Source organism: Macaca mulatta, chromosome 20, assembly GCF_049350105.2.
Source record: "Macaca mulatta isolate MMU2019108-1 chromosome 20, T2T-MMU8v2.0, whole genome shotgun sequence".
NCBI lineage: Eukaryota > Metazoa > Chordata > Mammalia > Primates > Cercopithecidae > Macaca > Macaca mulatta.
In genome coordinates, this window is record NC_133425.1 from 15,035,352 (window position 1) to 15,584,555 (window position 549,204).

The window sequence follows — 549,204 nt, forward strand, 5'->3', positions numbered from 1 at the left end:
GGACCCTTGTGGACTGGCAGGTAGGCTTTGCCCCTTCTGATATCCTTGACCTGGCAAGGATATTAGAAGGACGTGGGGAGGATATGGGCAAATTTGTCAAGAGGACCAGAAGCATTTTGGGAAGAGAGAAATGAAGAGCAATCCCTCCTCTGGTGATGATAATGATAATGGTGGTGGTGATGCTAGCACCTCCCGGATGCACTGGGATTGTGAGTTTTGAGAAGCAGACACCAAGGCTAGGAAGGAATCATTTCACCATGAGGACGGCTGAACCAGTGGCAGAGCCTCAACACCAGGCCCCAGGGTTAAGTGAAGAAAGGCTGGTTAGACCAGCACTGGAAACCATCGCTGAACAGAAAGCAGAGGTTACAGTGGCGGTGGGGGCCCACATGGCAGGCAGGCAGGATGCTCAGCAGTGAACAAAAGCTGTTCCAAGCCTCCGGGTGAGCTAGTTTCCAAATCATTAATTCTCTCTTTGCCTGTATTTGAAAGTCAAAGTATCCCCTTTGATCAGAGCTTAAAGTCTTACCCTGGGGTTCACCTTCGCGTATAATCTTCAGAGAGGTTGGAGCTCTGAAGAGGGAGGATATTGGACTCGTTGTTAACATAAGTACAAGGGGTGGTCAGTTAGAAAAATTAAAATATTAGGGATGTCTTTTACCCCAAGCTGGAGAAGTAATTCATTCTCTGTTTTATTCCAATCTGTAAAAGTAACTCGTTCTATTCATGCATTTTAAGTAAATAAACAGGCCGGGCACGGTAACTCACACCTGTAATTCCAGCACTTTGGGAGGACGAGACAGGAGGATCACTTGAGGCCACGTGTTCAGGATGATCCTAGGTAACATAGCAAGACCCCGTCTCTATTAAAAACAACACAAAAAATTAGCCAGACACGGAGATGCACACCTGTAGTCCCAGCTACCCAGGAGGCTGAGGAGGGAGGATCACTCGAGTCCAGGAGGTCAAGGCTGTGTGATTGTGCCACTGCACTCCAGCCTGGGTGACAAAGGAAGACCCTGTCTCCAAAATAAATAAATATCAATAAATAAATAAATATTAGATACAAGAGATAAATATGTCAATAGATCAGTACATACATTTAAAAATAAGCAAGTAAAGTTGTCCCAAAGAGAAAGAAAAAAAAAAAAAAAACCTGCCCTCTGTGTCTTCGAATCATTGCACGCAGCCTTTGATTGATGTAAGTTTTTGCTTTTCAGAACGTTATACGCTTGAGCTCATGTCATGAAAAAAGGTTTGCCTTTATCCCGCAATGAGAGACGGATCTCTATTCTCCTGCTGATACATCCATCAGCATCCTTAATCATCCTCCTTCCACGGAGGTCTATCATCCTTCTAGTTATTCTATTACTCATTCTGCTATTAGGAGGGCAAGAACCATTTCATTTTTATGTTGCCTGATCATATCATTCAGCTGGAAAACATTGTTAACGAACCGCAGTGTAAAAGCCACCACCCAACCGTTATCTCTAATGCCATGCTAATGGAAGGCCACCATTTCTGAATGGGGCCATGTTCAATGCCTTCAGATAACTTCAGATACCATTTTTCCCACAAAGATTTTAATTGCAATCGCGAAGATGTTAAATGAAAGCATCAAGCACATGTTTATAGCCTATTTAACTAAGCTAGCACAGGGCTATGTATAAATACTTATGTAGAAATACAGCCTAACTGGGACACTTTGGGAAAAAACGATGGAAAGGGGACGGTTTTGGAGTTCCACAAGAAAAGAGGTAACACCCATTATTTGGACTCATGGGGAAAATAGCATTCAGCTTGGACTCCAACTGGGAAATTACTCTTTCAGACAATAGAAAAAATGTTAATTAGCTTAAAATGTAAGGCACATAAAAAGAGGGTCAATATTACTAGTCATCAAAGGAATGCAAATTAACACCACAATAAGATATCACCACACACTGACTAGAATGGCTAAAATAAAAAGGACTGACCATTCTCAATGCTGGTGGGGGTGCAGAGCAGCTGAAACTCATGGAAATGCACAGTGAGACTGCCATGCTGAAAAAGAGTTTGGCAATTCCCATAAACATTCCCTTACTTTACGATCCAACAATTTCCTTCCTAAATACTTCCACAAAAATAAATGAAAACATATGTCCACAAAAAGTCTTGTAAAAGAAGCCTAGTTGCAACTTTATTTATAACAGTTTAAAATGAGGAGCAACTCCAGTGTTCATCAATACGAGAGTGGATACGTAAGCCACAGTAGATTCATGTCATGGAATAGCACTAAGCAATAAAAGGTTCTAGGCTTCTTTTTTTTTTTGACATGGAGTTTTACTCTGCTGCCCAGGCTAGAATGCATTGGCACAATCTTTGCTCACTGCAGTCTCCACCTCCTGGGTTCAAGCAATTCTCCTGCCTCAGCCTCCCGAGTAGCTGGGACTACAGGCACCCACCACCATACCCAGCTAATTTTTTGTGTTTTTAATAGAGATGGAGTTTCACCATGTTGACCAGGCTGGTCTCAAACTCCTGACCTCAGATGATCCACCCACCTCGGACTCCCAAAGTGCTGGAATTATAGGCATGAGATACCACGCCTGGCCTCTATGTTTTCTGTTTTTGTTTTTGTTTTGAGACAGGGTCACCTTCTGTCACCCAGGCTGGAGTACAGTGGCATGATCACAACTCACTACAGCCTCAACCTTCCTAGCTTAAGCGATCCTCCCACCTCAGCCTTCTGAGTACCTGGGACTACAGGTGCACGCCACCATGCCCATCTAACTTTTTAATCTCTTATAGAGATCAGTTCTTACTATGTTGCTCAAGCTGGCCTCGAACTGGCCTCAAATGATCCTCCCACCTCAGCCTCTCAAAGTGCTGGGATTTTGATGTAAACCACCATGACCGGCCTTCTAATCCATGCAATAGGATAAATCTGACAGACATAAGACTGTGCAAAAGAAGTTCAAGGACATGAAAAACTAACCTATAAGGATAGAAAGCAGAGCAACTGTTGCCTTTGGAGGGTAGGGCGGCTGAAAGTGGGTATGAGAGATCTTCTAGGATGATGAAAATGCTCTGTATCTTATAAGGATTTGAGTGATATAACTTTAAAGATTTGTTAAATTTTATTAAACTGTACATTTAAATTAGTGCATTTTATTCTCTGTAATTATGCATCAACAAAAATTTGCAAAGGTGCAAGCCCCAAGTTTGGTAAAAGGCTAAGAGCTGCAGAGATAAGCAAAAGGAGAAACTGAAAACTTTCCTGGGCAAACAGGGGGCATTTTGCAGAGTGAATTGGAGGGAAGCCACATCCTTGGGGATAGAGCTGATAAAGTTATCTTTGCTAGACATCTGAATTCCGACAAATTGCCAAAGCAGAGACTGAGAATGAAGGTCCGAAAACAAACAAGTACAAAGCACTATCCTAAAACAGATCAGAAGCTCTAAGGATGGTGGGGAAAATGCAAATAAGATCAATAGAATGTGTTGAACACAAAGGTAGCAAACTCTAAGCCAACAAGAGTACACCCTGCTCTCTTAGCCACGTCACACTGACCATCTTGGTGATCCTTCTGTACGTCCTCTCATGATTACTGTAAATATTTGACCTGAACTAATTCTATAGCAAACTGTACTAAGTTGGCTAAGTCAGGTGGATTCAGGCATTCTCAGCTAATCTTAGTGTAGTCTTCCTTAAGTCCTGAGTTAAACAGAAATAAAAACTGATAATTACTGAGGACTTAACCAGATGCTGGCCACCATGCTAAGTACTCAATATGCTTTGATTCATTGAATCTTGCCCCACCCATGAAGTAGGCGTTAACAGCAGAACTCCTGTTTTACAGATAAAGAAACTGAAGCTTGATGGAATAAAAATGTGCCTATAGTTACAGAAGTAGAAAGTAAGAGGCGCGATTCAAACCCAGGCCATGGGACCCCAGAGGTGATGAACTAACCACAGTGGTCTATTGCCCCCTCTAGGTATTTTTCAAAGTGAATGGAAGCTACCCAACTATTGTAGGATCAAGGAGAATCTAGAACTCTTACACTACATGTAAACATCAAAAACAGAGAGAAAGAAGCCGTGGCCAGCCAGGACCAAGAAAGCTTACTACCCAAGGGCTCATTTATTCATGTATTTGTTCAACAAACATTTAAGAGCCAACTGTATGTTAGGCATTGCTTTCAACTGGCAAAACTAGAACTGAGAGCCGAAAGCTATTCTACTACATTTTGGTGACAACAGCTTACTCCAAAATGTGCTCGTAGACAACAAAGCAGAAAAATACAACCTGAAAGTCAATATCCCTTTCAGAAGTCTGGAAACACAAATGTAGTGTCAGTGTAGCATAAGCTAAAAATGTGTAGAGTGGCACCCACAGACAATCTGGTATAGGGCTGAACATCTCATCCCTGCTCAAGAGGCCACCTCTGCTCCCTGAACAGATTCATCAGGCTCTATGATTACCTCGTCATGCAGAAATTGATCGTTAATCAATGTTGCCTAAGCAACACACGTAGAATAATAAATCAAGACAGACTCCTCAACGACAAAGCTCTGGGAAATTGCTGGCATATGGGCATTGACCGATTGCTGAGACATTGCTCTCCTGGGCTGAAGGGGGATGCAGGAGGGATGACAACAGGATGCAAAAACCGATACTACAGGATAAGCAGAATCGATGGGACTGCACAAAAGGCATGTAGAATAGATGCTGTAGGAAGGCAGTGTCACATACCAAAGCAGTGAGGGTAGTATTACGTTCTGGCTATGCCACCACTAGTGGCGAGGGTCTCACTTTGGTATCTCATTTGCCCTCTCCGGACTGTTTTTTTTACCTGTAAAATGGAGTGAAATAATTCCTGCAATGCCAAACTCATAAAGTCATTGACAAATGTATGTGAAATTGTCATATAAACTGTGAAAGCACAAAAAGCAAGGTATTGAGATTGGGGGTGTTGTTGTCTGCCTACCCAAAATTCTGACCCAATTAAGAACTAAGAGATTGGAAGTATCAGAATGCCAACTTCATTAATGGTAGCTGGACCTGGTCCCTTTGCTTGAACCAAGGGTTTCTGCTTCTTGTTGCTTTTGCTTTAAGCAGGGCCACTAGAAAACGTAGCAGGGGTAACAGAAGGAAAGAAAAGGAGAAAACATGCTCCACCTGCAGGCAGAGAGGGCAAAGAAGCTGACCATACATAAGGAGTCACCAAGTCATCTTTCCCAGCACCCAGATAGGCTACTTCTCCAGCCATGAGGAAGAGCATTTGGGCCATAAGAAGGCCATTTCTGTTGACAGAAATTCCAATGTTTAAGTCTAGAGTCAATAGATTGACTGTCCCAATCACTTTTCCCAACTTTTGCCGTCTCCTACTATAGAGCCTAGAGAAGCCAATGACTTGATTTCCCAGACTCCCTTGCAGCTAGAGATGGTCATGTGCAGGCATAAGTTAAAAAATTTACAAAGAGCTGGCCTTGAGACATGAGATGGCTGGGCTGCAATCACTTGTGATCACAAAGGAAAGGGCATAAGAATTGCAAAGATATCAACTCAGACCTTACTGAGTCATTGAACTCACACCAATAACCACTTCCCAGATGTGCAACCTTGCAAATTGGCAAACCAAAAGTGCACAACTGATTCTCACCCTTTCTTTCACCTTCCTATTCAAGTTTATAGTAGTTCAAAAAATAAATGTAAATTTTAAGGGGTTTTCCTACAATTTTGAAAAAAAACTATTTGACATAATTTGAACTCTAGGTAGGGTTATTTTTTCTATCCAACTGTCACCAAAAGCTTTGTGGAATAAAGGGATATTTATGTAGAATTCTTTGAGAGATGTTCAGACCATCATTTCTTCTCATTGAAAGGGCTCAAACTAGTCTTAGAAACTTCCCCATGAGGATGAAAAGATTCCATCATTAAAGAAATGTGGGGATTGTTGTGTGTTTCAGTCATCTCTTGCTGTGTAACAAATAACCCTACAACCTCTTCCTGTACCTGAAACCTGACCTTCCTCTGGGATTTTTACTTAAGTGAGCCAAAAACCAAGCTTTCATTTTAGCTTAAGTTGGTTAGACTTGGGTTTCCACCCCTCACCATTGTTTACAATTCTTAATGCCCTTCCTGTAATAGAATTATACGTTCACACTGACATTCACACACATCTACAGGACAATGTCTCACATGACAGTGAGTAGAGTATATTGGGGAATCCTACTGATACTGGCTTGGCCATATGACCTGCTTTGGCCAGTGGAATGTGAGTGTAAATGACAACGTGCCAGTTCCCAGCAGAGGCTTCCAGAGGTAGTAGGTATTTTTGCTCACTGTCTTGCACTTCTGCCACTCACCGTGAGAAAACCAGGACCCAGGTAGTCACTGTTTCAAGGACATGAGACACAGGGAGCAGAACTCAAACCTATTTTTTTATCAATTAAAATTACAGTTATTCTTACATTCCAGACCTTCTCTTGGTGGACCCGAAAGCTACACAAACAATTAAAAAACAACATCTCTGTATGCCCCAGGAAATATCAGCATCTGGTGTCTGATTCTGCTAAATCAAGCCTGATCATTTCGTTGCTCATCATCGCAAATAATGTGCTTACAGCATTTGTGCATTAACAAACTTAGAAAACATATATTAACCACCCACTATGTACCAGGCAATATTCTAGGCACAGGGGACAGAGGAGAGAGTAAGGCATGAGCAGCCCCTGCCCTCATAGAGCTAACATTCCAGTGTGTGTGGACAGGAGGTAGGAAAGAAACAATAAACATATGAACAAATCGATATAAAACGTGTCAGTTAGTGATAAAGACTATACAGAAAAAATGAACAGCAGAAGAGAATAGAGAGTGGTTGATAAGCCAGGGAATGATAATTTAAGGTGGTCATGAAAGTCCTCAATTCCGACGTGCAGCCATTTGGGCAAAGAATTGGAAGAAGCCAAGGAGAGAGCCACATGACTATGGAGAAAAGAGCACTCCAGGCAGAAGGAGCAGCCAGTGAAAGGGCTTAAGGAAAACCAAGGTCTTAGGATTGGAGTGAAGAGAGATGGAGGAAAATAACAAGAAGGTGGAGACAGGAGGCAGACCATTATAGCCCTGGAAAGCCATGGTAAGAACTTAAATTTGGTGATTGAAAATACAGGCCACTTGGATATATGCCTTTAAAAGATGGGACATATGTCAGGCATATATCAGACATATGTCAGGATATATGCCCAAGACCAGCCCGGGCAACATAGCGAGACCCCTGAAAAAATAAAAAATTAGCCAGGTATGGTGATGCATACCTGTAGTCTCAACTGTTCAGGAGGCTGAGATGGGAGGATCCTCTGAGCCCAGGAGGTTGAGGCTGCAGTGAGCCATGATCACACCACTGCACTCCAACTTGGGCTACAGAGGGAGACCCCATCTAGTCCCAACCACTCAGGAGGCTGAGACGGGAGGATCCCCTGAGCCCAGGAGGTTGAGGCTGCAGTGAGCCATGATCACATCACTGCACTCCAGCTTGGGCTACAGAGGGAGACCCCATCCCTAAAAATAAAAATAAAAAATAAAAGCCAGAAGAGGGAAAGCTATGTTTGTTGTATAATTTTGCTTCCTGTGACTTACAGACGTGGAAGTGCCAGGAACTGTACCAGATGCCCTCTGTATGCTTCTCTTTAGTTTAAAAACACATAATGTTTAGGCCGGGCGCGGTGGCTCATGCTTGTAATCCCAGCACTTTGGGAGGCCGAGGCGGGTGGATCATGAGGTCAGGAGATCGAGACCATCCTGACTAACACGGTGAAACCCCGTCTCTACTAAAAAATACAAAAAAAATAGCCGGGCGAGGTGGCGGGTGCCTGTAGTCCCAGCTACTCGGGAGGCTGAGGCAGGAGAATGGCGTGAACCCGGGAGGCGAAGCTTGCAGTGAGCTGAGATCCGGCCACTGCACTCCAGCCTGGGCGACAGAGCGAGACTCCGTCTCAAAAAAAAAAGAGAGAATGAAACTAGACCCCTATCTCTACACAGGTCTTGTTAGAAGCAGTTAAATTTACAATTCAGTCACCAAGTAACAGAATGTTCTGCTGAGACTGTGACTGATTTGGGAGGGTAATCAGCCTACGATGACTATTGGGACTTCGAGTCTTCTTACTGTGGGCAGAGGCTGAGAGTGTCTTCACTTGAATGAAAGATAGCTGTATATTGTTAGGTGGAAGCCTAGAGTTGTGATCTTGGCTGAAATTCAAATATGCATAGAAGAGTGTGGATGAAGACTGAGTAGCTAATGAGTGGATTGTGCCAGTTTTTTGAACTATTTCAGCTTCAAACCCACATATCCATGCTCCGCTTGGTGATGCACCCGTATTTGCCCTTCACAGCTGCTGCCATGAGACGCTACGCTGAGAAAATCAGGAGGCTGGAGGAGGAAGTTATTTTCTTATGGTTTCCTATTCTCTCATCACTGTCACCCCCAGCAATGCTCTTTTGCCTCAGCAGTGATAGTTTATTCTAGAAACAGCAGTTGATCACAATTTGCAGTTTTTTCAATACTCATGGAACCAGCCTCATTGAACCCCCTCAACGTCACCAAAACCAGCACCAAATTATTCCTTCCTTGGAGGTCTGAAGTTTCAACTCCGTGGGGCCTCTTCTCCAAGCTTTTTAAGTTTTAATAATTCCAATATTTTCTCTCTGTTCCTTCTGGCCTAGAGACAGCTTCCAGCAGCGTATTCCTTCATGATATCTTACTGTTTTCTTTTTTCTTTTCAGGGCTTCAACATGTCACTGTCACTTTCCTATATCCAATAAGGAGTCAGTAAACTTTTTCTGTAAAGGGGCAGAGAGTAAATATTTGGGACCTGCAGGTCACACAGTCTCTCTGTTGCAACTACTCTACTCTGCCATTTTAGCATGGAATCAACCACAAACAGTGCTTAAATGTATGGTTGTAGCTGTGCTCCAATAAAAGTTCATTTGCAAAAAAAAAAAATTGGCAGTGGACTAGATTTTGCCTACCTGTATTAAATTATTCCTGTTAAAATAAATGGTATGGTATTCTGTCTCCTGACTAAATCCTGACTGACATAGTGGGCATGAGTCTGAAAGCCTGGCCAATTAGATTGCCACATCCTAATGATGGATTCTGAGCGAGATCCTGATCCCAAGGTAGAACAATCAAGGCCAATAGAGACTTCGATGATGGGCAGTTGTTGCTGGTGCCTGAGAAGAGGTATTCTTACCCACTATACTCAAAGCTAAACAGGTAAGTTTTCATGGAGCTGCTAACAGTCATTCTGCCACCACGATGGGATAGTCTATTTGAAAATAGAATCAATATATATAAACGTTCAGTGAAGAATACAAGACCTTGTTCTGATGAGATCATTGAACCCCTAGATCAAGCCATGCCTGAAGCCCATTGTTTAAATTATAAGAGCCAATAAATTATGATTTTATCTTAAGCATTTTGACTTTAATTTCTATTTTTTGGAACTGAAGGAGTTCTAACTAACACAGAAGCACATAAATAAATATGAAAACACAGGGGACAAAATCTCTTAGATTACCATCACTTACGCTTTTATTTCACGAATATACATGAAGTGTCTGAGTTTGCCAGATAATCTGCAGAGATAAAAGGATCAGCCCTGTCCTCAGCAAATAATGGATCATTTTAGAAAAATGCCACTCAAGCCTTCCAACATGTTGCATTTTTACAACAAGAAAATTAATCAAGTCCCTGATAACTCTGTGTTCCTGGCACACCAGCTCTAGACTGCTTGCCTCTGGACTTCTTTGTGTTTGGTTAGGCCACTTTGTAAACTGCTTAACTAAAATATATATATATATGTTTTTTTTTTTTCTTTTAATCAAAGCTTGAACTTTTACATACTCTATCCCTAATGACTACAACTCTCAATCCATAAACTAGTGTTTCAGAAACCAAAGCTTTCTTATTTTCTATAACTCTGTTCAATTTCTATGTCAAGCCCCATTCCTATGGTCTGAAGGATTCAGGTGTTTCCCTGCCCCTCTCGCATGACTGTGATAAGGTTCCTTTGGTTTTACGTTGTCCCATTGCATCAAGGAGGATGAAGGGCACATGGCATCTGGTCCATGATAACTGAGCCACTGAGCACACATGAACCTCATCTTGCTTCTGTCCCCTATCCTCTCCAGACCTTTGACAGGCACTGCTAGTGTCTCTCAAAGTTTTCATCTCCCCTTCCTCCTTAGTAACACAACTCCATTACAAAACGGCTATACTTCTTAGTCTCTGTTTCAGCTAGATATGGCCATATGACTAAGTTCTGCATAGTGACATTCAAATAAATATGTTACAGGTGACTTCTGAGGTAGATCTTTCAAAAGAAGTTGCTTGGGCTGGGAAAAGCACCCTTTCAACCTTCCTGCTGAAAAGAATGCAGATGTGATGCCTGGTGCACTGGTAGCCGTATTGGACTATGAGGTGACCTTGAGCTTGGAAGCCATAAAGTGAGGATGGAGATACAAAGAGCCGGAAGTCCCTGATAACTTTGTGTTCCTGGCACACCAGCTCTAGACTGCCTGTCTCTGGACTTCTTTATGTCTGTTTAGGCCACTTCATAAACTGCTTAAGCCACTATTTTATGTGACAGTAGTTTGTTACTTGCAGCCAAATGCAATTCCTGTTCCAAAATCTGCTAGCTCCCCCTGCTGCTTTGGTGTCAGCCCAGAAGCCTAGGCATCTTTGCAAGGCCCCCTATTCTAAGTCTAGAGAAAAGACCTCTGTGCTCAAACTCTATTCTCATCAATGGGTTTAGGATTTTGAAGAGGGAGGGAGGGAATGAATATGAGTTGGGGACTGCTGCAAACTAATAACAAACTATTCCTCAGCTTCCTCTGAAAACATTCATACTTTTTTCTTTTTTAAAAAAGCCCAGCAACAATTTCCGCAGAATAATACTGCAAGGAGTTGTAAGTTTCCATCTAATAAACACTGCCAATGAGAAATTCATAATACATGAAAGTAACCCAGAAGGCCATGAAATCAAACACATTCGGAGGAATACCATAAACCTTGTTTTGAAGAAAAATAGTTGTCAAGTTGATCTTTGAAGTAAAGAAAATAATAAAGCAGGGGAACAGGGTCTAAGAAAATTAAAATGGATTATCTCCCCCAAAATGGGATGATTAAATATGCTAACACACAGAGAATGCTGTCTCTGCCCTGAGGCCTGTGTGCATGATGATTTGCTCTTTGTTTTAGAAAACCTGTGATTGTTTGGAAGTGTTTTAAATGATTAAGAAGCAGAGATGTGTCAGATAGCAAATGAAGCCACAACAGCTTCATATTTTATTGTGAACTGGGCATGACTCAAAAGTCAGACTGAGCTTCTAATCAAAACATGAAATAGGGAGAGAGCTTGCAAATAATATTAATTATTAATACGGGAGTGCCTAAGGTTATGAATTCTTCAAGCACTTCAGAAATTCTGCAGGATTTTTTCAGATAACACTGAGAGGCTGTTTATTTTTATTTTATTCTCCCTCCGGTCCTTTTAAAGAAATATTTAATGTAGTCCCAGGGTCAAGATCTTCTAAAGGAAGTAAAATGAATTTGAGTTGTTACTGTATAAACTGCTGCAGGAAACAACAAATAATATAAGCAATTTGTTTTTAAGTAACTAACAATGGAATGGTAATTTCCTACCCATGGCTTTATATGATGCTGGGTCACTGAACACTGCTACACTGGCATCGTGGTTAACTTAGACTATTTAAGGTCAATAAATGAGCACACTTCTTCAGTGAGACCCTATTTTCTATTCCTCTTCATGGCATAATCCTCAAATCAATGATTAATGAACTCCAGATACTGCTTTTAGCATATGTCAGCTTTGTGGTAGCATTTTTAAAAGAAAAAAAAGAGCAGGGAAAGAAGAAAAAAGTTTGAATCAGTGCTATAGGAATTTTCTCAAGAAGAAAGAAAAAAAAATTCTCTTTCCAAGGGGATACATGAGGTTCTCTTTGTTTCGTCCATCTCCTTTCTTAATAACTGCATCAGCTTAACGTCTAGGATAGGAAATCGTTATCAACACGTTTCAGATGAGGGCATTAAGACCAAAATACTCACATGAAGTCAGATGGGATGGAATGGGGTGAAAATCAGACTCTGCCAGGCTGCAAATGCCATGCCCTTTCCAGGCTCAGGGTAAGAAATGCCCTTTTACTACACTCTTTTGTGCCTGGTTCAGTAATGCTCAAAACGTGGGCGAGAGGGAGGAATAAAAGGAAAGTCATTTCAGAGGCTAATTTTATTTTTACACTTCAGAAAGTGAAATGGGGAGATTTGACAAGTGTCTAATGAATTTGATCTGGGTAAACAGCTCAAATGGATCTTTTTCATCTAAAAATAACTCCACTATGGGACTTGGTTTAATACAGTGGTTCTCAAAATGTGGTCCCCAGACCAGAAGCAGCAGCAGCACCAGCACCTAGGGGAACTTGTTAGAAATGCAAATTCCAGACTAGGTAGGGTGGCTCACGCCTGTAATCCCAACACATTGGGAGGCCAAGGTGGGTGGATCACTTGAGGTCAGGAGTTTGAGACCAGCCTGAACAAAATTGTTGTAAAAATACAACAATTCTGTATTTTTAGTAGAGAGTGCAAAACCCCACCTCTACTAAAAATACAAAAATTAGCCAGGCATGGTGGCGGGTGCTGTAGTCTCAGCTACTCCGGAGGCTGAGACAGGAGAATTGCTTGAACCTAGGAGGCAGAAGTTGCAGTGAGCCAAGATCATGCCACTGCACTCCAGCCTGAGCAACAAAACGAGACTTCGTCTCAAAAAAAAAAAAAAGGAAAAAAAAAAGAGAGATGCAAATTCTGGGCTTCACTCCAGAGCTACTGTATTAGTCCATTCTCATACTGTTACACAGAACTACCTGAGACTGGGTAGTTTATAAAGAAAAGAGCTTTAGTTGACTCACAGTTCTGCAAGCTGCACAGGAGGCATGGCTGGGGAGGCCCCAGGAAATTTACAATCATGGCGGAAGGCAAAGGGGAAGGAAGCACATCTTCACAAGGTGACGAGAGAGAGTGAGAGAGAGAGAGCACAAAGGGGGAAGTGCTACACACTTTTAAACAACCACATCTCATGAGAACTCTATTACTAGACAGCACTAGGGGGATGGCGCTAAACCATCAAAAACCACCTCCATGAGTCCCTCCCACCAGGCCTCACCTCCAACACTGGGGGATTACAATTCAACATGAGATTTGGGTGGGGACACAGAGCCAAACCATATCAGGCAACTGAATCTGGAACTCTGAGGAGTGAGTCCAGCAATCTGAGTCCCCACAAGCCCACCTCGTGAGTCTGATGATCTCACACTGAAGTCTGAGAAACAGACTTGAAACTGACTTAGCAGAAATCCCGCACTGCCTCCATAACCTACCTGAACTTGGACAAGTCAGTTATCTCCCCAAGGTTTAATCTCTAGATCTGGTAAAATAAAGATAATGAGTGCTTCTCAAGACTGTCAAGGATATGAACAACAGGGAAAGACTGAGAGACTGTCACAGACCAGACAAGACTGGGGAGCATGATGACTGCATGCAGAGTGATGCCGTGGCTGGGACCCTGGAGCAGAAGGAGGATATCAATGGAAAAACTGGTGAAATCTAAATAAAGTCTAGAATGTAGTCAACAGCAACCTAACAATGTCAATTGCTTAGTTTCAACACATGTACCACGGCAATAGAAGATGTTGACAATGGAGAAAACAGGATGATGGGAATACTGGAACTCTCTGCACTATCTATGCAACTTCTTTGTAAATCTAAAACTATCCTAAAATTTATTTTAAAAATAGGAATAATGTTACCTAAGTTTTACAGATATTGTGATGATTAGGGATAATACCATCAGTAAAGTGCTCAGCATGTAATGGATACCTAACAAAGAATAGCTGTTCTTAGTTCTTTAAGGAATCACCACACTGCTTTCCAGAATGGCTGAACTAATTTATGCTCCCACCAGCAGTGTATAAGCGTTCTGTTTTCTCCACAACATCGACAGCATCTGTTGTTTTTTGAGTTTTTAATAATAGCCATTCTGATTGGTGTGAAATGATATCTCACTGTGGTTTTAATTTGCATTTCTCTAATGATTAATGATATTGAGCATTTTTGTACGTTTCTTGGCTACATGTGTGTCTTCTTTTGAAAACTGTCTGCTCATGTCCTTTGCCCATTTTTAGTGGGACTGTTTGTCTTTTGCTCATAAATTTATTTAAGTTCCTTATAGATTCTGAATATTAAGCCTTTGTTCATTGTAGCACTATTCACAACAGCAAAGACATGGAATCTACCTAAATGCCCATTGGTTGTACACTGAGTAAGGAAAATGTGGTCCATATACACCATGGAATACTATGCAGCCATAAAAAAAAAAAGAATGAGATCATGTCTTTTGCAGGAACATGGATGGAGCTGGGGTCATTATCTTTAGCAAACTAATGCAGGCAAAGAAAAACAAATACCGCATGTTCTCACGTTTAAGTGGGAGCTAAATAATGAAAACTCATGGGTACAAAGAGGAGAATAATAGACACTGGAGCCTACTCGAGGGATGAGGGTTGTAGGAGAGAGAGGATTGGGAAAAATAACCACTGGGTATTATGCCTAGTACCTGGGTGACAAAAATGGTCTATATTCCAAGCCCCCATGACACGAGTTTGCCTGTATTAACAAACCTACACATGTACCCCTGAACCTAAAACAAAAGGTAAAAATTAAAAATAAATGAAAAAATAGCTGTGATGGAACTGGTTTGCCTTGGCCTGGGGACATCTTTCCTTACCTCCATCACTGCCTTTCAACATACATCAGTGTAGAGAAATAGTAGGTGCAGTAGCTTTGTATCACACCCTGAGGTCATTTCTTCCTTTTCTCCATTCTGAAAAACCTCCTCCCAAGCAGAGAACAGCAGAAGTCTTCCCACACTGATACAGCAAATTTTTAGTGGCTTGGGTCAAGATTTATTGTCAACAGCCCAGTACGTAACAGCTGTTTGCGTTTCTTATCCCTCCATCGCCTCTTGAATGTCAAGTCTCTTAGCTGAAAGAACATCCTTCATTTGGCTATGCTTGTTTTAAGAATTATTTTTTGCACGGTTTTATCTCCTTGGCCCACCCATCCTCTACTTCTGGTCTTCCTATGTCGGAGACAGATATGAAAGGAATGCCAGATCAATGTCAAACATTACCTAGTTAGAGCCAATGTATTTGGTTCACATGAGCTTGTCCATAATTACTATTCAGGTAGAGTCCTTCCATGTTTTCTTCCTCTTGGCCTTTGGCTTCGTTTTGTAAACATGTAGTAACCAGAAATGAATTTGTCTCCGTTCAATTCCTTTTTGAATTCTAGCTAGAGGAGATGACATGTCAACATCATTCTAAGTCACTTTTTTTCCTTTTACGATTGTGTCTCATAGATCTTACCCTTGTTCCTCATTTGTAATCTTTCCTAGGTAGACTAGCTGAATAAATTCAGTGCCCACAAGGTGCACATTTGTCACCAAAGGGTGACAGCAAAAGCATCATGTCAGTGAAAAAGCAGCAGGAGGAAGGGAGAGAAAGAAGACCAGAGAGCACTTCCTTCCCCATCAGAATAAGAACGATGAGGCACCTTGAAGGATCCATTCTTGGGACTTGTTTCAGAGACAAAGTCGACCATAACTTCCTGATTTTATTTTTCTGCTACTGTTTTGTTTTGCTTTGAATACATCTGTTTTGACTATGTTGCCATAAAAATTTATTGTTTCCCGAGTAGACACTGATTTATCCCTGGGCCACATTAAATATGATCTCCAGTACATTTCTTTTTAGACATCACCCCATCCCTGCCTTCTGGGTTCTCTTTAGAGAGAATGGAAAAGTGTCAACGCACAGCTGAGGATTTCAGGGTGGCATAGGCCAGAGTCTGTGTCCTGATGTGTCTACCCACCAGCCATGAAGTTTCCAGCAAAGTTCAGAGAAGAGCAACATTTCTGAACTAAGAGTTTAAGCTCAGGGGTTGGCCATGCTGGCATTTCCATCTAAGTTGAAAAAGCTAGGGATTCACAAAGCAAAATCTTCTCCTCGTCTCTGACCTTCCTGATATCTTCCTCCCGGAACCGCAGCTCCATGCTTCCTGGGACCACATCTCTCCTATCTCCACAACAACGGGCACAGCCAGGCACTGAGTGGCATCTGTACTAACACATAAACTGAGTGTTGTACCCTAGCCTTCGCTCCAAGTGCCTCTCCAGTAATAACTTGTTAAATCCTCCTAATAATTCCAGAAGGTAGGGACTTCTGTTATTCCCATTTTATAGATGAGAAAACTGATGCCCCAAGAAGGTAAGGAAGCTGCCCAGAAACACACAGTGAGGGGTGATGGAGAGAGGATTTAACTTCAGGCCGTCTGCACGCATTCTCCCTCGGAAAGCCTGCCCCAAGCTTCAATCTGGGAGTGTCACGCTGTGGCATAAAGTGGGATAAGGGTAAGGAAGGTAAATTCCCCAGATACCGGAAAGAAAACAAATCAATTTCTATATGAAGCAAGCATCAGACAGGGAAGCAAAATCATGGCTCAGAAAGAACTTTTTTTAAAAAAAATTGTTTTGATCAGTATAACAGAGGGAAATTAAAACTGTACGAAAAGCCCAGGCTGGGTACAATCATTCCAGGAAACATATTTTTCCCCTTTGGTATCAAGCAAACTGACAGATTCAAACTGTGGCAAATTCCACAAATGTCACTACAGAATAAGGTAAGATTTTTTTTTTCTTTCTCTCTAAAACACACACACACACACACACACACACACAGGATACATGTGCAGGATGTACAGCAGGTTCGTTACATAGCTATACATGTGCCATGGTGATTTTCTGGACCTATTAACCTGTCCTCTAAGTCTCTAGGTTCCGTCCCCTCATCACCCACCTCCCAACAGGCTCTGGGTGTGTGTTGTTCCCCTCCCTGTGTCCATGTGTTCTTAATGTTCATCTCCCACTCATGAGTGAGAACATGCGGTGTTTGGTTTTCTGTTCCTGTGTTAGTATGCTGAGGATGATGGTTTCCAGCATCATCCATGTCCCTGCAAAGGACATTATCTTATTCCTTTTTATGGCTCCACATTTTCTTTACCCAGTCTATCATTGATGGGCATTTGAGTTGGTTCCATGTCTTTGCTACTGTAAATAGTGCTGCAATAAACATACGTGTGCATGTGTCTTTATAGTAGAATGATTTACATTCCTTTGGGTATATACCTGGTAATGGGATTGCTGGGTTAAATGGTATTTCTGGTTCTAGATCCTTGAGGAATCGCCATACTGTCTTCCACAGTGGTTGAACTAATTTACATTCCAACCAACAATGTAAAAGCGTTCCTATTTCTCCACAGCCTCGCCAGCATCTGTTGTTTCCTGACTTTTTAATAACTGCCATTCTGACTGGCATGAGATGGTGTCTCATTGTGGTTTTGATTTGCATTTCTTTGATGATCAGTGATGAGCTTTTCTTCACATGTTTGTTGGCCACGTAAATGTCTTCTTTTGAGAAGTGTCTGTTCATATCCTTTGCCCACTTTTTGATGGGGTTGTTTGCCCTTTTCTTGTAAATATGTTTAAGTTTGAATAAGGTAAGATTTTGAGTCTTCCCAAACTTGTCTCCCTTTGCACTACTGTTCCCTTTGCCACAAATACCTTTCTTCCTCTTCCCATTTAATAGGCTTGCTCTTACCCTGAAGCCCCAACTGAAACACGGCCACTTTGTGAAGTTTTCCCCCAGCTCCCTCTTCTGTGCTTCCAAAAGACTCTGGTTTTACCTCTTCTGTCGTGTTTATCATCCTTCATAGTGGTTGGTTCCAAGTCTTTGCTGTTGTGAACAGTGCTGCAATAAACATACATGTGCATGTGTGTTTATAGCAGCATGATTTATAATCCTTTGGGTATATGCCCAGTAATGGGATGGCTGGGTCAAATGGTATTTCTAGTTCTAGATCCTTGAGGAATCACCACACTGTCTTCCACAATGGTTGAACTAGTTTACAGTCCCACCAACAGTGTAAAAGCATTCCTGTTTCTCCAGATCCTCTCCAGCACCTGTTGTTTCCTGACTTTTTAATGATTGCCATTCTAACTGGTGTGAGATGGTATCTCGTTGTGGTTTTGATTTGCGTTTCTCTGATGGCCAGTGATGATGAGCATTTTTTCATGTGTCTGTTGGCTGCATAAATGTCTTCTTTTGAGAAGTGTCTGTTCATATCCTTTGCCCACTTTTTGATGGGGTTGTTTGTTTTTTTTCTTGTAAATTTGTTTAAGTTCTTTATAGATTCTGGATATGAGCCCTTTGTCAGATGGGTAGATTGTAAAAATTTTCTCCCATTCTGTATGTTGCCTGTTCATTCTGATGGTAGTTTCTTTTGCTGTGCAGAAGCTCTTTAGTTTAATTAGATCCCATTTGTCAATTTTGGCTTTTGTTGCCATTGCTTTTGGTGTTTTAGTCATGAAGTCCTTGCCCATGCCTGTGATCAATGGCCAACTTTTTTAAAAATTAGGGAGTTTTAACCAAAATCTGAAGAATGACAATGAGCTGGGGCTGACCAGGAGCTGCCTCCTTAAGTCATATCAGCCACTCTCTAATTTATTCAAGTCTTGACTGCCCCATTTTATTCATGAATATTTCCTGCCTGGCACATGCAGGGTTTTGAGTTTGCAATCCCCAACCTAAAACATGTGTAGATTTTTCCAAGTCTCTCTTTATTTCTCTTAATAGCTAAAGTGAGATTGATAATAATGATAATAATAATAATACATACTTTGAAGATTATTTTGTGGTTTAAGTACCAAATAATAATATTAATAGCTATTGTTGAATTTTTTTTTTTTTTTTTTTTTTTTTTTTTTTTTTTTTTTTTTTTGAGACAGAGTTTCACTCTTGTCACCCAGGCTGGAGTGCAATGGTGTAATCTCAGCTCACTGCAACCTCTGCCTCCTGACTTCAAGTGATTCTCCTGCCTCAGTCCCCTGAGTAGCTGGGATTACAAGTGTGCACCACCATCCCTAGCTAATTTTTAGTAGAGATGGGATTTCACCTTGTTGACCAGGCTGGTCTCAAACTCCTGAACTCAACTGATCTGCCTGCCTTGGTCTACCAAAGTACTGGGATTACAGGCATGAGCCACCGTGCCCAGTCATTATTATTATTGATGAATGCCCTTGTGGAAGACAAATTCTTATGCTGACCCCCATACTCCCTGGTAATCACACCCTTGTAAGTTCCTTCCCTTTTAGTGTGGACATGACTTGTGACTTGCTTCTAAGCAATAGACTATGGGAAAAGCAATGGGCAATATCTGATTAGATTATTACATTACATGGGATTGTAGCTCCCATCTTTCTGGAGCCTCTGTCTCTCTTTTGTTGGATTTGAAGAAGCAAGTGCTCATGATAAGAAGCTACCACATTGAAAGCAACTGCAAGTGGTCTCTAGGAACTGATGACAAGAATTTGAAGGCTTTAGGCCCATAGCAAGGAACTGAATCCTGCTGACAACCAGTGATGTGAACTTATAAACAGATCATTCCCCAGTCGAGCCTCACATAAAACCACAGCTCCCACTGATACTTTGCTTGCTGCCTTGCAGAATACCCAGCTAAGCCATTGCAGACTCCTGACTCACAGAAATTGTAAGATAATAAATGTGAGTTGTTTCAAGCTGCTAAGCTCATGGTAATATTGCTGTGTAGCAAAAGATAACTAGTACAGTTTTTAGTATATTTAGTAGCAAGAAGAGTATAGAAGAGATGGTCTACATAAGAAGGAAGAGGAAAAAGTACTTGTAGTTGATTTCTAATAATTCCACAATAGCAATCACTCACGTAACCAAAAACCACGAAATGCTTCATTTTCCCATTTTCCAAGAACAGAAGTCCCCTCACTCCTTTCCGCCAAACAAACATTGCTTTTGACAAAGAGAAGTTTTATGCAAATGAGACATCCTACTGGAGAGGATGGATAATCCTAGGGTAGGAGACCAAAGAAGAAATCTTATTCAACTGATCCTAACTAAGGTGCTTATGAAACCGATATTTCAGGGCCTAAGTTATAAGACAGTGCCCAGCTGAAACTTGATGAAGTGCATCACTGGAGAAAGGAAAAAGAGAGAGAGAGAACCCAGTCTTCCAGCTGTTGTAGAACCGTGTATGGAGCTGTAAGTGCAGAGATTAATGGCTCCCCATAGCCATAAATATATGTTTTATCCTCTTCAAGGAGTTCTGGGGGATGGGAATCTGGTTATAACTGGATATGTTGCAATATGCTTTTCATTTACAATTACAATATGGAGGAAATTAAAAGGAATAGCATAAAGCTTGAGTGTGGTGGTGATTGGAAATACTGCTCATCAATAAGCCAGCAATGGCAGCTCCTCCTACCCCACTCTCTCCTTCCTCCGCTTGGCACCTGCAATGCAGGGGAATGGGTGCCCTGGGACAAGGCAGGCACTGGGAAATTGGAAGCTTTTCCCATTGGAATTGCCCTTCAAGACAGGGAAAATTTGTTCCGTGTCTACCCAGTTTTGCCCGTCTCAAACAGATTACAACAATTATCCAAGTTCGGGAATCAGGAGAATAATGAAACTCTCATTTCTCCTTCCCTATGTCTGCCACCTTACCTTTCAGGTCTCATAGAGGGAGAAACTGGTCATTTCTCCAGAAATTTGTGCTTATTTGTTACCATGGCATCATCTCTGTAAATGCATTTACTAAAGAGAGAGGATGTTAAAGGAAACGATAGATGTAAAATGCATTGCACTTCGTTCCCAGTGCATTGGAAGTGCTTAATAAGTGCTGCACTTCCTGCACTCCTTCATTTGTTTCCATGTCACTCACTTCCTTCTAAACCCGGCCTCACTCACACTTCTTACTGAAATGCTTCAGAATTGGATCCTGAGTCTAATCCAATAGTTCTCAAAGTGCAAAGTGTGGTCACTCCATCAGCAGCAGCAGCAGCAGCATCAGCTGAGAACATGTTAGAAATGCAAATTCTTGGGCCCCACCACAGACCGACTGAATTTGGAACTCGAAGACGGGGACCATCAATCTGAGTGCAAGCTAACCCAGGGAGTCCTGATGCAGGCTCAGGTGTGATAACCACCATTTCCATTCTTCCCTCAGCACCCCCTGTAATGCCTGTTGGGTCACCCACATGACTTTCTTTTACCACAAACTCTGGATTCACTGGAATTATTTCTGAAAAAAACAGAAGCCCAGTTGCCAGAGCTTAGAAATCCATTACAGAGATTTATTTTTCTTCCTATGGGTTGTAAGAGGATATAACAAATATTAGTTATAACTTATTGATTAATTCCTTTGTAGCTCTACTCTGAGGATCTTTCATGTGTATGTATATCTGGTTTCAGGGATGCGCTGGTAAATGCTTAACAGCTCAGTCTGCAGGAACAAAAATCACTGCTGTGTAGCATTTGCCAATAGCTGTGGTGTAAATGCTCCCACCCTGACCTAGATCAAGCTGCCAATCCAATGTCACTGAGCAGAGTTGGGAGGAGATGTGTACAATCAATCAGTTCTCATGAGTTAACACTAGGTGGTACCAGTACCCCACAGCCTGCTTTGTGAGAAAAACCAACATTTCTCGAGTAGAGAATATTCTTTGGCACCCTCTCTCCCTACCCCTCCTACCAGCTGGAGATGGGGGAATGTTACTGCCTCAACAATTAGAGGAGTAGATCACTTGAGTCCCTTCCCAACAATTTCATCCCTTCTGTTCATGCCATATCCTATGGGAGGAGGACTTGTTGATTGGACTGGTAACAGATTGAGACAGTCAGAGGGGCACATTGTGCTAGTTGGTAGGGTCCTGTGATCAAGGCAGAAACCAACTGAACCCTTCCTCTTTCTCTTCTACACCCATGCATATTTGGCTCCCTTCCCATTTCTCTTTCTATGTCGTGAATTAAGGAGACAAAGCATCATCTGACTTCCCTTCCAGTGGCTGGCAGGGTTGGTGGAACTCGCGTGGCTCATGCATCCAGTCCTTATGAATTATAAGGAGTCCAATTCAGGAAGCCCCCTTGGGCTTTCAGACCCAGACACACATACAAAAGAGACCCAGTCCAGGTGTGGTGATTCACACCTGTAATCCCAATGCCTTGGGCGGCTGAGCCAAGAGGATCACTTCAGGCCAGGAGTTCAAGACCAGCCTGGGCAACATAGCCTGACACCATCTCTGCAAAAAAATCTGTTTGAATCAGTCAATATGGTGGCATGTACCTGTAGTCCCAGCCACCCAGGAGGCTGAGGCAAAAGCATCACTTGAGCCCAGGAATTTAAGGCTGCAATGAGTTATGATTGCATCACTGCACTCCAGCCTGAGTGACAGAGCAAGACTCTCATCTTTAAAAATGAGAAATAAAGACAGAGACAAAACTCTGTGGGGACAGAGGAAGGCAGGTAACGGGCACTGTGTCCACCATTAATACAGCCTGAACTGCATTCCACTCTTAATCATGGTCCTTGTGTATAAGGCAACCTTAGCTATGGACCCTGAAACCCTAACTCCTAGCACATTGCTCTGAAAACAGAGGGACTTGATGCTTTATGGCATAAGAAGAGCCTGGGTTTGGAGTCAGATGGTCCTAGGCTGAAAACCCACCCTACCACTTATGGGCCAAGTACTCTTGAACAACTGCTTAACCTCTCTGAGCTTCAGTTGACTCATCTATAGAATGGTAACAGTAAGAGTTACTGTTCATTCAACAGGATTCCAGTTGAATGAGATGGTATACATAAGACATTTAGTACGGTGCCTGGTATAGAGTAGCTGCTCAATAAATGAGACACTTTCTAAATCTTATTCCATGGTGTCTTGAGCTCAAAGACTTGAGTACAGTTCTATGTCTCAAGTTCAGCCCTTTAAGAGCTCCTGTCCCCCCTAGAGACTCTGTACCTGTCTGCTGCCAATCACCTGCCTCCACTCCTGCCTCTAGCCCACGAGTTCCACGTGGTAACTGTGATGTGGCTTCCTTTGCCCCACATCCAGCTGTTCATTTACCCTGGCCCATTCAGGCAGACTTTTTTTCTTTTCTTTTTTTTTTTTTTTTTTTGAGACTGAGTCTGGCTCTGTCGCCCAGGCTGGAGTGCAGTGGCCGGATCTCAGCTCACTGCAAGCTCCGCCTCCCGGGTTTACGCCATTCTCCTGCCTCAGCCTCCGGAGTAGCTGGGACCACAGGCGCCCGCCACCTCGCCCGGCTAGTTTTTTGTATTTTTTAGTAGAGACGGGGTTTCACCGTGTTAGCCAGGATGGTCTCGATCTCCTGACCTTGTGATCCGCCCGTCTCGGCCTCCCAAAGTGCTGGGATTACAGGCTTGAGCCACCTTTCTACACAAAGTACAGTACTCGCAGTCAGGGGGCCATTCTCTCTCTCACCTAGCAAACCTCCTATAGGGAACCAAAGGGCCAAGTCCAAGTTTTCTCCTTCACTGTTCAAGGACAGGTGCAAATCAAAGGATGTGGCTTTTTATTTCTGTGTACCTGAACACTCTGAGTCAAAGGAGATATAATTACAGTTCCCTAGGAGGAAGACATGCAAGAGATCTATTATGTAGCAAGGTGACTATAGCTAATGACATCATATTGTGTTCTTGAAAAGTGCAAAGAGCAGGAGGCTGAGGCAGGAGAATCGCTTGAACACCGGAGGCGGAGGTTGCAGTGAGCCAAAATTGCACCACTGCACTCCAGCCTGGGCGACTAAGCGAGACTCCATCTCGGAAAAAAAAATAAAAAGTGCAAATAAAGGGAATGTTAAGTGCTTGCTTCACAAAAAATGATTACTATGTAAAGCAAGGCAATTGTTAATTTGCTAGTTGTAACCATTCCACAGTGTATATATACCTCAAAGCATCATGTTGTATATACAATGTTATTAGGTTGGTGCAAAAGTAATTGCAGTTTTTGCTATTACTGTATTTTGTTTGTTTGTTTGTTTTGAGAGGGAGTCTCACTCTTGTCCCCCAGGCTGGAGTGCAATGGCACGATCTCGGCTTACTGCAACCTCCATCTCCTGGGTTCAAGCGATTCTCCTGCGTCAGCCTCCCAAGTAGCTGGGATTACAGGCACCTGCCACCATGCCTGGCTAATTTTTGTATTTTTAGTAGAGACAGGGTATCACCCTGTTGGCCAAGCTGGTCTCCAACTCCTGACCTCAGCTGATCCACCTGTCTCAGCCTCCCAAATTGCTGGGATTACAGGCATGAGCCACTGTGCCCGGCTTTGCTATTACTTTTAATGACATTTTATAAATTTAGATAACCTTATATAAGAATTTTAAAAATCATAATTAAGTAATTTTTAAAATTACGATATCCTTACATAAGGATGAGTGTGCCCAGAAGCATAGAAGGAATGATGCCTTCTAAGAGTGATGGGGTGATGCAGCTGATGCCCCAGTCTTAGTTCTGGCAACCAAAGTAAAAATAAATTTCGGGGCTTCTCACTTACTGTGCACACGAATCACCTGGGAATTTTTTTTTTTTTTTTTTTTTTGAGACGGAGTCGCTCTCTGTCCCCCAGGCTGGAGTGCAGTGGCGCGATCTCGGCTCACTGCAAGCTCCGCCTCCCGGGTTCACGCCATTCTCCTGCCTCAGCCTCCCGAGAAGCTGGGACTACAGGAGCCCGCCACCTCGCCCGGCTAACTTGTTTTGTATTTTTAGTAGAGACGGGGTTTCACTGTGTTCGCCAGGATGGTCTCGATCTCCTGACCTCGTGATCCACCCGCCTCGGCCTCCCAAAGTGCTGGGATTACAGGCGTGAGCCACCGCGCTCAGCCCACCTGGGATCTTTAAATGCCAATTCTGATACAGTAAATCTGGGGCGGGCCTGAGATTCTGCATTTCTGCCAAGCTTGCAGGTGAGGTCCATGCTGCAGGTGAGGTCCATGCTGCAGGTGAGGTCCATGAACCACACTTTGAAGAGCAAGAAACTAGACAGTAATGACACAGGAGCCTGGGACACTTGGGAAAAACTGGCTGGCAGGGTAGAAAGCGGCAGTCTCATGACTTCAGAAACAAATGAGGTGGCCGGGAGTGGTGACTCGCGCCTGTAATTCCAGCACTTTGGGAGGCAGAGGCAAGCAGAACGTTTGAAGTTGGGAATTCAAAACCAGCCTGGCCAACATGGAGAAACCCCGTCTTCACTAAAAATACAAAAATTAGCCAAGTGTGGTGGTGCCTGCCTGTAATCCCAGCTACTTGGGAGGCTGAGGCAGGAGAATCACTTGAACCCAGGAGGCAGAGGTTGCAGTGAGCCGAGATCGCGCCACTGCACTCCAGCCTGGCGAGACTCCGTCTCAATAAGTAAATAAATAAAACCAGTGAGGTTCTCTGCCACCTCATTGCAAGAAAAGCATTTAGGAAATCAGAAAAATGTGACTCCTTAATATAAAAACTGCAGGAAGATGAAGCTTGTTTGTGGTTTTATATTTCTATCTTGAAAAATTATTGGTGGTATGCAAATACCATCCTTTCCTTCTATTACCATATGCTTTCATTACCGTGACACACCCCAATCATAAATCATTGTTACTGTGATTTTAAATTTAATTTAGAGTTTTCTTTTGTGTTACAACCATGCTTAAAAGGAAATGCAAAATCGGTATATCATGCTTTTGGTGTTTTATTGGTTGGGATTTAAATTCATTTGTTCATTTGACTACTCACTGATTGCATCTTTAAGTATAACATATTTTAATGATATTTTTCTACTGCACACAAAATATTTTAAGGCAATACAATGTTGTGATAAATAGTAACTCCTTTTATAAACCAATGGATCAGTGATTCCTTTGAAGAATTTTTTGAAATCAACCTTTCAAAGATGCTATAACGTGGCTGTGTCTATGTGACACCAAAAACATCTGAAACAGAAGAGTTTTGTCTATATTGAGCCAAGTTTTTTTATATTTCCATGCATTTGAAGATAGAGAGGGAAAAGCATTCTAGCGAATGACTGAATTTTCACTTGACGTCCTACTCAGAGCAAGTAAAGAAATAGAGCACAGCAAATAATGTTTAATTAATGAAAATAAGAACGCATATTTAACTTACAAGCATACAGAGCAATCCATTAACACAAAGCCCATGCATTCCCACACCAACCAGAAAACCTTCCTGCTTTAGAAGGAATGGAACCAAAATATGACTAAATCGTGTTTTCAAAGGAACACCAGGACAAAGCAGAAGTTAAAACAGAGAAAGATAAATAAAGAGTCAGCAGCAGCCACGAAGCATCCAGACACCCCGTGGAAATGGTAGTGCTCTTCAATCAATTAATGGCAGCTCCAAATGGAATCCAGACCACAGCTAGAAATCGGGGCCAAAATATTGTGGGGCAGTTTATATTAATACATCTGAGATGATGATTCCATCGAGTTTAGAGTCGAACTTGGCTAATTCCGTTGCAACGTGCACCATATTTTAAAAGTGGAGATGATGATTGGAGAGATCAGGACTCCACCGTGAGGGAACCCCAGATGTATCAATTATTATCACAATAATTCTGCATAACAATTCCTCCCTACCCCCTGCCCAAAAAAATTCTCAGTGGTTTACAAGAAGAAACATTTATTCTCATACTCACAGGTCTGTAGATTGGCTGTGGTTTGGCTGATCGAGGCTGTCAGCTGGGTGCCACAGCTCCAGGCTGTCGGTTCAGTTCAGGTTTGTTTCCGTGGCCCAGGCTGAAGGGGCAGTGGTTTTGTGGTCACTAGAATGCAAGAGGACAAGTCTGACTGTAAAAGCACATTGCAAACCTCTGCTTCCATCGTAAGCTCTAATAACCCATTGGTTAAAGCAAATGGCATGGCTAAACTCAAAGTCAAGAAATGGGATCAAGGAATAAAAAACTGGGGCCAATAACGTAATCTACCACAGTAGCTATACCAGTATATCTCGATCTTGTCTTCTTTTCCCTTTTTTTTTTCTTTTTTTTTTTTAACAGCATAGCTCTATTTATTTTTCTTTTTAAAAAATTTTAAGTTCTGGAATATATGTGTGGGACGTGCAGGTTTGATACATAGGTAAACATGTGCCATGGTGGTTTGCTGCACCTATCACCCCATCACCTAGATACTAAGTCCCACATACATTAGCTATTTATCCTGATGCTCTCCCTCCCTGCGCCCCACAACAGGCCCCAGTGTATGTTGTCCATCTTGTTTTCATTATCAGCCCTCTAAGCAGCCTTTTTTAGACGTCTTTTTCCTAATCTCCCCTCCCACCATGAAAATGTTATTCCACAGATGTACTGCATATAATTCTTTTTACTATATCTGTCCTTTAAACATAAAAAGAGTAGTGTTTTTTACACAGACCCCAATAAGCACTTTTCCCCACTTTGGAGGCAACGCTGACTGTGTTGAGCATGCATGAGATGCATGACATGTACTTTATCAACACGAACATGAAATCGGCTCATCCTTCTGAACCCAATGTTGCAATGTGAGCCTACCTTCCCTGCTTTACGGGAAGAATAAAGCGGATCACAGCGCTTGGGTACATACGAATTCCCCCATCACATTTTTATTCCCAGAGTCAGTTTGCTGTGTATCCCTACTCAAGGCGCTGCTGTGGCCTGGGTTCACACACTGATGTGCACCATTTTATTACAATAAATCATCGCATTTTATGCATTAAATGAAGCATGCGTGTTACTACCCTCACCTAAGTTTGCATGGCCTCTCAAACAACCACCAAATCAGGAGGCACTGCTACCAAGATCCTGGCTGTGGGCCAGGGGTGGTGGCTCATGCCTCTAATCCCAGCACTTTCGGAGGCCAAGGCGGGCGGATCACTTGAGGCTAAGAACAGAGACATCGTGAAACCCTGTCTCTACTTAAAAAATATAAAAATCAGCCAGGCGTGATGACGCAAGCACCTGTAATCCCTGCGACTGGAGGCTGAGGCAGGAGAATCACTTGAATCTGGGAGGCAGAGGTTGCGGGGAGCCGACATCGCAGCACTGCACTACAGTCTGGATAACAATGCGAGATGCTGTCTCAAAAAAAAAAAAAAAAAAAAAAAAAAAGATAAAAGATCCTGGCTGTGGCTGCAAGTGTTGTATCCTATTAGGGTAATGACAGCTTGCAGCTATCTTCAGATCATACTGTAAACGCTTCTTATTGATATTACTAGCTTAATGCTGAAGTTTAATTCCCTCTTAATAAAAACACTGCAGTTTTTCACATTAATTACAACAGTGAGTAATGGTTACTATTTGCCTATAAACATTCCACACTTTTAAATAACACAAGATGTCTCCACAACAGCTACGAATTACATTTATCAGCTAGTGACAAATCCCAAAAAGATAACAGTGGCTTCACAAATTAGAGGTTTATTTTTCTCACATATGAAAAAAGTCCAGAAGTAGATAAGCCAAGGCTAGAGGTAGATGTACATCACAAAAATTAAGTTTCTGCAATCTTTCTACTCTGCTATTCTTTCTCTCTCTCTCTCTCTCTGTCTCTCTCTCTCTCTCTCTCTCTGTCTCTCTCTCTCTCTCTCTCTCTCTTTTTTTCAGATGGAGTCTCACTCTGTCATCCTGGCTGGAGTGCAGTGGTGTGATCTCAGCTAACTTCAACCTCCACATCCTAGGTTCAAGTGATTCTCCTGCCTCAGCCTCCTGAGTAGCTGGGATTACAGGCACACACCACCACGCCTGGCTAATTTTTGTGTATTTTGTTGTTGTTAGTTTTTTTTTGTTTTTTTGGTTTTTTTGAGATGGAGTCTCACTCTGTGGCCCAGGCTGGAGTGCAGTGGCACGATCTTGGCTCACTGCAATCTCCACCTCCCAGGTTCAAGTGATCCTCCTGCCTCAGCCTCCCAAGTAGCTGCGACTACAGGTGCATGCCACCACATCTGGCTAAGTAAAGACGAGGTTTCACTGTGTTAGCCAGCATGGTCTCAATCTCCTGACTTTGTGATCTGCCTGCCTTGGCCTCCCAAAGTGCTGGGATTACAAGTGTGAGTCACTGCGCTCAGCCTAATTTTTGTATTTTTAGTAGAGATGGGGTTTTGTCATGTTGGCTGGACTGGTCTTGAACTCCTGACCTCAGGTGATCCACCCACCTCAGCCTTCCAAAGTGCTGGGATTACAGGGGTGAGCCACCATGCACCACCCTACTCTGCTAGTCTTAAAATATGGCTTCCATCCTGAATGTTGTCTAATGGTCACAAAATAGCTGCTGGAGCTCCAAATATCACATCCATATACCAGGCAGGAAAAAAAGAGAATGAATAGAAGGGCAAAAGGATGTGCCTCCCAGCTGATTTAGTTACTCATCATTTTTTGATGCTATTAATGTTATTTCTATTTACCATCTAAAATTATCTCAGGTATCATAGAAGATACGTGCTGCACACTTTTTCCATAAGTATGTGGGTGCATCATGGTCACTCTTGAGTCGGCTCTGCTCTGAAACATTTATCTTCCCCTTATTGCACTGTCATTCATTCTCCCCAAGGCCATCACCGCGATGTATGCCAGTACTGTGTTGTGACATTCTGTATTGAAGGGCTGGGACAGTTGCAGAAGGAATACTCAATATAAGAAACAAAAGTTTAAAGTCATCACTGCTAAGGGTTTCCACTGAGTTGCAAAAGGAAGTAATCTAATGACATGGACCCGGCCAGGCGCAGTGGCTCACTCACTCCTGTAAGCCCAGCACTTTGGGAGGCCGAGGTGGACAGATCACTTGAAGTCAGGATTTCAAGACCAACTTGGCCAACACGGCAAAACCCCATCCCTACTAAAAATACAAAAATTAGCTGGGTGTGGTGGCGCATGCCTGTAGTCCCAGCTACTAAGAAGGCTGAGGCAGGAGAATCGCTAGAACCCAGAAGGCAAAGGTTGCAGTGAGCCAAGATCGCACCAGTGCATTACAGCCTGGGTGACAGAGTGATCCTTCATCTCAAAAAATAAATAAAAAATAAAATAAAGACATGGACCCATCACAAGTAGTAAGATCTTTGCTGTGCCATCTCCCTCCCCTTAATCTGCTTGTTCAGTCTCAGCTCTGCAGCCCTCCGCAGAAACTCATTCTCCAAATCTCTTAAAAATTTTTACCACCTCCCTGAGAAAAGGGGAGCAAGATCCCTCGTCTTCTTAAAGGGAAAGGCCTCCCCTCCCTGGACACACGTCCCTCTCCCCAACTTGCAAAGCCCTAAGGCTGAGTCAGTTTGCAACTACTGAAGGGATTGCTAGTCACCTACTAATTTTCACTTTCTCTCTTCTCTTCTAAAAGAACCTCATTTCATGGAGCAGTGTTACCAGCTAAAGGAGTATTTCCTGGCCTCTTTAATCCGTGGGGTTAATCAATGTTATACATGCAAAAGTTGTCGGGTGGAGTTTCCAGGGAGTTTCTTAAAAAGCCTGAACCAACTAAGAGATGTGCGTTTTTTCTTTCCCCTTTGCCTCCTACTTCCTGTCTGGAAAAACTGATGTGATTGCAGGAGCTCCAGCATCTATACTGAGCTATGAGGCACTTTGAATATAAAAGCCTACATTGTAGGGGAGAAAAAAAATTATAAGGATCCTAAGCCTTTGATGATCATGAAGCCACCCTACCAGCTCTAAACTGCTACCCATCTGTACAAGGAAAATGAACATCTGTCTTACGTAAGCCATTCTTATTTTAGTTTTCTTTATTATGCAGCTGAATTTTATCATAATTGACACAGTAATCCCTAGCTTAAATATTTTATTCCAAATTCACAAACTCAGTAGTTCTCAAACTTTGATGTGGATCAGAGTCATGTGGAGAGCTTAAAGTACAGATTGCTGTGTTCCATCCTCAGAGTTCCTGATTTGGTTGTGCTGAGGTGAAGGCTGAGAATCCACATTTCTGACACATCCTGTGGGTGCTGATGCTGATGTTGATGCTGATGCTCCAGGGACCACACTTTGAGAACCACTACACTAGTTGATTGCTAATATATTTGGATAATTTTCTTCTTGGAGACTATAAAGAAAACAAGCCACCGGGAACTGAGTCATTCTTGTTTTGCCTTTTATTCCTTTCCTAGACATATTGAACTGTACCTTTTGCCTATTTCCTTTTCTTTTTTGGCAGTGTGCCCCTCCATGTCTGCCATTATAAGAAAACTTGCTAAGTTGCTAATGTGGACTTTTAGTCCTGGCAGAGATCCATGTAGTTAATGTAAACCTACAATTTTTGAGCACTTTAACTTTCTATTTTCCCTTGATTTTTAATGCCAGGGTTTTCACAGACAATAGCTCAAAACTGTGTTGTGCAAAAGGTTTTTCTGTTTACAGCTTTGGGTTTTGCTGTTTTATTTTGCACTTGAAGATAGTGTCCATTTGTTTTCTCTAATATATGATTTGATTCATTATCTCTATAACGGTTCAGTTCATCCCACTGTCAAACATGAATTTTTTTCTTTAGCATTCTTTCTCATCAGCCCACACACTTCCAGCTTCTAGAGCCCCCAAAGCAATAGTAATGTCACTGGACAAATTCTTTTGCCACCCAGCATCCTTTTACTGTATTTTAGTGAAAATATCCTGGTTTCTACTTAAAAATGACCTCCCCTCACTCAGCCCCAGTGGAACACACTACCCAGCCATGGCCAATCAGACCCCATCATCCCTTTGTTGGGGGCTACATTAAGTCCCCCTCCAAAGTCACGTGTTGACGTCCTAACCCCTGGGACCTCAATATGTGACTACATTTGGAGACTGGGTCTTTACATAGGTAATTAATTTAAAATGAGGTCATTAGAGTGGGCTATAAACTAATGACTAGTATCTTTATAAGAAGAGATAAAGATACAGACATATACAGAGGGAAGACTATCTGAAGACACAGGAATAACATGGTCATCCATATGTCGAGGAGAGAACCCTCGGGAGAAATCAACCCTGCCTATACCTTGATCTCAGAATGTCTAGCCTCCAGAATTGTCAGAAAACAAATTTCTCTTGTTAGATTCACTTGGTCTGTGGTTCTTTGCTATGGCTGCCCTAGCAAACTAATACACTCCTGGCCCTGGGGTTGGCAGAGTTTTTTCTGTAAAGGATCAGACGATAAATAATTCAGATTTTGTGGATCACATAGAGTGTTAGTCCGTTTTCACACTGCTATAAAGATACTATCAAGAGTGGATAATTTACAAACAAAGGAGATTTAATTGACTGAGAGTTCTGCCAGGCTGTGGAGGCCTCAGGAAACTTACAATCATGGCGGAGCGGGAAGCAGGCACATCTTACATGGTAGCAGGTGAGAGAGAGGAGAAAGTGAAGTGGGAAGACCCCCTTGTAAAACCATCAGCTCTTGTAAGAACTTGCTCACTATCATGAGAAAAGCATGGGGGAACCACCCCTATGATACAATCACCTCCCTCCCTCTACCTGGGGACTACAGGTCCCTCCTTAGACACGTGGAGATTACAATTCAAGATGAGATTTGGGTGGGAACACAGAGCCAAACATATCATATGATCTCTGTTACACGTCCTCACTTCTGCTACTGTAGTGGCAAAGAAGCCATAGTCAGTACTTTAAATAAATGGGTGTAGCCATGTTTCAATAAAACTTTATTAACAAAAATAGACAACCTGCCCATAGCCTGTGGTTTGCTGACTCCTGCCCTTATTGATTGGTTCAAAAGTGAGCATGTGACTCTGGCCTGGCCAATCAGTATGATTCCATTCCTCTATCCAGAATGATGCAATGCGCGTAGCCAGCTCAGGTAAATCCAATTAGGGCTACTGTCAGAACTTGCTCCAAACAAATGGGAAAAGGCACTCACTTTCCAGTGAACTATAGTTATGAGAATGTGAGGCTGCAGCTGTCTTCTTCAGAATAAAACCCAAAGTCCTTTGCATGTCTCCAAGACATCCCAAAATGCAGGCACATACCTGCCATCTTTCATGTTTTTTTTTTTTTTTTTTTTTTTTACCAGATACAAGTGTTCAGCAGATGCACCACAAATGCCTTAAGAACAAATGAGTAGTAATCAACAATTTACTTTTAAAAATATCCAGATAAGTGGGCTTGGCTTCTTGCTTGGATCCAGTTAACTAGAGAACCGTCAATTTCGGTTTGCTCTGCTCACTCTTCTGTGGGTAAATGAAACCTCTGGTGGCAGACTTCCATTTATAGTCTTGTCTATTGGCAGTCTTTCCTGGGTATTTTTCTGGGTACTCACTCATTGCTATGAATTTTGGGACCAATCTGCTTCCCACTTCTACTCCAGCAATGATTTGTCTTTTTTCCTCTCCAAAATCTGTGCTTGCTAAAGTCCAATCCATTGAACATTTGCAAGTATTGTTACCTTTGTGCATACTTTAAGATATAATTTGTGGGTCAGGCATGGTGGCTCACGTCTGTAATCCCAGCACTTTGAGAGGCTGAGGCGGGTGGATAACTTGAGGCCAGGAGTTCAGGACCAGCCTGGTCAACGTGATGAAACCCTGTCTGTACTAAAAATTCAAAAACATTAGCCGGACATGGTCATGGGTGCCTGTAGTCCCCCAGGTTCAAGTGATTTGAGAGGCTGAGGCAGGAGAATTCCTTGAACCTGGGAGGCAGGGGTTGCAGTGAGCCAAGATTGTGCCACTGCACTCTAGCCTGGGGGGGGGTGGGGCGGGCAACAGAGCCAGACTCCATCTCAAAAATAAAATAAAATAAAATAAAATTTGTAAAAATTCCAATATGCTGGGGTTGTATTCATGTTCTTAAATCAGGCTCTGCAGTTTACTATTGCCATGTTCATTACTAAGTGGATTTTTAAAAAATTTTAAATAATAATGTTAAAATACTAATATTTTACTATTTTTATTTAAAGTGTACAATTTGATACATTTTGACATATGTGTACATTTTGAAACCATCACCAAAAGCCTGTTCTTGGGAGTAAAAGAAATAGTGGTTGACTGTCCAAATGCCTCCATCAAATCAGCTTGTGTCTGGCTGGCATGTACATGCCCTTCTCTCTGGATAATGCATGGGTTTCTCAGCCAAGGAAATGTCATTGTGCAGAATCGAGCCACCTGGCAGTGCCACAACCACCAGTACAAAAGTCCAAGTCTTTCACATTCTTCTTAAGTGAGGAATCATTGGGGTTTTGCCATTCAAATATTTCTGTAGAACTGTTGACTCTGCTTATCTGTACTTTCAGCCATAGTCAAAACAGATTGTAACACACTACGCTCAAAAACTGAAAACTCTTGTCAAGGCATAAAAGATTTTCAAAGTCCAACAGTTTATACATTCTTTTCAAATACACATAAAATATGTACCCACAAAAATGCCCTTGTGTTTAAGCCACAAAGGAAGCCTCAATAAATTTCATAAAAATTGATCTCATATTGATGACAGTGTAATAAAATTATAAATCTACTCAAAAAATTTATTATTCAACCTCTATACATTTAGAAACCTAAAAATACTAGCTGGGCATGGTGGTTCACGCCTGTAATCCCAGCACTTTGGGAGGCTGAGGCGGGCGGATCACTTGAGGTCAGGAGTTCAACACCAGCCTGGGCAACATGGTAAAACCCCATCTGTACTAAAAATACAAAAATTCTCTGAGTGTGGTGGGGCACGCCTATAATCCCAGCTACTCAGGGGGTTGAAGCAGGTAAAAATTGTTTGAACCCAGGAGGCAGAGATTGCTCTGTCATCCAGGCTGGAGTGCAATGGTGCAAACTTAGGAGCCGAAATCGTGCCACTGCACTCCAGCCTGGGTGACAGAGCAAGACTTCGTCTAAAAAAAAAAAAAAAGACCTAAAAATGCTTTTTATTTAATGGGTTAAACAAGAAATCCAAGTAGCAACTACAAAATATTTGGAACCAAATGACAGTGAAAGCGCTATGTGCAATGTAGACAAAGTGGTATTTGGATGGATGTTTATAACCATGTACATTAATATACTAGAAATGCAAATTTAAAAATTGAGAAAAGAGTGAACTGAAGAGCTTAGAAAAAGAACAACAAAATAGAGCCAGAGATCCTTGAGAAAAAAATAAAAATAGAAATTAAATAGAAATTAAATAGAAAAAGTGCTAGAATTGATCTACAAAGACACAAGCTGGGTCTTTGAAAAGACACATAAAATAGATAAATTTCAGCAATTTTGATTCAGAAAAACAAAGAAGTGACAAGTAAACAATATTAGCAATGTAAAGGATGGCATACCAATGGGCGTTGCCATGATTTAAAAATCAAAAGAGATTCTAATGGACTTTATGTACTATTAAATTTTAAATCCTGAATGAAATGCAGTTTCCAGTTGTATTTATTGAATGTGGCCAAAGACCAAATAAAAAACTTAGAAACTAATTACCATAAAAGAAATTTCAATAGTAGTCAAAGGTCTATCACAAGAGAAAGAGAAAAAGGCGCCAGGCCCATAGAGTTTGACAGACAAGTTCTCCCAAATCCTTAAACAATAGATTCCCTCTTCAACAGTAAAAATAAAAAACTACCTGACTCCTATTTCAAAATTATTGCAATCTTGACGTCTAATTCAAATAAACATAGCAAGAAAACTCAAACCCTGCTTCACTTAGGAAAACAAATGTAAAAACCCGTCATAAAACATTAGCAAGTCAAAAGTAGCAGTGTAGTAAAAGGATAGTAAATAAATAGTTGGAGAATATCTAGGGAGGCAGAACAATTTTAGAAAGAGCCCTGGACTAGGAGTTTTGAGTCCTGACTTACTGGGTAAAGATTATCAGCTTACATAAACCTCAGTTATGAGCCTCAATTTCCAATATTACAGTTAGATAGAGCCACCATTTGTTGAGTACTTAGTCTTGTCAGGAACTGTACTGAATGTTCTACATGGATTACATTAATTTAATTCCATGATGAACCACAAAAAAAAAAAAAAAAAAAAAAATCCCTCCGCAGCCAAGGCAATCATGAGCAAAAAGAACAAAGCTGAAGTTATCACACTATATGATTTCAAACGATGCTACAAAAACAGATACACCAACCAGTGGAACAGAAGAGAGAGCCCAGAAATGATGCTATGCATGTATAGTCAATTAATTTTCAACAAAGGTGCCATGAATACACAATGGGGAAAGGACTGTTTCTTTAATAAATGGTGTTGGGAAAATAGGATATCCACATATAAAAAAAATAAAATTGGACCCTTATCTCATATCCATACATAAAAATCAACTCAAAATAGATTGGACTTAAACATAAGACCAGAAACTGTAAAACTACTAGAAGAAATATAGGAGAAAAACTATATAGCATTGGTATAGGCAATGACTTTTTTTATTTGACCCCACAGGCAACAAAAGCAAAAATAGACAAATGGAATTACATCAAACCAAAACGTTTCTTCACAGCAAAGCAAAAATAATATGTAGAGACAACCTATGTATTAAAAGGAAACGTCTGCCAGCCATATATCCAATAAGAAGTTAATATCTAAAATATAGAAGATGCTTGAACAAGTCAATGGCAACAAAACAAGCAAACAAAACTGAAAAATGAGCAAGGCTGGACACAGTGACTCACACCTATAATCCCAACACTTTGGGAGGCCAAGGTGGGCAGATCACTTGAACCCAGGAGTTGAAGGCCAGCCTGGGCAACATTGTGAAACCCCACCTCTGCAAGAAAATACAAAAATTAGTTGGGCATGGTGGCATGCACCTGCAGTCCCAGCTACCTGGGAGACTGAGGTGGGAGGCTCTGTTGAGCCCAGGAGGTTGAGGCTGTAGTGAGCCGTGATCACGCCACTCCACTCCAGCCTGGCTGACAGAGCAAGACCCTGTCCCTAAAACTAAAACTAAAACTAAAACTAAATAAATAATGGGTAAGTAACCAAAACAGGCATTTCTCAAAAGAAGACATACAAATGGCCAACAGATACATGAAAAATAAAAAATGCTCAACATCACTAATCGCTAGAGAAATGCAAATTAAAACCACAATGAGATAATCTCACACCTGTCAGAATGGCTATTACCAAAAAGACAAAAGGTAACAAGTGTTAGCAAGGATGTGGGTAAAAGAGAACCCTTGTACACTATTGGTAGGAATGTAAATTAGTATAGCCATATGGAAAACTGTAAGGAGGTTCTTCAAACAACTGAAAATAAAAGCGCCATATGATTCAGCAATCCCACTTCTGGATATTTACCCAAAAGATCTGAGATTATTTTGTCAAAGAGACATGTGCATTCCCATGTTCACTGTGGCGCTATTCACAATAGCCAAGGTATGAAATCAATCCAGCGTCCACGACACTTAGCTAGCTTGGCTGCAGCTCGCTTTTGCTTCCTATAACCTGCCCCTGCCACTCTTCCACAGAAGCTGCTGTGCCTGTATTTGCAGACAACAAAATGTGCCTGGGAGTTTACTCCCCTCCCCTCGGCCAATAGAAAATAATTGATAGTGCAAGTTTATGAAAGCCCAGCTCCCTTGCCTCAGGGCAGGATAGCTCTGAGGGGTAACTTCAACTCCTTGTACTCCTGTAGGATAAACCTAGGCTTTGCCTGAAATCACACCTTGCTTGGCTTCTTTCCCTTTCCTATTCTCCTTCCCCCACTTCCTTACCAGTTTCTCCTGAGATCCCTCCCTCCCTAAATCACTTGCACAGCACAGTGATTTGCACTGTTGACTCAAGACAAGCAAGCTCCACCATTGGGGCTTATCCCAGGAGGGTTCTTGGCTTCACCCAGGAAGGAGTTCAAGGGCGAGCTGGTGGTATTAGACAGCAGTTTTTATTAAAGCGGCAGTCCACAGCAGCAGAAGAGGGACTGCTCCTTGCTGAGCAGGGCTATCCTAAAGGCGACGTGCCCAGAATACCTAGTTCTGCAGTCATAGTTATACCCACTTTTCATTATATGAAAATTAAGGGGCAGTTTACGCAGAAATTTCTAGACAACGGTGGTAATTCCAGATTACCGGGTTGTTGCCATGGAAAAGGGCAGTAACTTCTGGGTGTTGCCATGGCAATGGTAAGCTGACATGGCACACTGGTGGGTATATCTTATGGAAAGCTGCTTCCACCCCATGCCTGTTTTAGCGAGTTCTCAATTTGGTCCTGTGTCTGAGCCCCACCTACAGAGTTGAGTCCCACCTCCTGAGTTGAGTCTCGCCTCTTACCTCACATGTCGGTTTAGCTAAGCTGGAACCACATAACCTAGAATTCCCTTCCCTATACAGTTCTGGAATAGGTTTGGCCACAGAATTTAGCATCCAATGGGGAGGGCAAGAGTGAAGCAGCATCCGACAGCAGATGAGGGTCACGTAGTGTTGCAACTCATCTATATTGTCATTGGTTCCCAGGCTTACCTGGTTGGTGAGGGGTGGTGAGCAGGTCCACAGCTACTCCATCTCCTGACAGCCCTCCCCATCCAGTCTTTCCCCTTTTAGTTTCTCCTCCTTCTGCATCTCTGCTTCCTGGCCAAGGTGAGTGTCTAAACCCATGATGACAGGCACCACCTTCCCCTACAAGAGACTCCACATCATGGAAGTCGGAGGCATGCAAGTGGTTAACAAACCAACATGCGTTCCAGCTTATCCCCATAGGATTCAGTTCTTCCTCCCCTCCTCTCTTCTACACCCATCTTTCCTTCCTGTCTGCCTGCCCTGCTGACTTCAAGCCCAGCACCAAACACAGAAGCGATGACCGTAAACAATTCAACCATCTCCCATCACTGTGTTTGGCCACAACCCTATAACCAATCCCTTATTCCATATTACTCCTTGTAGATCTGTTTCTCTGATTGAACCCTGGCTGATACACACAGGAATCCTCAGATTCTCCTTCTGGGAAATATGACCTAAGACAGTTGGGTTTTTGTTTTTTTGTTTGTTTGTTTGAGTTAGGATCTCACTCTGTCACCCAGGCTGAAGTGCAGTGGTACAATCTCAGCTCACTGCAACCTCTGCCCCACCAGGGGTCAAGCAATTCACCTGCCTCAGCCTCCTGAGTAGCTGGGACTACAGGTGCATGCCACCATACTGGGCTAATTCTTGTACTTTGGGGTAGAGACAGGGTTTCACTATGTTGGCCAGGCTGGTCTTAAAGTCCTGACTTCAAGTGATTCGCCCACCTTGGCCTCCCCAAGTGCTAGGATTACGGGCATGAGCACCCGGCGACCTAAGACATATTGTTTAATAAATGATGGGCTTTGTGACTTACCAAGGCCAAGTGGTTATTTGGGCAATGCTGGACCTCAGTCCAGGTCTGCATGACTAAAGGCCATGTTCTGTCCCCTAGAGCACATGGCCACTGTAGATACCGAGCTATGCCAAAGCAGTGGATTCAGAGGGACCTCTGGTTCACGGTCATCTAATGCATATTGACAGAATTCCTCCAGATGTGCAAATATTATATTTAGTACTTAAATTCATTAAATTCAACATGCGCAGCCTGCATGCCAGCAACAAGAGGGAGTGACCATTGCTGAGAATCATTCAGCAGGGAGTCTGAGGGCAGAAACTCACTAATTCTCAGCACAAGCACTCTTGTGGAATATTGATAGCTGGTCTGATATCTAAATAGAGTATCTCTGGCTCTTCCTACACCAGCAGGTGTTTCTTGCTCCCGGCGCCTGAAATGTGTGTGCCTTCTAAGACTGTAAAAATAGGCACTTCTCATATTTCTATATAGGAACACTTAGAAACAAACAACATTTGGAAAGCTGCGTACATCTTATGTGAAGCCATTCCACTTTTTTTTTTTTTTTTTTTTTTTGAGACAGAGTCTCGCTCTGTCGCCCAGGCTGGAGTGCAGTGGCGCAATCTCGGCTCACTGCAAGCTCCGCCTCCCGGGTTCACGCCATTCTCCTGCCTCAGCCTCCTGAGTAGCTGGGACTACAGGCGCCCGCCACCGCGCCCGGCTAATTTTTTGTATTTTTAGTAGAAACGGGGTTTCACCGTGGTCTCGATCTCCTGACCTTGTGATCCGCCCGCCTCGGCCTCCCAAAGTGCTGGGATTACAGGCGTGAGCCACCGCGCCCGGCAGCCATTCCACTTTTACAAGAGTCTTGCTAAGCCTGATGTAGAAGCATAGATATTTGTATGTCTATAAAGTTCTGGTGCTGATGTCCTTAAAATTCTCTGTTCCAGAGAAAAGTAGGGAGAGGCAGGACAACTGTGACTAAGCATTGCTTTGCTTGAGAGCTCTTCACTAAACACACTGACTTTCTAAAAACTACGGACAAAACTATTTAAAATTACTTGTTGGTGGTTCCAGGACTCCCCCAATCCCTATATATTAATACCAAATTCCCTGATGCTCAAGTGCCTTACATAAAATGCTGTAGTATTTGAATATAACCTATGTACATCCTCCCATACACTTGAAAGCATCTCTACATTGCTTATAATACACAATACAATGTAAACTTTATGTAAATAGTTGTTATACTGCATTGATTTTTTATTTGTACTTTTATCGATAATTTTTTTCACATTTTATTCACTCTGAAATTATTTTGTTGTTGTATTGTTATTTTTTATTGGTTTTTGTTTTCTATATTTTCAAACCACAGTTGGTTGGATCCACAGATGCAGAACCCACAGAGGGCCAACCGTAAGTTTCTATCTATCTATATCTGTGGTTTAGATATAGATAATGTATATTTATATCTAAATATATCTAGGTAGATATATAGATAATCTGCATATATCTAAATCTATGTAGATATAGATAGTTTAATAAATATAAATATAAAATCAAGAAGTTTCTATGAAACAAAAGTAGGGAGCTATAGAGGTAAAGGCAAAAATGCAGAACAAAAAGCCAAATTAAACAAGAAAAGATTTCAAGAAAATTTAAATTCTAATAGAATAATTAAAATCCACACTGGAGATAATTTAAAGCAGAAAGGACATCAAAAACTACGTGTGATATAAAGAACAAACTTTAGGCCGGGTGCAGTGGCTCACGCTTGTAATCCCAGCACTTTGGGAGGCCGAGGCAGGCAGATTACTTGAGGTTAGAAGTCAGGACCAGCCTGGCCAACATGGCAAAGCCCCATGTCTACTAATAATACAAAATTAGCTGGGCATAGTGGTGTGCGCCTGTAATCCCAGCTACTCAGGAGGCTGAGGCACGAGAATTGCTTGAACCCAGGAGGCTGAGGTTGCAGTGAGCTGAGATCATGCCACTGTACTCCAGCCTGGGCAACAGGGCAGGACCCTGTCTCAAAAAAAATAAATAAATAAATAAAAAATAACTTCACCTTAAATTGAAAGCTTTTACCCAGGGACAAAAGTAAAATGTGTAGACACAACCTGTCACAACTTATAAAAGTCTATTTTCCCAGATACTAACATTTGACATGAAATGCTGCCCACCACATACATTTAAATCTAGGATTCACAGGTGATATTTTTTAGTACTGATGAAGTATTTATACAGTAGCTGGGAAGTTTTCTTCTTTCATTTTTATTATAAAAGCAATATAAGTTCATGATAAGAAAGTCAAACAGAGCAGAAAGGCATATACTGAAGTACAAAGGTCTGATCCTGAAACCCACTACTCATTTCAACTCCCCAGAAGTAAATTGCTGCGGTTAAGATCTGTTTGTTCAGCTGGGCGCGGTGGCTCACGCCTGTAATTCCAGCACTTTGGGAGGCCAAGGCAGGCGGATCACGAGGTCAGGAGATCGAGACCATCCTGGCTAACATGGTGAAACCCCATCTCTACTAAAAATAGAAAAAATTAGCTGGGCATGGTGGCGGGCACCTGTAGTCCCAGCTACTTGGGAGGCTGAGGCAGGAGAATGGTGTGAACCCGGGAGGCGGAGCTTGCAGTGAGCCAAGATCTCGCCACTGCACTCCTCCCTGGGCGACTGAGTGAGACTCTATCTCAAAAAAAAAAAAAAAAATCTGTTTGTTCTAGAACTTTTCTACGCAATCACATGCAAGTACCATTTACCGTTTTGTTTTTATACAAATGGGACCATACTATACATTACTGTTTTGCAACTGCTTTTTTCAGTATGCAATAATGCATATTGGGTATCTTTCCATATACAGGTTTTCATGGCTAATATTCTACTTATCAGAGATGCATGAAGAAATTTTAACTACTCTCCTATTCTTGGACATTTAGGAGAAATATATAGTCCACACAATGATATAACAAATACACATCTTCATATACAAGCTCCTCACTAGAATATAAGTTCTATGCCTGCTTTGCCCACTAGTAAACTCCCAGCACTTAGAGCAGTGCCTGACACATTGGGTGCCCCATAAACTCTCACCAGATGACTATGTGTATATGTATCTATACATGTATTTAAAATTTCTATGTAGATTGACCAATCGCCTTCCAAAAAGATTATTTCACTGTATACTCCTATGTATAGTTTTTTTGTTTGGTTGGTTGGTTGGTTATTTTGAGTCGCAGTTTTGCTTTTGTTGTCCAGGCTGGAGTGCAATGGCACCATCTCGACTCACCACAACCTCTGCCTCCTGGGTTCAAGCGATTCTCCTGCCTCAGCCTTAGCTGGGATTACAGGCATGCACCACCACGCCTGGCTAATTTTTGAATTTTTAGTACAGATGGGGTTCCACCATGTTGGTCAGGCTGGTCATGAACTCCCGACCTCAGGTGATCTGCCCACCTCCGCCTCCCAAAGTGCTGGGATTACAGGTGTGAGCCACCACGCTTGGCCCTATCTATAGTTTTTCAATGTTGTTTTGTTTCGATCAGCTAGGAATGTCATCTGATCAAACGGGCTTAACACAATACAAATTCATTATCTTCCAGTTCTGGGGGTCAGAAGTCCAAAATGGGTGGGTAGAGCTGCAGTCCTCCTGGGAGCCCTAGGAGAGAATCCATCTCCTTGCCTTTTTCAGCTTGGAAGGGCCGCATTGCTTGATGCAGTGCTCCTTCCACATCACTCTGAACTCGGCTTCCTGTCACATCTCTGAATCTGATCCTCCTACCTCTCTTTCTCTTATAAGCACATTTGTGGTACATTGAGTCCACCTGGATAATCCACATAATCCCCCCCATCTCAAGAACTTTAACATAATCACATCTGCAAATCCCCCTTTGCCACGTAAGGTAACATGCAGGCTCCAGGGATTAGGATGTGAACATCTTGGGAAGCCAATATTCTGCCTATCACCGCTTGGGAATCAGGTTTGAATTTCAGCCTTGTCATTTCAAGCTTCATTTCCTAAATACGTGTTGAGTACCCTCATATCACGTCCTGAAATAGATCTAAGAGATTCACTAACTAGCTCCCGTGGCCTCGCCCAAGTTATATAACCTCCCTGTACCTCCATTTTTCTCATTGGCAGAACTGACTAAATTGATATCTGCCTCGCAGGAAACGCTGTATGTAAAGTGTTTGCAGGCAACCCCTTCCACTTAAACAGCATTCAGGAATTATATGCTATTTTCATCTTGACAAAATGTAAGCAAAATACCGGATTAAGCAGTAAAGAGGTAGAGGAACAGATCCTCTTGGAAACGGCTGGTGTGAATGCAAATTGGTAGAGGCTTTCTAAAGGGCAATGTGGCAATGTGAATGTAATGAAAAGCCTTACAATTTTTTTTCTCTTTATCCCAGTAATTATTCATTTCCAGATGTGTATCTGAAGGCCATGGTTGAATTTACATACAAAGATGTTTAGTGAAGTATTATTTATATTACTGGAGGGGGAAGAAGCAGAAACAGACTAAATGTCCTCTAATAAGCAATTAGATAAGTACACCCACATTATGGAAATCTGATCAGCCATATAAAAGGACTTTGTAAAAGAATATGAAACATCATGTTCAGAGGTTTGCCAAATGTTAATGACAAAGTTGGGGATTTAAATCAGAGATATTAATTATCTCATATCGGTAAAAAAAAAAAAAAAAAAAAAAAAAAAAAAAAAAAAACTCTTGTGTGAGAGAAAGTGTGTATAGATAGAAAAAAAAAGGAGTAAATAAAATAGATTTCATGATGTTAACAGTGGTTATTTCCACGTAATAGAAACGAGTGATTTTCATTTTTGCTTACTCGTATTTTCTATCCTCTAATAATAAAGGTGGGGAGTTTCTATACAAAACAATTCCTCTGCTAGTTCAATTATCAGGCATTTCTAGGTATAGAACAAATACTGCGGGATGTGTCCCTCTAGTGGAAGGAGGGATTTTTAAAAATAGTTTATTGTATTGAAGTCTTTTGGAGGCAAACAGGGGTCTGATGTTAGTAAAGGATTCTGCTTATTCCACAACCACTGCACTCCAGCCTGGGCAACATGTCAACACCCTGTCTCGAAAAAAAAAAAAAATTAAAAGAGGCATGGAGACCAATCGCAAAAGGAAGGGCCAAAAACCACCCTAGGAAACAGGTGCTACTAACTCTAGGAGCATTTGGAATATTGACCAGTAACTTTTTCAGTTGTCGACGTCTGGGGATTAAGCTCCTTAGGCTTACTTCCCCTCCCCTTGCTTTCTGGCAGCTTGCGTCTATGGTACCACGGAATGTGGACCCTCAAAAAAGACGTGGATGAAATGAAGCCTTTTGCCTGCGAGCTACACCTATACGGAGCGCCAGCCCCTCCAAGTGACTCTGAATCTTCGGCTCCACTCGGCTCTTCTTCGGCTGAGTTCGGTCGACGCTTGCCTTCTCAGGCTCGGCTCTCTTCGGCTTTCTGAGCGCACTCTCGTCCTGGCCTCGGCTCCTCTTCGGCTGCGTTCGACCCACGACCGCCTCAGTCTCGGCTCTCCTCGGCTACATTCGGCTGGCTTTCGTCCTCTCGGACTCGGCTCTCTTCAGTTGAGTTCGGCCTACTCTCGTCTCTGAGTCGGCTGCCCTTCACTCTCGTCTCTGAGTCGGCTCCCTTCGTCTGCGTTCGGCTGCGACCCGGAAGAGCTTCGATGGAGCCGGAGCTGCCGGCTCGACGGACGGCTATGGCGCCACTGTTGGAGTACGAGCGGCAGCTGGTGCTGGAACTGCTCGACACTGACGGGCTGGTAGTGTGCGCGCGCGGGCTCGGCGCGGACCGGCTCCTCTACCACTTTCTCCGGCTGCACTGCCACCCAGCCTGCCTGGTGCTGGTGCTCAACACGCAGCCGGCCGAGGAGGTGCGGCCGCGCCGGCACGGGAATGAGGGAGTGTTGGGGGACTCCTGATCGGATGCGAGGCCTCTGACAGGGATGGAGGGGCTCTGAGGGGGATTCAGGCCCCTGACACTACGCAGTGACACAGAGAAGGATGTCAGAGGTCCCCAGGGGGATGCAGGTGCCTCACACTGCGCGGACACAGACGTATGGGAGGGGTCGCGAGGAGGATACCGGTCGCTCACACTGTGCGGGGACACTGAGAAGAATTGGAGGGGCCCGGAGAAGGCTGCAGGTCCCTGGCAGGAGTTAAAGAACACTAAGAGGAATGCAAGTCCCTGACACTGTGCGGGGACTCTGGGAGGACAGGGAGGGGTCCCGAGAAGGATGCAAGTCTTTGACCAGAGTTCAAAAACATTAAGAGAAATGGGAGGGGTCCCCAGGGGATGCAGGTCCCTGACACTGTGCAGGCACAATGAGACTGATGGAAGGGTTCCCGAGAAGGATGCAATTCCCTGACAGCACTAAGAGGGATGGGAGGGGTCCCCAGAAGGATGCAGGTCCCTGACATGGGTGCAAGGGCATTGAAAGGTGAAGGGGCTCTGAGTGGTAGGAGAGGATCAGAGGTCCCTGCAAGGGAAAGGGAAGATGTCGAAAGCAGGATCTGCATAGGAATAACGGGAGAGTCCTGAAGTTGGCCATTAAGGGAGTTTCTGGGGGCAGAAGGATGGTCCCTGAAAAGGAACAGTGATGAAGATGGAAGGGTCTCTGAGGGTGATGGGGAGACATGAAAGGAGATGGTGAGGCTGGAAAACCCCAATAGGGAAAAGAAGGGACCAGGAAATAGGGCATTCACTAAGGCTGTGTTAAGAGGGCCATCGGGTCAGAAAGGGATTGGATCTGGAAGCTGAGGATGTTAGCAAAGGTTAACGACAGTTAAGGAGAATAAAGAACACTGAGAAAGATGGAAAGGCGCAACACTTGGGGCTGGGGGATGTTGAGAGGGGACACAGCTTGGTCTGACAAGTCTGATGATCCCCTAGATAGATCAGGTGGCCAGGACAAAAATGTCAGCTGAGAAGAGTGAGCACAGTCTCTTTGAGGCAGGGACCCTGTTTGATTCATCTAGGTATCCCCAGTACTTGGCATAGGGGCCTAAGGCAACACATAGTGCCTAGTAAAAGTGGTTTTAAACTGGGGATGTAAATAAACCAAGCCAAGGGATCCAGTGACATGAAGTCCCTCTAGGATGGATCAGCACAGAACTGATCATCTAAAACATTGTCTGGGAAAAGGATTCCCTTGTTATCTTCTCATAGAATGCGCTTGGCTACAAACCTGGCTTTGATGGGAAGTATTTTTTAGGTAGCAGAAATCTTTTACTCCACGCTTTTAAAAGTTTCAGGTTTTGTGTGTGTGTGCATATGTTCTTGTAGTTGAGTGCTGATAATGACTGAAGTTCAATTATTCCTTAGTGTAAACCCCAAAACAAGAAAAACCTCATTAAATGTAGACTGTTTGGTTGAAGTTACTATAAAGAAGTAACTTAGTTTGTATATTCATTATTAAGTTCATTATCTCAGAGAAAGACAGCACATTATTTTAAATATCTGCAACCTAATAAAAACTGCCCTGTATTAGGTTGCCTACTAATCAAGTTTGATTTGATTTAGGAGTATTTTATCAATCAGCTGAAGATAGAAGGAGTTGAACACCTCCCTCGCCGTGTAACAAATGAAATCACAAGCAACAGTCGCTATGAAGTTTACACACAAGGTGGTGTTATATTTGCAACAAGTAGGATACTTGTGGTTGACTTCTTGACTGATAGGATACCTTCAGATTTAATTACTGGTAAGAATTTGGATTCTTATTTGTATATGAATTTGTACTTTCTTTTTTTTTAAGTACAATTTCTATTTTATTTTTCTCCAGAGAATAGTCTGTCTTCAATCTGGAAGGACTGAACTCCCTACATGGGCTTTGGTGGGGGTCGTGGAGCAGCACCCGCAGGTCTAAATCGGGGTGGGGTGTTTGGTTCTTGCAGGCTTCACAAGATCGATTCCTGACTACTTTGTTGTGAATTGCACAACTCACACAGTAATGTAGCTTCACGTACAGCTTGGGAAGCACATAAGCGTCGAAGACGCTCTCTTCAGAAATATCCCTGACTGCCGCAGCCTCCACTATGTTTCGAATGACAGATTTCTTAATGGCCTTGTCCTTGGGCACGCCTCAGGCACAGTTCATGCATCGAGTAGGCTGTACATGGCCGCAGCCCCTTTTGGCACGACCATTGTTCCTTCTTTTCTTTGTCATCTTGGAGGCACAGACCGGAGAGAGCAATTTGTACATTTTTATTTTTGTCTGTCCCCTCTGCTAAACGCTCTGTTAGAACCTTCTAGTGGGCACTACTGGAACCTTTTGCTCAACATTGTGCTTCCAGCTTTCAGCCTGATACCTGACACATTGTAGATGCTCAATAACTATCTGTGACCTGAATAGGTAACTAAATGTAAGATTAACTTTTCCTTGTTTTCTAAGCTCTTATTCAGTAAATACTTGCAATTCATTAGCATTTGCTTTTAGAACGTAATCAGATTTGAAATGTTTATAAATAATATTTGTGTATTTCGTAAAATATTTAGTTTTCCTCTTTAAGATTTTTTTGGCATTATTGGAAATTAAATCAAGTAGTTACCTGCTTATTTCGAGGAAAAAGTTTTTTAGCTAGAATTAAATAGAAAAGAAATTCATTTTCATTATCCTTTCCAAAACCTTTTCTGATGTCCCCAAAGCTAATGTAGGGGCTGTGCCTCTGTGCCCTCATATTACTCTGTATTTCTCCCCACTCATAGTGCTCACAATACTACATTGTATTTGTGTGTTTGTCTGTCTGTCACTCACAAGATAAGCTTAAGCATAAGGAACAAGTTGTTTATCCCAGGGTAAGTAACTGGCACATGGTAGGTACTAAAGACATATTTGTTGGGTGAATGATGGACGTATATAGTACTGTGATCATTGGTGAACTTCTGGAGGCGAGAGACTCTGAAATTCATAAACTTACTTCCCACCATATCTGTCATATTACCCTGAACCTAGATGACCCTCAAGAAAAATTTGATAAATGTGTGAATGAATGCTTCAGTGGTAAACCGATTGAAGAAGTTTGGTTACTCTTTTATAACTTTTATAATTGTTATAAACAGTATCATAGGCTCACCTGATTTTGAATGCTAACACCCTGCTTACGAAGCAAGCTTCTTAACTTTCATTCACCCCAGTTTTCTCATTAAGAAAACTGTTTCCTAAAGTTATTGTAAGGATTAAGTTAATAAAATAATTGCTTAGTCTAGTGCCTGGTACACAACAAACTCTTAGTAATTGATACCAAATAAAATTGGCCTTTTATAACCAGAAATCTTGATACACCAGTCTTTTACCGTTTGCTGCTTTCTTATAAGCTGGTTTTACTTTATTTTTTAAATTGATTAAAAAAAATTTTGTGTTGTGTTTGAAACTACCACTAGGTGTCAGTAATACTCTGTGACTTTCAGTTACAGTGCAACCTAATCAGGCAGAGAGCAATGTGAATCTATGCAATGTTAAAGTCTGGCTTATATGAAGCTCCTAATGAAAAATGCCAAATTTCCTCTTCCTTTCTGATCAAAGCCCAACCAATAATGAAGCTGAAGCTGTTACTGATGCTTGGCTGAGTGGAATGTAAATGAATGCCAAAAATGACTTCTTTCTAGTTCTTTCATTCCCTGGAATCATCCCCCAGGACTGACCAAAGGGCAGTCCATGAAGTGCAGGTGACCCTCTGGAAAGGCTGAATCCCCCAGCCCCAGCTTCTTCACCTGTCACTACCCATTAGTCCCACCACACCCCACCCTGGGAGTCCCTACTAACCAGAACTCCTAACACGTGGGAGAACTGTGTAAATACCTGCTGAGATTGTACTTGGAAAAGAACAGGACAGGAGGATGCTTTCATTACCAGAATGACCGTGACATCTCCAGACGGAACTAAGAACACACTTTCTGGGGAATATATATGTGTTTTTCGGTTACACTTTAGATTTGTGTTCCCAGTGCTGTGCCCCCACCTTACGTTCATTCAACAAATGTTTAACTCACTGAGGGTCCCTTGTGTGGCAGGAAGGGTGCTGAAGATAGACAGATGAATGGGACAGTATGGTGACCTCGTGAGTTAGACTGCTTCTGGGTTTGAGTTCTTTTCATCTCGCACCAGCTGTGTATTTTTAGGCAAGTTTCTTAATGTCTCTATGCCTCAGCTTATTCACCCGCACATTGGTGATAAAGATAGTACCTTCCTCCTAGGATTGTCAGGGTGAAATGAAATGCCGTATGTAAAATACTTGGTATCATGGCACATAGTCAGCATTCTATGATCTCTATGATCTCTGCCTGGTGGTGTTACGATGTTCCTGTTCTCGGGCAGTTTAGTGGAGGAGACAGATAAGTAAAGAAGTAATTATAGTACAGTATGAGATACAAAATGTTACAGGAACAAAAAAATCTACAGTAGGCTTTTGTGGGACCAAAACTCCTTCCAAAAACCCAACCTGCTTCTATTATTTTTATTTTTATTTTTCGAAAAAGTGTGTCTTGAGTTGGTGTGACTAAATAGAATACCATGATTTTACATGTGATTTGGAACCTTCAGCCTCCCTCTTACTTGCTGGATTACCTTGGTCAAGTTGCTTCCCTTCCTTGGTCTCGTCATGATACCTACTGCATGGAATTATCATGAGAATTAAATGAAATAAAAATCTATAGAAACACCTAACCCAGTTACCTGGGATGTAGTATTAGTTCTCTTCTTCCTCCTGGGTTCCAACCAAAATGAAGACAACTTTTTGGAGCACAACATTTTCTTAAATTGAGTTGCTCCTTTTCTTTAGAAGTTCATTTTTATTATTCTTGACTTTATGTAATATTTCACTCCAGGCTAACAAAATGTGGCCTCTTAGAGTCTTTGGGAAAGCCCACCCACTAGGTACAGAATCTCTTCTGAGTAGTAAATTAGTTATGTACATGTATTGGGGGGTTATTGAAAATCCTTTGTCTATAAATTCCTAAATAACACTATTAATTTTTACCATATTTGAAAGATAATTAGCTGAGCTAGAGTAAATTTTAGCTCCGTCTACCTCTATCCAAAACTTAAACATTAAAATAGTAAAATCTGAGTTTATTGAACTCTTAGAAGGGTCGTAAATCACTGTTAGTATCATTGTCCAGACCCTTCCAGACAGGAGAACTGGATCAAAAGCATGCAAGCACATTATCCCAAATATATGTAAGGTTACCAACTTGATTTAGGTCTAAAAGACAGACTCATCATGGAGTAACTGAGGTTTTGATCTAGAAAGGATGTCTGTATGCCTTTATGTCATCTCATGTTTCTCCCTAACTTAGCACTAATCACTGCATCAGATGACACAATATGTGTGAAAGATCTGGGTCAGTAGTCTCATTTCGTAAATAATGAAGCATGTATAATTGTTCTTATTTTTGAGATTCAGAGGTGTTATCATCACACACACACCCCCGAGACACATTAAGTATGTCGATTGAAGGCTTTTGTTTTAAATGGACCAGTTGACCTCTGAATTGACTATCTTCTGATTCTGAAAATTGAATTCATCTAATAGGTGATATAGATGTTGTCCAGACTTCTAAACTGCGGCTATTTTGTATAGTCCACATCTGATTCATATATTTTTTTAAAAAATTCCTGACTTACTTTGCTTTCAGAAATTCTTCCCCTAACATGCCAGAAACACCCCACCCCAGGGCCTGCACCCTCATTGTCCCCTCAGCCTGGCAGTCTGGAACTCTCTTGGCCCAGATGGTCACAAGGCTCCATCCAGCCTTTATTCGGGTATCACATTGGTGAAACCACCCCTCATACATACTCCCTCTCCTCCTTCTCTCATTTTTTCTTGTCAGCACTTGTAACATACTAAATATTTTACTTATTTATACTGTTTATAGTCAATTCCTTGAGGACAGGGATTTATGTCTGTTCTGTGCGTGGCTATATGCCCAGTCTAGAATGGTGCTTGTTCATTCTCATGTAGGTCCTTAAGAAAAATGTGATGAATGAATGGAAATGAGCATAAAAATTACCTACTTGTTCTGTAATTTAAATTACGTTTCTCCCTCTCAGGCATCTTGGTGTATAGAGCCCACAGAATAATCGAGTCTTGTCAAGAAGCATTCATCTTGCGCCTCTTTCGCCAGAAAAACAAACGTGGTTTTATTAAAGCTTTCACAGACAATGCTGTTGCCTTTGATACTGGTTTTTGTCATGTGGAAAGAGTGATGAGAAATCTTTTTGTGAGGAAACTGTATCTGTGGCCAAGGTAAAGAACATTGTGTGACAAATAATGATGACGTTATTTGTCATCTTTTTTTGTGAGACCTACTGTAACTTAGTTGCACTTTGATGTAATGTAATGTAAAATTCATTGTAATCTTGTTTGATAGAACCTAGTCAGGTTTGTAACAAACATATCCAGCTGTAAATATGTATGCACCAAGTTTGTGATTTTATTTAAGTCGCGAGCAATTTGACGATTACTTTTCTGCTGCTCTATCAAATCCATCCAAGACAGCCACTTTATTCTTTCTTATATATTTAGTGAAACTCCCAGGGATCTAGAGACCCACATATACAACAGCTTTAGGTGTACTGCAGATTTATTGGCTAAGAGTACCACTTCTGCTTTGAAAATTACTCAACGGGGAAATAAAGCACAAAGATTTTGAAGAAGTTTTGTTAATTTCTAGGAATAACATTAAGGTGTCAGTTTTCAAACATTTTTGCAACCTATGCTACCATGTATTTTGGTTATATGTTATTTTAAGAGTAGTTGTACACCGGGTGCAGTGGCTCACACCTGTAGTCCCAGCACTTTGGGAGGCCAAGGCAGGCAGATCACCTGAGGTCAGGAGTTCGAGACCAGCCTGGTCAACATGGTGAAACCCCGTCTCTACTAAAAATACAAAAATTAGCTGGGCGCGTTGGCGCATGCCTATAATCCCAGCTACTTAGGGAGGCTGAGGCAGGAAAATCACTTGAACCCAGGAGGCAGAGGTTGCAGTGAGCCGAGATTGCGCCATTGCATTCCAGGCTAGGCAACGAACGAAACTCTGTCTCAAAAACAAAACAAACAAGCAGAAAAAGGGTAGTTATAGTATTTTTTACTTTCTTGATTATACCTTTGTTTTGGGAGTCAACAAACTCTTCCTGTAAATGGCCAGGTAGTAAATGTTTTGGGCTTTGCAGGCCATATAGACTGTCACAATTACTCAACTCTGTTATTGCCCAAAACCAAGTATAGACTGCTTACATAAGTAATGGGTGTGACTGCATTCAAATGAGACTTTAAAAACAGGTACAGGATTTGGCCCAGACCGTAGTTTGCTGACCCTTGCCTTATCTGAATAATATAATACTTCTATTCATTGAGGTTCAAAGTGTTTTTGAAAACGTTGTTGTTTTGCTTTTCATTTGTTTGTTATTTTGCTTTTCGTGTTGTTTGTAGCATTTATAAAAATGGAGTGTTAAACCAAGACCAGAAATGTATAGCTGCTGAAACTGTAGAAAATTGTTGAAAAATATTTGTCTCTTTAGGTTCCATGTAGCAGTAAACTCATTTTTAGAACAGCACAAACCCGAAGTTGTAGAAATCCATGTTTCTATGACACCTGCCATGCTTGCTATACAGACTGCTATACTGGACATTTTAAATGCGTGTCTAAAGGAACTAAAATGCCATAACCCATCGCTTGAAGTGGAAGATTTATCTTTAGAAAATGCTATTGGAAAGCCTTTTGACAAGGTACTGTTTTTCCTTTTAAGCACAGTTTATTATGTTGTAATTTTAAAGAATGCAAGTTATTTTAATATTTGCAATGTTGTTAATAGGAATTTGCTGTTGTTTAAGAATAAGATTGGAGGTCATTTAAAACATAGGTTATTTGGTTTACTGGAAAGTAATAATTTATAGTAAAATAGGAGTGGCATATAAGCATCACTCTGACTTTTGCAGTTATATAGTAATTATCTCTTATTATAACTATAATCAAGAAGAAAATAAATAACTTTTTTACTTTGAAGTGACAACATTTGGATATCTACAGGTAGAAGAGTTTTACATAAGAATGCTCCATAATTGTACATGAATTTATGATCTCTTACGGAATAAAAAATAATTTGGATGAGTTTTCATTACTGAGGAGTGTGAAACTTGCTCTGTCTTAAAATTACATTCTGAATTGAGGAAATGGTAAGACATCAGTTCCAGGAATTTTTATTCTAACTAATTTTTCTATTATAGATTAATATTGCAGATATATAAATGTCTACTTTTTCATTATAGATTAATATTATTACAAATACATAAATGTCTAGTATTGAACTGGAGATCTAGAAAATGCTGACCTTTTAGAAATTCTTGGCAGCTTTTTTGTCATATTCTGGTAGAAAAAGTTCCTGTCTTTTAAACTGTGAATCGATCTCTCTGTCACTGGAAATAATGCATGGCGATTATAAAAAAGGAAAAATTTAACTTCTTATTTCTCTGATTCTTCAAAAAAGTCAGTTGACTATGAAATATTGATACATAAAACTAATTTTATATATTCTGTTTTCCTCTATGCTTAAAGTTTTTTATAATTTAGTCCTTGGTGATTTTTTTTAAATCCCACACAATCTTTTAATAGAATGTATATAGCCCTAGAAAAATAAAATTGTAGCCTAACATGTTTCACACTAAATTTCTGTTGATTATCCCCCTGGTTAGTAACAGTCACTTCATTGTTTTAGATATTCTTTTAGTAACCATATCTAAATATAGATATCACATGTGTCTTGTTAAAATATTTAAAGTTTTGTAGATAATTTTACAAAAGAGGCATGTAGTTAAATATCCCAGTTTGTTCAGGACAGTCCCAGTATCTACCTGTTGTCCTGGAGTGATTATAAAGAGTGTATCATTTCTTTTTCCACAAGTGTCCTGGTTTAGACAATAAACTATATGGTCATCCAGATACTACTCCTGCTCATTATTAAATTTGTTAGATAAGATTCCATGCAATGGTACTGCTTTTATATCAGGCTACAAATCTCTGATAAGAAAATCGGATAATTCTTATCTAAAAAGTTACAGAATCAGTCTGTGAAGGAAACATACATATACATAGCTGTGGATATGTAGGTATGTACATAGTATATACATAAAGCTGTTCTTTGTTTTAGATAGCATTTTGGAATCTTAAAAAATAATCAGCCGGGCGCGGTGGCTCACGCCTGTAATCCCAGCACTCTGGGATGCCAAGGAGGGCAGATCATGAGGTCAGGAGATGGAGACCATCCTGGCTAACACGGTGAAATCTCGTCTCTACTAAAAATACAAAAAATTAACTGGGCGTGGTGTCAATGCCTGTAGTCCCAGCTACTTGGGAGGGTGAGGCAGAATCGCTTGAACCTGGGAGGTGGAGGTTGCAGTGAGCCGAGATTGTGCCGCTGCACTCCAGCCTGGTGACAGAGCGAGACTTCATCTCAAAATACTACTACTAATAATAATAATCAAACTTAGTCCATTGTTAATTTAACAAATGTTTTCCTATCATGAATCCACTTTAGAAAAAACACTAAAGAAATTTTTACATCAACAAATTAAGGTACGTTGTTATTTGATTTGGTAATTGTTATTTAATTTATACATGAGCATCAAACTAAATTTTTCATTTCTTGGTTATACCTTATTTTAAAGGTCAAAAAACTTGATACTCATGTACAAATTAAATAACAATGTACCTTAATTTGTTAGTAAGTCATCGTGCTTGGTTTATGCCCTCTGCTTGGTCCATTTGGATCCCATGTCTTTATCCATCCAGGATAGTCAGAGTCAAACATGGCAGGAATTGAACATATCTGAGCTATATGCTTAGAGTCTGTTCATAAAAACAAATAATTGATTATCTGATGTTTATCAGGTCTTTTCTTTCTTAACAGTAATATATATTTGGATAATGATAGATTGACTCTATCTGATCATAAAGATTCTAGCAGTAAGACATTCTTCTACATTTGGAAATTTAAACATTATTATTAGAATTTTATTAACTGAAATGTTCTAGCCACTTCCTTGAATAATGTTTGGGGTTTTCTATTGTAGTAAAACATATATGACATAAAATTTACCATTTTAACCATTTTTAGTTATACAGGAAACAATCCTTTTGAAAATATGATTTGTATTAAGAATAACTATACTTAACATATTTTAGCAATACCCAATTTTATTCTTGTTTTAGACAATCCGCCACTATCTGGATCCTTTGTGGCACCAGCTTGGAGCCAAGACTAAATCCTTAGTTCAGGATTTGAAGATATTACGAACTTTGCTGCAGTATCTCTCTCAGTATGATTGTGTCACATTTCTTAATCTCCTGGAATCTCTGAGAGCAACGGAAAAAGCTTTTGGTCAGAATTCAGGTGAGAGATTAAAATACTAATAATATTCTAAGAGCTGATTTGAATAAAGTGTTAGGTTTTAGGGGGAATCAGGTGTGAAAAGTGCTATATTCAACTATATGTTATACTGAGATTTCAAATTATGTTTTATGTTCATAGCACAAAGATGTAGGTTTTATTGATAGCTAATGTTTCCGCCTACTTAACGTCTGTTCTGTGTAATAATAAATATTCATATCCGTTCCGGGCAATTTTATTTCTAGAAAAGACTGTGTGTAGTACAGGCAGTCCTCAACTTAGAAATAGGTTGTGTTCTGGAAGTTTAGTTGTTAAGAACTTAAAATTCATTTCCCTCAAAGCAAAAGCAAGGGAGTATGGGGTTTCCATCAGCCAGAGTGCCAACGACTGAAGAGCAGAAGAGATTTGTAGGGGAATATACATATACAGCTGGACACCATCTTGTTTTGCTATCACTGCTTTGGCCTCTGCCACTGTTTGACCAGACCAGCGGTTTCCAAAGTGTGGTCTGTGAACCCTGGGGTCAAGATTTAATACAGTTAATAATTTTGATGCTTCTTTAGGGACATTCTTAAGTGATGAACTGCAGAAGCATGACAGTAAAGAATGCATTGAATGCCAGTACACTTTCATGGCACTGCCTTGGTTCGTGCTACGGCACCAGCAGTATTACCCAGCATTGCTTTTACACCATCACTGGAAATGTCAACACAGTGAAAAAAGTCAAATAATGTCATAGTATTGTTATGAGAAAAGTTTTGACATCACACAGCCCTGAGAACATCTTGGGGACCCCCGGGAGTTCATGGACCACACCCAGAAAACCACTGGTCTAGCCGAACAGTGAGAGATCACAATAGTGGGAGGAGGTGTGATTGGTAGGAAAACAGGATGGTAGCCAGTTACATATGTAGGTCATGTGACCATCAGAGACTATATTAAATTAACCGTAAATTGATGGCACTTTTTCTTTTAACTTTTCATATTAGGTTGGCTGTTTCTTGACTCCAGCACCTCGATGTTTATAAATGCTCGAGCAAGGGTTTATCATCTTCCAGATGCCAAAATGAGTAAAAAAGGCAAAATATCTGAAAAAATGGAAATTAAAGAAGGGCAAGGTATCTTGTAGGGTTAAGTCTTTAAATGTGTTTTTTATTTCAGTATTTGGTATAGATATTTAAAGCGCAATTTAAAGTCTCCTTTGGCCATGTGAAAAGTGTGTTCCTTGATGAAAAATGTATGTATGTTTGTTATATGTAACATGTAATGTATGTCAAAAGTATATGTGTGAAGTATATGTGTAATGTATGTCGAAGTATACAGCATGACAAGTCTTGAAATCTATTTCCCAGGGGTTGCAAATAACGAATGCCAAATATCGATCAAAAGTATGCTACATAAAGAACTATTTACTGATTTTTTTTTAAACTTCAAAGTAATTACTATTTCTGAGTTAGGGTGAGGTTGGGGCATGGTGGCACACACCTATAATACCAGCCCTTTGGGAGGCTGAGGCAGGAGGATTGCTTGAGCCCAGGAATTCAACACCATCCTGGGCAACAAAGCAAGACTCCATCTCTACAAAAAAAATTTTAAGACCAGGCACAGTGACTCATGTCTATAATTCCAGGACTTTGGGAGGCCGAGGCAGGCAGATCACCTGAGGTCAGGAGTTTGAGACCAGCCCGGCCAACATGGTGAAACCTGGCCTCTTATTAAAAATACCAAAAATTAGCCAGGTGTGGTGGCGGGCACGTGTAATCCCAGCTACTTGGGAGGCCGAGACAGGAGAATCACTTGAACCCAGGAGGCAGAGGTTGCAGTGAGCTGAGATCGCACCACTGCACTCCAACCTGGGCAACAGAGTGAGACTCCATCTCAAAAAAAAAAAAACTTTGAAAGTAGCCTGGCAAGGTGATGTGCACTTACCATCTCAGGTACCTGAGAGGCTAAGGTGAGCCCAGGAGTTCAGAGTTACACCAAGATACCATCACACCACTGTATTCCAGCCTTGGTGACAGAGTACGACTGTGTCTCAAAACTAATAAATAAAGTCAGGGTAGAATATTTGAATATCCTTTTTAATGTTTAAGCAACATAAATATACTAGAATGAGGCAAATATGGGTTTTATTCCAGCATCTATCTAGTGATATCATAAATATCACTAGGTTTTTAAGGCATGGGATAGGGTTAATGCCTGCTTTCTGCCTAGTTTAAAGGTGTGTTTCAAAACTTAATTGTGGCCAGGCGCAGTGGCTTATGCCTGTAATCCCAGAACTTTGGGAAGCCAAGGCAGGCGGATCACCTGAGGTCAGGAGTTCAAGACTAGCCTGACCAACATGGTGAAACCCTGTCTCTACTGAAAATACAAAATTAGCCAGGAGTGGTGGCACATGCCTGTAATCCCAGCTACTTGGGAGTCTGAGGCAGGAGAATCGCTTGAACCCAGGAGGCGGAGGTTGCAATGAGCCAAGATCACGCCATTGCCTCCAGCCTGGGCAGCAAAAGTGAAACTTCGTCTTAAAAAAAAAAAAATCTTTTTAAAGAAAACATAATTAAATATATTATTGATATGTTTGTGTTGGAATGCTTATAGAAACAAAAAATTTAATTATTGTCTCCTTTTATCCATGTTCAGGATTATGAAAGTCGTGGAGATTTTAGAATAATAAATACTGTCATTCTGTACCAATGCCTTTATTTTGTATAGCTGCTTATATACAGTGTCAACAGAAACAACTAACACAGAATGGTCTCTCATTAGTGACCATGCATGTAACTTTCTACTAAGGCATTTTGAAAGCCATGTTAATGGTTTGAAGTATCTTTCATTTAGTAGATCTTTTTCAGGAAAGCAGAGTCCATCTATCATTATAAAGAAAGCTTAAATAAATGGGCATATGTACTGATGCTTGTGTTATCTGTTGTTTTAAAAGCCTTTGGAAGACTTCATGGGTAAATGTTATCACATAGAATGGGATATTTTTATTTCTCTACAGAAGCAAAAAAGGAACTGGTCCTAGAAAGCAACCCAAAGTGGGAGGCACTGACTGAAGTATTAAAAGAAATTGAGGCAGAAAATAAGGAGAGTGAAGCTCTTGGTGGTCCAGGTAGGAAAAAAGGAGATGAAAACACTTGCTTTCAAAATCTATCAAATGAGTCCTGATTTAATTAGCTCTTTAAAAGTAGTTCAAGACTAGCCTGACCAAAATGGTGAAACCCTGTCTCAGTTTGAAAACCCTGCTATTTTATCTATAAAATGTAGACAAATAAATGGCAAATGAACACTGGGATCCTAGTGGCAACCTCATTTCTGTTCATTTGATGTAATTTTCTCCAGGTTGAATCATTGTATATTCATGAAAGCTTTTCATGAAGGCTTTTTCACTAGTTGGGTTCTTAGAACTTCTATTTAAAGATTGAGCTAATCTCTACACATATTCACCAAGCTTTAAATCTGGAATCTCAAAGGAATAAACTAATGGGTCTCCTGTTTTATATCCTCAGCCAAGTATCTTTCCAAAGAAGCCTCAACTCTTTATTACTTTAATATGTAATGAGCCGGTACAAACTGAAGACATTGTCTAAATTGGCAAAGGAGACTCAGACAATTCACAAAAGAGGAAAAATCCATTTGGAATTAATTTAGGCATATATAAGACCCTCTGAAAAAAATATATTAATTAAAAAGAACTTCTTTAAAGCCACCATTATACCACAGTTGTACTTTCATAAGATTGAGTAGTCCGGCTTCAACTTTACTGAAAAGATCTAAGTAATCTTGCCAGAGAGGAGAAAGCATTTGATCAATACCTAAGACCCTTTTTAAATAGTTTGTAAATTGTTGATCTTTAATACCAACGGATAAGATGTCTTCCCTTCAGGTGAAGGAATAAGGGGACACAGGGAAACTAGGAGGACAAGTGAGGTAATAGTAACATAATGTTGTTTTCTATTTTCAGGTCAAGTACTGATATGTGCAAGTGATGACCGAACATGTTCCCAGCTGAGAGACTATATCACTCTTGGAGCGGAGGCCTTCTTATTGAGGCTCTACAGGAAAACCTTTGAGAAGGATAGCAAAGCTGAAGAAGTCTGGATGAAATTTAGGAAGGAAGACAGTTCCAAGAGAATTAGGAAATCTCACAAAAGACCCAAAGACCCCCAAAACAAAGAACGGGCTTCTGCCAAAGAAAGGACCCTCAAAAAAAAAAAGCGGAAGTTGACCTTAACTCAAATGATAGGAAAACCTGAGGAACTGCGAGAGGAAGGAGATGTCGAGGAAGGATATTGTCGAGAAATAAGCAGTAGCCCAGAAAGCTGCCTGGAAGAAATTAAGCATGAAGAATTTGATGTAAATTTGTCATCGGATGCTGCTTATGGAATCCTGAAAGAACCCCTCACTATCATCCATCCGCTTCTGGGCTGTAGCGACCCCTATGCTCTGACAAGGGTACTCCATGAAGTGGAACCAAGATACGTGGTTCTTTATGACGCAGAGCTAACCTTTGTTCGGCAGCTTGAAATTTACAGGGCAAGTAGGCCTGGGAAACCTCTGAGGCAAGTTATAAAGAATCAAAGCTTTCAGTTGCACAGTTCTTTAGGATTTAACCCAGAAACTATACCAGTTGCATGTTAGTTTTCTTTAATATCCGTTACGATGCTGCTTATGTTTATGAAACCTTATTTTGCTTCCTGATGAATCTGGGAAGTTGGATAGGAAGGATGTCAAGTGTCATAGCAGGACAACAAACCAAGGGGACTGCTCACGTTCTCATTACGTGCTGCTGTGCGTTCTGTCCTTTATTCTTTGGGCATTGATTTGCAGCATATGGGGTGCTGTATCTGAAAAAGTCTAAGAAATGCATAATATTCTAATTTCTACCAAAAATTAATATAACTGTGACTTGGCTAAGTAATTTTAATCTTCTAAAATGTCTTTCCTATAAATTTTAAGAAATGACTCTAAATTACATCCACATAAAACTGAAGTGTTGGGGGAATTACTGTACCAGGTTTACTTGAGTTTCAAGAAAGATAAAACATCTACAGAAATATCAGATGAGAAAATGATGCCTCCCAAAGAAGATAGTGTTCTGGCTTTCCAATTATCTGAGGGGAAATAAACAGCAAAATTAATATCCTGAACTCAGTCTGAACCAAAAACGGAGCCAAAAGAAACCTTCCCCTAGCATTTTAACTAACACAGCCTTTCAGAGTAGAGATGAATGGAGGAGCTGGATCAGAAATAATGCAGGATGAAGAGATTAGATGAGGCTGGTAAAATAATTATAGGCTGGTAAATTTTTTGTACTTTGCTGCTGATCAACTTTGTAGATAGCTTATGTACACCAAGCTTCTTTCTTGCTTGAGAACAGATTAGTGTGATATTTGGGAGCAAATTGTTAGAATCAGAAGGGACCTGGGAGTGCAACCACTTACTCTGTCAACGGGAAACTGAGGCCCAGAAATGGTGACTTGGCCTTGGCCACATAACACATCCGTGGGAGAACTGAGTCTCTGGACTCATTACCCAATGATCTTTTCTCTGTTTACACTTCAAAGAATTATCATCTAGGAAGATAACAGCTAAAAGAAAAACCAAGGCTCAAAAAGGAAAATAGCTTTGACTGAAGGTGAACCTAAGGGACAGAGGAGGTGCTTAATTCAGCTCTCTTAGCAACAAACAAGATGGAAAAGCAGGACTTTTCTCTTTTTTTTCTTTTTTCCTTTTTTTTTTTTTTTTTTTTTTTGAGACAGAGTTTTGCCCAGATGCCCAGACTGGAGTGCAGTGTTGCAATCACGGCTCGCTGCAGCCTCAACACCTCCCCCTTTCCCTGACTCACCTGATCCTCCCACATCAGCCCCAGGTGGCTCGGACTACAGGCATGTGCCACCTTGCTCAACTCATTCTTTTTTTTTTTTTTTTTTTTTTTCTGTAGAGATGGGGTCTCACTATATTACCCAGGCTGATCTTCTGGGCTCAAGTGATCCTCCCACCTCAGCCTCCCAAAGTGCTGGGATTACAGGTGTGAGCCACCGTGCCCAGCCTAAAAAGCAGGCCTTTTCTAAGAGAAAGTAGATCAAATTATTCTTTGAGATGCCTGATATAATCCATATGTCTTCTATGCCCGTGTATTTATATAAAATGTGTGACCGCTGTGTTCTCTTAAGACATGAATAAAAAAAAAAAAATTCATAGGCTGGTTTTCATAACTTTCATAACATACTACCCAACTTTTTCAATGATTGTTTGGCAGAGGTGCCAAGGAAGAATTGGAGAAGCCTCTAAAATTTGTGTTTTTTTAATTTGTTTATAGTTATGAGAAAAGAACTATTCTGTCCCTCTAGTTATATTTCAATGTTTACCTAAACTCTTTTCTTCCTTTTGGCAAAAGAAAATTTAAAAAGCCCTGTGTGGTAACAAGACCTTTAACAGGTGGGGTTTAGGCAGCTTAATTTGAGCTAGTGTGTGATAAATGAAACCGTTGATTCTTAGTCAAATATTTATTATTTGAACACTCTAGGCTGCTGATTTCAAATGTTCTGCTGTTCCTTTCAGGGATTAAAAATGCTGTTTTTCCAATCTAAAAGTTCTGTCTTAACATGCAGGGTTTACTTTCTTATATACGGAGGTTCAACTGAGGAACAACGCTATCTCACTGCTTTGCGGAAAGAAAAGGAAGCTTTTGAAAAACTCATAAGGTAATACATAGAGAATCAGTATGAAAGCCCCAACTACACTGGAAACCTTTCACGGTCTGGAGGCTTCTCTGGATGGGGGAGTATCAGATAGCCCTGCTCAGGAAGGATGGGGCAAGGAAGAAGTTGGAGAGGATCACATTGAGATAAACGTGTAGTCTGAATTGTCCTCCAGTGTAGACCTCGGCACATACTTCCTTTTTCTCTTCCCCCCTCTTCCTTTATCTCCAGTTGCTTTTCAGTGGTTTGTTTAATAGAATATTAGAAATGTAACAAAGACAACTGCTTTTCTGTTTATGAAGCAGTATGACAAAACACCAGAAATATAGCGAAAATACTGCTTTTCTAAGAAATATGTTGGTAAATCTCCCTCCTCCCTGCCTTATGCACAAGATTCTCCCCTCCTTTGAATGATTTTTTTTTCCTTGTAAAATTTCCATTGTCTGTGGGTGGGTGACTGCCTTACCATTTATTGGGAAATGCTTTTACAGCACAGCCAGTTAGGATCACCAATAGAATCACTCTGGGAAAATATTTCTTAGGAAGTGTGTTGTTTGTCTGGACATACACATGTGTGTGTTTTTAAGAATGAGTATCTGGTACTATTCCAAATCCAAGTAGAAAATGCCTTTCCATTTTACAAAAGGAAAATGTTGAAATACTCACAAACTGGATGGCTACTTCTTGCCCTGAAGGCATTCGAGAAATCTGATAACCACACACCAGGGGTATTGTCAAGGAGATTGCAGCCTGGTGTGGGAAGATGGGCCAGGTGATCTCTAAGGGCCTCAGAAGCCAGGGTAAGGGCTGGATGGGGCATCACGGAGCTGAGCCAGAGAAAGTTAGACCGGCAGAGACCATGGCCTGGACGGAGTGGGCTGGGCCAGACCAATCTTCCAAACCTCAGACATTGGCAATGGAGGGCAGAAATTATTTTTAGCAGTAGTCAACCTGCCAGGACCCTAGGCCAGATTTCAAAATGGATAACCATTCTACAGTCGTGTCTGTGGGTTTTCCATGTACGTGCAAAATATACATATAACCCGGATAGTCCAGGAGAAGAATTCTTGGAAATCGGAGTATTTGCTGAATCAGTGACATGGAGCCCCACGATGGGGGTCAACATGGTGCATGGGCAGTCCCCTCTTTTCCCTTCACATCCTTTCTATTGGTGGTATGCCTTGGCCATGAATTCATCCAGCTACTAGTCATACAAGTATTGCTCAGTCCTCTCAGCCTGTGAAAATATGTTTTCTACCAATGTGCTTTATGGTATTGTTTATGTCGTATATGTGGGTGTATATATTTTTCAAAAACACAGTTCAGAAATCATGTTATAACAGACCAAGCATTATACCAGCTGCCTCTTCTTGTTCCAGGCTCTTTGCTCTTCTCTGTCTTACTCTTTGTCTTCTAGACCTTCACGCCACAAGGCTCAAATAGTAAACAGATATTTATTAAGCATCTGGTATGTGCCAGGCCCTGTGCTAATATTAAAGTACTGAGGTTACAAGTGGTGCAGGAAAAGTCTCTGCCCTCCTGGAACTTACCCTGTAGTGGAAAAGAGACAGTCAATGATTATAAATATTGTAATAAGTAGAAGGATACAGAGTGCCGCTGGCTGCAAAGGTAAAAGAAGAGGGTGTAATAGGAGAGTACATTGAAGACCTCACCCAGACCATAAGCTGATCAGGAGCCGCTTCCCTGAGGAAGGGATATTCAAGCTGATACTAGGCAGATGGGGTGGAAAGGGGGTTATGTTGAACAAAGGCGTGTATGAAGCCTCCGAGGTACAAGAGGCCCTGTGAAGGATTTAGGACTTCATGGGCAGTAAGACTGCACTGAAGCATTCTAAGTAGGAAAGTGACTTAAGTATGTTTGTAAAGGCTCTCTCTGGCATCAGACTGAGGAGTGAGTGAGTGTGGAAACCAGTCAGAATGCTATTGCAGTCTGATGAGAAGGTGGTAGCCAAGATTAGGTTAATGGAGGAAAGAAGACAGATTTGAGAGAGATTTGGGAGATAGAATCAAAGAATTGGTGATACTGGATGTGAGCCAGTACATCCTGACCATCCTTCACTCTTTTTAAAACAGCCTTTGCCCAAGTTTTTGCTCATTAAAATAATTGTCACCTAGATAGAAATGAGCGCATAGAGCTAAAATACTCAGATTGGGTTTTCAGTATTCATGTCAGGGTTCCCCAAGATCATCCTCAGGCTCGATGATTCACTAGAAGAACTCACATGAGTCAGAAAAGGTGTTATACTCGCAGTACAGTTTCTTCCAGCAAAAGGATACAGATTAAGACTGGATGCAGTGGCTCATGCGTGTAATCCCAGCACTTTTGGGAAGCCAAGGCACGCAGATAGCTTGAAGTCGGGAGGCGTTCACGACCAGCCTGGCCAACATGGTGAAACGCTGTCTCTACTAAAAATGCAAAAATTAGACAGGAGTGGTGGCGCATGCCTGTCATCCCAGCTACCTGGGAGACTAAGGTGGGAGAATCACTCAAACCCCAGGAGGTGTAGGTTGCAGTGAGCTTAGATCATGCAACTGCATTCCAGCCTGGGCAACAGAGTGAGACCCCTTCTCAAAAAAAAAAAAAAAAGATACAGATTAAAATCAGCAAAGGGAAAAGGTACATGGAGCAAAGTCCAGGAAAAACCAGGCCTAAGCTTCCAGGTATCCTCTCATAGTGGAGTCACATGGATGTGCTGAATCCTCCCAGCAACAGTGTATGACCACACATGCAAAGCGTTGTCAACACGGAAACTCACCTGAGCCTCGAGGCCCCACATTTGTACTGAGCTGAGCCACATAGACACAGAGTACCTCCGTGGCTGGCTACAGCTCCTCAGACTCCAGCCCGCAAAGCAACAACAGACATTTACCATAAATCACATCGTCAGCATAAACTGTCTGATCCAACTGGCACATTGTGACCCAGGGCCTCAGGCATATAAGAGCCTTCTTATCAGGGAGAATACTATACCGGCTCAGAGCTCATCTCCCAGGAGCTGACCAAGAGCCAGTGTTGAGGAGAGAAGCCTTTCTTGGAAACATGCAGAGTTTGAGCAGTCCAGGCCTGCCGAGTTAATCCTTTCCTGCACAATGTTAGAGCCAGAGGAGCCTAACAGAATGGGAGGAAGACACCACCTGAGTAGGTGAGTTTCATGCTTCGCCTGTCTTCATGCAACTGCCTCTTCTCCAGTGCATCAGGGAATCTAATCTAGAAAAGAGCACTTTTAGTAGATAGTAGTAAGGTATCGCATCCCATGCCATTCCTGATTTATGCACCTGCTTCTACACATCAGAGGACTCAGTGACAAGCTGTGGATTAGCCTTATACATTACTGGAAAACGTCACTCAGCAGAGCCTGGAACATGGACTCTCTCCCACATTTCAGTCCATACAATAATTTCTGCACCAGGTTTTAACATAATTTTATCTTTTATCTGGCATAATTTTTTAATGCTTTCCATGGTGATTGTCCACTTGTCGTAAATAATATCTTCCCATTTTACCCAGCAGTCAATCAGATGGTTGCACTATTTAGAATCTTAAGATACTTACTTTCCCAGGAAACTTGGGAAATTTGAGAGGTGCTTCTTTTGCAAAGCAGAAACAGATTTGAGGTGCATTGTTCAAAAAACATTTGCACTGTTGTTGTACTTAGAGAAAAATTTAATATGAAGATAAGACAGTGTGCTTTTACCAAGACCTCCTTGGGTGATATTGTAAGAACAAAAGCAATTGTGGCTCTTTAAAATAACCCGGAAAGGAACAAGTCAGGTGAACTGACAGTGAAAGGATTGTGTAGCTGGATTAAAGATCTGTAGATTACAGATAACAGGTAAAGAGGAAAAGATTACATTGCTAAATATCAATCATAATTTTATTTCTACCCAGGGAGCACTTTAGCTCCCTGGGTAGAAAACTTAGTAATAACATCCTCAGTATACATAGCTTTGAGGAGGTCACTGCTTTTCAAAGGAAGGGGTAGGATGATTTGAAATTTTGCAGTTTGAAAATATCACAAAATGGGCTAGCATGAGGGCTTAAGTAAATGCCCATTGGAAGAGACTTCTAGTTCAGTGCCACTTTCCTATGTTGGCATAGGAGTATGTTGTACACGCTATTCAAATACCATTGAAGACTGGGTGCAGTGGCTCACGCTTGTAATCCCAGCACCTTCGAAGGCCAAGGTGAGAGGATCACTTGAGCCCAGGAGCTCAAGACCAGCCTGGGCAACATGTGAGAACCCATCTCAATTTGTTTAAAAATTACAATAAATAAATTTTGATAAAAATACCATTGAAGATACTAAAGCAAACAGGAAAGCTTGGTGCTTTAAGCAGAAATAGAAATCTGAATTTTTTTATTTTGGTTTTGTGTCTGGCACATAGGGGAACTTGGGTAATTATGCCACATGTTGAAAGCAAGAGACTGGCTGTTTATAATTGTGATAAATTTCTGTTAAATTGAATTACTGGTTAGGAAGGCTTATTTTCTTCATAGTCCAGGTTTCATCTCTGGAATATATTTTTTCTCAGATTCGACTTGTAGTTAAGTTGTAACATTTAGTGGTAAACTAGCTGTTTTCTGTAGCTATTAGTGGAAACAATTGTGGAATTATTCGAAAGCAAATCTTCAGTTTTTTAGTATAATCGTGGATAATTAGACAGAGATTACCATGTTATAAGAAAAGTACATAATAATAACACCTAACATTTATATAGTGCTTACTAGGTGCCAGACATTGTTCTGAGCACCTTGCATATATTATGTAATCCTCGTAACAGTCTTTTGAGGTAGGTTTTTAAATTATCCTCATTTTACCGATAAAGAAATTGAAGTACAGAGCCATGAAATGACTTGCCTGAGGTCATGTGGCCAGTAAATGGTTTCAAATCCACACACTTTGGAACCGGAATCTGGACTCTAACCTCCTAAGATTATACAGACTACAAATTAACCAGGAAATTGGGATGATCCCATGTGTGATACACAGCTTAGCCAGTGTAACAAGTAGCAACAAAGTGGGGGGCACAATGAACCTAATAATACCAAATGAATGTTAAGGAAAAATAGAAGAGCGATAATTCTTTTGAATGGTTTGCCCTTTGTCCTAACCAGAGTGCAATAGACAGAATGGAGTGGTAACGAGAGGCAGCCAGAGCCATTGCCATTGCAAAGGGCTTTTCAGCAGGTAGCGCTTGAGTCTGGTATTGAGAATAATGGGAAAACACATGGAACTGGAACCACTGCCTGCCCTGTTGTGATCTAGTTATGAAATTTGTACTAATAATATATTTGCATTTATAGGTTGTTTCAAATAGTATAAAATTTAAAATTACAATTTCTGTTCTTTAGTAGTATCTTTTAGTGATACCCTGCTCTAAAATATTTCTCCAGAGTGGTTGAAGAATTGGACCTCTGATTTCATTTCCTCTAATGGGTGTATTAGTCCATTTTCATACTGCTATGAAGAAATACCCCAGACTTGGTAATTTGTGAAGAAAAGAAGTTTAGTTGATTCACAGGTTTCACATGGCTGGGGAGGCCTTGGGAAACTTACAATCATGGCAGAAGGGGAAGCAAACTTGTCCTTCTTCACATGGCAGCGGGAGAGAGAATGAGTGCCAGCAGGAGAAATGCCAGACACTTATGAAACCATCAGATCTCGTGAGAACTCACTCACTATCACGAGACTAGCATGGGGTAAACCACCCCCATGATTCAGTCACTTCCCACCAGGTCCCTTCCAGGACACATGGGGATTATCGAAACTATTAATTCAAGATGAGAGTTGGGTGGAGACCCAGCCAGACCATATCAATGGGAAAATCTTGATTGTTTTAACCCTTGTTGAAATTAACTAATATTGATGGTTCCTCTTCTATTCCCCTCACCTTAATCTTTTTTATTGCAGTTCCTCAGTTCCAGTTTTTTTTTTTTTTTCTTCTCATGTTTGCTTTGTTCCCTCGACTCAGTTGCGAACCCAAGGAGGGAAGAGACTCAGCTTATATATCTTTTCTGTCATACCTGGCAGAATTAAGTATAACATATTTTACCAGTTTTGAAAAACAAGGCTACTACAAACCTGGCTTACTCTTTCTGTGATTATTAAGGATCTTGTCATGATATGGTTCCAAATTGCCAATCTTAGTTATGATTGTACTGTCCTCTAGATCTACCGTATAAGATATGAGCCACCTCGAAAACAGGAATTCTTGCTGGATCACAATTATATCCAAAGTACCTAGAGCACCACACAGGAACACTCCACAAATGTTTTTCAATAAATGCATGAGTGAGTAATGAATGCTGCTCCCAAGGCAGAACCTGAGCTGTTGATTTTTTGTTTTAATCTCTGATAGAAATTTGATTTCTTGTATCTATTTCAAAGTCTTGATCTTGATTTTTCTTTAAAACTCAGGGTGTTTAATGGGGCCTCCCACCTGGAGTTTTTAAAAATCAAAATTGTATCATATATGTTTTTTAGTTTCTTAATGATTTTTAACCCCTACTTTCAAACCCTGAAAATGTTTGAATATAAATGATTTACATTTTAACATCAATAACACTTTAACCTTATAAACAGTCTCAGGAATCTCTTGGTGGCATTTTTTACATGTGGCATTTTTTTTTTACATGCTTATGTTGTTTCTTAAATATTTGAATATAAAATCAAAATAAGCAACTGCTTTTTTTACTCTGGAAAATCAAGAAGTAGTACCCGACCAAGATACTTTTTACCTTAATTTTTTCTACTTCCTTTACCTATCACTGGTCTTGGCATATTTACTTCTAATATATTCCTTGTTGTTATTTTTTTTTCTCTTACTGCCATCATCATGTAGATAATTTTCAGTACTACAATTTACAAACGATAAAATCTAGAATTTTGAAATTCATTTCAAAAATGTTGACAATGTTTTCTCCCGCAGGGAAAAAGCGAGCATGGTTGTCCCTGAAGAAAGAGAAGGCAGAGATGAAACAAACCTAGACCTAGTAAGAGGCACAGCGTCTACAGATGTTTCCACTGACACTCGGAAAGCCGGTGAGTCCTGCACTTTGTCAAGCACCTCCATTGCCTGAAAAGGGGGCCGTGAAGTTCCAGAGTTACTCTGCCAAGGCTTGGTCTGTATCAACAAACTCTTAAAAACGGGGTTTAGGCCAAGGAGAGGATGTGTACTTCCCTACTCTAATCTCAGCTCTACCATTTACTCACCATGTGTCCTCCTCAGAGCGAAGGCACTGTGTCATCTGCAAATCATGTGAGGTTGAGTTCTAGGCACCCCAGCTTAGAATGGGTTATGTTCCAGCTTTGCCTTTATATTTGGTTGGTTGAGACTCAGAATGTACTTTTGCAAATAAACTTTGGTAAATGGTGGTTAGGTTCTTATCTCAACCTAAAAAGCCAGTTTAACCCAGAGTCGTCGAAGGAAGTTTCTCCTTCCCTCCTCTGCCTCTCCCCTTAGCTGTACACATAGGTGGGCTGCATACACTCCCCCTCTCCTTTTGTATTCATGTCTTCTTGGTAGCTCCCCAGATCTCCGGTGTCTGGTACACATTGCTGTGCAGTGTCCGAACTGGGGCATGCCACCAAGACCTGCTGAATTCCAAGTGCACTGTGATCCAGAAGTCACCATTTTCCCATTCCCCAAGTTCCTAGTTTCCCATGCCAGCAGCTGATTCCAGCCAGGCGGCATGAGAAGAGCAATACGATTGAGTTGGTTTAACCTTTGGTGAGGCCAAATACAGTTAGAGCAGTGGGTGTCAGAATTTAGTAGACTTTAGAATAACCTCAGATGCTTGTTAAAACTGTAGATTCATAGCCCTCAATTCATAGAAATTCTGACTCAGTGGATGTGAAATGGAGCCAGCATCTCGGGGGCTTCTCATGGAAGTGGTTTTTGGACCATACTTTGGGAAACACTGCCTCAGAGCCTCTGTGTCTTGTTCAAAGAAGATTCTTTGAAAAATCAACCAGTTTGTTGACATTTCATGAAGAATGACAGAATGTAAGGCAGTATGAAGGAAGACAGATTGGAGTGTATGGGTAGCTGTTCGTAGAAGTCTGTCCCTAGAGGTCAGTTCTCATGCCTTCATATTAGTTGCCTATGGCTGCTATAACGAATACCACAGACTTAGTGGCTCAAAACAGCATATGTTTTATTATGTTACAGTTCTGCAGGTTCGAAGTCCAAATGGGTTTTATGAGGCAAGATATTGGCATGGCTGCATTCCTCCTGGAGGCTCTAGGAGAGAAACCCTTTCCTGGCCTTTTCCAGCCTCTACAGGTCACCTGAATTCCTTAGCTTATAGCCCCTTCCTCCATCTTCAAAGCCAGTAGCATAGCATCCTGTCTTCTCTGATCATCCTGCCTCCATCTTTCACTTCTGAGAACCCTTCGGCCTACCTAGATAACCCAGATAATCTCCCAATCTCAAAATACTTAACAGAGATACATTCTGAGAACTGTGTCATTAGGTGATTTTGTCATTACATGAACATCACAGAACGTGCTTACACAAAGCTAGACGGTCTGCCCTGCTGCACATCTAGGCTATGTGGTGTGGTCTATGGCTCCTGGGCCACAAACCTGCATAGCATGTTACCGTACTGAATACTCTGGGCAAGTGTAACACAACGGTAAGTATTTGTGTATCTAAACACATCTAAACATAGAAAGGTATGATAAGAATACAGTATTGTGATCTTATGGGATGACTGTCTTACAGGCACTTTGTCATTGACCAAAACGTTGTGTACAGCACATGACCGTATTGATAGGTTGCAGGGATTTGGATGTGGACATCTTTACGGGGTACCATTATTCTGCCTGCAGCAGCCCTTGATACTTAAAAATGTAATCCTTAAACAAGCAGTATTAACATCACCTGGGATTTTGTTATAAATCCAGATTCTTAGACCCTTTAGATCCCAGACCTACTAAATAACAGAATCTGCTTTTTTTTTTTGAGACAGAGTTTCACTCTTGTCGCCCAGGCTGGCGTGCACTGGCGCAGTCTCGGCTCACTGCAACCTCCGCCTCCTGGGATCAAGTGATTCTCCTGCCTCAGCCTCACAAGTAGCTGGCATTACAGGTGCCCGCCACCATGCCCAGATGATTTTTTGTATTTTTAGTAGAGACGGGGTTTCACTATGTTGGCCAGGCTGGTCTCGGACTCCTTTCCTCAAGTGATCCACCTGCCTCAGCCTCCAAAGTGCTGGGAATACAGGTGTGAGCCACCCCGCCCGGCCCAAATCTGCTTTTTAATGTTAGAATGTGAGAAACTGTGGTCTAAGATGTTCGTGTTTTTCCCAGCTCCTTCCCTTTCTCCATCTCTGGACTCTTTGATGTAAACACAATAGTTCCTAAATCACTAGATTTACTCAGTGAGCATTTTGAAGCATCTACCGTGTCTGCTATTTTAAGCATCTGCCCTCAGGCTTTGTCCTAGAAATTGGGCATACATTGACCAACAAAATGTGGTCAGTGCAATAATAACGGGCTATGAGGAAACTACGCAGGGGAGACCTTAGCAGATATGTGTGGATTTACAAATCGTTGCAAGTAAGGAACTACTGACAGAGTCTGACTTTCCTATTAGCTCAGTTTCGTTCAAGGGAAATTGCTTCTACTTTATAAACAAATCTGTTTGAAAATATAGAAATTATATGGAATATTACTGTATAGAATTATGTAACCATCCATCAGCGTTAACAACAGAAACATCGATTTTTAGATTTTGTTATATTCCTTCTTTGATAGTTCTTCCCCAGTGACATTACTTACTTTTTCTCTACAGGTGGCCAGGAACAGAATGGTACACAGCAAAGCGTAGTTGTGGATATGCGTGAATTTCGAAGTGAGCTCCCATCTCTGATCCATCGTCGGGGCATTGACATTGAACCCGTGACTTTAGAGGTTGGAGATTACATCCTCACTCCAGAAATGTGTGTGGAGCGCAAGAGTATCAGTGATTTAATCGGCTCTTTAAATAACGGCCGCCTCTACAGCCAGTGCGTCTCCATGTCCCGCTACTACAAGCGTCCTGTGCTTCTGATCGAGTTTGACCCCAGCAAGCCTTTCTCTCTCACTGCCCGCGGTGCCTTGTTCCAGGAGATCTCCAGCAATGACATTAGTTCCAAACTCACTCTTCTTACACTCCACTTCCCCAGACTACGGATTCTCTGGTGCCCCTCTCCTCATGCAACGGCGGAGTTATTTGAGGAGCTGAAACAAAATAAGCCACAGCCTGATGCGGCGACAGCACTGGCCATTACAGCAGATTCCGAAACCCTTCCCGAGTCAGAAAAGTACAATGCTGGTCCCCAAGACTTCTTGTTAAAAATGCCAGGGGTGAATGCCAAAAACTGCCGCTCCTTGATGCACCACGTTAAGAACATCGCAGAATTAGCAACCCTGTCACAAGACAAGCTCACGAGTATTCTGGGGAATGCCGCAAATGCCAAGCAGCTTTATGATTTCATTCACACCTCTTACGCAGAAGTCGTATCGAAAGGAAAAGGGAAAAAGTGAACAGTGATGGCTGTTTTCTTATCCCACACCTGTGCTTTTCAGCTGCTCCTTGCCAGACATCATAGGTCGTCATTAATTATTAGGTTGGTATTTCATTCTTTTCCAATGCTCTCAATGGTTGTGCGGGGGACCAGAAGCCAGGATTCCTCTCTTAACTCTGCAGTTAGGCATCACTTTAACTTGCCTGTGCCTGCTCTTGTCCCTCCCTGCACCATCCATGCCAGGCTTAGCATGTTCTGGTTTGCAGGATCAGGTAAAGTTCCTACAAGTGTTTACAGAAGGTAGAAATTTTACCTGATCCTGACAGATCTCATTTAGAAAGGAACATGCTTTCTATGAGGGACAAGAGCAGGCACAAGAAAGCTACCATTTTTAACAGTCCTTGTTATCTGGTGCAACATAAATAACAGTCTAAATTGCACTTAATACCAGTGCCCCGTGGCTCTCCAGATCTGTTCTTTGCTGTTGCGTCTACTGGACGTTTGAACTGATGTTTGTGTAGGAATCATGTTCTGACCCTTTGTCTATGAAGGAGCCTTCTGGAACACTGAGAAGGAACATCTCTCTGCCATTCCTGACCAGTTCTCTCTACCATTTTCTTCAGCTCCATACTTCTTCTGCCTGTCTGCTCTAAGGAAATTTCATGGAGCCTTTAAGGTAGTCTAATTCAAGACAGTCTCCTCTAAAACTGGCTGACTAGTCTTCTAATGACCCGAACATATGTAGCATATACTATAACTTCATTGTTCAAAATTAGTATTTTTAAAACAAAATGAATTACCTATTTGCAAAAGTTAATGATGAAGAAGCTCTTAGAATTCTCAATTTTTGCACATATTCAGTCTCCTAATATCCGAGATCTCTAAGTCCAAATGGCTAGTTACAGAATTTTTTCAGACTTCCTCGTTTCCCAGCTCTTATATCCTAAGACACCAGCATCAGATCTTCTAGAAATATGACCTAATTGGCAGTGAGCCGAGATCGCGCCACTGCACCCCTGCCTGGGCAACAGAGCGAGACTTCGTCTCTATTAAAAAAAAAAAAAAAGAAAGAAAAAGAAACACAACCTAAGCTCACCTTCCTGTGATTCGTATTTCTCACAATCCTGTGCCAGCGTGGCCCCTTTCTTTTCTGTGTGAGGACTCAAATGCAAGCCAGTGAGTGGCCCGCTAAGCTCTTAAGATTTGGTTTTTCTGCCTTGAGATAAAAAGGATTGTCGGTAAATGAAAGATCAATGTATGGAATATATAAAAATTCAAAAGAAGCCGGGCGCGGTGGCTCAAGCCTGTAATCCCAGCACTTTGGGAGGCTGAGACGGGCGGATCACAAGGTCAGGAGATCGAGACCATCCTGGCTAACACGGTGAAACCCCGTCTCTACTAAAAAAAATACAAAAAACTAGCCGGGCGAGGTGGCGGGCGCCTGTAGTCCCAGCTACTCCGGAGGCTGAGGCAGGAGAATGGCGGGAACCCGGAAGGCGGAGCTTGCAGTGAACCGAGATCCGGCCACTGCACTCCAGCCTGGGCGACAGAGCCAGACTCAGTCTCAAAAAAAAAAAAAAAAAAAAATTCAAAAGAAATACATTTAAAAATCCATAAAGAAAAAAATCTCATTCTAAACTTCCTGATTAAGTTGACTTTTTACGTAAGTATACAAATAGGATATTCACAGCATCTTTGTACAGTTTTTAAACTTTTATATTTAAACATTATTAACTTACCTGTTGTTCACACGTTGAGTAATGAGTAGGAAATTTTCTACCTCAGGAGCTGATACAAACATCAGTTCTGCTAGCCATATCACACATGTTAATGTTTCATCAACAGCTATTTTTTTGTTTTTTACAGTATTTGAACTAATAGTGGATCATGTAACACAAAACTGTCTTCGACTTTAACAAAATTATCATTATTATTATTATTATTATTATTATTATTTTGAGGCAGAGTCTCCCTCTGCTGCCCAGGCCGGAGTGCAATGGCACGATCTCAGCTCACTGCAACCTCCGCCTCCCAGGTTCAAGCAGTTCTCCCTCCCAAGTAGCTGGAATTATAGGCGTGCACCACCACGCCCGGCTAATTTTTGTGTTTTTAGTAGAGACGGGGGTTTCACCATGTTGGCCAGGCTGGTCTCAAACTACTGACCTCAGGTGATCCACCTACCTCAGCCTCCCAAAGTGCTGGGATAACAGGCGTGAGCCACTGCACCCAGCCAACAAAATTATTTTTAACTGTCCTTTCTGAACTGAACCTCTCACATTGGCATCTTGATTTATTGGTACTTAACAGTATATATGGATTTTGAACTCTACACAAGGATACTACCAGAATGAATTGAGGGGTATCAGAACCAGATTGGTTATAGTAGAACCCTGTAAGATGATGTGGAGAGTAAGGAGAAGTACAAGAAATAAAAATTAGTTTAAGATGGAATAAAGATTTGGGCTGCTATTTTTTTCCCAGGATTCACAATATACCCGCTAGAATGGAAAACAAAAATTTGAATGATTACAACATTATTGTTAACATTCAATTTTGTATTTATTTTATTGAGTATAGTTCAGAGTGTATTAAAATAGACCTACCACTTCAAATGATGATTATTATAATGTCTCTTCACCCTGTTCTAGCACTTCTTGCAGTATGTGGTTTCTGTTTTTTTCTCGTATAATTCTACTTGCCTTTTATTGTTGTTTCATTATGTAAAAGGAACATCTTCACATAGCATATCCTATGAAAGGGGTTTCATTCCAAGTTGAGTTTTCAAAAATAAGGTCTTAAAGCTACCATTTTCAACAGTCCTTGTTATCTAGTGCAACATAAATAACAGTCTTAATTGCACTTAATGCCGGTGCCCCGTGGCTCTCCAAATCTGTTCATTGCTCTTGTATCTGCTGGACGCTTGAAGACAGGTGCACTGTCTCGTATGTATTTGAATTATGAACATTAATTTCTAATGAATTCTAAAATTGTCATTGTAAGTGAAAGCCTCTCGCTGCCACTTCCTCTTCCAACTACATAAATATATTTCAATGTATTTCCAGTTTTGGAAAATTTTCAATACATCCATCAAGTGTTTACTTAGATTTTTGTACAAATATTTTTACAATCTAAGAATCTTTGGTAAAGGAACTAGAGATGCATGCAGTTGCAAAATTAATGTATTTATTTTCCAGCAGAATTTTATTAACTTCATTTTTTTTCTCTCAAGATAGTAAATATCCAGTGTACTTATGAACTCATGTTTAGCTCTTTTAAAACCTTTTCTAAAAGCTAAATCAGCATTATTCTATTTTACAAGTTGTTTGTATAAAAATGTGAACATATGAGATATTGTGAGAAATCATTTTGTTTCAGTTAAATCATAGTGCCTCTTTTGATACTTTCTTAAAATTATGCAAGAAGAAAACATTTTTAGTAGTGGTCATAAATATTATCCTTTTGGCAGTAAGTTATTACTTCTTCAGCCTGAAGCTCAGTAGACAATATGTCTATATATGTTTGAGTACATCCTGGTTACAGTTTCCCAGCTCATGAGGAACTGAAAATAGTCTCATTCATCAACCCACTAGGATGTGAAGGGTTAAGTCTAGATTTGGTCGCGTTGAAATCCCACAATATAGAATTAATAAATGGCCTTCAGCAGGAAAACCTACACTGAAGCAAATCCGAAAAAGTGGGTCATGGGAGACAGGCATTACCGGTCTTTCCTTTTGTTTTGCAAGCATACTTTGATTTTCCTTTGGCTCACAAAACTTCTTTGGGGAAATTCTGTTTTGTGTTCAGTTTAACCTAGAAATATCCTCTTAAAAACCAACATTTAGGAAAGTTCTTTTTTCAGGATGGAGTATATTAAAATTAAGCCAGGCTTTGACATGAATTATCACTTTTCTTTATTATTTTGTTTTCTATTTTGGTTTATAGCTATTTCTGGCTCAGTTCTGAACTTCAGCACTTAATCATCCTTATCAACCACGTTTTTGGTGGCCTAAACCACTGTGCTGTTGTTTTTTAATTTAAAGATGCATAAGCCAAAATTTGGATGGGAGTGAGACATAACTGATTTATATGAATTTTAATGGGGTTGTATGTGTGTGTGTTTAATAAAATATATATTTATTCAGTATTTTCCTCAGCATTTTATGGGCAAAGTAAAAATAACAATGTATAGTGAAAGGGCATCTATTACCAGCACTGATAATTTAAAATCCTGAAAATGTTTCATTTTTTTCGTTTTTGTTATGAATAAACGATTAAAGAAGAAATGCTCTTTGAACCGCTGCTTTTGCTGTTTAATTCATTTGGTAACCTACTTTCTAAGACTTGAAAATACTGGTTACTTTTCCTTTCTGCTTTTCATTCTGTATCATGTCTCCTTAAGGAGGAAAACAAGAGAAAACAAAAAAACTATTCTTCGGAAAATATTCATCTGTCAGTTTGTGATGAGTGTGCAGTGAGCACAATGCCTGGGATATCTTAGCTCAACAAAGGTGAATTCCTGGACACTCCTGCCTCGTACATTTTTGTTCCTTTAATGTCAGAGTTGGAAGAAATGAATTATCCTTTCAACACCTCTGGAATTTATTGTAATCTTTCAAACAAGCTTAATTATTGGTTATTGATTGACTCAATGATTTAATTACATTTGCTTCTGCTTCAAAATGTAGATCTGTATCCCTTTTTAACAAGGTGTGAGACAGGTTATTTCTCAACATGTTTTAGTGTCTGAATAAAACTTTGGCAGACTAACCCCTTCTTAGCAGCAGTGCTGCAACTCACATTTTTTAAAAATCACTTAGGCATTATCTCATTTAATCCTCATAACAAAGCCATGAAAGTACTATTATTTAATCTTGTTTTACAGTGATGAAACTGACACAGAGATGCTAAGTAATTTGCTCAAGGTCACCTAGTAGTAAATGGTGGAACCATGATTTGAAACGTTAATGTACAGCCCATAATGAAACAGTGGGGGCTGTGGGGAGTAGTGGGAAACATTTCTGTACGCTTTTATGTATCTGATTACAAATATGTCATAGAAAAAGCAAATTGGTTTTTTATTTTGTCTTTTGAGACGGAGTCTCGCTCTGTCACCAGGCTGGAGTGCAGTGGTGCGATCTTGGCTCACTGCAACCTCCGACTCCCGTGTTCAAGCTATTCTCCTGCCTCAGCCTCCCAAGTAGCTGGGATTACAGGCGCCCGCCACCACACCCAGCTAATTTCTTGTATTTTTAGTAGAGATGGTGTTTCACCATGTTGGCCAGGATGGTCTTGATCTCCTGACCTTGTGATCCGCCCGCCTCGGCCTCCCAAAGTGCTGGGATTACAGGCGTGAGCCACCGTGCCCGGCTTGCAAATTGGTTTGTTTTTTTATCTCTCTTAAAGTGTCAAAAGCAAGTATATAAAACTTAGATAATACTGAGTCTCCTCTCTGTGTAGAGCTAGATATTCAGCAGTAGCCTAGGCTGTCTGTGATTTTCTAGGGCCATATGCCTCTTGGTCACTCATTAGGAGGGCTATTTTGCAACCTCATAAGAATAGAGGTTAATTTAAATAAAACTATTGGCCATGCAAATGATTCTTGTCCGTTGCATTGCAAAAGCCATTGCCTAGTGTAGCATTAACCGGTTTTGCATTTTTTCAGAAATGTATTTCTGCACTCCTTTGACCAACAAACTCCAAATCTCCAGGTCTTTGACTTTCTTCTGAACCAGTCTTAATATCTTCCTGATTTCCTCATTGATTGAGTCAAATAAAATCTTTGACTTCTGTTTTGTTCTTTTTGTATGAGAGTCATGGTTTTAACTTTTTTTTTTTTTTTTTGAGATGGAGTCTTGTTCTACCACCCAGGCTGGAGTGCAATGGCACAATCTCGGCTCACTGCAACCTCCGCCTCCCAGGTTCCAGTGATTCTCCTACCTGAGACTCCCAAGTAGCTGGGATTACATGCACACACCACCACGCCTGGCTAATTTTTTGTATTTTTAGTAGAGACCGGATTTTGCCATGTTGGCCAGGCTGTTCTCGAACTTCTGACCTCAAGTGATCTGCTCGTCTTGGCTTACCAAAGTGCTGGGATTACAGGCATGAACCACCGTGCCCAGCCTATGGTTTTAACTTTTTGAAAATTGTCCTTTGGAATGGTATTGCCAGCATGAGCTCCTGAAGCTCCCATATAAAGATAAAACCCTGTTTCCAGCCTCATGCCTCCTAAAGTTATAAAATAGAAGAGGGTATATATATAAAATTGTATATATATAATTTATATATATATATAATTAAGAAATATATATTTCTTAAATATGCAAGAAGTATAACTGGTACTAATACATTAATATGTTGAAAACTATAAACTGATTAGATATTAATTTTAAGAACTACAAATTTTAAGATGCTGGCATTTTTCAGTGGACTCATCCTCATTCTGTTTACAAAAGCTCCGCTGAATATTTAGTCTGAGTTCCTTTTCTGTGTAGCCGTTGACTATCAGTGTTAAAGAGGCTGATTCATGAATGAGAAATAAAAGGAATTTTAGATACTCCCAAGGATCTATTTGTGTGACTAAGAGATTTCTACGTGAGAAGAACACAGCTCTCTGAGGCCTGAAAGGTAAACAAAATCAACTCAAGATTTTAAATAAAAGGGTTTTCTGGTTTCATGACAATAGCAAATAAACCACGTCTAATGAAATGGTAGCATGGCATATTTGAGATGATAATATTTAGGGACCCTTTCCTCTAATTATGAGCTCCAGAACTTGGCATCATTTAAAGAGTGCTCTTCACTGAGTAAAAGATGTACCTCCCCGTGCAGCTTTATTTCTGGGAAGGGTGACACCCAACAGAAGCTTAGGAGAGAGGACAGTTTAGTAGACCAAGAGAAGCGTGACCGGGCAGGTTTATTTTCAGCGTCAGGCATTATTGCATAAGGCAGAGAGCGCTCTCTGGGTTTGATGCTATAACAAACAGTCCACGCCATCAAGAGACATTCAGTCTTGCAGTGAAGAGAAGTCAAAGGTAGAAAATGAGCAGGTGGAAGAATAAAAATGCCACGAGAGAGAGAGAAGTGTTCCTGAGGTCAGAGGAAGAAGTCATATCCCTGCAGGGAACAGGAATAGCCTCAGAGAGGAGGTAGAATTCGAGATGGGTCTTAAAAAACAGCTAGGATTTCAGCAGACAGATGCAGGGCACTCCACTTCAGCCCCGGTCTACCGCTTTGTGAAGAAACAGATGGGAAATAGGATAATGATGTTTAAAGAGGGAGTTGTGAACGCTAAGTAGGAGAAATAGGAGGGCCATATTGTAGGAGTCTCTTAAGGGCTAGGATGAGGAGTTTGTTCTTATTTCAGTAGAAAAGTGAATGTTCAATTAAGGAAAAAATGAAACAGAAGCCTTTTAAAATTTTGGTCTGGCAGTAGAGATTTTGAAATGGAAAGGAACTAATATTAATTGACAGTGTGTCATGTGGGTTATGGATGCTACCTTTACAGACAAAGAGACAGATACTGAGAGATTAAGAAATTAAAGCCACAGTGGAAGGACATTGCAGATTCAGACTCCAAAACCTGTCATCTTTCTGCCAGCCGTTGCTGGCTAGAAGGGAGGATTGGAGGTGAAAAGTCCACCTCAGAAGCTGTTGTAACAATCTAAGCAACAGACAACGAAAGCCAGAACTAGGATGACAGCTTTGGAAATGGAAGGAAAGACAATCTTTGGAAGGTGGCAAATGAAATGTATGCCTGGGAAGAGTCTAAATAATGCCTAGCTTTTAAGCCTGGGCTCAGGAGATGAGACTGTTGAAGAGAAAAGTTAAAGTCTGGAGAAGGACTTGATTTGGGAAAGGAGAAGTACAGTTTTAATTAGGTTGATTTTGAAAAAGCAGAGAGTCAGGGGACAGTCTTAATACAAGATGTAGTAGGGGTTGGGCGTGGTGGCTCATGCCTGTAATCCCAGCACTTTGGGAGGCTGAGGTGGGCGGATCACTTAAGGCCAGGAGTTCGAGACCAGTCTGGTCAACATGGTGAAACACCCATCTCCACTAAAAATACAAAAATTAGCGGGGCGTGGTGGTGCACACCTGTAGTCCCAGCTACTCGGGACGATGAGGCGTGAGACTCTCTTGAGCCTGGGAGGCTGAGGTTGCAGTGAGCCAAGATTGCACCACTGCACTCCAGCCTGAGTGACAGAGAGAGATTGCCTCAAAAAAGGGGAAAAAAAAGAAAAAAAAGATATAGTGGGCATCTGCATGGAAGTGAGAGCTGAAAACATTGGTTGAATAAATAAGTGGTTAAGGTAAAGAAACCTGAAACGACTAACAGAACGCTAAAAATGCCTACACTTAGGAGGTGGCAAGATAGAGACAGAATATGAGAAGAAGAAACTGAGTCATCCAGCAACCAGAATGAAAAGAGGAAGGAATTTCAAGGGAGTGACCCACAACATCAGGAGTTGAGCAGTGTGAGCGCTGGTGGCCTGGTGGCCTTGGAAGCAACAGTGAAGACAGCGCTGGTCATCCTGTGTGGTGCGTCCAGGAGACCTAGGGGCATGTGCCCGCCTGAGGGTCTGAGGAAGCCATGGGGGATGGTGAGGATGAAGAAAATGAGGATGAGGCAGGCTGAACAGAGGGGCGATTTTGCTCGTTGGTGATCAGGATGAGGAAGCAGAGCAAAGTGGGAGAAGGAAGACCCTAGAGAGAGAACAGAGAATTAGGTAGAACCAAAATTTAGTATTGTGGGGGATGGGGGTGGAGGGAAAAAACCGAACTTGGTTTTGCTTTTCTTCCTTTCACACCTACAGAAAACCTGTTTTTGTATTGAATTGCCTCTTCTTAAAGACCAGCATTTACATGATCCTGCTCCCCCCACGTGAAATGGAACAGGCACGCCACAATAAGTAGTAATGAGCCTTTTCGGCAGCCTTCTGTTTTAACAAAACGCTGCTGTTTGGCATTGAAGTTTGCTTGTGTTTAAGCTCGCGTTGGAACAGCCTAGAACCCCTCTCTGTTTGTAACCTGACTTTATAGTTTTGTTATTATTTAAAGCCTCCCTTTCAGCGATTTTTTAAAACCAAAATATATGCTGGCTAATGTCATCTGGAAACTGAAAGTCGATGTTCAGCAACTCTCACTCGCCAATCCTACAACTTGGTAAGGATTTTTATTTTGGTCGTACTGAGCTTACTTACTGTAACTGGGGCGGCTGAGTTGCTATGGTAATTTGTTCTCAAAACAGAGCACTTTGCTTCAATGCATTGAAACAGCAGATAAATCTACTTCATGTTGACTTGATCGTGACATTAATTCTGGTTGAAACATCCTCCATGCTCCCATCAGGACTGGTGTATAGGAATTTTAAATTGGGGCCAAGAAGGCATTGGCTAAAAGAATTGCAACTTCGGCTTTTTAAACCCCGGCCTTCACAATTCATACAACTGAAGGCTGTTGGCTCACAGCCTAGAGCTCTGCCCCGGGGGCGGCTTGCAGCTGGGGAATGGTTCATCACTGAAGCAATTATGTGGTTAATGGCTCCAGTGTGGGCTTGGGCTGAGAGATGTGACTCATGCCGCCCTCTGTCACTAATAGATGGGGGTTGGGGGTGGGGTGGACAGGACTCAAGGACGCCCTGAAAACTCAGCTGCCTTTTCCCATTCCTCTTGCAAATAAATCCGTAACTCACTAAGATCTGCCCTTGGGATTATGGGAGGAAGACCTCAAGTCTAAGACTTGGCACTCCCGGCCTCCATCGGTAGGGGTCCCCATTGAGTCACACGTCCTAAACTACACTGGCGCCCCCGAACACTTTAAGGATGACTGCCCTCCGAATTGGGGTGTATCTGCCTCCTATTCTTGCCTAGCCATGACAGAGGAGAGACAAAAAGTAGATGCCTGACTTCCAGCATGACTCATTATAAACAAATAGAGGACAGATTGACTTCCTCTTATCAGAGCCCGAGTCTGTGCCCCAGGACAGAGCGTGAGTCAGAGTTGAAGTCCCAAGTCTTGTTGGGAATTTTCCCCCTGAGAAAGAGGTGGATTTTTCAGTAGAGTTCTGTTGATTTCTTGAATACTATCGGTGACCCCATGTTAAGCCCTGGGCTTCTGCCTGAGGTCACATCCCTTCAAAACCAAAAGAGCTTCCAGCGTAAGGATAAAAACTGGCTGGGCCCACAAAGAAACTCATTTGGAATTGATAGAAATGTTTGTAATTTTAGCGGTGATGGTTTTGCAATATATAGATGTCAAAATCGTAAAAGCATACACTCTTAATATGTGCAGTTTATTGTATATAAATTATACTTCAAATATTTTTTAAAAGAAACATAGTTTAGCAGGAAAAAAAAAGATGTAGGAGACACCTGCATTGAATTGAGAACTGAAGACACTGGTTGAATAAATAAGTGGTGAAGGTAAAGAAACCCGAAACGACTAACAGAACACTAAAAATGCCTACACTTGGCCGGGCACGGTGGCTCATGCCTGTAATCCTAGCACTTTGGGAGGCCAAGGCAGGCGGATCACCTGAGGTCAGCAGTTTGAGACCAGCCTCAACATGGAGAAACCCTGTCTCTGCTAAAAATACAAAATGAGCCGGGTGTGGTGGCACATGCCTGTAATACCAGCTACTTGGGAGGCTGAGCCAGGAGAACTGCTTGAACCTGGGAGGCGGAGGTTGCGGTGAGCCGAGATTGTGCCATTACACTCCAGCGTGGGCAACAAGAGCGAAATTCCATCGCAAAAAAATAAAATAAAATGCCTACACTTAGGAGATGGGAAGACAGAGACAGAATATTAGAAGAAGAAACTGAGTCATCCAGCAACCAGAATGAAAACAGGAGGGAATTTCAAGGGAGTGACCCACAATATCAGGAGTTGAGGAGTATGAGCGCTGGTGGCCTGGTGGCCTTTGACGCAACAATGAAGACACTGCTGGTCATCCCATGTGGTGTTTAACTATTACTGTGATTTATCATGAAGCTCAGCGTTCCCTCCTCCCTTCCCCATCCATACCGATTTATCGCTTGTATTTGGGTGCAAACACACACAAAGTACCTGCCTGAAGGGACCATGAGGTCACAGCATCTAATGCTGATCTCAAACTCCCAGAGTGTGTGTTAGTAGGTGACATTTATTTTTACTCAACTCCCTATTTCAGTAGGCAAAAGAGAATGAAGGCAGTCAGGATAGGTGAAACCCAGGTTGGTGACAAATTTGGAGGAGGGAGGGGGAGATGTTGGATATTAGGTTGGTGCAAAAATAATTGTGGTTATTATGCCAGGAGCGGTGGCTCATGCCTGTAATCCCAGTACTTTGTAATCTTACTCTGTAATCCCAGTACTGTAATGCCCAGAGGCTGAGGCAGGAGGATCACTTGAGGTCAGGAGTTTGAGACCAGCCTGGCCAACATGGTGAAACCCGTCTCTACTAAAAATACAAAAATTAGCCGGGCGTGGTGGCCAGTGCCTGTAATGCCAGCTACTCAGAAGGCTGAGGCAGGAAAATCACTTGAACCCAGGAGGAGGAGGTTGCAGTGATCTGAGATTGCACCACCGCACTCCAGCCTGGGTGACAGAGCAAGCCTCTGTCTCAAAAAGAAAAAGAAAAAAGAAAATAAAACATTTTTTAAAAAGTAATTGCAGTTATTGCTGTTACTTTTAATGGCAAAAACCGCAATTACTTTTTTTTTTTCTTTTTTTTGAGATGGCGTTTCCCTCTTGTTGCCCAGGCCAGAGTGCAATGGTATGACCTTGGCTCACTGCAACCTCTGCCTTCCAGGTTCAAGTGATTCCCCTGCCTCAGCTTCCCGAGTAGCTGGGATTACAGGCATGCGCCACCACAGCCGACTAATTTTATATTTCTAGTAGAGACGGGGTTTTGCCATGTTGGTCAGTCTGGTCTCAAACTCCTGACCTCAGGTGATCCACCCACCTCAGCCTCCCAAAGTGCTGGGATTACAGGCATGAGCCACCATGCCTGGCCCACAATTACTTTTACAACAACCTAGTAACAAAGGAAAAAGAAGCACCTTCAAGGTACCCCACCCCAGGCGGCCACAGGACAGGAGAAGGCTGTTTACGCCTTCAGATTTCAGCAAATGCAAGTTGAGTCAAGCCAACAGCATGACGGCATGCAAGGTCTGTGCCATTGGGCTGGGGCCACAAAACACGCACACGTGAAATGACCTAACACTTGGAAACCAGCACACCAGGGAGCAAATTAATTTAGGGAGAAATGAACACATGCATTCTTAGATGGCACAAAAGAAAGGTTTGTGCAAGCCAGGTTAATCAAAGAGCAAGCAACCATGAGGGTGGAGTGGCCTGGATTTGTTTTTAAATGTAAATAACTTCAATTGGGAAAATATGAACATGTATCCATGCATGGACTTGCTTATGATCTTCAGAAAAGTACATGATCCCTCTCTCTTTCAGATAAATGCCCTTCATGATGGAAAAGGAGGCTTTGCCTTCCTCTTGCTATAGGTATTCTCTTGGGGATACCTACTTCTGACTGCTAACCTTATGGGAAAGGTCTTTCATTTCGACTGCTAACTTCATCCAAAAGGAATTACTTATTTCTTTCATTTCCCCTTCAGTCTCTGGTAAGGCCAGCATTTTCATGCTGCCATCTTTTGGCAAACAAATTCAACATACACAAGTAATTTGGAGAACTTGCCATCTTAACAGGAGGGTCAGCTGGGCCCGGTGGCTCACGCCTGTAATCCCAGCACTTTGGGAGGCTGAGGCAGGCGGATCAGTTGAGGTCAGGAGTTTGAGACCAGCCTGGCCAACATGCTGAAACCCCGGCTCTACTAAAACTGCAAAACTTAGCCGGGCATGGTGGCAACTGCCTGTAGTCCCAGCTACTCAGGAGGCTAAGGCATGAGAATGGCTTGAACCCGGGAGGCGGAGGTTGCAGTGAGCTGAGATCGTGCCACTGCACTCCAGCCTGGGCAACAGAGAGACACTCAGTCTCCAAACAAACAAGCAAACAAACAAGAGGGTCATTAATGTTGGCAGTCTTTTTCTGAATCTCCTAACCTCTCAGTCACTGTCACTAAATCTGTATGTGCAATGTGTGTGTGTGTGTGTGTGTGTGTGTGTGTATTTTTTGACCCTCTGGATTCTGTACCTATTTTGAAGGCGTGTCCTTGCCACAGTGGCTGATCTCACATATATCTGTCCGTGTCCTTAATTTCTAAAGACAGTCCCAAATTTTCACAATTTTTTTGACATACCTCCATAAATATACATTCATACTTTGTAGGTCATTTTCTGCTATGTAAATATGATCTATCAGAAGAATGCTTCATTCAACAAGTATTTTCTCTTGACATTCGGGGTCTAAAAAATTATTGTTTGGAAAAAAATGTCAATTTATTCCACAAACATTCAGAAAGCGTCTTCTGCGTGCCAGAACAGTCAAGCCCAGCCCATAGTTTGGAGTTAAAGTTGTAGTTTTCTCCAAGTCTTAAAGAGTGCAAGAAGCAAAGCCAGCTTTTGTATTTGTAATGATGGAATTACAGTAAAGTGCTCCTTAGATATACATTTTTTTGAAAATAACACTCATTGCCTGGAAATGAGCAAAGCTTCACAGCACTGTGATCTGTATTACAGAGTTCTGGGTGCTAAGAGCATAGGTTACAGGAGCTGTAAAAGTATACTTCTCCATGGCAGACTGCCAAGCAAGGGCTTATTTCACATTTAATGCCTTGTAGGAAAAAGATAGCCCAAGTTGAACAGATGAGAAAGTTCAGTCGTCTTGAAAAGCGAAGAACCCATGTCCTCAGCTGTTCGGATCTTCAGGCTGTTCGCCGGTTTCGAGGAGTGGTGTCAGAGGGCAGTTTTGAAATGAGAGAGAAGGTTTATAAAAGGAAGGACGTGTTCCAGGTAGATCTTTATACTGTATTCCTTAGAGCTGTGCTGGAGAAGCTTTTGTGATATGGTTTTTCACTGGGGCTCCAAACCTTTGATGTATCCCTTCAAACTGAGTCTTCCATCTGTAGTCCAGATTGGAGCTTCCTGCATTTCCTTGAGTTTATCATCTTGTTTCTTTTCTCATACACTACTGTTTAAGATAGGTGTTTTTGTTTTTAATCGGGCCACTAGTGCATAGAATCAGAATAATCATAATTATTGGTTTATCAAACACATCATGGACCCATGCATGACCTGCTCTGATTCATTTAGTTTGTCATTTTTATTTTGTATTTTTTTATTTTATTTATTTATTTATTTATTTATTTATTTATTTATTTATTTGAGACAGAGTCTTGCTCTGTCGCCCAGGCTGGAGTGCAGTGGCACGATCTCAGCTCACTGCAATCTCCGCCTCCCGGGTTCAAGCAATTCTCATGCCTCAGCCTCCTGAGTAGCTGGGATTACAGGCAGCTGCCACCATGCCCGGCTAATTTTTGCATTTTTAGTAGAGACAGGGTTTCACCATGTTGGCCAGGATGGTCTCGAGCTCCTGACCTCGGGATCTGCCCATCTTGGCCTTCCAAAGTGCTAGGATTATAGGCGTGAGCCACCATGCCCAGCCCATCTTCTTTCTTTTTCTCATACACTACTGTTTGTTTAAGATAGGTGTTTTTGTTTTTATTGGGGTCACTAGTGCATAGAATGAGAATAATCATAATTATTGGTTTATTAAACACATCATGTATCCATGCATGACCTGCTCTGATTCATTTAGTTTGTTATTTTTAATAATGCAGAAAGTAATGAAGTGACCACTCCCCACAACCCAAACAGGACCTTGACAATAAGATTGTAACTTTCATCTAATGATCCAGACCCACACTCCACCCTATTTCCCTACCTCTCCCGAGCCACAGTGAATCCTCCTTCTGATGTATGTGGTTTGCTATTCCCTGGCTTTCTTTTTCATACAGTCTTATTCTTGTATGTATTATGTTCAGTCCAAAAAGTGTGTGCGTATGTTCATAAGTTTATAAAAAGTGTAGTTTTTTAGGACTCACTTATATTGGTAAGATTTCTCCTGTTGTTACACGCCGCTGTTCTTCACTCGTTTGGACGCCTCTGTAATATGTCATTAGATGAACATACCACAGTGGATCAGCAGCCTTCTCCTGACTGGTCACTTGGGTTGCTCACAGGTCCTTTTTTAAAACATTTTTAATTGTTGTGGGTACATAGTAGGTATATATATTTATGGAGCACCGGAGATATTTTAATACAGGCATACAATGTGTAATAATCACATCAAAGTAAATGGGGTATCCATTACCTCAAGTATTTATCTTTTGAGTTACAAACATTCCAATTATACTCGTTTAGGTTGGTGTTTTCTTTTTTGGTTTTTTTTTTGAGACAGAGTTTCACTCTTGTCACCCAGGCTAGAGTGCAATGGCGCGATCTGAGCTCACTGCAACCTCCGCCTCCCGGGTTCAAGTGATTCTCCTGCCTCAGCCTCCTGAGTAGCCAGGATTACAGGCGTGCACCACCTCCCTCGGCTAAGTTTGTATTTTTAGTAGAGATGGGGTTTCACTATGTTGGGCAGGCTGGTCTCAAACTCCTGACCTCGGGTGATCCCCCTGCCTTGGCCTCTCAAAGTGCTGGGATTACAGGCATGAGCCACCATGCTCTACCATGTTTAGTTATTTTTAAATGTGTAATAAGTTACTGTTGACTGTAGTCACCCTGTTGTGCTATCAAATACTAGTTCTCATTCATTCTATATAATAATATTTTTGTACCCATTCCCCAGCCCCACTCCCATCCCACACTACCCTTGTCAGCCTCTTATAACCGTCGTTCTACTCTCTATTTCCATGAGTTCAATTGTTTTGATGTTTAGCTCCCACAAATAAGTGAGAACACAGGAAGTTTGTATTTCTGTGCCTGGCTTATTTCGCTTCACATAATGACCTCCAATTTCATCCATGTTGTTGCAAATGATGGGATCTCATTCTTTTTTATGGCTGAATAGTACTCCATTGTGTATAAGTACCACATTTTCTCTATCCATTTGCCTGTTGCTAGACACTTAAGTTGCTTCCAAATGTTGGCTTTTGTGAATAGTGCTGCAGTAAACATGGGAATGCAGATGTCACTTTGGTAAACTGATTTCCTTTCTTTTGGGTATATACTTAGCAGGGCAACTGCTGGATTATAAGGTAGCTACATTTTTAGTTTTTTGAGGAACCTCCAAAGTATTCTCAACAGTGATTGTACTAATCTACATTCCCACCATCAGTGTACAAGGGTTACCTTTTCTCCACATCCTCGCCAGCATTTGTCACCTGTCTTTTGGATAAAAGCCATTTTAGGCCAAGTACAGTGACTCATGCCTGTAATCCCAGCACTTTGGGAGGCCAACGCAGGTGGATCACAAGGTCAGGAGTTCAAGACCAGCCTGGCCAACATAGTGAAACCCCATCTCTACTAAAAATACAAAAAATTAGCCAGAAGTGGTGGTGGGCACCTCTAATTCCAGCTACTTGGGAGGCTGAGGCAGGAGAATCACTTGAGCCCAGGAGGTGCAGGTTGCAGTGAGCCAAGATCGCGCCATTGCACTCCAGCCTGAGTGACAAGAGTAAAATTCCATCTCAAAAAAAAAAAAAAAAAAAAAAAAAGCCATCTTAAGTGGTGTGAGGTGATATTCCATCATAGTTTTGATTTGTATTTCTCTGATAATCAGTGCTGTTGAGCACTTTTTCATATGCCTGTTTGCCACTTGTATGTCTTCTTTTGAGAAATGTCTATTCGGGTATTTTGCCTATTTTTTTATTGGATTATTAGATTTTTTTTCCTATGAAGTTGTTTGAACTCCTTAAATATTCTGGTTATTAATCCCTTGTCAGATGGGTAGTTTGCAAATATTTTTTCCCATTCTGTGGGTTGTTTCTGCATTTTGTTGATTGTATCCTTTGCTGTGCAGAAGCTTTCTAACTTGATGTGATTCCATTTGTCCATTTTTCTTTGGTTCCCTGTGCTTGTGGGATATTACTGAAGAAATCTTTGCGCAGTCCGATGTCCTGGAGAGTTTCCCCAGTGTTTTCTTGTAGTTTCATAGTTTGAGGTCTTAGATTTAAGTCTTTAATCCATTTTGATTTGATTTTTGTATGTAATGAGAGATAGGGGTCTAGTTTCATTCTCCTGCATATGGATACCCAGTTTTCCCGGCACTATTTATTGAAGAGATTGTCCTTTCCCAATGTATGTTCTTGGCACCTATGTTGAAAATGAGTTGACTGGAGATATATGAATTCATTTCTGGGTTCTCTATTCTGTTCCATTAGTTTATGTGTCTATATTTTTGTGCCAGTACATGCTGTTTTGGTTACCAAAGCTCTGTAGTATAATTTGAAGTTAAGTAATGTGATTCCTCCAGTTTCATTCTTTTTGCTCAGGATAGCATTGTCTATTCTGGGCCTTTTGTGGTTCTGTATAAATTTCAGGATTTTTTTTTTTCTGTTTTTGTGAAGAATGTCATTGGTATTTCAACAGAGATTACATTAAATCTGTAGATTGCTTTAGGTAGTATAGACATTTTAACAATATTGATTCTTCCAATTCATGAACATGGAATATCTTTCCATTTTTGGCATGCTATTCCATTTCTTTCATAAGCATGTTACAGTTTTTACTGTAGAGCTCTTTCACTTCTCTGGTTAATTCCTAGATATTTTATTTTATTTGTAGCTATTATAAATAAGATTACTTTCTTGGATTTCTTTTTCAGATTGTTCACTGTTGACATATAGAAATGCTACTGATTTCTCTATGTTGATTTTGTATCCTGCAACTTTGTACTCAATTTGTTCATCAGTTCTAATAGTTTTTTGGCAGGGTCTTTAGTTGGAAAAACGTATAAGATCATATCATCTGCAAACAAGGATAATTTGACTTCTTCCTTTCCAGTTTGGATACTCTTTCTTTCTTTCTCTTGTCTGATTGCTCTAGCTAGGACTTCCAGGTACTATGCTGAATAACAGTGGTGAAAGTAGGCATCCCTGTCATGTTCCAGATCTTAGAGGAAAAGCTTTCAGTTTTTCCCCATTCAGTATGATACTAGCTGTGGGTCTGTCATATATGGCTTTTGTTGTGTTGAAATATGTTCCTCCTATACCCAGTTTTCTGAGGGTTTTTATCATGAAGGGATGCTGAATTTTATTAAATTCTTTTTCAGCATTAATTGAAATGGTCGTGTGATTTTTGTCCTTCATTCTGTTAATATGATGTATCACACTGATTGATCTCTGTATGTTGAACCATTCTTGCATGCTGGTATAAATCCCACTTGGTCACGATGAATGATCTTTTTAATGTATTGTTGAATTCATTTTGTTAGTATTTTTTTGAGGATTTTTGTATCAATGTTAGTCAGGGGTTTTGGCATATAGTTTTCATTTTTTGATGTTTCTTTGTCTGGTTTTGGTATCAGGGTAATACTGGCCTTATAGAATGAGTTTGGAAGTATTCCCTCCTCCTCTATTTTTCAGAAGAGTTTGAGTAGGACTAGTAGAATTGGTATAGTTCTTCAAATGTTTGGTAAAATTCAGCAGGGAAGCCACTGCATCTTGGGCTTTTCTTAGCTGGGAGGCTTTTTATTATTGCTTTGATTGCATTACTTGTTATTGATCTGTTCGGGTTTTGGATTTATTTGTGGTTCAATCTTGGTGGGTTGTATGTGTCTAGAAATTTATCCATTTCTTCTAGGTTTTCCAATTTATTGGCATATAGTTGCTCATAGTAACCTCTAATGATTCTTTGAATTTCTGGAGTATTGGTTGTAATATCTCCTTTTTCATTTCTAATTTTATTTATTTGGGTCTTCTTTCTTTTTTTCTTTCTTTTTTTCTTCTCTCTCTTTTTTTCTTAGTCTGGCTAAGAGAGTGTTGATTTTTTTTATCTTCTCAAAAAACCAACTTTTCATTTCCTTGAGCTTCTGCAATGTTTTCTTCATTTCAATTTTATTTATTTCTGCTCTGATCTTTATCATTTCTTCTCATCCACTAATTTTCGGTTTGGTTTACTCTTACTTTTCTAGTTCTTTAAGATGAATTGTTAGGTTATTTGAAGTTTTTGTCTTCTTTTGATGTAGATGCTTAGAGCTATAAACTTTCCCCTTGGTGCTGCTTTCACAGTAGCCCATAAGTTTTGGTATGTCGTTTCCATTATCATTTTTCTCCAGAACATTTTTAATTTCCTTCTTAATTGCTTCACTGACCCACTGGTCATTCAGGAGCATATTGTTTTAATTTCCATGAATTTGTATAGTTTCCAAAATTCTTGTTATTGATTTCTAGCTTTATTCCATTGTGGTCATAGAAGATACCTGCTACAATTTCAACTTTTAAAAAACTTTTAGGATTTGTTTTATGGCCTAACATATGGCCTGTCCTTGAGAGTGATCCATGTGCTGAGGAGAAGAACGTGTATTCTGTAGTTCTCGGATGAAATGTTCTGTAAATATCTATTAGGTCCATTTGGCCAATTGTACAGATAAGTCTGATGTTTCTTTGTCAGTTTTCTGCTGGGATGATCTGTCCAATGCTGAAAGTGGGATGTTGAAGTCTCCAGTTATTATTGTACTGGGGCTTATCTCTCTCTTTATCTCTAATAATATTTGCTTTATATATCTGGGTGCTCCACTGCTGGGTGCATATATACTTAAAATTGTTATATCCTCTTGCTGAATTGACCCTTTTATCATTATATAGTGACCATCTTTGTCTCCTTTTATAGTTTTTCTCTTGAAACCAATTTTGTCTGATATAGGTATAGTTACTCCTGCTCTTTTTGGGTTTCCGTTTTCAAGGAACATCTTTTCCTATCTTTTTATTTTCAGTCTATGTGTGTCTTTATAGATGAAGTGGGTTTCTTGAAGGCAACAGATCTTTCAGTCTTTTTAAAAAAATTCCTTCAGCCATTCTATGTCTTTTGATTGGAGAGTTTAGTTCATTTATATTAAATACTATTATTAAGGATTTATCCTGCCATTTTGTTATTTGTTTTTCTGATTGTCTGGTGGTCGTCTCTTCCTTCCTTCTTTCCTTCCTTCCTGTCTTCCTTTTAGTGAAAGTGCTTTTCTCTGGTGGTATGTTTAAATTTCTTTGTTTTTATTTTTTGTGTATCAGTTGTATGTTCTTTGTTTTGAGGTTACCATGAGGTTTGCAAATAATGTCTTATAATTCACTATTTTAAACTGATGATAACACTGATTGCATAAACAAACTAAGAAGCAAAGAGAAAACTAATAAAAAATCTACACTTCAACTTCATTCCCCCATTTTAAAACTTTTTGTTGTTTCTATTTATATCTTATTATACTGTCTATATCTGGAAAAGTTTTTATTATTTTTATTGGCTCATCTTTTAGCCTTTCTACTCAAGACATGAATAGTTTACACACCATGATTACAGTATTATAATATCCTGTGTTTTCTTTGTACTTACCAGTGAGTTTTGTACCTTCAGATGATTTCTTATTGCTCATTAATGTCCTTTTCTTTCAGATTGAAGAACTCCCTTTAGCATTTCTTGTAGGACAGGTCTGGTGTTGATGAAATCCCTCAGCTTTTGTTTGACTAGGAAACTCTGCATTTCTTTTTCATGTTTGAAGGATATTTTCCTATCCTGGGATAAAAGTTATTTCCCTTCAGCACTTTAAATATGTTATGCCATTCTCTCCTGGCCTGTAAGGTTTCCATTGAAAAGTCTGCTGCCAGACATTTTTCTCTTGCTGCTTCCAGGATCCTTTCTTTATCCTTGACCTTTGGAGGTTTGATTATTAAATGTCTTGAGGTAGTTTTATTAGGGTTAAATCTCCTTGTTGTCCTATAATCTTCTTGTAATTGAATATTGATGTCTTTCAGGTTTGGGAAGCTCTTCGTTATTATCCCTTTGGATAAACTTTCTACCATTATCTTTCTCTACTTCTTCTTTAAGGCCAATAACAGATTTGCCCTTTAGAAACTGTTTTCTAGATCCTGTGGGTGTACTTCATTGTTTTTTATTCTTATTTCTTTTGTCTCCTCTGACTGTGTATTTTCAAATAGCCTATCTTCAAGCTCACTAATTCTTTCTTCTGCTCAATCAATTCTGATGTTAAGACACCCAATGCATTCTTCAATATGTCAATTGTATTCTTCAATTCCAGAATTTCTGCTTGATTCTTTTAAAGTATTTAAATCTCTGTTAAATTTATCTGGTAGAATTCTGAATTGCTTATCTGTGTTGTCTTGAATTTTGCTGAGTTTCCTCAAAATAACTATTTTGAATTCTCTGTCTGAAAGGTCACATATCTCCATGTCTTCAGGATTGGTCCCTGGTGCCTTATTTAGTTTGTTTGGTGAGATTATGTTTTCCTGGATGGTCTTCAGGCTTGTAGATGTCTGTTTGTGTCTGGACATTAAAGAGTTAGGTATTTATTATAGCCTTTGTAGTCTGGGCTTCTCTGTACCTATCCTTCTTGGGAAGGCTTTCCAGGTATTCAAAGGGACTTGGGTGTTGTAATCTAAGTTTTTGTTCGCTGTAGACAAATTTTCATTAGGGGACACTCCAAGCCCAGTAACACTGTGGCTCATGCGGACTCGTAGAGGTACCACCTTGGTGGTCGTGGATAAGATCCAGAATTCTCTGGATTACCATGCATAGATTCTTATTCTTTTCCCTTACTTTCTCCAAACAAATGGAATCTCTCTCTCTCTCTCTCTCTCTCTCTCTCGCTATCTGAAACTAGGAGAGGAATGACACAAGCACCTCTGTGTCCACTGCCACTGGGACTGTGCTGAGTCAGGCCTGAAGTCAGCTCACTGCTCAGTTTCACCCAAGGCCCATGGTAACCACTGCCTGGCTACCACCTATGTTCACTCAAGGCCCTAGGGTTCTACAGTCAGCAGGTGACAAAGCCAGCCAGGCTGGTGTTCTTCCCTTCAGGGCAATGAGCTCCCCTGAAGCCCCACGCAGCTCCAGAGATGCCAGGAGTCAAGGACTGGAGTCAGAAACCTTAGGAATCTACCTGGTGTTCTATTCTACTTTAGCTGAGCTAGCACCCAAGCCATGAAACAAAGTCTCTCCCACTCTTTCCTTACTTTCCTCAAGCAGAGGAGTCTCTCCCCATGGCCACCACCACCCCAGGCCAATGATGGGTCCTGCCTGGCTACCACCAGTGTTCACTCAAGGCCCAAGGGTTCTCCAGTCAGCTTGTGGTGAATGTTGCCAACCCTGGGACTCACCCTTCAGGGCAGTGGGCTTCCCTCTGGCCCAGGGCAGGTCCAGAAGTGCCATCCAAGAGCCAAGACCAGGAATCAGGGACCCCAAAAGCCCACCTGGTTCTCCACCCCACTGTGGCCAGGCTGGTACCTAAGCTGCAAGACAAAGTCCCCTTTATGCTTCCCTTTCCTTTTCTGTAGCAGGAGGAGTCTCTCCTCATAGCCACAATAGCTGGGAATGTGCTGGGTCACACCTGAAGCCATCATGTCTCTGAGTCTTACCCAGGGCCCACAGTGAGTACTGCCTGGCTACCACTGCTGGTTATTCAGAACCCAAGGGCTCCTTAGTCTAGAAGTGATAAATCCTGCCAGGTCTGGGTCCCTCCCTTCATAGAACTGGGTCCCCTTTCTGGCCCACGGTGTGTTTAGAAATGTCGTTCAGGAACTAGGACCTGGAATGCGGGCCTACTGCAGTTGAGCCGGTATCCAAGTTGCAAGACAAAGCCTGTTTTTTATTCTTCTCTCTCCTCTCCTCAAGTGAAAGGGAGGAGTCTCTCCCAGAGCTGCAAGCTGCACTGCCTGGGGTTGGGGGAGGGTTGGTGCAAGCACTCCCTTAGCTGCCCTACCTGTTGTCTCACTAAGTCGTGTGCCCTTCAAGTCCACTGGTTCCAAGCCCAACACAGCACCAGGACTTATGCAGAAATTGCAATCCTTGTGGCCTAGACTGCCTTTTAAGTTTACTTAGGACCCCGGAGCACTGTAGCCCCTGGTGACAAGGCTGGCTGGAATTCAGGTTCTGACTGCTGGGATGGATGACTCCCCTCTGGCTAGGGCTGGTCTAAATGCTGCCTCCATTGGCTCTGGCTGATTTCTCCCCCATGTTGCTTTCCACTATGACAGGGCAGCACCGGGTTCCAATGCGAGGTCCTACAATCACTGTGCTGTCCCACCCCCAAGTGCACTGATTCTCTGTGCCACGCAGCCACTGCTGGGGAAAGGAGGAAGGGTAGCATTGGCAACTCAAGACTATCTTTCCTACCTTCTTCAGTGCTTCTTTCCTTAATGTAATGTTAAAACCAGGTACTGTGATTGCTCACCTGATTTTTGGTTCTTATGAAGATGCTGTTTTGTGTGGATAGTTGTTCAATTTGGTGTTCCTGTGGGCAGGAGAATTGGTGGAGGTTTCTGTTTGGCCATCTTCCTCTGCCTCCTCTCCTCCACAAGTTTTCGGTATTACTCTAAACAGTGCTTTTATCAACATTCTTGTGTCTAGTCTTATGACTTATACAAGTGTGTGCAAACATTTCTCTTAAGTATGTACCTAGAAAGAAAATTGCTGGGTTGGATGGTTTATGTATGTTCAACTTCAGGGTAGAGGGCCAAACTGTTTTCTGAAGTGCTTGCCCTTACTCTCAGGTCAGTAATGTCTATGAGAACTGATGGAGCCATATTCTCTCCAACACTTGATATTATCAGACTTTTTAATTTTTGCTGATTAATTGTGCATAATATAGTACCTCATTATGGTCCTGATTTGCATTTTCACCTTCAGTGCCAAGCATCTCTTTTACTGGATTGACCACATGTCTCCTTTCTTTTTCTGAGACGTATCTGTTTATGGTTTTTGTCCATTTTTCTACAGTTGTTTGTGCTTTTCTTTTTTTTTTTTCCTTTATTTCTCAGCTCCTAGAACTGATATGCTTTTCTTATTAAAAGGAGTACTGAATATGTTCTCAATACTGATCCTTTGTTTATTTCTTTTCACTTTCTTTAAGGTATCTTTTGATGAACAAAAGTTCTTAATATAGCAAAATGTATCACTCTTTTATAATTGATCTTTTTTGTTTGAGATATCTTTTGAGAAATTGTTTAATAAGTCCTTTCTACTATAATATCTAAAATATTTAACTGTATCTTATACTAAGTGTTTTTAAAGTTGATTTTATTTATTTATGATGTCATGGAAGATCTAAAAATTTTATCTTTTTCCATGTCTATCATATACAAAATTTCCACTTTATATACAGTCTGTTCATGCTCTTAATTCTCTTCTCTTGATGAATGTATTTCTCTCTGCACCAATACACTGTCTTACTACAGCTTTATTAATAATTCTGATATATGGTAGGGCCAGACCTGTCTCTACTCTTTCTCTTCAGAAGTGTCCTACTAATTCTTGGCCCGTTACTGTTCCAAATAAATTTTAGAATTATCTTACCAAGCTCCATAAAATCTCTGTTGGGATTTTTAACTGCAATTATCTTTAAAGCTCAATCTAGGGAGAATTGACCTATTCCCAATATTTATCCATGAACATATTTCTCTCCATGTATTTCACCTTCTTTACTATCTCTTAATAAAATTTTATAATTTTCCATGTAGGGATTACAGATATCTTTTATTAGATTTATTCTAGGATATTTTATATTCTCTAGTACCATTAAAAATTATTGTCTTTAATTATATCTTCTACTCTGCTGTTGGTGTAGTAAAAGCAATGGAATTTTTCACTTTAATGTCACACCCAGGAACCTAGTTAAATCTCATTTCTAATGCCTTAACTGTGGCTTCTTTTGGCTTCTCTGTATGATTATCCTGTTACCTGAAAGTTATGACCATTTTATTTCTTCCCTTCCAATTCCTAAGCCTCTAATTTATTTTTCTTGTCTTATTACACTGTAGAACCTCCAATACAATGTTGGATGGATGAGATGATAGTAAACACCCTTGTCTGCTTTCTGATTTGTACAAGAATACTTCCAATCTTTTTGGATCTGTGATTCCAGTCCTAGCTTTCTATATGCTTCATAACTTATAACCTCATGTTTCCTTTATTTCTTTCTATATTTTGCTTGTTTAAAGATAATTTTTGATTGGAGCTTATTTATTTAAATTTAAATAAATTAGAAAATATTCTGAAAATATTTATAAAGTATACATAATTTAAAAATATAAGCAGTTACAATCATAGTAGTAATGTCAAACAAATGATACTAAATCAACTTTTATTTGCTCCTCATAACTTTCTCCCTAATATGTAGGGCAGCTTAATAAGATGCTTTGGGTTAGGTTACCAGAATGGTTGGGTTAGTTCCCAGGGTGACACAATATTAGAGCTAGAAGAAGCTTTAGAGGTAACATTGAGGAACCCAAAGCCTATTCATTCAACGAATATTAACCAAGAACCAACTTTGTGCCAGGTATTGTGGTAGACCCTAACAATATGGTACAGAATAAGTCAGACAAGATCTCTGCTTTCCTAGAGTTACCTTCTCATCAGGGGAGAGAACAAGGAGACAAATAAGATTACAGATTGTTTTAAGTACAGTGAAGAAATAGGATGGTGAAAAAGAGAAAGAAAAACTGAGAAAGCCATTTTCCTCGGGCCTCTTTTATTCTTGTTTGCCTTCCTGAAAGTGATACTGAATAATACAGCAGCCTACAACCAGTCTACCCTTCCATTTTGAGAAACCAAGTTGGGGGTGGCGGGGGCACAGGGAACAGACGCCTCACACAACTGGTTAAATCACTGTCTGGGTATGTCTGCCAAAGCCAGCAGTCCAGACCCCACACCAAAGCTACGGGAACATGAGGGAAAAGGGCTGATGTTCTCTGTCTGAGTATGCAAGAGTGCATAAGCTCTGTGATCCCGTGGCGTCTGGCACAACCTCACTGATCAGAACTCCTCTGCGCCAGAATCTTATGCTAGGTGCCAGGGCTACCCAAGATGACACATTTAATGGTCCTGCCCTCAGTACTATGGGGAACATACTGATGCTTTCAAAGCAACATGGACATATCATTATCAGAGTTCACTGAGAGCAGAGAGGGGACTATCTAACCTAGTCTTGGAAGTCAGGGGAGGCTCCCTGGAGGAAGCGATGCCTGATGTAACAGTTTATACTGCCATCAACAGCAGAGAGCCATATTGCTGGTGGGGAGCTAGCAAGTTAGCTCTGAGGTTAAGAGTACAAGCTCTGGGCTCACACAGCCTAAACAAAAAGTTAGTGTCTTTTTGTTTTTTGAGACGGAGTTTCGCTCTTTCGTCCAGGCTGGAGTACAGTAGTGCGATCTCGGCTCACTGCAACCTCCACCTTCCGGTTGCAAGCAATTATCCTGCCTCAGCCTCCCGAGTAGCTGGGATTACAGACACACACCACCACTCCCGGCAAATGTTTGTAGTTTTAGTAGGGACAGGGTTTCACCATGTTGGCCAGGCTGGTCTCCAACTCGTGACCTCGTGATCTGCATGCCTCAGCCTCCCGAAGTGCTGGGATTACAGGCATGAGCCCCCACACCCAGCCCAGTTCATATCTTAAATTCCCCACCCAACCAAAGCATGTGTGTTCTCATTTGTAAAATGGGGATAGTAGTACAGAGAACCTACGTTTATTAGGAAAACAAAATAAAATAATCTATGTAGAGCACTTACTTAGTTCTTGGTGGATTCATCACCTGATCAACTCACAGAAAATCAATATGCAGAAATCTAGTTTGCCAAATGACCCATAGACTAAATTTGCCAGAGTTACTGAGTAGCTTTCACTGTGATATTCAAGTTGGTTTCTGATTGTGATATACTTCCGTAGCTACTAACTAAATACGATTGATAATGCCACCTGGCAAAAGGATCTTATAAAATGATCCTTTTAAAAATGTGACAAAGTAGGAATAAACCTAAAACGAAGGGGTTTTTTTCATATGAAGTGCTGTATTTACCAAGCAAAATTTTAGCCTTTCGTGTCAGATTTTCTTCAGTTTCTTCTAAATTCTTTTTTGATACTTTTGAATGTCTTTTTCTATCCTTCAAACTATAAACATTTATAATAATCTTTTGCCAATTCCTTTAATGACATATCAGGCTTAAATTTAAATGCATCAAATTTAAAATTGAATTTAGTTGGAATTCAGTGTTAAACATGTTAAATTTTAATGCAAAATGTCCCAAAGAAATCCAAAATTGTAAATTTAAAACCATACTAAAAATATCAGGACTAACTGAAATAATCCTTTCCTGAAAAATGCTGAAATTCTGGTTTCTAACAAGGATAATTTGGAATACATGAGTGAGAGAAAATTAATTTCACCAGAATGAATTATTATAATGAATCATATTATTAGTACTTTATATCTGACATGCATTAACCATAAATAGGAATTTTAAAAGAAGCAATCAATAAAATCAACTTAAAGGCCTCTTAAATTGCATAAACACCAAAAGAGTGAACACAGATCATGATCAGAACATTAAATTAGCAATTACTACCTGGGAGGGGTGGCTCACGCCTGTAATCCCAGCACTTTGGAGGCCGAGGCAGGTGGATTCCTTGAGACCAGGAGATCGAGACCAGCCTGGCCAACATGGCAAAATCCTGTCTCTACTAAAAACACAAGAAAATTAGCTGGGCGTGGTGGCACGTGCCTGAAATCCCAGTTACTCGGGAGGCTGAGGCATGAGAAAATCGCTTGAACCTGGGGGGTGGAGGTTGCAGCGAGCCGAGATCGTGCCACTGCACTCCAGCGTGAGTGACAGAGTGAGACTCTGTCTCAAAGAAAAAAAACAAAAACAAAAATTGGCAATTATTTTTAAAAATCAATGTGAACCGTTTTACAATGTAGGTAATGAGTATGCGGGCATTTGCTGTATAATTTTTCAGTATGTCTAAAAATTGTAAATATGTCGGAGGAAAAAAAGTTAATGTAAATCAAAAATTTTCTATGAGAAAGGCTAAAAATATATTCTTATGACCAATAACCAAAACTCAACATTTCCTGTAAAGTTGTTAAACTTTCTAGTGAAAGCTATTAAAACATTTGGCTTTAGAGAATAGGCAAACTGGATACATTTTGGCCAATGATTCATTCTGGAAAACTAATTCAATAAATTGGCTTTCAACAGATTAATTTGTGTCAGATTAATCCAGAGCTCAAAGAAAAGAATCCTCTGCTGGCAGAAGGAACTGTGAAAGTAGACGTGGGAAGGAGGAAGCAACAGAATCCCAGGAATGGGGCCAAACAACCCAGAGAGGAAAGAGAATACAGAGGTTCGGCAGGACCCAGGTCCTGGTGAGAATTATAGCCATAGCAGGCTTTTATAATACTGATTAGGGCCAAGGGCAGTGGCTCACACCTGTAATCCCAGCGCTTTCGGAGGCCGAGGTGGGTGGATCGCTTGAGCCTAGTAGTTTGAGATCAGCCTGGGCAACGCAGTGAAACCACATCTCTACTAAAAATGCAGAAGTTAGCCAGGTGTGGTAGTGGACACCTCTAATCCCAGCTACTCAGGAGGCTGAGGCAGGAGAATCGCTTGAACCCAGGAGACGGAGGTTGCAGTGAGCCGAGATTGCGCCACTGCACTCCAGCCTGGGTGACAGAGTGAGACTCCATCTCAAAATAAATAAATAAATAAATATATTCACATACACACACACATATCACACACACACACACGTACACACGCACACTGATTAGTTGTATTGTGAGTTTTTTCCTGATTATAAACATAACACGAACTCATCAAATTTGGACTATGGAGAAGAACATAGAAAAGAAAAGAAAAACCGTAATCCCATCACTCAGACTTTTTTCTGTACATATTAATATGCCAGAATCTTCAGACATTACTGATTCTCCAGAAAACCTGTAACCAACTATATGACCACCAGTAGCCTGTGACTATCCAATGTCCCTGACCCTAGACATGGAGATGATTCAGACACTACCTTTCTTGATCCAGGAATACCATTTACCAGTGCTGACCATTACCCTAAAAAAAAAAAAAAGAACTTCTGTTAAAAAAATTATAGTTTGGGCTGAGTGCAGTGGCTCACACCTGTAATCCCAGCACTTTGGGAGGCCAAGGTGTGCAGATCATGAGGTCAGGATATCGAGACCATCCTGGCTAACATGGTGAAACCCCGTCTCTACTAAAAATACAAAAAATTAGCTGGGTGTGGTGGCGGGCGCCTGTATTCCCAGCTACTCGGGAGGCTGAGGCAGGAGAATCGCTTGAACCCAGGGGCAAAGCTTGAAGATCGCACCACTGCACTCCAGCCTGGGCAACAGAGTGAGACTCCATCTCAAAAAAAATGAAAAAGAAATTATAGTTTGTAAAGTTTGAATTTTGTGCAATTATTTAAAAATCTGGGTAGGCAAAAAATATATATAGATAATTTTATCAGCTAGAGCTATTTCTAGCACTTCAATGTGTATCCCAGACTTTTTTCCTTTCCTTTCCTTTTTTTCCCCTTCCTTCCTTCCTTCCTTTCTTTCTTTTCTTTGTTTGTTTGTTTGTTTGTTTGTTTCTCTTTCTTTCTTTCTTTCTTTCTTTCTTTCTCTTTCTTTCTTTCTTTCTTTCTCTTTCTCTCTTTCTCTCTCTCTCTCTCTCTCTCTCCCTCCCTCCCTCTCTCTCTTTCTTTCTTTCAAGACAGAATCTCACTCTGTCATCCAGACTGGAGTGCAGAGGTGCAATCTCAGCTCACTGCAATCTCTGCCTTTCAGGTTCAAACGATTCTTGTACCTCAGCCTCCCAAGTAGCTGGGATTACAGGCCTGTGCCACCACACCCGGCTAATTTTTGTATTTTTAGTAGAGACGGGAGTTTCACCATGTTGCCCAGGCTGGTCTCAAACTCCTGGCCTCAAGCAATCTGTCTTGCCTAGGCCTCCCAAAGTGATGGGATTACAGGCATGAACCACCACGCCTGGCCTCCTAGATATTTTTCTGTCTTTACCTGCATGGATATTATATTTTATTTAAAATGGAATATTCTTATATATATGCCACGTATAAGTTTTTTGCCTAGCATTGTACACAATTTGTCAATGTCATAAATGTTCTGCATCATCATTTTTGAGTGGTACAGAGTATTTCACTGTGTGAGTGATGTCTAAAGTCTGTGTCAAATGTGCATCACAGCCACCAATCAGAGTGGATGCTGGCCAGTGCTCCCATACACTCATACCGGCTGTGGATTTTATGAAACCATCGCTACATTTCTGACCCGTATGGTGTTTCTGATTGTTCCTCAATAGAAGCAATGATGAAATGGTCATCTTTCACACTTTGTGCACGTCCATGATCATTTTCTCAGGGTAAATTTTAACAAGTGGGAATTCCTAAAGATGAGACCATGTTTTAAGTTTTTTGGTATATGCAGCCAAATTGCTCTTTGGAAAGGTTTTATCAACTTGGGTTCACCTTAGCAGGATATGAGACCCCACTTTTCTACACCTTCACTTGGAAAGTGTCACTGTGCCTTTTATCATCAATATGCTAAATGCAAGTGCCATTTCACTATTTTGATTTGTCATTCTTTTTAAAATTGTTATTAATTATTTTGGAGGCAAGGTCTTGTTCTGTCACCCAGGCTGGAGTGAAGTGACGTGATCATAGCTCACTGCAGCCTCAACCTCCTGAGCTCAAGCGATCCTCCCATCTCAGCCCCCCGAGTAGCTGGGCTACAGGTGCGTGCCACCACGCCCGGCTATTTTTTACATTTTTTGTACAGATGGGGTCCCACTATGTTGCCCAGAATGGTCTCAAGCTCCTGGCCTCAAGCCATCCTTCCGCCTTGGCCTCCCAAAGTGCTGGGATTACAGGCATGAGCCACCGCTCTTGCCTGTATTTCTTCAATTACTATTGAGATTAGATTTTTCATATGTTGCTTGGCCATTTGTTTGTGTGTTGGAGGGGATGGGTATGTGTGTGTAAATTGCCCCTTTTATCTATCAAATGTTCTTCCTCTCATTTATTTTTTTATTTTTATTTTTTGTTTTTTGAGACTTAATCTCGCTCTGTTGCCCAGGCTGGAGTGCAGTGTCCCAATCTTGGCTCACTGCAATCTCCGCCTCCCGGGAAGAGATTGTCATGCCGCCGCCTCCTGAGTAGCTGGGACTACAGGCGTGCGCCACCACGCCCAGCTAATCTTTGTATTTTTAGTAGGACAGGGTTTCACCATGTTGGCCAGGCTGGTCTCATACTCCTGACCTCAAATGAACCACCCGTCTTGGACTCTCAAAGTGCTGGGATTACAGGCATGAGCCACCGCACCCGGCCACTCATTTATTTTTGAGAATTATATCCACTGAGAGTAGTAAATTGCAACATAAATGTTGTAAACCTTTTTCTAATTGTCTTTTTTTCTATGTTTTTGCCTTTCAGATTTTAAAAAATGTATATGTTGTTAAATCTTTTGGTATTTAAAAAATCAGATGGAGTGTATTTGAGAATATATAAAATACACCCACATTTTCTTCTGGTATTCTTATTCTTGTTTTGTTTTTTGCATTTAAATCTCTATTCCACTGAAAACTCATATCAATATGTGATATGTGGTATGTATCTAACCTTTTTCAAAATGGTGAGCTAGTTATCTAGCACCATTTGTTGAAAAGTATTTTATTTACCTTCTGATTTTAATTCGCACCTCTGTCTTATACTGTATTTTATGTTACATTTAGATATGTTTCTGTGCTTTTCATTCTGTTCCTATCTTTTTTTGTTTGTTTGTTTGTTTGTTTGTTTTTGAGGCAGAGTCTCACTCTGTCTGGAGGCTAGAGTGCAGTGGCACGATCTCAGCTCACTGCAACCTCCACCTCCTGGGTTAAAGTGATTTTCCCGCCTCAGCCTCCCAAGTGAGTAGCTGGGGTTACAGGCACCAGCCACCACGCCTGGCTAATTTTTGTATTTTTAGTAGAGACAGGGTCTCACCCTGTTGGCCAGGCTGGTCTCAAACTCCTGACCTCAGGTGATCCACCCACCTCGGCCTCCCAATGTGCTGGGGTTACAGGCATGAGCCACTGTGCCTGGCCCCTATCATGTCGTAATGAATTTCAATAGTTTGTTGGATAGATGTCTCTCTATTACTGTGTCCTCTGACATTTTTACTGGCTAATTGGCCATCCTCAATTATTTATTCTTCCAGTTGAACATGCAAGATTCTTTTGGTCAAGCTTCCAAAGAAAATGATGTTTAGATTTTTATTGGAATTACATTACATTCATTTTACTTTGACAATAAGGGGAATCCTTACAATATTAAGAAAATGTGTATTACCATTTGTGGAAGTCTTCTTTCATTTCCTTCAGTAACATATTGTAGTTTGATTCATATAGGTCCCACACGTCCTGCCAAGTTAATTCAAAGGTATTTATTATTGCTGCAAATTGTGACTGAACTTTCTTCCCTCCCCCAGCCCTGGCCGTTCTAACTATATGAACTTTTATGGATTTTATAACTTCCCATCTTATAGAACTTTTATTCATGGTAATAGTTTTTCAGCTGATTCTTTTGAATAGTGTAGGGAGATGATCTACTTCGTGCAAAAATAATAATGATAATATTGTCCTGTGGTCAATATTTATACCTCTTTTTCTATTTCTTGTCTTACAGCATGGGTTCAAGAGGCCCAGTCAAGCAATATAAATAAGTAACTTGAACCAAGCAAGGCCTTTACTGAGATCCCAGGCGTTGTCTGAGGGGTCGGTGCTTCTGCTCAGTCCCAGCCAATTTCTGCCCTTTAGGAAACAGGCCTACTATTAACAGATGGTCAGATTTTTTTAAAAAAAGATATGCCAAAGATCAGGTATTTTAAAATGTCGAATATACAGGTATTTTAAATGTTGGAAATAAATTTGAGTTTTTAAAATATCAGGCAAGTCAAATATGGGATACCTGATGGTCATATTCAACCTAGGCTCACAGTATCCTCCACGTTGGCTAGAGGTTCCAGAATTTAAGTATGTATTGGGTTGCAATACTAGGCATCTTGCCTTATCCTGTTTTAGTCAAAATGCCTCCATTCTTTGCCCAGTTAGCTATTTTGTAGGCTCTTGATTTGAGATAAATATATTTTTCAATAGTAAGCCTCCGTCTCTCTCCAATTTAACAGAAGCATTGTATGAAGAGAGAACTTTAAATTTTATTAGCTGATATGATTTTTTCTTTGACTTCTGAATGTTATAAATCCATAAATTTTCTAATATTGAACCATCCTTGCATGTATGATTTGGAGAGTTAAGCTATACTTAGTCAAATTATATTATTCTTTTAAATGTAGAGTTGTATTCTATTTTCTTCTCTTTTTTTTTTTTTTTTTTTTTTTTTGCTGTTGAAGAGTTTGACAACATATCGATTTTCTTAATGTTTTATTTAAGGGTTACAAAATAGGAGAAAAATATTTTTTAAGTCAAAACTGATCTATCGCCTCTTTATCTCATGACCACCCTTGAGCTCTACTTTTCTTGGCAAAATATGTGACATGCTGCTTAGACGGAAGGGAGAGGTCATAAAATTTCACCAGATTTACCCAGACATACTTGTAGATCAATGGATGCTTATTTGGCTTCTCTTTTGCTAGGGGCAATGGTTAAAACTGGATAATTCTCAATAAATAAATAAATATTGGGTTTTTTGAAGAGACTGAGGAAAGATGCAGAAGGAACTTGGAGGAAGGGGCAAGGATGTCTACTAGTTTCTGCTCGGGTTTGTAATGTGGTTCTATTCTCTGATGTCCCCACAAAGTTATTAATCCATCATCTTCAGTGTTCAGTGTGCTGTAGAGGTGGATCTCTTTTGAGATGGATCTTGCTTTGTCACCCAGGCTGGAGTGCAGTGGCTCAATCTCAGCTCACTGCAACCTCCACCTCCTGGGTTCAGGTGATTTTCCTGCCTCAGCCTCCCGAGTAGCTGGGATTACAGGCACGCACCACCACACTAGGCTAATTTTTATATTTTTAATAGAGACAGGGTTTCACCATGTTGGCCAGACTGGTCTTGAACTCCTGACCTCAGGTGATCCACCTGCCTCGGCCTCCCAAAGTGCTGGGATTACAGGCATGAGCTACCGCACCCAGCCATAAGGTGGATCTCTTTTTGTAATGTGACAACCTGCTGAGCAGCAGCCCTGTAGACCAGGCCAGGGCAGCTTCTGCCTTTGCTTTAATCGTCTCCTTGGTTCCTCCTTTGGCCATGATCCTCCCCAGCAGGTGAGGAATCTGCAGGGCCAAGGAGACAGAACTTGCAAGTAGGTTCAGGCCCATTTAGGTGGAAATTATGGAGTCCTGGGTGCCATGACCCTGTGCCCCTGCCTTCTAGACCATATTCTAGATACCCAAGACCCTAGAATCCTCTACCTAAATGGTCTTATCCCGCTTTCAGGGCCTGTTTCCTGGGTCCATCCTCCCAAAAGTAGACCACACTGCTGGTCCGTGTACTCCTAAGCCTGAGGAGTGACAAAAGATGACTGATTGCATGGGGTGTGGACAAAGCGTGGACATTGGGCTGGAGTGCCCATACCTATTCTCACAAGGCCTGTCCTGATTCAGGATGGAAATGGGAGCTATAGGGAAAGGGCATTCAACTCTCTTTGTGTTACCAGATAATAGCTCAGAACTCTGAGGAGCCTGGGAGAATTCTAAATTCAAATGTGGCTTGCCACATGGTTATGAAGGTATGTTTGCCAAGTAGAGATAAGAAGAGTTGGCCAGGCACGGTGGCTCATGCCTGTAATCCCAGCACTTTGGGAGGCCAAGGTGGATGGATCATGAGGTCAGGAGTTAGAGACCAGCCTGGCCAACATGGTGAAACCCCATCCTACTAAAAATACAAAAATTAGCTGGGCATGGTGGTGGGCTCCTGTAATCCCAGCTACTCGGGAGGCTGAGGCAGGAGAATCGTTTGAACCTGGGAGGCAGAGGTTGCTGTGAGCCGAGATTGCACCATTGCACTCCAGCCTGGGCAACAGGATGAGATTCCATCTCAAAAAAAAAAAAAAAGAAGAAGAAGAAGAACAGTTGTCAGCTTACTTATAGCTTTGAAAGACTTTGGCCATACTGTATATGGGCCCCCATTTATACTCTTGCCCGAAGCCTACAAAAGCCTTGGGGAAAACCTATTACTAAGTAAATCCTCTAGGTGGGCATGAGACCATCTGTGCGAGACCCACAATAGGAAGCAATATTGAGACTTTTATATTCGTTTCCCAGATGGTAGATACAGCCCATGTATTCTCTTCCTTTACAAAGTGATTGAAATCACCAAAGCGATAGAAAAATACTTGCATCTCTATCTCCCTTAGTTTCCTAGGCCTGCCATAACAACGTACCACGAGCTGGTTGGCTTAAAACAACAGAAATGTATTCTGTCACAGTTCTGGAGGCCAGACTGTGAAATCAAGGTCTAGACTCTAGGCCAGCATACTTCCCTGCCTCTTCCTAGTTCGTAGTGGGTCCTTGCAATCCTTGGCATTCTTTGACTTGTGGCTGCATCATTCCAGTCTTTGCTTCCGTCTTCACATGTCCTTCTTTGTGTGAATCTCTGTGTGTCCTCTCCTATTATTTCTTTTTTAAAATGTTCTTTTTAGAGACAGAGTCTCATTCTGTCACCCAGGCTGGAATGCAGTAGTGCAATCATAGCTCAGTGCAATCTCAAACTCTGAGGCCCAAGCAATCCTCCTGCCTCAGCCTCCCCAGTAACTAGGACTACAGGTGCACACCACCACAACTGGCTAATTATTTTTTGTAGAAGTGGGGGTGTCAGTATGTTGCCCAGGCTGGTCTTGAACTCCTGGGCTCAGGTGATCCTCCCGCCTGGGTCTCCCAAAGTGCTTTATTACTGGCATGAGCCATAGCACTTGGCCCTTTTCTTTCTTTCTCTTTCTTTTTCTTTCTTTCTTTCTTTCTTTCTTTCTTTCTTTCTTTCTTTCTTTCTTTCTTTCTTTCTTTCTTTCTTTCTTTCTCTTTCTTTCTTTCTTTCTCTCTCTCTTCCTTCCTTCCTTCCTTCTTTCCTTCCTTCCTTTCCTTCCTTCCTTCCTTCCTTCCTTCCTTCCTTCCTTTTTTCTTTTCTTTTCTTTCTTTTTTTTTTTTTTGAGACAGAGTCTCACTCTGCTGCCCAGGCTGGAGTGTAGTGGCACGATCTCAGCTCACTGCAACCTCTGCCTCCCGGTTCAAGCAATTCTCCTACCTCAGCCTCTTGAGTAGCTGGGACTAGGACTACAGGTGCGCACCACCACGCCCAGCTAATTTTGTATTCTTTAGTAGAGACAGGGTTTCACCATACTGGCCGGGCTGGTCTCCAACTCCTGACCTCGTGATCTGCCTGCCTCAGCCTCCCAAAATGCTGCGATTACAGGCATGAGCCACGGCGCCCAGCCTCCTTTTCTTATAAGGATACCAGTCATTGGATTGAGGACCCACCCTAACTCAGTATAATCTCATCTTAATAATGACATCTGCAAAGACAATATTTCCAAATAAGGTCACGTTCTGAGGTTCTGGGTGGACATGCATTTTGTGGGGACACTACTCAACACAGTACACTATCCCTAAATAACGTGACTATTGCTCATGTTCTTCTCTTTCTCTCCCTCTCCCCGACCCCAGCCATCAGTATTTGGTTATTGGAGTTGACTTCATTTTGTAAAATTAACTGAGACACTAAAATTTTTTGATACTCTGGAACCAATTAAATCCTATAGAAATCGCCTCTTAATGTTTGGCAGAATTTACCAACCCATCCCTCACCCCCCAAATCATCTGAGCCAGTATGTCTCATCAAAGTAGCAGGGAGTTCTTTTATCAGTTTTTTCCATGACTCGTTGTCTAGTCGGATTTTTCTACGTCCTGTGGAGCAGATTTTATTGTCTTACTTTGGTCCATATTTTATTAGCAGGAATTTAAACACAGTATGCTATTAACTTTCATCTTCTTCCAAATCGATGTTTCTAGTCCCGCTTTAATTCTAGTGTTATTTATTTGTATTTTCTTTCTTTCTCGTGTAACCTTGCCAGAGGTTTGTCTCTTTTATTGGTCTTTTAAAAGAGCTAGCTTTTTAATTTATTTTGATCAATCCTATTGTTTTCTGTTTTCTAATTTGCTTATGTCTGCTTTTATCTTTTACTTTTTTCTTCTGCTGTCCTTAGATTTATTTTATTAGTTTTGGTCTCTGTGTTATAGCTAATTGCTCAGGGTTGGTTTTTTTTTTTTTTTTTTTTCATTTTATTTAATAACAGAACCATTTAAGCTTTGTCTTTTCTCCAGTGAGTGGCCAGAGAGACGGATATACAGAAATAACATTGTAGTTGGGAGAGAGGACCCAGAAATAGAAAAGATCAAAAATGCATTTCTCTACTGCGGACCTGGCTATGCGTCTAAAACGCCAGTTCTTCAAATAAAGCTACCACAAGCATCATCTCTTTTGCACGGTTGCTTCCTGCTGATTTTTTAACTAGAGAGCCAAGGCAGTTTCCAGCAAAGGACTGAACCTCCTCTTTCTAGCAATGATGGAAAGTGTGACTCTTCTCACCTCATCCCACTTTCTGAATCAATTTAGTCTTATCTGGGGGACCCTGGGACGTCAGTGGCTCTTGTTTGGAATTGCATCAGCCAGCCTGGGAATGCCATGGCTGTAAATGAAGGACAATCTTATGTACTGAGTATGTTTCTAACACCCTGGCGCAAGAAACAACCCTTACCCCCAATCATAACCCCCTCAGCCATCTCTTCTCTCCTCTTGGCTCTGGTGAGATTGATATAAGGACTTACTAAAGAGCATTAAGGGCCGGACGTGAGGGTTCATGCCTGTAATCCCAGCACTTGGGGAGGCTGAGGCAGGTGGATCACTTGAGGTCAGGAGTTTGAGACCAGCCTGGCCAACATGACGAAACCCCCCTTTATACCAAAAATATTAAAAATTAGCTTGGTGTGGGGTGTGTGCCTGTAATCCCAACTACTCAGAGGCCGAGGCAGGAGAATTGCTTGAACCTGGGAGTTGGAGGTGGCAGAGAACCGAGATCACGCCACTGCCCTCCATCCTGGGCAACAGAGCCAGACTCCGTCTCAAAAATTAAATTAAATTAAATTAAATTAAATAAGATAAAATCAAGAGCATTAAGAAGACAAAAGGGAGCGTATGATGAGAGTTGGTTGAAAATATTAATTGCCCTTGTCAGTACAGGTTTGAGGATAATGGTTTATCCTCAAATGGTTTTTTATCCTCAAATGGTTTTGAGTGATCACAGCTCACTGCAGCCTCAATCTCCCAGGCTCAAGCAGTCCTCCCACTTCAGCCTCCCAAGTGGCTAGGACCACAGGTGTATGCTGCCATGCCTGGCTAATTTTTGTGTTTTTTATAGAGAAACCGTTTCACCATGTTGCCCAGGCTGGTCTCAATCTCCTGGTTTCAAGCAATCCTCCCACCTTGGCTTCCCACACCTTTCAGCCAAACCAGATTGAGTCTGCTTGTAACATCTCAAAAAGGCTCAATCTCAAGGCATCATGAGAGCTCAAAAAAAAATTGCAAGGGACTGGGGCATCCTGATTGCTGGTCTCTAACTGGAACTTGATGCAGGACAACATACATCTCCACTGGTCTTTTGCATGTGGTGGTCAGCAAAGAGGAAATACAAAATTTGAGAATAGAAGAAGAGGGATCTCTGTCCATCCCCAACTGCCAGGCCTGCCTTCATTGAATGCAGATCACGCCTAATCAATTCATTACAGGATCTCAACCATAGCATTTCATTCCCAAAGTGATTGATAATAACAAACATTTACTGAGATTTTGCTATGTGCCAAATATTGTACTTAAGTGTTTTTTTTTTTAACAGCTTTGCTAGGATACAATTTACATCATTCCCAAAATGACTGATAATAACAAACATTTACTGAGATTTTGCTATGTGCCAAATATTGTACTTAAGTGTTTTCTTAACAGCTTTGCTAGGATACAATTTACATCATTCCCAAAATGATTGATAATAACAAACATTTACTGAGATTTTGCTATGTGCCAAATATTGTACTTAAGTGTTTTTTTAACAGCTTTGCTAGGATACAATTTACATACTGTGAAATTGACCCATTGGAAGTATACAACTTGGTCAGGTGCAGTGGCTCACACCTGTAATCCCAGCACTTCGGGAGTCCAAGGTGGGGAGATCATGAGATCGGGAGTTCGAGACCAGCCTGGCCAACATGGTGAAACGCTGTCTCTGCTAAAAATACAAAAAAATTAGCCGGGCTCACCTCTAATCCCAGCACGCACCTCTAATCCCAGCTATTCGGGAGGCTGAGGCAGAATTGCTTGAATCCAGGAGGTAGAGGTTGCAGTGAGCTGAGATTGTGGCACTGCACTCCAGCCTGGGCAACAGAGTAAGACTCTGTCTAAAAAAAAAAAAAAAAGTTATACAACTCAAATATGTTCAGAAAATGTATGGGGTTGTACAGCCATTATCACAATCCAGTTTTAGAATATTTCATCGCCTCCCAAAACTCTCTCCAACCTGTTTGCAGTCAATCCCCTAGCTCATTCTCAGCCCCAGGCAACAGTGATCTGCTTTCTAGCTATACAAATTTGTCTTTTCTGGAAATTTCAAAGCAACTGAGTCATGCGGTATTGAATTCTTTTGCACCAGGCTTCTTTCACTTAGTATTATGTTTTTGAGATTCGTGTAGGTGGTAGCTTCCTTTTTATTGGTGAGTAATATTCCATTACATGAGTATATCACATTTGTGTATCCATTCACAAGTTGAGGAACATGTGGATTGTTTCAGCTTTTTAGCTATTATGAATAATGCAGCTGTGAACATTCACTTACAGTTTTTTCTAAGGACGTATGTTTTCATTTCTTTCTTTTTCTTTTTCTTTTTCTTTTTTTTTTTTTTTTAGACAAGAGTCTCGCCAGGGTGGAGTGCAATGTTGCGATCTCGGCTCACTGCAACCTCCGCCTCCCAGGTTCGAGAGATTCTCCTGCCTCAACCTCCCGAGTAGCTGGGATTACAGGCAAGCGCCACCACTCCCGACTAATTTTTTTTATCTTTAGTAGAGATGGGGTTTCACCATGTTGACCAGGCTAGTCTTAAACTCCTGGCATCGTGGTCCACCTGCCTCGGCCTCCCAAAGTGCTGGGACTACAGGCGTGAGCCACCGCACCTGGCCTTTTTTGTTTGTTTGTTTGTTTTTTTGTTTGAGACGGAGTCTCGCTGTGTCACCCAGGCTGGGGTGCAGTGGCACAATCTCAGCTCACTCCAGCCTCCACCTCCTGGGTTGAAACAATTCTCCTGCCTCAGCCTCCCGAGTAGCTAGAATTACAGGCACATGCCACCATGCCCAGCTAATTTTTGTATTTTTAGTAGAGACAAGGTTTCACCATGTTGGTCAAGCGGATCTCCAACTCCTGACCTTGTGATTCACCTGACCTTGTGATTCACCTGTGATAAACCTCCCAAAGTGCTAGGATTACAGGTGTGAGCCACCACGCCCAGCCATGTTTTCATTTCTTTTGGATGGATACCGAGGAGTGGAGCTGCTGGTTGCATAGGAAACTAACTGTTTTCCAAAGTGAGTGTGCCCTTTTTTTACATTCTCAACAACAATATATGAGGATTCTAGTTTCTCAGCATCCTTGGTAACATTTAGTACTATGTCTTTTTTTTTTTAAGAGTCATTCCTTGTAGTTTTATTCTTGTTTTTATTTTATTTTATTTTATTTTTGGACAGAATCTTGCTGCATTGCCTAGGCTAGAGTGCAGTGGCGTGATCAAGGCTCACTGCAGCCTCAACCTCCCAGGCTCCAGTGATCTTCCCTCTTCAGCCTCCCAAGTAACTAGGACTACAGGTGTGCACCACCACACCTGGCTACTTTTTTTTTTTTTTTTTTTTTTGTAGAGACAGGGTTTCACCATGTTGCCCAGGCTGGTCTTGAACTCCTGGGTTCAAGCAATCTCCCACCTTGGCCTCCCAAAATCCTGGGATTATGGGCATGAGCCACTATGCCCAGCCTATTACAGCCATCCTAGTGTGTGTATAAAGGTGTCTTAGCCGGACATCATTTTATATATCTAATCCTCCACACTGTGTTAGTCAGGATAGGCTAGGTTATGCTGTGATAACAAATAATCCCCAAGCATCAGAGGCTTGAAACAACAAAGGTTTACTTCTCACTTCTGCTACATGTCTAGTGACGGTAAGAACTGGGAAGGAGGAATAGTGCTCATCAGAGACACTCAGAAACCCAGGCTAATGGAAACTGCTGAAGTAGGAAAAGGCACACCTCACACCAACTCTTAAAGCTTCCACCTAGTAGTAAGAAGTTACTTTAATCTTCCCTTCACTGGCCAGTGAGTTACATAGTAATAGTTAACTTCAGAGTGGACACAAACTATAATAATAACTTTATCATGTGCCTAAACGGGAAGGGGAATTGCAATATTGGTAAATAATCTATTGACTTTCACAAATACTAAGAGGAAAGTACTATCACCTTTTTGTTTTGTTTTGTTGTTTTGAGACAGGGTCTCGCTCTGTCACCCAGGCTGGAGTGTAGTGGCGTGATCTCAGCTCACTGCAACCTCCACCTCCTGGATTCAAGCGATTCCCCTGCCTCAGCCTCCTGAGCAACTGGGACTACAGGTGCATGTCACTGCACCCAAATAATTTTTGTATTTTTAGTAGAGACAGGGTTTCGCCATGTTAGCCAGGCTGGTCTCGAACTCCTGACTTCAAGTGATCCGCCTGCCCCTGCCTCCCAAAGTGCTGGGATTACAGGCAGGAGCCACCGTGCCCTCTGAATGAAAACAGACCCTCTTCCAGTGTTTTTGCTGATTTCCAATGAAGAAGTTGACTTGATCAAATCCAATCATAGAGAACTCTCAGTGTTTGGAAGATGGTCTTGACTTTTTGAGAGGAAAACCACAGTGCATGAGATGGGGGTAGGCAGAGAAATATGATTTGTAGCTATAAAGGCAATGACAGGAAGAGGGTCTTCTTATCTTTCAGGAGATCATTATTGGACCTGAGTCTCAGGAAGGCACTCATATCCCATAGAACTTACTAACTATGACGTGAGTCTCTCTAGCATGAGCTCTATCCCATTATGGGATCGAGCAAATCCACATGCCAAAGTTGTTCTTCCACTCCCCCAGTGGGGATGTCTAAAAAATCCATTAATAAAAAACAAGGGCTGAGGACAGGGCTCATGCTGTAATCTCACTTTGAGAGGCTGAGGTGGGAGGATCACATGAGACCAAGAGTTTGAGATCAGCCTGGGCAATATAGTGAGACCCTGTCTCTATCAAACAACAACAAAAAATAGTCGGGCATAGTGGGGTGCCCCTGTGGTCCCAGCTGCTCTGGTGACTGAGGTGGGAGGATTGCTTGAGCCCAGGAGGTTGAGATTGCACTGAGCTATGAATTGTACCACTGTGCTTCAGCCTGGGTGACAAGGAGACTCTCTTAAAATAATGATAATGATAATAATAAACGGTATCTCAGCCAGGTCCAGTGGCTCATGCCTGTAATCCCAGCACTTTGGGAGGCCGAGGCGGGCGGATCACCTGAGGTCGGGAGTTCGAGATCAGCCTGACCAATAAGGAGAAACCCCGCCTCTACTAAAAATACAAAATTAGCTGGGCATGGTGGTACGTGCCTATAATCCTAGCTACTTGGGAGGCTGAGGCAGGAGAATCGCTTGAACCTGGGAGGCGGAGGTTGCAGTGAGCCGAGATCACACCATTGCACTCCAGCCTGGGCAACAGGAGCGAAACTCGGTCTCAAGAGTAATAACAATAAATAAATAAAAATAAACAGTATCTCAATGAAAACTTTAATGTAGTTGTTGAGAATGTAGGCCTAGGATTCAAATTGCCTTGGTTCAATTTATTAACGATGTATGCCTTGGTCAAGGCACTTAATCTCTAAGCTTCAGTTTCCTAACCCATAAAAAGGTGATAGTAAGTTGGGCTTGGTGGCGCATACCTGTAGTTCCAGCTACTTGGGAGGCTGAGGCAGGAGAATCGCTTGAACCCAGGAAGTGGCAGTTGCAGTGAGCTGAGTCGTGTCACTGCACTCCAGCCTGGGTGACAGAGCAAGAGTCCGTCTCAAATCAAAACAAAACAAAACAAGGGTCCATTTTCAGGAATAGAGCATGGCAGCAGCTAACTCTAGGCGGTCTTGGTACCCCAAGAGGAAGGTGGCCATGGGTTTCCAGGTACCATGTTCTGAGTACAGTGTAATGGTAAGGAACGCAGCCTCCAGGATATACACACACACACACACACACACACACGTACATATATATACACATATACATGCATATACGTACATATACACACATATATGGGCATATATACATATATACATATATACACATATACATATATACACATATATACACATACACATATATATGTGTATATGTATATATAATTTTATATATAGTGTGTGTGTCTACACACACACACACACTGACATGCACATGGTATTCCAGTGTTAATGGAATATCACTCAGCTAGAAAAAGGAACACAATGATGGCCTTTGCAGCAACTTTGATGGATTTGGAAGCCGTTATTCTAAGTGAAGTAACTCAGGAATGGAAACCCAAACATCATATGTTCTCACTTATAAGTGGGAGCTAAGCTACGAGGATGCAAAGGCATAAGAATGACATAATGGACTTTGGGAACTCGTGGGGAAGGGTGGGAGGGTGATGAGGGATAAAAGACCACACATTGGGTACAGTGTATACTGCTTAGGTGATGGGTGCACCAAAATCTCAGAAATCACCACTAAAGAACTCACCCATGTAACCAAAACACACCTGTTCCCCAAAATCTATTGAAATAAAAATCTAATCATTGAATCTGGCAAGAAAAAAAACATGGTATTGCACCTTCTGGGTATGATCAGGTTACCCCGTGGACGTAATGTTTGGGTACCTAGAGAGGCCCCAGCATTGGGGCAGTGCAGCTCAGGCCACCCCAGATCCCTCCACACCCCCAGGACTCTGGTGGTCCACCTCCAGCCTCTGATGAGGGCTCATTACCCTTCTAAGCTGCCCCACAGGACAATATCTAAGATGACCCATCTGCCAAAATGGTCCCTACAAAACATACTCTGCCACAACAAACTTTGGGGGTGCAAGTCAATGTCAGCTTCCTAGCCACAGTCTCTCCCCCTCCAGGTGCTCAGGATGGAGTCACACGCAACCCCCACAGTCACTTCCCTTTCTCTAATCTTAGCTTTAGCTTACGAATGAACCCAAAAAGGATTAGAATCGATTGAATTGGTAATTCATTTTAATCAAAATAAATGATTTCGACTCATTAGATTGTGGCAAACTGATGAAACTCCCCAAAGCCTCTCAGAGAAGCTGCTCTCACTGGACTTCAGGTGCAGGAATAGGGGCTAAACACCCCCACCTTTGTGTGTGTGTGTTAGGAGGTGAAGGACAGCATAGTATTTGCAAAAAAAGAGAAAATTCCTTATAAATTCTCTCTTTTTTTTTTATTTTTTATTTTTTTGAGATGGAGTTGTGCTCTGTCACCCATGCTAGAGTGCAGTGGCGTGATCTCGGCTCACTGCAACCTCCACCTCCCGGGTTCAAGCAATTCTGCTGCCTCAGCCTCCCAAGTAGCTGGGATTACAGGCACCCACCACCATGCCTGGCTATTTTTTTTTTTTTTTTTTTTTGAAACAGAGTCTCACTTTGTCACCCAGACTGAACTGCAGTGGCACAATCTCTGCTCACTGCAAAGTGCTGGGATTATAGGTGTGAGCCACTGCACCTGGCCTAAAATTTTTAAAACATTTTTTGAGATGGAATCTTGCTATGTTGACCAGGCTAGTCTCGAACTCCTGGCCTTGAGCAATCCTCCCATCTCTGCCTCCCAAAGTGCTAGGATTACACATGTGAGCCACTGCACTGGCTAGTGCATGCATTTCTGAACAGCCCAGCAAGGCTAGAGAAGGGCATGAGAATGAACTGTCATTTATGGATGGAGCCAGGATGTTAGTTGGGCCAACTTTAACCCGCCTAAAAAGCAAAGGGAAAATATTGGCTCATGAAAGTGGAAAGTTGAAGCGTGGGTTCCAGCACCAGGCCTAGCTGGATTCAGGCTTCAAAGGATGCCACCAAGATCTGTTTTTCAATGCTGCTTCCTCTCAGTACTGATTTCATTCTCAGCCAGGTTCCCGCTGGGGTAGCAAAGTAGCCACGGCACTTCTTAGGGCTGCCTGCTCTCAGTTCAAATCCAGAGGGAAATCCAGTGTGTTTTCATCCTAGCATTCCCAGTTAAAGTCCTGAGATTCACTGCAATTGCCATACCCATGTCCCATGGCCATGCCTGCAAGACCTGTTGATGGGCCAGGTGCAGGCTCGGGTCGGGACTAGTCAGGGCTCCCCTCTAAGACGAGGCACCAAAACCATGTGGCTGAGAGTAGGAAGAGGTGGTCCAGAGACCTGTGATCATCCAGGGAGGGAGGAAGGCTGCCGGACAGGAAAACCAACAGATAGACACCCTACGTGTTTAATTTTTACTATCAGAGACCAGACTCGAGCTAAACTGCCTGGCTGCCAAACCTAGCTTCCCAACTGTGTAGGCTGGAGCAAGGCATGTAATTTCTTGGTGTCTTGGTTTCTGTATCTGTAGAATAGAAATAAGAATAGTCCCTACCCAATAGGGGTTTTGAAAGAGTAAATGAGTTTTTATTTTATTGTATTGTATTATTTTATTTTAGTGTTTCGTTTGTTTGTTTTTGCCTGAGGCAGGGTCTTGCTTTGTTGCCCAGGTTGGAGTGCAGTGGTGTGGCCACGGCTCACTGTAGCCTCGACCTTCTGGGGTCAAGTGATCCTCCTGCCTCAGTCTCCTGAGTAACTGGGACTACAGGCGCACACCGTCATGCCCAACTAATTTAAAAAAAATTTTTTTTTTTTTTTGAGATGGAGTTTTACTTTTGTTGCCCAGGTGGGAGTGCAATGGCGCGATCTCAGCTCACTGCACCCTCTGTCCCCCAGGTTCAAGCAATTCTCCTGCCTCAACCTCCCAAGCAGCTGGGATTACAGGCATGTGCCACCATGCCCAGCTAATTTTGTATTTTTAGTAGAGGCGGAGTGTCTCTATGTTGGTCAGGCTGGTCTTGAACTCCCGACCTCAGGTGATCCGCACCCCCCCCTTGGCCTACCAAAGTGTTGGGATTACAGGCATGAGCCACTGCACCCGGCCTAAAGTTTTTTTTTTTTAGAGATGGGGTCTTGCTGTATTGCCCAGGCTGGTCTTGAACTCCTGAGCTCAAGCAATCCTCCCACCTCAGCCTCCCAAACTGCTAGGATTATAGGCATAAACAATAGCACCCAGCCCATAAGTGAGTTTTTACAAAGCATTTAGAATAGTGCCTAGAATTACCCATCAAGGGTTGAATCAATGTTATTGACTCTGGTTATTGTGGTGTGAGTTGACCTTGTTGCCCCCGGTTTTGTGTTTATTCACAGTTATTCCAGGTGTTTCTGGCCCCCACTCATCTATCATGGTGATGTGATGACTCCGCCTCCCAATCATGCTGTTCAGCGTGATTAAAACCAAGGCCCAGTTCTGGAACATGGGCCCATATTGTTTCCCACCAGAAAGATCAGCGTGCATAGCAAGGTCCTTTTAATTCACAGTTCAGGACCTGCCATGGAAACCCTAGCCATTCCTGCGTTTGGCAGGAAGAGAGCAGCCAAGAGGAAATCCTAGTACTTGGTGCCTTCCCGTAGGGAGGTTGCAATCTAATCTAAAAGACCAGAACACTCTGTCAATGCAGTCCGAACCAGGATCCATTCCCAGGGGGAGCAGCCAAATTGCTCAGCCAGGCCGTCTGTAGAGCGACATCCTTCCTCTGCAGCTCCTTCTAACGTAGCACATGAATGAGCAATTAGAGATGAACACAGAATCCGACTGAATCCCAAAGTCTGACTCACCTGCTTCTGTCCCCTCTCCTGGACAACACAGGGAAAGAAAAAGTACAACTCTTCCCCCACGTAGTACCAGCAGGGTAACCCGAGAACATCCATTTAGCACGTCTGTCCCTGCAAAAAGGACCTTCCAGTGACACCAAGCTGAGCGTATCCTCGCTCTATTTATAGGTGCTGTTTGTTTAATTTGAGTCCAGTCTCTAAGAATAAGTAATGAACTCATCTTGGGGATCAGCCAGAGCCTACAACTCTGAGACGACCCGTAAACCCCTTTCCCTTTCCTTCTGGTTCTGGAAGGGATTCTGTAGTTCAAAGGTGAGCCACTTTTGTTTGCTGGGCTAGGGCGGGCTTGAAACCCAGACGTGTTTGGAGATTGGGTTTTATGATGGTTTCTTAGTATGGTTTTGGGATTGTTTGTTTATTTACTTTTTTTTTTTTTTTTTTTTTTTTTGGTGTTTGGCTTTGGATTGGTGATTGCAGAACAGATCTGTAAACTCTTTGTCCCCCACAAAAGATTGACAAAGACTGAATATCTCCAGCCCTTCGTTGGTTGATCTTCAGATACCAAGAGACCTCGCGGGGACTCAGATATCCCCCAGTAAGGAGGGCATGGCCTTGAAGAAGAAAACTCCATTCCTTTGCAGTTTCTTTCTGACTTGGTAGCAAAAACTGGGGTCAGGTTATCCCCTAAGGTCTGATACCATTCCTGGGATGCTGTTTTGTTTTGTTTTTTTCAGGCTGTGTGATAAGGACCAGGAGCCATGACCTACTTAAACTTTAAACATCTAAGCCCAGAACTGGTTGCACTTGAGTCCAAAGGAGGATTGTGTCTTGCAAACAAGTTCAGTTTGCAATTTAAGCTGCTCCCTTGCTGGCCTGATGGTTTAGTGACCTTGAGAACTGGCCCCACTGATTCTGAGGGAATGACCTAAATGCTGCCTTTGGGCTTGGTTCAGTATATTCTTATATTGAAGTATATTAGTCCTTCCTGACACTACTATAAAGAACCACCTGAGACTGGGTAATTTATAAAGAAAATAGGTTTAATTGGCTCATGGTTCCACAGGCTGTACATGAAGCCTGGCTTGGGAGGCCTCAGGAAACTTACAATCACAGCAGAAGGTGAAGGGGAAACAGGCACATCATCCCTGACAGGAGAAGGGGGAAGTGCCATGTACTTTTAACCAACTAGATCTAGTGAGAACTCACTCACTATCACGAGAACAGCATGGGGAAGCCCGCCCCCATGATCCAATCACCTCCCTCCAGACCTCTCCTCCATCGTCAAGGATTATAATTCCACATGAGATTTGGGTGGGGACACACAGCCAAACCATACCATGTAGCTTCCCCTGGTTCTCCCTCTCCATGCATTTACCCTTAAGAAGGTAACCAGGCAGCCAGGCATGGTGGCTCATGCCTGTAATCCCATCACTCTGGGAGGCCAAGGTGGGTGGATCACCTGAGGTCTGGAGTTCGAGACCAGCCTGGTCAACATAGTGAAACCCCATCTCTACTAAAAATACAAAAATTAGCCAGGCATGGTGGTACACACTTGTAATTCCAGCTAGTCAGGAGGCTGAGCCATAAGAATCACTTGAACTCAGGAGGCAGAGGTTGCAGTAAGCCAAGATTGCGCCATTGCACGCCAGCCTGGGTGATAGAGCGAGACTCCGTCTCAACAACAAATAAAAAAGAAGAAGAAGGTTATTTTTTAAGCAGGCTTCTCTGAGAAGGCAAAGAGCAGTGTCCATTCATTCATTTCTCCCAATATCTGTGGCCCCTCTACTCTATGCCAGATACTACTGTGGGCACAAGAGACACCTTGATGAAGGGGACAGGGTGGTGGTGAGGTGATATGGTCTGACTGACAAGAAAACATTTAGCCTGTCTTCTTTCTTCCATTCATCCATTCTTCCATTCAAAAAGTATTTACGATGCATGGTCTATGTGTTAGGCACAGGACTGGGTGACAGAATACAGCACTGAATGAGAGAGATTGCGCCTTGCCCTTGAGTAGTTTGGAGTCCAGTGGGGAAGATGGATATTAATGAAATAATCACCTAAATAAAGACAAATGACAATGGTGTCATAAATAAAGACAAATGATGGAGAGCCCATGAGACAAAGGTCAAGGGGCCATGTGAGAGTCTAAGAGAGGGATAGGCCTGGTTGGGTAGGCAGAGAATGGACGAAGACTAGGCATACTTGAGATGTCCCCAGTGGCGTGTTGTCTGTTGTGTACGGGGACAACCAACGGCTCTCTGTAGAAGGTGTGCTTTTGAGTTTCTACAAGCTGCGCGGGGCCATCCACACTCTCACCTGATTGTCCTGAGGACTGCCACAGGCTGATAGGTCTCAGGGAGAGTTTGGCCCACAAATGAGGGTTCTACCTGGGTGATCAGCACATTAAGGTTGTGACCTTGACTTATGGGTTTGCAGTGGACAGAGTGACAGATAAGAGGACACTGTTCTCATTCTGCCTCATTGGGTAAAGGAGTATACAATTGCATCATCCCATGATGCCATTTTCAGACCTGTGCCTGTACATGGTGGCTCTATCACCACGCTCAGAGACCAGGATAGAAAGATGGCCGCACGTTCCCCTCTGCAGTTTCACGCAGACATGGGGAGCATCTCAAATGTTCACATGCAATGGCTTTGGAAAAGAAATTCCTCAAAGGAGCAGTTAGCATCATGTAGTATCTTTCTATACTAATGTGGGGGCAACTTTGAGCCAATCCCTTCAGCAGAGAGCTTTAGTTTATTTGAAAAAATATTCTTGTATTTTGTCTCTTTTATGCCCAGTGTTTTGTAGGCACCAAGTAAAAGCCAAGAAAAATATAAGGAATTGCCCTGTCCCGAAGAAGTTTACAAGGACATTCAGAAAAGAATTTTCTGCCAGGCGTGGTGGCTCATGCCTATAATCCTAACACTTTGGGAGGCCAAAGCAAAAGGATTGCTTGAGCCCAGGGGTTCAAACCAGGCTAGGTAACACAGTGAGACCCTATCGCTACCAAAAAAAAAAAAAAAAAATAGCTGGGCATGGTGGCATGTGCCTGTAGTCCCAGCTACTCAGAAGGCTGAGATGGGGGATAGCTTGAGCCCAGGAGGCGGAGGTTGCAGTGAGTCATGTTTGCACCACTGCGCTCCAGCCTGTGTGACAGAGCAAGACTCTGTCTCAAAAAAAAAATAATTTTAATTCATTTATTCAACAAATATTTGAGTACCTATGTTGTGCCAGACACAGAACCAGGAACCAGTGAGTAAGACAAGCACGATGCTTGCCTCATGGAGCTTACAGTCTAGAGAAAGGAGAGAGATACTCAAACCATCAACAAACACAATAATTTTGGGTGGTTTTACATGCTAGACTGGTCAGAGACCTCTCAGAGAGCATGACATTTGAGCAGCTGTGAAAAGATTTAAAGGAAGAGCATTCTAGATACAGGGAAACAGGAAGTGGAAGGCTCTTGAGGCATGCAGCAGATTGGCTTAAGAAATAACACAAGAAGTGAGTGTGGCCACAACTCAGCGAGGGGGTGAGTCATTGGCAGGCCAGGTGTAGAGTGCGAATTTTATTTTGAATGCAAAGTAAGCCTTTGGCAGGTGAAAACATGACACTCCAACTGAACCTACTGATCTACCTCAGGGAGATTCTGTAGCCTCAGTGAAATTTTGGGAGTAACAGACCTGGGATTCTTAGAACTCAGAGCCCCAGGTAAACCTACAGATGGAAAGAAAAGAAACTGGCCAGGCACAGTGGCTCATGCCTATAATCCCAACACTTTGGGAGGCCAAGGCAGGAGAATCTCTTGAGGTCAAGAGTTCAAGACCAGCATGGGCAACATAGCAAGACCCTCTACAAAAAATTTTTAAAATTAGCTGTACATGATGTTGCACACTTGTAGTTCAGCTACTCAGGAGGCTGAGGCAGGAGGATCTTGAACCCAGGAGTTTGAGGCTGCAGTGAGCTATGGTCACACCACTGCACTCCAGCCTGGGCCACAGAGCAAGACCCTGTCTTGAAGAAGAAGAAGGAAAAGGAGCAGGAGGAAGAGGAAGAAGAAGAAGAGGGAAGAAGGAAGATGGCAGACAGGAGAAGAAGGAGGAGGAGGAACAAGAAGAAGAAGGAAGAAAAATAATAACAAATTAATATTGGTCTGTTTCTTGAGCCTGGGAGGTTGAGGCTGCAGTGAGCCATGTTCATGCCACTGCACTCCAGCCTGGGTGACAGAGTGAGACTCTGTTTAAAAAAAAAAAAAAAAAAAAAAGCCAGTCATGGTGGCTCACACCTGTAATCCTAGCACTTTCGGAGGCTGAGGCAGGTAGATTGCCTGAGCTCAGGAGTTCAAAACTACCTTGGGCAACATGGTGAAACCCTGTCTCTACTAAAATATAAAAAATTAGCGGGGCATGGTAGCATGTGCCTGTAGTCCTAGCTACTCAGGAGGCTGAGGCACGAGAATCACTTGAACTTGGGAGGTGGAGGTTGCAGTGAGCTGAGATCTTGCCACTGTACTCCAGCCTGGGAGATAGAGCAAGACTCTGTCTCCAAAAAAAAAAACAAAAAAAAAAGGAACAGTCACTTCTAACCTCAGAGGCTTTCTTGAGTAGGAGAAGGTGAAACTGCAAAGTGAATAAACCATATAACAGGTCCCTGCTTGTGGCTCAGCATATTTCTCTCCTTTTGGGGACAACGCCCTATGTGTCCTTCAGGAAGCCACTGTTCTGTTCTTGGGAATATGATTTGGCTCAAGCTAGTCAGAAATATTTTTCACTTCCTATCCCCACACCAAAATGACTGGCTCTGGGATGGGCACAGAACCCAGTCAGAGCCAATGAAACTCAAGAAGACATTGTCTACAGCCTCTGGGAAAAAAAAAAAAAAAAAAGCTTTCTCTCTTTTCCGTGGGAGCCATCAGTATAAAGATGCAAAGTTTAGAACCACTGCAGGCATTTGTGACTATGGGGAAGATTCTGGAACTGTTAGGGGCTGTGGGGGAGCATCGCATGGTGCCTGAGGATGAAGCCAGCACTACAGAAGGAAGAGCGAGAGATGGAGAACACTGCGTCCTTGTGACGCTATTGAGCCCCAGGATTGAGCCTTGCCTGAAGCCAGACCTATTGCTGGAGGTTTTAGTGGCCTCTACCAGTTAAATGCTCTTTATTATATAAGCCAGTGTAAGTGGGATTTTCCTTGCTGCATATTATAAAAGCCCATATGATACAAACATTGCAATAGGTACCCAACAACACTGAGGGCCTCCTCTGCACCTTCAGTTTCTAGGAGGAAGTAAGCCTGATCCAGGACCCAAATAAATGGTCTCGCCTCCCCCTTCTCTATTTCAGAGTTTCCATGCCTCCCGTCACCATAGCACTGTGACTCTCATGGAAAGGCAGAGGAAGCAGAGGAGGAGAGGGTGCCTGTTTCCAGGCTGCATTGCCACATTGGGGTGGGGGCTGGAGAGAGAAGGAGAGAGGCGGCTCCGAGCCTGACATTTCAGGATAGAGATAACAGGGTAAAAATAAACTCCCGAGCGCCTGTAGCAGCACTCGCTTCTCTGGCTTCACAGTTATCTCTTTCTGCTTCAGGGACAGAAGAGTTCCTTTCGGGTCACCCCTTGGACTGCCTCTTCCCAGCCCCCCGCGGGGGAGGAGGACGCATAGGTCATTGATTTACGTCTGTCTGTCTACACCCGCTCTTTCACCGCAGGCAAGTCAAGGGACTGATCCCCTCCATCCCGTAGCCCCTCTTTTTATCCTGCAAATCACTTTTCACATCTGATGCTCCAGAAGCTCGGTAAGGTGAGTGAGGCAAGGGCCGGGGTCTCCCCATTTCCCAGATGGGAAAAAGCAGTGGGGCTTGGAAAGGTGAAATGATTTTCCCCAAATCACACAGCTCATTAGTGCTAATGTGTTCTGATCTAAAGCCAGGGCCTTTTCTGCCTTTCCGTCTTTGATCAGGAGTAAAAGCAGTTTGATTCCCTCTCTGCAGGGCTTGTGGACAGCCAAGCAGGCTGGGTACACACATCACCTGGGACACAAATATCATCGTGTGTCTCCTGACAGCCACACCTCTCTGTCCCCTTTGTCCCCTTCCCATCACACAGTGTCTGAGTTTTGTATTTGCCAATGAGCAACCTACTTACTTACTACAGAAGGGCGGCTGGGACGACACAGTGTCAAGGAACCCAACCCAGCTCTGCCACTGAAGTCCACAGAGGGTCTCTGAGCCTCAGTTTTCTAATCTTTAAAATGGTGATCAAAATATACCTACGTGGGATTAAATAAACCATTGCATGCCAGGCACTTGGCCTGTGCCTGGTACATGATCATCTAAATGTTGGAGCTTCCTGTGACAATGACAGCTTCTCCTATGCTGGTGTATGGGTATAGCGACAATGTCCCTCACCCATGTCCGCAGTACATGCCCTTCGAGTTCTTTCTCTCTCAGTGGCCAAGGATTTGCAACGAGCCATTTCATCAGTTAAGACGCCTGTGGTTGCAAGCGACCGAAACACTGATCCTCACTGGATTACATGAAAGGGGAATTTATTGGCTTGGTGGGTAGCTCCAAAGGCAGCCAAGGGTAGAGCCTAGCTTCAGGCACAGCTGGATCCAGGATGGAACCGATACCATCAGGATTGGGTTTCTTGGCTCCATTCTCTGCTGTGAGCGCCCTCCTCATAGGGGATACAGGGGTTCCAGCATCTCCCCTTCTTGGGTTCAAAGCCAGTGGGAAAGAGCCAGCCCCAGCATTCCCAGCAAAAGCCTGTTTGCATCTCACTACCCATCTAGAACCCACACCCATCACTCCACCCAGAGGAATGAAGACAAGCGCAGACGGCCCGAGGTGGGTCCAGTCTGCTCAAACCCAGATCTGAGAGTACTGAAAAATGATTGCCCAGAGCAAAACCAAGTTTGGCCGCCAAAAGCAAAGGTGACTTCTGCAGCCACCCACTCTCCTTCGCCTTGTGCCCCATGATGAACACTGATGAATTGGCTTCTGTAATCCCAGGGAAGAGATGGCCTTCAAGCAGGCTGCAAAACCAGGCCGGCGGGCTCCGACAACTCTCATCCAGAGTTCCCTCATTGCCATCTGCTGACCAGCTGGACCCGCTGACCTCAGACCAGAACCTTCCCCAAGCTTGATCTACAGCCTGCCACCTGGGGAGTCTACTTCCTTGAATAGGGGCTGGCAATCTGGGCTCTTTTTCAGGCCTCTGCCATGAGGCACTATATCCTTGTTCCAACTCAATTATTATTGATTCATTATTTGTCTTTCCTCTAAAAAAGGACCCAGCCATAACAAAAAGCCCCTCTTATGGTCCGTAGAAAATAAATACAACCAAAAGCAACACTACGATTAAATGAGAGCTGGTTGTTCTCGCTCGCTGTAAGCCTGAAGACTGGTGCTGTCATGGTTGCTGAAAGGCAAGATTAGGCCAGGCATGGTGGCTCACACCTGTAATCCCATTACTTTGGGAGGCTGAGATGGGCAGATCACCTGAGGTCAGGAGTTCAAGACCAGCCTGGCCAACATGGTGAAACCCTGTCTCTACTAAAAATACAAAAATTAATTGGCCAAAGTGGGGGGTGCCTGTAACCCCAGCGACTTGGGAGGCTGAGGCAGGAGAACGGCTTGAACCCAGGACGTGGAGGTTGCAGTGAGCCGAGATGATGCCACTGCACTCCAGCCTGGGTGACAGAGCAAGACTCCGTCTGAAGAAAAAAAAAAGGCAAGTTTAGCTAGTGTCCAGGAGGTGCTAATGACCTAGGCCAGCACCAACTTGAGACTCGATGAAATTAAAACAACTGGAAACGAGGTAGAAAGAGAATAACTTCTACTAGGTGATTCTGCCGCCTTGATTGCTGGAGGGGTACATTTCATGTTAGTTGCCTGCATCATCATCGGCAGTTCTCTCACGTACTGGTGAGTCTGCCACCCTAACTGTGTAAATTCCGTTTATACTGGTCAACCAGCAACCACAAAGACACTCTGGAAGCTTCCTCCCTCTCCCCTCCTCCCCAAGCCTGCAGGAGAGATGGAAAAGCAGCGGGTAAGAGAACACGGAAGATTTCTTTAGAAATAATTATGGTAATTATGTATGCATTTCCAGGGGGAGATTCTGGGAATTATTCCTAAAAGGCTGGAAAGAATTTCCTCTTTTGATCTCGATTCTGAGCCAGAGAAAATCAAATTAAGAAAGAAAAGCAACGGAGAATTCTCGGTGGGGAGGAAGGAATGGGGTTGGGGCTGTTTGTGAGGTTCCGGGGGAAAGATGGAGAAAAGGAAAGTCCTCTGACACCTTTCTCTCTAGATGTTGGTAGACTTAGGAGGAAGAAGTGAGAGAGAAAAGGCAAGACAGGTGAAGTTGTGTTCTTCCATCTTTCTCGCAAGGCTTCACTCCCTCCCCTTGAGGGGCCACAAAGATGGTCCCCCTTGAGCTATTGAGGACGTAGTTTTTTGTAGCTTTTCCCACATCACAAGTAGCTGGCCAGGCATCCTCCACAATGGCCCTCCCTTGCAGAGGAGCCCTGTGAATTCCAGCCAACACTCCAAGAGCCGCCACAACAAGATGAACAAGTGTAGGCGTGTGACGAGTTTTTTGTTTTTTTCTTTTTAATCCTCCCTTTCAGGCACTGGGAGAAATGGTCCTGTCACTTCTCTAAATTTTCTTCCGCGGTTGCTAAGCAGCACGCCTCTGCCCCTTCCACTTCCCTCTGCTCCTGCTTTCTTGTCTCTCTCCACCCTCCACCCCCGCACACTCACAGTGCTCTTCCCTGCCGTGGTTGGGAAATCAGAGAACAGCCCCCAAGCAGTTTGCAGCTCCCAGAGCCACAGCAGTGCAATGGCGGGTTCCCCGACAGAGACGTCTCCCAGCCTGCTCTGCAGAACATGCATGGAGGTCCGGGCAGGGAAGACCATTGCTTGAGCCCCCCTTCCTTCCTTTCTTTCTTTCTTTCTTTCCTTCCTTCCTTCCTTCCTTCCTTCTTTCCTTCCTTCTTTCCTTCCTTCCCTCCCTCCCTCCCTCCCTCCCTCCCTCCCTTCCTCCCTTCCTTCCTTCCTTCCTTCCTTCCTTCCTCTACACTTCTTTCCTTGTTCCTTCCCTCCCAGCCATGCTACAATAGCCTTTGCCTGGAGACTAGACAGGGGAAACTCAAAAGTATGCAGGCACCAGACATTGCATTTCATGAGGGAAGGAGGCTGGATGTGAGACAACAGGGAATGGTGAGGACTGCTCCCTAAGTACCTGCCTAAGGAGGCCTTGCACTAGCACCAGCCAACTGGTGTTTCAAGGGAAGCTGGGCAACTTCCAGATTTTTAAAAATCTCAATGCAGGACGAGCAAAAGCCCATCTGTGGGCCTCCAGTCTGTGGAGGAGAGCCCAGCAGGGTCCGTAATGCAGGTTTGTGACACAGTTCCATTTGAGGGTTGGTTGGGTGGTTTTGGCAGCAGAATGGAGGATTGGTGGGAGGCAGGCAGGGGCTGTGGACAGCAAGCCATGAGACCCAGCTGCCCCTTGGAGAAGCCAGAAGGCTTGGTGGCAGCCCCGGACCTTGATTTCTGTAGGACCTTCATCCAGTGGATGGGAGAATGGCCTAGCTGGACCGCAGACAAATAACCGGGGTGGAGAGAATGGACTGTCACTTTTCCCTTGGTTCCCAAAGCTGCCCATCCTGTTCCATGATGCCAAGCCCTAGGCCAGAAGGACCACAGGTTAATCAGGGTCAGGCACTGAACAGATGGGGCCTCAAGGGATCCCAAAGGTCCACGGGTGAAGCTAGAATGTGTATCGCTTTTCGGCTAAGTTGCAACCCCAGGGAGTCACGGTGGGGTTACTGTGGGTCGGGTGGAAGTGGCGTAAAGAAGGCCTGTGCTCTGAACTCCTTTGGGGCCATTCAGGAGCACCATGATCAGGCTCTCCCCCACTGGCCAGGACACAGCCCACGGGGCCCCATGGGGCTCTGTCTCCCTGCTCCCTTTCCCATTGGCCACAAAGACTTTGGATGACATTGAGACCTGAGCCAGACACAGGGACTGCAACCCTCCCAAAACAAACCAGCCAAGTCCCAGAGGGAGTGAAGGAATGGCCAAGTGCTGAGCTCTGTGCTGCAACTGACATTTGGAGGAGGAAGCTTCCGGGCCTAAAACTCAGAGGATGCACTTCCTGGGTTCTGTTCAGTCACTGGAATTACCTGCATGACAGCTTTCTCCAGAAGCTCCTCTGGGCAGCCAGCATTTCCATCTACCCTGGTCAGCATAGACCCAGCTCCTGCCTGTCCACCTGGATCTCAGGCTCAGTTTCTGAGGCCCGGTTCTCCCCCAGGTGCCGGGCTGCAATCAGCAGGGACTAAATCTCACTGCCAAGGGCCTGGGCCAAGGCATCCAACTCTCTGTGCTCCAGGAAGGGCTGAAGGAGCCTGCATGACTGGCGAGAGAAAGGCTACATCCAGATCCTCACACACCATCATCCCATTCCTTGGCCCCTGGAGGCTGGCGCTGCCCTGTGAGCCTCCAGAAACTGATGAACAACAGCTGGGAATACAAAAATGATCCACGGAGAATGACAGAGCCAGCTTATTTCTATATTTCTTTGTTTTTTAAAGTAACGAAGGGAGCTCTCTTCAGAAGCCTTTGGTTCCCTTGACTTTTCAAAGCAGTAAGAAAGGGAGGAAGGAAGTTGAGGCTCTTAAAGTCAGTTCTACTCAGGGAGTATTGATTGATGGCTGATCATACACCGTGCGAAGGAATGTAGGGTCCAGTACAACCTGCATCACCCAGAAAGATTCAGCAGAGAGTGACAGCCTCATCCTCAGCGGGCAGGGGAAGCCAGGCACCTTGCAAGGGCTTCTGCCTTCCATCATCACTAGTTTCAAGGAGTAGGTGGTATGATTCCCATTTAGCAGATGGGAAAGTAAAGCCCAGAGGCATTAAGTAATTGGCGAGAGGCCATGCTGGTAATGAGGGCAGAGTGGGCACTCAAATCAGAGCTGTCTGGATGGTTGCAAAGCCTGGACTGTTACCTGCAGAACACCGACTATGGGAAAGAATGATCTGGAGATGGTCCCAGAGATTGCTGGATTCGATACAGGAAATGTTTAGTGAATGTGTGGAACCTGAAAAGGACCAGCTCTTCCAGTCCAGGGTCCCCCTAGGCCAGTCCCCCAACCGATCCATCAAATACACATGTGCAGTTTCTGCAGCATTGGAAAATGCCTGGGAAATTATTTCACGAAGAATTTCAAGCAAACAGAAAAGGTATGTGGGATATGATCATGTTCCATTGCCAAGCTTAAGAATGAAATGTTACAGCTGGGTGTGGTGGCTCACACCTGTAATCCCAGCACTTTGAGAGGCTGAGGTGGGTGGGTCGCTTGAGATCAGGAGTTGGAGACCAGCCTGGCCAACATGGTGAAACCTCATCTCTACTAAAAATACAAAAATTAGCCAGGTGTGGTGGCTCACGCCTGTAATCCCAGTACTTTAGGAGGCTGAAGCAGGTGGATCACCTGAGGTCAGGAGTTCGAGAACAGCCTAACCAACATGATGAAACCTCGTCTCTACTAAATACAAAAAATTAGCTGGGCGTGGTGGCGCATGCCTGTAATCCCAGCTACTTGGGAGGCTGAGGTAGGAGAAATACTTGAAGCCGGGAGGCGGAGGTTGCAGCGAGCCGAGATTGCATCATTACACTCCAACCTGGGTAACAAGCAAAACTTGTCTCAAAAGAAAAAAAAAAATACAAAAATTAGCTGGTTGTGGTAGCATGCGCCTATAATCATGGCTACTCAGGAGGCTGAGGCACAGAATCATTTGACTAGGAGGCAGAGGTTGCAGTGAGCCAAGATCTCACCACCGCACTCCAACCTGGGCAACAGAGTGAGAATCTGTCTCAAAAAAAAAAAAAAGAAATGTTACAATTATAGTTGAAGCAGCCTGTGTCTCTCCATGAACTAACTAACCATCCCCTCCTGGGCTTGTATTTACCGCCCTAAAATTGTGCCTTTATAATCCACATGCGTGTCTTTATGCCTTCGCTGCACTTGTATGTGTTCTAAATAATAGTATTGTTTGCATATTTCAATATTCTCATATAAATCCTATGTTGTATGTATCCGTATGCAACTTTTTTTTTTTAAGAGCTTTTTTAGCTGGGTGTGATGGCTCATGCCTCTAATTCCAGCAATTTGGGAGGCCAAGGCAGGAGGATTACTTGAGCCAAAGAGTTCGAGACCAGCCTGGGCAACATAGCAAGACCTCGTCTCTACAAAAAATAAAGAAAATTAGCTGGACGTGGTGGCAAATGCCTATAGTCTCAGCTACTTGGGAGGCTGAGGTGGGAGAATTGCTTGAGCCCAAGAGTTCAAGGTTGCAGTGAGCTATGATTGCACTACTGCACTCCGGCGTGGGCAATAGAGTAAGACCCTGTCTATTAAAATAAAGAAAGAAAGAAAAGAAAACCAGCATTATTGAGATGTAATTCGTATACCATACAAGTCACCAATTTAAAATGTACAAGTCAGTGGCTTTCCGTATATTCAGAGTTGTACCTCCATCACTACAATCAATTTCAGAACATTTTCATTACCCCAAAAAGAAACACGGCCACCTTCTTAGCCATCACCCACCAGTCTCCCCATCCTCTCTTGGCAACTCCTAATTTCCTTTCTGTCTCTATAGAAAGGAAGTGTTCCTATTCTAGACATTCCATATATGGAATTCCACAGATGGAATGCCATTTATAATGGAATCACGGACCTTTGAATCTGACTTCCTTCACTTACCATAATGCTTTTAGGTTCCTCCATGTTGCAGCAGGGATCAGGTCTTCATTATTGACAAAGAGTGTTTCATTGTATGTATACAGCACATTTTATTTATTCATTCATCAGTTGACCATTTGGGTGGTTTCCGCTCTTGGCTATTATGAATAATACGACTATGAACATTCATGTACAAGTTTTTGTGTGGACATATGTTTTCATTTCTCTTCTATATACCTATGAGGGAAGTTGCTGAGTCATATGGTAACTCTAAGTTTTTGAGAAACTGCCAAACAGTTTTTCAAAGCTCTGTGCTACTTTACATTCCCACCAGCAATGTGTGATGATGGTTCGAATTTCACGACATCCTTGCCAACAGTTATTACGATCTGTCTTTTTTATTATAGCCACCCTAGTGGGTGTGAAGTGGTGTCTCATTATGGTTTTGATTTGCTTTTCCCCGATGGCAGATGACGTTGAGCATCTTTTCATGTGTTTATCGGCCATTTGTTTATCTTCTTTGGAGAAATGTCTATTCAGATCCTTTGCCTATTTTTAACTGGGTTATTTGTCTTTTCATTATTGAGTGGTAATCATTCTTTATAGATTCTAGGCACAAGTCTCTTATCAGATATACAATTTGTGAAAATTTTGTCTCATTCTGCGGGTTGTCTTCACTTTAATGTCTTTGAAGTGCAAAAGTTTTCCGTTTTGAAATTTAGCTGGGCATGGCGGTACACGTTTTCAGTCCCAGCTACTCAGGAGGCTGAGGTAGGAGGATCACTTTAGCCTAGGATTTCAAGTCCAGCCTGGGCAACATAATAAGACCCCATCTCTTAAAAAAATGAAGTCCAATATTTCTATTTTTTCTTTTGTTGCTTATACTTTGGGTATCATATCTGGGAATACATTGAGTAATCGAAGGTCATGAAGATTTCCTCATATGTTTTCTTCCAAGAGTTTTATAGTTTTAATGCTTGCATTTAGGTCTTTGATCCATTTTGAATTAGTTTTTTTGTTTGTTTGTTTGTTTTTTTGAGATGGAGTCTTGCTCTGTCACCCAGGTTGGAGTGCAGTGGCCCCATCTCGGCTCACTGCAAACTTCGCCTCCCAGGCTCGCACCATTCTGCCTCAGCCTCCCGAGTAGCTGGGACTACAGGCTCCCGCCACCACGCCTGGCTAATTTTTTGGTATTTTTAGTAGAGACGAGGTTTCACCGCGTTAGCCAGGATGGTCTCAATCTCCTGACCTCGTGATCCGTCCGCCTTGGGCTCCCAACGTGCTGGGATTACAGGTGTGAGCCACCACGCCCGGCCAAGTCTTATCACATTTTAAACCAATATCCTATAGGTGGACATTAAGGCTATTTCCAATTTTTAACTTTATGAATATAGCCACTGTGGATCTATTTAAAAGAGCTAAATCTATTTTTTTTTTTTTTTTTTTTTTTTTTTTGAGACGGAGTCTCGCTCTGTCGCCCAGGCTGGAGTGCAGTGGCGCTATCTCGGCTCACTGCAAGCTCCGCCTCCCAGGTTCACGCCATTCTCCTGCCTCAGCCTCCCGAGTAGCTGGGACTACAGGCGCCCGCCACCACCCCCGGCTAATTTTTTGTATTTTTAGTAGAGACGGGGTTTCACCGTGTGAGCCAGGATGGTCTCGATCTCCTGACCTCGTGATCCCCCCGCCTCAGCCTCCCACAGTGCCGGGATTACAGGCCTGAGCCACCGCGCCGGCCTCATTTTGAATTAGTTTTTGTTTACCGCGTGAGTTAAGGGGTTCACTTCATTCTTTGAATGTAGCTACTTTGTTGTTCTACCACCATTTTTTTTTTTTTTTTTTTTTTTTTTTTTTTTTTGAGACGGAGTCTCGCTCTGTCGCCCAGGCTGGAGTTAAGACTGAATTGTGTTGGCTCCCTTGTAGAAAATCAATTGATCCAAAATATGAAGGTCTATTTCTGGACCGTCAAGCCTAGTACAGTGATCTATATGTCTGTCCTTACGTCAATTCCATACTATCTGATTACTATAGCTTTGTACTAAGTTTTAGTGCTCAGGAAGTATGAGCCCTCCAACTTTGTTCTTTTTAAAGATTAACTGTTCTGATTCTCTTGAATTTCCATATGAATTTTAGGACTGGTTTGTTAATTTCTGCAAAAAAGTTAGCTAGTATTTTGAAAGGATGGATGGCATTGAATCTGTAGATCAATTTGAAAAGTTTTGCTATCTATTTTTTTTTTTCGAGACAGGGTCTCGCTTTGTCGCCCAGGCTGGAGTGCAGTGGCAGGATCTTGGCTCACTGCAAGCTCCGCCTCCCAGGTTCACGCCATTCTGCTGCCTCAGCCTCCCGAATAGCTGGCACTACAGGCGCCTGCCACCACGCCCAGCTAATTTTTTGTATTTTTAGTAGAGACAGGGTTTCACCGTGTGAGCCAGGATGGTCTCGATCTCCTGACCTCATGATCCACCCGTCTCGGCCTCCCAAAGTGCTGGGATTACAGGCGTGAACCACCGCGCCCGGCCTGCTATCTTAATATTAAATTTTCCATCTATAAACATGGGATGTCTTTCCATTTATTTAGGTCTTCTTTAGTTTCTTTCAACAATGTTATATAGTTTTGCAGTGTAAAAAGCCTCAGACTTCTTTGGTTAAATGTATTCCTAACTATTTCATTCTTTTTTGAAATATTTTTTTAAATTTATTTGCTTGTTTATTTATTTTCATTTAGAGACAGGATCTGTCTGACACCCAGGCTGGAGTACAGTGACCAGATCATAGCTCACTGCAGCCTCAAACTCCTGAGTTCAAGTGGTCCTCCCACCTCAACCTCCTGAGTAACTAGGACTGCAGGCATGGCCACTACACCTGGCTGATTTTTTTAAATTTTTGGTAGAGATGGATTCTTGCCATATTGCCCAGGTGGTCTCAAACTCCTGGGCTCAAGAGATCCTCCTTCCTCATCCTCCCATAGTGCTGGGATTACTGGCATGAGCCACCATGCCTGGCCTTGTTTTTTATTCTTTTTGATGCTCTTGTAAATGGATTTTTCTTAATTTCATTCTAAATTTTCTTCTTGTCAACATATAGAAGAACTACAGCTGGTTTTTGCATATTGATCTTGTATCCTGCAACCATACTAAACTTGTTGAGTCATTCAAGTAATTTTTGGTAGCTTCTTCCTAATCTTCTATGTACAAGATTGTGACAACTGTCAAACAGAGACAGTTTTATTTCTTCCTTTCCGATCTGGATACCTCTTCTTTTCTCTTGCCTACTTGTTCTGCCTAGAATTTTCCAGAACAATGTTGAACAGCAGTGGCAGTAGTAGACATCCTTTTCTCATTTCTGATTTTAAGGGGAAAGCTTTCAGTCTTTCACGATTAAGTGTGATGTTAGCTCTGGGTTTTTCATAGATGCCCTTTATCTGGTTGAGGAAGTTCCCTTCTGTTCCTAGGATATTAAGTGTTTTTATTGTGAAGCATATGATTTGTTCTTCTCCCCCAACATCGTGAGTTTTATCCACATGTCACTGTGGTTTGTAATGTCTACTTTCACTAAAGATGTTGTAAGGCCGATACAGGAGAAGGTTAAATCACCTACCACCCCTCTTCTCTAATTACATCTTCTTTATCTCTCTCAAGCTACCTAGGATATGCCCCTGCCACAACTACCCCTTCCACCCCCGCCCCAGGCAAACTCTCTCCTCTTTCATCCACTTGCTCACCAGAGGGCTTTTAGCAAAACAGAAACCCTCTTCCTTTTTCATCCATCTGGAGATAAATAAAGGAGAGTGGGAGTTCCAAAGAAGAATCCCTTCACTCTGCTTGGTGGGGAGAAGGTAGAACAGCAAATCTTCCTGAAGGAGGGTGTGTTTGAGCTTAGATTAGAAGCTGGGTAGGATGCTGCCAGGGAAGGAAGAAATAGCTTTGAGCAAAGACATCTCGGGTTGTGCCCTGATGAAAGGGAATTTAGCCCCCAACAAGGTCCAGGCAGTTTAGCCTCAACGGTTCTTATAAGGATCTTCTATTCATATGATAGTTACACTGAGTGGATCTCAGTAGACTTGATATGATATGATTTATTTTTCTTTTTTGAGACAGGGTCTTGCTCTGTCAACCCAGGCTGGGGTGCAGTGGCGGGATCATGGCTCACTGCAGTCTCAACTTCAAGCAATCCCCCTGCTTCAGTTTCCCGAGTAGCTGGGACCACAGGCTCAGGCTACCATAATTTTTTAATTTTTTATAGAGATAGGGATTTGCCATGTTGCCCAGGCTGGTCTTGAACTCCTGGGCTCAATTCATCCTCCCTCCTTAGCCTCCCACAGTGCTGGGATTACAGGTGCGTGCCACCATGCCCGGCTATTTTTATACAGATGAGGTCTCCCTATGTTGCCTAGGCTTGTCTTGAACTCCTGGGCTCAGGCAATCCTCCTGCCTCAGCCTCCCAAAATGCTGGGATTATAGGCATGAGTCACTGTGCCTGGCCTTGATTTCTGACCTCTAGAGTTGCCTTGTCCAATATGGTAGGCATTAGCCACGTGTGGCCATTCAAGTGTAAATTAAGTAAAATTAAATAGCATTAAACATTTACTTCCTATTTGCACTAGATACATCTCAAGACACCAATAGCCACATGTAGTTAGTGGTTGCCGTATTGGATAGCACAGCTATAGAACATTTCTGTTATCACAGAAAGATCTATTGGACAAAATATTCTAGTATTGGAAGGAAGAAAACTGTAATGAAGATGACTGAGGGGTTTGAGCCAGACAGGTAGGCCCCAGGCATAGGGTGAAGATGGCCTGGCCTGGGTCCCAGTTCTGGCTCTGCCACCCCTGTTTCTGTCACTTTTGGAAAACTCACTTCCCTTTTCTGGTTTTCCCATTGTTGAGAAAATGAAATTGTTGGGCGATGTCATCCCAGGAGCCCAGGCAATGATTGATAGATTCTATGGTTGTTTAACCAGAAAGGGATGTATTCGGCTGTTTCTTCCAGATGTAGAGAAAAGAGCCTTGCACTCCGGAAGAAAGCAGCTGGTTCTGGTGCTACCCAGCTGAGTCATCACAGGAAAGTCACTTCACCTCTCTGAACCCCATTTCCACATCTGTGAAACTGGGTGAGAGGGTTTTGGGAGGATGAATTGAGAGGAGTTAAAGGAAAGCACTCCGAGAAAAGAGGAGGGATAACAGGATGTGACCAGGTCAGATCAAATGGGAAAGTTAGCATAAACAAAGCTAAATGGGTTTATTTGCTAAAAGGATTTCTCAGAACCCTTAATATGCTAATGTGCACTGTGAATCTCTAAGTATTTCCTAAATTAATATGACCACAGAATTCCTTTTAAAATAAAATTATTATTGCTGGGTATGGTGGCTCACGCCTATAATCCCAGCACTTTGGGAGGCTGAGGCGGGCGGATCACTTGAGGTCAGCCTGGCCAACATGGTGAAACCCTGTCTCTACTAAAAATACAAAAATTATCTGGGCGTGGTGGTAGGCGCCTGTAATCCCAACTACTCGGGGGGCTGAGGCAGAAGAATCGCTTGAACCCAGAAGGTGGAGGTTGCAGTGAGCCAAGATCATGCCACTGGATTCCAGTCTAAGCAACAGAGTGAGACTCCGTCTCAAAAATAATAATAATAATTCTTGCAAGGAATGCTCATGGGCATTCGTTACTGTTACAGGGAACCCACTTGGGAATTACCCTTGGACAGGGATAGAGCACTTTCCTTGGCTACAGCTTGGACTGATGGCTGTCACCCAGCATTGCCTCTGAAAAACGTCTGGTCTTAGGAAGAATTGGAAAGATCTGGGTTAGATGACATCATAGAGATGGCTTAGAGTGCAGGCAGCCTCCAGAGGAAAGTAGGAGGGAAAAGTGAAAATCTGGAGAAGGTGAGGGTGGCAGTGAGAACTTATTATTTGCTGAACGCAGGTGCCGACTATAGGGCAGGCAACAACCTTGACATTTTTTTTGAGACGGAGTCTCCCTCTGTCATCCAGGCTGGAGTGCAGTCGTGCAATCTCAGCTCACTGCAACCTCTGCCTCCTGGGTTCAAGCAATTCTCCTGCCTCAGCTTCCAGAGTAACTGGACTACAGGCATGTGCCACCATGTCCGGCTAATTTTTTTGTATTTTTAGTAGAGATGGAGTTTCACTGTGTTAGCCAGGATGGTCTCGATCTCCTGACCTCATGATCTGCCCACCTCGGCCTCCCAAAGTGCTGGGATTACAGGCATGAGCCACCGTGCCCGGCTGACCTTGACATTTTTATAGGCATCATCTCCCATCCTCAGGACAACTCTGAGAAGCAGCTGGTGTCATACCCGTTTCCCAGATAAGAAAACTGAAGCTCAAGGGGTTAAGCAATGTATGAGCGTTTAACACGCAGTAAATGGTACAGCTGGGATTTGAACCCAGGGCTGCCTGGGTCCATAAGCCTATACTCTAATCCCTCTGCCTCAAGGAGCCTAAAATGTCATGACCCTGGAACTTTCAGCCTGTAGGGGATGAGAAGGCAAACCGCCTGTGGTTTGTAAATCTAGTATTATCATCTGGCTTTTTCCTGATATCTGAGTGAGCTCTTTTCAATGGAATGAGCTTAATCCGTTATCCTCCCCCAGTCTTCCCAGTTTCCCATCAAACAAAGATGATTCAAGAGGCCCCAAATGCAGAGCTAAAATCAGCCTTTCATCCTTGCCACCTCCCACCTCTCACTCCTCTGGGAGTCGCTAGGATTTAGGAGGCCAGTATTGAACCTGAGATTCAAGAACTGTTTCTGAGTGGCTTACACCCATGTCCTGAGCGCTCTGAGTGAAGGCAGAGGTGCTGGTTAGTAAGGTGGGGGGTAGAGATACCGAGCTCCCAGGCAGGGATGAGGGGCACAGCATGGAGCAGTGACTTCGGAGAGCGTTGTGTGTCTTCACGGATTGTGCAATCTCCATCTGGAAATTAATCAATTGCAATCAAAAGCAGTGGTACCAATTTATAATTTTTTAGAATCTAACTTCTTAAGGGTATTGAACCTTTACCTCTAAGGCAATCAGGTCCAGATGGCAAAGGGAAACCCTCTTGTCACCGGCACTTGGGCACTTAAGAACAGCATGGCAGGTTGCGGCCTTGCAAGGAAAGAAGAGGGGAAACATTGTAAATACTGTGTACCCTGACGGTTTTGGCTGCGCTTGAAAAGAGGCGTCGGCCGGGCGCGGTGGCTCACGCCTGTAATCCCAGCGCTTTGGGAGGCCGAGGCGGGCGGATCACAAGGTCAGGAGATCGAGACCACGGTGAAACCCCGTCTCTACTAAAAATACAAAAAATTAGCCGGGCGCGGTTGTGGGCGCCTGTAGTCCCAGCTACTCGGGAGGCTGAGGCAAGAGAATGGCGGGAACCCGGGAGGCGGAGCTTGCAGTGAGCCGAGATCGCGCCACTGCACTCCAGCCTGGGCGACAGAGCGAGACTCCGTCTCAAAAAAAAAAAAAAAAAAAAAAAGAAAAGAGGCGTCTTCATTTGCAGTTAATTAGATTAACTCAGCTGCAATTACGAATGGAATCCCTTGCTCCAGCAACAGCGAACGTTTGTTGAACATGTGTTGTAATCTTGCCTTTAAATACAACCGCATGTATGACATATTTTGTTTTCTCTTGGCCATTGGACTGGAAAACTATTAATACAACATCTGCTTTGCTTTCTGATTGAATCAGGGGCAAAGGGCAGGTCTCGGTAGTGTCCTTCAGATTATGCCTGGGATATCGAGTTACAGCTGCTAACCACTTTCCCACTGCTTAAGAATCCGACCCTGAACATGACTTTTCTATTGGAAACGCCGGTCTCACTCACTGGAGGACCAAATTACCTCCTGCTCCTCCCTCCAGCATGTGAAGTCCACCCTCGCACCTCCCATGCCTCAACAACTCACTATTGTAAACTCTTGTTAGTTTTTAAAATAGTACTCAACCCCGTTTGAAATTATTTTATTTTTCGCTTAGTTGTTTGTCTGTCTCCACCGTGAAAATATTCCCTCCACAAGGGCAGGACCCATGTCTATTCCCCATGCCCTCCCCTCCTCTCCCCTAGGGCCAAGAACGCTTAGTAGGCAACTGAATAAATATTTGTTAAATAAATCATGGTGTTTCCCAATTGCGTGGAGAATGAAGTAAGAGTGAAGCATTTGGTGAGAAAGTGACAATCTTCTTGCAATCATTTCAGTCCTGATAATAGCAAAAGTCTCAGTGCTGGGCGAGGTGGCTCACACCTGTAATCCCAGCACTTTGGGGAGGCTGGAACGGAAGGATCACTTGAGGCCAGGAGTTTGAAACCAACCCGGGCAACATAGTGAGACCTTGTCTCTACAAATTAAAAATAATAATAATAATAAGCTGGGCATGGTGGCACACGCCTACAGTCCCAGCTACCTGGGAGGCTGAGGCAGGAGAATTGCTTGAACCCGGGAGGTGGAGGCTACAGTGAGCCGTGATCGCACCACTGCGCTCCAACATGGGCAACATGGTGAGACTCTGTCTCAAAAAGAAAAAAAAAAAAAGCCAGGCACAGTGGCTCACGCCTGTAATCCCAACACTTTGGGAGGCCAAGGCAGGTGGATCACCTGAGGTTAGGAGTTCGAGACCAGCCTGGCCAACATGGTGAAACCCTGTCTCTACTAAAATAGAAAAAAAAAAAAATTAGCTGGGCTTGGTGGTGGGCGCCTGTAATCCCAGCTACTCAGGAGGCTGAGGCAGGAGAATTGCTTGAACCTGGAAGGCGGAGGTTGCAGTGAGCCAAGATCGTGCCACTGCACTCCAGCCTGGGTGACAGGGCAAGACTCCATCTCAAAAAAAATACAAAATAAAGTCTCAGTTCAGTGTCTAACATCTCTTTTCCTTGCTATTCTCATCCCCCAACACCTCCACACTCCCCACACCCTGCCTCCTTTTTTGTTTAAATAGAAAGTACATCTTGGGGCTCAGAGTGAAGGACAGTTATGGAGGCTAGCTAGGATTTAATACTATTGTTTGGTTTTCGGAGTGTTTAATGCCTTTCAAATAACATTTGAAGCTCTACAGGTCTGGTAGTAATATAAAGTTTCCCTTGGAAAGAAATTCAAGTGTATTGCTTTAAAGGGAAACAGTCACAATGCAAGTGAAATGAAACAAAAGGCTTGGAGGTGGTTTTTGCATGGCTAAAGTTTGGAAACGAATGCACACATGCATGCACATTCGTCCATGTGACTGTCCACTTAGAGGTCTGTTTGACCAGTGCCTTGTGAAAGGCAATTCAGCAAACAGAACTTTATTTTCCTCTCTTCCCCAAATAACTCAGGCCTGTGCTGCTAAGTCCTACCTCCTCATCTCTTCCCCTTCCTCCTCTCCCTTCATCCACCTTTAGGAGTTATCATTACTCAGAAAGGGACCAAGAAATATAAGGGACCTGGGACTACATGAGACCGGATGTGGAAAGCCCCTCAAGACACTAGCAGGAAATACCTGCAACCGTATTCCTAGCCAAATCCTGAAACTGCAGACAAATCGTGCACTTTTCTGGAAGGAAGTCTCGCTGTCATTCGTCAAGTTCTGAAAGGGTCCTGAGAAGCGTTCGAGACCACTGGGCTGGAGGTGGCACCAGGAATGGATCGTTGGCCTGGAGTTCTGACCCTTGGTTTTCTGCCGCACACAGCTGGTCCGTTAATAATGCAGTGAGTTAATAATTAAAATGAGATTGTGTGATCCTTAAAGATGCAGGCTCACTCCCTCCCATCTTCACTTGACGAAGGCTGTTGCCACCAAAATCAGTGGGCTCTCCCAGAAGGTTCTGTACTTACCTGTGCTTACAGGTAAACACAGAGAACGTCTGTTTTCCTCTCCGGGTCTTCTCCATTTATGCATCCAGAGACTACAGCTGGCTGGTTCATCTTTTGCCTTCCCAATCCTTCATGTTTAATTCCCTCTACTTCTGCCTCTACCCTATCTAACTTCTCCAGAATATTTCTTGTCAGTACCCCAGGATCAAGATGGGTGGACCCACTCCTCTGTTTGTAAGCTGGGAGGCAGGAAGTTTGGCTTGGCTGTGTGACTGTAAGCAAGTTACTTCACTTCTCTGACTCATAGGAATGCTGTTAAATTTAGATCAAATGAAGGAACAGATGTGGGAGCTCTGCAGAAAGTTAGAAGAGTCATCTCGGATGTGAAAGCTCTATTTAGGGAGCAGCAGTCAAGTCACCATCTGACCAGTAACTCCTAGAAGATCCTGGAATAAGGCTCCTCCCAGTCACAGAAAAAAAAAAAAAAAAAATGACATGGAACTTGCAACTTTTGCAGTGGTTTTAAACATGATTTTTTTTTTTTAGGTGGGTCCCACTCAATTCTCCAAGGCATAGTAGATAACCCTCCATCAGTAACTATCTATGATGGATATCTGTGGTCCTGTCATACTTCCCTTAAAGGACTCTGACCTAGGCCAGGCGCCGTGGCTTACACCTGTAATCCCAACACTTTGGGAGGCTGAGGTGGGTGGATCACCTGAGGTCAGGAGTTCGAGACCAGCCTGACCAACATGGAGAAACCCTGTCTCTACTAAAAATACAAAAATTAGCCAAGCCTGGCGGCGCATGCCCATAATCCCAGGTCGTCAGGAGGCTGAGGCAGGAGAATTGCTTGAACCCAGGAGGTGGAGGTTGCAGTGAGCTGAGATCTCACCACTGCACTCCAGCCTGGGCAACAAGAGTGAAACTCTGCCTCAAAACAAACAAACAAAAAGACTCTCTGACCTATTCCCAGCCATGTGGTGGTTGGGATGGTATTGATTGGCTCCAGATGTGAACATGTGATTCAGAATTGGCCAATTAGATCATTACATTCCCTTGATCATAAGCAATTGGTTTAACTCTGAGTATGTCATTTAGTTTGGGCTAGTGAGATGCAAGAAGACTTTTACAAGCATTTCTGAGATGTAATCATATTCCTTTCAAATAGAACCTAGCTTGATAGTGGGCCCAAATTGCTGCAGTCTTCTTAACAGCAGAAAGAGAGAATTGGAGAATGGCCTGCAGCAAAAACTGGAACAAGAGATGGATGGAGACAGAGTTGTGATTTTATTCCTTGAGCCCTGGAATCCAGTTGTGTCTGAATTGTTGAGCTTTTTGATTATATGAAATGTAAATTGTGTTTGTTTGTGTGAAACCTCTAAGGCATGAGTTTTGTGTCCCTTGCAACCATAAGAGAATTGACTACAGTACCTATATATGTGTGTGTGTGTGTGTGTGTGTATATATATATATATATATATATATTTTTTTTTTTTTTTGAGACAGGGTCTCTCTCTTTCTCCCAAGCTAGAGTGCCCTGAGTGATCACAGCTCACCGCAACCTCTTCAAACTCCCGGGCTCAAGCGATCCTCCTTTCTCAGCCTCCTAAATAGCTGGGACAACAGGCATGTGCCACCATGTCTGGCTAATTTTTTAAAAACTTTTTTGTAGAAATGGGTTCTTGCTGTGTTGCCCAGGTTGGTGTTGAACTCCAGGCTCCAAAGAGTCCTCCTGCCTCGACCTCCTAAAGTGCTGGGATTACAGGCATGAGTCACTGCACTTGGCCTCACTTTGAGAACTTTATGAAAGCTTCCTTTCCAAGAAAAACACACTCTTGTATTCACATAAAAACATGTATGGAATTTCAGGATTCCATGTGCCTCCTGAAACCCACCCTCAGTCCCTAGGATAATAACCCCTGTTCTTGAGTGTGGAATCCAGAGGGCTTTTCTGGAAGAATCCAAGCTCTGGAACTGCACTGCTTGTTGTAAATCCTGGCTCCACCTCTTATAGCTACATGAACTTGGGCCTCTCTGAGCCTCAGTTTCCCCAATTAGAAAAAGGAAATAATATCTAACTTTATAGGGTTGCAGTGAAACCTACATGAGTTTATTTAGGCAAGGCATTTAGAATAGTACTTGGCATATATTAAATACACACATGTTCATCACCAACCTCTTTATGATTTTAGTTTCATTGATTATTTTCACTGAGCTCATTAATTCTATATCCAACATGGTTCTGTATCTGGCTCATAGATATATCTTCTGGGCTACATATTATTCTTAAAGTAAATAAATAAAGGCATTGACAATGTTTAGAAATTAGGAGTTCACATGAAAATTGGGCTGTTTGGCTTCTCTTGGGACATCAGGTCTGATAAAACCAGGCCATTTGCACCTGGCATCATGAGCTGGCGCTGGATAATTCTCTGGTTCACCACAGTCCCCACCAGTCCCCAGCACTAACACGGAGAATCCATAGTCCTGGATCATTGTGCTTTCAAAGTCATCATATCCCTTAAGGCCAAGAAATCGTTCTTGTACCCATGAAAATGAAAGCTAAACCAAAGAAGCCATGTATTTTTTTTAAAAGAAATCATACATTTATTTAAGTAAAAACTATGCCCATCAGTTTAACGTTGCAAACACCTTCATTTACTTGCTTTATTGCCTGGCCCCTGCGGGCATTTGAGTTTTTGATCCTGGCTCTACACAATTACTAATCATTGGCTATTCCTTCCTTTTCCTCTCTTAGCCTGTTGACTCAAAAGCATGAAAAGCCCCAAGTGGCAGTGTAGCAGTGTTAACTTCCAGCTCAATGAAATCATTGTTTTGTCTTCTGATGCTAGCATTCTTCCCTCTGGAACTAAGACCTCTAGGCCAGCAAAGCATAAAGTCTCAAGAACAGGAAGCAAACATTTTGCTAGTGGGTCGCTAGGGGTGATGGTGAGGGTTCCACTCCCATTTCCACCCCATTGATTCCTGGATCCCTGAATCCTGGCTAGCAGAGAAATAGCACCATATATTGGATATAAATTCAGAGCATATTCGTCCTTTTGGAGAAACTTGCCCCAGCCCTGCAAGGTATTACTACTTAGCTGGTGCTGTAATTGAGTCTTCAAAGGGCTGTTCCAGTATTCTATGAAGCCAGCTGCTTCAGCAGGATAAGGAAGATGGTAAGACCACTGAATTCCATGAGCATGGGCCCATTCCTGCACTTCTCTTGCTGTGAAGCCCAGTCACGTTGACACGTAAAATTAACCATCACAATCTCTATCAAGTTTTTTTTTTTTTATATACAAATTTTTTGGTAATAATTTTCTACAGGTTAACTTCTGGCTCTGTACATCTCAAACCTTGTTTCTCCTCCATGACCCACATACTTGGAAATATTCAAGCTGCAGTGCAGGCTTCACATCCTAATTCCAGGTGCGTTGGCCCACTGAGTAGTAAGCATATTTCTGGAAACCATTTCTACATTAAGCCAGCTAGCAGTTACTTAACTCTATAAGGAAGTGACTGTGAACTGCATAAATAGATCCCACTGAACCCAAACCAAATGTATCCCCAACTCAAATTCCCTCAGCTGTTATAGATCCAAAAAAGGCTTACAGAAATTCCAATGCTGCTCAACACAGAGGGAGTAAGATGGGAGAAATGGAAGGGAAGTCAGATGAAAGGACTGATATTGATCAGTCTTAACTGACTGCGGTTGAACTATCCTATTCTTGCAAATGTTACAGAAACATTGACCACGTGAGACCCTTGTTTGGCAGTACCTAAGCCTGTGATAAACCCTTCAGCTTTATGAGCTTCACAGTATATTCACCCTGTCTATGCAATCCTCATTCTGGCCAAACTGGATTGACACCCCCTGCCTGGGTACCCCCTGCACTGTCCCATGACCTTGCCTTTGCTTGTGTTAGCTCCCCCTCCCCTGGAACAAATCCCATCTGGGTCAAACACTCTGCCTCCCATGCAAGCATCCTTGATCTTTTCAATGAATCCCTTTCCATCCTTCTCTACACCCTAATAGAATTTCATGCTTTATGTTTTTGATTGCATTTGTCAAACATTACCTTGTCGTGTAGTCTTTCATCTGCTCAGCAAATATTTGCTGACTGTCCGTGGTGTTTTAGCCATTGTTGCGGCTCTAGAGATGCTTCAGTAAACAAGCCAGGTCCCAGTATTCTTGAAGCTTATAGCCAAATTTGGGGCAGGAATTATAAATACCTGAAAATTCAAAGACCATCGCAGAGAGTGACAGGGTCATGGAGAAGGATATCACTTTAGCCAGGTGGTCATGGAAGGCCTTTCTGATGAGCTGACCCTGCGTGATGAGAAGAAGCCACCCCCAAGAAGAGCTGAAAGAAAGGCATTCTTGGCACAAGGAACATCAGAAGTAAAGGCAGTAAGGCAAGAGACTGTGAGACTATGGCTGCTCCATATGAAATTATAATGGAGACCACTCTCCTTCCTGTTGCCAGTGAGCCCTTAACCCTTGTATGCTACTCAAGGCCTTGCCACTTCTGTCTCCTTACTAGAGCTTCCCTTTCAGTGCAGGATCCTCCTCTGTTTGGAACTTCTGGACTCTGCACCGAAACATGGCTCTTCTGTATTTCAGGGTGGGAAACTCCTCTGGTTGCATGGTAATTACGGATAGGCTGCTAATGCATTACCTCATCTCAGACAGTGTCTGAACTTAACAACAAGACTTTTTCGTAGGAAAACACCTTAATTTCAAGGTGTGCCTCTGACAGCAGGAATATCAACCCATGTGGTATGTCAGTGGAGGAGATATTTTTAGACCAAGCCCTGCTAGTCTCTTGTAGTGTGGTGGCACCAACGCCAGCTTAAGATGGCACCCGTTTGTTATGTCACAGTTCTGGAGGTCAGAAGTCCATGCATAGCACATGGCTCAGCTGTGTCCTCTGTTACAGTCTCACAAGGATAAAATCAATCTGTTGGCTGGGCCAGCTCTGAGGGTGAATTAAGTTCTTGGCTGAATTCAGTTCTTTATGGTTGTTGGACTGGGGTGCCTCTTTCCTGCTGGGGGCTGGTCTTTGCTCGTAGAGGCAGCCTGCATTCTTTCTCATGCTTCCCATGTGGCTCGCTCCTGCAGCAGCAGGACAAATCCCCCTCATGCTTTGAATCTCTCTGACTTCTTATTGTAAAAAAATATTTCCATAAGTTTTTTGGGAACAAGTGGTGTTTGGTTACATGAGTAAGTTCTTTAGTGGTGAATTGTGAGATTTTGGTGCATCCATCACCCAAGCAGTATACACTGCACCCAATTTGTAGTGTTTTATCCCTCATCCTCTTCCCACCCTTTCCCTCTGAGTCCCCAAAGTCCATTGTATCATTCCCATGCCTTTGAATCCTCATAGCTTAGTTCCCACTTACTAGTGAGAACATACAATGTTTGGTTTTCCATTCCTGAGTTACTTTACTTAAAATAACAGTCTCCAATCCCATCCAAGTGGCTGCAAATGCCATTAATTCATTCCTTTTTATGGCTGAGTAGTATTCCATCATATATGCCACGGTTTCCTTATTCACTCATTGATTGATAGGTATTTGGGCTGGTTCCATATTTTTGCAGCTGCAAATCGTGCTGCTGTAAACATGTGTGTGTAAGTATCTTTTTCAAATAATGACTTATTTCCCTCTGGGTAGATACCCAGTAGTGGTATTGCTGGATCAAATGGTAGATTCCTTAAAGAACTAAAAGTAGAACTCTCTGACTTCTTCTGCCACATCTGTCTGACTCCAGCCAGAGAAAGTTATCTGCTTTTAAGGGCTCCTATGATTACGTTGGAACCACCAAAAAAAATCCAGGATAATCTCCCTATTTTAAAGGCTATACTTTTAATCACACCTGCAAAATCTCTTTTGCCATGTAACATCACTTACAGGTTCCAGAGGCTAGTAGAGTCTACATGTGTTTGGAGAGCCAGTCTGCCTACCACACAAGAGAAGGAGGTGGAATAATGGGATTTTCACCCTTGCTCCACAACACTTACTGTAACTGGGAGCAAATCCCTGAGTTCCAATTCCTATCTCTGTAGAGGAGATGGGAGCCAGGACTTAACAACTCTGTCATAATCCCATTTTAGAGTTTCAGCTTAAATAAAATTGTATATGCAAAAAGCGTTTCTTATTTTTGAGACGGAGTCTCGCTCTGTCACCAGACTGGAGTACAGTGGCGCGATCTCTGCTCACTGCAACTTCCGCCTCCTGGGTTCAAGTGATTCTCCTGCCTCAGCCTCCTGAGTAGCTGGGACTACAGGCCCATGCCACCACACCCAGCTAATTTTTGTATTTTTAGTAGAGACAGGGTTTCACCATGTTGGCCAGGATGATCAGGATGGTCTCAATCTCTTGACCTTGTGATCTGCCCAAAGTGCTGGGATTACAGGTGTGAGCCACCGTGCCTGGCCATAAAAAACATTTCATCAGTTCAGCACATACATAGAAGTCATTGCTAACACTGTTCTTTTTTTTTTTTTTTTTTTCTGGACGGGGTCTCACTCTGTTGCCCAGACTGGAGTGCAATGACCTCAGCCTCCTGAGTAGCTGGGATTACAGGCACCTGCCACCATGCTCGACTAATTTCTGTATTTTTAGTAGAGATGGGGTTTCGCCATGTTGACCAGGCTGGTCTCAAACTCCTGACCTCAAGTGATCATTCACCTCAACCTCCCAAAGTGCTGAGATTATAGGCGTGAGCCACTGTGCCCAGCCTAATACTGTTCTTTTTTTTTTTTTTTTTTTTTTTTTTTTTTTTTTTTTTTTTTTTTTTTGAGACGGAGTCTCGCTGTGTCTCCCAGGCTCCCAGGCTGGAGTGCAGTGGCGTGATCTCGGCTCACTGCAAGCTCCGCCTCCCGGGTTCATGCCATTCTCCCGCCTCAGCCTCCCAAGTAGCTGAGACTACAGGCGCCCACCACCACGCCCGGCTAGTTTTTTGTATTTTTAGTAGAGACGGGGTTTCACCATGTTAGCCAGGATAGTCTCGATCTCCTGACCTCGTGATCCACCCGCCTCGGCCTCCCAAAGTGCTGGGATTACAGGCTTGAGCCACTGCGCCCGGCCCCTAATACTGTTCTTATACCACATGGTGCTATCTCTATTTTTAAATTTTATGCTTTTATTTGCTCTTATGTTGTGTGGTTCCCCTCTGCCACCCCCAGTAATTCTCTAGTGAAAGGCGGAAGATATTAACCCGCAGAGCTGCTTTACAAATATGGGCTCCAGGGCTGGGCACAGTGACTCACACCTATAACTCCAGCACTTTAGGAGGCCAAGGAAGGAGGTTGCTTGAGCCCAGGAGTTCAAGACCAATCTTGGCAATAAGGCAAGACCCTGTCTCTACAAAAAAACAAAAATAAAAATAATTAGCCGGGAGTAGTTGTGTGTGCCTGTGGTCCCAGCTATTCAGGGGGCTGAGGTGGGAGAATCGTCTGAGCCCAGAAGGTCCAGGCTGCAGTGAGCCATGATTCTGCCACTGCACTCCAGGCTGGGTGACAAAATAAGATCCTGGCTCTGGAGCCTGATTGCCTGTGCTTAAATCCTAGTTTCTCTATTTATTATGTGACCCTGGGTAAGTTTTTAAGCTCTGTGCTTCAGTTTCATTATCTGTAAAATGAAAAGAGTAACAATATCAAGGGCGGATATATACACACACACACACACACACATACACATATATATTATATGTATTTTATATGTGTGTTGCAAGGAGTGAATAAGTTTACATATGCAAAGCACTTAAAACTGCGCCTTGCGCAAGGGCCGGACGTTGTGGCTCATGCCTTTAATCCCAGCACTTTGGGAGGCTGAGGCTGGCATATCACCTGAGGTCAGGAGTTTAAACCAGCCTGGCCAACATGGTGAAACCCCGTCTATACTAAATATATAAAACTTAGCCAGGCATGATGGTGCACGCCTGTTATCCCAGCTACTCGGGAGGCTGAGGCAGGAGAATCACTTGAACCTGGGAGGCGGAGGTTGCAGTGAGCCAAGATCACGCCACTGCACTCCAGCCTGGGTGCCAGAGTAAGACTCCATCTCAAAAAAAACCCCAAAAAAACAAAAAAAAACTGTGCCTGGTGTATTGTGGCAGCTGCTGTTATCACCATCATCTACCTTATTATCAGCAATCACATTGCCACCTCCTGTTGGTATCATTCACGGCCCTTCTTACCATTTGCAATCATAAATTTTGTCTGGGCATTTGCTCAGCATCTATTTTCCTGTTAGAGCTGAGCTTCATCAGAGCTATTATGTTGAAGGGAGTTGCTTATGATTAACTTTTCATTACATAAGTCATCACGCATACATTTTATAAGCACATTGAAATGTTGAGGATAAAGCCAATATCTCCTTTGGACAAAATATTTCCTACTGGTCCCTTCTCCCCTTCCCCAGATAGAGGTAGCCAAAGTCTGACAATATCAAGTGTTGCTGTGACTGTAGAGAAATAGAAATGCCCAGACAATGTAAATTGATATGGCCACTGCAGAGGGCAGCCTGGCAGTAGCTATTAAAATTAAAAACAGGCATTTCTCATGACTCAGCAGTTTCACTTCTCAGAAAACGCCTTAGAGTTGCATTGGCAATTAGACCCAAGACATCACGAAGAAGGCTGGCCATTGCTGCATTCTTCATAATATCAAAAATGGGACAACCTAACATTCATCAAAAGAAGAATGTTAAATGAAATACAGCACCTCCTGAGAGGTGGTGCAAGAAATAAGTGTAAAACTTCTATTTTTTAATTTTACATTTTTATTCGTACTTTACAGGTTTTAATTAGAATAACAAACTTCCTATGAGTCAGGGTCTGTTTCTGCAATTTTCCCAGCACTGTTGTGAGGTGGGTGCTGTTATTATCTCAATTTTATAGATAAGGAAGCGAAGACACAGAGAAATTATGTAACTTGCCCCAGGGTCCCCAGTGGAGCTCAGATTTGAACTCTGGCAGTTTGAGTTCCAAGTAAGTGAGATTAATCTTTATGCCATATAGTTTTTCCTTTTTTTTGTGATGTATATAACATAGTAATATAACAGTTCATGTCTTTTTTTTTTTTTTTTTTTTTTTTGAGATGGAGTCTCGCTCTGTCACCCAGGCTGGAGTGCAGTGGCGCGATCTCTGCTCACTGCAACCTCCACCCCTCCAGTTTCAAGCAATTCTCTGCCTCAGCCTCCAGAGTAGCTGGGATTACAGGTGCATACCACCACGCCCGGCTAATTTTTTTTTTGTATTTTTAGTAGAAACGGGGTTTCACCATCTTGGCCAGGCTGGTCTTGAACTCTTGACCTCGTGATCCACCCGCCTCGGTCTCCCAAAGTGCTGGGATTATAGGCATGAGCCACCGCGCCCGGCCAACATTTCATGTCTTCATGTGTAAACAAACAATATGCACCAACTAAGGGTTGTTTAAAGTTCAAAACTTCAAAGGGTACTTGATCACAAAAGCTTCAAGATAGACAGGGGGCAGTAAACAGTCAGCCATAAGAAGGATGAAGTAAATTTCTTAAATTTTTTGAGACAGGCTTTCACTTTGTCTGCCAGGCTGAAGTGCCGTGGTGCAATCATGGCTCACTGCAGCCTCGATCTGTCAGCCTCAAGTAATCCTCCCATCTTAGCCTCCCAAGTAGCTGGGACCATAGACATGCACCACCAAACCCAGCTATCAATTTTTTTTTATTTTTTGTAGGGCTGGGGTCTTCCTATGTTGCTCAGCCTAAGGATGAGGTAGATCTTTATAGGTCAGTTGTGTCTTAGTTTGCTTTGTTTACCCAGTGCCTATCACGGTGCTCACAGCTAGTAAGATCTTGTTAGGTATTAGAGAATAAATGAATAACCTTCATGCAGTGTCTGCCCTAGTCTGACTTAAGGTAGGTAAAAGGAGCCCAGTCCTAGGTCATCGTGCTCCTGGCTACTGCTCCTGGGGCCCTGTGGGCCTAGGCCCCTGGCTGGGCAGGTGCAAGAGGCTCAGGTTTCCTAGAATAGGGACATGGAAGTCTGTGAGGCTGAGTAAAATAACTGGAGATTCCTGGAAGAGCAGTAAGGAATCTACAAACACAAAAACAACTCCTGAAACTAATAAATGACTATAGCAAGGTCACAGGACGCATGGGCACCATGCAAAAAATGTATCATTTCCCCATATACTAGCAATGAACAATTTTGGATGCAAAATGAAAAAAACATTAACAATCACTCAGGGAAAAAAAACACTTAGGATATAAACCTAACAAAACATATATAGAAAGTATACACTGAAAATTACAAAATATTGATGAAATAAATCAAGAAGACCTAAATAAATGGGGAGATGCACCATGTTCATGGACTGGAAGATTCAACGTAATATAGATGTCAGTCAGTTCTCCCCAAATAGATTTATAGGTTTAACACAATTTCTCTCAGAATCCCAGCAGTGTTTTTTTTTTTTTTGTAGATATAAAGAATATTATTACAAAATTTACACAGAAAGATAAAGAAGCTAAAATAATATTGAAAAAGAAAGTGGGAGATTATAGGTTTACTCTGATGTTAAGACTTACTATATAGTTAAAATCATTGTGACTGTGAGGTATAGAGACACAGATCAATGGAACAGAATCGAGAATTCAAAAATAGACCCAACAAGTACCCGCAACTGATTTTTTGCAAAGATACAAAAGCAATAACACAATCATAGACAAAAATATAAACTTCAAACCAAGCTTCACACCTTATGCAAAAATTAACTCAGAGCATAGATATAAAACGTAAAATTATAAAACTTTTGCAAGAAGATATATGGGGAAATCTTCATCACATAGGGTTAGATGAGGCATTCTTACACGTTACACCAAAAGCACAACCCATAAAGAAAAAATTCATAATTTGGACTTTATCAAAACTTAGAACTTTAGTTTTAATGAAAGAACCAGTCAAAAAGATGGAAGGATGGGGACAGATTGTGAGATAATATTCGCAAAACACATATCCAGCAAAAGACTTGAGTCTGGAATAAACAAAAAGAACTTTAAAAACTCAGTGGCTGAAAAGAAGAAATCCAATTAGAAAATGGGCAAAAGGCATGAACAGACATTTCACTGAAAAGGATATATGGTTGGCATACAAGCACATGAAAAGATGTTTAACATCTTTGGCCATTAGGGAATTGCAAAATAATGCTACAGTGAGCTATAACAACACACATATTAGTATGGCTCAAATAAAAAAAAATTGACATGCCAAGTGCTGGAGAGGATGTGGAACAACTGGATCTCTCAGGCATTGCTGACAGGAATGTAAAGTAGTACAGAAACTCTGGGAAAAAAAGTGTAGCAGTTTCTTACACAGTTAAACATGCACTCACCATGGGACCCAGCAATTGTACTCCTGCATATTTATACCAAAGAAATGAAAATGTATGTCCATACAAAAATCAGTACATGAATATTCACAGCAGCTTTATTCATAATAGTCCCAAACCAGAAACAACCCAAATTTCCATCAATAGACAAATAGATAAGCCAACTGCTACTCAGCCACAAAAAAGAATGAACTGATGATACATTCAACAATTCAAGTGAATCTCAAGGACATAATGCTGCATGAAAAAAAAAAAGACACTGTCAAAGGGCTGTGTTCTACATGATTCCATTTATATAATGTCTTCAAATGACAAAATGATAGGAATGGAGAACAGATCGATGGTCGCCAGGGGTTAGGATTGGAGACAGTGCAACTATAACGGGGTCTAAAGAGGGCATTTCTTTGTGGTGATAGAAAAAAAATATTTATCCTGAGCATGATGGTAGATACAGAAATCTCTACATATGATGAAATTTCATAGTACTGTACACTAAAGAAATTAAAATGAATGCATGTAAACACTGGTGCAATCTGAAGAAGGTGTGTAGTTGAGTGAATACTATTGTATCAGTGTATGTTTCCTGATTTTGAAAAGGGACTGTGATTGTATAAGATGTTATCACTGGGGAAGCTGAGTGAAGATGGTACATGGGAGCTCTACTATTTTTGCAAGTTCTTGTGAGTCTCAAACTACTTCAAATTTTAAACTTTTTAACTTTAAAGGGGATTCCTTATGAAAGTTTGGAGACAGTGATAGAGCAGTCACAGCCATGAGAAGGGGTGAAGTACCTCTGTGGACCAGTCCTATCTTATTTGCTATTGTTTCTCCAGCAACTTACCATGGTGTGTAGCAAATAGAAGTTAACAAATAACTGTGGGCTGGGCACAGTGGCTCACACCTGTAATCCCAGCATCTTGGGAGGCTAAGGCAGGCGGATGGCTTGAGCTTACGAATTCAAGACCAGCCTGGGCAACATGGTGAAATCCTGTCTCTACTAAAACTACAACAATTAGTCGGGCGTGGTAGTGCACACCTGTAGTACCAGCTACTTGGGAGGCTGAGACACAAGAATAGCTTGAACCCAAGAGGCAGAGGCTGCAGCAAGCTGATTGTGCCACTGCACTCCAGCCTGGGGCACAGAATGAGACTCCGTCTCAAAAAAAAAAAAAAAGACAAACACAAACAACAAAACAAAAACAAGTAACAAGTAACTGTGGAATAAAGAAATACTCTAGTGCAATGTTTGCCCTAGTTTGACTCTGAAGGTAGCAAAAAAGAGGCCAGACCTAGGTCTTCCAGCTCGAGTTTCCCCTCCCCCAGGTCCTGTGGCCTTAGGCTCCTGGATTGGCAGGTGCAGGAAGGCTCGGGTTTCCTGCAGCAGGAAGATGAGTGACAGGGCTGGTGATTCCTGGAAAAGCAACAGGCAGGTGGACAGTGAGCAGCAGTGCTGCCGTAGGACTGAGGAGAGACGAGATCTCCCCAAGATTCTATTCTGGCCATTCGGTTGGGCACATTGCACTGGGGACGTGGGGCCCCTTCTCCCACACAGCTCTCCTCTCCCACAAGCCTGGGCTAACAGGTGCTTTGAGCTGCCTGCCTGCAACTTGGAATTTTACTGCCCCCTTTGGGAGCCTCTTAGGCCTGGGTTGGAGTCCCAACTGCAACTTCCTAGTTGTGCAATCTTGGGACAAGTCACTTCACCTCGTGGAGCCTCAGTGTTTCCACCTATAAATTGGGACTAATATCTCCTTAGCTTACTAGACTCATGTGCAGAAACTGAGATCATTCAGGTCAAGGGCTCAGGGATAGGCAGATTGTTTGTGCTCAGGGAATATGATCCTTTCACCTTACTCCTCACCATGTGCATCAGGTGCCGGTGGAGAAGGTTGGCTCCAGCATTGTGGATGGGTTTGTTCTTCCCATTGATGTCTCGTTTGTGTCTAGCTGAAGTGAGTTAAAACAAGCATCCTGGGGAAAACTCAAAGGGGTGTGGATCTTAAAGGGTAACCAGAGGACAGGTGCAGCGGCTCATTCCTGTAATCCCAGCACTTCAGGAGGCCAAGGCAGGAGGTTCAGCCTGGGCAACATAACAAGACCCTTGTTTCTACAAAAGATAAATTAAAAAATTAGCTGGGTGTGGTGGTGCACACCTGTGGTCCCAGCTACTCGGGAGGCTCAGGATCCCTCCTGGGATTGCTTGAGCCCAGGAGGTCAAAGCTGCAGTGAACTATGATCACACCACTGTACTCCAGCCTGGGCGACAGAGAGAGACTTTATCCATTAAAAATATATAAATACTGAACCTGGGAGGCAGAGGTTGCAGTGAGCTGAGATCGAGACATTGCACTCCAGCCTGGGTGACAGAGCAAGATTCCGTCTCAAAAATATATAGATAGATGTGTGTGTGTGTGTGTGTGTGTGTGTGTGTGTAAAATTTTATATATGTGTGTACATGTGTGTGGAAAGCAATTTGCATCATGCCAGGTACCCCGTAGGTGCTCACTAATGGCAGGGATATTGTGACCATCATCATTGTCTTCATCATCACTGTGTATGCACATGCAGGAAACGATATAGAATTTGCAGGTATTTTTAGCTGCTGGAACTGCTGCCTCCTCAGCCCCCTGTGTCTGTCTCCGAGGGTCACTGTCCAGTTCTCAAAGCACAGCTGAAGCAGCCACCCTGTGTGTTACTTCCTGGGCATGGAAGTTCCCATGGGCGCATCCTCTGGGGATGGCACAGCGACTGGCTATCTGGGTTACGTGCAGCCTCTGCAGGCTCATTCCCTGGAAACTGGGCCCCGGCGTTCCAGGCTGAGTGGTTTTGTCGGGGCTGAGATAACATCTGCGTCCTCAGATGCCCTGAGAGTCGGGTGGATGCTGGGCATGGGGAGGGGAGGGGAGGAGTGACAGCCGCCTGTGATCAGCCAACAGGCAGACCTCCATGGGCGCGGTGAGGAGGGGAGCTGGGTGTTCCCAGAGGGTGGGCTTCTGCTGCCTCCACAGGGTCTGTGGCTGACTTCCCCTCTGGCTCAGGTTTCTGGGTCTCACGAAGACACAGGTCTTAGGAGTCAGCAGGAGCCTCGGAAAGCATTCAGTCCTTTATTTTCCAATGAGGACATTGAGGCCCACAACAGATTAGCAACGGCCCTTTGCACAAACAGTGGCAAAGGAGCCCCTGTTCTGCTGACTCCCAGCTCAGTGCTCTCCCCTCTGCCCTCTAACCACACTGCCATGGAGTCAGATATAGCTGGTTCAGGCCCTGGTTCTGCTACTTTCTTGATGTGGTTGCTCAGGCTGTAGCCATCATTTCTCTATGGCTCCATTCCATCATCTGTGAAATGGAATCATAATATGAACCTCATGGGACCATTCTGGGAGTGAAATAAGACATGCAAGGTACCTGGCTGAATGCAGTAGACAATGCAAGTGCGCAGGGGATGTTTTGAGTTGACCCTAATTGCTGACTGTGTGCCCAAAACCATTTTGATGCTCTCATTCATCCTCCCAACTGTCTGTCAAGGCAGGTGCTAGTTCAACCTCACTTTACAGACGAGGAAACAGAGGCACAAACTCATTGAGTAAGTCGCCCAAGGTGGTGGCAGAGCCAATCCAATCAGGCAGCCTGGATCCTGAGTCTGTGCTTTCACCAGTCCCTAGTGGACCCCAAAGCTGCTGGGAATTCAAGCTGATTATCCAAGGTTGTGTTATGGTATGCAAGAGGCACTGATCTATCTGTAAAATGTTAAAGACTTAGAAGGAATCCTGCAAGTTAGGAACGGGAGACTCCCTAGAAGTGATTCTCAACTGGGGGCTCTGAAAATGGAGTTGGGGGCATAGGTTGTCATGATGACTGAGGCCCACTGCTGCTATATAATAAAATATGGGGAATGTCTTGCAATGCACAGGACAAAGAATTATACAAAGAATTGTCCTGCCCCATGGCCAGCAGCCCCAAATGAGAGACTTTCCCATTAACAAACATCCAGGGACCGGATGTGATAGCTCATGCCAGCACTTTGGGTGGCCAAGGCGGGAGAATCACTTGAGGCCAGGAGTTCGAGGCCAGGAGTTCAAGGCCAGCCTGGTCAACATAGCAAGAGCCCATCTCCACAAAAAATTAAAAATTAGCTGAGCATGGTGGCACATATCTGTAGTCCCAGCTACTCGGGAGGCTATGGTGGGAGGATGGCTTGAGCCTAAGAGATTGAGGCTGCAGTGGCCATGAACATACCACTGCACTGCAGTCTGGCAACAGAGCAAGATCCTGTCTCTAAAAAACAAACAAAAACAGAAGCATATAAGGCACGAGGGACTGTCTTGTGAGGACAGAGCCGAGCAGTGCAGGCCTCTGATCTGACAAGACATTTGGGGAGAGGGAGCTAGGCACCTGCCAACTTCAGGTAAGGCTCATGCATCCCCTGGGTGCCTCATCAGTCATCCTGGAAAAGAAATAAGAAGAAAGGATAGGATTAGATTAGGTCAATGTTTAGGCCAGGTGCAGTGGCTCACGCCTGTAATCCCAGCACTTTGGGAGGCCAAGGCAGGCAGATCATTTGAGGTCAGGTGTTCGAGACCAGCCTGGCCAACATGGTGAAACCCCAACTCTGCTAAAAATACAAAAATTAGCTGGGTGTGGTGGTGGCATGTGCCTGTAGTCCCAGCTACTCGGGAGGCTAAGGCAGGAAACTCTCTGGAACCTGGGAGGCGGAGGAGGTTGCAGTGAGCCGAGATTGTGCTACTGCACTCCAGCCTGGATGACAGAGTGAGGCTGTCTCAAAAAAAAAAAAAAAAAAAAAGAGTAGGTCAATGTTTCACAAACTTTGGTACCTGTAAAAACATTTATCATTTTAAGAGTTATGCATCTTAGGCCGGGCGCGGTGGCTCAAGCCTGTAATTCCAGCACTTTGGGAGGCCGAGACGGGCGGATCACGAGGTCAGGAGATCGAGACCATCCTGGCTAACACGGTGAAACCCCGTCTCTACTAAAAAAATACAAAAAGCTAGCCGGGCGAGGTGGCGGGTGCCTATAGTCCCAGCTACTCAGGAGGCTGAGGCAGGAGAATGGCGTAAACCCGGGAGGCGGAGCTTGCAGTGAGCTGAGATCCGGCCACTGCACTCCAGCCTGGACCACAAAGCGAGACTCTGTCTCAAAAAAAAAAAAAAAAAAAAAAAAAAGAGTTATGCATCTTACTATGTACTAGAAAAATTACTAGCACATCAGATCCATGATTAAATGAATATTTGTATTGTCCTTTTAGTACATAGAAAATGTTACCTATTAGGACCAAGGGTAAGTAGATGGGATATTGTGATATGATAAGAAATATACATATATAGGTCTTTCTCCCAGCTCCTGGCCAGAGCTACTAAAACCCTTGTACTTTCCTAAGTGATAGGAGTGAAAGGACCACCATGTATGACAATATTTGTGTTTTTGTCCCCAGGACCTGAAATAGCTCCAGGATAATAAAGGTGTCATTCATAACAAGCCCCTTTCGTCCATAGCTGAGTCTGTGTTAGTGAGGAGACATTTGTTATTTTATTTTTTTGAGACAGAGTCTCGCTCTGTCACCGAGGCTGGAGTTCAGTGGCATGATCTCAGCTCTCTGCAACCTCCGTCTCCCAGGTTCATGCAATTCTCCTGCCTCAGCCTCCCGAGTAGCTGGAGGATTACAGGCCTGCTCCACCATGCCCAGCTAATTTTTATATTTTTAGTAGAGAGGTGGTTTTGCCATATTGGCCAGGCTGGTCTCGAGCTCCTGACCTCAAGTGATTCGCCCACCGCCTCATAAAGTGCTAGGATCACAGGTGTGAGCTACTGACCTGGCCTAATGAAGTGACTTTTGAAAAAGCCAGAGACTGGGAGACAGCGTCAGGATGGGGCTGGTTGCCATGGGAACCAATCATGTGATTAGATAGTTGGAGCTTTCAGCCACATCCCTGACCTCAGGGGAGGAGAGGATCCAGAGGTTGGGTTAATTACTAATGGCCAATGCTTTCATCCATGTGCCTACATAATTAAGGCTTCATTAAAACCCCAAAGGACAGGGCTTTGGAGAACGTCTGGGTTGGTTAACACATTCAAGGTGCCAGGAGAGTGATGTGCCCAGAGAAGGCATGTAAGCTCCACTCCCTTCCCCATATCTTGCCCCATGCATTTCTTCCACTGAACCATTGGAATGGAACTTGGATCCTTTATCATAAACCAGTAATGTACATAAATGTTTCTCTGCCTTTTTCTTTTTCTTTCTGCTTCAAGTGTCAAGTAAATGTTTCTTTGAGTTTTGAGAGCTGTCTTAGCAAATTATTGAACCTGAGAAGGGGGATTATGGGAACCTCCAATTTGTCACAGAAGTTGTGGGTAACCTGGGGACCCACTGCTTGTGATTGGAGGCTGAACCACAGTTCTTATGGACAGTCTTATGGATCTGAGCCCTTAATCTGAGGGGTCTATACGAACCCCAGGTAGCTACTGCCAGGATTTAACTAAATTATAGGACACCCAGTTGGTGTCTGCAGAGATTTGGAGAATTGCTTGGTGTGGAAAATCCACACTTTTGGTGTCAAAAGTGAGACATGATCTTGCTCTGTCACCCAGGCTGGAGTGCAGTGGTGCAAACACAGCTCACAACAGCCTTGACCTCCTGGGCTCAAGCAATCCTCCCACCTCAGCCTCCCAAGGAGTTGGAACCACAGACATGCTCTTCTCTGTGAGCATAGAAGAGAAGAAGGTTTGTTTCCCTTTGTAGTTTGCTTTTTAGTAGGTCTGCAAAAATCAAGGAAGGTTATTAGAAAATGACAGATAGCTGGGGAGCTCTAGACCTTGGTTCCCATCAGGCCCTTGCATTCTTAGAACAGACATTAAAAACCATGTTGTATCCCAGCACTTTGGGAGCCAAGGTGGGAGCATTGCTTGAACTTAGGAGTTTGAAACCAGCCTGGGCAATGTAGCAAGTCCCCATCTCTACAAAAATTTAAAATTAAAAGAAAAAAAAAAGATCAGGTGCAGAGGCTCATGCCTGTAATTCCAGCATCTTGGGAGGCCGAGGCAGGAGGATCCCTTGAAGCCAGGAGTTTGAGACCAGCCTGGGCAACATAGCAAGACCTCATCTCTACAAAAAATGTATCAATTAGCCAGGTGTGGTGGCACATGCCTGTGGTCTCAGCTATGTGGGAGGCTGAAGGGAGAGGATTGCTTGAGCCCAGGATATTGCAATGAGCCATGTTCATGCCACTGCTTTCCAGCCTGGGTGACAGAGCAAGATCCTGTATCAAAATAATAATAATAGGCCAGACACAGTGGCTCATGCTTGTAATCCCAGCACTTTGGGAGACCGAGGTCCCACCCGAGGCAGGTGGATCACCTAAGTTCAGGAGTTTGAAACCAGCCTGGCCAACATGGTGAAACCCCATCTCTACTAAAAATACAAAATTAGCTGGGCATGGTGGCGGGCACCTGTAATCCCAGTTACTTGGGAGTCTGAGGCAGGAGAATTGCTTGAACCCAGGAGGCAGAGGCTGCAGTGTGCCGAGATCATGCCACCGCACTCCAGACTGGACGACAGAGTGAGACTCAGTCTCAAAAAAAAAAAAGAAGAAGAAGAAAGAAGAAGAGGAAGAAAGAAGAGGAAGAAGAAGAAAGAAGAAGAAGAAGAAGAAGAAGAAGAAGAAGAAGAAGAAGAAGAAGAAGAAGAAGAAGAAGAAGAAGAAGAAGAAGAAGAAGAAGGAGAAGAAGGAGAAGGAGAGAAAGAGGAAGAAGAAGAAGGAGGAGGAGGAGGAGGAGGAGGAGGAAGAGGAGGAGGGGAAGGAGAAGAAATTAAAAAAAAAAAACAAAACAAACAAATCTGTGAGCCTGTGCGGTGAGTGTGGTTTAAAAAAAAGGAAATCCACCATTTAAGAGGGCTAGGCAATGGAGGAGCAAAGTGGAAGGTGTTCTTTATTTCTCCCCACCGCGTGTGGCTGTGAGCTCGGGTCTGTCTTGGCATCATCAGGTTGTCCGCTCCTGCCCTTCTCCCAGGGCTCCTAGGGCTCTGCTGGGACCGAGAGAGCTCAGGCCCTGGGCCTTGCTGCTGCTTCTTGGCATTCAGGCTTTGTATAGTTTGTTAGGGCTTCTGTAACAAGGTATCACCAACTGAGTGCCTTCAACAACAGAAACGGATTGGCTCAGTGTTCTGGAGGCCAGATGTCTGAAAGCAAGATTTTGGTTCCTTCTGGAAGCTATGAGGGAGAACCTGTCCCCACCTCTCTTCCAGCTTCTGGTAACCCCAGGTGTCCCTTGGATTATAAATGGCCATCTTCGGCCAGGCGTGGTGGCTCACGCTTGCACTTTGGGAGGCCAAGGTGGGTGGATCACTTGAGGCCAGGAGTTCAAGACCAGCCCAGTCAACATGGTGAAACCCTGTCTCTACTAAAAACACAAAAATTAGCCAGGCGTGGTGGTGGGCACCTGTAATCCCAGCTAGTTGGGAGGCTGAGGCAGGAGAATCACTTGAACCCGGGAGGCAGAGGTTGCAGTGAGTGGAGATTGTGCCACTGCACTCCAGCCTAAGCAACAAGAGCGAAACTCCATCTCAAAAAAAAAAAAGGCCATCTTCTCCCTGTGTCTTTACATTGTCTTTCCTTTCTGTTTGTCTTTCTCTGTGTCCAAATTTCCTCCAAAACACCAGTATTATTGGATTAGGGCCCATTCTTGACTCTATCTTGATGTGATCATCTGCAAAGACCCTGTTTCCAAATACCATCCATTCACAGGTACTGGCAGTAAGGACTTCACCATCTCTTGTGAGTACACAATTCAACCCCTAACAGGCCTGTTCAGCAACTAGGAAGGAAGGCCCCACCGCTCCAGGCCTGCAACGGGGACTTCTCCTTGACTCTCCAGGCCCCGATCTCCTCTACGCTTTCTCTGCTGAGGCAACCCTGCCTTTGGTCCCAGGGAGGGCATGTCTATGTCTTCCTCCACCCCATGGAGACAGAAGCATGGTCAGAAAATATCTGGCCTTGAGCTTTTGGAGATTTCACCTCGGAAGTGGCTTTCCTCCCTGTTGTGTACGTGCAAAACCACAAGTAGTGGAAGTCACCAAAGTTGCTCAGTTACATCCTAAACAACTGTAAGCCCTGCACCAATGAAGCGAGACTGCATGAGAGTGCGATCCTCCCCGAGCCCATGTGATGGTCCCTTTCCTATAAACCAGGGGATGGGAGTGCAGAGGAGTTGTGTAACAACAGAGAGGCACAGCCAGGAGGTGGCAGGTCACCAGGTCCAGAGCTCCTGACCCCAAATCTGCGTTTATTCCAACTGACCTGCATGCAGCATAGCCCACTTCCTGCCTTCTTCTGTCTCAGAAATTTAGCTATTTATTGAATAGGCAATTTATACAGCCTTAGTGCAAAATGCAGAGCTGCTATCTTGGCTTTTGATAGCTGTAGAGTGGCATTCATTAAACTCGGATCAACAAACATATGAAAACTAATAAGCTTACATCATGCTTACTAAAATGTGTGCCAGACACTATTTTAAGCATTTATCATATGTTAATCCTCAATGACTCTGTGAGGTATGTAATGTCACTTCTCCACTTCCCTGATGAGAAAACTGAGGCTCTGTCATGATTTGCACAAGGCCACACAAACTAGTTCTTTCTTTAAAAAAAATTTTTTTTTTATTTCCATAGGTTTTGGGGGAACAGGCAGTGTTTGGTTACATGAGTAAGTTCTTTAGTGATGATTTGTGAGATTTTGGTGCACTCATCACCTAAGCAGTACACACTGAACCCAATTTGTAGTCTTTTATCCCTTACCACCTTCCCACCCTTTCCCTCTGAGTCCCCAAAGTCCACTGTGTCATTCTTATGCCTATGAAATCCTTATAACTTAGCTCCCACTTATGAGTGAGAACATGCAATGTTTGGTTTTCCATTTCTGAATTACTTTACTTGGAATAATAGTCTCCAATTCCATGCAGGTTGCTGCAAATGCCATTAATTCATTCCTTTTTGTGGCTGAGTAATATTCCATCATAATAATATATGATGTCCACCTGCCTCTGGGCAACTCCATCTGGGTGTCTCCTCAACACTTAAAACCTGTCAAGCTCAAAATAATTATTTATCCTTAAGAATCAGCCCCAGTTAGCCCCAGTTAGACTTTTATATATATATATATATATATTCCATCATATATATATTGAAATATATATATATTCCATCATATATACAGAAATATATATATAACTACCTATGTCTATCATAGTCCTGGATTTCATAAGCCTGGTGTTTTGGAATCTGGCCTGGGGTAGGATCTCAGCTCCATCATACACTCTTCAAGCTCATGGTAAGTGTGGAGGAAACAAGAGGCATTACTACCACCACCTGGCACCCAGGGCCAGCCCCCACTGCACCCCAAACACACTCCAGAGCTGAGTAGCAGCTTTCCCCTTTTTATTGTTTCTACTGAACTCCAAGAAGTTAATTAGCTTGTCAAGTTCACACTGCCAGATCATCTCACTTTTTTTTCTGGAGATTCCAGAAATATAGTTTTTAATGTGAAATGTCTTGACTTTTTAATTACTATTTTTTTTTAAGCAACAAGAAAAACCACTGTTGAGGCCAAAGAAAACCCATCTATAGACCAGTTGTGGCCAGTGGGCCACCGGTTTGCTTTGGAGTTGGACAGGCTTGGATTTGCGTCTCAGCTCTGCCACTTACAAGATGCATGACCATGTCACAGTTGGTGATATCCTCATCTGCAGAAGGGCAATGACAGTCACTCTGTATGATTGCATTTAATTGATTGATGGTTCCTGTGAAGGACTTGGCATACTGTTGGCGCTCAATAGACGGTAGATCACGGTTATTGTTATGGCAATGACATTAAATGAAATCAGGACTATGGTAGGCGGAGGTGTTGGAGGGAGGATGATTATTTTGAGCTTGACAGGTTTTAAGTGTTGAGGAGACACCCAGATGGAGCTGTCCAGAGGCAGCTGGACATGTGGGTGGGGGCTGGAGATTTTCATACGGGGGAAGGGTGTCTTCCATTGAGAGTTCTCTTTACATGGATGTGAGACTTGTTTTCGTTGTATAACTTTTTGTTTTGAAAGTTCATGGGCTTCTGGTCACTGCCTCCATATTGGGTGCTCTCATGGCTGGGGTCATTGTTTCCTGGAAAAGAGCACAATTCCCTGGACAGGTTGCTTTTCCATCGGGAGGTAAATCTGCAACGAAAAGGTCTAACTGGGGTTGATTCTTAAGGAGAAACCACAGTGCGTGAGGCAGAGAAGCTTGAGGACAGAGGCTCCTCACTTATCATCATGAACGAGGAACAGGGAGTCCGGCGGATGTCAGCCAGCATTGACCAAGAATCCTTCTCCACCTGTGGGGCTTGCTCTCACTTTTTGGAACTCGTTACGAGAAAGGAGCTCTCTCATTGCTGTTCTGCTTTGTATTAAATATTTTCTCTGTGACATTGCCCAAGTCACCTCTACCTTTGGACGAAGGGTCATTATTTGTAAAGCAAGTATGTTGGGTATGTTATGGTATCTCCATACTTGGGCTGTTACTACTTTGCTGGAGATACCATAACAAAAGACTGGGTGCCTTGAACAACGGAAACTTATTTTCTCACAGTTCTGGAGGCCAGAAGTTCAAGACCAAGGCATCAGCAGGGTTGGTTTCTTCTAAGGCCTCTGTCCTTGGCTCATAGATGGCCATCTTCTCCCTGTGTCCTCACATGGACTTCCCTCTGTGTGTGTCTGTGTTCTAACTACCTCTTATTATAAAAACACCAGTCATTTTGGATTAGGGCCACCCTAATGATCTCATCTTGCCTTGATGACCTCTTTAAATATCCTGTCTCCAAATATAGTCACATTCTGAAGTACGATGGGTTAGGACTCCCTCATATACATTTAGAGGTATAGAGGGCAAGATTCATCCCATAACAGACCAGGTTAGCGTTTCCCAAGGTGTGTGCTCCTGCTGTGGTGGGACTGACTTCATATCAAACATAGAAACAGGCCTTGAGGGATAATCAATCTTTCTGATTATGTAAAGAAGAAAGTGTTTGATTTAGTACTAATATATCTTTAATTCCTTTCTGATACCTGCCAGAGCACATGGTGAGTGGGCCTCAGACACAGAGCCTTGGCAGGCAACCATATCTGTACAAGTTACCTATTGCTGCATAACAGATTACCCTCAAACTTAGTGGCTTCAACCAATACACGGTTACTATACCCCAGTTTCTATGGAACTTGGCTGGCTGGTTCTGGTTCAAGGTTGTATTAGTCAATTCTAATACTGCTGATAAAGACATACCTGAGACTGGGTAATTTATAAAGGAAAAGAGGTTTAATGGACTCACAGTTCCACGTGGCTGGGGAGGCCTCACTATCATGGCAGAAGGCAAATGGCACATCTTACATGGCAGCAGGCAAGATAGAATGAGAACCAAGTGAAAGGGGAAACCGCTTATAAAACCATCCAATCTCATGAGACTTATTCACTATCACGAGACCAGTATGGGGGAAATGGCTCCCATGATTCAATCATTGCCCACCGGGTCCCTCCCACAACACGTGGGAATTAGGGGGGCTACAATCAAAGATGAGATTTCGGTGGGGAGACAGCCAAACCATATCAATGGTTTCTTATGAGATTGCAGTGATCTAAAGGCTTACCTGGGACTAGTGGATCTACCTTTCAGGTGGCTCTAGTAAGTGTTGGCTGTTGGGGGAACCCTCGGCTACTTATCATAGGGGCCTCTGTACAGACTGCTTGAGTATCCTCACAACATGGGTGGCTTCCTCCAGAACGGGCATTGGAGAAAGCAGGAGAGCAAGGAAATGTGTGATGTCTTTTATGTCCTGGCGTTGGAAATCATATGCCATCAATTTCATAGTATCCTATGGGAAGACTGTGGAATGAATAGAGCACAGGTCAGCCCTATTCATTGTGGGAGGGAACAACACAAGGATATGAATACCAGAAGGCAAGGATCATTGAGGGCCATCTCAGAGGCTGGTACACTAGAAATTAAGAGTTTTATTTCCTGATTAACTATTTTTCTCATTACCTTATCTATATATGTATGCACAAATATATTTGTACATATATATACATATATGTATATGCATAATTTGGATATACAAATTGTATTTGTACTACAAATATAATTTCATATAGCATATTATTAGCATTTCATGCACTTTTAATTTACACTTGTGATATGCTGTATCTATTGTCTATTATTGTATAACTTGATTTTTTTCACTCAATAATATGTTCTTCTTTTTTTTTAATCTTGTTTTCTTGTTTTTTTTTTTTTTTTTTTGACACGGAGTTTCACTCTTGTTGCCCAGGCTAGAGTGCAATGGCGCAATCTCGGCTCACTGAAACCTCCACCTCCCCGGTTCAAGCAATTCTCCTGCCTCAGCCTCGCGAGTAGCTGGGATTACAGGCATGCACCACCACACCTGGCTAATTTTGTATTTTTAGTAGAGATGGGGTTTCCCTATGTTGGTCAGGCTGGTCTTGAACTCCCGACCTCAGGTGATCCACCCACCTCAGCCTCCCAAAGTGCTGGGATTAGAGGTGTGAGCCACTGCGCCTGGCCAATAATATGTTCTTGAGATCTATCTGCATTGATATAAATAGATCTGTCCATTGCCTTAAATTATATAAGGATTAGTAAGTATCAGGTTGGTGCAAAAGTTATTGCAATTTTTAACATTACTTTCAGTGGCAAAAGCCGCTGTTACGTTCGCACTAACCTAATATATGCCATTTGTATTTATCCAGTCCCCTACTAATGGCCATGTAGATTATTTCCAATTTTTAGCTTTTATAACAATAGCTGAACATCCTCTTACGTGTCCTAGGATAAATAAGAAGAAGAGAAATCTCTGGGTTATAGAATATGGGTATTGTATGTTTTGATAGATGGGGCCAGTTGCCCTTTAGAATAGGTATATTGATTTATACTGCCATCCATAAAGTAGGAGTGTTTCCATTGCTCTATCATATTACTAACTCTAACTCCTTTTTTCTTTTTTTGAGATGGAGTCTTGCTCTGTTGCCCAGGCCGAAGTACAGTGGCGCAGTCTCAGCTCACTGCAACCTCCGCCTCCCTGGTTCCGGAGATTCTCCTGCTTCAGCCTCCCGAGTAGCTGGGATTACAGCCACCTGCCACCACACCCGGCTATTTTTTATATTTTTATTACAGATGGGGTTTCATCATGTTGGTGGGACTGGCACTGAACACCTGACCTCAAGTGAGCTACCCACTTTGGCCTCCCAAAGTGCTGGGATTACAGGTGTGAGCTACTGCTCCCAGCCTATTACTAACTCCATATTGCCAGATATTTTTATTTTTGCCAACCTGATAGGTAGAAAAATGGTATCTCTGGCTGGGCACAGTGACTCATGCCTGTAATCCCAGTACTTTGGGAGGCCAAGGAAGGAGAATCACTTGAACCCAGGAGTTCGAGACCAGCCTAGGCAAGATAGCGAGACCCCATCTCTACAAAAACTTTAAAAAGAAATAAGATAAAATAAAATAAAATAAATAAAATAAAATTAGCTGAGCATGGTGGTACACACCTGTAGTCCCAAGTACTCAGGAGGCTGAGGCAAGATCTCGTGAGCCCAGGAATTTGAGGTTGCAGTGAGCCATGATCACACTGCTGCACTCCAGCCTGGGCAACAGAGCAAAACACTGTCAAGGAAGGAAGGAAGAAGGGAGGCAGGGAAGGGAGGGGAGTGCAGGCGAGGGGAGGGGAGGGGAAGATTTTAAATTGTGGTAAAAACACTTAATAGAAAATGTACCATCTTGGCCTCTTTTAAGTGTTTGGTTTCGTAGTGTTAACTATACTCACATTGTTATCCAGCAGATCTCTCGAACTTTTTCATCTTGCAAAACTGAAAGTCTATACAAATTGAACAACAACTCTCCATTTCCTCCTAACCTCAGCCCCTGGCAACCGCAATTATTTCTGTTCTCTGAGTTTGACTTCTTTAGATACCTCGTATAAGTGGAATCATACAGTATTTGTCTTTTTATGTCTGGCTCATTTCACTTAGCGTAATGTTCATCCATGTTGTAGCCTCTCATTTTCCAAGGCAGAATAACATCCATCATATGTATCTACCACATTTTCTTTATTCATATATCTATCGATAGACATTTGGGTTATTTCCATCTCTTGGCTATTGTGAATAATGTTGCTATGAACATGAGTATATAAATTTTAGTTCTTGCCAGGTGCGGTGGCTTACGCCTGTAATCCCAGCATTTTGGGAGGCCAACGCGGACAGATCACCTGAGGTCGGGAGTTTGAGACCAGCCTGACCAACATGGAGAAACCCCATCTCTACTAAAAATACAAAATTAGCCAGGTGTGGTGGCATGTGCCTGTAATCCCAGCTACTTGGGAGGCTGAGGCAGGGGAATCGCTTGAACCCAGGAGGCGGAGCTTGCAGTGAGCCAAGATCGCGCCATTGCCCTCGAGCCTGGGTGATGAGTGCAAAACTCTGTCTCAAAAAAAAAAAAAAAAAAAAAAATTAGTTCTTTGGGGTATATATCCAGAAGTGGGATTGCTGGATCACATGGTAATTCTATTTTTAATTTTTTGAGGCGGCTCCATGCTGTTTTCCACGATGCTGACCCCATCTTGTGTTCCCACCAACAGTGCACGAGGGTCCTGATTTCTGCACATCCTCACCAACACGTGTTATTTTCTGGGTTGTTTGTTTGTTTTTGAGACGGAGTTTTGCTCTTGTCACCCAGACTGGAGTACAGTGGCGTGATCTCAGCTCACTGCAACCCCAACCTCCTGGGTTCAAGCAGTTCTCCTGCCTCAGCCTCCTGAGTAGCCAGGATTACAGGCACCCGCCACCACGCCCAGCTAAGTTTGTATTTTTAGTAGAGACAGGGTTTCACCATGTTGGCCAGACTAGTCTGAACTCCTGACCTCAGGTGATCCGCCCACCTGGGCCTCCCAAAGTGCTGGGACTACAGGTATGAGCCACCGTACACGGCCACTGGGTTTGTTTTTTTGTTTTTGATAGTGGCCATTCAACATTTTCATTTTACCTCCATGAGAACAAGTAGGATTGGACATCTGTAGTCAGTCTCACTTGAACCATGGGGAAGTGATGGTTCTGGGAAGTTAAATCAGTTGTCCCAAAGCACAGAGCTCACCAGTGAATGAGCTAAATCAGAGGGTTGTGTGGTTGTGTGGTTCATAAAGCATGTCCTTCCCAGTAAGTTCCCTGGCCTTTAAATTTGCAGTGCTTCTTTAAGAAAAGAAAGGAAGGGGAGAAGATCAGCTCCTTGCTTCTAAATTCCTGCCTGTTATGTTTCAAACAAGGGGGGAATAATCTACAGAGGATTGTTGTTCTTGGACCCACAGGCCAAGCAGCGTTTACCTCCACCTAGAAGGAAGCCGTATCCTTGCTAATACCCCAGACGGGAAATGTGTGCCCAGAAGATTAGCTCCATTGTGTGGGCCTGGATGCTTTCCACTGGCTTTGTTTATGGGACAGATTGTTTTTGCTAAGTTGTTTGCTCCGGTGATTCTCCGAGCTCTTGAGGCCCCCTGGCCCTGGAGAGGGTCAGATTTACGGGTAGTCCGGAGCTTGGGCAGGAAAGGCCCGCAAAGGAACAGGTCCTCTGGGAGACTTCTGGAGACTGTCTGGGGCTCCTTGGAAAAGCAAACTTGTGGCCTCATTTTATTTTATTTTAAAAATGGGCTATGCAATGGGTGTTGCGCTGTTCTTCCTTCTTGACTGTGGCACTGATATTTTTGTGTTGCTGTCTGCATCTTATGTCTGCTCACCTCTGCGTAATTCCATATGTGTTGCTGGGATTTGGAGGGGACTTTGGGTTTTGTTTTCCCCATTCTTTCTGCCAGAAGCATCATGCATACACGTAACAGCACAAGCTCTCAAGCACCCATTTGTTCCAAATCGGTTAGCAGATGGGTCCTATAGAATGTGTGGTTAACACTCCCCATTCAGAGGCCACGAGGCATTTCTCCTCGGGTGGTCCCGGCGCTGTGGTCCTGTGTCTGGCATGCACCGTGGATGCCAGCTGCTAGCATGTACTCTTTCTTCATTGTTCCATCTTCCTACCCACCCACCCAGCCAACCAGACCGCCTCATCACCCTGAGGTTTATGCTATTCCCAAACCTCAAGAATCTAGGCCAGGCAGTCTGGCAAAGAAAGATATAGAAATATCGGGCTGCTTAGCATCTCTGAGCCTCAGCTTTCCTACCTGTACAGTGGCATGATAAGGTGGCCCTGGCTCCTGAGGTTATTGAAGGAAACAAGGATATCATAGCTAAAGCACTTAGCCCAGCACCCAGTACCTGGAAAGCCCTCAATAAATGGCTCCTGTGATTTCCTGCATGCCCACTTTGGGCCGAACCTTGTGCTAGGGACACAGGGAGATGAAATGAGACGTAATCTTGCCTCTAAGAACTCACTGTCAAGTGAGAAAACCTCAATGGACAGACTAATCCATATAGTGCAGTGATAGGAGCACTCAGTAGGTGACTAAACCAGACTGGGAGTATCAGGGAGGTCTTCCTGGAGGAGGTGACATCTGAACTGTCACCTTATGAGACTTATGAGACTGAAAAATAACTTCTTCTGCCATTTAGGTGATCCCACCAAAACACGCTGGAGCCTCACATGACAACACCTGGTGTCCAAGTCTCCTGTAGTCACTAGTAAAGGCCTTGTCATTCATTCATTCATTCATTCATTCAGTCAGTCAGTCAGTCAGTCAGTCTACTAAGTGTCAATAAACACCCACTGGTGACAAGATGAACCTCACCTAGGTTCTCCACAAGCATTAAAATGAGGCCTGTCTCTTTTGTGTCACCAAGCTGCCATTCAGGTCACAGTTGGCTCTACGTGTCTCTCATGACAGCATCCATGGGAAAACAGTGGGGTGGAAGGCAGGGAGAGTCTTGTGGTCCCATATTGAGCATGTGACCTTTGTCATGCTATTCATGGCGCCGATCTTCATTTTACCCTCATAATCCTGGGAGGTGGCCCTTATTATTCCCATTTTAAAAGCAAGGAAATTGAGGCTCAGAGAAGGTAGGTGGTTTTCACGGTGACTTCCAGTTTGCTTGTCTGCTAAAATCTGGAGAAAGTAGGAATTCTGTGTACCAGAACTAAACAGTAGCACACACTGCCTCTGCAGCTCAGCTGTGCAAAGCAAAGGTTGCTTCTAGATGTTCCATAACTGCACCAATCTTCCTCCCAAGTTTTGCCCATAAGGTCATCATTGATTGAGAGGAACCAAAACCTGCCAATGAATGATATTGCCATATCCTCTTGGTTTGAGAGACTTTGTCATTTCAGAGTTCCTTCCTCTCCTCTGTCTCATCAAGGTGGCATTTGGGATATACAGAAGAGAAGCCAATGTTTCGGAATACTGCCCAGGAGGCCCTTGCCGACCTCTGTGACAATAGGGTCCCTTGCCCCCACTCTGTCCCAGCAGGCCACAGTTGCTGGGTCTACAACCGGTAGGCTCCTGGACAGCTGGCCATCAACTTAGTCCACTCAAGGCATCTTCCCACTGACCAGCCCTACCTTGCCTTTTTCTGGTGCCAAATTTCATCTGGGGTCTGGTTGCCGTGCACCTTTTACCCCTGTCTTATTTCTGGTCGCCGTGTGGCGCTGAGTTTGAGAGCTACTGCACCCCTCCTACAGCAAGTTCAATCAGTCTCACTTATTATCACCGTCAGCACCCTTCTATAGATCCCTCCATAAGGTACCTGGAACATTCTGGAAACTTCTGAATGCAAAATTTGAGCCCTCCCTCTGCCTAACTCCGTTGTAAGCTGATTTTAATGTTGTCTCTTTCCAGAACATCACATGGAAAATGATGCAAAAGCTCTTCTGCTTTTGGCTTTCTCCAAGCCCTAACACTCGCCTCCTAGGAGTTCTGCCTAGATCCTGACACAGCTGACCGCCGCTCACCTTTCTCTCCCTCTTTGTCTACACTCTCCACTGCACTGGGCTGGAATACGTTAACCTTAAAAGCGAGGAGGGAGGTGACTCAGAGAGTGAAACCAGCAGACAGATTAGAGAACATATATCAGCAGATATTTGAAAACCTTACCTGTTACACCACCTGCCAAGTTATTGGGAGGGTTAAATGCAAGAGTGTTTGTATGTGTTGTCTGTACAAATGGGGAAAGACCAAAAGAATAGAAAGAACGTAGGTTCCAGAATCAAATTGCTTGGATTCACATTCTACCTTCATCAGATAGAAGCAATTCATGTAAACTCTCCAAACCTCAGTTTGCTCCACTGTAAAATGGGAATGACATTAACCTCTATCTCACTGACTTCTGAGAAATGAATGAAACAGTACCTCTGTGTCCATTAGGGCATATGTTTGGATGCTAATAGTCAAATTGTGGTGCCTGTGTCCTCTGGTGCCACCTGAATAAAAGTGAGTTTTTTTGTGAAAGAGAAGAGGGAAATCGATGTTAAGTTCCTAATGAGTGGTATTGGCTGTAGTTGGTAAAGTGGTCTCAGCAGAGTGTCTAGTACAGAGTAGATATCGGAAGATATTAGCTAGTAGCAGTAGTACTGGTCATGAACTAAGTCATGTGCGATCTGAAATTTGGGACTGGCATCTACTTTGTTGCAAGGCAATTAGGAAAGAAAAACTGTGGGATCCCTTGGAATCACCCCGTGTGACCATTTCAGTTAAGGCAGTACTTACTGTTTCTCTGTCACATCCCTCCCTACATGACACATAGTAGGTTGTTGAATGAGGCCGGGTGTGGTGGTGCATGCCTATAGTCCCAGCTACTCTGGAGGCTGAGATGGGAGGAACACTTGAGCCCAGGAGGTTGAGGTTGTAGTGATCCGTGATTGTGCCACTGCACTCCAGCCTGGGTGACAGAGTGAGACCCTGTCTCAAAAATATTTACATATATTTTGTTAAATGAATGAATGAACCTCTTTGATCCCAGTGGGCTGTAGCCCATCCCCGTACAACACATGTTGAATCTCCATCCCTATAAACTCCAATTGACCTCTGAGTGGCTTTCATTGGGCACCAGTTGCAATGGACAGTTCTGTTCTTCTTCCCACGGTGCACAACAGCAAAACCTCATATTGGGTTTCATTTCCAGCATTTCTTGGCCTGCCCTTCGGAATATGCCAGGCTTTATGCACCCTACCCTTTTGTGTGTCAGCATCTCTCCCCCACTCCACCCCCTAAAGGTGCTAATCCCCCAGCTCACTGTAAATGGTGTGACTTTCTTCCAACTGCCATGGTCATGTTTCTTAATCAATAGCCTGACTTGTCAGCACCGAGTAAACACAGCTTTGATTTGAAGGGAAGGAGGAAGCCAGAGGACACGGCTGCAGAAGCACACAGAGAAGGAATCCTTTCTTCCATAAATTAATTACCTCATTAAGTCAATAAATAATAGCAATTCTTTATGCAGTGATTATGTGCCAGGCACTGCTCTAAGTGCTGTATATAATACATATTGACTCATTTAATCCTTACAATCTGTCAAGGTGTTGTGACGATCCCTATTTACATGTAAGGGAACTGGAGAACAGACAGGTTCATAGTTATTGAACTCTATCATAAGTCAGGCCCTGTGCCTAGTGGCTGGAGATGTGGTTGTGAATAAGACAGACATGAATTCCTGTCTCATAGTGCAGAGAGCATACTAAAGGGATATGGATGAAAAACAAACAGCTAAATTTGCATAGGAATCTCACATAGTATGTCGATTAGGGATGCTTTTGGCTGCAAGTACCAGGCAACCTCACTATAGTGGCTTAAACCCTAGGGCTTTATTTTTCTCTCCGGAGCAGAAAATGAGAGGATGTTGGTGATGGTTCTGTGGCTCAAGGATCTTCATGTGTATGGTCTTTCCTTTACGGTCATAGGATGGCTGGACAGCTCCAGTCATCACCCTTGTAATTCAGCAGGAAGATGAAGAAAGGGAAGGGGCAATCCCTGTATCAGGGAGTGATAGCCAATTTCAGCATCTCTCCTGGGCCAGATATGGGTCAGATGGCCACCTCTGCCTGGGTGGTCACTCAGGAGAAGGGCACTATATTAGTCCATTTTTACGCTGCTGTTAAAGGCATACCTGAGACTGGGTAATTTATAAAGAAATAGAGGTTTAATGGACTCACAGTCCCATGTGGCTGGGGAGGCCTCACAATCATGGCAGAAGGCAAGAAGCACGTCTTACATGGCAGCAGGCAAGAGAGACTGAAAGCCAAGCAAAAGGGGAAACCCCTTATAAAACCATCAGAACTCATGAGACTTATTCACTACCATGAGAACAGTAAGGGGGAAACTGTCCCCATGATTCAATCATCTCCCACTGGGTCCCTCCCACAACACGTGGGAATTACGGGAGCTATAATTCAAGATGAGATTTGGGTGAGGACACAGCCAAACCTGCTCCTGGCCCCTCCCAAATCTCGTATCCTCACATTTTAAAACCAATCATGCCTTCCCAACAGTCCCCCAAAGTCTTAACTCATTTCAGCATTAACTCAGAAGTTCACAGTTCAAAGTCTCATCTGAGACAAGGCAAGTCCCTTCTGCCTATGAGCCTGTAAAATCAAAAGCAAGTTAATTACTGCCTAGATACAATGAGGGTACAGGCATTGGGTAAATACACCCATTCCAAATGAGAGAAATTGGCGGTGCTAAAGGCTCCAAGTTCAAAATCCAATAGGCAGTCAAATCTTAAAGCTCCAAAATGATCTCCTTTGACGCCATGTCTCACATCCAGGTTTCACTGATGCAGGAGATGGGTTCCCATGGTCTTGGGCAGGCACTGATGGTGAAGGTGGGTCAGCCAACCTACAGTGTCAAACACAGGAAATGCAATGGAAGAACTGAAACAGGATAATGGGATAGAGGGCTCCCGTATATAAAGTGGTTGGGGGAGGTGACGTTTGAACAGAGACCTCGTGACCAAGAGCCAGTTCTGCAAAGACTTGGGACAGAATATTCCATACAGAGGACATCACAGTGCTAAGACCCTCACTTGGAAACAAGTGTGGTGAGGCCTTGGGAGAGAGAGAAGTCCAGGGTGGCTGGAGCCTGGGAATAATGGGCAGTGAGGCAAATCCAGACCACAGAGGAAGACACAGGGGTCAGAGTGTGCAGAGTATTTGAGGTCCTTTAAGAAGTTTGGATCTTATTCTAAGTGTGGTGGGAAGTTACTGGAAGCTTTTAATCAGGGGAATCATATGATCTGATTCATGTCTTCGAAGGAATTATTGGGGCAGAAGAGCTGTTGTGAGAGTCACGAGGTTGAGACTTAATTCTGGGTGATGATATAGCTTTTCCCAGCTCCCACCTTTTCTGCCTCTTGGACATCCACCACCCCCTTTTGATTTCAATGGAGATCCTGGATGGCTGGACTGCGTCCTTCTCATCTGCCTCCCCAGGACCTATGCAGAGCCAGGCATGTGGCAGCACTTGGTAAACACTGGTTGAGCCGAACTGGACAGAGGCTCTACTCTATTCCCAACTCCTGTCAATCACACTCCAGCCTCATGGTTTTGGGCTATATCGGTGGCTCTTAGCTGGGTGAGTTTGCCTCCCAGGGGACATTTGACAATGTCTGGAGCCATATTTGGTTGTCACAACCAGAGAGAGAGAGAGAGAGCAGGGGATGCTACTGGCATCTAGTGGGTAGAGGCCAGGGATGCTGCTAAACACCCTACAGTTCCTAGGACAGCCCCCACAACACAGAATTATCTGGCCCCAAGTGCCAAAAGTGCTAAGGTTGAGAAAACTTGGACTAAATCTACATGCCAGTTCTATGACTTCCTTAATGTTTTCCTTTAAATTAACTTACTTCTTCAATGAAAAACATTAAAGAAATCAAATATCACTCCCCTAAATAAGAAGCCAGTGTCACTTGCCATAAATAGATGATAATTGAAACATAAATACTGAGAAAACAAAAACTGATTTTATTCTAGCTGGATATTGTTACTAGTATGAGGCTCTGAGCCTGAGGCTTGGATTCTCTTTGTTAAAAAGAGAGTTGGGTCAATGTCATGAAAGACTGAGGAACTGTTCCAGATTAAATGAGAGTGAAGAAAATTGACATATAAATGCAATATGATTGCGGATTGGATCCTGCATCAGAAAAAACTAAAATGACTGAAATGACTTCATTGAGACAATTGGCAGACTTTGAATATGGATTGTATATTGGATAATGGCATGGTATCAATATTAAATTTGCTGAATTTGGTAACTACAGTGTGGTTATGGAAGAGAATGTCCTGTTCTTAGGAGATAGATGGAGTATTTAGGATTTTTTTTCTTTTTTTGAGACGGAGTTTCACTCTTGTTGCTAGGCTGGAGTGCGATGGCATGATCTCGGCTCACTGTAAGCTCTGCCTCCCTGGTTCAAGCGATTCTCCTGCCTCAGCCTCCCGAGTAGGTGGAACTACAGGCATGTGTCACCAGGCCCGGCTAATTTTTGTGTTTTTAGTAGAGATGGGGTTTCACCATGTTGGCCAGGCTGGTCTCAAACTCTGGACCTCAGGTGATCCACCCGCCTCAACCTCCCAAAGTGCTGGGATTACAGGCATGAGCCACCACACCTGGCCAGGAATTAAAGATCATGATATTGGCAACTGATTCTCAAATGCTTTTTTAAAAAGTGTGTGTGTATGTTGTATGCATGTGCATATATACATAGACTTATAGATATGCATATACCCAGGAAGACAGACAGACAGACACACACAGAGAGAACAAATGTGGCAAAAATGTAAACAGAGGTAGAATCTAGATAAAGTGTGTATAAGAGATTTTTTTACAGTTCTTGCAACTTTTTCTGTAGTCTTGAATTTTTGTAAAATAGAAATTAAAAGCAAGCAAGCAAACAAATAAAAACGCTCCTAAGTTTACCTCTAACATGACCAAAGTCTGAATTTTTTTTTCTTTTTTGATGCAGAGTCTCGTTCTGTCACCTGGGCTGGAGTGCGGTGGTGCGATGATAGCTCACCACAGCCTTGACTTTCCAGGCTTCGGCAATTCTCCCATCTCCCTTGACGCACGCCTGTAATCCTAGCTACTCCACAGGCTGAGGCAGGAGGATCTCTTGAGCCCAGGAGTTTGAGTCCAGCTTAAGCAGCATAGCAAGACCTCCATCTCTAAAAATTAAATTTAAAAGGATTGGCCGGGCACGGTGGCTCACGCCTGTAATCCCAGCACTTTGGGAGGCCGAGGCAGGCGGATCACGAGGTCAGGAGATCGAGACCATCCTGGCTAACACAGTGAAACCCCGTCTCTACTAAAAAATACAAAAAATTAGCTGGCCATGGTGGCAGGCGCCTGTAGTCCCAGCTACTCAGGAGGCTGAGGCAGGAGAATGGCGTAAACCCAGGAGGCGGAGGTTGCAGTGAGCCGAGATCGCGCCACTGCACTCCAGCCTGGGCGACAGAGCGAGACTCCATCTCAAAAAAAAAAAAAAAAGAAAAGAAAAAAGAAATTTAAAAGGATTGAAAGCAAACAGAAAGGGGAATGACTTTCTCACTGTGATTCAGTGTTTTCACTCAAGGGTCAGTCCAGCCAGAGGCTGCTGCTGGCTCAGCAGTCGGGCCCTTCTCTTCAGTCCAATAAAAGAACTAGTTTTCAGACTCAGTTTTCTCAGCTACAAAATGGAAATAACACAGCATACTCCAGGTGCAGAATGGGGGTGGGTCTCCCTGGTCTTGGAAGTCTCGATAATACTGTCTCGACTCGCCATCCCCACCCGCATTCCAGACCCAGGGAAATTCCCTTGCAAAGATGTCATCGAATTCCTGGCACCTTACATTCTCACTGTCACCTAGGGCTCGACTTCCTCCTGTGTTGTCTGACTTATTGTTCCCCCTTTGATTCTTATGGCGATTTATTTGTGTTTACCATCACGGGAATTCAGTCCTGTGCTGTGATTTCCAACACACACACAAAGACAAAGACACACACAAACACACCTGGACACACACAAACTCACAAACAGAGGCACACAGAGATAAAGACACACCAAAGCAGAGACAGACACAACGGTACACATAGACTCAGAGACAGAAACATTCACAGACACAGACGCAGACACACAAAGACACACACAGACACAGTCATACAGACATGTACCTACAGACATACAGACACACATGGACACACTCATATAGACACACACCATAGATGTACAGACACACGCACACACAAACATTCACAGACACACAGACGCATTCATACATACCTATAGGCATACGAACACACAGACACACTCATACAAATACACAGACACAGACAGACAGACGTACTCATACATACCCATGGACATACAAACACAGAAGCATTCATACAAACACACACATACACACATACAGACACAAAGTCATAGATACTCTCATACAAATACACACCCATGGACATAGAGACACACAGACAGTACACTTATACACACACACAGACATACAGACACACGTATATGCACTCATACACACACATACAGACACATAGATATACAAACACACTCATATAGACACACACTCATACACAGACACAGACACACACACAAATACACTCATACAGAACACACTTATTCACAGACACACCAGACCTACCTATGTGGCAGACTTTACAAGGTTCAGGGGCTCTGGAAGGAGTTTCCAACGCACACTTATGAGTATTGGGTATCTTTCTTCAGAATCCCCCAAACATCCTTCCTTTCCAATCTTCTTTTACCTTGCCTCCCAAATATTCTTCTCCACCTTTTTTTCTGATCAGAACAATTCATTTCTTTTCAACTCCCTGGTTTTGAACTCTGCCCTGGACTTCCCTTTATACGTCTTCCCTCTCGTGAATGTGCTCTGCTAAGACCCAGGCCTTCCAATCTGGTCTCTTCCTCTCACATCAAATTTTGCAAGGGGAAAAGATCAGCAGAGAAATGCATTTCCCCATCGAGGTGAAGCGCGCCACACACCCTTACACAACCTTAAAATACAACGTGGTCATACTTTGTTTTGTTATGACCATTTAGAGAGGGTTTTGCAAGGGGGATGCTGATGCTTCCTTTGTTCTTTACCTGGTAGGATTGTTGGGAGGATTAGATGAAATGAAGGAGGGGGAGTCATGGTGGCAGTGGTGGTGTAGACAAGGATTAAGGATTCTACTCTTCTTTTAAAAATTTTTTATTGATACATAATAATCGTACATATGTATGGGGTACATGTGACCTTTTGATGTATAGAATGTGTAATGATCACATCAGGGTATTTAAGGATTCATTACCTTGAACATGTATCATTTATCTGTTCTGGGAACATTTCAAATCTTCTCTTCTAGCTCTTTTGAAATATACAGGCCGGGCAGGTGGCTCACGCCTGTAATCCCAGCACTTTGGGATGCCGAGGTGAGCGAATCACTTGAGGTCAGGAGTTCGAGACCAACCTGACCAACATGTTGAAACTCCGTCTCTACTAAAAATACAAAAAATTAGCCGGGAACGGTGGCTCATGCCTGTAATCCCAGCTATTTGGGAGTATGAGGCAGGGGAATCACTTGAACCCGGGAGGCGGAGGTTGCAGTGAGCTGAGATTGCACCATTGCACTACAACCTGGGCAACAAGAGTAAAACTCTGTCTCAAAAAAAAAAAAGAAAAAAAAAGAAATATACAATAAATTGTTGTTAACCACAGTTATCCTGCTGTACTATCAAACACTCAGATTTATTCTTTCTATCTATGCTTGTACCCATTAACCAAGCTCTCTGCATCCCCACTCCAACACTTTGGAAAACCACCATTCTACCCTCTGCCTCCTTGACAGCACTTTTTTAGCTTTCACACGTGAGTAAGAACATACGATATTTGTCTTTCTGTGCCTTACTTATTTCATTTAACATAATGACTTCCAGTTCCATCCATGTTGCTGCAAATGCCAGGATTTCATTCTTGTTTATGGCTGACTGACATACAATGTTGTTCCATTGTAGATATACATTTTTCTTTTTTAGCGATGGGGTCTCACTACATTGCCCAGACTGGTCTCAAACTCCTGGACTCAAGTGATCCTCCCAGCTTGACCTCCCAAAGCATTGAAATAATGGACACAAACTACTGTGCCCAGCCCTGTGTGTGTGTGTGTGTGTGTGTGTGTGTGTGTGTGTGTGTATAAATGGATATATATAATATCCATTTATATCATGTCTATATACACATTTACATTTTCTTTATCCATTCATTTGTTAGACAATTAGGTGGAATCCATATCTTGGCTATTGTGAGTAGCACTGCAATAAACATTGATGTAGCCTAAGCAACACAGTGAGACCTTGACTCTACAAAAAATATTAAAAAAAAAAATTAGGCCAGGCACAGTGGCTCACACCTGTAATCCCAGCACTTTGGGAGGCCAAGGTGGGCGGACCATGAGGTCAGGAGTTCAAGACCAGCCTGGCCAACATGGTGAAACCCTGTCTCTACTAAAAATACAAAAATTAGCCGGGCTTGGTGGCGGGCGCCTGTAATCCCAGCTACTCAGGAGGCTGAGGCACTTGAACCCGGGAGGTGGAGGTTGCAGTGAGCCGAGATTGCGCTGCTGCACTCCAGCCTGGACAACAAGAGTGAAACTCCATCTCAAAAAAAAAAAAAGAAAAAGAAAGAAGAAGAAGAAGATTAAGAAGGGGGAGGGGGAGAAGGAGGAGGAGGAGGAGAAGGGAGAGAAGAAGAAGAAGTTAACATGGGTACAATATTATTATTATTAACTTATCTATAGACTGTATTCAGCTTTCACTAAGTTTTCCCTGTAATGACCTGTTTCTGTCCAGGGTCCCACATTGCATTTAGCCATCAGTTCTCCTTAGTCTTTTCCAGCCTCTGACAATTCTTCAGTCTTTTCCTTGTCTTTTATGACTCTGACACTTTTGAAAAATACTGGAGGGGCGTTTTGTAGGATGTCCCTCCACTTGGGTTTGTCTGATGTTTTCTCATGATTAGACAGGGGTTATGGGTTTGGGGGAAGAATCATAGAGGCGAAGTGCCCTTCTCTTTGAATCATATCTATCATATCAATATATCAACGTGACTTATTACTAGGGATGTTAACTTCAACCACTTGATTAATGTGGTGTCCGTTGGGTTTCCTCACTATAAAGTTACCATTTTTCTTTTTGTCATTAATTAATCTCTCAGGGGAGATACTTCAAGACTATCTTGTTTCTCCCCAAACGTTTGCTCACTTAAACTTTAGCATCCATTCATGGATCTTACCTGCAGCAATTTCTACTGTGGTGTTCTAATGGTGATTTTTTTTATTTCCCTCATTGCTTCCACATTTATTAATTGTTTTGTTTGTTTTGTTTTTGAGACAGAGTCTCACTCTGTCACCCAGGCTAGAGTGCAGTGGTGCAATCTCGGCTCACTGTAACCTCCGCTTCCTGGGTTCAAGTGACTGTCATGCTTCAGCTTCCCAAGAAGCTGGGATTACAGGTGCACACCACCATGCCCTGGTAATTTTTGTATTTTTAGTAGAGACAGGGTTTTGCCATGTTGGCCAGGCTGGTCTTGAACTCCTGACCTCCAGGAATCCCCCAACCTCGGCCTCCCAAAGTGTTGGGATTACAGCTGTGAGTCACCACGCCTGGCCTATTAATTGTAATTCTTCTTAAGGAAAGAGTTCCTTCTTTCCTCCTTTCCTTCCTTGCCTCCTTCCTCTTTTCCTTCCTTCCTTCCTCCTTTTCTTGCTTACTCCTTTTCTTCCTTTCTTATTACTATGGACTCATGGGTATTTATTCTATGACATATAATCCAATATTACCATTAGTTTGTTGCTCAAATTGTTCCAGCTCTGGCCATGAGGAGCTCTATATCCTTCCAATAAGCCCCCATTATTTTTTGAGCAATTCCCTATTTTCTGGAACTGCAGGATATTCTAGGGGCATTTTGTATTTTCTCTGCTCCAGTTCTGGAAGTAATCACTTCTCCAAGGAGCCCTGGTCTCTCTTTTTTTGGAGAATGGTATTTAGAAACCAAGATCTGAGTGGTAGGTGTGCTCACTGCTACTGGAAAATCTTTGCTGCTGGGGTCTCTCAGTGTTCAGAGCTTGAGAATATATTATGTATACCAATCCATGCATGCATGGATATCTCTATCTATCTGTTTATCTATCTATCTATCTATCTATCTATCTATCTATCTATCCATTCACGCATCTATCCACCTATACCTATCTCTACATATTAAGAAACCTTTAGTTCATACCAATACTACTGATTTCAATTCATCCTCACAGTACTCAGTCTAACATCCATCTTTTCCCTATTTGTAACTTTGTTTTTTAATTGAAAGACTGATGCTTAAATCCTGGTAAGTTGTAAAAATATGCTCCCCTCTCACCCTTCCTCTCATCTTTTCTCTTGTGGAAGTGGTTGACATAAGAATGCAACACTAAATGCTAGATATTGCAGACAGAGGCTACAGGAAAGAGAGCCCAGCTGACATCACGGTCCATCCTACTGCAAAAAGCACTAATTACACATTTTATACTTTATCGGCAGTGGGGGTGCAAGAGGGTCGGCTCGGGCTCTGGAATGTGAGCTCATTGTTCCAGCCAAAAAATGAGTCAGTTGAGATGGGAATGCAAATTTATTTGAGCAGTTGTGTGTCAACATAGTTCCGGAAAAGAAAAAAAAAATTGTGTGCGTGCCTGTTTTCTGCTCCAGTCTTCTGGAAAATACTGTCACCCAATGGCCCTCTTACTTTGGCGACAATCTTTATTCCTGGGGGCACCTTACCTCTTATCTTTTAACCTTCTCATTGATTTCTGTCCCCTTCATCTTCCAACACACATGTTGTTCCCTTTTCTTTTCTTCTGACTTCCCATCTTTATTTTCCTTTTCACAGACCCTGTGAATTTTCACCTCCAAGCAGATCCTAGTGGAAACCATTCATGGCTGGATCATCAGAATCTTTTCAATCCAAAAAGCCAAGTTTACATTTCCCTTTATTTTGTTGTCTGGGACTTGTTTTTTTCCTTAAGTTCCCTGTTCTTGTAATACTTTGGGTGTGGAGGAATTTTCTCTTTTTCCGTCCTTTCATAACAGTTCAGAGTTGTTCACTATGAAACCCCAAGGAATGCCTCGCTGAAAACCCAAATTTCGCCTACCACACTCTGGATATGTGAAAAATAAGTAAGGAAAGGCGAGATTGGCTCACTCCGATGGCAAATGGAGCACTTGTTATTCAAAACTAAAAAGTCCAACTCTGAGCTCCTCCTGGGAGGAAAGAAAATAAGCGTGTTCCAGGTATTATTCCTTTTAGTGTTATCAACAATTCCAGAGGGCCATGGTCCTGTTTGGTATCCTGCCATTCCCAGAGCCAGGGGTGGGGGCCACCTTCACAGTGACCTGAGCTGACCAGGAATAAACCCAGAATACCCCGGAGCGGGGAGATGTCAAGTCAGTGGGAGGGAGAGCCTACGGACGGAGAACTCGTATTTTCTTAGCCATATCCAGGAAGCCTGGATGGAATGGGCTTGGCAGGCACCAACTTCCTGGGGAGCCAACTGGGCAGCTCGTTGGGGGTGCCAGGAGTGCAAAATCACCACTGGGGCACTGAACCATCACAAGACAATGAAGAACTCATTTCGTGAATTCCAAGAACACTATCCATTCTCGGAAGGAATCTTTAGCAAAAGTCACTCAGGGTTGGCAGGAAGAGAGGGCGGATGTGGTGAGTAATCATAGGAATAACGGTAGCTACAGGGGCATGCTACGTAGTTGTAATAATAAAAAAAAGAAGGCAACAATAATAGAAATAACGAAGGCAGCTGGAATTTTGTCCAACTCTTCTTTATGAGCCAGGCAATGTGCCGAGTTTGTGGTACACATTAATCTCATTGAATTCTCACAATGACTGTGTGAGGTAGGTACTGTCTCAGATGTGTCATTTCACATCTGGGAAAGAGGTCCAGAGGAATGAAATATGGTGCTTGTAGCTGCAGAACGACAAAGTGGCAAAGACTGGATCAGAACTCTCAACTTGCCTTCTTAAATATTCTTCTGTGTGGTCTTACTGAAAGGGCCTTTCTTTAAACTAATACATATTTATTTATTTTTAATTTTTATTTTTATTTTTTGTCTCACTCTGCCTCCCAGGCTGGAGTGCAATGGTGACATCTCAGCTCACTGCAACCTCTGCCTCCTGGATTCAAGAGATTTTCGTGTCTCAACCTCCCGAGTAGTTGGGATTACAGGTGCCTGCCACCACGCCCAGCTAATTTTTTCTATTTTTAGTACAGACAGGGTTTTGCCATGTTGGCCAGGCTCGTCTTGAACTCCTGGCCTCAAATGATCTGCCTTGGCCTCCCAAAGTGCTAGAATTACAGGCATGAGCCACCACACCTGGCCTAAACTAATACATATTTAATCCTTTGTATAACTCATTATTGACATAATACTTTTTCCTGTTATTTTTATTTGCCACATAATAATTGTACATATTTATGGGATACAGACATTTTGATACAGACAGACAATGCTCGAATCAGTGTAATGATCAAATCAGGGTATTAGCATATCGGGCACCTCAAACATTTATTATTTCTTTGTGTTGTAAATATTCAAAATCCTCTCTTCTAGCTTTTTGAAAATATACAATAAAGTATGTTAATTATAGTCAGCATACAGTACTACAGAGGCTAGAACTTACTGCTCCCATCTAGCTGTAATTTTGCTAATCCGTTAATCAACCTCTCCCTGCCCCCTCTGCCCGCTACCTGGAAGGGTCTGCCTTGTAAGCTGTAGGCTTTGGTTTTGCTGAGCTAAGTATTCAGGTGGTCATGGCTGATATTTTAGTATAAGTGTTAGGATGCTAGTCAGATGACCCAAGGACAGGACGACAAGCTCTGCCCTCCACACAGATGCAATCTAACAACCAAGGCATCCAGTTGGCAGATGCAAGGCCATTTGCAGGGCCACACCGTGGTAGATGGTCACAGCACATCAAACTGAGTGTTCAAGGATTACGCCTGCAAACCCTGAGTGTTCCAGTGTTTGGAGGCAAGGTTTTGAGAATGGAGGAAAATCATGCATGACAGAAAGACAGGCGTGAGCCAAAACACAGAGGAAATGGCACAGCATGTGCCTAGAAAGAGAAGCTTCGAGTTGGATAGAAGATAGGGTTCACGGTGAAGGGGAAGACAAGAGCTAAAGCTGGAGAGACAAGCGGGGGCCTTGTGCGAACCAGTAGGGCCTCAGACTTTAAATATAGAAGAACCTGGGTCTGAATTCCAGTTCACCAATGTGCTCACTGTATGATCATAGGCTACATTTCAGAACCCTTCTCAACTTCAATATTCATATCTGGAAAACAGAGAGACACTTATTTATTTATTTATTTATTTATTTATTTATTTAGAGATGGTGTCTCGCTCTGTCACCCAGGCTGAAGTGCATTGGCACAATCTCAGCTCAATGCAATCTCTGCCTCTTGGGTTCAAGCAGTTCTCAGGCCTCAGCTTCCAGAGTAGGTGGGACTACAGGCACCTGCCATCACGCCTGGCTAACTTTTGTACTTTTGGTAGAGATGGGGTTTCACCATGTTGGCCAGACTGGTCTCGAACTTCTGACCTTAAGTGATCTGCCCGCCTCGGCCTCCCAAAGTGCTGGGATCACAAGTGTGAGCCACTATGCCCGGCTGAGACACATAATTTTATGATATATATGGTAGGCTGAGAACCTATACACCCGGTCTTGGGTCACACAGTTGATGAATGGATTTGCCAGGAATCACATCTGTTTTTATTACAGGTCAAGCTTTATAGTTCATAAAGCTCTCATACATTCTCACTTCATTTTGCAGGTTTAAGGTCTCTTACCCCATCTGAATTGTCATTTTTCTCTCTCGGCACCAGTCTTCTCCAATCTATGTGGCTCTCAAGGGTAGGGACCGCATCCTATTGTACCATCACGAGTGGTCCATGGTAATACAGGGGTCTCAGGCTGGGCAGTGCAACAGAATCACTGGGGCGCTCCAGAAATCTGCAGAGATCTGGGCCTCATCCAAGGTGTGTTGAACCAGAATCTTTAGGACTGCTGCCTGAGCTTTTTCTCTTATCCAGGTGGCGTTTGGAACCACAGCAGAAACATGTCCAAGGGACTCAGTGAGCAAGTGACCAACCTAGATATATCAGGCGGGATAGGCGAACGCATGCTATGACAGCCATCAAACCAAAGTTCGTGTTTTGCTCATTATGTGCCCATGATGGGTTGGCTGAGGGCTCTTGTCAACAGAGCCACTGCCATCCTGGGCATTGCTATTTGCCCTGCCAGAGAGACAGAGTTCTGGCCCAGAAGAGATACGTACTCCCTCCATTCACACTCCTAGGCCAGAGCTACTCAGATAATCTCACCCAAGTGGAACAGGAAGTACAGCCCTGCATGTGCCCAGAAGCTAGGGAGCCTGAAGTCATTGGTGAACAGCACAGATAACTACCAGGTTCTATGAAGCTGGCATCACTGACTTCATTTCACAGTGAGACTTAAGAAGCTTGTTCAAGGCCAGATAGCAAATACGGAGCTGGATTTGAGCTCTTTTTTTTTTTTCAGTCTGGCTCAAGGTCATACTTTTTTTTTTTTTTTTTTTTTAATGTAACAAAGCTGGATAGTGCATGGCACTCAACCTAGTGGTTAAAAGCCTGGAATCTGTACTGCCTCCAGACCCCCATCTCTACTACTTACCAGATGTGCAAGCTAGGCAAGTAAAGGAACCACTTTACACTCATCAAAGAAAGAGTCAATGGAGGGGGAGGGCCAAGGAAGGATGTGTTTTCTGGAATGAAGTGTTTGGAACCAGGTAGGACTTGCCTGAGTAGGATTGGTAAGGTGGGAGGGAATAGATTTTAAAATTGCACAGAATTTAAGGTGGTTCCTGACATAGCCAGGAAGGATGCATGCTTATTCCCCAGAAATTGCTCCCTTCCTTCCTGTACCAGTGTAAATATTTGGGCTTCAAAGAACAGAGAAGCCAACTAGAGTTGGTTTGACCACATACATTAGCTCAGGGAAGAGAGTGGCCAGGGCTCTGTGGGTCTGGGGTCAGTCCAGCAGCTTGGTGATGTCATCAAGGACCCAGATTCTGTTTTGTTTTGTTTTGTTTCTTGAGATAGGGTCTTGCTCTGTCACCCAGGCTGGAGTGCAGTGGCACAATCACAGCTCAGTGCAGCCTCAACCTTCCAGACTCAAGCGATCCTCCTGCCTCGGCCTCCTGAGTAGCTGAGGCTATAGGCACATGCCACCACTCCTGGCTAATTTTTATATTTTTATTTTTTGTAGAGATGAGGGTCTCGCTACGTTGCCTAGGCTGGCCTTGAACTCCAGGCTTCAAGCGATCCCCGTGCCTTAGCCTTCCAAAGTACTGGGATTACAGGTGTGAGCCACCCACCCAGCCTCCAGGATCTTTTGGTGTCTCTGCCATGCACACCCTATCTTAGGGTTCATTCCCATCACAGCTGCGGGGAAAGCCATTGGTGGCAACGGAGGTTCCAGGTAAGCAGGGGGAGTGGGCTGGCTTCCTGGGTTCTCCCTTACAGCAGAGAAAGTTTGCCTCCCCACTATCCCCAGTGAGCCTCTGTCCAAGTCTCACAGGCTCTGATTGGTTTTGGCTTGTAAGGGGTCGACGTCCTTGGATGAAAACGCGAGCTGGTTTAAGTAGAATCGGGAATGCAAGAGAGGATGTTAGGTATCCCACAGAATCACTGGGAGGGCCAGAGAAAAGAACTTGAGGCTAAGCTTCTAGGAAAAATGCCCCAAACCACACTGCAGGCCTGGCCAGATGAACTAACCTCCACCCTGCTCCTGCGCCATGAAGCATCAGTGCCAGGAGCCTGCCCTCACTGTAGCTGCCGCTGCCGTCAGCACGGGGCCCACTATGCCACTGGGAGCTTGACCCTGGAACCACTATCCCCAAAGCCGGCTGCTTCTGCCACTAACACTTCAACATTCTCATGGGGTGCCTCCGGGTGACAGAGCCGACATCATATGGCTTGTGTTCGTTGCAAGGAAGGCAGGAGATCTGCATCTCAAAATCTTCTCTGGGGTGCCCGGATTTACAATGTGAGATTTCCTCAAAGACAGATAGGTTACAGATAATGACGCTGTCTGCTACATCCTGCCCATCTTTGACCCAGCACTGGGTGCGGCAGAGGTGACAGGATTGAGCTCAGATTGACCAACAGGAACGATGAGTATCTGAGGACCAACCACGTTGCTCACAACACCCTTCTGTTCTGGTTTGGTTTCTTTCTCTCCACTGCCTCCATGTACTCAGGGTGCACGTGTCTCAAGATGTCTTATTATGTTTTAAAATCACATGTATTATTACATATTATGCCCAAATCACATACCTATTGCTTTTTAAATTATAGTTTTAGGGGCACATGTGCAGATTGGTTCTATAAATTGCATGTCGACAGGGTTTGGTGTACATATTATGTCATCACCCAGATAATCAGCATGGTATCCAATAGGTAGTTTTTTGATCCTCACTCTCCTCCCCAACTCAACCCTCAAATAAACCCAAGTGTCTGTTGTTCCCTTCTTTGTGTCTATGTCTGCTCAATGTTTAGCTCCCACTTATAAGTTAGAACATGTGGTGTTTGGTTTTCTGTTCCTGCACGAATTCACTTAGGATAATGGCCTCCAGCTCCATCCAAGGTTCCTGTTGGTCAATCTGAACTCAGTCCTACCACCTTTACTGCACCCAGTGCTAGGTCAAGGATGGGCAGGATGCAGCAAACAGCTGTCTTATCTGTAGCCTATCTGTATTGAGATGTCCATCCTGCAAAGGACATGATCTTGTTCTTTTTCATGGCTGCATAGTATTCCATGGTGTATATGTACCACATTTTCTTTATCCAGTATACTGTTGATGTGCATTTAGTTTGATTCTATGTCTTTGCTATTGTAAATAGTGCTGCGATGAACATACACATGCATGTGTTTTTATGGCAGAATGTTTTATATTCTTTTGGATACATACCTAATAATGGGATTGCTGGGTCCAATGGTGGTTCTGTTTTAAGTTTATTGAGAAATTGCCAAAGTGCTTTCCACAGTGGCTGAACTAATTTATATTCTCACCAACAGTGAATAAACATTCCCTTTTCTCCACAGCCTCATCAGCATCTGTTATTTTTTGACTTTTTAATAACAGCCATTCTGACCGGAGTGAGATGGTATCTCACTGTGGTTTTGATTTGCATTTTTCTGATGATTAGTGATGTTGAGCATTTTTTCATATGCTTGTTGGCTGTGTATATGTCTTCTTTTGAAAAGTGTCTGTTCATGTCCATTGCCCACTTTTTAACGGGGTTGTTTTTGGTTGTTAATTTAAGTTCCTTATAGATTTTGAATTAGACCTTTTTAAGATGCTTAGTTTGCAAATATTTTCTCCCATTGTGTGGTTTGTCTGTTTAGTCTGTTGATAGTTTCTTTTGCTGTGCAGAAGTTCTTTAGTTTAATTAGGTCCCATTTGTTGATTTTTATTGCAATTATTTCTGGCATCTTCATCATAAAATCTTTGCTGGGGCCTATGTCTAGAATGGTATTTCCTAGGTTTTCTTCAGGGGGTCCAGTTTCAGTCTTCTGCATATGGCTAGCCAGTTGTCACGGCACCATTTATTGAAAAAGGAATCCTTTCCCCATTGCTTGTTTTGGTCAACTTTGTCAGAGATCAGATGGTTGTAGATGTGCAGCTTTATTTCTGGGAGCTCTATTCTATTCCATTGGTATATGTGTCTATCTTTGTACCAGAACCATGCTGTTTTGGTTACTGTGGCCTTGTAGTATGGTTTGAAGTCAGTAATGTGATGCCTCTGGCTTTGTACTTTTTGCTTAGGATTGCTTTGGCTATTTGGGTTCTTTTTTGGTTCCATATGAATTTTAGAATAGTTTTTTTCTAAGTATGTGCAGAATGTCATTGGTAATTTGATAGGAATAGCATTGATTCTGTAGGTTGCTTTGGGTAGTATGGCCATTTTAACAATTTTGATTCTTCCTGTCCACGAGCGTGGAATGTTTTTCCATTTGTTTGTGTCATCTCTGATTTCTTTCGGCAGAGTTCTTTTCCCTCCCTGGGTAGCTCTATTCCTAGGTATTTTACTCTTTGTGTGGCTATTGCAAATGTGATTGCATTTTTGATTTGGCACTCAGTTTGGATGCTATTGGTGTATGGAAATGCTACGAATTTTTCTACATTAATTTTGTATCCAGAAACTGTGCTAGAGTTGTTCATCAGATCTAGGAGATTTGGGGCTGAGCCTATGGTTTTCTAGGTATAAAATCATCATATTATCTACAAACAGGGGTAGTCTGACTTCCTCTTTTCCTATTTGGATGCTTTTAATTTCTTTCTCTTGCCTGATTGCTCGGCTAGGACTTCCAGTATTATGTTGAATAGGAGTGGTGAGAGTGGGCATCCTTGTCTTGTTCTGGTTCTCAAGGGGAATGCTTCCTGCTTTTGCCCACTCAGTAGGATGTTGAAGATGCCTCTTAAAGCCAGGTGGATGGTGCACCTGTTGTCCGAGCTACTCAGGAGGCTGAGGCAGGAGGATCACTTGAGCCCAGGAGTTCAAGGCTGTAGCATGCTATAATCACACCACTGCACTGCAGCGTGCGCAACATAGCAAGACCCCATCCCTAAAAAATTTTTTTAATGTATTTTAAGGCTCTAGTCCACCCTGCTCGCCCAGCCACCAACACTTAGCACTTACCTACTGTTTACTAATCTCTAGAATGCTCTCCCCTCTCCTTCCTGCCTAGTTCTCTCTGATGCATCCTTCAGAACACAGTCCAAGCAAGTTATTTCCTACCCTTCCATCCAGCCATTTTTTTTTGCCGTTTGCTCTTCTTTTTCATTCTACTTACTACATTGTATTTCAACTTTTATTGGTTTAATTATTTAATTAACATCTCTCTCTTTCTCTAGACCATAAATGCCACAAAAGCATGGACTATACCTGTCTTGCTCATAGTTATTAACATACTAACTGGCACTTAAGTGCTTAATACATTTTTTATTGAATGAATGTGCATAAAACAAACCCCATTAGAGGACTTTATACAATTCCTCTTGGATCAAAAGACATTTTAATAGTGCTTTTTATGGAAACCATACCTTTTTTTTTAATTTTTAATTTATTTTTATTTTTATTTATTTATTTTTTTGAGATGGAGTCTCACTCTGTTGCCCAGGCTGGAGTGCAGTCACGTAATCTCGGCTCACTGCAGCCTCTGCCTCTTGGGTTCAAGCGATTCTCCTGCCTCAGCCTCTTGAGTAGCTGGGACTACACATGCATGCCAATACACACGGCTAATTTTTATATTTTTAGCAGAGACAGGGGTTTCACCATGCTGGTCAGGCTGGTCGTGAACTCCTGACCTTGTGATCTGCCCACCTCAGCCTCCCAAAGTGCTGGGATTACAGGCATGAACCACTGTGCCTTGCCTATTTTTTATTTTTTAAAATCTCTTATTTTTAAGCTCTGTTGGACTTGATGGAAACCATACCTTAAACCTTTAGGGGTGTGCATATGAGAATCATCTCTGTTTGTGTTTTTGTTTTTTATAGAGATGTGGTCTCTCTCTCGCGACCAGGCTGGAGTGCAGTGGCACGATCATAGCATCCTGCAACCTCCAACTCCCTCTCCCTCCCACCTTGGCCTCACCAGTTGCTAGGACTACAGGCACAAACCACCATGCTTAGCTAATTTTTTAATGTTTAATTTTTTGTAGAGACAGGGTATCATTATGTTGGCCAGGCTGGTCTGAAACTCCTGTCCTCATTCGATCCTCTCTCCTCAGCCTCCCAAAGTGCTGGGATTACAGGAGTGAGCCACCATGCCTGACCAGAAGCCCCGTGGTCTTGTCATGCCTGCCCCTTCCCCGTGAGGGTCACTTCCACAGGGAGCCATTCTCATTGATAGGAAAGTATGGCACATCTTGTGTCAGGAAAGAAACCTGAATTTGGCACAGCAAGGCCTGAGGGTAGTGGCAACTTCAGTTCCTATAAAACGTTCCCTCAAATAATCATGATGTCACTTTGGTGTTAACCCCTTTTTTTCTTTCTCTTTTCTTTCTTTCTTTCTTTCTTTTTTTTTTTTTTGAGACAGTCTTGCTCTGCTGCCCAGGCTGGAGTGCAGTAGTGTGATCTCTGCTCACTGCTAACCTCTGCCTCCCAGGTTCAGGTGATTCTCATGCCTCAGCCTCCAGAGAAGTTGGGGTTACAGGCGTGCACCATCACAACTGGCTAAGTTTTGTAATTTTAGTAGAGACAGAGTTTCACCATGTTGGCCAGGCTGGTCTCGAACTCCTGACCTCAAGTGATTTGCACGCCTCAGCCTCCCAAAGTGCTGGGATTATAGGCATGAGCCATGGTGCCCAGCCTGGTGTTAACTCTTAACCACACCAAAATTCTCTTAATAAGTTTCAGCTCCATTTTTTCTTTGCTTTTGTTTTTGCCTATGAAGTGACTTCCAAGTCATACTTTAAAAATATTTGGGTGGCTTTTACCATATAAGTAGAGTCCTTTATAAAGCAGACTGCCCCTCCCCCAGGAAACTGGGAAGAGATTGCTTTAGGAGAGCTGGTATCCTTTCATGATTAGGGGGAAGCACTGGAGTAATTCTGTCCATTTCGAAAATATTTATTGTTCTCAGAATTATTTATTTCGTTCAGAAATATAATTTTAAAAATAATTTTATTTTTATTATTTTTGAGACAGAGTCTTGCTCCATCACCCAGGCTGGAGTGCAGTGGTGTAATCTCGGCTCACTGTAACCTCCACCTTTTGGGTTCAAGCGATTCTCATGCCTCAGCCTCCCAAGTAGCTGGGACTACAGGCGTCCACCACCGTGGCTGGCTAATTTTTGTATTTTTAGTAGAGACGGGGTTTCAACATGTTGGCCAGGCTGGTCTCAAACTCCTGTCCCCAGGTGATCCTTTCACCTCAGCCTCCCAAAGCGCTGGGATTACAGGCATGAGCTGCCACATCTGGCCTAAAAACTAATTTTATATCTATATCTGAGCCCATCCTCCTGCTTGAATTGCTGTTTCTATTGGGCAATGAAGAAAGGATGAAATATCACAGAGAATCCACCCACGGTAATAATAGCTATGATTTACTGAGTGCTTAATCTTGTAAGGCACTTTTCCATATGCTTCACATATATCAAGTTGGTTAGTTTTCCCTACTCATGTCCTTATTTTAGATGAGAACACTGAGGCACTGGCCACCCAGAGGAGAACATAACAGCATCTTACACTGGAGTCCTGACCTCAGGGGATTTGGGGATTTTCTGTTTCATAAAGATACAGGCTTTTGGGGTAAGGAATAGCCTTGTTGGTCATGAAAGCCAAAGTTTGTGCATCTGGAAACAGGCTGATCTGGGGTGGAAGGAACCACTTACAACTGTGTGTCCAGTGTTGTTGTGCGTATTGTCGTGTGTTGTGTGCGTTGTTGGACATGTCCTCTCACCTCTTAGGTTCTTGGTTTCCTCATCTGTAAAATGGGGACAACCACAACTTCCACAGGGGATTTGTGATGGTTGATTTTAGGCTGGATTAAAGGATACCCAGATGGCTGGTAGAGCATTATTTCTGGGTGTGTCTGTGTGTATGTTTCCAGAAGAGACTGGTGTTTGAATCAGTGACTGAGTAAGGAAGATCTGCCCTCATCACCATCAGTTGAGGGCCTGGATAGAACAAAAAGGTAGAAGAAAGACAAATTCTCTATTTTTCTTCCGAAGCCAGGACACTATCTTCTCCAGTCCCTCGACATCAGAACTCCAGATTCTCCAGCTCTTTTTTTTTTTTTTTTTTTTTCCAGACTGAGTCTCACTCGACGCCCAGTCTGGAGTTCAATGGTGCAATCTCAGCTCACTGCAACCTCCTCTTCCCAGGTTCAAGGAATTCTCCTGCCTCAGCCTCCTGAGTAGCAGGGATTACAGGCACCTGTCACCACGCCCTGCTAATTTTTGTATTTGTAGTAGAGACGGGGGTTTCGCCATATTGGCCAGGCTGGTCTAGAACTCCTGACCTCAGGTGATCCACCTGCCTCAGCCTCCCAAAGTGCTGGGATTACAGGTGTGAGCCACTGTGCCCAGCCCAGGTTCTCTAGCTTTGGACTCTAGGACTTGTGCCAGTGGCTCCCAAGTTCTCAGGCCTGCCGCCTCGAATTGAGAGTTACACCATCAGGTTCCCTGGTTCTCAGGCCGAGACTGCGACTGAGCTATGTCACCAGTTTCCCTGGCTTTCCAATTTGCAGATGGCACATCGTAGGACTTCTCAACTTCCATAATACATCCCCTCTTATAAATCAATATATTTTTTTCTTTTTTAGAGACAGGGTCTCACTCTGTTGCCCAGACTGGAGGGCAGTGGCACAGTCAGAGCTCACTGCAGCCTCGAATTCCTGGGCACAAGAGATACTCTCACATCAGCCTCCAGAGTAGCTGGAACTCCAGGCATGTGCCACCATACTCGATCAATTCTTTTTATTTTTTGTAGAGATGGGGTCTCACTATGTTACCTAGGCTGGTCTCAATCGCCTGGGCTCAAGCGATCCTCCTGACTGGACCTCCTAAGGTGCCGGGATTACAAGAATGAGAACTGTGCCCAGCCTACATCTGTATCTATAAGCTAGTAGTTGTGTTTTTCTGGAGAACCCTAATACAGGGTTGTTGGGAAGAGTAAATAAATCAATAAATAGCACCTGGAGCAGGGCTCACCACTTTGTAGCTGCCCATCAGGTGTGATTTTCCTTCTTCACCCACTTCCTCCATCTGGTGAGTCGAGTGAGGTTGAAATATGCAAGGGCACCCATATGCTCTGGCCTGTACAAAGCAATTGTTGCCGCGGAGAGTGGACAGGTTTGGAGCAGGGCAGGCCAGCACTTGCTGGCAATGACGTGATTATCAGGTGGGCTGGGTAAGCCCATGCAGACCCTGTTGCAGGTGGAAGGCTACCTAGAACCTCCAGGGCTCCTGATTTTACAGCAGCTGGCCCAAATGAGCTAGCTCATGCTCGCTTGCTTGCAGAACACGACCTTCCTACAAGGTAGTGCTGGGCTCCGGACTCAGACCCAGGTTCAAATCCTATCTCACAATGGAAACAGGCTACTTTCTCCACCTCCAGGATTGCAGGAAGATTGGTATGACCTTGATATGCCCGCAGTAAATGTTAGCCCCTCCTCTTTACAAACAATTATTATTACATTAAGACTTACTCCTGGGAAGAAGTCACACTTTTCTCTGTGCTAACATCATGTACGTTCTGATTCTCTGTCCTGTGTGCCATTCCATCATGCTGTCTACCAGCAAAATGCCACCAGTCTAAGGAGGAGACAGAACCCAATAAAAATAGCCACGGTCTTCAGAGCCTGCACAGGGGCTCGCACAGGGGCTTCACAAGCCTTAGGAAGTTTGTGCAGTGAGGGAGAAGCACTTTACTGTCGCCAGCTCCATTGAAAACAGAGATTGTAGCAAATGACTTCCCAGGAGCTCCTCCTCTCACCTTGGTGAATCTTGGGAGAGAATGAAGACTGGGGCTGAGAGGCAGCGCCTTGAGCCTTGAGCGGGAGGGACAGGGCCTGGGGGCTGTCACTGAGGTGCAGAAATGGGGTTTGGGCTGGGCATCAGACAACACCAGATTCCAACACTGGCTCAGCCAATTCCTGGCTGTGTGACATGCAGCCGTTACTGTACTTTGCTTGCCAGGCCTCCATTTTTCCCCTTTCTAGAATGGGGAGGCTGGTAATACCCACTATGGGGGGCAGTGTGAGGACCGAAGGGGGCTGTTAAGTGCTTGGCGCGCAGCGAGCACTCAGGACGGGTGGTAGCGGTCACCTTTGTCGCCGCCGACCAAGCCTTTGCAGAGGCTCAGGGCCGAGCCCCAGATATGCGCATGCGCACGCGCACCCGGCCGGCCAGGTGAGACGGAGGCGGCCGCCTTGCACCTGGGCTTTAACCCTTCTCCATCACGGGGAGTGGGCGGAGGGCACGCAGGGAAGGAGTCGGGGGCAAGTAGCGAGAGCAGCCGGGCTTGACCCTTGAGGCGGGGTGGGCGGTGTCCGGAGAGCGCGCCGAGCCGCTTCCAGCCTGGGGTCCGCGAGCGCCGCGGGGAAGGAGGGGGAGTGCCGAGGGGAGCGAAGTCTCGCGAGATCGCGCGGCGGCGGCGGGAGCGGCGGCGGCGGCGGCGGCCGGGGAGGTGAGCGGCGGGCGGTGGCGGCCGTTGGGGGCTGAGGCCGGGTGAGAGCGGCCGAGACCGAGGGCTGGGTGGGGGAGCTGGCCCGGTGAACGTCCCGCGTCCCAGGCGGCCATCCCTGTTCGTCCCCGCAGCAGCTGCGGCGCCGCTTGGTTCGCGCGGTCCCTGGGACTCGCGCGGGGCGGGACGGCCGGGGCCGCGGGCCGGTGCCCCCTTCAACCGGACCTCGCGCCCGGGCGCGACCCCGGGGCCGCCTCAGTGTCCCTCTCGACTGCGGGGTTGGCCCCGCTGACAGTGGCAGCAGCATTTATTGAGCCTCTGCTGTGTGCCGAGCACTTAAGTTGCGCGCTTCCACCCCGGGGCTGCACAGAGAGGTGGAGCGCCCGGGCCAAAGCCACACTGCGGAGAGGCGGTGGGAGGGGACCCGGACCCCGGCGCCCCCTTCCTCCTCCCACTTCCCACTCCCCTCAGCCCTTTTCTCCCAGGATCCCGATGGGGCTGTAGAGGGGGTGTCTGGGAGCGCCCTGAAATTGAATGCGGCTTGGTGTATGGGTTTCTCGGGAGAGAGTTTTTCCAGGGCTTTTGTCTTGTTCCTAAAAGGGTCCCCATCCCCAAGTGGTCAAGAACCATTGTTTGGCTCTGCAGGGAAGCAGAGGTGGGCTGAGAGCAGCGGGCGTGTGCTGGTGGTGGGATGTCAGGCCCCATGAAGTGGAGTGTTGGAGCCCAGGGCTTGCCTTAGGCAAAAGAAACACTTCTCTAAAAGTTTAATTTTCGTTTCAGCACGCGATTCCACTCTTGGGAACAGTGGTTCTCAACCTCGTCAGAATCAAGGTCCCTTCTTCCCCTTTGCAGCAAACATGTCTAAAGCCCACTTAACTACCCTGAAATGAAATTCATAAACAATGTAACCTCCCTACCCACATCACTGAAAAGCAATATAATGGTTTGATTGAAGTGTAAGGGTGAAATAGAGAACAGTATATGACATGTTGATGTATCATTCACATCTAGGGCATACTCTTATGCTAGAAGACAGCATATACTGGGGTGCTTGTGTCAGCTTCTAATGAGTACGTTTGTATTGGTTAAAAAAATTCTGAGGCGCTGTTTCAAACAAGAGCAAGCCTGGGCAGTATAGCAAGATTCTGTCTGTACAAAAAAAAGAAAAAAGGAGCGTGGTGTGGTGGCGCACACCTGTAGTCTCAGCTGCTGGGGAGGCTGAGGTGAGGGGATCTCTTGAGCCCAGGAGTTCAAGGCTGTAGTGAGCTATGATTGCACCACTGCACTCCAGCCTGGTCTACGGAGTGAGGCCCCCACTTCAACGAAAGAGCAGAGATGCAGACGGAGGTTGGGGGGAAAAACACCTAGGCTGGAATAACCTGTTTCTTGCGAATTAAAGAGAGAAAACAACCTAGATTGAACTAGAGATAGCATGGCAAGACAAATAACGGACTGTCTCAATCCACACGTAAATATTAGCATAAGCCCTCCACGGATCCATATTTTTAAATTATATTGTAGAATATCTTTTGTGTCACACACTCGAAGGGACAATACTGGCTTCCTAGCAATTACCATTGGTAATAATAAAATATTAAGGTTGAAAATTTTGGGTTCAATATCAGTATCTCACTTGTTTATATATGCTCAGTATTCTGATATTACAATTGTATGTTAATGGTGTGTGGTGTGAGGAAACGATCCCTAATGTTTAGACAGTTTTCCCTTACTCTCTTTAAGCTTCCCTTGCTACTTTCTCCTACATTACTGGCGTTTCCCTGCAATTTCTTGTAAAAACTTTTAAATATTATAAAGTAATGCCAGTTTATAGTGGGCTTAATCTGCCCGTTCATTTGAAAGACTCTTGTACCAGGTGAATCTTCGTTATACAGATGTGTCCCACCTATGTGTTGTGTGAAGTCTTTTAGATCCAGGCCCCCAAGCCCTAAATGCCAGCGGTGTCCCCCAGTCTCTTTGATAACTAAAAATGTTCCTTGGGGGCAGTTCCAGCTCCTTGGAGAACCACTCCAAACAACAATGTTATCTAGTAAATTATTGTAGGAATTATAAAAGGAAATTTAACTGACAGTTTTTGCCGAGAGTTTCTTTTTTCTTCTTTCTTTCAGAAGTGTCTGACGTACAAAAGCATGCTTTTGGTTAGTGGCGCTGTCATTGATTATTCTAGAATCTCAGATGGGAGGCCAGGTTAGTACCTGTGTCCCTCTGTCTGAAAGATTGGCTGTGTTTAATGGAAATGTTGACAACTAAACACTTGAATCAAGTAGCAGATTGAGGTTAGAATGGAGTTGGGAAGCAACAGCAATAATGTGTAGAAATAAGTCTTAGCTAAGTGTAATGTAAACTAGTGTAATCACCTTTTAAATAGCTGCTTCTGCTTACTAATACCTGTATTAGCGAATTTGGAAAATGTAGATGTATTCAAAGGTAAAGATTAAAATTGCTTGTACTCACATACGCCAGTAGTCCTCACGGTGTGATTTGTTAGAAATTGTCTTTTCATTTCAAACTCTGCTAGTCTTGCTGCATAGGGGAAAATGCAAATAGAGTTAAGAAAGTTCAGCTCAGACCATTTATATGTTACCTAAGTATGAAATTTATATATGTTACAGTGTTCCCTACATTGTAACATTATATATTTAACTCTTGCTTTAAAAAAAAGTTTATTTGGCTTTTTTTTGTTGAATAGATAAGTTGTTTCTTGATGTAAGATGTTTATTATTAGTTGCATGTTACGTTTGAAAGGTGCTATGGAAACAGACATGTAGGTTTTGACTGTTGTCAAAACAGAAGGTTATACTTTAAATTATCTAGCGTCAGAGACATTGAACACCTTTGAGATGGAAATTTATCCAAATTGAGAGTAATGAATTTATATTAATTTGAGCAAGTAGTATCTTGTTCCAGGGTAAAAGAGGTCATTACTGGGTTTTAAAATCAGAACTTTAAAAAATATTCACCTGTATGTAAAAAATATTGATTGAAAATGTTCCATTTTTCTAGTCATAGGGGATAGATTGTCGAATGGATAAAAGTTCATGCCTTTATGAAGTTTTACATTTGAGAGACACAAATGTTAACTAGAAAATGAATACTATGCACATATCTCTGATTTGTAATTAAGGTGTTTTATTGATTTTTAAGATACGTATGTGAGATAGAATGACATCTTAAAATTAGCATGTTGTTGGCAACTTCTTAGTAGGACATTAAATAGGAATGTGTCTTGAAATTGATGGCATGTTAGAGTCAATGAAATAGGGAATATGTAAAAATTATTACATAATTTTACTACATGAATAGGGAATATGAAACGATGATTAATGTTTTGGGTTTTTTTTTTTTTTTTTTTTTTTTGAGACGGAGTCTCGCTCTGTCGCCCAGGCTGGAGTGCAGTGGCGCAATCTCGGCTCACTGCAAGCTGCACCTCCCGGGTTCACACCATTCTCCTGCCTCAGCCTCCCGAGTAGCTGGGACTACAGGCGCCCGCCACTGCGCCCGGCTAATTTTTTCCATTTTTAGTAGAGACAGGGTTTCACCATGGTCTCGATCTCCTGACCTTGTGATCTGCCCGCCTCGGCCTCCCAAAGTGCTGGGATTATAAGAGTGAGCCACCGCACCCGGCCAATGATTAATGTTTAACACCAAAAACTTGATTCAAAGGGTGACTTGCAATATGAAGATACATAGCATTTCTAGACCCTTCCATTTAAACTAGAATTCTTTACTAAGAAGATTCCTGTAGAGATTTTCCTTTCATGTAAAAGAAATGGAGAATCAATGTTTGTAAATATAAGAACCTTTTTTTTTTTTTTTGAAAATGTTTAAAAGGAAACAAACTGCTTGATGAATTTTCACAAAGAGCAGATGGTATGGTTAGTGTGTTTGAGGTAAAGTTAATCAGATAATATAACCTGGCAGTTGTATGAATATGGTTTTTTTTGTTTGTTTCCATTCTGGAAGACCCACTTATAAATGAAAGTTTTCTCAAATGGGACATCCTTAAATTGGATCTCAGTGAATCATAGTTGTTATTGTTGTTTAAGAAATATATTTGAAAACGTACTTACTCTGTGTGAAGTACACAGTTTTTATGGGAAGCTAGTTCCATGGTATACCTTAGCTAGGAAACCTGTGTAAGGACTTTTTCTGTCTAATGTTGAGTGCAGGTTTCACAGCAGACTCAATCACGTGAAGACCTTTTGCGTACCTTCTTCCCCAGATGGACCTGGGCTTTACGTCTTAAAATGTGGTCCCCACACCATCAGCACATCAGCAGCATCCTGGACCTTGTTTGAAATGTGGACTCTGAGCTCAGCTCCAGACCAACTGGCCCAGAATTTGCATTTTAAAAGATCCCTTCCTGGGCAATGCACATGAATATGTAAAAATCATGGGACCAGATCTGTGTCTGTCAAACTTGAGTGTGTATTGAAAGGATTGCTAGCCGCGGCCTCCAGAGTCTCTGATTCAGTAGGTCTGGGCTGGGCCCATAGAATTTACATTGTTAACAAATTATCCGGTGATGATGATTCTGCTGGTCCAAGGACCATACTTTGAGAACCATTAGAGTAGAGCTCCTTCTCTTCTCACCTTTTTCTGTTCTCTCTTCTAATTCCTCACCCCAGTTTTTAAAAATAGATTATTATAATCATATACTTTGGCTCAATTGGAGGAAAGAAAAGCACCTTGTCTTATAATTTATGGTGATGGCCACACTAAAATTGCTTGACACCAATTTCAGAGAAAATTTAGACTCTGGTTTATAGGTAGTTCTTTTTCACTTCTTTTTGCGAGGTGCTCTTAACATTTAGAAATTCTTTTTGTGTAGATAAAATGTTCATATGGTTCAAAAATTAAAATGATACAAGGCATATTTTGAGAAATCTAAATTCCAATTGTCTTAATTCCCTCCATAAATAACCTTTCATTTGTTTCTTATAGACGTCTTTTTTTTTATAGATACAGATACAAGCAAATACTAATATACTATATATACTGTTTTTATATAAAATATACAGACTGTGAATATTCTCCTTTTTTTAAAAAGTTAATATTATCTTGACATATCTTCACATTAGTATATAGGAAACATTTTTTTTACACTGTTTTTCTTTTATTTTCTTCTTTTGAGACAGAGTCTCGCTCTGTCGCCCAGATTGGAGTGCAGTGGCACCATCTTACCTCACTGTAACCTCCAACTCTCAGGTTCAAGCGATTCTCCTGCCTCAGCCTCCCACCTGTAGCTGGGACTACAGGTGCACATGCCACCAGGCCTGGCTAATTTTTGTATTTTTAGTAGAGATGGCATTTCTCCATGTTAGCCAGGCTGGTCTCGAACTCCTGATCTCAGGTTAGCCACCTACGTCGGCCTCCCAAAGTGCTGGGATTACAGGCAAGAGCCACTGCACCTGGCCCAGAAAAGGTTTTTCTAAACAATTGTAAAATATGCGTTGTTTGGCTGTTTAGCCTCCAGTGATCAGTATTTGAGTTGTTTCCAGTCCGAGACTCACAGGTGACACTGCGCTGAATAACCTTGTGCACGTGTTTTGTATATCTGCAGGCATTATCTGTTGGATACATTCCTAGAAGTGGGATTGCTGGTTAGTGGGCAATGCATTTATAATTGGTATAAATACTTTCTTCTTCTAGAGCTGCACTATTTTGAGTTCGCATAAGTAATGTATGGGACTCCTTATTTCTCCATAACCTCTCCGACGGTTAACCTTTGAATTTGTGTCAGTCTTGTAGATGAAAAATGATAACTCCATGTAGTTATCATGATAACTTAATGTGCATTGCTGTCATTATGAATCGGGCTGAGCACCTTTGCATGTGCTTAAAGGCTATTCGTATTCCTTTTTCTGTGAGCTATCTGTTCATGCCCTTTGCACGTTTTTCTTTTGGATTGCTTTTTCTTACCAATTTCTATAAATGCTTGAATTAGAGAGATTAGCCCTTTGTGAGGTTGCAGTTTCCCTCAACTTGTTACTTGTTTTTTAAAATGACTTTCATGTATTTTGATATAAAGAAGGCTTAAATATGGCTTTCTTTACATTTTATGTACTTAACATTAATCTCTTACGGTATCTGGATTTTACGTCAAAGGCCTCCACGACTTCTGGAATTCACCCATGTTTTCTTTTAGTGCTTTTATGGTTTCATTTTAACGCTTAGATCTCTGATCCATTTAGGATTTATTCTGGTGTTCAGAGTGATATATAATTTAACTTTTCCTTTTTCCATGTGGCCACCAGTTATCGTTACCCATTTGTTTCAGTGTTCATCTCTGAATCCAGTTTATGGTGGTGTGAGTTTTTGGATGTACTGGGGTACATCTCTGCACTTCCTATTGTATGACATTAGTCTTTCTATTCATATACCAGTACTACATTGGTTTTATAAAATGTTTTAATGTCTTTTAAAACTAGTTTCCCCTTGTTGCTCTTTTTTTTTTTTGGCAATTCTTGCTTATTTATTTTTCCATGTGAACTTTAGAATCGTTTTGTCTAGTTCCAGAAAGCACCTTTTAAAGAATAAAGATCATGTTAAGTTTATGAACTTAAAATCTATTTGACTTCTCTGAGCCTCAGTTTCCTAACCTGTAAAAGGAGCAATAATGTCTGTAAGAATGTTAGAGGGATTAAAAGAGAAAACATGTGAAACTCATCTATTAGTGCCCTTGGTCCACTCCCACCATTGTTACCAACATGGGCTGAGGTTGCCATTCCCTCGTTTTTTTCCCACTCTTACCCTTCTCACTTTCAAAAAAGAAAAAAAGAAAGGACCCATAGAGAAAAAGAGTTACAAGACAGTAGAATTGAAGTTAAAACTAAGCTCTTGTTTAATTTCAGCAGGACAATTAATGTACCTGAAAACAGAGAACAAACTCAGCCTGGTGTTCAAGGCCCCCTCCTGCTTCTTGCCTTGCTGCCTTAGTCTCTCTTGGATGCACCCAAACAATGGTGCTGCTTCTGTTTCCTAGAGGCCCTGTGTTTCCTGGAACCACATTCCTCCCACCCAGAATATAGTGCTACCTAATTCTGCCAGTTCAGATCTGTTATTGTCCCCCACCCAGTCAAAAACAGTATCTGTCTCTGCATATAGCTTGTCCATCATGCAGCTTGGGCCTTGATGTACTGTAAACTCTGTAAGGAGAGAAACTGCGTCCTGCACACCAGATAATGCCCTGCACACAGCAAAATACTGGCAAAGATTGGACATTCAGATGTTTGTTAAATGAATGAATAATTGACTTTGATCTTTCTTTTGCTTTATATAATGTGTCTAGGTAGCTCTTATTTCACCCAGGATACGGTAAACCCCTGGAGTACAAAGCTCATGCCCACCCCTCTCCCCTTTTTTTTAGAGACGGAGTCTCTCTCATGCAGGCTGGAGTACATGACACGGGCAGTGGCACAATTATGCTTACTGCAGCCTTGAACTCCTTGGCTCAAGCAATCATCCTACCTCAGCCTCCCGAGCAACTGGGACTACAGGGGCACCACCACTCCTGGCAAAATTTTTTTTTTTTTTTTTTTTAAGAGAGACGGTCTTACTGTGTTGCCCCAGGCTGGTCTCAAACTTCAGGGCTCAAGCAATCTGCCCACCTTGGCCTCATCAAGCCCGGGGATTACTGGTGTATGCCACTGTGCCCAGCCAATTAGTAATAATTATTGTCATCATAAACAATGCTGGTGGTGGAGATGGTGAGAGGCAGATTTATTATTATATAATAACATTATAATAAAAATAGTATTTATTGAACATATATTTCAGGAACTGCTTTAGAGTCCCCAATGTGGATTATTTCATATAATCCTCAGCAGTCCTCTGAATTGGGTACTATTGTTACACATATGGGAAAACAGGCACACAGAGAAGTTACTTACCCCAGATCACACAGGTGGAAAGTGGTAGAACTGGGATTCTAATGCAGATGCTCTGAGCCTAGCACTCCAACTCTTAACCTGCTGCAGTTCTCCAGGCTTGTTTCTTGAATACAATTCTTTGAATACAGTCATTTATAGATTCTTGAACAATTTAGGAAAAGTTTTAGTTATACTTTGAAATTTTTACTTTCCTTCCTGACGATTCCATTTTAATAACTTCTGTTTTGTTATTTCCAGTTTATCTTAGACTTCACATTCTCCAGGAGACACCACCATGTCTGGCATGCAGTAGGTGCTCAATAAAAAGTAATTTTTGCCTTTTTTTTTTTTTTTTTCAGGTTCACAATAAAGGTGCTAAGAAAGAGAATGTAAGACAGGAAAATAACTAAATATTCTTACTGAGGTAAGTTTTTTAATAATTTTTTTAACAAAGAAGCTGTAATTTATTTATTTTTTTTACTTCCTCTCACAGCCTGCTTTCTTGAGGTCTAACAGGGAGTTTGTTTTAGGAATGGTGAAGTTCATAGAACCTAGAGTTCTTAAGGTAGATAGATGCCAGTAATGTGGGCTGTTCAAATAAGTTCATTTGACGTTCTCGACCTCTTTGAATCTAATCTTTAAATTCCTGTTTTCTCATGGTTTTAAAGCATGGTACTGAGAAGGAAATCTAGCAAGTAGAAACCCATAGCTATTTAGTGGTTATATATACTTTATATCATACTAGGTTATATCACACTACCTGATTTCAAATTGTACTGTGAAGTTATAGTAACCTTTTATCTTAGCCAGTAACCTTTTATCTTAGTAGCCAGTCCGACAGGAGGAGGTATCTCATTGTGGCTTTAACTTGGATTTACTAGTGCTGTTTAACACTTTCATGTATTTGCTGGCTATTCGTATGCTGCTTTTTTTTTCTTTTTTTTTTTTGAGACGGAGTTTCACTCTTCTCACGCAGGCTGGAATGCAGTGCTGCAATCTTGGCTCACTGCAACCTCCGCTTCCCGGATTCAAGCAATTCTCCTGTCTCAGCCTTGCAAGTAGCTGGGATTACAGGCATCCACCACCATGCCCGACTAACTTTTGTGTTTTTAGTAGAGACGGGGTTTCACCATGTTGACCAGGTTCATCTTGAACTCCTGACCTCTGATGATCCACCCTCCTCAGCCTCCCAAAGTGCTGGGATTCATGCATGAGCCACCACACCTGGCCATTTGTATGCTGCTTTTGAGAAATGTCTATCCAGGCTAGAGTGCAGTGGTGCAATCACGGCTCACTGCAACCTTGACCTTCCAGGCTCAAGTGGTCCTCCCACCTCAGCCTCCCAAGTAGCTGGGACCACAGGCACATGCCACCACACTCTGCCAAATTTTTTGTATTTTTGTAGAGACAGTGTCTCGCCGTGTTGCCCAGGCTGGTCTCAGACTCCTGGGCTCAAGCAGTCCACCCGCCTCGGCTTCCCAAAGTGCTGGGATTATAGGTGTGAGCCACCATCCTTGTCCATTTTTTAATCAGATTTTTTTCTTGCTATTGAGTTAAGTTTCTTACATATTTTGGATGTTAACCCCTTACCAGATGTGTGGTTTGCAGATATTTTCTCCCATTCTTTAGGAAGTTTCTTCACTGTTGCTTTCTTTGCTGTGTGGAAGTTTATTAATTTGGTATAATCCCATTTGTCGATTTGTGCTTTTGTTGCCTGTGTTTTGGGGTTCATATCTAAAAATCATTGTCCAGACCAATGTCATGGAACTTTTCCTCTATGTTTTCTCCTAGGAGCTTTATGATTTCACATCTTACATTTAAGTCTTTAATACATTTTGAGTTGATTTTTGTATATGATGTGAGATAAGGATCTAATTTCATTCTCCTGCATGTGGGTATCCAGTTTTGCCAACACCATTTGGAAGAGACTGTCCTTTCCCCATTTTTATTCTTGGCACCTTTGTCAAAAATCAGTTGACTGTAAGTGCATAAATTTATTTCTGGGTTCTTTATTCTGTTCCATTTGTCTGTGTCTGTATTTTGAGCTAGTACCATGCTGTTTGGTTACTGTAACTTCATAGTACAGTTTGAAATCAGGTAGTGTGATACCTCCAACTTTTTTATTTTATTCAAGATTGTGGCTGGGTGCAGTGGCTCAAATCCCAGCACTTTGGGAAGCCACAGCAGGAGGATAGTTTGAAAACCAGAAGTTCAAGACCAGGTGTGGCAACAAAGTGAGACCCTGTTTCTGCAAAAAATAAAAATTAGCCAGGTGTGGTCATTTGTACCTGTAGTTCCAGTTACTTATGAGGCTAAGGTGGAAAGATTGCTTGAGCCAGGAGTTTGAGGTTGCAGTGAGCTACACGATTGTACCACTGTACTCCAGCCTGGGCAACAGAATGAGACTGTCTCAATAAAATAATAATAATATATAAATAAAATAAAGTAAATAAAATGACAAGATTGCTTTGGCTGTTTATATCTTTGGTAGTTCCATACAAACTTCAGGATTTTTTTCTCTTTCTGTGAAGAATGTTATTGGTGTTTTGATAAGGATTGCACTTAATCAGTAGTGCACTTTGGGTAGCATGGGCATTTTAAAAATATTCTTTTGATCCATGAGCATGGGATGTCTTTCCATTTATTTGTGTCTTCATTTTCTTTTACTGATGTTTTAGTTTTCGGTGTAGAAATCTTTTACCTCCTTGGTTCAATTTATTCCTAAGTATTTTATTTTTTGGTAACTGTTGTAAATAGGATTATTTTCTTGATTTTTTTTTCATATGGTTCATTGTTAGTATATAGAAGTATTACTGATTTTTGTATGTTGATTTTTATATCCTGCAAATTTACTAAATTCATTTATTAGTTACAACAGTTTTTTTTTTGGTGGAGACTTTAGGGTTGTCTATATATAAGGTCATGTCATCTGCAAACAGGAACAATTTTACTTCTTCCTTTCTTAATTGGATGCCTGAATCCTGAAGCCACTGAGGGTATCAGAAGCCCAACCCTGCTGTAGTTGGCTGGCAGTAATGTGGACTGGAAATGGAGTCTGCCTCATAGGGGATACAGGTTTCCACCTGGATCCAGGACAGGTCTGAAGGCACAGTCCCCGGGTATTGGCCTAGAGTCAGGGGCCATGGAGCTCTTCTGGGTACTGGGTTTTACTGTGTTGGGCCTGGTGTTAGAATTCAAGACACAGTCCTATGCTTACTTACCTCTCTTTCCCCCATCTGATGGTATCTGTCTCCACGCTATGCTGCCTAGGGTTGGGGGGGTGGGTGACGTGGATAATGTAAAGCTATCCTTCCTACCACCTTCAGTGTGTCTTTTTTAATTTTTGTGCTATAACCAGGTACTGTAATCTCTCACCTGTTTTTCTTAGCTCTTGTGAAGGTGTTTTCCGGGATGGATAGTTGTTCAAATTGATGTTTCTGCCCTGGGACGAATACTGGAGAGTCTTGTTCCACCATCTTACACCGCCTTCTTTTGTATGTAACCTGTTAATCTTTTTAATCTTTGGCAATCCAGTAGGAGACAAAAACAGTATTTTTTTGAGACAACAAGGTTTCTAATTGGAATATACCTTTTAGGTTTTCAAAGACCTCCAATTTGATATTCTTACTAACGTGAAGAATTTTCTTATTGAGAAGATACCTGTGGTTCTCATGCATAGATGAAATGCTCTTGGACTTTAAATATGATGAGAGTGTTGAAGTATGTTGAATTCTTTGTTTTTCATCTGTTGCCTTCATTAACTCATTATAAATATTTTTAAACTATAGGTCAACTGACTGTTACTGTTTCCAATACTGAAAGTTTTCCTCCATAGCGAACTCTCCCTTTGTTTTTTACTCACTTGTAGTGCAGTTTCAAGAAGCTTTAAGTCTAGGCATGTTATCTAACACGTGTAATCTCAGCACTTTGGGAGGCCAAGGCAGGTGGACCGCTTGAGCTCAGGAGTTCAAGACTGGCCTGCACAATAACATAGTGAAATCCCATCTCTGCAAAAAATGCAAAATTAGCTGGGCATGGTGGCTCACGCCTGTTATCCCAGCTGTTCAGGAGACTGAGGCAGGAGGATCACTTGAGGCTAGGACGTGGAGGTTGCAGTGAGCCAAGAACATGCCACTGCACTCCAGCCTGGGCGATAGAGCGAGACCCTGTCTTGAAAAAAATTAAAAAGATAAAGAAAGAAGCTTTAAAGATTACTTTCTTAACATGCCTCAAACATAGATATCAATTGTGGAATAGCATGTAGAATATGACTTACAAACTTGGGTGATGATATTATTGAGTTATGTGGATTATGTGAATATGCATTCATATGTAAACCTATGTTTACTGATGTTGAATCTCTTCTGTCTAAATGATTTTAACAGTTTCTGATATGAGTGTGATCTTGAATTTTATATTTGCCTTAGATTTTATTTTAATCAAGTAAGATTTACTTGAGGAAGGTTTCATATGAAACATATACCAACTTTGTCATTGACCTATGGTTTGTTCTTTAACTTAGTAAAAAGCCAATTAACTATCAGGAGCTATTTCAAACAAGAAAATCAGAGAGCCAGCATAGGCAATATGGTGAGACCCTGTCTTTACCAAAAAAAAGTTTAAATTAAAATAAGAAAAAATTAACAAGGCATGGTGGTAAATACTTATAATCCCAGTTGCTCAGGAGGGTGAGGTGAGATGATTATTTGAGCCCGGAGTTGGAGACCAGCCTGGACAATATAGCAAGATCTCATCTCTTAAAGAAAAAAAAGCCAATTAAAAGTCACCTTTTTTTCTTCAGATAGAAAATACATCTTCAGGCCAGGAGTGGTGGCTCACGCCTGTAATCCCAGCACTTTGGGAGGCCGAGATGAGTGGATCACCTGAAGTCAGGAGTTTGAGACCAGCCTGGCCAACATGGTGGAATCCCGTCTCTACTAAAAACACAAAAAATTAGCCAGGCGTGGTGGCAGGCGCCTGTAATCCAGCTACTTGGGAGGCTGAGGCAGGAGAATCACTTGAACCCGGGGAGCAGAGGTTGCAGTGAGCCGAGATCGCGCCACTGCACTCTAGCCTGGGCAATAAGAGCGAAAGTCTATCTCAAAAAAAAAAAAAAAAAAAAAGGAAAATACAGCTTTTAATAATATAGATTGCCTTTAATGTTGATGCTTTTCTTTTCATTCCAAGTTAACATTGTTGACCATATACCACCAAATCAGGGACCAGGTAGTACAACTGGTATTTTAGTCACCGGTTTACATCTAGCACCTAATATAATACCTGGCATGCACACGGCAAACACCCACATTGTGCTTGAAGGAATTAATGGTTGGTAAATATTGTCATTGTTAGAATTAGGATGGAAATGAGAAGTGCCTTAAATTTTAATTTGGATAAGAAAACTAGCATCTGTGATTTTTATATGTACCTAAATCTAAACATAGACAATTACAGTGATACTTGCTACCATAACATTTTGTGACATTTTGTTTGAAATGTTGAATTGGCCTGTATCCCGTTTATTTTCCGACTCTGCTTTTTTGTTTGTGTGTTTTTGTTGTTGTCAAGGGAAAAGTAAGTATCTAAACTAAGTAGGATACTAGATCTTGTTAAATAATCATATTTATGTTTCATAGTATACACATGGGAAAGTTTTTCATAGTTATGTTGTTTGAAGACAAGGCTAAAATGAATGTCCCAAAATATATTTTTAATTATAATGGAGATACATTGAGCTATATTTTAATTGTGGCTCAGCATTTCATTAAAAATGGAAGCAGAGAAGTTGATTGCCAGCCTTTGAGAAGAATGGATAATAAATCTTTGTCCAGTATCCTCTCTTTTAAGCCTTTCTGACTCTTAACCAATTTTTCACAGCCAAACTAAACAGAGGAGTTGGAATAATTAATAGATTCAAGCAGTGTTTTTGCCTCTCTTTTCATACACTTTGTTTCTGTTGGAATATGGGATTCCAGAGAGTTCATGAGCTAGTTTTAATCAGTATTTGAGCAGCAGTTATTTCCATGTATAACATCTTAAATTGACTAAATAATCCTCTAGCAATTTTTATTTGCACTTTAATTTGCTTAGCATCCCCTTTCTTAATAAATAATCCAGAGTTAAATGTAGGCAGACTTGAAATAATTGAGTATTCAATAGTAGGGACTAAATTAATGAAGTTTTTCTAGGCTTTAAAACTCTAATATCTTCTTGTGGCTAACGGTATAATCTTGTATTTGTTTTCTAAAATAACCAAATTTCTGGTTTCTTCAATCTTTTTTATGTGGCACTGTAGGAATTTGCTTATATGTAGTTATCATTTTACTGATGACTTTATTTAACTGCATGCTTTAAAGCCCTGATTCTAAAAATACTCCTGGAAAGTGAGGAATTACTACAGTAAACAGAAGTCTTAATGAAAATTAAGGCTTTATTATTTATTTCTCCTCTTAGCTGCATTTGTAATAATTTTTACATTGTACTTAAACAGAAAGTTTGAAGACTTTTTCAGCATCTTTAATGACTTAGATTTTGTGCATTTGCAACAGTTTCTTCCTATTTTAGGCACAAAGCTTAAAGTTTAGTCTGGCAGGGGAAGTAGTCATTTGATTGGAAAGTTGGGCAGAGGAGAAAAATTTTGTCTTCATATACAGAATTTGTAGCAGTAGAATATTCAGATGGAGTTATATTAAACTCTAACCCTGGGGAAAAAAATTGAAGTGCTTGTATGCAGTACAGAGAATAGATCCCTAGCAAAGCCAACACTCAGGGCTTACTTCTGTAGTATCTGCAGCTGAATTGGTCTCTCCCAAGAGTATTCTCAACTCAAAGTCTTAAGAGTAGAGTTTGGGAAGGGGAGGAGAGAACAGTAGCTTTGGGCCGTAAGTTCCATGATGAGCTCAATAGTCAGTGAAACTCTCTAGGTTAAGAATATGTACTTAACCTCTGAATGTCCTATTCCCCTTGAGAAATTTCTTTCCTTCCTACCTCTGGGCACTTTGCTTAGTGTTGTGGCACGCTGGAAATTTATCTTGAGTTGAGGAGAGGGAGTCTGACTGTATTGCTGCAGAGTCTAGGCTACTTTCTTTAAATAGATGTCCAACGTGGGAATATGGCTGAAAACCATCAGTTCCTTCCTTATCATAGCTAGGCAATGGGAAATACTAGAAATGCAAGCTTTTCCTTCTTCAGTTTGCTCAGAGAGGACGCCTAGTTCAAGGTGAAGATTACGTGTTTGTGTATGTTAAACCCAGTAAGTTTTATTTTAAATATATTTCAGTCTGTTCTAATGTAACAAAGTTCTTCAGTCTGATTGTTCTAGCAGCTATCACTCAAACATTAATTGCTGTCAGTGTGAAAGGATATCCTCCTACATCTTTTCTGGAGTACTTGAAACCATCCCACTTCCTTTTTCTTTTACCTTAAGAACTGATTACTGACACTTGGGAATTACAATCAGATTGCATCAATCTTTATGGAAAGGTTGCCAATTATTGCACTGCAAAATATGCATTTTCCTCTAATAGTAAGTGTTTCTCCTGGTGTGTCTCTCAGTTCAGTGCTTTTAAATACCTCTTAGGTGAATGAATGCTTTGTGCCATGCCCTGATTTAATACATTTGAAAGACTTTATTCATGGCTTTGTTACCTTCAAGTCTATGTGAGGTGGAGATGGATGGAGGGGAATAATTTATGTAATACGAAATCTTCATAGGATCTTTTGATTGATTAGATGTCCTTGGGTAGAAGAAGGTGGCTATGACTTATAGTGTGATATAAACTCTAAAATGAGCATGTTCTTTGAAGAGTTAAGAGCAGTGAGGAATTTTATGGTGGGGATGTACATTGAGCCTTGTGCGATGTCTTTTGTGTGCATTACCTCATTTTGTTTTCACAACAGTTCTGTGAGGATAGATTTAATTACCCCAGTTTTAAAGAGTAGAAGGACTCAATGAGATTGTGAAATCAGGACTTGGGCATGCAGCTTGTAGGTTCAAAACAAAACAAAACTGTGACTTGAGTACAGATCTCTGGCTCTAAAATCCATGCTTTTCTTCCCTAGGACAGGGAGAGGTGGTGGTAGAATCTTGAAAGTTGTTAGAATGTTGCCATTGTAGACCATGGAAATGCTGAACAGAATGAAGATAATGCTACTTTATGAGCACCTCCACCATCATTTTCACCATCCTCTTTATTTCTAATGCTCTTCAACATCAACTCATGAAGCTGAGGAGCCTGCCAGGGTGTCTGGCTCATCATGTTCAATACAGCAGAGACTTGTTTAATTTAGCAGCGCTCTGAGATGAAAGGTTCATGACTGCCAAGTACAAACAGACCTTCTGCGGGATGTTAATTTGGTTATAGGAGAGAATGCTTGTTTTTCCTTGCTCTGTGCTAATAAAGAAGCTGGCACATTTTTTCATGAGTAGAAAGGACTTTGACTTGTTAAATCTGTATAATCAAAGAGAAGTAAGCAGTTCTGATAAACATTTTTCTTTGTGCCGTCTTTGGTTAATTCCATTCTGTACCTGCCAGCAAATTGCAAATTGCAGATTGCATGCTTTTTTGTTCTTTCCTCTTTTTTATTTTGGATTTGGTTTTATGGTTGGTCACTGTAGGGATTTATTGGTAGGAAAATAAACTATTTCCTCATTTGAACAGATTGTGTGTTTTTACAACAGGTTATCCTGTAGCAAGCAGAGTGATTCAACAGGCCTCTGCACAGAGGTGTTACTATATGACTTTGACCATTTTAAATAATAACAGCTGTATTGAGATATAATTCATATACTATAAAGTTTACCCTTTAAAGTGTAGAACTCAGTGATTTTTAGTATACTCACAGAGTTGTACACCCATCGCTTCTGACTAATTCCAGGACACTTTCATCACCCCAAAAAGAAATCCCATACCTACTCTCCATTCTCCTCTCTGTCTCTCTTGCCTCTAGCAGCCACTCATCTACTTTCTATCTGTGGATTTACATATTCTGGACATGCCATATAAATGGAATCATAAAATATGTGACCTTTTGTGTCTGGCTTCTTTCTGCGTTGCAGCATGTATCAGAACTTCATTCCTTTTTATTGCTGAGTAGTGTTCTATTGTATGGACAATACTACATTTTGCTTATTTCTTCATCAGTTGATGGACATTGTGGTGGTTTCCACTTTTCGGTCATTATGGATCATACTGCTATGAACATTTGCGTATACATTTTCTAGTGGACACAGGTTTTCATTTCTTTTGGGTATATACCTAGGAGTGGAATTGCTGGGTTATATGGTAACTCTGTATTTAACTTTTTGAGGAACTGCCCAACTGTTTTCCAAAGTGCACCCGCTTTTGTGTGAAGGTGCACCTTTTTCGTTCTCAGCAACACTTGAGGGTTCCAATTTCTTCACGTCCTTGCCAACGCTTTTCCATGATTGTGTTTTTCATAGTAGCCATCGTAATGGATGTAAAGTGGTGTCTCATGATTTTGATTTGCATTTCCCTGATCACTAATGGTATTGAACATCTTTTCATGTGCTTTTTGGCCACTTGTATATCTTTGTTAGAGAAACACCTATTCAAATTATTTGCCCATTTTTTAAATGCACTCTTTTTATAGAGTGGTGATAGTTCTTTATATATTTTGTATACACACACATACACCCAAACACTCCCACCCTTATCAGATATATGAATTGTAAGATCTTTTCTCCCATTCTGTGATTGTCTTTTCACTTTCTTCATGTTGTTCTCTGAAGCAAGTAGTGTTTTAATTTTTATGAAGTCCAATTTTCCAATTTGTTTTGGTTGCTTGTGCCATTCTCTCTGTCAGAAATTTTCTTTAAGTTAAAAAATTACATCTTATTTCTAGACATCTCCCATTTTAAAAATTTGTACAAAATTAAATAGTTTATTAACTATACAATGAGTAAGAGGTATTAAACGTCTGTGTTTCAGATATTCTCAGCTCATTCAGTGTGAGAAAACCAAATTTCCTAACCTTACACCCAATGTGCTTTTTTGTTTTTTAAATCAGAAAGATGTCTTTCATTGTTCTGCGTCATTCAAAATGCACGCATCATCCCATGAACATTTATGTGTCTAATACATACTGAGCACTTTGCGGGGCTTGGGGATTCAGAGGTGAGTGGAACGTGGCCCTATCTTTAGAAACAGGAATGCACGTTGCCATGCTGGAAGCTTCCACAGAGGACCATGGTGGTGCCAGGATGGGGAAGGGAGCAGTCTCCTCTTTCAGGTGAGAATGCTTTATAGAAGAGTTGGTGCTGGTGCTCAGTCTGCAAAGATGGGTGGGTGATCAGAACTTTTTGTTACAGTCTATTAGTCTGTCTTCTGGTTATTTCCTGCTATATACACCAAGTCCAGATATCTCACAACAGCCATATCTAGGATTATTGATATAATAAAATGTAGACAGAGGTGTGATGACTCTGATGCCTAAAAGTGAGCCCAAAGAAAACCACTTTAATTTTTTCAGGTTTTCAAAATCAGTTCAGCATGGTGTGTGTGTGTGTGTGTAGTTTTCTGTATAGTCATAGTATAAAATACAAGGCAAGGAGTGACAGTTGCTTGGTTGGAGAGGAAGATTGATTATAGACAGTTGGATGTGTCCCATTAAGGAATTTAAGATTTTGCCCTTAGTGATGGGGAGCCGTTGAAGAGTCCAGCAGCGGGGAGGTGATAGGGTCACTCTAGTTACTATACTATGAACGCTGGATGCGAGGGGCAGGTCTAGAGACAGGCAACCCATTAGACTGTCACACGAGTCCAGGTGACAGTTGATAAGGATGTGAACTAGGGCACTGGTGGTAGAGTTGTAGAAGACAGAGGCTGGAAATGTTTAGGAGGTACTAGTCAGGGTTCTTGACTGCAAGTGAACAGAAACCTCACTCAGACTATCTTGAGTTAAAAGGGGAGCGAATTGGAAGATTCCTGGAGAAGGTTGCAAAAGGAATGAAATGCTGCAGAAACCAGCACAATTCCAGGGACCTCAGAGATTAGAAGTGGTATGTTACCACAGGGCAGGAGCCATCTTCACATCACCAACCACGAGGAAGGAAATAGCTTTTCCCTCCCAGCTTTGGTTTTAAAATCCCAGGGGCACTCTCGGCCTTGGGAGTTTGTGCCCCCCTGGCCAGTCACTGGGGTCTTTGTTGGAAGCTCTCTATCACCATCACACTGAGAGTTCCTAGAAGAAGTGGAGAAGGATTATTCTGGCAGAGCCATCTGTGCACATCCACTCTAAACATATGGGTTGGACCCAGAGATTGAAACAATCTGAGAATAAGGGAAAGGTCAAGAATGCCTCCCAAGGCCGGACGTGGTGGCTCACACCTGTAATCCCAGCACTTTGGGAGGCCAAGGTGGGCAGATCACTTGAGGTCAGGAGTTCGAGACCAGCCTAACCAACATAGTGAAACCCCGGCTCTACTAAAAATACAAAAATTAGCTGGGCATGGTGGCGCCTGCTTGTAATCCCAACTACGCAGGAGGCTGAGGCAGGAGAATTGCTTGAACCCGGGAGGCGGAGGTTGCAGTGAGCTGAGATCACACCACTGCACTCCAGCCTAGGCCACAGAACGAGACTTCGTCTCAAAAAAAAGAAAAAAAGAATGTCTCCCAAGTTAGTGGCTTTGGTAACCTATGATGGCACCGCTTCTGTCCTGTGAAAAGGTTCAGGGGTATGCAAGCCAAGTACAGTGAGTAAAGTTTAGATCAGCTTAGTACCACACTACTCAGAAATTGTGGCTGTGTTACATAGTTTTGTGATTATTTGGTTGACTTAGTTTCCTTCACTATTAGAAGCCCTGAGAGGACAGGGACTGGTTTTTTTTTTGCTGCGACTCTCCAGAGCCCAGCATACTGAACTTGGCACATAGTGGGTATACAGTATATATCTATGTACGAATGAATAAATGCAGGTGACCATGTGCGGTAGGCAGTTGGGTTGATTGATTGGATCTCAGGTAAGGGTAGGAAACAGATTTAGGAGTTAGTTACCTGTGTAGGGCTAGATGGTTGACAACTCTTGAAAGTTACTAGGGAAGGGACCTTTATAAAAGTTTGGATATTGTCTAGACCTGTGATTTTTATGTCCAGGTAATGAAATTGTGCTTTTTCTTTCCTTTTTTGTCCTGTTTAGTTTTTAATGCCAGTAATTATCTGCTGACAATCCTGCCAATGATGTTTTTAAAATTTTGTTACAGATTATAATTAGACTTGTGATAGATAGGAAAATAAAGGTGATAAAGACAGAGATTCTATTTCCTTTTTAAGAATAACTGACTCATGGGATGAAACCTTGGATATGATTTCAGATCACTCCTGTAAACTCTCACAAGAGATGTTTATAAAACACTTGGAACAATACAGATTGTACTAAGAAAGTGTGCTTTGATCAACTCGGGAGATACAAAGCAAGAAACTTAATAAATCAAGTCCTATTTGTGAATGGAAAGGATTGGAAGTTCACCTTAAAAGTAAGAAGTCAGCTTACATCAAGACTTAAATTTTGTAGTCTGAATAGCTGATGTTAACTTAGTTTCATCTTTTATATAAAAATAAAATGAATTATAGACTTCAGATCTTGGCATCTTGAAATCTGACTCCTGATTCCTCTCTCTTAATGACTATTGGAACACTAGACTAGAAATGGAATTTGACTTTGGTTTTTTTACCGTTTAATTTTTGAAGTCAGTGTGCTTCCAACTCTGTCTTACCTCTGTAGTCAGGAAAACCAAACCATTGGTAGCTCAGATATGCTATAATTTTTATTATGTAAATATTAGAAAAGCATAGTTGTATTTATATAAAGAGCGATATTCATACTTGAGTTTTTTTTAACAATTTAAAGCATAAATACAATTGTATTACTTTTATAGGCTAAGCATTCTTGTCCTGCCACCCTTCCATATGACAAGATATTACAGTAAACTGCATATATTTTTAGTGTTTTTGCATATTGCCTAGATTCCTTTCTTTAAATTTGCAGTAGAGATGTGAGCCATTTTTATTTATGTACTTAATTTTTCACTAAAGAACTTTCATTAAATTTGGCTTTGAATGCAGGTCAGTATCTTAGCAAGTTGTAATTTAGTAGAGCATTTCTCTCTTAAGAACTCAAATCTAGTTACAGTATCTCAGCTTTTTAAATTAATCTAAGAGATATATAGATATTATGATCTTTTAAAAAATAACAGATTTTCATTTGAATCTCAGATTAATGTTTGTTCTTTCAGATAAAGTTTGAACAAATATCTAATAGACTAAGACTTTGTATATTTTGAATTTTACCAAAGCGACTCAAAGACTGGGAGAGTATATTTTAGATTTTAATGATGAGGTCAAAATCCTGGATTTGAGTTCTGCATTGTTAAGTAATTACATGGAAAATTTCTGTGTCAGGATCCCAGACCCCTGCAAATTGTATCACTTTTAAAATCAGTTATAGAGCTGAAGTTTTTAAAATGTTGATTTCTGGAGGAACCCCTTATCAGCTCCTGGAAAAAATAATTACAATGTATCTAACATGATACAGCTTTTTCTATTTTCTGAAATGATTCTATTATTTAAGAAGTAGTCAGCTTTGTTCTTTGCTCATTAATTCTTCAAAGGTAGTGTCATTCAAAGTGGAGAAAAAAGTTCCAGAGTAGATGTCAGGGAGAAAAGAAGCAGCTCTTTTAGATGATGGTAAACATGTGGCCCCAATGAAAGAAGCCTGAGTCCCTTGCAAAGTTTGTCTCTGGGCTTGTCCGGCTCACTCCTGTTGCACGTAAAATGACAAGATTGCTTTCACATATGCAGTATTTCCACTCATTTAATTTCTGTTTTTTTAATGACTGATAAATATAATTCAAAAAGGAGTATTAAATAATAGGGCATTAAACAATCTCTATCTAGATTTAGCTGAATTAAGGGAAGAATTTGTCTGAGTATAGAAAGTATAAAACAATCAAATGCATTTGTTTAAATGTAGGTAGAATTTAGGCTGAAGTGTTGCCTAGCAGATGCAATTAATTTGATAATTGATTATAAGTTTTGCATACATATGTAAGCAGACAAGATATTTCTAATGTGCTTCATCTGTAGTTTCTATAGTTTTAAGTAGCTGACAAATCTTGTTTATGCTCCCTACTGAATAATCTTTCTTAATGGACAGAGAATGCAGAAGCTATTCACCTAGTTCTTGCTACTGTTAATAAAATCTGAGTTTCACCTTGCATCTCAAAGTTAGCAAAATGGTGTACAGAAATTCTAAAAGAGTGGGAATTATGTGGTTTGTAAATTTCTTTAATTTATGTGTTTTCCATGAAACTCCAGTGTATAAAACAGGTAGAATAAGGGTTTTAGTCAGGGAATAGTGGAAAGCCGGGCTGGCGCTCCACGGCACTCCAGGAGTATCATTCTAAAAGCCACTGTTCCATGCTGTCATTAATGAATGTGGAGTCTTTTTTGGAGAAACAAAGGATAAATTACCCATTTATGTATCCTTTTTGTTACAGCTTTATGCTAACTATTTGCTTGTATGATAAACACTGACATTTTATATCAGAATTATTTTAAATATATAAAGCCACTTTAAACATCACCAGAAATAATAATAGCATTGCTGGTTAGGCCACCCCATAGGTCTAAAATAGTCTTCTTATCTTACCAAAGAGAACTTGCCTGACTTTGCAAGATTATGGTAACAAAGGCTACCTTAAAGGCAGTGCATGGAAGGTAAATTGTTGGATATACCTAGTCCTGCCACAGCGTTCCTTCCCATGTTAAGACATGCAGTCAGATTAAAGTGAATTAGAGAATAATAACCACACTGAGAATAATTAAACATCAAGTGCTTCTGGTGAAATGAGTCCACATTATCAGGCAAGTGTAGTTCCACTTGGGGCCTGGCTTGGGAGACTCCCTAGTAGAGGATTCAAGATGCCCTCTGTGCTATTAGTAATGGGAAATGGCTCTGTGACCTTGGGCAAGTTACTTAAGCTTGTTAACACTCTACCTGCCTGTAAAATGCTCCATTATAGAGTTGTTCTGAGGATGAATGAAGATGCTGCATATAAAGTACACATTATAAATTGCCCGTAGATGTTAAGCCATGGAACAATATCTTCCTTCAAAAGAAAGGGCAATAATTGGCAGTGCAGGTATCATGAGAACCGCACCTTTGTTCCGAACTTGAGTGAAACGCAAACTGCATCAGGCGTCATTTCACCATTTTTTTTTTTTTTTTCAGACGGAGTCTCGCTCTGTCTCCGGGGCTGGAGTGCAGTGGAGGGATCTCGGCTCACTCACTGCAAGCTCCGCCTCCCGGGTTCACACCATTCTCCTCCCTCAGCCTCCCAAGTAGCGGGGACTACAGGCGCCTGCCACCGTGCCTGGCTAATTTTTTGTATCTTTAGTAGAGACGGGGTTTCACCGTGTTAGCCAGGATGGTCTTGATCTCCTGACCTCATGATCCACCCGCTCGGCCTCCCAAAGTGCTGGGATTACAGGCGTGACATTTCACCATTTTAAAAGTAAATACTGGAAATGAAATGGACAAATTTCATCATTTTAACTATCAGCTGTTGAATGTCTCTGCTTTTGGATACTTCTCTTACCATTTTACCCAAAACAGAACCGTCTTCACTTTTCAAAAGCTGAAAAACAAAAAAGAGAAGGTAAAATGACTGAATACTGTGGTTTATTTTTTCATCTTTTGTTTTAATGATTATTGCTTCTCTGTGGGAATATTTACAAACTGTACTGAATGCGCTATTTACAACTGCTTATAAGCAGTGTCGAATGTAGGTATAAATTGGGTATGATATGTTCAGAACATGTGATGGAATCATGTCAGGCAAAATTTACTAAACGTTTATTGGTTAGTACAATTGTTCTTTTGAGAATAAAAACATGACAGTTCAGAGGCAAGCTGAAATTAATTAATTAATTAATTAATTTGAGACGGAGTCTCTCTCTGTCGTCCAGGCTGGAGTGCAGTGGCTCGATCTTGGCTCACTGCAACCTCTGCCTCCTGGGTTCAAGTAATTCTCCCGCCTCAGCTTCCCGAGTAGCTGGGATTACAGGCATGCGCCACCATGCCCAGCTAATTTTTGTATTTCTAGTAGAGACAGGGTTTTACCATGTTGACCAAGCTGGTCTCAAACTCCTGACCTCAAGTGATCTGCCTACTTCGGCTTCCCAAAGTGTTGAATTACAGGTGTGACTTACTGTGCCTGGCTGGCAACCTGAGATTTAGAAAAGGAATAACTATTTCTAAGGAATTCTGAAGCACATGTCACCAGCAGTTATCTTTAAGAAGAGATTTTCATTGATTTTATGTCCAGTGTAGGAGTTCATTGAATTCTTTTAGAGAAAAAGTCTAAAAGAGAAGTACTACTGCAGGGGAAAAAAGATAATAAAAGGTTTTCGAATGGATGCCCTAGAGAAGCTGTAAAATAGCCTACATATTGTGGCAAGAGATGTGGACCTTTTGGGTTTTATTTGTGATAAGTTCATAAGCTCACATCTTCTATAAAATGTAACTTTCATACTTGGTCTAGTTAGCATAGAATTCTCTAAAATCAACAATAAAAAATATGCTATGGTACAGAATGTTGTCTTTGATACCAACCTTTAGAGAATTTACTTAAAACTTCCTAGTATTTTTTTTAAAAATCACTTTGGTTCTCTGTTCCTAAGCTTTTTATATTCTTTGGTATTTGCAAGCCAAAAGGACCTCTTGGAGCTGACAAGTGCCATTTTTCTTGCTGTATGTAGAAGTAGTTTTCTTTATATTTGTCCTGAATTCACTTAGGTTTCCAGAGATACCTCTCATTCTAGAATTTTAAGCTCTTGGATTACAATTCTTTAGTCATTAGCATTTATTATCTTAACTTTGTATTAGAAGAATCATTGTTTTAGTCTACCTATAGCCTATTTCCATTTATTTTCTTTAGTTGTGTTATTTAAATGCAATTATTATGACCTTATAAATTATTCTGAGAGAAGATGCAGAGTGGCTTTGCAGTTCAGTACTGACCATTCTGCATGAAATCCAGCACTTACAACAATGCCAGACGTATATGTGCAATAAATGTTTATTTGAGTTAATGAATTCCTTTAGGGCAGATTGCGGTTGTAATATTTTCAGTATTAAGTGACCAAGCATTCGGTACTGATAGTTTAGCTAAACATTCAGGTTTCATTTGAAGCTAATAAACAGACCACTGTGCAATCCAGGAAGACCGGTTTGTTCACTTTCCCATTCAGTAGTAATTTACTTTTGCAGTTCTGTTTATATAGAGTAAAGGTCAAAGGAAAGGGTGTATTTGAAGCAGTTACAGCAATTGCTTTGCAATAGTGAAAGATTTTCAGTATGCTGATGAAAAAGGGACAATTTAAATGGGATATTACAAAATTTAAACTGTTCTTTTTGTAAACAGCTTTATTGAGGTATAATTGACATCCAGTAAATCGCACGTTTAAAGTGTACAGTTTAATCAGTTCTGACATGTGTACACCCATGAAACTACAATAAGGATAATGAACATATCCATCACCCCCCCAAAATTTCTTTGTATGACTTTGTAATCCTTCCCTCGTGCTCCTTTGCCCCTGTTTCCTGGCAACCATTGATCTGCTTTCTGTTTCTGCTTTCTGTCTCTGTAGATTAGTTTGCCTGTTCGAGGGTTTTATATAAGTGGAATCATACCATATGTACTCTTTTTTGTTTGACTTCTTTCAATCAGCCTAATTATTTTGGGATTTGTCCATGTTGTTGAGTACATCAGTAGTTCATTTCTTCTTAGACGTGGTTGTATAGATATGCCACAATTTGTATATCCGTTTACTGTTTTTGTTGTTCTTGACAATGTGTTTACTGTTGATGGCCGTTTGGGTATTTCCAGTTTTGGGCTATTACAAATAAAATCAATCTGAATATTTATATACAAGTCTTTGTATGGACTCTGTTTTCTCTTAGGTAAATACCTAGGAGTAGGATGGATGGGTGTCTGTTTAGCTTTTTTTTCAGAACTGCCAAACTGTTTCCAAGTTGTCATTTCCTTTTATATTCCTGCCTGCAGTACATGAGAATTCCAGTTGCTCCATGTCTGGAATTTGGTATGGTCAGTCTTTTCACATTATTCATTCTAATAGATGTGTAGAAGTAGCTCATTGTGGTTTTAATCTGCATTTTCCTAATGACTAATGGTGTTGAGCATATTTTCATGTACTTACTTGCCAATACTTGGTAAAGTATCAAATCTTTTATATGTTTATTTATTGGGTTGTTTGTTTTCTTATTACTGGGTTTTGAGAGTTCTTTGTGTACTCTGGATATAGATGATCAGATTTATGATTTGCAATATTTTATCTCAGCCTATGACTTACCTTTTCACCCTCTTAACATTCTTTCAAAGAGGAGTTCTTAATTTTGATAAAGTTCAATTTATCAATTTGTGATTTTATGCATTGTGTTTTTTGTGTTATAACTAGGAGCTCCACCTAACCTGAGGTCACAGAAGTTATCGCCTTTGTTTTCTTGTACAATTTTGATAGTTTTGGGTTTACACTTTGGTATATGGCCCATTTTGACTTAAATTTTGCAGTATGGCCCATTTAGATTTAGTTGTTGCATGTGGTGAAAGATGTAGATCAAAGTTCGTATTTCTTGCATATGGCCATTTAGTTGCCAGCACCATTTGTTGAAATGACTGTTCTCGCTTCATTGAGTTGCCTTTGCATCTTTATAAAAAAATCAGTTGTTCATATATGTGGGTCTATTTTGGCCTCTATTTTATTTCATTGATCTATTTGTTTGTCTTCACACCAGTACCACACTGTCTTAATTTTTGTAGTTTTATAATAAGTCTTGAAATCTAGTAGTGTTAGTCCTCCAACTTACTTTTTTATTTTTTTGCAAAGTTGTTTAAGCTATTCTAGGTCCTTTGCATATCCATTTGGAGTTTAGAATCAGCTTCTCAACTTACACAAAACAGTCTGCTGGGATTTTTGACTGAGATGTTGACATTATAAGTCAGTTTGGAGAGAATTGACTTCTTAACAACATTAAGTCTGAGTCTTCTAAACCATGAACATGTTATTTCTCTCAATTTATTTATATTTTTAAAATTTCGCTCAGCAGTGTTTTTAGAGTAGAGATCTTGCACCTCTTTTGTCAGATTTATTCTCTAGTATTTTTTAAATTTTCAATTTAAAATTATGTGGGTTTTTTTGGTGGGGTTTTTTAAAATTATTGTTATTATTATTATTATTTTTGGTGTTTTTTTTTTTTTTTTTTTTTAGACGGAGGTTCTGTCACCCAGGCTGGAGTGCAGTGGCACAATCTCAGCTCACTGCAACCTCTGCCTCCCTGGCTCAAGTGATCCTAAGTAGCTGGAACCTCAGGTGCATACCAGCACGTCCGGCTAATTTTTTGTATTTTTTGTAGAGACAGGGTTTCACCCTGTTGCCCTGACTGGTCAAGTGATCTGTCTACCTCGACCTTCCAGAATGCTGGGATTACAAGTGTGAGTCACCGTGCCTAGCCGTATTCTGCATCTTTTCTTTGTTTCGTTCTGTTTGTTTGTTTGTTTTTGGGACAGAGTCTTGCTGTGTCGCCCAGGCTGGAGTGCAGTGGCACAGTCTCGGCTCACTGCAGCCTCTGCCTCCTGGGTTCCAGCAGTTCTCCTGCCTCAGCCTCCCAGGTAGCTGGGATTACAGGCACAGGCCACCACATCCAGCTAATTTTTGTACTTTTAGTAGAGATGGGGTTTCACCATATTGGCCAGGCGGGTCTTGAACTCCTGACCTCAGGTGAACCCACCTCGGCCTCCCAAAGTGCTAGGATTACAGGTGTGAGCCACTGTGCCCAGCCATTCTGTGTCTTTTCTAAACTCACTTACTACTAGCTTTTTTTGTAGATTTTATTGGATTTTCATAATCATGTTATTTTTTAAATGAAGACAGTTTTACTTCTTCCTTTCTAATCTGAGTGCCTATTACTTATTTTTCTTGCCTTTTTGAATTGAGCAGAACCTCCATCAGAACCTGGAGTGTGTAATGTTGAATAGAAATGGTGAAAGTGGACATGCTTGTCTTGTTCCTCATACTAAAGGGAAAACACTAAGTCTTTTATTATTAAGTGTGATGTTAGCTGTAGGTTTATTGTGGACTCCTTTATCAGGTTGAGGATGTTCTCTTCTATTCCTAGTTTGCTGAGAGTTTTTATCAGGAATGGATGTTGGATTTTGTTAGATATTTTTCAGCATCTATTGAGATAATCATATGGCTCTTATTTTTTAATTCATTAACAGGGTGAATTATATTGTGTATTGCGTGGTAAACCAGCCTTACATTCCTAGGATAAACTCCATTTGGTCATGTACCTTTTCTTATGTGTTGAATTTAATTTGTTAAAATTTTGTTTAGAATTTTTGTATCTCTGCCCATGAGGGACATAAGAGCCTCTTGTAGTGTCTTTGGTTTTGGTATCAAGTTAATGCTGGCCTAAAAGAACAAGACGGGGAGCATTTTCTCCTGTTCAGTTTTATGAAAGAATTTAGATAGAATTGGTATTACATTTTTCCTTAAATGTCTACTAGAATTCACTAGTGAAGCTATTTGGATCTGATGTTTTCTTTGAGGGATTTTAAACTACAAATTCAATTTTTAAAATAGATCTCTGGTTATTCAGGTTATCTATTTCTTCTTGAGTGAGTTTAGTAGTATCTTTCAAGGAATTTGTCCATTTCATCTAAGTTGTTGAATTTATTGGCTTACAGTTTTTCATAATATTCCCCTATTACCATAGAATCTATGGTGATGTTGCCTCTCTCACTCCTGATATTGGCAATTTGTGTCTTCTCTCTTTTTTCCTGATCAGTCCACCTGGAGGTTTATCAATTTTATTTACCTTCTCAAAGAACCAGCTTTTGGTTTATTGATTTTTCTCGATTTTTCTGTTTTCTGTTTCATTGATTTTTCTGCTCTTTTCTTCATTGCTTTCTCTTTGCTGCCTACTCTCTCTGTGGGTATATATAATTATGTAGGGTTTTTTTTTTGTTTTGTTTTGTTTTTTTGCCAAGTTTTTCTAATTTTAAGGGTAAAATGTAGTTCATTTAAAGTGCTGATTTGAGCTATTTCCTCTCTAAGACATATAAGACATTGAGGCTCAGAGAAGTTAAAACAGACAGTTAAGATGTATAGCCTATGTCCTTTTTCTTATAGTATAATAACTATGGTAGGGCAAGTAGAGGCGCAGAGGGAATACACAGAATGGTGCTGAGCTTGTGAGGAGTGCCATGAGGAGACCCCCTTGGAGAAGCTGATGTCTCAGGTATCATATTTTGGTGAAGTCTGTGGATAAATCTATCAGACCAAACCCAAATTATTAGTTCTTTAAGTTTATTTTACATTGACTACAGATCTCCTTCTTGGTTGCTGTATTGTGAAAAATGAGTTAGAATATGCCAGGAGTAATTCTGCACACAGCTAATGTTCCCTTGGGTTTAATTGACAAATCTACTTTCAATTTCTATTAAGACTGTTTGCAGTGGTCATGGTAACTGTAGCTGCAATAGTTTTGGCAAGTGTTGCTGACAAGATTCTGTTGAAGAGAAGGAAAACTTGGGGGTAGAGTGAGGCGAGATTATTATAAAGATCTACATCAGTATTCCACTGAAAACTTAGGCTCACTTAGAAACAGGTATTTCTCCAACAAACTATTCCTTAAGACAAGTTCTAAGTTTTTTTAAAAAAAAAGGATTTTCATCATTAAAAAGTTATAGAATTCTATGATTTTTTAAATAAATGGAGTGAAACCAGCCTAATGTAATAACATCTTCTCAGTGTCCCTATTAGAAAGTTTGAGTTCCTCTCCAATTTAAATCAAGGTACTATATTTAGGTATTTTGAAAAATACATAACAGCTGTTTGCTGAGAGGCACTAATGAGACCCGTGGTCAATTGTAGGGAAGAAACAAAAGGAGAAAAATAGAGGAGTTATTTTCAAATGGCCATGAGGGCAGAGGGTTTGTGTGTATTATTTTAGTTTCTCTTTAAAGGAAAAAAACAGTGCAACCTGAGTCTTTAAGAAAAGAAATTGTGGTTGAAAGAGCAAGCTACTCCTTTGATAGTTTGATTTTCAAAGTTAAAACTTAATGTTGTAGAGGAGAAAACAGCAACTGGGCTAAGCAGCTAGTTTTGTGACAGTGCAAAGACCAGAATCCAGACACTTGAGTCAGGAAACTGGGTTCTAATCCTGACCTTTAATCACAGGCTTAACCTCACCTCTTCATTGGTAAAGTGGGGATGATAATGATACCTTTCTGCCAGTTGGGGGTGAAATGAGAAAATGTGTTAAGTTGTCACTCGTACATATTTAATATTATTTTGGGTAGGGCATCATTTTCCCCCTCTCAAGGACTCAAGAAAATAATTAAGGGTCATATACAGATAAGCAGCTATTTACTTTAGAGTTTTTGTGTTTTCTAGAGTAAATCCAACTCACCCACCACATCTACGTTTAGACTTACAGATACTCTTTATTCTAATTAAACAAATGAAACTGAATTTCCATGTGTTTATACTTGCTTTAAAAACCGTTAACTCTTCAGTGTTAAAGATTGGCTCTTCAGTTTCATTTGTTCTCAAACTTTCTGTGTCCAGCAAACAATACCGTGTATTAAAACATGGTATTATTTCTCTTGTTACATGCCTTGGAGTTTAATAATATTCACATAGTATGTGTGTATGCCTTTTTCCCTGTCATGGTAGGTACTTTAGAACGTGCAGTTTTCTCTATCTGGGGGCATTCTGTTGCGTAAGCTTTAAGGTGAAAGGAGAAAGTGAAGTAGAGCATGTTGAGTGATACCAAGTCTTGAAGTAGAGACCATTTGGGTATCAGCTCCCTTTGCCAGGAGTGCCCTCTCTTCCACATCTCCCTCTCCTTTACAATCCTAATCTTTGAGACTCAGCTTCAACACTTACTTCCTCTTCTCACAACTTATTGCTGGAGTAAGTTATTCAAAGTGTTGGGGTTTCACTTTATAAACAAAAAGTACTCCATTTGTCATAGGGAATCCAAACCAAAAAAATGAGAATTGTTTTTGTTTATATGCAGTTATTTCCAGCAGTAAGTTTTGAGAAGGACACAAAGAATCCCATTGCTGATCCTTGCCTAGTTGTGTTAAAACCGCTCCCCCTGCACACCTCCTTGCTTTCACAACAATTTACTCTTGTCTAATATTCTTTACCACACTATGTTGTGATGTCTGTTTTCTTGTCTGACTTCCTAACCTTAAAGTGAGGGAATAGGTCTTACTCATCTCCATATCCCAGCACCCAGCAAAACTTTCAACTCCATACCCCAGCACCCAGCAAACCTCCTGATCAAAGGTGCTCAGGGAAATTGCATTGAATAGGAAGCCTTCAGTTCAATAAATAAAGTTCAGAGAGTGATGAGAATATACAATTTATTCTAACAAGGGTATTTCTTCTTCCATATTTGGAGGGGGGATTTGGGGGAGGGTGTTTGTTTTTTCACTAAGGAAATGTCTGAGCTATAAGAATGAGTTCAGGGATTTCCTTAGTGCCCTTGACAGCCCTTGTGCCTTTACTCAGTGCTGATTAAATTCAGGGACTTTGTGGGACCCTGGAATACACCTATGGATTCCTGTTTCCATTGCTGAAATCAGGAGAAACGGAATCCTGCCGCAGTGTACTACACTTTTGCATTAGTTATACACACTGGCCAGTTTGCTACAAATATCGTCTGCTTCTAGTGCCTTCATCAAAGTCAATCCAGCCAAGGATTGGCATAAATTAGGTATTGAAATAGAAATGATTGAAATTGAAAGAGTAGCAGTTTTAAAGAGGCAACTGGCCTCTGTTTCTCTTATCTTTGCTGTAGAACAATATTAAGAGTTTAGGCTCTCTACAGTCAGATGAATTTGTAACTTCCCTGTGGGAGAAACTCTGCCTGGTTTCTGGCTGCTGAGACATAGAAACCATGATTTAGCATTGGCTGGGATTGAGGAAAAAAATAATGAAATGACATGATAAAGTGACATTTGTACTAAAGTATAATCTCCCTACTTCATAGATGACAGTTTCTTTTCAGAGGGTGCTCTTAACCAGAGTGAAAAAACTTATAAAAATTACAAATGAATTTTGACATGTTATAGAGTGGAGGGTGTGTTTAGGTATGAGGCCAGGCCCTGAACTGAAATTTAGCCAGAAAGACTGAACACTGTGTATTTATTCAGATAGGAAGGACCCCTAAAAGTGTGACTGTCAGGGCTGAGCATAGAATGAGCACTTTCTCTTTCGTTACCTTTTCACCATTTCTAAGGGTTTCTGATAGAGACATCAGGGAGCAACATGACATGGTCTCATGTATTCCTGAAATTCATGTTCTCCACAGCAGCAGAAGCACTGGTAAGCAAGTAGACTTTATAAGGAAGCTTATGCAGACTTAGGTAGACTGATGCCTGTACATTTTACACTCAGGCAGGATGACATGGTGCAGTTCTATGAGTCTCTTCCTGTAGCAGAACCTTAGCTTTCAGATGTATCAGTAAATCTCAGTACTATTTGAAGGCTTCATTATTCAAAGTGTTGGGGTTTCACTTTATAAACAAAAAGTATCCCATTTGTCATAAGGAATCCAAACTAAAAAAATGAGAATTGTTTTCTTTTATATGCAGTTATTTCCAGCAGTAAGTTGTGAGAAAGGTTTTTAAAACATAGGCATGAGAACCTCAGTAAATTTTATATGAGATCTTTTCCTTTAGGATTTACTTAATGCATGGATCTAGGCACCACAGTCCATTTTCACGGAATAGCTATTCCATTTATTGGATAGCCCTCCCAATTCGGATGTTTGATTGATCATATCTACATTTTGTTGGCCTGCCATGCCAAAGACACTGTAGCTGAGTAGTTAAGAGGACACTTGCACTGAAGCGTATTGACATTTCTGCTTTGTTAGCCTTGTAAGAACTTAGGGCTGTCAGGATGCCATCAGTGCCCCTTTCTTGGTCTGATAATTAAGAATGGAGGGAGTAGTTGGAAGTACGAGGCCATCTGTTTAAAAAAAGTAAGTGAACTGATGCCCAGAACTAATGGAAAATTTATTGTTATTGAAGTCAGTAAACTCTTAGAAAGTGAGCATTCTAATTAAGAATGAAAAATGGAACCCTTTATTTCTTTCTTTTGAGTGAAAATAACTGAACTGGTAGAGGCCTTGGGAAGTTCTCGTACTACCCCTTGTACCTCATTGCTGTCTTTTAAATTAGACCAGAGAAGTTTCTCCTTTGTCTCTTTCCTAAATTGTTGATGACATCTTTTATAAAAGGTCATTTGTCAGAAAGGAATGATGTTTACTTAAAAAAAAAAAAGTTACACTTTATATAGCTATGCCCTGATTAGATGTATCCTTCTCTTACGATTTTTTTTTTTTTCCGAAACAGGGTCTCGCTCTGTCGCCAAGGCATCAGTTCAGTGACATAACCATGGCTCACTGCAGCCTTGAACTCCTGTGCTCAAGTAATCCTCCTGCCTCAGCCTTCTGAGTAGCTGGAACTATAGGCACATGCTACCGTACCCAGCTAATTTTTAAAATTTTTTGTAAAGATGGGGTCTCACCATGTTGCCCAGACTGGTCTCAAACTCCTGGCCTTAAGCAATCCTCTCACCTCAGCCTCCCAAAGTGCTGAGATGACAGGTGTGAGCCACAGCACCTGGACTCTTATGGGTATTTTAGATTTGTGAAGGAATAAGATGCTGTCCTTTTGTTAATGAAAACTCTAGTACGTATGAACAAATAAGCTTTACTGTTATTATTAAAGTTAAGGTGTTCTTAAAGAGGTAAAGTTAAATGCTGTCATTCTGTCTCTTCATACTAAGAACAAAAGCAAGTGATTGTGAAATATTTCAGTGGGTTGAACCTTAAGGTAGAGCTTGCCTTTCCTAGTATTATAAGGAGCACTTTCCCTAGTTGCTATGGAAACAAATAAGAATTGTTGAAAGTTATGATGTAGATTGTGATACATATCTGCTGTGAAAGATAGATGTTGCAAACTAAGTCTCTTAATGCTACCACAATAATGATTTCAAGAACAAATATTTACTGTACACTTGTGTGTGTGGTAGGTACTGTGCTAGAAACCTGGGAATGGAGGTGAAAAGGCAAGGTTCTCAACCCCATGGAGCTCAGGTTCTCCTGGGTGAATAATAAACAGACACACGGACTAGAGCAGGGGGTAGATAGAATAGCAGTGAGTGCCAGGTGCAGTGGGAGTGCTGTTGAGGGGAGTTGGGGAATGCTTGCAGTGACTTTAGAGGATGTGTAGCAATTTGCCAGTAGAGAGGTGGGACGAAGGTGGTGTTCCTAAAGGGAAACTGCATAGGTAAGGGCTGAGAGGTGAGGAGTTACTTTTTAAATCAGTTCTTTCAAATCACTATCCTCCTTCTTACCCATACTGTTAGGAAATATTCGGGGGATCTTAAATTTTTGAATTCATGGGCTGATCGAGTGTAGACTGAATCAGCCTATCAGCTGTTCCACTTGACTGTGTAACTATATGAGTGAGTTATTTAGCCTCTCCAAAACTCATGGGGTTGCTGTGAGGATTAAATGGGAGACTCTCTCTAAAGGGCAGAGCTCAAAGTTTGACATTTAGTAAGCTCTGAGTAAACATGGATTGCTTTTTGGCAGCAACAATATTATCTTCTGGTAATTTTGAAGGCTTTTGTAAGAGTGAGGGTATCATGTTTTAAAAACATTTCCCATGCTTGCTGGATGACAAATCTTGTTTGTAGTAACCTATTGAATACCTAGTATGAGCTCAGTGTTGGGCTAGGACTCAGTGAGAGGAATTATACATCGCTCCTATCCCTAGGCAGCTTCCAACTTAGTTGAGAATGAAAATGGACAAATAGAAAATAAGAGTAGAGTTGTGTAAGTGTGCTAAATGGCTGTATACAGGTTTTCAGTATATCACAGTAGTAGTATTGCTTATGTGGCCCATTTACTGTTTTCCAGGAGGTCTAGGCATATGTTACCAGAGAGAGAACAGAACATAGAAATGGCAGTTAAAACCAAAAGAGTTGAAAACTCAGAAAAAAAAAAATTAATAGTAAAGAGCTTAGCTGGGTATGGTGGCGCATGCAATTAATCCCGGCTACTCAGGCGGCTAAAGCAGCAGAATCACTTGAACCTGAGGGGTGGAGGTTACAGTGAGCCGAGACTGCTCCACTGCACTCCAGCCTGGGTGACAGAGCAAGAGTCTGTCTCAAACAAAAAAAACAGAAAAGTAGGAAAAAGTCTTTTCTGTGTGGTGGACCTGCTGGCCATAAGAGAGAAGCAGTTGCCCCTGTGGTGTGATTCTGGGGCTGCGCCTAGAATCTCTCTCCCATTCACATCTAAGTAATTGAAATTCCATCATTTTGCAGGACCACCAGGAGTAGCCAACCACACATCTGTCATTTTCATTTTAGCACAAAGGGGTTTATCATATTCTTTCCAGACAGTAGTTTTGGACCAGATATAAGGTTTAAGAACGCTAAGCATAGAATAAATGGTTAGCACAGTTGGGGAAAGAGGGTGAATGTACTAGAAGACAAACTTCATTTTGGTCTCTAGGACACTCTCCAACAAATAGTTCAAGAACCAATTCTGCATGACTGCCATGTGCCAGCTACTGTGTTAGAAACTAGGGATAGATGCATAGGTGAAAGGATGAGCTCCTCCACCTCAGTGAGCTTTAGGCTTATGGACAGATGAAAAGATAAAGATAAACAGATAAATGTAATGCATATGGGGAACAGTTGCTGGAGAGGAGGATACAGAGTCAGCATACCCAGTGTGAGGTACACCAAGGAAGAGGGCACAGTAGGCATTGTTGGGATCTCTAGAAGACATACCTACCTTTGGTCTAACACCGCTTTATGGTCTTCTCCAAGTGTCTAATCCCAGGTAAGGACAGGAAGACCTGAACTTTTGTTTCAGATGTTCGCCACCCCTGCCTTCTATTCCCATTGCTGCTTCTCTACCAGGGACCCCTTTTCTGCAGTGGGTCCAGGCCACAGCAGTGGACTGTGGTTCTTCCAGGGTTGGTGCTTACAGTAAATTGAGCTAACAATTTCTACCTGGCTTCAGTCTTTAGACCGGGGTCACATGCTTCTGGGACCCCTGGATTTGAAAGAACTGCTGGGCCGGATGCTAGATGCTATGAAGGAGTAGTATTAGGGTGGGTTAAAGAACATTCAGGAAATGGAATTACTTACAGTTTTGCGTGTCTCTGTTGCTCTTTCCTAGACAAAACAAGTATATATGGAGTCCTCTACCACATGTGAATCTTGAATATCTGAATAAGATGAACTTTTAGCATTCAGGAAAGAACACTGTGAGGACCTGAGGTTGAGTTTCATTGTAAGCTTAAGTTCATTTAACAACCCTTGATAGAACATTTCTAAATGCATAGTAGTAACATACTGAATTATGCAGGGAGAGAATTTAGAGCCAATAGACAACATAATCATCTCTCTGGCTGTGTACATGCTAGCTGTTAAAATCAATATGTGAGAGATGGTCAAGTAAGCTAACTGCTGGGGAACTTGGCCACTTTGTAGAAGTTTGGAAAGTATTATTTAAGACTTGTACCCCAGGAGGTTACTTCTCTCTCCCTTTGGATTGGAGATTCTGGATCCTTTTTATTTTTATTTTTAAAGAGAATACTCAGTTATTTCTGAGAATAGAAAATAATTAAGTATTATTAGAGTTAGATTCTGAAAAGCTGTATTTATTAGTGAACTTGGTATGTGTGTGTTTATATGTTTTAAGCAAAACGATTTCATGATGATAGCAGCAACTTCACCAACAAAGAAAACCTTTCCCCCATCATCTCCCCTGCCAAATACAGTAGCTTGATATTTGGGACTTTTAAGGCCAGAAGTGTTAATGTCTGTTATTTACTGGAAGCAAATGTGCACCCCTCTATCGTAATTTGAAAATTATATAATCCATTTTAAACTTTGTACCCATTTCTATTTTATTCGTCATTTTTTCTATTCCTGGCTTGATTTAAATAGTAAAATTATTAGAAGAAATTGTTTGATCTTTAAAGGATTTAAGGCTTACCTGTCTGAAGGCTTAAATATAATTTCTTCATTGTTTCTTAGCAATTTCTATAAAAATATGGTATTATTTTTATACAGGAAGCTGAAAAAGCAGGCTGTTCCCAAGGAAGCTGTTGTGTAGTTCCTTCCTTTCTAAAGTTTAAGCTCAATGCTTTTCCTCACTCTAAGTTCAAGGGCTTAGTTTACACGCATAAAAATAAACTGAACAGCACCTGCCACTTAGTCACAAAAGAGAGTATCTCAAAGCCACTACGCAAACAGATGTACTCAGTTTGTTTTTGAGGTGCTTGAAGTGTGTGGTTTAAAAAAATTTTTTTTAATTTCAAAATGAATCGTATGAGGAAATCACGAAGAAAACATGAACCAAAAGGTCAGGTTTGATACCTGAATTGGGTACATTTTAATTGCAGAATTGTCATCACTGCAGGTACTGGTACTTAATACGTTCAAATAGTTCAGTACAATCCACTCTAAATAGCTATTTTAATATGGACAGTTTGCCAAAGTCCATGGTATGTTGTTAAAGTCCTTGTTGACACTGATGGAGAAAATGAGATAACCAAGTTGTCTATTTTTATTTAGTGTAAGTAATTGTCCCTGGTTACCATAAGAACCGTGGATGCTATGTTTATGTAAACTTCTTTCAAAGTTCTGAAGTCAGTAGGAAATTATCTAGAAACTCCTGTTTTATTCATGAATGTTGCCTGTAAAGAAATGTAGAGGCCTTGCTAAAAATTATAGAGTACTTCTTGTTATCAGTAGATTACTGTGAGCTGACAGTATAAAGAATATCAAATACAAATTCCAGTGTTTGCCAGGGAACCATGCACATGGCTCAAGATTTTCATCACAAATGAGCGAAACAGCATCTTAAATTCTGTTCCTGAGTCAGAAAAGGAGAGGAAGAAGGAAACCATAAGGATCAATATGGTTTGCCCTTTAATCTCAAAATCATTTTAATGATCCTTAGAGTAGAGCTTGTGTCTTACTTACTCTACTACCTTGAATTATGGACTTACTAGAAACATCAAAACAGTGTCTGGAGAAGTCTCAAAGTCTGAGCTGGGCTCCCTGTGAAGGGGCAAGGCAAGCTTATCTTCAGGAAGTTCGTGGGGTAAAGCCAGACCAGCAGCCTTGAAGCCCTGGTGGCCAAGAGCTAACCCTTCTGGACCAGATATGTGCAGAGGCCAAAACCACATGGCTGGTTCCCTGATACAGTTTTTGTCAGTGCGAGTTTAGCCCCTAGGGTCAGGGTGGGCAAGCAGGAAACTGAGAATGGGTCCTGTAAGAGGCAGTAGAGTAGTGAAGGAGCTCTGAAGGCAGGCAGGGAGGTAGGGTTCTAGTGCCAGCTCTGTCAGCAACTAGTTTTGTGACATTAGACAAATCTCTTCATGTCTTTGGGCCTCAACTTCCTCCTTTATAAACTGGGGGAGCTGAATCCCATAACCTCAGAGGTCCTGGCCCCGTTCAGCTTCAGAGTGCTGTGATCCCAAGCTCTCTACCGGTACAGCGCCATGCCTTCCATTTTGCAGCAGCCACACCACCCTCTCCTGGAATTTCGGCTTGAAACTCATCCACAGCATGCCATCAGTCACCAGGTTCTGTCCATTTTTTCTCTAGGAAATGTCTTGTCTTTTTCCTTTCTCCTCCTCACTGCTCCACGTGAGACCAGGCTTTGGTTATATTTGTCAGGATAACGACCTCACCCTCTTGCCTTCCACCCTTTCTCTGCCCCAAGGCCCCAAACTCACGCCTATTCCCAGCACGAATCCCTCCTTTACCATCCTGTCCCGCCCCATCCCATGCTCTGAATCTTATCTCCTTTAAACACTACTTCTATCATGAGCATTTTCTTGCTCAGAAATCATCAACCTGCTCTGTGGTTTTTTAAGATCCTCTGTAATCTGCTCCCACCCTATCTATCTAACTTTGTTTTCTCTTTCTAACACACCCTGCAGTGTAACAATACCAATTTTTTGCTGTTTATATAAGCATTCCATGTTTTTTCCTACTTCCGTAACTTCCTTTGTTTCTTTCCCCTAAATAACTTAGCCTATAAATTTAAGAAATTGAGAGATGAAAAGAGATAGTATAACTGAATAAAGTTCTGCAGATTGGAGGTGCAGGTAGTAGAAGGAGAGGTGGGGTTAACCCTAGAAAGAAGAAAAGAACATTTAGGAGGCAGGAGGGAAAGACAAGTAGATGTTAAACATGCAGAGATTTTGAGTCAGAGAGAAGGAAGTTTTAAGAAGCTTACTCACATCAAGTGGCCTTTGCCCTTAATAAAATAGAAGCCAAGCTTATCTGCTCAGTGATGAGGGATGGTGCTCGGTCTTGAAGGAAGTAGAAAATCCCCACTTGCTGTGGACATTGAGGTGAACATTCACTAGAGGTGAATAAAGGACTTAAGAAACATTGAGAATCCAGTTGAAGTTACTTAACGTGAATTTGGTGGACTGATTTCAGTTTTCTGGATGTGCTCAGTGGTGCTTGGCTTCAAGGACCTGGATGGGCAAACTGAGAGTTGGGTATTGGTATTGCTGAAGTGACTCTATCCCCTCCACCACCCGCTGCCAGCTTCTAAACTAGATGAAGAGGCAAACAAGAGGGAGGGGCTGAAGCCTCAGAGAGGTGCTGTGTCCATTCATCCTTCACTCTCTGGTTCCCCCTTTTTCTCGGTCCTCTGGTGCCTCTTTCCTCCTTTCACCCTCACTTGATGGCTTTGCTTCCAAATGCTGAAAACACAGAAGCAATAAGAAGAGAACATCTGCAGGCTCCACTGCCCCACCCACCTGAGTGTGTGCTTGTGTTCACCTGTCCCTCCATATGGTGGCTGGGCGCTCTCAGCTCCCGTCCATGGCACTCATTCTTACTGGGTACCATCCCCTCTGATCTCTCAAGGGCATTGCTTCACTGATTTGTGTCCTCCCACCCCATCAGTTCTTCACTGTCAAGGACAGTGTGGAGTAGGGGCAGAGTGGGATTTAACAGGTATAAAGAAACAGTGGGGTTTGAATGAGTGACCCTGAAGCAGAAAGAGCAAGAGCCCATATCAAGGGAGGTAGGAAAGGAAAAAGGTGGTAGGATCAATGGTGTGGAGACCCTGGTGGGGTTAACGGATTGTTGGATCCAGAATTTGAGAGAGAGCTAGGAGGGAGTGGTCAGAGGTAGGTGCGTGAAACTGGAGATCACGGAGTGTTCCTGATTTAGGGAATGATCATGAGGTGAGTGGCTGAGGAAGGGTGGGTGAGGGGGTTCAAAAGTAGGAGATTCAAAGCTCAGGGCTCCAGAGAGCTGGCAGGAAGAGTGGTTTGGAAACAACAGTGATGAGCTGGCAGGCCTCCAAGCCTAGTAATGTAGGAGGATTGTGAGAGGCAAAAATCACCACCACTTAAAAGAGCTGCAAAGGAAGCAGTGTCTTCCAGGTGAGAGCCAGGTTTCCCTGCTTCTTCTCTTATTCCACCACAGTCTGTTCTTCACGTAGAAGTCTGATGTTTTCATTTCTATCTGTCCAGGCCTGTGTGACCTGACCCTTAGCTGAGTTTGCTGTTTCTGCTCCAGGCACTGGCCTGCTTGGTGTGCCCAGCGCACCAGGAATATTCTTGCCTTGGGGGCCCTTTGCACTTGCTATTGCCATCCAGCACTCATTCTCCAGGTATCTTTATAGCTTGCTCCCTCACCTCCTTCTGGTTTGTGTTCCAGTGTCTCCGTGGACAGAAGTGTCAGGGCTTCTCTGGCCACTCTATCTGAAATGGCACTCCTCTTGCCATGCACTCACAGCCCCTTTTCCTGCCTTAGTTTGTTCTTCAGCACTTACCACGATTAGACAGTATATATTTTACTTACTTACTTATTGGTATATTCCACGAGGGCAGAAATTTCTGTCTAGGTTATTATGTCTTTGTTTTTTAGTTTTTATTTATTTATTTATTTATTTATTTATTTATTTTGAGATGGATTTTCACTCTTGTTGCCCAGGCTGGAGTGCAATGGCATGATCCCGGCTCACTGCAACCTCTGCCTCCCAGGTTCAAGCCATTCTCCTGCCTCAACCTCCCGAGTTGCTGGGATTACAGGTGCCTGCCACCACACCCAGCTAATTTTTGTATTTTTAGTAGAGATGGGGTTTCACCAGGATAGCCAGGCTGGTCTCAAACTCCTGACCTCAGGTGATCCACCCGCCTTGGCCTCCCAGAGTGCTGGGATTACAGGCGTGAGCCACCGCGCCCAGCCTATGTCTTTATTTTTTTAATTGCTTTTTCCCTGCACCTAGCAGAGAAATTGCCAAATAGCATATGTTTACAAATATGAGTTGAATGTAGAATGAATGAACGAATGGATCAGTGAAGAGATACAGGAGGCCTAAAGGAGGAGGAAATGATTTATTCACAGGAGGTCATTTCAGAATTCAGGATCTAGAGTGGGTGTAGGATGTGATTGTTATTGTGGGAGGTTGAAGTGGAGAGAATGGGATGGTTCCTGTTGTTGAGGAAGTTGAGTTACTGGGACATTGGATAATTAGAAGGAATTCCAGCTCCCAGCACGATGGCAGGAGATGACATGGAGAGAAAAACTACCAGTCAGGCCCATAATCGTTAAGGAATTTAGGAGGGGCTGGGGTGGATGATCAATAGAGAACTCTTAACAAAAATTGGAGAAGTGGGTTGGTTTTTAAAAAAGCATGTCCACAAAGAAAATAGCAGTTGTGAGGTGTTGCCCTCTCTCTACATCAAGCTTGTTTTTTTCCTTAAATTTTCCAGGTACATTTAGTTAAATGTAAACTCTTGGTTTTATAGGTCTCTTGAATTTTTTTAAAAATAAAGAATTATTACATACGTAGAACTAATGTGTCAATGCTAATTTTTAAACGTCTGTTACTCTGACATGGGATACCAAGAGCCTGTCAGTAAAAATAGTTGCTATGGATTGCCAGTTCCTTTGGATCTTTAGGGTCAAGTACTAGTAGTTGCTTCTCAAACTGTAATAGGTTCAAAATATAGACTATGGTTTATACTGATATATTTGTGGTTGGAAACTTTAATGTTGCCAATGTCTTCCCAATTGACATCTGAATATCTCAATTATGCTTCTGGTAAATTTATTATTTTAAAATGCCCTGCCAGACCATAGTGCTTTACAAAGTTGGCAGCATATTGCTGATGACCTAATTTATTATTTGGACTCATTGTAAATGTTCTAAATGTTTCAATATAGAACTATTCCTTTTACCCGTTTGAAGAGCATTTTAGGTATGTTTTAATACATGGAAGGATTATTTTCTTCTGGCCCAAATAAGCAAAAAACTTGTTAAGTATGTATTTTCAATCTCAATTCCCACATTTATTCTATTTTTAGGTTCCAGCTACCTTCCAGAACATCAGAAAGAGTAGTCAGTTTCAAATAGGATTTCTTCTGGGTAAAAGCTCCTTTCCTGCCTGCAGTTGAGGCTGCATTCCACCATGCTTGTGCTGGCTCTGGGCTTCACTGAGTTTTGCCTCCCACCCTCAATTTCAACCATTATTTTATCCTGTTCTCTGGTTTGCTTCAGTTCAGTTTCTTTCTCTCTGTAGTTTTTTTGGACCAGTAATTTCTAATTATTATCCTGTAGGTCTCAGTTTAAATGTTGCATTTTCAGGGAGGTCTTTGTAGATTGCTTTCTAGTGCATTGGGTCCCTGCTGCTGTGTATTGTCATCACTGTGCTTTCCCATCATAATATGTTACATCTTACTGTAATTATATGCTTCCTGTCCAAATCCATAACTTCCAAGGGGCTATCTGGCTACCTTGTCTATCTTGTTAATCGCTATATTTTCAGCACCTAGAATAAATAGTGCCTGGCACACAGAAAGCTCTTCATAGATATTTTTTGAATGAAAGGATGAATGAATGAGAGTGAGTCCTAGATTCTTCCTCCTTGCCACCACAGCCATGGCTAGTGACCACTTAATGTAAGTATTTGCAGCACTTGACACAAGTATGGAAAGGATCAGGTCTCCTCTCCTGGGAAAAGTCCAGTGCTAACAGTTATTGGGAGGATGACCTCAAGTCCTTTTCAGCGCCACACTGACACTACTTGGAATTATGCTACTGAGGGGAGGATCTGGTTCTTGCTACACATTGTACCTATTCTTTCTTCTGAGCAGCAATGTCAGGAGGAGGAATTATCAACTAAATAAGTAGATTTTTGTGAAATATATATATTTTTAGTTATTTCCCCAAATCCTACTACTTCAAATCTGCTATCATTACATTGCCAAATTTCTGGATTTTTAAGGTAGAGTTCCAAAAAATTAATCGTGTGTTATCTGGATGTTTCATACTATAAGTAAGCATAGTGACAGATAAATATTTTGAACAAGAAATCATTCAGTAACCTAATTTGCCCTATTTAATGTAGTTTGATAAAAGTTTTTTCAGCACCTTGTACAGGTCCTCAACACCTTTTCTTAAACTCTGCAGCCCAGCTGCATTTTAAATACAGGTTTTTTTGAATTTTAAAAAGATGACATGTACTACCCATTGAAGTTTGGGGCAGTACCCCATAATCAAACATTAATATTTCTGCCTTGAAATAGTCACACTAAATAGGAAATGCACTACAAATAGCCTCAAATCAGCTCAGATTCTGATTTTGCTGCATATAATTCTGGTCAGGTTGGACCACAGATGAATTATGAAAAAACTCCCAGTTTTAGACTTTTGGGTCTTTGGAGTTACTTGCAGAGAACTGTAATAAGTGCACATTGTGTTGTAATGATTCTACTGTCTGATCCTCCCCTCCCCTCCATGCTATGGGCCACCATTAGGACAAGCCGTGACTGTCACCTGGATCACAGGGGCCTCCTTCCACTCCATCTCCTTGCCTCTTGTTCCTTAGCAATCCAGTCTCCAGAGTAATTGGCCTAAAACAAGTTTGGTTCATATTGCTCCTCTTTGTAAATCCTTTCATTGACTTCTTACTGCTCTACAGATGGGGCACACATTTCTTAACCCATCATACAAAACTCATTGTAATCTGGGCCCATTTTACCTTTCTAGCCCTTCAATAGCCACTCCTTATTTTTTTTACTTGCAAACATATATCTTCTGTTCCATAGTCCTGCTTGCCTATTGACTGTACCTTCTGTCTGAAATAGCTTCTTTATCCTGCCTCCATCCTCACGTCCCTTTTCTAACTCGTCTATTTTTCAGGTCTTGGATTAGATTTCACTTCCAGGGGAACCTTTCCACTCCTAGTTCTAGATTAAGTACACTGCCTTTGTGTTTGGGCAATGTCTTATGCTCCTGTTGCATTGTGATATAATTATATTACTAATTCTCTGGAGCAAGCATCTCAGCCTTAGCACAATTAACTTTTTTTATATGCTTATTTCATGACCTGGTGTTTAGCACCCTCCTGAGCCTCTGACACTTGACCTGCTGTGCGTCTCACACTTGGCCTCTGACATTTGCCTTGCTTTAGCAGTCAGCTTCTAGACGTGGTTCTAAATAATACTTACCAGATTTCTCCACCTTGGCACTATTGACATTTTGAACTGGGTAATTCTTTGTTGGTGGTGGGGGTGGGGTGGGGCGGGGGTGGTCATTGTAAGCACCATTGTAGAATGTTTAGCACATCCCTGATCTCTACCCACTAGATGCCAGTAACCCTCCTTCCTATTGTGACAACCAAGAATGTCTCCAGACACTGTCAGACATGCTCAGGGGTGGGGAGGCACAGTCACCCATGTTTGAGATCTACAGGTCTAGAAGGAAGACTCTTTGAGGAAGGGGCTGTGCTTAAGGGCATCTTCATATTCCTACCTTGGCACACATGGGTCACCTTAATCATATTGAATTAAATTAATAAGGTGGGAAGGAGGGTACTGGGCAAGGAAAGGGATGGATAGACAGGTCTAGCTCAGCTCTCTCGGGACATGGCATGTGAGAATATATAGCAAATGATTTTCAAGGGATTGAGGTACCATACTTAAGGGGATCAGACTCTGTTCTTCTCTTTGAATAACTACTCCTTTTGCCTTTGGGCCATCCCCCAAGGAATTATTTCGTCCGTTAGAGTTACAGGCCACAGAATCTCATGATCTGCTGGAGGCTGCCTTAGAATCAACCAGGAAGCATTTGTTAAAGCACTGTACAAATAATAGGCACAGATAAGAATCATAAGCAGTCCTTGCCCTCAAGGTGCTCCCAGCCCAGTGAGAAAGACACTGGTGGATTTTGCCTCTCTGTCCAGAAGACCCTTACATCCTTCCTTTCCTGGCACATTCCTACTCCTCCTATCCAGTCTTGATCAGGCCTTCCTAATATATGGTCCCATAGCATCTATTCTTTTCCTTCACTGCAGTTTTCACAGTTTTAATCATAGAGTTTTTTCTGTGTTTTACTTAAATGTTTCTATTCCTTGAGACTAAGTTCAATGGAGAAAGGGACAATGTCTGTTGTGTTCATTTATGTTTCTCCAGCTCCTGGCACAAAAACTGGCACATAGGCATTAAAAACATAATTTATAGACAAATAAGAATGCTTGTGGCCGTCCCTCCTAGAACGTGGATTCCAGTGGAGGAGATGGTGCCAGCTGCAGTGTTCAGTTCTGTACCAAAGGGACAGAAAAGTGCATGGTTGGTTTTGGGAGTGAGATGGAGAATAATCTGGATTAGAAGTACATGGGGTGACTTTATAGGGAAAAAAAAAGTTAGAAAATCAGGAAGACTAGACAGGAAAAAAGAAAAGCCATTCATAGGTTTAATATAAAGAGACAACCATTTTGGTAAATTTCAGCCTCTTCCCCCTTTTTCTCTTTCTTTAAAAATATGTTACTTCATACTTTGAAATATTTCATGAATACAGAAAAACATAGAGAATAATATAACCTCCACCTAGCTTAGTCAAATCTTAACATTTTGCTACTTTTGATTTACATTAAAACAAAAAATGATAAAAAATAAAATAGAACATTGCATATAGAGTTGATTCTCCCCGTGTGCCTCTCCCAGATGGCATTTCCCCATCTTCTTTTTTTTTTTTCTTTTTTGTGAGACAGGGTCTCATTCTGTCACCCAGGCTGGAGTGCAGCAGCATGATCTCGACTCCACCTCCCAGGCTCAAGTGATCCTCCCACCTCAGTCTCCTGAGTAGCTGGGACTACAGGCACGCACCACCACACCCAGCTAGTTTTTGTAATTTTTTTTTTTTTTTTTATATAGATGGGGTTTTGCCATTTTGCCCAGTCTGGTCTTGGACTCCTGAACTCAAGCGATCTGCCTGCCTCAGCCTCCCAAAGTGCTGGAATTACCAGCGTTAAGCCACTGTGCCAAACCTCCCCATCTTCCTGAAGTGTGCATTTGTCTCTCCCATGTGAAAAGATGGGGGAGGTCTGGCATGGTGGCTTAATGCCTGTCATCCCAGCACTTTGGGGAGACTGAGTTGGGCCGATTGCTCGAGCTCAAGAGTTCAAGACCAGTCTGGGCAACCTGGCAAAACCCTGTCTCTACAAAAAGTACAAAAATTAGCCAGATGTCATGGTGCATGCTTTTTATACACTATTGAGAGAGAGAGAGACAGAGAGAGATAGTGTAAGTATTTACATATATATATGCACACCCATATATATAAAAACTATATATTATTTGTATATTATTAAAACAATTATTTGGTTTGAAGATTTTGAACTTTGCATAGTAGGGTATCATACTGTATATGTATTTCTGCGGATTGCTTTTTTCATTTAGCCTTTCGTGTGAGATTTAGCCATGTAGATGTGTGTAGCAGTAATTCTTTCAGTTTTGTTGTATGATATTTTAGGACTATACTAGTTTATCCGTTCTTCTGTCAATGAGAGGTTTTTGTTATTTTCAACATTGTGGTACATGTCTCGTGCATGTTTGACAGCTTCTCTAGGGTTTGTACTATTAAAAGAAAAACCTTAGACAAATTAAATATAATAGAATTTAATTGAATGAAGAACAATTTGTGGATCAGGCAGCCCCCAAACTAGACTAGGATTAGAGAAGCTAGGATTAGTGTAGTCATGTGGTTGAAGATTTATGGACAGAAAAAGAAAAGTGCCATACAGAAAATGGAAGTGAGGTACAGAAACAGTCAGATTGATTATAGTTCAGTGTTGGTCTTATTTGAATATAGTTTGACAGTTGACTGCCTCTGATTGGCTGAAACTAGGTGATTGGCACAAGAGTAGGTTATAGTTTGTTTTTGTATTTAGCTAGGTTATAGTTTCTTATGTATGGAGAAACCTTTAAGCTGAATTTAAAATATGTAATGAGGCAGGTTTAGACTAAATTAAATTTAGTAGTTTTTCCCTTTTAATCAGTCTCTCAAAATTTCACTTTTGAGAGATTGACCAAAACTTTAGGCATTAGTGTCACTTTGGTTTTAAATTTTACTAGGAAATAGTAGACCAGTGGACTTTGCAAGGTGCGAATAAGGACTGCAGATAATATTTTTTTTAAGGGTTAGAGTAGAGGGAACCTTTTTTTGTTGGAATTTTTTGTTTATAGGAGAAAAACAAAATCTGGTCTGTTTCAAACTTGTTTTTTTTTTTTAAGTTTTAGTTTGATTATGTCATATTTAGTATAAGTGATTGTATTTTGGTTGGTTTGGTCTGTTGGGGCTTAGTGTAGGAGTTTAGTCTAAAATAATGGCCTTGCATAGCAGCTTTAGGCTAAACTGAATTTAACAGCACCTGAAGGTGGAACAGCTGACACATAGGGTCTTACATTTCCTCAGCTTCACTGGACGTTGCCAGATCATTCTCCAGAGCAGCTTTGAGGTTTCGGCTCCTGACAGCACTGTCTCAGAATTCCTGTTGCTTCATGTTCTTGCCAAGACTTGGTACTGTCAGACTTTCAAATTTTTGCCTATGTGAAATAGTACATTTCCTTCATTTCTAGTGAATTTGGGCATCACTTCTTATGTTTATTTGGCTGTTTCCATTTCCTCTTTTGGGACTTGTCAGTTTTTCTTTTGTATTTTTTTCTTATGTATGTTTATATCCTTATATATTTCAGATTAACCTTTTTTTTTTTTTTTTTTTTTTTTTTTTGAGACGGAGTCTCGCTCTGTCGCCCAAGCTGGAGTGCAGTGGCCCGATCTCAGCTCACTGCAAGCTCCGCCGCCCGGGTTCACGCCATTCTCCTGCCTCAGCCTCCCGAGTAGCTGGGACTACAGGCGCCCGCCACCTTGCCCGGCTAGTTTTTTGTATTTTTTAGTAGAGACGGGGTTTCACCGTGTTAGCCAGGATGGTCTTGATCTCCTGACCTCGTGATCCGCCCGTCTCGGCCTCCCAAAGTGCTGGGATTACAGGCTTGAGCCACCGCGCCCGGCCTTCAGATTAACCTTTTATTGAGATTTTCCATTTCCTGTTTTCCATATTTCAAGTATGTTCTCCATCGTGGCTTATCTTTCCACTTTGTGGTATGCTTTGTTGGTTGCCAGTTTCACATTATAATCAAGTCATACTTGTCAGTCTGTTCATTTATGGTTAATACTTTTTGCATCATGTTTAATCCTTCCGTTCTCTAAGTACTTTGGGGTCATAAAGAGATCCTACCATGTTTTCTTCTAAAAGTTTGTTCTGTTTTTTTTTCAGTTTAGGTCTAATCCATGTGCAATTTATTTTTGTATATGCATATAAGATATGGAAAATTTTCCATGTGAATAAACTGGTTGCACAAGCCATTGTCACTGATTGCATAGTCTATCTTTTTCCTCTCTGATTTGTGATGCCACCTTATCACGTATTCAGTTTCCTGAGTATACATGGGCTGCTTCATTTTTTTATAATACATTCTTTTAAAATAATGTATGCTTGTGTCATTTCCACACTATCTTAATCACTGTGGCTTTGTATATTGATACATTATCCAAGGCCCTGTTAAGAACCTTGAGTGGATGGTTATGATTGGAACTTAGTGTGTGGGAGACAGAGTAGCGGGTGGTTGTGCTAGGAAAGTAGGTGGACTTGATTTTGTGGAGGGCTTTTAGGAGAACTTTGAGGACACAGGTTAGGTCTGTCTGTGGGACCATGGGTCACTGCGTGCTGGTAGATACAGCAGTAGGGCCTGGGCTATAATCTTGCAGCAGCAGTGAGTGGTTTTTTAAAAGGAGATTTCGGGTCTCAAGAAGTTGTTTGTGCATTCCGCATAAACTCATATGTATGTATAATGTATTTTTTCCAGAAGTCTTTTAACTCTTCTTTAAACTGTTGCTCTCTTAAAACCTCACCTCAAACTTCTCTTACATCAGAAAGTCTTTAAAACTGGTTATTATGAGTCTTCTTTGCTTTGGTGTTATAGTCTTCATTTGAAAGCTGGTTCTTAGCATTGTTGTTTTCTTTTTCAGTTAATGTGTGTGTGTGTGTGTGTGTGTGTTTCTACATTGAGCGTAAGGCTTATTTTTTCGCCTTTCTACTTTGTACTGAATTGAATCAGAAAAAAAAATGAATGCTATTTTTAAGTGCCATTATTCTTTTGAAGAAAAGCTTCCATTTAAAATGTTTGTCTAAACTGTAAGGGGTTTCTGTCAACCACTCCCGCTTCTGCTGAGAATGAGTAATACGACCTTTTTTTCTGTTTTAAAGAACAAGAACGATGTCACGATGCTCCAAGTGTATATTGTTGTATTCCTTATTTTGGTGACGTTTGAACTCTTATTAAGTAGAATTGAGTCAGTAAAAATTAAATAACTTAGAAAAAATTGACTACTGCTTAGATTCTTAAGCCCTTATGAAAACTCTAGTGCTTCTGTTGGTGTTTGAAAAGGAGGTATTAAAAGAGATGCAGAATGAGGGGAAAAGCCCTGAACGTGTTTTTGTTTTTGTTTTTTTCAAATTGGAAATGTCTTTATTCTCTTTGCAGACTGTAAAGGTAGCACATGCTCATTGTAAAAATTTGACGCAATACCAAAGGGTATAGAGTAGAACTCCCCAGTAGAATTTTCTGCAATGATGGAAATGTTCTATTCTGTACCATCAGTATAGTAACCATTAACCATATGTGGCCGTCAGACCCTTAAAATGTGACAGGTGCAATTGTAGAACTGAATTGTTTATTTTAATTTAATTGTAATTGATTTGTATTTAAGTAGACACATGTGGCAAGTAGCTACTGTATGGTATACTCAGAGATAGCCAGTTGGGTGTGTACATTTTCTGTCACTCTCTACCAGCCTCCTGACTTTCTTCTCTCTTTGACCTCTGCTCTGTCCCTTTTTTCTCACCTTCTCTCTCCGTTGCTTTGGCATGCAGCCTGCCAGCCTGCCTGCACTGTCCCTGCCTGTCCCATTCTTTCTCTTGTTCTTTCTGTGTAAATGTTATATATATACACATAGGACATTCTGTTCAGCAGTTAACTTTTTCTGTTTAATTATGTATCATGGACATTTTCCCCTTTCAGTACATATAGATCTGTCTTTTTTTTTTTCTTTAAGTTATAGCATAATTTCAGTGGAATTAATGTACCAACATTTATTTTATTTTTTTATTATACTTTAAGTTCTGGGGTACATGTGTAGAACGTGCAGTTTTGTTACATGGGTATACACGTGCCATGGTGGTTTGCTGCACTCATCAACCCATCACCTACATTAGGTATTTCTCCTAATGTTATCCCTTCCTTAGCCCCTGCAACAGGCCCCAGTGTGTGATGTTCCCCTCCATGTCCATGTGTCCTCATTGTGCAGCTCCCACTTACAAGTGAGAACATGCAGTGTTTGGTTGTCTGTTCTTATGTTAGTTTGCTGAGAGTGATGGTTTCCAGCTTCATCCATGTCCCTGCAAAGGACATGAACTCATCCTTTTTTATGGCTGCATAGTATTCCGTGGTATATATATGCCACATTTTCTTTATCCAGTCTATCATTGATGGACATTTGGGTTGGTTCCAAGTCTTTGCTATTGTGAATAGTGCCACAGTAAACATACGTGTGCATGTATCTTTATAGTAGAATGATTTATAATCCTTTGGGTATATACACAGTAGTGGGATTGCTGGGTCAAATAGTATTTCTAGTTCTAGATCCTTAAGGAATAGCTACACTGTCTTACACAATGGTTGAACTAATTTATACTCCCACCAACAGTGTAGGAAGCGTTCCTATTTCTCCACATCCTCTCCAGCATCTGTTGTTTCCTGACTTTTTGATGATTGCCAGTCTAACTGGCGTGAGATGGTATCTCATTGTGGTTTTGATTTGCATGTCTCTAATGACCAGTGATGATGAGCATTTTTTCATGTTTGTTGGCTGCATAAATGTCTTCTTTTGAGAAGTGTCTGTTCTTTACCCTTTGCTCACTTTTTGATGGGGTTGTTTTTTCTTGTAAATTTGTTCAAGTTTTTTTGTAGATTCTGGATATTAGCCCTTTGTCAGATGGATGGATTGCAAAAATTTTCTCTCATTCTGTAGGTTGCGTGTTCACTTTGATGATAATTTCTTTTGCTGTTCAGAAGCTCTTTAGTTTAATTAGATCCCATTTGTCAATTTTGGCTTTTGTTGCCATTGCTTTTGGTGTTTTAGACGTGAAGTCTTTGCCCATGCCTGTGTCCTGAATGGTATTGCCTAGGTTTTCTTCTAGGATTTTTATGGTTTTAGGTCGTACATTTAAGTCTTTAATCTATCTTGAGTTAATTTTTGTGTAAGGTGTAAGGAAGGGGTCCAGTTTCAGTTTTCTGCATATGGCTAGCTAGTTTTCCTAGCCCCATTTATTAAATAGGGAATCCTTTCCCCATTGCTTGTTTGTGTAGCTTTGTCAAAGGTCAGATGGTTGTAGATGTGTGGTGTTATTTCTGAGGCCTCTGTTCTGTTCCATTGGTCTGTATCTCTGTTTTGGTACCAGTACCATGCTGTTTTGGTTACTAGCCCTGTCATATAGTTTGAAGTCAGGTAGTGCGATGCCTCCAACTTTGTTCTTTTGGCTTAGGATTGTCTTGTCTATGAAGGCTCTTTTTGGGTTCCATATGAAGTTTAAAGTAGTTTTTTCCAATTTTGTGAAGAAAGTCAATGGTAGCTTGATGGGAATAGCAGTGAATCTATAAATTACTTTGGGCATTATGGCCATTTTCACGATATTGATTCTTCCTATCCATGAGCATGGAATGTTTTTCCATTTGTTTTTGTCCTCTCTTATTTCCTTGAGCAGTGGTTTGTAGTTCTCCTTGAAAAGGGCCCTCACATCCCTTGTAAGTTATATTCCTAGGTGTTTTATTCTTTTAGTAGCAATTGTGAATGGGAGTTCACTCATGATTTGGCTATCTGTTTGTCTGTTATTGGTGTATAGGAATACTTGTGATTTTTGCACATTGATTTTGTATCGTGAGACTTTGCTGAAGTTGCTTATCAGCTTAAGGAGATTTTGGGCTGATATGATGGGGTTTTCTAAATATATAATCATGTTATCTGCAAACAGAGACAATTTGACTTCTTCTTTTCCTATTCGAATACCCTTTATTTCTTTCTCTTGCCTGATTGCCCCAGCCAGAACTTCCAAAACTGTGTTGAATAGGAGTGGTGAGAGAGGGCATCCTTGTCTTGTGCCAGTTTTCAGAGGGAATGCTTCCAGTTTTTGCCCATTCGGTATAATATTGGCTGTGGATTTGTCATAAATAGCTCTTAATATTTTGAGATATGGTCCATCAATACCTAGCTTATTGAGAGTTTTTAGCATGAAGGAGTGTTCAATTTTGTTGAAGGCATTTTCTGCATCTATTGAGATAATCATGTGGTTTTTGTCATTGGTTCTGTTTATGTGATGGATTATGTTTATTGATTTGCATATGTTGAACCAGCCTTGCATCCCAGGGATGAAGCTGACTTAATCGTGGTGGATAAGCTTTTTGATGTGCTGCTGGATTTGGTTTGCCAGTATTTTATTGAGGACTTTTGCATTGATGTTCATCAGGGATATTGGCCAGAAATTTTCTTTTTTTGTTGTGTCTCTGCCAGGTTTTGGTATCAGGATGATACTGGCCTCATAAAATGAGTTAGGGAGGATTCCCTCTTTTTCTATTGTTTGGAACAGTTTCAGAAGGAATGAGTATTAACATTTATTAACCCTACTGATGGGCAGTAGGTTGTTTTCAGTTTTTTTCCCTATTAAAATATTTTTTAACCACTACACTATTTCCTGTTATATATTTTCCTTTGTGTTTTCTGCATACCTTGCTGGTGTATAGGGTTGAGTTGTTCAAAACTGAAATCTGCGTTTTCTTTTGTACTTTGATACCTAGTAGAATTTCCTTAGAACTTCAAATAAAGACCCCACTGGAATCCTTGGCTGCAGCCTGCAGATTAAGGTTGGCATATTGTCTTTCACTAGTGCAGTAATAATGGTTCTGATTGCTTGCTGTCCAGTGTGCTCAAGAGAAAGAGACTGGGATCTTACATTAATATGAATGAATGCTTGCTGTTGTCTCTCTCAGAGATGTGGGCTGGCTGCAACTGCCTCTGCCTTTCTTGAGACCACCTCGGCAAGGGTATGTGCAAATGTAGCACGAAGCACACCTGCTGCCAGCCCCTCCGGCACGACCATTTCTGTTTCATGGGCAAAATTCCTGGGGGTAAATACTGTGGGCTTGAGGTCTCATCTTAGATTTCAGAGAAAATCTGAATTCGGTTTAATGGCAATCTAGCCTGGCAAACAGAATGGTTATGTCAGCTGGAGTGGGCAGCTTGTAGGGGAACCCTCAGAGGTGCTGCGTTTAGCAGTAGGGATGGGTGAGGGTGAGCAGACTCTTCTCTAGCAAGCACCTCAGTTTTTCCAGTTGTAGTTTTTTACAGTATCTCCCAGAAATTTTGTAAACATATTGTTTCCACTCATCTGATAAAACCTTCTAAATCTTTTTCTTTTTGGAATAACTTGTTTTATGAAATTGTTGGCAGTGGTTGCTTTTCTTATTTGGCAGATGGGTTTTTGTACTTTACGTCTTTCTGAGGTTTATAATATGCTGAGGTCATTTCCAAGGGATTTTACAAGTGATGGTTAACAATTTTTCATCTTTATCTGAAAAATATTTATCTTAAGGACAACGATGTATTTATAGGAAATAATTAAAATAATGCTGCTTGGAAAACAAAGAGTTTACGGAACACAGAAACCTGAGCTGCCCTCCCCTTCCTTAGTTTAGTCGTTTCCAGCACAGAAATTGTAACCCTGAATAATTACTTTCAAGGACTAAACTCAAACTTATTAACTTCTCTGGCTACTCTAAAGAAAAGCTAAAGAGATAATGTAGTAAGGAATAAAAAGTACATGGAGAAATTTATTTTACTGATTGAACTTTAGAAAATAAAACCTTAGGAAATTCTTAATTCACTAAGATTAGTTTGGGTCCCTAGTTTCAAGAAGTAACTTTAGAAACAATACCCACTCTCTAAAAGCCAGAGGGTTTTTTTTTTCTTTTTAAAAAAACGTTAGTTTATATGTATAGCCATGTTATGTTGCCAGATACCTAGAAATCCAAATGTCTGTTAAATCCCAAATATTGGAGAAAACAATGCAAAATATAAATATTAATTTCAGCCTCTGTTACTTTAAGAGCTAACCTGTATTATGCCTGGGCTACGAAAACTTTAAAACCCTGTTATCATTTATTCATCAGAATATTTTTCTGTGTGTGTCAGAACAGTTGGTAGAAATAAAGTTTTTTTATTTGGAAGTTTGAAGTTTAATTAGAAAGTCAAGACAAGCTAGAAAGGGTGTTAAATTTTTTAAAATAATAATGTTATACTTTTTATATTATTTCACATAATCGATTCAGGAAACCAAGAATGTGGTAGACAGAATAATAACACTAATTGCTGACGTTATTGACATTTACTGATTTATTCATAGCTCTGCTGTGCACCTCACATCTATTATCTCTTCACTTCTCCCATCAATCCTGTGAAATAAGTACCTTTGTCACCCCCAGCTTTAACTAAAAGATGCTGTGGCTTTGAAACTTTAAGTAACTTGCCCACCAGCTAGAAAATTTCACAGCTGGAATTTGAACCCAAGCAGTCTGACAACAGAGGAGAAAACTTTAACCATCACAGTTCTGATTTAACAAGGTCTCTCCTGAAACAGGAGCTAAATACTATGATCGTTAAGTGAATACTTCATCCAGGAAACAACCGTAGCTACAAATGAAGCCAATGAGCAATTTTTTAATGGTTTCTCACAGCCAAGTGTAATTCCAAACACCTGACATATAGTATCTCACTTAATTTGCACTGTGCAAGGGATATATTATTTATACTCATTTGTCAAAGAGGCTTGGGGGGTCAACTAACTTGCCCATAGTCATGATTTTTGTAATTTGTGAAGCTGGGATGGTGCAGAATAATGGATTAACATCCATTTATTAAAGATTTTTATTAGTTTGTGCAAGGATTGCTTTAGTTCAGTATTTTCATCAGTTACTAAGATGAATATGCAAAAGGCAAACAAATTTCAGATGATACAAAACGGAGTGAAGATATTACAAAATGGAACAATATTCAAAAAGATTTTCAGCCTTAAATTGTATGCTTTTTAAGCATAAACAACACATTCACACATTCAAAGATAACAAGACTAAGGGCCGGGCTTAGTAAGTACCTTTGTCTTACGCCAGAGGTGGGTGGATCATGAGGTCAGGAGATTGAGACTATCCTGGCTAGCGTGGTGAAACCCCATCTCTACTAAAAATACAAAAAAAATTCCGGGCGTGGTGGTGGGCGCCTGTAGTCCCAGCTACTTGGGAGGCTGAGGCAGGAGAATGACATGAACCCGGGAGCCGAGATGGCAGTGAGCCGAGATCGGGCCACTGCACTCCAGCCTGGGGAACAAAGTGAGACTCCATCTCAAAAAAAAAAAAAAAAAAAGACTAAAATCCACTCCAGCCTTGGCCAGTGACCACTCCATTGCACCATCCCACTCCTGCTCACACACAGCTGAGAACCACTCTACTCCTTTCCTCTTTCTCCAGGGTGTCATTTTTAGCAAAAGTAAATATATATATATTCTTCTTTTCCCCTTTTCTAATTCACTGGTGTTACTGGCCAAGTCCAAGTCTTTCCTATGTCTTTGTCCAGGGTGTCATTTTAGCATATATTCATTTTAGCAAAACTGAATATATGTATAACTGTCTGCATGCAGTAAGTTAATTACTGTGACTTGGGTTTTGCAAAAGAGAAAAGATTTATTCTCAAGGCTGCTGAGCAAGGAGACGGGAGAACAGCTCTCAAAACCACCTCCCTGAAGATAAGGCTTAGGGATATTTATAGTTGAGGATGTGAGGTAGTCTAAGGCATGGGGGAAAATGAAGTAAGAGGTTCATTCTGTGCAAGTGTAGTTGGGTTTCATGCCATTTCATAGGACATATGTGCCAAAAGTGGCGTTAGCATGATCTAAGAGTGGAGTTTTCCCCCACCCCGACCTCAAAAGGTCACCTCTTAGGCTCTTAACACAGGCCCAGTTGAAGGATTGGTGGTCTCAACCAGTTGGAACTGGACAGGAGCTGGCCCAAATTCCTGGAAAACAACTGAAATGGCCATTACTATGATGACCTATGATGTTATCTATAACATAGCCAGTGAAGTTTCAGTGTTTAGCAGTAAAGCCTTCACCCACTGCGGCCTTCAGCTTCTTAGAAAAAGGAAAACAACAGCAACAGCAATAAAAAGCAGGTGACCAAAAGCAAGCAGGGCAGGCAGACCTGACCAAGTTAACCCCCTGCTTTCATTAGCAACAGATCTTAGATATCTTTCCGTATCAGTATCACCTGGAGAGAGCGTCCTCATTCATACTTATAACTGCATAGTATTATATTGTATGAATGTACAACGATTTAACCCATCTCCTATTGATCGTGGCTAGAGTTATTTCTACTAATTTGCTATTAAAAACCATATCACAATAATCTTGGACAGTATCATTGTTTTAATTATTTGTAATTTGTGTATCATCAAATTCACTATTTTTGGCATAAGTTCTAGGTTTTGACAAAGACACAGAGACACGTAACCACCACAACCAAAATATAAAACAGTTCTATCACCCAAAAATCCCCTTGTTGTCAGCCGCACTCCTGGCAGCCATTACTCTGTTCTCTGTCCCTGTAGCTTTGGCTTTTCCAGCATGTCCAAGTATTGAAGCCCTTTGAGTACAACTTCTTTCAGTTAGCATAATGTGTTTGAGATTCAGGCCATGTTGTTTAGCTATCAGTAGTTCATTCCTCTTATTACTCAGTAGTGTTCCATTGGATGCATGTGCCATAGTTGTTTATTCCAATCCGTTTAGGTCATTTGGGTTGTTTCCAGTTTGGGGTCTATTATGAACATAGCTGTTAGGAACATTTGCACACAGATAGAAAATATCTTTTTGTAAAGCAGCCTTATTGAGGTGTCATTTACATACCATAAGAGTCACTTATTTAAAGTATAAAATTTGATTTTTTTTTTGGTAAATTTAGAGTTTGTACCATCATCACTTTTGAGTCTTAAAATTTCATCCATGTTGTATCATTATTTCTTTCCATTTTGTTGCTAAATATTATTTCATTAGGATATACCACATTTTGTTTATCCATTCACTAGTTGATGGACATTTAAAGTTTTGCCTCTTTCAAATTATGCTGCTATGAACATTTGCCTGCAAATTTTTGGATGGACATATGTTTTTATTTCTCTTTGGTAGATACCTAGGAGTGGGATTGCTGGATCATATGGTAAGATTATGTTTGACATTTTACGGAAATGCCAGCCGATTTTCCAAAGTAGTGTTTTACATCCTCACTAGTGCTGTGCTGGGGTTCCTGTTTCTCCACATCTTTGTCAGCACTTGCTTTTATCTGTCTTTTTAGTACCTCGAACCCACCAGTAGGTTTTAATTGCATTTCCCTAATAACTGATTACATTGAACATTTTTTCATGTACTTATTAGTTATGCATATGTCTTCTTTAGTGAAATGGTTTTTGTTTGTTTTTTGAGATGGAGTTTCGCTCTGTTGCCCAGGCATGAGTGCAGTGGTGCGATCTTGGCTCACTGCAGCCTCTGCTTCCAGTATTCAAGCGATTCTCCTGCCTCAGCCTCCTGAGTAGCTGGGAACACAGGCTTGCACCACCAGGCCCAGCTAATTTTTTTGTATTTTTAGTAGAGATGGGATTTTGCTATGTTCACTAGGCTGGTGTTGCACTACTGGCCTCCAGTAATCTGCCCGCCTCGGCCTCCCAAGCTGCTGGGATTACAGGTGTGAGCCACTGCATCTGGCCTAGTGAAATGTTAATTCAAATCCTTTGCCCATTTTTAAATTGGGGTTTTTATCTTTTTTTCTTTATATTCTGGATACAAGTCATTATCAAATAATTGATTTGCAAATGCCACAGAATCCTTTGTTTTTACTAAGGGGTCAGTCGTTTTGTCTAAAATAAACACTTCTCTTGTTTTATGCCTTTTGTCAATTTCTGGAGTTCTGAAACCATTGTTTTTTGACAATTTTGTCCTGTTTTACACTACCCTTGGGAAGAGGATTTGCTACCTGCAGGTTCATTCTGAATATATAAATTCCTAGAAAATCAGTTCCTGGGTCAAAGGATTAATGCATTTGTAATTTTAATAGATGCTGGCAAATTTTTCTCTACAAAGAGAAAATTTATATTCCTCTCATACGTGAGTTATAGCCCAGACTTGCCAGTGATGTGTGTTATTAAACTTTCAGAGTTTTGCCAATACTGTATACATGAAAATTCGTTTTGATTGGTGAAAGCACTATAATAGTAGCTACTTGTATGTGTACATTTAATCTGTATAATAATCCATGAGTTAGTTACTGTATTAGTTCATTCTCATGCTGCTAATAAAGACATACCCAAGACTGGCTAAGAGCATGGCGCTGGGGAGGCCTTGGAATACTTATACAATCATGGTGGAAGGGGAAGCAAACACATCCTTCTTCACTGAACAGCAGGAGAGGGAACAGTGAGCAAAGAGAGAAAAACACCTTATAAAATTATCAGATCTCATGAGAAGTCACTGTCACAAGAACAGCAGCATGAGGGTAACTGCCCCCAGGATTCAATTACTGGGTCCCTCCCATGACACGTGGGGATTATGGGAACTAAAATTCAAGGTGAGATTTGGGTGGGGACACAGCCAAACCATGTCAGTGTACAATGACCCAAGCTTATATATGGAGAATTAAGCTTTGTTGATGTTATACATTGCTCAAGTTCATATAATTTATTAGTGATAGTGCTGGGTTTTGTCCCCATATCTAACTCCAAAACATGAACTCTGAACTGATACCCTATACTATACTGTCTCTGTTGTGGAAAAGGATTTCAAAATTCATCTAATATAAATTCAAACCAAATTAATAAGAGCCTCATCAGTAGGTGAGGCAATCACAATCTCATGCTTAAGAGAATGTAGTTAAACTGTGTTTTAGCTAATTTAGGATAGCGTGACCAGAATTGTGAATAGATGCAAAAGTTCACGGATGTGCATTTGTTGATGGTTTCTTAGGTATGATATCAAAAGTACAAGCAACCAAAGAAAAAAATGGAAAAATTTGACTTAATCAAAATTAAAATTTTTTTTTTTTAATTTTCAGGAAATGAAAAGTCAGCCCACAGAATGGGAGAAAATATTTGCAAATCTATAAGGATCTAGTATCCATTAGACTTACATACAATGAAAGAAAGAACTGTTCTAACTCAACAATGAAAAGACAAGTCAGTCACCCTATATAAAAATGGGTATTTCTCTAAATAAGATATGTAAATGGCCAATAAGACATGAAAAGAAACTCAGCATCATTAGTCATTAGGGAACTGCAAATCAAAACCACAATGAGATACCACTTTACATTCACAAGGATACCTATAATTTAAAAAAAAAAAAAAAAGAAAAGAAGAGGATGTGGAGAAGTTGGAACCCCAACTTTTGCTGATGGGAATGTAAAATGGTATAGTCACTGTGAACAACAGTTGGGCATTCTCTCAAATAGTTACACATAGACTTCCTCTGTGACTCAGCAATTCCACTCTTACCTGTATACCCAAGAGAATGGAAAAAATATATACACACAAAAACGTGTGTACTCATTTCATAGCAACATTCGTAGTAGCCAAAAGATAGAAACAATCCAAAGTCTACCGAATCTGATGAATGGGTAAACAAAGGGTGGTAAATTCATACAATGAAATATTACTCAACCATAAAAAGGAGTAAAATATTGATACTTGGACAATATAGCTGAATCTTGAAAATATGTTAAACGAAAGAAGATACACACAAAAGGCCACATATTCTATGATTCTGTTTATGTGAAATGTCTGGGACAGGCAAATCCATAGAGACAGAAAGTAGATTAGTGGTTGCCAGGGGCTGAGGGAGAGATTAAGAAATGACTGCTGTGCTGATGGGTGCAGGATTTTTTTTTTTTTTTTAGATGTGATGAGTATGTTCTGGATTTGGATAGTGATGGTTACACACCTTCTGAATACATTAAAAGACTACCAGATTTTACACTTTTAAGATGGTTAAGAACCCAAAAGTATTTTGAAGGACTTTGATAAAATTAGAATAGATGATCTCATGTTTAACTAACAGTGTTAGAAACTTATAGTTCTACTACCTGCTAAAGTGCTTTTGTGAAACTCTGAAGATTAACTTTTATTTGGTACGTACTCTGAGCTGTTGTCTCAAGAGTACAATATTAACACATTTTACAAGAAGTTAAACAGTAATGAAATAATATCTTAGTTGTAATTTGTATTAACAGACTCCAGAAAACCTAAGACCCAGGTTTCTGATTTGAGATGCCCCTGAAATTAACATATTTTTTTCAATGCTTAGTGGCAGAAGCTCTGTTAGCCATCCTCCACTTGACCAGCTTTTTGGATTACCAACTCTCTCCATTCCCTTTGTTTCAGGACATGCTGAGTGGTTATGGCCAGGAGGTGTGCTAAAATCTGGTGATGTAGTTCTGTTCTGACTAATTGACTTGTGTCCTAACCAGAAGTCAGCTGTGTTTGTTCCTAAATGTGTTTATGCTAGTTGTAGTAATTTAACTAAATATTATGTAAACTGACAAAATATGAATGCAAAAATATTTATATGTTTAGAAACAAAGATATGTTGCTTAAATGATACTACAGTATATCAGGTATGGGTGAGAAACTAAAAATATTGGGTTAAAATTGTAAAATATAGATGCAGTCTGTACTCGGAATCTTTTCAATTTTTACTCCACTTTGAAGAAGCAAAAACTCGAAGTCATAGACAGTGGTGGCTTATGCCAGAAGACCAGCACATCTGCAAAGAGACAAGAGATCGCCTTGACCCTGTATCAGAAGGCTGGCAAATGAACTGACATTTATGTACCCTAATTCAAGAAGAATGTTTTCAGATTTGTGCTTATCATTTTTAATGACTCCTCTTTAAACTTAGTTTTTCAGTTTACCAACTAACTGGCATGATTGGTCAGGGTTTCTGACTCTAGCTAATTAAGTGCCAAAGAACAGGATTACAAATGAGGGGACTCATGGTCCCACTGCTGCACTTAATTAGTCATAGTGTCTGAGACAAGTAAATCAAACTTCATTTTTTTCATGTATTTTAAATGTAAATTTAAATTCCATTGATTGCTAATAGCAAAAGTTAGACACTGGAAAACAAAGTCTTCCCTTTTTTTAGTTTCCCTTTCTCTTTCCCTTTCTTTCTTTCATCTCTTCCCTTTGTCCTCTTCCCTTCTGCTTTTTCTCCTTGCCTTAGAGAACTTGGAAATAGGAGAACAATATATTTTTTATCTGTTAAATAAAATATTTGTTTACTCTGTTTGTAAACATTTACTTATTTAAATCATGCTAATTATAATTCAACAAAATTACAGTTTGCTTTTAACTCAATATTTGCTAAATATGGAAATCATCCTTGCTTAAAATTAATCCTCTAATCAATTCTTATTCTCTGAAATTCATTCATTATGAATACACATAAAAACACAGTTGTTCAAACTGAAAAGACTTGGGTTTGGGCCATTTTACTTGGAGAATAAATAATATTTTCTAATTCCTTGTCTTTTTATGTAGTAATTTAAAAGCTACGTGTGTTTGAAACTTTTGCTAGTTCAAATTTTTATAGATGGATTATAATGAATATTTCAAAAAATGGTGTTTACTCAAGTGTTACAGTACTTACTAAGAATGTATCATGTTGGAGGGTTAGTGTGCAGTTTGCTCTATGTTGTGTTCATTTGAAAGTTATTCCTCTAGTGAACAAGTTAAATCCTCACGTTGGCATTCTTAGAACTGTAATACCACTTCCAGCACAGGAATGTTATATAACTTTTTCTATACAGCGTATTGTCAGTATTTGCTATTTTTATAGTACATTTTTTCTGTATACTTAATGGCTACACATAAAAATCCAACAGCTACAAATAAAAACTGTACTTAGAAGTTGTTTATTTGAAAGAATTGTAACCTAACATCAAAAAGATGTCCTGTTTGTATGTAGTGCATCTGCTACCTCTCTGAAGTTTAATTCCAGTCACGCTTTCAGCATTTTGCAAAATGGAATGAGAGGAGAGGGTTTCCTTCATCGGCCATAAAGCGCCTGTTAAGCACTAAAGTGTGGTAACTGCCTGTTTGACTAGGTCTCACCCCCTTTGAGAGCAGGGATCATGAATGATTCATCATTGGAAGCCCAGTGCCCAGCACAGTGCCTAATAATGTAGGCCTTCAGTACACGTGTTAAGGATTTGTACAAATGAATTTTTTTCACAACCTTGTGTCCCTCTTTCCCATCTCCCTCCACCTCACTCCCCAACATCTCTCTCTCCCAGTTCTTTGCTCCAATTTATTTGCATTTTGGCACATACATACCATGTTATCAGGGCAGGAATATGAGCTCTGAAGTTGGAAACGTGGCTTTGATGTTAGTCTCTTAATTTTGTTTAATCTTTCCAAGCCTTGGCTTTCACATCTATAAAATGGAAATGTTGATACCCAGAGAGGGGTCATTAGGGCAAAATTAAGGAAAGTCTAGATTAGATTTAGCATCAAGCTGAGTAAATATTCTTCCCATCTCTTCTTTTCAGTTGTCATTCCCATTTTTTTAAATTAGGAAACTAGGTCTCTAAGAGAGAAATGACTTGCCTGAAGTCAAATGGCTATCTCTCCAGCCACACCCTTTTTTCAGCATTCTGGCCTTGGGGACCTGTAGTTTCTCCAAGTGAACACTCTTTGTGAGTAGCCCCTCAGTACTCATTCCTGCCTTGGTGTTAATGATACCGCCAGCCTTTCCAGCTGCCCAAATCTGGAAACCTCAGCCATCCTCAACTCTTTAATCTCTACCTTGCAAATGGGCCATCCTCAAGCCTTGACATTTTGTCTCTTCAATAATACAATCATGCACCATGTAACATTGGTCCCATACAGTTATAATGCTTTATTTTTCCTGTACCTTTTCTATGTCTAGAGACACACATACTTACCACTGTGTTAAAGTCACCTGCAGCATTCAACACAGTAACGTGCTATACAGGTTTTTGTGGCCTAAGAGCTATAGGCTATGACCTGCAGCCTAGGAGTGTAGTAGGCTATACCATCTAGGGTTGTGTAAGTGCACACTGTGATGTGCACAAAACAAAATAATCTTAGCAAAGCATTTCTCACAGTGTATCCCTGTCGTTAAGCATGACTATATTGGAATTTATTCCTGTTTCTGCATTTCCACTGTCTTCGTTCCTCAGCATTTCAGCATGAGACTTTATCAGTAACTGACCTCTGTCAGAATTATCTTTTTACATACAAAATCAATCATATCACTGGTTTTTAGAGTCCACATTCCTTTACAATTGTGCTTTACTGCAGCAGCCTTATCTTCTACCACTCTGTGTCATGCCCTCTACACTGGCCCCATCCAACTTTTTGCTGTTAGGTGATCTCTGTTTGTGCTGCTTTCCTTTTACTGATGATAAGAACTCTGTGCCTGGTGAACTCCTACTCATCCTTGAAGACTTCCCTAACTTACCCAAATACAATTAGACGTTTAATTCTTTAGGTTCCTAAATAGAGGCCGGGTGCGGTAGCTCATGCCTGTAATTCTAGCACTTTGGGATGCCAAGGCGGGTGGATCACTTGAGGTCAGGAGTTCGAGACAAGCCTGGCCAACAAGGTGAGATCCCTGTCTCTACTAAAAATACAAAAATTAGCCAGGCGTGGTGGTGGTACCTGTAATCCCAACTACTTGGGAGGCTGAGGCACGAGAATCACTTAAACCTGGGAGGTGGAGGCTGCAGTGAACCACGATTGTACCACTGCACTCCAGCCTGGGTGACACAGCGAGACTCCATCTCAAAAAAAAAAAAAAAGAAAAAAAAAAGTTCCTAAATAGCACCTGGTACCTACTTACCCTATTTGTATTCTACTGTTTTTTACATGTGTATTAATAATTGCCTTTGACCTCTCTTCCCACTCATTGGGCAAATGATTTATTCTCTGTATAAGATGAGAGGTTCTGCTATACCAGTGATTCTCAATGCTTGGTACACAGTAGGATCACTCTGTCCCAAACCAATTGTAGCAGAATCTCTGGAGATTCCCTGCCAACAACCCCTACCCATCAGGGATTTTTTTTTTTTAAACCTCCCCAAATTATTATATTGTGAGGAGAGTTGAGAAGCACTTGTGAACACATGTTAGCACTGATTTGGGGACTTTCTTAGCCCAATAGACCAGTATATTTTAAAATATAAGATAATTATTACTGGTTCTATCTTGACTCCATTCAAAAAAATTAGTGAATGAATAGATGAAAAATGAAAGTGTAATGCCTCTTGGGTTTTTTTTTTTTTCCCTGTATTTTTTTCCCCTACCTCTGGCATAGTATCTCACAATGAACTGGTTTGTTTTTTGAGAGAAGTTGTATCCCAGGTTGATCTTCCAGTATTACGCTGTACTTGTACTTAGTGCTGGATAAATGTTGGCTTTGTTTCATTTTGAGCTGCAGTTATGTTATTGGAATTTGTAAGATAGTAACTTTCTTCATTCATGCTGTCAGTTCTAGATGAATTAATATTTTATCACAGTTTGTCCAGTGAAAGCTAAATGATTGTTTTACTTCTGTAACTAAATTATGGCCCAATGAAATAATCTGTTCTAATGCCATTTCTTTAATATCTCAATTATTGACTACTATACAGAGAGTAGTCAATTTTATATTTGATATTGGATCTTATTTTCAAAAGAAAAGCATCAAGTAGTTAAGTAGACTTTAAGGTGACAGCTTGCAAAATCTCAGAGTAGATTTAGTCTATACTCTCTCAAAAATGTTCATGAATATTAAGTTAAAATTTTTTGAAAACTTAGTATTTGCCTTTGCTACATTTTATAAAGATTTCCTTAGCTTATAATTTTCATAATTGGGAGGGATGTGTGGGAGTTTAAGGTGAGCATAAAGTCAAGCCATAATAGGTTGAAAAAATTCTTCAGTATGTAGAACAGATAATACTGCGTGAAAATATTTTTTTTTAATCTGTGCCTAAAGGATCTTCCAAATCATTAGCACCGATGTTCGGAGCTTGTACATCTTTCCATTATAAGGGCATTATGGTACTTGTATCTTAGAATTAATTTGATGTGAACAGATTTTATTTTGTATGAATAAATAATTTGAAATGAAAATTCATAGTTTTGAAAAAGTCTAGGAGTTGTATTTTAATATTCCTTAGTGAAATAAGTAATTTGTCATGCAGATTCACCTGACATCTTTTCTGAAGTCTACTTTATTTGATAATAATAATAGTCATCACAGGCTTCTTGGAATTCCTGTTTGCATGACCTGTCTTTTTTCTATCCATTTTCCACCCTAATTGTGTCTCCATATTTAAAGTATGTCACTTATATGCATACATTTATAGACTTTTAAAAATTTATTCTGTCTCTTTTAATTGGAGTGTTGAGATCATTTACATTTAATGTAATTATTGATAAGGTTGGATTTAGGTCTGTTTTGCTGTTTGTTTTCTGCTTGTCCCATCTCTTTTTAGTTATTCATGTTTTCCTTCTTTTGGGTTAATTGGGTATTTTTAAGAATGCTATTTTAATATCCCTGCGATGTTTTAGCTAAAACTATTTGTATTTTTTAAACAGTTGTTTTAAGTAATTGTATATGATCTTCTCAGTCTACTTAAAGCTAAAATTACACTGTTCTCTTATGATATATGGAAAAGTAAAGACACTGAACATACCCCTCTTTCATCTTTTATGCCATAGTTGTCACATATATTACATCTACATGTAGTGTAAACCTCACAACAGGGTGTTAAAATTTTTGCTTTGAATGCTAATAATATAGAAATTCAGAAGAAAAGCTAGTCTTTAGTTTTTTTATCTACATATTTACTGTTTCTGATGCTTTCCATTTCTGAAATCTAAGTTTTTATCTGGTATCACTTCTCTTCAGTCAGTTTTTAAAGAATTTCTTGTAGTGTGGATCTCCTGGTGACAATTTTGCCTTCATTATTAAAGGATATTTCCATTGAATATGTAATTCAGATTGACAGTTGTAGAGACTCTAGATTCTGTTAGGTTCCTTCTTAAGAGTGGTGTTTTGTTAAGAGCAGGCAGTTAACTTTGCTGAACTCTTGCAAGCTGGCTTTTCTTTGGTGGGCAGCACCAGAGATCTCAGTTCAGTTCTTTTTGCCTTAGCTGGGCTGCATGAAGTCTGCCCTCCATGTATATAGTTTAGGGATCAGCCAGAGACTTGGAGCACAGTGCATACACCTGCCCCCCACCCCACTTTGTGGCTCACTCGTTTTTGGAAACTAAATAGAAAGTGAAGTAATAGATCTATTTATGCATACTCAGTTGAATTCCAGCAAAGGTGCAAAGGCAACTTAATAAAGACAGTCTTGTCAACAAATGATGATAGAACAATCAGATATACATATGCCAAAAAATCCTGAAAAAAAGTTGACTCATATTTCACTGCAGAAATAAAAATTGACTCAAAATGGATCGTAGACTTAAATGTAAAACATAAAACTAGATCTAGAAGAAAACAGGAAGTAATCTTTATTACCTTGAGCTAATCAAAGATTTATTAGCTACAGCAACAAAAACGTTATCCATAAAAGAAAAAAAATTGATCAATAGTGGATTTCATCAAATTAAAAATATTTTTCATAAAACACTATTAAGAACATGCAAAATAGCCTGGGATAAAATACTTGTAAATCATGTATCTGATAAAGCACTTGTGTCCAAAATATATTTTTAAAACTCTGAAAACTCAATAATAAGAAAATAAACCACCTAATTTAAAAAAAGAAATATTTGCTCAGATACTTAGACAAAGAAGATACAGGGATGGCAAATTAAAAGATGCTCAACATCATTAGTCACTCAGGAAATGCAAATTAAAACCACAAAGAGATACTACTTGCCCATTAAAGTGACTGAAATGGAAAAGACTGACCATATGAAGTACCAAGGATGTGGAACAACTGGAGTTCTCATACCCTGCTTGTAAGAATGTAAAGTGGTACAACCACTTTAGAAGACAGTTTGTCAATTTCTTAAAAATTTACACATAGAACTGCCATGTGATCCAGCCATTTCACTCCTGTACAAGTATCCATATGGATACGTGCTTTCACTTCTCTTGGGTAAATACAATCTTGGTATTTACCATTTGGATATTTGGTATTTACCCAAGAGAAGTGAAAGCATGTGTCCATATAGATACCTGTGCAGGAGCATTTGTAGCATCCTTATTTGTAATAGTCAAAGACTGGAAAAAACCCAGATGTCCATCAGTAGGTGAAAGGATGAACACACTGTGCTATGAAATGCTACTAAATAAGCAGACAGCAAAGAATTTGATCGAATGTTTTGCCACTGCCATAACAGGGACTGACCATCCTTCTAGCCTCCAGTAACAGTTTTCTGCTGCCCACTTTGTAGTCCTTAAGCCAGTGTCACATGTTTAGAATTTTTGATGTATCTTTGGTACTTCTGTTGCCGATTTTCATATCAGTCAGAATGAGCCAGGTTTTACTGTGATAACAACCCCAAATTTCAGTGACTTAAAAGTTTGTTTCTTTGTCATGAACCGTATGTCCACTGTGGGTTAGCTGAAAGCTCTGTTTTCTGTTGTTCTCACCCTGAGACTCAGGCTGATGGAAGTTATTATCTGAAACCTTACTGGTTGCTGTGAATGTTGACTAATTTAAACTTGCTTGATATGTAGGAATTAAGATGAATTTTCAAGCCAGACTGCTTGTTTTCATCAGTATTTGTTGACTGTGTTTTCATTTTAGCATGCATTAAATCTTTAGTGCCACCAGTGGCTATGACTTTCTTTAATTTGTGGTATTAAAAAATATACAAAATATATTTCAACTTTTATTTACCTCGTAATTGCTTGTTTTTAAGTGGGAAGTATTTTATTCCTGTTAGATAAAGAACCTGAGGTCCAGAGAGGGTAAATGGATTAGTGTGACCATACAGCAGTAAAATTGGACTAGAACCCAGGATTCCCATTTTAATACTTTTGTGCAAATTGGAGAAAGGTAACTACACCATCTCTTTACACATTCTTTATTTTGGCAGTGTCTTCAGTATTTTGGCCACATTTGAGAGGCGTCTTGCACTCCCTGTTGCCAGTGGCTGGAACACAATGGATCACACAGGGGCGATAGACACCGAGGATGAAGTGGGACCTTTAGCCCATCTTGCTCCGAGTCCTCAGAGTGAAGCTGTGGCTCATGAATTCCAGGAACTCTCCTTGCAGTCCAGTCAAAACTTACCCCCTCTGAACGAAAGGAAAAATGGTGAGTTCAGCTTGTGCAATGGGATCTTTGATTTAAAGATTTCCCCTCTTTGGGAGCCCAGTTTGTTCCTGTTTGGTAGTAGTATTTTGGTCAGTTCAGCAGTCTGTCATGGAGGAGAACCCTATAGAAGTACTGGATGGTTTTTAATAACAGGCGGAATTTCACTTTCCATCCATTTCTTTCATTATTTTCCCAGCAAGTATCTTTGGTAGTGACGTTACCTTTGGAAATAAACTTTAGATTCAGCCATTTTAGCACAAGCAGATGATTTCATGCTGGAATGGCATTGGAAAGTAGGTTCCTGTGCTGATGCCAGGGAAATAGATTGTGGATATGACTACATTCTCCTCCTACTTTCTCCATCTCCGGTGTGTTGCACCTTAATTTCAGAAGTGGCAAAGCTGTCTCAGTGATGACTAAGAAGTCAGGAACTTCTTATTTGAGTATTTATTATGTTAATAGGTATGGATATAGCCAATATGGCTCAGTCTTTGGCTGCCTCATCTTTGTCTACAAAATGAATATTTTCTATTCATTGTCTGTTCAGGAAATTTTCATCACTCACAGAGATATTCCAGAGTCTCCAGAAGACACAATACTGTCAATTTTAAACATAAACAAATAGAGACAGATGACATATACTTTTAATGCTTGAGATATAAAATCTAACAAATACAAAGTAATGTTAAAATTTACAAACACTCTAAGCATACACATTAAAAAACAGAATTAAGGATTTTTTCTGGAATTACTATACCTTCCACAGTTCTGATGAGTCCTACACTCACAAGTATATTTGTAAATTTCAATTTTTTAAAAGCCAGAAGAAATAAAACTGCTTTCCCTGCAGAGTACCTCACTATGTACCTTGTCACATATTTTCCTGGGTGCTGAGTGTTTTCCAGTCCTCCTACTTATTGGACTTACCTTATTTAGGAAAATGGATTAAAAAAACCATACATATACCACTCTTGTTAGGCCTTTAGTACATGTCTTTGGTGTGTACTTGTTCTCCTTCAAATAAAATATGTTTTGCTTTGTATCTGAATCTTGTTGCTACGCACAGCCCTTGACCATTTTGATAGGTTTAAAGCAGCATCTTAGCTTAGGTGCCATCAAACCTTCAGGATGCTGTGGTTAACTCACTGGTGATGGCTTTTAAACCTTCCATCTTTTATTTTATTTATTTATTTATTTATTTATTTATTTATTTATTTTTTTTTGAGACGGTGTCTCGCTCTGTCATCCAGCCTGGAGTGCAGTGGCATGATCTTGGCTCACTGCAAGCTCCGCCTCCCAGGCTCATGCCATTCTCCTGCCTCAGCCTCCTGAGTAGCTGAGACTACAGGCGCCTGCCACTACACCCAGCTAATTTTTTGTATTTTTAGTAGAGAGACGGGGTCTCAGTGTGTTAGCCAGAATGGTTTCCATCTCCTGACCTCGTGATCCACCCGCCTCAGCCTCCCAAAGTGCTAGGATTGCAGTCATGAGCCACAGCGCCCGGGTTAAACATTCTATCTTTTAAGAACCCAGATTTACCTTAGACAGTGGCTGAGAGAATATAGCCACATTTACTGAAACATGACTAAGTGTGATCAGATTTACACAGTACACTTGGACCAGTATAATGTCCAAATTATTACCCTGAAAGAAAATAAGAGTTGAACTGTTATAAAATCAGAATACACAGTTGTGCACAATACTGGTCTTCTGTAATGGCGAGGGAAGTGTGAGGAGACTCTATCCTTTATGGTCATTTGCAGCAAAATGTTAATATGTATGCCACAATATAAGGTGGTAAGCCCAACTATAGAGCATTCTCCCCTTATAAACTTTTAAGGAAGTAGATTAAATGGTAAAAATTTTAATTTATTAATGTAGTTACATTTTATGAAGCATTGCAGTAATGTAGGATTGCTTTAACTACTCTCATTGTTCATAAAACCATCCTACTCAAAGTGTATATGTGAATCTTTGTGGTCAGTGTTTTTATCAGCAGTAGAATCCCTGTGCATCATCCATCTGGCACTAATTTCCAGGGTGCATCTTCATTTCTGTCTCTTTGGTTTGAGTTACAGCAGCTCTGTAACATGTGCATGATTTGGCACTGAAAATTTAATGTCTAAATCACAAGTACCATTCACAAAAAAGTTTTTTTTAAATTGTCTTAGTTATATACTCATAATCTCCATAACATAATACTTGTTTGATTTGTCATTGGTTGTTACATTTTATGGGGTCTAGTTTCTGTTTTAGAATTTTGCCCTTTTTTAAGCAGATAATGTATTCATGTGGTTTAAAATGTTATGATTACGTAGTGAAAAGTAGTTACCCTCCCAATCTGGGAGGTAACCTGCAGTTACTTTCCCAGAAATAACTGTTACTAGTGTTCTTTCTGAGAGAATAATATTTGACTACTTTTTAAAAAGCAGTTTTTAAACGGCTGCTTTGTAACAACACCCAACACTTTGAATTTTAAGGTTTTAACTGGGAATAATGTATTGATTTTTTTCTCTCTTCCTTTTTTTTCTGATTCTGATTAAAATATTTCTGTAAACCTGAAAATAGCTTCAAATGAAGTTGGTTTTTAAGCCAGTGTGTTTTCTTCAAGAGTCCTTTTTTGTTCAATATGAAGTAAATGAAAGAATATCTCATTCTGAGACGCCGTGCAAAGACTCCACTATGAGATTGTTCCCTCTTTTCTAATAAATGACTTCAGGAAGTTATTATAGAAGCCTTATTTTATATTCAGACATACAATTTCAGGCTTATGATATATTAACCTAATTTGCATATACATTCCGAGGCATAAAAGACATCTTTATTTGGCTGTCAGAAATCTAGGTTTTTGGGGAAATGCTGGTCAAAGGATACAAAATTTCAGTTAGATAGGAGGAATAAGTTCAAGAGATTTATTGCACAACATGGTAACCTAGGTTAATAACAATGTATTGTATTGAAAATTGCTAAGATAGTAGATTTTAAGTGTTGTCATCATGAAAAAAAATAGTAAACATTTGAAGTAATGATACGTTAATTCAATCGAGCGATTCCACAGTATATACATATTTCATAAAAAGGACATGGTAAATACATATAATTTTTGTCAGTTTCAAAATAAAAGCAAATATATTAAAAAATTTTTAAATCTAAGTTTTTGACAGTTATGTGAGCAGAGTATATTCACATCAAGTAATGTATAGATGAAAAGACCGTAACATTCTTACTTTAATGATTTTTTCCAGGCATGTTCTTCATGTTTTAGGTCTTCTTAATGCAATGTTTAACTCATACAAAATGCAGTTGTTGGCATCAGAATTAATCAATACGAACTATTGTTTAGATATTATGAAATAAATGAAGTCAGATTTTTTTGGTGATTGTGTTTTATTGTTATTCCTAAACATTTGAATTTCACTTACTAGAATTATTTTCTGTTGAGGAAAAAATGGAGATATTTCAGTTTGGGATTAGTGTCTAATGGGTAATATATAATAGTTTATAAATACACTTTACAAGGAAAATGAAGTTGACGTTTAAGTAATGATTCCAGGATCTTCCCTTGTTTTACATTCATATTTATGTTACTGACGATAGTGGAGCTGCAGGATATTCCCACTATTGGGGCACACAGGGGAGATACTTAGTAAAGAGAAGCTGGGATTTTCCTTTACCCTTGAATGTGACCAAAATAGTACCTCAAAAGTAAAGCAGCCATATTTAAGCAATTAACTTTTCCTAACAAGTGAGGCCTTAATGAAGGAAAATGGATATACAGAAACACATGCATAGTCTACCTTTACTAAAACAATGCGTATACAGGGGATTGAGCTTCATTTTGACATTTTAAGTACATGTTAGATCCATCTTTTTCACTATTTACATTCCTTCACATGAGCAGACTGGGAATAAAAAGGAAACTAGTCAAAGGAATAGGACTTTAGTGTTTAAACTGGAAAAGCTCAGCAAGGAAAGACAAAGTGGGTAGAAACAACATCACTGAAAGAGCTGCAGCCCTTTGCCTGTGCCTACACTCTGAGGGGACCCTGCGGGAGAAGCTGTTCCTTCCTGAGCTTGTGTGCAAGACCAGTAAGCTGAAGGCAGAGCAACCCTCAGGGATGCTGGCTGGTGAATTTAAGCTTTTAAGTCATTGCCAGTATTATTACAGAGTAAGCAGAGACGTTAATATAGATTTTCATTTTTAAAAACTGATATTTCAATACTTGATGGTATGTCTTGAGTCCAGGTATTTTGAAGGTGAGGAGCAGTCATGTCATGTTTATGTGGTCACAGAAACAGCACAGGCCAGCCGATTTAGACTTTTGTAAAATCAGTATCATCTACCTCCCTCTTCCTGAACTAAAAGGCTTTTTCAAATTCTGTTTACTATGAAGTAGTCAGTGTGTTTTAGGCCTCAATAAAGAGGAATGACATTTGCCGTTCTTATTTTAAACTTTGGTATTACTAGTTACTGCAGTTGTTAGAGTTTTGAGCTTATAATCCCATCTTGAAATCTTTTCTTCTAAGATTTTCCATCCATTAAATTTATACTGAATAATTTTAGATAATCTCTTTTTCAGTTCTTGAAATGATCACTTACTAGAGAGAAAATAATTTATTCAGAAGTTTGCTGCACACAAGGGAACCCAAGATGGCTCTTTGCTTTGGTTTCAATACGTGTATTAACATGTTTGCAGACAGTCAGGTGAACTTTGCCTAGCCATGGAACCCAGCCAAAGAAAACTGCTTGCCTTACACAATAGAAAATGAATGGCATATATTTACAGCTGGCCTTTTTTGGGGGTTTTACTTTGAGAGCATTTCCCTGCTTCTCATTAACCTGCTGGGCTTACTGTTGATCCAAGTATCTGGAAATACACGGTGGCATTGAGCATTTGTCTTGGGCAAAACTGGTTTCTTGAGGCCGTAGGTGAGCTAGTATAATGAATGAATGGAGATTGGTGAGGAAGAGAGAGGAAATTTCTACTTTACTGTGGAGCGGATAGCCAGACAAAGTTGTCATAGTGTCATAAACGAGCAGGAAACAAATAGATGCTCAGTAGCCAAGACAGAGCTGTGGAATTCTTGCTTTCCCTTTCTGTAACTGGAAGTAATAGAAATGAATAAATTTCTCTAAAATCTTGTCATTGACTTTGCTGTTAACATATTTAGGATGTGGAGTGTTTCATGTAATTCTCAAGGACATCAGTAAACATTCTGATAAGTAACTTATTTTCCTGCTTTCAGGAGTTAGAGTACTTACACTGAGAAGAGAAGTATATACTCTGAATATAATTTTCCTTAGTTGTTTTAAAATAATATTTTTTAAAATTGGGCTTTAGGATTTATACTAAACACAATTATAGCTTTAAAAGCAAGCTATAAGCCTCCTGACAACTGCAAATGAAATTCTTAATTGTGGCAGCTCTCATACTCTTTTTGTTTGTGAAAATCTCTTCAAAATGAAAAAGAAGCCTTGTAAGTACCTTAAGGGTGAGGTATTCTCTTTCATAATAACCTTTATAATGTCTCCTATTAGTATGTTTTGATTCACAGTGTAAAGAAGCACCTGTAACTCTGTCTGCCTTCTATTTTTCTAGTGTCTTATTTAGACAGTTTTTGTTGTTACTGAGGATTTTGTTTGCTTCAGTGCGTTGCAGAACACACCCATGCAGTGTGTTTGGAGCGAGGGAGGGGCTGTGTGTACCTTTACTTTCTCCCATTTGTAGCTGGCAGTGAGTTTGCTCTCCTGCTGGAGTAGCAGCATCAGAATGCTAACATGGGCTTGCTTTAGTTATCGATGAGGGGTGGATGAAGCTTTGTGCATCAGCAAGACCATGGACCCTATTACAGCACCCCTGAAGCTCATTTTGAGTAATTTATTTAGTCTTTAAATTGTGTCCTTTTGTTGAAATACCCTAGGGGCATCACAATGAACACATTTATTAACAGTAAGATTTAAAACATAATAGTAATTAGCAGTTTCAACCGATGAGGAGACCACATCATCTTAAACTTGTTTACTTGTTTTATGTTTACTTAACATTTTAGATGACTTTTCTATAGTTACTGAAGTCACAGAAGTACATTATTTTCTATATAGATTGAGATAATTTTCATAAAAGTAGAGCCAACCATATCATTTATATTACACATTGGACCAGTGAATAAACTAAAACAAATTTATTAAGAAATAGTCTTTGCTGTTCCTCAGAAAGCAATTATAAAAGATAATATACATAATATAAATGATTAGTTTAATAAGTATGACTCACCTATAACCTCGTAGCTACTTAGACCTCACAAGACTTTGTGGAATTAAGTAATTAGCTTATAATTAGTTCCTCTACTGGACTGAGAGACTTAGGAAAATTAAAGTGGGGCTCCATTTACTTATGTCTGCCACGTAATTCAGTCACAGGGACCTCTTGTAGCTAAAAAAGAGAAAAGATCGTTTTGGACACCTGTTCTCTACCATACCTATAGAAGAGCCAGTAAATACAGGGAATGTACTTAAAAAAAGTGATCCATGACAATTTTTGTTACTTTGCTTACATTTTAAGACATCAATAATAAAGTACTCTTGTGACGGAAAACAGTAAGACTGATATGTTAAAGTGACAAATGTGTTGGAATTTTCTCTTTGGCTTGTAATTAATAATTACCTAGACTAATTAGCAAATATCATGTTTTTCTGACTCCTTTCATTAATCCGTACGTTGGCTCTCCTGCCCTCACCGACTGCCCTCACTATTATTGACAGGAAGTGTAGTCTTTTGGGAGTCAGGACTTCAGTCTCCTCTGCTGACTCAGTCTGTGAGCATGGGTAAGTCTAAGGCGCGCTCTGTGTCACAGCTTGCCCATTATGACATCCGTACAGCAGCCTCCAGCCCATGTGTCTCCCTGCGGCCCTTCTTCATTACATCGTGTGTTCTTATATCTCATTGTCATGTTTGCCATGTGCTATTCATTGGGCAGCAGAAACAGAAAGCATGGAAGATAACTTCCATCTCAGCTAACCAGTGGAATTTTCCTTAGATACAAATTAGTGGTGTTGCTGTTTAATACAGACCTCACAGCTGTATTAGTAAACATACTTGCCAGCTCTCTCAATTAGTCAGACTTTCCTGCCGTATTTAAAGAGAGTAATTGACATATTTGTTATTCTCAAAAATAATGTGTCTAATTTAGAATATGTAGTTTCTATTGATGGTTTTTAAGGGTTGGCAGGTATGTGTTAACATTTTTATGATAGCATCAAACTGTCAGTTAAAAGACAATTTTCAGCTCTTTTTAAAGCCCAAATTCATATTTTTATGGTATTTGTGTTGTTGTTTCCATTAAGATAATGCTAATCATTGGGTGTCTATTTCACCAGTTAAATTTTTGATATATGGCCTCTGCGTTTAATGAAGACATAACAAGAAAAGCAAAAAGTCTGATTCACAGCTTGCCTTTGGTTCTCATAGTCTAAGTTTAAAAACTGACAAGTGTTACAGTTGGTCAGCACTCTCTGCCGATTTGCGATTTGTAGCTACAAAATAGAAGACCCTCTTTGACAGAAGCCTTGATCCTGACATAGCAGTTAAGAAGAATGTTACTTGGACTGCTTGATCAAACCACTGTCACATATTATAGGAAGGAAAAGTTTGCTGTATCAGAATACTCTGCTCTCCCAAAGTATTAAAAAATTGATATTTCAAGAATGGAAATGATACTTTTTAAAATTATTGTTCGCAAACATTTATTGAATGATCATTGTGACTCTTACTCTAAAATAATTCTTAGATTTTTAAGCCTCTAGTACAATGTTGAAAGTTTATGATATAGTATATTCTCATAAACTTGTTACACAAAGATCTTTAAAAGACTTTTCCCTGACTGTATACAGAAAAATAATTGGAGATGATTCTTGTGGATAACTGAAAAGAAGAACCTAGTTTTAAAGAAGGAGGGCTATAGAGTTAAGCCTAGCAAGAGCCTGCTCTGTTGCACTAAATGTGTGGTGGCAGGCGCCTCAAAGCCATAGTCGGAATAATCTTACATATGCCTCCTGGATTGTTGGGAAGATTGAATAAAATAAAGCATCTAAAGTGTCTAGCACATACATGGCACATCTTAGGCCCTCAGTACGTGTTATAATTAACCCAGCCTTGCATGCCTGATGTGAGAATACCATGATGGAGGCACCAACTTTGGAGCCAACCTAAGCCTAGATCTTAGCTATACCATTACTAGCTATGTGAATTTGGACCAATTAGTTACCTTCCCTTTGCCTCAGTGTCCTTATCTGCAAACTGGGGATCACACTAGTATTTGTTTCATAAGATTGCTATGAGGATTAGATCAAGTAATCTAAACCAAGTATTGAGAATAGTACAGGCACATAATTAGCACTTTATTTATTAGTATGTATATTTTGAGAATGCAGTATCGTTAACCCTTGGACAATGTAGGGGTTGGGGCACCAGGCCCCCCTGCAGTAAAAAATCCATGTATAACTTTTGGCTCCCTCAAAACCTATCTAACGATAGCCTGCTGTTGACTGGCAGTCTTCCTTATAACATAAACAGTTGATTAACACATATCATGTATGTTATATGCATTATGTACTGTATTCTTACAATAAAGTAAGCTGGAGACAAGAAAATGTTATTAAGAAAAGTCATAAGGAGCTGGGTCAGTGGCTCCCCGCTATAGTGCCAGCTACTCAGGAAGATCCCTTGAGCCTGGAGTTCAAGACCAGCCTGGACAATATATAGCAAGACCTCATCATAAGAAATAAAGGAAATTATGAGGAAGATATTTCTACAGTATTTTACTGTATTTATCAATACTGGAAGTTTACACAGTGTGTTTGTAAAATGAATCATCTGTCTGAAGTGGTGGGCAACCGCAGCTGCAGACCTCAATCTATGGTAAATATCAAGCAATTCAACTTTTTCTTCTAATGTCATGACATTTTTCTGCTTCTTGGGAGCACCTCCAGAATCACTAGTGGCACTTCGTAGGAGTCTCATTATGCAAAGTTTAAGGTACTGCACTAAACATGATGAAAAATATGTGAGAACCTTAAGAGATTACTTTTTACTTCATGCACCGTTTCCTGGAGAGACAACTGCTCACGCGGAGATCGTGAGCCTCACTTGGTGTTCTCAGCGGTACTCGCAGCTCTTGAGCTTCACCATGATAGCAACAGGAGGTGACTGCAAAATTGTCACAGTAGTACAATATCCACTACAGTTGATTTATGTTCATTTACATTGCTCAACTGTAAATGGTTCCTCGTATGGTCTATATGTGTATGTAAGTTTTGGTAAATTTTAACTTTTTATAATAGATTTGTGTATATTTTATGGTAGTAAATGACAAAATAGACTAGTTTCCACATATAGTTTATACATTCACAACATACCTAACTTTTTCTTAATTCCTTCGATATTTCTAGGCTGTGTGGTTCATCTGAACTTTTTCAAATTTTCACACATCTCCAAAAATTTTTGCAACACATTTATTGAAAAAAATCCAAATATATATGGACCCATGAAGTTCAAAGTCATGCTGTTCAAGGGTCAACTGTGTTTTAATTCATACTAAGTCAGTGTAGTTTTTCAGAATTTTCACCATGATGTTTTATAACTTAGCATTTCTTTCTGTCGTCCCAGTGACTTTTGCTCCCATTTTCTGCAAGTTTTTTTTTTTTTTAAAAAAGGCAAAATGACATTCAGTTTCTTAATGTCTCACCGTGTACCTTCATAACATTTGAAGAGCAGCTTATCTGATGAGTGCTGAGAGGGCAAAGGCGGTGGGCACTGATTTCCCATGAAGTTCGTCTCTTGTTGGTACTGCCAGTTCCCACAATCCTAGCATTCTCTAGGCATCAGTCAGTGTCTGCAAAAAAGGATTTTCAAATATTAAAGCATGTGAAAAGACAAACAGGCCAAAACTCAGAGCTCTCTAGGGACTATGACCTCCAAAACAGACTCCATTCTGACATTTTCACAGGCTACTTGAAGGAATTCCAGCAGGGTTGTTCCATTTGGTAAACTCCTAAACAAACCCTCTGTCATCGAGGACTGATTTATAGAATTTTCTCCTTATGTACTTGTTCTGAAGAGATTAAGATAGTAGATATGGTTGCTGAGACTCTTTTAAAAGGCATTTGATATATATGATAAGTACTATACAGAAGACTTTTGGTATTTTGAAGTAATAAAACAGTTATTTTTAATGTTTAAAGAGATTTTGTGTTCTGAGTTGTCTTCTAAATTCTTTTTCTTTTTGATTCCAGGAAATCTATGTCATAATCACATCTCTAAATTAAGTTTTTTTCATTATAAACCCAATCATTTAACAAAGAAATTGAATAAACTTAGAAATTATCTTTGTATAAACAAATATGTTAAAATATGTTTATGCATATATATAAATATATACATATGATATACATATGTCATATGTTTTACAGTGACCTTTAGAATATGTGAAACAGAAACAGTTCCGGTGTTGTAGAATGTTCTTCTGTGAAATCTTGGTGTAATGGCAGCTGTTTAGATGATGCTCTAAGGTCACTAGAGGGGGTGGATCTATAAGTTGTTTTTCAATTAATCTGGATCCTCTTAAAATATTTTACTGTGTATTTTTATGCATTTCTTTTTTAAAAAAGAAGAATATAATGCTAAAAATAAATGAGAAGGGCAGAACCCAAGAGATTTGGAGCCTGGAGAACTTAAGGAAATGGGTAATTAGGATTTATTTGGCTTGTAGTTAGCCCTAACTGCTAACAGCCTCATGGTGGTCTCATCTGAAGTCTGTGAGTGGCATGTATGAAATTCCAGGGTGAACAGCATTCCACATTGGGAGGACCAGGTTTGTTGGGGAATTTTGTATGGTTTGTTTCCTTCTTTGTGTGTTTCTTTTTAATCCTTTAAATGAATTCTTTAATTGAATTAACAGAGTTTTAACTGCTAAATAAAAGTCCTATACAATCAAAAATTTCTTAAGATTTGATATCTGATTCTGTTGTAGGAATGTAATATATTTTGGGAAAGAGTTTAAAAATGGGACACAGGCAAGTAAATTGATTTATGATGCTCTCAACCAAGCTTCACAAAATTAGTACTAAAAATAAAATTCATGTTATCATATTCTAATAACCTGTCATTAACCTAGCATATTTTAGATCTCCTTAGTGGAAAGACATGAAAGTGAAATAATAAATTGCTTAATTGGTCAAAATTAGTTATTGAGTTATTGACTGTACTAGAGAATTGTGTGGCTCTTGATTGATGTTTAAAATATAAATAAAATCTGCTAAAAAAAATAAACGTGTGTGTTACTGTTTCTCTCAAGCCAAGAATAACAGCGATATTCAACTAGACATGATCTTAATATGAAAAAGTATTACTTTTCTAATATGTTTTCTAACAACTTTTTTATTTCTCTATATTTGTTAGTCTCTTCATCTTTTTCAAAGAAATGGAATTTGGTTAAATAGCAATTTGCGGATGAACCAATGAAACCTCTGGTTGCATACTTTTGTACTTGTTTGTGCATAGAAATCGTGTAGCTGTTTGATGGATTGCTCAGTGCTTTCTGAACCCTCAAGAGAAGGAAAATGCTTGTACCTTCAGAAAGTTGAAGATTTTATTTGAATACCCAAATATTATAATTTGAAGGATTTTCTAGATAATGGAATTTAAACTCAATCATAACAAGTTAGGACTAAAAAATTTTCATTTGAAGAAATTCAAGAACTTAGTCTTAAATTATAACTGTCAGAGTCCAGTGGTGTTTGAAAATACTTTGGTTTTTGTTTTTAACTATTACAATGAAACTATTTAAAATGAATTCTCTCATGAAAAAATATATATTTCTTAAATGACCCCAAATGTTTCATGTACCTTTGAGGGTTATATAAATGTCAATTAGGTTCAGTTGATTAATAAAGTTGTTCAAATCTTCTATACCTTTATTGATTTTCTTTTTACTTGTTCTACCAATTAGAGAGGAATGTTGAAAACTCCAGCCACCAACATGTATTATTTCTAAGTGTCATGTGCTTACAACTACATGAAATATATTTTTCTCACACTTTTACCTTTAACCCATCTGTATCTTTATATTTAAAGTGAGTTTCTGGTCGGAAATTGTGGCTCATGCCTGTAATTTCAACACTTCGGGAGGCCAAGGTGAGAAGATCATTTGAACCCAGGAGTTCAAGATCAGCCTGGGCCATAAAGCTAGGCCCTGTCTCTACAAAAAATTTTTAAAATTAGCCAAGCATGATGACACATGCCTGTAGTTCCTGCTACTTGGAGGGGCTGAGGTGGGAGGATCACTTGAACCCAGGAGTTTGAGGCTGCAGTGAACTAGGATAACACTACTGCACTCTAGCCTGGTGACAGAGTGAGACCTCATCTCCATTTTTGAAAGATTTTTTAAATATTAAGGATAAGCTTGCTGTTAAAGTAGAAATGAAAAAAGAAATTTTAAAAATTAGTGGGTTTCTTATAGATAGCATAGAGCCGAATCTTTTTAAAATCTAGTCTGACAATCTCTTACAATTTTAATTGCAATATTTAGATCATTTACATTTAAGGTAATTATTGGTATATGTGGTGTAATAGTTATCTATTGCTTTGTAATAAATTACTTTAAACCATAACAGCCAAACACAGTATGCATTTATTCTCTCACAGCTTCTGTGGGTCAGGAATTCAGGCATGTCTTAGCTGAGTACCTCTGCCTCAGAGTCTCTCAGGAGTCTGTAATCAGAGTGTCAGCCAAGGCCAGAGTTTCATTTGAAGGTTCAATTAGGGAAGGGTTCATGTCCAAGCTTACTTAACATTGCTCTTAGCAAGATTCCGTTCCTTTGGGACTGTTGGACTCAGAGCCTGAGTTCCTTGCTGACCATTGGCTGGAGGCCATCCTCAGTTCCTTGCCACCTGGGTCTCTCCAACATGACAGCTTTCTTTATGAAAGCCAGTAAGAGAGAAGTCTTCTGGCAGGACAGAGTGGTAATCTTTTGTAACATTCCTTAAACTTAACCATGTTCGATTGATTAGAAGCAAATTACTCAAAGGGAGAGGATTATACAAGGCCATAAAAACTAGGAGGCAGGGATCCCTGGGACTACCCTAAAGGCTGCCCATCACAATTGAGTTCAAATCCATCATCCATCATCTTGCTCTCTCTCTCTATATATATATATTTGTCTTAGGTGTTCTCTCTCACTTCTTCTTGTCTTGCCTTGTTTAATTTTTTTCCCATTTTACTTTATTTTTATTTTACAGTGCCTTATTAGATATACCTCTTTTTTTCAAGTACTCCCTGATCTTTTAAAATGCATATCTAATATGCAGCTAATCCCACCCAATAAAAGTTTATTTTCGTTTTACCTCTAGAAGTTTTATTTTGTTCTTTTTTGTACTGTCCATGTTTCTCCATGTTATATTTATGTTTTCTTTTAAATACTTGTATATAGTTATAGTAGCTGTTAATAGTTTCATTTATTTTTGTCCTTCTGGGTCTGTTTTTATTGATGAATTTTTCTCCTATTTAAGAGTTGCATTTTGCTGCTTCCTGGTGTAAGTAGTATAGTAATTTTTCATTGGATATAACTTTGTGAATGTTGCATTACTGAGTGTCTGGAATTTGTTTTTGTTGTCTTCAGTTAAAGAAAGTTGGGCTTTGGTTTGGTAGGCAGCTAAGTTACTTTTGGATAACCTTCAAGGCCTTTCTTAAATTTTTTTAGGAAAGATGTAGGGTAGCATTCGTGGCAGGGAGACCCCCTTTAAAGGTATCTCTGCTGCATGCCCTGCTAAGTGCCCCAGGGAGGACATTTCAGTCAAGCCGGTTGGAGCTCAAACATTTCCCGACCTTGTATAACCACTCTGGGAATTTCTTGCCCTGGCCATTTCTTGCCCAAACTCGTGAAATTTTGCTCTGTGTACAGCTTAGCACTCAGCAAAGATTCCAGGGCACCATTAGGCAGGTTTCTGGAACTCTTTTTCAGCATAGATCCTGTTTTTCACAAATCTTCCCTGAAACTTCAGCTGCATTAGCCTGCTTAAGCTCTCCTCTCATCTCTGTCTCCTCAGTTCAGCAAGCCTAACAAGCTCCTCTGTGATTCCTTCCTCCTCTCACCCACAGTCTAGAAATTGCCTCCAGGCAGAAAGTTAGGGCAGTTATGGGCTCATCTCATTTGTTTCCCTTCTCTCAGGGGCCACAGCCCCGCATTACCTGTTTCCCAATGCGTGAAAGCAATTGTTTCATGTATTTTGCCCAGTTATCTAGTTTCCTATGGCAGGAAGTTAAGTCCAATGATTGTTATTCCATCATGGCTGGAAAACAAGAGTCTGGAATTGGGATTTTCACATAGGCCCTTTGCTTTTCCTGTGACACATGCTTCCTCTCAGTACATATGGATGAACTTTCTGACTAGGATTACAGTAGCAATATCAGTTTATTTTTGGATCCACCCAAACGCTCAGACCTTACTGGAAGTACCAAGTTGCTCTGCTTTTGATCAGTGGATGAATGAAACCAAATTGTTGGTTAAAGACCAAGGCTAATAGTTATGGCTGGTTCTCATGGCAAGTAGCTTTTCACTTTTGCTGTTGATGCAGAATGGTCAGCGAGACTGTCAGAGAAGATACCATGCTAGGGCCTCTGGGATTGCTTGGAGATAATGGCATGGTCATTCCTTTGGTTCAAGAAGTCATCTCTTTTTTTAAATTTGAAGCCTCAAGGAGGAAAGGTTTCACTGATTGGCAGAATCCATTCTTCATTAATAAATAATTGATTGTATATTATTTTCTCTTATAGAAATATTGAGATTTTAAAATATTCTCTTTTCCTCAATATTTGAATTTGATTCAACTTGGCAAAAGATTCAGCCTTTAAAAGAGACAACTAAAGACTATTTTCCTTCTCACATGTATATTAAATGGGAACTTTCTGGTCAGGATAATCTCGGTTATAATAAGAAAAAAAACAAGGTCCAGCTAACCATCCTTTTCACACCCTCCCGTCATGCGTTCCTCCTATCAACCACTCCCCACTCCCCCATGCGAAGGAAAAGGTCTTGGAATGAAATATATCAAATTATTTTGGAAATTTACATACATATAAACTATTCCCATCTCTTTCTATAGTTGGCATTTTTCATAATGTGCACATAGTACTTTTATATCAAGGTAAAAATCTTTTTTAAACAAATGTCATATAATAGGGACTATCAGAGTGATTGACAGTGAGTTGGTAGCTCATGATTATATCATGATATTGGGAGGATTCTACTTAGAGCTGACTAATCGTCAAGTCGAATCTTCACAACATGTCATAGGTTCTCATTAACACCAGAGCTTTAAAGAAGAATTTAGGTTGATAAAGAGTTTTGAGTGGTAGGATAGAAATAAGATAGAATATCACTGAGATTATCTGATAACACCACTCAAAAGTATACGTCAGCATAATCATGGAAACATAATCTGATCAAAATCTCTGTGGTCTGGCTCCCCAAAGTTCGTAATCCCTACTTTTTAGCCTTGGGCCTAGTGGTTTAAGGTTCCCATCTTGGTTCACAGGGCCATCCCTTACTGCCCACATGAGCTGTGGTGTGCCTGTCTCCCAGTGGCTGAGAAGCCAGCATGGGAGTTAGGAGACAGGGAACAGATGGGAATCTCTAGTAGTGGGCTTGGTGAGGGAGGCTTCCATGTCAAAACTGGCCACAGAGATGGAGAATAACTGATTTACAGCAGATAGATGCAGCTCCAACAAGGAACTATTGAGTTTGTTTCTCAGGTTCATTTGGTCCAAGTGACCTGCTGATACTACAGATACTGATACTACAGATAGAAGCCAAATAAATGAGATGTCACTGAATAAATGAAACATGAAAAGACTGTGTTTTTGAAAATTAGAATTGTCAATGTATACTTACACTTTGTACTTTAGAATATATCATATTCTATTTTTATCAAATGACTTATATATACAGTTTCATTTTATTGGCCCAAATGTTTGAAAATGTAATTATTTGAATTAATGTATTAATTAGTTTTAATGTGTTGTTGCAGAATGTTTTCCAATATAATTTTTATTTTTAAGCTATACAGTTTTTATAAGGGACAGTTCCCCCACTTTTGCTTTGTTAAGGACTATAATCATGTAAATTAAATACCTAACACTGCTATTTTGACTTTCTTAGTTACCATGTGTCTTCTCACAAAAACAAACCATTTCTTTTCTCATTCCTTTTGGTAATGTAACCAATCAACACATATTTTTATAGATCCACCTACAAACAAGGCACTGTGTTAGATTTTTCCATGTGTTTCTGCATATTTCCACATTCTTCTTTCTTGCCTACACAGTAGGCCTAGAACTGATTGGTAAATAGTGAGTTAAACTATTAAATTCTGCCAGTAGTGAGAGGATGTCTTCCCTGACTAGGCAAAGGTATTTTACCTTTGAAGTAGATTTTAATTGTTTCCATTTTATAAAACCTATAAATTGAGGGTCAGAGAAATTAAATAATGCAGAACACCCAGCTAGCTAATGAGGAATAAAGTTTTAAAGTATATGGTTGGTTCTAAAGCTACCTCTAATGGTTATAAATAGTGCTATTACAATAGAAAAAAAAATAACTTTCATTTGAAAGGTAGTTAATTAAAGATATGTTTAAGATTATTAAAATGCTTTTATTTTTTATATAATGAATATGGCTATAAAAGGTATAAGTGTAATCATATGCAAAGCTAAAAAGAGGTGATTTTACTTGAGCAAATTGTTTTATTTTAAAAGCCTGTTGAAGGTTAAGACATTCTATAGTCAACCATCTACCTTGTTGAACTTGCCTAGATTCCCTTTCATTTAAGTTTATTCATATATAATAGGTGCTATATAAATTTTATTCATGTGGAGAGCTGGGCACGGTGGCTGACGCCTGTGATCGCAGCCACTTGGGAGTCTCAGCCAGGAGGATCACTTGAGGCTAGGAGTTCAAGATAGCTAGGGCAACTTAGCAAGACCCTGTCTCATAAAAATAAAAAGAAAAAAAGAAAGAAAGAAAAAGAAAGAAACATATGCCTGTGGTTCCAGGTACTTAGGAGGCTGAGGAGGGAGAATTGCTTGAGCCCAGGAATTGGTGAGCCATGATCACACCACTGCGCTCAAGCCTGAGCAACAGAGTGAGACCTCACTAGGTGTTTTCATGTGGCTATTCATACAAAGAAAGAAAAACTCAGTGTTCTCAAGTTGTATTCTACTTTATACTTTTCTCAGAAAATGTTGCCATGCTAGGAAGAATTACTTTACAACCAAGGACCTTGGTAGTCTAGAACACAGTGCTGTAGTCAATTTTGTGTGTTTTCATTCTAGCTCAGTACTTTTGAAGGTACTCAGCTAAATGAATGAAGAAATTTTAAAAATTTCTCTAGTGGAAGATGTCCAAATAATTTTTTTTTACCTTTTAAACAAATGTACTTTCACATTTGCCAGTAAAATTGAAAGCCTGAAAACAGATTATTATGGGAATTTATATCATTTTTAAAACTAAAATGAAAATCTCCCTTTACTAGTTCTATAAGTCAGTTGTATCTTTTCTGTGGAAAAATACAAATGGACATTTTCCCCTTCTAATTTCCTAAAGTAGGGTAGCAGTCTTTTTTACATGATCTTTTTAACCCCTGGAGTTAGAACAATTTATTAACTTTATTTAAGAATCATTTACAAATAAGTTACAGGTATGCCCAAATATGTCAGTATGCATCTTTAAGAATAAATACATTCTTCTGTAAACCACAATATAGTTATCAGCCTCAAAAAGTTTAACATTGGCATAGTAATATTATTTAATACACAGCCCATATTCACATATCCCCACTTTCCCCCAAAAATGGCCTTTATTGCTTTTTCAAGTATCACTCATTGCATTTAGTTGTCATATGCCTTATTTAGCATTGCAGAGTTCCTCACCTTTAACAAATTTTTTTCATGACTTGGCATTTTTGAAGACTCTAGGCCAGTTATTTTGCAGAATGACCCCAATTTGAATTTGTCTGATCAGTCCTAGTGATCAGTTCATGCTAAATATTGTTGGTGATAACACTAAATAGGTGCTGCATCCTCATGGAATCACATCAGAAGATACATGACAGTTTTGTCTCATTATTGGTGAGATTAAGTTTGATCACTAGGTTAAGGTGGCATTACCCTGTTCCTATATTTCTGTTATGTAAATGTACTGTTTCCATTTGTAATTAATAAGTAATGTGTGGGATAATAATACCTTGAGACTATGAGACTATTCTGTTTCCCAACCTCCTTTCATTTGTGTTTCAAATGATGATTATTTCCTAAATAAATCATTATAAAGGTACTTGCAAAAGTATGAATGTTTTAATTCTGACATTAGTTCTCTATTTATTCACTGGCATTATTCTGAGGGGAAAAAAAGCTTTCTTTTCAAAGGGAAGTATCACTATGGGCTTACAGATATGTTATTTTTTTTTAATTGGAAAGAGTCTATCCATTATGGTCAGCATTTTTGATGCATAAATTGTCCCAAATTTGGCCACTGTGACCCCTTTCATGGTGGCTTTTGTGTCCTTTTGGCCCATCCCCCTTAATTTTTTAGTACTCTCCTACCTTCTGGCACAAGATATTTCAGAATTCATCTTATGCTTTCGTTGGCTCCGTCTTGGAATTAGCCCTTGCTCTAAGAATTTCTGGTTCCTTTTAGTGAGGAATAATATTTAGAAACCAAGATCTGAGAAATAGACATGTTTTTTGTTAGTTGGGTGTCATTGCTTCTATTCTGTTTTAGTAGGTAATGCCAGGACTGGTTTTTGTTTTGTTTTGTTTTGTTTTGTTTTGTTTTGTTTTGTTTTTTAATCATGAGTTCAGGCCATGGTTTTAGTAGGCAATGCTAGGATTTTTTTTTTTTTTTTTTTTTAATCGTGAGTTCAGGCCAGGAATAGCCATGCCATCATGAAGTAGGTGAACAAAACCAGAGGACTTACATTTCCAGATACGAAGACCTGTTATAACGTATAGTACTTTAGACAGACAGTCTGACCAATGGAGCAGAATGGAGAGTGAGAAATAGACAATATTCAGTCACCTGGTTCATTACAAAAGTAACACATTTGTGCAATGGGGAAAGGATGGTCTTTAAATAAATGGTTCTAGATTAGTTGAATGTCCTGTGGAAAGAAATTCATCTGGATTGAACTGATACACAAAAAATTCCAACTATAAAAGATAAGATAGTAAAGTTTTCACTACACAATCTTGAAGTGGGCAAAAAAATTTAAAATAGGACACAAATAGCACTACCCATAAAAGAAGAAACCTGATAGATTGCATTATATTTACGTTAAGCACTCTTGTGTACCAAAAGACATCACTGAGAGAGAAAATCAACCCACCCAGTAAGAAGGGGTAAATCTCAATACGTATATTGAACAGAAGACTCTTCTTTAGAATAGAGAAGGACTTCTACAAGCCAGTGTCATCAGCGGACAAGAGCTTTGACAGATATAGATACTTCACAAAAGAGGATATCCAAATGATGCACATATATATGGGTAAAAATGTGTATTCATTAGTACCTCAAAAATGACTAAAATATGAAAAAGAAAATACCAGATTTGTCAAGGATTTAGAGCAATTGGTGGGTACATAAACTGGTATAACCATTTTAGAAACATGGTAAGTATAATTCTACCCTGGGTGTCAGATTTACACTGCTAGATTTAGTCAACAGAAATGCATATATATGTTCATCAAAAGATGATGTTTTGGTCAGGCGTGGTGGCTCATGCCTCTAATCCCAGTGCTTTGAGAGGCCAAGGCGGGAGGATCACCTAAGCCCAGAAGTTCAAGACCAGCCTGAGCAACATAGGGGGACCCCCATCTCTACAAAAAAAAAAAAAAAAAAAAAAAAAAAAAAAAATATATATATATATATATATATATATATATATATATATATATATATATAATTTAGATAATTTTTTAATAGCCAGGCATGGTGACACATGCCTGTGGTCCCAGCCATTCAGGAGGCTGATGCTGGAGAATCACTTGAGCCTGTGATGTCGAGGCTGTAGTGAGCCGTGATCACATCACTGTTCTCCAGTCTGGGCAACAGAGCAAGACCTTGTTTCCCCCTCTTTCCCCAAAAAAATGATTTTTTTTTTTAATTATATGACATTACCGTGTTTTGTAGGTACTGTCAGCAATTCTATGTGGTTCATTCTAGGTTGTTCATAGCAGCACTATTTGTTGTAGAGAAAGACTGTAAACTACCCAAATGCTCATCTGCAGTAGCATGGTTAAATGAATTGTAATACTTCACACGGTGGAGTATAGCATTGAGAACGAATACACTACAACTACTTGCAAGAATATGCATGAATCTTATGAAAATAAGATTGGACAAAGGCAGCTAATCACAAGAGTATATACCATATGATTCCATTTTCACAAAGTACAAAAACAGGCTGAACTACTACTCTGTGGTATTAGAAATCAGGATAGTGGTTACACTTGTCAGGAGGAAGTGACTAGAAGGGAAGCATAAGGCGGGAGCTCTTAGGATGCGCGAAATGTTTGATTTCCTGATGCCAGTTGTGTGAATGTGATCAGTTTTACAAATTCAGTGAATCGTATACTTATGATGCATACCTTTCTGCATGTGTATTGTAACAAATAAAAATCCTAAATCTAATTTCAATCTAACACCATGGGTTTTTTTCTTCTGCTTCCACCAGTTCTTGTTTGTCTATCTTTTGTCCTATAATGAAAAACCTTGATCCCCAAAAACATAAACATATTTATTCATTTGCTCAATTCTACAGTATATAAAATCATTTCAGAATTACGACACCAACAGTGTTACTACTGCTAACAAATCTATTAAGGTCAAGATTTATTTGCAGTTCTTTTTGTTCTTAGACTGTATCTCATTGAGGGTATACAATCAAGACTGCATTCAAAAGCTACTTTCTTTCATTTCATACTAGTTTTTTACAGTTTGATATCTTTTGGATAGATTTTCTTGAAACCCAATTGGAAATAAGTCAGGTATGACCATTTAAAGAGACTAAAGAAGTGATTCAGCTTCTCATGTAAGGAAAATATTTTAGTTTGTGGGGAGATCAAGTCATTGCAGCCTAGACTGTTATTATCTTCAACATATTTTCTAATATTATAGCATTATCCTATCAATTTATATTACATATAAGCCACAGCTGTGTTTAGTGTTCAGTAATATTGCTTACTGGAAGATCAAGGCCACATGAAAGCCATTTTTCCAAATAGTTCACATGTATCTGTATTGCACTTAACAAACTTTTGGCCGGGCGCAGTGGCTCACGCCTGTAATCCCAGCACTTTGGGAGGCTGAGGCAGGTGGATCATCTGAGGTCAGGAGTTCAAAACCAGCCTGGCCAACACGGTGAAACCCCATCTCTACTAAAAATACAAAAAAATTAGCCAGGTGTGGTGGTGAGCACCTGTAATCCCAGCTACTTGGGAGGCTGAGGCAGGAGAATTGCTTGAACCCAAGAGGTGGAGGTTGCAGTGAGCTGAGATCATGCCATTGCAGTCCAGCTTGGGCAACAAGAGCAAAACTCCGTCTCAAAAAAAAAAAAAACTTTTTTATTTATTTTATCTTATTTGTGTTCACTAGAAAACATAGATGCTAGAGGGAATGTAAAGAATACCTTTTTTGATACATAATACTTGTACATATTTATGGGAGTGGTGTCATATTTGGTTACATGTAGAGAATGTGCAGTTACCAAGTCTGGGTATTTAGGATCTATGTGTTGGGAACATTTCACATCCTCTCTTCTATTTTGAAATATGTAATACATTGTTTAAGTCACCCTATTCTGCTGTTGAACTTTAGAACTTAATTCCTTCTATCTACCTGTATGTTTATACCATTAACCAATCTCTCTCCATCCCCAGCAGGCGCCCCACACCCCCACACCCTTCTCAGCCTCCGAACTATCATTCTGTTACTCTCTATCTCTCTCTCCTTAAGATCAACTTTTTTACCTTCCACATATGAGTGAGAATGTGCAGTATTTGTCTTTCTGTGCCTGGTTTATTTCACTTAACATATAATGACCTCTAGTTCCATGTATATTGCTGCAAATAAAAGATTTTATTCTTTTTTAATGGTTGAATAATATTTCATTGTGGGGGGTGGGTGGGTGTGTACACACACTACATTTTCTTTATCAGTTCATCTGATGGACACTTAATTTGGATCCATATCTTTGCTATTGTGATTAGTGCTGCCATAAACATGGGAGTGCAGGTATCCCCTTGATAGACTAGTTTCCTTTCCTTTGGTACCTAATTTTATTAGTGGCTTCACATGTGCCAGGCACTGCACTTGGTGCTTTTTGCATTGTCCCATTTAATCCTCCCAGCAATTGCCAGAAGGATAAGAATTATCTTTTATGTTTTACAAATAAGGAACTAATAGGAACTGAAGCTTTGAGAGATTTGGAAACCCAAAGTCAGGTGGCTGGAAGTGGCAGACTGGGATCTGTCTGAACCCACATCTTTATGACACCAAAGCTGATGCTCAATTATGAGCATTTTTGCTTTCTTAAAGTAAAATAATTATCGAGGGTTAGGGTTGACTCCATGTAGAAGAAGGGAAAAAAAGCTGAAGACAAAATTAAAAAAAAAAAAAAACTACCTGGTATTTCTAATCGCATCATCCTTTCTTTTCAGGTTTCACATTTAAGATTTTAGCACTTTTTTCCAGGCCAAAAAGGGTCAGATGGTTGCTGCTATCTTGGCTCCTAGAAACATAGTTTCTGGGATGAATCTTTTGTCCCAATGCTTAGTTTCCTATCAGATGGGGTTGTATCTAGTATTAGTAGGTTGTAAGTTTAGAGAATTCAGTTGCTTGATATATTGCCGCAAAGTTTAGTCCTCACAGCCAATTGAGGATAGGGCATGTGGTGCATAGAAGGATGATCTGAGATGTGATTTCTGATCTGTTCCTTTTTCATCTTTGCTGCCGTGGAGAATTGGAATAGGCTGCTAATTGATCTGTTCCTTTCTAGTCTGATGCTCCTCTACACCCTAAAGATGGCTGAGTGATCTTTCTGATGCATGTATTTAGGCGTGCCACTCTTGTCTGTAGTTCTTCAGTGACACCAATTTGCCTTTAGGATAAAGACCAAACACCCTACAGACTGTGTGTCCTGTGATGTCCTAGACTTTGCCTAGCCATGTGGCCGCCTTTGCCTTCTGCACCCTGTGCTCCAGCCCTGCTGCACTACTCGCTCTTTGCCATACATTATTCTGTATGGCATTGGGACTTGGTATTTTTGTACATGTTGTTCTCTTTGCCTTCTTGTACATGTTCTCACTGTCCTCCTCTTTCCCCATCTCATCCCTATAACCTCGTTCATGTGACACCATCTTCCAGCACTCCTGCTTTCTCCCAGTTCATCCAACTAGATGATTCAGAGAAAATAGTTCTTAGCTTGTCGTTCTGAGCCATAAAATGGTTAACAGCCTTTGCCTTCGGTGTTAAACCTGAATTTGTGGTTACTGTTATATGTATCTTTTCAGTTCTGGTATACTTTGTTCTGTAAAATATTTAGCATTCCCTGTTTTTCAGATACTGTTTTGTAATTTAACCCTCTTTGGATGTTTTACTTGAAATGACAAGAGGTATAGCATTTGTGCAATGAGAGCCATATGTTTCTATTTCTCCTTCCCCATAGTTGAAAGTAAGAAGTAGGACATAATTTTTTGAAAGAAGAAATTATAATACTTGCTTTCTATGCAAAATAGAGCAGCCACTTCCAAATGTGCATGTTAATCTTACTGTTTAGAAATTAAGAAGAATGGGATAACGTATTACTTTCTAATTACAGAAATTAAAGGATACCTTGTGTGTGGAGGAGGAAATTTTTTGGGTTTTGTGTAGGTTTTCTTTTTTTTTTTTTCTTTCCAACATCTTATTTTGAAACAATTCAACCATAGAGAGAAGCTGAAAGAACTGTACAATACATATCCATATAATAAACACCTAGATTCTATAATTAACATTTTTCTATACTTGATTTATTACATATGTACTCTTTTATCCACTTATCAGTCCATCAAAATTTTTCATGCATTTCAAAAAAGAACATCAACATCAGTACACTTTACCTCTAAACAATTCAGAGTGAACATCCTTATGTAAAGTACAAAAGTGGTTTACATTTTTGTTGTTTGTTTAAGTTCCAGGATACATATGCAGGATGTGTGAGTTTGTTACATAGGTAAATGTGCGCCATGGTGGTTTGCTGCACCTGTCAACCCGTCACCTAGGTATTCAGCCCAGCATGCATTAACTATTCTTCCTGATGCTCTCTGGCCCCCCATACTCGCCCCTGACAGGCCCCAGTGTGTGTTGTTCTCATCCCTGTGTGCATGTGTTGTCATTGTTCAGCCCCCCCTTACAAGTGAAAACATGTGATGTTTGGTTTTCTGTTCCTGCGTTAGTTTGCTGAGGATCACAGCTTCCAGCTGCATCCATGTCCCTGCAAAGGACATGATCTTGTTCCTTTTTATGGCTGCATAGTATTCTGTGGTGTGTATGTACCACATTTTCTTTATCCAGTCTATCATTGATGGGCATTTAGGTTGATTCCAAGTCTTTGCTATTGTGAATAGTGCTGCCATTATACATGTGCATGTATCTTGATAATAGAATGATTTATGTTCCTTTGGGTATATACCCAAAATGGGATTGCTGGGTCAAATGGTATTTCTGGTTCTAGGTCTGTGAGAAATTGCCACACTGTCTTCCACAATGGTTGAACTAATTTACATTCCCACCAACAGTGTAAAAGTATTCCTATTTCTCCCCAGCCTCACCAGCATCTGTTGTTTCTTGACTCTTTAATAATTATTCTGACTGGCGTGAGATGGTTTCTTGTTGTGGTTTTGATTTGCATTTCTCTAATGATCAGTGATGTTGAGCTTTTTTCCAGATGTTTGTTGTTCGCATAAAGGTCTTCTTTTGAGAAATGTTTGTTCATATCCTGTCCTTTGCCTGCTTTTTAATCTTTTTTTTTTTTTCTTGTAAATTTGTTTAAGTTTCCTGTAGACTCTCGACATTAGACCTTTTTCAGATGGATAAATGGCAAAAATTTTCTCCCACTCTGTAGGTTGTCTATTCGCTCTGATGACAGTTTATTTTGCTCTTTAATTAGATCCCATTTGTTAATTTTTGCTTTTGTTGCAATTGCTTTTGATGTTTTCATCATGAAATCTTTGCCTGTGCCTGTGTCCTGAATGGTATTGCCTAGATTTTCTTATAGGGGTTTTATAGTTTGCATTTAAGTCTTTAATCTATCTTGAGTTAATTTTTGTATAAGGAAGAAGGGGCCTAGTTTTAGTTTTCTGCATATGGCTAGCCAGTTCTCCTAACCCCATTTATGAAATAGAGAATTCTTTCCTCATTGCTTGTTTTGTATCGGGTTTGTCAAAGATCAGATGGTTGTAGATGTGTGGTGTCACTTCTGAGTTCTCTATTCTGTTCCATTGGTCAGTGGTTTACATTTTTAAAGATAAAATGTTTGTGTGTGTGTGTGTGTATGCTTATCTATATATAACAAAATACACAAATCTAAGGCACACTATTGGGTGAGTTTTGATATATGCATATGCCTAAGTGCCTGAAACGTTTACCAAGATATAGAGCATTGCCATCACCCCAGAAAGTTTTTTTCTGCTCTTTCCCAATCAGTTTCTACCCTAGCACCTCTGAGACAGCTACTGTTGTGGTTTGGTAGGTTTATCTTTTTTTTTTTTTTTTTTACAGTTTCAAGTTTCATCTGAATAGAATCATGCAATGCATGCTCCTGTATAAGGCTTCTTGCATTCAGCATGTTTTTGAGATTCATTAATGTTGTATGTATCAGTCCTTCTTTGTTGTTGCTTAGTGGTATTCCAGTGTATGAGTAGATCACAGTTTGTTTATTCATTTTCCTTTTAGTGGACACCTGGACACTTTCCAGTCTGAGGCTAGTATGAATAAAGCTGCTATGAATAGTCTTGTACAGGTATTTATTTATTTGGGTATATGTGGGAGAGGAGTTGCTGGGTGAATATTTAGTTTTCTGAATCTGCATGCCCAAAAGTGGCTGCATCATTTTATACTCCCATAAATGTATGAGAGTTCCAGTTGTGCCACATTCTTACCAATATTTGGCAAAGTTAGTCTTCTCCATTTTAACCATTCCTATGGGTGTGTATTGATATCTCACTGAAGTTTTGATTTGCACTTTCATGATATCTAATGATATTGAGTACTTTTTAATGTGCTTATTAGTATTCATGTGAAAGATTTTTTCCAAATCTTTTGCTCATATTTTACAACTTTATATTATAGTAATTTTTAAACATACAGGAAGTTAAAGAAATGTTACAGTGAGCTCTCATGTACACCCCACTTGGATTCTGCCATTAATATTTTAACATGCTTTGTTTTATCTCATGTGTACTCACCTATACCGCTCCGACCATCAGTCATTTTTTGATATATTTCAGATATCTTACACATCTCTGTAAAGACTCCAGCAAGTGTATCATCTTCAGTGTTTGCTTAAAATGTCCTTATTTGAGTAAGAACAAATTATCCATGCTTCTCCTTCTTATGTTCTTTCCCCCAAATCCATTCTCTGCTTTTCCTACCTGTTTGTACTCTGAGATTATTGTCAGTCCCATTCAGGTCCGATTCTGAATATTTCATAAAACATAGTAGCACGAAAACACCTTTTTTTAACTTTGCCCATTTTTTTAACTTGGTTTTTGTCTTTTAATTATGAAATTTTGGAGTTTTTTATATACCCTTGATTCTAATCCTTTGTCAAATATGTGTTTTACAAATATATTCTCCTGATCTGTGGCTTCCATATTCATTTTCTTGAATTATCTTTTTATGAGCAAAAACTTTAGTTTTAAATAAGTCTAATTTATCATTTTTTAAATCAGTTTTTAGAATTATAATACCTTAAAATTTGTTTAAATAAATTACACACAGGCAGTTACTATGAAGAGACAGTTTGGGTTACCAGTTAAAGAAATTGTAAGCCATGCGTGGTGGTGCATGCCTGTAATTCCAGCTACTTGAAGCTTGCATGAGTCAAGGGGTTTGCGACCAGCCTGGGAAATACAGTGAGACTCCATCTCAATAAAAATAAATGAATAAAATTTCTTAATTAAAAAAAGAAATCTTAACATACAAAATGTCTTTTTAGGGGTTGGCCTTTTTCCATCATAGATATAACACATGTTCATTATAGACCATTTATAAAATTCAGAACGATAAAAGGCAAGGAATTTCAATAAACTATAAGCCCTACCACTCAGATAACCACTGTAACATTTTCAAGTATTTTGTCATGATTTTTTCTTTTAATTGGAGACCGTACTGATCATGTTTTTATGGCTTCCTTTTCTCCTGTCACCCTTACAGCGAACGTTCTTCCATGTTATTAAATATTCCTCTCAGCTGGGCATGGTGGCTTACACCTATCCCAGCACTTTGGAAAGCTGAGGTAGGAGGATCATTTAAGGCCAGGAACTCGAGACCAGCCTGCACAACATACCAAGACTCCTCTACAAAAAATTTTAAAAGTAGTTGGGCGTGGTGATGCACGCCTGTAGTCCCAGCTACTCACAAGGCGAGAGAGAGGTTCCCTTGAAACCACAGCCTAGGTGACACAGCCAGATCCTGTCTTTCCCTGTCTGTTAAAAAACAAAAACTTTTGAAATAAAATAACTTGTTACTTCTTTGGCTCATTGTAAGCACTCAATAATTATTTTTTGATTTTGAAGCCTAATTTCAATGGCTCTACAATATCATTATAAATGTGCCATAACTTAAATCACTCCCTGATTAACGTTTAGATCATGCCTAGAATTTACTGCTATGGTTAATGCTGGTGTGAATACCATTGCATATAAACCATTATACATACATATCAGAGTATGTATCATATGTATATATTCCAGAATATTCATTTAGAATAGTCATAGGTATTATAGGGTCAAAGAGTTTAGACCTGTTTCTGGATTCTTGAATACATTTCCATTTCTATTCTAGAAATATATTATTTATACTTTTATTGACAGTGTTTGAAAGTATTTTACAGTATTCTGGTCTCCTTGAAAAAATGTGTTATTAAATATGGGTAATTGCTAAGTGGTAATAATTCTGTCATTCCTTATGTTTATTAACAGATGACATTCTACTATTTAAAAAAGTTTTCATTCTTCCTCTCTTTATTAACTTATATGATTATAGAATCATGGAGTCTGTGGGTTATAATCTGTTACTGTTATTTATTTTGATGCTCAAAGTGTCTCAGATTTGGCCACCTCCTTCAAGCTAGCCTCTATGTCCTTTTAACAGGCCCCGACGTCATTCTCTGAGCATTTATTTGCATTCTGGCACAACAAAATATTCCAGGCTCAACTGGAGCTTTTCTTGCCCCAGCCCTGGAGCCAGCCATTTCTCGAAGAAAGTGTGGTACCTTTTAGTAGAGTATTTATAAACTAAGATCTGGGAACTAGGTGTGTTCATTGTTTCTAGATCCTCTTAGTGAACAGAAATAGAAAATACACATACTCTGTGCATGGTGGCTTACGCCTGTAATCCCAGCACTTTGGGAGGCCCAGGCAGCCAGGTGTGGTGGCGGGCAGCTATAATCCCAGCTACTCGGGATGCTGAGGCAGAAGAATCTCTTGAACGTGGGAGACGGAGGTTGCAGTGAGCCGAGATTGCGCCACTGCACTCCAGCCTGGGTGACAGAGTGAGACTCCCATCTCAAAAAAAAAAAAAAGAAAAGAAAAGAAAATACATATACACACATCTCTGTTTCTGGAACTATCACTGTATATATTAAAAGCCAGATACCCCTTAGTGATAACTCCATTTTCATTCCCACATCACTGGGTTCCTTTAGCCTTTCCCCTTTATGTATTTGTAACTCCACTCTCTGACAGTGAGAACCTAGAACCTGGCTCCCATTATCCACAATATATTTTGTGTGTTTAATTCTAGAATATACATGAAGTAGTTTTAGAATTGCTAACCTATTCCACTGTGAAAATAAATGTGTTACATTTAAACATGTGAACTTTATGGTTTCTAAATTATACCTCAGCAAACCTGTTTTTAAAATACCTACTAACTGGAGTTCAATATTTGTTCATATCTTTTTGGTTTTAGCCTACAGGTATATAGTCAAAATCTGTATTCAAAAGTTGTTAAGGTTGATTCTGTCCTTTCTTCAGCATGTTCGTGTTACTTGAAATGCAGTTGCATTCATTTATTTTATGTTCAAATTTGGGTTGTCTTCTATCCTAGCTAATTTTATTCATTTCTGAGCACCTGAAATATTAGTAAGGTTCTGAAAGTCAAAAATATACAAAAAGATGTCCTCAGAGAAGTGTCACTCCTCACCTTTCTCTCCTAACCCGTTCCCATCCCTTCATCCTTTCTACACTGTGTCTCCACCCAGTGAAGGTAATAAATCTCATTGATTTCTAATTTGTCCTTCCTTCCCCACCACTTCCCCCCAACAAACAAGCAGCTATATTTTATTTCCTCTCTCTCATACAAGAAGTAACATATTGACCCTATTTTGCAGTTTGCTTTTTTCACTCACTGTATTGTGAAAAACACTTCATACCAGTTTGTAAAGATCTTCCTTATTTTTAACAGCTATATAGTATTCCATTGTATGGTTGTACCATAGTTTTATTCAGCCAGTCTCCTATGTGTGAACATTTTAGTTGTTTCTAAGATTTTGCTGTTACAAACTGCTGCAGTAAATAACTTTTGCCTTTTTTTTTTTTTATGATGTCAGAGATTTATTTGTCAGGTAAATTCCTAGAGAGAGGGTTGCTGGGTCAAAAGGAAAATGCATGTGTAGTTTTGTTAGACATTGCTTTCCCAGAGGGTTGCATCACTTTGTATTCCAGCCAGCACTGTAAGAGAATGGTTTATTCCCCCACAGCCTGGAGGAATAAACAGAATGTGTTGTCAGACATTTTTACCATCTAATGTTTGGTATAATTTTGGTTCTGTTTCTCTAATTATGAATAAGGGTACACCTCTTTTCAATATGTTTAAGGACCATTTCAGAATCTTTTGGAGAGAGAAAGAATGAATTATCTGTTTATTTCTCTGTCAGGTTTTTGAACTTTTCAATTTTTAGAGTTGTTTACATATTGGAGCTATTAGCCTTTCCTCTTCAGTATGTTTTTGGGTTTTTCCTTTAATGTGGCCAAAATGTATCAGTCCTGTTTTTATTGCATCTAGATTTTGGGTCACAGTGTGAAAACTTTTCCCTATGTCCAGGTCATAAGAATCCCATCGATATTTATTCAGCATACTCATATGGTTTGATTTGTTTTCTTTTTTTACATTTAGATCCCAGATCTCTGATACACTTGGAATTTGTTTGTTTGTTTTTCTGGTAAGGCCCCTCCCCCCACATTGCTTTTCTTTTTCTTTGTTTTTCTGGCTTACCTTGGATTTTTTTTTTTTTCCATATGAACTTGTGTATCAACTTGCCTTAACTACATTAAAACGCTTGTTGGTGTTTTTACTGGGATTGCACTAAATTTGTAAATTAACTTAGAGAAACTGACATCTTTATGATGTGTTATCCTATCCAAGACCAAGGACTGTCTTTCTATTTGCCCTAGCCTATTTCAGTATTTTTTAGGAGTTTTATACGTTTCCTGTTTAGTATATTCCTAAGAGTTTTTATCGTCTTTATTTGCTATAATTAATGGAGTTTTCTCCACTATTATAATCTCTAACTGCTTATTTATTTGTATATCTGAAGGCTACTGAATTCTGTATGTGTTTGAATTTGCCCTACTTGAAGTTTGCCAGGTTTCTTGAATCTGTAAATTTATGTTTTTCAGATTCAAAATGTTTTTCAAATTCAAATTCGTGGAATTTTCATGCATTATTTTTGCAAATATGTCTTGTGCCTCATTCTCTGTCTGCCATCCTTCTGGGACTCCACTTGCATGTAAAATAGAACTTTTGATATAATCACATGGGTCACTGGGGTTCTGTTCTTTGTTTTTTAATCTTTTTCCTCTTTGTCATGTACTTTATTTTCATTCTTTCATTTTTATCAATATAATGGTTTACAGATTTGAATTTTTCTCTGATCACTGCTTAAATGCATGCCATAGGTCCTGATATACAAAACAATTTTTTTTTTAGAAATTCTTCTATTTTAGTTTGTATTTTTCCCTTTTTATGAGTTAATAGAAGATGTAATTAATTTCAAGATACACAATCCTTTTTAGTTTTTATTAATTATACTGGTTTTACATTGAGATCAGAGTGTTATTTGTAATTATTTTTACTTTATGGAACTTGTTTTCCCTGTGACTTAATATATAATTTTGGGAGGGGGATTCCATGTATATTTGAGAAGATGTATTCACTATCATCAGTGCAATGATCAGTTCAACATGTATCAATAAGATCTCTTTATTGATTATGCTATTTTGGCCTTATATATCCTTATTTTGTATCTACATCATGTGTCTTGTGCTAAGAGTGGCAGATTAAAGCCTCCTATTGATTGTGTCTATGTCACATTGATCTGTTGTCCTTTTTGTTTTGTAACAGTGGTTGTTGTGTTGTTTTGTGCGTGGTCATACTGTTATAGCTTCATTTTGATTATATAGCTTTTAGCATTAAAAAATGTCTTTGTGGCCAGGCGTGTTGGCTCACGCTTGTAATCCTAGCACTTTGGGAGGCTGAGGCAGGTGGATCTCTTGAGGCAAGGAGTTTGAGACTAGCCTGGCCAACGTGGTGAAACCCCGTCTCTACTAAAAATACAAAAATGAGCAGGGCTTGGTGGTGTAATCCCAGCTACTCAGGAGGCTGAGGCAGGAGAATCACTTGAGCCTGGGAGGCGGAGGCTGCGGTGAGCCGAGATCATGCAACCGCACTCCAGCCTGGGCCGCAGAATGAGACTCTACTCCCCACCCCCCAGAAAAGTGTCTTCCTTTGTCACATACAAATTTTTTTACTTGAATTTTACATTTTCTGTTTTCAAGATCACCACCCCTTTGCCATCCTGATCTGTAACACACATCAGGTAACCAAAATAGTATAGGCTTGTCAGTCACAGCTCATTGCGTTATACCATCAGTGTGCACTGTAGAAATCATTCTTCAGTTATTACAGGTGGGATTTATTTGAATGGATAAATAGGTTTTGTTGTTTTGGTTTTCTTTATTTCTTTTTTAAGATCCTTTTGAGCAGTTCTGCTCAATCATTTTCATGGTTTAGAAGCCCAGGTAAATAATCTTCTCTTGCATTAAAGTTTTGTAATAGTAGAGACTGTTCCAGGGTTATTGTATTACATATAGGAATTTCTCTGTTCCCACAAGTACCATTGTGGGTTTAAAAAAAAACAGATTTATTGAACTATAATTGACATACAATTAACCGCACATATTTAAAGTATTCAAGTTGAAGAATTTTGGCATATGTATGCAACTGTGAAACCATCACCACAATCAAGACAACAAACATTTTCATCACCCTTAGAAACTTCCTCACGCCTGTTTGTAATCCATTCCTCTTTCCATCTCAGTCTCTAGGCAACTATTCACATATAAATGGAATCATACATGGTATGTGTTCTTTTTGTCTGCTTCATTCGGCATAATTTTGAGATTCATCCTTGTTGTATGTAATTCATTTTTATTTCTGAGTAGCATTCTCCTCTATGCATTTACTTATTTTTATTTATTCATTCACTATGGGTAGATGATTGTTTGCAGTTTTTGGCTATTACAAATAAGACTGCCAATAAATTTATATTGAAGAAACCACAGTTTCTTTAAAAACTAAGCATACACCTTCTACATGACCAAGCCTTTACACAGAAGAAATGAGTATAAATATCTACACAAAGATTAATAGACAAATGTTCATAACAGACTTATTCATAGTAGCTCAAAGTTGAAAACTACCCAGATGTTCATCAAACAGATGAATGGATAAACAAAACATGGTATATCCATACAGTGGATTACTCAGTAAGAGAGAGGAACCAACCACCGATGAGGTACAACAATGTGGATGAATCTCAGAATCATTATGCTAAGGGAAAGAATTTAGACTTAAAAGACCACACACTGTATGATTCCATTTACTTGACATTCTAGAAGAGATAAACTAATTGATAGTGATAGAAAGCAGATCAGTGATTATCTGGAAACTGCAAAGGGGCAAGAGAAATCTTTTAGGAATGATGAAATTATCCTGTGTCTTAAATGTGACTGTGGTTTCACAGGTGCATGCCTCCATCAAAACTCACTAATTTATATACTTTAAATGGATGCACCTTATTGTCTTTAAATTATATCTCGGCAAAATTGATTTTGAGATGTCTTTTAAATACAACCGAAAAATATATAACAAGTAGTTTTTGTTGTTAGTTGATTGATTATAAGGAAGATGCTTATCAACTAGCCTGGGCTGCTAAATATAAGAATTTATTTAATTAAAGAGAAACTTGACCATGTAAAAATTGTTAAAACACTGGAATAGATCTTATAGGAATAAGATAAATGAGATGCAGTTCCAGCTCTTAAAGATTGTAAAAGTTATGAAGATGAGGTAAGGGATTTCAGGAATATGAAAAGTATACAGACAAGTGTTGATGTTGAGAGAAAGTATAAAAGGTTAAACACATCCCGCCTTTCTCAGCCCAGAGAATTAAACCCTACTAATGTGATTTCTGTGACTGTTTTCTCAGTTCTCCCAAGGATGACATAGCAAATACCATTTTAGATTCTTAGGAGAGAAGTGAATTTATTATACACAGTGGATGCCTTTGGGTATTAGGGCTTAATTTCCTCACAGAACCCATTGAACAAAGCTAGACTGAGACCATACTAAGTTTAAAAATCTGCTGTTCTACTTCTTAAAAGCTGTGTAGCTGGACAAGTGACTCCACCTCTCATTGCCTCACTGTAAAATGGAGATAGTAGTAGAGAAAGCTATTGAGTGGAATAATCTTGAATTAATACATTAAAAGCACTTAACACCATGCATAAATATAGTGCTGTAAAATGTAAGTGGCATATAAACAGTAACAACTAGCATCATCATCTTCATTATTGTCTTCACATGGCGTGCTGAGTCCTCTGACAGGTATCATGAGTGTTCAGAGTATGCAGAGGAATAGACCTGACTCTCAGGCGTGGAGAGAGACATCTGGAAAGCTTCTGAAAGAGACTGGTACTGGAACTAGTTCTTGAAGATTGTTTAAGTACAGTTTCCATGGGCAGAGATAGGGAATAGGGAAATCCAAGAACAAAAAACTTGTGCAAAAACAAGGACAATACAGAGTATATTAGGGAATACCAAGTAGTTCGAATTAGCCGAAGCATAGGGAAAATGTAGGGAGTTAATAACGCTGGTCAGGAAGGTGGGAGACAAAGCACTGATGGCTTTGAATGCCAAGCTAGGAAAGGTGGACTGACTTAGGTAGATAGAGGAGAGGCATGGAAGAGGTTTGGTCAGTTGAGTGGCATTTGTTTATTCATAGAGGCAGCATTAATTAAGCAGTCATAGCATCCAAGGCATTGGGACTGCAGAGATGAATAAGATAGCATGGCATGGTTTTTAAGTACATTGTCCAGAGCTGGACCAACATGAGGTCTAGGCTAACCCATTACTCGCTGTTGTAGGTTTTGTGTTTGTGTTTGTTTGTTTGTTAATCTTTGTTTTTCCACCTAGCAAAAGCCTGTCTTCAAATTAGATGATTTAGTCTTAAGTATAGTATATAATCTTAAAATCAAGGATATCTGAACTCCAGAAAGAAAACTCATTTAGGCACTTTGGGAGGCCGCAGCAGGAGGATTGCTTGAGTCCAGGAGTTTGAGACCAGCCTAAGCAACATAGCAAGACCTTGTCTCTACTGAAAAGCAAGATTAACTGGGCATGGTGGCATGAGCCTGTAGACCCAGCTACTGGGGAGGTTGAAAAGGGAAGATTGCTTGAAAAGTCGAGGCTGCAGTGAGTAATAATTGCACCACTGTACTCCAGCCTGGACAACAGAACAAGTCTCTGTCTTTAAAAAAAAAAAAAAAAAAAATGAAAAGAAAACTCATTTAAAAAAACTGCTATTTAGAAAGCAAGAAGTACATGAACCAGAGGTAAGGTGTATGCATGTGTATATGTGCATTGGTGGTGTTTAGAGTTAATAGTTGATGCCAGTACACAGTTTGAAATTATTAAGAGAGATGGTGCAGAAATGGAAAGTCCAAATCTTAGGAGATTAGAAAAGAGGAGTTGAGGGAAAATGCAAATATCTTGGTAGGCACAAAGGATCCTAGTGGAGAGGTATAGTACATTGATCACAGTTTTGTAAGTAGGCAGGAGGGATTACAGACCTAAACAAATTGTCTGGATTCCATATGGCAAGAAAAAAATTTACTTCTTCCTCAAAGATGGAAGGAAGGATGGGAGTGGGAACGTGCTGTAGAATTTATGTCTGAAGATCTCAATATTGGTAGTGAATCTAGGGGCCCAAGTTACTTGCTGAGAAAGCTATGAGGATGGTAACATAGTGTAATCTTGAGGAAAATGAAAATGCTTTATGGAACAGAGGTGCAGGAGATTCAAAGTCAGTAAGAGATGAAGGAAACATTTTGGAGTTTATATGGGGGCATGGCATAACTTCATATTGGATTTGGTAGTCATCTTGGCTCCTTAACTTCTCAAGCTGTGCTTTTGTTGTTCTCTACCTTTGCCATAACTCCCAAGATAATAAAATAGGACAGTCAGTCAGATTAGGTAAACAAAGGCAAATGCTTAATTCCCACTTTAAGAGAGTGTTGGGTAAGCCAAGCACTAGGATCTCCTCTCTCCATTTGAGTTATACGGTAGACTAGTGTTTCACAAACTTAAGTAATATACAGACCTTTTAAAAACAGTTTTTAGAGGATTAGTTTGACTTTTCAGTGTGTAGGGGGCAGGGGATTTTTTTTTTTTTTAATTTTCCCAGAGACAAGTTCTCACTTTATCGACAAGGCTGAGGTACAGTGGCACCATCTCAGTTCACTGCAGCCTTGACCTCCTGGGCTCAAGTGATCCTCCCACCTTAGCCTCCCAAGTAGCTGGGACCAGAAGCGCATGCCACCACACCTGGCTAATTCTTTTGTAGAGATGGGGTTTTACCATGTTGCCCGGGCTGACCTTGAACTCCCGAATAAAAGAAATCCACCCAGCTTCGCCTCCCAAAGTGCAGGGATTACAGGCATGAGCCACCGCGCCAGCCAGATGACTTAATTTTTGTTAATATAACATTGCTGAATTATGTACAATTATAAATGAATGAAGTGTAAACGCCTTGTACTTAGTAGCACTTATACAATGACAAAACTGAAACACTTTGCATATTAATTATAGAAATCTACAATGCTAATGAAATTCAAGTCAATATTAACTTACTGTGACATGATGCATTTTTATATAAATGTGATTGCTGCTTGACACCTGACAGTGGTCCTTACTGCTCTATCACTGGTTTATGCTATCATGACTCATAGATCCCATTCCTTTTCTCTGTTCAAACTATTACAGTCTGGCTATCATTTTGCCTTCTCTGGGCTCAAACATGTCATTCTCACAATGTCTGGTTTTGTTACTGTATGACAACACTTGACTATAAAATACTCATCCAGGTGATCAAGGAGATTTTTTTTTCCAGGTTAACAAAATGAAAACAAATTGCATACATTTCCATAAGGAGTTCATGAATACCCAAGAATACATCTTTGGACTCGGGAAATTTATGTTCTAGTGCTTGTTCTACCAAATCCTGAGACTCTGTGATTGACTGCTTGACTAAGATTGGTCATTTGTGAGCAGGGGATAAGCAAGGAGCAATGGCAGAATATCAAGACATTGAAAGACTTTAGTGGTTGAGATAGTTTATCCTAAACTTAAAACTAAGTCTCAAGAGGATGCAAGTAGGGTATGAACTCTAGTAGTCTGGGGAGTGGTCAGAGGACTAGACTGAAGTCGATGAGTAGAAAGCAGTGCTAGTCAGCGTGGTCCATGTGCTGTGCCATCCTACAGGCTTTTTGTTATTCTCCTGTGGGGTAACTTGAGAAACCGGGAGTATTTAGAAACTTTGACGGCAGCACAACACTGGTGAGACGCTCAAGTGCTTGATTAGTGGATTCCTCTTGTTCAACAGAGTGCAGATTAGTCTGGTTATTACCAAACTAACGTGACCCAGTATACTGGCAATGCATGGTGGGACCACATATTGATCTACAGCAGATTGGAAGTTTTAAAATATTTCTCTTAACCACAGTTAATTACAGAAGCACTAGTATAAAGAACATTCTAATAAAAGCAAAAGAATGGGAAAGAGGGGAAAGTGGCAGTCAGAAATTGTTAAAAGCTGTAGACTATATTCTTTAAGAGACAGAGATTGTGTCCCACATACACCTAACATGTCCCCAGTGCATAGAATGATCTTAGTAAATGCACTTTGGCCCTCAGTGGGTTACATTAATGAGGTCTAGACATATTTGTATCAATGAGGTGATGAAATGACATTAAAAGTCTTTCAAATATCCATAGCTAGGGAAGTTATCTCAGAATTTGAGGAAGACTGATCATATCATCTGAGGAAAGCTCTTTGTTGTAAATCTTGTAGCCAATTGTATTTATATAAGTAACTGTAAAGCTTAGAAATGGAGAAAGGATTTGAATGACTTTTTCTAAGTTGATAAAAGTGTGTTCTGTCATTTCATGATTACTCATGCTAACGATTTGAGCAGGAAGAGACAAATGGCCCCAGTCTCTTACACAAGTGTAGTCAGAACGCTTGTGTTGCACACTGCCGCCATTTGGGTTGTACACTGCTGCCGCCATGTGAACGGCTGCCTGAGGAGCCACGCAAGCTGTCTTCTGCCCGTGCTGCCATTCCCTTGTCCCACACAGCACTCTCCCTCAGTCCGAGCACAGGCCAGTCATGAGACCATGCATGGGGAAATTCCAACCCTGAAAAACCTTCACTGCCTTTCATGTCCTCAGAGAGGGTGAAGCAAACCTGGCGGGGAGGGAGGTGCCGCATGTGCTAGTGTGCCGGTCTGTTCCGGGGTGGGGGACAACAAGCACAAATGACAAACCAATGATCAGACTGTTTTGCCCTGTTGTGGTGTTCAATTCTGCTGCAGTACTTAACTGTGAAACATGGATGTTTTCCTTCAAAATGTTATTACCCTAGAAAGGTCAGAAAAATGTATCCTTCCTTATGAAACAGCGGTTTTCATAGGGGCTAATTTGCTAATCTGTTTACATCTGAAGTACTGTATGTTCAGTATATATTTTTAAAGTGATAAAATGAAGGGCTTTTTCAATATGTATTTTAAAAGTGATAACTGTAAAGAACTTTTAATACATGCTATCTGATTTGAGAGATAACACTCTTTAATTGTCCTTTGTTTAAAAAAAAAATTTTTTTTAATTAACAGTTGGAATTTACCATAACCATTTAGTAACGATCTAAAGGTATAGTATTTTACAGTGGTGTTTATAAAGTTAAAAGGAAGAAAAATATGGATCAAATATGTATTTTACTAAAAATAGGGTAACAGGAAAAAAAATTTACGTGTACCCTAGACTGAAATTTTCCTTCCTTAATACATCCAATCTCATTATCTGTGTAGATTTTGTAATACTCTGACTCAGCCTTTGCGAAGGAAGTTGCAAAGTTTACTATTATTCACTTGAGTGAATAGCTGCTGAGGATCTATTACCAAGTACTGAGACACAGAAAATGAAAAGAAAAGGTCATCTTTACTCAATCTTTGTGTCAAGAATGCTACCAGAAAAGTATGCCTCAGTATTTCCCCATCTCTTTGCATTTGTTACTAATTATTTTATTCATTACTCTTGAATGTTTTTACATTGTGAAACATTGCCTAGTTGAAAATATTATCAGGTTTTTTCATAGTGAAGTACAGTATCATCACAGCAATACTCTTTTTATCAGTAGTTTTATATGCATATATTAACTCTGCCAAGTTTTTGTGTAAGTCCCTTGAGCTGCATTTGTTTGTATTCTGATTCCCTGAAGACTTTCTTGGATTGTTCCTATTCTCTAAGCCATACAGTTTTTCTCACACTTATTAAATATCTGCTTGGGGTGGTGGGAAAATGGACTTGATTTATGGTCATCTCTTTCATACTAAAACAGCTCTTTTTCAGTGTGCATACAAACACACACTGTGGAAGCAGATTTATCATAGCAGAAGTGACTTTCATCACATATTATTTGAAGTTAAATGTCACTCGTGACATTAGAGCCAAATGACAGTGAAGATGATGTACCATATATAGTAAGGAACAAGGGCAAACCTACTGGAAAGCAATTCAGGTGACAGTGGTATGGGCTTCTCCTACTGAGGGATACTGCAGGTCTCCTCCATCTGTCCCTAATTCATCCCAAAAGGCATTGTGTGGGGCTGAGCTGGGCAGCTGCCCTGTGGGAGACGGGGAGAGGCCCCTGCACAGTGTAGGGTGAAGAGGCCTCTGCACAGTTTTAGCCACGGCAGTGGCAGTGGTGATGTACACAGGGTGTCCATGAGTGGAGTGGCAGAAGCTATGGGAGACAGGTTTCTGCCTGTAGGAGAAGGGGCCACAAATACAGAAAAAAAAAAAAAACAAGTGAACCTGTGGCACTGGAATGGAATTGGAGGCACTGGAATGAACTCATGGTTTTCAATACATATAAATAAATACAGACATATGTACTTAAATATAGATGTATATTTATATCCATTCATATATAGAGATATACATGTTATGTAGATGTGTGTGTATACATCCATATACATATAAACTCAGACATGTTCCCCAGCTCTGTCTGCAGAGAAGGCCTGGGAACAGCGACACCCTTGCAGCAGTGAGCACACCTAGCATTCAGACCTTGGGTTCTAAACAAGGCAGGGAAAAAGTACCAGATGAGCCTGGGACATCTTGTGCCAGGGAGTAAGAAGATAAGAAACTGCTCAAAGAATGATAGAATTGTGACAGTAAGGAACTGTGGGAGTTCCCACTAGCCAAATCTGGGACAATTTGGGCATCAAAATAAATAATGAAAGTCATAGATTATAAGCTATTGCATGAAATAGGAGACTGTAAATAGGGAACATAAACCATGTGAAGAGAATTTTTTTTTCTTATAGCAGGATGTGCCACTAATAAATGAAGAGGGAATGATGGAGTTTTCAAATTCACCATTTGGCAACCATCATAGTGATAAATAATTTAGCCAAGTACACCAATGACTTGTTCTCAAAGCACCTTCCTGCAGAATAATTATATACAAAAAAAATAATTTCGCCATGGAGAAATCTGGCCAGTACCAAGATGTCAAAATAAACATCATCAGTTTTGAGACAATTACTGAATATACTTGAATTTGTGTATTATCTGATAGGATGCAAATATTGCATCATTATTTCTGGGGTATTCCTGTTGAAAATGCATTACCAGAACCTTCATAAGGACACAACAGACAGACTCAAATTGAGGATAATACTACAAAATAACTGGCCTGTAATCATCAAAATTCAAGGAAAGATAAGTGAAGAAAGACTGAGAGAATGTTAGAGATGGACAAAAACTAAAGAGACTTAAGAACTCAATGCCATATGTGATCCTGGTTTGGATCCTTTTACTATACATGATATTGTTGGGACAATTGATGGAACTTGAATGCGGATATATCAGTGTTAATTTGTTTCCTCTTTTTATGTGTTTGCTTTTTTTCTTATCAATGTTAATTTGATATATCTATACTGACTAAGCAATATTTTGGTTCTGTAAGAGAATATCCTTGTTTGTAGGAATTACACACCAGAACACTTAGGGTAAAGAAGTATCATGTTAGAACCTATTCAGAGATGATTCTGGGGGAAATGCTCTGTAAATTCGAAATTATTTCAAAAAAAAATTTTAAATAACTAAATGTTCTTTCAGGCGCGTTCACCACTAGAGAAATTACTTTCTTTGAGAACTACAAAGACACAACTTTTGATATAAACCTATAGCAGAATAATGTGTTTTCTTGTTGGGATTTTGATATCTATTAGATATAAAAATAAGCATGCAGAGGTTTCTTAAAAGATAGCTTTTTAAAAACCCATTTAACACACACTGAAGATACATACACACACAGATATGGTAAAGAATTTTAAAGTGGCTGGTGTAGTTGTGCATCTACTCAGATTTATAGGCTTGTGGCCTAAAAACAGTTGGGCATTTTTCAGAATTTAAAAGCAACATCCTGAAATTAAAAAAAAAAAAAAAAAAAAAAAAAAAGTTGGAGTTTATTGTTTTTGCAAAGTAATTAAGCATGTAGGCCCTGGAGCCAAGCTGCTTGCTTTGGAATCCTGGCCACCGCTTACAAGATATGCCACCTCTGACAAAGTATTTGATTTTCTTTTTTTGAGATGGAGTCTCACTCTGTGGCCCAGGCTGTAGTGCAGTGGCACAGTCTCAGCTCACTGTAACCTCTGCCTCCCGGGTTCAAGCGATTGTTTTGCATCAGCCTCCCGAGCAGCTGGGATTATAGGTATGTGCTACCATGTCCAGCTAATTTTTGTATCTTTAGTAGAGATTGGGGTTTGCCATGTTGGCCAGGCTGGTCTCAAACTCATGACCTCAAGTCATTCGCCCACCTCGGCCTACCAAAATGCTGGGATTATAGGCGTGACCCACCGCTGATTTTTTTAAGCCTGCATTTTCCCATGTGTAGATCGGGAAAATAATGTTGAACTCACAAGTCTTGCAGTAGGATAAATGAGATAATATAGTCTGTAGCATACAGTGAGCACTAAATAAAGTTGGCTGCTATTATTATTTCATGAGTAATTAAAATGCTTTCATAAAATCATTTTAGTATGATTATGTTGGCTTGCTTTTCTCTCACCAGGAGTAGAATTACTAGGGGACCATCAAAGTCATGGCTTCTGCTGTTAACCCTGTCTCAAGATGAAATTAAAACCTGGAGCTGGAGCATATTCTAGAAGACAGAAAGCAGGGCAAGGCCACAGACAGACTTGGGCTTTGGAGAACTAAGACTGGTTAAATTCCATACCTGCTACTTACAAGCTTTGTGACTTGAGCCTTGGCATGTAAAATGTCTGTAACGTACACAAATAATCATAGCGACCACACTGATTGTGGAGGGTTAAATTAGATGAACTTTGCAAAACATCTAATTAAGCGACCCACCTAAAGAATGTCCTCAAAGAACTATGGTTATTTTTATTACTCCTTTAAAAGTGCAGGAGTAGTTTCTTTAGAATACAAGTGTTGGGGTCAGAGATAGTAACAGAACGTTTGAGGGCATTTTTGAGAGTGTGATAAGCTTGTCAATATTTGTTCCTGCTAAGGTTTGGACTGCCAAGGATGGAGACTTAAATTGCTTCAGAAGGAATTTCAGTTGACAAGAAGCATGTCCTGTGAGATGCTGAAAAAGGATAGATAGCAATCTTTCTAGAACAATATGGGTTTAGTGCATACCAGCCTTGGAATCAAGGACAAAGGAGAGAATACTTCATCCAGTCCCACCTGTGTTTAAGTGGTGGAAAGAATTTTGATTTTTCTGTCTGTAAACATGTAAGCCTTTATCCCACAGGAGGGTTTCATCAGGTGCACGATTAAAATGTGTCTGTATATTTTCTTTTAAAGAGAAAATGTGCTTCCTTTAGAGAACTTATTTAGTTGCTCATCTAAAATTAGTGACTCTTAGTTATTGACCCAGGACTTCTTTAGAATTCTGGGTATTATTAAAGGAAGTTTTCCTGATACACTGTCTTCTACTTTAATTCATTCACTCAACCATGCTGCAAATGTTTATTGAGAACACCTAATATTCCAAGCACTCTGCTAGAAGTTATTTTTAAAAATTTTTTAAAAAGTGGACAAAACAGAACCTCATGTAACAGTATTCACAGTCTACTGCTCTTATAACCTCTGATGGGTTTTATGGAAACTCTTTGCAAAGGAACACACTTTGAACTATTTTTAAAAAATCAGATTATTTTGGCTACAGAGATATATATCTGGAGTATTTGGAGACAGGCTTATCTCCACATTTGCCTGGAATTCCTGTATCTAGAGATTTCCTGCCAGCAGTGTCCCTATACGCAGTGAACAGCAGCCTGTGACTTGCAGGAGAGGTGCCCATCCTTGATAGCTCATGTAAAATTAAACTTGGGCTGGTCGTTGGTTTACTCTGTTATGAAATAGAAGCTCTCAGTGTTGCCACTTTTAATGCATGGGAGGAGAATTTTCCTTAAAAAAAAATCATGGCGATGTTAACTCTCCCAGCCGACTAGTGGCACTAAGGAAAACTGCTGCTTGAGTCTGAATTGCCAAAGGAAGAAAGCTGCAATTACAGTACATTTCCCTATTACAAAGAGCATCGGCTTTGCCAGGAAGAGCCATATGCAGCACAAAGCACACCACAAAAGAACTTTGGTAGTGAAATGACTCTGTCTTCATTCACATATGCTGGTAGCATGTTTATTCAGTGTGTGCCTCTGCGGAGATAAGAGCCGCTTCCTTCAGATGCCCTAGACTGCCGTTTGTGTAGCTGGAGAACTTAATGAGTAATGGATGTGCTTGTCTGGCCAGTATAAAGTATTTCCACAGCCTGTGGCTGTGTTTATAGAGAGCGGGAGAGAGACCACAGGCAGCAATTTGTCTTCTTAGGTATCAGCAAAGTCTTCTCTTTTAACAACTAGAAGATTTATTTTTAACTGCTTGACTCAGTGTTTGTCAGATGATTCGGACCATCAAACTGCAGATTGAAGTCCCCAGCGCGGGGGAAGCTGGAATGGCAAGGGAAAGGGGGCTGGCTGGGAAAAGGGGTGGGATTTTAGAATCGTGCCTGTGTGGCTCTGCCTCCCGATGTGGGAGAGAGTTACAGCCGCATGAGTGTATTTGCAGGTCAAGCTGGGAACTAAAGGGTAATGGCTGCCTTCAGCTGCTTAAAGACATAATTGGCCAGTGATTGGGGTATTGTGGGGAGCAACCAGGGACCCAGGGACCAGAGTGTTCTGAGCACCACACTTCGCTCTTCTGCAAATTAAGCTTTTCTCCTGCTTGATGCTGCCTGTCTCCAGAAGCCTCTCACCATGATCGATAGCTCCAAGAAGCAGCAACAGGGCTTCCCAGAGATTTTAACTGCTGGGGATTTTGAACCATTAAAAGAAAAGGAATGCCTTGAGGGGAGCAACCAGAAAAGTCTCAAGGAAGGTCAGTCTCTCTGTGGACAGGGGCAAAACTGCCAAATTCATATTCTGGTCAGCCAACTGAGCGTGTCTGTCTGTTACCATGCCGTGTGTCTGCTCTCTCTGTTCACTCATGTACCTTACACGTTCTAAGTTCTTTGAAATGAAAGCTTAATGCTGTTCTGGGTAGCTGTTACTAAAGATTCATTAGCTGATGGAATTGTAGGGCTTTTGCAGTAATTAATACAGTAAGGGTACTTGCACAGCCTGTCCTCATTTTAGTAAAATCTTCCCAGGTTCATTTTGTATATTTTCTTCCTTTTTTTTCTCTTCCCTCTCTCTTTTCGGAGAGGCCATTTCCTTTTCTATGTTAGTGAGAACACTGCTTCTTTTAGGTTTCCAAACACATAATTCCAGCAAAATTCATTTTTTCAGTTAAGATACTTATGATTTTTACTGTTTAAAACCAGGAAGGTAGCTAGCTCTTAAATCCTAAATGATAGGTTAATTGGTTATAATGCGCATAGCATCGTTTTTGTTTTAAAAAGCACATTGCATAGCTTCATTTTGTTTTGTAACAAAGCAAGCAAAGAATAAGCTTGAGAATAAATACGGTCAATTATTATTGTTAGTAAACACTGCACAGGCACCTCACTGACTGATTTAAGGAAAGAGCCAAATGTGTGGGCATTGCTGTCCTCTGTCCTGGCATACGGAAGCATGGCAAGACTGGTACACAGCTTGCCTTCCTGTAGCCAGTGTTGAAGAAATTCAGGGTGTACAGAGAGTAAGTTTTCCTGAATTTGAGACATGAGGGTCACTCTTCTCAATGCTTGTTTAATTTGAAAATTGGTTTCCTAGTCATCTTTGGGAAGCAAAAAAACCCACAACAACCCTTTTTCAGCTGCTGCCATCAGCCACCCCCTCGCCTCCCCGCTCGCTCTTGCCTGTCTTGTAGAGACCCAGAGAGTAAATGTACACTTAATTGGCCTAAGTAGTGCTTTGAGCTTCTTCTAAAAGATAAGAAGAAGAAACAAGAGTTAGACTTGCTGGAGTTGAACTACTTTTGTGTATGGGTAGGAAGAACTCCTAGGTCAAAATAAATGACACACAATGAAGTATAAATAGCTGTTGCTAGGAACCAAACAATGGAGTTGCCTCTGCTTGTGCACAGCATGTCTTACTGTCGATTTTTAGAAAAATCAATGCCAGTGGAATTTTGAGGACGCATTTCTGGAGACTCATTGAAGGAAACCTAAATTTCTTAAATCATTAATTTTTTAAAAGTTTGAGAATTATCTATCATTTAAGTCAAGTTCAAGTGTCAAGCTCCTAATAATACTATAAATTTAAAACATTTTTGTGTACTTAAAAAACTAGGAAAGTAGAGGAAAACAGAATAGGAGAAATAAAAAGATGTCACAACAGCAATGGGATTAAGGCACATAGAAAGCAAGGATTAAAAATATAAAAACAGAGTAAGGGAATCATCAACAGGAACCACAAAATAGAGTTGAGACAATTACATAATGTACAGATTCTTTCCATAACAATTCTGACCATGCTTTCGATTTATACAGGTGCAATAGTATAATGGCAAAGCAGCATAGACCCTGGAGTGAGAAATACTTGAATTCAAATCCTACATTCACCATTTACCAGGTTTGTGATCCTGGACAAGCTTACTACTCTGAGCTTTAACTTCCTCGTTTGTACAATGAGGAGAAACAATACCTAATAGTGATTTTATAAGATGCCTCGTTAATATGTTTCTCATCTCTCTTCTTGCTTTTTTCATATTTCTTTTTCCTTCTATTTAAAATTTAAATTTTAAAATCCTGCATATATTTACAAAATACAAGTCTTATATATCTTATTGTTTTGTTAAATTCATTGATATAAAGAGGTAGAGGTGAGAAACTTTAAAACACTCCACAGAAATAATCGGATGATAAAATTAATGTCTTTCTGTAGTTGCACTGAACTGGGTTTTGCTTTATATCTCAACAGACTAAATATTTCTACTCATTTAATAGATTCTACTCATCTAATAGATAGGGTTGAAGCTAAAATAACGTATATAGACATTAAGGGCGATTTGCTGCCTCAAAGTTAGTGACATTGAAAGGATTAGATCTGGATTTAATTAGAGTGGAAAAAATAAAAATGATAGGCACTTTCAAAATTTGGAGTCATATAAAAATAACTTGGTTCTCTTTGCAAAACTGAACTCCCAAAATTCAGTATGTCACTGATCCTGCCTGCAGATGAACAACAATGTTTAGCTCATCAGATTTGTAGAATTTAACTTTGGGACAAACTCCTGGTTAACTTCATCTGCTTTTAAGTATTGGGTCCTGCATCGTTTACATGAATCCATGGAAGTTGATTGAGATGGCAGCAGTTGTTCAAATACTTTTGGTTAACTTTTTACTCTAAGATACCCTGGAGTCAAATTAGATCTGTGCTGTTTTGTCAAAAGAGACAAATATATAAATGACTATTAATAATATCCCCAATAGTTTATACCTCATGTTTTAAAGGACACTGATTAAAAATATTTATCATATTTTATATCAACAGTGGTTTTCTACTCATTTTTGGAAAACTTGTTTTTGGGTTATTTGAAAGAGCAACCTTTAGAATTTTTTTAATGTCTGAATTATAAGTTTCTGGGTAATGAAGGAGGGATAAATTTGGGTTCATTTAATTTTTTAATCACATAGACACAAGCTTGGGCTCTCATATGTCTGATATGTGTCTACTCTCAGGGCTTGGAAGGCCACTCTGCTTCTCAAGTAGTTGCTTGCTTACTTCCTTATATTGGGATGTTTTAGAATCTTGTAATTGTTGACAGTGCTAGTTGGCTGAAATTATTATGAGGGGAAAACAGCCTTTATTAGCAAACATTGTAGGATTCAAGAATTGATGGAATGCCTTAACAAGAAAATTTAGCAATACCTTTTGAAAATTTAAAAGAGGAAAAAGTTCTAACTGCTGACCACCTGTGAATAGTTGTCATCACGCAGAGAATTGTTTGGATAATAAAGCATATCATCTCACAGCTTTGTTGATGCTTATATAAGCTTTTTGATAAATACCAGCCAGTGTATGTGGTTGGAATATTTAATTATTTTCTCCTGTATGAAAGAACAGCAATAAATATCATGAATTCCCCTGAACAAATTCAAAATAGAAAATTCTCCTTAGACTAGTTTCTTTTGTCAAAGCAGCAATAGGAAATCTCAACTTTTAACTTGTCTACAAACGGCTTCAAACATTCTCTAATTACACTTAACATACATGAGCTTTTAATTTCTGGATCTACAACTAAGAAGAGTATTACAAACCACTCTCACATGACTACTGAAGAATTGATAATTATAAATTTTCAGGAAAAAAATCAAAAAAATTGAGATGATTTAATTCAGATAAATGTTTTAACCTGAGTCATTATTGAGATAAATGAATCATAATTCTAAAGCTACTAGCTAGTTATGTTCCATATTTATTATAGGCAAATGGATTTTAAGAGGAAAAAATGATATTTGATATAAAGGACTCTGTAATGGTGAAAAATAAGATACTACAGAAAGAAAATTGAGTTATGTGTTGATTACTTTGACTAAAACTGCCCTAACAGACAACCCCCAATCGCAGTGTTTTAACCATTCAAAGTGCATTTCTTGCTCAAAACATAGTCCAGTGTGGGCAGGACAACTATCCTAGACAGCTGTCCTCCAAGAAGTGACCTGGGGACCTGGGCTCCTGTCATTGTGTGGTTCAACCATGAGTGTCAAGGGAGTGGGGAGGAGTTACAGACTTGGGGGGCCACATTTCCAGTTCTGCCACACACTGGCTAATAGCCAAGATGAAGTACGTGAAAGCTTATGGTAGGTGGCCCAGCCAGCAATGCAGTAAATTAACATACTGTACTGGGATGTGTCTGTGGTAGCTTTGAGAAGAAAATGAACATTTGTCTGAGATATGAATAATCCAACCTGGAAATACATCAAGATTAAATAAATCACTTTACCAAAGCACCAGAACTTTTTTAAATGAAGGAAATTATGCATACTCTACCTGTACTGTCAACTCTCCATATATGGCTGCTTAAATTTAAAATAATTAAAATGAAATAAATTGTTTTAAAAATTGAGCTCCTCAGTCACATTAGCCACATTTCAGCTACTCAGGAGCTACATGTGGCTAGTGGCTGCTGCATTGAACATTTCCATTTCTGCCCTCACAGAAAGCTCCGGACAACGTTACTCAGTGCTTTGCTCCTCTCGCTCCAGCCTTGCAGGCCCTGTCTCTTAAAACCCAATTCCTGTGCCGTTTTTTAGAGAAAGGCACTTGATCCCATCAGCTAATGATAATTTCTTCTCTCCTGTGTATTCCCAGTAACTGTATCTGTACCATTCTATGGTATTTCACCTTATGCTCATGTAATATAGATCTGTACTGTCTTTGCTATTAGCCCCATAATATTTCTTGGGGAAAGAATTCTTGTCTGGCCTATTTTTCCCCCTCATCCCCCAATGTCCTGCATCTCATAGACACATTATTATTACGCATAAGTATTTAAAGAATATTATACCCCCTCTGCCTTCTTAAACAGAATATAATAATTGGAATTATCACCTTCAGATGTAATTTATAGTTCCATTATAAATTAATGGCTCACCCCAAATGTAATGCCATGGTGCCCCGAAGGCACTGTTAAGGTATGTAAGATTGTTGTCCATGTACAGAATGATTGCTGGATCATTACTAGATTACTCAAATGGTTATTTGTTGTTTGATTTTTAATCATCTGCCACTTCGGGCTGCTCTTCCGTTTCTGATTGCTGCTTCTAATCATCTTCAAAAATAAAATAAACAATTAAAATAAATGGTTAAAACGTATAGAAGGTGTTATAAGCACATGAATTTTGCAACATCTATTTTGATTTCTTTTGGAATGTCTTCTTTATTTTCCGCCAACATTCTACTAATTGCAAGTGTTGTACAAGTGAGTTGCCACTAAATGTTTTTTAAAAGAGTGAGGCACGGTGGCTCACACCTATAATCCCAGCACTTTTGGGAGTCTGAGGCACGAGGATCACTTGAGCCCAGGAGTTTTAAGACCAGCCTGGGCAACATAGCAAAACTCCGACTCTACAAAAAAAAAAATTAGCCAGGTGTAGTGGCTCATGCCTGTGGGCTTATCTACTTAGGAAGCTGAGATGCAGTAATCCCTTGAACCCAAGAGTTTGAGGCTGCAGTGAGCTGTGATCACGCCACTGCATTCCAGCCTGGGCGACAGAACAAGACCTCTGTATCAAAAAGTAAATTTGAAAAGATACAAGATACGGTTCTTATACAACAGGGAAGAAAAAGTGAAAGATCTCTCTTCACAGATACTATTCAATATTTTTTAAAGGTGCATACTATTGAGATGAAGTTATGTAATTTTTTATTAGAAATAATTTTATTTAGCAAAGTTTGAGTGCTTTCACAAAGCACAATGCCGGTTATGTTAAACTTCTGTAAGCCCCTGCATCCAGGGAGCTGATAGCCTAAACAGTGAGAAACTAAATGATAATAGAAGTTAAAACACAAACACATTCATGAGGTAACAGAAAAAAACTGTATACACTTTGGTCCAAATGAGCAAGCATTACAGATTGGGGGCTGGGCCTCTCTTGTGCTGCAGACCTGCACAGCCATCTGCCTCCCTGATGTTTCCAGTGGGCCTTTTATTCCCTCCCACCAAACATTCTTCCAGGGTTCCCCATCTCAATAAACAGCACCTCTGTCCACCCAGTGGCTCCTGCCAGGAACCTAGTTGGGAGCAATTCTTGACACCTTCCTTGACCTCCTCAGAACCTGTCACCAAGTCCTGCCGCCAAAGCTGCCAATTCTACCTCAGAAATGATTCATCTGTCCACAGCACTGTATCACCACGGCCAACAGCCCTGTCCAGGTCCCCTTTACTCAGATCACATATTTACGGGCATCTTTACTCCAGCAGAAAGAGCGTGGCCTCGCTGGCTTTCCCTCCCCCTACACACATTCTGGCCCCTTTCATTCCTTCATCCTCCACCAATGTCAGGAGTGATCATCGTATTACAATGGTCATAATACAATGGTTGGAGCATCACTGTACTCCAACCTGCGCAAGAGTGAGACCCTGTCTCAAAAAAAAAGAATGATCATGTAATCCTATTCCGTTGTGTCACTGGCACATCTTGTAATTGATTTCCATTGTACTTGGGATAAAATAAAAAATTCATGGGGTAAAAGACCCTGCCTATGTTTCCAGAAGCCGCTGGACTCCCTCTCCCTCATCTGTCTTCTCTCTAGAATGCCTCCCCTCCCCAGCCCCTGGCCTGAGCACTTGCAGCTCACCCTTTCAGTTTCACTTTAGATGTTGCCTTCTCACAGAGGCCCTTCGGTACCACTGCTCCCTCCTCAAACTGACTTAGATCCTTGTAGTCTTTGTATGTATCTATCACTATTTTATTCAATATCCCTCTCCCCCTCTAGACTGTAAGATCTATGAGGATGGCGCTAAGTCTATTTTGTTCACCACTGTGCTTGCACCTGCCGGCCCATGACATCTGCTGCTCACTTGGTAAATATTGTTTCACAGGAGGATGTTTATTTCCTGGGATAGAATAATCAGGAAAGTGTTCCTAGGGCTGCTGTGGTTATCCTGATTCCATCAACTAAAGGAAAAAAGCACATCAAAATTACCATTAAAACCATTTTAAAACCTACATTCAGCATCAGGATAGGCCTTGATTACTATTTCATCATGTCAGTCTCACCTCATTAAGGTGATATAGTCCCTGCTTACAGTGATTCAACTTAGGATTTTTGACTTTATGATGGGTTTATCAAAGTATTAAATGCGTTTTGACTTACAGTTTTCGACTTAAACCCATCGTAAGTGAAGGAGCATCTGTACTATCATAACACCACTTTAATTTATTAAAAACTTTCAGGAAAAAACATAGGTAAGTTTGAAACATTGGGTTTTCCATTGTTTCCTAAAGATAGCTTTATCAGGATTTTTTAGCAGGCATCAGAATGGCAAAGAGAATCTCAACATTTCTTTGTGTCTTCCCAGTTGTATTAGTCAGCTTATACTGCAATAACAAAATACCATGGACTACACGGCTTAAACAGCAGAAGTCACTTTTCTCACAGTTCTGAGGCTAGGAAGCCTGGTAGGACCAGTTAATGGTAGTGGGTCTCTTCCTGGCTTGTAGCCTTCTTGCTGTGCATGCGCAGGGAGAGGAAGAGGGAAGGTGAGCTCTCTGGTGTCTCTTCTCATGAAGACACTAACCCTGTCAGATCAGGGTCCCAACCTCATGACCTCATTTAACTTTACCTGTGAAAAGCCGTTTTTCCAAATGCAGTCACATTGGGGGTTAGGGCTTCCATGTAGGAATTCGAGAGGGATACAGTTCGGTCTATAACACCAGTGAACTCTTACTGATGTGAGAATTTTTCTGTTGGAATGTTAAGGTACAAGATTTCTTATAAAATAGAGATAGTGTGAACAAAAGCACTGATGAGGTTAGTTGGTACAGTGGCCAAAACTTAATAGCATATTAGGAAATATTTCTTTTTGTATGCTTTGCTTTGCTTTTTTTTTTTTGAAAAATTATCTTGTGGAAAGACTAAATTTTCCCCCTTAATTCTGGCTCTGCTTCTCACTAGCTGTGTGATCTTGGATAAATGCTTAATTCCTCTGTAAAACTCAGTATTGGTACCCACCATGTAGGGTTGTTATGAGGATTAGATGTGGTGATAGCTATAAAGCTCCCAGGATGGAGTCTGACAAGCAACGAGCCCACATTAAAGCTCAGTTTGACCCACTTGGCCATCCTTTCCAGTGAGGGGCAAAGTAAAACCAATTTCTAGGCTGCTGAAGCAGGTGAATGTACACAGGCTGGCAATTTCCCAACTGAATACGATTTCTGAGGAGGTGCAAGTGTCCAGTCTCTGCATTCTAGCATGCATGATCATCTGCTAGAGTTGCCCTTTTTCTCGTTTATTTGAATCTAAACAGTAGAGCAAGGAGACTGTCTATCTTGGAGTTTAAACACCAAAAACATCCAAACATCAGAACTTTTCACCACATACTACTGACATTGAAACATGTCATGAAACATGACATTCTAATACCAAAACAATTGACTCTTGTGCATGGCAAGGGATAATGTGGCAATCCTCCATGCTGCGCATAGCTGCTTGGTCCATCATTGTCTGGAGCATCTCACACAGTTGCTATGATATTAGGATAACACACACGTTATGGCAGTTCTTAGTTGTCCTTATGTTTTGCTAGGCAAATTGCACGTGTGTGTATATATATATACACAGGTATATCTACAAATGTGTATATGTAAATATATTTGAGTGTGTGTTTGTATCAGCCCCATTCCTGAATCCACAAAATGGCAAGAAAAACCAAGATACTGAGTCTGGATCATCTGACGTCAACAGAGTAGTGTGTGCTTACTATTCTGGGAAAAATTGGAGGTAAACAACATTCCACTGTTTCCCTGTTTCGTTGTTAATTGTTCTTTTATTCAGAGGGCCCACCTTACGAATTTGTATTAAGAAACGTGAGAACATTCTGTACAATGTACATTTTTCCATTATAGAGGGATTTAGAAGCAGAGCTTTAACTTATAGCACTAGCTCTACCTATAGCTGCACACTGAAATTCTAAACCATGGTGGAGTGTAGAATTTTATATTGCCCCAAAAATAGGAAAAATAAACATTATCTTCTTTGGGAACCATATAGATAAGGAATTTAGAACTTTAAGGATAGAACCAACATGATTTTATAGGTTAAAAATGAATTGTTTGAAAAATCAAGTATTGTTTTAACCTCTGCATTGTTGGTGATCAGACAATTAAGTGGATGATTTTGCTTTTGAAGTGCCTGTTATTCGTGTTATACTTAACATTTATCCTACTGTGGACTTTATTTCTACTACTTTTTAGCCAAATGAGATTTTTAAATGCAAATATTTGTAATATCTTTATGTGTATCTGTCGCAGGCTAATGTTATCTCTGCCATTCTGTACCAGGCCCCTGGCTTGACATCATACTGTCATATCACGAGAAGCATACTTTAAATTCATTCCAACTTTTGACAAAAAGGAGAAAGGAATTTGTGTGAAGGTATGATGAGTTTAAAGAAACATGCCCCATTTTTAGCAGTCTGTTTCCATGGCAACAGAAGCAGCAGCCAACCAGAGAGTTATCAAAGCTCCTGTAAATTTCCAAAGCTGAGTGTTGAAACGTTGTCTTCCTGACCTCATGCTGCAGATTATTGTAGGAAACTTGAAGTGTATTAGTCTGGAATAATGGCGGTCCTGTTAGCATTTTAGTTTTTACTTTAATTTTGCTCTTTAATTTCTAAGGGAAGATAGATGCTACATTCTAGATTGTGGGACTTCCTTACAGGCAAGGGATGGTGGTTTAGAATTCCCAGGTCTATACCACCTGCCACTTCCCCTCCTTTTCCAATTCTGTGTACTTAATAAGAATGCAGTAGACTTTCTTATGTTGAAATCAAAGGCAGTATTACCACTTGGTCTAGAGCCTAACTTTTTTCAAACACTAATTTGAATAGTTTTTCAGTTAACTTGATGTTGTTGCTCCCTTTTTCATCCGAAAATAGTCATAATATCAAAATTCCTGATGAAAATGCTGTTTGCTCTTTGTAGTGTCTGGGGTTGATATTTATGTGCACACTGTGGAGCTCTGCTTTTGTTTCAGACAGGAAGTGCTGGTGGAAGTTTGCTTACTCAGTGCAGCTAGCACAGCTTTTACAGAACAAACCACCATTTTATTTCTGGCCTGTTTGCATTCCACTTTTTTAAATTCTTTGAAGAAGCACCTATTTTATAATTGGCAAATTAGCACCCTTGAAATATAACCCAAAATTTGTGATATTCAGTTACTACTTTTTATCATCCATGAGAGTACGTTAGTGCTTTCTCTTCTTTTTGTTTTTTTCTTTTTTTTTTTTTTTTTTTTTGAGATGGAGTCTCACTCTGTTGCCTAGACTGGAGTGCAGTGCCGTGATCTCGGCTCACTACAACCTCCGCCTCCCGGGTTCAAGCGATCCCCACCCCACCTCCACCTCAGCATCCCAAGTAGCTGGGATTACAAGCATGCGCCACCACGCCTGGCTGATTTTTGTATTTTTAATAGCGGTTTCACCATATTGGCCAGACTGGTCTCGAACTCCTGACCTCAAGTGATCCACCTGCCTCAGCCTTCCAAAGTGCTGGGATTGTAGGCGTGAGCCATTGCGCCCGGCCAGTGCTTTCTCTTCTTTAATGCAGCTTGAATTTCGCATTAATTCTAAGTGCAGCTTGAATTTCGCGTTAATTCTAAGTGGAGAAATCTACCACTTTTTCATGCCCTTCTTTACTTTTTTGCTCATAGCCTCTCCTTTTTAGTCTTTTACCCTTCAGAACAACATAATTACATTTTGTCTTCGTTCCTACCATCATCAGCAATTCAAAAGTAACCCCAAACTCCAGATCCCCACAGTGAAGTCAAACAGTGTTGGTTTTGCCCCCATGATAATCACTTGCCCATAGAAAATTATTTTGGTAATTTATTCTTAAATGTGACATTGTATTCTGTTTTCTTAGAAAGTAGCAACTCAGTTATATGCTCTAAGTATACCATGCAAACTTGAGTAAAACAGGTTTATTAAAACTTATATATATGGTAAGCATTGTGGAAGGTGCTAGAAATGTAAGGATGAGGTCTAGTAGGGCAAATAGAGGCAAAATATAGATATCTGGAGTGCAGTGTGATGGGGAATATATAATGTAGTTATTGTAGTTACCAAATTGTTAAAAGATGAAATCATTATCAGTGGTTAATGGAATTATGGTGGTGAGAGGGGCCAGCCAGGGGTGGGTAGGAAATAAGAGATGTGATTATTGAGAAATTAGTTTCATAATGTCTGTTCTGCTAACTGTTTCTTTTTTTTAATTGTTGAAGTGAAATTCACATAACATAAAATTAGCGATTAAGCAGTTGCTCTCATGCTCCCTTCCCCCCAATCCCTGGCAGCCACCAATCTGCACTCTGTCTCTGAATTTACCAATTCTGGATATTTCATGTAAATGGGGACTCATACAATATGTGAGCTTTTATATCTGGCTTTTTTTCCTTGTCATGTTTTTCAGTTTCATCCACATTGTAGTATGAGTATTTAATTTCTTTTTATGACTGAATAATATTCCATTGTATGGATATGCCACAATTTGTTTATCCATTCATCTGTTGATGACATTTGGGCAGTTTCTGCCTCTTGGCTATTGTGAATAGAGTTGCTATGGACATGTGTGTACATGTACTTGTGTGAGTACTTGTTTCCAATTCTTATTTCACCTAGGAGTAGAATTGCTGGGCTGCAATTGTTATAAACTCAAATTATATTCAATTTAGAAAAGAGCTTCTTTAGGAAAGACTTTAGAAGGAACTGCTAAATGTTCTAATTATGTACCTTGTGGTATTTTCCTCTGATAAAAATGATACCATTTAGAGCCAGTGAATAACTTGCTGAGCAGTTTCCTGATTTCTCTCCCCCTGGCTGTTGCCTTTACTAGTTGGAGCATTCGGTAATGCATAACCATGTTTCTCTTTTTGACTTTCTCTTCACAGTCTACCATGATTATTCCAGACCTCCTTCACTGGCCTCAAAATTAACTTTCCCTTTGCCCATCTCACTTGGAACAGATGACCTTTCTTTCAACTTCTCTGAAAAGTTAAAAGCCATCATCTGGGAACTCCCTAGATGTCCCAGACCAAAGCTATAAAGCTTCCTGCAGCAGTAGCCAATCCTCATTGCCCTCCTGTTACGATAGAGGAAGTGTCTCTTAATAAAGGATGTCTTTGTACATCTGTCCCCTTCCTGCTGCCTTCAAGAAACCTGCTATCTCTTACGCTGTTGTTCATTCTCTCATTTGTATTCATTCTCATTTCTTTCTTCTCCCCTTCCCTCTCTCTTGCTCTTCATCAATTATAAACTTGCTCAAGTATTTTCCAACTTAGTGTCACACCCTCAAGTTTTCACTTTCTCCCTTGCTCTTCCTGGGCATCATCTTGAAAGCATGCTTACACTTGGTACACTCACACTCTTGCCTCTCGTTCACCCCTGACCTCCTCCAGCCTGACTTACATCCGTCACTTCACAAAAGTAGCTCCTCCAGGGATTAAAACAGCAGCAGTTGACACACTTGATCATGCCTCCTTTAAAAATTCACACACACCCTCCTGGTTCCTCCACCTTTTTAGGCAGCTTCCTCTGCCTTCCTCTTTGTTGGATCTTCCTTCCCTATCTGACCTGTAACTGGCTTCTATTTGTTGGCTTTCTTAAGTGCTCAGCCCCGGGCTTTCTTTTCCTCTCTATTTATATTCTCTGCCTAAGCAAACTCCTGTGGCTTCAAACACTACATAAGCAACAACTTCCAAATTCCAGTCTCTGCCAAGACCTTCTGAAATCCAGACCCATGTAGCCAACTGCCATTTTGACATCTCCACTTGCTATTCTCCACTTGCTATGCCCAAGACTGCGCTTCCTAATAGCCAGCATGCATTCCTTATCTCAGTAAGTGCTCTACCCAGGTGCTTAAGCCTGAAACCCAGGGTCATCTTTGTGACCTCCTCCTCCTTCAAACCCACTATCCACTCCCTTACCATCCACTGTTGATTTTATTCTAAATGTATCTCAAATCTATTCTTTACATCTCTCAGCCATGATGGAGTTGAAGAAAAAAATAAGTCCTATGCTCAAAGTTTCTATCCTGGAACATCGGAAAATTCTGTGAAATTTAGAAATAAATGTTTGGTTTCAAGAGAAAGCTTACCCTGAGCTTTTGACAACCACAGTAAATATTTCCCATTGAGTCAGAAACCCAGCCCCATTGTCCTCACTAATTGTTTTTATATCTTAGTTCTTCACTGCTTATTAGTTATTTATATTATTTGACATAATATCACCAGTACCCTTAGGTGAGAGGAGGTAATCTTTGCTTCTGAATTTAAATTTACCTTAAAACTTAATGTTATACATTGTGGGGAAGGGGAAAAATAAAAAGGTACTATCTTGTAGATGGGACTACAGATTGGCACAACCATTTGGAAGGCAAAGTGACCCTATCAAAATTTTAAGTGTGTGTTCCATCATTAGAAATTTAATGTATTGGTATATCATCAAAGGATGCCCCCACAATGAATGAGGATATTCATTATACCATTATTTGTAATAGCAAAAAATCTGGTACCTTAAGTATATAAATAATACATCCATATGTTAGATACAGCCTTTAAGAAAGAGCTGGATTCCATGATATTCTTTGAGCAAATTACCAAACTATATAAATAGTATTATCTGACACATACACTTCCTTTGCACATTTTATATGTAACATTGGTGGACAATTCACAAAACATCTTCTGGAGCCATAGAAATCTAACAGCGGTTACCTCTGGGGAGAAGGACTGGAGGTCTGAAGTAGTATGGATTAACTTTCACTTTGCTTTTTAGAATCTCTTTTATGTGCATATATACTTTATTTTAACAAATAAAAGTAAAATGTATTATAAAACAGGGATTCTTAAATGAAGATACTAGCAGTACACATCGTGTTCTGTTTGAGTCCCGGGCTCAGAAGGAGACCCTTCATGATTTGACTTTCTCCCCTTTGACTGCAAAATAAACTATTCACAACAGAGAACTATAAGTGTGTGGATCTTTGTGGAACTAAAATTTTTTAAGCCTTATGGTTTTATATTTGGAGAAAAAAGTATTATTTTCACCAAGCGTCTAATGTAACAGTAGTGGTAATAATTAGTAATAGCCACCACCATTTTAAACATTTATTTTTAAGAGACAGGAAAAGTAGTTCATCAGTCTTTTGCCCTTTCAGTATAATTGTTTTCAAGTCCTTAGCTGATTAAACAAGTGCAATTCTACATTTGGCCACTACACTGCTATCTGATGAAACACCGAAACAACTATTGAATGGAATCCAATTAATCCCTCCTGTATCCAAGCTCAAAAGATAATATGAGGAAGTTGGCTTTTCTAAACTGTCTTGTTTTTACAGGATCAGGCCTTCACTTAATACTGTTTAAACAATGCATAATAAATGTTTGCCAAAGTCCAACCACTTCATTCTCTTAACTACCCTGACATCTGTTTGAAGAATAAACAACTGAAACTAGAATCTGTTTATTACCTAGTACTGACTTCAGAGTCAATACATTGTCAATTCTAGAGTATTCTTTAGTTTTCCAGCTTCAGAGATGGTTCTTCTAACCCTCACTTGACTGCTCAGGTGTTTTTTTTTTTTTTTTTTACTCCTCATGATCCTGAAGTTTGTTCTGTCCATTGTCCTATAATTAAGTAATATACTTTGGAGCTTCTCTCTAACTCACAGATAGTGGCTCATCACCTCTCCCCTCTCCCCTTTCCCACCCTCCTTCATACCCCATAACTGAAATCCAGCTATTCATAAAGAATTTCCAAGACCATGGCTGCCTGCCATTATGCTTCCCAGAAAGTGTCATTTCTGCTTTGTTTTGATAACATGCAATCCTCGATGTCCCACTGAAAACTCAGGGCCACAGCCATGCTTTGCTTCGGCTTGCTCAACTCAAACTAAGCTGCTCTTTGTTATTAATATGCTGCATACAATGTGTTGTTTCCTTTAAGGGGAAAAGACACTTTAATTACATCGTATTAAGAAAACATTTCACACTTTGGGAGGCCAAGGCGTATGGAACACTTGAGGCCAGGAGTTTGAGACCAGCCTGGTCAACATAGCAAAACCCCATCTACTAAAAATACAACAGATGAGCCGGGCATGGTGGTACACACCTGTAATCCCAGCTACTCAGGAAGCTGAGGCAAAGAATCACTTGAACCCGGGAGGCAGAGGTTGCAGTGAGTCGAGATCTCACCACTGCACTCCAGCCTGGGTGACAGAGGAAGACTCTGTTTCAAAAAAAAAAAAATTCAACATTCTACTTATGGAATCAAAAGAGAAAAGACATATCTTCGTTCAAAAGCATGTGAAATTTTTGAATTAGGTTTATAAGTATCAAGAAGTTATTGTATTTTAAAGATTTTGTTTTGTGTGTGTGTGTGTTTGAGACAGAGTTCTTGCTCTATTGCCCAGGCTTGAGTGCAGTGGTACAATCATAGCTCACTGTGTAGCCTCGAACTCGTGGGCTCAAGTGATCCTCCTACCTCAGAGCCTCCCAAGTAGCTGGGACTACGGGTGTGTGCTACCATGCCAGCTAATTTTTTTATTTTTATTTATTTATTTATTTATTTATTTTTTGGTAGAGACAGTGTCTCACTATGTTTGCCCAGGCTGTTCTCAAACTCCTGGTCTCGAGCCATCCTCCCTCTTCAGCCTCCCAAAACACTGGGATTACAGGCATGAACCACCAAGTTTGGCCTTACAGCTTTTTTATATTGGAAACGAATCTTAAAATTTTGTTCAAAAGCACTCTGAACCATTTAAGAAGCAGGGGAAAGGAACTAAAAGAAGATCCTTTTTTTTTTTTATGGAAAACCTGCTAGACAAATTCTAAAAGAGCTGTAACACTTAAGATACTATATATCTAAACTACCATATTGCTGGGAATGACATTTCAGTATATCATTGGATAAGCTACCTTTCATTTTTTTGGAATTGGGATTAAAATCAAATTTTTACTTTTCTTGCATAAAAGTAGAGCAAATTCACAGCACCTCTATTGACATAATATTGTTTTTATGTGTTGTGATAAGGAATAAGGATTAAGTAAAAATGTCAAAATTATACGCCCTTTTCTCCTTATTGAAATGTAACAGGAAACTGTAAATGTTAGCCCTAAGAGATAAAAGATCATAATTCAGTAATTAAATTTTTTTCTCTAAATGAAATAGCCATCTGTATCCATGTTCACAGATGTCTACTATAATTGCAAAAGATGACAGTTAATACTTGAAGAAATTAGTCTCATTACTTATGATCATGCTTTATATAGATTATATTGGAATAGTCTCCCTTTTAAAAATTCAAATTAAGGGAATAACTGAAATGAGGAGTTTCTACACAAAAATTCCACCACAGCATTTTTTATAGTTAAAAAACTGGAAACAACCTAAGTGATAAGCAGGGACTATTTAGTAAACTATGCCATATCCACCTAACAGAATATTTTATGTAGCCACTAAAATAATATTTATCATTGTAGTTACAGAGTGATTGGAGTATGTAGAAGCAGAGAATCAAAATTTATGCTAAGAGAAAAGACAGGAAATATGTGGTAACTCTAGTTGTGTGTCTCTGGATGATATTATCGGTGATTTTCTAGTTTTTTATCCTACTGTTTTCTATTTCCATATTTTGTGTAATGGACATATTTGGCTCTTATCATGTGTGAAAAGATTTTTTTAATAAAAATTCCTGGGACCCAGGCTAGTTAGGAAAGATGGGATACGTACAGAAGTAAATGGATGTATAACCTCATCTCCCTCCATCCATGAAGGTGCTTTGCCTGCCTCTTGTGAGTTTTGTCATCTGGAAATATACAACTACTGTAGAATTCTCAACTTGGGGTTAATGTTTTGCCCAGAGAGTACAATGCTACCTATATGAGATATGCTGTTTTATATCTGCCCCCCCTTTCTGATAAAATGAAACAGGTTTATACCCTGTTTTAAACCATGATTCTAAACTTCAGGATTTCTTAGGACCATGTGTTGGATTGTTTAGCCTTTACCTTTTTCAAAATTAATATTCTTTGAAAATGTTCAAAAATGAGCAATTGTAACGTGAAGTCTATTTCTCGTTATTACTTATGTCCTTTGTTTCTGAAAGGATGTACACACTCAGTGTTTTGAACTATTTATTCCCCTGAGGATTCTATAGTTTGTACGTGTATCCTTTTCTTGCATGCTACTATTTGCAAGATGGCCATGGAAGATACTGAATGTTACTCAACTTACTAAGAGGATGGAGGCTATGATGTCAACCCAAGAGTACGGTTCATCCACTCAACAAGTCACCAGGAGAGAATGCTCTTGGATTCAGTTTTGACACATGAGGCCATTGCCAGACTGCCTCTGCCGCAGGAAAGCAGTACCAGGCCGGTGTCTAGTCTTTGGTTGCAGCTACAGATATGAAATCTTGTCAACACAAGCACAGTGTGTCAGACAACTGTGCAAGGCTGAGTGATATTCAGTGGTCTAAGCCTTTTTTCCCTCCATGCAGATACAAACATGGAGGGTGAGCATGGAGGCTGAAAAGGGAGGAAGAAGGTCTCCAGGCTTAATCCATGAAGATCCCAGGAAAACTTGATAAAGCATTCCTGATCCCACAACCGTAAATGCCTCTCTGATCATTAAAAGAGTCTGGTCCTCTGTTTTCAGAGTCCCTTACCCCTTCCTCAGTTCTGGATAAGCACCAGCACATTCTGCCTAACTTCTGTGTGGCATGACAGTTAAGCTGTCTGTATCATTCAAGCCATGTTCTTCCTGGCCTTGGGTGGTCTCCGTCTAGGGTGCAGATATCTGCTGTGACTTATACGTTAATTTTGTTACTAATTTGTTAAACAGAAATTCTGAAAGCAAGTTTGATATCTGCTAAAATTATGAGTCTATACCTATATGATTGGTACTTTTTATAAGTAGTAGTTGCTCTCAGAATAACATGTGTCAATTGTGAATAACTGGTTTTAGCTGACATCAACAAATAATACTATAATTGTGTGTTTCTGTTTTGAGACAGAGTATCGCTCTGTTGCCCAGGCTGGAGTGCAATGGCACAATCTCAGCTCACTGGGTTCAAATGATTCTTCTGCCTCAGCCTCCTGAGTAGCTGGGATTACAGGCAACTGCCACCTTGCCTGGCTAGTTTTTGTATTTTCAGTAGAGACGGGTTTCACCATTTTGGCCAGGCTGGTCTCAAACTCCTGACCTCAAGTGATCTGCCCGTCTCGTCCCGGCCTCCCAAAGTATAATTGCGTTTTAATACTAACCCAAAGTAGCAATGTACCTGAGCTCTTGCTAGGGCATAGTGCCTCATATTCAATATAATATGTCCAGTACTGTCCACCTATGGGTGCAGATAAAAGCTAAAAAAAAAAAAAAAAAAAAAAAAAAAAACAACTGAGTAATAACATACTTAACAGAATGGCTAGTTACTTGCAATTCTGCCTCCCCTCCCATTCATGTTCTTCCTAACGTCGCTTAAAAAAGATCCGTTTACAGCTACTGCTGCTGCTCTTTCCCACGGATTTGTACCCCATACAGTACCCAGACACCTAACAGATATGCTCTAAATAAATGAATGTGCCTGGGGGAGGCTGATGGCCACAGCTCCTTTGAATAATACTTGTATTGGGAGGTTCTTGCTTCTTGGGAAAGTTATATAGGCAATGATGAGAGCATTAATTGGGGAAATCATTCTCCTACCTTCAAGCAGTATAAGTACGGTTGTTTGGTTGCTTATTTGGCCACATAGAAAACACAGATTTTTTGTTTGTTCTTTGATTTTAATAATTGGTGGTTGGTGTCTACGATATTGTGAATATAATTAGAAATGTATACGTGTTCTTTGTCTCGGGTTCCTGGCACAGAACTCCTAAAGTTCTCCTAAATGTCCTGAGTAATAGGAGCATCATTTGTTATACATTTGTTCTTAGTCCCTAGTTCTTGACAAAGAGCTTCTTTCTAAGATCCTTGGACTCTCTAGAGGAGTGATGAGAGTGGTTTTTGTATGCTGCTGAGATGACAGGTAGTTGAAAGCCTTTAGGTAGCTTCCAGATAGGGGCTGATCACCAGAAAGACCAAGGCATGGCCAGAGGAAAGGTGGTGTACCTAGAGAGGGCCTGGGAGCTCTGTGCCACTTCTCCCATATCATGCCCTATGTGTCTCTTCCATTTGGCTGTGTCTGAGTTGTATCCTTTATAATAAACTACTAATAATAGATTAAGTGCCTTCCTGAGTTCTGTGAGCTGTTCTAGCAAATTATCAAATCTGGGGAGGGGATTATAGGAACCTCCCAACTTTATAATTCACTGGTCAAAAGTCTGAGTGGTTTGGACTAACAGTTGGCATCTGAAGTGAGGGCAGTCTCTGGGGATAGAGCCCTTTAACTTGTAGGATCTGACACTAACTCCAGGTACCTAGTGTTAGAATTGAATCATTGGACACCCAGTTGGGCATCCAGAGTTGGAGAATTGGTTGGTATGAGGGAAAAAACCCACACATCTGGTGTCAGAAGTATTAGAAGTAGAAACAGATGTGAGTGACATGCATCCATGTTGTGTGTTACCCTCCTGATAGCAGGTACCTTTTTCCATGTTAGCATGAAAGTGTGATTTCTGGTCATAGATGATACAGGTGGCAGGATTGCTGTCCTGGTAAATGAAGGCACCTGAAATGACCAATGTACAATCAAGAGATGCTTCCAAGACTAACCAGCTGTTGTCATCAGAGTGTTGGTTTGCAAATCAAGTTGTTGCAGATGTATGCATCATTCAAAGATGTCATTCACCCAAAAAACGTATTGTGTCTGATAGATTTGTCTCACAAATGTGTGCTTTGTTTGGTTTTTGTTTTAAACCAAAAAGGGGGCCATTGATGTTTTCATTATTCTTTCTTTTTTACTCTTTTGAGGATTCACTTGGGAGAAAGGAAAGATTTTCCTGCTAGAGGTTCTCCAACAGACATGGACCCCCATGTTCCAGAAGTATCAATCTTTGAACTGGAGAACCGTTCTAACCCTTTTCTCCTCTCAGTTGTCTTTTTCTTGAGATTCTGCTTCTTGAATATGATTATCTTAAACGCAGACAAGCATTTACTTAGCATTCCTAGAAGAATGTTAAAGTACACAGGTCTTTGGGTGCTGTACATGCACAGGTCAGCTTCTCGGTTATTTTGTTCCTAGTAAAGTACAGTGGGAACATACTATCCTCAATCAACTTAGGAAAAAGATCTTTCTGATTGAGTACAATTGATTCAAAGTATCACAGAACATCTTAATGTCAGGAATGTGCGTATCTTTTTTAAAGAAATTTTATTTATTTTGCTTTGTGTAGCAGAATCTTGTCAGTTGCTTCAGTTCTAAATAGGTATCAATGAAGCTTTGTGATCCTTTGGCCTCAAACCAAACAAAAACCCAAACCTATTTCTGTATCTGATAGATGATGACATTCATATCAAACAATGATAAAATATTTTTAAAACCCATGTGACAACTTAGATTCTTTCTGAACTTTACCTAAGACTGTGCTCTGCTCTGCAGTCAGCACAAGACCAACTGAAAAACAAGGCATGAGGCCACTTGCCTGCGTTTGCAGGCCTCAGGGTTTTATTTTAAGGAGGAGACACCATGTGCACTGCATTTGAGCCTCTCATTCCAGCCATCACCACTCACTAGAAAATTCTGTCTTCTCTTCCCACCATTTAAGAAAGGCACATAAGTAATTTTTTAAAGCATATTGACAACCCTTAAGCAGACTCTTAATCATTTTAATCTTGGTTTTCATCCATGGTTTGAAACAAAAATCAAAGTGGCAACTTAAAATCACAATGGAAACTTGGTTTGAATGTAAAGCAAAGCAAGAAAAATATTTTTCAGAGCCACCTCCTGTATTCCCCTTATTTTGAAATAGTCTCATTTTTCCACATAAAAATAGGTAGATGCTTATAAAAGGAATCTGCTTGAGAAAACTAGAAAAAATTAATTTTTTGTTAAATTTGGCAAACTGGATGTCTGCATTTCATAATGTGTATCTTATTCTCTGCCAGTTCTAATAATTTACTTTCATTAAAATAATAAGGTGTCAATTGATTTGTGACTTTCTTAGAACTTACAGAATGAGATATGGTATTATGTTTGTGCAAAGATTACTAAACTTTAAATTCCTAATTTAGAAATTTCCCTTTGGATCATTAGGAATATCTCATAGGTCCAATTTTTATTACACAAGCAGCCCTCCTTAAAGCTGTTTACAGTCAGTCTTTCCTTAAAATAAATTTTTGCTATTAATTTGCTTTTTAAAAAAAACTAAGATGTGTCAAAGAATTTCACGTCTCTTATTTCTATGAATTAGATTTATTAGCAAGTCTTAATGTATAAACCAACTATTTTTGTTTGTTTTCTTGAGTACTATGAATGTTTTAAACAACAAATACATAGCTTTGGTCATCAAACTAGGATAAACTAAACAAAACATTTATGCTGTGTAAACTTTAGTGTTCACTAAACAGGCAGAAATTACAAAATAATTTCCCTTTTACAATTTACGTGGTGCCAGGTAATATCCTTCTTGTTTAATTGTGAAATAGAAGATGCTTGATAAAGCTTAACTGCATCTCCTCTGGAATCACATAAATTGGATCCCACAGTTGCCAATAAACTCTAATGGTGATTATTTCCTTTTCACAGTGCTCCAGCTGAGGCTGCAACAAAGGAGGACGAGAGAACAACTAGTGGACCAGGGCATCATGCCACGTAAGATTTATACCATCACTGCCATCCCTAACGTGACAGAACATGAAGGGCGTGTCCAAGAAGAGCCTGCATCTTGCTCTGCTTTCAGTTGTATCCATTTAATCAACAATTACCAAATGAATTTCCAAGGAAAAATCAGGCACCTATTTAGAATACATTTTAAAAACCAGATGCAGTTTAAAAGAGGGACTTGAATTTTATGTTACACAGAGAACACTTTTACACTGTAATTGGGCTAACATTCATTCTTTCTTTAAACTTTAATATTTGTTTTAGTTTTGAAATGACTAAAGTAATCGCTATACTAACGGTTTTGAAATTCATTAGACTTGCCAAAAAACATAAAATTAATTTATAACTTTTACTTAGACTTATTTAATTCCAATTAATTATATTTAGTGCTATGCTATGATCTATATATAGTAATTAAATTATCTCAGTTACAGGACTGATAAACATTCCATTTGTAATTCATATTTTTGGCTCAAGTACAGATATTTCCCTAGTATCCCTAGGGTTTGTTCCTTTCAGAAATTTTTGAGAGTTGATTAATTTTAGAATGTTTGTTCTAGTTGTTTTCTTTACCTTTAGTCACCAAGTTTGGAGGTGGTTTTATGTTTTAGTGGGGAGGAATGGCCGTTTTGTGTAGGCCGTTAGGATTGTGTATCTGGATTTTGTGTAAAAATTGACCTTTCCAAGAGGTAACTTACTCAGTTTCAAAACACTAGAAAGAAATTACAAAATTAATTTATGCTTTCCAGTCTTCTGAATCACGGCTATGATAAACTGTTTTCTTGGTTTGTGATATGGAATGATTTTTCTCTTTAGTATGTATTTTTCCCAGTAAAACCTTTTTTTTCCTGTACTACTATTAATTGAGAATCTAAATATTTTAAATTTAGCGTTGTGATAGTCAAAAGGTGCTTTGATAATCTGCCAGATTTCTCCACCACCACATTCCTGACTATGAACCAATCAATCAAAAAGGATCAAATTAGGATATTTAAGACACCATTGCTAGGCCAGCTCTAATCTGCTTTTGGGGGCTGGTCCTCAGCCAAACCTGACTGGACTGGGCTCGTGGGAGTCTCTGTGGTGCTTCATGTGCCAGAGCTGAAAATAATGCTGTAAGAGCTGATTGGTCAAGTCTTGGAGGTGACAGCCCAAGGAATCCCGGTCCTCTATCCCATCCATTCATCTGACTGCCCATGCTTATAAGTGCAGGGTGTTACCAGGCAATGGTGGACATACACAGACAAGATTTTGCAAAGATAATTGATAGAATACTGTTGTAGGTGATGTTTTGGTAAGCACTGCTTACCCTCACACTGGGATTCCAGAATATTTGATTTACCATCAGTTAGCATATTAAGGAGTCACTGTGTCTTTACAGTGAGTTGCCCTGTGGTGTGGTAGAAAGAGCATGAACCTTTCAAATTCAGAATTCTAGATTTAAATACCACTTTGACCACCATCTGGTTGTATGGCCTCAAGAATTCGCTTAACCTCTTTGGGCCTTTCACCTGTCCTGGGGCTTATACCTACCTTGCAAGGTTATTGCAGGGACCAACAGCAACACAGCCTTGGTTAAGCACAGAGCCCGTTACGGGCTCTAAATAAATGATACCGCAAATCTGTTGGACACAAAGTGCAGTGTGATGTTCAAGGTTACATCACTCCCAAGGACATATGGACTTTTTCTATAGCTTATATGACCATTAAGAGCAAAGACTCATCAAGGAGTCATCAGACAGTCCCCTTGGCAATGGAGATTTGCTATGAGTAGTCAAAACTGGTCTGAGCTGATATTTGCATTGTCATTTTGTATACAACTGTGTTTTAAATGTCTACTTTATTTGTGAAATACATAATTTTTATCTTGTAACATTTAAGATTTCAAATTGTGTGGGTCTCCTAATGGAACTAGTAAATTAATGGAACTGTAGATGTGATCTATTAATAATAGGTTTGTCAACATGATATACTATAACATTGGATTGAAGTATGAACTCCATTTATACTGTGGAACCCATTTCTTTTCTGACAGCTTTGAAGAGCCCAGCAGCATTCCATGAACAGATAAAAAGCTTGGAACGAGCCAGAGTAAGACATTTCACTTTAAAATGTTCTACTTCTCTCTCCTTCTCTCCCTCTGTTCTAAAATACCTGTGTACAAGTAGCAGTCTTACTCCTAAACATGTCAATAGAGAAAAATATAGTGTATTTTCAGGATACATGGCATAGAGAATATTTACTCTGGGACAGTTTGATCTGGAGGTTTGTAGAAAATACATGACATTCAAATTTTGTTCTTTTAAAACCAGTTACTAGTTTTGTACAAAAATGACAAATCATACTTCTTCGCTTTCTTGCTCTCAGAGCATAACAACAGTTTTTAGAGGCATAAGAGGGGGTACTTCTGTCATTTGTTACCCCTGCAGAGAGACAGCCAAGGATGTGCTGACACCAGATCCTTAGGTGATTTCCCTACTGGGTCTCTGTTACCTGTACATTTGACCAACGGTAGGGGAATATGGCTAAATCAGAAAACATTGCTACATTCAACTCTGCTTTATTCTTTAAGATGGCACCATCATACTTGCACATGATAATTGTTAAGATTTTTCTTTAAAAATGCCATTATGAATATTCATTCATTTTGTTTGTTTTGAGGAAAATTTCTATCATGCAACATGAAAATAAACATATTCCAAAAGTTTCTTAAGAATTTTTCTAGAATGCAATAATGATCTCTTATAGTCTTATAAAACCTATATTAAGGCTTTCTTCCTTAAGAGTTGAATACATTTCTAATTAAGAAAATCTGATCAAGGATATGAACTTACCAAAGAAAATACATTAAGACTTTTAGGAAATTTGTTATCTAGGTGGATTTTTACTGGACCTGAAGTATAGACTTTATTGATTTTAGATATTTAAGTGATTTAAATCCTATGTTTATTAAAAAATTATCTTTAAAAAATTATCTTCAAAACATGACCTTTCAGTGTCGATAAGTTTTAAAAGTTTATAAAGTGCTTAGTTTATACCAACATACTCTTCAAGTCCCTGTACAATTTTGAAGGCTACACTTTAAATCATGTGTTGGATAATAGTTTTTCTAAGTGCTAATTTCTACTCTTCCTCTCAAACACCTGACCATAAGGGTATTGTTTATTTAAATAGAGTACCTTAAACAACATTTAAAACCACAATAAATAATAAATAATTTATGGTAAGACTTTTTTTCTTTTTAAAGACCGAAAACTTTTTGAAACACAAGATTCGGAGTCGACCAGATCGTTCTGAACTTGTCAGGATGCACATTTTAGAAGGTAAAGGATTTATTTCTTCTTAATTTGCTGTATTTTTTCAAAAAAAAGAAGTGAGAATTCCACCATTTCTGTTTATTCCCATTTGAATAACTTTTTACCCCACAGCCTTACTTCCTCCAAACTGGATAGCAACATGAAGACCCAAAGCTAAAACATTATGTTAGGTACACAGGGAAGGTTTGATTCTTCACATAACCAATTAACGGACTAACACTTCCACACCAGCTGGTACCACAGATGCCTCTACCATACAGTTCCATTAAAAAATTAGTGTCCAGAGGACCCCATCTAAAGTGGATATATGTCCAGTGAGGAACATATATCCAGTTTATAAGTCCTACAGAATGCAATAGCCCAAGTCTAACCCTAGGTTTTCAACTACTTGGACCTTGTCTGTGTCTACGTGGTACAGTTCCATACCCAACATTTTCTCTTTATTGCCACTTACCCACAACAAGCCACCTTGAGCTGACCATTATTAGCACCTCCCACCCACCTCCGCCAAATGATCTCAGTCGTCTAACCTCATCACGTACGAGGCTGGTAAGGACAGTTCCACACCCAACATTTTTTCTTTATTGCCACTTACCCACAACAAGCCACCTTGAGCTGACCATTAGCACCTCCCACCCACCTCCACCAAATGATCTCAGTCATCTAGCTTCATCACTTATGAGGCTAGTAAGAACAGTTCCGTTGCATCTTTGGTTAACACATGGGTCAGGCCAGGATGTTTTTCTCTCTAAAGGCAAAGCATTCTCGAAAGCTTATACCTCCACCATCAACTCCCAAGTTACATTTTCTTTCATTGTTTTGCTTCTCCAACGAATTTATTAAGACTGGGAGCTTGATTTTTTGGTAGCCTTGGGTCTGTTAAGTATTGAGAAGATACGGAAACAGTCTGAAAACTTCTCAGACATTGAGAGACAATTGTCAGGTAGAAGGGAGATTTGTTCTCTGGGCCTAATGATAGGATTAGAGTTAGTATTAAGTTAGGTAGATATTACCAAGTATTAGATTGTAGCTCAACATAAGAAATAATATCTTAAAGGTCAGACATGTCCAGAAATGAAATCTTCAGGAGGTGATATGGCCAGCATGATTAGAGGTGTTCCTTCATTGGCCAGTGTGCTAGACTCCAGAGACCCAACAAGTGAGCGAGACAGATGGATGCCTGACTTCACGGAGCTTGCAGTCTAGTTTTGCTAACAAACAGGCAAAACAAGTGAATTACAGATTGTGAGAAGAGCTCTGTGGGGAGTAAACAGACTGCTATGATAGAGAAAAAACTCAATATTAAGGATGTGGTAAAGAACTTCCAAGCATCCAGGTGGTCTCTGCGACCCCAAGTAGGGGCTTTTCTGTTGTAAAGAATCTTTGATTATATGGCTGTCCTCCTCATTCCAGGGGCAGGAGGTGAGAGGTATGTCCCTTTCTCTACTTTGGGTTGTGTTCTCAGAAGTCCGCTGGACTAAAAAGGCTTTTCCAGAACTCCAGTAGTAGGGTAGAGCAGCTACCAGTCAGGGATAAGTGAATCTTCAAAGAAGCAAGTTTACTGGTAAGTAGCCAAGTAAGTGGTTGCTTCTTTGCCTGAAAACATCTTGACCTATAAGGGACATTTTTGTAGTAACAATGCTATCTGTTTCAATTTGTCTTCTAACTGTAACAAGCTTTATTAATATAAATAAAATCAAGGAAAATACATTTAACTCTCAAAAGAAATCTTTTTTTTACGACTACCCACCATTTAAAAATCTAACTGTATTTATGAATGAACCGTAAGTGATGTTTTTATGACATCTGTCCTTAAGTTGGGATTTTTGAAATAAGAAAGAATGTCATTTTATTTTTTAAAGTATCTTAAAACCACCACCACTCCCAACTGTATTTTAACATTAACCCAATTTTGATTGGATTGGATATTTGGCAGGCAAAGGTCTAAATTACTTCCTGAAGCTCAGCAGCTAAACTTCAGCCTCAGTCATGGGGATAGAGGTAATAAGACCAGCAACAGAAACATACCAAAATTCCAGGCTTTACTTACTTGAGAATATTTTCTTTCCATACATATTGCTATCACTTAGGTGGTGGTAATGTAAGAGAGGAGAAAGACAGAAGTCTGTCCTACCTAGATCTTAACCAGAAGCATTGAAATATCAACCTGAGAGTGATTCTTATGTTCTGATTCTCCCCAGCGATCATCTTGTATGGTTACAAGTGTTATCTCAGAAGATTGGGGCCACAGTTGGTTGTATGGGAAAATGATAAAAATGAGATGGACACACATTTTAACCTGTAGATGTCTACATTTATTTACCAATATTCCAACATTGTGCTAGGGCCTTCTCTTTGGGTAAGACTTTAATAAATGGAGTTCACATCAATCTGAGCTTTAAAATCCCAGATTTTGCAACCTTTTTCTCAAATTTCTTACAGTTGTTAATTGCCCAAATGAATTTGACAGTGATTTTTTTAATGACTCACCTTTATCAAATCTTTCCAAAGCATTTAAGTTTCCAAGAAATGGGCCGGGCGCGGTGGCTCAAGCCTGTAATCTCAGCACTTTGGGAGGCCGAGACGGGCGGATCACGAGGTCAAGAGATCGAGACCATCCTGGCTAACACAGTGAAACCCCGTCTCTACTAAAAAATACAAAAAACTAGCCGGGTGAGGTGGCGGGCACCTGTAGTCCCAGCTACTCGGGAGGCTGAGCAGGAGAATGGCGTGAACCCGGGAGGCTGAGCTTGCAGTGAGCCGATATCTGGCCACTGCACTCCAGCCTGGGCAACAAAGCGAGACTCCGTCTCAAAAAAAAAAAAAAAAAGTTTTCAAGAAATGATCTTTTATTTTTTGAAGTTTTATCATTTTCTCATAACGTTTAGTTAAATTTTGTATTCACTCACAATAGCGGTCACAACAGATATGAATCATTTTGTGGACAATCAAGGCTCACTTTTGGCAAGCATACAGCTCAGCTGGTGGATAGAGAAGCTGCACAGATGTGCTGCAGGGTAACCTCCTAGCCATGTGCTTTCAGTGGGCCTTGGGCTTCACAAGAACATTCTATTAATACTTGCAGAATAAAGAATATCAGTTCATCCTAAGCCAACTTATGGGGAGTTTCATTAAAAGACCTTCTACTGTATAACTTAAGAGGCAAGCAACTTTCAACTTGGAATTTGGGTAGACACTACATCATTATTTTTCATCATTTCTAAACATTTTTTAGAACAATGGAAAAAGCATTAACAAGAGTTACCAGAAACACAAATATGACAGAATGAAGCAGATGGATGAATTATGGTATTTATAGTTTTACATTGGTTGTACCAGTTTTAGGCAGTTGTAAGTAGATGAGTTGATGCCTCTATACAACCATTAATTAGTGTGTATTATAGTTGAATGTTCCTAACAGACACAAGGATATATATCCAGAAATAAACCCAAATTCTTAATTATGATGACCGACCGAGACACAGGGGATCAATTCAAGAATATGAATGATAGCTCTTCCTATTGACCTCTGAAGAGAAGTTTATAAGCCTAAGAGGCAGTGTCTCCTTTCTAAGAATTGACTTTCCAATGAAGCCAAATCCAGAACTGTCAACTTCTTGAACTGTGGGCCACATCTGTCTCGCTCATCCTCTGTATCCCCAATACCTAATAAATGTGAATTTGACCCTCCCACCATAAATAAACAATAGCAGTACCCCACTTTTGGTTTAAGGTCCTGTTAATTTGAGTCTGTGGGCATCCAAATTACGAAGAGAAAGTAAAGCTATCCAGAACTAAAAAATACAAAATGCATACTGGAACATTCTTAAACAGTCATTTTCTCTTTCCATAAATATGTCGAGAACACAAAAATATGTCTAAATCAGTTTAAATTCAGTTAGTTGGCCTGAAATAACATTATGGAATAGAAATAGTAATTCGAGTAATGGTTAAAATTGTGTTTCCTCTTTTAGAAACATTTGCAGAGCCATCCCTGCAGGCTACTCAGATGAAGTTGAAAAGAGCTCGACTAGCAGATGATCTGAATGAAAAGATTGCTCAAAGACCTGGCCCTATGGAGCTGGTAGAGAAAAACATCCTTCCTGTGGACTCCAGTGTTAAAGAAGCAATTATAGGCAAGACTCTAAAAATTTACTGTTTGGGGGGAGAAAGAGAAATGTGGAAATTTTAGATAAAACAAATATAATTTAAAGGCTAGCACCAATCGTATTGTTTTCTGGGTTAATTAGAAATTAACACTTAGAGTGATTTCTGTTACTGTCATTTCATTACGTATTATAAGTCTAGTATCTGCCGCCAAGTAACAGATTCCCTTGTTAGGTCTGAGGTTTAATTCGTACATTCTGATTTCATCTCACCTTTTGGGGTCCATCTCTTTAGGACTGCATGGAATCATGGTTGATTGTACTGCTTAGACTTCTTGACTACAAATTGCCTAAGTTTTAAAGTCATACCAGTGCAAAATAGGAAGTCCCCAGGGGTGATGAAAATGACAAGAGTTTTTAAGATAGGATATTAACTTTTCAAAATTGCTTGTTGAGTAAGTAGCATTATTATTGAAATAATTTTCTAAGTTAAACTTAGTTTCTGTTTAATATTTTTACTAACTTTATTTCTGTCTACTTCTAGGAAATATAAATAGCATGTTCAGTGTTAGTTCAGCAAGGTGAATAGCAGATGTGTTCAGAATGGTAGTATCTCTCCATTTTATCCTGGTCTTATCACACTTAGTTACTGATGTTTCTCTTTTTATATCTGGCATAAGCTTTAGCAAAAAAAAGAAGAAATCATGTGAGACGTCAGTGTAGCTGGGTTGCTCCCTAAAGTGGGAACTTAACATACACCTAGTCATGGCCCCATTTTCCTCCTTATCACGTGTTTTGTTTTTTGGTTTTGTTGTTGTTGTTGTTTTCTTTTTTGAGACGGGGTCTGGCTCTGTCTCCCAGGCTGGAGTGCAGTGGTGTGATCTCAGCATACTGTAAGCTCCGCCTCCTAGGCTCACGCCATTCTCCTGCCTCAGCCTCCCAAGTAGCTGGGACTACAGGCTCCTGCCACCATGCTTAGCTAATTTTTTGTATTTTTAGTAGAGACAGGCTTTCACCATGTTAGCCAGGATGGTTTCGATCTCCTGACCTCATGATCCACCTGCCTCGGCCTCCCAAAGTGCTAGGATTACAGGCATGAGCCACCGCGCCCGGCCTGTCACGTGTTTTTTTTAACAGTTGGATTTCCCGTCAGGATCCAAACAAGGTCCACACATTGCCTCTGCCTGATACTTCTCTTAAATCTTAATCTATTGGGTGGCTCTTCTTCTTTTTCTTACTACTTGTTTGTTGAGAAACAGGCTTGTTTTGTCCTCTAGCATGTCCCACATTCTGGATTTTACTGATTGCATTTGCGTCCCCAGGTGTTAAGATTCCTGGCACTTGTACTTCATGTAACTGGTAGTTGGACCCGAAGTCTTAATCTAATGAAGGTTTGATTTTTCTTTTTCACCCAAGAATACATTATAGTTAGTGGTGTATTCTTGCACTGGGAAGTACATTGTGTTCAATTTTTTTTTAAGTAGCTTCATAAATTTTCATGGGAAACGATATTTTCCTCCTTCACATTAAGCTTGGTATTCCAAAGCCAACATAAGTCAAAAATCCTTTCTTTCTTTAGGCGTTGGGAAGGAGGACTATCCCCACACTCAGGGCGATTTCTCATTTGATGAAGACAGCAGTGACGCTTTGTCTCCGGACCAGCCTGCGAGTCAGGAGTCACAGGGGTCAGCCGCGTCCCCAAGTGAGCCAAAAGTTAGTGAATCGCCATCTCCTGTGACTACAAATACTCCAGCCCAGGTATTATCTTTCTGGTTTTGAGCCCTACAGAAAGAAAATGCCTTTTTTTTTTTTTTTAATATATTAAGGTAATAAACTTTCACCAGAAGAAAATTCTGAATTGAATTTAAATTGATTAGGCAAAAGGCAGGCACTTAACTGCCCTCTAGGAAGGTAATAAAGATTTCTAGCCACTATGTCTTTATCACAAGTAGGTAATACCATTTCCTGAAATCTTGGAGAGTTGAATGTTTTGATCATTGATGGAACTGAATTTGTTTGTTCAACAAATACACATTGAGCACCTACTATGTTTCAGATTTATTGGGAACTGAGAATCTAGTGCATACAAAGGAATATAAGAAATATCTTGGTAATTGCATTGGAAATGTACATTTCTTACCTTTTAATGGGTGTCCATGTTTCTTTTGGCTTTATGATAATTCCTGTGCTATATATAATGTTTTTTCTCCTTATGGTACTTTTTCCTTACTGAAATTTTAATAGTGTTACTTTAAAGTCAAAACTATTGAACTACTTAATGGGAGTGATCAAGTCAGCAGAAAATGTTCTTGTTAAGCCTGGCATCATAGAATTTTTGAGTCGGAAAGGAATTTAGCAATTATGTGCTTTAACCTCATGCAAGAGGCAGCCTGGGTTCACAGAAGTATGGAAGTTTGGGGATCAAAAATGCCTATTTTCTTACAGCATTTCTTCTCATTGATGACCATTGATTTGTTAGGAACTATGTCTTTCAGCATTATTTTCTTCATTGCATTTATCACCATGATCTGAAATATGTTAATTTGTTTGTTGTCTCTATGCCTGCAGCTAAAATGTGAGCCTGTGAGAGGGATTTTGACTGTTAGAAGATAAGAGCTACTTTGGAGAGGGAGGGAGGAAGAGAGAGAGAGCAAGTGTATCTTGAGCATCTAGCACAGGGCCTGGTACAGAAAAGGTGCTTAGTAAATGCTGACTTGAATTAAGCACCTTGAATGCAGACTGACACAATGGTTGTGGAAGCTTGTTTCTGTTCTTCCATGTGCATGTAGAGCCTCTACAGCTTGGACTCATCAACAGTAGTGTGAATGGCTACAGTTCAGATTGTCCTCTCCAAGTTCACAGGGCAGGGGTGACCGTGGCCCCTCAGTTGTACTGGACCCTGGCCTAGAAGAAGTATGAGGGTCAGTGACCAGTCCACAGTCTGAGGTCTTAGCAGGCAGAAAGCGAGACCGAGGGAGACTAAACCCTACTGTGTTCTCACATATTTGCTGCACCCTGGTTTTGAGCTTTAAAAATTCGGTAAAAAGAATGTCAAGTATGTGAGTAGATACCATTAACAAACAGTTACACTTATCCATTTGGGTTGTTTGTTCTCTGTTACTGTTTTGAGTAGGTTAGGATGTCAGATAGCAATTAGCATGACCTTAACTTTTAGTAATACAGAATTTGTGTCACAATAGCCACCTATTGTTTAAACTTCAAGACCATTTCACCTGCATGAAAGATTATAATTCTCTTCCTCATATTGCTGGTACTACTGTGTTTTATTTCTGTAGTCTTAAAACATGGTCTCCAGCTAAGTTTTTAATTGAGACCCTTTAACCAGAGGCATTCCCGCACAGTGAGCTGACATTCCAGAATTCCTTGAAGGAAAATAGTAATAACAGTGTTTCTTGAAGAATAAATATGGTCTGTTTCTTGCCAGTGCAACACACATTAAGCCTTGGGTCACTCCTGAATTTAAGCAGTAGTTTTCATAGTACCTTCAGTGCTGCTGCAGTACCAGTTCTGCCTGTTACATGCAGACCATTAACAGTCAGCTTTTTATCTGTCGACTAGGGTGATGGGAAAAGACCCACTTTCCAGGATGTTAACAGTTCCTATGTATACATTCAAGAAAAAGAACCTGGAGTCAGGGTTGGCTCCACTGTAGCTTTGCCTGTTAAATCATTTCTGTCCTATGTGCCTTGAGACCTCTTAAAATTGTGTCCTTCATGAAACCCCCTTGTATTAAGTGTTCTAGTATTTATAAGTAAGGAATCTGACAAAGATGATTATTATACTTTTATTCATGTAATTAAAGAAGCATGTGCCTGGTAACTATGCCATACGGATGTCAAAGAAAGATAATTCTTAAGTAGGATTATTAATACACTGTAGGTGCTTTGTTTTGACTTCTTTTTTAAATTAACTACAGAGGTGAACTTTATGATGCTGGTAAAGTCTTGGGGATTTTTGTGTCATCTAAAGGTGATAAGTTTTGTTTTGGCAAATTTTGTATTTTATTTTCACTGTTATCCAGTGTTTGGTTATAGAATTTGTCCAGGCATCTCACTTGATGTATATAAAATATATTTATCTACCTAAATATACTTATTTTCATATTCGTAGCTCAAGGGGAAAGGACCTTGACACATTGCTTCTCCTTAGACACCAAGTTCCTAGAGGGCAGGGATTTATCTTAGTAACCTCATACTGAGCACAGGGGTCCAGCACACAGCAGGTACTTACTTAACTGATTTAACACATGACAGATTCTTGGAGACTCTCTCTGCAGTCTGTTTTTTCCTGCTTTAGAATTACCATCATACCACTGCCACAAAGGTGAGCTATGACACAATTTATTAAAATGTGCTTGTAAAACAAAGATAATAAAAGAGCAACATACATGTCTTTCAGGGGTTCTTTGAGATTCTTTTTTTTTTTTTAATTTATTTATTATTATTATACTTTAAGTTGTAGGGTACATGTGCATAACGTGCAGGTTTGTTACATATGTATACTTGTGCCATGTTGCTGTGCTGCACCCATCAACTCGTCATTTACATCAGGTATAACTCCCAATGCAATCCCTCCCCCCTCCCCATGATAGGCCCCGGTGTGTGATGTTCCCCTTCCTGAGTCCAAGTGATCTCATTGTTCAGTTCCCACCTATGAGTGAGAACACGCGGTGTTTGGTTTTCTGTTCTTGTGATAGTTTGCTAAGAATGATGGTTTCCAGCTGCATCCATGTCCCTACAAAGGACACAAACTCGTCCTTTTTTATGGCTGCATAGTATTCCATGGTGTATATGTGCCACATTTTCTTAATCCAATCTGTCACTGATGGACATTTGGGTTGATTCCAAGTCTTTGCTATTGTGAATAGTGCTGCAATAAACATACGTGTGCATGTGTCTTTATAGCAGCATAATTTATAATCCTTTGGGTATATACCCAGTAATGGGATGGCTGGGTCATATGGTACATCTAGTTCTAGATCCTTGAGGAATCGCCATACTGTTTTCCATAATGGTTGAACTAGTTTACAATCCCACCAACAGTGTAAAAGTGTTCCTATTTCTCCACATCCTCTCCAGCACCTGTTGTTTCCTGACTTTTTAATGATCGCCATTCTAACTGGTGTGAGATGGTATCTCATTGTGGTTTTGATTTGCATTTCCCTGATGGCCAGTGATGATGAGCATTTTTTCATGTGTCTGTTGGCTATATGAATGTCTTCTTTTGAGAAATGTCTGTTCATATCCTTTGCCCACTTTTTGATGGGGTTGTTTTTTTCTTGTAAATTTGTTGGAGTTCTTTGTAGGTTCTGGATATTAGCCCTTTGTCAGATGAGTAGATTGCAAAAATTTTCTCCCATTCTGTAGGTTGCCTGTTCACTCTGATGGTAGTTTCTTTTGCTGTGCAGAAGCTCTTTAGTTTAATTAGATCCCATTTGTCAATTTTGGCTTTTGCTGCTGTTGCTTTTGGCGTTTTAGACATGAAGTCTTTGCCATGCCTATGTCCTGAATGGTACTACCTAGGTTTTCCTCTAGGATTTTTATGGTATTAGGTCTAACATTTAAGTCTCTAATCCATCTTGAATTAATTTTCATATAAGGAGTAAGGAAAGGATCCAGTTTCAGCTTTCTACTTATGGCTAGCCAATTTTCCCAGCACTATTTATTAAATAGGGAATCCTTTCCCCATTTCTTGTTTCTCTCAGGTTTGTCAAAGATCAGATGGCTGTAGATGTGTGGTATTATTTCTGAGGACTCTGTTCTTTTCCATTGGTCTATATCTCTGTTTTGGTACCAGTACCATGCTGTTTTGGTTACTGTAGCCTTGTAGTATAGTTTGAAGTCAGGTAGCGTGATGCTTCCAGCTTTGTTCTTTTGACTTAGGATTGTCTTAGAGATGCGGGCTCTTTTTTGGTTCCATATGAACTTTAAAGCAGTTTTTTCCAATTCTGTGAAGAAAGTCATTGGTAGCTTGATGGGGATGGCATTGAATCTATAAATAACCTTGGGCAGTATGGCCATTTTCACGATATTGATTCTTCCTATCCATGAGCATGGTATGTTCTTCCATTTGTTTGTGTCCTCTTTTATTTCACTGAGCAGTGGTTTGTAGTTCTCCTTGAAGAGGTCCTTTACATCCCTTGTAAGTTGGATTCCTAGGTATTTTATTCTCTTTGAAGCAATTGTGAATGGAAGTTCATTCCTGATTTGGCTCTCTGTTTGTCTGTTACTGGTGTATAAGAATGCTTGTGATTTTTGCACATTAATTTTGTATCCTGAGACTTTGCTGAAGTTGCTTATCAGCTTAAGGAGATTTTGGGCTGAGATAATGGGGTTTTCTAAATATACAATCATGTCATCTGCAAACAGGGACAATTTGACTTCTTCTTTTCCTAACTGAATACCCTTGATTTCTTTCTCTTGCCTAATTGCCCTAGCCAGAACTTCCAACACTATGTTGAATAGGAGTGGTGAGAGAGGGCATCCGTGTCTTGTGCCAGTTTTCAAAGGGAATTTTTCCAGTTTTTGCCCATTCAGTATGATATTGGCTGTGGGTTTGTCATAAATAGCTCTTATTATTTTGAGGTACGTTCCATCAATACCGAATTTATTGAGCGTTTTTAGCATGAAGGGCTGTTGAATTTTGTCAAAAGCCTTTTCTGCATCTATTGAGATAATCATGTGGTTCTTGTCTTTGGTTCTGTTTATATGCTGGATTATGTTTATTGATTTGCGAATGTTGAACCAGCCTTGCATCCCAGGGATGAAGCCCACTTGATCATGGTGGATAAGCTTTTTGATGTGTTGCTGAATCCGGTTTGCCAGTATTTTATTGAGGATTTTTGCATCGATGTTCATCAGGGATAAAAAACATGCCAAAATGTAAAGACCATCGAGGCTAGGAAGAAACTGCATCAACTAACGAGCAAAATAACCAGTTAATATCATAATGGCAGGATCAAGTTCACACATAACAATATTAACCTTAAATGTAAATGGACTAAATGCTCCAATTAAAAGACACAGACTGGCAAACTGGATAAAGAGTCAAGACCCATCAGTCTGCTGTATTCAGGAGACCCATCTCACACGCAGAGACATACATAGGCTCAAAATAAAGGGATGGAGGAAGATTTACCAAGCAAATGGAGAACAAAAAAAAGCGGAGGTTGCAATACTAGTCTCTGATAAAACAGACTTTAAACCATCAAAGATCAAAAGAGACAAAGAAGGCCATTCTTTGAGATTCTTAATTTTTAATCTTGAAAATAACTCATTGTCAGAGTTTGATGGTAAATTCCATTGCTGTTGACCAGTCCTCGAATTGGCTGTAGTGAAGGACTAGCTTGATTTTTTTTAGATATTTCTCTTTTTTTTCGGCGGGGGAGGGAGTCTTACTCTGTCGCCCAGGCTGGAGTGCAATGGTGTGATCTCAGCTCACTACAACCTCTGTCTCCCGGGTTCAAATGATTCTCCTGCTTCAGCCTCCTGAGTAGCTGGGATTATAGGCACCCACCATCATGCCCAGCAAATTTTTGTATTTTTGTAGAGACAGGGCTTCACCATGTTGGCCATGCTGTCTTAAACTTCTCAGGTGATCGGCCCGCCTTGCCCTCCCAAAGTGCTGGGATTACAGGCATGAGCCACAGCACCCAGCCTATTTAATTTTTGATGCATGGGGACTAATCCTCTTGTAAAGTACAAGTGGTGGGGTAACATCAAATTTCTATGTGACTTACGCAGGTAACAGAGGTCCACAGACCATACTTTGAGTGAAATCTCTGCCATAGATTTCACTTTCCTTCTTGTTTGCCTGAGCCAAATTTTGTCATGTATTTATTACTAATTGTGTGCTGCATGTTTAATCCTATGGCTTAAACTAAGCTATCCAACCTACAGCCCACAGGCTGCACGCGGCCCAGGACAGCTTTGAATGCAGCCCAACACAAATTCGTAGACTTTCTTAAAACATTATGAGTGGTTTTGTGTGATTTTTTTTCTTTTAGCTCACCAGCTATCGTTAATGTTAATATATTTTATATGTGGCCCAAGACAATTCTTCTTCCAGTGTGGCCCAGGGAAGCCAAAAGATTGGACACCCCTGGCTTAAACTAAACAGAGAAATTAGAAAAATGTGATTTTTTTTTTTTAATGCCTGACTGAGGCAGGGGGCAGTGGCTCAGGCCTATAATTCCAGCACTTTGAGAGGCTGAAGTGGGAGGATCACTTGATCCCAGCAGTTCAAGACCAGTCTGAGCAACAGCGAGAACTTGAACATCACTGATCGTTAAAGAAATGCAAACCAAAACCACAATGAGATACCATCTCACGCCAGTCAGAATAATTATTAAAAAGTCAAGAAACAACAGATGCTGATGAAGCTGCGGAGAAATAAGAACACTAGAAATAAGGAGAGGTGGCTGTTTTTTCACATTCCAAATTTTCAACAAAACATGCAAAGAAGGCAGGCATGATAGCACACACCTTTAATCCCAGCTTACTTGGGAAGCTGATGCAGGAGGATTACTTAAATCCAACAGTTCAAGTCTGGTCTGGGCAACATAGCAAAATCCCATTTAAAACAAACAGACAAAAGGCTGGGTGCCGTGTCTTAGACCTGTAATCCCAGCAGTTTGGGAGGCCAAGGCAGGTGGATTGCTTGAGCTCAGGAATTCAAGACCAGCCTGGGCAACATAGTGAGACCCCCATCTCTACTAAAAATACCAAAAAAAAAAAAAAAAAAGTAGCTGGGCGTGGTAGTGCACACCTATGGTCCCAGCTGCTCGGGAGGCTGAGGTGGGAGGATCACCTGAGCCAAGGGAGCAGAGGTTGCAGTGAGCCGAGATCACACCAGTGTACTCCAGCCTGGATAACAGCGAGATCCTACACACCGCACCCCCACAAGAAAGAAAAAATCTCCAGAAACTATCTTAGAAGAAGCACACATATCTGCCCTACTAGACAAAGGCTTTAAAGTAATTATCTTAAATATATTCAAAAACTAAAAGAAAACATGAACAACAAACTAAAGGAAATTAGGAAAACTACATATGAACAAACTGAGAATGTGGTAGAAATTACTTTTTAAACCCAAACAAATTCTGTAATTGAAGATATAACAGAATTGAAAAATTCACTAGAGGGCTTGAACGGCAGACTCAAACAAGCAGAAGAAAGAATCTGCAAATGATTTGAAATTGAGTCTGAAGACAAAAGGAAAAAAGAATGAAGGAAAGTTAACAGAGACTAAGAGACTTATGGGACACCATCAAGCAGATCAGTGTATTCACCATGAGAGTTCCGAAAGGGGCAGAGATATTAATTAAAGAAATAATGGCCCAAAACTTCACAAATATGAGGAACAACATGGATATACAAATACAGTCATGCTTTGCTTAACAACAAGGATACATTCTGAGCAAAGCATTTGTAGTAGTCAACTCTTGCACTGCTATAAAGAACTACCTGAGACTAGGCAATTTATGAAGAAAAGAGGTTTAATTGACTCACAGTTCCACAGGCTGTACAGGAGGCATGGCTGGGGAGGCCTCAGGAAATTTATAGTCATAGTGGAAGGGTAAAGGGGAAGCAAGTATGTCTTCACATGATGGCAGGAGAGAGCGAGTGAGCACAGGGGCAAGTGCTACACACTTTCAAAAAACCAGATCTCATGAGAACTCATTCACTGTCATGAGAACAGCAAGGGGGAAGTCTGCCCCTATGATTCTCACCAGGCCCCTCTTCCGACACATGGGGATTATAGTTCGACATGAGATTTGGTCATGAGCCACATTATATCAGCATTGTTCGACAGTTTTGTTGTTGTGAATCATAGAGTATACTTACACAAACTTAGATGGTATGGCCTACTACACCTACTACAGTGTACCTTTACAGTGTAAATGGTTTTTTACTACATTTACCATGTAAATGGTTTTTTAAAATACTACACCTGTATAGAGCAGGTCCATTATAATCTTCATATGTGCAGTCCTTTGTTGACCACAATGCCTGTACAAGAAATTCAGTAAACTCCAAAGAAGATAAACTCAAAGAGACCCACAGCAACACACAATGTAATCAACTGTCTAAAGTCAAATAAGAGAGAATCTTAAAAGCAGCAAGAGAAAAGTGACTGGTCACATACAGGGAATCCTCATTAAGACTGTCAGTGGATTTCTCAGTAGAAACCTTGCAGACCAGAAGGCAGTGGGATGATATGTTTAAAATGATGAAAGAAGAAAACAGTCACCTGAAAATCATATCCAGCAAAATTGTTTTCAAAAATAAAGGAGAAATTAAAACATTCCCAAACAAAAGCAGAGGGAGTTTATTACCACTAGAATTGCCCTATCAGAAATGCTAAAAAGAATCCTTCAATCTGAAATGAAGGGATGCTAGATAGTAACTCAAAACTATAGGAAAATATAAAATTGGCCAGGCACGGTGGCTCACACCTGTAATCCCAGCACACTTTGGGAGGCCAGAACGAGCAGATCACCTGAGGTCAGGAGTTCAAGACCAGCCTGACCAACATGGAGAAACCCTGTCTCTACTAAAAGTAGAAAATTAGCCAGACATGGTGGCACGGGCCTGTAATCCCAGCTACTCGGGAGGCTGAGGTAGAAGCATCGCTTGAACCCAGGAGGCGGAGGTTGTGGTGAGCCAAGATCGCGCCTTTGCACTCCAGGTTGGGCAACAAGAGCAAAATTCCATCTAAAAAAAAAAAAAAGAAGAAAGAAAGAAAGGTAATATGTGGGCAAATAAGTAGCCGGGCGCGGTGGCTCACGCCTGTAATCCCAGCACTTTGGGAGGCCGAGGCAGGCGGATCACAAGGTCAGGAGATCGAGACCACGGTGAAACCCCGTCTCTACTAAAAATACAAAAAATTAGCCGGGCGCGGTTGTGGGCACCTGTAGTCCCAGCTACTCGGGAGGCTGAGGCAGGAGAATGGCGTGAACCCGGGAGGCGGAGCTTGCAGTGAGCCGAGATCGCGCCACTGCACTCCAGCCTGGGCGACAGAGCGAGACTCCGTCTCAAAAAAAAAAAAAAAAAAAAAAAAAAGAAAACAATATTATAATTTTGGTTTGTAACTCTACTTTTTTTCCTACAGAATTTAAAAGACACATTCATTAAGAATTACAAATCTATGTTAGTGGCCACACAGTATATAACAACGTAGTTTGTGAATGACGTCAATAACATAGAGGGGGTGAAGCTGTAAAGAAGTAGCATTTTTTTATGTGACTGAAGTTGTTATCAATGTAAGATAGAATGTCATAATTCTAAGATACTATTTGTAATTCCTATGGAAACAAACAAAAAATTTGTAGAATCTGAACAGCCCTACCCCCAAAAGCTGAGGAAACTCAGAGGCCAAAGAAAGAGGCTGAAAAATCCAGTTTCTCAGAGAGAAATATTTTATAGGAACTTAAAAACAGAAGCAATGTCTCGGGTGGCTGTCCACACCTACCATCCAGAAAGTATTCATTCATTCGTTCATTCATTCCCGGCTAATTTTGTAGACACAGGGTTTCGCTATATTGACCAGGCTGGTCTCGAACTCCTGAGCTCTGGGAGTCTACCCACCTCAGCCTCCCAGAGATATTCTTTATATAGCATGCTTTTGGGATAAAACATGTGCAGCTGGTCACACCTTCAGACTTTCTTGTCAAGACGTGACCACTGGGGAAGTTTGATAGCATCTTTATGAGGGGTTATCTATGCTATAGGCATTGTTTAAAGACCTTACTGCAGAATACCTTGCTGTGGAGGGGCCAACCACCAGTCATCATGGTAGTTTTGTTTCAAGATGGCATCAGACACTCTTGGCCATGCAACAGCCTATTTTCCTACAATGCAAAAGGAGAGGAGAAGGGAATCAAAACAAGGCACTACAAAGTATCAAACACAGACATCCTGTGTTCATAGAAGACTTAATATTTTTAATATGTCAATACTACCCCAAACAATCTACAGATTCAGTACAGTCCTGTCAAAATTCTAATGTTGATTTTTGCAGAAATAGAAAAATCTTAAGGAATCCTGAAAAACCAAAACAGTCTTGAATTTTAAAAAAGTTAGAGGTCTCATGCTTCCTGATTTTGAAACTTACTACAAAGACACAGTAATTAAAACGGTGGTATTGGCATAAGATAGATAAATAGAATGGAACAGTGAGCCCAGAAATAAGCCCTTAGATATGGGATCAAATGATCTTCAACAAAGGTGCTAAGACCATTCAGTGAGGAAAGGATAGTCTCATCAACAAATGGTACTGGGAAAACTGGATATCCACATGCAAAAAAGAATGAAGTTGGACCTTTACCTAGCATCACAGGCAAAAATTAACTCCATAGACAGAGATCTAAATCTAATAACAAACTATGGAACTCTTAGAAAATATAGGGGAAAGCTTCATGACACTGGATTGGTTTCCTGGATATGACACCAAAGCAGCAAAAGAAAAAGTAATTACATTTCCTCAAAACGTTTTGGCCAGGCATAGTGACTCATGCCTGTAATCCCAGCTGTTTGGAAGGTCAGAGCAGGAGGATCCCTTGAGGCCAGGAGCTGAAGACCAACGTGGGCAACATAGTGTGAGACCTCATCTCTACAAAAAATAAAAATTAAAAAACTTAGGCCGGGCGTGGTGGCTCAAGCCTGCAATCCCAGCACTTTGGGAGGCCAAGACGGGTGGATCACGAGATCAGGAAATCGAGACCATCCAGGCTAACCCCGTGAAACCCCATCTCTACTAAAAAATACAAAAAACTAGCTAGGTGAGGTGGCAGGCGCCTGTAGTCCCAGCTACTCGGGAGCTGAGGCAGGAGAATGGCGTGAACTCGGGAGGCGGAGCTTACAGTGAGCTGAGATCCGGCCACTGCACTCCAGCCTGGGCGACAGAGCGAGACTCCCTCGCAAAAAAAAAAAAAAAACTTAGTTGGGCATGGTGGCGTGCACCTGTAGTCCTAGCTACTCCAGAAGCTGAGATGAGAGGATGACTTGAGCCCAGGTTCAAGGTTACATTGAGCTATGAAAGCACCACTGCACTCCAGCCTGGGTGACAGAGCAAGAACCTGTCTCTTAAAAGAAAGAAACAAGAAGAAAACTTCAGTGCATCAAAGGACATCAACAGAGTAAAAAAGCAATCCAAAAAATGGGAGAAAATATTTGCAAATCATATGTTATAAGGATTTGCTATGGTTTGGATATTTGTCTCCTCTAAACCTCATGTCAAAATTTGATCCCCATTTGTTAGAGGTAGGGCCTAATGAGATGCATTTCTGTCATGGGGGCAGATCCCTCATGAATAAATTAACGGCCTCCCTTGGAAATAAATGAATTCTCACTGCATTAGTTCCCATGAGAAAGAACTTGTTAAAAAAAAAAGAAAAGAAAAAAGAAAGAAAAGCCTGGATCCTCCCTGCTCTCTCTTGCTCTGTAATCTCTGTACACTGGCTCCCATTTCCCTCCCACCATGAGTGGAAGCAGCCTGAGGCCTTGCCAGATGCACATGCTGGTGCCATGCTTCCTGCAAAATCTGCAGAATCATGACCCAAATAAACCTCTTTTCTTTTATAAATTACCCAGCCTCTTTTTTTTTTTTTTTTTTTTTTTTTGAGACATAGTCTCGCTCTGTCACCCAGGCTGGAGTGCAGTGGCGCAATCTCGGCTCACTGCAACCTCCACCTCCCAGGTTCAAGCGATTCTCCTGCCTCAGCTTCCTGAGTAGCTGGGATTACAGGTGCACAACACAATGCCCAGCTAATTTTTATATTTTTAGTAGAGACAGGGTTTCATCACGTTGGTCAGACTGGTCTCGAACTCCTGACCTCGTGATCCGCCTGCCTCGACCTCCCAAAGTGCTGGGATTACAGACGTGAGCCACCATGCCCGGCCAAATACTTTTTAAAGCAATCCAAAACAGACTAAGACAGGACTAATATCTAATGTACATAAAGAACTCCCACAACTCAACAACAAAAAAATTTGGTTCCAAAGAGGCAAAGGTTTGAATGTGGTTTTTGTTGCAGTCTATCTATCTTAAAAAAAAAAAAAAAAAGGGCAAAGGACTTGAATAGACATCTTTCTTAAGAGGATATGCAAGTGGCTAGTAAGCATCTAATAAGATACTAGATATCACTAATCATTAAGGAAATGCTAATCAAAACCACAAGATACCACCTCATGCCCATCACATTGGCTACTATCAAAAGAACAGAAAATAAGTTTGGACGGATGTGGATAAATTGGAACTCTTGTATACTGTTGGTGGGAATGTGAAATGGTATAGCCACTGTGGACAGTGTTCAGTCTTCAAAAAATTAAAATAGAATTGCTAAATGAACTAGCAATTCCACTTATGGGTATATGCCCAAAAGTAAACAGGGCCGGGCACGGTGGCTCACACTTGTGATCCCAGCACTTTGGGAGGCCGAGGTGGGCGGATCACGAGGTCAGGAGATCGAGACCATCCTGGCCAACATGGTGAAACCCCATCTCTACTAAAAATACAAAAATTAACTGGGCGTGGTTGTACATGCCTGTAATCCCAGCTATTCAGGAGACTGAGGCAGGAGAATCTCTTAGAACCCGGGAGGTGGAGGTTGCAGTGAGCTGAGGTCGTGCCACTGCACTCCAGCCTGGGCTACAGAGCTAGACTTCATCTCAAAAAAAAAAAAAAAAATAGAATAGAAAACAGGAATTAGATCATTAGATAAGAAGATACTTGTATATCCCTGTTCATAGCAGCAACATTCACAATAGCCAGAATGTGAAAGCAACCCAAATGTCCACTGCCAGATGAATGGATAAACAAAATGTGCTATACATGTATGTTGGAATAGTATTCAGCCTTTAAAAAGGAAGGAGATTCTGCAATCCATCATGAATGAAACTCTAGCATTATGTTCAATGAAACAAGCCAGTCACAAAAAGACAAATACTGTATGATTCCACTTATGTAAGATTCTAGAATAGTAAAAATCATAGAGGCAGAAAAGAAAATGATGATTGCCTGGGGGTGAGGGGAATGTGGAACCAGGGGGACACTGGTTAAGGTATAGAGTTTGCTTGGGAACATGAACCAGTCTGGAGGTTCTGGTAGTGATGGTTGCAGAACAATATAAATGTAATTAATGCCATATACTTAAAAATTGTTAAATAGTATATTTTATGTTATATACATTTTAGTATAATTTTTTAAATGCACTTTTAAAGCAGGGATACATGCACATCCTCACTACCAATCAGGTCATGAAGCACTAGATTCTGTGCAAGGAAATTCACTTTTAATATTCAGTTACTTATTCTAAAAGTGAAATGCTTAAACATATATTACAGGAACAAATGGTCAGTGCTAGGTGATACATTTTAACAAAGCTAGAGTTTTACATAAAATATTCATCTATTAAACATACAATGTGTGATTTTTGTTTTATTCAACTCGTTCATTTTTCATTTTATTTGGGGATTAGAATATGAAAACAATATTTAAAGAGTAATTGCATTTTGACTTTCTTATTTGCATATTGCCATCTTAGTTAAGAACTCTGCTGCATCCTAAATTAAAAACATTTATTATTGACGTAAAATCTGTAATACAGAAAAGCTTTGTTTTTAAGTATCTAGTTTCTGTCTCTCAAGACCACATAAAGAAATTCTAATAAAAAGGAACAGTCCGGAAGCAATGACTGGTCCTCGGCCTGTGCACTGTGTTTTGCAGCAGGAACAGTGCAGGCATCTGAAACAGGATAGAGCTTTAATCAGCTGAGAGGTTTGCTCTGACTTCTGTTTTTTTATATTGTGGCAAAGCTTTCCTGTAGCTGTTTCTAGTAGGAGAAAAGTCAGTCTTTATGATCAACAGTGCCTTTTTAGTTTTTTTTTTTTTTAATGCATAAATATCCATTAAAAACCGTCTTTCTGACATTGTCTTATATGGGTTTCTGATGAAAATTAAAGATCTGGCCCTTGTGAGACCTGTAACCTGTAATGAAACAGTAGTCGGATCCAATAAGACAAAGCAAAATTTGCAGCTTTTTTTGTTTCTTTGGGGAAGCAATTCAGAATCATTTTGAAATTAAATTTTTGTAGAACATAAGTTGAACTTAGGTCTTGGTGGCAATTTAAACCTATTTACATTTTAAATCTTAAAAGTATTCTTTTAAGAATTTGACATATTGCTGAATTTACTATATGGAACAAAGTAAGTTTAAGTATCTCTATGGCCTGAATACTTTAACTTTTAGGTTCACAGGTACACGTGCAGGTTTGCTGTATTTATAAATTGTGTGTCACAGGAGTTTGATGTAGATTCTTTTGTCACCCAGGTACTAAGCCTAATACTCAATAGTTATTTTTTCTGCTCCTCTCCCTCTTCCCACCCTCTACGCTCAAGAAGGCCAGTGTATGTTGTTCCCCTGTATGTGTCCATGTGTTCTCATTAGTTAGCTCCCACTTGTGAGAACATGTGGTATTTGGTTTTCTGTTCCTGCATTCATTCGCTACCATAATGGCCCCCAGCTCCAGGTCTGGATACTCGTTTAATCCTTTTCGGAATACGTCACTTCAGAATTACTCACATTTAGATTCTTTTGCTAACTTTAGCCACTAGGAGCCTGAGCCCTTGATATGGTCTAAGTGGGGTTTGGTAGGGGAAGGGAGGGGCTTTTGTTGTGTTTTGGTCCTTTCTAAAGCACATTAAAATGGCTGGCAAAATTAGAAGTTTTGATATATTTATCTTTAGATTAGGTAGAGTCAACAATCCCTGTATTTCAGTTGGGTTATTCTTGTGTTATGCTGGAATCTGTGGTTTTCTGGGTAGTAAAGTCATGCTGAAATACCAAAAGAGCTAATAAGATAGGTGTATCAGTAATCAAGGCTACAGTTAGGCACAGTCTAGAAATTTAGGCAAGACATAAATATTACATTTGATACCACATCCATGTTCCTGGATTATTTTTCATATGATTAACACTTACTGCTCTCAAATTCATCACACTATCCTCAGTCAGTGGGGGTTGTACTGGTAAAATAGCTTGCCAGGTAAGTAGGATTTATATGCCAGGAAATCTATATAGAGTTCAGAATTCAAACATTTTAGTCTGCTTCACACACCAGTTACATAATAGCCAAGGAATGTTTTCCCCTCTGTGAACATTGACCCACAGATAAGTATCCCCATTTCAAAAAAATATGCAAGGTGAAAGGAAAAAGAACCACGTAAAGTCATATTCAGTAAAGAAGTGATCAGCTAACATCATCTTCCACTTTGTGTGAGTCTTGGTTGGTCAGAGATTCACTGAGGATCCAGATGTATCAGGGCTCTTTGCGGTCAGAAGTCTGCTGGAACATAGGTGTCCAGTCTCTTAGATGAGCCCTTTCCCTTCATTTCTGTTTAAAAATGAAATTGAATGCAGCCGTCTTTCAAAGTAAGGTCTTTCATATTGTCAACACTCACAGTTACTAATAACTGAAAAGCTGAAATTAGCTGAAGCCTCAGGGAGCAAGAGAGCTGACACGGGCATGCACGATTAATTGCACACTCGCACACACACGGTCTCAGCTGGGCTTGAGAACGTGACCTAGCGTGAGTAAAGCCAGAAGGAATGCCCATTCATCAATTAAACAAATATTTGTTTGAGTTAACCAGTATGTGCCAAAGTTCATATTTCATGCTGCTAATAGCCCTCCAAGTTTTCAGGTCATTTATTTTAGGAAGGAAAAATACAGTTTGCTATTTTAAAATGCAAATACTTTAACAAGATTTTGATTGTTGGTGTGATGAATTCAAGAGTTGTTCAGGGAAGTGGAAGTGGTAAAGGAGGATATTTTTCCTTAAGATAAGGCTGGTATAAGTAAGTCCCAAGTAGTAATCAATATGTAAATTTTGACTAGTTTATTACAGTAGTAATTGTTCTTTACAATAAACAAATACTTAAAATCTATGTAAAGTAGATTGCTGGTGAGAATTGATAAAACCTAGTAAAGACTTCTGTAGCTTCCTTTGTTAATATGTGACCCCAAACTGAGATTCAGTAATTGTTGATTTTGGCCTGGGTAATAAAGTAACTTCTTGTTTTAAGTATGGAGAGGTAATATTGTCAGTAAAACAGGTCAACCTTCCCAAAATATATTCTTCAAATCTTCTGTTGCAAGAAATGGGGGAATATGGTTAATGAGAGTTCTAGTCAGATTTGGAGAGAGGAACTGAGGGTGTAAGCACATTTACGGACACATGGGGGGCATGGGCATTCGGGAAGGATGCTGCCGGAGGGTGGGTCGAGTGTGATACAGGCATTCACCAGGCTCTGCAGGGAAGCATGAACATCATGTTTAGATCAGCCAGGGTCAGCATGACCTATATAGCAAAGGGACTTTTTGAATACCATATATTGGCTGGGCACAATGGCTCATGCATGTAATCCCAGCACTTTGGGAGGTTGAGGCAGTGGACCACTTGAGGTCAGGAGTTCCAGAGCAGCCTAGCCAATGTGGTGAAACCCCCATCTCTACTAAAAATACAAAAACTAGTTGAGTGTGGTGGTGCATGCCTGTAGTCCCAGATACTTGGGAGGCTGAAGCTGGAGCATTGCTTGAACCCGGGAGGCAGAGGTTGCAGTGAGCCAAGATTGCCCTGCTGCATTCCAGTCTGTACGAGACTCCGTCTCAAAAAAAAAAAAAAAGAATACCATGTATTGTTTTGATCATATATACAAGTGTCTTGGACTTTTCTTTCCCTGCCAATAAAGAGTGCTTCTGACCGTCTTTTTGAGAAAATACTCCGGTGTCGTCAATCTAACCTTACTTGGCTTTAGTTCTTCACTGCTCTTGGAGCAAAGACTAAATGATTGGCTCCACTGAGGCGTAAAGCATGTTATTCCACCATCTGGCCTCAGACATATATTTTTCCTTTGCTTCTTTTCTAGTGGACTTAAAAACTAGGTCATTATCTTGTAATTCTAATTTTTCTGTTTTTATGATCATTAATTTCACAGACTTGTTCCTTTTTGTCTTTTCCTTCAGTTTGCTTCAGTGTCCCCAACAGTTCCTGAATTCTTGAAAACTCCTCCAACTGCAGATCAGCCTCCCCCTCGGCCTGCAGCTCCTGTCCTCCCCACAAACACTGTGTCCTCAGCAAAGTCTGGCCCAGCGCTGGTAAAGGTGGGTACTTTGGATACACCGTGGGTTTGGTGGCTTTATTTGTGACTCTGTCTATCGCCTTGTGAATGGAAGACAAAGGCATTTATCCAACTTGCTCAGCCTGCCTTTTAGCCCAAAGTCTCAAAAACCAAGCCATGTAAAGACTTGCTAGACTGGGGTCTTCATGTTTGAAATTGTGCTATAGTCATAGAAAAATGGCACAAATTTTGGTCTGTTTAAAACACTAGGGGCCAGATGGAGTGGCTTACCTCTGTAATCCCATTGCTTTGGAAGGCTGAGGTGGGAGGATCACTTGAGGCCAGGAGTTTGAGAACAGTCTGGGCAACATAGCAAGCAACATACCAAGACACTATCTCTACAAAAAATGTAAAAGCCAGAGGTGGTGGTGCATGCCTATAGTCTCAGCTACTCAGGAGGCTGAGGCAAGAGGATCACTTGAGCCCTGGAGTTTGAGGCTGCAGTGAGCTACGATCACACCATTGCACCCCAGCTTGGGTGACAGAGCAAGACCCTGTCTCTTTAAAAAAAAAAAAAAAAAAAAAAAAACTTCTAGGGCTATGCAGAAAGCCCCAGTTCTGCCACCCAGGCCACTAAGATAAAACAAGAGAAAAACAGATTTAAACTTTTTAGAATTGTGCTTAGAACTTGTAGATAAGGTGGGTGAGGAGAATAAAGTGAGAAATAGTTTAGCAGAATATACATCTCAAACTTTTAAAACTAAAAAAGGATATTATAGTTAGCTAACTTCTCACCACCTTTCAGATGGGGAGACTGAGGCCCAAAGAAGAAATGACAAAGCCAGGAAGGGTCCCAACCTCCCGAATCCAAGTCTAGCTCTCTCCTGCCTCCCCTACCTGTTGCAGCACTCTCGAGGCAAGGGAGCATCTTTCAGATGAACACAATGCATATCCTCATAGCCCTCTGTCCCCAGGACTGTCCTTGTCCTTGACCTTCCTGGAGAGAAGGCTCTTGTCAGCATGGCTGAGTATTGGTGGCTTCAGAACACACATCAGTGTATTTCCCCATCTTCTGTTGCTTAGCATTGGAGTCAGAAATTCCAGAGGGTCACAAGTGGCAACTCTGCCAATGAAATCAGTTTTTACCTCCTCTCCCAACATCCTTATGCATGCAACCCTGACCGCACAGAGAGGGTCTGCATGCACAGCCCTCCTTCCCTGCCAGTCCTCAAAACGAGTTCTCTGCCTCTCCCGTTCTCTGAATGTCTGCTCTTCACTGATGTCTTTAAGGAAGGCTTTGGTTCTAGAGGAAGAAGCATTGTTTAAGAATGTGAAATTCAGGGATTGGTTAGAGAATTCTAGGACTATGCCAAGAGAGGAGGGGACAGGAAAACATTAGGAAACAGACCAGAATTCTTTCAGTATTTCTATGAGGAAAGCTGTTTCCCATCCTTCGCTTGTGGGGGCTGATAGGTAATAGCAGATTCCATCTGAGGAACACTAGTTACTATGTTTCTGTGCCCCTCCTCTACAGGTGCCTTCTGGACTGTGGCTGGGTCAATTATTTTATCACTCCACAACAGTTATACTCGAACCCCATTTTGAGTATAAATTATCCTAAACCCCGTTCATTCTTATGATCAGTTTTAAAAGACTAAAAATAAAATGTATAGCCAGGTGCAGTGGCTCATGCCTGTAATCCCTGCACTTTGGGAGGCCAGGGCAGGCAGATCACTTGAGGTCAGGACTTTGAGACCAGCCTGGGCAACATGGCAAAACCCCATCTCTATAAAGTGTACAAAAAAATTAGTTGGGCATGGAGGCGAACACCTATGCTCCCAGCTACTCGGAGGCTGAGGTGGGAGGATCACTTGAGTCCATGAGGTTAAGGCTGCAGTGAGCCAAGATCATGCCCCTGTACTCCAGCCTGGGTGACAGAGTGAGACCCTGCCTCAAAAACAAATAAGATGAATTATTGATAATGAAAAAAGCAGGTAAATAGTGAATTGATAAATATTGTGAGATTGAAGGAATAAGTGGGGGAAAGTGTTTTCTGACATCGAGGTATATACTTTAAGTGCCTGATAATTAAAGTGATTTCCAGTTAGCATGCACATTCACCATTCATTTGTTCAACAGATACTTTTTCAAGCACCTTCTGTGTGCCAGGCACTGTTCTGGGTACTAGGAATAAAGCAAGGAACAAAAGATCACTAACATAGAGTATGCCAGGTGGTGATGAATAATGTGAGGATGTGGGTGCTGGGGAGACAAGGAGAGACGTGTCTTTTAATTGAAGTGGTCTGGGGATATGCAGATGACATTTGGAGATCTGAAAGAAGATCTAAAGGAAGTGAGGGTGTGAGCCATGAAGATACCTATGGGAAGAAAGTTTGACCAAGGCGGCCAGTATGAGCGCCTCCACCATTGCTGACTCCAACAGCAATGGCGGAGGCAGACAGGGTGTGGCCAGAGAACAGCATCTGTAGCGCCTTGTAAGAAGTTAGGCTTTGTATTACCACTAAGGGAAGAAGGTGCTGGAAGATTTTTGAGCTGATGTGTTAGAAAGAGTAGTGCACAAAGGTAGAAGCAGAGACAGGTAAAATGCACAGCAGGAGACAGTGGCAGCTGGCGAGATAACAGAAGTGGTTGGATTTTGACTGTATTTGAAGGCTAAGCTGGCCGGATTTGTAGACAAGTTGGATGTGTGGTGTGAAGAGGAGGAGTTGTGAACCATCTACTGTTGTATGTCTAAGCGACTAGCAACTTGCAGTTGCCACATCCTGTAATGGAAAGGAGTACACCTGGAGTGTGAGATGCTGTACAGGCACCTCTCGTCATGTCCTAGAGGCAGCTGGATAGATGAGTGCAGACGTTAGGAGAGAGGTCTAGGTTGGGAATAGAAATGTGGGTCATCAGTGTATAAATGGTGTTTAAAGCCATGAAACCCAGTAAAATTACCTACGGTCTAAGTACAGGTGAAAAAGCTGTGTAAGAAGTGAGTCCTTGGGAACCTCCATTTTCGAGAGGAGAACCAGCAAAGGAGACTCAGCAAAAACAGCCAGCAAGAGTGAGGCAAGGCAGCCCTGAAGCCAGACATGATGTTTCAAGAAGGGAGAGACTAAATGTATCAAGGCTGCTGTGCCTTAGTTAAAATGAGTGCTGGGAACTGGCCTTGGTTTAACGCTGAAGCACAGTGACCTTGACAAGAACAGTTTCTGAAAACTTAGTTGGAGTGGGCACGAGAGAGCCTGAAAGGCAGAGCTGGAGATGGTGTTACAGAAAGCTTTTCTTGAGAGCTCACAGAAATGGGTCTGTAGCTTTATTGGACTGTAGGGTCAAGGAAGGCTGTTTGTGATCCAGTGGAGTGATCCAGGAGAAGAATGGGGAACCACAGCCAGGTGTGGGCAAGGGAACACAGAATCCAGTTGAGGAGGGAAGGGCCAGCCTGAGACAGCAACACCAGCAGGAAGGAAAGTGCAGAGTCTCGGTGCCGGCAGGCACTCAGCTCTGTGCTGATCCCTTACATGTTGTTCTCCATGTTTAGGCAGCGAGGTCATCAGTTGACAGTAAGGATGGGGGTGAAATACTAAAGGTTTAGCGAGAGAAGAAAAGATAGGCAGTATTCTAGAAGAGTAGGAAAATTAAAGGACCAGAAAAATGTAACAGGATGGCCAGGTAGCACTGATGAACCCTTGAAGTTGGTGGTCACGAGTTTAAAGTGAGACTTGTCAGCATGATTTTATGTTTTTCCTGTAGCCACTTTCAGTTATATGAGTACAGGCATGAAGTGGACCACTGGTTCTCAGCAGGGGTAAGTTTGCCTCCCACCACAGACATTTGGCAATTTCTGGAGATGTTTCTGGTTGTCACAATGCGGGGGACGAGGTGGGTGGGTGGACATTGCTAGGGGCATCTAATGGGTGGTGGCCAAGGATGCCATTGAACATCCAACAGTGTACAGGATGGGTTCCCACAACACAATTACCTAGCTCAAAACATCAGTAGAGCCACTGTCGAGAAACAGGAGACAGAATTAATTAGATAAGGGTTTTGCCAGGTATGTATGACAAAGAGGGGACTGTGCAAGTGAGGGGACCGTTGGATATAGCTGGGTAGGGAGGGAGGTGAGAAACATGTAAAGGTTGTAACAGAAAGGGATTGTAGGTCTCAGCGGCATCAAATAATTGTTGTAGTTGGCATCCTGGATGGAGTGAATTGACAAAACACATGGTGGGTATCAGAGATTGGGATGCTGGGAAGCAAGGGAGGTTCAAGTAATTCTGAGATCTAGGCTATCATCACACAGTGGCTGGCTGAGAGAGGAGATGAGATATCTGGAAGCAATGAAGTCAAGGAACTAAGATACCTGAATGTTAGAAGGAATGTACATGTGGATATTAAAATCGTCAAGAACAGTGACTGAAGTAATGTTGAAGAAAGTAAAAGAGCAGTGGGAGTGTCAGATGTGTCATAGGAGTCAGTAAAGAACTAGGAGGAGGCCAGGTCCTGATGCTCAAGTCTGAAAGCATGAGATGAGATTAACAAGAACCAATCATTTCCAATACATAATTACTTTTTATAAATTCTTATTTACCAGCATTTAAAAATAGGCTCCTAGTTAATTGGATTATATTATGTCCAGTAGTATTGCAGTAAATGTTTAATAACTGACTGGGCTCAGAAGGTAGATTATAACCTTTGCCAATTCCCATGGTGTAAATATTCCCACAGTGGCCAGTTTCAGGCTACCCATGTGATATTGCTGAATGGGGAGTAGGGAGAAGAAGCACACATTTGGTTCTCATGAGTAAGAGCTGGCTCCAGCACCCCGCTGGCTATGTCCGCAAACTGTTATGTAAAAATGGCCATAAAAATCTTGTTGCAGAATCATTCTTTTATAAAGGGGTTTAAGAATTCATGACATATCAAGTGAAGAGAGAGAAAGGCACGTTTCTAATAAGCATATATGGTATCATCCCAATTATATTAAAACATATCCAAAGGAAGGATATAAAAAAGAATGTTAATAGTCATATTCTATGAATGTTAGAATAGCCTAACATTAGAAATGAGACTATTCCTAACCTGCAGAATGCAGTGAGTTTTTATTCTTCTTTGATTGCAGTGTCCTAATTCTTTGGATATGAATATGATGTGATCATAACCATAGCTCCATTTAATTAAGTACTTCTCAAAGTCTTTGTATTAAGTTGGATATGTTCCCTAAAGAAGCTTAGGAATACATTCCTATATTTTTTGTTTGGGTGGGTTTTTTTCAGATGAAGCTATCTTAGAATCTGAATACTGAAAAGTATAAAGTGATCTCATAACTTAAAAACTGAGAAAACAACAAGAACTCAGGAAAACATCATCTGATTCCTAATCTTAAGATGAGAGATACATGGTCTCACATCCCAGTTTCAAAGGAAAAATGTAATATTTTTGAAAAATGTTTAAATTCATGTTCATGTCACACTCAGTATTTTAGTTTTTGTGTTATATTCCTTAGAGATAGTTTATATTCTGTTTTCTTCTCATTGTAAGCATTTTTTCATTTTTACATATTCTCTACAGAATTTTTAGCTGCTACATGGTTTTGGTGAAGTATACTTAATCTTTTCCCATTGGATATTTAGCATGCAGCTTGTTTTTCACTAGGAGATTATATGTGTAAGCACTTGGTAGTGTGTTCACACAGGAGACCCAAGGTCAGTGTGCACTGAGTTTGAATAGCTCATGCTGAGGCCCTTGCCCATACCCTGAGGGAACAGTGCAGCAGCAGAACATTTCTTGGTCAGAGTTAATATGCAAAAGTTTTCATGGCTCTTGAAATGGATTTAGCATGTTGCTTTCCAAAGTGGCTGTACCCGTATCTAAGGTACATTTCTTTTTAATTTCAAATCATTTAGGCATACAGTACAATAGATTTCATGTGGTGACATCTCTTTAAATGTTATTTTCTTTTTCTCAAAAATAGCAAAGCCATCCCAAGAATCCAAATGACAAACACCGTAGCAAAAAATGCAAAGATCCCAAACCACGGGTAAAGAAGTTAAAATACCACCAATACATTCCACCAGATCAGAAGGGTGAGAAGAACGAGCCGCAGATGGACTCCAACTACGCCCGCCTGCTCCAGCAGCAGCAGCTGTTCCTGCAGCTGCAGATCCTGAGTCAGCAGAAGCAGCACTACAACTACCAGACCATCCTGCCTGCACCATTCAAGTACGGCGGGGCCCATGCTGTCCTCGACGCGGGTTTTTCTGTGGTTGTTTTTTTTTTTTTTTTTTTTTTTGAGACAGAGTCTCGCTTTGTCACCCAGGCTAGAGTGCAGTGGCGCGATCTTGGCTCACTGCAAGCTCCGCCTCCCGAGTTCACTCCATTCTCCTGCATCAGCCTCCCGAGTACCTGGGACTACAGGCTCCTGCCAGCGCGCCCGGCTGATTTCTTGTATTTTTAGGAGAGACGGGGTTTCATCATAGTCTCAATCTCCTGACCTCATGATCCACCCGCCTCGGCCTCCCAAAGTGCTGGGATTACAGGCTTGAGACACTGCACCCAGCCTCTGTGGTTTTTTATGAGGAACTATAAGTTACCAAAAGTTGAATATTGTCATTTATTTGTGCTCAGTGATGATTTTCATTTCTTTGTTATCAGAGCTTATCATACAGTGTCTGAAGTCCACATGGTGAGAATGGCCTGCATTCCAGTCCAGTTTCTGTCCTCCAAAATAGGTTCTGAATTTTTACAAGTTAGAAATGCCTTTTCACAATTATTCATCCAGATTTGCCTGTTATTAGAACACCAAAATAGTACTAGATGCTCTGAGAAAAGCATAAGTAGTGTAAGACCTGTGATAAACAGCTAAAATAGGAGAAAGATGGGCATGAAAGCTGGAGTGGTCAAAGGAAAGCCTGGTGGAAAAGGCAGGATCTTTGTATATAGAAGGCTCAAGAAGGGCCTTTCCAGGCACAGGGGAATGCTATGAGCACTAGTACAGAGGAAAGAATAGAGTAAGTAGTGCCTCTCTTCATTGGAAGATGAGAAACATTGCCTAAACAAAGAATCTGATTAATTTTTAAGAAAAAAAGTGGAAGACAAAAATCGAGTACAGCCAATGTCTAAGGGGACTTGAAGCTGGGCAGAAGAGTCTTATCGACACAGCAGATAGACAACGGAGTGCTTCAGAGCAGGCTGCGAACGTGGTGAGGCTGCAATGTAAGAAAGAACACCTGGATGCTGGTGTTGCAGGGACGTCTAGAGACAGTGAAGAGCTCTGACAGCAGAGGGAGTGTTTCAGAAGACAGTTAAAGGCCTTGGTGACCAGCAACTGCTAAGAAGAAAGGTGTTTTCAAAGTTGTAACCCAACTAGGGGGGACAGAAGGGAGTGAATTCTGACAATTTCTGAAACTGAATTCACAGCAAGACATCAATGGCTAATTTTAATTAATGTAATAAAGAAAATTTCTGGATATACATTCCCAATATGCTTTTTCTGGGAAACAGATAAAAATGCAAAGATGTTGTCTTCATTTTCCTCACTTTTCTGGAAAAAGAAATATTTTCATTTGACTCTTGAAAAAGATGCAAAAGTTCATGATAATGAAAAATTACTAGCCGTGATCAAGTCATTCAACTTACGATTACATGATCTGTAGAAACTTCTGTTTTCTACATGTAGCCTAAGCATTCCCTCATAGGTAGCCCCTCTTTTCCCTCTTAAGATTCAGATATGTTGAGGAAACCTGTTAGTAATTCAGACCTAATTGTGAAGTACTTAAATCTAAAACATCAGGGTATGGAGATGAAGAGAGAAAGAACTTTGTATCCAGTTACTATTTTAACAGCAAGCAGGCCCAAGTGAGCTATTGACATTGGAAGGGAATCAGGAGAGACCAAAGAGAATTGGAAGAGAATCAGAGACAAGCTGCTGCTACTTTGCAGCTTTGTCCAGGCCCTAGGGAGGCCTCCTCCACTGCCATCCTCCTTTGGCTTTGGGCACCAATAATAATAATAATGGTAATGATGGCTCACAGTTACTATGTACAATGCATTGTGCTTAAAACTGTGCATCATCCTCATCTTTGCTGCAAATCTAGGAGGAATTGCTGTTACTGACCCCATTCCCAGATGAGGACGCTGTTAAGGTGAAAATCCCAAAGGATTTTTTTTATATCTTTGAAACAGTCTTTTCTGTAATGAAAGAATTTGGCTGTGCGGTTGGGCTTTGTAGATGGGAAGAATCCATCAGAGGTGTGGGCTTGCTCAACTGTTACCAGTTCTTTGTCTTTCCATTAAGGCTTCAATTCCCCTCTCCTCCTCAGACATTCAGCACCTCTACAATAACCAGGCTCACCCAAGAACACTATCATACAAAAAGACCCAGGATACTAGAAGGAGAAAGAACACTTGTTTTTGTGTATTATTTAACCACAAAAAGAATGTAAGTCCTGTTCAGTTTCCAGATCCTAAAAATGGAGACCTTGTTTCCTAACGTACTGTTTATATTTATCAAAATTCCATTACAAGAAACTGAATGTGGAAGTCCTACAGTGCCCATAGTAGTAGGATTTTACCTGAATCATGTAGCCCTTTGCCACCACAAAGGAGCAAGCGCCCAAATGGACTGGGCTTTAGTCCAGCCCAGCTTGTCCGCACAGTGGGAAGTCACTGGAGGTCCCCGAAGGCCACTGCATCCCTCTGAACTCAGGTCTCTCATCTGCCAATCACATTCATCAGCAACCCTCTCCTTTTCTTTTTCTCTCCCTCTAATGATTTGGGAGAAAAATAGAATAACATGTTTATATTATTTTAAAGATTGAGCGAAATACTAAACTGTTCATTATAATAGGTAGAGTATTATAGAATCTCAACAGGAAAAAAAAAACAGCATGAGTAGAATAATTACATTCATTCTCAAGGGGATAATACCATTCACAAGGAAGCAAAAGGTGGCTCAGCAGGGAGATTACTCTTATGTAATAAAGCACAGACTTACGTGCAGTCCATAAATACATGCAGTATGTGGTGTTGAAACTTCATGGGGAGAGAGATTTGGAGAAAAATGTCTAAAAGGCTCATTCACACTAATGAATGAAAATAAGGTGGAGAAACATTGATTTAAAGAAAATGTTTTCATAACTCTGAGATTTTACAGTTGAATTTTTATAAAGGAGAACAATGATGCATAAAATATTTGTCATTTCATCCAATAACAAGAAACTTCATCCCAAAGATTTCAAGTATTTAACTTCAACAAAATTCAGCCAGGTTTTAGAATACCCCCAAAGTGAATGCCAAGAGTTAGCTATTGACAAAGCCAGCATTGGCTTCAACCACAGACTTCCCAGAACTCCTCAGAGAAAGCTCACCCAACTATGGCCGTCACCCCATAGGCACTGTCACCTCAAATCCCTGTTTCAGAATGTGGAATTCCAAGTCTCTTGGCTTCGGCACCAAGTCTGAAGCTGCAGTGGAATCGGCTGTATGGTAGCAACCATCCAGAAAGGAAACACCACTGTTACGAAGAGTATCACAGTTGGAAGATATTAGGTGGGGATCTGGTTTTAATACTGAAAGTTTAGGGAGATTAGTACAAAGCACCTAACTGTAGTAGAATTTGACAAGTGATGCACCAACTTCTCTTAAATAAGCTTTTTAAATTGAAGTATAGCTTACATACAGAAAAGTCCATAAATTGTAAGTGAAAATTGATACAAAAATAAATACACTCCTGTATCCAATACTCAAACCAAGAACATTATCAGCACCCCAAAAGCCCCCTTTGTGTCCCTTTTCTGTGATGATCCTGACTTCTATCTGCAGAGATTAGTTTTGCCTGTTTTTTTGTTTTTTTGAGACGGAGTCCCGCTCTGTCGCCCAGGCTGGAGTGCAGTGGCGCAATCTCGGCTCACTGCAAGCTCCGCCTCCTGGGTTCACGCCATTCTCCTGCCTCAGCCTCCACAGTAGCTGGGACTACAGGTGCCCGCCACCACGCCCAGCTAATTTTTGCATTTTTTAGTAGAGACGGGGTTTCACCATGTTAGCCAGGATGGTCTCAATCTCCTGCCCTCATGATCTGCCCGCCTCGGCCTCCCAAAGTGTAGTTTTGCCTGTTTTTGAACTTTATATACATGCAGTCTTACAGTATACCTAGGAGCATCTTTGTTGGTGCCGATAGCAGTTCTTTTGTTTGTTTAATAGTTCGTGGCTGACTGTACCGTAATTTAACCATCCAACTCACTCTTTTTTTTTTTTTTTTTTTTTTGAGACGGAGTCTTGCTCTGTGCCCCAGGCTGGAGTGCAGTGGCGCGATCTCGGCTCACTGCAAGCTCCGCCTCCCAGGTTCACGCCATTCTCCTGCCTCAGCCTCCCGAGTAGCTGGGACTACAGGCGCCCGCCACCTTGCCCGGCTAATTTTCTTGTATTTTTAGTAGAGACGGGGTTTCACCGTGTTAGCCAGGATGGTCTCGATCTCCTGACCTCGTGATCCCCCCGTCTCGGCCTCCCAAAGTGCTGGGATTACAGGCTTGAGCCACCGCGCCAGGCCCCAACTCACTCTTGATGCATAGTTGGGTTGTTTCCAGTTGGGGTTATTATGAATCACCCTGTAGCAAATAGTCTGTCTTTTGGTATACATACATGTGTCTTTCTTTTTTTTTTTTTTTTTTTTTTTGAGACGGAGTCTGGCTCTGTTGCCCAGGCTGGAGTGCAGTGGCGCGATCTCCGCTCACTGCAAGCTCCGCCTCCCAGGTTCACGCCATTCTCCTGCCTCAGCCTCCCGAGTAGCTGGGACTACAGGCGCCCACAACCGCGCCCGGCTAATTTTTTTGTATTTTTTTTTTAGTAGAGACGGGGTTTCACCGTGGTCTCGATCTCGTGACCTTGTGATCCGCCCGCCTCGGCCTCCCAAAGTGCTGGGATTACAGGCGTGAGCCACCGCGCCCGGCCACATGTGTCTTTCTTTAGATGTCTATCTAGGAATGGAATTGCAGGATCATAGGATAGGCAGATGTTTTCCTTTAGTACTACGAAAGAAAAGTTTCAAAGAAAAGATGTTTTTCTTTAGTACAGTTTTCCAAAATAGCTGCATCATTCACACCTCTGCCAGCAGTGTGTGATTGTTGTGGTTGTCCCAGGTACTTGGTGTCAGTCTTACTTATTATAGCAATTCCGCTGAAAATGCAGGGCTATTCTGTTGTGATTTGCGTTTTCCGCATACCTAATGAGGTTGAACCATTGTTCCTTTAATTTATTGACCATTGGGATAAGCTTTCTTGTGATACATCTGAGATTTTTCCCCTACTTTTCCACTGGGTTTTGTGTCTCTTTCTTACTGATTTTAAAAGACCTCTTTATATACTTTAGATATGAGGTCTTTGTCAGAAATATATATTACAGATCTGTTGTCCTGCACTGTGGCTTGACTTTTCACTGTCTTAAAGATGTCCCTTTTACTTAGTGCTTTTTATGTCCTATTTGAGAAATCTTTGTCTACCCAAAGACCATGAAGATACTATTCTGACTGTTTTTCTGAAAGATTTTCATAATTCACATGTAGATTTTGGGAACAAGGTGAGGTGGGGCCAATCAAGAGCCATGTTTTTTCTGTGTGAATTTCCAGCGTAGCGTGGTACCATCAGAAGTCCCGCCCTCTCTCCACTACATCACGGTGTCCTCTTTTTGGTAACTCAAGGGTCCAGGTATGCAGAGGGCCATTTCTGGATTTGCTGGGAGTCTCTCATTTGCCTGTCGTTCTGTCCCTGTATCAGCAACATCCTACGTTAATTATGCGTTGATGTCTGGTGGTGTGACTCTTCCAGCTTTGCTTTTCTTCAAGGATTCCTGGCCATTCTTGGTCCTTTGCATTTCCATATAAAGCTTAGAATCGCCTTCTAAATTTCCACCACGCTAGCAAACAAACAAAACCTGCAGGGATTTCATTGAGATCTAATGTAATTGGCATATTTACAATATTCAGCCTTCCAAATCCATGACCATGGTATCTTTCTCTTCATAAGTTAGTCAACTTGTTAATAGAAACAATGTCAAATCTAGAAATTATTTTATTATAAACTCTAATTTTCTTTTTCTTTTGAAGGCCACTCAATGACAAAACTAGTAACAGTGGGAATTCAGCTTTGAACAATACCACACCTAACACACCAAGACAGAATACATCTGCTCCTGTGAGAAAGCCAGGACCTCTGCCTTCTAGCCTGGATGACTTAAAGGTGACAATTCCAACTGGAGCTTATTCACCCCTGAGTACCACAAACATGTAAATGATTTGCCAGATTTGTCTAGCAGACATTACGTAGTTTTCTTTTTTTTTTTTTTTTTTTTTTTTTGAGACGGAGTCTCGCTCTGTCGCCCAGCCCAGGCTGGAGTGCAGTGGCGCGATCTCGGCTCACTGCAAGCTCCGCCTCCCAAGTTAACGCCATTCTCCTGCCTCAGCCTCCCGAGTAGCTGGGACTACAGGCGCCCACAACCACGCCCGGCTAATTTTTTGTAATTTTTAGTAGAGACAGGGTTTCACCGTGGTCTCGATCTCCTGACTCCTGACCTTGTGATCCGCCCGCCTCGGCCTCCCAAAGTGCTGAGATTACAGGCGTGAGCCACCGCGCCCAGCCTCGTAGTTTTCAATAGACATTCAACTTTACCAACAATATGATCATCTTTATAAAGGTACTTTCTTTTTACTTCCACTAAATTTTCTTTTAAAGCAACCAATAACTGTCGTTTACTGAGTGTGTACCTTGTGCGGGCACCTGCCAGTTCTGCTGTATTCCAGAGGCTGTGATTTTTTTTTTCTTCCCTGCTCAATGCCAAGTTTGGGAGAAGCAGGAAAATGTAACAGTTAAGAATATGAGCTTGCCGGGCGCGGTGGCTCACGCCTGTAATCCCAGCACTTTGGGAGGCTGAGGCGGGCGGATCACAAGGTCAGGAGATCGAGACCACGGTGAAACCCCGTCTCTACTAAAAATACAAAAAATTAGCCGGGCGCGGTTGTGGGCGCCTGTAGTCCCAGCTACTCGGGAGGCTGAGGCAGGAGAATGGCGTGAACCCGGGAGGCGGAGCTTGCAGTGAGCCGAGATCGTGCCACTGCACTCCAGCCTGGGCTGGGCGACAGAGCAAGACTCTGTCTCAAAAAAAAAAAAAAAAAAAAAAAAAAAAAGAATATGAGCTCTAGGGCCAGCCTTTTTAGGTTTCTATTACAGCTCAGCCTTCTATTATCTGTGGTACCGTGAGTGAGTGCTGTAACCTCTCTCTTCCCATTGCCTCCTGATCTGTAAAATGGGAAGAATAATGATACTGATACCTCATAGGGTCATGTGAAGACGAGTGGAAAGAATAGATCACTTCCAACAGTGTCTTGCACATGGCAGCTACTCAGTAAATGCAGCTGTACCGTCATCATTCCTGGTAGTATCTCTCTGATTTGACATAAAAGCGGAATTACCCTCTAAAAACCCTTACTGTATCACTGGCTCTGAGTACTTCTAGTCTGTAGTTATCTGTTTCTGTGTGCTTAAATAGAAAACCAGTTCCACTTTCAGGTGTGCAGTAACACAGAGTTGTCTGACAGACATAGGCACCTTTCCCATCACAAAAGTGTACTGTAGATTTGCCAGAAAGCTCCAATACCAAGATATCTGCTTTGTTTGTACCTCCAGGTGTCAGAACTGAAGACAGAACTGAAGTTAAGGGGTCTGCCCGTGTCAGGCACCAAACCAGACCTCATTGAGCGCCTGAAACCCTACCAGGAAGTGAACAGCAGCGGCCTTGCTGCTGGGGGCATCGTGGCAGTGTCATCGTCAGCCATTGTCACCAGTAACCCAGAAGTCACTGTGGCCTTGCCGGTTACAACACTACACAACACTGTGACTAGCCCAGTCTCTACTCTCAAGGCAGAATTGCCATCTACAGGAACCAGCAACGCAGCCCGTGTGGAAAATATTCATTCCCCTCTGCCCATTTCACCATCTCCCTCTGAACAGTCCAGTCTCAGTACCGATGACACAAATATGGCAGACACTTTCACCGAGATTATGACCATGATGTCTCCTTCACAGTTCTTGAGTTCATCTCCTTTGAGAATGACAAATAATGAAGACAGTCTGAGTCCTACCAGCAGCACTCTGTCAAACCTGGAACTAGATGCAGCCGAGAAGGATCGCAAGCTTCAGGAGAAAGAGAAGCAAATCGAAGAACTGAAGAGGAAACTGGAACAAGAGCAGAAGCTTGTGGAAGTGCTGAAAATGCAACTTGAGGTTGAAAAACGAGGGCAGCAACAGCGGCCCCTGGAACCCCAGCCCAGTGCCCCAGGTCATTCTGTCAACAAGTCAGATCAGAAGCACAGCAGCCTTGGCTCCTCCATCAAAGACGAGGCCTCACTCCCCGACTGCTCCAGCTCCACGCAGCCCATCCCAGTAGCCAGCCACACTGTAGGCCAGCCCGTCTCTACAGGTGGCCAGACCCTTGTTGCCAAAAAGGCTGTAGTTATCAAGCAAGAGGTCCCTGTGGCCCAGGCAGAGCAGCAGAGTGTCGTCTCGCAGTTTTATGTGAGTTCCCAGGGACAGCCACCGCCTGCTGTTGTTGCTCAGCCCCAGGCTTTACTGACCACGCAGACTGCTCAGCTCCTGCTCCCAGTGTCCATCCAGGGCTCGAGTGTCACCTCAGTGCAACTCCCTGTAGGCAGCCTCAAACTCCAGGTGTGAAGTGTATCTTCTAACTACTTTGCCTTACAGCATGCTTGGAATGCAAACCCTGCTAAGGAAGGAACCATACCTGAGCTCTTTCATAAATGCATCCAGAGCAGACCTCACAGAGGAAACATATGCATGTGTGAGAGGGTTATTCAGAAATCTGAATATCTAGCACTTTTTATTAGTGAAAACAAACACAGGGTGCTTTTCTAGTTCTGTTACCTTTTCCCTTGAATGAACACAGTATCATCCATGCAGACCTTTTTTTTTACACACCAGTGACTTGATCATTGTGATCATAGTCTCTGCTGCTGAGCACTTCTTCTGGCAAGGCACAGCATCTAGTACTTTAAATGGCTGGCTTCACTGCATCCTCCCTTCTCCTAGAAGATGTAAGTGATACGACCCCTCTCTGGATAAGGAGCTGAGGCCTAGGAGTACTCAAGTGAGTTCCCCAAGGATGGAGCTGGCATTTAAACCCAGGTGTTCTGCCCGCAGAGCCTTTATTCTTATGCCCATTTTTATATTCTGCCTCCCACATTTAGTTCTCGAAAGTCACTGCTTATATGAAGATGTCTAAACTAAGGAAAACATGACCAAATATTTAGGAGTGAGGATGTAATTGAAAAAGATGAGAAAACACTGATGAGCATGAAATTCCCTTTTGTGCCTACACAACCTGTGTATTTGCCTGAGGTTGTTCTGTGTCATGCAGTTTTGGTAAGTTTTAACCAAACATGGACCACGAGTGAACAAGAAACCATTTGAACCAGTGCTCCTCAGCCTCGACACCCAAATACCTGAAACAGGCGAGAGGAGTCATCTTGTATCCTTGTGGTTAGGAGGCAGGGCCTGCAGACCCTTTGGCACATGCAAAAAATTCTAATTCCTCTGTTTTATCTTTAGGGTATCTGCAAAATTGAAAGTCTATTCCATAATAAATCCTTAAATTTTTTGGTCCAAATCTGCCATTGCTGTAGTAGAAACGAGAACCGTGTTTTTATCCTTGGGTCTGAGGGCGCCCTGGCCCCTTGCCGGCTCCCAGGGAATGCACACGCAGCTTACCAAAAGCAATTGGGACAGTTAGGTCTCACAAGTTTCCTTGTTGCTCTTCAAGTATTACAATACCTGAGCTATTATGTGTAGAACTTAGGTTCTTATTATTTCCATTTTCTCAAAATTTTCAAATGAAAATCTTAGCTGCTTAGGAATAGTAAGAGCATGCAATGACTGGTCTGGTGTTTCCCTCTCTGGTTTAGAATCATTAAAGTTCAGATTTCTGTGCAGATGAAGTGTGTATCTGTAGCCTTGGTCTTCATTTAGATACAATCCCCAAGTGACCAGTGATTCTACATCTAAATTGTGATTTCTAACTTTGATTCTGACAATTAAATTGACTTTTTTTCAATTCACCTCCCTAGACTTCACCACAAGCAGGAATGCAGACTCAGCCTCAGATAGCAACTGCTGCACAAATACCAACTGCTGCCTTGGCCTCAGGCTTGGCCCCAGCTGTACCTCAGACACAAGACACGTTCCCACAGCATGTGCTCAGTCAGCCTCAACAAGTCAGAAAGGTTTGTAAATGCCAAGGAGCAGTAAACTGTCACTGATTTTTACCACCCTCCAATCATCCATTCAACAAGCGTCTTCGTAAAATTAGCCTTGGGAAGCTCCTGTTCATTCTGTTCTGTGATCCATCTCCGATGGAATGAGCCTTAGGTCAGATGCCGTTTGGCTGCAGATTTCCCAGTTATTTGGAATGGAGAAAGCTTTTCATTACTGAAAGATAGCTTGCCTTCACAGTTAACCCCTTTTCCAAGGGAAAGTTTCAAAAGTATTTGTTTTCAATCCTCATATATTAAATTTACTGAATTTTAAAATAAATTTTTTCAAATTAAACATACTGTAGAAAAAAAGATACGCTGTTCCCTTGGAAAAGGTATTTGAAGATGAAAAATATACTCCCAAAATGTTTATGTTGAATAAGATCTTGAAATGCATTTGTAAGACTTTGCCATCTCAGATTAAGAGCCCAGAAGGTCTCATCAATTCCATTTCACCATTGCCTAGGTGTTTGGCCTCACACAAAATTCACTTACCTTCTCTGAGAGTCAGTTACCTCATCTTTAAAATGAAGTTGGTGGTCTAGGATTCAGTGTCCTCTACACAAATACCTACCAAAAACTTTCTCCCACATTCCCCAGTAGCCAGTAGGTGGAGCTACGTGCACATCTCCTTGCTAGAAAAATCTTAGGCCTCAAAAATAGGTCTTACTCTTTTAAACCTTGAAAATTATTAATCCCAGAGTTTTACTCTTCAACATAAAAGAACCCAGGTAATGAGTTGTGCCTGTGATCTGCCTCAGGATAGTGTGAACTGTCTGGGTGAAACCAGCTTTGGGGACAGAAAGCAGCAGTCACATGTAACAGATGTGCTGCTTCAGAATCTCCTCTGCTAAAGGAATCATGGTTGTATGTTACTGAGTTTGGGGAAAGCTCAAAATACCATTTAGTGTAATTAAAAGCTTAGTAAATGTTCAAATGTTAAGAAAATTTGTTTTAGGGAGGAAAGGGAAAAATGTGTAGATAGGATAAGTAAGGGCTTTTTCACTAAGTGTCAAGATACTAGAATTAGGAATGATTACTTCTAGTGTAAAGGAAGTAATTTTTTACCAAATATAAGGAAATTTAATTGTTTCAAATAGGAGTATATTTACAGAACTCATCACCATCGAGGTTGTACTGTTTGAGGTATATACACATAGACTTTCCTGCTTACGAAATACAGAGGTTTTTTGGAGTATTAGTATTATAGAACGTGTTAAGTATTTTTATGAGCAAACCAAGTTCTATGAAATACAGTTACAATATCAGCAATGTAGACACATATTTGTAAAAGACCCTAAAACTTGTGGCTCTTGATGGAGGTGCTAAACAAAACATTTTGGAGTTCCGCAGCAGGAAGTTCTCACCTTTGCCTGTTAGAACAGAAAATAGCCTCTCCAAAGGGGGCCAGTTTTAAATGGGGCCTTGCTTGTATTAGAAGAAATTTTCAAGAAACTGGAAAATTCAGTGACCATAGCAGGTTGAGGTTTTAGGTAGGATGGAAAGGGGGCCAAGTAGTAAGCAGCTTACATGCCAGGCAGAGATTAGGGTTTTACCCACATCAGGAGAGCCAATGAGTGTGGTGGGGGCCATGCCTTGAGAACACGTTGTGATGGGGGGTCTGTGCCGCAGGGCTGCTGCAGAATTCCTGTGATAGATAGTGAGGGCCAGGCGCAGGACAGCAGAGAGCAGCGGCAGATTCAAGAGGCGTCAGTGAGATGTGTGAACACTGAGGGAGAAAGCAGAGTTGACTGATAGTCCTATTTACCTAAGTTTTTAAAAAGGCAGAACCAAGAATTATTTTCCCTCAGAAGCTGAGAGGCAGGGGGTAGTGGGGAAAAAGGAGAAAAATCATTTGGAATATTTTTAATTTGAGATACCTAGGAAGATGATGTAAGTGGCTTTGATGCCTGGGAGCAAGGTTGGAAACAGAGCAGTGACTCGGGATTATTAGCTTAGTCATGGCCATTAAATACTTGAGAGTAGGCCGGGCACCGTGGCTCACGCCTATAATCCCAGCACTTTGGGAGGCCGAGGTGGGCAGATCACAAGGTCAGGAGATCGAGACCATCCTGGCTAACACGGTGGAACCCCGTCTACTAAAAATACAAAAAATTAGCTGGGCATGTTGGCGGGTGCCTGTAGTCCCAGCTACTCGGGACTGAGGCAGGAGAATGGTGTGAACCTGAGAGGCAGAGGTTGCAATGAGCCAAGAGTGCGCCACTACACTCCAGCCTGGGCAACAGAGCGAGACTCTGTCTCAAAAAAAAAAAAAAGAGGAGATGAGCTCACCTTAGAGAGGAATAGAAGAAACTCAACTATCATTTAAGAGGAGAATTATAAAGAGCAAGCACTGTTTTTCCACATAGCTCTGTCTGTACCACCATCAAAGGCAAGTTACTGCGTAAAGGGACCACATATGCTCGAAAATAGGGGTAAGCAAAACCTGGCCTATGGGCCAAATCTAACCCACCGCCTGTTTGTGTGGATAAAGTTTCATTGGCACACAGCCACACGCATTTATCTGTGTACTATCTGTGGCTGCTTTCAGGCTGCAATGGCAGAGCCAAGTGGTAACAACAGAGGCCAGGTGACCCACAAATCGTAAGCTATATACTCTGCAGCCCTTTACAGAAAAAGTTTGCTGACCCCTGCCCTAAAACATGGTTTTCTTTACTTCATTAGGAAAAGCCAAAGAACAAATTAATGGAGAAACATTTATTCATTATAGGTTTTCACAAACTCAGCATCAAATACAGTTCTTCCATATCAGAGACATACTGCTCCAGCTGTCCAGCAGCCCTTTATCAATAAGGCCTCCAACAGCGTTCTTCAATCCAGAAATGCTCCGCTTCCATCCCTGCAAAATGGACCTAACACACCCAACAAGGTAACCCTGTGAGGCTTGTGCATCTGTGACAGTTCTACAGGGGCATAAAATCATTCCAAAGCCTAGTGCTTTGGGCTTGGAGTGACTAATATTAATGGGATAAAATTGTTGAAAATTCAGTGATAACTTGTGAAGGAGGAGCTCAGCGATTATCACAGTGAAGATGGGATATGAGGTGGCCACCAGTGCTGTCAGCCTCACAGGTGCTTAAAAGAACCTGCTCATGAATTCCCTGATTTGGCCACCACATAGAGAACAGCAGAGCCGAGTCTAGCCAGGAAAAGAGAGGGTTTATTATCAAGATGTAATATGCACTCCTCCTTTATTTGACACAGCCTAGTTCACCCCCGCCACCCCAGCAATTTGTCGTCCAGCACTCTCTATTTGGGAGCCCAGTCGCCAAGACAAAAGATCCCCCCCGCTATGAGGAGGCCATCAAGCAAACACGCAGCACACAGGCCCCCCTGCCAGAGGTAAGTGAGGGCAGGGTCACGGTGCATAAGGCTATGGTGGATGTGCCCATCTTCAGTCTCGAGCAGACCTGTACAGAATCCCTTGTATGAAACTGACTTGCCTCAGTAGAAATACAAAAATAACCTTGTATTTTACATGGTTATTTAAAATCAAAATGTCATTTATCATGAAGACCTTAAACAGCTTTCAGCAGCAGTATAACTGCATTTACTGTTTATTCAGAAATTCAGGGTTTATCTCTTAACTTTTCCTTTGGGGTAAGGGTATCAGTCATGTTAGAGATAGATCTGATTATGACCAGGACACATATTTTATACAGGTCCCTTTTCTAAAGCCACCGTGTGTCAGGCCAGCATCAAAATGACACATGGTATCACTGTTCCACCTGTCTGACATTCAAGGCCACCAGTACCTAAATTGACTTGGTCCTGCTTCATCTCTCTGGTCTCTAGCAGCCTCTGCTCCCAGCAGGCCAGCCCATCCAAATGACTTTGCTCATACACTGAGCAAATGCGCTTGGAGGTAACAGACCTGAGGTTCTCCTGGTTTCACCACACATGGTGACCATGTGGTCTCTGAGCCTTCCTGGTTTCACTGGTAAAACAGAAGTAGCCCCAACTATACCAGGCAATGGAAGAAGTTAGGGTTCCTATTTGTAAAAGCAGATGGCCCATGGTGGGTGCCAGTCACAACAGCACTTGTCATACATTACCCTAAACACTCCTCCAATCTTTCTGTCTCTCTAAAACTTTCTGTCAAAACTTAAAACTAACCTTTCAGGGAATAACCCCAGCCTCATAGAGGGTTCAAGGAGTGGCCCTGCCACCACTCCATGGGCGCTAAAGGTGGACACCAAGAGACAGTATCCAAGCAGGACTGTTTATTATCCACGGCAAACAGCAGGAGCATCAGCGCAGTTGTGCCAGTTCCCCCGCTCCCGTGTTCCATGGGGTAACTTGTCGGGGCCACATGGTGGCTGTGTATGCAGTGGGTCAAGCTGCACCCAAGGAACGTGGGGCCAAGGGCTCTGCGCTTTTTCTAGCAAGCACCTAACAAGCCAGTCCCTCACCCAGGGAGTATGCAGTCATGCCTACGCTGCCTTGACCCACTTGGTTGCCTGAGTGAGCATCTGCAGAAGCTGCTTAGTCCAGGCGACCTTGTCAGTTTGGCACCCTCACCAAGGACATCCAGGGCAGGGAAGCTCAGGACCTGTGGGGGGCTGCCTCTTGGAGGAGGTGGAACCTGCCGTATGTTTCTTTGTATTAACTGTATTGAGGGGACAGAACTTTGAGTTGTAAGACGTTCCTTACTTACAGACTCAGCAAAGGCCCTTGTCTGCGAGGGAGAAGTCAGATTTCAAAGATAGGTTCAAACATTTGCAATAAGAAATCAAACAGGTGGTGCTGGACTACACTCCTTCCTGATGGTCCATTCGGAGTGGTATCTATTGTCTCCACAGGGAGCAGAGATGAAGTGAATTGCCAAGAGCTTAACTGCAGTTTTTAAGAAAACAAAAAGATAGCACCCATCCTTCCTAAGTCCTGCTTACTTGACGAATCTTCCACTGTAACATAAGACAGCTGATTGGAATCTCTGGTATTTACATGTCTCTGGGTTCCTGTTTATAGACTGAGGTTCTACATTGGGTTTGGTTATTCAAATGAGTAGCCACCTGTAGGACTTCCTTATATGCCACTGAGCACCAAAGTTCATTTAAATACATTTACTCAGACTTGCAATTCCAAGAGTGGCTAAGTAAGGCCCTACTGGTTCAGTCTTCCCACAGATAATAGCTATTAATCTTGGTCATAACAAAAAGCAACTACCTGAAGGCATTGAAGAGTAAATAGAAGCAGTCATTCTCTGGTGGGGAACCCACACTCAAAGGAAGGGAGTGATGTGGCATGATTTCCCTCTTCTTGCTGCTTTTACTCTGGGGTCCAGCTAAGTGGCATGGTTACTGGTGGAAAAGCCATAGTCTTTATGACCTGGAAATCCAGAGAACTGAATGGAGAGCAACCAGAGGGAAAGAGCTAGAGGGGAGATCCCCAAATTCTGTGTGCCCACATCTCTGGCTGACCCCTAAGCCATACAGGCGTGGAACAGACGCATAGCAGCTCAGCTGAAGACAAAAGATCTAAAGTGAGATTGGAACATCTACCCAAGAAACATTTTGAAGTTTAAGTGTAACCAAGTTAATAGCTTGTTAAAACAATAGAAACCATTCATCTGAGAATAACAGCAGAATTCATAGTCACCACAGTTTAACAACCATAACACTTATCCATAACATGCGTCATACAAAGAATCAGGAAAATGTAACCTGTTCTCAAAGGAAAAAGGCTGAGACCAATCCTGAGCTCATCTTGATGTTAGAATTTGCAGGCAAGATTTTCAAAGCAACTACTATTACAACTGTCCTCAGTGATGGAAAAGGAAATATGCTTGTAATAAATTAAAAGGGATCCATATATATACAGAAATGATTTTTAAGAGAACTAAATGGAAATTTGAGAACTAAAAAAGTACAGTATCTGAAATGAAAAAAAATATATAGATGAACTTACCAGAATGGAGATGGCAGGGGAAAAAATGTCAAGAACCTGAAGATAGATCATAACGTATCTAATGTGAATAACAGAGATGGGGGCAAAAGATTTTTTTTAAGTCAACAAAGCCTCAGAACCCTGTTTTATATAATTCAAACAAATAGTCTAGCATAGGTAGAAGAGAAGTCCCAGAACTAGAGAGAAAGAACTGGAGAGGCAAATATTTGAAGAAACAATGGCTGACATGTTCACAAATAGGATGAAAGACAAATTTATAGCTTTGAGATGCTCGATAAACAAGCTGGATATATCACATCACAGTCAGATTGTTGACAAAACAAAGAGAAAATCTTAAATGCATCAAGAGAAAAAACACATTTCACACAGAGCAAACAACTAACTGATTAATGTCAAGCTTTCATCAAAAACTATGAAAACTGGAAAAGAGTGTAACAGCACGTTTAAAAGTTTTTAGGGAGGAAGAAGTGGAAGAGACTGTCAAGCCAGAATTCTATTATCAAGTTAAAATATCCCTTTAAAATGAAAGTGACGTAAAGATATTTTCAGATAAGGAAAAATTGTGTTAGTTCACCACCAAAGATCACATTGTCTTGAGGAGTGTATAGCATGTGTAGACGATACTTAAAATAATTAATAGGCCAGGCGCGGTGGCTCACGCCTGTAATCCCAGCACTCTGGGAGGCCGAGGCGGGCAGATCACGAGGTCAGGAGATTGAGACCATCCTGGCAAACATGGTGAAAACCCGTCTCTACTAAAAATACAAAAAAATTAGCCGGGCGTGGTGGCGGGTGCCTGTAGTCCCAGCTACTCGGGAGGCTGAGACAGGAGAATGGCGTGAACCCGGGGGGTGGAGCTTGCAGTGAGCAGAGATGGCACCACTGCACTCCAGCCTGGGCAACAGAGCAAGACTCCGTCTCAAAAAAATAATAATTAATAAAGGATGGGGGAGGAAATGAGTGGATCTCTGTGGTTGTAGGATCTCTATGTTTTATTCAGTGTATAACATTAAGTAGCCTAACATTAAGTTAAGGATATGTATTGCATATCAATGGTAACAATTTTAAAAATTCAAGATAGCTTAAAAAAAAATCAATAGAAAGGCCTGGCATGGCATCTCACACCTGTAATCTCAACACTTTGGGAGGCAAAGTGAGAGGATTGCTTGAACCTAGGAATTTAAGACCAGCCTGGGCAACATGATGAAACCTCATCACTACAAAAAAGACAAAAATTAGCCAGGTGTGGTGGTGCACACCTGTAGTCCCAGGTACTTGGGAAGCTAAGGCAGGAGTGACACTTGATCCCAGGAGGTTGAGGCTGCAGTGAACCGAGGTTGTGCCACTGCACTCCATCCTGGGTGACAAACTGAGACTGTCTCAAAAAAAAAAAAAAGAAGAAGAAAGAAAAATTAGAATACAAAAATGTCAATTTTTTTTTAAGGAGACAGGAAAGAAAAACAGGATAACAAAAAAAACTAGATGGAATGAATAGAAGACAAATGTGAAATAGTAAACCCAAACTTAACCATGTCAGTAATTATAACATATATGACTAAACAATTCAATTAAAATGCAAAAAATTGTCAGAATGGATATAAAAGCCATACTCACTGTGTGCAATTTTAAGATATGTCTGCAAATTCTTTGACATTCCTCCCTGGGTTGGATTTAGCAACTCACTTCTAACAAACAGAATTGGCAGAGGTGATGGTAGGTGACTCCAGAGGCTGTCATAAAAGGCATGCCCCTTCTTCCTTGCTCTCCCCTGGATTGCTCACTCTGGAAAAGCCAGCTGTCACGCCATGTGGACATGTCAGCAGCCATCTGGAGAGGCTCACATGGAGGGGCACTGAGGCCTCCCGTCAATGGCCAGCACTAACTTGCCAGTCGAGGGCATTCCCCAGCCACTCCTGCAGTTGACAGTAACCTAACCAATGTCTTGGCTGCAACCTCATGAAAGACCCGAAGCCAGAACCACCCATCAAAACCATTCCTGACCCACAAAACTGTGACAAAATAATTTTAAGCCATTATGTTTTGGTATAATTTAGAATATATCAATAGATAACTAATGCATGTATCTCCAAGAGGCATACTTTAAATACAAAGACACATTGAAAGCAAACGTGTTGGAAAAAGATAGACCATGCCAACAGCAAGCAGAAGAAATCTGCAGTAGCCAGAAGATTTGAACATACATTTTCCCAAAGGTAAGTGGATGGCAAATAAGCACTAGAAAAGATGTTCAACATCATTAGTCATTAGGGAAATGCAAATTAAAACCCCAGTGCAATACCACTACACACCTAATGGAATATCTAAAATTGAAAAGACTGACCCTACAAAGTATTGGTGAGAATGAAGAACAACTAGAAATCTTATACCATATACTGAGGGTGGGAATATAAAATGGAACAGTCACTTTGGAAAACAGTTTGGACATTTCTTCAAAAGTTAAACCTATACCTAACCTGTGATCCAGTCATTCCACTCTTAATTACCCAAGAGAAAAGAAAACACATGTCTATACAAGGACCTGTACACAGATGTTCACAACTTTTTTGTAATAGCCAAAAACTGGAAACCCAAATGTCCGTCCACAAGTCAATGAATAAATAAACTGCTGTTATTTCCATACAATGCAATACTACGCAACCAAAAAAAAATGAACTGTTCCTGAGGTACACACTACAAGACGCGTAAATCTCAGAATAATTATGCTGGGTGAAAGAAGCTGGTCCTTCCCCTACCACCAAGAAAGTACACACAGTACAAATCCATTCATATAAAACTAATCCATAGTGAAAGCAAGCAGATCTGGGGGTTGCCTAGGGATGAGAAGATGAGAAAACTTTAGGGGCAATGGATATGTTCATTATCTTGATTTTGTTGATGGTTTCATGGGTATATTTGTATGTCAAAACATAACAAATTGTATGCTTTACATAAGTGCACCTTACTGTATGTCAGGTAAATCTCAATAAGAGCTCAACAAATATATGTAGTGTGATACACCTATACAAATTTTTACCTAAATACAAGTGAATAAAGACACTTTTAAAATAAGATATTAGAGGCCTCTCAAAATACAGTTCAGTGATAGGAAAAAAAGGGAAGCATAGAAGTCAGTGGAGCTGGGTACTAACTATCCCTGTTCTTGCTGTGTCAACTAACCAGCTGTACAGCTTGGGTAAATGGCTTAACTTCTCAGGTGACCTCAGTGTTTTGAAAATTATCACATGATAGATTAGAACTAAATCGTCTAGAAAGTCCCTTAGGACTCCTAATTGTATAATGCTTCCAGGTTTGTATGAAAGAAACCTAATTTGTACTCTGCTTCATTGTAGATTTCCAACGCACACAGTCAGCAGATGGATGACCTCTTTGATATCCTCATTAAGAGTGGAGGTAAGTCAAAAGTCACATCAGATCCTCACAGGAAGGCATCTCTTAACACAAGTACATGAAAGCTTTTCTTAAGCACTCATAGCTTATCTTTAGACACTGAGAAAACGTGTTCTTCCAACTGAATTTACTGTTTTAAAATCTGTTAAATATAGGTCATTAAAAGAACTTACGGCCAGGCGCGGTGGCTCACATCTGTAATCCCAGCACTTTGGGAATCTGAGCCCAGGAGTTCAAGACCAGCCTGGGAAACATAATGAGACCTCGTCTCTACAAAAAATTTTAAAAATGAACAGGGTATGGTGGCACACCCCTGGGGTCCCAGCTACTAGGGAGTTGAGGTAGAAAGATTGCTGGAGCCCAGGAGGTCAAGGGTGCAGTGAACCATGATAGCTTAAAACAGTAATACAACGTGAGATTTTTCCACAGATAGATGCCTGCTAAAAAACAAAGACAAGATAGCAAAGCAGAACCAGATTTAAATTCCATGTTGAAAAGCTTCAAAACTTGTTCCATGCGTATGTCTTTGTAATGGGATGAAAACATTACAATACTACCTTAATTATGTGACATCAAGCTACCTAGCATGAGCTCCAGTATCTTTCTTAAAATTCAAAGTCAATGCTAAAGCATTTTCTACAATATAATATGAAATCTTAGATTTATATCATCTTTATTTAAAAGGGACATTAGGCACAAAAAGAATAAGGATATTGCCTCAGCTTACATATCTTTAAAAATAAGTATAAAAATCAATATTTAAAAAAAAAAATCCTGGATAGTATTTGCATATTTAGCGTAGTCTTAAAATTACCCTGATGAAAGTTTTATTTGAATTTTCAAATAGTGATCAGAAGTTCTCCATTTATAGCATGTATCATTTGACACTGAAGTTGACGTTGACATGGAGAATTGATATTTGACTATAGCTCTACATAACGCCAATAGTATTTTTTGCTAAGAATTATATTGGCCTTACAAAAATAATTTAAGCTGGCCAACCCCAGTGACTTACGCCTATAATCCCAGCACTTTGGGAGCCTGAGGCAGGTGGATCACTTGAGGTCAGGAGTTCAAGACCAGCCTGGCCAACATGATGAAACCTTGTCTCTACTAAAAATACAAAAATTAGCCCGGTGTGGTGGCAGGCACCTTAAACTTGGAAATTAAAATGTGACACAAACAATCAAGCTATTTTCTAAATGGGATTTTTTTTTTATGACAAAGTATCTAATAAGTATATTATTTCATCTTATTGTCTACTAACATCAGTAATAATGAGAACCAAGTTTTATATAATTAGTTATAAGACTAGTTACTAGTGACACTGTGCCTGGCCCTGCCTGTAGTCCCAGCACTTTGGGAGGCCAAGGCAAGCAAATCACCTGAGGTCAGGAGTTCAAGACCAGCCTGGCCGACATGGTGAAACTAAAAATACAAAAATTAGCTGAGCATTGTGGAGGGCACCTGTAATCCAGCTACTCAGGAGGCTAAGAGGCAGAAGAATCACCAGAACCCAGGGGCAGAGGCTGTAGTGAACTGAGATCATGCCACTGCACTCCAGCCAGCCTCGGCAACAGTGCAAGACTCTGTCTCAAAAAAAATAAAAATAACAAAAATAAAAAGAATAGTTACTTAGATTACACTTAAAGCTTTCAAAACAGTTTTAGAGATGACTACTGATAACTAAAAGTAACAAACCATTCAAAAATAAATGCAGTACACACAGTTGACAATTCATTTATAAGAATCAAATTGTAAGTTCCTTTTCTCAGCCATTTGTACATACCAGTCATTGAGCTTTAAGAGCTGTTGTTAATTACAGTTATTTTTCCTAGTGTATCTGCATATAAATGAAACCAATCATATCCTCATAAAATTTTAAAAGATACTGTATTCATATATGTAGTTTAGTGAACACTAGTATTTATAGAAGATGGTCTGTTAATTTGCTACTTGATCTGGCAGGGAATAACACATAATGAAGACATTTACCAAATCAAAATTTTATATAAACTCAGAAAACAAGACCAAAAAGTGAAAGAAATAATCAAGTGATCCACCTCACCTTAAAAGAAAAGGATCAGAGGGACCATGTGTTAGCTTTAATTCAGAAATGAAATCAAATGCCATTGTATATTTTCAGAACTTTACACAGAATGCACTTGGCTAAATTGGGTACCCAGTCCAACTGTAATGATAAAAAAAAAAAAAAAAAGGAAAGAAGAATAGAATTACCTCTTTTATAACATGAGGATGTACTTCATGTCTCAGCACAAACTCAGGATGTACATTTCAACATTTATATTAGGAGTATCATGCTGCTATAGATAGATTCATAGGATGATATGAGCCCTATCTTAAAACTTTAAATGACAAAATAAGGACTCAAAGATAAAATAATTTGAAACCATTGATTCCTATCTAGTGAGATATAACTGCTTTTAATGCTTAGTCTTACTGAAAAGAATTTAAAGCATATCAGAATGTAATAAACTGGCCTTGGACAGTCTGCTGACTAAATTTACAATAAAAAAGAATGTAATAAACTTTTATGTTTATCTATTTAACTAAAATGATCCATCATCCTAAAGGTTGTCAAGGATTGTACCTGACCAATAGCATTCTCTTCCTACTTCTAAGATGGACGTGCGTAGAAGGAATCGCGTAATAGTAAAGTAACTGTCCTAGTAATTAATAAAAATTTTTAAGTAGTAGTAAATCTTTAGTTACTAATTACTTCATTTATTTTACACAGAGATCTCCCTCCCCATAAAAGAAGAACCTTCTCCTATTTCCAAAATGAGACCAGTGACAGCCAGCATCACCACAATGCCAGTGAATACAGTGGTGTCCCGGCCACCACCCCAAGTCCAAATGGCACCACCTGTATCTTTAGAACCTATGGGCAGTTTATCTGCCAGCTTAGAGAACCAACTAGAAGCTTTCTTGGATGGAACTTTACCCTCAGCCAATGAAATTGCTCCATTACAAAGCAGCAGTGAAGACAGAGAGCCCTTCTCTCTGATCGAGGACCTCCAGAATGACCTGCTGAGTCACTCAGGTATGCTGGACCATTCACACTCACCCATGGAGACTTCCGAGACCCAGTTTGCTGCAGGTACTCCCTGTCTGTCTCTCGACCTGTCAGACTCAAACTTGGATAACATGGAGTGGTTGGACATTACCATGCCCAACTCCTCTTCAGGACTCACTCCTCTCAGCACCACCACCCCAAGCATGTTCTCCGCCGACTTTCTAGACCCACAGGACCTACCACTACCATGGGACTAACGTCACAGATTTCTTATCTGAGAGTTGATGAGGTTTAAGAACATGAAGATTCTAAAAGGTCAGTTTTTAGAGATAGATCTATAGTTGCATTGTTGCAATCAAAATATGTTGTCACAGAAAGAATAGGTGGAAGGTCATAGCCTGGAACCCAAGTTTGAAAACATTTCATTGTGTTCAGTAGTGAATTTCTACAGTTTAACATAGCACAGGGCCTTCTGAAAAACACACCAGTCAAAGACGACTCATATGTTTCTCCAGACTTCAGTAAAGAATGAAAAGTACCTTTACATAAAAAAGAAAGAAGAGTAATAGATGCAGCAGTGACGTTAGGATTCTGGTAATTAACTACATTTAAATCTCTCTGATCACTTTAAGACCCTAAATAAAAGGCAGACAGCTCCACTCAAAAACTGAGGCTGATGTGAGGGAGGTGAGAGGTCACTGCACTTGGTACTTCCTAGAGATGGCCAGAGCCAGGCCTGAGACACGGCAGAGATCAAAGGCAGTAGAGAGCCCTGGCCGGTTCAGTGACCGCTTCTGGCTAAAGACTTTTGGTTCTATTCAGAAACCTGTGTTGTTTTTTTTGATGTTGTAGTTTATTTTGTGATTTTTGGAATCATACTTTATATTTCCAAATTTAAATTTAAATGCAAGATCTTTCACCATAAACAGAAGATACCTACAAAATACTGTCAGAAGTCCAGGTATACTGATAACACTGAAAATTCTATTAGCAACCTTCTGGGTTGCTTAGATTGATTTTAATGTATATATTAGACATTTGTATGTATGCTCTGACATTGTGATATGTACAGCCTACATTGGGGTAAGAAAATGGGTATCCAAGGTCCTACTTTTTTAATAGCTCGAATATTTCTAGAGTACTTGAGCCACGTGTATTTCTGTATTTAAAGAATTGCTGACTAACTTTCAGGTAACCAGACCCATCTCAAAGAACCAAGAAAAGGCTTTAGCATGAAATATCTTTCTGAGCTGGTGAGTTAGAAGAATGGAAGGTAAGGGGAAGGTCTGTCATCTACCAGGACATTCCCATGATGAGTACAGGTCAGACTGTGCCATGAGGTGGGCCTCCAGGTCCCCGCCCTGGCCCTCTTTCTTCTGTCACTAACCCTGGTTATCATTTTACAGGCTTGTAACTGGATGTTCTACCAGAGCTCTCACTATATTGTCAAGCCTAAGATTGAAAAACTGGAGGCTTTATTAGTGTTTTTTATATAGAAAACAGTTATTACATATTTGTTAAGTCAAGTCATTTCTTAAGAATTTTCTAAAATGCCAACTATCACAGGATTATTTCAAGCTAGTCATTGAGGTATATGACAAAATGTAAATAACAAAAAACTGAAATCTACCAAAAGAGCATGGAGGTTTTTCTTAAGTAATAATATTGTGCTCTCCACCTCACCCTTGTGTAAACCCTCGGGTCAGGTTGGTTCCCCTGGGTCACAAAATGGTAAATGTTCCATACTGACATGCGAGAGGCAGCCTGACCCGTTATTTGGAAAGAATTTGTGAATCATTTCTGGGTTTGTGTTTTGCCTAAGAGCTGATCTTATTTCTGATTTGTGTGTGTGTGGTTTATAAATTTTACTATGTGTAACAAAAGTCTGCTTTTCCAGCATGAGCACGCTGAAGCCCTCTGCTCACTGGCACTTCCTGACTCAAAGGCACTAACAGTGCTCATGTGCCTTCCAGGCGGTTCAAGGCAGAGGCCACTGTGCTCAGTGTAGTCTGTGATGAATAGTTTAAGTGTTCAGAAATTGGTAAACCAACGCATGGGATACAGTAACTCTCTGTTAACCAGAACACCGTCATTTGACCAAGCCCTACAAGAGTTTACCACACTAGACGTTCTGTGAATCCTCGAGTCAGTTCCATTGAGAGGGGCCTGTCTCTAGGGCCAGGCTATTTACTTGGGAAAGTATTTTTCTTACAGTTCTTGGCCACAGTGTTTTTGCTGAGGGTTTCTGTCTGGGCTTATCAGGTCCATACTTAGACCCTGAGCATCTTCTTCATTCAGATTTGAATGGCGTATTAAATTAGCACCAAATATCAGTGGGACTGTAGGAGGTAACCGAACACTAGTGCCATCGACTCTCATTGAATAACTTTATATTTCCATAATCCTGAATTGTATAGATAAGTTTTCTAGCTCTCTGGTCCCTTTATTGCTTTTTAAAATAGGGTTTGAAACATGCCACAGGAAGGTTGCTCTCCAAAAATACACAGTGCAGTGCAAAAAAAAATGCTATCTCATTAGCCTACTCTCTTGACTATGAATTGCTAAAGTCCCCACTTCACATATGTGTTTAAACCTTTATAAACCAGTATTTCATTTTTAAAAAGGCAAGGCGTCTCTAGCCCATTAATTCTGCAAGCCACTTCATTTGCACCATTCCACTTGACCCTCCTCTCCCCTGGCTTGAGTCACCAGCCAGGCACCTGTGACACGAGTGCTGCTGCTCTCCAGGATCTCCACTGCATGTTCCAGGTCAGAGTGAGGGCACGCTGTGTGCCCACACTCATGTGACATGACCAAAGATGAGGCCCTGTAAACAAGGCCCCTCTGACCCGACTCAGTGCATGTGATGGTGAGTGCAGTGAGAAAGGGTGGATGTTGGCTAAAGACTGGTTGTTGTTGTTTAGGTTAGTGTCACAGCCATTACAGCACAAGTCAAAGTCGCCAGTTGAATTTTCATTATGCACATGTGTGGTTTAAGCAGTGGTACTGTTGTGTATCATATTGCAAAGTATCATACTGCCAAGAAAGTAACTCCTAGAAAGGCATTATCTCACATCCCCATCTTACTTTCCTACATGTTCTCAAAACACAGTAGTGTCAGCCTTACCTTTGTGCTGTATGTAGATAATCAGATCATCCTACTGGGGGTGGGATGAATTTAAAAAGTTATACCAAAACTTCTGTAAAGTCTTTCAAAGTCTAGGGGTATGTGGTCATCTTGTACATTTCAGCAAAGCATCTATTAGGAAACCTCATAGGACAGTGTTAGTGGTTCACGTTCTAGTGTTTTTTCCTGAAATGTGCAATCTACTGTATAATATTGCCACATAATTGTACATAGATGTATTCTGAATTTGTGGAATTTCTTGCTTAGATACTATTGTGTTTGTTTCATATGAATATTTTTGTAATTCTAAAGAGATGTTATTTAAATTTCCTTCTTAAAAGCCACATGGTTCTGTGATCCATGTAACTGACACTTTTTGGCTTTCAGCGCTGTTTAGAAACAGTGGCAAAGGCGGGGTGGTGTTGCCTGCAAGCTGCTGCCTATGGAAGGCAAAGTCATAGTAATGAGATAGCACCTCTGAACTGTGCAGTCAGCATACCCTGAGTGATGGCTCAGGAGTGCACTACCTATTTTGTCACCAGAGCTGACTCAGGCTTCCTGGACCCTCAGCTCCAGATCATTCCAGGCAGCATAGCTTTCTTCAGAGTCCTTTCAGAATTCCCAGGCTGAAATCAGCCATAGCAGTTGACAAAATGGCTGTCCCCACAAGTGATGGGATAGTCCCTTTACTGTCCTCAAATGGACTAGGCCTTAGAGACGTGGCAAAGCACTTTGGCAGGGTTTAAAATATTTGTGAGAAGCCCACATTTCAGTATACATCCTCACCAGCTTCCATGCACCCACCTGCGGCTAGCCTCACAGAAGTCCTGGCTGTCACCTGGATGGGGAGCTCATGGTGCCGCTGGGGACTTTTTAGAGAAATGTAAAGAGAACAGCTATTCAGTGTCTACCAGCAGAGCAACACGTGTCAATGTAACCGAATTCACAAATAACTCTCCATTTTTCAATATCCGCTGCTGTAAACATGAATGTTGAATACGGACAACAGAATACCCATACACACCACCCCACCGCCCTAGAGGCCACGAAACTATCCCAAACTTATCAAAGAACATTAACTGGAAGGCCAGGTTTTTCAAGGAACATAGCTGACAAGTGCATCAGTGTGTATCTGGAGAGCATCCTAACTGCATTTCAACTCATCTTTTAAGTGATTTCAGTCAAAACTGGAAAACAACTAAGAGGTAGTAATTTTTTTTCCTGGTTCAAACCTTCAATAACTTGCTCATTCAGCAGCCTCTCTGAGCTACATTTTTATTTGTAAAGTGACTCTGTCTGCATGGCAATAAGCAGGTCCGTGTTTTTTCCGCATTCACCCTTTCTTGCAGTATCCAAGGAAACACATCATTACAAAGGGTTTCTACCTGAAATCTTTCATGGAAGGCCTACAATTCGAAAAGCTGCACATGTTTACAGAAGAACTCTTACCCTCCATGCAAACACTTTGCTCTGTGATGTCACAGTTTTGTGACAATAAGATGGCAATCTCGGATCTACAAGGTGCTGTCGGGAATCAAATAAAATATATTATCAGAGATATCATCACATCTATAGTGTTTAACAGAGCTTTATGCCAACTAAGACAAAGCTTTAACAAAGTTTATAGAATACTGAAAGTCATAACAATTACCTCTCTACATGATGCTGTAAGGAATCTTGCTAATTTGGTAGGAAGAAGAAGCATTTAGGAAAGGGTTTAGTATCTACCAAAAGTACTTGACCTCAAGTAACCAACAGTAATGCAAACTTGCTTTAAAGGAACCAAAGGCATTGCCAAGTATTTGCCAAAAGGAGGCACTTTTTATTTAAAATTTGAGACTAATGAGATCTCAAAAATCAGTCCCAAAAAGGTATTATCCATCTAAGGTTATAATTTTCACAAAGATGTAGATATTTCTCTATTGTTTTCATGTAAAATAGCATAGAGTCGTTTTGTTGGTTTAAGAATAACATTCAGTAGTAATACAAAGTTTTTTTCTATGTAGAAATTAGTTTTCTTTTCTTGCTTGCAGTAGAAATGCAATGTGATAGGTGTTTCTCTTCTTCTTTTCATTGTCACATTATGTCTTAGCATCTCACTTTATGAAAAAAAGGAGAAAGATACCAATCTGCAGAGCCCTGCTTGCTAAAGCACTCGTTTAATCAACACAAAATTATGGCAATCGGGGGTCCATTCATGTATTGCCTTTATGTTGTTTTTTAAAAGAAAAACCATGATGCCTTTGTATTTGCTGTTTGCACCCCTGAAATCAATTCCATATCATGTTTGAATGCCATACATTTTGCACATGTACTGTACATAGGTAATGCATACTGTATTTTTATATGTGTGCACATTTATCATCAGATCTTTTGTACATAGTGGCAGTATTGTAGCTGATCGGGAAATGTTTGATATCTCAGCAATTTTGCATTTTTGTGTCTCAAATAAAAGACATTTTGATGTACTATGATTCTTGCTGTGCAGAGGAAAGACCACTCCCTATGGGTTGGTGGAGCCATGGTAGACTGTGGAACGGGAGTGGATTTATTAGGAGGAGACACTATACCTTCAGCACACAACTCACAACAGAAAGCCACCGGGCAAAGCCTGTGAACTTGTCACCCTCCCCTGGATCCAAGACCATGAGATACAAAATAGAAACTCACAGGCATGAGCTGAACTTGAACATGTCATGATTTACACCAAAGTCAGTTTCTTTCTTCCACAGTGAAAGTTAGTAATACGTAGTTCTCCCTAGGGGGTTGATTTTCACACTCGCGCACACACACACAATGAAAACCGACTCGATTCAATAGTATAAATGCACCACCACCACAATTCCTGAAAGACCTACATAATCCTTCAACCTAGCCAAGTTTCAAAAGCAACTATTTATATGAGGTATTTTTATAGACCGTACAAAATGATGTTTAGAATTCAGTATTCTTTTAGTAAGATGGCATTTAATTTCACCTCAGAAGCCAACATTTAAAACAGTTTTGTTAAAATATTTTTTTCTCTTTGCTTTGAAGAAACAAAATAGTAACGAGTAAACTCTAATAACTATAATTTATATATCAATATTTGATTAAGAAAAAAGGACAGAGTATCAACCACAGAAAGGGGGAAAAGAAAGATATTGATTACCAAAACACAGCAGAATGTTCATTACACTTAGGGAACCAGAGTGCAGCCTCAACAGACCAGTGAGATGATGCACAAAGAGTTAAACCATTTGTAAAGTATCGTATGTTCCAGGCAGAGATTCTGCCCTTGGGGAGAAAATAGACCTCTCTGCTGGTGTGAGAGAAAACCGTGCCAAAGGAAGCATAGCACGTGCCCTGGGAGCCCAAGAGGAGTGAGTAAGGGATGTCACAGGGAACTCTGGGGAAGCTGTCATGGCGGACAGCCCCTTGGGCAAGGTCAGAGTTAATTGGAGAAACTGTTTTTTCCTGCAACAGATTTTTTTATTTTATTACTTTTATTTATTTCTTTTTTTTTTTCTTTTTTTGAGACAGAGTCTTGCTCGGTCACCCAGGCTGGAGTCTAGTGGCATAATCTCTGCTCACTGCAACCCTCCGCCACCCAGGTTCAAGTGATTCTCCTGCCTCAGCCTCAGTCTCCCAAGTAGCTGGGACTACAGGCATGTGCCACCACGCCTGGCCGATTTTTGTATTTTTTAGTAACTATGGGATTTCACCATGTTGGCCAGGCTGGTCTCGAACTCCTGATCTCAGGCGATCCACCCGCCTCAGCCTCTGAAAGCACAGGGATCACAAGTGTGAGCCACTGCACCTGGCCAGATATTACTTCCAATTTAACTTTCAGAAAGAAATCTCATCTTGATGTCCTATCTTTTCTGTTAATATGCATGACAGGCTAATTAAATTAAACCTACATTGTGTGAGGAGATGAGAAACAAGGATGGATCAACATTTTCTGTGCCCCTTTTGTTTCATGCGATTGCGTCACAGGTCATTCCACTGGGAAATCCACAAATGATGGCTCTATGGGTGCTCACTCTGCAGCATCCTCCTGCTTGCCATTGGACATACAGAAGACTTGTCAGAAGCATCCAAACCCCAAATGATTTCAATGCTAGTACTGTCCAGGCCAAAGCTGAAGTTTTATTAATGGTGAAAAAAGGGCTTTTAGTCAGGTTAATTGTTAAGAATTTAAAGTGTTTCCCATCCAAGATTCAAATAAAGACCTTTGAGGCCAGGCGCAGTGGCTCACGCCTGTAATCCCAGCACTTTGGGAGGCCAAGGCAGGTGGATCACCTGAGGTCAGTAGTTCAAGACTAGCTTGACCAACATGGGGAAATTCCATCTCTACTAAACACACAAAAAAAACTAGCCGGGTGTGGTGGTGCATGCCTGTAGTCCCACCTATTTGGGAGGCTGAGGCAGGAAAATCTCTTGAACCCGGGAGGTGAAGGTTGCAGTGAGCCGACATTGCGCCATTGCACTCCAGCCTGGGCTACAGACGAAACTCCATCTCAAAAAAAAAAGGCCTTTGAGAGCTTTGATGTGTTTTCTCACTCATACATAGACCCACAAATCACCTTAAGCAGAATTTCAAACAAAGCTCCTCTGCACATGACAGTCCGTAGACAAAAAGTATAATGGTTCTGGTACAATACCTCTTTGAGCATTACAAAAAGTCTACAAAGCTGGTTGAACAAGCAGCCTAGTTTCTTCACTTAAATTATGTCTGTTAAGCAACTTGGAAAGAAATAAATTCCTTAGAGATAGAGAAACTACAATACAGAGACCAAAAGAAGATGCTACAACCAAAGACCAAATACTGCTTCACCCTTTTCCTCGCTGTTGTTGCACAGTGCCAATCAACAGAAACATGGTAGGAGACAGACAACAGTAATAGCAACAAACATGTATTAAACACTGCTGTATGCCAGGCTTTGTGTCATTTTATATGTATAACCTCATTTAATAATAAGTCTATGAGGTAGGAACTCTTATCCCCATTTTATAAATAGGGCAACTAGGCCGGGCGCGGTGGCTCAAGCCTGTAATCCCAGCACTTTGGGAGGCCGAGACGGGCGGATCACGAGGTCAGGAGATCAAGACCATCCTGGCTAACCCGATGAAACCCCGTCTCTAGTAAAAAATACAAAAAACTAGCCGGGCGAGGTGGCGGGCGCCTGTAGTCCCAGCTACTCGGGAGGCTGAGGCAGGAGAATGGCGTAAACCCGGGAGGCGGAGCTTGCAGTGAGCCGAGATCTGGCCACTGCACTCCAGGTGGGCGACAGAGCGAGACTCCGTCTCAAAAAAAATAAATAAATAGGGCAACTAAAGACAGAGAAGATGGTGCCAGGCATGGTGGCTCATGCCTGTAATCCCAGCACTTTGGGAGGCCGTGGCTGGTGGATCACCTGAGGTCGGAGTTCAAGACCAGCCTGACCAACATGGTGAAACCCCATCTCTACTGAAAATACAAAATTAGCCGGGCGTGGTGGCGCATGCCTGTAATCCCAGCTACTCAGGAGGCTGAGGCAGGAGAATCGCTTGAACCCAGGAGGTGGAGGTTGCAGTGAGCTGAGATCATGCCATTGCACTCCAGCCTGGGCAACAATGCAAAACTCCATCTCAAAAAAAAAAAAAAAGGCAAATGACTTGCCTGAAATCACAAAGGAAACAGCACAGATTTGAGACCAAGCTTCTGAAACCCCAGAACCCAAACCATTTGTCCTAGTCTGTTCAGGGAGCTATAACAAAATGCCTCAGACCGGACAATTTATAAACAGCTGAAACGTAGTGCTCACAGTTCTAGAGACTGTAAGGTCCAACATCCAGGCTCCAGCAGATTCGGTGTCTGGTGAGGTCCAGATCTCTGCCTGGAAGATGGTGCTTTTTTGCTGCACCCTCACAAAGAGGAAGGGACAGAAAGGCCAAAACACACACACACACACACACACACAAATAGGCTGCCTTTTATAAGGGCACTAAATCCCATTCATGAGAGCAGAGCCCTCATCACTTAATCACCTCCTAAAGGTCCAAACTTCTAACACATTGCGTGGGGATTAAGTTTCAGCATGAATTTTAGAGACACGAACATTCAAACCATAGCACCATTCCTGTAGACTCTATATACAACTCTCTGCCTTTGTCCAGATACTTTGTGAATACAACTGAGTACAGCTTAACTCATGTCTATCATGAGGTTCCACTAACTATCTTGATTAGACCTCCTCAATCTCACATTTTCTAAAGTAGCTACTCACAGATGTTTAATGGCATACAATGTATGGCTTTTTACTAGATTAAATCCAGCCAGAACATGGATTCCAAGACTGGAGCATTTTAAGTGAACTCTACTGACTGGGCCATGCAAAATGACTTGTTATTAAACACTTAACTATCTTGCTGGGACTTCTGCAACCATTTTAGCACATACCAAAGCTCAAGAGCGATAAGATTTTTAAATAGCTAGCAAGGTTGAAGACACACAAACTCTGTGATCCAGCAAATCAATTTTTTTGGTACACATCCTTGAGAAACACAGACGTACACAGGAAATCATGTATAAGAATGAACACTAAAGCATTTACAAAGCAAAAATTGCAAGCAACTCCTATGCCTTTCAATTAGAGAACCATTAAATGCAGCAATTTGCAGGAATTAACTAAATCTAATGTGCCAATGTAAAAGAATCTTGAAACAAAATGCTGAAGGGGGAAAAAGTTCAGAATAAAGCCTGCATAATTCAAGTAACATTTTAAAACAAGGCTGTGTGTTTTATAAAGTATAAAAAATGGGTGGTAAGGATTCAGGTCAGTTTCAAGATTCAGAATATTTCTGGAAAGAAAAAATTAGATTGGGGAGCATCTGAAAGGAGGCTTTAACTTTCTAATATTTCATTTAATAATTCTACAGCCAATATAGCAAAATACTAATATGTTAACTAGCTGATTTTAATTATCCCTATTTTCTGTGAGTTGGAAATATTTCATGGTAAAAAAAGATTAGTAAGAACAATATTTCTGATGTATATAGAAACTAAAGTCCTAAATAAAATACTAGCAAATCAAATCCAGTAATATGCAAAAACTATTATACAGCATGACCAAGTGGGGTTTATTCCTGAAATGCAAAGTTGGCTTAACCTCTCAAAATCCATTAATGCAAAACACTATATCCATAGAATAAAGTACAAAAACTACATGATCATCCCAATACACACAGAAAAAGCACTTGACAAAATTCAACGCCCCTTTACAATAAAAATGCAATGAACTAGAACTAGAAAGGAGCTTTCTCACGTCAAAAGGTCATTTACACAAAACCCACAGCTATCATTATACTTAGTGGTGAAAGACTGAATGCTTGTCCCCAGTACTCAGGAAAAAAACGGATGTCCCCTCTTAGAACTTCTGTTCAACATTGTACTAGAGTTTCTACTCAGGACAATTATACAAGAAAAAGAAATAAAAGGCATCCAGATTGGAAAGGAAGAAATAAAACAATCTCTATTTGTAGATGGCATGATCTTGCATATAGCGAATCCTAAAGAATTTCCTAAAAATCAATTAGAACTAATAAAATGAATTCATCAAGGTCATAGGATACAAAACTCAATTGCATTTCTGTACAGTAGCAATGAATAAACCACAGATGAAATTAAGAAAACAATGCCATTTATAATAGCATCACAAACAATACTTAGGAATAAATTTAACAAAAGAAGTATAAGACTTATACTCTGAAAACTTCTTATACTCTGAAAATATTTCTAAAAGACAAATAAATGGAAAGACATCCATGTTCATGGATCTGAAGACTTAATATTGTTAACATGTTAATATTCCCCAAAACTGATCTACAGATTGGACACACTCCCTATCAAAATCTTAGCTGGCTTTTTGCTAGAATGGACAAGCTGATCCTAAAATTCATATGAAATTCAAGGGACCTGGAATATCCAAAATCTTGAAAAAAGAAGAACAAAGTTGGAGGACCCACACATCTCAATTTAAAAACTTACAGCAAAGCTACAGTATTCAAAGTGTAGTATTGGCATAAGAATAGACATAAAGATCAATAGGATAGCACTAAGAGTACAGAGATAAATTATCATATTATGGTCAACTGATTTTTCACACACACACACACAAAAAAAGCCAAAATAATTCAATGGGAGAAGGAACTGTCTTTTCAACAAACAGTGCTGAGATAACTGGATATCCACATGCAAAAGAATGAATTGGGACTCCCTACCTCATACCATAAGAATTTAAAATAGATCAAACTAAAAGAACTAAAACAATAAAACTTGTAGAAGACAACAGAAAATCTGTGTTACCTTGGGTTAGGCTAAACCTTCTTAAATATGACAGCAAAATCATAAGCAATAAAAGAAAAAATAGACAAGTTAGTTAGGTATCACCAAGGCTAAAAACTTCTGTGCTCCAAATAGCACCGCCCAGAAAATTCAATACAACCCACAAAATAGGAGAAAAATTGTGCAAATCATGTATCTGATAAAAGACTTGTATTTGAAATATATATAAAAGACTATTACAGCTCAATAATAAAAAGATAAACAATTTTTAAATGACTAAAGAACCTGAAGTCACTTCTCCAAAGAAGAGATACAGATGGCCAATAGGTGCATGAAAAAATGCTTGACCTCAGATAAATACAAATCAAAACCACATGAGATACCACTTGACAGATGATAGGATGACTATAATCTAAGAAGGTAGATAATAACAAGCATCAACAAGGATGTGGAGAAATTGAAACCCATATACACTGCTTGTGGTAGAAATCATGTGACTGTTTTGGAAAACAATTGAACAGTTCTTCTAAAAAATTTAAAAATAGAGTTGCCATATAACCCAGCAATTCTGCTCCCAGGCACACACCCAAGAGAATGAAAAATATATGTCCACACAAAAACTTGTACCTGAATGTTTACCACACCATTATTCCTAATAGCCAAAAAGTAGAAACAACCCAGACGTCCATCAACTCATGAATGGATAAAATGTGGCATATTCATACAATGGATTATTTGGCCAAAAAAGAAATGAACTGACTCATGCTACAACATGGATGAACCTTTAAAACATTATGGTAAGTAGGCTGAGCACAGTGGCTCTCACACCTGTAATCCCAGCACTTTGTGAAGCCAAGGCAGGTGGATCACTTGAGGTCAGGAGTTTGAGACCAGCCTGGCCAACATGGTGAAATCTCGTCGCTACTAAAAATACAAAAATTAGCCGGGTGTGGTGATGCACACCTGTAATCCCAACTACTCAGGAGGCTGAGGCAGGAGAATCACTTGAACCAGGAAGGTGGAGGCTGCAGTGAGCCAACATCGCACCACTGCACTTTAGCCTGGGTGTCAAAGTGAGACTCCATCTCAAAAGAAATCCAATTTTCTTAGTAAACATCCATTTATTTTAAGCACATTTATTGTAAGAGTGACTTTTTGTGCCCTCAAATCTAGTCTTCTGGTTATTGAGTGATGCATAATAAAGCACTCTAAAACTTAGTACCTCCAAACAATGACACAGAAGACCTGCTTTCAAGCAAAATGGAGTAACAGGGGCCAGACTTGCCTTCCTACCTGAAACCACCAAGATGGACAAAATACATGAAACCCTTTGGAAAATGCTAGGTATCAAACAACAAAAGAGTTCTCTCTGAGGGACAGGAAACAAGGTGAGCTGTACTGTTGCCCAGGGAAGTCAGGTAGCGCCAGTGGACTCCTAAGTTGGCAGCCAGGGCAATGAATCCAGGAGGCCGAGACAGCTTGAGTTTGTAGCACATAATACTAGAGAAGAGAGCTACATTGAGAAAACTCTGGAAATCTACAGAGGGTCTCTTTTAATATTCAGCACAGAGCACTAACAGGTATATGGGTGTAAACACATTCCACATGACCTGGGAAAGAACAACCCCCAAAATTACTAACAGCTCCCAGTACTCATACAGTGATGGGAATAGTGCCTGTTGCCACCAGCCAAGCGGAAGAACTCATCATGCAAGGGACATTAAAAGTATTCAGGAAAATCCTTCCCCAGCATTGAGGATTATAGACTAATCCCTGCTCCAGATCCATCTAACAAATACAAGCAAAAAAATGACATATTTAGTGATTAATTAATTAATTATAATGAACCAGGAAGTTGTTTTTAAAAAGAATTATTAAAGGCAGAAGTTGTTTAGGAAAAAAAAAAAAGAACTGACAGAAATGTCAGTTTGCAGACAAGGACATTAAAACCATTATAACTGAATTCCATATGATCAAAAAGTTAAGTAGAAACAAAAACAAATTTTTTAATACATTGAGCTGTCAGAGATGAAAACTACAATATTTGGAGATGAAAAATGCACTGACTGAGAATAATGGAAAATAACACATTACAGAAAAAATATAGTGAATATGAAGACATCATAACTATGCAAAATGAAAAAAAAAAGAATTTAAAAGAAAAAAATGAAGATTAGTACAGTGAGAGACAACCTGCGGTAGCCTACTCTATCAGTAATTTCAGTCCCTTAAGGAGTGGAGAGAGAGAAAGACATTTGCAAAATATTAGATCAATATACAAAAGTCAATTGTATTTTTATCTACTAGCAATAAACAATCAGGAATTGAGATGTTTTTAATAGTGCCATTTATAATAGCATCAAAAATATGAAATACACGGGATAAATCTGACAAAAGATATGAGAAGTCTGTATGCTAAAAACTACAAAACACTTTACAGAGAAATTGAAGACCTAAGTAAATCAAAACATGTATAATGTCCAGGCATTGGAAAACTCAATATTGCCAATAAGTCAATTCTCCCCAGATTGATCTACAGATTTAACACACTCGCAATCAAAATGCCAACAGGTTTTTTGTAGAAATTGTCACCAGGTTCTAAAATTCATATGGAAATGATAAAGAAATAGAATAGTCAAAAAGAGAAACAGGCCAGGCACAGTGGCTCACACCTGTGAGATTACTGTGTAATCCCAACACTTGGGGAGGCCGAGGCGGGCAGATCATGAGATCGAGACCATCCTGGCCAACATGGTGAAACCCCATCTCTACTAAAAATACAAAAAAAATAGCTGGGTGTGGTGGTGCACACCTGTAATCCCAGCTACTCAGGAGGCTGAAGCAGGAGAATCCCTTGAACCTGGGAAGCGGAGACTGCAGTGAGCCAAGATCGTGCTGCCGCACTCCAGCCTGGCGACAGCAAGACTCAAAAAAAAAAAGGAGGAACAAATAGTTGGAAGACTAATGCTACCTGATTTCAAGACTTAAGCTACATTGGCCGGGCACGGTGGCTCACACCTGTAATCCCAGCACTTTGGGAGGCCAAGGCAGGTGGATCACTTGAGATCAGGAGTTCGAAACCAGCCTGGCCAACATGATGAGACCCCATCTCTACTAAAAATACAAAACAGCTGGGCATGGTTGCACGCGCTTCTAATCCCAGCTACTTGGGAGGCTGAGCCAGGAGAACTGCTTGAAGCCAGGAGGTGGAGGTTGCAGTGAGCCGAGATCATGCCACTGCACTCTAGCCTAGCCAAAACAGCAAGACTCTATTTTAAAAAAAAAAAAAAAAGACTTAAGCTACATTAAGACAGTAAAGATAGACGAATAGATCAATAGGAAAAAATGGAGTCAAGAAAGAGACTCAGGCATATATGGACAACTTACAGCTTATTTTCAGCAAAGGTGCAAAGGTGCAAAGGCAATTCAGTTGAGGAAGTATGGTCTATTCAACAAAAGATACTGAAACAAATGGATATCTATATGCAAAAAAGTGGACTTCAATCTGTAACTTATATCATATGCAGTATTTACTCTGAATGAGTCATAGACCTAAATATAAAATCTAAAACTATAAAATTTGTAGAGGAAAACATTTGTGACTGAGTTAGGTAGAGATTTCTTAGCTATAACAAAAAAAGAATGATCCATAAAAGAAAAAGTTAATAATTTGATTTAATCAAAATTTAAAACTTTTGCTCTTTAATGGACACTGTTAAAAGACTAAAAAGAGCCACAGACTGGGACAAAATACTTGGAAATCATATCTGATAAAAGATTTATATTCAGAATCTATCAAGAATCTCACTGGTCTGAGTGCAGTTTACAACCAATTGGTCACAACCAGTTGTAAGTTTCTTTGTTCCTTCATCCATTCCCACTGCTTCACTTGGCTAGCCTTAAACACAAAAACAAACAACAAAATTTTTTTTTTTTTTTTTTTTTTTTTGAGACGGAGTCTCACTCTGTCGCCCAGGCTGGAGTGCAGTGGCGCAATCTCGGCTCACAGCAAGCTCCACCTCCCAAGTTCACACCATTCTCCTGCCTCAACCTCCCAAGTAACTGGGACTATTGGCGCCCGCCGCCACGCCCACCTAATTTTTTGCATTTTTAGTAGAGACGGGGTTTCACTGTGTTAGCCAGGATGGTCTCGATCTCCTGACCTCATGATCCACCCGCCTCAGCCTCCCAAAGTGCTGGGATTATAGGCGTGAGCCACCACGCCCGGCCTAACATTTCACATATTAATAATTGAAAATCCCAATGAAAAATGCATGGAACAGTAACTTCACCAAAGACAACAAATGAATGTCAAATAAACAAACACATGAAAAAATGCTCAACATCTTAGAACTAGAGAAATGCAAATTGGCCGGACACAGTGGCTCACATCTGTAATCCCAGCACTGTGGGAGGCCTAGGTGGGCAGATCACCTGAGTTCAGGAGTTTGAGACCAGCCTAGCCAACATGGTAAAATCCACTCTCTACTAAAAATACGAAAATTAGCCAGGGGTGCCAGTGGGCACCTGTAATCCCAGCTTCTCAGGAGACTGAGGCAGGAGAAATACTTCAACCCAGGAGGCAGAGGTTGCAGTGAACTGAGATCATGCCACTGCACTCCAGCCTGTGCAACAGAACGAGACTCCGTCAAAAAAAAAAAAAAAAAAAAATAGAGAAATGCAAATTAAAATCACAATGCAATACTACTACACACCTATTAGAATGACTAAAAGTAAAAAGACTGACCACACTAAGTGTTGGCGAGGATATGGGGGAACTGAACTCTCCTCCACTGTTGGTGGCAATGTAAAATGGTGCAGCCACTTGGGGAAACAGTTTGTCAGTTTCTTAAAACGATAAACCTATGACCCATGGATGGCATTCCTGTGTATCTGTCTAAAAGCAATGAACACACATGTCTATTCAAAGGTTTATACACAAATGTTCACAGTAGTTTTATTGGTAATAGCCAAAAAGCAGAAACAACTCAAATTTCCATACCACTCAACAACAAGAAGGAATGAATTCTTGGTACACAATAATATACAATACAGGTGAGTCTCAGTTATGCTGAGGGAAAGAGGCCAGGAAAAAAGAGCACATACTGTTTGATTCCATGTACATACAATTCCAGGATGTGGGCCAGATGTGGTGGTTCACACCTGTAATCCCAGCACAGGTGCGGTGGTTCGCGCCTGTAATCCCAGCACTTTCAGAGGCTAAGGTAAGCAGATTACGTGAGGTCAGGAGTTTGAGAAAGCCTGACCAACATGGTGAAACCCCATCTCTACTAAAAATACAAAAACTAGTCGGGCATGGTGGCTCATGCCAGTAATTCCAGCACCTTGGGAGGCTGAGACAGGTAGATTACTTGAGATCAGGAGTTTGAGACCAGCCTGGCTAACATAGCAAAATCCCATCTCTACTGAAAATATAAAAATTAGTGGGGCGCCTGTAATCCCAGCTGCTCAGGAGGCTGAGGCAGGAGAATTGCTTGAACTCGGGAGGCAGAGGCTGCAGCAAGCTGAGATCTTGCCACTGCACTCCAGCGTGGGTGACGGAGCAAGACTCCATCTCAAAAAGAAATCAAAATTACTTTGTTAGTGCAAACTAACATATGGTGACAGAAAGCAGAATGGCAGTTGTTGGGGGTGGGAGGGAAGGATAACAAAAGGACATGAAGAAACAACGAAGCAAACAATTTGGAAAAAAAAAAAAAAAAAGAGACCACCTAGATTTCTACAGGTGCTTTTACCTGGATGGAAATAGTACCTTTTATTTGAGATAGGATGAGGTCTGGCTACAGTATTTATACTTTCTCTAAATAGTTTCCCTCGAGGTTTTTTTTAATTATTATTCATTTTTTTGAGACAAGGTCTCTCTCTGTCACCCAGTCTGGAGTGCGGTGGCACCATCATGGCTCACTGCAGCCTCGGCCTCCTAGGCTCAAGTGATCCTCCCACCTCAGCCTCCCAAGTAGCTGGGATTACAGGCATATGCCACCACACCCAGCTAATTTGTGTATTTTTGTAGAGACAAGTTTTCACCACGTTGCCCAGGCTGGTCTCAAACTCCTGGGCTCAAGTGATCCTCCTGCCTTGGCCTCCCAAAGTGCTGGGATTACAGGTGTGAGACACTGTGCCCCACCTATTTTTAAAGATTGCAGAGGATTAAATGATACTAATATACCATAACAAATGGGAAACACGCAGATGTAAACACCAGAGAAAACCTATTTAGACTTCCAGGGCAATAAGCTAGCATCCAACAAACAGCTGCAAAGAAAGTGTTGCAAGAATGACAGCATTTTAAGAACCATGAAAAAGAACGAGATGTTTCCGATAAAATGTTATTCACGTTTCCATCAAGAAATTCTAATGTGTCAATAATGGATAAAGGAAGAACATAAAGGTCACATTTCATGTTCGACACTTTTACACCTGAGTTTCACATGGACATTTACAGTTTTACAGCACTAAAGCAAAGCCGCAAGGGAAAAACACAAAAGGTATGTTTGGCTCAGTAAGTAAATTCATCACACTTTGCTCTCATTTCCTTCCACCCATTTATCTTTTCAAGTTGCCAAGAACAGCACTGGGAATAATCACCTCCCACACCAAAAGCTGAGGAGATGATAATTGGTGTCTGATGACAGGAGATGACATTTTTAAATAGTCACTTTAAACTTCCTAACATAGATCCCATCCTTAACCACATATACACTGCTTGAGTATGTATCTGGAAGGTGGTCCAAGAGTAAGCATAAGTTCACAAAAACACCGTACTAGTTTAAAACAATTACAACCCAGGCCAGGCACAGTGGCTCACACCTGTAATCCCAGCACTCTGGGAAGCTGAGGTGGGCAAACCACTTGAGGTCAGGCGTGGGAGAGGAGCCTGGCCAACATGGTAAAACCCTGTCTCTACTAAAAATACAAAAATTAGCTGGGCCTGGTGGTGCACGCCTGTAATCCCCAGCTACTCTGGAGGCTGAGGCAGGAGAACTGCTTGAACCTGGGAAATGGAGATTGCAGTCAGCTGAGCTTGCACCACTGCACACCAGCCTGGGTGACAGAGTGAGACTTCGTCTCTTAAACATTGCAACCCAGAAGATTGTGTCATTTATGTACCAGGGATCTTAAAATACAAGGTCTAGGAAAAGGTCATTATCAAAATCGCTTCCTGAATAATGTGAGTAAAGGTCTGAGTTTTTGAAATGTATAATATGAATACACATAAAGGGAAATAAATGATTATTTCCTATATTGCAAAATGCATACCATCTATCATTCATCATGTGAGATTCTCCTACTACTTTACAGAAAGTAGCAACATATGTGAAGGAACTAATTTTGGACATTTACATATTGTATCTTACAAGCTCATAACACTAAAAAGAACCAAAGGAATTTGGTTTGATACCAGTATACTCCAACCCACAACACGCATCTCAAGCAGCTGGATAAACATTGACCACGTTGTTACACAAAGGGTGAGGCTCATTATTTCCACCTCCTCTCAACTAACCCCACACAAAGCTAAAAATGAGAGAGACTCGAGCAAAAGCAAACATCACTCCTGGAGTCCAGTGGGACCGATGGCCAGCTCACTCACCAGTAAGCAGATATTTTTAGCAGATAAGGCTGGTAAAATACAACACACAGAGGTCATCTGAGGAAAGCAATGGACCTTATATCCATGGCCAAGAACTCCACACATGTGCATGAGGGACACGTGCAACAATGCAAGACAAGCTGTAATGAAGAAAAATTGGAAACAACCTAGGTGGCCAGCAGTAGGGGAATAATAATAATTATTATTATTTGAGATGGAGTTTTAATCTTGTCGCCCAGGCTGGAGTACAGTGGCATGATCCTGGCTTACCACAACCTCTGCCTCCTGGGTTCAAGCGATTCTCCTGCCTCAGACTCCCAAATACCTGGGATTACAGGCACGCACCACCATGCCTGGCTATTGTTGTATTTTTAGTAGAGACAGGGTTTCACCATGTTGGGCAGGCTGGTCTCAAACTGCTGACCTCAGGTGATCTGCCCACCTCAGCCTCTCAAAGTGCTGGGACTACAGGAGTGAGCTATAGCTTCCAGCAGGGAATTATGAAAACTGTGGTGCAGTCACCTAGTGGATGAGAATGCGGCAAATAAGGAATGAGCTAGAGCCACAGGGAATATGGCTGGACCTCCAGTGGTCTGTAGAATCCAAAATATGTACATTAAAAATGTGTATGGGCGGGCACGGTGGCTCACCCCTGTAATCCCAGCACTTTGGGAGGCCAAGGAGGGTGGATCACCTGAGGTCAGGAGTTCGAGGCCAGCCTGGCCAACATGGCGAAACCCCATCTCTACTAAAAATACCAAAATTAGCCAGGTGTGGTGGCAGGCGCCTGTAATCTGTGCTACTCAGGAGGCTGAGGCAGGGAGAATCACTTGAAACCGGGAGACGGAGGTTGCAGTGAGCCGAGATCGTATCACTGCACTCCAGCCTAGGCAACAGAGCGAGACTCTGTCTCAACAACAACAACAAAAAAGTATACAATATGATACCATTTGTGGGGAGAAAAAAATCCTACCCAAAATTATTTCCTATGGATAAATAAATATCAACACAAAATCAAAAGAAAAGATAATGTGATGATTCCAAGTAAACTCCTAACAGTGGTCAACCTTGAAAAAGAGGAGGAGGAAGGAGGGAAGAAGGGAATTTAGAGCTGGGAGGGTGGGGGCCCTGTGCTCCACGCAGGAAGAATGATAAGAGAAATAGCAATTTTGTTCTTTCACTGTCTACTGCTTCTTATATAGATCAACCCGTTGTCTACTCTGCATGCTAATGTTGTAGCTCAGATAATCTGGTTGACCTTTTTACAGCTTATCTAGGGGGGAAAAAAAGGAAAGGAAAAAAAGAACAAAACTTTTTATTATTCATAGCTGCCAACTTGATCTTGTTCTGGCTCTGGAACGAACCAATTTAAACAGATATTTTCCAAGGTTAGAGAGGTTCAAAGACTGATTTGATGAGGTGATACCAGGGCATCCTGTACAACTGTAATTTCTGTGCAGGAAAAAAATCTACTTTTCATCCCTGTAACATTTTGTGTGTAGTTGCCATTATTTGTTAAGGGTGTTGAAACAATCATCATCACCTCTCTTTTCAAGCCAGAAGATTTTTGGTTACATAGACCACACATCTCGCCGCATTCTGTCAGTGCTGACACAATTCCCACATGTGGTGGGGATTTTCACTTGGACAGGGTGTTAAAAGGAGGTGAATACAGTTACCATAATCATTCCAACTCCTCCTCCACTGAAAAATCACAGGAAACTCACATAATTCAATTCCAAAGAAATGAATTCAGAATTAAAGATTCACAGGCATCAGCATCAAACAATGGGGAAATGAAATATTCATGGATAGGAAGATTCCATACTGTTAAGTCATCAATTTCCCCCAAATTCATCTGTAGATTCAACGCATTCCCCATCAAAATCCCAGAAGGCATTTTATAGAAACTGATGAGCCGATTCCAAGAATTATATGGAAATGCAAAGGATCTATTATAGGCAAAACAATTTTGTAAAAGAAAAACAAAGTGGAAGGATTTACAGCACTTGATTTTGAACCACTATAAATATGCAATAATCAAGACTGGTGGTAATTGCCATAAAGATGGACATATGGATCAACAGAGCAGAATAAAAAGACCAAAAATAGACCACACAGACGCAGTTCATGGAATTTTAACAAAGGTACCCAGGCAATTCAATAGGGAGAGGGTAATCATTTCAACAAATGGTGCTGAGGCTGGGCACTGTGGCTCACACCTGTAATCCAAGCACTTTGGGAGATCAAGACAGGAAGAACACTTGAGCACAGGAATTCAAGACCAACCTGGGCAACATAGCAAGATCCCCCACCTCCCCGACCTCTACAAAAGAATTTTAAAATTGGGGCCAGGAGAGGTGACTCAGGCCTGTAATCCCAGCACTTTGGGACACTGAGGTGGGTGGATCACTTAAGGTCAGGAGTTCAAGACCAGCGTGGTCAACACGGTGAAACAGCATCTCTACTAGAAATACAAAAATTAGCTGGGTGTGGTGGCAAATGCCTGTAATCTCAGCTACTTAGGAGGCTGAGACAAGAGAATCCTTGAACCTGGGAGGTAGAGTTTGCAAGTGAGCAGAGATCATACGACTGCACTCCAGCCTGTGTGACAGAGCAAGACTTCATCTCCAAAAATAAATAAAAATAAAAAATTAGCCAGGTAGGTGTGGCGGCATGTGCCTCTAGTCCCAACTACTCAGGAGGCTGAGGCAGGAGGACCAGTTGAGCCCAGGGCTGAAGCAGGAGAATCACTTGAGCCCAGGAGTTAGAGGCTGCAGTGAGCTATGATCGTGCCATTGCACTCCAGTCTGAGTGACAGAGCAAGACCTGGTCTCTTTAAAAAACAAAAAGAACCCTGCCCATCCCTCACAACACAGGGCCTCTGCCTCAAGGAGCTGGGATACTGTGAGTAGCTAAGTGTGCCTTCTTTAAATAAAATCTTTATTTAGGGTGTTAGTAAAAAGCCTGCTGTCATGACCTCAGATGACCTAAATATCCAAGCCCAAGGGTTTTTTCTCTTCCACAAGCAAATGAATGTATCCAGGAATACTTTAAAGTAGTGCTTCCCAAAGTGAGGCTCTGGACCAGGGAGCAGCATCACCTGGGAGGTTAGAAAGGCAGCCCCACGGACCCAGCCCAGACTAACTGAATCAGCCTGCATTTTCATGAAACCTGCAGATGCCACCCAGCCACCACCAAGGCTTACCTGACAACGCAGGTGCCAGCCCCTCACAGGCCAGGAAGAGCCTCTGTTGCCCACCCTCATTCTGTGGAGGGCAGCAGGCACCAGGCACACGAGGTGAGCCGGGATGGAGGAACTGGGGGAAGCCCAGGTCGTCCCTGGAGCCAGAAAGTGTCTCGGAGACACTGCCATTGAATTGTTCAGAAACAATTTTTCAGACACCCACAGCTGTAGCTAAACCACTTTAGAGAGATACTGTATCCCCGTGGGGCTTAGGTTAATCAGGCACCATCAGGAAGGGAGAGAGGAAGTAAAAAGGCATTCAGCCTTCTAAGACCCTCAGGAGGTCTTTTGGAAAATCTGATAACGGCCGGGCACAGTGGCTCATGCCTGTAATCCCAGCATTTTGGGAGGCTGAGTCAGGTGGGTCACGAGGTCAGGAGCTCGAGACCAGCCTAACATGGCGAAACCCCATCTCTACTAAAAATACAAAAATTAGCCAGGTGTGGTGGCAGGCGCCTGTAATCTCAGCTACTCAGGAGGCTGAGGCAGGAGAATCGCTTGAACCCAGGAGGCAGAGGTTGCAGTGAGCCGAGATTGCACCACTGCACTCCAGCCTGGGCGACAGAGCGAGACCCTGTCTCAAAACAAAAACAAAAACCCTGATAAATTGTGACATCCCTTTTCCAGGAAAACTACATACGCAGTTTATATATACTTTTAGGGAATTCACACATTTCCTGGGCTTGAGTGCATGGGCTCAGGTTAAGAAATTTTTGAGACAGTCTCACTCCGTCTCGGCTCACTGCAACCTCTACTTCCTAGGTTCAAGCGATTCTCTTGCCTCAGCCTCCGGAGCAGCTGGGACTATAGGCATATGCCAACACGCCCAGCTAACTTTTTGTATTTTAGAAGAGACTGGGTTTCACCATGTTGCCCAGGCTGGTCTCGAACTCCTGAGCTCAGTCTACCCAACTCAGCCTCCCAAAGTTCTAGGATTACAGGCATGAGCCACCACACCCGGCCTAAGAATTTCTACTTTACAGACAGGCACAGGGAAATAGAGGTGCCAGAAAAAGCCAAAAAAGATTAAAGACATATATATGTATAGATATATAGATGATATAGATACAAACAAAATATATATCTAAAGTAGAAAAGAGTGCCTAAGTTTCTTTTTTTTTTTTTTTTTTTTTGGAGACGGAGTCTCTCTCTGTCGCCCAGGCTGGAATGCAGTGGCCGGATCTCAGCTCACTGCAAGCTCCGCCTCCCGGGTTTACGCCATTCTCCTGCCTCAGCCTCCCGAGTAGCTGGGACTACAGGCGCCCGCCACCTCGCCCGGCTAGTTTTTTTTGTATTTTTTAGTAGAGACGGGGTTTCACCGTGTTAGCCAGGATGGTCTCGATCTCCCGACCTCGTGATCCACCCGTCTCGGCCTCCCAAAGTGCTGGGATTACAGGCTTGAGCCACCGCGGCTGGCCAAGAGTGCCTAAGTTTCAACACAAAGGAAAAGTGCATGCTTATAAATTATTCAGGTCTAGGCAACTAAATGATACAGAAGCAAAAAAAGATGAAAAGTATTCCATCATGGCACTCGGCTTTGTCATCAGATCAATTCTGACATTTCCTCACTTAAAATATCGCCTTTCTAGTCCCTTGAAACCACCGTCTGCTTCAGCCAACGCTGGTTCCTCGCCCTAGCATTTGGGAGGCCTAGGATTGGGTCACAGTTGTGTGCCATCAGGACCTCACCTGGACCACGGACCCTGTCAGAGGACAGGGAATGTTTGCTTAACGTTTTTCACTAAGGGTGAACGATGGCCAATTCCTTATGACTGAGAAATGGAAGGTTTTGGCTAGATCACCAAAAGCCTTGCTGAAAGTTCAGCACTGGGACGTTTGTTAGTACAGTGGTTGGAGGGTTCCTAGAACCACGTGGAAGGGAATCGTACATGTTCGACAATACTTGTCGAGGACATACCTTGTGCAGACGCCACGGCCAGAACAGACAGCTCCACGCTCCAGGTTATCTGTGATCCAGGGCTCCTTAGGTCTCCTTTTCACCTCCCAGATAAATTGGCTTATCAGCCCAACACCTGCCACCTGTGTGCTCTATTTTAGGGCTCACAAAGGGCCAGAGGGCCCCCTAGGCCCTGAGGATACAAAGGGCATCCCACCTGGCCATCAAGGTACATACGCCCCTTTTTCATGTGCCTGGGACATCTGAGGCTTTCAACTGCCTCCCTTCCCTCAGAAGACAAAGATTTTAAAAGTACCCGTTAAAATCCAATTTCCATTCTACCTGCCAGTTAGTTTTGGATTCAGCCCCCATGTGATTTTCCTTCATTTGCTAATTTCTTTTCATAAGCCTCTGCCACTTCAGCACTGTTAATTCCAATAACCCAATAAACACCCACCCTCCTGCCCCAACAAAAAAAGGGATGGGGACAGTGGAGCCAGTATTATCATCTGCTATTCAGAAGCAATGCTTGGTAGTGCACGTTTTCTGAAAATGTTCTCCAAGTCTTTCTTTTAATTGGGGAGCTACCCGGTGATTTGCACTTAGAGCGCCACAGCACTTCAGGTGCAAGGCCTCAGGGTTCCAGTCCTGATGCCTGGAGGGAAAATTATACCTTTTCTACTCACCTGCCCAAACCTTGACATTTAAAGCATCTCCCCGGTATTTTTCAGCTTCCTATTTGCCTATACACCTGCATGGTAGGCTGTGCACGTTCTTAGTATAGGCCCCTATATACCCTACCGCATCACTGGTACCAGCAGACAGGGACACACATAGCAGAATGTTCTGTGCGCAAAATACCTCCAGTCAACCTAATGCCCACCTTCCAGCAACAGTTTAAATCAATTGTAGCACAGCCACTCAATGGAAAAGAGGTAGCTACTAGAGACTAAGGTAACCCACCCATGCATAATAATCCCATTAATTATAGTATATACTTTAGTACATATGATTTGCTATATTGTGTTAATATTACACAACATATGCATGAATAATAGAAATTGCTATATTTCTCAAACAATGCTATTAGTTGTGGTGATTAAACTGTATTACCTACCAAGAGCCATTCAATTAACAGATCACACATTAATTCATGAAAACTCAAAGTGCAGAGAACAGTAAATCAGTCCGTTTGTGTGGAAATCAAAGGGCATGTCTGAATCTATAAATATGAGCGTGCACATTAAACTGTCAGATGCCTTGGGGCTGATTTAGCCGCCGAGTCAGCAGGTCTGGGCGGGAGAGAAGTTGCATTTCTAACAAAATCCCAGGTGCTGCTGCTCGTCTTGGGACCGGGGACACATCCAGGCTAAACAGGTAAATTGGGGGAAGAAGAAACTTTCGGTTTTTTGTTTGTTTATTTTTTTCTTTTCTTTGAGGCAAGGTCTCCCTCTGTCGCCCAGGCTAGTGTACAGTGGCGCGATCTCGGCTCCCTGCAGCCCCGAACTCCTCGGCTCAAGCGATTCTTCCGCCCTGGCCTCCCAAAGGCGGAAATTCCAGGAGCTTTTATTTTTTAAATCTCACGCCTCCATCCAGCAACCCTGGCTGGGCGTGGGATCCCTGCAAGGCGGCGGTGGACGGCCCGGAGTCGGGCTGATAAGGAAAACTGCCACCATTGAAAACTGCCACCATTCCTTGGCTTCCTGGGTGCCTCGCTCTAGAGGGGAAACTGAAGCTCCGAGTCGAGCCTGCCCGAGTCGCCACATCCCTGGCAGGGCTGGGATTCGAACCCGGCTTCTGAGACGCCAGCCGGCGCCCCGCCCGTGGGACCCTCGGGACAACGAGCCAGCCGCGCCCGGGCTTCAGAGATCCCCCAGCCCGTTGCGGGCGACGGAGGACCCCGCGAGCCGCTCCCGCGAGACCCCGAACCCGCCGGCGCGCGCCCGTTGAAGCTCCGCCCCGCCGGCCGCAACGGGGAAGGGGGCGGTGCGCGCTCGTGCCCGCCGGGCGAGCGCACGGGAGCAGCGCCAGGATAGAGGTTCGCGAAGCCGCCATCGTAACGCAGGCGCGGTGGCCAAGTGGTAAGGCGTCGGTCTCGTAAACCGAAGATCACGGGTTCGAACCCCGTCCGTGCCTGGTGTCCAGCCTTACCCTGTAGGGTGGAGACTTTTTAGGAGTGGTCGACTCCTACCGCATTCTGCGAGTAGATCCTTCCCCTTGGACTGCGGACCTGACCAACTGTTTTCCTTCAAGGGTTTGGGTTCAAGTTCCCCTGCTTCCCTCGCAGAACATAGAAGTCTGGGTGGTCCAGCCTCGGCGCGTCTGGGCCGCAAATCTGGCCAGCCCCGGCGATCGGCTCCGTACACACAGCTATCCCTGGGACACTTCATCCCCTGGGAGAAGGTGGTGGGCTCCGGGGGTGGGGCGGGACTCGCAAACTCAAAAGGTCGGCTGCAGATCATGGCCTCAGGGAAGCTCCAACACCCTTGGGGCAAGGAGACTTCCAGCTTCTGGCGTTTGGCTTAAGGGCTCCTCCACATTCTTCTGCACAGGAAAATCCAATTTTATCCGCTCTAACAAAAGCCCTGCCGTTGCCTGATACAGAGCCCACACCCAGAGTCAGCTGGTGTCTGTCTGGCTTGCTATTTTTGAAAGGAAATCCACTGTAGGCATTGCATTCGAAAAAGAAGCAACCCTGCCCAGGCTTGGAGCAATTCTGACACGCAAATCTGAAACCTCCCGCTCTGAGCCCCCGCTTGCCCCTCTGTAAAATGGGCGCTTGTGAGCAGCTGCCGGGAAAGGCTGCTGCTTGGGAGGCGGCCTCCGTAAATGGAGCTCCGGTCAGATCACGCAGGTTTTCTTTGTATCACGAAGGATGCACCAAGGGGCTGCTGGAATGCCTTTGAAGACGTTATGCAATGACCCCAATCGAGGACCGCCGCATCGTGCACTCTGAAAAACCCAGCTTGAGTGAATTTGGGGAAGCCTTTATCAGTCTGAGATTCCTAACTGGAGAAGGCGTTCGTGGAGCGCCTGGTGTGTGCCTGGTGGAACTGGATTCTGGGCTTCCCTCGGTGAACTGGCCAGGCCAGAACGGGCTCTCGGGAGGTAACAGGGAGAGAGGGAAGGAGCAGGAGCTCCCGGGGTAAGTGTCCCCCTTCTACAGCAGGGGTTCCACACTAGTGAGCGTGCATCAGCCTCCCCTAGAGGGCTTGTTAAACACAGATTCTGCATTCAGCAGCTCGGAGCTGGGCCCAGGTCCTTTGCATTTCTAACGAGCTCCCTGGAGATGCTGATGTTGGACCGCACCTTGAGGACCATTGTTCAAACGAGAGCAATATTCTTTTTTTCTTTTTTCTTTTTTTTTTTTTTGAGACAGAATCTGGCTTTCTTGCCCAGGCTGGAGTGCAGTAGCACGATCTTGGCTCACTCCGAGATCTCCGCCTCCCGGGTTCAAGCAATCCTCCTGTCTTAGCCTTCTGAGTAGCTGAGATTACAGGCGTGCGCCACCACACCCGGCTAATTTTTGTATTTTTAGCAGAGACGGGGCTTCATCATATTGTCCAGGCTGGTCTCAAACTCCTGACCTCAAGTGATCCACCCACCTCGGCTTCGCGAAGTGGTGGGATTACAAGCGTGAGCCCCCACACTCGGCCATGACAGCCGTATTCTAAACCCAGGAAGGAGCCTGTGTGTAGACATGTATATAAATAGGTAAGTTAATGATATAAAAATAGCAAATACCAGTGCTTTTTACACTTCAATTTGGGGAATCTTGCTAAGAAGCAGGTTGTGACTCAGTAGGTCTAGAGTGGGGCCTGAGACGCCGCATTTCTAAGAAGTGTCTTTGGGTGATGCTGGTGCTGCTGGTCCCCAGGAGCGGTACACAAGGGGTGGAAGGGTACACACCAAAATAGCATCATCCCCTTGGAGGGAGGTAGACTAGGAGAGCTGTTAAAAGGGTTCCTCCACTTCTTTTTTTTTTTTTTTTTTTTGAGACGGAGTCTCACTCTGTCGCCCAGGCTGGAGTGCAGTGGCCGGATCTCAGCTCACTGCAAGCTCCGCCTCCCGGGTTCACGCCATTCTCCTGCCTCAGCCTCCCGAGTAGCTGGGACTACAGGCGCCCGCCACCTCGCCTGGCTAGTTTTTTGTACTTTTTAGTAGAGACGGGGTTTCACCGTGTTAGCCAGGATGGTCTCGATCTCCCGACCTCGTGATCCGCCCGTCTCGGCCTCCCAAAGTGCTGGGATTACAGGCTTGAGCCACCGCGCCCGGCCGGTTCCTTCACTTCTTACCAGGTAAACGTGTGCTGTATATTGTTTGGGTTTTCTTCAAGATGATTTGTATTACATGTGCAATTTTTTTTCCAGAATCACTCTGTCCCTCAAAGCCTCCACCCTAACACAACAATAACCTTTTGGGACACAGGCAAATTAGAACAATTCAGAATTAAAGCGAAGAAATGTCTAATGTTCTCTTGTTTTCACTGGAGCATCTATTCATTTCTTTTTATTTTACTTCTTTTTTGGACACAGGGTCTCGTGCTATTGCCCAGGCTGGAGTGCAATGGTGCTATCATTGAGGCTCCCTGCAGCCTCAAACTCCTGGGCTCAAGCAATCCTCCCAACTTAGCCTTTCAAGTAGCTAGGACTACAGGCGCTAGCACCACACCTGGCTTTTTTTTTTTCTTCTTCTTTTTCCTGTCCAGATGGGGTCTCGTTATGTTGCTCAGGCTGGTCTCAAACTCCTGGGCTCAAACGATCCTCCCACCTCAGCCTCCTGCCTCAGCCTCCCAAAGTGCTGGGATGACAGGCATGAGCCACCGTGCCTGGCCCATTCATTTCTTTTTAAAGAGGTGCCACAAAAGATCATGTATGGGCCAGGCACGTGGCTCACGCTGGTAATCCCAGCACCTTGGGAGGCTGAGGCGGGTGGATCACTTGAGGTCAGGAGTTCAAGACCAGCCTGGCCAACATGGTGAAATCCCATCTCTACCAAAAATACAAAAATTAGCCGGGCATGGTGGTGCGTGCCTGTAGTCCTGGCTACTCAGGAGGCTTAGGCAGGAGAATCGCTTGAACCCAAGGAGGCAGAGGTTGCAGTGAGCCAAGATTGCACTACTGCACTCCAGCCTGGGTGACAGGAGTGAAACTCCATCTCAAAAACAAACAAACAACAACAACAAAAACAAACACTGCTCCTGGGCAGGTAGGTCAATATCTGTGAAGAGCATGGAATTGTCCACCCAGATGTGCTGTCCTTGTCTTTCTGTCCGCATCCACAGAGTAGACCAGCACTCCTTCTCTGTGACATCACCTGGGGAGAGAGCCCATTCTCATCCATCCCCACCACTGCCTGTCTGCATCAGGTGGAGAATGTATTAGAAAAACACAATTTACATAATGTACTGTAGATACCATTTATGCAAAAAAAATTTACACAAAATGACTAAGGATATATATATGTGTGTATGAAGAAGTGATTGCTGTTTTTTTTTTTCCAAGCCTGAAAGATGACACCTAGGTCTCAAAACTCTAACTTCTGCTTGAAATCTGGGGGTGCCTGAGCTGCAAAAGCAGTTTGGCACACGCTGCAGTATGGGAAACTAGTGAGCTAAATCCTTGATACAGGTTCTGTTTAGACTGAAACAGGCGAAGTTGATCATGCGTCTGAATAAGCAAGACATGTTGTGTTCATTTAAACCACTTGTGTTCATGAATCTATAAAGCCATGTTTGGACTTCTATAACTTCTGTGTGAATTTCATGTCTGAAAGTCACCTTGAAGTCCACTCTCTTTGTTCTTTGCAGAATCAATCCCTCGCCTCTGTTGGGCGTGTAAAGGGAAGATAAGAAGGGCTCTGATGCTGGGGTTGGGGAGGAGAGGCAGGTGAGACAGAGCCTAGAGAGATGCTTAGGGACCCCAGCATGCAAAAATGACCATGCGGGAGGGAGGAGGTAGATTTGCATAAGAAGCCCGTGGCTTTCTGGGAAAGAAGGAATTAAACTCCTCTAACCCACCTGTCTGTTATTTACAGTTAGTGGCAGAATAGGGTTCAACAGAACTTTTCATTTATTTATTTTGTAGAGATCGAGTCTTGCTCTGTTGCCCAGACTGGAGTGCAGTAGCACAGTCATAGCTCACTGCAGCCTCAAACTCCTGGGTTCAAACAGTCCTCCTGCCTCAGCTTTCCAAGTAGCTGTGACTACAGGTGTGCACCACCACGCCTAGCCTAACAGGACTTCTGAAGCAAGAGAGAAAGGCAAGGTTTCTGTGAGGATCCTAGCTTTAGCAAGGACGGGCAGTTTGTCAACAGTGGCTGTGCAGGAGCAAGTTTAACAATACACCTTGTGGAGGCATGAAGCAAGAGCAGTGCTAGAGTCCGCTCTGCCCCTACATCTCTTGGGAACTGGTGGGAGCCTTGGACTGGCCACATGAACGGCTCCGTGCCTCAGTTTCTCCCGTTGCAAATTCGGAATGACACACATTAACTGGCTTCCTCTGTCATGGAGTTCTTCTGATGACAACATTTTAAACATCCGCCACCCAGGACGGTTCAGTAAATGCTGACCCATCAATGTCGTGATATGGTAGGAAGCCATTTAAAGGAATGATTGATGGGTTGATCTGACATGATAATGAATATAGTTAAGTGAGAAAAGTTGATAGTCTGGTTTTTCTGTTTGTTTGTTTGTTTTGTTTTAAAGATGTCTGGAGGTGTAATTGATATACCAGAAAGCTGCACATATTTAATGTGTATAATTCGATGCATTTGGACATATGCATGCACCTGTTGACAGTCTCACCACAATCAAGAATCAAGTATTACCTTGTAATCCCAGCACTTAGGGAGGCCGAGGCAGACTGATCACTTGAGGCCAGGAGTTCAAGACCAGACTGGCTGAAATGGTGAAAACTCATCTCTACTAAAAATACAAATATCACCCGGGTATGGTGCGCCCATAGTCCCAGCTACTCAGGAGGCTGAGGCGTGAGAATCATTTGAACCCAGGAGGCGGAGGTTGTAGTGAACTGAGAGAACGCCACTGCACTCCAACATGGGCAACACAGCAAGACTGCCTCAAAAAAAAAATCAAGGTAATAAATATATCCATCATCTCCAAAACTTTCCATGTGTCCTTTTGTGTGTGGAGTAAGAATATTTAACGTGGGATCTACCCTCTTAACCAATGTTTATGTGCACTGTATCCTATTGTTAGCTATATACAGCAGATCTCTCAAACTTATTCATCTTGTATCACTGATTTTTGATATCTTGTTTTTGTAAAAATAAATATACATTTGTCATGACATATGTGTGTATATGTGTGTTGGTTTTGGTTTCTTGGAGTGTAGAGAAAGTCCATACCCCTGTGAAGGCTTCGCCACGCCTCATGCTGTTGATAATATCTCCAGGAGGGGTGAGAAGTGGGGAGAAAATTCCAAGTTTTTTCCTAGTATTATGGCCTTGGCAAAGAGATGCTATATGGCTTTTGGATTCACTATTTTTGCAGCAAAACGTAGAAAGTTAACAACAGAAAAAAGAGAAAATATAAAGAGTAATCAGGTCTCTGGGCTCTGGGGAGCAGAGGCGTTAACAGGGAGTGGCCACTTGCACGGGGATGATGCTAAGTTCCCAGTGCAAAAGCCCCGCTGCCCTGTCATCGCGCTGACCCTCTCCAAGGGGAGGCCTCCCGTCCCCCTGCCCTGTCAGACTTCCCATCTGGGCTGACATCATGCGCTTAGGAAACCTACATTCAAGAATTAGAAATGGAACTCTTAATAAGGGAGCGGGTGGTTTGTAGACGTACATGGGCTGAGAACCACATTTCAAAACCAGAAGTGTATTTCAGGCGTGAGTAGCACTTAAAAGAAAATATTGTGGCAGGCCCCTGGAAGCAGCAGACGTTGTTTATATCACATCAACTTGAGTTTTGCTGAGCAAATCACCAGGCTGGCGCACAATGAACGTTTCCCACCATTCCGGGGTTTTTTTTTTTTTTTTTTTTTTTGGCTTCCACCCTGCCCTTCTAATTCAGGTGAGCAAGCTGACTTTTACTTGCTGTGGGTAAAAAAGAACCCCCAAACTTAGGCCTTGCTAAATGCAAAACCTGTAACAGTTCTTGAAACACACAAATAACAAGCCCCTCATCTTCCTTTGAGAAGGATGGTAAATAGACTCTAGGATGCCCCCAAGTTATCCCTGTCTTCTGAGAATCATGCCCGTCCCCTACTCCTCGGACAGTGATATGAGCAAGCAATAAACATGTATTGTGCTAAGCCACTGAAGGATTGGGGTTGTCTGTAACAGCAGCTAGCATACCCTCACAACAAATATACCACTATTCTGCCCCAAGTGACTGTGGCCCTGTGGGAACACAGGCTCTTTGCTGCCAAATCTTTGGATCATCCACTTTTTTTAGAAGCGGCCAGAAATCTGGATTTTTAAAATATGAAATTTCCTGATTTAAAAATGTTGGCCACTAAGTCAAATTTATTATTATTTTTAAAGGCTCCACAGGCCAAATGAAACACATATGTGGGCTCAACTTAGCCTGCAGGCTGCCAAGTGCAACCTCTGGTCAAAAAACTTTAAATGCAGCAGCATTTATTTTTAAGTTGGTATTGGTCTGAGAGTCGGTGCCGCAACCCTAGTCATGTGGGTTCCAGAGAAAAGTTCTATGCTGATAGGGAACTTGATCAATTCTTCCATTTCCACTTGGGTTAGAATTATGTTAGTGTTTTTTGTTTTTTTTAGACAGAGTTTCCCTCTGTCACCCAGGCTGCAGTGCAGTGGTGTGATCATAGCTCACTGTAGCCTCGAACTCCTAGGCTCAAGCAATCCTCCTGCCTCAGCCTCTCAAGTAGCTGAGACTACAGGCGCATGCCACCAGGCCCAGGTACTTAAAAAAATTTTTTTTAGTAGAGACTAGGTCTGACTATGTTGCCCAGGCTGGTCTTGAACTCCTGCGCTCAAGCGATCCTCCTGCCTCAGTCTCCCAAAGTGCTGGGATTACAGGCGTAAGCTACTGTGCCTGGCCTTCCTCTAGTTTCTTGACACACTTTGGCCACTCTGCCAAAACTCTGAGGCTAACTTTTCCTCCCTGGGTGACCAGGTCCAGCCAGGCCAGGCTGGCCCAGGCTGGCCCACCCAGCTAGACCAGTGCCTCCTCCACTTTGATTTCAGTGGACTGAGTGGCAAAGATGAAGCTGAAACCAGAGACAACCGACTATGTCTCAAAGGAGAGAAGAGAGCACTCCAGGCACTTCTACATCTACTCATAGCATATGCAGGCACAACCGTTTATCCACATTTAATAGCAAATGATAATTGCTACAATTTATTGAGCACTTAGTACATGCCAGACCATACACGCAGTTATGGGTACCATGCAACTTAACCCTTTCACATCCCTGTCGTTGCTACCAAGGGATCTGAAACTCGAAAGGGCTAAGAATTGATCCCAGGTCACGGCTGCATTTCTGGTACCTCTTTTCATGGTGAAGCCAGGCTCTGAACCAGCCTCTGGAGTGACTGTGGCGTCACCGCCTTAGCCGGCGAGGATCTTCTTCCCAGCCCACCAGGAACCATGGACCCTTTTGTAGATCTGGGGCAGTTTGTCTTTCTGTCCACCCAGCGCCTGGAGCTCTTGGCCTCCTGGGAGCCCTGCCATCACCACAGGGGGAAGGCACTGCAATCCCAGCCCCATTCCCTACCTCCCTTCTTTTTTTTTTTTTTTTTTTTTTTTGTGAGACAGAGTCTTGCCCTCTCACCCAGGCTGGAGTGCAGTGGCACAATCTCGGCTCACTGCAACCTCCACTTCCTGGGTTCAAGCGATTCTCCTGCCGCAGCCTCCCAAGTAGCTGGGATTATAGGCACCTGCCACCATGCACGGCTAACTTTTTGGTATTTTTTAGTAGAGACAGGGTTTCGCCATGTTACCAGGCTGGTTTCAAACTCCTGACCTCAAGTGATCCACCCACCTCAGCCTCCCAAAGTGTTAGGATTACAAGTGTGAGCCACTGCACCAGCCTTCTTCTTTTTTTTTTTTTTTTTTTTTTTTTTGAGATGGAGGCTGGAGTACAGTGGCATGATCTTGGCTCACTGCAGCCTCTGCCTCCCAGGTTCAAGCGATTCTCCTGCCTCAGCCTCCCAAAGAGCTGGGACTGCAGGTGTGCACTACCACGCCCAGCTAATTTTTATGTTTTTAGTAGAGATGGAGTTTCACCATGTTGGCCAGGCTGGTCTCCAACTCCTGGCCTCAGATGATCCACCTACCTTGGCCTCCCAAAGTGCTGGGATTACAGGCATGAGCCACCGTGCCTGGCCTGTCATTCATTTTCTAACACACCTTCATTGTGCCCCACCATGTGCTAGACCTGGCATGGTGCCAGGGCTGCTGGTCACGAGAGATGGGTTGCCTCCCCCAGGGGATTCACAGACAAATGGCAGGGGACTAATGAATGTGATCATAAGAAAAGGACCGACACAGGCCAGGAACAGTGGCTTCAGCCTGTAATCCCAGCACTTCAGGAGGCCAAGGCAGGAGGATCACTTGAGCCCAGGCATTCAAGACCAGCCTGGGCAACAGAGTGAGACCTCATCACTACTAAAAATGAAAAAATTAGCTGGTGGTGGCCAACGTGTCTGGAGTCCCAGCTGCTAGGGAGGCTGAGGTGGGAGGATCACCTGAGCCTGGGAAGTCGAAACTGCAGTGAGGTGAGATGGCACAACCACACTCCAGCCTGGGCGATGGGAGTGAGACCCTGTCTCAAAAAAAGAAAAGAAAAAAGAAAAGGACAGATGCACATGGGCATGAGCAGAGATAGCACTCACCTAACCAAAGCTCCTGGTGGGGCTTGGAAGGCGTGGAGGAGATGCCCGGGGGGTGGGGACGGGGGCTAGCAGAAGATGCTCCAGACACAGACACCTTAGCATCAATGACATAGAGGCATCTGTTCAAAAGTGGGGGTACCCGGGCTGGGTGAGATGGCTCATGCCTGTAATCTCAGCACTTTGGGAGGCCAAGGCAGGTGGATTACCTGAGGTCAGGAGTTGGAGACCAGCCTGGCCAAGATGGTGAAACTCTGTCTCTACTAAAAATATGAAAATTAGCCAGGCATGGTGGCACACACCTATAATCCCAGTTACTTGGGAAGCTGAGGCAGGATAATTGCTTGAGCCCAGGAGAGGGAGGTTGCAGTGAGCCGAGATCATGCCACTGCACTCCAGCCTAGCTGACAGAGCGTGATTCTGTCTCAAAAAAAAAAAAATAAATAACGTGGGGGTACCCAAAGGGGGACCTTGTACAAGTCACTTCCTGTCTTTGTCTTCTCTGCCTTTGGAAGCTATTAGGATGCCCCAGGGAGCTGTCAACACCACCCTTGGGGCTGAGCATGAGGGGGCTGGCAGTTCACACTCAGTTTCCCAGCATCCTTCTAGCAGTTTCTGGACTGAGGAGCCTGAGCAAGTAACTGCACTGCTGTGGCCTCAGTTTCCTCATCTGTCAAATGGTAATAAATGACAGTTCCTGCTTTGCAGGGTTGCTTTGATGGTGAAGTGGTCTCAGGTGTAGAAAATGCCGAGCACGCAGTCAGGACATGATAAAAGCTTGGCACTATCACAGGCTCTGCCCCGAAGGCCAACCGCACAGAGCAGAAGCATCTACAGCTCTGACTTGCCCTGTGTTTTTCATTCCACACAGCAAAGTTAAGCTGAGGTCCACAGGCACCTGGAATTTTATTTTACTCTATTATTATTGTTATTATTATTTTCTTTCCTTTTTTTTTTTTTTTTTTGAGACGGAGTCTTGCTCTGTCACCCAGACTAGAGTGCAGTGGCGCGATCTAGGCTCACTGCAAGCTCTGCCTCCTGGGTTCATGCCATTCTGCTGCCTCAGCCTCCCGAGTAACTGGGACTACAGGCACCCACCACCACACCCAGCTAATTTTTTTGTATTTTTAGTAGAGACAGGGTTTCACCGTGTTAACCAGGATGGTCTCGATCTCCCGACCTCATGATCCACCTGTCTTGGCCTCCCAGAATGCTGGGATTATAGGCTTGAGCCACCGTGCCTGATCATTATTTTCTTTCTTATTTTAAGAAACTGGTGACTCTGTATATCTGATTTTTTTTTTTTTTTTTTTGAGATAGGGTATCACTCTGTCGCCCAGGCTGGAGTGCAGTGGCACTATCACAGCTCACTGCCAGCTCAACCTCCAGGGCTCAAGTGATCCTCCTGCCTCGGTCTCCTGAGAAGCTGGGAATACAGGCATGTGCCACCAAACCCGGCTAGTTTTTTCATTTTTATTTTTGTAAAGACAGGATCTCACTACACTGCCCAGGCTGGTCTTGAACTCCTGGGCTCAAGCAATCCACCTGCCTCGAGCTTCTCAAAGTGCTGGGATTACAGGTGTGAGCCACTGTGCCCAGCCTGGAATTTTTTTTTTTTTAGACTGAGTCTCTATCTATTGCCCAGGCTGGAGTGCAGTGGTACCATCTTGGCTCACTGCAACCTCTGCCTCCCAGGTCTAGCGATTCTCATGCCTCAGCCTCTGAGTAGCTGGGATTACAGGCACCCGCCAACACTTCCAGCTAATTTTTGTATTTTTAGTACAGACAGGGTTTCACCATGTTGTCCAGGCAGGTCTCAAACTTCTGACCTCAAGTGCCAAGTGATCCACCTGCCTCAGCCTCCCAAAGTCCTGGGATTACAGGCATGAGCCACCGTGCCTGCGGTGTGGAACTTCTTTTTTTTTTTCTTTCTTTTTTTGAGACAGAGTCTTACTCTGTCACCCAGGCTGGAGTGCAGTAGCGCGATCTCTGCTCACTGCAACCGCCGCCTCCCGGGTTCAAGCGATTCTCCTGTCTCAGCCTCCTGAGTAGCTGGGATTACAGGCGCCCACCACCATGCCCAGCTAATTTTTGTATTTTTAGTAGAGACAGGGTTTCACCATGTTCGTCAGGCTGGTTGCAAACTCCCAACCTCATGATCCGCCTGCCTTGGCCTCCCAAAGTGGGGATTACAGGCATGAGCCACTGTGCCTGGCCTCTGGAATATTTTTATAAGGCCCTGGATGACTTTAAGGAAGGGTAGGCAGCTCTTGTCATCTGACATCTCAGCTCCGAGGGCCTGGGCCACAGAAAGTTGGTCTTACTTTACCGCCCTTGACCCCAATTTCTGCTGTTACTGGCAGAGGAGCAAATACCATCAAGGCAGGTGGGCAAGGGCACAATGAAAGGCCTCCCAGTCACCCCCTGTCAAGGGTCCAAGGCTGAGGTGGGTGAAGACACTTCTGGTTTCTAGGTAGCTTTGGATCTATCTTGTAAGAGCCACTTGACCTAAAATCTTGTATTCAGAAAGATTTTTAGACTAGATTCCTTTTTTTAGAGACAAGATATTGCTCTGTCACCCAGGCTGGAGTGCAGTGGCACGATCACAGCTCACTGCAGTCTCAAACTCCTGGGTTCAAGTGATCCTCCAGCCTCAGCCTCACAAGCAACTGGGACTACAGGTACCCACCAGCCACTGGGCTTGCTTGCTTTCCTCTTCTCTTTTCTTTTTTAATTTTCTTTTATTTTCTTTCTCTACCTTTCTTTCCTTCCTTCCTTCCTTCCACTTTCTCCTTCCTTCCTTCCTTCCTTCCTTCCTTCCTTCCTTCCTTTCCTTCCTTCTTTCTTTCCTTCTTTTTCTTCTTTCTTTTCCTTCCTTCCCTCCCTCCCTCCCCTCCTCTTTCTTTCTCTCTCTCTCTCTTTCTCTCTTTCTTTCTACATAGGGGTCTCACCATGTTTCCCAGGATGATCTTGAGCTCTTGGCTTCAAGTGGTCCTCCTTCCACCAATGCCTGAAGTTCCATCGTCATGGGCGTAAGCCACTGCATCAGGCCTAGATTCGTTTCTTCATGTTCTCTCCAGAATATCACAGGGTGGGCACGGCCTTCTTCTGATGTGGTTGAACGAGAAAGCCATCACAACACTTCAAACTGTGTCCCAAACTGGGCGCAGTGGCTCACGCCTGTAATCCCAGCAGTAAGAGAGGCCGAGATGGGCAGATCACTTGAGGTCAGGAGTTTAAGATCAGCCTCACCAACATGGCGAAACCCCATCTCTACTAAAAATACCAAAATAAATTAGCTGGGCGTGGCGCACGCCTCTAATCCCAGCTGCTTGGGAGGCTGAGGCAGGAGAATTGCTTGAACCCAGGAGGCAGAGGTTGCAGTGAGCTGAGATCGTGCCACTGCACTCCAGCCTGGGCAACAAGAGCGAAACTCAAAATAAATAAATAAATAAATAACCACCAAAAAACCAAACTGTCCCAAGGATACCTCTGGAAGCACCTATATTCCACCATTGTCCCATGGCTAGCATCACCATATGGCAATGGACTTGTGTGTCTGTTTTTTATAAGCCTACATTTGTTCAATCCAAGTGTTTAAAACCTATCATACAATACTTTCTGTCTGTTCGCTTGGGAAGTTTCTCATTGCGAGTATTTTGGGAGGCTTGGGAGGTGGCGGTAACTGGGTGCTGGTACCCTCCTGTCCTCCTTCCCCAGGCCTCAAGGAAAGCGCCCATAGGCAAGGCCTGCGCCCACTCTCTCTGTGTGGGCCTGGGAGCCCGGAGTCCAGGCCTTTCCCAGAGGCTCAGCACAGCTGCGGCCCTCCAGGGTTCCTTCTGCCTGGTGTGGCTGCTCCCTAGTTCTGGCTGGGGCCTTGGCATCACCCTGGGGCCAGAAACCTGGGTGCGGGTGGGGCTTCCTCCTGGGAGAAGGCCAGGGTGGGCCTCCGGGGCTTCCGGCCCAAGAGCGAGCTGTTTTCCGGAGTCTGGCAGTGCTTCCACTGCTAAACTGGATTTCAGGCCGCCACTCGCTTGAGTCACAGGGAAGCGAAGCCAGGCCTGGCAACGGCAGGCCTCAGAAGGATCCAGGGGGCATCTCCGATGGGGATTTCAATTGCAAGATAAAGGCAGGGCCCTGGCTGCCTTTGGTGGCCTGGTTTTTCCTTCTGCACTGATCCAGGTGTCCCAGAGCCCAGGCAGGGCCTGAACTGGACAGATGAGGTGAGCTTCCAGAATCTTGTGACTCAGGGCACAGAGGTGGGTGGGGGCAGCACCTGGAGGCCCCCGAGCCAGCACTGCTACAGCTATTTCAGTTCTCCAGAGGGGCCGCCTGGGCCGTTAGACATGCCGTGCCTGCTGCGCCGACTCCACCCCTCCCACCAGCCCAGTGTATTCCTTTTTTTGAGACAGAGTCTCGCTCTGTCGCCCAGGCTGGAGTGCAATGGTGCGATCTCGGCTCACTGCAACCTCTACCTTCCGGATTCAAGCGATTCTCCCACCTCAGCTTCCCGTGTAGCTGGGACTACAGACACGCGCCACCATGCTCGGCTAATTTTTATAGTTTTAGTAGAGACAGGGTTTCACCATGTTGGCCAGGCTGGTCTCGAACTCCTGACCTCAAGTGATCCTTGGCCTCCCAAAGTGCTGGGATCACAGGTGTGAGCCACTGCACCCAGCCCCAGTGTTTTCCTTTTTCACAGTTTCAGCTCAGACATCCCCTCCTCCAGGTGACAGCACCAAGCTCACCAATCACTGTTGCCATGTACTCCTAAAGGAAGTCTGTCTCAGGCAATCCCCCTAAAAGTCCTATAAGGCAGGCCTTGTGACTCCTACTTTACCAAGGAGGAAACAGAGGCCCAGAGAGGTGAAGCAGTGCCTGGAGTCCCCCAAGCTGGCGACACGCAGCAGGGGGAGACACAGCCTCTCTCTTTAAACACAGCTTGAAAGAAGAGCGGGCGAGGATGCTGCAGGCTGGATGGAGACAACTCCTGCAGGAAGGGCCAGGGTAGGACACCCCCAGCCCAGCCTCGCTCTGTCGTGGTGTCCTGGACCATAAGGGCAGCGAAGGGCTCACCTGTTGACTCAAGTCTCTCCCTGAGACGTCTAGTTCCTCAAGGGCAGGGACCTGTGCTGTTTATCACCTTAGCTCTAGGGGCTGTAGCAGCAGCTCTATGCCTGGCACACAGAGGGCCAGCATGTATTAGCTCCATGAACAACTGACCTCTAAGCTTCAGTCTTTTCTATTTTTATTTTTGAGACAGAGTCTCGCTCTGTCACCCAGGCTGGAGTGCAGTGGCACAATCTTGGCTCACTGCAGCCTTCGCCCCCCAGGATCAAGCCATTCTCCTGCCTCAGCTTCCTGAGTAGCTGGGACCACAGGTGCTCACCACCATGCCCTGCTAACTTTTTTGTATTTTTAGTAGAGATGGGGTTTCAGCATGTTGTCCAGGCTGGTCTCAAACTTCTGACCTCAAATGATCCACCCGCCTCAGCCTCCTAAAGTGCTAGGATCACAGGCATGAACCACGGTGCCTGGCCTAGCCTCAGTCTTTTCATCTGGAAAATGGGTTAGTTCAGTAAGCTACTATTCTCCATGTGCTTAGGTCTTCTGGGGGTGGAGTGGGGGGAATGGGGACTGTTAAATTATCAGTGATCAGCTGTTGCCTTTTTTGCTACATTTCCTCTCCAAGTTGCTATTAGAAAAACCATCCTGGGGTCCCCCAGCCCAGGGTCCAGAGTGAACACAGCCTTCCTTGCCTCCCCTAGAGCAAGGAAGAAACCCCTCCAGTTTTCTGAAATTAGGGCCCAAAGAGGAAAAGGGGACATGAGCAAGTTCTGTGCATCGGCTGCAAGATAAGAAAGACGACCGATCATCCCAACATTTTGGGAGGCCAAGGCGGGCGGATCACCTGAGGTCGGGAGTTCCAGACCAGCCTGGCCAACATGGTGAAACCCCGTCTCTACTAAAAATACAAAAATTAGCTGGGCGTGGCGACGACTGCCTGTAATCGCAGATACTCAGGAGGCTGAGGCAGAATCACCTACACCCGGGCGGCAGAGGTTGCAGTGAGCCGAGATCGCGCCATTGCACTCCAGCCTGAGCAACAGGAGCGAAACGCCTATCAAAAAATAAAAATAAAAAAAGAAGAAAGAAAGAAAGAGGACAGAGAGGGCAAGGACACCACAGACAGGAGGAGAGGAGTCCAGCTCACTCCCCCTGGCTGGTTGGGTGCTGTGTTCTGTGAGTGTGACCCATGTTGGCCAACAGAGGACAGCAAAATACATTTTTTATGATCCTGGGAGGTTCAGGCCAGTCACGTTTTCGCGCAGAGAGGCGGGGCGGTGGAGAGGGACAAGTCATGTCTCAGTTATGTGGATTCTCTTTGCGAAAGAGGGGCCACTTCTGCAATGGATTTGGGGGTCCCTGGGCAGGCGTGTGGGTGGGGCAGATTTTAGGAAGGGGATGAGCTGCTGTGGGGGCGTCTCCCTTACTGCGGGAAATGGAAAGTATTACAGCTATGGCTGGTGAGAGTGTCAGTGCCAGAGGCCAGGTCTTTGCCAGGTGGAGAGGACACCCTTATGCCCTACCCCCAAGTTCCAGCACCTCTCCAAGAGCCCTTGGCCCCGGAAGCAGCAACAAAGTGACACTGGACTGGGGAGGAGGAAGCACAACTTTATTTTCTGGCCCGAAGGTGGGTTGGTATTTGGAGGAGTTCTTGGGAACACAGTGTGTCTGTGCAGTTTCAACCCTGGGGATCCAGGGACTCCAGCCATCCGAGAGGACGTGAGGAAACGTCCTGGGGTGGGTGTAAGAGGCTGGGAGACCCCGCCTGATGCTGCTCCTACTTTTACTGTTTGTTCACGGGGTTGTGTGTGTGGGGGGGGGTAGGGGGGTGCTGAAAATTGGGGGAAGGGCCAGAAGCGCCAGCTGGCAGTGGCACTGGGTGTTCCCGAAAGAGGGGGGTAGACCGGGTCTGAATCTTCAGTGGATGCACCCCCAGCTCCGGGATACCTCAAGTGCCTTTGGAGGACTCCCGCACGCCCCTCGGGAGGGAAGTCCGGCCTCGGTTCCGTCTCTGGGCTGCGGTGGTACTGGAAGTGGGGACTCTTTCCCCCTCCTCCGTGCCCCTAGTTTGAAGCACCCCGGGCTCTGCCCCCCGCCCCCAGGTCGAGGCTGACGTCGCCGCCGCATTTCTAGGAATGCCCCTATCCGCTGACTATATTTGGCGAGGGTTTCTAGGAAGGCGCCCCCCCACCCCGGCCCCCGCCCCCACTCCCACCCCCACCCCCACCCCTACCCCCACCCCCACCCCTACCCCCACCCGGGCGGGCGCGCTCGGCTTCCAGGCTCTTGCCCTCTCTCCCGGGCTGGGGAGGAACCGCCCCGCTGCCTGGGCCGCCGCCGCCGCCGCCTCCCCAGCGCGGCCAACCCCGGGCTGGCCCAGCCCCCGCCCCGGGCCGGCCATAGGGCGCTGGGGGGGCGGGGGGGGCCGGGGGCGCGGCTTTGTGGCGGCAGCGGACCGTGGAGGCCGGGTGCAGCCCCGTCGGCTGCGCGCTCTCTGCAGAAAAGGATTTTCTATGCTCCCCGCCCATCACTTGGATCTCGTCTGGGGAGGGGCGGATTTTTTTTTCTGGAAGTACCCTTCTTCTTCACGGTGGAGGATTTAAGGCTGGGCTCCAATCGAGGCGGAGGCTGCAGGGCCCGCGGGGCGCCCCCCACGCCCGGCGCACGCCTGCCTGGAGCCTGGGAAGGCGCAGCCCCGGCGGGGGGGGCCGTGCACCCCCGGAGGCAGCAGCGGCGGTGAGTGCTCCCCTTCTTCCCGCCTGGCACCTTCCCGCAGCCAGGGCAGGGATCGCGGCAGGTGGGCGCCCAGGCCCCCAGGGCCGAAGGGGTGTGGGGCGGCTGCCTGCGGGGTGGATGGGAACGGGAGCTGGGAGGTGGCGGCGGGGGAGCGCGCGGCTCTCTCGGGACCCGGCGCGAGACGCTTGTCTGGGCTGCGATCGCCGCCGCTGCCGCCACCCAGGCTCCCCCTCGAACCCCTCCCCCGCTCCCCAGAGGGGCGTGTGAGGCCGGGAGGTAGGAAGGGGGCGAGGCCGCCCCCAGCCTGCCTAGTGCCTGGGCTTGGAAATTGACTAGGCGTTGGAGCGTCCGCGTCCCCGCCCCCACCCCCGAAAGCCCGCTCGGGAAACTGACTCGCTGCGTGACCCCGATCTCAATGCCGCGCGCGGAGCAGGCCGGCCGCGCCCGCCGCTCCACGTGCGCCCGGGCCCCGCTGGCATGGGCGGCGGCGCCTGCGGGGGCCGGGCCCCGGGGATTCCGGACCGGCCGGGAACCACCGTCCCCAGAGAGTTACCGCCGCCCCCTAAATAAAGTTGTCTGCGCCCTCCTCCCGAGAAGCAGGCAGCCCTCGCGCATTGGCTTTAGCTTCTGCAGGACGGGGGCAAAAAAAAACTAGGTACCGGGGTGCGGAGCTGGGTGTCTGTGCCCGAGACGACACCAAGTTAGGAAAAAGAAGTTAGAAAAAAAGAAAGAAAAGGAAAAAGAAAGGAAAAAGGCATTTTGATTTGGGGGTGGGGGGAGTGGCGTTTCTGGTTTCTCTTTGCTTCCAATCCCCACCAAGCGGAGCGTTGGAATGCGCCGCTCATGTCCTCTGAGGACACATCCATATTTATAATTTATTTTTAGGAGAAGTTGTGAAAAAGGGAGGGGGGTTAAAATGAAGAGAAAAGGTGCGTGGGGGAGTGGCCTTTCCAGAACCTAGAGGCTAATTGAGCTATTAAAATGGAAATCACTTCCCCCAATTTGGGCGCGCAGCAAATTTGACTTTAATGAGAGACGATTAAGGACACAAATAACGAAACTTTTTTTAGCTGGGGATGGCGTGGGGGGGGGGGTGGGTGGACTGTACGAGACACCTCGGACACCCGATTTATCCGCTGCTAAGGGACGTTAGGGGCACCCCCTCGTGTTCTCCGAGAAGCTTTCAGGCCTGTTTACTGGGCGAGATTGGTGATTGCTCCCTGAGGGAAGAGACACCCCGGGATCAAGCGATTCTCTTGCCCTCAGCCGTGGGGTGGGCAAATGCCCCCTCCTCCCATAGCGACCCCCTGGCATTTTGGTGAGATGAACCGCCGCCCCGAGGGAACACCCAGTACCGATTCCTTCAGCGATCCGGGATTCTCCAAACTCCTGCCTCAAAGGCGGCCTGCCCCGGTGCTGTCAGCCGTGAATGGGGACTCACTTCTTAGGAAAAGAGGTTTTGGAGGCTGTGGTCTCAGAATCGGGGTTTTGAGGGCGAGATGAGTTTATGTTTTATCCAACTGGCCCTCAAAGTCCCGCTTTTGGGGTCATTCTGGACAGCGAGGGACTCAGGCCCGGGCAGTCCCGGGAGGGTGAGGGCAGAGAGCTACCACCCCCAGGGAACGCATCTAAAACCCGGCTGCGTGGGGGAGCTGGGGAAAGGGGGGAGGTCTGCTACTTGCATAGAACTAAAAGGCCCCTTCGAGGGCGGTATTCTTATATGTGTGTGTTCTCAGTTTGCCGAACCTACTGTGTTTTCCAAGGGCGTCTCTCCTTGGGAGGCCGAAAAACGATGCAAAGAGGAGAAAGTACATCCCCCCTGACCACCCCCACAATGGTTTAAAGGACAGGATTGGATTGGAAAGGAATTAGTAGGATGTCGGTTGTGGCAAAGTGTTTGAAACCCCCAAATAAGGCACTCCTGAAATGATGAATTGTGATGACATTAGATTTGTCTTTACGTTTGTTAAATTAGGAGCAACCAGCTGTTTGCTTCCACCTGGAATTGCAACATTTCTTTGCAACTCTTTGCTACTTTGCTGTTGAAGGCGTTCTTTTTGTTTTTGTTTTTTGTTTTTTGAGACGGAATCTTTGCTCTGTTGACCAGGCTGGAGTGCAGTGGCGCGATCTTGGCTCACTGCAACCTCTGCATCCCGGGTTCAGGCGATTCTCCTGTTGCAGCCTCCGGAGTAGCTGAGATTACAGGCCCGTGTCACCAAGCCCAGCTAATTTTTTGTATTTTTAGTAGAGACGGGGTTTCACGGTGTTAGCCAGGACGGTCTCGATCTCCTGACCTCGTGATCCGCCCACCTCGGCCTCCCAAAGTGCTGGGATTACAGGTGTGAGCCACTGCGCCCAGCCAGGCGTTTTATAAAAGCCTGGTTAATACGTTCAGGGGAAGTCTCTAAAGCAAGGGTAGTGGGTATTAATCCCCCTCGCAGAACATTAACCTTCAGTTGTGTGTACACACGTACACACACGCACACTCCCTATATAGTTGTAACCTATATAGACTTCCACACACCCTAAGTTATTTGCAAGTCTAGATTTAAATTAAGTCTGCACAGCAGGGAATAGAAGTGAGCTGTACCTGGAAAAAACTTTTGAACACAGCGTTCTTGATACAAGATTTAGGATTTGAAAGACATGGCACATGTACACGCAGATGACATTTGTGCTGCCTTGGCAAAAACAGTTCTTTACTTACAGAGTTCTTTCTCTTTAGTATGGGACACGATGAAACAGCACAATTTTCAGGAGTCCACAATTCCAGCGAGGCGCACGGATGGGAAATTGTCACGTTGTGAATTGTGTTTGTGCTTTGCTAAATCGCCACCCGGAGCTGACTGTCAAATCCTATTTGCTTTGCTAAATAAGGATATCTCATCAAATTAGCCTTTAATGATACTTCCACAAATAGGGTGTTTTACGTGAATTAACGAGGCCGGAACACTGACTGTTTCTCCACGATACTGAGCTATAATGGAGACGACGAAGCCGAATGTTAAAATTACTGAATTGTTAAGTGTGCAAAATCAGACAGAATTTAGTGCTAAATGTGAAACAATTTCTGCTTTAATGGTGAGCGTTCGCAACAGCACAAGCATTACTTATATTCAGCCGTCTGAAACTGTGCATGTAATTATGAATACATTTAGCAAACTTTTTCCCCCTGAGTCTGGAAACAGTCTAGTATGGTGAAGAGATTATAAATCAGCATTTTGCAGTGAGAAGTCATCATTAATTCAGCAAAGAATCACAGCTTCTTTTCAGATCCTTCCCACCACCCTCCTACACAACCCCCTAAACCAATAAGGAAAAAAAAAAAAATTCAACATGGAACTGCTGGATACACTGAATATATTTTGGCTTTTCTCTTTTTGCCTCTGTGTGAGAAACTTCATTAAGCAGTTGCTGTTCCCTCCCCACCCCCGCCAACCCTCAAAGAAGTGTGGATTTAAGAAAAACAAAACAAAACAAGCAACTTTGAAATTTGTTCTTAGCAATACTCAAGCCATAGCTGATCTCAGAGAGGCAAAAAATATGCTTCAATAGAAAAGAATACGGTATGGCCAGGGGTAAAATATTTAGAGGTGGTTCTGCAATGAATATGATACTTCCTTAAAAATAAAACGTGCGTTGGTGACTCAAACTAATGAAAGTTGGAAAAGTCCCTCCAAGGAAACACTCTGTTTCCCTTCCCAGCAACCCCCCAACTTAACGTTATGAACAGAAAGATGAAATTTCTTACCAGATCAACTACAGCCTCCTAAAAGTCGATCAGCTCACCCTCCTTTAATTTAGATTGTGGAGTAAATACAGCTATTTTAGCCATGAGGATAAAAATGAGTGCAGTGAAAAGTTAAGGCAAACTTGGTACTTAAAATCACTCGCCAGAATAAAGTGCGTGTGCAAAGAAAACACTGCTGATCAATTACTTTAAGCAGGCATTTTCTTTCTCGCCTGAGCACCCCAAACACAGGAAAATGTAGAGTTCCTTTTGCTTCTTGTATCTGGAGCAAGGTGAAAATAAACCCTAAACAAAAACACTGACACTCACAAACATGATATAAACTACATAGACTTTTCAGGCCTAGTAGCCAAGCCGGACTTTTCAGGGAAACAGATGGACGTTGAAAGAATTTAGGAGTGAACTTGGGGTTCCCTCCATCACCCTGTGCCCAGGTGACCCCTTCTGCCCTTCTCATGACCTTTTTTCAAAGCAGCCAGTGTTCAGATGCTGCCTTTCCAGCGTCCCCAGTTGTAGGGGACATATGCACATATGTACCAAGCTTTAAAATAAGGTTTCTGATTTTACATCATCTTCCTTATATGAAACATCTGAGTTTACGGAATCACAAAGCAAACTTCTTTCTCCATGTCCCTGAAATGCTGCACCACTGCAGCCAAGGGGACTTCGCCCGGGCGGGGAGAGAAGTTAGTGGCTGGTTGCGCCTGAGGTTAGCTGTGCGGTGTGGTATGAAAGTTTTCTCAGAGATGTGCAAAAATCTAGGCTGTCTTGCTGGAATCATGTGTGAGATCAGTGCTGGGCCTGTTGGCATTGGCCTCTGTGCCCAAGACAGCCCAGACCTCTGCCAGCAAGGCCCAGATGTGGCCTTAGAGCCGCTACTGGTGCCGAGATGAGTCCAGACAGGTGCCTGGGGGCTCTTTCCTCCCGGACGAAGCCCGCAGCAGTTCAGCCAGAAGATGGGGTGTTTGGCTCGCAAAGGAAGCCTCCCCAGAGACTCTGCAGGGTTTAATAGCCTGGTGACCCTGTGGGCTCTGGTGAGGGCAGAACCCCACTTTGCTAAGCACAACCTTCCAAATGCTCAAAGGGGCTGTGAGGCTATCCCACAGGCTCAGAGCACATCTGTCCTGTGTGAGTGCAAACGTCGCTCTAGAAGATTCAGAGGCAACGCTGAACTTTTGCAGCCCAGCCCCAAGCCCTCCCTCTGGAGCACTGGGGCTGCGATCCTTCGATTTGGGGTGGGCCTAGGAGGCGTAGCTCCCAGCCAGGAACACAACGTGTAACACATCTGAGTTACTGTGCCTGTGTTTGCTGGTCTCTTCTCCAGCTCTGCGAGGCCTCCTACCTGGGAGCTGAGCCTTTTGCTTTGATCCGGCTGGGAGGAAAACCTAGGCCAGGAGGGGCAGGGCTGCAGGCTAGAAGTGGAAAGAAGTGGGCCAGGTAGAAAAAGGGGCCACCAGCTAAGCCACCTTGGGGGTCGGCCCAGAGTGAGAACGGGGCTGGCATTCTGGGCTCAAACACACAAGAAAACAGTCTGCGGCCGCTCTGCTCTGACACCAGCATGTGCCTGCTCCAGGAAGTCGCACCCAGCCCTGAGTCAGCCAAACCCGTGGGACTCCCATTTGGCCCCGGTAACTGGACTCCAGGCCACCAAAGGCCTCGTGGGTTCTCGATCGTATCTTAGAATGGCGTTAAAAGGTCCAGACCTGGCACTTGTCGGCCATGCCGTATTTAGCCCTAGGTTCACCCGGAGAATATTTTAGGTGCTGCTTGAAAGAAGAGACCTGGGTCCTAGTTGCCGGCTGTCACATGGCAAGGGTAGAATCGCTCCCTCACAGGCCTGGCTGAGATGGCCGGGTGCTCACTGGTACCGATGCCCAGAGTCCCTGCCAGAGCTTCAGGGCCACACGACGGGTGCCAAGGAGCCAGCTAGCGACTGGGGAGTGGTTCTGTGTGGGGATGCCTTTTCACCCCGTTCTCTGAAGGCAGTGAAGCCACTTCCATTCACAGAACTCACAGAGGCTGTTTTCAGGCCCTCTCCTCTCTGAGATGGCCCAGTGTGATATCCCAGCCTGCGGAGTGAGCTTCTCCTCCGGTGTCAGCCACGTGGAGGGATTAACCCTTTCCCGGCTCCGAGAGTGCTGGCTGGCACAGGGGGCACCCACCTGCAGGGCCTCAAAGGTCATATGCCCTGGGGAAGACACCCTGGACTCCTTGGTCCTCAGATCTTAGTGGCTGAACAAACAGATGGCACCCAGGACCTTAGTGGTAAAACCCTTCCCCCTTTTCTTTTTGAGACCGTGTCTCACTCTGTTGCCCAGGCTGGAGTGCAGTGGTGAGCACGGCTCACTGCGGCCTGAACTTCTGGGCTCAAGCCTGAGCCTCCTGAGTAGCTGGGACTACAGGCGCACACCACCATGCCTGGCTATTTTTTGCAGAGACTGGGGAGGTCTCACTGTGTTGCCCAGGCTGTTGTCGAACTCCTGACCTCAAGCAATCCTCCCAGTTTGGCCTCCCAAAGTGCAGGGATTACAGGCGTGAGCACCCACGCCTGGCCAGTTTGCCCCTTTTGCCCCACCAGTGATAACCACTCAGCTTCCCCACCCGAGCCTTACCCCTTCCGTCCGTGTTGTGGAAACCAGATATTTTCATCAGCGTTTCCAAGGTGACCAAGTTTCTCCCATTCCAGAGGAGGAGGTGTTGAAGGATTTGTTGTTCACTTAGATCATTAATGAGGGTCTGAAACATTCATTCGAAATTTGGGGGAAACGTCGCGTCTCCTATGATGCGCCTGGCTTTAGGAAATAATCCTTGTATCCATTTTGGGAACCTGCTCTGGGATTCCAGATCTGTGGTTTTCTGGGCACGTCTGTATGGGAGCTGCTGCACTGAGACCTATTTAGCCAGTTATTGAGAAGATGAGGTCCCTTTCGTGAGTCTGCACGGAGCCGCCGTACACCATGAAAGCGCTCACTTGTTTAAAGTTTACTCTAACTTTGTACATTTTTTTCCTTTTTAGTTTTGGCTCTTGGTGCTCTGAGCGCTACCACTTCCTGCCAGCTGGTTCGTTACCGCAGGGAAAATGAGGGACTTTTGGGGGCAGATGTGTTTCCATTCCACTATCATAATGCCCCTAAAAATCCTTATTGCTCTTGCAGTATTCCTCGGGGGTCCCTGGGCCAGAAAGACATCAGCTCGGAGTTCCTCCAGCAACTCAAAGAAGAGAGAGAGCTGGTCCCCAAACTCTCCCGCTATAGCGCCTTCTGGGTCCCCGGTGGATGCCTCTTGTGCTGAGAACTGGTTATCGCTCTGAAAAACTGAAAGACGCCATGCGCAGACACTGGTTGCTAAACGTGCTTTTGCCCTCCAGGGGCAGACACTGAGATCCGGCCTGGGAAAGCCGTCCAGCTGTCAGCGTCAGCGTTTGCTCTGGGGGGTTGGTTGTCGGGGGAGGTAGGGAAAGTGAAAAGAAACAAGTGTTACCTGTTTGACGAGGCCTGGTCCTTGCAGCCAGGGCCTCCGGGATCATCGCCTTGGCAGGGGGCCCTGAGCAGTCCTGGCTCTCCTGCTAGCTCCCCGAGACAGAACACTTTTCCCCGCTCGCTGCCTCAGTTTCCCCATACACCAAGGGAGGGGCAGCACCCCCTGCTGTGGCTTCGAAGGGTTCTTGGATGTATCCAATGTTATATATAATAAGCTCTAACGATGTATAAGCTCTAAAGGTGCTTTGAAAATCGGGGAGTCCACGCATTAAACACGGAAGGCGATAATATGAATACACGCAGAGGAATTCATGGGTGGGGAGACAGCAGCCCGCCACTGAGCCTGGGGTTCTGGAATCAGCCAGGCCTGCATTCCAGCCCGAGCTCTGTGACTCTCTTGCTGTGTCGCCCTGGACAAGCAGCTCCTCAGGCATGAAACCTGTGACTCGAAATAGATGTCTCCCAAGTCTGATTTGCACATCTGATTTTGCGGGGCGCCGGCTAAAGGTGAAAATTATCCTCGTAGGTATTTTCTTTGCACCGCTGATTTCTATTTCAGGCAATTGGTTGGTTTTCCATTTAGGGTTGGGAGACGGGGCCCTTTTTTTCCCATCAGTTGATGTCAGTTAAAAAAAAAAAAAAAGAGTGGGTTTTTTGGAAGAAAAATATTAAGCAACTACAGGTGCCCTGAGGATGGGGCAGAAATCAAGAGAGTCGTTTGTCAAGTTTCAGAGGTCCACTTTTAAATAATTCTGGTTTATCTTAGGGATTTTCCGCACCCCTGTGGTCGGTGTGGGGAGGGGTGGGGGTAGAGGGGGGAGTTGCCAATTCAGATCTATAGCGGGCTCCAGCATGACAAAACTGGGTGTCACACATCTTCCTTTTGGGGGGCGGGAAACCACCCTTCCCTGCTCACCGACGCCACTGGGACCTCTTACCCCCCACCCCTGCATTGATCCATAGCTCGGATTTCTCTCTCATTTTAGGGTCATGATGACTCAGCACCCTCCTTTCTGGCCAGGGCACCTCCCTTGGCCTCTAGGGGCACTTGCCTGACAGGCCTCACTGTGCCGGACCCGGGCGCCAGCTGCCCACCAGCCCCCTGGGACTGTGGTTTTGCAGGGAAACAGTGGGTGATCAGTCCCAGCCGGGCAGGGGCCAACTCCGGTTTCACTTTCTGCTGCGTCATGGGGTGAGGGGTGGCAGCGGGCCCCCGCTGGCCAGCTACGGCTGGCACCAAGAGGCCTGCAGACAGCTGCCGGCCCTGCTGCCACCCCTCACCCTCCGCCCACCCCCTGCAGCCTGCCAGGATGGGGGCTGGGCTCTTAAGCACCTATTAAATCTCTCCACCTGTGCAGGGTCGGGGGTGCCCAAGTGAGAAAAGCCTGGAGCCGATGAGAAGGTTTCCTGAGTTGTTGGAGATTCCCCCAAAACAGCCTTTTTTTTTTTTTTTTTTTTTTTAAATTGAGACAGGGTCTCTCTTTGTCACCCAGCCTGGATTGCAGTGGTGCAGTCATAGCTCACTGCAGCCTTGAACTCCTGAGCTCAAGCGATTGTCCTGCCTCAGCCTCCCAAGGTGCCTGGGCTACAGGTGCACGCCACTGAGTCCTGCCCAAAACAAGCTTGTAAATCACGCAGGCTGGACATTCAAGAGAACTGTGGCTGTTGCTTCTGGGTGGGATTGCTGTGGCTGGACACTGCTTCTGCCCTTCCTTCCCTGGACAGATGTCTGCTGAGGCCCTACGGTGTGCTGAGCTGGGTGCCAGGTGCTGGAGGTACAGCAAGGAGCCAGACAGCCCCTGCCCGCATGGGGCTCACAGCTGAGTTGGGAGACAGACAGAAGAATCAAAGAAATAATGCCACATTACGATGAAAATTTCAAGCTGAATACTTGGTGTTAGGATCTCAGGAAGGGATTGTGCATGTGTGTCTGTCATGAGTCAACTCCCAGAACACATAGCATAGGAGGCAAGCGAAGCCTGCGCCTTCACCCTCTAAAAGTTTGCTGAAAATAACTGACAGGCCCGGCATGGTGGCTCACGCCAGTAATCCTAGCACTTTGGGAGGCCGAGGTGGGAGGATCACTGGAGGCCAGGAGTTCAAAATCTTCCTGGGCAACATAGTAAGATCTTGTCCCTATTTTGTATTTATTTTTAAAATTTTTACCAAAGAAATGACAACAAGTGGGCCGGGCGCGGTGGCTCAAGCCTGTAATCCCAGCACTTTGGGAGGCCGAGACGGGTGGATCACGAGGTCAGGAGATCGAGACCATCCTGTCGAACACGGTGAAACCCCGTCTCTACTAAAAAGTACAAAAAAAAAACTAGCCAGGCGAGGTGGCGGGCGCCTGTAGTCCCAGCTACTCGGGAGGCTGAGGCAGGAGAATGGCGTAAACCCGGGAGGCAGAGCTTGCAGTGAACCGAGATCTGGCCACTGCACTCCAGCCTGGGCGACAGAGCAAGACTCCGTCTCAAAAAAAAAAAAAAAAAAAGAAATGACAACAAGTGGATTAATAGGAGAAAAAGGCATATGAATTTATTCACCATGCATAAACGCCAGGGGAGTGGCGGGAAAATGATTACCCAGTAATCCAGTGAAGTCCAGATGCTCATAAACCCTTCATTGGCCTGGCGCAGTGGCTCACACCTGTAAGTAATCCTGGCAGTCTCGGAGGCCGAGGCAGGTGGATTGCTTGAGCTCAGGAGTTCGAGACCAGCCTGGGCTACATAGTGAAACCCTGTCTCTATCAGAAATAGAAAAAAAATTAACCAAGCTTGGTGGTGCACATCTGTGGTCCCAGCTACTCGGGAGGCTGAGGTGGGAGGATCACTTGAGCCCTGGAAGCAGAGGCTGTAGTGAGCCGAGATCACGCCGCTGCACTCCAGCCTGGGTGACTGAGACCTTGTCTCAAAAATATATACAAATATAAATAAATACCTCCGTCAGAGCAGGGAGATGGGGGACATGTGGCCACTCTCAGGGGTAGTAAATGATTTTTCGGAGGAGTGAATGGGTCTGATGCTGGGACAACAGTCAGTGAATAATTCCCTTAGAGAGTTGGATGGGACCGGAGAACAGATGATAGTTTGGGATGAAGTCTGTCTGGGCTCCAGGTGTGGTGTTTCATTTCATGCTCTTTCTCTGTGATGAGTTTTCGTCTCTGGTTAATGAAATTTCAGGGAAGGAGTCGAAGGCAGTTGTGTTCCTCTTTGGCGGGTGTGGTTTCCAGGTAGATAAAGGAACCCCAGGCAGCGGCCTCCTCCTATGCTTTGGGACGGACAGAGGATGGAGAAACAGGATTGGGGCGGGGGTGGTGGTGTTGGACAGACCTTGAGGCTGCTTTAGTCCAGCACATCAAAGAGCCACATTTTGGGGTATCGTTTTCTGAGCCCCAACAACAGGTAGGCTTAAGAACAGAGACCTGGGAGCCAGCTGTCCTGTGTTTGAACGTGGACTCTTCTGCTGAGTGGTCAGGTGACCTCTGCCAAGATACTTGCCCTCTTTGTGCCTCAGTTCCCCCATCTACAGTCACTAGAATATTAGGGCATAGCATAGGGATGTGGTGAGGATGAAATACACGAACGTCTGTAGAGAACTAAGCACGGCGCCTGACATTGATGATGTGCTATATAAGTCTTAGCTATTATATAAGAATAATAAATGTGAACTATTATTGTAAGATGAAATGCACCAGCCACAGCAGGCCAGGAACATCAGTAATGTGGCCGAGACTGTCCTCTGTGCGAAACGCTTTACAGGCCTCATCTCACCCAACGGCCACAACCAACCTGCAGGTGAGCCTAATTGACATCTGAGGCTGGGGAAACTGAGGCTCAGGCCGGTGAAGAGAGGTATTTGAGGCTAACCAGCGGGCAAGCAGTGTGACCTCAGATGCAGGGCTGGTTTCCACGGGCTGGGACCCACACTTAGTTGACTGCTCTGAGGCCAAGGCATTGGGATTACTTGAGACCAGGAGTTAGAGACCAGCCTGGGCACCATAGCCAGACCCTCATTTCTTTTAAAAAAAAAAATTACCCAGGCATGGTGGCATGCCCCTATAGTCCCAGCTACTCAGGAGGCTGAGGCAGGAGGCTGGCTTGAGCCCCGGAGGTCGAGGCTGCAGTGAGCTGTGATAGTGCCACCTTAATAACTTTGCTCCAGCCTTAAAAACTTTGGAACAAGTGGCCTCAGATTTTCATTTTGCAGATTATGTAGCCAGTCCTGCCCTGATCTAAAGTACTCCAGAGCTGGCACTCGTAACTCCTACCAGCCATATTTCACACAGCCAGGCCCACAGTCATCTTCCAAGTCATCAGCATGGTGTTTTGTAGTAGGACTGAGATCCTGGGAGAATAGGAAGACTCCTTACAGGGCTGAATTGCCCCCACTAAAAGGCAGGCAGGGGCAGTTGCTAAGGGCAGAGGGCATGACTCCTTCATTGCTGTATCCTCAGGGCCTCGTCTGTGTTAGATTAGATATTCAGTTAATAGTTTTAACACAAAGCCAATGAATCACAGAGACTGCTGTATCTCCCCGGACCCAGCCTACTTAAATGACACCTTCCAGGGAAGTACTGACTAGTGGTGCAGTGTCAGATGTCAGTCATCTCAGTCACCACCCCCCATCCCCCAGTAGGCTTCTGGACAGCCCCTGAGGGTCCCCTAAGACCCTCCCCCTGCCCCAAACCTGTGTGCCCGCACCTTGGAGTAGATTCCTGCTTAACGGGCTCTGGTGGGGGATTCAAAGGTAACACAAGTATTTAAAAGCATATGGAGGCTGGGCTCAGTGGCTCACACCTGTAATCCTAGCATTTTGGGAGGCCGAGACGGGCGGATTACCTGAGGTCAGGAGTTTGAGATCAGCCTGGCCAACATGGCAAAACCCCGTCTCTAGTAAAAATACAAAAATTAGCCGGGCATGGTGGCAGGCGCCTGTAATCCCAGCTACTGAGGAGGCTGAGGCAGGAGAATCGCTTGAACCTGGAGGCGGAGGTTGCAGTGAGCTGAGATCGCACCACTGCACTCCAGCCTGGGTGACAGTGAGACTCCATCTCAGAATAAATAAATAAAAATAAAGGCATATGGGCTTGGCTTCCCGCGTGCCTATAGTGGGGAAGAGGCAGAATATAACCCAAATAATACTTGGATGTTAGTTCTGGGCAGGTTCAAGACCCAGCCGGTAGTCAGGGGTTTGGTCTCCTGAATTGGTTAATGAGAGGGTCTGAAGGAAAGATCCCTTTTCCTCTGAAGTTGGAAGTTTATTGATACTCAAAACTCCAAAATCTAAATGGTACTAAGAAGCAAAGAATGGTTTCAAAAGCCTAGAAGACATTTACAACAAAAAATTTTTTTTTTTTTTTTTTTTTTTTGAGACAGCGTCTCACTCTGTTGCCCAGGCTAGAGTGCAGTGGTGCCATCTCGGCTCACTGCAACATCCACCTCCAGGGTTCCAGTGATTCTCCCACCTCGGCCTCAGTAGCTGGGATTACAGGCACACACCACCGTGCCCAGCTAATTTGTGTATTTTTAGTAGAGATGTGATTTCACCATGTTGGCCAGGCTGGTCTCAAACTCCTGACCTCAAGTGATGTGTTCACCTCAGCCTCCCAAAGTGCTGGGATTACAGGCGTGAGCCACCACACCTGGCCAATATGTATTTATACTGTTTTCTGCCAGCTGTTTGCACAGGCACGATCTGTTGTTTCAAATAACCCTGTGAAGCAGAAGCTGTCCTCATTTCCTAAATAACATCATAACCATCGATACGTATTGAATGCTTTGTATGTACTAGGCACTGCACCTGTATGAAGTCGTTTCAGTTGCAAAAGCAACATATAAAAAAGGATTGTTGGTGTCTCCAGCTTACTGATGAGGAAAGAGAGATGCACTGACTTGTCCAAGGCCACACACCCAGCATGTGAGGAACTGGGGCTCAGGCTTGGATCTTCCATTCCAAGGGTCAGCAGCCCATTTCTGTAAAAGGCCAGATTGTGAAGATTTTAGCCTTTGCAGGCAATACAGCCTCTGTTGCAGATTTAACTCTGCCTTTTTTTTTTTTTTTTTTTTTTTGGAAGTTGGGGATGGAATCTTGCTCTGTTGCCCAGGCTGGCGTGTGGTGGCGCAATCTCGGCTCACTGCAACCTCTGAGTCCCTGGTTCAAGTGATCCTCCTGCCCCAGCCTCCCGAGTAGCTGGGATTGCAGGTGCCCACCACCACACCCAGCTAATTTTGTTTTTGTCTCAGTGTTTTTATTTATTTATTTTTTATCATACTTTAAGTTCTAGGGGACCACACCCAGCTAATTTTGTTTTTGTCTCAGTGTTTTTATTTATTTATTTTTTATCATACTTTAAGTTCTAGGGGACAACACCCAGCTAATTTTTGTATTTTTAGTAGAGATAGAGGTTTCAGCATATTGGCCAGGCTGGTCTCAATCTCCTGACCTCGTGATCCACCCCCCTCGGCCTCCCAAAGTGCTGGGATTACAGGCGTGAGCCACCATGCCTGGCCAACTGGCATTTTAACTCAAAAGTAGCCACAGATAGTACACAAACGAATGGATGCGGCTGTGTGTTGCAATAAAACTTTATTTACAAAAACAAGGAGTGGGCCAAACTTGGCCCACAGGCCGTATTTCCTGACTCCTGTTTCAGAGCAAAAGCTTATCCTTCAGTTAGAACATCATGAACTTGGCCTTGGCCATGTTCTTTTCTCCCCACCTGTGAGGTGACAGAGTTAGGTTTCAGAACAGATGACCACTGCCTCTGGAGAGGTTAGGTTGGCTCCTCCTCCTTTGAGGGAATTCTGCAGCTCTTGGAAATTAGATTAGGTGACAACCACAATAGAATACCCTGGGGATTTCAACATTGTAATTTTAGCAGCTGTCAACTGAGTAACTTTTAAAGAGGAAAGAAAGTGTTGTAGTTTAGAAACGTACCTCAGTGGTTCACGTTGCCTCTGGAAGCCACTTCTTTAAAGTTAGAATGTGTATGTGTGTGTGTGTGTGTGTGTATATATATATTTTTTTTTTTTTTCTTTTTTTTTTCTTTTTTTTTTTTTTTTTTGAGACGGAGTCTCGCTCTGTCGCCCAGGCTGGAGTGCAGTGGCCGGATCTCAGCTCACTGCAAGCTCCGCCTCCCCGGGTTCACGCCATTCTCCGGCCTCAGCCTCCCGAGTAGCTGGGACTACAGGCGCTGCCACCTCGCCCGGCTATTTTTTGTGTTTCTTAGTAGAGACAGGGTTTCACCGTGTTAGCCAGGATGGTCTCGATCTCCTGACCTCGTGATCCACCCATCTCGGCCTCCCAAAGTGCTGGGATTACAGGCTTGAGCCACCGCGCCCGGCCTTTTTTTTTTTCTTTTTAGAATCAGGGTCTTGCTCTGTTGCCCAGGCTGGAGTGCACTGGTGTCATTAGAGCTCACTGCAGCATTAAACTCCTGAGCTCAGGTGATCCTCCTGCCTCAGCCTGCTGAGTAGCTGGGACTATAGATTAACATCACTATCGCCCTTTTTTTTGAGACGAAGTCTCGCTCTGTCACCCAGGTTGGAGTGCAGTGGCGCGATCTCGGCTCACTGCAAGCTCTGCCTCCTGGGTTTACGCCATTCTCCTGCCTCAGCCTCCCAAGTAGCTGGGACTACAGGCACCCGCCACCACACCTGGCTCATTTTTTTTTTTTTTGTATTTTTAGTAGAGATGGGGTTTCACTGTGTTAGCCAAGATGGCCTTGATCTGACCTCGTGATCCGCCCACCTCGGTCTCCCAAAGTGCTGGAATTACAGGAGTGAGCCACCGTGCCCAGCCACTCGACTAATTTTTTTATTCTTTTATAGAGTTAGGGTCTCACTACATTGGCCAGGCTGGTCTTGAAGTCCTCCTACATCAGTCTCACAAAGTGCTGGAATTGCAGGCATAAGCCATCATGCCCAGCTGAAAATAGCTTAAGACAGAATGGCAGGGGTGTGTGTGTGTGTGTGTGCGCGCGCGCGTGTGTGCGTGTGTGCGTGTGTGTGCGCGCGTGTGTGCGTGTGTGTAGGGAGAAGGTAGAGGAGAGAGAGAAGGGATTTCCCAAGAGGGCAGGGAGCTGAAGCCAAAGGATTCCTAGCAGGAGGGCCAGAGAGGAAGGTCTGACTTCTTTTTTTAAACAGCTTTATTGAGAAATTATTCACTTAAAGTACACTTCACCCATTTAACGTGTACGATTCAATGTCTTTGAGTGTATACACAGAGTTGTGCAACCATCATCACAATCAATGTTAGAACACCATCAACTCAAAAAGAAACCCTGGGCCGGGCGCGGTGGCTCACGCCTGTAATCCCAGCACTTCAGGAGGCCACGGCGGGCGGATCACCTGAAGTCAGGAGTTTGATACCAGCCTGGCCAACACGGCGAAACCCCATATCTACCAAAAGTACAAAAATTAGCCAGACGTGGCGGCGTGCACCTGTAATCCCAGCTACTCAGAAGGCTGAGGCAAGAGAATCCCTTGAACTCAGGAGGTGGAGGTTGCAGTGAGCTGAGATCCTGCCATTGCACTCTAGCCTGGGCAACAGAGTGAGACTCCATCTCAAAAAAGAAAAAAAAAAAGAAAGAAAAAATAAACCCAGAACCCTCCTGCACCCTAATCCTCCAACACCCCCAACCCTGAGCAATCACGAATCTACTTTCTGCCCCTGTGGATTTGTTTATTCTGCACATTTCCTATAAGTGCAATCACACTCTTAATGTAGTCCTTTGTGACTGGATCCTTTTACTTAGCATGACATTCTCAAGGTTCAGCCACACTGTAGCATGGATCAGAACTTCATTCTTTCTTACAGTTGAATCATATTCTATTTTATGGACGGACCAACATTTTGCTTATCCACTGTCAGTGATGGACATACGGGTTGTTTACACTTTTTGGCTGCTATGAATAATGCAGCAATGAACATTCGTGTGTTGGACTTTGTGTAAACAGATGCTTTCATTTCTCTTAGGCATACAGGTCAGAGTAGAATTGCTGGGCCATAAGGCAACATTATGTTTAATATTTTGAGGAACTGCCAGGGGCAAGTCTTAATATATTGCCTTTTTAATTTTTGTTTTTATTTTCTTGAAATGGGGTCTGGCTCTGTCACTCAGGCTGGAGTGCAGTGGCGCGATCACAGCTCACCACAGCCTTGAACTCCTGAGCTCAGGCCATCTGTCTGCCTCAGCCTCCCGAGTAGCTGGGACCAACAGGCACATGCCACTATGCCTGGCTAATTTTTTATTTTTTGTAGCGATGAGGTCTTGCCATGTTGCCAGCTGGTCTTGAATTCCTAGGCTCAAATGATCCTTCCACTTTAGCCTCCCAAAGTGTTGGGATGAGAGGCATGAGCCACTGTGCTTGGCTTTTATTGCCTTTTTTTTTTTTTTGAGATGGACTCTCACACTGTCGCCCAGGCTGGAGTGCAGTGGCACCATCTCAGCTCACTGCAAGCTCCACCTCCTGGGTTCACACCATTCTCCTGCCTCAGCCTCCCGAGTAGCTGGGACTGCAGGCGCCTGCCACCACGCCCGGCTAATATTTTGTATTTTAAGTAGAGACAGGGTTTCACCGTGTTAGCCAGAATGGTCTCAATCTCCTGACCTTGTGATCCGCCTGCCTCGGCCTTCCAAAGTGCTGGGATTACAGGCATGAGCCACCATGCCGGGCTTTACTGCCTTTTTAAACTTTGTATTATAGAGTTTAAATTGTGAGTGATGGCTCACACCTATAATCCCAACACTTTGGGAGGCCAAGGCCAGAGGATCACTTGAGCCCAAGAGGTTGGGACTACGGTGAGCTATGATCATACCACTGTACTCCAGCCTGGGCAACAGAGCCAAACCCTGTCTCTAAATAGATAAATAAATAAATAAAATTTATTTACACCACTTTGTACTACAGAAATTTCCCACCATACCTGAAAGTAGTACGTGGTATGTAACAGGCACCCAGTACCCTTCATTCAGGTTCGACACTTCTCAGCTTTAGCCTGTGTTGTTCCCAACTGTGTTGTTCCCAACTGAGTATTTTAGAGGCAGCTCAAACATTGCACTTGATGTTGTTTCTGTGTCTTAGAGGTCAACATTTTGTTTTGTCCCAAAGCTTCCAAGTCTCCTACACCCACATCCTTGTGTGCGATGGGATTTAGGGAGAATAGAGGAACTGGGGCAGAATCAATGTGGGGTAGGAAAGGAACAGCCCCCGAGTGGGGCAGGACTGGCTACCTAATTTTCAGGACCCAGGGCTAAATGAAAACGGGAAGCCCTTTGTTCAAAAATTATAATAAAGTTGAAGACAGCAACAGCGCGAGCTTGTATCACTGCACACGTTCCATGCCTGACAGCTAGCCTTCTCCTGAGGCCAGCAAAAAGGTGCCCAAGCAGAAGTGATTAAGGGGACACAGGAATTTATAGAGCCTTAGGCGTCTGGGTAAGACAGAAGCACCTCTCACCTCCAATCCCTGGAAAGAGTCCAAGGATAGTTGGGTCTTCTCTGGCATGTGGGACAAGATTCAAGGCCATTTTGTTTGAATTTCCAAAAATAAGATGACCCCAGCTGACATGTGGGTCATGCACACTTAAGAAAAATAACCATTTGTCTTAAGCCTTCTTCCCTAAGAGCCCACAGTTGTTTTATTTGGCCACACCATTTTGTCCTGGATTCTGAGTGTACTGTGATATCCCAGCAGATGACTGGGCTGCAGTCTTAAAAACAAGTCCCCTGGTTAGCAAACGACACAGAGCAGGACCAGGGATGCCCAACAGGGCAGGTGGCCACGGGAGACACTGCCAACCAGTCATGGCGCCCAGTCCCTCTGAGCTCAGACAGAACTCCATTAGCTTTGCCAAAGGATCATCTTTACTCAAAACACCCAGAGATTCGGAACCTCCAGTGTGTGTTGGGCTGACATCCAGAGACTTATACTAACAGGACGCAAGGTGCACTTACACTAACAGAGCCTTGTCATGAAGGGGTATAGGGTGACTGGGAAAGGTGCGGAGACGGTGGCAGAAAGGGACTCATTGAGAACAGATGAGAACCGTGCCGCTCCTCCCGTTCCCTGGAGGATGTTCATTCATTTCACTACCTGTATACCTACTGTACATAGGCGCTGGGGACTGAGCATGAGCTGTATCGTCATCAACAAGACAGATGAGGGTCCGACGCTTATGAGCAGAGGCAATCATAAACCAATGACTAAAAGTCCATTTTAAATCTGATCAAAATCACGTAATGACAATGACAAAAAAGAACTACAGCAACAGGTCTGAGTAAATCCCAGCTGGCAGCTCTGGGGTTTGTAGACAACCAGACTGGGATCTTCAAACAGAGTCTGGCTCAAGATTGAGACGATTCCCAGCAGAATGAATGGAGCAGTAACATAGTCAGAAGGCCCTGAGGGAGGCAGGCGGCTCTTCTTGTTCCTGCCAGCACACTCTCCCCAACTTCTGATAACAGACCCCCCAGTACCATGGGAAGATGGCCAAAAATGGCCACCCACAGTACTTGTTTCTCGGCTACAGTAATTGGTCCATGCGTAGACATGTGACCCACCACGACCAATCATAGCAGCCCACTTCTGAGCCGGGATGCAGTGATTGGTCCAGGTGTAGTCATGTGACTCAAGCAGAGCAAATTCAGGATTGTCTGCAGAGCTTGTGGGGAGGGTGTTCCTTTCCCTCCTCCTCTCTGGCATCCAGGCCTTAAAGAGGTGGACTTGGCACTACCAGTGGCCTCAGACATTAAGGCCAATAAGCAGAGAGGAGGAGAAATAAAAGATGAGGTGACGGGGATGAGGCAGGAAAAGAACCCAGAGCTTTCTGTTCCTGGATCGTAGAGAGCAATAGAGCCTCTTCCCTTTCCTCATCGTAGCTACCCAGTGAATAAATGCCTCGTTCTACCTCATTCAGATCAACTTCAGTGTCTGCCGTTTGCAACCCACAGTGTCCCAATTCAGGACTTGGGAACTGTTTTCCTTTTCATGGATTGTGTAGAACTGAAAGGGATAGGTCATTCTCAGAACTGATATTCCTGTCCCGATGTGCCGACTGTACTTAAAAATAAAAGAATCCCAGACCCATCTCCATGTTCACCACCGCCCCTCCTGTTAATTTCCAGCTGAACTGCAGCTCAACACACGTGCTGCGATTTCAAGTCCTGCCCTAATCAATTTACTCCCACCTCCCCAACCTTAACCCCAACGCACACGCACCTTCCCACGCTGACCTGCGCGTGCAGCCTGCCCTGTCCTCTGCTGTGACGCCTACCACATTATATTTGTAATGATCTGTTTATGACTGTCCCCCTACTAGGGAAGGCATCGAACCTGAGAACGAGGCCTCATTCATCTCCGTACCCCAGGCCCTGGTACGCAGCAGGCAGATAGCAAGTATGGGAGGGAGGTGGGGGAGGAAGAAGGAGGGAAAAAGGGAGTTCCTTCCTATTTTTATGTGTCACTCCTAGGCTCAAGTTCCGTATTCGTTCCCTCTGCCTGTTTTCCTTTTTCCTTTTTTTTTTTTTTTTTTTTTTTAGTGGAGTTTTGCTGTCGTTGCCCAGGCTGGAGTGCAATGGCGTGATCTCAGCTCACTGCAGCCTCCCTCTCCTGGGTTCACGCAATTCTCCTGCCTTAGCTTCCCAAGTAGCTGAGATTACAGGCGTGCGTCACTATGCCCAGCTAATTTTGTGTGTCTGTGTGTGTGTGTATATATTATATATATATAATGTATATTTTATACATGTTTTATGTTTATATATAATATATATTTTATATGTTTTATATATATAATATATTGTGTTGCTCTCTACAATTCAGGGACTGGAAGCTCTGGGTTTTTTTCCTGCCTTGTCCCCCTCACCTCATCTTTCATTTCTCCTCCTCTCTGCTTATTGGCCTTACTGTCTGAGACCACTGGTAGTGACAAGTCCACCTCTTTAAAGCCTGGATGCCAGAGAGGAGGAGGGAAAATAAAATATATATATGTTTTATATATAATATATGTTTTATATATTTTATATATATATATATATATTTTTTTTTTTTTTTTAACTAGAGATGGGTTTCACCATGGTGATCAGGCTGGTCTCAGACTCTTGACCTCAAGTGATCCACCCACCTTGGCCTCCCAAAGTGCTGGGATTACAGGCCTGAGCCACTGTGCCCAGTCCCTAGTTTCCTTTTTCTACTTGTCTTCCCTCAGGTAGACACACCCCTCATGCCCTCACCACCTTCAAGCCTCTACTCCAATCCCCCTTCCTTCACCCCCTGGTCCCTCTTTTCTGCTTCCTCGCTCTCTGTAGCACCTTCTACCACCATCCACCCTCCTTCGTGTTTTATTTATTTTGTTGATTTCTCCCTAATTGAAATGTCAGCTCCAGGCGGGCACGCTTCTTTGTTGTGTTCTATCCTGGCTGTATCCTCAGCACCTAGAACTGTGCCTGTCACCTAATAGATGCTCAGTAAGTGTCTGTAATGAATGGATTATTTGTGTTTGCCAACACAAACAGGTCTATCAAACTTGTTTTCTCATGTACCTGTGCATTTCATGCTTCTAACAGGTATGAGGGACGTCTGGTTATATCTTTTTTTCCTGGGACTGCTATAACAAATTATCACAGACCACAGGGCTTAACACAGCAGATTCATTTCAAAGTTATGGTGGCCAGAAGTTGGAAATCTAGCAGGGCTGCACTCCTTCCAGGCACACAACGCAAAGATGTGTGTCTTGTCTTTTCCACCTTCTAGTGGCTCTGGCGTTCCTTGGCTTGTGGCCGCATCACTCCAGTCTCTGCTTCCGTCTTCTTATCTTCCTCTTCTCTCTGTCCTGGTCTCTGCTTCTCTCTTAGAAGGATACATGGATTGCGTTTAGTTCCCATCTGGATAATCCAGAACAAATGCCTCCTCTCAAGATCCTTAATCAGTCTTTTTCCAGGGATTCAATTTGAAAGTAGACATACTCTCTCTCTGGGGACTGCTATTTAGCCTACTGCAGGTTATCTGCATAAATAAATCAGAAAAGCAGAGATTCTCACCTCCCCCCAACTCCATTGTCCTGGCAGGCATGCAATAAAGAGAGTATTATTGCGGTATTGTTATTACAGAGCACAGAGTGTGGAAATGATTTTTAAAACACCATTGTATGTTCTTTAATTGTGCCAAATTTTAAAAATGACACTATGCCTATAGTGAGAAAAAATACAAAAGAGAATAAGGTGGAAATAAAGGGACGATTTGCCTTTTTAATTAATTTATTGTGTTTAGAGACAGGGTCTCACTCTGTCACCCAGGCTGGAGTGCAGTGGTGTGATCATGGCTCACTGCAGCCATGAACTCCTGGACTCAAGCGATCCTCCTGCCTCAACCTCCAGAGTAGCGGCTCATACCACCATTTTTATTTAATTATTATTATTCTTATTATTTGTACAGACAGGGTCTCACTATGTTGTCCAGGCTAGTCTTGACCTCCTGGCCTCAAGCAATCCTCCCACCTCATCCTCCCAAAGTGCTGGGACTATAGGCTTGAGCCACCACGCCTGCCCTGCAATTTTTCTTTAACTCCAACTTCACTTTATAAGACAACCACTGTGGGCAGTTTGCACAATCTTTATAAATTTTGAAAGCATGCACTTTTTTTGGTTCATAGTGGTAAGAAAGTTGGGGGTATATAATATATCTCGACAGCTCTTAGACCCACCTCATTCTTTCTAATGACTCCTAGCATTGCATCATACTTAACCTGTCTTCTACTGGCCAACATTTCAGTTAACTCGAGGATTTTGCCTTTATAACATCTATCGTCTTTGGCATGTGACCAAGAATACTTGTAGGATAAATTCCTAGAAGTGGAATTTCTTGGTCAGAGGAGATGTGCTTTTTCTTTTTTTTTTTTTTTTTTTTGTGAGACAGTCTCACACTGTTGCCCAGGCTGGAGTGCAGTAGCACGATCATGACTCACTGCAACCTCCACCTCCTGGGCTCAAGTGGTCCTCCTGCCTTAGCCTCCTAAATAGCTGGGACTACAGGCATGCACTACCACACCCAGCTAATTTTTTTGTATTTTTTAGTAGAGACAGGGTCTCACCATGTTGCTCAGGGTGGTCTTGAACTCCTGAGCTCAAGCCATCCTTCAGCCTCCCAGAGTGCTAGGATTACAGATGTGAGCCCCTGCTCCCAGCCAAGAGGTGTGCATTGTAAATTTCTAGAGCTATTGTCCAGGGCCTTCAAAAGGTTACCATTCACGTGCACATCAAGGGTACACCTGTAGAGGCTGGGCTTGGTGGCTCACGCCTGTAATCCCAGCACTTTGAGAGGCTGAGGCAGGAGGATGGCTTGAGCTCAGGAGTTCAAGACCAGCCTGAACAACATGGCAAAACCCTGTCTCTACAAAAAATACAAATATTAGCCAGGCATAGTGGTGCATGCCTGTAGTCCCAGCTACTTGGGGGGCTGATGCAGGAGGATCGCTTGAGCCCGGGAGGTCAAGGCTGCAGTGAGCTGTGATTGTAGCACTATACCCCAGCCTGGGTGACAAAGTAAGACCCTGTCTCTCCCCCACCATAAAAAACAAACCTACATTGGTGAGGGTGCTGTTTCTGACACCCTTTTCTACCCCAGCAAGAATGCAGCGTGTCAGGAGAAGCAAATCCCACATGAGGTAAGTGGATTTTCTATGTGGGCCTGGGTCGAGGCAGACATGGCCTCTGAGGTTGTCCCTGTAGCTGTCTGAGGACATAAGCTATTTAGAGCTCTTGTTAGTGTAGGTTTTATTAACAAAGGCAGAGTTTGGGGAGGTGAGCCAGAACCGTGTGGCAGCGAGAAGCGTTGTGCAAGTCAGTATTTATTTCTTTAGTGCAGTTAGAACTTAAATATGGTCAAAACATATTCTTCTTTTAATTTACACAAACAAATATGTTCCCAGGCTGACACCTCCCGTGCCAAGTTTCTAGGGGAAGCAAAATTCTGCTGTGAGATTATAAACCACTCGAGAGAAGATGAGAATGGAAAACCCGCCGAGAGTTAGCTCTCTCTACACGCCCAGAACTGGGCTGCTAAGAGGTGTCTTTTTTTTTTCATTGCAGATAAACCTGCCAGTAATTTCAGCAAATGAAACGTGGAACGCGTCAAGGCCAGAGGATGGAAAAGGCTCCGGTTTTGATAAAAGGAGGCCTGCTTGGCTTGGAATCCTCTCTCCTGCTGGTTGGAAGATGCAAAGATGTTTCCAGAGAGGGGCTGAAGAATTGAGGGGAAAGAAATGAGCCCAGTATGAGTCCCCTTTCAGGGCTGAGCGCATATAAAACCAAACAACTTGGAACAGCTCCAAGAGAGGGGATTAAAGCAACATGTTATTCTGAGTGATTGCTTAATTTATTGAGCTGCGGCTGGATCTGTAATGAAATACAGCCCTTGTAACTGATAACCTCCTGCTGCAATTGAACTTCTACAATTAAGGAATATTTTCCGAGTTTCTCTGGAACGGCTCTGAATTTCTAGCCTCTGTGACAGGGTGCTTCTGAACATTTGTTTTCCAGGCAATTTTTTTTTTCTTGAGTATCAGACTGATGTTAATAAATAAGCAGCATTTTATTGAGTGCTTTGTGGGAACCAGGAACTTTATATATATTATATCTAATCCTGACACTAATCCTGACAATATCCCGTGAAATAACCCCTATTATTCCCTATTTTATGGATGTGAAGCCACGAGACGTTTGGTCATTTTCTAGAGTGGTGCTGTCCAAGACAGTAGCTGTTATGGCTCCTTGTGGCTATTGATGTGTAAATTAGTTAAAATTAAATAAATTTTAAAGTTGACTCCCTAGGTTGCACTAACAATGAGTTCAAGTGCCCAGCAGCCTTGTGTAGCTGATGGCTACCACGTTGGACAGTGCAGATATAGACCATTTGAAGGTTGCGCGAGTGCTATTGATCAGCACTGACTCAGATTTCCCTTTTTTTTTTTTTTTTTTTTTGAGATGGAGGCTTGTTCTATCATCCAGGTTGGAGTGCAATGGTGCAGTCTCGGCTCACTGGAACCACCACCTCCTGGGTTCAAGCGATTCTCCTGCCCCAGTCTGCTGGGTAGCTGGGACTACAGGTGCATGCCGCCATGCCCAGCTAATTTTTGTATTTTTAATAGAGATGGGGTTTCACTGGCCAGGCTGATCTTGAACTCCTGACCTCAGGGGATCCACCTGCCTCAACCTCCCAAAGTGTTGGGATTACAGGCGTGAGCCACCACGCCCGGCTGGGTTCAGATTTCATAGCTAGAACCTGGCAGTGCCAGAATTCAAGCCCAAGCTAATGGGCTTTGAAGGCAGAGTTCATCTGCCAGCCGTGTTGCTTCTTTTTCTTCTTTTTTTTTTTTTTTTTTGAGACGGAGTCTCGCTCTGCCGCCCAGGCTGGAGTGCAGTGGCCAGATCTCGGCTCACTGCAAGCTCCACATCCCGGGTTCACGCCATTCTCCTGCCTCAGCCTCCCGAGTATCTGGGACTACAGGCGCCCGCCACCTCGCCCGGCTAGTTTTTTGTATTTTTTAGTAGAGACGGGGTTTCACCGTGTCAGCCAGGATGGTCTCGATCTCCTGACCTCATGATCCGCCCGTCTCGGCCTCCCAAAGTGCTGGGATTACAGGCTTGAGCCACCGCGCCCGGCCTCACTTCTTTTTCTTCCCTCTGCTGAGAAGCAAGGAACAGAGCAGTGATTGTAACCCCTGGCTACACATTAGAATTACCTGCAATTCTTTTTTTTTTAGATAGAGCCTCGCTCTGTCACCCAGGCTGGAGTGCAGTGGTGCAATCTCAGCTCGCTGCAACCTCTGCCTCCCAGATTCAAGCAATTCTCCTGTCTCAGCCTCCCAAGTACCTGGGATTATAGGCGCCTGCCACGATGCCCAGCTAATTTTTGTATCTTTAGTAGAGATGGGGTTTTGCCAGGCTGGTCTCGAACTCCTGACGTCAGGTGATCCACCTGCCTTGACCTCCCTAAGTATTGGGATTATGGGCGTGAGCCACCATGCTAGGCCTACCTGTAATTTTTTTTTTTTTTTTTTTTGAGGCGGAGTCTCTCTGTCTCCCAGGCTGGAGTGCAGTGGCGTGATCTTGGCTCACTGCAAGCTATGCCTCCCAGGTTCACGCCATTCTCCTGCCTCAGCCTCCCGAGTAGCTGGGACTACAGGCACCCGCCACCACGCCAGGCTAATTTTTTGTATTTTTAGTAGAGACAGGGTTTCACCATGTTAGCCAGAATGGTCTTGATCTCTTGACCTCGTGATCTGCCTGCCTCGGCCTCCCAAAGTCCTGGGATTACAGGTGTGAGCCACCGCGCCCGGCCCCTGCAATTCTTTTTAAAAAATGATGGTAGGGTCCCAGGCCCAGAGAATCTGACTGACTTCACTGTGATTAAGCTGGGTGGGGACAGGCATCAGAGGTGTTTATACTTCCCCATGTGATGCCAGTGTGCAGCCAGTATGTAAAGGAGTTAGGTGTGAGGACCCACATAGCGGACGCTGAAAGCAGCTGGTTCATCTGCCATGAGAACGCAGTTTCTTGTGACCAAGAAGTAGGCTTCTCCCAGGGCCACTTCTAAACCACCTCATCAGAGAGCTCAGGTTCATATCCGAGGGAAGAAACTTAAGTGCTTTCTCACACGCTTCCAGCTTGATGAGAATCACAGTGGGGAGCTTTGCTTTTACAAACAGGCTTTGTCACATGGTCATGGAAGAAAGGAGATGCCCACGTAAGATCACAGAGACAAGGTGAAAAACCTGTAGCCCCAAATTGGAATTGGAAGCATCAGTATGAATTCGTACTATATTTTTGTCTTACAAAGTAAAGCAGGTGTTTGCTAGCTCTGTCCACCACAAAGTTTAGAAATAATGAGCCATCCAGTGGCAGTGGACACCCCAGCACCCAGGTTATGGTTTCTAAACACCACTTCTGACTAGAAACGAGGGCATGGAGAAATGACCAATTCCAGGTCTGAGTTAAGAAAAAATTCAAGATGAGCCTGGAATATCTGGTCATTCCTTGCTTTGTTGATAGCAAGGAAGGTGTCAATGACTTCCAGGGTCATATTGAAAAGGATGCAGGAGACAACGTGGAGTGGCTCCCAATGGGACAGTTTGAGCATCATTAAGAATAATGACTGTAGGCCAGGTGAGGTGGCTCACACCTGTAATCCCAGCACTTTGGGAGGCCAAGGTGGGTGGATCACTTGAAGTCTGGCCAACATGGTGAAATCCCATCTCTACCAAAAACATAAAAAAGTAGCTGGGTGTGATGGCACACACATGTAATTACAGCTACTTGGGAGGCTAAGGCAGCAGAATCACTTGAACTCAAGAGGTGAAAGTTGCAGTGAGCCAAGATTGTGCCGCTACACTCCAGCCTAGGTGAGTGACAGAGCAAGACTCCTATCTCAAAAAAAAAAAAAAAAAAAAGAATACTGATTGTAATGGATTGAAACATATCGTATATGTCCAAATCTATGAGTTGACAATACTTAAAAAAAAAAGAAAAATAAATTAATTTATCACCTTGGGAAGATATTGGAAAACCAACTCATTTTGAAAACTGTCAAAGGGAAACAAGCATTTATCCTTTTTGGTACAAACCATACTCTGTGGTAGCCAAATAGTTGATACATTGATACCTTTTATAGATACACGTCCACTACCAAAGACAGAATCATAGAATCAGTATGCTACCATGTTGTAATCTCTAATGAAATAATGGGCCAGGTGTAGTGGCTCATCCCTGCAATCCCTATACTTTTGGAGGCTGAGGTGGGAAGACTGCTGGAGGCCAGAAATTCAAGACCAGCCTGGGCAACATAGACCTATCTATGCAACAAGACCCTGTCTCTACAAAAAAAAAAAAAAATTAGCCAGGTGAGGGCATGTGCCTGTAGTCCCAGCTATTCAGAAGGCTCAGGTGGGAGGATCCCTTGAGCCTGGGAGGTCAAGGCTGCAGTCAGCTATGATTGCACCACTGCACTCTTAACTTATGTGACAGAGCAAGACCCCTCAAAAAAAAAAAAAAAAAGAGGAAGGAATTGTGGATCTAGACAACGACCATCAACAAATCAACAATAGCTGCTAACATCACAAAGAGGAACAACCAGATAGTATGTGCCTTTGAATGGAAGTACAAAACCACCAATAGGAAGTACTCATACCAAAAAAAAAAAAAAAAAAAGAAACATCAATCTAAGTGAGCTTCTAGACCTAACTACCAATTTCTAAGAAATATAGCGGGAAGAGGAGCACATGACACTTCTGTGGAGATGCTATAACCAAAATTCAGACCACAGGAAACTACAGAACAAACAAGCCAGTTTCTTCAACAAATAAATTGCAAGGGAAGAAAAAGACAAGGGGAGAGAACCTACAGATTAGGTAAGATACAAAAGCCATCCCAACCGATGGCAATATTCGAACTTTACGCGGTGGCTCACGCCTGTAATCCCAGCACTTTGGGAGGCTAAGGCAGGTAGATCACAAGGTCAGAAGTTCAAGACCAGCCTGGCCAAGATGGTGAAACCCCATCTCTACTAAAAATACAAAAATTAGCCAGGTGCAATGGTGTGCACCTCTACTCTCAGCTACTCAGGAAGCTGAGGCAGGAGAATCTCTTCAACCCAGGAGGCGGAGGTTGCAGTGAGCTGAGATCACACCACCGCACTCTAGCCTGGGTAACAGAGCAAGACTCCGTCACGAAAAAAAAAAAAGGCGTTTTATGAGATCACCAGAGAAATCTGAATACTAACTGGATATTTGCTGATAGTAAAAGCATTATTGTTACTAAACAGTTTGAGGAGGAGTGAAGGTGGCCAAAAAAATTTTTTTTGGAGTTACACACTGAAATGTTTATACAAGAAATGACTGACGTCTGAAATTTGATTCAGAGTAATATGGGATGAGGGAAGGGGAAGAGGGCGTGGATGGAATAAGGTTGGCTGGAACTTGACTGCTGAAGCCAAGCTTATTGTACCACAGGCTCCATTCCTATGTGTGCTTGAAGCTTTTCACAATAAAAAGAAAAAAAGAGGTAAAGACCAGCCTTTTCCTTCCTTTCTCTCAATGCTAGTGTGTCCACCCACTGCCGGCGTCTCTGGGACAAGCCTGGGTAGCAGGCTTGAGATAGATCTTCACGCATCCCACCCCCGTCTCCATGGCAACCAGTGGGGAGGGAAAACTGCATCCACAAAGTTCTGGTCCCCACAGGGGTGAGGCCAGGCCACCAGTGTCATGCCAGGCCCTGTGTGGCTGCTCCCTCGGGAGAATTCCCACCAGAGCTGCCTCCCTGCACCCATTCCCCATCACTGTGGCCTTCCCTGTGTGCCCCCCGAAGAAGTAGGATCCAGTCAGTGGAGAGAACAGGACTCTGAATCAGATCCAGGTTCAAATTCTGACTTCACCACTTAATGGCAGGATCAGAAACCTCCCTGAGCCTCATTTTTTTCATCTACAAGATGGGCATACAGTTTTATTTAATGTTTAAAAAAGATGGGGGGCGTGACTGGGCATGGCTCTTGCCTGTAATGTCAGCACTTTGGGAGGCTGAGGCAGAAAGATCACTTGAGCCCAGGAGTTTTAGACCAGCCTGGGCAACATAGTGAGACCTCATCTCTACAAAAATTTTTAAAAATAGGCCAGGAGCAGTGGCTCATGCCTGTAACCCCAGCACTTTGGAGGCTCAGGTGAGCAGATTGCTTAAACTCAGGAGTTCAAAACCAGCCTGGGCAACATGGCAAAACCTCATCTCTACTAAAAACACAAAAAACTAGCAGGGCATGGGGGCACACGCCTGTAGTCCCAACTTACTTGGGAGACTAAGGTGGGAGGATCACCTGAACCGTGGAGGTGGAGGCTGCAGTGAGCTGTGATTGTACCACAGCACTCCAGTCTGGAAGACAGAACGAGACCCTGTCTCAAAATAAAACAATAATAAAATATATAAAGCTGGTATAATGTGACCTTTGTTGAGTTAGTTGCTTGACACATCTTTACTATGAATGGACAGTGACAAAAAAGGATCTGGTCTCCAACTCATGGAACTCTACAGAGGGGCGACAGGCAGTCTCCATAGGCCACTGCGCCTGACCTCACATCCCACGTTTTGAAAAAAAAAAAAAAAATAGCAGTTGCAACTCCTAGTCATACTTTTCACTAACCAGAACATCCATACGTTCCAACTACTGAGTATCTAGCTATGGCAAACACACAGGATCATTTCATTTAATGCAACACTCACATTTCTTATTTATTTATTTATTTATTTATTTACTTATTTAATTTAATTTATTGAGATGGAGTCTCGCTCTGTTGCCCAGGCTGGAGTGCAGTGGCATGATCTCGACTCACTGCAATGTCTGCCTCCCGGGTTCAAGTGATTCTCCTGCCTCAGCCTCCTGAGTAGCTGGGATCAAAGGCATGCACCACCATGCCCAGATAACTTTTGTATTTTTAGTAGAGATGGGGTTTCACCATGTCGGCCAGGCTGGTCTTGAACTGATGACCTCAAGTGATCCACCCGCCTCCGCCTCCCAGAGTGCTGGGTTACAGGCGTGGGCCACTGTGCCTGGCCTAGTGCTTACATTTCTATGAGCTAAGTCACGTTATTTCCATCCTGTGGAGGAAGAAGCTTATGCACAGAGGTGAGACACTTCGGTGAAGCCCACACTGCTGGTATGAGGCCCCTGTCTTCTGTGCTCAGCCCTCTGTTCACTGATGAAGCTTTGAAATGCCACAGCAGGGCCAGGAAATCAGTGCTGCCAGAAGACTGAAAAGCTCTCCAGATCATTTTCCAAATGAAGAAACAGTGGCCCAGAGAGGCCAAGTAACTTGACTGGGGCCACACAGCAAATGGGTGGCTGAGCCTGTGTTCACACTGCTTGGGGAGATGGTGCAGGGAAGCCCTGTTCAGTGAGGGAAGCCAACTCTTCCTGCCCCCATGTAATCCTGTCCCAAAGCAGGGTGGCCAGCCATCCCAGAGTGCCTAGGACTAGGAGGTTTTTGGGACTGGAGACATCAGGTGCTAAAACCAGGAAAGCTCTGGGTCAGCTGGGATGCGCTGGGCATTCCGTCCCATAGACAGTAATGTGTCTAAATGGTTATTTCCAGGAAAGGGGGCTTTGGGATGGAGCTGGCTGACAAGAACCATCAAGACCCCATTGAAAGACCAGGGTTTTATGTCTATGATACCCTGGAGGTCCCACCTATGTGTCATCTCAGATGCCTCCGCCATCCCATGGCCTGGCATCCTATTCTGCCCCCAAACAGCTAAAGTGCTCTCAATCATAAACCTGATTGCCCCATGTCCCAGAATGCAAACCTAAATGGTTTCTCATCTTCCCCCCATTGCCTTAGAACAAACTATAAACTTTGCTGGCCCAGGAGACCCTTTGTGGGCTTGCCTCTGTCCACCTGGTGCAGGTCCACCTCTCTCTGCAACCCATCCCACCTCACCCCTACGAAATTCCAGGCAAGGACAGGATAACCAAAGACTTCTCACTGCACCATCCCCTCACTCACGTAACCTTCATCTTAGCAGCCCACCCTTTTCTGCCATGACATCAGTGCAATTGTAATTACACAGCTATTTGTATAATTAGCTGATTATTAATATCTAGCCTCCCCCACCCCTGGCTAGACTGTCAGCCCACAGGGGCGGGGGCGGGTGTGCGATGTTCACTGTTTTACAGCCTGACTCAGTGGAGACACAGGAATAACACTCAAAAGTCACTGAATGGGCCAGGCACGTGGCTCACACCTGTAATCCCGGCACTTTGGGAGGCCGAGGTGAGTAGAATGTCTAAGGTCATGAGTTCGAGACCAGCCTGACCAACATGGCGAAACCCCATCTCTACTAAAAATGATAACAATGAGCTGGGTGTGGTGACATGCACCTGTATAGTCTCAGCTACTCAGGAGGCTGAGGCAGAAGAATTGCTTGAACCTGGGAGGCAGAGGTTGCAGTGAGCCGAGATCACATGACTGCACTCCAGCCTGGGGGAAAAAAAAAAGAAAGAAAAAACTGGCTGGTCGCGGTGATCCCAGCACTTTGGGAGGCCAAGGCAGTTGGATCACTTGAGGTCATCAGTTCAAGACCAGCCTGGCCAACATGGTGAAACCCTATCTCTACTAAAAATACAAAAAATTAGCCAGGCGTGGTGGTGCATGCCTGTAGTCCCAGCTACCCGGGAGGTTGAGGCACAAGAATTGCTTGAACTTGGGAGGCAGAGGTTGCAGTGAGTCGAGATCATGCTACTGCACTCCAGCTTGGGTGACAGAGCGAGACTCTTAAAAAAAAAAAAAAAAAAGGAAAAAAAAAAAGTCATCGAATGGCTCCACCAGAGACTGCTATCACCTCCAACTGGGCCTCCATCTGAAATCACAGAAACCCTCCATAGCCACCAGGGTCTCCACTTCCCATTTCAGACAGGCTGCTATCCGTGATGTCACAGGATGGAAAATGATCCCAGAAAAAGACCGGCAAAGAGGGAGGCTCCTGGAGGAGGACGTCGAAGGCAGGATTGGTGTGGTTTTTAATTACTGTACCTGTTCTGACCACATTTTCTTAGCTCTGCTCACATTCCTACTTCAATAGTAGCTTGGGACAACAAAACAAAAGCAAACATTAGCCCCAGAGTTTGAGACAAGATATCTCACTGGTTCCCTCTTTGCTGGTAATTAACGCTGAAAAGTTTCAATACTTATCTTGGCAGCAAAGGTAATAATACAAACGCACAGCCTGATTATTTGGCTGCTAATTCCCTTCTTGGTGTTTTCCTTCCCCTTTCCTCAAATTAATTCCAGAGTTCTTCCAGATTTCTCGTTGCTAAGCTATAAAGTTCCAGGTTTCTGCAGCATGGCTGCTAATTGGCAGGGAGTTACCAGGCAGCTCCAATCAGAACCAGGTTGTTGAAAGGAGCGTCCACATGACAGCTCGCTCAGAGGTTTTGGAATTTTCTCGCTGACGTTATGAACCGCAAAGGTCTTTGCCTAACTCTGCAGAACCTGTTTTCTTGATTTGGCTGTTGGGGGACACCAGAGGCCTTGGAATTTCCCTAGGAGGCGTGGGGAGTCCCTGGGTCTCCTAGTTAGGGTCAGTAACAGGGATGCTCAGAGCCCATTCATGGCTGGCCACAGACAATGTGACCCCAAACACTGTTGCAGAAAGGGTGCCCCAAGCCCCCCAGGACTGACCTCTCACCTCTGTCTCCCAAGCATGGTGACAGACTATCTGGAGGAGGCTGAGGACACCTCTGAACTTAGGATTTTAGGGGTGAAGGTCATATTTGTAAAGCACTTTAAAACACCCAAATGGAGGGCCATTTGGTGATCTACCTCCAGAACTGTAACGAAAACCATCACCATGAATTGAGTTTCTACTGTACACCACAAACCACATTCCCATCTGTTCCCATCCTGAAACTCCCACTGGACTGGCTGGGAACCTAACAGCTGCTGCACCGTTGGTTCCGCTTGCCTGCTGTCATCTTCCAGGAGTAGAAAGTCATGTGACCCAGGCCTAGTTACTGTGATTGGCTCTGTGATGAGCACATGACCAAGCTGGGCCAATCAGAATCTTCCTTGAGACTTCTCTGCCAGGTAGGAAAAGACTCCCAAACCCTACCTTTGCTGAGCTGCTGCCCACTGGGAATACACATGGAATGTGCCTGAGAAATATAGGAAACCCCCAGAGATATGCAGTCCCTGTGACAATGCTTGAGCCTCAGATGCAGCTATTGAGGAAGCCAGATCTACTTCCTGGATTTGACAGTTACAGGAATAGTAAATTATTTTTCTTTTTAAGCCAGTTTACCTTTGTGTCTGTTGCTTCTCGCTGACAGAGTGCTAAGTAATGGGGTTACATAGCTTCTCTGCATGGTGCCTTGGCTCTAAGGCACGCAGTTTGCTTATATTCCTGCATAGGGTCTTCACAATTACCTGGTGAGGCACTCCATTTTGCACATGGGGAAACTGACACCCAGAAGGGTGAGGGAGGCTTGCCCAGGTAACGTGGTCACTATGTTCTCGGGAGTTCAAACCTGGGCTAATTCTTTAGTGTCTTTGTGGCTCCTCAAAACTGAATTCAGGAGCCTCCCCCGAAACTGATTTCCCTCTGAGTTCCCTCATCTGCCACTCTAGAGATGCTAACTAGAAACCAGGTACCGAGCACGATGGCTCACGCCTATAATCCCAGCACTTTGGGAGGCCAAGGCGGGCCTCCCATAATATAACCCCGTCTCTACTAAAAATTAAAAAATTAGCTGGGTGTGGTGGCACGCGCCTGTAGTCCCAGCTAGACGAGATGCTGAGGTGGGAGAATCGCTTGAACATGGGAGGCAGAGGTTGCAGTGAGCCGCTGCACTCTAGTCTGGATGACAGAGTGAGATTCCTTCTCAAAAGAAAAAAGAAACCAGGTGCCATGTCTGATCCCTCCAGGTCCCCTCTCTCCCACATCCCAGCCTCACTAAGTCCTGCCCATCAATTTCTTTGGCGGCCCTCGCAGCAGCTTCTCTCCCTGTCCCATCCATGTCCCCACCCATAATCAGGCCGCCCTCACTTCTCCCTGGCCTTCTAGAAGTGCATCTCTCCTGGTTCTCCTATAGCCACTCTTGCCCCTCTCCTCCAGTCTAGCTCCCCACCACACCCAGAGGAACTGTCTCAAAATGCAAATCTGATCACACTGCCTTGCTGGGACAGGTTGGGTTTTATTATTATTATTATTATTTTTTTTTTTTTTTGAGATGGAGTCTTGCTCTGTCACCCAGGCTAGAGTGCAGTGGTATGATCTCAGCTCATGGCAAGCTCCGCCTAGTGGGTTCATGCCATTCTCCTGCCTCAGCCTCCCGACTAGCTGGGACTACAGGAGCCCACCATCACGCCCAGCTTATTTTTTGTATTTTTAGTAGAGATGGGGTTTCACTGTGTTAGCCAGGATGGTCTCAATCTCCTGACCTCGTGATTTGCCCACCTCGGCCTCCCAAAGTGCTGGGATTACAGGCGTGAGCCACTGCACCCGGCCTATTATTATTTTTTGAGACAGAGTCTTATTTTGTCACCTAGGCTGGAATGGAATGGCACAATCACGGCTTACTGCAGCCTCAACCTCCTGGACCCAAGTGATCCTCCTGCCTCAGCTTCCCAAGTAGCTCAGACCACAGGCATGTGCCACTACACCTGGCTAACTTTTTTATTTTTATTTTTGTAAAGACAAGATCTCGCTCTGTTGCCCAGGCTGGTCTCAAACTCCTGACCTCAAACGATCCTCCCGCCTTTACCTCCCAAAGTGTTGGGATTACAGGCATGAGCCACTGCGCCCTGCCTGGTTGGGTTTTAGGATGCTGAAGGCATACATTTGCCTCTGAGGATGTTTGAGAATCCTGCTGTCAACCCCTTGGTCCCACCCAGCTTTCAGGCACAAAGTCTTCAAGCCCAAGAGCTGCGGAGGACACAGCTCCCTGCATGCTCAGCCATGCCATCGTTTATTCTGAAAATATTTACTAGTGTCTCCCAGGCACTGTTCCCTATGCTGGGACTACAGAGACAAGAGTAGCAAAAAGTGCACATGTTCACAGTGTGTGTGCTACATGCCAGGTCTGGGCTCTGTGCCTCAGGACCTGGGAGGAGGTGGCCTCTGCTGTGTAGGAGCCAGCAGGGCTGCCCCTCACAGCTGCCCACACGGGCCACACCTGGCCCCAGCCCGTAGGGATGTGTGTCGGCAAACTCCTTTTGCTGCCGAACTCTGCAATGGCAAGCTTGGCTGTTTTTCACAGTTAAAAGTCTGGTGACGTTTAACTAAGGCTGTGGAGGGGAGTGCATGTGTGAGCGAGAGGGGTGCTCGCACAAGCTCGCATATTTCCCAAACACAAAGCCTGCAGTAGAATTGCCTGACACTCATCCCCCACCCCTGCCACCCCTCTTCCCACACAAACACAGGTGATGAAAAAGCAAACTAAGCAAGAGGTCAGGTCTCTTTAGAAATCAAGGGTGTTTGAACTCAACAGCAAAGAGCTACTGTTTATTCTAAACCCCATGAAATAAGATGACTTATCATTAACAGATAAGTCAGTGGGGTTACATGTTGTTTGAACATCAAAAGCCGTTTGTCAATCCATGCATCCATTTGTCTACCTATCCATCCATCCATTTATCTACCCATCCACCTACCCATTCATCCACCTACCATTCATCAGTCCACCTACCCATCCATCCATCCACTCACCTATCCATCCATCCATCTACCCACTCATTCATCCATCCAACCGCCCACCTACCCATCCATCCATCCACCCACCTATCCATCTATCCATCTATCCATCCACCCACCTATCCATCCATCCACACACCTACCCATCCATCCACCCACCTATCCATGCATCCATCCACCCACCTATCCATTCGTCCATCCATCCACCCCCAAACCCATCCATCCATCCACCCATCCACCCACCTATCCATTCATCCATTCATCCACCCCTAAACCCACCCATCCATCCACCCACCTCCCTACCCATCCATCCATCCACCCAACCTATCCATCCATCTACCTACCTATCTACCCACCCATCTATCCATCCATCAATTTGCTAAGTTCTCAATATAATTATGGCAGTAATATTATTAACAGCAATAATAGCAGTGGTTCCCATCCACTAGGTACTTTCTAAGAAACAGGTTTCTACACTAAGCACTTTGGATGCATCATCTGTTTAATTTTCACAAACAATTCTATGAAATAGATGCCAAAAGACCCAGTTTACGGAAGAAGAAAGTAAGGCACCAAGAGGGTAAGTGGCTGGCCCCAGACTTCACAGCCTACTGTGGTAGATTAAATATGACCAGAAATTCTCTGTGGCTCCTCTCACAAGGAGAAGTCTATTTCTCCATTCCCCTAAATATAGGCTGCCCTGTTGACTTACTTCAACTGATAGAATATGCCAGAGGTAGTGTTGTGCAAGTCCTGAAAACAGGCTTCAGGAAGCCTCGAAGCTTCTGTGTGAACTGGTTTGGAACGCTTACCCAAAGCTTCCATGTAAGGAAGCTGGTCTTTCCTGTTGGAAGGCGAAAGGTCACATGAAGGAGAACTGAGGCAACCCAGCCAACAGCCAGAGCCAATGGCTACACATGTGAGGGAGGCCATCTTGGACCCTCTAGCCCAGTAACCCCAGCTGACTGCAGGCCATGAGTGAAGTCAGAGGAAGCAGCCAGCCTGAAAAATAAATTATTATTATTATTATTATTTTGAGACAGAATCTCATTCTGTCACCCAGGCTGGAGAGCCATGGCGCAATCTTGGCTCACTGCAACCTCCACCTCCCAGGTTCAAGCGATTCTCCTGCCTCAGCCTCCTGAGTAGCTGGGATTACAGGTGCCCGCCACCACACCCAGCTAACTTTTGTAGAACCATAAGTTATTCTTTTAAGTCACTACATTTTGGAGACTGTTTGTTATGCAGCAAAGACGAACAAACACATTATAAGAGGCCAAGTCATGATTTTAACCCAGGTCTCCCATCCTAGGATCTGGGCCTCTCAGAGGCAGAGACTGTGGTCACAGAGATGAAGGGGACAGTGTCCCTGAGTACCAACAAATACCCTGCCAAGTCATCCATGTGAAGGGAGGTATGTCCCAGGGGTGGGTTCCCTAGACATTAACGTCAATGTTTTATGTATACAACAAGCAATTGCTGCACACCTACCATGTGACAGTCACCATACAAGGTGTGAGGCATGTGGCAGCGAGCAACAGACACGGTCTGTGATCTCATGAAACTTGACATTTCAGGAATAAGACAGACAAAATTAAATCAATAACCAAACAATTACAAAATACGCAGAGTCTTGAGAAAGAAACCAATAGGTACTGAGGAGAGAAAATTATGAGTAGAATAACCTTAGATCATGTGATTGGGAAAGATTGCTCTAAGAAGACAATGTTTAAGCTGGGTCTACAAGAATGAAACATACAAAGAGTTGCAGGAAAAGTATCTGGGTAAAAGGAACTGCACAGGCCATGTCCCCAAGGAAGAACAGACAGATTTCTAGGTCTGGCTGCAGCAGAGCGAGTAGGGAGGAAAATGAGTTAAGACAAAGGTGTAAGGAAGGGTGGGCCAGGCCAGATCATGCCAGCCTTGGAGGTTACATGAAAGAGTTGGGAATTTTCTCCTAGTGTGTTGGGAAAGTAATGGGAAGTTTTGACCAGAAGAGTAACATGATTTTCTTTTTCATTTATTTTCTTTATTTTTATTTGTATTTACTTTTTACTTTTTAAATTGATTTTTGATTGAGTGGGTTTGATTAATTGGATGGAGTACAGTAGTACAATCATAGCTCACTGCAACCTCAAACACCTGAGCTCAAAGGATCCTCCAACCTCAGCCTTCCAAGTAGCTGGAACTACAAATGTGTGTCACCAGGCCTGGCTTTTTTTTTTTTTTTTTTTTTTTTTTTTTGAGACGGAGTCTCGCTCTGTCACCCAGGCTGGAGTGCAGTGGCCAGATCTCAGCTCACTGCAAGCTCCGCCTCCCGGGTTTACGCCATTCTCCTGCCTCAGCCTCCCGAGTAGCTGGGACTACAGGAGCCCGCCACCTCGCCCGGCTAGTTTTTTGTATTTTTTAGTAGAGACGGGGTTTCACCATGTTAGCCAGGATGGTCTCGATCTCCTGACCTCATGATCCACCCGTCTCGGCCTCCCAAAGTGCTGGGATTACAGGCTTGAGCCACCGCGCCCGGCCGGCTAACTTTTTTTAGAGATGGGGTCTTACTATGTTGCCCAGGCTGGTCTTAAACTCATGGCCTCAAGTGATCCTCCTGCCTCAGTTTCCCAGAGGGCTGGGATTACAGGTGTGAGCCACCATGCCTGGCCTATTTTACTTAGATTTTAACAGATATCTCTGCTGTATGGACAACAGATCGAAGAGAAGCAAGAATGAAAGGAGGGACATTAATCAAACTGTTGGTGCAATTACTTAGGTCAGAGATGGTGATGGCTTGGGCCAGGGCAATGACTGTGGACTTGAGAAACACATTAATTTGAGATGTGTTTTGGAAGAATTGATAGGACTTAGAGATTGGATTAGAGGGTGAAAAGAGTATTAGAAATTAGCTTGATCTCTCCCAGAAGTGGACTATAAAACAAGGACTTGAGTGGTAGAAATCATTTACATAAGAAGGGACTTGAGGGCCGGGCACGGTGGCTCACGTCTGTAATCCCAGCACTTTGGGTGGCTGAGGTGGGTGGATCACCTGAGGGCAGGAGTTTGAGACCAGCCTGACCAACATGGTGAAACCCCATCTCTACTAAACATAAAAAATTAGCCAGGCATGGTGGTGTGCACCTGTAATCCCAGCTACTTGGGAGGCTGAGGCAGGAGAATCGTTTGAACCGGGGAGATAGAGATTGCAGTGAGCCGACACTGCGCCATTGCACTCCAGCCTGGGCAAGAGCAAAACTCCCGTGTCCTTTAAAAAACAAACAAACAAACAAAAAACCAAAAAGGGGGACTTGAGGAAGCACAGATAGGAAGTGGGAAAGAGAAACAAGAAAGGAAGCCCTCCCACAGGGGCGTGTTACGAAATGAGTTACCTCTGTGGGCAACTGCAGCTCAGTCTCACTCAGGAACTTTGGGAGATAATGTTGAACATACCCTGTTCTCATCTGAGAGGCAAGAGAGCTGGGGTATTTATACTCCAGACCTCACCAGTTATTGGTTGAAGGCTGCTCCCAGGAAGTGTTAATGTGTCTGTATTAGTCCGTTTTCATGCTGCTGATAAAGTCATACCCGAGACTGGGTAATTTACAAAAAGAAAAAGAAAAAAAGAGATTTAATGGACTTATAGTTCCATGTGGCTGGGGAAGCTTCACAATCATGGTGGAAGGCAAGGAGGAGCAAGTCATGTCTTACATGGATGGCAGCAGGCAAAGGGAGAGCTTGTGCAGGGTAACTCCTCCTTATAAAATCATTAGATCTCGTGAGACTTATTCACTATCATGAGAACAGGAAAAGAAAGACTAGCCCACATGATTCAATTACCTCCCACTGGGTTCCTCCCACAACAGATGGGAATTCAAGATGGGATTTGGGTGGGGACACAGCCAAACTATACCAATGTATTCTCTCCTGCTATGTGAAAGGGTAGAATGAGCTCCAGAAGTCAGAAGATGTCCTCAGGCAAAGAAATGCAAGTGCCAAAGTTGGAAGCCAGGCCAGGGATAGGTTGATGGGATACATCTCGGTCACCAGCAATGCCTGCCACCATTAGAAATGACTCATGTATTCCTGGTTTGAGCAAGCGAAAGTAAGATTTTTTTTTTTTCCTTTAAAAATAATGGAGATGGGGTCTCACCATGTTTTCCAGGGTAGTCTGGAACTCCTGGCCTCAAGCAATCCTCCCACCTCAGCCTCCCAAAGTGCTGAGATTACAGACATGAACTACCATACCCAGCCAAGAAGTAAGTTCTACCTTCATGGAGTCCTCCAGGACATCTTTCCTGTACTTCAGTGGCTGTCTCTTCTCCCATCTCAGCCCTCCTGTTACCAGACTTTTTTTTTTTTTTTTTTTTTGAGATGGGGTCTCACTCTGTCGCCCAGGCTGGAGTGCGATGGTACAATCTCAGCTCACTGCAACGTCTGCCTCCGGGTTCAAGTGATTCTCCTGCCTCAGGTCCCAAGTAACTGGGATTGCAGGGGCCCACCACCACACCCGGCTAATTTTTGCTCTTGTCGCCCAGGCTGGAGTACAATGGCACAATCTTGGCTCACTGCAACTTTTGCCTGCCAGGTTCACGCGATTCTCCTACCTCAGCCTTCCAAGTAGCTGGGATTACAGGAACCCGCCACCACGCCCAGCTTATTTTTGTCTTTTTAGTAGGGATGGGATTTCACCATGTTGACCAGGCTGGTCTAAAACTCCTGACCTCAGGTGATCCACCTGCCTTGGCCTCCCACAGTGCTGGGATGAGCCACCACACCTGGCCTAAAATGTATAACTTCTGACACTCAGCTCCAACACCCCCTCCTCTCCCAGTCAATGACTCGACTTCCACTCAACTGCTCTAGACTAAAAACCCTAGGAGTCATCCACAAAATTCTTCTCTTTCCTACACCTCAACATTCAATTCTATTGACTCCACCTCTGAAATATTCTGAGTTCAACCAAGTTTCTCTGCTTCCATTTCCCTCCTCACCCCAACAGCATCTTAACTCTCTGCCCTGATTCTACCTCAGTCCAGAAGCCAAAGTGATCTTTTATGGTAAAACCAGACCACGTCATATTCCTCTGCTTACAACCCTCAATGGGTGTCCCTTGGAAAACTACGCGAACACTGAAGCTCTCATCCTGGTCCCAGGTACGCAAATCTCTGCCCTGAATGCATCCCCAAGCCCAACCTGCCATTTTCCTCCAGCTCACCGAGCCCCCAAGCTGGCGCCCCATTGATTCCTCAAACACACCAAGCTCTTTCCTGCTCCTGGTCCTTCGCACGTCCCATTCCTTCTGCCTGGAACAGCATCTCTCCCAGGTCTCTGCGGGATTGACTCCTGCTGGTCATTTCTAGCTCAACTCAAAAGTCAACATCCTCATTTCTTTATTACCAGGGCGGTTTTTTCCGACCCCCACACCCAACCCCAGAACAGAAGCGCCATGATCCAGAGACTCTATTCTCATTCACCTCCACACACCACGGGCAGTGTCTGCAACATGTCTGAGGCATAGCAGGAGCTCACAAAACATCTGTTGAATGAATGAGTGTAGTCACGACAAAACCTCACTTACCCATAGGGTTTCTAACCGTAGCTACATGTCTCCGGCCATGCTCAGTGGTAGCCAGGTTCCGATTTTGTCCCATCTGGAGGTAAGCCTGTTGGCACGGTTCTCATGTGTGATCTTAGTCTCCCTTAGTGCTGGAAATGTCTAGTGTCATTTGCTGAGGCTCTGGAAAGAAATTGAACCTGACGGCTGTCACTGGAGCTGAGCCCCCCTCGCTGCCCTGACAGAAACTGCACCTCTCTGGTGTGGCCTTCCTTGGACAGACCAGAGGGCACCGGGACCCTGTGGCTGAGTTAAGGTGGGGGAAGAGGGAAGCCAGACCCATAAGGCTTCTTTTACTTTTTTATTTATTTTTTGAGACAGTCCCTCTGTCGCCCAGGCTGAAGCGCAGTAGTGCGATCACAGCTCACTGCAGCCCTGACCTCCTGTGCTCAAGCGATCCTATGACCTCAGCCTCCTGAGTAACTGGGACTGCAGGTACACACCACCACGCCCAGCTAATTTTTTTTTTTTTTTTTGTAGAGATGGGAGTCTCACTATGTTGCTCAGGCTGGTCTTGAACTCCTAGGCTCAAGCAATCCTCGTGCCTCAGCCTCCCAAAGTGCTGGGATTACAGGCGTGAGCCACTGCACCCCCTACATTGAAAGGGAAGGCTGGGGAAAGTTAAGCCCCAATCAGATATGAACAGCTGGCCGTTCCCTTCCCTCCGTGGGCGGGAGCCTCTACACTCACTCAGCAGACATCACAAGCGGAGGAGCTGCCACTCAACCCCCGCTAGCTGAGGCTGTTCCTTCATCACCAGCCCTCTGTGCTGCTCCCCGCCCCGACCTGTAACTGGATACTGTGACGTGGGACTCCACCTTCCCCTTCCCCGTCCACAGGCACCAGCTGTGATGCTTGCCAGCTGTGCTTCCTTGGGCAAGTCACTCAACCTCTCTGAGCCTCAGTTTCCCATGCAAGAAATCAAGGCGACAAAAGCACCCACCTCATGGTGCTCACGGAGGGTCTATAAGAGCTGAGAGCAGCTCCAAGCACAGCCAGCACACTCTTAGCACAAAGCCTAGCTCAGTACATTTCTAAAAATATGTTGTATTGGATTTTCCTTCTGAGCTGCAGAAGCAATGTATGTTCCTTGAAACAAGCCACACAGCAGAGAGGTGAACAAAGAAAAAGCCAGGTTTCTTTCTTCCCCTTCCCGCTAACCTCGCAACCTCCAGACCCCTTCCCCACCCCCACATTCCCCAGAGGAGGTAACGAGTGCCCATTTTCCCCTGTGCACCTTTCTCTCTGCACAGTCATCCAACTGCATATATGTGGTTTTTGCATTTTTACAGAAATGGGCAAATTCCATACACATCGTCCCAGGCTAATACAATGTGGAAAGATCAATCTCCTTCTTTCTAGCAGCTTGCTAATACTACCCACTGGCAATGACCCTCAAAGTATTTTAAGGCATTGACCCCTTTCCCAGTGATGGATATGTAGGCTGTTTCCAGTCCTTCACTCAACCAGCGGTGCTTTGACCTGTCTCCTGTCTACAGAAAGATGCCCAAAGCGTGGTTACTGGGTCAAAGGGCACAGTTTCCATTTGTGTGTTTGCTTGTTAGAAACAGGGTCTCACTGTCTTGCCCAGGCTGGAATGCAGTGGTGTGATCATGGCTCACTGCAGCCTTGAACCCCTGGGTTCAAGCAATCCTCCCACCTCAGTCTTCCAAGTAACTGGGACTACAGGTTCACGCCACCACACCGGGATTTTTTATTCTGTATTTTTTGTAGAGATAGAGATCTTGCCACGTTGCCCAGGCTGGTCTTGAACTCCTGACCTCAAGCAATCCTCCTACCTGGGTCTCCCAAAGTGTTGGGATTATAAGTGTGAGCCACCATGCCCAGCCCTGTTCTTAGTACTGAGGGCCCTCACTCCCCTTGTCTCTTGTCACTGCCCTATCCCCAGACTTTGCCACAGTGCCTAGCATGCACGGTGCCTAGTATGCAATCAGTGCTCAGCATTTGCCACAACCAAAAGAGAAACCATTCCCACAGCCGGTCTGAGGACAGAACCAGGGGCTTAGGGCATGACCTCCAGGTCACTGGGTCACTGCGTCCCCACTGCGATGACACAACTCCCTTTGTAGCACATCTCAGAGCGTGGATTGCAATACCCAGGTTGTTTCACTGCTTCCACCCCCAGTCCCCAAAGGCAGAGTAGCTGATGGTATGGGAAGGAAGGCCCATGTGCCCTTGCCTCAGGAAGCCAGGACTTTCAACACCCGCTGGGCAGACTTGGAAAGGCCAAGGTGCACCAAGGCCAGGAGCTGGCACCTCTCCGGGTTTCTGTCATTTAAGGTCAGCTTCTCACTGACCACTGCCCACCACCCATAAGTTGAGCTCCAACTCAGAAAAGCAACTCTCCAGGCCCTGCGAAGCCAGTCCCCTGCCCTCCCTGCTCGCCACACCAGGTGCTCCAGCCATACACAACGCCTCAGCGAACGCATTTGCTTAGCACACAATTATTTATTGAGCATTTACTGTATGCCAGGCACCACGCCAGGTCAGGAGATGCAGTGGTGAGCAGATGAAGCTCTGTACTCCCAGCTATCATGGTTGTGGTTGCAGCTGGCTGAGCAACAGCCCCCAAAGATGCATACATCCTAATCTTAGGAACCTGTGAATATGTCACCATATGTAGCAAAAGGGACTTGGCAGAGGAGATTAAATAAGACATTTTGAGATGAGGAGATTATACTAGATTATCCAAGTGCACCCAAAATAATCACAAGAGTTCTTATAGCAGGGAGGCAAGAGGGTCAGAGTCAGAAGAGGTAGGGATGGAAGCAGAGGTCAGAGAGAAGAGAAGATGCTATTAATACATCACTGGCTTTGAAAACAGTGGAAGGGGCCACAAGCCAAGGAGAGAAGGTAGCCTCTGGAAGCTGAAAAGCGCATGGGAGCAGATTCTTCTGAGCCTCCAGAAAGAATGCAGCAGCTGGGCATCGTGGCTCACACCTATAATCCCAGCACTTCGGGCTGCTGAGGTGGGAGGACTGCTTGAGGCCAGGAGTTCGAGACCAGCCAGGGCAACATAATGAGACCCTGCTCTTATGGGAAAAAAAAAAAAAAAACAAACATTTAATTATTCTGCGTGCAGCACATCCCTGTAGCCTCAGCTACTTGGGAGGCAGAGGTGGGAGGATCACTTTTGCCCAGAAGGTTGAGGCTGCTTTGAGTGGTGATCACATCACTGCACTCCAGCCTGGGTGACAGAGTGAGTCCCTATCTCTAAAATAAAGCAAACAAAAGAACCCGAAATAAACAGAAAGAATGAAGCCTTGTGGACCTAATTTAGACTTCTGACCTCCAAAACTGTAAGATAACAAATGTGAGTTGTTTTAAGCTGCTGATTGCAGAAATTCACCACAGCAGCCATAGGAGACTAATGTGATGGTCTGGCAGTGGAGACAGCTCACACGTCCCATAGGACTGGCCACATAATTTGTTGCGGGGCCCAGCCGAAAATGAAAATGCAGTTTCCTTTGTTCAAAAATTAGCAGCAGCCAGGCACAGTGGCTCACACCTGTAATTCCAGCACTTTGGAGACTGAGGTGGGTGGATCATTTGAGGTCAGGAGTTCGAGACCAGCCTGGGCAACATCATGAAACCTCATCTCTACTAAAAATACAAAAACTAGCCAGGAGTGGTGGCGTATGCCTGTAATCCCAGCTGCTTGGGAGGTTGGGGCAGGAGAATCACTTGAACCTGGGAGGCAGATGTTGCAATGAGCCAAGATGGCACCACCGTACTCCAGCCTAGGCCAGAGTGAGACTCCGTCTCAAAAAAAAAAAAAAAAAAAAAAGTTATCAGGAGTTTCAAAACAGCAACAGCAGAGCATTCAGCCAAGCGCGGGGCCCTTATTTGAGACAGGGTGTGGTTCTGTTGCCCCGACTGGACTGCAGTGGTGCAATCATAGCTCCCTGCAGCCTCAACCTCTTGGTTCAAGTGATCCTCTTGCCTCAGCCTCCCAAGTAGCTGGGACTACAGGGACATGCCACCACACTGGGCTTTTGTTTTTCTGACAGAGACAAGGTCTTGCTATGTTGCCCAGGCCGACCTCAAACTCCTGAATTCAAGCAATTCTTCCGAAATGCTGGGATTACAGGTGTGAGTCACCAAGCCCGGCCATGGGTCCTTCGCAGCACAGGACATACCCATCAAGCTGGCCCTGACTCCTGCCAGGAACTAGTTGATTACAGTGCTGCAATCAGGCCAAGAAGAAAATGGGGAGGGGACCCTGAGTGTGTGACAACGACAGGACCCAGTCTGGGGCTGGGAGATGTCTCTCTGAGGGCTGACACGTGCTTTGGGCCAGGTTCCTGGGAGGTGGTGAGAAAGGGCTTGACTCCGCACCCCTCCTTCTGTAAACAGTGCCTGTGCTCCTCCAAAACTCAGCCTTCCCTCTCCTCTAGGAAGCCTTTCATCTCCCAAGCTGGTTTCAGCGCCTCCCTTCCCCAAAGACCTATAACACTCTGCCCTCGTCCCTTTGAATGTTTCTAAATAAACATTTTATTTTAGAATAATTTTAGATTCACTAGCCGGGCGTGGTGGCTCATGCCTGTAACCCCAGCACTTTGGGAAGCCGAAGCGGGAGGATGACTTGAGGCCAGGAGCTCGAGACTAGCCTGGGCAACACTGCGAGACCCCATCTCTACAAAAAGAAATCGAAGAGCAATTTTTTTCTTTTATTTTTGAAACGGAGTCTTGCTCTGTGGCCCAGGTGGGAGTGCAGTGGTGTGATCTCGGCTCACTGCAACCTCCTCCTCCCAGGTTCAAGCAATTCTTCTGCCTCATCCTCCTGCGTAGCTGTGACTACAGGCACCTGCCACTATACCTGGCTAATTTTTTTGTTTGTTTGTTTGTTTTTTAAGTAGAGGTAGGGTTTCACCATGTTGGCCAGGCTGCTCTCAAATTCCTGACCTTAAGCGATTCGCCCATCTAGGCCTCCCAGAGTGCTGGGATTACAGGCAGGAGCCACCGCGCCTGGCCAAGAAGAAGAATTTCAGATTCACAAAAGAGTCACAAAGATGGCAAGGAGAGGTCCTGTGTCCCTTTACCCAGCTTCCCCAAATGCTAGCATCTTACCCGACCATGCCCAAACAGATGCTAACTTTGGTCATAACCGTGAACCACCCTCTGGACATATTCAGATTTCCCTCATTTTCCACCAATGCCCTTTTTCTGTTTTAGGGCCTGATCCAGGGCACCACAATGCGTTTAGCTCCCCCTACAACCTAAAAATGAATCTGTGGGCGTCAGGAGGTGCCTGTGCCTGTGCCAAGTGCGCCACCTACTTGATCTCACTGAATTCTCACAACCGTCACCTGCCCCATTTTGGAGGTGAGGAAACTGAGGCCCAGAGATATTAAGTCAACTACAGGGTCATCGAGCACCCCTTCCAAAATACCTGGTTCCTATCTCACTGCTCTGAAGTCCCCCACATGCCACCGGCTCTCTATTCCAGAACTCCATTCAACCCCATAGCTTGCCAGACTTGAGTCAGTATAATTTTTCCTCCTGTCCACTTTCTTTGCTTAATATTTTTCTTCTAAAACCACTGCGCTGGGTGCAGTGACTTATGGCTGTAATCCCAGCACTCTGGGAGGCTGAGGCAGAGGATCACTTGAGTCTAGGTGTTCAAAACCAGCCCTGAATGAGATTCTGTCTCTAGGGGCTCAATCGATCCTCCCACGTCAGTCTCCTGAGTAGCTGGGGCTCCAGGCGTGTGCCACCATGCCCAAGGTTTGATTTTTTTTTCTTTGAGACAGAATTTCACTCTTGTCACCCAGGCTGGAGTGCAGTGGCACGATCTTGGCTCACTGCAACCTTCACCTACCGGGTTCAAGCGACTCTCCTGCCTCAACCTCCCGAGTAGCTGGGACTACAGGCACATGCCACCAGGCCTGGCTAATTTTTTATTTTTAGTAGTGACAAGGTTTTGCTATGTTGGCCAAGCTGGTCTTGAACTCCTGACCTCAGGGTGATCCGCCCACGTCGACCTCCTAAAGTGCTGGAATTACAGGCATGAACCACTGTGCCTGGCCTTTTTTTTTTTTTTAAGACACGGGATCTCATTATGTTATCCAGGCTGGACTCAAACTCCTGGACACAAGCAATCCTCCTGCCTCAGCCACCCCAGCAGCTGGGACTACAGGCACTTGCCACCATGCCTGGCTTTCTTCTCCCTTTTAATCATCTTTCCAATCATTTGCCCCAAGTCTCTCCCCAAGATAATCAGAGTGCGACGCTGGGGAGTCAGTTTCCATGTGTTGCACGCCCACCTCTAGCGGGCCCTGGGCTGAGCATCTTACAAGCACTGTTTCATTGAGTCTTCGGACAACCCTCAGCACAGGTGACGTGTGTTTTCCTGGGTTCACAAAGAAGGCAACAGAAAGGCGAGGTATCCTGCCCAAGGTCACACAGGCAGAAAACAGTGGGACCATGGCTGCAATCCAGACTGGCCAGACCCCTAAGCAAGAGGCCTTGGCCACACACCTGGAGCACTCAGATGCAGCGACATTCAGGTTGGGCACGAAAGAGCTTTCGAGAATCTGATAACCCCGGGAGCATCAGGCACTGGTAGCTTTAGGCAAATCAGCGTAGGAAAATATATCTCCCCTCAAAGGTAAATCAGGGAGTGATATTTGACTTGCAAAACTATTCACAAATGAGCCAGTGTTTAAGCATGAAAATCTGACTTTTTTTTTTTTTTTTGAGACGGAGTCTCGCTCTGTCGCCCAGGCTGGGGTGCAGTGGCCAGATCTCAGCTCACTGCAAGCTCCGCCTCCCGGGTTCCCGCCATTCTCCTGCCTCAGCCTCCTGAGTAGCTGGGACTACAGGCGCCCGCCACCACGCCCGGCTAGTTTTTTGTACCTTTTAGTAGAGACGGGGTTTCACCGTGTTAGCCAGGATGGTCTTGATCTCCTGACCTCGTGATCCGCCCGTCTCGGCCTCCCAAAGTGCTGGGATTACAGGCTTGAGCCACCGCGCCCGGCCGAAAATCTGACTTTTTTTTAATCCTCTAGTCATTTTCTCTTTTTCCTTCTAAGCGAAGAGCCTGCTGCTCCCACTCACTGCCTTCAGGGAGAGGGGCAACGGGTGGGCGGCACCAACACCGTTTGTGGCTTTGGTTTCTGAAACCCTAGACAAGGGGTTGGCACCTATATCCTGGAAGCCAAATTCCACCACTGACTTTTTTTTTTTTTTTTTTTTTTTCCTTTTGAGACTGAGTCTTGCTCTGCTACCCAGGCTGGAGTGCAGTAATGCAATCTTATCTCACGGCAACCTCCGCCACCCGGGTTCAAGCGATTCTCCTGCCTCAGCCTCCCGAGTAACCACACACCTGGCTGATGTTTGTATTTTCAGTAGAGATGGGGTTTTGCCATGTTGGCCAGGCTGGTCTCAAACTCCTGACCTCACGTGATCCGCCCGCCTTGGCCTTCCAAAGTGCTGGGATTACAGGCGTGAGCCACTGTGCCTGGCGCTCCACCACTGACTCTAAAAAAAAATTCTGGTAAGAACTATTAGCTTGAGGTCTACCCTTTTCACAGATTTCTAAGGGTACAATGCAGTACTATTAATTATAGGCCCTCGGTTATATAGCATATCTCTAGAATTTTTTTTTTTTTTGAGACAAAGTCTTGCTCTGTCACCTAGGATGGAGTGTAGTGGTGCAATCATGACTCACTGCAGCCTTGAACTCCTGGCCTCAAGTGATCCTCTCATCTCAGCCTCCCAAGTACTTGGGACTGCAGGCACGTGCCACAGTGCCAGGATAATTTTTTAAATTTCTATGTAGAGACAGGATCTCACGATGTTCCCCAGGCTGGTTTCAAACTCCTGGCTTCAAGCAATCCTCCCACCTTGTCCTCCCAAAGTACTGGGATTATAGGTGTTAGCCACTGTGCCCGACCTTAGAATTTATTAATCTTGGCTGGTTGCAGTGGCTCACACCTGTAATCCCAGCACTTTGGAAGGCCGAGGCAGGTGGATCACGAGGTCAGGAATTCGAGACCAGCCTGGCCAACACGGTAAAACCCCGTCTCTACTAAAAATACAAAAAGTAGCTGGGCGTGGTGGCACACACCTATAATCCCAGTTACTTGGGAGGCTGAGTCAGGAGAATCGCTTGAACCTGGGAGGTGGAGGTTGCAGTGAGCCAAGATCACACCACTGCACTCCAGCCTGGGCGACAGAACGAGAATCTGTCTGGAAAAAAAAAAAAGAAGTATTACTCTTTCATAACTGAAATTTTATACCTGTGGAATAGCAACTCCCCATTTTCCTCTCCCCCTCACCCCCCGCAACCACCATTCTACTCTGTTTTTATGAGTTCGACTATCGTAGATGCCTCGCATGAGTGGAATCACTCAGTATTTGTCTTTCTGTGACTGGTTTCTTTCCCTTTCGGCATAATGTCCTCCAGCTTCATTTATGTCATGCACGTGTCAGAGCTTCCTTCCCTGGCCAGGCGCACTGGCTCAGGCCTGTCATCCTAGCACTTTGGGAGGCAAAGGTGGGAGGATAATTTGAACCCAGGAATTCAAGATAAGCCTGGGCAACATAGTGAGACCCCCGTCTCCACAAAAAATCAATTTTTAAAAATTAGCCAGGTGTGGTGCCTCAAACCTGTAGTCCCAGCTACTTGGGAGGCTGAAGTGGGAGGACTGCTTGAGCCTGGGAGGTCAAGCCTGCAGTGAGCAGTGATTCGACCACTGCACTCCAGCCTGGTCAACATAATGAGACCCTGTCTTGAAATAAGGAAAAATTTTTTAAAAATTTAAGAGTTTTTGGCTGGGTGCGGTGGCTCACGCCTGTAATCCCAGCACTGTGGGAGGCCGAGGTGGGTGGTTCACAAGGTCAGGAAATCAAGATCATCTTGGCCAACATGGTGAAACCTTGTCTTTACTAGAAGTACAAAAACTAGCTGAGCATGGTGGTGTGCACCTGTAGTCCCAGCTACTCAGGAGGCTGAGGCAAGAGAGTTGCTTGAACCCAGGAGGCGGAGGTTACAATGAGACAAGATAGCACCACTGCACTCCACTCTGACAACAGAGTGAGACTCCATCTCAAAAATAAATAAATAAATAGAATAAATAGTTTTCTTTCTTTTTTTTTTTTTTTGAGACTGAGTCTCACTCTGTTGCCCAGGCTGGAGTGCAGTGGCATGATCTTGGCTCACTGCAACCTCTGCCTCCTGGGTTCAAGCAGTTCTCGTGCCTCACCTCCCAAATAGCTGGGATTACAGGTGCCCGCCACTATGCCCAGCTAATTTTTTGTATTTTCAGTAGAGATGGGGTTTCACCATATTGGCCAGGCTGGTCTAGAACTCCAGAGCTCAGGTGATTCACCTGCCTCGGCCTCCCAAAGTGCTGGGATTACAGGCGTGAGCCACCACACCTGGCCTCTTCCCTTTTAAGAGTGGATAATATTCTACTGTATCACTATACCATATTTTATTTATCCACTCATCAGCTTATGGACATTTGAGTCGCTTCTGTATTGTGGCTATTGTGAGTAGTGCTGCAATGGATATGCAAATCTCTTGTTGAGATCCTGATTTTGACTCTTTTGGATACAAACCCAGAAGTGGGATTGCTGGATCATGTGGTGGTTCTGCTTCCTTTTTTGAGACAACTCCATGCTGTTTTCTATCGTGGCTACACCGTCTTACATTCCCACCGCAGTGCACAGGGCTTCCTTTTTCTGCCCCAACGTTGCCAACATTTTTTGCCTTCTGTTTTTATTTATTTGTTTGTTTATTTATTTATTTATTTATTTATTTGAGATGGAGTTTCACTCTTGTCACCCAGGCTGGAGTGCAATGGCGCGATCTTGGCTCCCTGCAACCTCTACCTTCTGTGTTCAAGTGATTCTCCTGCCTCAGCCCCCTGAGTAGCTGGGATTACCCTGAGGCGCACACCACCATGTCCAACTAATTTTTGTATTTTTAGTAGAGACGGGGTTTCGCCATGTTGGCCAGGCTGGTCTCGAACTCCTGACCTAGTGATCCACCCGCCTTGACCTGAGGCTATAGGTCTCAGTGCTGAGATTATAGGCATCAGCCAGCGTGCCTGGCCACCTTGTGTTTGAGAATGGCCATCCTAATAGGTGTGAGGCCATAGCCTACTGTGGTTTGGATTTGCGTTTCCCTGCTGATGAGTGGTGTCGAAACCTTTTCATATGCCTCTTGACTTCTTTGTCTTCTTGATATTCATTTGCCTCTTGATATTCATTTGTCTTCTTTGGAGAAGAGTCTGTTCAGGTCCTTTACCCATTTTTGGAGCTATTTGGTTTTTTGTTATTGGGTTGTAGGAGTTCTTTATATATTTTGGATATTAACCAAAATATATACAGGGGAAGGTGGGGGAGGCAGGGGAAGAGGGATGGAGGGGGAGGCAGGGGAAGGTGGGGGGTGGCAGGAGGGAGGGAAGGTGGGAGGGGAAAAGGCATGGCAGGCAAGGCAGGGAGGAAGGCAGGAGGGACAAAGGGGAGTGTAGTAGAAGAGGGAGGGAGGAAGGCAGAGGGAGGAAAGGGGAGGAAGGAGAGGAGGGGGAAAGGGGAGAGAGGAGGGGGAAGGGGGAAGAGGAGGGAAAGAAAGAGAAGGAGGGGGAGGGAAGGAGGAAGGTGGGAGGGGAACGAAGTCAGGAGTGGGGAGGAAGGGGGCAGGGGGAGGGGAAAGAAGAGGGAAAGAAATGGGAGGAGGGGATGAGGGGGGAGGGACAGAGGGAAGATGGGAGAAGGAAAAGGGGGGGAGGGGGAGGGGGCAGGGGAGGAAGGTAGGGGAGGAGGAGAGGAAGGGGAGGGGAGGAGTTTATTTCATTTACTCATCTGAGTAGCCCAAGGTTGGAACTGCATTCTGTTGATAAGGAAACAGAGTGGTTGAGTAACTTACCCAAGGTCACACAGCTGACAGGCTGAAACAAGATCCAGTGTGACACTCAAACTCAAACCACTACACTCAAACATGCTATGCTTTAATGATGCTACATTTTTCTAAGTTTAAGATTTTGAAAAGTTGTGCATGTACATGTTCACCGAAAGGCAATGAACGAATCTGTGTCCTGCTCTCAACCCCGAGTCCCCTAACGACGAAGTTTCACTTCCACCTCCACAAGTAACATGTCACCATTCAGTGAGTAGCTATAGTTTATGCAATGTAAGCTCACACGAATATATTCTCACGTCCTCCCCTTTTTACACAAAGAGGTATGCTTGCTTTGCGCATACTTGCTTTTCTTACCTAATAAAGCTTGGACATGGTTCCTCCCTGGTTTCTCACAGCTGCATAGCATATTCAGTGATACAGACGATGCCATTTATTTTTAACTGGTGCCCTACTGAAGAGGGTTTAGGTTGTTTCAATCTTTTGCTTTTACGATGTTGCAAAAAATAACCTCAGAGGTAAATAAGGTCTCACAAACCCCAGTTTATCTGTAGGATTACTGCTAGGCTGCAGACCAGCTGGGACAGAGGATTTTTGCATTGGTAATTTGGACAGATATTGGCCAAGGAGACCAGGTTCATGTACAACTCAGCCCAAATTCCAAAGCCATGCGGGGGCTGGGCAGCAGCAGAGGCTCAGGAGACAGGACACATGTCCCCTCTCTGTCTCCTCCAGTCCTGCCACCATCTCACCGCCATCAGCTTCCTTTGAGCTTTCCTGTGATCACAGAACAGTCATGACAGCATGTCGTCTTAAACGCACAAGATGAAATAGCACACAACCCTAACAAATGAGGAAGACAGAGGGAAAAGGGCACCAAGATTCATTAAAAGGGGGCAAAGCAGGGCTGGGTGCAGTGGCTCACACCTATAATCTCAGCACTTTGGGAGGCTGAGATGGGCAGATCACTTGAGGTCAGGGGTTCGAGACCAGCCTGGCCAACATGGTGAAACCCTGTCTCTACTAAAAATACAAAAAGTAGCCAGGCATGGTGGCAGGCACCTGTAGTCCCAGATGCTTGAGAGGCTGAGGCAAGAGAATCACTTGAGCCCAGGAGGCGGAGGTTGCAGTGAGCTGAGATGGTACCACTGCACTCCAGCCTGGGTGACAGAGTGAGACTCCATCTCAAAAAAATAAATTAAATAAATAAATAAAAATTTAAATTTAAACTTAAAAAGTGGGGGAGCAAAATGGGAAAACATGCTGCGGAGGGGGAGCCCCCAGCAGCCCTGTCCATCCCTCAGGGATGACAGCGTGGAACAGGGGAGGGTCTCAGACTTCCCCAAATAAACTGAGCCATGAACTGAGGACCCTGAGGTGCCTGGGCCACTCTCTGGGCATTCGCTAATCAGGAGGGTACTTGTGGCAGCTGGTCCCCTGTGCCAGAGCCCGGTGCATAAGGTTTCATGTGCGTTATCCCAACTAAACCTCCTGGCCACACATGAGGTCAGTCCTATTATTACCTCGCCCTCCGGAAGAGGACACAGGTGAGATTCCTGCTGGAGCCACACAAATCACTCCGCAGAAAGACAGTTTGGATAATCAGGACCACAAATCATTAGTAGGACATTTGAAGAGGTGCGTAATGGCACTAAAAATATTAATTTGGAAAGAATCCTGAGGCAGCCAAATTTCCATTCGAATCCTCACCTCCTTTTACAATAGTTTTGGGGGCAGGGAAGGATCTGAGAAGGAAGATGCCATCTCCAGCACTTTTTTTAACGGCACACATGTATTTTTTATTCCACAAAGTGAATGCTAGCTTATTGCAGACAACTTGGAACATATGGGAGAAAATGAAATCCATAAACCTACTCCCCAGGGGAGGCCTCTGTTCACCCCATGGTACGTCGGCTGTTTGCAGCACGTGTGTGCTTTACAATATGTTGATTGAAATATAACACATGTGCAGAAAAATGCATGGATCATAAATGTATAGCTTGATGGATTTTTAGGGCAAAAACTTCCATGTAACAAGCATCTGGATCAAGAAACAGAACATGATGTGAAAGTGTGGTTTTTTTGTCTTTCAAATTAAAAATGTGTTTTAGAAACAGGGTCTCATTCTGTGGCCCAGGCCGGAGTGCAGTGGCACTATTATGGCTCACTGCAGCCTCCACCTCCTGAACTCAAGTGATCCTCCTCCTTTAGCCTCCCAAGGAGCTGGGACTACAAGTGCATGCCACTACGTCTGGCTAATTTTTTAAATTTTTTGTAGAGACAGGGTCTGGCTATGTTGCCTAGGCTGGTTTCGAACCCCTGGGTTCAAAAGGATCTCCTGCCTCGGCCTCCCAAAGTGCTGAAATCACAGGCATGAGTCATTGTGCCCAGCCACCAATGTGGTTTTTAAACAAAATCAGGACCCTATGGTATCATGAGCCCAATTATATTCCCCAAAAAGATATGTTGAAATCCTCACCCCAGCTACCTGTGAATGTACCCGGTGGACCTGCTGGACAACTTGATTTCTGTCTTCTGGTCTACAGAGCTCTGAGAAAACCCATTTCTGTTGTTTTAAGCCACGCCGTTTGTGGTGATTTTTTACAACACCCCTAGGAAACTGAAATGCATGGGTACATGCAGTTTAATACTTTCTCCTGATTATGAAAGTCACCAATCCCAGCACTTTGGGAGGCCAAGACGGGCGGATCACAAGGTCAGGAGATCGAGACCATCCTGGCTAACACAGTGAAACCCCGTCTCTACTAAAAAATACAAAAAACCTAGCCGGGCGAGGTGGCAGGCGCCTGTAGTCCTAGCTACTCGGGAGGCTGAGGCAGGAGAATGGCGTAAACCCGGGAGGCGGAGCTTTAAGTGAGCTGAGATCCGGCCACTGCACTCCAGCCTGGGCGACAGAGCGAGATTCCGTCCCCCCCAAAAAAAAAAAAAAAAAGAAAGTCACCAAGTTGACCTCTCACCTGGACACACGTACCAGCTCCTGGAGTAATCTAACAATGTCATCTTGCACTGCCAGTGACCGCTGCAGACACACTGAATGATGTCAGCTCTGCACTATGCCCTGTGGCCTCCGGGACAGCGAGCAGACCATGGGTGTTGGGAGGGAGGGCCTGGAAGGGGGAGCACAGACCCCACTGACAGGAGTAGGGGAAGGGGCCCAGCCCTTGCTATTTCCTGGGCAGGCTGACCCAGTCCTGCCTCCCAGGCTTTGCCCCAGGCTCCTCCTCTGACCGTCACAGGTAGAGCCATTGCTCTATTGCTGGCTGGGTCCCCTTGGCTCCAGTGGGTGGCCCTGCCTTTCCTGGCACCTTGGTCCTGCAGTGGGGGGCACCCCTACACAGCTCCATCTGCACCCTGGAACCCCCTGAACCTGAGAGGCGGTGGGTTGGTATTTTCACATCTTAAGTGAACAGATATAAGCCCAGGTCATATATCTGCTGGTTCAGGGACACGAGAAGGGCTCCACAGTGAGGTTAGCGATAGCTTTGGCTTTCCTAAGAGCTAAAAAGGCTGCCCTAAGGCTCTGGGACTAGCTGAGAATGGGCTACCAAGAAGATCAATGGGGCTAGGCACTGTGGCTCATGCCTGTAATCCCAGTACTCTGGAGGCCAAGGTGGGAGGATTGCTTGAGGCCAGGGGTTCAAGGCCAACTTGGCCAACATAGCAAGATCCCATCTTGTAAATAAAAAGCTCAGTGGGCAGCACAAATATTTGGCATCTTGTCTGGAAACCCAAAGACCTGGGATGAGGAAGAAAAGTCAGCAGCAGTGACTGAGGACGCCCAGAGTTCACATCTGCCCCTAGAAAGGCAGCAAGGGGTAGCGTTTGAGGCTGGAGCAGGAGGGAGGCAAGTGACCTGGGGAGAGTGTGGCCTTCTGTGGTCTGGGTGCATTTTCTCACCCTCCATCTGCGGAGGTGACTGATATGGTGTGGCTTTGTGTCCCCACCCAAATCTCATCTTGAATTGTAATCCCCACATGCCAAGGGAGAGACCAGGCAGAGGTAATGGGATGATGGGGGCAATTTCCCCGTACTGTTATAATAGTGAGTTCTCACGAGATTTGATGGTTTTATAAGGGGCTCTTCACCCCATCACTGGGCAGTTCTTCCTGCCACCTTGTGAAGAAGGTGCTTGCTTCCCCTTTGCCTTCCATCAGGATTCTAAGTTTCCTGACACCTCGCCAGCCATGCTGAACTATGAGTCAATTAAACCTCTTTCCTTTATAAATTACCCAGTATCAGGCAGTTCTTACAACGGTAGGCAAACGGACTAATACCGTGACACTCTCAAGAGTAGAATGCCAGGGACACTTTCCCAAGCCCAGAGGTGAGGGCCACCTCCCTCCTAACAAGACCAGGCAGCCCAGGATGGGGAGGAACCCCAGGGGCAAGTCGGTGCCCGCTTTGGGCAGGGCCCTGGCAGGGAGTGAGGCAAACCTCAGCCCACATCTGCTCACCACTTCCCTGCACCTCCCCAGCAAGGCTCCGCCCAGCAGATCTTGGCACATCGTCAGCCCTCAACAGATATTTGTTGGATGTATCTGTTGTATTTGTTGGCTGGCTGGATAAATAGGTGGATGGACAGACAGATAGATGGATGGACAGGCAAGCAGAGACATGGAGAAACAGATGATTAGATGGATACATGGGTGGATGCATGGACAGATAGATGAATGGATAGATGGATGAATGCTTTATAGATGAATGGCTGGCTTATGTGGATGGATAAGTGGACGGATGGATGGATGACAAATGAAGAGACAGATGAATACATGCATAGATAAATGAATTAATAGATGGATGGGTAAACAGATCAGCGAATAGAAGACAGCCAGACAGACAAATGGCTGGATGGTTCTGGAAAACTTTAGGAAGAGAAGGCCAACTCACTTGTCCAAGGGGTAAACTGGGTGTGGGAGGAGCAGCCCAGGCTTAAGGTGAACTCATCATCCAGCAGCAAGAGCCCTGTGGAGGGGATCTGGGCAATTCACACACCTGCAGTTCACACCCCCAGCCTTTGCTCATGCTGTTCTTTCTGCTTGGAAGGTCCCCTCTCCACTTCTCTGCCTACCCAGACCCCCTCAATCTCTTACAACTCATCTGGGGTCCCTGTTTCTCCAGGAAGTGCCCTGATCAGCCCTCTTCCACCCAGCCTGGTGTTGGAGGGTGGTCAGCTTCCCTCCCACAACACCCCTCGCTTGCTGTACATACCACCCCGGATTGGATGGGCTGTTTACTCCTCATGCCCCAGTGGACCACAGGCACCTCTAGGGCTGACACCCTGCCTGGCTTCTGTCTCCATCCCAGCACTGGGCCTGGCACACAACAGATGCTCAGGAAACATCAAACCAAAGCAAGCGAATGGAGGAAGGGATCCTGTTCCCCAGTCCCCCAGCTCTACAGATACTGTGATTTGACCAGAAATACACTTGCCCAGCTAAGTCTTAAAAAACAAAATCAGGGCCAGGCACAGCGGCTCACACCTGTAATCCCAGCACTTTGGGAGGCCGAGGTGGGCAGATCACAAGGTCAGGAGTTTGAGACCAGCCTAGCCAATATGATGAAACCCCGTCTATACTAAAAATACAAAAATCAGCCAGGTGTAGGGGCAGGTGTCTGTAGTCCCAGCTACCCGGGAGGCTGAGGCAAGAGAACCACTTGAACCCAGGAGGCAGAGGTGGCAGTGAGCCAAGATCACGCCACTGCACTCTAGCCTGAGTGACAGAGCGAGATTCCGTCTTAAAAAAAAAAAAAAAAAAAAAAAAAATCAGGCTGAACGCAGTGACTCCCATCCGGAAGCCCAGAACTTTGGGAGGCAGAGGCAGGGGCAGAGGCAGGCGGATCATTTGAGCCCAGGGGTTCGAGACCAGCCTGAGCAACATAGTTGAGAACCCAGTTCTACAGAAAAATTAAATAAACAACAACAAAAATCAGAGCCACAAAAAAGAAGCAGACTCAAAAAATACACAGTCCCAAGCTGGTGGCTTGATGAACCAGAAAAGCTTCACCCATGTGTAGCACCTCACGATTCACAAAGAGCCGCCTCCTGGGCCAGCTATGCAAACCTGTCAGAGGGTCATCTTTGCTAAGTGGGAAAGGAGGCCCAGAGCTAAAGCCGCTTACCCTGGGCCACCCTGTGTGTAGGGACCAGGGCTGGGGCCAGGGGTGCAGGGACCTCACCCACGAGGCCAACGTCCCCCTTCTGACCACTGAGTGTTTTTTGGGTCAGCAGAGTGTCCATGGCTGGGCCTTCCTGAAATGGGAAAGACTGATTTTCCCACCTGGAAGAGGTGAGGCGCAGAGAGCCTGAGCCGCCTGCCTGGGCTCACACAGCTAGGAGAGTGAGAGTGACTTAAGCACAGGCCTGGGACCTCAGGCCAGAGTGGAGGCTTCACCCGAGAGCTGTGGGTGGAGCAGAGCAGAACCATGGGGTTCATACTGAGCCGCTCTAGTGGCTCCTGAATAGAGACAGGTCCCTGTGAAAGGTCACCTGGACCCCTGAGGACCCACAGCCAGGCAGCTGGGCCACTTGTGCCTGAGTCCAGATACCACAGAGTCCCAGGCTGCTCCATCCTGGGCATGAAAGACAAGCCCTTTCCAGCAGCATTGACGAGACACCCTTCCAGGACCGGGCACAGTGGCTCACGCCTATAATCCCAGCACTTTGGGAGGCCAAGGCAGGTGCCTCACTTGAAGTCAGGAGTTCAAGACCAGCCTGGCCAACATGGTGAAGCCCTGTCTCTACTAAAAATATAAAAAATTAGCCATGTGTGGTGATGCATCCCTATAATCCCAGCTACTCGGGAAGCTGAGGCAGGAGAATCGCTTGAACCCGGGAGGCAGAGGTTGCAGTGAGCTGAGATGGCGTCACTGCGCACTGGCCTGGGCAACAGAGGGAGACTCCATCTCAAAAACAAACAAAACAAAACAAAACAACACCCTTCCTAACTGCTTAGGTCCGATTTTGGGGTCGGTTGGACATGGTTTCAAATCCCAGCTCTGCCACTTGTGAGCTGGATGGGCCTCACCTAGCTGAGACCCTGCCGTGTGTCTCTAAAGCGACGGTAACAACACCTGCTGCAGGGCGGTCATGCCAGCCACGTGAGATCATATACTCAAGCGCCAGTCACAGAGCCCAGCAGACGGCAGGCATCGCCATCCCCACCACCAATAGCCCCTCACCAGACCAAAACCCCACAAAGAGGGTGTAGACTCAGAGCTTGCTGCAGGGCAGGACGAAGAGCTAAGAGTAAGTTTTCCGTGTTACACCTGCTTCCCAAGAGGGTAGGGATGCTGGAGGTTCCGGGTGCAGATAGGGCTGGGTGAGGATTCTCCACGCAGAACTGAGGTGCCAGGGAAGACAGACGCACCTGCCGAGACCAAGGGGACTCAGGAGCAACAGAAAAACAGCTTCCCCTGTGACGGACGGAGGAGGGACACAAGGCAAAGTCAGGGGGCAGGAGCCGGGTCAGTCTGGCCAGGAGAGAAGCCAGGCCCCTTTCTCCTCCTCCTGTCAGTGGGGTCTGTATTCCTCCTGCCAGGGGCTTCCCCCCGACTCCCCTGGTCTACCCACTGTCCCCCCAAAACATTCAGCACCAATTCTTGCCACCCAATGATATTCTTGAATATCAACCCCAATGGGGCTATATTTGAATTCTTTTTTTTTTTTGAGACAGGGTCACGCTCTGTCGTCCAGGCTGGAGTGCAGTGGTACAATTTCAGCTCACTGCAGCCTCTGCCTCCCAGGTTCAAGTCATTCTCGTGCCTCAGCCTCCTGAGCAGCTGGGACCACAGCCTTGCACCACCACGCCCGGCTAATTTTTGTATTTTTAGTAGAGTCGGGGTTTTACTATGTTGCCCAGGCTGGTCTCCAACGCCTGACCTCCAGTGATCTGCCCGCCTCAGCCTCTCAAAGTGCTGGGATTATAGGTGTGAGCCACTGCGCCCAGCCTGAAGTTGAACTTTTTTTTTTTTTTGAGATGGAGTCTTGACTCTATCGCCCAGGCTGGAATGCAGTAGCAAGATCTCGGCTCACTGCAATCTCCACCTCCTGGGTTCAAGCAATTCTCGTGCCTCAGTCTCCCGAGTAGCTGGGATTACAGGTGCACACAACCATACCTGGGTAATTTTTGTATTTTTAGTAGAGATGGAGTTTCTCCATGTTGGCCAGGCTGGTCTTGAACTCCTGACCTCAGGTGATCCGCCTGCCTCAGCCTCCCAAAAGTTCTGGGATTACAGGCGTGAGCCACCGCACCCGACCTGGATTTGAATTCTGATGCTCCTGCTTGCTAGCAGTGGCTTGGAGCCAGTTGCTCAGCCCGCTAAGTTTAGTTTTCTCTTCTGTAAAGTGGGGACTAAACATCCTGTAACAGGGGACACATCCTGTAACAGCACAGCGCCCAGGGCACAGTGTGTGCCGGGTAGTGTGAGCCAAACGCAGGCTGCTCAGGGTCACCAGGGCCAGCTCCTTGGGCCCCCAGCAACAAATGCTTCACTTTCCCCCTCCAATGATCCGCCTGCACAGCCACTCTGGAGAAGAGCTTGTCTGTTTCCTGAAAACTGAATATAAACTTAGACATTTATACAATCACACTCCTGGGCATTTATCCCAGAGAAATGAAAGCTGATGTCCACATGGAAACCTGCAGCAGCTTTATTCATAACAGCTCCAAATTAGAAACAGCGCAGATGCCTCTCGATAGGCGAACGGTTCAGCAAACCACCGTGGCCCCTCCACACCGCGGAACACCACTGAGCAAGAAGACGAATGAGCTGCCGATACTCGCCACGGCTTGGATGATCTCAAGGGTGTTTATGCTGCCTGGGGAAAAAAGCCAACCTCAAAAGTCACATCCTGGATGATTCTATTTCTATAGCATTCTCAAATGACAAAGTTACAGAGATGGAGACCAGATTAATGGCTGCCGGGGGGCAGGGACAGTGGGGGAATGGAGTGAGCGTGGTGGTGATCTTGGAGGTGATTCTGTTGTTTGTTGCAGTGGTGGTTGTGTGAATCTACACAGACAAAACAGCATAAAACTATACATGTAGCCTGGAGCGGTGGCTCATGCCTGTAATCCCAGCACTTTGAGAGGCCAGGGTGGGCGGATCACTTGAGGCCAGGAGTTCAAGGCCAGCCTGGCCAACATGGTGAAACCCCATCTCTATTAAAAATACAAAAATGAGGCCGGTCGCAGTGGCTCATGCCTGTAATCTCAACACTTTGGGAGGCTGAGGCGGGTGGATCACGAGGTCAGGAGATTGAGACCATCCTGGCTAACACCGTGAAACCGTGTCTCTACTAAAAACATATAAAAAAAATTAGCCAGGCGTGGTGGCAGGCACCTGTAGTTCCAGCTACTAGGGAGGCTGAGGCAGGAGAATGGCGTGAACCCAGGAGGTGGAGCTTGCAGTGAGCAGAGATTGCGCCACTGCACTCCAGCCTGGGCGACAGAGCAAGATTCTGTCTTTAAAAAAATAAAATTATATATATAAATATATATAAATGAGCTGGTTGTAGTGGTGGGCGCCTGTAATCCCAGCTACTCAGGAGGCTGAGGCATGGGAATTGCTTGAATGCACAAGGCAGAGGTTGCAGTGAGCGGAGACTGCACCACTGTACTCCAGCCTGGGTGACAGAGAGAGACTCTGTCTCAAAATAATAAAAACCAAAAACTATATACACGCATTCTATTAACACCAATGTCAATTGCCAAGTTTTGGTATGACAGATAATGATATTGGACACTGGATATTGTAGATCATGTGAGATGTAGCCATTGGGGGGAAATAGGTGAGGTGTACATAGGGCCACTGGGTAATCTCTGCAATTTCCTGTGGCTCTATTATGATTTCAAAATTTAAAGTTTTAAAAAGTGACATGCATGGTATGATGTCGGTAATTCGCTTTGAAATACTCCAGCCAAGAGGGAAGAGGCTGGAGAGGGAGCCCGCAAGGAGGTGAAACTCGATTAGCAAAATGCTTCTGCTGCCGAAGCAAGGGCGGGGATGCCGGAATGACGGCTTAGTCTTCTCCACTGTGCATTTTTGAAATTTTCCATAATGAAGATGTAACTCTACCAAGCTGATATGCATGGATAGGCTCACGTACACCCAGACACCCGCACGCAGGCGCGCACCGGGGCGTTGACTCACGCTGCTCAGCCCGGGAATTCTCGCAGACGGCTATATGTCCACATGTGCGGTAAAGCAAATAAATAACGCTTAAACACCCTTGTGGAATCCGGCCACACCAGGTCACATGTGTGTCAGGACACCTGCAGGGCAAGGCGGAAAGGGGTCCAGGGCTGCTTTGAACTTCCTGGAAACTGGGTGGGGTGGAGTTGGGTAATGACTGTGATGGCTCCCAATGGGACAGGGTCATAAGAAGGGGAAGGCTCCCAAGAAGAGGTGGCATTCGCGGCACGGGCTCCCTGGGCTGCCCCAGAGTCTGGGGACTGGAGAGGAGTTGGCTCCTGGGCCAGGGAAGGCTGGGAGTGGGGACGTCACACTGCAGGGGGCGGGGGCTGAGAGCCCTCAGCATGAGTGGGGAGAGGAGGGGCTGTACTGGTTCACTCCACCTGACCCCCTTGATGGCGTCATTATTCCAGGATTTTTTTTTTTTTTTTTTTTTTTTTGAGACAGAGTCTCGCTCTGTCGCCCAGGCTGGAGTGCAGTGGCCGGATCTCGGCTCACTGCAAGCTCCGCCTCCCGGGTTCACGCCATTCTCCTGCCTCAGCCTCCCAAGTAACTGGGACTACAGGCGCCCGCCACCTCGCCCGGCTAATTTTTTGTATTTTTTAGTAGAGACGGGGTTTCACCGTGTTAGCCAGGATGGTCTCGATCTCCTGACCTTGTGATCCGCCCGTCTCGGCCTCCCAAAGTGCTGGGATGACAGGCTTGAGCCACGCCCGGCCCAGGATTTTTAAATGATGACTTCACCTTACTTTCTTGGAGCTTCCGTTTTGTCAACTAGAAAATGGACCTGATGACAACACGAATCTCACAGGGCTGCCTTGACGCTCAAGCGAAGTGGCTGGGCCGTGCCCAGGGCTGACTTGGTGCCAGGCCCTGCACTAAGGGCTCTATGTGCATTAAATCCTTCCACATATGGTGCTGTTACTACCCCCATTTCCAGATGAGAAACTAAGGCTCAGAGAAGGATAAACTTTTCCATGGTTACACAGTCATTAGGTTGAGGAGCCGCCATTTACATCTGCAGGTAAAGCACTGAGTTCAAACCCGCCCCCAGAAAGTGTTATTTTAAAGTTTAAAGTATGTTCAGGCCAGGTGCAGTGGCGCATGCCTGTCATCCCAACATTTTGGGCAGCTGAGGCGGTAGTATGGCTCCAGGTGAACAGTTTGAGATAAGCCTGGGCAACATTGTGAGATCCTGTTTCTACAAAAATTTTTAAAAATTAGCCACATATGGTGGCATCTGCCTGCAGACTCAGCTTCTCGGAAGGCTAAGGGAGGAGGATGACTCAAGCCCAGGAATTTGAGGGTATAGTGAGCTGTGATCACATCGCTGCATTCCAGCCTGGGTGACAGAGCAAGACCCTATCTCTTTATTTAAAAAAAAAAAAAAAAAAAAAAAAGCAAGGCTGGGCACAGTGGTTCATGCCTGTAATCCCAGCACTTTGGGAGGCGGAGGTGGGTGGATCACCTGAGGTCAGGGGTTCTAAACCAGCCTGGCCAACATGGTGAAACTCTGCCGTCTCCATTAAAAATACAAAAAATTAGCTGGGCGTGGGGGCGGGTACCTGTAGTCCTAGCTACTTGGGAAGTTGAGGCAGGAGAATCACTTGAACCTGTGAGGCGGAGGTTGCAGTGAGCCAAGATTGCACCATTGCACTCCAGTGTGGCAACAAAAGTGAAACTCTATCTCAAAAAAAAAAAGAAGAAGAAGAAGAAGAAGAGAAAACGGCTGTTTCCACTTGAAGACCTGCTACCAGATTTACCAGCTGAGTCTACAGGCAGATGCCCACATGTGACGAATTTTTAAAATTTTTTGTAGAGATGGGATCCTCACGATGTTGCCCAGGCTTATCTCAAACTCCTGGCCTCAAGCTGTGCTCCCATCTCAGTTGCCCAAAATGTTGGGACGACAGGCATGTGCCATTGCACCTGGCCTGAACAAACTTTAAAATTTAAAAGAACACTTTCTAGTGGCAGCTTTGAACTAAGTGCTTTACCTGCAGATTTAAAGATTTCCTGGAGGAAAGACAGGGACTGGAAGGACCCAGGTACTCCCATCCCTGACCCCCTGGCCTCCAAGGACAACAGCTCCCACCAAAAATGGCCAGTTGGACCCAGCAAGCTGGGAGCGTGGGGAGCAGGGAGGAAGCCGCAGGCAGACGAGCCTGTAGTGCCCAGCTCAGCCTACCACAGCTCCCGGCCCTCTGAGCATCAAATGTCACAAGGGACTCCAGTGCCAGGGGACAGCAGCAGGGGCTCCAGGGCAGAGGAGATGATTCTCAGTCACCAACTTCAGAAGCAATGCCACCTCATTCAACCCCATGTAACTCAGCCTGTTTCCTCCATACTGTGAGGCTGGCCAGGTCTGCCACCCAGGCGGCTGTGAGAACTGGCCAGTGCCCACATGTCCTGGTCACCCCTGACTTTCCTTCCCTTCTTCCTAAAGCACCATCTCTTCACAGAGAAGTAAAAAGGTAGCCACACCCCACAAGAAGAAAAGGCTGGTGGTACTCAAAGGAGAGATGGGCAGCCCATGGCCCTGCTGGGGTGGCCCCAGAGATGGGCCTGCCCAGGGGGACACACACAGGCAGGGGGTCAGCAGGGCCTGGCATGAGGGCAGCTCTGCTCACAGGGGCCAGTCTCTAGGGGATGGGACCTTCACCTCCAGACCTGGGGAAGAGCTGCCCTTTTGGCTGGGCTCCAAACACAGGAATCCCTAAGAGGCTTGGTCTTTTCATCTGTAGACCCCAGATGATAACATTCCTTACAGATAAAGTGAGGCATTGAGACACTTCATACAGAAACCAGGGGTCTTCCAGACTTGAGCTGGGGTCAGGGCGGCGGGGAGGTACAGTGCCCAGGGCTCCAAAAGGGCAGCTCACTTGTCTCTGAGCTGACTCCAGCCTTACCCCATTTGTAAAGAATAACAGCTTGATGGGCTTCAAGCCACCCAGTTGAGCTAACATCACAGGTTCCTTCATGCCCCAGAGCCTTTGCACAGCCAGCTCCCTCCTCCTGGGATACCTTCTCTGCTTTGTCCCAACACCGACACCTTTGCAAACATTTTCTCCCTGAAACTTTCCCTGGTCCCTTTCCATTCCTTCTCCCCTGGAAGAATGAGCCCCTAGGACCCAAGGGCAATTCTATCCTGGCACCTCTAAAACTGGAACCCACTCAGCTGTGCACACTTGGCCATGGCCCTGGTGCTTGAAAGCGGTCAGGCTTATCAGCTAAGAAGAGATTCTCGCTGGGCGCAGTGGCTCATGCCTGTAATCCCAGCACTTTGGGAGGTTGAGGCAGGAGGATCACTTGAGGTCAGGAGTTTGAGACCAGCCTGGCTAACATGGTGAAACCCCATCCCTACTAAAAATACAAAAATTAGCCGGGCGTGGTGGTGAGCACCTACAGTCCCAGTTACTCAGGAGGCTGAAGCACAAGAATCTTTTGAACCCGGTAGGCGGAGGTTGCAGTGAGCCGAGATCACACCACTGCACTCCAGCCTGGGTGAGAGAACAGGATCCTGTCTCAAAAAAAAAGATTCTCACAATGAAAGGATAGCACATTTTGCACGGTGCAGGGGTGAACTGCCAGGCCTTCACCTATCCCAGACTCTCCTCCTGGCCTCTACCTGGGGACCTGTCCCATAGAAAAGGTGCCTCAGAGTGAAGCACTAACAAGAGTGATTCCCATCTTGCAGCCAAGGCAGACTCTCCTTTAAGACATGCTTGACACAAATGTCTTCATCCCCTTTCTTGGGCTCCTGGACACCCCACCCCATCACCCTGGCTGGGCACAGGCCAGAGCGAGGAAGGAGCTGAGGATGGGTGGAAACATCATCCCGCCACCTGCCTGTGTCCTCTGCAGACAGCGCCTGCTCTCTCCACACATCTAAAGCCTGACACGACCAGGCATGGTGGCTCATGCCTATAATCCCAGCACTTTGGGAAGCTGAGGCAGGACAATCATTTGCGGCCAGGAGTTCAAGACCAGCTTGCCCAACATAGCAAGACCCCATTTTCACCAAAAAAATTAAAAATGAGCTGGGTGTGGTGGTACACCTGTAATCCTAGCTACTCGGGAGGCTGAGGTGAGAGAATTGCTTGAGGCCAGGAGTTTGAGGCTGCAGTGAGCTATGATCGTGCTACTGAACTCCAGCCTGACAGTGACATGACCCTCTCTCAAAAGAGAAGAGCCTTAGACCTAGAATAGAGATGCTCTTAAAATCCAAGTGAATGAAGAATGAGGAATAATGGTGGCCGAGAGCCCAGAGGCTTAACGGCAGCAGCGGCAAGAATATGCACTTACACGGTGCTTCCTGTATGCCACGCCCTGCACCAAGCACATTTCTATTTTAGCTTGTTCAATCTGCTTAAGGTTTCAGTGAGGCATGGAGGGGAGGTGGCAGAGCTGGGGTCCCAGTCTTGGCAGTCTGAGCTTTGTGCTGCATTAGATGTACCAGTTGGCAGGGGGGAGGGCATCTGTGAAATGGGTGTCGGTTGCACCCCCTCACCCTCTAGAGTCCCGCCAAGAAGCTGTGGCAGGGCAGTGGGGGAGGACTCAGAGGAGGAGTGTTGCAGACCCGGCTTTGGGAAGTTTCTCAGATGTCGGCAGAGGGAGTGAACCAGAGCCTGGGAGCTCCTGGTCTGGGGTGGAGAGCTCCAGCCCCTGACCCACGTGTAGGCCACAGGGATGGGCCACCAAGGGCCATGGGAGCTGCTGACCAGGCTGGGCGTGGCGCGCCAGGCAGCAGGCATGGCGCCTGTTCCCGGTCACTCTGACCTCCAACGCAGGCCAGCTGGGAGTCACTCTTTCCAAGCCCATCAGCAGAGCTTGGCTGCGGCTGCAACCAGGAAGCTCAGGGTGGAGGAAACTGTAGGCTCTGGCTTCCAGCAGCTTCCACGGAGGCCACATTTGCCAAATTTCATCCCAGGCTCCCAGATCCCTGAGGATTTGTCATCTCCACACATTTTATCTTCACCTTCACTTACCTAATAGCTGTCTTACAAGTCTTACAAGAGGGCCGCACAAACATTCATTCATTATTCACTGGAAGTGAAAGTACTCTATCACAACCTGGTGAAGCCAAGTTTGAGGGGCTACTTATACTTCTTCCCCCTAAGGCTTTACAGAAAGTCAATAAGCACAAAAATAAAACCTGGCTCACCTGTGTACCACCTAGAATCATCATGCATTTGGCCAAGAGTACTAGTGCCTCATCCTGTCCAGCTTCGCAGAAGGCTGGGGTCTCAGGATGTCACTCCTTAACCCCCAGACCCAGGAGGGCCCCCTTCCAGGCTTTCACAAAAGAGGGGCATGCTGAGCGTGGTGGCGCATGCCTGTAGTTCCAGCTACTTGGGAGACTGAAGTGGGAGGACTGCTTGAGCCCAGGAGTTCAAGATCAGCCTGGGCAACATAGCAAGACCCTGTCTTTAAAAAAAGGTCGGGGGGGCGGGGTGGCAGGCAGGTTCTGATGCTTTTATAAAGGGGAGTTCCCATGCACATGCTGTCTCGTGCCCACCGCCACGTAAGACGTGACTTTGCTCCTCCTTGCCTTCTGCCATGATTGTGAGGCCTCTCCTGTCATGTGGAACTGTGAGTCCATTCAGCCTCTTTCCTTTATCAATTACCCAGTCTCGGGTATATCTTCATTAGCAGCACGAGAACAGACTAATACAACCTCAAAGGCTGCTTTGGTTTTTTTTGTTTGTTTGTTTTGAGACGGAGTCTCACTCTGTCCCCCAGGCTGGAGTGCAGTGGTGTGATCTCGGCTCACTGCGACCTCTGTCTCCAGGGTTCAAGCGATTCTCCTGCCTCAGCCTCCTGAGTAGCTGGGACTACAGGTGCGTGCCACCATGCCCGGCTAATGTTTCGTATTTTAGTAGAGATGGGGTTTCACCATGTTGGTCAGGCTGGTCTCGAACTCCTGCCTTCATGATCTGCCCACCTTTGCCTTCCAAAGTGCTGGGATTACAGGCGTGAGCCACCGCACCTGGCCCTCACAGGCTGCTCTGAAGATCTCTGGGGAGAGCAACGGTTGGGGTCAGGTTGGATGATCTGAGGGAGACAGGCTCGGGGTTCTGGGGACCCTCTTCCTAGAAAGGAGGAGCAGAGGTCAGAGGCGAGTGTCCCCTGACTCCCACGCAGGCGTCAGAACAGCAGATCCAGGCCCTGTCATCTCTTCACCCCACGCCCCCCACTCTGACACCCCAGAGCTCTGACATTTTCCTCCAAGCCGTCCCCTCCCAGCCAGCCCAGGCCTCTGGCTCCAGCAGGAGCTACCTCCATGGTCCAAGAGGAGGCCCACTGTGAGGCCTCACCACCCTCAGGACTGGGCCTGTGCTGGAAGTGGAGACATTAGATGCCTGCCTGGAACTTGTATCTATAATATGTAAAGAATTCTTGCTACTCAGTAAGACAAATAACCTAAATAAAAATAAGCAAAATAGCCAGGCACAGTGGCTCACGCCTATAATCCCACCACTTTGGGAGGCCGAGGCAGGTGGATCACCTGAGGCCAGGAGTTCTAGACCAGCCTGGCCAACATGGAGAAACCCCGTCTCTACAGGGGAAAAAAATTAGCTGGGCATGGTGGCGGGTGCCTGTAATCCCAGCTACTTGGGAGGCTGAGGCAGGAGAATCGCTTGAACCTGAGAGGCGGAGGCCACAGTGAGCTGGAGGTCATACCTCTGCACTCCAGACGGGGCATAGAGAGTGAAACTCCATCTCAAACAGACAAAAATGAGCAAAACATTTCAATAGAGATTTCTCCAAAAAAAAAAAAGATACAAATGACCAAGAAACACAATAAAAGACGCTCAACATCATTAGTCATCAGAGACAAGCAAATTAAAACAAGGATGGCTGTATATAGAAAAGATAAACATGTTGTGAGGGCAGGGCACGGTAGCTCACACCTGTAATCCCAGCACTTTGGTAGGCCAAGGCGGGCAGATCACCTGAGGTCAGGAGTTCGAGACCAGCCGGACCAACATGGAGAAACCCCATCTCTACTAAAAATACAAAATTAGCCGGATGTGGTGGCGTATGCCTGTAATCCCAGCTTCTCGGGAGGCTGAGGCAGGAGACTCACTTGAACCCAGGAGGTGGAGGTTGTGGTGAGCCTAGATCGCACCATTGCAGTCCAGCCTGGGCAACAAGAGTGAAACTCCATCTCAAAAAGTTGGTGAGGATGTAGGAGGAACTGGAGCCTTCATAGGAAACAGTGTAGCCTGTCTGCAAAACAGCTTGGCAGCTCTCCAAAGAGCTCAACCTCAAGATAGACTTTATGGCTGGACAGGTGGCCACTTTTGCTACTGCTTGGTTTTGTTTTGTTTTTGAGACAGAGTCTTGCTCTGTCACCCAGGTTGGAGTGCAGAGGGCATGATCACAGCTCACTGCAGCCTCAAACTCCTAGGCTCCAGCCATCCTTCCACCTCAGCCTCCTGAGTAGCTGGGACTACAGGTGTGTGCCGCCATGCCTGGCTAATTGTGTATTTTTTGTAGTCATGGGGTCTCACTATGTTGCCCAGGCTTGTCTCAAACTCCTGGGCTCAAGCAATCCTCTTGCCTCGGCCTCCCAAAGTACTGGGATTACAGGTGTGAGCTGCCACACCTGAGCTTGATTTTGTTTTTATGTGTTTTTGTGTGTGTGTGTGTGTGTTTTTTTTTTTTCTTTTGAGACAGACTCTTGCTCTGTTGCCCAGGCTGGAGTGCAGTAGTGCAATCTCAGCTCACTGCAACCTCTACCTCCCAGGTTCAAGCGATTTTCCTGCCTCAGCCTCCTGAATATCTTGGGATTACAGGTGTGCGCCACCACACCTGGCTAATTTTTGTATTTTTAGTAGAGTCGGGGTTTCACTATGTTGGTGAGGCTGGTCTAGAACTCCCAAACTCAGGTAATCTGCCCACCTCGGCCTACCAAAGTGCTAGGAGTACAGGCGTGAGCCGTGAGCCACCGTATCTGGCTAGTTTTGTTTTTTTAAAACCCTGGGAACTTTGACAGGGAAGTGAATATGAAGAACTTAGATTGGGGGCACAGACTAAGTGGGTAATAGTCTGGCAGCTCCTCAGACAATTAGTCACCCTATGGCCTGGCAGTTCCACTTCTAGGTATATGTCCAAGAGAAAGAAAAACATGTCCACACAAAGACTTGTAAACAAATGTTCACAGCAGCAATATTCAGAATAGCTCAAAAGGTGGAAAGACCTCAAATACCCGCCAACACATGAATGAACACTTTTGCAGTCTATCCACACAATGGAATAGGATTCAGCCATTAAGAAGAATGAAGAGGTGGGGCGCGGTGGCTCACGCCTGTAATCCCAGCACTTTGGGAGGCCGAGGCGGTCAGATCACAAGGTCAGGAGATCGAGACTATCCTGGCTAACACCGTGAAACCCCGTCTCTACTAGAAATACAAAAAAATTAGCCAGGCGCGGTGGCGGGCGCCTGTAGTCCCAGCTACTTGGGAGGCTGAGGCAGGAGAATGGCATGAACCCGGGAGGCTGTTTGCAGTGAGCCGAGATCGCGCCACTGCACTCCAGCCTGGGCGATAGACCGAGACTCCGTCTCAAAGAAAAAAAAGAAGAATGAAGCACATGCTACAACATGGAGGAACCTCAAAAACACAGGTGAAAAAAGCCAGGCACAGAAGGCAACATTGTATGATTCCATTAGAAAATGCTGGCTGGGCACAGAGGCTCACGCATGTCATCCCAGCACTTTGGGAGGCCAAGGTGAGCAGATTGCTTGAGACCAGGAACTCAAGACCAGCCTGGGCAACATGATGAAACCCCACTTCTACAAAAAATACAAAAATTAGCCAGGCGTGGTGGTGCATGGCTTTACTCCCAGCTACTGGGGAGGCTGAGGTGTGAGGATCGCTTGAGCCTAGGAGGTCGAGGCGGCAGTAAACTGTGATTCTACCCACGGCACTCCATCCAGCCTGGATGACAAAATGACACCCTGTCTCAGAAAACAAAACAACAACAAAAAAGAAAAGCCCAGAAGAGGTAAACCTGGGGAGAGAGAAAGTAGATTAGTGGTTGCCTGGCTGAGGGTTAGAATGAGAAGACCCTTCTATGGGTACGTGGTTTCTTTTTTCTTTTCTTTTTTTTTTCTGAGATGTAGTCTCCCTCTGTCGCCGAGGCCGGAGTGCAGTGGTGCAATCTTGGCTCACTGCAACCCCCACCTCCCGGGTTCAAGCGATTCTCCTACCTTAGCCTCCCAAGTAGCTGGGATTACAGGCGCAGGCCACCACACCCGGCTAAGTTTTTGTATTTTTTGTAGAGACGGGCTTTTACCATGTTGGCCAGGTTGGTCTTAAACACCTGACCTCAAGTGATCCGCCCACCTTGGCCTCCCAAACAGCTGGGATTACAGGCGTGAGCCACTGAGCCTGGCCAGGTACATGGTTTCTTTTTGGAGCAACGGAAATGTGTAAGATTAGTTTGGGGTGATGGTTGCAAAATGATAGATTCACTAAAACTCATAGGATTGAACAATTCAGATGAGGGAATTTTATAGTACGTAAACTACTTCTCACTAAAGCTGTTTAAATGAAGGCAGCCTCCCAGGGCCCAGAGAGGTATCTAAAGACTCTGGTTTTGCCAGCCGCAGTGTCTCACACCTGTAATCCCAGCATTTTGGGAGGCCAAGACAGGAGGATTGCTTGACTCGAAGAGTTCAAGACCATCCTGGGCAACATAGCAAGACCCCGTTTCTTTACAGTTTAAGAAAGACAAAAAAATAAAGATCCCTTGGTTTGAAATGCATCAAAAATTAGAAATAGAAAAGAAAAAAATTAAAGACTCCCAGCCTGGTGCAGTGGCTCATGCCTGTAATCCCAGCACTCTAGGAGGCCGAGGCGGGAGGATCACTTGAGGTCAGAAGTTCAAGACCAGCCTGGCCAACATGGTGAAACCCCGTCTCTACTAAAAATACAAAAATTAGTTGGGTGTAGGTGGCACGTGCCTTTAATCCCAGCTACTCGGGAGGCTGAGGCAGGAGAATCGCTGGAACCCGGGAGGCGAAGGTTGCAGTGAGCTTTTGCACTCCAACAGAGCGAGACTTCCTCTCAAAAAAAAAAAAAAAAAGACTCTTCTAGGCAGACACACGACCTGGCCAGGGGGCCTTCCAACACGTCCTCGTCCTAAAGCAACCTGTAGGTAACCTCTTATTGGGGCAGACACGGGCAGGACTTTGCCCAGCTCTTCCTCCCTCCCCACCAGTCCTTCTGAGGACAGGTCCCCACAGGGAGGCAGGCAGGAGTGCCAAGGAGGGAAGGGGCCCTGCCGTTTGAGTAATCAGCTCATTCTGATGCTCTGGGAGCCTCCTGGGGACGATAGCCATGGTTAATCAGCCAGATGGCTTGGGCAACATGAACTGACGTTGGTGCCAGCTGTGTGAGGGGCACAGGGAAGGGGGGCCGGGCGGCTGGCAGTATGCCCCCTTCCCACTTTTTTTCTCCCCTGGGATCAGAGAAAGGAGGCCTCTTGCCATCAACATGGAATCTCCATCCCCAGGTTCTTCAAACTGAGCCAGACCCCTCTACTAATGAAATATCAGAGGGCAGAGAGTGCCACCTGCACCTCAGGCCCCCACCAGCTCAGGGACAAGGGGCATTGGCAGTGCAGATTCGTGGTTACAGTCAGAGAGCCTGGAGTCAGGCCACCTGGCTTCAGATCCCAGGTGGGTCACTACGAGGCTATGTGACATCCAGCAAGTGTTTCTCTTGTTGTTGAGACAGAATCTCGCTCTGTTGCCAGGCTGGAGTGCAGTGGCACGATCTCGACTTACTGCAGCCTCCACCTCCCAGGTTCAAGCCATTCTCCGGCCTCAGCCTCCTGAGTAGCTGAGATTACAGGTGTGCACCACCACACCTGGGTACTTTTTGTTCTTTCATTAGAGACGGGGTTTTGACATGTTGGCCAGGCTGGTCTCAAACTGCTGCCCTCTAGTGATTCGCCCACCTTGCCTCCCAAAGTGCTGAGCTACCAAGCCCAGCCCCAGCAAGTCTTTTTTTTTTTTTTTTTTTTTTTTTTTTTTTTTTTTTTTTAGACCGAGTCTTGCTCTGTTGCCCAGGCTGGAGTGCAGTGGCACAATCTCGGCTCACTGCAACCTCTGCCTCCCGGGTTCAAGCAATTCTCCTGCCTCAGCCTCCTGAGTAGCTGGAATTACAGGCACCCACCACCATGCCCGACTAATTTTTGTATTTTTTGTATTTAGAGACAGGGTTTCATCATGTTGCCCAGGATGGTCTCGAACTCCTGACCTCATGATCTGCCCGCCTTGGCCTCCCAAAGTGCTGGGATTACAGGCCTCAGGAAGTCTTACCATGTCTGAGCCCTCACTTTCTTATCCAAAAAAGTGGCCATAATAATAAAAGTGCCCTCCTGGCAGGCTACAGCCAGGATGAAATCAACGGGCATGGAACTTTCTGGGATCCTCATGATCCTTCTGAGTTCCTCCTGATGGCGGAGCTGGCACGCGGCAGAGCTCAGAGGGTGGATCTCCAGGGTAAAGGGGCCAACAGGTCCCGAGTAATTCGTTAGGCTTCATGGCTGGATGGGTGGCCACTTCTTTTTTTTTTTTTTTTTTTTTTTTTTGAGACAGAGTCTTGCTCTGTAGCCCGGGCTGGAGTGCAGTGGCCCGATCTCAGCTCACTGCAAGCTCCGCCTCCCGGGTTTACGCCATTCTCCTGCCTCAGCCTCCGGAGTAGCTGGGACTACAGGCGCCCGCCACCTCGCCCGGCTAGTTTTTTGTATTTTTAGTAGAGACGGGGTTTCACCGTGTTAGCCAGGATGGTCTTGATCTCCTGACCTCGTGATCCGCCCGTCTCGGCCTCCCAAAGGGCTGGGATTACAGGCTTGAGCCACCGCGCCCGGCCGACCACTTCTTTTGTTGCAGCTTTTTTCTAAAACCCTGAGGGTTCCCCTAACAGGGAAGTAAATATAGAGAATTCAGAATGGGCCCTCATGTTCAACATGCAGCATCAATGGGAGACAGCCTGGAGGTCCCTCAAACAAACAAACTTAGAGTCACCCTGTGACCCAGCAATTCCCCTCCCAGGCATATGCCCAGCAGAACTGAAAACATCTGTCTACACAAAACTTATGCATGAGAGTTCACAGCAGCATGACTGACAAGAGCCAAGGAGGAGCAACAACCCAGATGTCCAGAGAAATCACTGATCTGTCCACACAATGGAGTATTACTCAGCCATTAACAAATGAAGTCCTAGGCCCAGCGCAGTGGCTCACGCCTGTAATCCCAGCACTTTGGGAGGCCGAGGTGGGCGGATCACTCAAAGTCAGGAGTTTGAGACCAGCCTGGTCATCATGGTGAAACTCTCTCTCTACTAAAAATACAAAAAATTAGCCAGGCATGGTGGTGCATGTCTGTAATCTCAGCTACTGAGGAGGCTGAGGCAGGAGAATCCCTTGAACCAGGGAGGTGAAGGTTGCAGTGAGCTGTGATTATGCCACTGCACTTCAGCCTGGGCAAAAAGAGCAAAACCTGTCTCAAAAAAAAAAAAAAAAAAAAAAAAAAACAAAAAAAAAAAACAAACTTAAGTACTTATGAATGTGTACTTCTGGCAGAAAAAAAAAAAAAAGTAGTACTGATACACTAAAACAGGAATGAGCCTTGAAAACATTATGCTAGGTGCAAGATACCAGACACAAAAGGTCACATGTTATTTGATCCCATTGATATGAAGAAGAAATAAAAGGGATCCTGGAATTTGGACATAGGAGAGTCTAATGGGGTTCAACTCTGGCCTCGGAGATGAGCTTACTGAGGCTGGAAGGGGAAGAGATTTGCCCCTTGTCACTTGGATTTCCTGTGACCTGATCGCCTGAAGGAAGGGTGTGGTTGACCAGAGCTGGGTTTACCCTGGGCGGGAGGAGCTGGGGAAACAGATCGACCTGTCTCTTGGCTGAGTATCAGGGGAGTTTTATGCAGAAGCCCTGGTCTGCATGCTGATCCTTCTAGAAGCCTGAGGTCCTTCATCTTTGCCAAGACCAAGGAGCAGGAGGGAGACGGGAGACCATCCCCATCGCTGTGTATTGAAGATCACCGGGTACCAAGCACACTGCACAATCCCCTCATTTTGCAGTGAAGGAAAGAGATGGGAGGGGTGCAGGGGTCCGCCTGGCTGAGGCCACAGGGCAGGCAGGACACAGCTTGGGGTGGAACTGGGTTTATGTGGTCCCAGACGATGAGTGGCCCATTGAGGGGAAAGGTTGACTCAGCAAGGGCTCTGCACCCCCAGGGATTCCTGCACTGAGCTGGTAAGTTGAGAAACCCAGTGGCAGGACAGTGAGTCATAAGACTTGGTGAACCCACGTGGAGGCCCCGAGCCCTCTCCACCTGCCCCAGGCCTTCTGGGAGTTTTTGCAACAATCCATGGGATTGGGGGCCTTTTTCCTTCCAGGGCCCAGCTCCTTCCTGGTAGCCAGCCCCATGACACCCCACCCTCTCCTGCCCACTTCCCTCCGTGAAGCCACTCAGAGGCCTGGGGGCAATCTTGTCTCTGCACTTCTTCTCCCAAGTCCTGGGCAAGTTCCCAGGCTCAGTCTCCATGCCTGCCCAGTGAGCCTCCTGGGCCATCGGAAGGAGCCCTCAAGAACATGCAGTGGGATTGGACAGCTCCCCTGCCATGCTCCCTCAGCACTACAAGGGACCAGAGTCACCCGGTCCCCACCCCAACATCTCCATCCCAGGACACATGTCCAGGCCACGGCCAAGGAGTGACAAGAAAGAATGAGCTCAAAGCAAGCGGGCATCTTTGAACTGAGCCTGGATTTTTTTTTTTTTTTTTTTTTTTTGAGATGGAGTCTCACTCTGTCATCCAGGCTGGAGCACAGTGGCACAATCCTAGCTCACTACAACCTTTGCCTCCCGAGTTCCCGGGTTCAAGCGGTTTTCCTGCCTCAGCCTCCCGAGTAGGTGCCAGGCACCTGTCACCATGCCTGGCTATTTTTTTTTGTATTTTTAGTAGAGACGGGGTTTTACCACATTGGTCAGGCTGATCTCGAACTCCTGACCTCAAGTGATCTGCCCTCGACCTCCCAAAGTGCTGGGATTACAGGCAAGCCTGGGTCTTTCTGGAGGTCCTGGGAGGGAGGAGGGGAAGGAGGAGGAGAGGGAGGACCTCGGGCCACAGGGAGGACACACCACCTAATGCATCCATCCAGGGCCAAGGCAGGGGCAGGAGGAGAGGGAGAGGCCTCCAAACATATCAGAGTTACCCTTGGCTCTGAATCTAAGTCCAGAGGGACTTGGGGGAGAATGGGGAGGACCTCTCAGACAGACCCTCACTGTCCCTCTAAGCAGCTGCCTCCCCACCCAACCCCCAGCCCATCTTACCAAACCAGAGGCAACCAGGCTACTCTGCTTCTATTAATATAAAACCTTCAGTGGCTCTCTAGTGCCCGGCACTGGGAAAGAGGCCCAGCCCTTCCTCCCTCCCAAGACCAAAGCTGGGACCCTCCTTCCCTCCCATCCTTGCTCCAGTCACAGGGAGGGGCCCTGAGCCCCATCGTGATGTCTCCCAGGTTTGCCACGTTCTGTTCCCCCACTGCCCTTTCTCCTCTGCCCAGAAAATTCTATCCAAACTTCAAAACTCAACTCCAACACTGCGGCAGTCACCCTAGAGAGCCTTAGGGACCGAGCCTTTATCATCTTTCTATTTTCCCACTGAAAACGGTACCTGGGCAAAAGGTATCGCTCGAACACGTCTTCTGAATGGCTGGGCCACGTGGTTTGCCTTAAACTAGACCCTTATGAATAGAGTCGGTCCAGCCTCCCAACTCTCCAGTCCGGGGGAATTTAGAGATGCTACAGTGCGGACTGGGAAGGAACTATAACAATGTGAATGGCAGAGCGATGGACCAGAAGAGAGTCCAGAAAGAGACCTGAGCCCCCACGAGAACTCAGTCTGCCGTAAAGGCAGCATATCAAAGCAGGCAGCAAAGGACGTGTCATTCAAAATGGCCAGCGATTTGGAAAATGAATAGAGTTCAATTCCTACTTCACCTGGAAACAAAGGCTAATGGTTAAATGTTTCAATGCAAAGACACCAGAAAAGCAAAAAGAAAACGTCCACAGCACCAGAGACAAGAAACCATGAAGCATCCTTATGGTAAAATGGGCCACATACGGATCTTACATTCCTGTTCTTTTTAAGGCTGTGTTCAAAAATGAAAGACAAAGGACAAATTAAAAAATATTTATAACATTTGATAAAGTGTTATTTCTTATTTAAAGTGGAAAAGACCAGGTGCGATGGCTCATGCCTGTAATCCCAGCACTTTGGGAGGCTGAGGTGGGAGGATCACTTGAGGTCAGGAGTTTGAGACCAGCCTGGCCAACATGGTGAAACCCCGTCTCTACTAAAAATACAAAAATTAGCCAGGCTTGGTGGGTGCATCTGTATTCCCAGCTACTCGGGAGGCTGAGGCAGGAGAATTGCTTGAGCCCAGGAGGCAGAGGTTGCTGTGAGCTGAGATGGCACCACTGCACTCCAGAATGGGTGACAGAGTTAGACTCCATTTCAAAACAAAACAAAACAAAACAAAACAAAAAACTAACAAAAAAATACAAAAATTAGCCAGGCAGGGTGGCATATTTTAAGGACAAAAATAAGTACATAGGCATCTTAAATATCACTCACATTTGTAGTTGTTTTTTTTTTTTTAATTAAGGTGAAACTCAGACATGAAATTAACTGTTTTAAAGTTTACTATCCAGTGGCATTTAGTACATTCAGGATACTGTGTAGTCCCAGACTGGGAGGAGGATCTCTTGAGCCTAGGAGGAGAAGGTTGCTGTCAGCTGAGATTGTACCACTGCACTCCAGCCTGGGCAACAGAGTGAGACCCTCATCTCAAATAAAAATAGGCCGGGCATGGTGGCTGACGCCTGTAATCCCAGCACTTTGGGAGGCCAAGACGGGCGGATCACCTGAGGTCGGGAGTTCGAGACCAGCCTGGCCAACATGGAGAAACCCCGTCTCTACTAAAAATACAAAATTAGCCTGTCGTGGTGGGTGCACCTGTAATCCTAGTTACTCGGGAGGCTGAGGCAGGAGAAACGCTTGAACCCGGGAGGTGGAAGTTGCGCTGAGCCGAGATCACACCATTACACTCCAGCCTGGGGAACAAGAGCGAAACTCCATCTCAAAAATAACAATAAAAAGATAAAAAGCACATCCCAGAGATGAATACAATACAGAAACTAGTAAGCTAATTGCATATCAAATTGATAACATAATCAAAATGAGAAAATTTATTTATTTATGTATTTATTTATTTATTGAGATAGAGTCTCACTCTATGGCCCAGACTAGAGTACAGTAGCACAATCTCGGCTCACTGCAGCCTTCACCTCCCAGGTTCAAGCAATTCTCCTGCCTCAGCCTCCTGAGTAGCTGGAATTACAGGCACCCACCACCACGCCTGGTTAATTTTTGTATTTTTCTTAGAGACAGGGTTTCACCAAGTTGGCCAGACTGGTCTCGAACTCCTGACCTCAGGTAATCTGCCCACCTCGGCTTCCAAAGCACCGAGATTACAGGAGTGAGTCACTGCACCCAGATTAAAACTTATTTCTGTTAATAATACCTGTTGAACACAGTGATCTGACTGTACCTCCTCAGGGTGATATATATTCAGAGTGACATATTTCAAGGACAAAAAGAACGACATAGGCATCTTAAATAGCACCCAGGACCCAGGTGTTTGTGTGTGTGTGTGTGTGTGTGTGTGTGTGTGTGTTTTGAGATGGAGTCTTGCTCTGTCACCCAGGCTGGAGTGCAGTGGTGCAACCTCAGCTCACTGCAATCTCCACTTCCTGGATTCAAGCGTTTCTGAGACTACAGGCATGTGCCACCATGCCCAGATAATTTTTGTATTTTTAGTAGAGACGGGGTTTCACCATGTTGGTCAGGATAGTGTCAATCTCTTGACCTCATGATCCACCCGCCTCAGCCTCCCAAAGTGCTGGGATTACAGGTGTGAGCCACCATGCCCGGTCTGTGTTCTTTTCTTTAATTGAGGTGAAACTCACATGAAATTAATTAAAGTTTTAAAGTTTACAACTCAGTGGCATTTAGGACATTCAAGATGTTATGCAACTATCACCACTATCTATCATCAATATCTGAAACTTTTTTTTTTTTTTTTTTTGAGACGGAGTCTCGCTCTGCCGCCCAGGCTGGAGTGCAGTGGCCGGATCTCAGCTCACTGCAAGCTCCGCCTCCCGGGTTCCCGCCATTCTCCTGCCTCAGCCTCCCCAGTAGCTGGGACTACAGGCGCCCGCCACCTCGCCCGGCTAGTTTTTTGTATTTTTTAGTAGAGACGGGGTTTCACCGTGTTAGCCAGGATGGTCTCGATCTCCCGACCTCGTGATCCGCCCGTCTCGGCCTCCCAAAGTGCTGGGATTACAGGCTTGAGCCACCGCGCCCGGCCTATCTGAAACTTTTTTATTGCCTCAAAAGAACACCTCGTCCCCATGAATCAGCCACTCCTTACTCCACCCTCCTGTCAGGCCCTGAAAACCACCAATCTGCTTTCTATTTCTTGTAGGTTTCTTTTTAGAGGTTGTTGCTATTACAATTTTTGAACAATTGTACACTTAGCGTAGGAGAAATACTAATGTTTTTAGGCACCTAGATTTTCAGTGTGTGAAAAAAGATATAAATATAAAAGTAGTTATGATGAGGCCAGGCGTGGTGACTCACGCCTATAATCCCTGCACTTTGGGAGGCTGAGGTGGAAGGATCACTTGAGCCCAGGACTTTGAGACCAGTCCAGGCAACACAGCAAAACCTAGTCTCTACAAAAAAACAAAAAACAAAACAAAACAAACAGGCACAGTGGTGCACATGTGTAGTCCCAGCTATTTGGGAGGCTGAGGTGGGAGGATCTGCTGAGCCCAGGTAGAGTCTGCAGTGAGCTGTGATTGTGCCATTTCACTCCAGCCTGGGCAACAGAGTGAGACCCTATATCAAAAAATAATAAAAATAAGTGCAGTTAGGATGAACAGCCATTTTTATACCAATATTCATAACAGCATCATTCACAATAAGTCAAAAGGTAGAAATAACACCCATGTCTATTATCAGATGAATGATAAACAAAATATGGTATATAAAGACAACAGAATATTATTTAGCCTTAAAAAACGAAGGAAATTGGCTGGGTGCGGTGGCTCATGCCCGTAATCCCAGCACTCTGGGAGGCCGAGGCAGGCGGATCACGAGGTCAGGAGATCAACACCATCCTGGCTAACACGGTGAAACCCTGTCTCTATTAAAAATACAAAAAATTAGCCAGGCATGGTGGTGGGCACCTGTAGTCCCAGCTACTCGGGAGGCTGAGGCAGGAGAATGGCATGAACCTGGAAGCAGAGGTTGCAGTGAGCTGAAATCGCACCACTGTACTCCATCCTGGGTGACGGATCGAGACTCTGTCAAAAAAAAAAAAAAGAAAAAAAGGGAAGACAATTCTCATATATGCTACAATACAGATGATTGTCAAAAACATTATGCTTTTGTAAAAGCAACTAGTCATGACAGGACACATATTGTGTGATTCCACGTATGAGGTTCCTAGAGTAGTCAGATTTATAGAGACAGAAAATAGAATGGTGTTACTGGGGGCTGGAGAAGGGGATGAGGAGTTCGTATTTAATGGATACTGAATCGTGGTCTGGGAAAATGAAAACGTTCTGGAGGTGGATGGTGGTGAGGGCTGCCCAATAATGTGAATGCACTTAATGTCACTGAACTTAAAAAGTTAAGAAGGTCAGGCCAGGTGCAGTGGCTCACACCTGTAATCCCAGCACTTTGGGAGGCTGAGGTGGGCGGATCACCTAAGGTCAGGAGATCACCAGCCTGGCCAACATGGCAAAACCCCATCTCTACTAAAAATACAAAAATTAGCTGGGCATAGTGGCACATGCCTGTAATCCCAGCTACTCAGGAGGTTGAGGCAGGAGGATGGCTCGAACCCAGGAGGTGGGGGTTCAGTGAGCCAAGATTGCAACACTGCACTCCAGCCTGGGCGACAGAGTGAGACTCCATCTCAATAAAAAAGAAAAGTTAAGAAGGTCAATTTATGTTATGTATATTTTAACATAATAAAAAAGTAGTTAAGAAAACACTCTTGACATGTGATATTTACATTGGAACTATCAGTATCCTCTGTTGATATCCCTCTTATCCTTTGTTTCACTTTCCAAGGTTTCAATTTTATATGTATACATATAAGATTTAACATTATTCATGCATGATTTTTTTTTTTTTTTTTTTTTTTGAGGAAAGGTCTTGTGTTGCTCTATCACCCAGGCTGGAGTGCAGTGGCATGCTATTAGCTCACTGCAGCCTCTGCCTCCCACGCTCAAGTGATGCTCCCACCTCAGCCTCCAAAGTAACTGGGACCACAGGTACACACCACCAAGCCCAGCTAATTTTTGTATTTTTTGTACAGCTGGGGTTTCACCGTATTGCCCAGGCTGGTCTTAAACTCCAGGACTCCAGCCGTCTGCCCACCTGAGCCTCCCAAAGTGCTGGGATTTACAGACGTGAGCCACCATGCCCAACCTGTGCATAATTTTTAAAAAATACATTTTATATCTCTGTCTACTGAAATAGCCTAGGGGTAATGACACCCCAGGAGCAATGAGCACATCTAACACCCAGGTCTTGGAGTCTAAACACCATTTCCTCTTAACTAAGAACTGAGACTCTTTGGAGAAATGGCTGATTCCAGCTGAGCTTACAATATCTTGTATAGAAAATCAAGAAAGCTATCAAAGACAAAAAGAATCACATCAAAGGGACGTAGAAGTCAGGCCGAAGGGATATCTGTTGGCCACATTGGGACTTCTAAACATCTAGAAGAATAATGACTATAATGAAGTATAATATGTTGAATAATAAATTGGATGAATAAAAATCCATGTGTCCATATTGACAATTATCCTCATTATTCAAGAATCTGATATTTGCAGATATGCCTACTCACTCTAATTTATTTCTAACCCCCAAATCAACAGATCTTGCAACACTTTCATTGTCAAAATCACAGACAAAGGCAAAGCAGGGAAAAAAATCTTAATCCCCTGACGTACATGCTCCCAGGGGAGGCCAAACAAGGTGACACTTGAGCTCCTTTCAGTTCCCGTACTGCAAACAAGCATCTTTTTTGCAGTTGATTTAACCAGAAGTGCCACATTTTTTGTATGTTTGTGGGTGATTTTCTCTCTCAAAATGGTACCAGTGCACTGCTAACATGATGTCCAATGTTTCTTTTTTTTTTTGAGACAGAGTTTCACTCTGTTGCCCAAGCTGGGATACAGTGCCATGATCTCAGCTCACTGCAACCTCTGACTCCTGGGTTCAAGCTGTTCTCCTGCCTCAGCCTCCCGAGTAGCTGGGACTACAGGCACGTGCCATCATGCTCAGCTCATTTTTGTATTTTTTAGTAGAGACAGGGTTTCACTATGTTAGCCAGGCTGGTCTCGAACTCCTGACCTCAGGTGATCTGCCTGCCTCAGCCTCCCAAAGTGCTGGGATTACAGGTGTGAGCCACCCCACCCGGCTTTTTTTTTTTTTTTTTTTTTTTTGAGACCGGAGTTTCGCTCTGTTGCCCAAGCTGGGATGCAGTGGTGCAATCTCTGCTCTCTGCAACCTCTGCCTCCTGGGTTCAAGTGATCCTGCTGCCTCAGCTTCTCAAGTAGCTGGAATGACAGGTGAGTGCCACCACGCCCGGCTAATTTTTATATTTTTAGTAGAGACAGAGTTTCACCATGTGGGTCAGACTGGTCTTGAATTACTGACCTCACACGATCCTCCTGTCTCAGCCTCCGAATGTGCTGGGATGACAGGTGTGAGCCACCGCGCCCGGCCTTCGTGTCCAATGTTTCTAAGCAAGGAAGGCTGTGATGAGCCTCACAGAGAAAATGTGTATGTCAGGTAAGCTTCACTGAGAGACAAGTTGTAGTGCTGCTGGCTTTTAGTTCAATGTTAACGAATCAACCATATACATTAAATAAGGCATCTTCAAACAGAAATGCAGATAAAACCAGGTTATGTATTCATCAGCTGACAACATGACCAGAGACTTACAGAAACTGAATCTATATTTCCCCTAGGAGCAATGATTCAGCATGTCTTAATTCAATGTTTGCTGTGGCAACTTTAAAAAACATAACTCAGTCTAATGAGAATTCACTGTACTTAAGAAATAAAAGTGGGGGAAAGCCTTTTTTTTTTTTTTTTTTTTTTTTGAAACAAGGTCTTGCTGTGTTGCCCAGGCTGGAATGTACTGATGCAATCACAGCTCACCATAGCCTCCAATTCCGGGGCTCAAGCGATCCTCTTGCCTCAGCCTCCCGAGTAGCCTCCAAGTACATGCCACCACGCTCAGCTAATTTTTAAATGTTTTGGAGAGACAAGGTCTCAATATGTTGCCTTGGCTGGTCTCAAACTTTTAGGCTCAAGTGATCCTCCTGTCTCAGCCTCCCAAAGTGTTGGGATTACAGGAATGACCCACCACGCCCAGCCAGAAAAGTTCTTTTCTATGGAAGATTACCAGCTCAAATGTAGCAGTTATGATGGAGTTAGCAAAATCACAGTTTTGCCAACCCCAGTGCAATTGTTGATTCAGGTCAGAGTCATGACGAGATGCCAATGTGCTGGGTGAAAGATCACTGGGGAGCAGGCTACTCACCCAGCGCCAGGACAGCACCCCACAGATTACCAATGGCACAGGGACAACGACTTGACAATGGGGACATCAAGCAGTCAACACGTCAATGAAGCAGTAAGCTCAGGACCCCTGAGCGGTACAGTCTGCTGGCAGGAGCCCCTGTGATGTGATGCGACATCATATTACCCCCGGGCGCTAAAATCTTTCATCTCCTTGGCGCAGGGGCTCACGCCTGTAATCCCAGCACTTTAGAAGGCCGAGGCAGGCAGATCACGAGGTCAGGAGATCGAGACCATCCTGGCAACATGGTGAAACCTCATCTCTACTAAAAATGCAAAAAAATTAGCCGGGCATGGTGGTGCGTGCCTGTAGTCCCAGCTACTCAGGAGGCTGAGGCAGGAGAATCACTTGAACCCCGGGGGCAGAGGTTGCAGTGAGCCGAGATCGCGCCATTGCACTCCAGCCTGGCAACAGAGTGAGACCCTGTCTCAAAAATAATAATAATATAAATAATAATAATCTTTCATCTAGGCCTAACTTTCCGGAGTACGAGAAATACGTGAGACAGATGAACAAGTTGAACAGCTTCACCAGGAAATAATTAGACAAATATAGGCCGGACACGGTGGCTCACGCCTGTAATCCTAGCACTTTGGGAGGCCAAGGCGGGCAGATCACTGAGATCGGGAGTTCGAGAGCATGAGAATTGCTTGAACCTGGGAGGCGGAGTTTGCAGCAGTGAGCCAAGACCACGCCACTACACTACAGCCTGGGTGACAGAGCAAGACTCCATCTCAAAAAAAAAAAAAAAAAAGAATTAGACAAATACAGTAGTTCTCCCATATCCTCAGTGTCACTTTCCGAGGTTTCAGTTACCCACGGTCAACTGTGGTTGGAAAATAGGTGACTGGCTGAGTGTGGTGACTCATGCCTATAATCCCAGCACTTTGGGAGCTCAAGGCAGGTGGATCTACTGAGGTCAGGAGTTGGAGACCAGCCTAGCCAACATAGGAAAACCCTGTCTTTACTAAAAATATGAAAAATTAGCCAGGCATGGTGGTACACTCCTGTAATCTCAGCTACTCAGGAGGCTGAGTCAGGAGAACTGCTTGAACCCAGGAGGTGGAGGTTGTTGTGAGCTGAGATCGCACCATTGCATTCCAGACTGGGTGACAAGCGTGAAGCTCCATCTCAAAAAGAAATGAAAATAGGTGACTACAATATAACAGGATATTGACAGAGAGCCCACATTCATAAAACTCATTATAGTACATTGTTATAATTGTGCCATTTTATCGTGAGTCCTTGTCGCTGATCTCTTACTGTGCCTAATTTATAAATGAAACTTTGTCACAGGTATCTATCTACAGGAAAAGACAGAGTTTTAATATATAAAGGGCTCGGTACTAGCCACAGTTTTAGGCATCAGCGGAGTTATTGGAGTGTATCTCCCTTGGAAAAGGGGGGAATGCTATACAGAATTTAAAATAACCTACAGTATAAAGAGAACCTAGACTCTTCTAGAAGTCAGTGTCATGAGTAGGGGCAAATGGCAGGACAGAAAAAAAGACAAACAATGTAACCAAATGCAACGTGCTATGCATGCATGATAGGATCCTGGTTTAAGATCTAAAATGTGTCTGGGCACGGTGGCTCATGTCTGTAATCCCACTATTTTTGGGAGCCCAAGGCAGGCTCCCATTTTATACTTTATTTATAAAGTATAAAATGTATTCTTTATTTATTTTGAGTCTTGCTCTGTTGCTCAGGCTGGAGTGTAGTGGCACAATCTTGGCTCACTGCAACCTCTACCTCCCAGGTTCAAGCGATCCTCCTGCCTCAGCCTCCCGAGTAGCTGGGATCCCAGGTGCCTGACACCATGCTTGACTTTAAAATGTGTTTTTTATTTTTATTTTTTTGACATGGCATCTCCCTCTGTTGCCCAGGCTGGAGTGCAGTGGTGCAGTCATGGCTCACTGCAGCCTCAACTTCCAGGGCTCATGTTATTCTTCCACCTCAGGCTCCCGAGTAGCTGGGACTACAGGCACACACCACTGTGCATGGCTAGTTTTTGTATTTTTTGTAGAGACGGTCTCACTGTGTTGCCCAGGCTGGTCTTGAACTCCTGGGCTCAAGTGATCCTCCTACCTTGGTCTCCTAAAGTGTTCAGATTACAGGTTTGAACCACTGTGCATGGCGAAATGTATTTTTACACATTGGGACAACTGAGAATATTTGAATGTAGACAGGTTATTAGATGATGTTGACATTCGTTAATTGTACTTAGGGATGATGTGTTTAAGATCTAACTTATCTTTGGCCTCCACAGAGTGAGATAAAACAGATACAGAAAATCATTACCAAATCGAGGTAGTGGGTAGATAATGGGTTTATGTACTATTTTTCCTCCAAGGTTTTTGTCTGTATGAAAATGTTCTCACAAAAACAAGTTGGAGAATGGCCTAAGAAAAATCTAAAATTCTCTTTGCTAATTTTAGATGTAATTTTTATTTAATTTTATTTAACTTGATTTTAATATAGAAGTTCCTAGCCTTGGCTTTGCTTCAGAATCATGGGGGCAGTTTTTAAAAAAAAAAACAAAAAACAATGTGCTTTTCACCCACAGGTCTGATTTAATTGGGCTGATGTGGGATCCAGACATACACCTTTTAAAGCTCCCAGATGATTCTCCCGTGCAGCCAGGGCTGAGAATCAGCACCTTGAATGACTCATGGGAATCAGAATCATTCCTGATATGGCTCCTAGCCCCTAGGAGGTGCTGGCCAAGGGGAGGAGAAAGTAGAGAGCTGATGCTGGCCCCTGCACCTGCCTGGTAACACCATCATTCACTCAGTCGAGGCACTGACTGCTCCAGGCTTTGAGACAGGGCCTTGCTCTGTGGCCAGAACTGGAGTGCAGTGGTGCAATCATAGCTCACCACAGCCTCCAACCCCTGAGCTCAAGCGAGCCTCCTGCCTCAGCCTCCTGAGTAGCTGGGACTATAGGCACATGCCATCACACCTGGCTTATTTTTATTTTTATTTTTACAGATAGGGTCTTACTATGTTGCCCAGGCTGGTCTCAAACTCCTGGCCTCAAGCAATCTTCCCACCTTGGCCTCCCAGAGTGCTGGGATTATTGACGTGAGCCACCATGTCTGCCTATAGCATCTATTTTTACTGACCAGAGGTGTTTGTCACCCACCCAAGGTCACAGAGCTGAGAGGGGGACACAGGCACAGTGCCTACACTCTTAGTTCCCGCTCCTGCCTTGGGAAGGTTATAAATGTCTTATTGTGGCTGGGCCAAGGGGCGTGCCAAGGCAGGAGGTAGAGAGATGGGCCACGGGAGCCAATGATGAGAACTGTGCAGAGCTTCAGGCTTTTTTTTTTTTTTTTTGAGATGGAGTTTCACTCTTGTTGCCCCGGCTAGCGTGCAATGGCGCAATCTCAACTCACTGCAACCTCCACCTCCCAGGTTCAAGCGATTCTCCCGCCTCAGCCTCCCAAGTAGCTGGGATTACAGGTGTCCACCACCATGCCCGGGTAATTTTTGTATTTTTAGTAGAGATGAGGTTTCATCATGTTGGCCAGCCTGGTCTCGAACTCCTGACCTCAGGTGATCCCCCTGCCTCAGCCTCCCAAAGTGTTAGGATTACAGATGTGAGCCACTGCATCCAGCTGCTTCAGGCTCTTTCTAAAGAGAGGACCAACTTGTTTTTCTTGAGCCGGAGCCTCAAACTTGGGGAGGGCCTGTGGGTTTGGTCCTGAGTCTGTCTCCATCTCTGGACTATGCTCTCTGGGAAGCCAGGGCCCTCCTGGCTCATTTTGTGACCTCAGGGGCTGGCAGGTAGCCTGGCATGGCCCATGCGGTCAAGAAAAGGTTCTTGAATAAATGAATGACTCAATGAAGGGCAGGAAGGCAACAGGAAGGACGGTGCCTACCAAGGGGCCAGGCCACAAGAGTGGAGCTGAGGGAAGGCTGGCTTGGCAGGACACTGAGACACTGCATGGGGGAGACTGGGAAGCGGGGAGGGGGAGCAACAAGTGCTATGAGGTTCGGAGGCAGGAGAGGGGGCCCTCCCCTCCCCACCACTTATGCAGAGCAAGCCCTCCTGGAGCTCTTGCTGTCTGTACTCCTTGGCAGATGCTTTTAATTGACTAGTACATGATACTAACAACTAAACATGTCTAATAATGGAAAGAAGGAAGAGGAGAAACAAAAACGCCATTGATTGCATGCTCATCACTTGCTGGGCTCTGGGTTAAGTACATTCATTCATTCATTCATTCATTTGTTTATTTATTTTTGAGATGGAGTTTCACTCTTGTCACCCAGGCTGGAGGGCAGTGGCACAATTTCAGCTCACTGCAACCTCTGCCTCCTGGGTTCAAGTGCTTCTCCAGCCTCAGCCTCCCGAGCAGCTGGGATTACAGGTGCATGCCACCACGCCCGGCTAATTTTTGTGTTTTTAGTAGGGATGGAGTTTCACCATGTTGGCCAGGCTGGTCTCAAACTCCCAACCTCAGGTGATCCACCCACCTCGGCTTCCTAAAATGCTGGGATTACAGGCATGAGCCACTGTGCCCGGCCTGGTTTAAGCACTTAGATTCATGACATCATTTAACACACACACCACCTGGACAGGGAGATATTGACAGACAGGGTACCTGAGAGGCTGTCCCCTGTCCAGTTGCCAAAATGTGACACAGCCACCATTCCAACCCTATTCCATGTGACTCTGAAGCCTGGAACCAACTCTCAGCTGCCCTCCTCCAGTCAGGGGTCCCCACAGGGCAGAGTGCCACCACAGTAGGAGCGAGACCATTTTCTGTGGTTCACAGACCAGGGCTTTTTCGTTTAGAATATCTATTTATTATATATTTAGATATATACATATATTATACTGTGTTGGGGAGAGAGAGAAAAAGAAAGTGGGGGAGAGAAAGAGAAAAAGGACGTGGGGGGAGGAGAGACAGACACACACACACACCAGGACTTGCACTTTACTTATTTATTTATTATTTATTTTTGAGACAGAGTCTTGCTCTTGTTGCTCAGGCTGGAGTGCAGTGGCGCAATCTTGGCTCACTGCAACCTCTGCCTCCTGGGTTCAAGCGATTCCCCTGCCTCGGCCTCCCAAGTAGCTGGGATTACAGGTGCTCATGACCACGCCTGGCTAATTTTTGTATTTTTAGTAGAGATGGGGTTTTACCATGTTAGCCAGGCTGGTCTTGGACTCCTGACCTTAGGTGATCCATCTGCCTTGGCCTCCCAAATGCTGGGATTACAGGCATGAGCCACCATACCTGGCCTTTATTATTTATTTTCTTGAGACAGGGTCTTGCTCTGTTGCCCAGGCTGGAATAAAGCGGTGCAATCATAGCTCACTACAGCCTTGAGCTCCTGGGCTCAAAGCAATCCTCCCACTTCAGCCTCCCAAGTAGCTGGGACTACAGGTGCACACCACCATCCCCGGCTAATTTTTAAAAACCTTTTTTTTTTTTTTTTTTTTTTTTTTTTGAGATGGAGTCTCGCTCTGTCGCCCAGGCTGGAGTGCAGTGGCCGGATCTCGGCTCACTGCAAGCTCCGCCTCCCAGGTTTACGCCATTCTCCTGCCTCAGCCTCCCGGGTAGCTGGACTACAGGTGCCCGCCACCTCGCCTGGCTAGTTTATTGTATTTTTTAGTAGAGACAGGGTTTCACCATGTTAGCCAGGATAGTCTCGATCTCCTGACCTCATGATCCGCCCGTCTCGGCCTCCCAAAGTGCTGGGATTACAGGCTTGAGCCACCGCGCCCAGCAAAACCTTTTTTTTTTTTTAAATAGAAATCATGTCTCACTATGTTGCCCAGGCTGGTCTTGAACTCCTGGACTCAAGCAATCCTCCTGCCTTGGCCTCCCAAAGTGCTGGGATTACAGGCATGAGCCACTGAGCTCAGCTATCATACTTTATATGTACATAGACATAGTTAAACCAAATACAATTTTGCTGTGATTATAGCTTGAAAATAGTCAGATGATGATTTCATATGGTCCACCATAGTATTTGTTTACATGTATGTATTTGTTTGTATTTACAATGACCTTCTTATTCAGGGGTAACAGTGATAACAAATCTTTATTGAGCACTTACTGTAAGCCATACATTGTTCTAAGCAGTTTCATACACCAAACACAGCAAAATATTATAATCCCCATTTCACAGAGGGAAAAATGGAACAATGGCCTTGTTTTATGGCAAGGAATACTGGCTTGTCACCGATGGCGATGGAACTTTTGTAAACAAAAGTTTGCCTCCTTTGTAAACAAGTGTACTGTAAGAGGATTGGGGCCGGGGGGTGAGCTGAAAGGAGAGCACGCAGCACCTGTGGTGGGGACATGGTGGTACGGGAGGCTGGGGAGGTACTGCGGTTTGGAATCCCCGTACCTGACGGGCGAGGCAGCAGTGTTCACATACGGAAGCAGAATCCAGCTTAACCAAGGCCCAAGCTTTGGGAACCAGTGCGCAAAGCAGAGCAAATTTTGAATGCGGAGTCAGAGGCTGTGGGATCCCATTGTGGGCCCCTGTGAACTCTCCTTGGTATAGGCCCTAACCTCAACAGCTGGTCCTCAGGGCGGCTGACTGAGTCAGGAGTGCCTTCGGCCGCAAGTCACAGGAAATGCACCTGACAGTGACTTAAAGCTGCAGACAGTGGCTATACTTGGCAAGAAGGTTGGAGGTTCGCACTGAGGCTCTTTGGCATCAAGGATCCAAATTCTGGCTGCGCAGTGGCTCATGCCTATAATCCCAACAATTTGGGAAGCGAAGGTGAGAGGCTCCCTTAAGCCCAGGAGTTCAAGACCAGCCTGGGCAACATAGCAAGATCCTGTCTCCACAAAAATAATTTTTTTAAAAAAGCATCCAGGTTCCTCCTGTCTTCTCTCACTCTGCCACCTTTGTGTGTTTGCTTTCCATCTCCAGCCTATGTGCTGTCACATCCTAGTTCAAGGCAAAAAGAGACAGAAGTGGTGTCTAGCCCTTGCATACACATGGCCACTTCTTTTTTTTTTTTTTTTTTTTTTTTTTTTTTGAGACGGAGGAGTCTCGCTCTGTTGCCCGGGCTGGAGTGCAGTGGCACGATCTCGGCTCACCACAAGCTCCACCTCCCTGGTTCACGCCATTCTCCTGCCTCGGCCTCCCAAGTAGCTGGGACTACAGGCGCTCGCCACCATGCCCAGCTAATTTTTTGTATTTTAGTGGAGATGGGGTTTCGCCGTGTTAGCCAGGATGGTCTCGATCTCCTGACCTCGTGATCCACCTGCCTCGGCCTCCCAAAGTGCTGGCATTACAGGTGCGAGCCACTGCGCCCGGCCCACTTCTCTTTTCTTTGAGACAGGGTCTCCCTCTGTCACCCAGGCTGGAGTACAGTGCGCAATTTCAGCTGACTCCAACCTCTGCCTCTTGAGTTCAAGCAATTCTCCTGCCTCAGCCTCCTGAATAGTTAAGATTACAGGGATTACAGGCATGTGCCACCACACCCGGCTAATTTTTTTTTTTTTTTGGTAGAGCCAGGGTTTCACCATGTTGCTCAGGCTGGTCTCAAACTCCTGATGTCAAATGCTCTGCCCACCTCGGCCTCCCAAAGTGCTGGGATTACAGGTGTGAGCCATGATGCCCAGCCCACAAGGCTACTTCTAACTACAAGAGAAGCTAAAATACTAATGTCCAGCAAAGGGCAAGGGATTGCCACGACGGGGACAGAACCCTCGTGACGTGGTCCCTAGAGCTGGGCACATGTGCTTCCTCCCTTTTTGGTAGCACTCATCACAGTTACAATCTGGTCTTTATGTGGACCTGTGGTTGTTCAGTGTTTGTCTCCCATGGACTAGGAGCCCCTTGAGGGCAGGACCTGCTTGTACGTTCTCCTCCATGTCCCTAGTCCTGCATCTGGCACACAGAAGGTACTCAGGTCACAGATTAACTGAATAAATGAACAAGTGAATGCTCTAAAGAAGTCTCCTTCTCGGCCAGGAGCAGTGGTTCACGCCTCTAATCCCAGAACTTTGGGAGGCCGAGGTGGGCAGATCACTCAAGGTCAGGAGTTAGAAACCAGCCTGGCCAACATGGTGAAACCCCATCTCTACTAAAAATACAAAAATTAGCTGGGCATGGTGGCAGGCGCCTGTAATCCCAGTTACTCAAGAGGCTGAGGCACAAGAATCACTTGAACCCGGGAGGTGGAGGTTGCAGCGAGCCGAGATGGCGCCACTGCATTCTAGCCTGGGCGACAGAGTAAAACTGTGTCTCAGAAAAATGAAATAAAGTCCCCTTCTCTTTTGGGTTGACAGATGAAATCTGAAGTCTTTTTGAGCTCCAACATCCTGCAGCCTGTTGGCCAGGCTAAAACCACTCTTTATGGAGTGTCTACCATGCATACTAATAACATGTGTGTGCTGGGTGCAGTGGCTCATGCCTGTAGTCTCTGGACGACGGCTTGAGGCCAGGAGTTTAAGAGCAGCCTGGGCAACATAGCAAGGCCCTATCTCCACAAATCAATTTAAAAACTAGCTGGGAGCCAGGTGCGGTGGCTCATACCTATAATCCCAGCACTTCAGGAGGCCATGGCGAGCAGATAATCTGGTCACGAGTTCAAGACCAGCCCAGCTGACACGGTGAAACCCCATCTCCATCAAAAATACAAAAATCAGCTAGGCGTGGTGGCAGACGCCTGTAGTCCCAGCTACTTGGGAGGCTGAGGCAGGAGAATCGCTTGAACCCAGGAGACAGAGGTTGCAATGGGCCGAGATCACATCACTGCACTCCAGCCTGGGTGACAGAGTGAGACTCCATCTTAAAAACAAAACAACCACAAAAACAAAAACAAACAAATGAACAACAACAACAAAAAACTAGCTGGGCATGGTGGTACATGTCTATAGTCCCAGTTACCTGGGAGGCTGAGATGGGGAGATTGCTTGAACCCACATGTTCAAGGCTGCAGTGAGCTAGATCATGCCTCAGCAGTTCAGCCTGGGTGATAGAGACTGTCTCAAAAAAAAAAAAAAAAAAGACAAAAGGAAACACGGTCATCTTCCATGGTGTGGTGAGCTTTGAGTCCGCACAGGGCTGGGTCCAAACACTGCTCAAAATACAACAGCCTATTAACAACACTCTGTGCCAGGCCCGTACCAGGGGTGTTGTGTGCGTGGTGTCTGGTTGCCCAGGTGTGAGTTTTATGTGCTGGCTGTGTGATGATAGGCAGGTTACTTAACCTGTCTGTGCCGTATCTGTAACACAGGGATAATAACAGTACCAAACTCACAGGACCCTTGTGAGGATTAAGTGAGATAAGGCCTTGAAGAGCCTAGCTCAGACAGGCACAAAAGCAAGTTCTCAAAAGTGGAATAGATTTTTCTTTTCTTTTTTTTTTGAAATGGAGTTTCACTCTGTCACCTAGGCTGGAGTGCAGTGCTGTGATCTCCGCTCACTGCAAGCTCCACCTCCCGGGTTCACACCATTCTCCTGCCTCAGCCTCCTGAGTAGCTGGGACTATAGGCACCTGCCACCACGTCTGGCTAATTTTTTTGTAGTTTTAGTAGAGATGGAGTTTCACTGTGTTACCCAGGATGGTCTCGATCTCCTGACCTCGTGATCTGCCCACCTTGGCCTCCCAAAGTGCTGGGATTACAGGTGTGAGCCACTGTTCACGGCCTTAGATTTTTCTCATCTGGGCTGGCACGGTGGCTCATGCCTGTAATCCCAGCACTTTAGGAAGCCAAGGCCAGCGGATCACCTGAGGTCAGGAGTTCAAGACCAGCCTGGCTGACACGGTGAAACCCCATCTCTACTAAAAATACAAAAAAAAATTAGCCAGCAGTGGTAGTGGGTGCCTGTAGTCCCAGCTACTTGGGAGGCTGAGGCAGGAGAATCACTTGAATCCGGGATTCAGAGGTTGCAGTGAGCTAGGACAGCACCACTGCACTCCAGCCTGGACGAGAAGAACAAAACTCCATCTCAAAAAAAAAGAAAAAAAAAAAGATTTTTCTTATATGTAGAAAAAAACCAAATCACCTTTCCATAGGGTGCTTTCAGCTAATGACTGAGCATATATTTTCACAGACACAGACTCCATCCCCATTATTTGTGGATTCTGTATTTTCAAGTTCACCTACTTATTAGAATGTATTTGTAACCTCAAAAATCAACACTCAAGGCGCTTTCAAGGTCGTTCACAGACATGTGTAAGTGGCAAAAAATTTCCACTGTCTGAGGGGCATGTTCCCAGCTGAAGTTTTCAGAAGATCTCACACTGCCTTCCGATCTCAGCTCTCACGCCACAAACAAGTATCCTTTTCGTGGTCTACTTAGTGCCAAATTTTTCCCATTTTTGTGCTTTCTGCGGTCGTGTCGACGTTTAGAATGACCCCCATGTGCAGTGAGAGCAAGGCAGGAATGACTACGTTACAGAGAAAACACATGTGTCAGAGAGGGTTTGTTCAGGCATGACTTAGTCCTGTTGCCTACGGACATGGACATGTTTAATTATTTTTCTTTTTTGTTTTTTTTTTTTTTTTTTTTGAGACGGAGTCTTGCTTTGTCGCCCAGGCTGGAGGGCAGTGGTATGATCTGGGCTCACTGCAAGCTCCGCCTCCCAGGTTCACACCATTCTCATGGTGGCAGGCACCTGTAGTCCCAGTTACTCCTCAGCCTCCCGAGTAACTGGGACTACAGGCGCCCGCCACCATGCCTGGCTAATTTTTTTGTAGTTTTAGTAGAGATGGGGTTTCACTGTGTTAGCCAGGATGGTCTCAATCTCCTGACCTCGTGATCTGCCTGCCTCAGGCTCCCAAAGTGCTGGGATTACATGCACGAGTCACTGCGCCCGGCCTATTTTTCTTTTTGACAGAGTCTCGCTCTGTTGCCCAGGCTGGAGTGCAGCAGCACGATCTCAGCTCACTGCAACCTCTGCCTTGTAGGTTCAAGCAATTATCGTGCCTCAGCCTCCAGAGTAGCTGGGATTACAGGCATGCGCCACCACTCCCAGCTAATTTTTGTATTTTTAGTAGAGACGAGGTTTCACTGTGTTGGCCAGGCTGGTCTCAAACTTCTGAGCTGAAGCCACCTGCCCACCTCAGCCTCCCAAAATACTGGGATAGCAGGCATGAGCCACTGTACCCAGCCAACATGTTCGATGTTAATGAATCGCTTATATATTAAAGCGTCTACACAGAAACACATACAACCATGTGAGGTATTGATCACTTGATGAAAATGTGACCACAGGCCTGTAAGAACTTAACCTGTATTTCTTCCTAGGAGCAATAGCTCCAGATCTGCTAATTCAGTGTTTGCAGGGAATTTACCACAAATAAGAATCCACTGTGTGCACCTGCGTGTCACCTACCATTCCTAGTACGCAGGTGAGAAACACGCTTGGAAGACTCCCATCGCTTTCCCAGGTCACATGGCTAGCCATCCTCCAGCACAGGACGTAAGCCCAAATCTGAGAATGACAGTTGTGTAGCTCCTGCCCCAGAAGCATCCAGAAGCACTGGTGGTGGGGTTGCTGCTTAACAGCTCTGCCAGGCTGCCTGCCCCACTCTCCAGACACCCACGCAGCAATAAGGAGCCTGTCCGTCCCCTGGCCTGGCCACTGAATGGGTACAGGTGGAAGGCAGGGGCATGGGTAGAGGGGCAGCCAGGCGTAGGATAAGACCACCTTATCCAAGACCATCTGCTAGAGATACAGGGGCGGGAAAGAGTCTAGTGGGTTTCCAGCCACTCTGTTGCTGACTGCAGAGGGTGACCCATGGTCAAGGGAGGCACAGAGAGGCTGGGTCTGAACCCCACCCAGCACCTGCTAGCTGTGACCTCAAGCAAGTCCCTGGATGCCCCAGTCTCTGTTAACTTATCTGTGAGACTGGTGCTAACGCCACCTCTTTCTTTTTTTTTTTTTTTTTTTTTTTTGAGATAGAGTCTCACTCTGTCGCCCAGGCTGGAGTATAGTGGCACAATCTCGGCTCACCGCAACCTCCGACTCCGGGATTCAAGTGATTCTCCTGCCTCAGCCTCCTGAGTAGCTGGGATTACAGGTGCCCACCACCACACCTGGCTAATTTTTGTATTTTTAGCAGAGAAAGGGTTTCACCATGTTGGCCAGGATGGTCTCGATCTCTTGACCTCATGATCCACCTGCCTTGGCCTCCCAAAGTGCTGGGATTACAGGCGTAAGCCACCATGCCTGCCCTAATTCTACCTCTTAGAAGAGCCGAGAGGCACACCTGAGACAGTTCATCTAGAATTTCGGTGGTTGAGCCGGCACAGAGATTTACTTGAGCCCATGAGCAACCTCTGTGAGAGAGGCTGGCCTCATCCCCGTCCATTTCACAGATCAGGAAGCCGGGACTCAGTGCTGGTGCCCACAACGAGCCAGGCCCTCCCCACTGCCCTGCACCTCCCTCCTGGACTGTCGTGTGTGCACGGTGTGGGGGTGAGACAGTGGGGTACCTAGACCCCTGGAGGACAAGGAGGAAGACCAGAGGGGGCCCTGGTCTCTGTCACAACCCCCCGACCCATTGCCAGTTTCTCACTAAAGTTAAGATACACAGGACTAGGCACAGCCTTGGGTCTGTTCATTCTGCAGATTCTACAAACATTCATCCATCATCGGCTATGGACCAAGCACTAGCTTGAACCAAGTGACACACGGATGCTGGTGCCCCACAAGGTCACAGTACAACATGACTCAGAAAGAGCTACATGTGGGGGCTTGTGAGGCCAAATGCAAACACATCTTCGAGGAACACAGAGCACTGCAGCAGCTTCACCTGCAGAACCAGCACATTGCTGTGGAGGCCACAGTCCGCAGGGCCATCAGGGGTCCCAAAGTCACACAGCAGAGAGCAAATGAGGGGAACCAGGGTGTGTGGAGGAAGGCATCTTCTAGAAGAGGGGTCAGCAAATTATAGCCCGTAGGCCAAATGTAGCTGTTCCTTGATTTTGTAAATAAAGTTTTATTGGCACACAGCCACACCCCCTCATTTACACGTTGCATATGGCTGCCTTCCAGCTACAACTGCAGCCTTAAGAGTTGCAATGGCCCACGAGGCTTAAAATATTTACTACATAGCCCTTTGTGGAGAAAGTGTGCCCACACCTGTTCTGGAAGATCAGTTGCATGAGGTTAGAACTTTGTCAGTTTCATGCTCTGCCATCTCCTGAGCACCCGTCACAGTGCCCAGTCCAGAGCAGATGCTTATAAAGTGATAGGAAGCTGCTTGTATCACATTCTAATTCTGTGACCATGAGCTAGTTAAGAACTTATTCGAAAATGCATCTTCCGATCAAGTGGGAAGGCGTCTAGCCCCACCTCCAGCCCTTGACAACACAATGGAGAATAAGGAGGCACAGCCCCGGACCCCTTTCCGGTCTCCTGGCCCCTGGGTAGCTCATCTCCTGCCCTGCCCTTGGTGTCCTGGGGCTGCCCTGCAAGCCTAGCCAGGCCTGTGAATCATCAGGACTGACTCACTGTCTAAAAATACATATTGTCTCATGTTGGCGGGTGCTGCTTTGATCACTGTTTGCACTCAATCTAGTCTTTTTCTGCTCGACTTTGAGCTCTTTGTGGGCAAGGTCTGGGTTTTCGCCACTCTGAGTCCCCAGGGCCAGGTTCCTGCTGCAGCCTGGAGCCAGAAAGGAATCTGGGAGGAAGAGGTTGGGTGTTGGGGCCAGCAGACTAAGGGACAGATCCTGCCCTGCTACTCATTTGCTGTGCAACTCTCAGCAAAGCACCCAACCTCTCTGAGCCCTCACTTCCCCATCTGTGAAGTGGGGATCATAAGGCCCATCCTGCAAGGTGGTTTCCGGGGTGAAAGTAGAAAAGGAGGCCTGTTCCTCCAGCCTGTGTGCCCTGGGAGGCACTGCTCATCATCTGTGATCCTTTTCTACCTGATTACGGGAAAGGGGAGTCATCTGCTCACTGACCCCCGACTGGGCTTTTCTCTGCCAGTGAAATCATTTGAAATCGTCCAAGAAAATCAGGAACCTGAGCCGACGCCGAGTCACCGAGCTTGGTGCCAAGCACAGGGGGAGCTCCGGTTACAGAAAACAAGTGGAATCCACAGGGCCCGGGCTGAACGTGGAACTAATTTGGGAGGCAGTGGGAAAGAGCGGAACCTAACTCAGAGCCTGGGAGGCAGGACTGCCCTGACCCTGGTCGCCATCCAGGTGGGGTATCTGGGGCCCCTTGAAATTTTCTAGCTCCTGCTTCTGAAGTGGGGAGAGCAGGGACATGAGGAGGACCCACTTTGGGATCTCAGGATGGCTATGTAGAGACTCAGGGCACAGGCCTGGGGTCGGAGCAACTGCAACCACATCCTGACCTGCCCCCTCGATGCTGTGTGACCCGGAGCCTGTCACTTCACCTCTCTGAGCCTCAGCTGCCGCATCTGTGAATGTACGATCTAGGGATCCCCGCCTCAGAGGGCTGTTTCATAGAAGACTTCATAAGCCGCTCTCAGGAAATCAGACATGTCGATTTCCTGACATCGACATGACATCGGGACTAGGGGGCAGCATCGGAGGAGCAAAGACCAGTAACATCTCCCTCATTCATCTGTTCCTTCAGCAGATACTTATGGAACATCAAACCTGTGCCAGACTGGGGAACACAGGAGGGAACAAGACAGACCTAGCCCTGCCCAAAAGGAAACAAATAGTGTGTATCGAATTGTAATCATCCTATGAAGGATAAGAACAGAGTGCTTGGATTTAAAAAAAAAAAAAAAAAAAAACTGGGGTGGGCCAAGCGCGGTGGCTCACGCCTGTAGTCCCAGCACTTTGGGAGGCCAAGGTGGGCAGATCACCTGAGGTCAGGAGTTTGAGACCAGTCTGGCCAACATGGCAAAACCCCATCTCTACTAAAAGATGCAAAAATTAGCCAGGCATGGTGGTGGGCACCTGTAGTCCCAGCTACTGGGGAGGCAGAGGTGGGAGGATCACTTGAACCCAGGAGGTGGAGGTTGCAGTGAGCCAAGATCGTGCCACTGCACTCTAGCCTGGGCGACAAAGTGAGACTCAGAAAGAAGGAAGGATGGAAGGAGGGAGGGAGGGAAGGAAGGAAGGAAGACAATGCACCCAGAATTTGGATGGATAGAAGGATAGAGGAACGGATATGTGATCACTCAAATTTAGTAAAATGTTAATGAGTTGATGTTGCTGTTTCAAAAGTTTCATAATAAAATGTTGGGGGAAAGTAACAAAATCAAGAAGAGGTAGAAACAAATTCTTTAACGACTCTCTTTTCCTACAGAACAGTGTCCAGGTGCTTAGCTGGGCAGCCACCCCACGAATCCTTGCCTCATGCCCCAAACTCACTCTAAGTGTGTAGCCCTGGGCGCACCCTCAAACCTCTCTGAGGCTGCAGTCCTGGCCTCGTAGGAAGTGAGACGTCCTCATCCGGGAGATGCGAGGCTGAGATGTACAGAGGAGCCGCTCAGGAAATGCTACCTGTTGTTTTCAGAGCAGCAAGGCCACTTCAGCAACACCCAGAGCTTAGGGAGGACCTGGTTAACCAGCCTTTACTGGCGCCTGGGAGATCCCCCACTGACACAAACTCCCTTCTTGTTTGCAGTGGGGACGTTCAGTCCCTTGGCCCATTCCCATTCACTGGCCCAATAGATATTTTCTATGTGCCAGGCCCTGCACGGGGCACTGCAGTGTGAAGTCTGTCAGGTTTTTCCCTTTAAAGAATACCCCAAGTCACAGACAGATCCAACCCAGTGAGACACACTCCGAGGGAGCCAAGCCCAGCACTCACAGCACAAATCCTGCAAACTTCAGCCCGGATAGAAGCCACGCCCCACAGCCAGGCCTCAGACTGACTCCCGCCTTGGAGTCCAGAACCCCAGCACAGGAAGGACCCTTGTGTCGGGATGTCCAGACCCTGCCACAGCCCAGTGGCCCCTGCCCCTCCTCAATGAATTAACTCGATCACCTGGCCCTATGGGGACAGAAGCCCCCAGTGAGTCTGCTGCTGTCACAACAAAAGGTAATGGGGGCCAGGCGTGGTGGTTCACACCTGTAATCTGAGCACTTTGAGGTTGAGGCGGGCAGATCACTTCAGGTCAGGAGTTAGAGACCAGCCTGGCCAACATCGCGAAACCCCATCTCTACTAAAAATACAAAAATTAGCCGGTAGTGGTGGCACCTGTAATCCCAGCAACTCAGAGGCAGGAGAATCGCTTGAACCCAGGAGGCGGAGGTTGCAGTGAGCCGAGATCACACCATTGCACTCCAGCCTGGGTGAGAGAGGGAGACTCCATCTCTTAAAAAAAAAAGCAATGGGGTTGTGGTGTCCACTTGGAAAGAGCTGGGGAGGCAAAGGGAATAGGAAGGATCTACTCCCCTGACAGCCAGGCTGAGGCTGTAGGATACCTGAGCCTCAGGACCCGAGTCAGGACAGCTTAGAGGAGCCCACCCAGTTTAGAGATCATATTCTCCAATTTGGCCAGAATTACACCTGCATCCTCCTCAAGCGGGGCATGAGCCCAGAAATTATGCTTAGGGTCTCTCCTTCCAGCTTCATGACAGCCTGAGGAGGTAGGTGCTGTCATGACCCCCACTTTGTAGGTGGAGAAACTCAAGTTCAGAGAAGTCACATAACTTGCCCAAGGTCACACAGAGCCAGTCGTGGCCACTGCCTTTACTTAAACAAGAGCAGCAACAATCATGACAGCTGGAGTCACTTTACGTGCATTATCTCATTTAAGCTTCTCGATAACCCAAAGTAGGAAAACTTCTTGTCTCCATTGAGAGCAGGAAACTCAAGTTCAGAGAGACTCAATAACTTGCCTGAAACAACGGAATAGGAAAATGGCAGAGCCAGCCTGCAACAAACATAACAATGAGAATGGCAGATGTATTCATTCTGTATTGCTGCTCCAACGAGCTTCCAAGCTTCCGCGAACTTACTAACGTAAAATAAGATACATTTATTCTCTTACCGTTCTGTTGGTCGGATGTCTAACATCAAGGTGTCGGTAGAGCTTGGTTCCTCCGAGGGGTTCTAAGGGGGAATCCGAGTCCTTGTCTTTTCCAGATTCTACAGGCCCCCTGCAAAGCAGGTGACTCCACCTTCAAGGCATGTATTCCACCCTCTGCTTCCAGCCTCATAGCTCACGTTTCTTCTTGCCCCGCCCACCGCCTCTTATAAGGACCCTTGTGGGCCAGGTGTGGTGACTCATGCCTATAATCCCAGCACTTTGAGAGGATGAGGCCACCTGAGGTCAGGAGTTCGAGACCAGCCTGGGCAACATGGTGAAACCCCATCTCTACTAAAAATACAAAACTTAGCTGGGCATGGTGGCGCACGCCTGTAATTTCAGCTACTCGGGAGGCAGAGGCAGGAGAATCACTTGAACCCAGGAGGCAGAGGTTGCAGTGAGCCGAGATCGAGCTTGCACTCCAGCCCGGGCAACAGAGACTCTACAAAAAAAAAAAAAAAAAAAAAAGACCCTTGTGAGTACATCATTGGACCCCTCGGGGATAATCCAGGTGAATTCCTTCATCTCAGGAGCCTTAATTCAATCACACCTGCAAAGCCCCTTTCACCATGTAAATTAGCACTTTCACAGGTTCTGGGGATTAGGATGTGGACCTCTTTGCGAGACCATGAGTCCATCCACCACATTAGCTAATATTCATGGAGCTCTTGCTGAGTGTCATGCCCTGTGCTGAGCATTCTGCATCATTTTAGACCTGCATATCTCACACTTTAAAATTTTTTTTATTTACATAAATGTATGGGATGCAAATACAATTTCTTTACATGCAAAGATTGTGTAATAGTCAGGTCAGGGCTTTTAGGATCTGTCATCCCAATAACATACATTGTACCTATTAAGGGATTTCTTTTTGTTGTTGTTGTTGTTGTTGCTGTGTTTTTTTGAGACAGAGACTTGCTCTGTCACCCAGGCTGGAGTGCAGGCTCAATCTAGCTGACTGCAACCTCCACCTCCCGGGTTCAAGCTATTCTCCTGCCTCAGCCTCCTGTGTAGCTGGGATTACAGGCACCGACCACCATGCCCAGCTAATTTTTGTACTTTTAGTAGAGACAGGGTATCGCCATGTTGGCCAGGCTGGTCTCGAACACCTGACCTAAGGTGATCCGCCTGCCTCAGCCTCCCGAAGTGCTGGGATTACAGGCGTAGGCCACCACCGCGCCCAGCCTGTTTTTGTTTTTTAAACAGGTTCTTACTTTGTCACCTAGGATGAAGTACAGTGGTGCAATCATGGCTCACTGCAGCCTGTATCTCCCAGGCTCAAACGATCCTCCCATCTCAGCTTCCTGAGTAGCTGGGACTACAGGTGCATGACACCATGCCTCGTTAATATTTTGCATTTTTTGTAGAGATGGGGTCTTGCCATGTTGCCCAGGCTGGTCTTGAACTCCTGGGCTCAGGTGATCCTCCTGCTTCGGCCTCCCAAAGTGCTAAGATTACAGGTGCGAGCCACCTCACCTGGCAGCCATTAACTTATTTATCATGATTCACAGCGGTGGATGAACCGTCAGAATTCACATTCACCCTTCTGAACCTCCACTGCTCATTATTCCACTCTTTGTGGAGCCATGTGTATGCATTTTTTAGCACCCACTTGGGAGTGAGAACATGCAATATTTGTCTTTCTGTATCTGGCTTATTTCACTTAAGATAATAACCTTCAGTTCCATCAGTGTTGCTACAAAAATATCTCACATTTTAATGTACACACAGATTACCTGGGGGTCTTGCTAAAATACGGATTCTGGTTCAGTAGGTCTGGATTTCTAACAAATGTCCAGGTGATACTGAGCTATTGTTCCAGAGACCACTATTTTATTTTATTTTATTTTTTATTTTTATTGTGTTTGAGACAGAGTTTCACTCTTGTTGCCCAGGCTGGAGTGCAGTGGTACGATCTCGGCTCACTGCAACCTCCGCCTCCCGGGTTCAAGCGATTCTCCTGCCTCAGCCTCCTGAGTAGCTGGGATTACAGGTGCCCACAACCATGACGGCTAATTTTTGTATTTTTAGTAGAGACAGGGTTTCCGCATGTTGACCAGGGAGGTCTTGAACTCCTGACCTCAGGTGATCCACCCACCTTGGCCTCCCAAAGTGCTGGGATTACAGGCATGAGTCACCACGCCCAGCCAAAATTTTTTTTTCATAAAATAAAAAAATGCAAAAAATCAGTCTTAGTTTACCGTCCATGCAAAAACAGACGGTCAACCGGATCTGGCCTGTGGGCCACAGGATGCGGAGCCTTGTTCTACAATGTCAGTTGCAGGAGGGCATGTCTGTCTGTCTGATTATGTTTCCTGAAGTATCACTGTCTAAAACAGTGCCTGGCATCTAGTAGCTGCTCAAAAAATATTTGCTGAAAGAAAGAGCAATTCCTCTTGTTTAATGCTTACAACTGCTTTACCAAGGGGTCACAGATATGAATATTGTGTTACAGAGGAAGAAATGATGAGAGTAATGTCTCTGGATTTATCAACGGAACAGAGGCATAGAGATGGCATGTTCCAGCATGTGCAGCTGGCCTCCTAGAGGAAGCAAAAGCACTGTGGTCCTCCTCAGCAGTTCGAGAACCTCCTCCCCAACAGATTGCCCCGTCCCCAGGCGGCAAGAGGCCCCGACCCTGAAGCTTGAGACCCCAGCCCCAGGCAGCTCGAGGCCCAGACCCTGAAGCTTGAGACCCCACCCCCAGGCAGCTCGAGGCCCCGCCCCTGAAGCATGAGGCCCCGTCCCCAGACAGCTTGAGGCCCCGCCCCCAAACAGCCTGAGGCCCTACCCCCAGGCGGCTCGGGGCCCAGCGACTGCAGCCCGAGGCCCCGTCCCCAAGGGGCTGGAGTCCTCGCTGGACCAAGCACCACAGAACTGGGTGAGTCCACAGCACAGCACGTCCGGGACCCCTTAGGCCAGCCACATCTCGGGCCAGGCCTCGTGGAGCTCTCACTGGCAATAAAAAGCAGCAATACATTCTCTCCTTTGTTGGAAGCAGCAAACAGCCCGGCCTAGCCAGCTTGGGCAACCAGGCCTCACTCCACAAGGCGGGGCACAGGTCGGGGGACACTGGCGAGGATGTTTCCAAAGCCCGGCAGGTCAGGGCCTGGCACGCAGATCCCCTTCAGGGGCCAGTCTGCTAACATAGACATGTGAAACGGGTGGAGTTGAAACCACAGGCGCCAAATGGCCGCTACTGCCACAGGCAGTGACACCTGTCCAGTTTCGGGGCTTTTTAAAGCCCTCTGTGTTGGAGACAACGCATCACAGAGACCCACGTGGCTGAAAGCCTGTTAGTTTCACAGAGGGCACCTCCCACTTCATGGCCTTTGCCCGTGCTGTCCCCTCGGCCTGGGATGTTCTGGCAAAACCATTGTTAGTTCCTAATCCTTGCAAAAACACTGGGCCAACGAGATCTGGGCCGTGAGCTGCGTGTGTAGACCCCTGTCGGCCCCATTAGCTAACTCCTCTGACTTCAAGTCTCAGAGAATTCTTCCCCAACACAGGCACCCTGCACCTCCCTTGTCACAGGGCAATTTCACATTTGTTTGATTACTTGATCAGTGTCTGTCTACCCTTGTATTCCTTTCCCAGGGCTACAGTAACTAATTATCATAAAGCTTAAACCCACAGATTGTATTGTCTCACAGTTGTGGGGAACAGAAGTCCAAACCAAAACCAAGGTGTTGGCATGGTTGGCTCCTTCTGGAGGTTCACAGGGAGAATCGGATCCATGCCCCGTCTCCTGGTTGATGGTGGCTCCTTGGCTGGTGGCAGCATGGCTGCAATCTCTGCCTTCCTCATCACACAGCGCTCTCCCTGTATGCCTCTGTGTGCCAGGGTCCTGCTTCGTATAAGAACCCCAGTTGTACCATATATGGGGCCCATCCTAACACAGTATGACTTCATCTTATCTTGACAACATCTGCAAAGACTCCATTTCCAAATAAGGTCATATTTGCAGGTTCCAGGTGGATGTGAATTTTGGGAAGACACTGTGCAACCCAGGAGAGCCCCCAAGTGTGGGGGGTCCACTTGCATTGTGCCTGGAAGGTAGGGGCCCCCATTGCTGAAGCCCTTCACTCACTTGCCACCAGTCCCCTGGCCTGATCTCTGCTGGGATGAGAGGGTGAATGTGAACAAGATGGAGAGGAGTGATGGTCCAGGAGTGCACTGGCCAGGGCAGGAGCTGGCGGTGAGGGCTCAGTGGGTACTTGGTGCCTCAGTCTCTGTGGCCTCCTTTCCTCCTCTGCTTGATGACAGGGCCTGGAGTTTCCTCTGAAGCTTTGCTCCTCCCCAACTCCTGGTTCACGGACTTTGGGTTGAGATGATGCCATTCCTAGGTCTGGAGATGGTCGTGTGTCCCACACCTGGTCAATCCAACAATGTTTCTACCTGATACAGTGACTGGTTCAGGACTGGACAGATGATCTAGTCACTGCCAACAGAGTCTCGTTCTGTTGCCCAGGCTGGAGTGCAATGGCGTGATCTCGGCTCACTGCAACTTCCGCCTGCCAGGTTCAAGTGATTCTCCCACCTCAGCCTTGCAAGTAGCTGGGATTACAGGCACGTGCCACCACACCCAGCTAATTTTCGTGGGTTTTTTTTAGTATAGACAAGGTTTCACTGCGTTGGCCAGGTTGGTCTCGAACTCCTGACCTCAAGTGATCCACTCACCTTGGCCACCCAAAGTGCTAGGATTACAGTTGTGAGCCACCAAGCCCAGCCTCAACTTGGACTTCTGATGGAACTTATCCTTAAATAGCTGAGCTCTTGGAATGTAAGCCTCTTGTCCTGGGCAGCCACCTTGCCACTATGAGGAGAGAACCAGTGCCTTAATGAAACCCCTGCAGAGAAAACTGAAACCAACAGTCAGGAGAGGGACTCCTGATGCCACATGTGAGTGCCTGGATCCAGCCATTCCTGAAACCGCACCTATACCTACACTTTTTGGTTACATGGTACAGTCAGTACCCTTTTTGCTTAAGCCAGTTTGAGTTCTCTGTCAGAGATAACAGAGTGAAGTGACGTATAGTGTGAAAGCCACATTGGATTCCAGTACTGTTATGGAAACTGAGGTTTGGTATGACTGGGCCACTTTCGTTGAGGTCACAGCTCTGACTTGGCAGAAGGCACTGAACTACACAAAGCAGGGTTCCTGTTTAATAGGAGATAAGGGACAATTACAGTGTCAAGAGGTGAGGCCAGTTTGAGCATTTCAGTCCCTAAGCATACCCAGAAGGGCTAAAACTTCAGGATGTCTCTAGATGCTGGAAGGAAGTGTTTGAGGTGAGGTGGGGAGATGGAAGTGGATGTGCTCATTTGGGAACCGCCCCCAAGGCTGAGAAAGAGCCTGGGACTTGGCAGAGTCCCGAGAAGAGACAGGGGACGTGAGGGCCCTTGGTACTAACAGCAGAGCCAGGCATAGTGGCTCATGCCTGTAATCCCAGCACTTTGGGAGGCCGAGGCAGAAGAATCGCTTGAGGCCAGGAGTTTGAGACCAGCCTGGGCAACATAGCAAGACCCTGTCTCTACAGAAAATTAAAAATTTTAAAATTTAAAAATTAGCTAGGTATGGTGGTACACACTTGTAAGTCCCAGCTACTCAGGAGGCTGAGGTGGGAGGATTGCTTGTGCCCAGGAGGCAGAGGTTGCATGAGCTATGATCGCACCACTGCACTCTGGCCTGAGCAACAGAGCCAGACTCTGTCTCTACCAAAAAAAAAAGCTAAGAATAAGGATCCTTCTGGCTGCTAGGAAGAGCCCCAGTCCCCAAGCTTGGCTCATGAGCAGTGGAGCTGCCTCCTTTGAGGGCTCCTGGAGGTTGGAGTCAGGGCACAGAGCAGGCCCAGTGTGGATTGGAGCCTGGAGGGCCTTTCCACACATAACTGACCCAATATGTTCCTGAGACCTTCTCCTAGCTCTGGGGAGTGATGGTAGGGAGCCCTGGTATTAGATAATTGTGGCTAGGTTCAAGCACGGTGGCTCATACCTGTAATCCTAGCACTTTGGGAGGCCGAGTCAGGTGGATCGCTTGAGGCCAGGAGCTCGAGACCAGCCTGGCCAACATGATGAAACTCCATCTCTACTAAAAATACAAAAATTAGGTGTGGTGGTGCGCATCTGTAATCCCAGCTACTCCGGAGGCTGAGGCAGGAGAATTGCTTGAACCCAGGAAGCAGAGGTTGCAGGGAGCCGAGATCGTGCCACTGCACTCCAGCCTGGGCTACAGAGCAAGACTCTGTCTCAAAAATAAATAAATGAATACATAAATAAATAAAATGATTATGGTTCACAACACATTCCATTTAATTTAGAAAAGAAATAATGGATTATGGCTTTAAAAAAGAGTCTTGTTCTGTTGCTCAGGCTGGAGTACAGTAGTGGAATCGTAGCTCACCACAGGCTTGAACTCCTGAGCTCAAGCAATCTCCCTGCCTCAGCCTCCCAAGCAGCTGGGACTATAGGTGCACACCAACATATCCTGCCATTTTTTTTTTTTTGGTAGAGATGGGGTCTTGCTATGTTACCCAGGCTGGTCGGGAACTCCTCAAGCAATCCTCCTGCCTCGGCCTTCCAAAGTGCTGGTATTATAGGCATGAGCCACTGCGCCTGGCCAGATTGTAATGTTTTTACAACCCATGTTTGTGGAGTGAAACTTATGTGTGTGATTATTGCTCAGGGATTCCACCAGGAAGGCTGGGGGCCACTCGCCTGACAGGCTCTGGAAACCCCACCTCTGGACTGTCCTCAGCTAGTCAAGTGCATCTCTTAACTCCTGCAAAGCGCTTAGAGCAATACCTGGTGTGTAGCAAAGTTGCATAAGAGCCTGCTCTTACCGTTGCCGTTTTCATTCCATCTAGCACTTTACAAGCTTCAGGCAAGAAGCCCTAGATTCATAAAACACCAGCATGTCCTCCTGGGAAGAAAAGGCTCTTGGAGAGCCAAGCTTAAGACAGAAAAGGACATCAACAAATTCTCCTCCTAATATTTGTTGATTGATTGATTGAGACAGGGTCTCACTCTGTTGCCCAGGCTGGAGTGCAGTGGTGAGCTCACAGCTCCCTGTAGCCTCAACTTCTTAGGCTCAAGCAATCCTACGGCCTCAGCCTCCTGAGTACCTGGAACCACAGACACCTACCACCATGCCCGGCTAATTTTTAAATTTCTTGTAGAGACGGGGTCTCGACATGTTGTCCGGGCTTGTCTCAAACTCCTGAGCTCAAGCAGTCTGCCCATCTTAGCCTCCCAAAGTGCTGGGACTACAAGTGTGAGCCATAGCACCCAGCCTCCTCCTAATGTTTAAAGAGAAAAATATAAAGATGAATCGGTGAGTCCCAGGACACTGCCCATCACTAACCTCTCTCTCCTTGGGCCACTGACTTGCTGTCCAAACAGTGCACCCTGATCATGATTCATGTGCTTTAAGCCATATCCAATGGCTACCCAGCTCCTCCTGCAGTCTCAAACTGGGGCCTTCCCTTAGGAAGGGAAGGGACCCCTCTTTAGGGGTCCAGATTTTCCCTCCAGCTTCGTAGCAAATCCCATGACCCACCCACAAATGAGAGCGAGCCCACCCTCCCTCCCATCTGGGTTCGCCCATCCAGCGTGAGACACCTGTCCACCCAAGTCCCTGCTGGCTTCCCGTTGAGATTGACTCTCCCATTCAGAAAGCATAAGAGAAGAGGATATTGATGGCTCCCTGCAAACACATGATCACCGTGGAGGCAGAGATGGGCAGGCATGGAGAGCAACAGGGCTGGAGACCCGGCTGAGGGAAGGGAAGCCATCCCGAAATGAATCCTGGAGTGCATTGGGACCCTGTGCCGATACACTGCGACTGATTGCTTATGTGCATGCAGCTTCATCTCCAGGGTTACAAGGCCACCAGATGAGGTCTGGAAAGGTGAGTGCTGGGTCACTGCCACCAGGTAAATATGGATTCCTGGGTCACAAAACCCAAATAGTAATGTTTCCTGTGGTGGACACTACCTGAAAGGACCCCGATGTTAGTAAACAGGCAACTCACTATATCTTCTGAGCATATCAAATTCCTAATAGATAATATAATGGCAGAGTACCATGTTAAGAAAAGCAATCACAGGCCAGGGGAGATGGCTCACACCTGTAATCCCAGCCCTTGGGGAGGCCGAGGCAGGAGAATCACTTGAGGCCAGGAGTTTGAGACCAGCCTGGGCAACATAGCAAGACCCCCATCTCTACAAAAATTTAAAAATTAGCCAGGTGCACCTGTGGTCCCAGCTACTTGGGAGGCTGACGCAGGAAAATGGCTTGAACCCAGAAGGTCGAAGCTGCAGTAAGCCGTGATCACGCCATGGCACTCTATCCTGGGTGACAGAGCAGGACACTGTCTCAAAAAAAGAAAAGAAAAAGGAAAACATCTAAGTACCATTTCTGTAACTCTATTGCTAAGCTCAATGGTTATCAAATGCTTATCACAAAGATGCAAGCTGGACACATACCCAGCTCCTGGCTGCTTCATAAATACTCCTGCTCCTTTTTTTTTTAGACAGAGTCATGCTCTGTCACCAAGGCTGGAGTGCAGTGGCATAATCTCGGCTCACCGCAACCTCTGCCTCCTGGGTTCAAGCGATTCTCCTCCCTCAGCCTCCCAAGTAGCTGGGATTACAGGTGTGCACCACCACGCCTGGCTATTTTTGTTTGTTTGTTTGTATTTTTAGTAGAGACAGGGTTTTGCCACATTGACCAGGCTGGTCTCAAACTCCTGACTTCAAATGATCCACCTGCTTTGGCCTCCCAAAGTGCTGGGATTACAGGTGTGAGCCACTGCACCTGGCCCTGCTTTTTATCAGAATAAAAGGATTCATGGCCTCCTTCACACTCTTCCCCCATCCAAAGCACCCCCCACACACTCACAGATGCACTCATGTACACACGCACCCATGGTGTTGTCTACTCAGTGGGTTCTCCCAAAAAGAGAGGTGTTCAAACTCCATGTGCCTCATTTTGTTGTGACAACTTTCTTTTTTTTTTTTTTTTTTTTTTTGAGACGGAGTCTCGCTCTGTCGCCCAGGCTGGAGTGCAGTGGCCGGATCTCAGCTCACTGCAAGCTCCGCCTCCCGGGTTCACGCCATTCTCCTGCCTCAGCCTCCCGAGTAGCTGGGACTACAGGCGCCCGCCACCTCGCCCGGCTAGTTTTTTGTATTTTTTAGTAGAGACGGGGTTTCACCGTGTTAGCCAGGATAGTCTCGATCTCCTGACCTCATGATCCACCCGTCTCGGCCTCCCAAAGTGCTGGGATTACAGGCTTGAGCCACCGCGCCCGGCCTGACAACTTTCTTTTACTTTTTATTTATTTATGTGGAGGCAGGGTCTCATACTGCGGCCCAGGCTGGAATTGAGTGGAGTGGTCTTAGATCACTGCAACCTCGAACCCCTGGGCTCAACTAATCTTCCCACCTGGGCCTCCCAAGTAGCTGGAACTACAGGCACATGCCCGCATGCCTGGCTAATTTTTAAAATTTTTAGTAGAGACGAGGTCTTGCCATGTCACCCAGGCTGGTCTCAAATTCCTAGGCTCAAGCAATCACCCCACTTCGGCCTCCCAAAATGCTGGGATTACAGCCACAAGCCACCATGCCCGCCCTGTAGTGACAACTTTCTAAACTCAATGCTCAGTCTTCCATAGCCCTCCAGTTCTTGACGAACTTTCTTTTCTTTCTTTTTCTTTTCTTTTTTTTTAAAATAGAGACAGGATCTCCTTATGTTGCCCGGGCTGGAGTACAGTGGCCATTCACAGGCACAATCACCATGCTCTACAGCCTCGAACTGCTGGCCTCAAGTGATCCTCCTGCTTCAGACTCCTGAGCAACTGGGATTACAGGTGTGCACCACCATGCCTGGCTACACTGGACTTTTTAAGTTAGGTACTCACAGGGACGTTAGCAATGAGTCAACTTCACAAAGCTTCTGTATGAGTAGGGTTCCTCTGCATCTTACAGTTAGAACCCAGGTCCGCTTCTGCAACTTCATGCTAAAAATTTATCCATGTCAATTTTTCAAACGTGCAAAAATATGTTAACACAGCATTAAACAAGAAGATAGGACACCACCTATGCATCCATTTTCCCCATACGCACTGATTTTAATGAAATTGCTGCTGTTTATGAAATACAAATGATGGGTAAAATTTTTTTTTTTTTTGAGACAGAGTCTTGCTCTGTTGCCCAGGCTGGAGTGCAGTGGCACCATCTCAGCTCACTGTAACCTCCGTCTCCTGGGTTCAAGTGATCCTTCCCTCTCAGCCTCCTGAGTAGCTGGGATTACAGGCATGCACCACCACACCCGGTTAATGTTTGTATTTTTGGTAGAGATGGGGTTTCTCCATGTTGGCCAGGCTTGTCTCGAACTCCTGACCTCAGGTGATCCACCCGCCTTGACCTCCCAAAGTGCTAGGATTACAGTCATGAGGCACCGCATCCGGCCACTGGTAAAGATTTTAAATATTGCAGTTGAGCCCTCTGTGAATATTTTTGTTTTGTTTTGTTGTTTTTCTTTTTTCTTTTCTTTCTTTTTCTGAAATGAAATCTCTCTCTGTTGCCCAGGCTGAAGTGGCACCATCTCGGCTCACTGCAACCTCTGCCTCCCAGGTTCAAACGATTCTCCTGCCTCAGCTTCCTGAGTCGCTGGGATTATAGACACCCACCACCACGCCCGGCTAATTTTTGTATTTTCAGTAGAGATGGGGTTTCACCATGCTGGCCAGGCTGGTCTCAAACTCCCGACCTCAGGCAATCCGCCCACCTTGGCCTTCCAAAGTGTTGGGATTACAGGCGTGAGCCATCGCGCCCGGCTGCCTTCTGTGAATGTTTTATTAAGTTCCCGTATAGCCCAGTTCACTAGTGGAAATAAGCGGCAGGGATACTGGCACATTTTACCTCCTGTTATTGGATTAATAGTTTAAAAAAATCTCAGGACTTTCATTAATTTTTTTTTTCTGCCCAGAACATTCATTTTCACTGAAAGGCTTTGCTCTCAATCTATTCTGAAAAACTGGAGTTTCATTGTGTGTGAACTGATTCGGGAGTCTGCATTCTTCCAGGGCGACATAAATCCTGCACCCTTGGGGAAGGGTGATAGATAATACAGATTGCATTCTTGCCTTAGGTAGATGGACACATTATCCTGGGACCCCAGGGAGCACTTTCTAGACTTTTCTCCCAGTTATATCCATGAGGGACAGGCTCGTGATTGCAAGGACTTCAGCTCCCTGCCAAGCCAAAGACACAAGAGGAGGGGCCCCCAAAAGCCTAAAGGGAAACCAGAAGGACATATGACGCTTGTTCACTCAAAAAGCACCGCATGTCCCATAAACCTGACCTCAACTCCTCTCAGGGACAGAAAACTGGGTTGAACTAGTGCACATTAATTTTTTTCTATAGGACACTTTATAGATTTTTTTTTTTTTTTTTGAGACAGAGTCTCACTCTGTAGTCCAGGCTGGAGTGCAATGGTGCAATCTAAGCTCACTACAGCCTCCGTCTCCCAGGTTCAAGCCATTCTCCCACCTCAGCTGGGAGTAGCTGGGATTACAGGCACGTGCCACCGTGCCCGGCTAATTTTTTTGTATTTTCAGTAGACAGGGTTTCACCATGTTGGCCAGGCTGGTCTTGAACTCCTAACCTCAAGAGATCTACCCACCTCAGCCTCCCAAAGTGCTTGTATAGGAAACTTTGTAAAATGCCGCATACACCAGCCTCTGCCTGAGCATTAGCAGTTTGGAGAGAGGGAGGAACACAGAGCTAGGTCATCTCTCCAGAGGGGCCAGGTCCCTTTGTGACTTGTGCAAGTGTCTGGGTTCACAATGGTGAGTGAGGAAATTGAATTAGAAGGGCTGTAGCCCCTTTTCCTCTGAAATCTTACCATTCTGTGAACCCTCCTGCTGGGCTTGGGGATCTTTATTTTTGCAGAAGTAGTGACTATAATGCCAGGTGTGGTGGCTCACGCCTGTAATCCCAGCACTTTGGGAGGCCGAGGTGGGCAGATCACCTGAGGTCAGGAGTTCGAGATCAGCCTGGCCAACATGGTGAAACCCCCGTCTCTCCTAAAAATTCAAAAATTAGCCAGGCATGGTGGCAGGCACCTGTAACCCCAGTTACTCAGGAGGCTGAGGCAGGAGAATCACTTGAACAGGGGAGGTGGAGGTTGCAATGAGCCAAGATAGTGCCACTGCACTCTTGCCTGGGAAACAGAGGAAGACTCCGTCTCACAAAGAAAAAGAAAAAGAAGTAGTAATTATACTAATTGGATGAGGGCATGGGGAATCTGAACTGTCAAAGGGGAGAAGTCAGGAAAGATCGAATATTAGACACAGCCCACCTTGTCTCCTAGAGGAGCTTGGCAAAAAGCTTGGGAAGCAGACACTAGACAGTGGCCCTTCACTAAAAACCATATCTCCAGCCGGGTGTGGTGGTTCACGCCTGTAATCCCAGCACTTTGGGAGGCCGAGGTGGGCAAATCACCTGGGGTTGGGAGTTCGAGACCAACCTGACCAACATGGGGAAACCCCATCTCTACAAAAAATACAATAATAATAATAATAAAACCATGTCTCCTTAGTCACTTCCTGGATGCTGGCAAATTGGATATGGGCACATTACATATTTACCTCATTCCATCCTCACAACAGCCCTTTGGGGTGGGTATGAGTGGTGTTATTGGCCGGGTGCAGGTCTGTCCTGCCCGCATGCAGTAAATCAGTCACTGTGACTATGATGTGGGTTTTGCAAAAGAGAAAAGATTTATTTGCAAGGCCACCAAGCAAGGAGGTAGAACAGCTCTCACATCTGCTTCCTGAAGATAAGGCTTAGGGATATTTATGGGTTAGGGAAACTGGTGGTATAAGGCATGGGGAAAGGTGATTGGCAGTAGGGAAAATTATTTGATAGGTTTGTTCCTCACAAGCGTAGTAGTCAGAGTTTGTGGCATTTCATAGGACGTGTGTACAGAAAGTGGTGGCATTAGCATGATCTGAGGGTGGGATCTTTGGCCCTCTGACATCAAAAGTCCACTTCCTGGGCATTTGGGCAGGCCCACTGAAGAACTGGTGGTCCCAACCTGATTGAACTGGATGGGAGCTGGCCCAAGTTCCCGAAAAACAACTGAAGCAAACATTACCATAGTGACCTGTGACTGTGATCTCTAAAGAAGCTAGTGAAGGGTACATTTCAGTGTTTAATACCATGGTATTCAGCTACCACAGCCTTCAGCTATGACTGTCTTCAGCTTCAGAGGAAAAAGAGAAAAAGGCCAGGCATGGTGGCTCATGCCTATAATCCCAGTTTTTTGGGAGGCCAAGGTGGGAGTATTGCTTGAGCCCAGTTTAAGACCAGCCTGGGTAACATAGTGAGACCTTGTCTCTATTATAATAAAAAAAAAAATTGACACAGCAGGCAAGGAAGGAAGGAGGGAGGAAGAGAGGGGAGGAAGGGAGGGAGGGAGGAAGGAAGGAAGGAAGGAAGGATGGAAGGAGAAAGAAAAAGAGAGAAAGAAAGCAAGAGGAAGAAAAGAAAGGAAAAAGGAGAAAAAAGAAAAATTAACAGAACAAGCAAGTGACCAAAGCAAGCAGGGCAACCAGACCTGATCAAATTAACCCCTCAGTTTCGGCGACGGTGACTATTCACTGCTTCCCAATCTCCAGCCTTTCCTTCCTTCTTAGTAACAGAATCCTGGAAATGTGTCTAGCTGGAAAACTATTGTATTAGTTAGCTATTGTGTAACAAATGAGCACACCACTTAGCTCCTGAAATCAGAACAAAAAAGTTTGGCATCTCATGTTTTCAGTGGGTCCTCTGGCTCAGGTCTCTTGTGAGATTGCATTGAGATTTCCGCAAGGGCCGCCATCATCTGAAGGTCAATCTGGGGAAGGATCTTCTTCCCAAGGTCACTCATGATAAGACTGTTGCACTGAGGGCCTCAGGTCCTCGCTAGATGTTGACCATAGGGATCAGTTTCTCTCTCTCTTTTTTTTTTTTGAGACAGAGTCACGCTTTGTCACCCAGGCTGGAGTACAGTGGCACGATCTCAGCTCACTGCAACATCTGACTCCTGGGTTCAAATGATTCTCCTGCCTCAGCCTCCTGAGTAGTTGCGACTGCAGGTGTGCACCACGATGCTGGCTAATTTTGTATTTTTAGTAGAGATGGGGTTTCATCATGTTGGCCAGGCTGGTCTCAAATCCCTGACCTCAAGTGATCCCCCCACCGTGGCCTCCCAAAGTGCTGGGATTACAGGTGTAAGTCACTGTGCCCGGCAGAGGCATCAGTGTCTTGCCTTGTGGGCCTTTCCAGAGAGCACCTCACAACATGGTGTCTGGTTTTCCTCAGAGCAAGAGAGGACGCCCAAGACAGAACCGTCATCTCTTTGAAACCTAATCTCAGAAGGGACATCCCATCACTTTTTCCATAGATGTGGATATGGTTTGGCTGTGTCCCCACCCAAATCTCAACTTGAATGGTATCTCTCAGAACTCCCCCATGTTGTGGGAGGGACCCAGTGGGAGGTAATTGAATCGTGGGGGCCAGTCTTTCCCATGTTATTCTTGTGATAGTGAGTAAGTCTCACGAGATCTGATGGGTTTATCAGGGGTTTCTGCTTTTGCTGCTTCCTCATTTTTCTCTTGCTGCTGCCATGAAAGAAATGCCTTTCACCTCCCGCCATGATTCTGAGGCCCCCCCAGCCATGTGGAACTGTAAGTCCAATTTAACCTCTTTTTCTTCCCACTCTCGGGTATGTCTTCATCAGCCACATGAAAACAGACTAATGCAGATGTTATTGCAGCTAGATATGGTTATGTGACTAAATTCTATTTTTCTAGCCATAGTCTATTGGTTAGAAGAAAGTTACTAGGTCCAGCCACATTCAAAGGGAGTGGAAATACAAATACAAATTTCCCCCCTTCCTCACAAGGGGGGAAAACACTGGAATAAAGGGATTAATGGGGACTTTTGGGGAGTGGAGAAGGGCCTTTTTTTTTTCTTGAGACAGGATCTCACTCTGGCACCCAGGCTGGCGTGCAGTGGCGTGGTCATAGTTTACTGTAGTCTTGAACTCCTGGACTCAAGTGATCCTCCCACCTCAGCCTCCCAAGTATCTGGGACTACAGGTATGCACCACCATGCTCAGCTAATTTTGAATTTTTTTGTAGTGACAGGGTCTTACTATGTTGCCCAGGCTTGTCTGGAACTCCTGGGCTCAAGTAATCCTCCTGCCTTGGCCTCCTAAAGTGTGAGCCACTGCATCCAGTGATATTGGGGCCATTTTTGAGGTTACCTACCACAGCTACCTTTCCCAGATGTTCTTGCAGCTAGGCATGGCCAAGTGTTTTATTTTTTATTTTTTTAGATACAGGGTTTCACTCTGTCACCCAGGCTGGAGTGTAGTGGTGCAATCACAGCTCACTGTAGCCTCAACCTTCAGGGCTCAAGTGATCCTCCCACATCAGCCTCCTGAGTAGCTGGAATTACAGGCCTGTGCCACCATGCCCGGCTAATTTTTATTTTTTTGTAGATGATATGTCACTATGTTGCCCAGGCTGGTCTTGAACTCGTGGCCTCAAGTGATCTGCCCACCCCATTTCAGCTACTGTATTCAGACCTCTGTTACTCTCAATTGAACCTAATTGTAAACATTGCAATATTACTGTCCCCCCTCCAGCGTACAGAAGAAAGTCAAGGTTCCAGCCAGGTGCGGTGGCTTGTGCCTGTGATCCTAGCACTTTGGGAGGCTGAGGCGGGTGGATCATTTGAGATCAGGAGTTTGAGACCAGCCTGACCAACATGGCAAAACCCTGTTTCTACTAAAAATACAAAATTTCGCTGGGCATGGTGGTGCACGCCTGTAGTCCCAGCTACTCCAGAGGCTGAGGCACGAGAATCACTTGAACCCAGGAGGCAGAGGTTGCAGTGAGCCGAGATTGCACCACTGCACTCCAGCCTGGGTGACAGAGCAAGACTCCATCTCACAAAAAAAAAAAAAAAAAAAAAAAAAAAAAAAGAAAAGAAAAGAAAACCGAGGTTCCTAGGTACATAGGACTGACCCAAGGTCAGAAGCAAGTAAGTGGTTGAGGCTAAGCTTGACTTCCAATTTGTTTCACTACAAACCATATCTTTCCTCCAATGCTTCTATTTTTTTGTCTTTTTTGAGACGGCCTCTTCCAATGCTTCTAGAGAGAGATCTATGGGGGTGATGGTGTCAACCGGAGCTCCTGCCTTATCTTTTAGACAATTTTTACTATGTGAAGTCAAACGGGAGACAGGAGTGCTATGTGACAGCAGCCTGGCAAAGCAATCCCTTTGCTAAGGCAGGGAGGTTTTATGACTGGTTTTATTTATCAGGCTGCCTATCTCTCCTGTGGGGACACTCAGTAAGAGAACATTGTGGACCAGGAAATTGTTGGTTTGGGAAACGTTCCCAATTTCAGCATAAGTGATAGGGAAGGCTGGACTGAAAGGGCAAAAAGTCGGAATAACAGCGTGTCTGGGAAGGATCTGGGCTGTGTCTGAAGCAGGGCAGTGCTGTTGTAGGCTGAAGACTTGGCAGGGCAAGGCCATTAGCAATGCCCTTCTAGAGGTGGGACAGGGAGATTAAAAAGCCCTAACGCACGAGGCCATCTCCTTCTGGAGAAGATCTTAATCACATCCCCACGGGAGGATGATGGGAGTTTTCTGGTTGAGATGGGTCATCCCCTAACCACGGAACTCCAGTTCAGTTCCTGGGACCTAATAGACAAGCTCACCTTCCACTGGGGGTGAAGCGATGCTTGTCACCTCAACTTCTCTGCAGCCTTTTTCCTGTTTAAAAACTTGCTTCTTTCATTCACTCACCCTAACCTACAGCAGTCCCTTAAGACAGGAACATTAACCTAGTTAACGCGCTTACCTGGATGAAAGAAGAATATCAGCTTACCAGTTTGCTCTAAGTCTGAGTGCCTCTCAAGGATCCAAAGAGGCTTTTGCACATTAAGCTGGACATTTCTGTTTCACTCTTTGCGCTGGTCTGTGATGACTATGCATCAGCAGCCTCTTTTTTCACAGACTGCTGGGTCTTTCCTGTAACCAAATATTCCCTGTAATCATTTGGGCTTTTATGGTGGCAGGTGTCAGAAATGTAACTCAAACTAGGGTAAGCAAAAGCGGGAGAAGATGTATGGATTTATGGAACAGGAAAAGATGGGGTGGATCTAGCATTGGGCACATATGGAGCCTTCTATAGCTGCCGTCCATATGCTCCCTCAAAATGGGTTGTCCTCCTTCCCTCCTCCTGCGAACGGGTTCCCAGCGTGGACTGGAAGATGGTGGCCAGCAAGCCCAAATCCTGTTCTTCCAGCATAGTGGCTAGAACAGGCAAGAGGATCTTCCCCGTGATGAAGCCATCTGGGTCACATGCTCATCCCAGGGCAAGGGAGCTCTCTGATTAACTGGCCTGGGTCCTGTGCCCACCTCCTACAGATGGGAGGGTGGGGTGCTGTGAATGGCAGGCTCCACCAGAATTCATTATTAGAGAAGATTAGCTCCAAGAAATGGGGTGCTTCCAGAAAACAGCAGCTCATTTCTACTTCAGTCCAACATGGCACAGAGGTGGATGAAGGTTTCTCTGTGCTTGTTTGCAAAACCAAGTACCTGGCAGTTGTAGATGGATTTCCCAACGCAGAGCCACTCCTGAATCTCGTGTGGGAATCCTTCCCACCCTTCTTGCCCATCCCGTCTTCTGTCTTCCTGGCCCTCTCCCCTCACTTTCCTATCTGCTTTTCTTTTTTCTTTTCTTTTCTCCTTTCTTTCCTTTCTTTGTCATTGTTTCTTCCTTTCTTTCCTTCCTTCCTTCTTTTCTTTCTCCTTCCTTCCCTTTCTCTTTCTTTCCTTTCTTTCTTCTTTCTCTCTCTTTTTCTTCTTTCTTCCTTTTTTTTTTTGAGTCAAGATCTTGCTTCTTCACCCAGCCTGGAGCGCAGTGACACAATCATAGCTAGCTGCAGCCTCAACCTCCTGGGCTCAAACAATCCTCCCTCCTCACCTTCCTGAGTAGCTGGGACCATAGGCACACACCACCTGGCTAATTCTTACCTGCTTTTCTGTGGATGAGGATCTTAACTGCCAGCTAATAAAGTTCCTGGGACAGACCCTGCCATTGTCCCTCCAGAACATACCCAGGGGTGAGCTTTCTCTGTCGCGGGAGTTCCCTCTCTGGTCCTTGCCTCAGCCCGGTGACAGCTCCCCTCGCGGCACTCTGAATACAGAAGAGCTGCTAGTAAGCTGGGCTGCCAATTCCAGACAATATTTGACCTTTCAACCTGAGCAGGCTGAGTGGCGGCTGAGTGCAGAGTCATAGCT

At 43.1% G+C, this 549,204-nt stretch overlaps 3 protein-coding genes, 11 long non-coding RNA genes, 3 other non-coding genes and 2 pseudogenes across 50 annotated transcripts; 11 read left to right on the plus strand and 8 right to left on the minus strand.

The window, feature by feature from the left end:
* The first annotated feature begins 44,932 nt into the window (after positions 1-44,932).
* On the plus strand, positions 44,933-77,183 carry ERCC4 (ERCC excision repair 4, endonuclease catalytic subunit). The gene is made up of 12 exons (XM_077987064.1): positions 44,933-45,151; positions 46,801-46,981; positions 51,329-51,524; positions 52,799-53,006; positions 55,486-55,666; positions 56,653-56,781; positions 58,665-58,775; positions 59,628-60,225; positions 62,278-62,370; positions 69,318-69,430; positions 72,186-74,183; positions 75,097-77,183. Exons 1-11 carry the CDS (start codon positions 44,945-44,947, stop codon positions 72,917-72,919), a joined length of 2,751 nt encoding a protein of 916 aa, XP_077843190.1. The 5' UTR covers positions 44,933-44,944; the 3' UTR covers positions 72,920-74,183; positions 75,097-77,183.
* Positions 46,993-47,446, minus strand: LOC712708 (small ribosomal subunit protein eS26 pseudogene; annotated as a pseudogene).
* Positions 77,184-82,017: 4,834 nt separating the features above from the next.
* Positions 82,018-392,701, plus strand: MRTFB (myocardin related transcription factor B). Of its 31 annotated transcripts, XM_077987065.1 has the most exons (20): positions 196,742-197,054; positions 205,300-205,364; positions 208,329-208,434; positions 208,537-208,660; positions 265,679-265,899; positions 272,663-272,725; positions 331,770-331,835; positions 333,883-333,938; positions 335,095-335,170; positions 339,139-339,300; positions 340,850-341,028; positions 358,317-358,454; positions 364,392-364,639; positions 370,515-370,647; positions 372,091-373,128; positions 374,544-374,699; positions 377,461-377,619; positions 377,955-378,092; positions 384,011-384,071; positions 386,827-392,701. In XM_077987065.1, exons 4-20 carry the CDS (start codon positions 208,620-208,622, stop codon positions 387,360-387,362), a joined length of 3,471 nt encoding a protein of 1,156 aa, XP_077843191.1. In that variant the 5' UTR covers positions 196,742-197,054; positions 205,300-205,364; positions 208,329-208,434; positions 208,537-208,619; the 3' UTR covers positions 387,363-392,701. The 31 variants fall into 31 exon arrangements, with proteins under 31 accessions (XP_077843210.1, XP_014981130.2, XP_077843209.1 ...); XM_015125644.3 differs by lacking the exons at positions 196,742-197,054; positions 208,329-208,434; positions 208,537-208,660 and adding exons at positions 184,347-184,524; positions 188,127-188,339; XM_077987066.1 differs by lacking the exons at positions 196,742-197,054; positions 272,663-272,725 and adding an exon at positions 199,176-199,256.
* LOC144338340 (uncharacterized) lies at positions 139,414-142,204 on the minus strand. The gene is made up of 3 exons (XR_013412331.1): positions 142,066-142,204; positions 139,618-139,704; positions 139,414-139,530 (listed from the first exon to the last, which is right to left on the minus strand). It is a non-coding gene; the product is annotated as an uncharacterized LOC144338340 (long non-coding RNA).
* LOC144338343 (uncharacterized) lies at positions 224,523-232,076 on the minus strand. The gene is made up of 2 exons (XR_013412334.1): positions 230,640-232,076; positions 224,523-224,635 (listed from the first exon to the last, which is right to left on the minus strand). It is a non-coding gene; the product is annotated as an uncharacterized LOC144338343 (long non-coding RNA).
* Positions 291,941-307,354, plus strand: LOC144338342 (uncharacterized). Its single transcript, XR_013412333.1, has 2 exons — positions 291,941-292,007; positions 306,217-307,354. It is a non-coding gene; the product is annotated as an uncharacterized LOC144338342 (long non-coding RNA).
* LOC144338321 (uncharacterized) lies at positions 310,955-316,598 on the plus strand. Its single transcript, XM_077987051.1, has 3 exons — positions 310,955-311,062; positions 315,900-316,383; positions 316,416-316,598. Exons 1-3 carry the CDS (start codon positions 310,955-310,957, stop codon positions 316,478-316,480), a joined length of 657 nt encoding a protein of 218 aa, XP_077843177.1. The 3' UTR covers positions 316,481-316,598.
* LOC114674495 (U7 small nuclear RNA) lies at positions 325,856-325,936 on the minus strand (annotated as a pseudogene).
* On the plus strand, positions 348,823-351,155 carry LOC144338338 (uncharacterized). Its single transcript, XR_013412329.1, has 2 exons — positions 348,823-350,057; positions 350,356-351,155. It is a non-coding gene; the product is annotated as an uncharacterized LOC144338338 (long non-coding RNA).
* Positions 364,959-382,676, minus strand: LOC144338339 (uncharacterized). The gene is made up of 2 exons (XR_013412330.1): positions 382,007-382,676; positions 364,959-368,233 (listed from the first exon to the last, which is right to left on the minus strand). It is a non-coding gene; the product is annotated as an uncharacterized LOC144338339 (long non-coding RNA).
* Positions 368,841-370,068, minus strand: LOC144338341 (uncharacterized). Its single transcript, XR_013412332.1, has 2 exons — positions 369,341-370,068; positions 368,841-368,942 (listed from the first exon to the last, which is right to left on the minus strand). It is a non-coding gene; the product is annotated as an uncharacterized LOC144338341 (long non-coding RNA).
* Positions 392,702-412,959: 20,258 nt separating the features above from the next.
* On the minus strand, positions 412,960-416,469 carry LOC144338344 (uncharacterized). Its single transcript, XR_013412335.1, has 2 exons — positions 415,588-416,469; positions 412,960-415,270 (listed from the first exon to the last, which is right to left on the minus strand). It is a non-coding gene; the product is annotated as an uncharacterized LOC144338344 (long non-coding RNA).
* On the plus strand, positions 413,364-413,435 carry TRNAT-CGU (transfer RNA threonine (anticodon CGU)). The gene has a single exon. It is a non-coding gene; the product is annotated as a tRNA-Thr (tRNA).
* A 13,132-nt stretch (positions 416,470-429,601) lies between the features above and the next one.
* Positions 429,602-457,370, plus strand: LOC717393 (uncharacterized). Of its 2 annotated transcripts, XR_013412342.1 has the most exons (3): positions 429,602-429,935; positions 453,251-454,235; positions 457,080-457,370. It is a non-coding gene; the product is annotated as an uncharacterized LOC717393 (long non-coding RNA). The 2 variants fall into 2 exon arrangements; XR_001441666.3 differs by lacking the exon at positions 457,080-457,370 and having other exon boundaries at positions 453,251-456,693.
* On the plus strand, positions 431,404-431,486 carry MIR193B (microRNA mir-193b). Its single transcript, NR_032437.1, has one exon. It is a non-coding gene; the product is annotated as a microRNA mir-193b (primary transcript).
* LOC144338349 (uncharacterized) lies at positions 433,813-441,576 on the minus strand. The gene is made up of 2 exons (XR_013412349.1): positions 441,162-441,576; positions 433,813-436,104 (listed from the first exon to the last, which is right to left on the minus strand). It is a non-coding gene; the product is annotated as an uncharacterized LOC144338349 (long non-coding RNA).
* Positions 436,262-445,764, plus strand: LOC144338350 (uncharacterized). Its single transcript, XR_013412350.1, has 2 exons — positions 436,262-437,553; positions 445,287-445,764. It is a non-coding gene; the product is annotated as an uncharacterized LOC144338350 (long non-coding RNA).
* On the plus strand, positions 436,754-436,840 carry MIR365-1 (microRNA mir-365-1). The gene has a single exon (NR_032489.1). It is a non-coding gene; the product is annotated as a microRNA mir-365-1 (primary transcript).
* A 76,248-nt stretch (positions 457,371-533,618) lies between the features above and the next one.
* Positions 533,619-540,932, plus strand: LOC114674391 (uncharacterized). Of its 3 annotated transcripts, none has more exons than XR_013412345.1 (4): positions 533,619-533,717; positions 534,804-535,738; positions 538,492-538,745; positions 540,570-540,932. It is a non-coding gene; the product is annotated as an uncharacterized LOC114674391 (long non-coding RNA). The 3 variants fall into 3 exon arrangements; XR_013412344.1 differs by having other exon boundaries at positions 538,510-538,745; XR_013412343.1 differs by having other exon boundaries at positions 534,804-534,892; positions 538,510-538,745.
* The last annotated feature ends 8,272 nt before the right edge of the window (positions 540,933-549,204 follow it).

Coding starts and splice junctions, on each gene's coding strand:
- LOC144338321 (XM_077987051.1), top strand. CDS start 310,955: ATGTGTGGGCATTGCTGTCCTCTGTCCTGGCATACGGAAGCATGGCAA. Junction 311,063..315,899: donor AAATTCAGGGTGTACAGAGA/GTAAGTTTTCCT, acceptor ATGAGGTAACAG/AAAAAAACTGTATACACTTT. Junction 316,384..316,415: donor CAATGTCAGGAGTGATCATC/GTATTACAATGG, acceptor CAATGGTTGGAG/CATCACTGTACTCCAACCTG.
- MRTFB (XM_077987065.1), top strand. CDS start 208,620: ATGAAATGCTCTTGGACTTTAAATATGATGAGAGTGTTGAA. Junction 272,726..331,769: donor GACTCAGTCTGTGAGCATGG/GTAAGTCTAAGG, acceptor TCCTTTTCACAG/TGCTCCAGCTGAGGCTGCAA. Junction 358,455..364,391: donor CTGGCCCAGCGCTGGTAAAG/GTGGGTACTTTG, acceptor TCTCAAAAATAG/CAAAGCCATCCCAAGAATCC.
- ERCC4 (XM_077987064.1), top strand. CDS start 44,945: ATGGAGCCGGAGCTGCCGGCTCGACGGACGGCTATGGCGCCACTGTTG. Junction 56,782..58,664: donor GGAAATTAAAGAAGGGCAAG/GTATCTTGTAGG, acceptor ATTTCTCTACAG/AAGCAAAAAAGGAACTGGTC. Junction 62,371..69,317: donor GCTTTTGAAAAACTCATAAG/GTAATACATAGA, acceptor TTTCTCCCGCAG/GGAAAAAGCGAGCATGGTTG.